Raw genomic sequence first — 576,716 nt, forward strand, 5'->3', positions numbered from 1 at the left:
ATTTTAATATGCAATAAAGTCGGGTGGCAAGTTTTTTTTTTTTCTCTCTCTCCTCCCCCCCCCCCCATCGTAGAACATATATTTTGCACTCAAGTGCAGAGGATTAGAATCCTTCTGTCAGCATTCAGTACAATGGCTGCATGCCAAATCTGCCCCAATCTTGAAGCACCAGCCACTTTTGTCAGTTTTGTGGATTTTGCACAGTGCTCATGTGGGTGTTTGCTGCAAGAGGTTGGACGCCGAGTCTGAAATCACCTTGTGGGCAACCAGAACACAGGGTTTCTTCAAATTGCGGGTTGTGACTACGGGTGGATGTTGGGAAGCGATCGGTTGAGGCATTGTCAAGCATGGGAGAAGTGGCTAACGGCCGTAAACGGCTTTTAAAATTAAATAATACAATCTTCCAGCCAGAAGCACGGCAGGGAGCAGGTTACATGCCCAGCGCATAGCTGTTAGTGCTAAATCGCAGAGTTGGAGTTTCGAAGGATGGGGGTTTCAATTTCTTCTTGAAACTTACAGGATACTGAGGCCTGGATAGAGTGGACGTGGAGAGGATGTTTCCACTTGTAGGAAAAAACTAGAAACAAGGGACAATCGCAGTCTAAAGGGCTGATCCTTTAAAACCGAGATGAGGAGGAATTTCTTCAGCCAGAGGGTGGTGAATCTGTAGAACTCTGTCGCAGAAGATTGTGGAGGCCAATTCACTGAGTATCTTTAAGACTGAGATAGATAGGTTCTTGATTAATAAGGGGGCTGGGGTTATGGGGATGAGAAAAGTATCAGCCATGATTGAATGGCAGAGCAGACTTGATGGGCCAAGTGGCCTAATTCTGCTCGTGTCTTATGGCAGGTCTGGGTGAGGGTAAGGAGCTGAAGGGTGTGCAACAGCGGAAATCCCTCCACACAGTGCGAAAAGGCACGGAGGGCATTTCCATGAGGTGGCTAGGAATAGCTCCTCGACTAGGAATAGCCCCTCGACTAGGCCCCGAGGGAGGGTTTTTCTATCCGAGCAGGGGTTTGCCCAGGTGGAATACCACTGCACACCTGCCTATCCTCCAGACCATGAATGCCATCGGGTCCGAGCATGACCGTTTTGAGGTCTCGGGTAGCATTGCCCACGAGGCGGATATCCACTGCCACAAATTGTGCAAACGCATGGTGTCATCCAGTCCCGCACCTCTGCCACCCACATTAGGGTTTAAACTAATGTGGCAGGGGGATGGGAACCAAATGAGGTTAGTGGACAGTAAGGAGGTAGTCACTAAAGCCTGTAAGGAACTAGATCATGAAGGCAGTGTGACTAAGGGGAAGAGTAGGCAGGGAGCAGGTGATGAACACAAACGGACTGGTGGTCTGAAGTGCATTTGTTTTAATGCAAGAAGTGTAGTAGGTAAGGCAGATGAACTTAGGGTTTGGATTAGTACCTGGGAGTATGTTATTGCTATTACTGAGACTTGGTTGAGGGAAGGGCATGATTGGCAACTAAATATCCCAGGATATCGATGCTTCAGGTGGGATAGAGAGGGAGGTAAAAGGGTTTGGAGGAGTTGCATTACTGGTCAGAGGATATCACAGCTATGCTGAAGGAGGGTACTATGGAAGACTCGAGCAGTGAGGTGATATGGGCAGAGCTCCGAAATAGGAAGGGTGTGGTAATGTTGGGGCTGTACTACAGACCTCCCAACAAGTGTGAGATAGAGGTACAAATATGTAAACAGATTATGGAAAGGTGCAGGAGCAACAGGGTGGTGGTGGTAATAGGAGATTTTAATTTTCCCAACATTGAATGGGACTCAGTGTTAGAGGCCTAGATGGAGCAGAATTTGTAAGGAGCATCCAGGAGGCTTTTCTAGAGCAGTATGTAAATAGTCCAACTCTGGTAGGGGCCATACTGGACCTGGTGTTGGGGAATGAGCCCGGCCAGGTGGTTGAAGTTTCAGTAGGGGATTACTTTGAGAATAGTGATCACAAGTCCGTAAGTTTTAAAATACTCCTGGACAAAGACAAGAGTGGTCCTAAAAGAAGAGTGCTAAATTGGGGGAAGGCCAACTATACCAAAATTTGGCAGGAGCTGGGGAATGTGGATTGGGAGCAGCTGTTTGAAGGTAAATCCACATTTGATATTTGGGAGGCTTTTAGAAAGAGGTTGATTAGAGTGCAGGACAGACATGTCCCTGTAAAAATGAGGGATAGAAATGGCAAGATTAAGGGTTATGGTGTTCGGGCTGGAAAGTGGAGCTGAGTCCACAAAAGATCAGCCATGATCTCATTGAATGGTGGAGCAGGCTCGAGGGGCCAGATGGCCTACTCCTGCTCCTAGTTCTTATGTTCTTATTAGGGAACCATGGATGACAGGTGAAATTGTGAGACTAGCTAAGAGGAAAAAGGAAGCATACATAATGTCTAGGTGACTGAAGACAGACGAAGCTTTGGAAGAATATCGGGAATGTAGGACCAATCTGAAATGAGGAATTAAGAGGGCTAAAAGGGGTCATGAAATATCTTTAGCAAACAGGGTTAAAGAAAATCCCAAAGCCTTTTATTCGTATATCAGGAGCAAGAGGGTAACTAGAGAAAGGGTTGGCCCACTCAAGGACAAAGGAGGAAAGTTATGCGTAGAGTCAGAGAAAATGGGTGAGATTCCTAACAAGTACTTTGCATTGGTATTGAACGAGGAGAGGGACATGACGGATGTTGAGGTTAGAGATAGATGTTTGATTACTCTAGGTCAAGTCGGCATAAGGAGGATGTGTTGGGTATTCTAAAAGGCATTAAGGTGGACAAGTCCGGATGGGATCTATCCCAGGTTACTGAGGGAAGTGAGAGAAGAAATAGCTGGGGCCTTAACAGATATCTTTGCAGCAGCCTTGAACACGGGTGAGGTACCGGAGGACTGGAGATTTGCTAATGTCCCCTTGTTTAAGAAGGGTAGCAGGGATAATCCAGGTAATTCTAGACCGGTGAGCCTGACGTCAGTGGTAGGGAAACTGCTGGAGAAGATACTGAGGGATAGGATCTATTCCCATTTGGAAAAAAATGGGCTTATCAGTGATGGGCAACATGGTTTTGTGCAGGGAAGGTCATGTCTTACCAACTTAATAGAATTCTTTGAGTAAGTGACAAAGTTGATGGATGAGGGAAGGGCTGTAGACGTTATATACATGGACTTCAGTAAGGCGTTTGATAAAGTTCCCCATGGTAGGCTGATGGAGAAAATGGAGTCCAGGGTGTACTAACTAGATTGATAAATAACTGGCTGGGCAACAGGAGACGGAGTAGTAGTGGAAGGGAGTTTCTCAAAATGGAGAATTGTGACCAGTGGTGTTCCACAGGGATCCGTGCTGGGACCATTTGTTTGTGATATACATAAATGATCTGGAGGAAGGTATAGGTGGTCTGATTAGCAAGTTTGCGGACACCAAGATTGGTGGAGTAGCAGATAGTGAAGGGGACTGTCAGAGAATATAGATAAATTGGAGAGTTGGGTGGAGAAATGGCAGATGGAGTTCAATCTGGGCAAATGTGAGGTGATGCATTTTGGAAGATCCAATTCAAGAGTGAACTATACGGTAAATGAAAAAGCCCTGGGGAAAATGCATGTACGGAGAGATCTGGGTGTTCAGGTCCATTGTACCCTGAAGGTGGCTGCGCAGGTCGATAGAGTGGTCAAGAAGGCATACGGCATGCTTTCCTTTATCGGAAGGGGTATGGAGTACAAGAGTTGGCGGGTCATGTTACAGTTGTATAAGACTTTGGTTCGGCCACATTTGGAATACTGTGTACAGTTCTGGTCGCCACATTACCAAAAGGATGTGGATGCTTTGGAGAAGGTGCATAGGAGGTTCACCAGGATGTTGCCTGGTATGGAGGGCACTAGCTTTGAAGAGAGGTTGAGTAGATTAGGATTATTTTCATTAGAAAGACTGAGGTTGTGGGGGGACCTCATTGAGGTCTACAAAATCATGAGAGGTATAGACCGGGTGGATAGCAAGAAGCTTTTTCCCAGAGTCGGGGACTCAATTACTAGGGGTCACGAGTTACAAGATGAGAGGGGAAAAGTTTCAGGAAGATGTACGTGGAAAGTTCTTTACGCAGAAGGTGGTGGGTGCCTGGAACGCATTGCCAGCAAAGGTGGTAGAGGCAGGCATAATAGTGTCATTGAAGATGTATCTAGACAGATACATGAATGGGCAGGGAGCAGAGCACCTTACAAAATAGGTGACAGTTTTTGACAGGATCTGGATTGGCGTAGGCTTGGAGGGCCGAAGGGCCTGTTCTTGTGCTGTAGTTTTTCTTTGTTCACCCAGCACCTCTCGGGGGCTGGTGCCCCACAATCCTAGCTGCCCCCCGGTAATGCCCTCTGCCTTTTCGCACTATGTGGAGGGGTTTCCTGTACGGGCTCATGCTGCATAACCTTCACCTCCTTACCTGGTCATGCTGGCAGCCGCAGCTTGCTCCTCGGCCAGCTACACAAAATTGGTGGAGATGTGGATTCCTGAGGTGATGATAGCCACCACTTCTTAGAGGGAAGAGCAGTGGAGCAAGGTGACCATGCTCCAGACTTTGAGCAGGTCTTGGTAAAGGATGTGCGGCACCTGCAGAGGGTAATAAAGACCCTGCACATCATAATTCAGGCCGTGTACCCGGCGGAAGAAATGCATCACCAAAGCACACCCATTATGGAGGAGGCTCAATGGAAAGGTCTGAAGGCCTGGTTGCCTACCCTAAGCGGGAGACTCAGAACCTCTGCAGCGTAGTTAAAGCTATAAACAAGTTATTAACTTTAACTATGGGTAAATATATATGAGAACAGATTTAAAAAACTGAAATCATGCACAAACCAGTGAGGGGTGTAATTGATAATATGGAAAGATGTGTCATTTGAAACGTGGAAGTCTGGCAATATCTGGTCTGAGAGAAGACGGAAAGATCCCACAAAGAGTTAACAGCAGCTGTCAGGGAAGGATTGTAAAATGCAGATAGCTTTGGTCAAGCAGTCTTGGCAAACAAGACAAACAGGATTTTGAATGAAGCCAAAAACAATGGCTCACACCTTCATTGAAAGTAACTAATTTAGTAAGGATGTGGTTCTAGGTGTGAAAATTTGCTAATACCAGGTTTATCAGTCTACGAGAAACAATTCAAAGTCAAAATTGAACTGAGGACACAATTGGAAAATAAAACTATAGAAATGACAGGAATTAAAAGTAACACCTATTGAAACCAAAGCATTTTGAACATCACAAAGGAAACAATGTAAGATCTATGAGATTAAGTCATGTCAAAATGAGTACTTAGTTGGATTAAAAGGTTTAGGTCAAAGTTCCTTTTTACAATAACATCAAAAAACTTAATTGTTAGAAAGCAAATATAAACCTCGAGACCAGGGCAGGAACCAATCAGATTCAGATCCAGAAGCAGAGCTCAGAGGGAGGGAGAGAGAAGCAGAGAAGGAACAAGCAGCTAGACTCAGATTACAATCAGCTCGGCCATGGGAAATGGACAGGGCAGAGCAGCCGAGCTAAAATAGCTAAATACATCTAAAGACCAGACTTTAAAGAAGATTGATTGTCAAGTTGGGCCTGAAGGTCCCTTCAATCAACCAGAAGGATCCAGAAGCAAGATCTTTTTACCTTCCTGTAAAGACAGTGATTGCATCTTTTAAAAAGAAAAAAATATATAATAAAATAACTTCAAAAGTTTTAACCTGAAATAGTGGTTATTCCAAAGTCTACTTTACTTACTTAGCAATGCGGAACCCAGGATCGATGCTACTACGTGGTAAGTAGATGAAATCTTCGGTGAAGGTATGGGTTATACCGGGGATAACTTGAAAATATAGTTTGACCTGAATCGCACCCACTGAAGCTTGCATCGGAGTCGGGGAGTGAGAATCCCTGATCACCATTTAGAATGTCGGCTCTTTTTGGTATAGGGGCACTTGTAAGAATAGTGGTGAGTTTTCAAAAACGGGTCAGCTGACTTTAACATTCACTTATACACTAGTGAGACCCCTAGTGGTCAGTTGGTGAATTACAACACAACCATGATATCACGAGTCAGGGGGAGGGGTCAAAGTGACCAAACAGTACCACAACATGGAGGCTATCTGCTGGTTTATGATGAGAACTCGATCCCTGCAAGACAGCCCTCGGAGCAGTCCTGTCCAGCATCTAAAGCAAGCAGTGGCCTTGGTCGCCAGCTCCTGGCCAGGCATATTTGGACTCCCAAGTAGTGGAGGCGGGTCCTGCTCCAGGTGAAGGCCTGAGCTCCTCTGCGAACGGACTGTCTGGAATACTTGGCCCAGTTGATCCTGGCAAAGGAAATGGTGGAGTACAGAGCCTGGTACTCACCCATTCTCCGCAAGTAGCAGGGTCGGTGAACATGAGCACATTATCAGCGTAAGCCGAGGCGACCGAAAACCACCTCGGCAGGAAAGGCTCCACGCGAATAGAATAGAGTTGGCCAGACAAGGGGCAATCCTGACACATTCCTCTCCCAAAGCTGCTGTCAGGGACCTGTTAACCTTAACTAGACACTCCCGCAGTGTACAGAAGTCAGTTCTGGGTGACGGAATGTGTCTCAAACCCAAATGCTTGCAGCATCCCGAATAAATATTTGTAATCCACCATGTCGAACACCTCCTGTAAGATAGACCTGCCCTCCGGGGATGATGGACCAGATGGATGTTGCTGTAATTGTACGGCCTGGGACCATGTAGGACTGGTCGAGGTGGATTATGTGGTCCAGAGCGGTGCCAAGGCGCGCACACATTGCCTTGACGAAGATCATACTGAGTAGGGAAACAGGTCACCAGTTTTTAAGGCGACGGACAGCCCCACGCCTTTGGCAGCAGGGCAATGGTGGCCCTGCACCACAAGAGGGGCATCCCCCTGGTCACGATACTTTTCCCCAGGACCCCCGCGTAGTTACTCCCCAGAACGCTCTGAAGTACTACGCGTTCAGCTTGAGGTTTTGCCCCTGGACAGGTTGTCGAGGGTGTCGGTCAGCTCCCCCAGGCTTATAGGGGTATCAAGCCTCCTGGCACCCTGCGGTAGGTCCTTCTACAAATCTCTGCAAGCATCCTTGCTCGACAGATCCAGGGAGAAAAGGCGCTGCAAGAGCTTCGGATTTGAGCCCGGACCTCCGGATCTGAGACAGACCTGTCAGCCAGCAGCGCAAGGAGTTGCTGCCTGACCCCATGCCTTTTTTCCAGTGAGTGGAAGGGGGAGCCAGGTTCCTCCCTATCGCCTGTCGGGGAACTGGGCTGAGGGCCTTGGCTCAGACCCCTCTCCTGTTGCGACGCTGGACAGATCTGGGAATAATTCGGGGAAAAGCTCCGGAACGGAGATGGAAGCGCCCAACGTCAGAGGCCGGGGCTCATCACCGCCACCCCCCCATCTTGTTGACCCAGGCTGAAGCGATGCTGCGCCCAGTACCTGACACTGAGATGTCAATGGGCCCCAGATGAGATGAAGTGTCCACAGAGCAAGGTGTGTCAAGAACCCCCAAACCGGAGTTCCAGGTCACGGGGTTGGGGATATCTGGGGCTGATCCACCCTTCTTACGGGCCTTGCGGATGTCCTCCCAATTGGTTCATAGGCACCAGTGTGGTGCCCCCTCATGGGGGTGGGGTGGTAACATTAGGGGAGGGGGCAACAGCCATGGCCACCTTGGTGCCCATGGAGGCGTGGCAATTCTTTCGCAAATACCCCACCTTCTTGCAGGCACGGCAAAGCACGCCATCCACAGACCAAAAATACACAAATTCTCCCATTGATGGAAGACTTCAAACTATCTCCTCCCGGGCCAGGCACACAAAAACCTGGCGCCAGAAGTAGATGTGACTGAGGGGGCATCTCCTTAGGCCGAGAGAGAGCAGCACCACCTCAGAATGTACCTCCCCCCCCCCCTAGTTGGACGTGGGGGGAGGAGCTCTGTAGGCACATTGGACAATATGACCCTCTTGACGGTGGCCTCAAGAGGGACCACCCCCACGTAGGTCCCGGGATGTCCACCGTGAGCGAGGTAGACTGTCTTCTCAGCCCTCAGGAAAAACCACAAAATTTCTGTACATATTTGTGGCTATTGATGGCCACAATAGCCGAGAGGCCAACTATGCCAGCCATTGCACAAACGCATGCCCCTATGGTGACGGTAAGCATAGCACTTAACCCCCACTTTCCGGGTTAGCAACTGGAAGGGTGGCAGGGTTACGGGCGTAGTGGAGGCTGAAGAGGCCACCATCCCTGCATAGCTGACACCGGCGTAGATGGAGTGGCCATCAGGGCATGTGCCATGCCCACTCTTATGGGCTGTCGTGTTGGACTAGATTTGAAAATAGACGGGGGGGGGGGTTTAAGGGGAAGGGCGAGGTGGAACAATGTACTCTTCCGAAGGTGTGCAAAGGAACGAGAAAAGGAAGGGAAGGCACAGTGGGAGGAGGAGGATAGCGGCACAAGAGGATGGATTGGTGGCTGAGGTGGGAAACTCCTGTGAAACTGGCGAGTGGGAGGATAGCTGAGCACAAGCAGATCTTCAGTCCGTGAGGGGCCCCAGCAAAAACACAGTGCATGCTTCCACCCTAGGTCAACTGCACCAATGTAAGTAGGTGCTGGTTTGCGAGGTCTTATATTCATTGGAGTTTAGGAGGTTGAGGGGAGATCTAATAGAAACTTACAAGATAATGAATGGCTTAGATAGGGTGGATAGATAAGTTGTTTCCATTAGCAGGGGAAACGAGGACCCGGGGGCACAGCCTTAGGCAGATGGCGATGATTGGGAGAACTGGGCTAGGCCAGGCAGGGCCCTCAGCCCAGGGGGAGCCCAACAAACAGGCAGTCCAAAGGACTCTGCTCCCACCTTGGTGTTGAAGCTGCCTGTTTTCTTGTCTTTCTCTCCTCTCTCCAGGCAGCTCAGCAGCAAACAGCACTGGGAACAGGCAGCAAACTGAGCAGCAGCAACAGAGAGAGAGCACGAGAGAGAGAGAGGCAGCAGCCACTCTCCACCACAGCAACCTCACAACTCCAAAGTCTGCATCGGGAGTGCCCACTTGGGATTGGCCATGCTAAATTGCCCCTTAAGTGTCCAACGGTTGGGTGGGGATTGGGCCTAGGTAGTGGGCACAAGTGATTAGCACTGTGGCTTCACAGCGCCAGGGTCCCAGGTTCGATTCCCTGCTGGGTCACTGTCTGCACGTTCTTCCCGTGTCTGTGTGGGTTTCCTCCGGGTGCTCCGGGTTCCTCCCACAGTCCAAAGATGTGCAAGTTAGGTGGATTGGCAATGATAAATTGCCCTTAGTGACCAAAAAAGGTCAGATGGGGTTATTGGGTTATAGAGATAGGGTGGAAGTGGGTCGGTGCCGACTCGATTGGCCGAATGGCCATCTTCTGCACTGTATGTCCTACGACTATGAGGTAGGGTGCTCTTTCGAGGGGTCGGCGCACAGTTGTTGGGCTGAAAGACCTCCTTCTGCACTGCAGGAATTCTATGATTCCTTAAAACCCATCTCTGACCAAGGCTCAATTCCTTAGTGAAACCTTTGGAGATGTATCCTCCCATGTTTAAAGCACTATACAAATAGTTCCCATTCTGAACCCTTTGGTTTACTGGGGTTAAAGAAAAGTGGCAGCTGAGTACCAAAGGTTAGGTCTAAGTCACTACTTGATGTTAAATCCAAGTCAATATATGGTGAATCCAAGGCTATAATATATAGTTTGAGATATCATGGATATGAGTGATTTTACAAAATTCTAGAATGTTCTTGAAGTACAGGATTGTTTGTCCCCAGACATTGTGGCTCATTTGTAACCCAATAAGATATAGTCTCAATCAACACGTTAAGCTCAGTGGCCAATTCTAGGTGCCTGGAACCAACTTAGTAATACAAGAGTGAAAAAAGATATCTTTTTGAATGCATTATTCAAAATTTCAGTTACAAAAAGATGAGAAATGATTAACAAAATAGAAAAGGTTTCAATTCCACCTAACTATACAAAAAAAACAAACAGCACAGTGCAGCTCCACTACTGCCTCCTTGTGATCCCAACTCAATGGTACAAAGCCCTTAAATAGGGCTGTGGAAATATATAGGGGTTATCCTCGTGATCGTAGCCAATCGGTCGTTCTCAGCCCCTTATAAGTCACGTGCACAGCATTCACAGGCATCTCAGTTATCTACATCCTCTTCCTCATTTTCTATCTCTTTTTGATCATCTTCCACCATTTTCACCCCTTCAGGGTCTTCCTCATTCTCATCTTCCTTGCTCTTGTCGTGTTCCTCACTCTCAGGCTTCTTATCCTTCTTCTTCTGTTCTGAAGCTTCTTTCTTTCCTTTCTGCTCTCGCTTGTAAGCTATGGGAGGGAAAGGGAGGGTATTAATGAGTTTCTCATAAAACCTGGGCCTAGGATAAGCAATTCCCAGGATTTAGGTGAGTGCAAGTCCTTAGTAATAGGGAAAATGACCAATTTGGCAACTCATGGTAGAAAACAATCTACTAATGTGTGGAAGAAAAATTAAAACACTCGGGGTAACTGGAAAGTATTCAAAGCAACATCCAGGATAATTGGAAAGACAAAAAAACAGGGTGTTTTTTTAAAAAATGTACTGGAAGATAGAAGGCATATTAAGGGCAGCACGGTAGCACAAGTGGGTAGCACTGTGGCTTCACAGCTCCAGGGTCCCAGGTTTGATTCCCCGCTGGGTCACTGTCTGTGCGGAGTCTGCACATTCTCCCTGTGTCTGCGTGGGTTTCCTCTGGGTGCTCCGGTTTCCTCCCACAGTCCAAATATGTGCGGGCTAGGTGGATTGACCATGCTAAATTGCCCTTAGTGTCCAAAAAGCTTAGGAGGGGTTATTGAGTTACGGGGATAGGGTGGAAGTGAGGGCTTAAGTGTGTCGGTGCAGACTCGATGGGCCGAATGGCCTCCTTCTGCACTGTATGATCTATGTTCTAAATGCTGTGTGTGAAACTGCTGCCAATGTTCCATGAAAGCAAAGAAATGTATTGGATTCCCACTACCAGATACTTAATCCGTTACTCTTTGGATTATTGGGAAATCTTTTTTACCCACAGAGAGACTGGTTCGGAGGAGTCATCAGGTAATTTCAAATCTCAACAATAAAAGTTGCATTTGGGAATATGCTCGGTCTCAGGCTACTTACAAGACTGTGTGAAGCTCATTCATATTGCTACAGCTTTACCACTTCGTTTCAACCCCTTTTCTGGCTCTAAAATGCACATTTAAATGCATTTCTATCACTCATGACTCCACCTCCTGTAATTGTCAGGTGAACTAAAAGTATATTTTTTGCCATGCTGATGTGATGTTGCTTGGGATTTCTCTCAGATTCCTTCTAAAAGCTAGGGCTGTTTTGGGGCAACAGATTATTGTTCCACTGATATATTCACTGGTGGAAGGAGTCCAGAATTAGGGGACATAAATAGTCATCAGTAAACCCAGTAGGGAATTGAGGAGAAACCATTTTATCCAAAAAGTGGGTAGAATATGAACTTATTAATCACCATTTGCTGAAGAGCATCCCAAACTTTGACCACGTTGCATGTAGAAGTGCTTCCTCATTTCACTCCTGACAGGTCTGGCTCTAATCTTTTGACTATGCCCCCTATTTCTAGACTCCCCAGCTAGCAGAAGTAGTTTCACACTATTAACCCCACCTGCTCCTCTTAATATTTTAATGTTTGAACAAATCACCTTTAACCTTCTAAATTCTGGGGAATACAACCCTACGTAGTGCAATCTCTTTATAATGTAACTCGTCATTTAATTATTATTTGGGTAAACCTACACTCCCCCCCTCCCTCCGAGATGAAACATGTGCAGACTATTCCCATCAGCAACAAACAACGGTGATAAGTGACCTGTGATTGGAGGAGCAGCTCCTTGCAGGTCTTTTATTCCACTTTCACATAGTTTGACCAGTACGTCCGCAGGGCGGATACAGAGGCTTCAGGAGCTGGGTTGTGGCTCCTGGTTCAGGTGTTGGGGCAAGTCTGTTGTTGCATAACATCTGCCCTCTTGTATTTTAGCCTTCTAGGTAAAGACTATTTATGTACCTGTTCATGTCATTGTATGATCTTTGTGCATGGACCCCCAAATCTCTGGATGACCACTGTTTCTAACTTTCCACTATTTAGGAGATGTTTTATCCTTTTTAGTTGATACATTGAAATCCAGTTGCCACATTTTTTGCCCACTTCTTAATATCTCTTCATTGTTTTATGCTTCTATCTCACTGCTTACAATAACACTTATCTTTGGCTCTTCAGCAAACTTAGACAAGAGCCACTGATAAATACGGTGAATAATTGAGGCTCCAACACACATCCTTGTGGGACACCACATCCTGACCCTTATCCCTGCTCTCAGTCTCGTGCCAACTCAGAAAATTCCTAACCGGGTCAATTTGTTTTTCAATTCCATAAGCTTCAACTTTAGGCAGCAGTCTCTTGTCAGGAACTTTATTAAATACATTCCTAAAGCCCATTTAAACAACATCATAGGCATTCCCCTACTCTTTAGTACTGCTGCTTCAAGGTGCTGACGACCTGGGTTCGATCCCGGCTCCGAGTCACTGTCCGTTTGGTGTTTGCACATTTTCCCCACGTCTGCGTGGATCTCACCCCCACAACCCAAAGATGTGCAGGGTAGATGAATTGGCCATGCTAAATTGCCCCTTAATTGGGAAAAAGTGAATGGTACTCTAATTTTTTTTAAAAAGGCATTCCTCCTTCTGGTTGGTTTAGCACACTGGGCTAAATCGCTGGCTTTTAAAGCAGACCAAGGCAAGCCAGCAGCACGGTTCGATTCCCGTACCAGCCTCCCCGAACAGGCGCCGGAATGTGGCGACTAGGGGCTTTTCACAGTAACTTCATTTGAAGCCTACTTGTGACAATAAGCGATTTTCATTTTCTCCCCTATTCTTTACAAATCCATGCTAGTTCTCTGATCAGTTGATCATTGTCAAGGTATTCAGTCACTTTATTGTTAATTATAAACTCTAACAACTTGCCAATTATTGTTAGGCTAACTGGTATATAATTCTACAGTATCTCTCCCTCATCTGTCTTGAACGGTTCTCGAAAAGAGAACTTTGCAAGATCTGCAATGTACTCACCTACTTCCTTTAAAGCCCTAGGATGAAAACCACCTGGCCCTGAGAATGTTAAATTTTAGTGCTATTATTTTTCAATTTCTATTATTTTGCTTACATTAATTCTGATGAGGCCCTGGTTGCAAATTAGTTTCATTGTGATGTTCAGCATGTTATCCAGCTCCTTTACTGTAAATGCTAACACAACATGCCCACCATTTCCTTATTTTCAGTGATATTATCACCATTATCAGTGGAGCTAACAATGTTCCCGATCAAACTTTCCCCCTAAAATAATTATCAAGATTGGGTCGATTTTGATATCCCTTACAATTTCCTTGTCATGCTCATTTGACTTGTTTCTGTGGCATAAAATCAGTTGCTGACAGAACTAACTACTACACTTGCCTTGGGAATGGTGCCACAGGGATCGGTGCTGGGACCCCAGCTATTCACAATATATATTAGTAATTTGGATGAGGGAACAAACTGTAACATCTGAAAATGTGCAAATGATACCAAGTTGGGTGGGAGGGTGAACTGCGACGAGGATGCAGTGATCCTACAGCATGATCTGGACAGGTTGGGTGAGTTGGAAAATCAATGGCAGATGCAGTATAATTTGGATAAGTGTGAGGTTATTCACTTTGGAAGCAAAAACAGGAAGGAAGATTACTACCCGAATGGTTATAAATTGGGAGAGGGGAGTGTGGTGTCCTTGTGTATCAGTCACTGAAAGTAAGCATGTAGGTGCAGCAGGCGTAAAGAAGGCTAATGGTATGTTGGCCTTCATTGCAAGAGGTTGAGTATAGAAGCAGGGATGTGTTGCTGCAATTATACAGGACCTTGGTGAAGCAACACCTAGAATATTGTGTGCCGTTTGGTCTCCTTTTCTGAAGAAGGATGTTCTTGCTCTTGAGGGAGTGCAGTGAAGGTTTACCAGACTGATTCCAGGGATGGCGGGACTGTCATACAAGAAGAGATTGACTAGGTTGGGATTGTTCTCGCTGGAGTTCAGAAAGATGAGGGGGGATATCATAGAGACTTATAAAATTCTAACAGGACTAGACCGGGTAGATGCAGGGAAGATGTTACAAATGATGGGTGTGTCCAGAACTGAGGATTCAGGACTTCCGGGTGCGGCGATGACCAGCTGAGTCGCACGTTTCGGCAGCTCCCTGTGAAACGGACTTTTGGGCTCTTGATAGGAGCCCCAACGGCAATTTTAACGGCTAAAAACACCGTGCGGTAAACCAGGAGGGTGTTCCCCCTGGACACGGATGGAAAAAGGAGAGGAAAGTGGCCGGATTGCAGCGGATCCTTTGGAACAACGGCAAGGAAGGCAAGCAAAAACCAAGATGGCGTCGGAAGGTGGCAGTTTCATATGGGGCCCTGAACAACAAGAGTTCTTGAAATGCTGCGTGGAGGAGATAAAAAAGGAAATGAAGAAAGAGTTGTTGGCCCCGATACTACAGGCGATCGAAGGGCTAAAGGAGGAACAAAAGACCCAGGAGCAGGAGCTTCGGGTCGTGAAGGCGAAAGCAGCCGAGAATGAGAACGATATACAGGGCCTGGTGGTGAAGTCGGAGATACAGGAGGCACACCAGAAACGATGTGTGGAGAGGTTGGAGGCACTGGAAAACAACGCAAGGAGGAACAATCTGAGGATTCTTGGCCTTCCTGAAGATGTGGAGGGGGCGGACGTCGGGGCATATGTGAGCACGATGCTGCATTCGTTAATGGGAGCGGAGGCCCCGACGGGTCCGTTGGAGGTGGAGGGAGCGTACCGAGTTATGGCGCGAGGATCGAGAGCAGGAGAAACTCCCAGAGCCATAGTGGTGAGATTCCTCCGTTTTAAGGATAGAGAAATGGTCCTTAGATGGGCGAAGAAAACTCGGTGCAGTAAATGGGAGAACGCGGTGATCCGCGTTTATCAAGACTGGAGTGCGGAGGTGGCGAGAAGGAGGGCGAGCTTTAATCGGGCCAAGGCGGTACTTCACAAAAGGAAGATAAAATTTGGAATGCTGCAACCGGCAAGACTGTGGGTCACATATCAAGGGAGGCACCACTACTTTGAGACGGCGGATGAAGCGTGGACTTTTATTGTAGAAGAAAAACTGGAATGAGTGGATTATGAAAAAGAACGTTTGGACAAAGTGGTGGGGCGAAGAGGGGTTTTATGTTCTAATCCTGCGGTATGGTAACTTTTCTTTCTCCCACAGGTGGTGATGGGGGGAGGTGGGGAGGGAGAGGAGATGGGGCGTTGGCCATGGGAGGCGGGGCCGAGGGAGAGGCGCGGGCTTGGTTCCCGCGCTATGATAATTATGGCGGGAATAGAGAAGCAGGAAGGAGGGGGCGTCGCACGGTGCGAGCCGTGGTCACGGGGGGAAGCCGAGGTCAGCCAGAATTTGCTGACTTCTGGGAGCAACATGGGGGGAGTAATTACGCTAGCGGGGGGTCTAGCGGGGGGGGGGTGGGAGGGGGGAATTACTGGGTTGCTGCTGCTGGGGAAAGGGGGGAGTGGGTACGGGAGAGGATGGGCGGGGGGCAACCGCCTGGGGGAAATACAGCTACGTGGGAACTGGGTGAGAAGCTGGAAAAAGATGATGGCTAACCGGCAAGGGGGGGGGGGGGGGGGGGGAAGCCCCCCAACTCGGCTGATCACGTGGAACGTGAGAGGGCTCAACGGGCCGATAAAGAGGGCACGAGTACTCGCACACCTTAAGAAACTTAAAGCAGATGTGGTTATGTTACAGGAAACGCACCTGAAACTGATAGACCAGGTTAGGCTGCGTAAAGGATGGGTGGGGCAGGTGTTCCATTCGGGGCTGGATGCGAAAAACAGGGGGGTGGCTATATTAGTGGGGAAGCGGGTAATGTTCGAGGCAAAGACTATAGTGGTGGATAACGGGGGCAGATACGTGATGGTGAGTGGCAAATTACAGGGAGAGATGGTGGTTTTGGTAAACGTGTAAGCCCCGAACTGGGATGATGCCAACTTTATGAGGCGAATGCTAGGACGCATCCCGGACCTAGAGACGGGAAAGCTGATAATGGGGGGAGACTTTAACACGGTGTTGGAACCAAGGCTGGATAGGTCGAAGTCCAGGACTGGTAGGAGGCCGGCAGCAGCCAAGGTGCTTAAGGATTTTATGGAGCAGATGGGAGGTGTGGACCCGTGGAGATTCAGTAGACCTAGGAGTAAGGAGTTCTCGTTTTTCTCCTATGTCCATAAAGTCTATTCGCGCATAGACTTTTTTGTGTTGGGTAGGGCATTGATCCCGAAGGTGAGGGGAACGGAATATACGGCTATAGCCATTTCGGATCATGCCCCACACTGGGTAGACTTGGAGATAGGGGAGGAAACAGGAGGGCGCCCACCCTGGAGAATGGACATGGGACTAATGGCGGATGAGGGGGTGTGCATAAGGGTGAGGGGATGTATTGAAAAGTACTTGGAACTCAATGACAATGGGGAGGTTCAGGTGGGAGTGGTCTGGGAGGCGTTGAAGGCGGTGGTTAGGGGGGGAGCTGATATCAATAAGGGCACATAAAGGGAAGCAGGAGAGTAAGGAACGGGAGCGGTTGCTGCAAGAACTATTGAGGGTGGACAGACAATATGCGGAAGCACCGGAGGAGGGACTGTACAGGGAAAGGCAAAGGCTGCATGTGGAATTTGACTTGCTGACTACAGGCACTGCAGAGGCACAATGGAGGAAGGCGCAGGGTGTACAGTATGAATATGGGGAGAAGGCGAGCAGATTGCTGGCACACCAATTGAGGAAAAGGGGAGCAGCGAGGGAAATAGGGGGAGTGAGGGATGAGGAAGGAGAGATGGAGCGGGGGGCGGAGAGAGTGAATGAAGTGTTCAAGACATTTTATAAAAAATTGTATGAAGCTCAACCCCCGGATGGGAGGGAGAGAATGATGGATTTTTTGGATCGGCTGGAAATTCCCAAGGTGGAAGAGCAGGAAAGGGTGGGACTGGGAGCACAGATCACGGTAGAAGAAGTGGTGAAAGGAATTAGGAACATGCAGACGGGAAAGGCCCCGGGACCGGACGGATTCCCAGTTGAATTTTACAGAAAGTATTTGCACTTGCTCGCCCCGGTACTGACGAGGACCTTTAACGAGGCAAAGGAAAGGGGACAACTGCCCCCGACTATGTCTGAAGCAACGATATCGCTTCTCTTAAAGAAGGAAAAGGATCCGCTACAATGCGGGTCCTACAGACCAATTTCCCTCCTAAATGTGGATGCCAAGGTCCTGGTCAAGGTAATGGCAATGAGAATAGAGGAATGTGTCCCGGGGGTGGTTCACGAGGACCAAACTGGGTTTGTGAAGGGGAGACAGCTGAACACGAATATACGGAGGCTGTTAGGGGTAATGATGATGGCCCCACCAGAGGGTGAAACGGAGATAGTAGTGGCGATGGATGCCGAGAAAGCATTTGATAGAGTGGAATGGGATTATCTGTGGGAGGTGTTGAGGAGATTTGGTTTTGGAGAGGGGTATGTTAGATGGGTGCAGCTGTTGTATAGGGCCCCAGTGGCGAGTGTGGTCACGAATGGATGGGGATCGGCATATTTTCGGCTCCATAGAGGGACAAGGCAGGGATGTCCTCTGTCCCCATTACTGTTTGCACTGGCGATTGAGCCCCTGGCGATAGCGCTGAGAGGTTCCAAGAGATGGAGGGGAATACTTAGGGGAGGAGAAGAACACCGGGTATCTTTATATGCGGATGATCTGCTACTATATGTGGCGGATCCGGCAGAGGGGATGCCAGAAATAATGCGGATACTTGGGGAGTTTGGGGATTTTTCAGGGTATAAATTGAACATGGGGAAGAGTGAGCTGTTTGTGGTGCATCCAGGGGAGCAGAGTAGAGAAATAGAAGACCTACCGTTGAGGAAGGTAACAAGAGACTTTCGTTACCTGGGGATCCAGATAGCTAAGAATTGGGGCACATTGCACAGGCTAAATTTAACGCGGTTGGTGGAACAGATGGAGGAAGATTTCAAGAGATGGGATATGGTAGCACTGTCAATGGCAGGGAGGGTGCAGGCGGTTAAGATGGTGGTCCTCCCGAGATTCCTCTTTGTGTTTCAGTGCCTCCCGGTGGTGATCACGAAGGCTTTTTTTAAAAGGATTGAAAAGAGCATCATGGGTTTTGTTTGGGCCGGGAAGACTCCGAGAGTGAGGAAGGGATTCTTACAGCGTAGTAGGGATAGGGGGGGGCTGGCATTACCGAGCCTAAGTGAGTATTATTGGGCCGCTAATATTTCAATGGTGAGTAAGTGGATGGGAGAGGAGGAGGGAGCGGCGTGGAAGAGATTGGAGAGGGCGTCCTGTAGGGGGACCAGCCTGCAGGCTATGGTGACAGCCCCATTGCCGTTCTCACCGAGGAACTACACCACGAGCCCGGTGGTGGTAGCTACACTGAAGATTTGGGGACAGTGGAGACGACATAGGGGAAAGACCGGAGCATTGGGGGGGGTCCCCGATAAGAAACAACCATAGGTTTGCCCCGGGGGGAATGGATGGGGGATATGGAATGTGGCAAAGAGCAGGAATAACGCAACTGAAAGATCTATTTGTGGACGGGAAGTTTGCAAGTCTGGGAGCGCTGACCGAGAAAAATGGGTTGCCCCAAGGGAATGCATTCAGGTACATGCAATTGAGGGCTTTTGCGAGGCAACAGGTGAGGGAATTCCCGCAGCTCCCGACACAAGAGGTGCAGGACAGAGTCATCTCAAAGAAATGGGTGGGGGATGGTAAGGTGTCGGATATATATAGGGAAATGAGGGACGAAGGGGAGACTATGGTGGACGAACTAAAAGGGAAATGGGAAGAAGAGCTAGGGGAGGAGATCGAGGAGGGGCTGTGGGCAGATGCCCTAAACAGGGTAAACTCGTCGTCCTCGTGCGCCAGGCTAAGCCTGATTCAGTTTAAGGTATTACACAGGGCACATATGACTGGAACACGGCTCAGTAAATTTTTTGGGGTGGAGGATAGGTGTGCGAGGTGCTCGAGAAGCCCAGCGAATCATACCCATATGTTTTGGTCATGCCCGGCACTACAGGGGTTTTCGGTGGGGGTGACAAAGGCGCTTTCAAAAGTAGTAGGAGTCCGGGTCGAACCAAGCTGGGGGTTGGCTATATTTGGGGTTTCACAAGAGCCGGGAGTGCAGGAGGCGAGAGAGGCCGATGTTTTGGATTTTGCGTCTCTAGTAGCCCGGCGCAGGATATTGCTAATGTGGAAAGAAGCCAAGCCCCCGGGGGTGGAGACCTGGATAAATGATATGGCGGGGTTCATAAAGCTAGAGCGGATTAAGTTCGTCCTAAGGGGGTCGGCTCAAGGGTTCACCAGGCGGTGGCAACCGTTCGTCGAATATCTTGCGGAAAGATAGATGGGGGAAAAAAGAAGGCAGCAGCAGCAGCCCAGGACTTGGGGGTGGGGGGGGGGGGGGGGAGGGATGGGTGGGGGGGGTATAGCCTGTGACAAGGCAGTTGCCAATTAGGGCTAGTTTTCATTTTTGTTATTTAATATTTATTTATTTGTTGTTTTTTGTTTATATAAAAAAGGTCATTATTATCTGTATTGTTATAATGTTGTGTAAAGGATGCACAATGTACTGTGTTGGTTGACCAAAAATTTTCAATAAAATATTTATTAAAAAAAAAAGAACTGAGGATTCAGGGTAAACCATTTTGGACAGATGAGGAGACATTTCTTCACCCAAAGAGTGGTGAGCCTGTGGAAATCATTACCACAGGAAGTAGTTGATGCTAAAACATTGAATATATTCAAGAGACGGCTAGATATAGCACTTGCGGCGAATGGGACCAAAGGCTATGGGGAGAAAGCAGGATTAGCCTATTGAGTTGGACGATCAGCCATGATCGTGATAAATGGCGGAGCAGGCTCGAAGGGCCAAAAGGCCTCCTACTGCTCCTATCTTAGTTGTATCAATGTATCAACTTGAACACAAAATGTCAATAAAAAAACTAAGCAAACTAGACAGGGGTTCCATTTACCCTGTCTTGGGGGAGGGGGGGGGGGGAACGACGACACACGACACAAATTTTGGTTTCAGAACTCAGTAACAAACCAATAATGTAATTGTATAGACTGTAAAAGGATCTACTCATTTGGAGCAGACACCAGCCTTTCAGTTCATTTTAAAGGACCGTCTCATACATGTAAAAAGCCTTTTTTTTTTGCATTAGAAAACTAGGCCTTTCAAATTCCAGTCCTTACTTAAGGTGCGGCACAGTGGCACACTGGTTAGCACTGTTGCCTCACAGCGCCAGGGACCTGGATTCAATTCCAGCCTCGGGTGACGGTTTCTGTGGGGTTTGTACGTTCTCCCAGTGTCTGCATGGAGTCCAAAGATGTGCAGGATAGGTGGATTGATCATGCTAAATTGCCCATAATGTCCAAAAGGTTTGGTGGGGTTACAGGGATAAGGTGGGGAGTGAGCCTTGGTAGGGTGCTCGTTCAGAGGGTCGATGTAGACTCGATGGGCCGAATGGCCTCCTTCTGCACTATAGGGATTCTATGATAAATGTGTAGCATGGTCATGACAATGGAATTGGTTCAATATTCTAAACAGTGTATCACAGGTTCCTCACCTTCCAATGCATCTTTCAGTGGGGTTATGAAACGATCAAACTCCATCTCTTCCATTGCTGCCAGTACATCAGAGGCACTCAGCGTTTTCCTCTTGCTCTTCATTGCAAAGTTATTTGCGCTGAGAAGATACAGATTTTAACACATCTTTATAAATGGTACAGCCTTAATTTACCATTCCACTGGCTTAGATCAACATCAAAAATCCTTTAGTCTCACTGTATCACTAGACAGACCTCAACACTAACATAAAGCTCTCAGTGCCATTATGTATCGAAGATATTGAACCCGTTTTATTCGGCTTCCAACAAGAACTTGTATTCTTGCATCCACAGGTTCATTCTTACCTATCCAAACATAGCCAACACATCTGCAACAATAGCTTCTCTTCCCTCCCTGCATCAGGTCTAGAATATTTTTTTTTTCATTTACAGGATGTGAGCATCACTGATACGATTAGCATTTATTGCTCATCTCTAATTGCTCCCAAGAAGGGAGTGAGCTGCCTTATTGCACAGAAGGGAATGAAGAGTCAAGAGCATTACTGTGCATCTGGGTTGCAGATTTCCTTCCCTAAAAGGACATCAGTGAACCACATGGGTTTTACAACAATTCGGTAGTTTGTCACTATTACTGACACTAACTTATTATTCCAACTTTCTTTAATTGCATTAAAATTGCCCAGCTTCCAGGGGATTTGGATCAATATTTCCAGATCACTTGTCCAGTAAACATTCAGATCGCACCATGGATCTATCTTTGGAATTCTCCTCTTTTGTACAAGCTATTTCTTGGTTACATCATCCCACATGCACAACTTTCAAACACGCTGAATTTACTTCTCCACCATCTCTCCATGCTGGCATGTTGTTTGGCTGCTTGATCAAGATCAAGTCAATGAGGAGTTATAATTTCCTCTCATTCAACATAATACAATAATAATCTTTATTGTCTCAAGTAGGCTTACATTAACACTGCAATGAAGTTACTGTGAAAAGCCCCTAGTGTCCAAATTCCAGCGCCTGTTCGGGTACACAGAGGGAGAATTCAGAATGTCCAAATTACCTAACAACATGGGACTTGTGGGAGGAAACCAGAGCACCCAGAGGAAACCCACGTAGACACGGGGAGAACGTGCAGACTCCACACAGACAGTGACCCAAGCCAGGAATCGAACCTGGGACCCTGGGGAGCTGTGAAGCATCAGTGCTACACACTGTGGTACCAAGCTACCCAATGGCAGTTTGTGAAGTGCCTCAACACATTTCTTTCCATTAAAGATAGTTTATAAATCAAAATTGTTGATGTTGGGAGACAAGGGTGGTCGGGGAAAGAGGTTAATTATGGAGAAAAGAGCCTTAGTATGTCCATGGTCCCGTTCTGGAGTAATAGGGAATTTTGACTGAGTTCAGCAAGCATAGTCATATCTAAACTGGCCAAGTTAAATTTGCTGATAGGTTCCTAGACCTGATGTGCACCAGATACCTTCCAAGTTAAAGGACCTCTGATGAGGAGTGCAGTTAGGAGTCATGCAAGAGAAAACAGCACGGCCGTGAGACTTTAAATAAGGAACATCCTCCTTCATTTCTCTCCACCAATGGTGACAAAACCTTCAACTCGCTTGGCCTTAATCTCTGGACTCAGCTCCCGTCTTCTGGCTATGTCTTCCCTCACATCTTAAAAGCTTCCTATCTTTTTGATGAACGAAAGGCAAAATACTGCACTTGTGGGAAACTTGCAACAAAGGCACAAACTCATTCAACACACCAAGAGCACATCAGGCAGTATTTGTTCAAAAGACACATCAGTTAATGTTTCAGACGTTGAACCAATCCTGGAAACTAAAAATAGTATTACAGATGAACTGCATTTAAGAAACAGAGCAAGGGAAATGAAAATGATCTGTCCCCATAATGACTATGGAAAAAAGACTGAATGCCTTCTAAAGTGCTTACATGCAGAACAGAAGATGGTTAAATGGCAAAAAGTGGTAAGCACAGGAAACAAAAGGATGAGCATATATTTTGTTTCACTGGTTTCGAAGACACAGAATGTGAGAATAGTTAAAGGGGGTTGAGTATGACATCTGTCACGATCTTTCAGTATTCTGGGTTAAGATCCAGCCCTGAGTAATGGATAAATTCTCTTTGCTGCCAATTATAGGGTCCTACATAAAATCAATTCAAGTGTCCTACAAGACACAAGTTCAAAACCACTTATTAAGTAGCACTAAATTGGGAAGCTCAGTCAGATGCCAAATTTGGGGGCATCCACATCCTGTGGCCTAACGGTATAGGCCACTGAACTGGTAGACCATAAACCTAGAGCAATCTTCTAGGGCTCCAGGTTTGAATCCCGCCACATTAGTTGGTTAAATTTGAATTCTAAAGAAACTAAAACCACAGTCAGCAAGAAGCAACTCTTCAGATGGTGGGAAACAACTCGAAAAATAATCTGATGCCAAATGACAGAATGAAGATAGTACTCCTCAGCTGAGGCTGCTTGACATTGATAGCACTTTGGAATGTCCCACGGTCGTGAAATGCACTGTATCAACAACATTGCTTTTTATACATCTTACACTTGGCTGAGCACTGCATTTGCAAAAAGCAATAAAAGCAAAGCCTTGATAGTATAGTGAACTGAGGATGTATACCAGAATTACAGGCAACTGTACGGCCATGAGGCGTTATTGTTCATACGGAGTTTCTTACCACGAGGTTGCGTAAAGAACAAAGACACTTGCTGCTCGGGATATTGCGCTGCGGGCTTCCTTTGAGACATTCACTCCATCTGGAAGCTAAGAGAAGATATATATTAATCAAACTATATACGGTCAGATATAGAACAGACAAACTAACTAGCTTTTGAGTATAACTATATGTTATAGATAGAATGTCATTCATCAATCATATTGCCAACACATGACAACATAGTTGTTCATGAGGTGGTATACCAGGAACATACAACTTTTTAAACTTGAGATCAGCAAGGAAAAACATTTTCTGAACTCTGCAACATCCCACAACATTATCCAATTTCAATACCTTATGTGATGTCACATAGTAAAGTGCTTCCTTGCATTAATTATCCGAGTATCCCTTTTGGATAACAAAAGCTGCATTTGGGAGGCTATGAAGGCAGTTATTAGAGGGGAGTTAATTTCTATTAGGTCCCATAGAGAGAAGAGGGAGAGGGAGAGGCGGGTGGGAGAGATACTTAGAGTAGACAGGAAGTACACGGAGGACCCCCCCCCCCCCCCCCCCCCCCCCCCCCCCCCGAGGAGGGGCTGCTAAAGGAGCGCCAGAGATTGCAGGCGAAGTTTGATTTGCTGACCACTGGGAAGGCGGAGGCACAGCTGAGGAAGGTGAAAGGGGTAGTCTACGAGTATGGGGAAAAAAAACAAGTAGGATGCTGGCGCACCAACTTCGCAGGAGAGAGGCGGCCAGGGAGATCGGGGGAGTGAGGGATAAGGAAGGTAATACGGTCTTGGGCCCAGAGAAGATCAATGAAGTCTTCAAGGAGTTTTATTGTAAACTGTACGAGTCAGAATCCCTGAGGGGAGGGGAAGGGATGAAGCAATTTATGGATCAATTGAGGTTCCCAAGGGTGGATGAAGATCTGGTGGAGGGACTGGGGGCCCCGATTGAGGAGGTAGTTAAGGGCCTAGAGAGTATGCAGTCGGGCAAGGCCCCGGGTCCAGACGGCTACCCTGTACACTTTTATAAGAAATTCTCGGAGCTACTGAGCCCACTCCTGCTAAGAACCTTTAACGAGGCAAAGGAGAGAGGAACCCTTCCCCCGACAATGTCGCAGGCATTGATCTCGCTTATTTTGAAGAGGGGAGAAGGATCTGCTTCAATGTGGGTCCTGCAGGCTGATATCACTCCTGAATGTGGATGCCAAACTGCTGGCTAAAATTTTGGCTACTAGAATAGAGGACTGCGTCCTGGGAGTGATTGAGGACCAGACGGGTTTTGTCAAGGGCAGGCAACTGAACACAAATGTGAGGAGGCGCCTGAATATTATTATGATGCCCTCAGAAGGAGGGGACGCAGGAGTAGTGGCTGCAATGGATGCAGAGAAAGCCTTTGACAGGGGTGAATGGGAGTACCTGTGGGAAGTGTTAGGTAGGTTTGAATTCGGTGAAGGATTCATAGAGTGGGTCAAGCTACTGTATCAGGCCCCCGTAGCAAGTGTATCTACGAATTGGCTGAGGCCGGAGTATTTTAGACTGTACCGAGGGACGAGGTAGGGGTGCCCACTATCCCCGCTACTATTTGCCCTGGCAATTGAGCCATTGGCCATAGCACTGAGGATTTCAAGGAACTGGAGTGGGTCGGTCAGTTTGGGGGGGGGGGGGGGGAGCACCGGGTTTCCCTCTACGTAGACGACCTATTGTATATTTCGGACCTGCTAAAGGGGTTGGGGGAGGTCATGCGGATTCTAAGAGATTTGGGAGTTTCTCGGGGTACAAGTTGAACATGGGGAAAAGTGAGCTGTTTGTAATCCACGCTAGGGGTCAGGAGGAGAGACTGGGGGAGCTCCCGCTCAGGATGGTGGAGAGAAGCTTTTGTTACCTAGGTATACCTAGGAACTGGGATGCCCTACACAGGCTCAATCTATCTCGGCTTGTAGAGCAGTTGGAGGGAGACTTTAAAAGGTGGGACATGCTCCCGCTTTCCCTGGCGGAAAGGGTGCAGATTGTGAAGATGACGGTCCTCCCCAGATTCCTGTTCGTTTTCCAGTGCCTTCCCATCTTCATCCCCAAATCCTTCTTCAAGCGGGTGAACAGGATTATCACGGGATTTGTGTGGGCAAGCAAGACCCCGCGAGTAAGACTGTTTTTGGAGCGCAGTCGGGGGGGGGGGGGGGGGGGGGTTGGTGCTTCTGAACTTCTGTAGCTACTATTGGGCGGCTAATGTGCCCATGATTAGGAAATGGGTAATGGAGGAGGGGTCGGCGTCATGCAAAGGCATCAGCCAAAGGGCACTAGTAACGGCACCGCTGCCATTCTCGCCGGCACGATACACCACAAGCCCGGTGGTGACGGCGGCACTGAAGGTCTGGGGTCAGTGGAGAAGGCACAAGAAGGAGGAGGGGGCCTCAGTTTGGACCCCAATACGGAACAACCATAGATTTGCTCCAGGCAAGATAGACAGGGGGTTTCAAGGCTGGCATAGGGCAGGCATTAGAAGGATGGGAGACCGGTTTATAGATGGGACTTTCCCTAGCTTGAAGGTGCTGGAGAAGTTCAGCCTGCCCCCAGGAAATGCCTTCAGATACCTCCAAGTCCGCGATTTTCTCAAAAAACAGATGGAGACATTTCTGTTGCTACCCCCTCGAAGGATACAGGACAGGGTGGTGTCTGGCATCTGGGTAGAAGAGGGGAAGGTGTCGGACATCTACCAACAGCTGCAGGAGGCGGAGGAAGCCTCAGTGGAACAACTGAAGGGCAAGTGGGAGGAGGAGCTAGATGAGGGCCTGTGGGCTGATGCCCTGGGCAGGGTGAATTCTTCATGTGCCAGGCTCAGCTTAATTCAGTTTAAGGTGGTACACCAGGCTCACATGGCGATGGCGAGAATGAGCAAGTTCTTTGGGGTGGAGGACAGGTGTGCGATGTGTTCAGGGTGTCCGACGAACCATGTCCATATGTTCTGGGCATGCCCGGCGCTTAAAGAATTCTGGCAGGGCTTTGCGAGGGCTATGTCCAGGATTTTGGACATGCAGGTGAAGCAGAGTCCAACAATAGCGATCTTTGGGGTGACAGAGGATCTGGGAGTGCAGGAAGCGGAAGAGGCCGAGGTGTTGCCTTTGCCTCCTTGGTAGCCCGGAGACGGATCTTGTTAATGTGGAGAGACTCGAAACCCCCCGAGTTTGGAGACCTGGGTTAGTGACATGGCTGGGTTCCTCAGCCTGGAGCGAATGAAGTTTGCCTTGAGAGGGTCCTTGCTGGGGTTCCCCCGGCGGTGGCAGCCTTTCCTTGACTTTCTAGGGGAGCAGTGAAGTGTCAGCAGCGGCCGCAATCGGGGGTGGGGGAACTGTCTATTTAATGTATATTTTCTTTTTGTATAATGATAACAGGCACCTAGTTTTGTTAAATATTTTTCTTTTATTTTCTGTTATTAGTTATGTAAAAATTCTGTTTGAAAAAAGCTTTAATAAAAACAAATTTAATATGCAGTTTCCTCAAGGCACACAAGGCGCTGGAATCTATCCCCTTTCCTCGGAGAGCTCGGGTGAGTGCCATTCAGTACTGGTCTCCACAAACGGGCACCAGACGGAATGGCACTCGTGAGGGTCTCTCAGGGGATCAGAGGCACCCAGATGATTGCCTTCGGGGCAGCGTGGCACCCTAGCTCAGCACAGAAAACAAGGCTATTTTGGGGCACACATTCCCCGCTGAGGCCCCCTAACCGTTAAATAGCTGGGTGTTTGTTGGTGCTGCAAGCACCGGCAAACACGCGGATAAATGCACTCGCTATGGGACTTGAAATGAAAATGAAATGAAATGAAAATCGCTTGTCACAAGTAGGCTTCAGTGAAGTCACTGTGAAAAGCCCCTAGTCGCCACAATCCGGCGCCTGTTCGGGGAGGCTGTTACGGGAATTGCACCGTGCTGCTGGCCTGCCTTGATCTGCTTTCAAAGCCAGCGATTTAGCCCTGTGCTAAACAGCCCCTACTTGGTTCCCATTTAGTTAAATCGCGCCCAATATGTCTCGAATCCGGCTCTACGAAAACCAGAAATGTCTCAGAACAAGACATTTTTTAAACAAGCTGCCAGGCATAAATTTTAATTCTTATTTAAAGAGGAAAATATCTTATGTTCAGCTAGGTGCAGCATTGGCGCAGTGATGTGCTGGACTAAGTATCGGAGTTGTACACCAGTCTTTTTCCACACTCCAAACACACATACGACATATGAAATTATAAATTAGGTGTAGGCCATTTGGCCCTTCGAGCCTCTTCCGCCATTTAATACGATCATGGCTGAGATGATTGTGACCTCAACTCCACATTCTGCCTATCCCTGATGACTTTTGACTCTTTCGTTGTCAAGAGTCTATCTACCTCTGCCTTAAAAATATCCACAGCAAGAAGTCTTACAACACCAGGTTAAAGTCCAACAGGTTTGTTTTGAATCACTAGCTTTTCCTCGGGTGAATCTGAGGAATCTTCACCCGAGGAAGGAGCTGTGCTCCAAAAGCTAGTGATTCGAAACAAACCTGTTGGACTTTAACCTGGTGTTGTAAGACTTCTTACTGTGCTCACCCCAGTCCACCACCGGCATCTCCACATCATTAAAAATATTCAATGACCCTGCCTCTGGTGCTTTCTGGGAAAGGGACTTCCAAAGACTCTCAACTCTCAAGAGAAATAAATATTATTTTCATCTCCATCTTAAACCATATCTCCTAGTTCTAGTCTCGCCAACAAGGGGAAATATTCTTTCACCCTGTTGAGTCCTCTCAGAGTCTTATACGTTTCAATAATCACTTCTCACAAAATATCTGTTCAATTCATCTATTTCCTTACTTTCCACTGTTCCCCCGATACTCTCTTTAGAGTTAAATCCAATTCTGGCACATTAATCTTTGAGCCACATATTTAACTCTGTCAATTTGCTTGTGACTCAGGTAGTAATCCAGAGATTATTCCTTTGAAGTTCTGGTTTTTAATTTAGCCATTAACTCCCTCAGTCGAACCTCTTTAGTTCGATGTCATTGGTACTTACATGGACAGTAGCCACTGGACCCTTCCCCTTCCACTGCAAGTCCTTCTCCACCCCAGAGAAGATGTCCCAAACCCTGGCACCAGGCAAGTAATACAGCTGCCTTGACTCCCCCTATTGGCTGCAGAGAACTGTATCCATCCCCCTGACTCTACTGTCCCACACTACCACTACCTTCCTATTAACATCCCCTGCTTGAATTGCTTCCTGTACATAGTCAGGTTGTTCATTCACCCTGCTCATCCATACAGGTTGAAAGAACCTTGAACCCATTGGAGAATTTCAACGGCTTCTTCACTTCAACCTCCTGGGTCTCCTGACCTGCATCACTTGCAGTCACACCCTGTTGTACCTAATCAGACCAAATCAGAAGATCCTAACCCAAGGGGATTGGATCCTCCAGACACGTCCAGGAAACTCTCCCCTCCCCGAAGCATCGCAGTGCTGAAGCTCGGCCTCAAGCTCAATGACTCTGATCCGAACATCATCAAGATCGTCATTGCAGACATGTCTGCAATGACAAGAAACTACAGAAATTCATGAACACAACCTAGTTCATCATGTGAAACCGCCTCACATTCACTGACTGTCTATACCTTCCGCTGCCTTGGGAAAGCGGGCAGCATAATCAAAAAACCCTCCCACCCGGGTTATTCTCTCTTCCAACTTCTTCCATCGGGCAGGAGATACAGAAGTTTGAGAACATGCACTCACAGGTTCAAAAATAGCTTTTTCCTTGCTGTTACCAGACTCCTGAATGACCTTCTTATGGACTGAATTGATCTCTTCACACATCTTCTCTACTAAGTAGTACTACACTCAGTATGTTTCACCCGATGCTGGTGTCTACGTATTTACATTGTGTATTTCATGTATGGAACGATCTGTCTGGACTGTACACAAAACAATACTTTTCACTGTACCTCGTTACACATGACAATAAATCAGATCCAAATACCTGGATCACATCAGTACCCAGCAGCTCCCACATTCTGCAGTCACAATACAAAAATACCTTTATTTAGCTGGGTAAATCAGTTGTGATTGGGAACCAGTTCTCATTTATAATAACGACCTTGACAAGAGGCTAACACCGCAGCCTTTGCCCTGCCATTGTTACTATGCGTTAACTAATTAATTTGTCTTAATTCATAATTCATAAACACTGCCACTCCAAATAGCCTTTATTCCTGCCTGGGGGACAGTTTAACTCAGTGGTGATGTAGAGCAAAGCAAACAGCGCGGGTTCAATTCCCGTATCGGCTGAGGTCATCTATGAAGGCCCGTCTTCTCAACCTTTCCCCTCGCTTGAGGTGCGATGATCCTGAGCTTAAATCACCACTTGTTAGCTCTCCCCCTTCAAAGGGGAAAGCAGCCTATGGTCATCTGGGACTTTACTTACTTTATTCCTGCCAGTAAACCTTACAACTAATAAAACTATACAATTACTAATAAATTACATATGTTTGGAAGATATAAGTGCAAAATATTCACCAACTTATCAGTTTTCCTGTGATGTCACCCTATTTCTCTCCGAACATGGCTGCTCCACTGTGGAGTCACAGACTGAACATAGAACATACAATGCAGAAGGAGGCCATTCAGCCCATCAAGTCTGCACCGACCCCCTTAAGCCCTCACTTCCACCCTATCCCTGTAACCCAGGAATAACTAAGGGCAATTTATCATGGCCAATCCACCTAACCTGGACTGTGGGAGGAAACCGGAGCACCCGGAGGAAACCCACACAGATACGGGGAAAATGTGCAGACTCCGCAGACAGTGACCCAGCAGGGAATTGAACCCGGGATCCTGGTGCTGTGAAGCCACAGTGCTAATCATTTGTGCTACCGTGCACCCTTGGACTGGACTGGACAACTCCTTTAAATGCTGCTGACTGCCTCTGGCTCCTTTCTTTGCCCACTCTTCCAAAAAGCCCTTTATTCAACCCGACCCTGCACAAAGCAAAAACTGGCAAGATCCCAAATCCAGCTGACTTGTTCCCAAAGTTGCTGGTTTTGGGGCACTGTACCTGTATTTGCATGTGGCAATACTGCTTTCCAGAAACCTAATGCCTTCCCCTTCACTGTACCAAGGAACATAAATACTGAGAGACCAGAGCTCAGGCTCCAAACAACGAAACACATTAAAAGGGTAATTGCACAGTATTGAACGAATATATTTGCAGTAACTACAAATTTCACTAATTTCCATGGAACCAAACGGCAAGTGCTAGCTCTCAACAAACACTTTAAACACATTTGCTTATCTCGGTGGAATCATTAAGAGTTCTGATAAGCCTCAAATGTGCACCAGACTGACTACAAAGACTTTTTTAGTGCCTTTATGTGTAAAAATGTTTGAATGCATATTAAAAAAATACAAGGTAGGAGCAAAGCTGAAATGGATTCAGCACTCGAGCCTTAGGGGAGGCTTGGTTTGGTGGAAAATCGGCAGGAAGTGAAAGAAATCATGAGCTTGTGACACTTGATGTTTGAGGCAAGGGTGATGGAGGCAGGGTAAAATGATTTAAGGAGCAGGTGGTAGTGGAGAAAAAGTTATAGGAAGCAGGGATTATATTTATTCTTCAAGATGATAGTGGAGCAGTGAGCAATTTTGGAAAAATAGTGATTGTGTGTTCCAGCCTGAACTAGTGTTGGATGACTAATCAGCTGTTTGCCATATAGATGCAATCTGTCCCTTTGGACTGGAGGGAATCCAAGTAGGGGCCATACCAGGGTAGTGACTGTGATGAGTAGATTTTGGTGGGAATAAAATCATTTAAAGGTGGAGGCAAGTAGTGGTGGAGCAAATCAATTGTAGCATAGAGTTGTGGTGCAAAGTTTGGATTTAGCTTGGAGTGCCAGTCTGGGCCAGCAGCTAGGGTGCTGAATATCCACAGACAACCACAGCCTTATGAGACACACAAACAACGTACAGGATAACCTAATCAATAAATGGGGAGGCCATTGTCACATTGTCTGATGGTCTCAAAGCAAATCAATTCAACCCTGCAAACCTATTATGCAGAATACACACATTCTCTAGTCTCTGGAAGGACATTACCAAGTCTCTGCATTGCAATTACAAGAACAGTTATCAGCCCACCAGAGGCCATTGTGCTGTGGTGCATTGTCCACTTAATTGTCTGTATCTGATAATGAAAACATATAGAAACTGTGCTCATTTAAATCTCAGTGGAGAAGTGCCTGGATGTCCAGCATTTTCTCCCCACATGCATAATAAAACCACTTGAACATTGGATATGGACTCAGTGTGTTGAAATTTTACCACAGAGCATTTCTTGACCATTCAGAGTGGTGAATGAAAGTTCAAAAGTTGGAAAGTTGCAGGTTTGAATGTGTAAGTGGAGAGACGCCTGGGTGAGATTTCTTTTGTAGGTGTGGAAGTAATCAGAGATGGTATCATCAGCGACTGAAGACTATGGGAATAGGTCACAAGAGCTAACAAGGTCACAAGAGTGGTTGTGAATAGTTCTCTCCAGCTTTGACAAAATCATCCAGACTCAAAACGTTAGCTCCGTTCACTCTCCACGGATGTTGTCAGACCTGCTAAGATTATCCAGCACTTTCTGTTCTTGTTTCAGATTCCATCATCCAAGGTAATTTGCTTTATATTACATGGCCGTAAATATGATTAGGACAGCTTATATGCATGCAAAGAATTAGGGAGTAGCGAATGGACAGTGTGAAATAATATCCGAGGCATAATTCCAAATTCCTCTGAACAAAAAACATTTTAGGCAATTTGACATTTACAAATTTACACAGCACGGAGGCACAGTGGTTAGCACTGCTGCCTCACAGTACCAGGGACCCAGGTTCAATTCCGGCCTCGGGTGATGGCCTGTGTGGAGTTTGCACATTCTCCCCGTGCCTGCGGCGGTTTCCTACGGGTGCTCCAGCTTCCTTCCACAGTCCAAAGATGTGCAGGTTAGGTGGATTGGCCAAGCTAAATTGCCCCTTAGTGTCTAAAGGTTAGATGGGATTATGGGGGTGGTGGTGGGGGGTGGACCTAGCACGGTGCTCTTTTAGAGGGTCGGTGCAGACTCAATGAGCCTAATGGCCTCCTTCTGCACCGTCGGGAATTTATAATTCTATGAATTTCAAAGTAGCATTTTCTTTCAAAGATACTCTTAGACAAATGGAATGACTTGATCTTTTGATCAGTTGCAAATATCTAACCATTACCCCATAACATTCAATGGCATTACATCATTGAATCCCTCTCTATGAACATCCTGGATTACCATTGACCAGAAACTGAACTAGCCATAGCGGCATGGTGGCATAGTGGTTAGCACTGCTGCCTCACAGTGCCAGGGAACTGGGTTTAATTCCAGTCTTGGGTGACTGTGTGTAGTTTGCACTTGGTTCAATGTTTCACTTAGTGCCATGACCTGCATGAAAATAATCCAATAAAAAATATTCCTTCACAAACCATACGGAAATAAATCAGTCCTTTTCCTATTCACCTCCACTATATATTAACTAATAAGACTTATCCCTTCCTATTCTACATGATTTTTCAAGATAACAGTATTCCAAAGTTATCAGTCTTTTTAGTACTTTGTTCACTGACCAGTAACTCCAATGCCAAGTATCAATTAACCAATTTTAGAAGCAAAATCATGGCAAACATATTTCATTTTCTAACCATCAGTAAACACTAAGAATTCCTGCTTTCTCATTAGACAAACAAATTAGGGCGGCACAATGGTTAGCACTGCTGCCTCACAGCGCCGAGGATCCAGGTTTGATCCCGGCAAAGGGTTACTATCCATGTGGAGTTTGCACTTTCTTCCCGTGTCTGCGTGGATCTCACCCCCACAACCCAAAGATGTGCATGGTAGGCAAATTGGCCATGCTAAATTGCTGCTTAATTGGAATACAAAAAGAATTGGGTACTCTTAATTTATTATTAAAAAACAAAAAACAAATTAGGTACTTATCAGTCATTAATTGCACCAAGAATAGCATTAATGTCTCGGAGGTATGAAAATGCAATTATTGGTGTTGTGGAATTAACGGAATTAAATCTGGGAATTTGGATGCCTGTGTAAACCATGAGAAACTCAGTGCTCACCGCCTCTTTAATAATCCTGGTAATGACTGCATTCGGCAGATTCAAGTCTTCTGGTCTCTCAGCCATCTTTCTCACCTAAATTAGAAACATAGGAACAATTCAGTTTGTTAGAAATGTCACAATCTCAGTGTCTCTCAATCTTCATCCCAAAGGCATTTTTCAGGATGATGAATGCAGCGATCATGGGTTTTATATGGGATGGGAAAGCCCCGAAGGTCCTTCTGAAACGGGGGCGTGGGGAAGGGGGCTTGGCCCCTCCGAACTTTATTAATTATTATTGGGCAGCTAATATATCGATGGTTAGGAAGTGGGTAGTGGGGGAGGGATCAGTGTGGGAGCGAGTGGAGGCGGCATCTTGTAAGGGCACGAGTCTGGAGACTCTGTTAACGGCATCTCTGAGAGTGTGGGTGCAATGGAGGTAGCACGAGACTGGAGGCGGCGTCGGTGTGGTCACCGATCAGTGATAACCACCGGTTTGCTCCGGGGGGGCTGGACGGGGGCTTTAGGAGGTGGCAGCGGGCAGTAATTGAGAGATTTGAAGATCTCTTCATTGAGGGCTTCCCGAGCCTGGAGGATATAGAGGAGGAGTTTGATTTGCCGGGTGGGAACGGGTTTCGGTCCCTGCAGGGTATGGGACTTTTTCTGGAGGCAGGTCCGGGCTTTCCTTGCTTCCCCCTAAGGATGTGATGTCAAAAACAGGGGTTGGGGAGGGGATGGTCTCGGAAATATATACGGAACTGATGGAGTGGGAAGGGGTCCCAATCGTGGAGGTGAAGAGGAAGTGGGAGGACAAGTTTTTTTTTGGGGGGGGGGGGGGGGAGAAAGAGGGGAGGAGTTGGAAGTCAGGCTATGGGAAAATGTCTTGAGGAGAGTCAATTCATCCTCGCTGTGTGCCAGGCTTAGCTTGATCCAGTTCAAGGTGGTCCATAGGGCTCATATGACTGTGGCCCGGATGAGTAGGTTTTTCATGGAGGTGGAGGACAGATGTGGGTGGCGTGGGGGAAGCCTGGCGAATCATGTACACATGTTTTCGGGTTGTCGGAAGCAGAGGGGATTTTGGCAGGGATTCTCAGATGTCATGTCAGAGGTCCTGGAAGGGAGGGTTACTCAGAGTCCAGACATGGCAATATTTGGAGTGTCGGAAGATCTGGGAGCCCGGGAGGGGGGAAGAGGCTGACGTTTTGGCCTTTGCCTCCCTGGTGGCCCGGAGATGGATTTTGCTGGGATGGAGTGATTTGCAGCCTCCAAAGTCAGGTGTGTGGGTTAGTGACATGGCAGGATTTCTCAGACTAGAGAAGATTAAGTTCGCCTTAAGGGGTTCAATTTAGGGGTTCGCTCGGAGGTGGCAGCCGTTCATCGACTTCTTTAAGGAAAACTAACTGTCAGGGGAAGGGGGGGGGGGCAGGGAAAGGGAGGCATGGCAGTGAAGAATACGGGTAGGGAATCTAATATATGGGTAGTCAGGAGGTAGCACGGGGAGTTGGGTATGTTACTGTGAGGTTGTTTAGTGTGTCAGACCACTCAGTTGTTTGATGATAAAATTACAAATGCTTCAATAAAATGTATTCTAAAAAAAAAAATGTCACAATCCAGAGACAGCAGAGACATTCCTCTCAACTCCAGAACTACCACCAAACTCTGTGACATTGGCTAAGATGTAATACATAGAACATAGAACGATACAGCGCAGTACAGGCCCTTCGGCCCACGATGTTGCACCGACATGGGAAGTCAAAAAACAAAAGCCATCTAGCCTACACTATGCCATTATCATCCATATGCTTATCCAATAAACTTTTAAATGCCGTCAATGTTGGCGAGTTCACTACTGTTGCAGGTAGGGCATTCCACAGCCTCACCAGTCTTTGCGTAAAGAACCTACCTCTGACCTCTGTCCTATATCTATTACCTCTCAGTTTAAGGCTATGTCCCCTCGTGCTAGCCATTTCCATCCACGGGAGGAGGCTCTCACCGTCCACCCTATCTAACCCCCTGATCATTTTGTATGCCTCTATTAAGTCTCCTCTTAACCTTCTTCTCTCTAACGAAAACAACCTCAAGTCCATCAGCCTTTCCTCAGAAGATTTTCCCTCCATACCAGGCAACATCCTGGTAAATCTCCTCTGCACCCGCTCCAAAGCTTCCACGTCCTTCCTATAATGCGGTGACCAGAACTGTACGCAATACTCCAAATGCGGCTGTACCAGAGTTTTGTACAGCTGCAACATGACCTCATGACTTCGGAACTCAATCCCTCTACCAATAAAGGCCAACACTCCATAGGCCTTCTTCACAACCCTATCAACCTGGGTGGCAACTTTCAGGGATCTATGTACATGGACACCTAGATCCCTCTGCTCATCCACACTTCCAAGAACTTTACCATTAGCCAAATATTCTGCATTCCTGTTATTCCTTCCAAAGTGAATCACCTCACACTTCTCTACATTAAACTCCATTTGCCACCTCTCAGCCCAGCTCTGCAGCTTATCTATGTCCCTCTGTAACCTGCTACATCCTTCCGCACTGTCGACAACACCACCGACTTTAGTGTTGTCTGCAAATTTACTCACCCACCCTTCTGCGCCCTCGTATAGGTCATTGATAAAAATGACAAACAGCAACAGCCCCAGAACAGATCCTTGTGGTACGCCACTTGTAACTGAACTCCATTCTGAACATTTCCCATCAACCACCACCCTCTGTCTTCTTTCAGCTAGCCAATTTCTGATCCACATCTCTAAATCACCCTCAATCCCCAGCCTCCGTATTTTCTGCAATAGCCTACCATGGGGAACCTTATCAAACGCTTTACTGAAATCCATATACACCACATCAACTGCTCTACCCTCGTCTACCTGTTCTGTCACCTTGGACATAAATACTAGGGAGTGAGTACTTTTAGTTCAAACGCCCAAAAAGCAATACATTCTCAGATGTTTGGGCACAGGCTTGCTAGCAAGGCATTTTACTGGCTTCTCATACTTTACTGGTTGATCTGAGGTACAGATTCATTCCACCATGCATCACTGGGGATGCATTCAACATGGCAGATTCTGTATTGCGATAGGTCTGCAGTGGAGAAAAATCCATGCTAGGAGGTTTGCGGGAGAGTGATCATGGGCAGAAATGTATTTGTGATGGCATAATAATCTTTATTATTGTCACATGGCTTACATTAACACTGCAATGAATTAACTGTGAAAATCCCTAGTCGCCGCACTCCGGCACCTGTTCAGGTGCACAGAGGGAGAATTCATAATGTCCAATTCACCTAACAGCACGTCTTTTGGGACTTATGGGAGGAAACCGGAGCACCCGGAGGAAACCCACACAGACACGGGGAGAACGTGCAGAGTCCGTACAGACAGTGACCCACGCCAATCGAACCTGGGACCCTGGCGCTGTGATGCAACAGTGCTAACCACTGTGCTACCATGCCGCATACACTTGATGCGATATTTTCACTAGAAAGGCAATCTGTTGTAGCCATTGATAAAGTTTGCAACACAAGCTACAAACACTCCAATAGCCCAGTGACCCCCCAGTGTTAATGACAGCCCACCACCCATCCCCCTCGGCACCGACAGCCCAGCGACCACCTCACCACTTGACAGTCCAACCAACCCCCCAACCCACCAGCAGCCTGGCGTCCCCCCCCTCCCCCAAACAGCCTAGCACTGCCCCCCCCCACCCCCCCGGCACTGACAGCCCGACACTCTCTTCCTCAACACCAACAGCTAGGCACAGCCCCACAATCCCCACCTCAGCCCTGTGGCACTTAACCACCGAAAGCCCATCGCCACTCCTCGGCACCTACCCATCAACAGCCTAGCGCAGCCCCTCTCTCCCCCCTTTAGCGCCCCACCAACTGCCCAGCACGCCACTCCCTGGCACCGAAACCAATGCACCAGGCCCCCTCGGCACCGGCAGCCTGGTGCCTCCATGCTTGCCACAGACAGCCCACCGCCCACCCTCGACACCAACAACCCAGGGACCCCTCAGCACCGCCCATCTCACAGTGCAGCACTCCCGCAGCACTGACCCTCTGACAGGGCAGCACTCCCTCAGCACTGACCCTTTGATAGGGCAGCACTCCCTCAGTGCTGACCCTCTGGCAGGGCATCTCTCTCTCAGCACTGACTGTCCGACAGTGCAGCTCTCCCAGCACTGACCCTCTGGCAATGCAGCACTCCCTCAGTACTGACCCTCTGGCAGTGCATCACTCCCTCAGTACTGACCCTCTGGCAGAGCAGCACTCCCTCAGTACAGACCCTCTGGCAGAGCAGCACTCTCTCAGCACTGACCCCCTGGCAGAGCAGCACTCCCTCAGTACAGACCCTCTGGCAGAGCAGCACTCCCTCAGTACAGGCCCTCTGGCAGAGCAGCACTCTCTCAGCACTGACCCCCTGGCAGAGCAGCACTCCCTCAGCACTGACCCTCTGGCAGTGCAGCACTCCCTCAGCACTGACCCTCTGGCAGTGCAGCACTCCCTCAGCACGGACCCTCTGGCAGTGCAGCACTCCCTCAGCACTGACCCTCTGGCAGTGCAGCACTCTCTCAGCACTGACCCTCTGGCAGTGCATCACTCCCTCAGCACTGACCCTCTGGCAGAGCAGCGCTCCCACAGTACTGACCCTCTGGCAGAGCAGCACTCCCTCAGCACTGACCCTCTGGCAGAGCAGCACTCCCTCAGCACTGACCCTCTGGCAGTGCAGCACTCCCTCAGCACTGACCCTCTGGCAGTGCAGCACTCCCTCAGCACTGACCCTCTGGCAGTGCATCACTCCCTCAGCACTGACCCTCTGGCAGAGCAGCGCTCCCACAGTACTGACCCTCTGGCAGAGCAGCACTCCCTCAGCACTGACCCTCTGGCAGAGCAGCACTCCCTCAGCACTGACCCTCTGGCAGAGCAGCACTCCCTGAGTGCTGGCCCTCTGACACTCCCTCAGTACTGACCCTCTGGCAGAGCAGCACTCCCTCAGTACTGACCCTCTGGCAGAGCAGCGCTCCCTCAGTACTGACCCTCGGGCAGAGCAGCTCTCCCTCAGTACTGACCCTCGGGCAGAGCAGCTCTCCCTCAGTACTGACCCTCGGGCAGAGCAGCTCTCCCTCAGTACTGACCCTCGGGCAGAGCAGCTCTCCCTCAGTACTGACCCTCGGGCAGTGCTGCACTCCCTCACTGCTGACCCTCGGGCAGAGCAGCGCTCCCTCAATTCTGACCCTTGGGCAGTGCAGCGCTCACTCAGTACTGACCCTCGGGCAGTGCAGCGCTCCCTCAGTACTGACCCTCGGGCAGAGCAGCACTCCCTCAGTACTGACCCTCTGACACTGCAGCGCTCCCTCAGTACTGACCCTCAGGCAGAGCAGCTCTCCCTCAGTGCTGACCCTCTGGCAGTGCTGCACTCCCTCAGCGCTGACCCTGCAAACACTGCAGCGCTCCCTCAGTACTGACCCTCGGGCGGTGCAGCACTCCCTCAGTACTGACCCTCGGGCGGTGCAGCGCTCCCTCAGTACTGACCCTCGGGCGGTGCAGCGCTCCCTACGTGCTGACCCTCGGGCAGTGCAGCGCTCCCTCAGCGCTGACCCTCTGGCAGAGCAGCGCTCCCTCAGCGCTGACCCTGCGGGCAGTGCAGCACTCCCTCAGTCCTGACCCTCGGGCAGTGCAGCACTCCCTCAGCTCTGACCCTCTGGCAGAGCAGCGCTCCCTCAGCTCTGACCCTCTGGCAGTGCAGCACTCCCTCAGCACTGACCCTCTGGCAGAGCAGCACTCCCTCAGCACTGACCCTCTGGCAGAGCAGCACTCCCTCAGCACTGGCCCTCTGACACTCCCTCAGTACTGTCCCTCTGGCAGAGCAGCACTCCCTCAGTACTGACCCTCTGGCAGAGCAGCACTCCCTCAGTACTGACCCTCGGGCAGAGCAGCTCTCCCTCAGTACTGACCCTCGGGCAGAGCAGCTCTCCCTCAGTACTGACCCTCGGGCAGAGCAGCTCTCCCTCAGTACTGACCCTCGGGCAGAGCAGCTCTCCCTCAGTACTGACCCTCGGGCAGAGCAGCTCTCCCTCAGTACTGACCCTCGGGCAGAGCAGCTCTCCCTCAGTACTGACCCTCGGGCAGAGCAGCTCTCCCTCAGTACTGACCCTCGGGCAGAGCAGCTCTCCCTCAGTACTGACCCTCGGGCAGAGCAGCTCTCCCTCAGTACTGACCCTCGGGCAGAGCAGCTCTCCCTCAGTACTGACCCTCGGGCAGAGCAGCTCTCCCTCAGTACTGACCCTCGGGCAGAGCAGCTCTCCCTCAGTACTGACCCTCGGGCAGAGCAGCTCTCCCTCAGTACTGACCCTCGGGCAGAGCAGCTCTCCCTCAGTACTGACCCTCGGGCAGAGCAGCTCTCCCTCAGTACTGACCCTCGGGCAGAGCAGCTCTCCCTCAGTACTGACCCTCGGGCAGAGCAGCTCTCCCTCAGTGCTGACCCTCTGGCAGTGCTGCACTCCCTCACTGCTGACCCTCGGGCAGAGCAGCGCTCCCTCAGTTCTGACCCTCGGGCAGTGCAGCGCTCCCTCAGTACTGACCCTCGGGCAGAGCAGCTCTCCCTCAGTACTGACCCTCGGGCAGTGCAGCGCTCCCTCAGTACTGACCCTCGGGCAGAGCAGCTCTCCCTCAGTACTGACCCTCGGGCAGTGCAGCACTCCCTCAGTACTGACCCTCGGGCAGAGCAGCTCTCCCTCAGTACTGACCCTCGGGCAGTGCAGCGCTCCCTCAGTACTGACCCTCGGGCAGTGCAGCACTCCCTCAGTACTGACCCTCTGACAGAGCAGCACTCCCTCAGTACTGACCCTCAGGCAGAGCAGCTCTCCCTCAGTGCTGACCCTCTGGCAGTGCTGCACTCCCTCAGCGCTGACCCTGCAAACACTGCAGCGCTCCCTCAGTACTGACCCTGCGAGCAGTGCAGCACTCCCTCAGTACTGACCCTGCGGGCAGTGCAGCGCTCCCTCAGCGCTGACCCTCGGGCAGTGCAGCGCTCCCTCAGCGCTGACCCTCGGGCAGAGCGGGTTGGACAAGCTCGTTGCCGAGGCTATCAGTGAATTTGCCCGGATCTTCCATGCCCAAGGCCTCCTCCTCCACCCCGGGCATGATCGAGCCTCGGACAAAACTGAGCACGTGAGACAGGCACCATAATAACCGGCTAAATTATAAAATGAATAATAATCTCCGGCTCGTTATAAAAACGGCTTGAAACGGCGCACGCGCTCACTCACCCGGCCGCCTGCTGGAGCGCGGCTTTGAATCAACCTCTTCCACTTTCACCCCTGACCCTCCCCCCCTCTCTCCGCCTGTCTGAATGGCTGTCGCCCGGGACACGTGACGCCCGTCCATGTGATCCGATCTCGCGCCTGGTTAGCTGACGCTGAGGCCGCTGGGGCGGGCGGGAGATTTAAACCAAGTCACCAGCAACCGCCAAGACACGCAGCTCTGCATTCGGAGGGTAATAACGTCCAGCATCGACTGGCCTCATCCCATTACTACTATTTCCCCACCATCTGCACTAATTTCTGAACACCAAGTGTATTTCGTTCCACAGGTTTGTTCTTCCCTGTACAAGGAGACTTAGAGCAGTGAACACATCCATTGTATAAAAGGTTTATGGAGTTTTCACAGCACCAACTGGGGCCCTTTGGCTCTCCTTGTCCCCGCCGGCCATCAAGCACCTATCTACCCTAATCCCATTTTCCAGCACTTGTATCCTATGGCATTTCAAATGCTCATCCAAATCCTTCTTGAATGTTGTGAGGATTCCTGCCTCTAATCGCCCTTTCAGCCAATGAGTTCCATATTCCCAACACCCACTTTTCACAAATCTATGGCACCCAATGATTAACTTCTCTCCAAAGGAGAAAAGCTTCTTATCTTCCCTATCTATGTCCCTCAGAATTTTGTATACCTCAATTAGATTGAATTAAATTGGATTTGTTTAATAAGAACTAGGAACAGGAGTAGGCCATCTGGCCCCTCGAGCCTGCTCCGCCATTTAATTAGATCATGGCTGATCTTTGTGGACTCAGCTCCACTCTCCAGCCCGTACACCATATCCCCGAATCCCTTTATTCTTTAGAAAGGCATCTATCTTTTTCTTAAAAACGTTTAAAGAAGGAGCCTCAACTGCTTCACTTGGCAAGGAATTCCAGAGATTCACAACCCTTTGGGTTAAGAAGTTCCTCCTACACTCCGTCCTAAATCTACCTCCCTTATTTTGAGGCTATGCCCCCCAGGCTTCAACCTTCTTTCTTCTTCCTAGGTGGGAGCCATCCGACGTGGAGCACCCTCCCTACATGGTGCCCTGGCCTCGGGCCTGCCGCCTCGGCCTCCTCGTAGCTCCGCGCCCGCTACTCTGACCTGCCGCGCCGGGCCCGGCGCCTCAGCCCCCCGCCACCCGCGTGGGGTTCTTTGCCGGTTTTTAAACCGGCCCCGCTGGCTGCCCGTGGCGGCCCCAAAGGCCGACGATAGTCAGGGGGTGCGTGAGGACTCGGGGATTTCCCCGAAATCGCCACGAATTGCGGCCAACGGCGGGAGCTCTTGTTACTGCGGCCGCCCTGCTCGCCCACGCCACCGGAAGTCGTTTTGGGGTAATTTAAGAAGGGGAACTAGTTTTAATGTTTGATAAATAAATTTGGTTGAAGTATTTGTCCTTTGTACCTCTCGTAAAGAAAGCGTTTTGAGTAAGAAACTGGTCAAAGCGTCTGGGGTTTTACAGACAACACCTTGTGCACCAGTCACTGAAAGTAAGCATGTAGGTGCAGCAGGCGGTAAAGAGGGCAATGGTATGTTGGCCTTCGTAGTAGAAAGATTCAGATACAGTGCTTGGTGAGACTACACCTGGAATATTATGTGCAGTTTTGGACTCCTTATCTGAGGAAGTATGTTCTTACTATAAAGGGAGTGCAGAGGTTTACCAGACTGATTGCTGGGATGGACATACGAGGAGAGATTGAGTCGATTAGGATTATATCCGTTAGGAGTTTAGAAGAATGAGGGAGATCTCATACAAACCTATAAAATTCTAATAGGACTGGACAGTGTGAATGCAGGATGTTTCCGATGGCGGGGAAGTCTAGAATCAGGGGTCACAGGCTGAGGATATGCGATAAACCATTTGGGACTGAGATGAGGAAATTTCTTCACCGAGTGATGAGCCTGAGGAATTCACTGCCACAGAAAGCAGTTGAGACCAAATCATTGTATGATTCCATGAAAGAGTTAGATAGAGGTAAAAGCAAATTACTGCGAATGCTGAAATCTGAAACAAAAACAGAAAATACTGGACAATCTCAGCAAATCTGGCAGCATCCGTGGAGAGGAAATGGAGCTAACGTTTCGAGTCTGGAAGACTCTTTATCAAAGCCCATATAGATATAGTTCTTGGGGCTAAAGGGATCAAAGGATATGGGGGGAAAACAGGAACAGGTTACTGAGTTGGACAATCAGCCACAATCATATGAATGGCGGAGCAGGCTCGAATGGACTACTCCTATTTTCTATGTTTTCCTGAGAGCAAAGATGACTTGAGGGGGGAGGGGATCTCTTCCAACTCCTTCCATCGGGCAGGAGATACAGAAGTCTGAGAACACGCAAGAACAGATTCAAAAACAGCTTCTTCCCCGCTGTTACCAGACTCTTAAACGACCCTCTTATGGACTGACCTCATTAATGTTACACCCCTGTATGCATCATCCGATGCCGGTGCTTACATAGTTACGTTGTGTATCTTGTGTTGCCTTATTATGTATTTCTTTTATTTCCTTTTCTTTTCATGTACTTAATGATCTGTTGAGCTGCTCGCAGAAAAATACTTTTCACTGTACCTCGGTACACGTGACAATAAACATAAAGACGGTAGAAAGGTGAAAAACCGACCGTGGATATCTAAGGAGGTGAGGGAGAGTATCAAATTGAAGGAAAAAACATACAAAGTGGCAAATATTAGTGGGAGACTAGAGGACTGGGAAGTCTTTAGGGGACAACAGAAAGCTACTAAAAAAGCCATAAAGAAGAGTAAGGTAGACTATGAAAGTAAACTGGCTCAGAACATAAAAGCAGATAGTAAAAGCTTCTACAAATATATAAGACAAAAAAGAGTGGCTAAGGTAAATATTGGTCCTTTGGAAGATGAGAAGGGAGATTTAATAATAGGAGACGGGGAAATGGCTGAGGAGCTGAACAGGTTTTTTGGGTCAGTCTTCACAGTGGAGGACACAAACAACATGCCAGTGACTGATGGAAATAAGGATATGATAGGTGAGGACCTTGAGATGATTGTAATCACTAAGGAGGTAGTATTGGGCAAGCTAATGGGGCTAAAGGTAGACAAGTCTCCTGGCCCTGATGGGATGCATCCCAGAGTGTTAAAAGAGATGGCTCGGGAAATTGTAAACGCACTAGTGATAATTTATCAAAATTCACTAGACTCTGGGGTGGTCCCAGAGGATTGGAAAGTAGCAAACGTGACACCACTGTTTAAAAAAGGAGGTCGGCAGAAAGCGGGTAATTATAGGCCGGTAAGCTTAACTTCGGTTGTAGGGAAAATGCTGGAATCTATCATTAAGGAGGAAATAGCGGGGCACCTGGAGGGAAATTGTCCCATTGGGCAGACGCAGCATGGGTTCACAAAGGGTAGGTCGTGTCTGACTAATTTGGTAGAATTTTTTGAGGACGTTACCAGTGCAGTAGATAACGGGGAGCCAATGGATGTGGTATATCTGGATTTCCAGAAAGCTTTTGACAAGGTGCCACACAAAAGGTTGCTGCATAAACTAAAGATGCATGGCATTGAGGGTAAAGTGGTAGCATGGGTGGAGGATTGGTTAACTAACAGAAAGCAGAGAGTGGGGATAAATGGGTGTTTCTCTGGTTGGCAACCTGTAACTAGTGGGGTCCCTCAAGGATCAGTGTTGGGCCCGCAGTTGTTCACAATTTACATAGACGATTTGGAGTTGGGGACCAAATGCAATGTGTCAAAGTTTGCAGACGACACTAAGATGAGTGGTAAAGCAAAAAGTGCAGAGGATACCGGAAGTCTGCAGAAGGATTTGGATAGGTTAGGTGAATGGGCTAGGGTCTGGCAGGTGGAATTCAATGTTGCCAAGTGTGAGGCGATCCATTTTGGGAGGAATAACAGCAGAATGGATTATTATTTAAACGGTAAGATGTTAAAAAACATGCTGCTGTGCAGAGGGACCTGGGTGTGCTGGTGCACGAGTCGCAAAAAGTTGGTGTGCAGGTGCAACAGGTGATTAAGAAGGCTAATAAAGTTTTGTCTTTCATTGCTAGAGGGATGGAGTTCAAGACTAGTGAGGTTATGCTGCAATTGTATAGGGTGTTGGTGAGGCCGCATCTGGAGTATTGTGTTCAGTTTTGGTCTCCTTACCTGAGAAAGGACATATTGGCACTGGAGGGAGTGCAGAGGAGATTCACTAGGTTGATCCCAGAGTTGAGGGGATTAGATTTGACGAAGGGTTGAGTAGACTGGGACTGTACTCATTGGAGTTCAGAAGGATGCGGGGGGATCTTATTGATACATATAAAATTATGAAGGGAATAGATAGGATATATGCGGGCAGGTTGTTTCCACTGGTCGGGGAAAGCAGAACTAGGGGGCATAGCCTCAAAATAAGGGGATGTAGATTTAGGACGGAGTGTAGGAGGAACTTCTTCACCCAAAGGGTTGTGAATCTCTGGAATTCCTTGCCCAGTGAAGCAGTTGAGGCTCCTTCTTTAAACGTTTTTAAGAAAAAGATAGATGCCTTTCTAAAGAATAAAGGGATTTGGGGATATGGTGTACGGGCCGGAGAGTGGAGCTGAGTCCACAAAGATCAGCCATGATCTCATTAAATGGCGGAGCAGGCTCGAGGGGCCAGATGGCCTACTCCTGTTCCTAGTTCTTATGTTCTTATGGTCCCAGGTGAATGCAGAGGAGAAAGAAAGAAGATTTAAGGAAGTTTGGTGAAAGTTTTTTTTTTTCTCCCGCCCTTTTTTTAAAAAAAAAGAAGAATGTCAGATTGATGAAGGGCAGGAGGGTGAAGGGGGAGAGAGGAGAAAAGAAAGAAGATAAAAAACAATAAGCCACTAAAGGATGCGAAGAGCAGCGTCGAAGAAAGGAGGAAACGCCGGTTCGCCGCTGAGAGAGAAGACGAGCAAAAGTGTTGACAGGATGGCGGAAGCCGAACTGCAAGGCGGGGCCCCACTACCTACGATGGAGAAGTTGACCGAGGTGATGGCGGTGGAGCTGGAAAAACATTTGGGGAGGCACATGGAGGCCTTGAGGAAAGAGATGGCGGTCGTGTTGAGGTCATGGGTGGAGGATGCAATCGGCCTGATGAGGGTGGAGGTGGCAAAGGCATCGGCCGAGTTGAGAGAGCAGGGCGAGAAGATGAAGGAGGTGGAGGAGGCCGTGATACGACACAGTGACCAGGTCACCTCGATGGGGGACGAGCTGCGGAGGGTGGTGGAGGTTAACAGAGGACTCCGAGCAAAGCTGGAAGACTTGGAAAACCGCTCAAGGCGGCACAATTTGAGAGTTGTGGGCTTGCCCGAAGGGACAGAGGGCCCAAGGCCAACGCAATACTTTGCTAAGAAGTTGGCGGAGCTGATGGGGGAGGGTGAGAGCCCCACCCTGTACGAGCTAGACCGAGCTCATCGGTCATTAAGGCCGAAGCCCAAAGTGAACGAGCCGCCAAGGGCAGTAATTATCTGCTTCCACAAGTTTTGCATGAAGGAGAAAGTATTAAGCTGAGCGAAGCAGGAGCGTAAGGTGCTGTGGGATGGTACTGCGGTTCGGATCTACCAGGACTTGACGGTGGAGTTGTCAAAAAGACGAGCGGCGTTTGGGCGAGTGAAGGTGGCTTTGTACAAGAAGGGGGTGCGATTTGGCGTGGTGTACCCGGCGAAGTTGAGAGTAACATATAACGCCAAAGACTTTTATTTTGAGACAGCGGAGGCGGCTGAGGCGTTCGTGAGGGCAGAAGGCTTGGGACAGACGTGAAGAGCGGAACTGGAAGAGAGACTGTGAACTGTGTTTGAGCGGCTGGAAAATGTACAAATGTTACAACTTTCTTTTTACTGATTTGAATTGAAATTTACTTCTCTTTGCATTGTTACAGAGTTCAAGGTAATGGCGTTATGTGTTGCGACGGTTAAATGTTATGTTAGTGAATTGTAGGGATTGGATTGTTGGGTTTCATAGAATTTACAATGCAGAAGGAGGCCATTCGGCCCATCGAGCCTGCACTGGCTCTTGGAAAGAGCACCCTACCCAAGCCCACACCTCCAGCCTATCCCCATAACCCAGTAACCCCACCCAACACTGAGGGCAATCTTGGACACTAAGGGCAATTTAGCATAGCCAATCCACCTAACCTGCACATCTTTGGACTGTGGGAGGAAACCGGAGCACCCGGAGGAAACCCACGCACACACGAGGAGAACGTGCAGACTCTGCACAGACAGTGACCCAAGCCGGGAATCGAACCTGGGACCCTGGAGCTGTGAAGCGATTGTGCTAACCACCATGCTACCGTGGTTTGTTTTGGTGTTTCTTTCTCTGGGACTGGGTGGAAGGGGGTGAGAGGTCTTGGCGGGGGGAGCCACCCGCGCTAGCTAACTAAAGTCAGTTAGTGAACGGGGGTGAGGTGAGAGGAGGACTGCGGACGTTGGAGCCTGGATAGCAGGCTTCAATGGGCCTACGAGGCGAGCAAGAGGGGGTGGAGGGATGGATGTTGGGGGATGTTTTTGTAGGGGGGGTTCTTGGGAGGGGGGGGAAGGGGTTTGATGTTAACAATGGACAGGGGCGGGTCAGGCTTATGGGGCAGGGCCTGGTGGTATGGTGATGGTGGATAAGAAAGTGGGGGGGGGGGGGTGAGAGACCCCCAGTAAGGATAATCACGTGGAACGTGAAAGGGCTAGGAGGTCCGGTCAAGACGTCAAGGGTGCTTGCACATCTTAAAAGTTTGAAAGCCGATGTAGCAATGCTGCAGGAGACTCACTTGAGGGTGAAGGACCAGGTGAGACTTAAAAAGGGCTGGGTTAGCCAAGTGTTTCCGGATTTGATGGAAGGGCTCGAAGGGTAGCGGTGCTGGTCAGCAAAAGGGTACGCTTCCAGGTGGAGAAGGTGGTGGCAGATCAGGGGGGTAGATATGTGATTGTGACAGGGGCACTGGAGGGGAGATTAGTGGCGCTGTTAAGTGTATACGGTCCCAATTGGGACGATGGGGATTCGCGAGGAAGGTGTTTGGGGCTATTCCCGACTTGGACACGCATGAGCTGATTGTGGGGGGGGGGACTGGAACTTGGTGCAGGAGCCAAGGTTGGACAGATCACGGCCGCGCTCACTGGTCCCATCAGGGGGGGCGAAGGCGCTGGCTGGGCTAATGGTGGAAATGGGAGGGATGGACCCTTGGAGGTTCCTGCACCCAAGGGAACGGGAGTATTCGTTTTTCTCAGTGGTCCATAAGGTATACTCGCGGATCGACTTTTTTGTGGTGGGGAAGGTTTTGCTGGCTGGAGTCAAGGGGTCAGAATACTCTGCAATTGCAGTGTCAGATCACGCTCCACATTGGGTGGATATGGTGCTGGAGAAGGGGGCAGCGCAGAGACCAGGGTGGAAACTGGATGTGGGGCTTTTGGGGAACCAAGTATTCTGTGAGAAAATTGAAAAGGTAATTAAGGAATATGTAGGTTTCAATTGTACGGGTGAGGTGTCGAAGGCAGTCGTCTGGGAGGCTCTAAAGGCGGCGGTGAGAGGTGAGGTAATTTTGTTTAAGGCCAGGGTGGATAAAGAGGAGAGGTTGGAGCGGCAGAGGGTAATAGATGAGATGTTGGAGGTAGATAGGAGGTATGTAGAGGATGGGGACCCGGCGAAGCTGGAAAAGAGGAAGGAACTACAGGCGAGCTTCGACCGACTGTCCAACAGGTAGGCGGTGCGCTAACTGAGACGAGCAAGGGGTGCAGTTTATGAACATGGAGATAAGGCATGTTAGCAGGTCAGCTCCGGAGGGAGGCAGCGGCAAGGGAAATTCTTCAGGTGAAGGATAGGGCAGGGAAGTTGGTGGTGGCCCTAGTGCTGATTAACAAGGTTTTTGAGGCGGTTTACGAGAGGTTGTACAAGTCAGAGACACTCGGGTGAGATCGTGAGATGCAGGAATTTCTAGAAGGGTTGGAGTACCCGAGGCTAGGGGAGGGGGACAGGGCTACATTAGAAGGAGCAATAGTGGAGCAGGAGATAAAGGATGCGATTGGGAGGATGCAGTCAGGGAAGGTGGCAGGGCCGGATGGGTTTCCGGTGGAATATTATAAAAAATTTAAGGATAGGTTGGCACCCCTGATGGTGGGGATGTTTGAGGAGGGGAGGGGGTGTTGCGGCAAACCTTGGGGCAGGCATCGATTTCCCTGTTACTAAAAAAAGATAAGGATCCGACGGAGTGTGGGTCGTATTGGCCCATATCACTTCTGAATGTGGACGTAAAAGTGTTGGCGAAGGTACTGGAGGGGTAGGCTGGAGGAGTACCTTCCGAAGGAGATAGGGGAGGATCAGACAGGGTTCGTGAAAGGGAGGCAGCTGTTTTCGAACATTAGGAGGGTTTTGAACGTTATTATGGCACTGGCGGAAAGAAAGGAAACAGAGGTAGTTGTGGCATTGGACGCCGAGAAGGCGTTTTGAACGGGTAGAATGGGGGTACCTAATGGCAGTGCTGGAGCGGTTTGGGATTGGACCAAGGTTTGTGAACTGGGTAAAGCTATTATATAAGGAACCGAAGGCGAGTGTCCACACAAATAATATCAGTTCGAGATACTTTTCTCTCAACCGTGGGACGAGACAGGGATGTCCTATGTCCCCCCTGCTGTTTGCACTTGCGATTGAGCCGTTGGCCATCGCATTGAGAAGTTCGGGAGCATGGAAAGGAATAGTGCGGGGGGGGATAGAGCATAGGGTGTCCTTATATGCCGACGACTTGCTGCTGTATGTGTCGGAGCCGAGTGCGTCGATAGGAATATTGGAGCTACTGCGGGTATTTAGGTCTTTCTCGGGGTACAAGTTGAACCTGGACAAGAGTGAGTACTTTGTGGTGTCTCGGCCGGGGGTGGGGGCAGGGGTGGGGGGGCTGCCATTCCGTAGAGCAGGGACTCATTTCAGGTATCTGGGCGTGCAGGTTGCCCGGGAGTGGGGGAGGCTTCGCTGGTACAACATCTTTAGTTTGGTGGGGAGAATGAAAGCCGATCTGGCAAGGTGGGATGGCCTTCCTCTGTCACTGGCGGGTCGGGTACAGGCGGTTAAAATGAATGTGTTGCCGCGATTCCTGTTTATTTTTCAATGCCTACCGATTTTCCTGCCAAAGTCTTTTTTCAGGGAGATTGAGGGAAGGATTACCTCATTCATATGAGGAGGGAAGGTGGCCAGAGTGAGAAAGGTGCTGCTACAGAGGGGAAGGCAGGCAGGGGGTTTGGGTCTCCCGAACCTGTTGTACTACTACTGGGCGGCGAACGTGGAGAAAGTGCGGAGCTGGGTCAGAGGGGTTGATTCTCAGTGGGTCAGAATGGAGGAGAGTTTATGCAGGGGGTCGGGGCTGAAGGCACTTGCAATAACGCTGCTCCCGATAGCTCCGGGGAAATATTCAGGGAGTCCGGTAATAATAGCTTCATTGAAAATCTGGAGGCAGTTTTGCCAACACTTCGGGTTGGGTTTAGGGTCAAGGGACATGCTGATTCGGGGGAACCACAGATTTGAGCCAGGGAGGTGGATGGAAGGTTTCGGAAATGGGAAGAGAAGGGGATTAAGACGCTAAAAGATTTGTTTCTTCTGGGTCGGTTTGCAGGGTTGAGGGAGCTGGAAGCGAAGTATGGGCTAGAGCAGGGAGAAGTGTTTAGGTACATGCAGGTTCGGGATTTTGACAGGAAGGAGATACAGAGCTTCCCAGAGGAACCGGCCTCCACATTGCTGGAGGAGGTGTTGACGACAAGGGGACTGGAGAAGGGGGCAGTGTCAGCGGTGTACAGAGCTATTCTAGAAGAGGATAAGGCACCACTGGAAGGGATCAAAGCAAAGTGGGAGGAAGAGCTGGGAGAGGTTATAGAGGAGGGGGTCTGGTGTGAGGTGCTCCGGAGAGTGAAGCCTCCACCTCGTGTGCGAGGTTGGGGCTGATACAGCTGAAGGTGGTATATAGAGCGCACCTCACGAGGGCGAGGATGAGCCGATTTTTTTTTGAAGGAGTAGAGGATGTGTGTGAGCGTTGCAGGGGGGGCCCGCGAATCACGTTCATATGTTTTGGTCCTGTCCAAAGCTAGGGGAGTACTGGAAGGAGGTGTTTAGGGTAATTTCCAAGGTGGTGCGTGTGAAACTGGACCCGGGTCCCCAGGAGGCCATATTCGGGGTGTCGGACCAGCCAGGGTTGGAAACGGGAGCGGAGGCAGATATCATAGCCTTCGCCTCGTTGATCGCCCGAAGGCGGATCCTGCTGGGATGGAGAGCAGCCTTTCCACCCAGTGCCCTGGCGTAGCGGGGCGACCTGTTGGAATACTTGACCCTTGAGAAGGTTAAGTTCGAACTGAGGGGAAGCTCGGAGGGGTTCTACAAGTCATGGGCACTATTTATTATGCACTTTCAAGAACTGGATAACATCGAACATTAGTTGGGAGGGTGGGTGGGTGTAGATTTAGGGTGACTACGGGTAATCCCAGATTCCTTTTTGTCATTTGTTTATGTAAACATGCGGGCTGATGTTTGGGGGTTGGTGGGCGGATGGGATCGTTGTTATTTTGGGGATTGACATATTTTGCTGATTATTGTATATTGTTGATGGGTGTAAATGTGGGAGAAAATGTGAAAAAGAATAAAAATATATATTTTTTAAATTACCCCAAAACAATACTAAATGATCCATGATTCTTTATACTACCTGAGCTGATGGACTTAGTTGAGCTCCGGATCCGATTCTCTGAGTCTCGATTCCTCTGGGCCTTCGTCTACGAAGGTGGGGCTTGCACGCTCCTTGCTTCCATCTCTGGTTGGCCGTCCAACCTTCTCTGCTGCCTTGCGAGTTTTTGCTGGGGAGGGTTCTGGTGGTCGATCTCTATACCCCTCTTGCCTGGCCAGAATGTCCTCTGGCCCTCAGACAATGAGGTTTTGGGACAGAAGTCGCAATACCCACTGGTGTTGCCGATTGCAACTCTGCAGGGCACCAGGAACCCTACCCCAGGGGTCCATTCTTGTGTGCATTGTTTGCAAGTAACCTTATCCCATATAAGGTGACCTCGAAGCCAGAAAGTCTGGCATCATCTGGGCAATCCAAAACAATCATTCCATATGAATAGGACCAATTATCACCTGATGGGTAATTGACAGGGCAGGTCCAGACAAGTCCTGGCAGTTTGTCTGTGTATTCGAACTTGGCCAAATTTGAATTCCCAGCAGGCGAGTCCTGGAACTGACTGGTTTGATTTAAAATTTCCAATTTAATTTAGAGTGTCCAATTTTATATCGGGCCCAAAGTCCGGCCACTGTCCATTTTACCACAAAGGTCACCCAGATCTCGTTGCACATTCCCCTCTCTCAATCTATTCAGAAAATAATTTGCTTTCCTGTTTTGATATCAAAGTGGATAATCTCAAATTGATCCACATCTGCCATGAATTTGCCCATTCATTCAACTTGTCCAAATCACACTGAAGCATCTCTGCATCCTCCTCACAGCTCACCTCCCCACCCAGCTTTTGTCATTACAAATTTGGAGATATTACATTTAGTTCCCTTGTCTAAACCATTAATATATCTTGCGATTAGCTGGCATTGATCCCTATGGTACCCACTAGTCATTGCGTGCCAGTTGGAAAAAGACTCTTGTTTCTTGTCTGCCAACCCGTTGTCCACCATCTCCAAGTACTCCCAATCCCATGGGCTTCAATATTACAGTCTAATCTCTTTTGTGGTTTTTTGTCGAAAGCCTTCTAAAAGTCCAAATAAACCACATCCACCGGCTCCCCCTTGTCAACTCTACTAGTTACATTCTCGAAGAATTCTAGTAGATTTGTCAAGCATGATTTCCGTTATGTAAATCCACGCTGACTCTGTCCAATCCTGCCACCATTTTCCAAGTACTCTTCTATTAAGTCTTTTATAATGGACTCTAGCACTTTCTCTATTACTGACGTTAGGCTGACTGGTCTCTCATTTCTTGATTGCTCTCTACCTCCCTTTTTAAATAGTGGGGTTACATTAGCTACCCACCAAACTGTAGGAACAACCCCAGTTTACCAGCCTCGCTTCATAGCTGAAGCGCTCCAACCCAGGCCACCTTCTGTTCAATCTCCTCTTCACCCTTTCGCGCACAATCACATCCTATAGTGTGGCTTATTGTGATTGAATATTATTCCACTTTCACTGTGAAGATGTCATGCCACATCCTTCAGGCACTCTCGGGAGCGAGGATGACTTGCTTCCAGTCTGGTTTGATGGAATCTAAGATTCGGGTGACTGAGTCTTAGGGGGTAAAAAAAATGAAGAGACACTTTGGTGTGGGGGGACCATAAGAATAGGCGGGGCTTGCTGAACCTGTGGGTGGGGGACGGAGCAGCCATTCTTTCACTGCCTTGTCCCTAACCTTTGGAATTCTCTCTCTAAACTTCTACACCTCTCAACATTTATCTCCTCTTTTAACATGAAGCCTAAAAATGATACCTTTTTGACCAAACTTATGGTCATCTGTCCTGCTGTGATATCTCCTGCTGTGGTTCAGTGTCAGCAGTTTTATTGATGATCTCTCGTTAAGTGCCTTGGGTGTTATATGAAAGGTGGTAATCACCATTATTTATTGCCCTCCATTTTAGAGGGTATTTGTGAGTGAACCACACTGCTGTGAATCTGGAGTCACATGAAGGCCAGACCAGGTAAGGACAACAGATTTCCTTCCCTTTTTAAAAAAAATATTTTTATTCTCTTTTCACATTTTCATCCAAATTTACACCCACCAACAAACAATCAACGGTAACAAATACAATGTCAATCCCTTGGCCAACAATTCCTCCCTCCCACCAACCCCCAAACAATCCTCAACATTGGCACCGCACCTGGACCGATTAAGGGACTAGCACTGGTGCCAGGTGGAACACGGTTGATTCCAATGAGAAACGGTGCCAGATTTGCCGGGTCCGGGATTGGCACTCAGGAGGCTGACAGGCTGCAGCCACACATAAACACTTCACTCCCCACACACACCATCCCAGTCAACAAGATAGCAGCTAGACGGGCAACCCCGAGGTTCACCGACGAGGAATTGGAAACCCTGCTAGATAAAATGAAAATCGCTTATTGTCACAAGTAGGCTTCAAATGAAGTTACTGTGAAAAGCCCCTAGTCGCCACATTCCGGCGCCTGATCGGGGAGGCTGTTACGGGAATTGAACCGTGCTGCTGGCGTGCTTTCAAAGCCAGTGATTTAGCCCTGTGCTAAACAGCCCCTGATGCCCTGGAGGAGAGGCTGGCGACCCTGTATACCCCGAGGTGGGAAGGAAGCTGCTGCCGTTTGTTGGGCCTAGGCACAGGTGGTCAGTACCATGAGCAACGTCGTCCAGACCGGCCTGTAGTGCAGGAAAAAAACTGCACAGCCTCCTCAGGACGGTCATAGGAGTAGGCAGCACTGTGCCCCTGGCACCAACACACCCGTCCCACACACCCGTAACGCTACCACCCCCCCCCCCCACCCAGAGGGCTGTCAAACTCCCACCCTGCACCACATGCTAGTACCCATATCGGCCACCATGGTTGGGTGCCATGGTCACTGAAATCACCAGCTATCCACTCCCTGGGCTGCATACATCAGACTGTCTAACTGTGAGTTTTCTGTTTCTGCAGAAGGCACTGGATGTGGTTGACAGGCCCGAAGAAAGAGCAGTCGCCGGGTTAGAGTTCGTCATTGGGCAAGGAAGTGAGATCCCGCTGAGTTGTGGTTCCCCATGGCACGTGTGTCAACACCCCCCTCCCCCCAAACCACACCGCACCTACACCCCGCTCGCAATACAGCTCCCTCCCCAACACAACCTCCTCCCCAACACCCCCCTCCGGCCCGCGATGCAATCAAGCGTCTTGTCTTGTGTCTTGCAGGAGCTGCTGGTGATGGGGCTGGCCCTTCTGATGTCCCCTGCCCAGTCACAGCCAAAACCCCCAGGTGCCGATCAGTCACGAGGATGACATTGACATGGAGGAGAGCCCTCTACCCAAACCCAGGACACCGGAGCTCAGGTCCGGGGATGACATAGATTTACTGTCACAGCTGTCTCCAACACCCTCCACCATCCCAGAGACACTCACTTCAGTTGGGCATATTAGTGAAGAGGCTCCTGGGGCACTATCTGGTGCACACCACACACATGTTCCGGTACAGCAGGTGGAGATAGGAACTCCCAAGGGGGCGGATGGTTGGATGGCGGGTTGACCCCAAGGATTAGCTGCCGTCCAGATGGATTTCAGGCTTCTGGAATGGATGGTCCCATTGATCGTGGAACGGGCGGCCGTAGGGGTGGGCTTGGCCCAGGGGCTGCGGTTCAGCCCCTGCTCACCACTCCGGTGTCCCACTACTCCCCCCACTGTCTCCACTTCTGCCACCCCAGGGATTCGATGGGACCGTGTGATGGAATGGCCAGCTCACATGCAGGGATCACCCAAGTGAATGATATGAAATGAAATGAAAATCGCTTGTCATAAGTAGGCTTCAAATGAAGTTACTGTGAAAAGCCCCTAGTCGCCACATTCCGGCGCCTGTTCGGGGAGGCTGTTACAGGAATTGAACCGTGCTGCTGGCCTGCTTTGGTCTGCTTTCAAAGCCAGCGATTTAGCCCTGTGCTAAATGGTGGGAAGTGCTACCGGAGTCAGACGTTGTCAAACGATGCGGAGCACCAGAGCTCATCCCAGAGGGTTGTCATCACCTCCATCCCATGGCCCATACCCAGTGTGATTTCCAACTCGGGGCCCGCACCCAGTAGTGAGGCACGTAGGGGGCGCGTGGAGGTGGGATACAGATTCTATGTCTCTGGCCATCACCCCCGGGCCCCCCTCCCCAGATGGTGAACACGGAGGTGATCAGAGCATCCCGTGCGCGTTGGCCCAGGCGCGCACTTTGTGTGACCTTCCCTGTCTGCTGGGCCCCATGTCCTGCCCATCCTCGGCCACCCCCGCATCCTCCATGTCGGACGAGGACTAGCATTCATTCTCCTCCTCCAGCACGTTGCCCCTCTGCTGCGCGATGTTGTGGAGGACGCAGTAGGCTACCACAATTTGGTAACTCTCCCAGTGCGGTCTAGGCACCTGAAAGAGATCTTCAGGATGCTGAAGCATCGCTAGATCACACTCCTGGTCGCTGCCTGGGTGACGTTGTAGCTGGTCGCTGCCTGGGTGTCGTTGTAGCTCGTTTCCATATTGGTCTGCAGCCTCCGGATAGGTTCATCAGCCACTACCACAGCTGATAACCCCTGTCACCCAGTTACCAATCCCCCAACTGGGAGTGTACCTATGAAGAGGCCAGGGACTATCGAGTGTGCCAGGTTGAAGACGTTGTTCACACTGCCCAGGTATCAGGCGCAGACATGCATGATGCGCAGCTGATGGTCACACTGGCTGCATGTTCATCGAGTGGAACCCCTTAAAAATTGTGAAGAACGGCCAGTCATCTGATGATCTTCCTCCTAGTCGCCGCATCCCTGTGGGATGCACTGCAGCTGTACAAGCTGGAACTACTCGAGGAGGAGGAAGCTGCAGCAGCAGAGCATGTCCCAGAGGAATAGGAGGCAGGCGCTGAGGATGGAGAGCCCTCCTGTCAACCATCCCCGGACCCGGGGCATCTCGGTGATGGTGGCGAACCCCACTGCCCGGACATCCCAGGAGCTCGGTCCACATTGAAATGGATGCATTGATCTGCCTGGGCATATAGGGCCTCTGTGAAGGCATGGATGTACCTGTGCATCGAGCTCCGAGAAATCCAGGACGGGTCTCCATTCAGCGACTGGATACCAGAGAATTGCGATTTGCGTGAACCTGGTGACTGCCACGATTTTGGCGTCAAAACCAATTTTCCGCCCAATCGCCTTTCCAGATTTTGGTGTTGGCCGACGGAGAATCCTGCCCAATAGATTAAAGCAGAGACGTGCAGGCAGTGTGAAATCAAAGCAGAAAAGTGGAGAGGCTGAGGAAAAGGAACAAAGAGCAAAACACAAAAACATTAAATAATATAAATTAAATATTTTAGAATAACGTTTCCTGCATGCAGTGAAAATACAGCAAAAGAGGCATAGAAAATGTTTAATTCCAGGCATAAAAAGCATGCAAGCAAGCCAAAAGGAAAATACATTGTACACAGTTCCGATTGTAGTACAGTTAGCACTAGTATTTTCAGTTCTTATTTGGTACAGTAGGGGTGATCTGGAGGTGGAATCAAGGTACGTAACGCAGATTGTGTAAACTGCAGAAAGTTCTTATAGTCCAATGTCAGACTGAACCGCCTCTAAACTTTGCGTACCTGAAGTGGACAATAGATATCAAAAATCTTTCATTTTCCAGCATCAACATCCTTTACCTTGATCAATGCCACAATTTACTAGTGAGTATGTCGTATTTCTGAATCATCATGTCATGTGCAGAAGAAAGTCTGATAAAGGTAAAATTTTAATTGGAAAAGTGAGGGAGGAAACAGTTAGCATTGAATTTTCTTTGTATCTGTGATGCTAATCCTTTGGCCCTCCCAGATCCATCTCGCCAACATCTGAAGGTGATCTTTCATTGGGTGCTACTTCATCTGGGTCCTCAACACTCTTTGCTATTGCAGTGCTACTCTGGTGATCTTCAGAACTTTTACGGTTCCCCTGTTCAATGCTCAGACCACTACTTTCAGTGGTAATGCTGTAATCTTCCTGGTCACTTGCAATTGAAAGGCTGAACTTGGAATGTATCTGTCCCATATTTAGAGACCCCATTTCCTCGCTGGTGCTGAGAAATTCCTGTTCACTTGCTGCAGCAACTGCAAGGCTGACCCCGGAGAGTCCCATATTTAGATGCCCCATTTCCGTGCTGGTGGTGAGAAATTCGGGTTCGCTTCTTTCAGTAACTGAAAGGCTGATCTCGGAACTTTGTACCATACGTGGAGATCTAATTTCTGTTTCAGTGCTGAGAAATTCCTGTTTATTTCTTTCAGTAACTGAGAAACCAATGTCGGAGTGTATCTGTTCTACACTTGAAGACCTCATTGCAACGATAGTGCTGCGATCGTTCTGTTCACTTCTTGCAGTAACTGAGAGACCGATGTCGGAGTGTATCTGTTCTACACTTGAAGACCTTATTGCAGCAGTAGTGCTGCGATCTTCCTGTTCACTTCTTTCAGTAACTGAGAGACCGGTGTCGGAGTGTATCTGTTCTACACTTGAAGACCTCATTGCAGCGATAGTGCTGCGATCTACCTGCTCACCTCTTTCAGTAACTGAGAGACCGGTGTCGGAGTGTATCTGTTCTACACTTGAAGACCTCATTGCCTCGGTAGAGCTGTGATCTTCCTGTTCACTTCTTTCAGTAACTGAGAGACCGATGTCGGAGTGTATCTGTTCTACACTTGAAGACCTCATTGCAACGATAGTGCTGCGATCGTTCTGTTCACTTCTTGCAGTAACTGCGAGACCGATGTCGGAGTGTATCTGTTCTACACTTGAAGACCTCATTGCAACGAAAGTGCTGCGATTTACCTGCTCACCTCTTTCAGTAACTGAGAGACCGATGTCAGAGTGTATCTGTTCTACACTTGAAGACCTCATTGCAGCGATAGTGCTGCGATCGTCCTGCTCACTTGTTTCAGGAACATTGCTCTGGTCGTCAGAGCGTATCTGTTCCATACTTAGGGGGCTGATTTCAGTGATGGTGCTGAGAAATTCCTGTTCATTTCTTTCGGCAACTGGAAGGCTGTTCTGGTCCTCAGAGTCTGTCTTTTCAGGAGCAGTACTGAGATCTTGCTCTTGGGTCCTCTTTGCAATTTGTATCTCGTCTCCTGGGTGACAGTAAAACAGTATCAAATGTTGCAGCTTAGTAAACAAAGGTGAAAGATCACTCTGCAACTTATTACACAACAGATCCTGACACACCTTGCTCTATTAGATACACTATCTTAAACATAAAGCCACTTTTGGGGAGCTCAGATACCTGAGAGACATCTTTAATAGAACAATAGAATGATACAGCAAAGAAAGAGGCTAGGTAGGCAATTAACCATAGTCCACGATGGATCATAGGCAATTCTCACCATTAGAGAGAGATAATTAGGGCTTGATGGCCTACATCCTAGGGTCCCAAAGGAAGTGGCAGCGGAGATAATGGGCGGGATTCTCCGCCCCCCCGCCAGGTCGGAAAATTCCCAGGAGGCGGCGTGAATCCCGCCCCGCCGCTCCACACCGGCTGCCGTATTCTCCAGCGCCGGTTTTCGGGCGGGGGCAGGGTTTACACCACGCCGGTCGGGGGCCGTTGGCAGCGACCACCCCACCCCCCCCCCCCCCCCCCCCACGGGACATTCTCCGGGCCCCAAGGGGCCGAGCAGCCGTCAGTTCCTGGCCAGTCCCGCCGGCGTGAAATAGACATGGTCCCATGGCGGGACCTGGCTGGTAGGCTGTCTAGTGTAGTCCTTGGGAGGGTGCGGGTGGGTCCCCACAGTGGCCTGGCATGTGATCTGGGCCCACCGATCTGCGGGCGGGCCGGTGCTGTGGGGGCAATCCTTCCTTCCTCGCCGGCCTCTGTAGGGCTCCGCCACGGCCGGCGTGGAGAAGAACCTTCCTGCGCATGTGCAGGAAACATGGCGGCCAGTCTGCGCATGCGCGGAACCACACCGGCGGTTCTGCGCATGCGCCAACCGGCCCTTCGGCGCTGGTTGGCACGGTGCCACCCTCTCCACCGCCGGCCTAGCCCCCGGAAGTGCGGAGGATTCCACAACTTCCGATTGGCCCAACGCCGTAGTGGTTCGTGCCGTTCTTGGCACCGGCGTCGGGCCATCCCGCCAATTGTGCAAGAATCCCGTCTAATGGATCCATTGGTTATAATATTCCTAAATTCTCTGGATGTGGGAAAGGTTCCAGCAAATTGGAAAAATGCTAATGTTCAAAAAGGGAGGGAGACCAAAAATATGAAACTAGACCAGTTAGTTTAAGTACTGTCATTGGGAAATTGTTGAAATCCATTATTAAGGAAGTAATAAAAGGACATTTAGAAAGTCAAAATGCAATCCATCAGAGTCAGCATGATTTTACAAAGGTAAATAGTGTTTGACTAATTTTCTAATTCTAGGGCAATTTAAGGGTTAAAAGCCTGGGGTTAGAGTGTGTTTGACTGCTGTGGTCACGCTTTTTAAAAAATAGAATTCTGTTTTGCAGGGCCTCCAGCCAGAAGATGAAACTGAATTTGTTTTTCAGTCTGGGCTAATGGACTGTGGTTTGACTGGGGAAGTCCCTGTGGAGATAATGGCCCGGTCAGAGAATCGCCGGGGGGGGGGAAATCCCGCCACGCTGCTCCCGACGCCTGCCCGCCGATTCTCTGGCGACTGGAGAATCGGCGCCAATCGCGCCCGCGTGGTCGACGTGGCGCCAGTCGGGGGCGCTGAAATTCTCCACGGGCCAAACTCCCGCCGGCGTGGTTCAGACCTGGTTCCACCCGGTGGGAGCCCGGACCCACGCCCAATGCAGACGTCCTGGTTGGAGGGGGGGGGGGGGGGGGGCAGGGCGCGGGAGGATCTGACTCCGGGGGGGGGGGCCTCCACGGGATCCAGGTCCCTGATCGGGGGCTTCCGATTGGTGGGCAGCCGATATCTGGAGGGGCATTATCTCCTTCCGCATGGGCCCGTGTTCAGTCGCCGAAATGTTGCTCCGCACCGAAGCGGAGACAGCAACCATGCACATGCGCCGACGCGGAGACAGCCATCGTGCGCATGCACCGACCCACGCCGGTCGTCGCGCACATGCGCGTACCGGCGCCGGCCGAGTAGGGCTGGCTTTCGGCACCGGAGAAGCGCACATCACTCCGGTGCCGTTCTACGAAGAACAGGCGAATTACTGGGCCTGGAGGCCCCTTGACACTGGCGTCGCTCGCGCCGGTTCTGACGTCAGCGTCAACACTTGTGAATCCCGGCCAATGTGTTTTGCAACCTGCAGAGATCATTTGTTTTTCAGCTTGGGCAGATTAAGTCATTGCTGGGTGGAGCCAAGGAAGGCAGAGAGACATTTTGAGAAGTAGTGGAGAGAAGCAGTTTTTAAAAATAAATTTAGAATACCTAGTTCATTATTTTCTAATTAAGGGGTAATTTAGCGTGTCCAATCCACCTACTCTGCACATCTTTGGGTTGTGGGGGCGAAACCCACGCAAACATGGGGAGAATGTGCAAACTCCACACGGACAGTGACCCAGAGCCGGGATCGAACCTGGGACCTCGGCGCCGTGAGGAAGCTGTGCTAACTACTGCGCCACCATGCTGCCCGAGAAGCAGTTTTTGGAGAAAACTGTGGAGAGAGGCAGTCTTTCGACTTCTGGTGGTAGCCATGGAGTGAGTGGTCGCACATTTGGTGGCTCCCGCTCAAGGTGGATTTGATTGGTCCTTGCTCACATGCTTTTTGAGTACAAAACGTGTGTGAGTACCCAGGGAAGGTAATACTCCTCTGGTGAGATCGGTGTGAGGATCAGAGGACGAGAAGTGCCACGAGAAAGAGAGAGCAGCTGGAGCAAGACGGTTTTCATGGTGTTAAGATGGCGGAGTGCAAGGGAACAGTGCTACCCGCCCAGTGATCGACGCAGCAGCTGGTGGAGTTTTTGAACAACAAATTTCAGCAGCAGAAGAAGGAGGTTTTGGAAGACCTGGCTAAGGTGGTGGAGCCACTCAGACCTGCGATTGATAGAGTGGGACACACGCTGGAGGCTCAGGGCCTGCCGCTTCAGAAGATGGAGATGGCAGTGGGTGAGCATTAGGAGTGATAACCTCATTGGAGTTGGAGATGGGGGTGGTTTTGGACAGCCCGAAGAGGCTGAGAGAGAAACTGGAGAACCTAGAGAATCGCTCCAGAAGCCAGAATTTGAGGATCATTGGGGTGCCTGAGGGTATCGAGGGAGTGGAGGCCGCAAAGTATGTGGCGAGGATGGTGGACCAGTTGATTGGGGAGGGTGTCTTTGACTAGTCCCTCGAGGTACAACTATTTGTTGTATTGGTGGGACCCGCAGCCACCCAACGCAGGGGTGTGGGTGAGCGACAATGTAGAATTCCTGAGTTTGGAGAAGATCAAGTTCGCTCTACGGGGGATGGTAGAAGGCATCCCCGGAGGTGGAAATCAGTTATTGATTTCTTCAAAGAGGATTGAGGGGTCAATAGTGGGGGGGTGGCTTTTGGGGTGTATATAAGGGGGTTAAAATGGGGAAGGCGGGACATGGCAGGGGGTCGGCGTCAGGGGGAGCTAGAGGTTGTGGTTGTTTATTGGGTTGATGTGTTCTGATATTCTATATATTTTTGTTAAAAAGCTTTGAATAAAACTATTTTTAAAAAATGAGAGGCAGTTTTTGGAGAAAGCTGTGGAGAGGCAGTTTTGGGAGAAAAACTTTGCAGAAGCATAGCTTTTGGAGAAATCTGTGGAGAGAGGCAGTTTTTGAAGAAATCTGTGGAGAGAGGCAGTTTTTGAAGAAAGCTGTGGAGAGATGCACTTTTTGGAGAAAGCTGTGGAGAGAGGCAGTTTTTGAAGAAAGCTGTGGAGAGAGGCAGTTTTTGGAGAAAGCTGTGGAGAGAGGCAGTTTTTGGAGAAAAACATTAGAGAAGTAGAGCTTTTGGAGAAACTTTGGAGAGAGGAGTTAAATTCTGATCTGCCTGACGCTGAGTCCCCAATTCTCCCACAGTAAGATAGATTGAGAGCTATATGTTTCTTTTCTTGTTGTTTAACGGAAAATTAAGTAGTAGTGTTTAAGGTGTAATTGTTAAGCTGTTCTTTTTGGGTGTGAAATTGAAAAGTTAATATCATATTCATAATAAAGTTTTGTTTTAAAAATAACCAAACCCTATTTCTTCATGCAATCACTCGTGGAGCGAATCATTCTTTCCGCACAGTCTGACAAATCAATTAAAATATTGGGTTTCAGTCTAGTATCCTAGTCACTGTGGGAATCTGGTAAGATCACATATGATTAGGGATAATTTATTAGCTTGGATAGAAGACTAGCTAACCGACGGAAGACAGATTCGTGATAAATGGGTCTTTTTCTTGAGGGCACAATGTAACTAGTGGGGTGCCACAGGGTTTGGTCAGACCCCAACTATTTACAATATATATTAATGACTTGGATGTAGGGATAGAAGGTACTATTGCCAAATTTGCAGATGACACTAAAATAGGTGGGACAGTAAGTTGTAATGAGGAAATAAATTTACAAATGGATATAGAAAGGTTAGATGAGTGGAAAGACAACTTATTAACTAAATGGAGAGAAACTTCAGAGTTTTTCGGTGCAGAGGAATCCGAGTGTCCTTGTGCATGAATCGCAGAAAACTACAATGCAGGTTCAGCAGGTAATAAGGAAGGCAAATGGAATTTTGGCATTTATATCTAAAAGAATAGACCATAAAAGTAGGGAAGTGTTGTTACAACTGTACAAGGCATTGGTGACTTGCACCTGGACTACTGTGTACAGTTTTGGTTCCCTTATTTGAGGAGGGATGCAGTTGCATTGGAGGCAATTCAGAAGAGGTTCACTCAATTGATTCAGAGATGAGAGGTTTATCTTATGAAGAGAGATTGAACAGTTTCGGCTTATAATCTCTCGAGTTTAGAAGAATAAAAAGGGATCTAATTGATGTATATAAGATGATAAAAGGTATTGACAACGTAGACGTAGAGCGGATGCTTCCTCTTCTGGGGCAATCAGTGGAAATCTCCATCGGCGGGTTTCCCGATGGCGTGGGGTGGACACAATGGGACTCCCATTGGCCTGCTGTGGGAACAGAGAATACCGCTGCCGGCGGGGGCACTCCACGCTGGAAAAGGTAGCTGGTGGACCGGTGAATCCCACCCTACAGCTTTAGAATAAAAGGTAGCACATTTGAAAAAAAAAGAGATGAGAAGAAATTACTTCTTCCAAAGCGTCATGAATCTGTGAAATTCACGACTCCAGAGTGCGGTGAATGCTGAGACATTGAGTAAATTAAAGGCGAAGACAGACAGATTTATAATTAGTAATGGGTTGAAGGGTTTCGGTGAATGGACAAGAAAGTGGAGTTCAGGCCGAGAGGAGATCAGCTATCATCATATTGATTGGCAGAGCGGGCTCAAGGGGTGAATTGCCTACTCATGCTCCTAGTTTTTATATTCTTACGTTCTAATTAGTTCAATAGCTTGAGGGGCACCATTCTGGATCAAGCCTAGGGCAAGCAAAAATGCAGCGCTCCATGAACTACCAGAGCTGGTACAGAGATTCAACCCGTGCTGTTAGCATCATTCTTCACCACACTCTCGCACTCTGAACAAAACGAAAGGGGTCAAACCACTATAATAGAACGGTTTCACCATTACTTGAAAGCAAGGGTATGAATTAACAACACTTTATCTGCTTTTTGATGGGCTGAGAAACACAAGTCAACATCTCAGTTAACCCAATCATGGTAAAAATTGGCTTCATGTAATTTTTTAAATTTTCCTTATAAATTTTGAGTACCCAATTATCTTTTCCAATTAAGGGGCAATTTAGCATGGCAAATCTGCCTATCGTGCACATCTTTGGGTTGTGGGGGTGAAACCCACGCAGACACGGGGAGAACGTGCAAACTCCACATGGACAGTGACCCAGGGCCGGGATTCGAACCCAGGTCCTCAGCGCTGTAGGCAGCAATGCTAACCACTGTACCACCGTGCTGCCCCGGCTTTAGGTAATTGACAGCAGGAACTGGGTATCCCAAACCCAGAAGGTCAAAATTATATTAGTGGCCAAGGTGAATGGGACACTTTCCAGCTTTGGCATCAAATAGCAACATTAATTGTCCCAGATCAAGGAACAGCAAGGGCAAATTCAACATGGGTTCATAGAATCCCTACAGTGCAAAAGGAGGCCATTTGACCCATTGAGTGCACCAACCCACCGAAAGAGCACCCCAGCTCAGCTCATCACACTCCCCCGCCCTATCTCACCTAATCTTTGGACACTAAGGGACAATTTAGCATGGCCAATCCACCTAAGGTGCACATCTTTGGACTGTGGGGGAAAACCAGAACACCTGGAGGAAACCCACGCGGACATGGGGAGAAAGTGCAAACTCCACCCAAGATCGGAATTGAACCTGGGTCTCTGGCACTGAAGCAGCAGTGCTAACCAATGCTCCACCATGCCTCCCTTATTAACCCTTTCTCTATATCATGTCATGATAGGGAGATGGCAAAGATGATGGAGACAATTTAAGGGGTTAAAATAGAATGAAAAAAAGACTGCCTGCAGCGGACTCAAAGGGATACATGGTCCCATTCAGACGTAAACTCTTTAGGGAAAACATAAGATGATTCACGTGAGATCCAATATCTTTCGGGACATTCCTGCATGATCAGCCATTATCCTATTAACAGAGTCTGATGACCCAATGGTCTGTCAATGGAAGGCTAGGTGCAAATGAATGGCATAGCTCTGGTCTTTTGTGAGTGGGCAATCAAGCAGCTCAATTAGGCACTTCCGGTGACGGTGGGCGGGAGGCAGCCGCGCGTTGGAGGGCTCCCGTCCGGGAACGGCATTGTCGGGGGTTAGTGCCCGGTCCTAGGGCCAGCGAAGGCAGTAAAAGTCGGGAGACAGCACAGAGAAGAATGTCGAAGACCAGCAAAAAAACGGCCGTGAAAAAAGTGGCTGAAAGTCCGTTGGGGAGTGGAAAGGTCACCGCGGGGTCAGTAAAGAAAATGGAGGCGCATCAGGGGAGGCCGCAATGCTTACGGCTGAAGGAATAACTAAGGTGATGGCTGCGGAATTCGAAAAGCAGTTTACGCAGTTTGCGAAATGCATGGAGACGGTGAGGAAGGAGATGAGGGAGGTTTTGAGTGCGCTGGTGGAGGAGGCGATTTCCCCGGTGATGGCGAGCGCAGTGGCGGAGGTGCGAGAGCAAGGGGAGGCGCTGAAGGAAGTGGAGGAGACCTTATTGCAGCACGGTGATCAACTTGCCTCGATGGGGAAGGAGATGCGGAAGGTGATGGACATTAACAAGGATCTGCGAGGAAAAATGGAAGACCTGGAAAACAGATCCAGGCGACAGAATTTGAGGATTGTGGGGCTGCCCGAAGGAGTTGAAGGACCGAAGCCGACTGAGTATTTTGCCGCGATACTGGCAAAACTATTGGGGGAGGGGGAGGATCCCTCCCGATATGAACTGGATCGGGCTCATCGGTCGTGGAGGCCTGTACCAAAGGCGAGTGAGCCGCCAAGGGCAGTGACTCTGTGCTTCCGTAGGTACAGTATGAAGGAGAAGGTCCTGAGCTAGGCCAAGCAGAAGCGGGTGGTGCAGTGGGCTGGAGCTGGTATACGTGTATACCAGGACTTTACGGTGGTGCTGGCGAGGAGGCGGGCTGTCTTCAACCGGGTGAAGAGGGCACTGTACATTAGCAAGGTGCGGTGCGGCATTGTATATCCAGCGAAGCTGAGGGTGACTTATAAGCTCAGGGACTTTTATTTTGGAACGGCGGAAGCAGCGGAGGAGTTTGCGAAGGCAGAAGGACTGTGGCAGAACTGACAAATTGAGAAATGGCCATGTGCTGATGTAACCTCATGACTGTATTTTCTTCTTTTTTGTTTCACTGCGTGCGGGTGTAGGGGTAAAGGAGCCAATGTTGTATATATTTGGACAAGGGAAGGGATGGGACTTCCACTCGAAATGAGGGCTCTTTGGGGTGCCGGTTGATATGCGGGGTGTGTGTGGGCTTTCCTAGGGCCGGGCAAGGGGGGAACGGGACCCAGGCGGTGGCCTCCACGCTGGCCGGTTTAAGCCGGCCAGTGAAAGGGAGTGAGGTGGGGGGAGGGGCTGCGGCCATCGGAGCCTGGCAGAACAGGGTCCGAGTGGTCTAGCCGGGGTGGAAAGTTGGGGGGAAGGAACCGAGGTTGGGAGGAGGAGTTTTACAAGAGGCAGTGGACGGGAGGAGCTGGAGACTTGGGGGGGGGTGTACAACTCTTGGGTATCATGTACGATACTCTTTCAGAGGCTGGATGGCGTTGAGTGGAGGGGGGGAGTAGACTCTATAGGTCACTGGTGACCATGGGTGGTCCCAGACTCCTTTTTCTTTTTCTCCTTTGTTTTTTGTTTCCACCGTGGGAGGGTTTGGTTTATTGGATGCATATATTGACAGGTGAGCCGTTGTTTCGGGTGGTGGGACGATGGGATCATTGGTATTGTTAAGGGGATTGATTTTGTATTTGTTACCATTTACTGTTTGTGGGTGGGGTGTAAATTTGTGAAGGAAAATGTAGAATTTTAAAAATATTTTTTAAAAAGCAGCTCAATTACAATCTGTCCAGTCTGGACATTCCAGAGGAGGACCTTTGTTTGACGGGATGTGTGGACCTTGGAGAGAGAGAGAACTGATTTGGAACAGACAGAGAAGGATGTGAGCAGCAATGAAACAGGTCATGAAATCTGCTCCAGGGAGAAGGATGCGAGCAGCCATGAGAGAGTTTTGTCTTTCATTGCTAGAGGGATGGAGTTCAAGACTAGGGAGGTTATGCTGCAATTGTATAAGGTATTGGTGAGGCCACATCTGGAGTATTGTGTTCAGTTTTGGTCTCCTTACCTGAGAAAGGACATATTGGCACTGGAGGGAGTGCAGAGGAGATTCACTAGGTTGATCCCAGAGTTGAGGGGATTAGATTATGACGAGAGGTTGAATAGACTGGGACTGTACTCATTGGAGTTAGAAGGATGCGGGGGGATCTTATTGAAACACATAAAATTATGAAGGGAATAGATAGGATAGATGCGGGCAGGTTGTTTCCACTGGTCGGGGAAAGTAAAACTAGGGGGCATAGCCTCAAACTAAGGGGAAGTAGATTTAGGACCGAGTTTAGGAGGAACTTCTTCACCCAAAGGGATGTGAATCTCTGGAATTCCTTGCCCAGTGAAGCAGTTGAGACTCCTTCTTTAAATGTTTTTAAGAAAAAGATAGATACCTTTCTAAAGAATAAAGGGATTCGGGGATATGGTGTATGGGCCGGAGAGTGGAGCTGAGTCCACAAAGAACAGCCATGATCTTATTAAATGGCGGAGCAGGCTCGAGGGGCCAGATGGCCTACTCCTGTTCCTAGTTCTTATGTTCTAAATTTGTTCTAAAAAGAATGCTGTAGAGGTCAACCAGAGATCATGATGGAAGCTTTTCCAGATTACAGACTTTCGCAAAGGGTTCTAAACGAACTGGACTTACAGCAGAGAATTGCTTCATAAAGGGTGCCCCCTGTCCCCCCTGTTGTTTGCATTAGCAATTGAGCCTTTGGCCATGGCATTTATGGAGTCCAGGAAATGGAGGGGGGTGGTCCGAGGGGGAGAGGAGCATCGGGTGTCGCTGTATGCGGACGACATGTTGCTGTACGTGGCAGATCCAGTGGAGGGGATGGTGGAGGTCATGCGAATCCTAAGGGAGTTTGGGGACTTCTCGGGCTATAAGCTCAATGTAGGGAAAAGTGAGCTCTTTGTGGTGCATCCAGGGGACCAGGGAAGAGGGATAGACGACCTACCGTTGAGGAGGGCGGAAAGGAGCTTTCGGTACTTGGGGATCCAGGTAGCTAGGAGCTGGGGGGCCCTGCACAAACTTAATTTGACGCGGCTGGTGGAGCAGATGGAGGAGGACTTCAAAAGATGGGATGTGTTGCCACTCTCGCTAGCGGACAGGGTACAGTCGATTAAAATGATGGTCCTCCCGAGGTTTCTTTTTGTGTTCCAGTGCCTTCCTATTATGATTACCAAGGCCTTTTTTAAGCGGGTAAGTAGGAGCATCATGGGTTTTGTGTGGGCAAACAAGACCCCGAGGGTAAGGAGGGGGTTTCTGGAGCATAGTAGGGACAGGGAGGGCTGGCGTTGCCGAATCTGGGTGACTATTATTGGGCAGCCAACGTGGCGATGACCCGGAAGTGGGTAATAGAGGGCGAGGGGGCGGCATGGAAGAATTTGGAGGTGGCGTCTTGCAAAGGAACGAGCCTGAGGGCGCTGGTGATGGCACCGCTGCCGCTCTCGCTGACTAGGTACACCACGAGTCCGGTGGTGGCGGCAACGCTAAAGATCTGGGGGCAGTGGAGACGACATAGGGGTGAGATGGGAGCCTCGGTGTGGTCACCGATCCGGGAGAACTATCAGTTCGTCCCAGGAAGGATGGACGGGGGGTTTCGGAGCTGGCATCAGGCAGGGATCAGAAGGATGGGCGACCTGTTTATAGACGGGACGTTTGCGAGCCTAGGGGCACTGGAGGAGAAGTTTGGGTTACCCCCGGGAAATGCGTTCAGAATTATGCAAGTGAAGGGCGTTTGTGAGGCGGCAGGTGAGGGGATTCCCGTTGCTCCCGACACGGGGGATTCAGGACAGGGTGATTTCGGGTGTATGGGTCGGAGAAGGCAAGGTTTCGGCGCTATATCAGGAGATGAAAGAAGAGGGGGAGGCTTCGGTAGAGGAGTTGAAGGGCAAGTTGGGGGAGGAGATTGAAGAGGGTATGTGGGCTGATGCCCTGGGTAGGGTTAATTCCTCTTCCACATGTACCAGGCTCAGCCTGATACAGTTTAAGGTCATTCACAGAGTGCATATGACAGGGGCGAGGCTGAGTAGGTTCTTTGGGATGGAGGACAGATGCGGGAGGTGCTCGGGAAGCCCGGCGAACCATGCCCACATGTTCTGGTTGTGCCCGGCACTAGATGGGTTCTGGAGGGGTTTCACGAAGACTATGTCCAAGGTGGTGAAAGTCCAGGTCAAGCCAAGTTGGGGGCTGGCATTATTTGGGGTTGCGGATGAGCCGGGAGTGCAGGAGGCGAAAGAGGCCGGTATTCTGGCCTTTGCGTCCCTGGTAGCCCGGCGGAGGATCTTGCTCATGTGCAAGGACGTGAAGCCCCCCAGTGTGGAAGCCTGGATAAAGCCTGAGGTCGGTCAACAGCAGCAGCAACCCAGGGGGAGAGGTGGGGTGGGGGGGAGGAGAGGGGGGTATTTGGGCGGGTGGGGGAGGTTTTTGTTCCCATGGGGTACTTGTAAAAAAGCATATGGGAGGGTTATTATGCGGGAGAAACCCATTGTATAAGTTCTGTAGTATGTTTGATTGATATGTTTATGTTCTGTTCTTTTCTCTTTCTCTTACGGGGGGGGGGGGGGGGGGGGGGGGTTTAATTGGTTGAAAATTTTTGTTGCAAAAACTTTGAATAAACATATTTTATTTAAAAAAAGAATTGCTTCATAAATACAGCAATCATCTTTTCCTGTCAATGTGAGAGGAATGGGAACTGTGTTATTTAGATTGATGTGTAATGAGAATGAACTAGTGATAAGGTTAAAAAACTGCATGTAATCTGTTAAGTGTTAGAACCATGAAGTAAAAGTTTAAATAGTTTTATTTTCTGTTGTTCTAATAAAGTTTTGTTTATAAAATAACCACGCCCTATTTCTCATATTATCACTCCTGAAACAAATTGATCTTTCTTCATAGTCTTAAAACTTAAAAAAAGTTACACGTCTGGTTTAGTATCTTCGCCTTTATTGAGCGCTGACTAGGCGTCTTAACAACCGCCCCATGTTAGGTGTAGCAGTACTAGATACAGAGAAAATATCTCTCTATATTTTGTGACAGAGATGTAATTTCAAGATTCACATGTTTTAGAATTATAACGTTTAATTTGTGGATTGAAATTTAAATAAAAACACCTAGTGAGAAGCTGGTAAAAACATTCTAAAGTAATTTCAATTCAATGAGCGGCCTATATTTATTCAATATGGTCAAAGGTACAAGTGGGAAAACATTAAACAATGGTGGCCCCTTTCTGAGTTTCTTGGTAGAGATGAGGGGCGTCATTCTCCGACCCCCCGCCGGGTTGCCGAAGTCTCCGGTACCGGATATTCGGCGGGGGCGGGAATCGGGCCGCGCAGGTTGGCGGGCCCCCCCGCTCGATTCTCCAGGCCGAAGTCCCGCCGATAAATTGCCTGTCCCGCCGGCGTGGACTAAACCACCTTTTGAACGGCGGGACAAGGCGGCGTGGGCGGGCTCCGGGGTCCTTGGGGGGGGGGGGGCGCGGGGCGATCTGGCCCCAGGGGGTGCCCCCACGGTGGCCTGGCCCGCGATCGGGGCCCACCGATCCGCGGGCGGGCCTGTGCCGTGGGGGCACTCTTTCCCTTCTGCCTCCGCCATGGTGGAGACCGTGGCGGAGGCAGAAGGGAAAGAGTGCCCCCACGGCACAGGCCCGCCCGCGGATCGGTGGGCCCCAATACAGGATCCATGGCGGAGGCAGAAGAGACTCTCTCCACTGCACATGCGTGGGAAACTCAGCGGCCGCTGACGCTCCCGCGCATGCGCCGCCCCGAGATGTAATTTCCGCGCCAGCTGGCGGGGCAACAAAGGCCGTTTTCGCCAGCTGGCGGGGCAGAAATTACTCCGCCATCGGCCTAGCCCCTCAATGTTGGGGCTCGGCCCCCAAAGATGCGGAGCATTCCGCACCTTTGGGGCGGCGCGATGCCCGTCTGATTGGACATCGCGCCGTTTCGGGAGAATTTTGCCCGAGATGTCTATAACTGTCTTCAAAAGGGGTTTAAATTACTGTAAGTCCCCACTTAATGTTGACTCACAGCATTGTTTAACATTAATAAAGTAGTGTTAATATATCCATTTAAAATTGCCAGTTGCACTTCAACTTTGTTTGCAACAGACTTTGTTTGCAACAGACTCCCACTTCTGTGATCTGCCTGCTCAAATGACCTTTCTTCTGCAGCGTTTCTTCTCTTGCTGTAAGTCTGTCTTTCTCCCGCTGCGGACTTGCCTCTCTATGCTGTTCCCCGGCTTTGCCTCCACCCTGCATTGCTACTTTCACTTTCCTGCTGCCCTCGCTTGCCCGCCTCTGTCCTTAACTTCATTCCCGGGCTCTGCTCTTGCTGCTCTACTCTTGGCTCGTGGTTCTACTCTGGTTTCTGCTGCAAACTCGTATTGAATTCGAGTGGGTGAAGCAAAATAGTTTTGACTGTTGGATATGGGCATTAAAGGTAGAGAGAACATCTGAAGCCCTTAGAGAGGTGATTCTTTTAAAATAATTTAAAGATTTACTTCCTTTGGTTATTAGGATGCATGTTGAGGAACAAAAAGTTAAAACTGATATGCAGGAGAGCGAGCTGATGATTATGAACTGGTCCATAAAACCTAATCCTTTTTCCGTCATCCTTTTGAATATGTGAAGAATAGAAGTTGGGAAGGAGAAAAGATTACAAATAGTCAAGAAAGAGAAGGAATGGGAATGGTCAGGAAATTTCACTACAGATCAAAAAGGAAAGTGCTGATGGTGGACATTTGGAGGCCCAGGTGTTTCCTTGTAACAAAGAGGGACAGATGTGGGCAGATTGTTGGAAATAAAATGGATGACCAGTTTCAGTAGTAGGAAAGGAAGCACCTGTAAAGGAAATGGCTATTAAAACTGTAGCAGTGGTGCAGGTGAAACATGCTCTTTCAAAATCAAAGTGAATAGGGGATAGGTCTTGAGATAGTTCAGAGAATTATTTGAATATTGGTGAAAGAAGTCAGGCTATTGGAGGTTCTGGATGTGTTTTTTCAAAAAAATAAGTTTCCCCTTCGATACTTAAACCTGAAAATTTTAGGATATACAGGAACAGATCAATCCTTGATGGGAGCTGATGGTGCAAATTGTACTCCAGGAAGTTTCATGAAAGAAAAGATAGTAATAAGAGATGTGAATGGAAAGGATGAACCTGTTTATCTGTGTAAAGTTAATTTAAGAAGTAATTTTGTAAATGGAATTGTTATGGTGGGGATTATTCCTGCATTACTTATTGAAGGAATAGATTTCATCCTAGGTAATGATTTGGCTTGCAGAGACAGTAATGTGGTGATAACTATTTTAACAGGCAGTCAATCATGATGACCTTAACAAATCTTTGAAAACTCTTGTGGAGAAAAATGAAACACTTATTTCAGATAACAAGCAATTGAAGAAAAAACTGATTAACACGGAAAATCAACTTTCACATGTGAAAGAGGAGTCTGTGAATGAAAAAAAGAGAACCAATCAGAACAATTGAGAATTAGTCAGGGAAAGTGGAACATTTAACTGAGGATTTAAAGTGTTTAAAGGATAAACTTGAAAAAGCAAACTTGGCAACGGTTGATCTTCAGTTAAAACTTGGTGAACTTCAAGCATTAGAAGTATTTATGAAGTATCATGGAAAATACCTTGAACAAGAAAAGGAGGTACAGAATAATTGATTGACTGTAGAATTAAAAAGTAAAACTAACAAAGTGTTAGATTTTGTCGTGGAAAGCACAATGAGGATTTTGAACTTCAAAGCAAAATGGAGGAAATGAAGAAGGTGGATGGATCATAGGGAGTGTCGCAATTCAAACGTTATTCCTATGAATAAAAACTCATTGTGAAATACTGATACAGTTGAGCAAATAACTGATCCAAATAATATTACTGATGTCTCAAAGTCAGTGATGGACAATAAGAAAACAAATGAATTACTTGCAAAATTGGAAATTACAAATTGTCAACAGCAGTGCTGACACTGCAATGCGATTTTTCTGAGTCAATGACCAGAGATTCTGATTTAAGAATGCTTGTTGGTGGTCCTACACAAAACGTAATAGTTGGAAGAAAGGCAAGTGACCATTCAAACTCTACTGAGAACTGAACTGAGATAGTTTGACCACTTTCTTCATGGTTATTAAGATTTCTTTCTTTCAACGGGATGGGTAGGTGTTAGGAAAACAAAGGTAGTTTTAAAGGATTTTTAAAACATTAGAAATAACATATATGTTTAAGTGGGCTTAATTTAATGATTCTGTGCCTGGAAGAGTAAAACCTATAGTTAGATTTGTGCTGGACAAAGGTGTTTGCATGGGTTGGGGATTGGTTCAATGCAAACTATATTTCTATTGTACTTAAGAGAGTGCTACGGCATGAAGAATAAGGGCAGGATTCTCCCCTGCCCGGCGGGGCGGGCTGTACCGGCGCAAAGGAGTGGCGTGAAGTGAACCACTCGGGCGTTGGGCCGCCCGGAAAGTGCGGAATCGTCCGCACCTAGGGGCTAGGCCAGCGGGGCTGGCTTGGCGCCCTGCCAACCGGCGCCGAAGGCCATCCGCCAGCCGGTGCGAGTTGGCGCATGCGCGAGAGCGCCAGCGTGTGCTGGCGTCATCCCTGCACATGCGCAGGGAGGGTTCGGCCATGGCGGAGATTGACAGCAGCCAGCGCGGAGGGAAAGAGTGCCCCAACGGCACAGGCCCACCCGTGGATTGGTGGGACCATATCACAGGCCAGGCCACTGGGGGCACCCACCCCTGGGGCCAGATCTCCCCGCGCTCACCCCCCCCCCCCCCCCCCCCCCCCCCCGAGGATTCTGCAGGCCACCCTTAGAGCCAGGTCCTGCGGGTAAGGACGTGGTTTGATTTACACCGGCGGGACCGGCCGCAAACGGGTGGCCGCTCGGCCCATTGTGGCCGGAGAATCGCCGGGGGGGCGCTGCTAGCGACCGGCGCGGCGCGATTCCCGCCCCGGCGCGATTCCCGCCCCGGCGCGATTCCCGCCCCTGCCAAAACCCCGGCACCGGAGAATTCGCCCCCCCCCCCCCCCCCCCAGCGATTCTCCAACCCGGTGGGTCTCGGAGAATCCCGCCCAAGGCATACGCTTGAGGATGTTGCTCAGCAAACAAGGCCTTGTAAGGTAGAGAAGCTTTTAAGTTTTAGTTTAGCTACTTTTTGGGAAGTTGAGGATATGTAGTCAGAGAGAAGGCAGCTCTCATAGCTCCGCTAAAAGCAATTGGTGTAGAACGCGAGAGAGGGAACAGCTCTGCCACAAGAAAAGCCATATCATGAAGTAATGGTTCCAAAAGTGCAAAGATCTGAAGAGCAACTAGTTAAGGAAACTAGAGAAACAAAGAGAAGTTTCCAAGAAGTCTGAGGCTGAGGGTACTAGAACAGATTTTCCAAAGGGCCCTGTTGAACAAAGCTTTTACTCCACTTTTAACAGCAAATCTAGTCCAGGTTTTTACACGAGCCTCTTTTAGAAACACTGTTCACGAGCACTGTTCAGTAAAGACAACCCAAGCTGAGAAGAAGGTTGAGACACCAGAAAGATATCTGACGTGATTGTCAGTTTTGTGGGATTTTATTACAGCCTGTAGAACGTGATTTGAAATAACTAGGGAAATCGGTGTCACTATCTCAGAGTTTGAGTAAAAGCAGTTAAGACAAAGGAATTCTAAAAGGGGCTCGTGTAAAAACCTGGACTAGATTTGCTGTTAAAAGTGGAGTGAAAGCTTTGTTCAACAGTGCCGTTTGGAAAATCTGTTCTGGATTTCAGATTCCAAATCGCTAAGGGAAAGCATTATTATGAGAGAAGATTTTAAAACGTGTTTTTGGAAGTGGAGTTTGGAAACTCTCAGGTGATCATCATCTGGGCAGGATTCTGAGGAGACATCCACAAACATTTGCTTGGGGTTCAGAGATAAGTGCATGTATTTGACCACAGTCACCTTGTTTGCTTAAAATGGAATTTATGTGAATGAGACCATTGTAGTTTAAGATGTACTTTGTAATCCATGTTAATCTTTAAATCGGTGTGTATTTGGTAAGCTAAAGGGGAGTAAGGAGTATCATATAGTCCAATTTTTCCATGTTTAATAAATGTGTTTCTTGTTAAAATTAATTAGCGGTCCTGTGACTCTGTTCCTCCACGTTAAAAAAAATATATAAAAGTTACGATCTTTTGAGCCAGGGTTCTATTCTGGGATCTTCCCGTCTAGTTATATTATCAACTGGGATCGTAACAGTGGAATTAAAAGTAGAACAGCAACGTTCTGTTGAGATTTACAGGCTTAAAAAATAGCGGTAACTTAGTAGTACTTGCTGTATTAACCTCCTGTATAATAAAGGTTTCTTGTTTAAAACGCGGAATCTTATGGACTCTTGTGGTGTAATTCTTTCAGTTAGCAACTGGGGGTTCAATTTCTTTTTAAAAGTTACACGAATAACAATTGTCAGTCCGGGGATAGGGTGGAAGTGAGGGCTTAAGTGGGTCGGTGCAGACTCGATGGGCCGTATGGTCTCCTTCTGCACTGCATGTTCTATGTACTATGAATGTGTCATTGTTCCAAACTCTGAAGAATACAATTTTGGACTCTTGCACATCCCCAATTTCCTTCTCCCCACCATTGGCTGTCACATTTTCAGCTATTCAGGCTCTGGAATTCCCACTCCGTACCTCTTAACTTCCTCTAAGTATTTCCAAAAAACCTACCTCCATGACTAAGTTTTTGGTCTTCTGACCTAATATTTCCTTATGTTGATCAGTGTAAAATTTTGTTTGATAACCCCCCCTATGAAGCACCTTAGGATGGTTTGCTAGGTTAAGGGTGCTATATAAATTCATTTTGATGTTGTTGAATACCTCTCACTACTTATTGCAATGTGACTCTCTCATCTCCCACATCAGCCATACTTGTGGCCTCAATTCAACTGATGATTAGATACTATTTAGTGTTGAATTCAGGCCTGTTTGACACAGGGGTCTCAAGACTATTAGAACTCCACTTTTCTGCCCATTCTCCATTCCCTTTGATTCTCTGAGAGACTAAAATCTGTCTATGCCAGCCTTAAATATACTCAATGATGCAGCATCCCTCTTGGGTAGCGAATTCCAAAGATTCGCAACCCTTTGGGTGAAGTAAATTTCTCCTCATCTGCGTCTTAAATGTTCAACCCTATAACTTGAGACCGTGCCTCTGCGTTTTAGATTCACTGACCAGCAGAAAAAATCTCACAGCATCTACTCTAGATCAATATCCATCAGAATCTTGCATGTTTCCATAAGATCGCCTCTCAATCTTCTAAACTGTGGAGAATACCGACACAAGGGTCAACCTCCTCATCCTAGGGACCAATTTAGTGAACTTTTGCTATATTGGGCTCAATTCAACCAAATGGGAACAAAGTTCCATAGCGAGCACTTTTAGCTGTGTGTTTCCCGCCGCTCGCAGTGCCAAGAAACACATGGCTATTCAACGTGAATCATGTTGTATAAGGGGCCTCAACGGGAAATGCCAGACAGGCCATACAGAGCCCCGTTTTGAACACTGTGGAGCTCTGCTCGCTAGAACCCCCCAGTGTAGTGAGTGATCTCTGAGGCCCCCAAAGCGATCCCTGACCTCCCCCTAGCATGAACACACTATCGGAGGGACCCTGGCGTGGCCACCGCACCCCCCCCCCAAAAAACGCACACAGGGTACCCCCAGTCTGATCTCACACGCAAAAATAAATGCGAGCATGACACTTTGGCAGTGCCAACAGGCACTCTGACAGTGCCCATTCTAGATGGCAATGCCACCCAGGCACATTGGCAGTGCCAGGCTGGCACCCAGGTGGCACTGCCAGGCTGGCACAGCCAGGGTGCCCAAAGGGCATGCAGCTGGAGTCCTCCAATCCCCAGGGAGGCCCGCACAAGTGTCAGTCCGTCTGATCCCCGTTTGTAGGTTTTTTGGTTTTTTATTCAAAAAAATATACTTTATTCATAAAATTTATCATAAGCATTACAGAAACATTTCAAATTGTCTTGACTGTACATTTCCGGCAGAGTTACACATTGCCTTGACTTTCTTCCATTCAATTTTGATATTATTATACACATATCACTCTTTACATTACAATTCCTTCTTAAATATTTACATTGTCATGTTTGTTTTATACATTGGAGTGTTGGTGGCCCAGACCGAGGGGGGTTTACACTGTTACCCGCCCCTCGGTGTACAATTGCTGGAAAGACCTTACACAGTGGTCTTTCCCCATTGAGCCTTGGTGGCAGCTGCCCCAAGCTTGAGTGCGTCCCTCAGCACGTAGTCCTGGACCTTGGAATGTGCCAGTCTGCAACACTCGGTCGAGGACAATTCTTTGCACTGAAAGATGAGCAAGTTTCGGGCAGGCCAAAGAGCGTCTTTCACCGAGTTGATGACCTTCCAGCAGCAGTTGATATTTGTCTCGGTGTGTGTCCCTGGAAACAGTCCGTAGAGCACAGAGTCTTGTGTCACAGATCTGTTCGGGATAAACCTTGACAAATACCACTGCATCTCTCTCCAGACCTTCTTTGCAAAGACACATTCCACAAGGAGGTGTGTGACCGTCTCATTTCCCCCACAGCCACTCCCCGTTTGTAGGTACCAGTGCTGAACAGCGCTTACCTGTGGTCTCTGAGGCAAAGGGGATGAATCCCAAAGCCTCAGGTACCTCAGGAATCTACATATTAGAGTGAGACTAACTGTCTCGCTCCAAGATGCAGATTTGCCAAAAAGATGGATCTCGCGAGGTGTTGCGAGCCAGGTTGATCCCGGGAGCAGAGTCTCCCAGCATTTATCGGCCAAACTGCGCTGCATCACGCTGCCTTTCTGGCACAGTGTGGCCGTTGGATCGCACCCATTGTCTCCAATGAAAGTATATTTGTACTTAAATATGGAGATCAAAACTGAATGCAGTATACCAGATGTGGTCTCACCAAAGCTCTGTACAACCATAGCAAGACTTCTTTATTCCTGTACACCAATCTACTGGCAATAAAGGCAAACATGCCATTTGCCTTCCTAATTGCTTGCTGCACCTGAATGCTAACTTTTTTTTTGTGTTCCTTTTTACAAGGAACCCTAACCCTAACTCTTTGAACATCAGCACTTACAGGTTTCTCACCTTTTAAAATATATTCAGCTTTTCTATCGACCAAAGTGAATAACGTCACACTTCCCTACATTATAATCCATCTGCCATATTATTGGCATTCACTTAAGCTGCCTAAATCTCTTTCCAGCCTCTCTTTGTGTCCTCCCCAAAGCTTACCTTTCCACCTACCTTTGTATGATCAGCAAACTTAGATACATTACTCTCTCTGTCTTCATCTAAGTAATTAATAGCTGATGCCCAACACTGACCTTTGTGGTACTCACTATTCACTACCCGTGAAAATGTTCCATTTATGCCCACTCTCAGCTTCCTGTCTGTTAACTCATCCTCTGTCCATGCCGGTATATTACCTCCAACTCCATACGCTCTTATTTTGCCTATTAACCTTTTGTGTGGCATCTTATCAAATGCCTTTTGGTAATCCAGGTTTATTACATCTACTAGTTCCTTTTATCTACCTTACAAGTTACATCCTGAAAAAAAAGCCAATAAATTTGTTAAACAGGATTTCCCTTTAGTAAAACCATGTTGACTTATCCTTTTTAAAAATATTTTTATTAAAGATTTTTCATTATAAACACAATAATATGCAACAGTTATTACAAGTTACAATGCAAAAGAACATAATAATGAAGAATCCACACCAACTTAACCTCCCCACATTAAACCAAATCCCTTAACAGATGACGGTGACTAACTCTTTAACAAAGGAAATGAACGGCTGCCAATTTAGGTAGAACCCTTCTACCAGCTCCCGAATGGTATACTTGACCTTCTCCAAATGCAAGAATGGCAAAAGGTCACCAAGCGGAGACACTGGGCAGAGCGGAAGATCTCCACCCAATTGGAACTTGTCTCTGGGTTATTAAGGGGGCAAAACCAAGGACATCGGACTTCCGGGTGCGGCGATGACCAGCTAAGTCGCACGTTTCGGCAGCTCCCGGTGGAACGGACTTTTGGGCTCTTGATAGGAGCCCCAACGGCAATTTTAACGGCTAAAAACACCGTGCGGTAAACCAGAAGGGTGTTCCCCCTGGACACGGATGGAAAAAGGAGAGGAAAGTAGCCGGATTGCAGCGGATCCTTTGGAACAACGGCAAGGAAGGCAAGCAAAAACCAAGATGGCGTCGGAAGGTGGTAGTTTCATATGGGGCCCTGAACAACAAGAGTTCTTGAAATGCTGCGTGGAGGAGATAAAAAAGGAAATGAAGAAAGAGTTGTTGGCCCCGATACTACAGGCGATCGAAGGGTTAAAAGAGGAACAAAAGACCCAGGAGCAGGAGCTTCGGGTCGTGAAGGCGAAAGCAGCCGAGAATGAGAACGATATACAGGGCCTGGTGGTGAAGTCGGAGATAAAGGAGGCACATCAGAAACGATGTGTGGAGAGGTTGGAGGCACTGGAAAACAACGCAAGGAGGAACAACCTGAGGATTCTTGGCCTTCCTGAAGGTGTGGAGGGGGCGGACGTCGGGGCATATGTGAGCACGATGCTGCACTCGTTAATGGGAGCGGAGGCCCCGACGGGTCCGTTGGAGGTGGAGGGAGCGTACCGAGTTATGGTGCGAGGATCGAGAGCAGGAGAAACTCCCAGAGCCATAGTGGTGAGATTCCTCCGTTTTAAGGATAGAGAAATGGTCCTTAGATGGGCGAAGAAAACTCGGTGCAGTAAATGGGAGAACGCGGTGATCCGCGTTTATCAAGACTGGAGTGCGGAGGTGGCGAGAAAGAGGGCGAGCTTTAATCGGGCCAAGGCGGTACTTCACAAAAGGAAGATAAAATTTGGAATGCTGCAACCGGCAAGACTGTGGGTCACATATCAAGGGAGGCACCACTACTTTGAGACGGCGGATGAAGCGTGGACTTTTATTGTAGAAGAAAAACTGGAATGAGTGGATTATGAAAAAGAACGTTTGGACAAAGTGGTGGGGCGAATGGGGGGGGCGAAGAGGGGTTTTATGTTCTAATCCTGCGGTATGGTAACTTTTCTTTCTCCCACAGGTGGTGATGGGGGGAGGTGGGGAGGGAGAGGAGATGGGGCGTTGGCCATGGGAGGCGGGGCCGAGGGAGAGGCGCGGGCTTGGTTCCCGCGCTATGATAATTATGGCGGGAATAGAGAAGCAGGAAGGAGGGGGCGTCGCACGGTGCGAGCCGTGGTCACGGGGGGAAGCCGAGGTCAGCCAGAGTTTGCTGACTTCTGGGAGCAACATGGGGGGAGTAATTACGCTAGCGGGGGGTCTAGCGGGGGGGGTGGGAGGGGGGAATTACTGGGTTGCTGCTGCTGGGGAAAGGGGGGAGTGGGTACGGGAGAGGATGGGCGGGGGGGCACCGCCTGGGGGAGATACAGCTGCGTGGGAACTGGGTGAGAAGCTGGAAAAAGATGATGGCTAACCGGCAAGGGGGGGGGTGGGAAGCCCCCCAACTCGGCTGATCACGTGGAACGTGAGAGGGCTCAACGGGCCGATAAAGAGGGCACGAGTACTCGCACACCTTAAGAAACTTAAAGCAGATGTGGTTATGTTACAGGAAACGCACCTGAAACTGATAGACCAGGTTAGGCTGCGCAAAGGATGGGTGGGGCAGGTGTTCCATTCGGGGCTGGATGCGAAAAACAGGGGGGTGGCTATATTAGTGGGGAAGCGGGTAATGTTCGAGGCAAAGACTATAGTGGCGGATAACGGGGGCAGATACGTGATGGTGAGTGGCAAATTACAGGGAGAGATGGTGGTTTTGGTAAACGTGTATGCCCCGAACTGGGATGATGCCAACTTTATGAGGCGAATGCTAGGACGCATCCCGGACCTAGAGACGGGAAAGCTGATAATGGGGGGAGACTTTAACACGGTGTTGGAACCAGGGCTGGATAGGTCGAAGTCCAGGACTGGTAGGAGGCCGGCAGCAGCCAAGGTGCTTAAGGATTTTATGGAGCAGATGGGAGGTGTGGACCCGTGGAGATTCAGTAGACCTAGGAGTAAGGAGTTCTCGTTTTTCTCCTATGTCCATAAAGTCTATTCGCGCATAGACTTTTTTGTGTTGGGTAGGGCATTGATCCCGAAGGTGAGGGGAACGGAATATACGGCTATAGCCATTTTGGATCATGCCCCACACTGGGTAGACTTGGAGATAGGGGAGGAAACAGGAGGGCGCCCACCCTGGAGAATGGACATGGGACTAATGGCGGATGAGGGGGTGTGCCTAAGGGTGAGGGGATGTATTGAAAAGTACTTGGAACTCAATGACAATGGGGAGGTTCAGGTGGGAGTGGTCTGGGAGGCGGTGGTTAGGGGGGAGCTGATATCAATAAGGGCACATAAAGGGAAGCAGGAGAGTAAGGAACGGGAGCGGTTGCTGCAAGAACTTTTGAGGGTGGACAGACAATATGCGGAAGCACCGGAGGAGGGACTGTACAGGGAAAGGCAAAGGCTGCATGTGGAATTTGACTTGCTGACTACAGGCACTGAAGAGGCACAATGGAGGAAGGCGCAGGGTGTACAGTATGAATATGGGGAGAAGGCGAGCAGATTGCTGGCACACCAATTGAGGAAAAGGGGAGCAGCGAGGGAAATAGGGGGAGTGAGGGATGAGGAAGGAGAGATGGAGCGGGGAGCTGAGAGAGTGAATGAAGTGTTCAAGACATTTTATAAAAAATTGTATGAAGCTCAACCCCCGGATGGGAGGGAGAGAATGATGGATTTTTTGGATCGGCTGGAAATTCCCAAGGTGGAAGAGCAGGAAAGGGTGGGACTGGGAGCACAGATCACGGTAGAAGAAGTGGTGAAAGGAATTAGGAACATGCAGACGGGAAAGGCCCCGGGACCGGATGGATTCCCAGTTGAATTTTACAGAAAATATTTGGACTTGCTCGCCCCGGTACTGACGAGGACCTTTAACGAGGCAAAGGAAAGGGGACAACGGCCCCCGACTATGTCTGAAGCAACGATATCGCTTCTCTTAAAGAAGGAAAAGGACCCGCTACAATGCGGGTCCTACAGACCAATTTCCCTCCTAAATGTGGATGCCAAGGTCCTGGCCAAGGTAATGGCAATGAGAATAGAGGAATGTGTCCCGGGGGTGGTTCACGAGGACCAAACTGGGTTTGTGAAGGGGAGACAGCTGAACACGACTATACGGAGGCTGTTAGGGGTAATGATGATGGCCCCACCAGAGGGTGAAACGGAGATAGTAGTGGCGATGGATGGCGAGAAAGCATTTGATAGAGTGGAATGGGATTATCTGTAGGAGGTGTTGAGGAGATTTGGTTTTGGAGAGGGGTATGTTAGATGGGTGCAGCTGTTGTATAGGGCCCCAGTGGCGAGTGTGGTCACGAATGGACGGGGATCGGCATATTTTTGGCTCCATAGAGGGACAAGGCAGGGATGTCCTCTGTCCCCATTACTGTTTGCACTGGCGATTGAGCCCCTGGCGATAGCGCTGAGAGGTTCCAAGAGATGGAGGGGAATACTTAGGGGAGGAGAAGAACACCGGGTATCTTTATATGCGGACGATTTGCTACTATATGTGGCGGATCCGGCGGAGGGGATGCCAGAAATAATGCGGATACTTGGGGAGTTTGGGGATTTTTCAGGGTATAAATTGAACATGGGGAAGAGTGAGCTGTTTGTGGTGCATCCAGGGGAGCAGAGTAGAGAAATAGCAGACCTACCGTTGAGGAAGGTAACAAGAGACTTTCGTTACCTGGGGATCCAGATAGCTAAGAATTGGGGCACATTGCACAGGCTAAATTTAACGCGGTTGGTGGAACAGATGGAGGAAGATTTCAAGAGATGGGATATGGTAGCACTGTCAATGGCAGGGAGGGTGCAGGCGGTTAAGATGGTGGTCCTCCCGAGATTCCTCTTTGTGTTTCAGTGCCTCCCGGTGGTGATCACGAAGGCTTTTTTTAAAAGGATAGAAAAGAGCATCATGGGTTTTGTTTGGGCCGGGAAGACTCCGAGAGTGAGGAAGGGATTCTTACAGCGTAGTAGGGATAGGGGGGGGCTGGCACTACCGAGCCTAAGTGAGTATTATTGGGCCGCTAATATTTCAATGGTGAGTAAGTGGATGGGAGAGGAGGAGGGAGCGGCGTGGAAGAGATTAGAGAGGGCGTCCTGTAGGGGGACCAGCCTGCAGGCTATGGTGACGGCCCCATTGCCGTTCTCACCGAGGAACTACACCACGAGCCCGGTGGTGGTAGCTACACTGAAGATTTGGGGACAGTGGAGACGACATAGGGGAAAGACCGGAGCATTGGGGGGGTCCCCGATAAGAAACAACCATAGGTTTGCCCCGGGGGGAATGGATGGGGGATATGGAATGTGGCAAAGAGCAGGAATAACGCAACTGAAAGATTTATTTGTGGATGGGAAGTTTGCAAGTCTGGGAGCGCTGACCGAGAAATATGGGTTGCCCCAAGGGAATGCATTCAGGTACATGCAATTGAGGGCTTTTCGAGGCAACGGGTGAGGGAATTCCCGCAGCTCCCGACACAAGAGGTGCAGGACAGAGTCATCTCAAAGAAATGGGTGGGTGATGGTAAGGTGTCGGATATATATAGGGAAATGAGGGATGAAGGGGAGACTATGGTGGATGAACTAAAAGGGAAATGGGAAGAAGAGCTAGGGGAGGAGATCGAGGAGGGGCTGTGGGCAGATGCCCTAAACAGGGTAAACTCGTCGTCCTCGTGCGCCAGGCTAAGCCTGATTCAGTTTAAGGTATTACACAGGGCACATATGACTGGAACACGGCTCAGTAAATTTTTTGGGGTGGAGGATAGGTGTGCGAGGTGCTCGGGAAGCCCAGCGAATCATACCCATATGTTTTGGTCATGCCCGGCACTACAGGGGTTTTGGGTGGGGGTGACAAAGGCGCTTTCAAAAGTAGTAGGAGTCCGGGTCGAACCAAGCTGGGGGTTGGCTATATTTGGGGTTGCACAAGAGCCGGGAGTGCAGGAGGCGAGAGAGGCCGATGTTTTGGCCTTTGCGTCCCTAGTAGCCCGGCGCAGGATATTGCTAATGTGGAAAGAAGCCAAGCCCCCGGGGGTGGAGACCTGGATAAATGACATGGCGGGGTTCATAAAGCTAGAGCGGATTAAGTTCGTCCTAAGGGGGTCGGCTCAAGGGTTCACCAGGCGGTGGCAACCGTTCGTCGAATATCTTGCGGAAAGCTAGATGGGGGAAAAAAGAAGGCAGCAGCAGCAGCCCAGGACTTTGGGGGGGGGGGGGGGGGGGAGAGGGATGGGGGGGGGGTGTAGCCTGTGACAAGGCAGTTGCCAATTAGGGCTAGTTTTCATTTTTGTTATTTAATATTTATTTATTTGTTGTTTTTTGTTTATATAAAAAAAAAGGTCATTATTATCTGTATTGTTATGTTGTGTAAAGAATGCACAATGTACTGTGTTGGTTGACCAAAAATTTTCAATAAAATATTTATTAAAAAAAAAACCAAGGACATCTGTCTTCACCCCCCTCTGCAGCACCGACAAGTCTGATACCCCGAAAATGGCCATTAATGGACATGGTCTCAGATCAACATTAAGAATCTCTGACATGGTGCTAAAGAAAGAGACCCATTATCTCACCAACTTTGAGCAAGACCAGAATATTTGTATATGGTTAGACAGCCCCCCGAGCGCAATGCTCACACCTATACTCTACCGCAGAGAAAAAACTGCTCATCGTCGCCTTCGTCCAGTTAACCCTGTGCACCACCTTGAACTGGATCAGACTAAGACGTGCGCAAGAGGATGTGGTATTGACCCTGGAAAGAGACCCGCTCCACACCTCATCATCCAGAATAGGGCCGAATTTACCATCCCATTCCTCATCCAGCGGAGCAGACTCCGCTGACAGGATCTGGCGATAAAAATCCAAGATGTTCCCCCCACCAGACCAGACCAAATACAAGATTCTGTTCAACAGGGAAAAGAGGGAAAAGCCTCATTGGAAAACTACAAATCTGAAAATATCTAAACAGATTGGAGCCGGGGAGTTGACATTTTTCCAATAGCTCCTGAAAGGTGGCAAACCTTCCCTCCACGAACAAGTCCCCAAATCTCTTCAAATCCTTCCCCTCCCATGACCTAAATGTCAAATCTAAACCCGTTGGCAAAAAGAGATGATAACTGCAGATAGGAGCCAACAAAGACACGGAGCTACGTTTAAAATGCTGTCTGACTCTCAGCATAGACACAACCACCACTTTAGAACAAAATCTTGCTGCAGAAAACAGCAACGATGCAGTTACTAAGGCATTGAGGCTGGAGCCCTCACAAAAACTTGCCTCTAATTGCCCCCATATGGAACCTGGATCATTAAACCTCCCAATACTTTTTTAATATTAGCTGCCCAATAATATAATAATAAATTGGGTAAAGCTAAACCTCTGACTGTCTATCTCGCTGGAGAAACGCTCCACGGATTATTGGGGCTTACCCGCCCAATTAAAGAGGACACTAATTTGTTAATTATGACAAACAGGGACTTGGGGAGAAAAATGGGGAAAAAGAAATAGAAACCTTGGGAGCACATTCACCTTAATAGTCTGGACCCTGCCCAGCAAGGATACGGGGAGGTTATCCCACTTCTGTAAGTCAGATTTGACCCCATTAACCAGACTATTATAATTTAATATATTCCTGCAGAGGGCAGCAGAGCGGCGACGCTGATTGTCGCGGGGAGTGAATTGTGGAAAGCTGCTAGAACTAATATATTTCAGGCAGTGGCTAAACCCGAGACATCCTCCTCCTCAAACCAAAAAAAAAAGACCGTGTGGTGAGTTGGTGAGGTAAGCTATTCTTTCCTTTTCCTCTCTCCACCCTTCCACCACCTCTAACCTGCGGGGAGTGTGAAAATCAGGTAAGCTTTTTTTTCTCTGTAATTGTCAAGTGGATAAATGGAAGGGATGGCAGAGATGGCAGTGCAATGTTCCTCCTGCAGGATGTTTGAGGTGAGGGACACCGTCAGTGGCCCTACGGAGTTCACCTGCGGGAAGTGCACCCATCTCCAGCTCCTCAAAGACCGTGTTAGGGAACTGGAGCTGGATGAACTGAGGATCATTCGGGAGTCAGAGTTGGTTATAGATTGAAGCTACAGGGATGTAGTTACTCCGATGAATGAAGGTAGCTGGGTGACGTTTAAAAGGAGGGGGAAGAAGCAGTCAGGGCAGGGATCCCCTGCGGTTGTTCCCCTCAATAACAGGTATACAGTTTTGGAGGAGGGGGGTTGGGGGGGGACCTACCAGAGGTAAGCCACGGTGACCAGATCTCTGGCACTGAGTCTGTCCCTGTGGCTCAGAAGGGAAGTGGGGAGAGCAGGAGAGCATTAGTTATTAGAGACTCTATAGTTAGAGGTACAGATAGGCGGTTCTGTGGCAACGATAGAGGCTCACGGTTGGTGTGTTGCCTCCCGGGTGCCAAGGCCCGTGACGTCTCTGATCGTGTTTTCAGGATCCTTAAGGGGGAGGGGTAGCAGCCACAAGTCGTGGTACACATCGGTTCTAACGACATAGGTAGAAAAAGGGACGGGGATGTAAAACAGGTATTCAGGGAGCTAGGGTGGAAGTTGAGAGCCAGAACAGACCGTGTTGTCATCTCTGGTTTGCTGCAGTGCCACGTGTTAGCGGGGTGAGGAACAGGGAGGGAGTGCAGTTAAACACGTGGCTACAGGTATGGTGTAGGAGGGAAGATTTCAGTTACTTGGATAATTGGAGCACATTCTGGGGAAGGTGGGACCTGTACAAACAGGATGGGTTACACCTGAACCAGAGGGGCACCAATATCCTGGGAGGGAAATTTGCTACAGCTCTTCGGGGGGGTTTAAACTAATTTGACAGGGGGATGAGAAACTGATTTGTAGTCCAGGAGATGGCGTTGCTGGAGTTCAGGAAGTTGAGGGTAGTGCAGTACTGAGGAAGGTACCAAGGTCACAAGAGTGAACCTGCAGGCATGAAGGTGGTTTGAAGTGTGTCTACTTCAATGCGAGGAGCATCAGCAATAAGGTTGGTGAGCTTGAAGCATGGATTGGTACCTGGGACTACGATGTTGTGGCCATTAGGGAGACGTGGATAGAACAGGGACAGGAATGGTTGTTGGAGGTTCCGGGGTTTAGATGTTTCAGTAAGATTAGGGAAGGTGGTAAAAGAGGTGGAGGAGTAGCATTGTTAATCAAGGATAGTATAATGGCTGCAGAAAGGCAGTTTGAGGAGGGTCTGTCTACTGAAGTAGTGTGGGCTGAAGTTAGAAATAGGAAAGGAGCGGCCACTTTGTTAGGAGTTTTCTATAGGCCCCCAAACAGTAACAGAGATGTGGAGGAAAAGATTGCAATACCGATTTTGGATAGGTGCGGTAGTCACAGGGTAGTTGTCATGGGTGACTTTAACTTTCCAAATATTGATTGAAACCACTATAATTCAAATAGTTTGGATAGGGCTGTTTTTATCCAGCGTGTGCAGGAGGGTTTCCTCACACAATATGTGGATAGACCGACAAGAGGCCGGGGCCACATTGGATTTGGTACTGGGTAATGAACCAGGCCAAGTGTAGATTCGTGGGAGAGCACGTTGGAGATAGTGACCACAATTCGGTAACTTTTACTATAGCAATGGAGAGGGATAGGAACATACGGCAGGGCAAGGTTTGTAACTGGGGGAAGGGGACTTCCGATGACGGCGGGCGGGAGGCGGCCGCACAATGGAGAGCCCCCGCTCGGGAACGGCAATTTCGGGGCTTTAAGCCCGGTCCCAGGGTCCACGGAGGCGGCAGAAGCAGGGAGAAGGCACGGAGGAGGCACAGTGAAGACATAGGAGGGAAAAAAACCCCAAAGAAAAATGTCGAGGGTGAGCAAAAAAACGGCCAAAAAAAAACCGGCTGGAGGTCCGTCGGGGAGTGGAAAGGTCACCGCGGGGTCACCAGGAAAAATGGAGGCTGGAGCACCAGGGAAGGCCGCACTGCTTACGGCTGAAGAAATAACTATGGTGATGGCTGCGGAATTTGAAAAGCAGTTGGCGCAGATTGCGAAATGCATGGAGACGGTACGGAAGGAGATGAGGGAGGTTTTGAGTGTGCTGGTGGAGGAGGCGGTTTCCCCGGTGAGGACGGAGGTGGCGAGCGCAGTGGCGGAGGTGCGAGAGCAAGGGGAGGAAGTGAAGGAGACGTTATTGCAGCACGGTGATCAACTTGCCTCGATGGGGAAAGAGATGCGGAAGGTGATGGATACTAACAAGGATCTGTGAGGAAAAATGGAAGACCTGGAAAATAGATCCAGGCGACAGAACTTGAGGATTGTGGGGCTGCCCGAAGGAGTTGAAGGAACGAAGACGACTGAGTATTTTGCCGCGATGCTGGCAAAACTACTGGGGAAGGGGGAGGACCCCTCCCGATATGAACTGGATCGGGCTCATTGGTCGTGGAGGCCTGTTCCAAAGGCGAGTGAGCCGCCAAGGACAGTGACTCTGTGCTTCCGTAGGTACAGGGTGAAGGAGAAGGTCCAGAGCTGGGCCAAGCAGAAGCGGGTGGTGCAGTGGGCTGGAGCTGGTATACGTGTATACCAGGACTTTACGGTGGAGCTGGCAAGGAGGCAGGCTGCCTTCAACCGGGTGAAGAGGGCACTGTACATTAGCAAGGTGCGGTGCGGCATTGTATATCCAGCGAAGCTGAGGGTGACTTACAAGCTCAGGGACTTTTATTTTGGAACGGCGGAAGCAGCGGTGGTGTTTGTGAAAGCAGAAGGACTGTTGCAGAACTGACAAATTGAGGAATGGCCATGTGCCGATGTAACCTCATGACTGTATTTTCTTCTTTTTTGTATCACTGCGCGCGGGTGTAGAGATTAAAGGAGCCAAGGTGGTATATATTTGGACAAGGGAAGGGACGGGACTTTCACTCGAAATGAGGGTTCTTTGGGGTGTAGGTGGATAGGCGGGGTTTGTGTGCTAAAAGGGGATCTTTGGGCTTTCCTGGGGCCGGGCAAGTGGGAAAGGGACCCGGGCGGGGGCCTCCACGCTGGCCGGTGTGTGCCGGCCAGTGAACGGGAGTGAGGTTGGGGGAGGGGCTGCGGCCATCGGAGCCTGGCAGAACAGGGTCCGAGTGGTCTAGCCGGGGTGGAAAGTTGGGGGGGAAGGAACCGAGGGTAGGGGGAGGAGTTTTACAAGAGGCAGTGGACGGGAGGAGCTGGAGACCTGGGGTGGGAGCTGTGAAAGATTAAGGGTGACTACGGGTAATCCCTGATTTCTTTTTTTGTCATTTGTTTATGTAAACATGCGGGTTGAGGTTTGGGGGTTGGTGGGTAGATGGGATCGTTGTTGTTATTATGGGGACTGCCATATCTTGCTGATTATTGTTTATTGTTGATGGATGTAAATGTGGGAGAAAATGTGAAAATGGAGGAGAATAAAAAATTTTACAAAAAAAAAAAATGTAACTGGGGGAAGGGTAATTACGATGCGATTAGGCAAAAATTAGGGAGCATAAGATGGAAACAGGAACTGTCAGGGATAGGCACAATTGAGATGTGGAGCTTGTTCAAGGAGCAAATACTGCGTATCCTTAATATGTATGTCCCTGTCAGGCAGGGAATAAATGGTCGAGTGAGGGAACAATGGTTTACAAAAGAGGTTGAATGTCTTGTCAAGAGGAAGAAGGGGCTTATGTAAGGATGAGAAAACAAGGTTCAGTTAGGGCACTTGAGGGATACAAGACAGCTAGGAAGGCGCTCAAGAAAGAGCTTAGGAGAGCTATGAGGGGGCATGAGAAATCCTTGGCGGGTAGGATCAAGGAAAATCCCAAGGCTTTTTACACTTATGTGAGGAATAAAAGAATGACCAAGGTGAAGTTAGGGCCGGTCAAGGACAGTAGTGGGAACGTGTGCATGGAGTCTGAAGATATTGGAGAGGCCCTAAATGAATACTTTTCTTCAGTGTTCACAAAGGAGAGGGGCCATGTTGTTGAGGAGGATAGTGCGATACAGGCTGGTAGGCTGGAGGAGATAGATATTCGGAAGGGAGATGTGTTAGAAATTTTGAGAAGCCTGAGGATAGATAAGTCCCCTGGGCCTGATGGGATATATCCTAGGATTCTTTGGGAGGCGAGGGATGAGATTGCAGAGCCTTTGGCTTTGATCTTTATGTCCTCACTGTCTACAGGAATAGTGCCAGAAGACTGGAGAGAGGCAAATGTGTCCCCTTGTTCAAGAAAGGGAATAGGTATAACCCTGGGAATTATAGGCCAGTTAGTCTCACTTCGGTCATAGGTAAATTATTGGAAAGGGTCGAGGGATAGGATTTATGATTTTTGGAAAGATACAGCTTAATCCAGGATAATCAGCACGGATTTGTGAGGGGTAAGTCTTGCCTCACAAGTTTGATTGTATTCTTTGAGGAGGTAACAAAGTACATAGATGAAGGTAGAGCAGTTGATGTTGTATACATGGATTTTAGTAAGGCGTTTGATAAGGTGCCCCATGGTTGGCTCATGCAGAAAGTAAGGAAGCATGGCATAGAGGGAAATTTGGCCGATTGGATCAGTAACTGGCTATCACATAGAAGACAGAGGGTGGTGGTAGATGGTAAATTTTCATCCTGGAGCCTAGTCACCAGCGGTGTACCACAGGGATCAGTGCTGGGTCCTCTGCTATTTGTGGTTTTTATCAATTACTGGGATGATGGAGTTGAAGGTTGGGCTAGTAAATTTGCTGATGACACCAAGATTGGTGGAGTAGTGGATAATGTGGAGCGCTGTTGTAGGCTGCAAAGAGACATTGATAGGATACAGAGCGGGCTGAAAAGTGGCAGATGGAGTTTAACCCTGATAAGTGTGAGGTGATTAATTTTGGTAGAACAAATTTGAATACGGATTACAGGGTTAACAGCAGGGTTCTGAAGAATGTGGAGGAGCAGAGAGATCTCGGAGTTCATGTCCATAGGTCTCTGAAAGTAGCCACCCAAGTGGATAGATCTGTGAAGAAAGCCTATAGTGTGTTAGCATTTATTAACAGGGAGATTGAGTTTAAGAGCTGTGAGGTTATGCTGCAACTGTACAAGACCTTGGTTAGACCACATTAGGAGTATTGTGTGCAGTTCTGGTCACCTCATTGTAGGAAGGATGTGGAAGCATTGGAAAGGGTGCACAGGAGATTTACCAGGATGCTGCCTAGATTGGAGGGTAGGTCTTATGAGGAAAGCTTGAGGGAGCTAGGGCTTTTCTCATTGGAGCGAAGGAAGATGAGAGGTGACTTAATTGAGATGTATAAGATGATGAGAGGGATATATAGAGTGGATGTTCAGCGACTTTTTCCTTGGGTGAATGTAGCTGTTACAAGGTGGCATAACTATAAGGTACATGGTGGAAGATATAGGAGGGATGTCAGAGGTAGGTTCTTTACTCAGAGAGTGGTTGGGGCGTGGAACGTACTCCCAGCTATGGTAGTGGAGTCGGACACTTTAGGAACTTTCAAGCGGTTATTGGATAGGCATATGGAGTGCACTGGAATGATTAAGAGTAGGTTGATTTGATCTTAGTTTCAGACTAGTTCGGCACAACATCGTGGGCTGAAGGGCCTGTACTGTGCAGTACAGTCTATGTTCTATTAAGTGAGCCCCAAATACAAGCCACCTGGACACCCAGATAACGAAAGCTGTATCTGGCAAGGCGAAAATGTAACATCCCCAGATAGGCTCCCCTCCCCGTGGGGTTAACAGGAAGACATTTGCTCTTAACCAAATTCAACTTATACCCAGAGAAGGAGCCAGAACTCCTAAGTAGTTTCATTATTTCATCCAAAGTGGTTCAGAGTCCATAATAAAAAGCAAATCATCTGCGTACAGGGCATCCCTTCCCGATTTATTCCCCCTCCACTCAATGGAAGACCCCAGCGTTATGGCTAGCGGTTCTGTTGCTAAAGCAAATAGGAGCGGAGACAACGGAAACCCTGCCTCATGTCCCTATTCAGCGGAAAGTAGCCTGGAATCAGCGAATGTAGCAGTGGGGCTCTCTAAAGTAAACAAACCCAGGATATAAACTTTTGCCCACATCCAAAGCGCCCAAGAATCTCAAAGAGATATCCCGACTCTACCTATCAAATGTTTTCTCTGCATCCAGGGAAACAATCAACTCCAGTTCAGATACTGAAAGGGTGGGGGGGGATGACATTTAACAGCCGATATATATTGGCCGACAATTGCCGACCCTTGACGAACCCTGTCTAGTCCTCAATTCAATGTACTCTCCCCCAATTTCCTGCGATCTCACCTTCTGGATCAGTCTTTTATGCAGCACCTTGTCAAACGCATTCTAGAAGTCTATATATACCACATCCACAGGTTCCCCATTATCCACCTTGCTGGTTACATCCTCAAAGAACTCAAGCAATTTTGTCAAGCATGACTTATCCTTCATAAAACCATGCTGACAATGGTGGATTGAGCTTTGTCTTTTCAAACGTTCAGTCATTTCCTTAATGATTGATTCCATCAACTTCCCCACCACAGAGGTCAAGCTAACGGGTCCATTGTTTCCTAATTTTGCCTCCATTTTTGAATAGGGGCTTCACATTACCATGTTTCCAATCCTGAATCGAGGGAATTTTGAAATATTATAACCAATGCATCCATTATCTCTGCTCCTTTAATACCCTAGGGTGCAGGCCATCCTGTCCCGGAGACTTATCTCTCATTAGTTTATGTTATAACCTGACCGGATTCTATTGGCTGGGGAAAATTAGTTACTCCATGTTTCTTGGGAAATATGAGTTCCCCCATTGAGGGGGAGTGGTAATCACTAGTAGTTGCAGTTGTATAAATAGAGCTGGCCAGTGTGGTACCGGCTAGAGAAGGAAGCAGTAGTGAATAACTGGCCCTGTGTACATATTGTTTTAAATAAAGTTACTTTCTGTTTGACTCTACAAACTTGTGTTGGATTCTTCGTCGCCCTCACAAAAGCTTATTCAATACCTTCTCCCTAGTGATAGGACATTGGGATGGACCAGACTCCAGTGCCAAATCCACATAATGTGGGGCATGATCTGAAATCACAACTGCCGAGCTGAGAGACCTATCTACCACAAAAAAGTAAATGCGCGGGTATACCTGGTGGATATGGGAGAAGAAAGAAAAGTCTTTATCACCCGGGTGTGATAAATGCCACAGATCCGCCCGTCCCCCCACCTGCTCCATTAAAACCAACAATGCCTTTGCCACCCCGATGGAGTCAGAGATTTGGACATGGAATGATCCATACTGGGATCCAGTACAGTTTAAGTCACCACCCCAAGATTAGCTGATGCAAATCCAAATCAGGGATCTAGGTTAGCAGTTTATCCCAGTTCGGAACCAACACATTAACCAGGACCACTATGGTGCCTGCCAAAGACCCACAAACAATAACATGTCTACCATTGGGGCCCGCCAAGATCTTAGTGGCAGAAAATTCAACTCTTTTATTAATTAAGATTGCTGTGCCCCGGGCCCCACCATCAAAGCCCGAATTAAAAACTTGCCCCACCCACCATCTTCCCAAACATTTTCGCAAAATACTCTGTTGGAGTTGGGCCTTCCATCCCCTCTGACATTCCCACAACACGGATATTTTGCCTCCTAGAATGATTCTCCAAATCGTTCACTTTGGCCTTCAGCATTTTATTTGCATCAGCCATTAGCAACATCGCAGCTTCTAGAGGGGCAATCTGGACACTACGCCTTGAAATGGAGGCCTCCAAACCTTGCATCACAGCGCCATGTGTTTTTTCCATCTCATTGGTCTTCTCCAATGCCAATTGAATGGGAGCCGGGGCCTCTTCTGACGACTTAAGGAGGTCCCCCGACATTACCCGCCTTTGCTTCTCAAATTACGCCGCCAAGATGCCGGTAAGCATCTCGGCCATTAATGGAGTGGCCAGAGTCACAAAAACTGCCCCTGCCATTTTCTCCACCAACCAGCCCCGAGAAGCCTCCGATTCAATCAACAGATTATTGCTATCAGGCTTCTTCTCCCTGATCTTCCTGGGCATATCCCTGATGTAGGCACCTGGGGCGAAATTCTCCGTAATCGGCACGATGTCCGCCGACTGGCGCCAAAAACGGCGCAAATCAGTCCGGCATCGCGCCACCCCAAAGGTGCAGAATCTTCCGCATCTTGAGCGGCCGAGCCCTAACCTTGAGGGGCTAGGCCCACGCCGGACTGATTTCCGCCCCGCCAGCTGGCGGGAAAGGCCTTTGGTGCCCCGCCAGCTGGCGCGGAACTGACTTTGCCGGGCGGCGCATGCGCGAGAGCTTCAGCGACCGCTCACGGCATCCCCGCGCATGCGCAGTGGAGGGGGTCTCTTCCGCCTCCGCCATGGTGGAGACCGTGGCGAAGGCGGAAGGAAAAGAGTGCCCCCACGGCACAGGCCCACCCGCGGATCGGTGGGCCCCGATCGCGGGCCAGGCCACCGCGGGGGCACCCCCCGGGGCCAGATCGCCCCGCCTTGTCCCGCCGGTAAGAGAGGTGGTTTAATCCACGCCGGCGGGACAGGCATTCTAGCAGCAGGACTTCGGCCCATCCGGGCCGGAGAATCGCCAGGGGCCCGCCAACCGGCACGGCGCGATTCCCGCCCCCGCCGAATATCCGGTGCCAGAGAATTCGGCAACCGGCGGTGGCGGGATTCACGCCAGCCCCCGGCGATTCTCCGACCCGGCGGGGGGTCGGAGAATCTCGCCCCTTATTCCCATAAACAAGTGGGTTTTTGAACAGAAATACTCCCAGAAACTGGACGAAAAGGGCTAAAAAAAAAACGGTACCCTGGTACATGTCTTCCTCCTACATACCACCACTGGACGTCCCTCATGTTGACTTATTCTAATTATACTATACTTTCCTACATATATTGCCAACACAGAGTGCCCTTGTTTCCAAGTAGAATTTTGCCTACTCCTTTTCACCTGGATGTCATAACATTATTTCAGTGTCAAAATAGTTTACTGTGAGCAAGATTAGCTAAACATATGAAAACCCTGAGATTTTCCATTTCTCATGCCTAGTCCCTGCTGTTGTGATTTTGAGACATTGGCAGTGCTTTGAGATAGTCCCTGTGCTGCAGTTGTAACAACTGCATCTACAGTTTTTAAAAGTTAAAGGTCTTAACTCTGGTTGTTCAGTCATACCACCATAGGTTGCGCTGTAGCAGGAGGTTGCCAGCTGTGACTCCGACAACCAGTATGGACAACTGCGGCCCCTCCCCAATAATTGTGCTGGAGACTCTAGAATTACAGATTAATCTGAACACTATTGCGAGGAACCCAGGGTAAACATCAGAAGGGCATTAAAAAAAGTCTGGTATTCCTTTTCATTTTCTTTGCATTCTTTCACTTATAGTTAGATTGGGGATTAGGGGAAAGGTTGTTTGATTGAATGGGCAGTTGGGAGTTTGGATGCCATGCAAGGGAACCTCTAAGAATACACCCACCTGTAGGTGATGATCCTACTTACAACAAAACCGACTAAAACACAAAAATGAAACAAAATATGTTGGAAAAATGCAGCCAGTCAAACCAGCAGCAGCGGGGAGCTCCGGGGAGGGTTAACCCTTTTGCATTGATGAACTTTCATTGGAATTACTATCTATCTTAAGTTTTAAAAGTCCATGTGAACTGAGTTGGGTCTGGAAACTAGTTGCTGAGAAAAGAAGTACAGCTGTGAAAGGGGTTTTGGGGGAACAAATGAGTGAACACAAAGAACACAAGGGCTTTTCACAGTAACTTCATTTGAAGCCTACTTGTGACAATAAGCGATTTTCATTTTCATTTCATTTCATTTCAGAAGGGAGTTCTAGCAATGCAAGAAAAAGTGATAAAAAAAGACAAATAAGAACCACATGATGGGAAGGAGTAAAACTTCTGTAAGGTGGAAAGTCTTATAATCAAACACAAAGGTGCTGGAGATTTGAAATGGGCCTAAAAGGTTGTACTTTGCATTTTGTTCTCCACAGAACTCTGCGCATTTTCTGTTTTTATTTCACATTTCTAGTAGTTGAGGTATTTTTGTTTTGTCTTTTACTTCAAAGACAAACCAGTTCCTCCCAGGACCATGGGACATTTGTTCAAATCCACACCGATGGTGGAACATATGCACCAAAAGACAAACTTCAGATCCCAAAGTTTGCTCTTTGACAATAAATATAGTGGCTTTGTAGGTATGGGTAAAATGAAGGTGTTACTCACCTGGCTCCACAGATACATCCAGAGAGAGGCCTCTCTCTGCATCAGTCCGGATATCCACAATGTCCTTTGCTTCAATTTTCCCATCCTACAGCAAAAAGAACAAGTCAGTCAGTGAAGAGCTGGGAGCATATTCGGAGTCCAATATACCTGATGTACAGCATTGAACAGCAGATTGATGGCTATGTGGCTATATGCCAACGTCAACCGGCATTTTTTGATTTCAAAACCCAATACACGTATACAGGAACAGATATTCAGGACTAATAAACACTGAGGTAAGTTGATGCAACAAGCAATCAGCTTCACCCGTCTGCTTCTTATTTGACAGCCACTTTCCAACTAACTGCATTGCCATCGGCAGCTCCAATTGTGCTTTCTTTCTCAGGGATAATGCAGCAGGAGAATGTTCTGGAAAGAAATCCAGCTGGTCACCGTTTCACATTGCAAGTTTTTTCTCTTCACCCACTAAGGTGGTGTTGGTAATGCCAGAAAATGAAACACTTTCAATTCTAGGTCTCCAGTGGCAGCATCAAATTCTTCCAAGTTGGCGATAGCAGCGGGTAATTCAAGAGTAAAACTCCTCCACTGCTGACAAAGTTCTCCCATGTTAAATGCAGCACGAGTTAGGTTCAGGCTGACTGTCTACAATTGATCAACAGTGTATATCATGATCAGGAGACTACTGTTCCTGGATGAGATTTCAGTTCCCTACACCAGTGTGGGCTAATAGACATTGCTGATTAGTCACGAGAGTGGCTATGGCGCAATTGTTTAACGACACACACTAACACTTGTGAAATATCTCTTACACACAATACAGGTAAATGTACATCTGTCACCATTCAATAATCAAGGAAAGGTCCATAAGACCATAAGACATAGGAGTGGAAGTAAGGCTATTCGGCCCATCGAGTCCACTCCGCCATTCAATCATGGCTGATTTCAACTCCATTTACCCGCTCTCTCTCCATAGCCCTTAATTCCTCGAGAAATCAAGAATTTATCAACTTCGGTCTTAAAGACACTCAACGTCCCGGCCTCCACCGCCCTCTGTGGCAATGAATTCCACAGACCCACCACTCTCTGGCTGAAGAAATTTCTCCTCATCTCTGTTCTAAAGTGCCTCCCTTTTATTCTAAGGCTGTGCCCCCGGGTCCTAGTCTCCCCTGCTAATGGAAACAACTTCCCTATGTCCACCCTATCTAAGCCATTCATTATCTTGTAAGTTTCTATTAGATCTCCCCTCAACCTCCTAAACTCCAATGAATATAATCCCAGGATCCTCAGACGTTCATCGTATGTTAGGCCTACCATTCCTGGGATCATCCGTGTGAATCTCCGCTGGACCCGCTCCAGCGCCAGTATGTCCTTCCTGAGGTGTGGGGCCCAAAATTGCTCACAGTATTCTAAATGGGGCCTAACTAATGCTTTATAAAGCTTCAGAAGTACATCCCTGCTTTTATATTCCAAGCCTCTTGAGATGAATGACAACATTGCATTTGCTTTCTTAATTACGGACTCAACCTGCAAGTTTACCTTTAGAGAATCCTGGACTAGGACTCCCAAGTCCCTTTGCACTTCAGCATTATGAATTTTGTCACCGTTCAGAAAATAGTCCATGCCTCTATTCTTTTTTCCAAAGTGCAAGACCTCGCACTTGCCCACGTTGAATTTCATCAGCCATTTCTTGGACCACTCTCCTAAACTGTCTAAATCTTTCTGCAGCCTCCCCACCTCCTCCATACTACCTGCCCCTCCACCTATCTTTGTATCATCGGCAAACAGAATGCCCCCAGTCCCGTCATCTAGATCGTTAATATATAAAGGTCACTCAATGCTTCCATGCTCGAGCTGAGACTGGACCTTGTGTGACGAGGAGAACTCACCGATGTAACGTCAGCGTACTGTATGTTGTCACTTAAGTTTGAGTACGGAGTCGAAGTCATCTGGAAATCCCTTCCTAAGAGATCAATGCACTGTTCCGCCCACTCACCTTCGACAAAGGAGCTTGGAGAAGGCCGGCTCTCAAATCCTGCACACATATACACACACACACAGTATAAATTTTTTAAATAGTGTTTTTTTTTATACACATGCCTTGCACGGAGACATGTTTCGATTGGATTGTAATCAATCTGAAATGTTGAGTCCGATTCTCTCTCCCCAAATGCTGCCCGAGTGTTTCCAGCATTTTCAGTTTAGAATTTCCACGCAAAACAAAAGCACCCACTTTCAGATTTCTGCTGATCTTCCTTCTAATTTTCATCCTTAAAAACTGGCAGGTTTGATAACTGAGAATTCTGAATCCCACAACACTGCCACACTCCCTGCAGTTCCCCGAGACATTGACATCACCAGAATGAACCGGCCCCAGTGACTGGTCCAACATACTGACCTAAACTATCACAGGGAGAGGTTTCCAGAGCTTTGCATCAAGTGGTGTGCAATTTATCACCACAGGGTCACACCAATTGTGATTAAATGTATTCCCAGAGGTTTCATTGCATGACTTGCCCCCACATGCCAGCCATTATCTGGCCATCATGTCTATCCTTGTGACACAAGGTCTTCCTAACGCCAATTGGAAAGCAAAAAGACTCATTACCCGATTAGATAATGGTCGACTGTAAGTCTGCCTTTATTTCTCATTTTCAATATTTTTATAGCTGGTAAAGAGAAAAGTTCAAAGTAATGACAGAAAAAACAATCTTTTTAAATATCCCGATGATTTCTTTCTCCAGCCGGGTCGTCAAGATTGACCTTCATTTCCTGGAGTCTAAAGGCCGATCCTGATGGATTGGCAACCCTAAATCTCTGTGATTTCCCCTCCCATCATTTCTGGTATAATTGGGGAGCCAATTGTGAGGACGGGGTACCGGGAATTTTCAGATCAGGCAAACCCCATATCCAACGCCATAGCGAGTGATATATGGATATGGAAAACCAAAATTCCCCCCCAAAATACCATGAGCAAGAGCCTGGCGTTCATCTCCTCTCAGCCAAATCCTATCCTCATACATTGGTGCCAAATAAGAACCTTCCAGCCGGGGTTGGCTGCTTCAGGAATCAGGAATGGGGAATAAGTCCAATGCCCAGGAGTCTTGTGCGCAATGTGCAGTCCCTATGGACCAGTGATCTGTTGTGGAACTCTCCTCAGTACATTGCTGAGCCTCCTCTGCAATAAACAATTCAAACATGCGTAAACATTTAAATTCGCAAAATTGTGACCTTTCTCCTCCACCTTAAGCCCCTTTTTAAATACATTCCATGCAGGTATTGCCTCAATTCAAACTTTCTCCTCCCACACCAGGCCATCTATCTTTTGTTCTTAAAGTTACTACTTTTTGTTGCAATCTCTCGCAGCTCTAAAACATTCTCGCCCCCCCCCCCAGTACTGATGAAGAGCCAAAAGACTCGAATAATTAACTCTGCTTTCTCTCCTTACAGACGCTGCCAGACCTGCTGTGTTTTTCCAGCAAATTGCCCCTTAATTGGTTAAAAAATAAAATTGTGTACTCGAAATTTATTTTAAAAAAACATTTAGTAGAAAACAACGGAAGTCATTGATCTTATCGTGTCTGTGTCGACTCTTTGCAATAGCTATCCAATTGGTCCCGCTCTCCTCCTTTATCCCCATTGCCCTGGACATTTGTCCTTTTCAAGTATATATTAAATACTAGTTTGAATGTTGCTATTGAATCTGTTTCCATAACAGATTCCAGATTATAACAATTTACGGCGTAAAATAAATTATCCACATTTTCCCTCTGGTACCTTTTGCTAATTCCTTTATACCTGTGACCTCTGGTTACTGACTTACCTTACAGTGGAAGGAGTTGTTCTGCATCTACTCTGTCAAAGCCCTCATAATTTTGATTACCTCTATTAAATCTCCTCAACCTTCCCTGCTCTAACAGAACAATCCCAGCTTTGATTTCACAGAATTGTAGAATCCCAAGAGTGCAGGAGGTCATTCAGCCCAACGAGTCTGCACCGACCCTCTGAAAGAGCACCCTATTTAGGCCCACTCCGGAGCCATCTTTCCGTAACGCCACCCAACCTTCTTTGGACTGTGGGAGGAATACGGAGCAGCGGAGGAAACCCACGCAGACATGGGTAGAAGGTGCAAACTCCACACAGAAAGTCACCCAAGGCCAGAATTGAACCCGGGTTCCTGATGCTGTGAGGCAGCACTGCTAACCACTGTGCCATCATGCCACCTGGTATTGTCTCCATATAACTGAAATCCCTCACCCTTGGTACCATTCCAATAATGTTCCTTGCACCCTCTCCAAGGCTTTACCACCTGTCCGAAAGTGAGATGACCACACTTCTCCAATGAGGCGTAGCCAATGATTTATGAAGGTTTAGCCCTCTTTGCATTAGATGTAAAGTAAATCAATGTGGAAAATAATTTGTAGACCTTTAGGAACCATGAATTTTTCTTCTATATTTCTTACCCACCACCCCCTCCTAGACTTTCACCAGGGAGGGGCAGGGAGGTGAAGTCAAAGCCCGGGATGAGCCGTGCTCGTATTGGATGGCGGAGCATGCTTGAAGGGCCATATAGTTTGCTCCTGCTCCTATTTCTTGCATTCTTGTCACAATTCCAAATAAATAAATAACTGGAAACAAAAATCTTGACCTGAGATTATCTTGCGGGACGAAGAAAACTTATCGCTGAAGTACTTATGATGCTCTAAAGTCCCCAGCTGAATGATGTTCATCTTCTTTCCCTTCAAATACTGAAAGAAAGGATGGAGAGAGTTGGCAACATAACAAGGGCGGAGGAGATTACCAAAACAAGGTAGCATTCTCAGACTAACCACGAGACAATCATTCAGTTTCTTCGGCCGAAACTAAAACCCCTTCCGACTTTTCACCCTCACTCTCATGGCACTGACTGTTGTAAGGGGTACCTCAGCATCTTCCATCTCCTTGTCAGCAGGTCATTCAGAGTGAGGGTGGGGGTGAAAAGACAACAGAACCATTCCTATTCACACTGAATACAGTCCCCATCAATTTCAGCACAATTTGTCCACTCCACACAATAGCCAATATAAGATGGTAATCGGATTTCCACTGTCGAGCAATGATGTTCTTTTTGTGCAATGATGTTTTGCCCCAAGACTCCCATCATTACTCTGACCTGAAACGCTAGTTAAACTGCAGTCAGTGCTTCGATTCAGAGCACTTGCGAACTGGTCAGTAAGTATGGCTGTTCCTGCAGTTATACACAGCAGTCATATCCTCAGTTGCATTCCTCAAAATGTCTGCCTGGCTCCTAGGCCATGTCAGAGGACAGTTATGGGTCTCAACCATATTGCTGTGGGTCTGGAGTGGTCCTGGAATTGAGCACGGGTGAAATGATGCCTTAACCTGGTAGCAATGCGAGGAAAAACCTCGGTTTGACACAGTCCCTTTTCATCCAATCGGCCTCCCCTCCCTTTCTCAGTCTGGCTAGAAATCAGGATGGGAAGCTGAAATGGCCCAGCCTTGGACACAAAGTTTCCAGGGTGGCCATGTGTGTGGATTGGCGGCAACATCAAACTCTACCTCACCACTACCTCTCTCTACTCTGCTGCTGTTGCGAAATGACCAAACTGCTCATCCATCATCCAGTACTGGATGAGCAGAAATGTTGTTGAATTAAATATTGGGAGGAATTAATCCATTAATCTGCTACTCCAAACTCTATTCCCTAACTACCAACTCTATCCCTCTCCTTGGCAACAGTCGGAGATAAAGCCAGTCTGTGCATAACCCCGAGCTGAGCTTCTGACCTCTTATTTGTGCCATCACTAAGACTGCCTATTTTTACCTCTGTAACATCGCCTGACTTCACCCCTGCCTCAGCTCACCTGTTGCTGAAACCCTGATTCATGGCTTTGTTATCGCGAGACTTCACTCTTCCAATGGCTAGTCTTCCACATGCTATCCTCCATAAACTTGAGGTCATCCAAAATTCTGCTGTCCCTGTCTTCACTCGCACCAAGTCCCGTTCACCCCAGTGCTCACTGAACGACACTGGCTCCGGGCCAAGCAATGTCTTGACTTGAAAACTCTCATTCTTGTTTCAAAAGAGCTCCACGGTCTCCCCCCCTCCCTATCTCTGTAATCTCCTCCGGTCCCACACTCCTCCAAGATACTTCTCTCATTCTGGCCTCTTGTGTATCGCTGATTTTTATTACTCCTAACCTTAGTTAGGCCACACTTGGAGTATAGTGTTCAATTCTGATTGCCACACTACCAGAAGGATGTGGAGGGTTTAGAGAGAGTGCAGAAGAGATTTACCAGGATGTTGCCTGGTATCGAGGGCATTAGCTATGAGGAGCGGTTGAATAAACTTGGTTTGTTCTCACTGGAACGACGGAGGTTGCGGGGCGACCTGATAGAGGTCGACAAAATTATGAGGGGCATAGACAGAGTGGATAGTCAGAGGCTTTTCCCCAGGGTAAAGGGGTCAATTACTAGGGGGCATAGGTTTAAGGTGCGGGGGGCAATGTTTAGAGTAGATGTACATGGCAAGGTTTTTTACACAGAGAGTAGTGGGTGCCTGGAACTCGCTGCTGGAGGAGGTGGTGAAAGCAGGGACGATAGTGACATTTGAGGGGCATCTTGACAAATACACGAATAGGATGGGAATAGAGGGATACAGACCCAGGAAGTGTAGAAGATTGTAGTTTAGTCGGGCAGCATGGTCGGCACGGGCTTGGAGGGCTGAAGGGCCTGTTCCTGTGCTGTACTTTTCTTTGTTCTTTGGTGACCATGCTTCAGTTGCCTCAGCCCCAGCTCTGGAACTCCCTCCCTATGCCTCTCCACCTCCTTCAAGAAACTACTTAAAATCTATCTCTTTGATTAAGATTTTGGACACCAGACCTAATATCTCCTTGGGTGTCTCAGTGTCTATTTTTTTTTTAACAATGCTCCTGTGTTGATGTTGACTAGGCCTCAAAACCACCTTGGACACCACAGTATGGATAACCTTGCCCTTTGCATTGTGTTTTCTGCCCACTGCGGAGATGAAGGTGTTGATTAAACTCTTTCCTACATCCAAGACAAGTCTAGCAAGCTCATAACTGGGCCCGCGGAACTGCACATCCCCCACCAACCGCTATGCCTCCAGTCAATTTACACCCACACTGCAAGACGGTGACAACTGTACTTCAACCGCGCCAAGTCCAAATTGTTGTGACGTTCCCATCTTACCTTTCCATCCATTTTGAAGTGGGTGTTGGACAGATCTTCCTGCTGCTTCTCGGTGAGGTTGCGCAGGGCAAATTTCTTACTGACAGGGGCAGGCACAAAGTAAGCTGAGATCTTTTTAGAATCCCGACCCTCACTGCCACTGAAGGGGGGAAAAAGAATCAATGTGTGATGTTACTGTAAAATAGTAAGTGATTTGCTTTTCTTCCATCTAGAGCCTTTGTTTAAATTAGAAGCTGGGAAATTAAAACCTTCAATCAGCATTGGGATAGAAGTAAGTGAATTATTAAGAGTATTAACACAGTGCAGGTCTAAAGGCATTAATTAATATTAATAGTTTAAACAAGGTACTAACTAGATTGTAAAAGTGGGAATAGAGATCTTTCAGACCATGGAGAGCAGCAGTCCCTGCGCCTTTGTGGGAACTCAGGACACGTCACGTGTCTTGGGGGCCATATGTATGGGATATGTCTCCAGCTGTTTGAGTTGGAGCTCAGGATTTTCGAGCTTGAGGGACAGCTGGAGTTCTTGTGGAGCATCTGGAGGGATGAAAGTTTCCTAGATCATGCGTTCCAGGAGGTGGCCACCCCATCAGCAGAGAGAGCTCATGATGGAAGGCTATCTGAAAGCGGAGGAAGAGATAGGAGGTGCAGGATTCTTCCTGGTGAGCACCACTCTCAAACAGGTACACGGCATTGGAGATGACCTGGGTGACGACACCTTGAAAGAGTGCCATCCAGGCCAGAGCACCAATAGCCAAGGGGGGAACACAGGCGGGAACAGCAAATGGTAAAAATCAAATTGTTATTGGAGATTCTATAGTCCCGTGGTGTGTTTCCATCTGGCGCTAGGGTAAAGGACATCACAGAGAAAGCAAGGAATATTCTGCAAACTCCACAGTCACCGAAGGCCAGAATTGAACCCAGGTCCCTGGCGCAGTGAGACGGCAGTGCTAACAACTGTGCCACCCAGTATGTTCTCAGCCCAAACTAGGAAGGAGGCATTGCTGGATCTGGTGATGGGGAACGAGGTGGGTGAAGTGGACCTGGTGTTTGTGCTAAAACACTCAAGTAAGAGTGATTGGCATAACATAAGGAATAGGGGTGTTTTACTGCAATTGTGTCGAGCGTTGGTGAGGCCATACCTGGAGTACTATTTTGGTGTCCTTATCTGAGGAAGTATGTTCTTACTATAGAGGGAGCGTGGCAAAGGTTTACTAGGCTGACTCCTGGGATGGCAGGACTGTCATATGAGGAAAGACTAAGTCGGTTAGGATTATATTCATTGGAGTTTAGAAGCATGAGAGAGGATCTCATAGAAACCGGTAAAATTCTAATAGGATTAGACAGGGTAGATGCAGAAAGAATATTCTTGTTGGTGGGGTGTCCAGACTACGGGTCATAGTTTGAGGATAAGGGGTAAATCTTTTAAGACTGAGGTGAGGAGACATTTCTTCACCCAGAGAGTGGTGAATCTGTTGAATTCATTAGCACAGAAAGTAGTTGAGGCCAAAACGTGTGTGATTTCAAGAAGGAATTTGACAAAGCTCGTAGGGCTAAAGGGATCAAGGGATATGGGGGGGGGGGGGATCAGAGTATTGAATTTGATGATCAGCCATGATCATAATAAATGGCGGAGTAGGCTTGAAGGGCCGAATGGCCTTCTCCTACTTCTATTTTCTATGCATGTTTCTACGTATAATGTTCAGATTAGTAATTAGCCAGGGTCAAAGATGTCTAAGAGTGGCTCAAGGACGTTCTGGAGGGGGAGGGTGAACAGCCAGTGGCCGTGGTACACATTGGTATAAACGATATAGGTAAAAGAAGGGATGAAGTCCCAAAAGCAGAATATACGGAGTTAGGAAGTAAGTTAAAAAGTAGGACTTCAGAGGTAGTGATCTCAGGATTGTTACCAGTGCCACGTTCTAGTCAGAGCAAAAATAGCAGGATATATCAGATGAATATGTAGCTGAAGAGAGGGTGCGAGAGAGCAGGTTTCAGATTCATGGACCAACGGGACTGGTTCTGGGGAAAGTGACACCAATACAAACTGGTTGGGTAATGCCTGGGCAGAACTAGGACTGATGTCCTTGGTTGGTGTATTTGCTAGAATGGTTGGGGCGAGTTTAAACTAAAGTGGCAGGAGTGTGGGAGCCCATGCAAGGAGTCAGAGGAGGGGGAAACACGAACAAGAACAAAACACAGAAAAGGGATTAAGAAATATGACAGGCAGAGAAATCAAGGGACAGAATCAAAGAAGGCCACAGTGAAAAATAATGGGAACAGGACAAGAATGCTAAAAAACCCAAGCCTTAAGGCTGTGTTTAATGCGTAGCAATAAAATGGATAATTTGTGAAAGGGGTGGTAAGGGGCATAAGCTTAACACTCCGGAGTTTTTTCATACATTGAAAGGGCAGGAGTGTTAAATGCCTTGGCAGTGTGCTTCTTCCTTTGTTCATCTTGACGTATGTTTTTGACAGCTTCAACGAGCTTCACAGTTCCAATACGTTTATGCACTTTTTGCGCACATTCATGCCTAATTTTAGAAGTCCCATCTTACCTCTCAAAGAACACTGGACTTCTCCCAAAGGCCACCTTACCTCTCCCAAATGGCACTGACGTCCCCCAATGGTGGCCTGGGACCATATCTAAAGAGGCATCTTTTTCTCCAAAAGGGTACCTTGGCTATTCAAATGAATCCATAAAGTTCAAACCTGTTCCTACCAGATCTAATCTACACACTCCGAGTTTCTGACACCTCTCACACCAAAATTACATACGAGTGGAGGCAGCTGCTGATTTCCATGGGCAGCTGCTTCCGCGAAATGCACGTGCGTGAATCCTGACCTGGGCCCATTCCTGCCCCTGTGAAAATGGTTGGTGCCGTGCTTGGGGGCAGGATTTCTGGAATTCGGGCTCCTTCTGCCATTATTGCAAAACCACCCTTCTACTGCTACTCTTTGCCTTCTGTGACCGAGCCAGTTCTGTATCCATCTTGCCACCTCACTTCTGATCCCATGTGACTTCTCCTTTTGTACCAGTCTGCCATGAGGCACCTTGTCTCAATGTAACTAATGATCCAGGTTCACTTTTTCCACATTACCTCTGGTTTAGTTCAGCCAGCTCTTGCGCTTTGCCCTTCATTGTGTCCTTCAACCCCTTGAGGATCTGCTGTTGTCTAGCAAGGAAGGTGTATGGCTGCCCGCCTGTTGGCACACTGTCACTTGCTTTCTTTTTCTGAGGAGAAAAATTATGGTTTTAACCTTCAACACTCACCATGGAAATCATCTAGATAAATTCTGGGGGTCATGTCCCATAAATTGTGGCATTTATACGTCTAGCTGTTAATTCAGGAGTAGCAGAAATAGAATGTGTGGGAGTGGGGGAAAAGGAGCGTTGGGAGAAGAAAGGTTAGCTTAAAAAAGCACTGGGGGGGCAGGGTAAGGAAGAATCCCGAGATATAGAAAGTCCATGAAGGGGATGAGGGTAACCAGGGAAAGAGTACAGCCCATTTGGAACCAAGTGGGCAATCTATGCGTGGAACCGGAGGACATTGGTAGGGTGTCAAATTAGTACTTCACACATGTCTTCACTCGGGAGAAGGAGGATATAGGTACAGAATTCGATGACAGGGACTGTGAGATTCTTGAACTGTTTGAGGTAGGGAGTGAGAGGTATTGGAGGTTTTGGCAGGCTTCATATTGGACAAATACCCGGGTCCGAATGAGTATCCCAGGCAGCTATGGGAGGAAATTACAGGGGCTCTGACCCAAATGTTTAATTCCTCTCTGGCCACAGGGAAGGTGCCAGAGGATTGGGGGACAACTAAACCAGGGAATTACAGGTCAGTGAGTCTCACATCAGTGGTAGGGAAACTATTGGAGAAAATTCTGAAAGATTTCTACTTGGAGAGACAAGGTTTGATCAGGGATAGTCAGCATGGCTTTGTCGGAGGGAAGTCATGCCTCAAGGAGGCGATCGGGTGTGAAGGTGAGGGAAGTACAGTTGATGTAGTTTATAGGATTTCAGCAAAGACTTTGACAAGGTCCCACATGGGAGACTGATAAAGAGGGTAAAAGCACATGGGATACAACGTGGTAAATTGTATCTAAAACTGGCTTAGTGTAGAAGACTGAGGGTGGTGGTAGAAGGCTGTTTGTGTGGCTGGAGAATGGTGTCCAGTGGCATACCACAGGGATTAGTGCTGAGTCCCTTATTTTTCGGGACATATATATAAACGATATTATAGAGGGGGATGATAAGTAAGTTTGGGGATGACACGACGATTGGCCAGGCGGTTGGATTGGATTTGTTTATTGTCACGTGTACCGAGGTACAGGTACAGTATTGTTCTGCCTGCAGCTCAGACAGATCATTCTGTACGTGAAAAGAAAATACATAATAGGGCAAACATAAAATACTCAATGTAAATAATAAGACACAGGCATCGAGTGAAGCATACAGGAGTATAGTACTACTCAGTAGAGAAGATGTGTGAAGAGATCTGATCAGTCCATAAGAGAGTCGTTTAGGAGTCTAGTAACAACAGGGATGAAACTGTTTTTGAATCAGTTAGTACCTGTTCTCAGACTTTTGTATCTCCTGCCTGATGGAAAAAGTTGGAAGAGTTAGTTGACAGTGAAGAAGAAGGTCTTAGGTTACAGGACGATATTGACGGATTGGTCAGATGGGCAGATCAGTGGCAAATGGAATTTAACCCTGAAAAGTGTGAGGTGATGCACTTTGGAAGGAGTAACAAGACAAGGGAATACTGAATGAATGGCAGGACACTAGGAAGCTCAGAGGGTCTTGGGGTGCTTGTAAGCAGATTCCTGAAAGCGGCAGGGCAGGTTAATAGGGTGGTTAAGAAGGTGTTCGGGACACTTGCGTTATCAGTCCTGGCATAGATTATAAGAACAGGGAGGCTATGTTGGAGTACTAAGTGCAATTCTGGTCGCCTCACTATAGGAAGGATGTGATTGCACTGGAGAGGGTGCAGAGGAGATTCACCAGGATGTTGCCTGGAATGGAGTTTGAGCTAGGAACAGAGGCTGGGTAGACTTGAGTTGTTTTCTTTAGAGCAGAGAAGGCTGAGGGGGGACCTGATTGAGGTGTCTAAGGTTAGGAGGGGTATGGACAGGGTGTCTAGGAAGCAGCTGTTCCCACTTAGTTGAAGGGCCAATAACAAGGGGGCACAATTTTACGATGAGGTGCAGGAGGTTTAGAGAGGATTTGAAGATAGACTTTTTTCACCCAGAGGGCGGTGAGAGTCTGGAATGCACTCTCTGGGCAGGTGGTAAAGGCGGGAAACCTAACAACCTTTAGGAAGTGGATGAACACTTGAAATGTCATAACATTCAAGGCTATGGGCCAAATGCCGGAAAATGGAATTAGTGTAGATTTAGTGTAGTTTTGCCCTTGCAGACTCGATGGACCAAAGGGCCTTTTCTGTACTGTATGACTATGACTCTAAATTAAATTTCATTGGGGGCTATCCTCGTGGGACTTGATCGGGGGAAGTCAAATGGGTGTAAACCCAGAGGTAAGCCCTTTTTGGCTTCATGGAAACAAAGGAAGGAATCTCACTGGTAGGACTCTTTAAAAAAAAAAAAATTAGAGTACCCAATTATTTTTTCCAATTAAGGGGCACTTTAACGTGGCCAATCGACCTATCCTGCACATCTTTGGGTTGTGGGGGTGAAACCCACGCAGACACGGGGAGAATGTGCAAACTCCTCACGGACAGTGACCCAGGGCCGGGATTCGAACCTGGGTCCTCAGCGCCGTAGGCAGCAATGCTAACCACTGTGCCACCGTGCTGCCCTAGGACTCTTGACTTGAGAGTCAGGAAATTGTGAGTTCAAGCCCCAAGCCGGGAGCTCGAGCAGTTTATCTATGTTGGTGCAAAACCGAGGCTCCGCCTGTACTTTCTAGTGGATCCCATGGCACTAATTTTGAAGAAGAGTAGGACCAGTTCCTACCGGTGAACTGTCCAATATTTAACCCTCAGCCAACACCGGGAAAATGGATGATCTGGTCATTATCGTGTTGCTGTTTATGTGTAGGTTAGCTGCCGGGTTTCCCGATATTACAACATGTAAAATAAGCACACTCCATTGACAGTAAAACACTTTGGGATGGCTTGAGGGGTGAACGGGGCAATGTCAGCTGTGTTCAGTGACTGATAAACTGCAGAGTGTCATACCGCCTAGGCTAGGTGAGACTCACTATTTTCTGACTTTGTTTCTGCTGGTCGAATGGTTGACCCTGGAAGCTGATTTCCTGGACAGTGACGTGCTGTGCAGATGTAGTGCTGTTTAAAAGAGTGAAAAGGCTTCAGTAAATATCTCCATCCACAACATTATTAAGAGAAAATTGGTCCTGGAGGGTACATTCCTTTACTGTCGCACCACAATTCCTGTGTCGGAGTTCAGCATCACCTGTCCTTGCACATTTCATAATTAATAGATGTTTGCATTTCATAGATAAAAGACAAAGCAGTCTAGATTGAGGGTAATGGTGACGGCAGCGTTGCCAATGGCTCCGAGTAGGTATTCAGGGAGCCCAGTGGTGCAGTACACGGTGAAGATTTGGAATCAGCTGAGGAGGCATTTTAGGATGGAAGGGACGTCGGTGCTAACGCCGCTGTGCGAGAATCATGGGTTTGAGCCGGGGGGGGGGGGGGGGGGGATGGATAGTGTATACAGGAGGTGGAGGGGAGTGGGGCAGGTCAAGGTGCGGGATTTGTATTTGGAGGAAGGGTTCGCCAGTCTGGAGGAGCTAAGGAGAGGGGGGTGAAAAAGGGGAAAAATCTATCCAGACTGTATGGTTGATTGTTGGGACATATGTTTCCTAGGGTGTTTATTTGCTGTAACCTGCTTTGATACATATTTGTGATAAAATACATTTAAAAAAAGTAAGACAAAGCAAACCAGAACCTGAAGCAATTAAATCACTTCAAATTGCTTTCAAAACCCTTTCAGCTGCATCTAGTCGGAACATATCTGAATAAAAGGGATCAATTAAAGTAAAACATGGGAGCAATCGTATCATTCAAAATGATTCTTGAAAGGGTTTTTTTGTCCTCTGTGCCAATGAGTCCTATTCCAGAGACTTCAGCAAATAATCTAGGCTAGGAGAGTGCTGCAGTGTCAGGGGTGCTGTGCTGGATTCTCCGTTACGCAGGCAGCGCACCCACGCCCTAATCTAGGCTAGGAGAGTGCTGCAGTGTCAGGGGTGCTGTGCTGGATTCTCCGTTACGCAGGCAGCGCACCCACGCCCTAATCTAGGCTAGGAGAGTGCTGCAGTGTCAGGGGTGCTGTGCTGGATTCTCCGTTACGCAGGCAGCGCACCCACGCCCTAATCTAGGCTAGGAGAGTGCTGCAGTGTCAGGGGTGCTGTGCTGGATTCTCCGCTGTCGGGATTCTCCGTTACGCAGGCAGCGCACCCACACCCGGGGATTTCCCAACGGCATGGGGCTGCCCACAATGGGATATCCCATTGGCCAGCTGGCGGGACGGAGAATCCCTCGGCCGGCGGGGGCGCGTTTCCCCCCCTCCATCATTCGGGCGAGGTGTTAAGCCTGTTTTCCTTCTCAAGTCGGTTAAAAAGATCCCACTGGGCGCGATCGCAAAGAAGAGCATGGGATTTCTCTCCAGTATCATCGTCAATATTCATCCCCCAACATCACTACATCAGGTGATCTGGTCATTGCTGTTTATGGGACCTGGCTGCGCAGAAATTGGCTGCCACATTTCCAACATTATAACAGTAATTAAAAAATGTCTCCGAAAGGGTACCTAAATTAAATCTTCTCTATTCAATGGAATTCAAGCCTTGTCTGTGCTCTCTGTCCTTCGAATTTCGCCTTTGTTTGGTTTCATATCTGGGTTTCGCTGGTTGGGCCAGCAGTTGTTGCCCATCCTAATCACCTGAGCGGTTTGCTCGGACATTTCAGAGGGCAGTTAAGTGTCAATCACATTGCTGTGGTTCTGGAGTCACATGCCGGCCAGACCAGGTAAGGGTAGCTTTCCTTCCTAGAGGACACCAGTGAACCAGATGGGCTTTTCTGACAATCGTTTCATGGTCACCATTACGGAGGCTAGCTTTCCAATTCCAGATTTTACTAATTGAATTTAAATTCCGCCAGCTGCCGTGGTGGGGTTTGAACCCATGTCCCCCGAGCAATGGGCCTCTGGGTCGTTAGTCCAGTGACACTATCACTACACCATCGTCTGCCCTGGGTACCATTCACCAGCTTGCTGACAGCTGTTGTGGGTAACAGAATGGGGAGGGTCAAAACTTCCTCTCTTGGTGTCATGAGTGTCCTTCTACATACGTCTTAATTACGAGGAAACTGACTTTTTACAGAAGAAACAATTCACTCTCACCATTGTGTCCGCTTTTTCTGCTGCTTCCTATCGTATGAAGGGTTTGGGACCCAGAAAAACATTGAGTTCCCCAGGTACTGGTCACAGGGTGAAGGATGTTGCTTCAAATCCACTACATCAACCTGCAAGCACAGAATGAACATTCTTACTGGGGCCTGGCATCAGGGTTATATAAAGCCAAAAGAAAATTTCACGTGTTCTATGAACAAATACCCGAGTTTATTTTGAAAGAAAATACCAGCAACTGAAAATCTGAAGTTATTACAGATAATATTGGCAATATTCGGCAGGCCTGAGGAGAGAGAAGCACAACTGGAAGGAGGAAGTTTGAGATATAACAGGTTTTGAGCAAGTAGGGGTGGGGAGGGGGTGAGGGGAAGGGGGAATGTGTGAAAGAACAAAAGGAAAGATCTCTGATTGGGGGAAAGCAGGAGAGATTAAATTACAACATGGATAATGCTGTAAGGCAAAAGGAGGTGGTAATGGGACACCTAAAAAAATCAAAGGATAAGGCTAGGTGTGAATGGCAACAGCAGAATCATTGCAACAGCTGCAGTCTGAAAAGCTGAAGCTGCAGAACTCACCACAAAAGAGGGGGTACAGGTAGCGGGATAGAAAGGGGGGAGAGGAGTAGGGACATGGGTAGGAGGGTGGAAAGGGGCAGAACCAGAGGGGGGAACAAATGGACAGGGCGGGGAGGAGGGTCTACGCTGGCTACAACAGGCCACACATGACAACAGGGAACAAGATGGCGCCGCAAGCAGCCATTTTGGCAGGTCCCCAAACAAAGGAAAATCTCAGAGTGCATGGGCTCACCCTCAGGGCGTACACACAGTTGGCGGTCATGTTGGGTGGCCATTGGACAAAGGGAAACCTCGGAGAGCAGGGGCCTGCGGCCTCAAGGTGGGTACAGCCATTTTGGATGGCCCCCGAACAAAGGGAAACCATGCGCAGGGGAGCATCCGCAAGGTAAGTTTGGTTGATCCAGCAGGGGAGGGGGGACAGATATCCCCCATCAGGATAGTCACCTGGAGCGTCAGGGGACTTAACAGCCCAGTGAAAAGATCCAGAGTCTCGTGAACAGTATGAAAGCCGACAGTCTTCCTCAAAGAGACACACCTGAGGGAGAAGGACTGACTGTTGGTAAGAAAGGGCTGGGTGGGACAGACCTATCATTCTCGCTATGGGATGAGAGCTAGGGGGTAGCCATACTGCTCAGTAAGAGGACAGTGTTTACGGTGACGAGGACGGTTATGGACCTGGGGGACAACATGTCATGGTCATTGGTGTTCTGGAATGGGCACTGGTAGTCTTGGTGAACATCCACCTACCCAAGTGGGACGACACAGAGTTCATAAAAAAGACCATGGTGGAAATCCCCGACATAGATACGCATCGACTCATCATGGGAGGGGACTTTAACTGTGTACAGGACCCACGGACAGAGACGTTGAACCCCAAAACAGGGAAGACTTCCGGCATGGCGAAAAACTTGGCATATTTATGGAGCAGGTGGGGGCACTGGGCCATGGAGGCTCATGCACCCAGTGGAGAAGGAGTTCCCCTTCTTCTCTCGAGTACATAAAGTATATACACACATTGACTTCTTTGTACTGGGGAAAGCAGTGCTTCAGAGGATAGTAAGGGTGGAATACACTGCAATCGTAATCTCTGGCCCGCTCCACACGTGGATGTGAGGTTGGAGATGGCCCGTGTCCAACACCACATGGAGGTCGGACACGACCCTCCTGGCCGACAAGTTTTTCTGCGAGAAAGTATGGCAGGCAATAGACGGGTACATTACCAACAACCAGAATGGGGAGGTCTCACCCTCCACATTCTGGTAGGTGCTGAGGTCTGTGATTAGGGGTGAGATTATTGCCTATAAGGCACGAAGAGACAGGGTAGAGAGGGTGGCCAGGCAACAACTGGTTGACTCCATACTGGAGATAGTTAAGACAATACTCCGAGGCCACGACCGTAGAACTTCTAGCGGCGAGGACAAAGCTTTGATCTGTTCTCCACAAGGAAAGCAGTGCACCAATTCCGCTAGGCATGGGGGACCCTATACGAGCATGGAGACAAAGCTGCTTGCTGACTCACCAGCTGACAAAGCAGACTGCCACAAAGGAAATAGATTAGAGACAACAACGGGAGCCTAGTAGTGGAGCCGGAAAAGGTCAATGATGCTTTTGAGGCCTTCTACCAGGGGCTGTACACCTCCGAGTCCCCCAACAGGGACGCAAGGGTGAAGCAGTTCCTCGATATACTGGACATGCCAGTCGTGGGGGAAGATAGGAAGAAGGGGCTGGAAGCACCATTAGAACTGGAAGACTGGGAGTTCCGGTGGCGGCTATCTAAGTCGCACATTTGGTGGCTCCTGCTCTGGTCGGACTTTTGGACCTTTTCTCACGATTTTTAAACGGACTTGAATTATAAAACGGATGTTAGTGGCAATTCTCTACTGAATTCCCACTTTGGTGCATGGAGAAAAGGACTAGAAGTGTTCGTAAGGGCAGAAACAAGAAGACAGAGAAGACTTAGGCTGTAGTTGCAACAGGAGACAGCATGGCAGAGGGTCGGACCTCTGGCTTGTCGACCCAGCAGTCTATGGAGCAGCTGATGCAAGTCATTCAGGAAGGCTTTGCTAAGAAGAAACGCGACTGCTTGGACCTGATAAAAGAGTCGATTGAGCGGTTGGAGCTTAGATTGGATGCCCAGGATCGGGCGATTCGGAAGGTGGAGAAGGCGCTGGCTGAGCAGGAGGAGCATCAGACTGCAGTGCAGCTGGAGGTGGGGATGCTGAGGGACCAGCAGAAGAAGCTTCTGAAGAAGGTGGAGGACCTAGAGAATAGGTCCCGCCGGCAGAACCTAAGAATTGTCAGGCTCCCGGAGGGGTCCGAAGGAACGATGCTGGGGCATACGTCGCAGATATGTTTGAGAAGCTGCTGGGGGATGGGGCATTCGCCCGCCCTTGGAGGTGGATAGGGCTCATAGAGCACTCGCGAGGAAGCCGCGAACGGGAGACCAGCCCCCCCGAGGGCAATGGTGGTGAGATTCCACAGGTTCTCGGATAAGGAGCGTATTCTACAGTGGGCCAAGCAGACACGGAGCTGTAAGTGGGACAATAGCATCCTGCGGGTTTACCAAGATAAAGTGTGGAGGTGGCCAGGAGGAGAGTAGGCTTCAACCAGATCATGGCGATCCTTTTCAAGAAAAAGGTGAAGTTTGGACTGTTTTACCCAGCCCGTCTCTGGGTCACGCATGAGGATCAGCACTTTTACTTTGAGTCGCCTGAGGTCACGTTGGACTTTGCGGAAAAGGGCTGGTGGTGGACTGAGAACTTTTGAACTTGGATGCAATGTTTATATTTTTGTTTTTTCTTTTTGTTTCTCTGTTTTTGGAAAATGTTTCTCGTTTTGCATTTTGTGGAAGATGTTTGTGATGCCATTTGCATTGATTTGGAACCAGCAGTAGAGCTGAGTGAGTTAAGGTTTTCATTTGCGCTGTTGGGGGATGGAGGTGTGCTTGTTTTGATCTTGGTGTTTTTCTGTTGGGCAATTGTGTGGGGATTGTTTGATGTTGGAGTTTGTTTGCATGAGCGGAGGGGGGAACAATAGGTGGGAGACTATCTGGTGCCGGGGATGGGAGCCACCAGGCTAGCTGGGTGAGCTAGCTCTCAGAAGTACAGTGGGGGGTGTGCATATGTTTGTTTAGGAAAGGGGTTGGGTTACAGGGTGTTGTTGCTAGGGGGGGGGGGTTGAATGTTCTGCTGACGAGGGAGAGACTTGGGCTGAGGGACAGAGAGGAGGCCGGGGGCTCGTCACCGTAAACACTGTCCTCTTACTGAGCAGTATGGCTACCCCCTAGCTCTCATCCCATAGCGAGAATGATAGGTCTGTCCCACCCAGCCCTTTCTTACCAACAGTCAGTCCTTCTCCCTCAGGTGTGTCTCTTTGAGGAAGACTGTCGGCTTTCATACTTTTCAGGAGACTCTGGATCTTTTCACTGGGCTGTTAAGTCCCCTGACGCTCCAGGTGACTATCCTGATGGGGGATATCTGTCCCCCCCTCCCCTGCTAGATCAACCAAACAACCCTGGGGATGGGCCGGTGGAGGCGCGGAATACGTGCTGGAGGCAGGCCTAAAAAAGGGAATGGCTGATCGGCAGAGGGGGGGGGGGGGGGGGAATGACCTCCCCAACTAGGCCGTTCACCTGGAATGTTCGAGGGTTAAATGGGCCGGTCAAAAGGGCACATGTGTTCGCGCATCTTAGGGGATTGAAGGCCGACGTGGTAATGTTGCAGGAGACGGACCAGGTTATACTGAAGAAAGGCTGGGTCAGCCAGTTGTTTCACCCGGGACTAGATTCAAAGACGAGAGGGGTCGTGATCCTGATCAATAAGTGGGTGGTGTTTGAGGCGGGTAGAATAGTTTCGGACGTGGAAGTTGGTACATTATGGTCAGTGGGAAGCTAGAGGGGGTGCAGGTGGTATTAGTTAATGTATATGCGCCAAACTGGGACGATGTGGAGTTTATTAGGAGGATGCTGGGAAAGATACCGGACCTGGACTCGCACAGGTTGGTCATGGGAGGGGACTTCAATATAGCTATGGACCCTGCCGTAGACCGGTCAAGCTCGAAAACAGGTAGGGTGCCAGCAATGGCAAAGGAACTAAGAGGGTTCATGGAGCTGATGGGGGAGGTGGATCCATGGAGATTTGGGCAGCCTAGGGTGAAGTTCTCCTTCTACTCACACGTGCATAAAGTGTACTCCTGGATGGATTTCTTTATTTTGAGCAGGGCCTTACTGGCTGGGGTGGTGGACACGAGGTATTCGGCGATTACAATCTCAGACCATGCACCGCAGTGGGTTGACTTGCAGGTTAGCAATGACGTTAACCAACGCCCGCACTGGAGGTTAGATGTGGGACTTTTGGCTGACGAAGGGGTGTGCGAGCGGCTGAGGAAATGTATTCAGAGCTACCTGCAGGTCAATGACACGGGGGAAATTTCAGCAGCGATAGTCTGGGAAGTACTGAAGGCAGTGGTCAGGGGGAACTGATCTCGATCCGGGCTCATAGGGAGAAGGTTGACAGGGCAGAGATGGACCAACTGGTAAAGGAGATATTACAGATCGATAGGAGGTATGCGGAGACCCCAGAGGCAGGGCTTTTAAGGGAACGGCGGAGGCTGCAGGCGGAGTTTAGCTTGCTGACCACAGGGAGGGCAGTGGAGCAGCTGAGAAAGGCGAGGGGGGCGATTTATGAACATGGAGAGAAGGCCAGCAGAATGCTTGCACAGCAGCTTAGGAAGAGGGAGGCAGTTCCGGGTGCGGCGATGACCAGCTGAGTCGCACGTTTCGGCAGCTCCCGGTGGAACGGACTTTTGGGCTCTTAATAAGAGCCCCAACGGCAATTTTAACGGCTAAAAGCACTGTGCGGTGAACCAGAAGGGAATCCCCTCTGGATACGGATGAAAAAGGAGAGGAAGGTGGCCGGATTGCGGTGGATCCTTTAGAGCAGCGGCAAGGAAGGCAAGCAAAAACCAAGATGGCGTCGGAATGTGGCAGTTTAATATGGGGCCCTGAACAACACGAGTTTTTGAAACGCTGCGTGGAAGAACTCAAAAAGGAAATGAAGAAGGAGCTGTTGGCCCCGATATTACAGGCGATCGAAGGGCTAAAGGAGGAGCAAAAGACCCAGGAGCGGGAGCTTCGGGTCGTGAAGGCAAAGGCTGCCGAGAATGAGGACGACATACAGGGCCTGGTGGTGAAGACGGAGATGCACGAGGCACACCATAAACGATGTGTGGAAAGGCTGGAGGCGCTGGAGAACAACGCGAGGAGGAACAACCTAAGGATTCTTGGTCTTCCTGAAGGTGCGGAGGGAACGGACGTCGGGGCATATGTGAGCACGATGCTGCACTCGTTAATGGGAGCGGAGGCCCTGGCGTGTCCGCTGGAGGTGGAGGGAGCATACCGAGTGATGGCGCGAGGACCGAGAGCAGGAGAAATTCCTAGAGCCATAGTGGTGAGATTCCTCCATTTTAAGGATAGAGAGATGGTCCTTAGATGGGCAAAGAAAACTCGGAGCAGTAAGTGGGAGAACGCGGTGATCCGCGTATACCAAGACTGGAGTGCGGAGGTGGCGAGAAGGAGGGCGAGCTTTAATCGGGCCAAGGCGGTGCTTCACAAAAAGATAAAATTCGGAATGCTGCAACCGGCAAGACTGTGGGTCACATATCAAGGGAGGCACCACTACTTTGAGACGGCGGATGAGGCGTGGACTTTTATCGTGGAAGAAAAATTGGAATGAGCGGGTTATTAAAAAAAGAACGTTTGAAACAAAGTGGTGGGGCGAGTATGGGGGGCGAAGAGGGGGGTAAAAAGGGGGGAAAGAGGAGTTTTATGTTATTAATCCTGCGATGTGGTAACTTTTTTCTCTTCCACAGGAGGTGGTGGGGGGAGGAAAGGAGGTGGAGGAGATGGGGCGTTGGCCATTGGGGGCGGGGCCAAGGGGGAAGCGCGGGATAATCATGGCGGGAATAGGGAAGCAGGAAGGAGGGGGCGTCGCACGGTGCGAGCCGAGGTCACGGGGGGAAGCCGAGGTCGGCCAGAGTTTGCTGACTTCTGGGAGCAACATGGGGGGTGTAACTACGCTAGTGGGGGATCTAGCGGGGGGGGGGGGGAATTATTGGGCAGCTGCTGGGGAGAGGGGGGAGCTGGCATGGGGTGGGATGGGCGGGGGGGCACCGCCTGGGGGGGACACAGCTGCGTGGGAACCGGGTGAGGAGCTGGAAAAAGGGGATGGCTAATCGACAAGGGGGGGGTAAAAAGCCCCCCAACCCGGCTGATCACGTGGAACGTGAGAGGGCTGAACGGGCCGATAAAGAGGGCACGGGTACTCGCACACCTTAAGAAACTTAAGGCAGACGTGGTTATGTTACAGGAAACGCACTTGAAACTGATAGACCAGGTGAGACTACGCAAAGGTTGGGTGGGGCAGGTGTTCCATTCGGGGCTAGATGCGAAAAACAGGGGGGTGGCTATATTAGTGGGGAAGCGGGTAATGTTTGAGGCAAAGACTATAGTGGCGGATAGCGGGGGCAGATACGTGATAGTGAGTGGCAAACTACAGGGGGAGACGGTGGTTTTGGTAAACGTATATGCCCCGAACTGGGATGATGCCAATTTTATGAGGCGTATGCTAGGACGCATCCCGGACCTAGAGGTGGGAAAGTTGGTAATGGGGGGAGATTTCAATACGGTGTTGGAACCAGGGCTGGACAGGGCGAGGTCCAGGACTGGAAGGAGGCCGGCAGCAGCCAAGGTGCTTAAAGATTTTATGGAGCAGATGGGAGGAGTAGACCCGTGGAGATTTAGCAGGCCTAGGAGTAAGGAGTTTTTGTTTTTCTCCTATGTCCACAAAGTCTATTCGCGAATAGACTTTTTTGTTTTGGGAAGGGCATTGATCCCGAAGGTGAGGGGAACGGAGTATACGGCTATAGCCATTTCGGATCACGCTCCACATTGGGTGGACTTGGAGATAGGGGAGGAAACAGAAGGGCGCCCACCCTGGAGAATGGACATGGGACTAATGGCAGATGAGGGTGTGTGTCTAAGGGTGAGGGGGTGCATTGAAAAGTACTTGGAACTCAATGATAATGGGGAGGTCCAGGTGGGAGTGGTCTGGGAGGCGCTGAAGGCAGTGGTTAGAGGGGAGCTGATATCAATAAGGGCACATAAAGGAAAGCAGGAGAGTAGGGGACGGGAGCGGTTGCTGCAAGAACTTCTGAGGGTGGACAGGCAATATGCGGAGGCACCGGAGGAGGGACTGTACAGGGAAAGGCAAAGGCTACACGTAGAATTTGACTTGCTGACAACGGGTACTGCAGAGGCACAGTGGAGGAAGGCACAGGGTGTACAGTACGAATATGGGGAGAAGGCGAGCAGGTTGCTGGCCCACCAATTGAGGAAAAGGGGAGCAGCGAGGGAAATAGGGGGAGTGAGGGATGAGGAAGGAGAGATGGAGCGGGGAGCGGAGAGAGTGAATGGAGTGTTCAAGGCATTTTATAAAAAATTATACGAAGCTCAACCCCCGGATGGGAGTGAGAGAATGATGGGCTTTCTGGACCGGCTGGAATTTCCCAAGGTGGAGGAGCAGGAAAGGGTGGGACTGGGAGCACAGATTGAAATAGAGGAAGTAGTGAAAGGAATTAGGAGCATGCAGGCAGGGAAGGCTCCGGGACCGGATGGATTCCCAGTTGAATTTTACAGGAAATATGTGGACTTGCTCGCCCCGCTACTGATGAGGACCTTTAATGAGCCAAAGGAAAGGGGACAGCTGCCCCCGACTATCTCTGAGGCAACGATATCGCTTCTCCTAAAGAAGGAAAAGGACCCGCTGCAATGCGGGTCCTATAGACCTATTTCCCTCCTAAATGTAGACGCTAAGATTCTGGCCAAGGTAATGGCAATGAGGATAGAGGATTGTGTCCCGAGGGTGGTCCATGAGGACCAAACTGGGTTTGTGAAGGGGAGACAGCTGAATACGAATATACGGAGGCTGCTAGGGGTAATGATGATGCCCCCACCAGAGGGGGAAGCGGAGATAGTGGTGGCGATGGATGCCGAGAAAGCATTTGATAGAGTGGAGTGGGATTATCTGTGGGCGGTGCTGAGGAGATTTGGTTTTGGAGATGAGTATGTTGGATGGGTGCAGCTGTTGTATAGGGCCCCAGTGGCGAGTGTGGTCACGAATGGACGGGGATCTGCATACTTTCGGCTCCACAGAGGGACAAGGCAGGGATGCCCTCTGTCCCCATTATTGTTTGCACTGGCGATTGAGCCCCTGGCAATAGCATTGAGGGGTTCCAAGAAGTGAAGGGGAGTACTTAGAGGAGGAGAAGAACACCGGGTATCTCTGTATGCGGATGATTTGTTGTTATATGTAGCGGACCCGGCGGAGGGGATGCCAGAGATAATGCGGACACTTCGGGAGTTTGGAGAATTCTCAGGCTATAAACTGAACATGGGGAAAAGTGAGTTGTTTGTGGTGCATCCAGGGGAGCAGAGCAGAGAAATAGAGGACTTTCCGCTGAGGAAGGTAACAAGGGACTTTCGTTACTTGGGGATCCAGATAGCCAAGAATTGGGGTACATTGCATAGGTTAAATCTAACGCGATTGGTGGAACAAATGGAGGAGGACCTCACGAGATGGGACATGGTATCCCTGTCACTGGCAGGGAGGGTGCAGGCGGTTAAAATGGTAGTCCTCCCGAGATTCCTCTTTGTGTTTCAGTGCCTCCCGGTGGTGATCACGAAGGCTTTTTTCAAAAGGATCGAAAAGAGTATCATGAGTTTTGTGTGGGCCGGGAAGACCCCGAGAGTGAGGAAGGGATTCTTACAGCGTAGCAGGGATAGGGGGGGCTGGCACTACCGAGCCTAAGTGAGTACTACTGGGCCGCCAATATCTCAATGGTGAGTAAGTGGATGGGAGAAGAGGAGGGAGCGGCGTGGAAGAGATTGGAGAGGGCATCCTGTAGGGGGACTAGCCTACAAGCTATGGTGACGGCCCCATTGCCGTTCTCACCGAAGAAATACACCACAAGCCCGGTGGTGGCGGCAACTTTGAAAATTTGGGGACAGTGGAGAAGGCATAGGGGAAAGACTGGAGCCTTGGTGGGGTCCCCGATAAGAAATAACCATAGGTATGCCCCGGGGAGAATGGATGGGGGATTTGGAATATGGCAAAGAGCAGGAGTAACGCAACTGAAAGATCTGTTTGTGGATGGGAAGTTCGCAAGTCTGGGAGCGCTGACCGAGAAATATGGGTTGCCCCAAGGGAATGCATTCCGGTATATGCAACTGAGGGCTTTTGCGAGGCAACAGGTGAGGGAATTCCCGCAGCTCCCGACGCATGAGGTGCAGGACAGAGTGATCTCAAAGACATGGGTGGGGGATGGTAAGGTGTCAGATATATATAGGGAAATGAGGGACGAGGGGGGGATTATGGTAGATGAGCTGAAAGGGAAATGGGAAGAAGAGCTGGGGGAGGAGATTGAGGAGGGGCTGTGGGCTGATGCCCTAAGTAGGGTAAACTCATCGTCCTCGTGTGCCAGGCTAAGCCTGATTCAATTTAAGGTGTTACACAGGGCGCATATGACTGGAGCACGGCTCAGTAAATTTTTTTTGGGGGGTAGAGGATAGGTGTGCGAGATGCTCGAGAAGCCCAGCGAATCACACCCACATGTTCTGGTCATGTCCGGCACTACAGGGGTTCTGGGTGGGGGTGACAAAGGTGCTTTCGAAAGTAGTGGGGGTCCAGGTCGAACCAAGCTGGGGGTTGGCTATATTTGGGGTTACACAAGAGCCGGGAGTGCAGGAGGCGAGAGAGGCCGATGTTTTGGCCTTTGCGTCCCTAGTAGCCCGGCGCAGGATACTGTTGATGTGGAAGGAAGCCAAGCCCCCGGGGGTGGAGACCTGGATAAATGACATGGCAGGGTTTATAAAGCTGGAACGGATTAAGTTTGTCCTAAGGAGATCGGCTCAAGGGTTCACCAGGCGGTGGCAACCGTTCGTCGAATACCTCACAGAGAGATAGAGGGAATGGAAAACAAGAAGGTAGCAGCAGCAGCCCAGGGGGGGGGGGGGGGGGGGGAGGAGGAACCAGAAGGACTCTCAGGGTTGTTAATATATATGTATAATATGTATAGGTCGTTGCTATAAATAATTGTATATTGGACTGTTAAATCATATTTTTGGAGAGTGTTTATCTGAGACAAGGCAGTTGCCATTTAGTTTTAGTTTTCGTTATATATTATTTATTCTTTGTTTATAAAACAGGTCATTGTTATTTATACTGTTATATTATTGTGTAAAGGATACACAATGTACTGTGATGGTTGACCAAAAATTTTCAATAAAATATTTTTTTAAAAAGGAAGAGGGAGGCAGCTAGGGAGATAGGAAAAGTAAAGGACAGTGAGGGCAACCTGGTTGGTGATTCGGTAGGGGTGAATAAGGCGTTTAGGGATTTCTACAGCGGGCTGTACAGGTCGGAACCCCCTACGGGGTCGGAGGGGATGAGGCACTTCTTGGAGGGGCTGAATTTCCCAACAGTGGACGGGGAGCTAGTAGAAGGGCTGGGGGCCCCAATTGGGCTGCATGAGATAGTGGAGGGTCTGAAGGCCATGCAGTCGGGTAAAGCCCCGGGTCCGGACGGGTACCCAGTGGAGTTTTATGAAAAGTTCTTGGGGATATTGGGGCCGGTGTTGATGAGGATGTTCAATGAGGCAAGGGAGGGAGGGGTGCTGCCCCCGACGATGTCACAGGCCACGATCCCGCTGATTCTGAAATGGGACAAGAACCCGGAGCTGTGTGGGTCCTACAGGCCGATATCCCTGTTGACTGTGGATGCCAAGTTGCTGGCCAAAATATTGTCCTCCAGGATTGAGGATTGTGTTCCGGAGGTTATTGGGGAGGACCAGACGGGGTTTGTTAAGGGTAGGCAGTTGGTGGCCAATGTAAGAAGGTTGTTAAATGTGATCATGATGCCCCCGGAAGGTAGGGAGGTGGAGGTAGTGATCGCAATGGATGCAGAAAAGGCTTTTGATCGGGTAGAATGGGATTATCTGTGGGAGGTACTGGGACGGTTCGGATTCGGGCGGGACTTTATTGACTGGGTCAGGTTACTGTATCAGGCTCCTGTGGCAAGTGCACCGACGAATAGGACAACTTCGTACTATTTTAGACTGCACCGGGGAACGAGACAGGGATGCCCCCCTCTCCCCACTGTTGTTCGCGCTAGCTATAGAGCCGTTGGCAATGGCTCTGAGAGCCTCAAGTGGCTGGAGGGGACTGGTCCGGGGCGGGGTGGAGCACAGGGTTTCGCTCTATGCGGATGATCTGCTTCTGTACGTTTCGGACCCAGTAGAGGAGTTGGAAGAAATCATGAAGGTTCTAGGGGAATTCGGCCGGTTTTCAGGGTATAAGCTAAATATGGAAAAGAGTGAGATGTTTGTGGTTCAGGCGAGGGGATAGGAGGGGCGACTGGGAGAGCTGCCGTTTAGGTCAGTAGGGGGAAGTTTTAGGTACCTGGGCATCCAAGTGGTGCGGGAATGGGACCGGCTGCATAAATTGAATCTGGCCCAGCTAGTGGACCAAATGAAGGACGATTTATGGAGATGGGATGGTGAAAATGACGGTCGTCCCGAGATTCCTATTTGTATTTCAGTGTCTCCCCATCTTTATTCCACGGTCCTTTTTTAAGCGGGTGAACAAAGTGATCTCTGGCTTTGTTTGGGCGGGCAAGACCCCGCGGGTAAAGAAGGTAATGCTTGAGCGGAGTCGGGGAGGGAGCGGGCTGGAGCTGCCAAATTTTAGGAACTATTACTGGGCAGCTAATATAGCCATGATCAGGAAGTGGGTGGTGGGCGAGGGGTCGGAATTGGAGCGTATGGAGGCGGCTTCATGTAAGGGCACCAGTCTGGGGACGTTGGTAACTGCACCTCTGCCGCTCCCGCCGGCGGCACGGTACTCCACCAGCCCCGTGGTGGTGGCGGCCCTGAGAGTTTGGGGCCAGTGGAGGCGGCATGTGGGAGCACTAGGAGCATCGGTCTGGGCCCCAATTTGTGATAATCACCGGCTTGCCCCGGGGAGAATGGATGGGGGGGGTTCCGGTTATGGCAGAGAGCGGGGATTGAGAGGATGGGGGATGTGTTTATAGCTTTCCGAGTATGAGGGCTTTGGAGGAAAAGTTTGGGTTGGTGAGGGGAAACAAATTCAGGTATCTGCAGGTGCGAGACTTCCTTTGTAAACAGGTGTCAACCTTCCCGCTCCTACCGCTGAAGGGGATTCAGGACAGGGTGATTTCCAGAGGGTTTGGGGGCGGGGGGGCTGTCTCGGACATCTATAGGGAACTTACAGGGTCGGAGGAGACGCAGACCGAGGAGCTGAAGCGCAAGTGGGAGGAGGAGCTGGGAGGTGAGATAGAGGATGGTCTATGGGCGTACGCGTTGAGTAGAGTCAACGCGTCCGCAACATATGCCAGGCTCAGCCTGATAACATTTAAGATCGTTCACTGGGCTCACATGACAGTGGCCCGGATGAGCAGATTCTTTGGGGTGGAGGGCAGGTGCGCAAAAGCGCGGGAGGACCAGCGACCCATGTCCATGAAATCTTAGGGAATTTTGGCAGGGGTTTGCGGATGTCATGTCCAAGGTTTTAAAAGCAAGGGTGGCACTGAGTCCAGAGGTGGTGATTTTCGGGGTGTCGGTAGATCCGGGAATCCAGGAGGAGAAAGAGGCAGATGTTCTGGACTTTGCTTCCCTGGTAGCCCGGAGACGGATATTATTAGCTTGGAGGAACTCAAAGCCCCCGAAGTCGGAGACCTGGCTATCGGACATGGCTAGCTTTCTCGGTTTGGAGAAAATTAAGTTCGCCTTGAGAGGTTCACTGTTAGGGTTCACATTTTATTTTTAAAAAAAGAACTGGAAGACTGGGCAGCACAGTGGCGCAGTGACTGCTGCCTCATGGCGCCGAGGTCCCAGGTTCGATCCCGGCTCTGAGTCACTGTCCTTGTGGAATTTGCACATTCTCTCTGTGTTTGCGTGGGTTTTGCTCCCACAACCCAAAGATGTGCAGGTTAGGTGGAGTGGCCAAACTAAATTGCCATTTATTGTATAAAATGAATTGGGTAAATTTATTTAAAAAAAAGACATCATGGAGAGCATCATGTCCATGCAGGCGGGGAAGGTCCCGGGACCATACAGCTTCCCAGCGGACATCTATAAAAGGTTTGCGACAGCACTGGCCTCTCATGATGTTCATAGACTCGCTGGAAAGAGGCACCTTGCCACCTACGCTAGCACAAGCCTCAATCTTGCTGATACCCACCCAAAAAGGACAAATGCCCAACAGAATGCAGGTCTTCCAGACCCATTTTACTGCTGAACGCAGTCGCGAAGATTCTGGCCAGACGACTGGAGAATTGCACATCAGAGGTGGTCGCAAAAGACCAGAGGGGCTTTGTCAAGGGTAGGCAGCTTATGCCGAACATCAGACGCTTGCCAAACATAATAATGACCCCATCCGGGGAGAGAATACCAGAAGTGATCATCTTCCTGGACGCAAAAATGGTCTTCAACAGAGTTGAGTGGAAATACCTCATAGAGGTACTGGAGCAGTTTGGGCTTGGAGCGGGGTTTACAGCAAGGGTGAAAGTTCTGTAGAACGTCCCCATGGCAAGCGTACGGACCAACACCACCACCTCTGAATACTTCCAGCTGCACAGAGGCACGAGGCAGGGATGCCCATTGTCCCCGCTGCTATTCGCCCTGGCGATCGAACCATTGGCGATCGCACTCAGAGCGGCGAGAAACTGGAAGGGATCTGGAGGGGAGACAGTGAGCACAGAGTATCACTCTATGGGGATGACCTGCTTCTCTATGTCGCAGACCCACAAAGCAGCATGGAAGGGATCATGGCCTTCTTGAAAGAGTTTGGAACCTTCTCAGTCTACAAACTCAACCTGGCCTAAGCAAAATATTCCCGATTAACCTGTAAGGGAGAAGGGCAGAGCTGGAGGGACTGCCATTTCAACAAGCCCAAAACAAATTCCGCTACCTGGGGATCCAAATCGCTCACAACTGAACACGGATCCACAAATGGAATCTGGCTAATATGGTGGATGAAGTTAAAAAGGACTTGCAGAGTGGGACACATGCCCACTCTCTCTGGTGGGAAGGGTACAGACAATCAAGATGAACGTTCTGCCCAGGTTCCTCTTCCTGTTCAGACTCATAACGATCTACATCCCCAAGGCCTTATTTAACACAGTAGAAAAAATGATTATGGCGTTTGGGTGTGCGTGTGGGGGGTGGGGGAAGAACCTAAGAATCCCCAAAATAAGTCTTACAAAGAACGAGAAGCATGGGGGGGGGCTGGTCCTCCGAAACCAGCAATAGTACCACTGGGCAGCCACAGCAGAAAGAATGAGGGGATGGGTAAAGGAACCACAAGCTGAATGGGTATATATGGAGGAGATTCCTGTACAGTGACATCCCTCCGGGCCCTGGCCACAGCAGTGCTCCCATCTCCACTGGCCAAGCACTCCACAAGCCCAGTGCTACTAGCCATGCTCCAGATGTGGAACCAACTAAGACAACACTTCAGTGTGACCAAAATGTCCACTATGGCCCCCATCTGCAACAATCACAGGTTCGCGCCAGCCAAAATGGAGACACCTTCAAAAGGTGGAGACATGACGGGGTGACTCTGTCAGTTAGTGACTTCTACACGGAGAACAGACTGATGATGCTAGAAGAAGTGACAGAGAAGCTTCAACTGACCGGGGGAGCAAGGTACGACTCAAGCAATTCAAAAATCTCCTCCGTAGGGAAACAAGGACATATCCATGGGTGCCAAGACAAACACTACTGGAGGAACTGCTAGATGCGGGCAACTTAGGAGAGGGAAACTGCGGAGACCTATACGGGCATCTGTTGGGAAAAGCACCTCCAAACTGGGCGAGACTGGAGAAAAATGGGAGGAAGAGCTAAGAATCGAAATGGGTGGGGACTCTGGAATGAACTCCACCTCCTCCTATACAAAGCTCAGCCTCATGCAATTTAAAGTGGTACACAGAACACACTTAACCAGACCCTGAATGAGCAAGTTCTTCTTGGAGGTGGAGGACAAATGTGAATGGTGCCAAGGAGGTCAGGCCAACCACACATATGCGTTCTGGGTATGCCCCACACTTGTCGGGTTCTGGACAGCCTTCTTTGAGGCAGTGTCCAAGGTTGTGGGGGCGACGGTGAAGCCGTGCCCAAAAGTGGCAGTGTTCAGGGTATCGGACGAGCCAGAACTTTTTATGGGATGGGGGCCGATGCCCTAGCCTTTGCCTCCCTAATCGCCCACTGGAGAATCCTGCCCGGCTGGCGATCAGCAGTGCCAGCTAAAGCTGCAGACTGACTGGCAGACTTGTCAGAATTCCTCCAACTGGAGAAAATCAAATTCACCATCCGGGGAGTCGGAAGCGGGCTTCCTCAAGATGTGGAAGCCATTCACCAACCTGTTCCAGGGCCTGTTTGTAGCCAACAGGCAAAAGAGCGAGGGGGGGAAGAGGGTAAGCACAGGGGGCTGAAGAGGGATAAGGTACCAGGATCTAGTATGTGTGTCGCCATACGACCCTACTATGTACGACAATAGAAACCAATAAAGAATACAAAATAGATAAGAAAAAGGGGAGGGGGGGAATTAATGGGAAGGAACGGGGTGGTGCGTTGAAGGCTAACTCCAATGCAGGGCTTTTGTAAATTGTAATGGGTTTGTACAGACTTGTATTTCTATTTTCATGGTGTATGAAAGAAAAGCCCTAATAAAAACATTTTAAAAAAAAGAAACTGCAGAACTCAATGCTGTGTCCACATAAAAGCTCAGGAGACCTGAGAAGGTGATTCAAGCGGGGGTTTTTTTAGAACCAAAAGAAAAGGTTGCAACGTGGTGCCCAGCACATAGGCCCCAACCGGGACTACCGATCATACGATCCCAATTTGGATCGGCTTTTAAGGGTTGTTTCTATGAGTCCCCGCTGATGGGCCTCCATCTATCAGCAGGGGAGCTCATAATCCATGAGCCCCATGAGGAGATCAATCGAGTCATCTCCGTGGGTGTCGTGAGGATTATTACAGTCCGGAAGGCTGTAAAGTACCTAACTCAAAGACTTGTTGTGCTTCTGTCTAAATAATCGGAGCAGTGTAGGGGACCGAGGGCGGAGATCAGAGTGGGATCGGGCAATAGAATTAAATGACAGACAACCAGAAGTTCGGGCTACGCTTGCAGACTGAGCAGAGGCGTTCTGCAGAGCGGCCACCGAATATGGTTTTGGTCTTCCCAATGCAGAGCAGCCCGCTTCATAACCAGAGGTCGGAGGCAGGAGATCACGTGACGCAATCTCAGGAATATGTCCAACCTGAGTTGGGAACCCTAGCTTAACCCAGGGGCTGGTTCTTTAAACCAACCTATGAGAATTGCAGTTAGAGATGGATAACTGACCCATCCCCCCGCAAACCCCACCTCCCAATTTTCCAAACCACGCATCAAAGAACATCCGTAAATAAGAAAGGATGGGCCCTTATTACCGCACATGAACCCACAAGATTTACCCCCCATTCTCCAGCAACGGGACCCTTCGCACCAACCTTTTTGAGAATGACAGAAGTTCCTCTCATTTGGGAAGCATTGGTTTGGTTTCTGGCGAACTGTAAAAAGCCCAAACTGCAACAGCAAGAATCTGACATTAGCTTCACAAAAAAGATATAGGCAGAGCTGAGAATTAATTACATCTGGAGCAATACAGATATGAAGAGTCCATTCAAAACAAGATTTGCTCAAATCAGAAATCCACTACAGATCCCAACCGATGACCATCCGTGGGATGGTAAATAATTTTCCCGTAATTAAGCAGATCCTAAGTTCCTTATCAAAGTCATTGAACAGTCAAAACAATAAATCACTGTCCCAGGTTGACTCATGAACTTTGTGCTGCTGGACACTGTGCCTTGACCCAGTCTCATGTTCCTTTAAGTTACAATGGTGGCATTTGCCACAGCCCTAACTTCAGGAACAATGGACTTGGACTTGATCGGCAGAATCAGATAATTTACAGTGCAGAAGAAGGCCATTCAGCTCATCGAGTCTGCACCGGCCCTTGGAAAGAGCACCCTACTTAAGCCCATGGCTCCACCCTATCTCCGTAACCCAATAACCCCACCTAACCTGCACATCTTTGGACTGTGGGAGCAAACTGGAGCACCCGGAGAAAACCCACGCAGGCATGGAGAGAAAGTGCAAACTCCACACAGAAACTCCACACAGACAGTCACCCTAGGCGGGAATTGAACCCCAGTCCCTGGTGCTGAGAGGCAGCAGTGCTAATCACTGCAGGCCTCCCCAGGGATCCCCGATGGCCGCAAATCTAACCAGATCTCGCAAGATGTCGCAATCGGTTAAGTGGGTTTGAGAACTCACTAAGCCGTGCTGACGCTGGATCTAACCAGACCCCGCCATCTATCGGCCTCCCCAAGAAGACCCCAGCTGAGCGCCGATTGGCACTGATGCACGCAAACGTGGACCAGGTGGAGCGGCACATGGGAGGGGGATCCCAGGCCATTTGAGGCCCCTGGGTGGTCAGGGACAGGGCAGGTTAGCTTCTGCCCCTTGGCACCCAGGCACTGCCAGATTGACACCTTGGCATGGTCACCCTGGCATTGCCAGGCTGGTAGGAGCACTGTGGGGGGTGGGTATGAAAACCCCTCTGGAAGGTTGGGTGGGGGGGAAGGGGGGAGGATAGTGGGCCTGAAAGGGGGCCTCTCAGTGACCCCATAGCGGGATGTCCTCACTCGAGGGGATGTGGGACTGTACATGTATGTGGGGTGGGGGGGGTGGGGGGGGTGACATTACCCATAGGTGGGGGATGTGGGGACCCTCAAGCTGACATAGAGATCGAAGTACTCTCCCTTTCCAAAACGGTGGCCCTAACTGAGGAGCCGGTTTGGCCAACGAGTTCAGCTCCCAGTAATGAAAATAATTCTAGTGTGGGCCAGCCCAGGGAGAAACTCCCCAGAGCCCCTAAACATGACTAAATGTGGTTTAGTCATAGATAGCGGTGGGGAACTCACTGACAGAGCCAGGGAGAAACACCCAGCCAAACCAGCCTGAAATGGCACTTAGAAACGTTTCCGTTAAATCACGCCCTGCGTGTATGTATATGTGACTGCATGTACATGTATGAGACTGTGAGTATGTGCATGAGACTGTATGTACATGTATGAGACTGTGAGTATGTGCGTGAGACTGTATGTACATGTATGAGACAGTGAGTCTGTGTGTCAGACTGCATGTACATGGATGAGATTATGGGCGGGATTCTCCGTTGCCCGTTGCCGATATCGTAATCGGCGATTGGACGGAGAATCAACTCTGTCGCCCAAATCGGGGCCACTGCCGGTTTGGGCCAGTCATGATTCGCCCCTTGGAAATATATTCATTGCGTCATGCGCCACACTGTTGCAATGGCGTTGGTGCGTCATCGGCCGGCCCTCCCCGATCCTCCACCCCCGATGGCAGAGTTCCCGACGGCGCGGGTCACGCGTGGTCTCAGCGGTCGGGAACCCGGCGTGGCAGCTGCGGACTGTGTTCAGCACTGCCACACTCGGCCGGGATCCGTGCCGCTGGCCGGTGGGGGGGGGGGGGGGGGGGGGGGGCTTCCACAAGGGCTGGAGGGACTGGTAGGGGAGGCCAGAGATGGCGGGTCGGGTGGCGCACGGCCGGCGCCATATTGCATGGCACGACCGCTGCAGATCTTCAGGTGCGCGCATGCGCGGCCAGGGACCCTGCCACTCTCCGGCCGTTTTTGGCGTGAGCCGGGAATTTCACCCGGTGCTGCTGCTTGTCCCTCACCAGTCCCGGAATCGGTGATGGTTCGGCGCTGATTTTTTCATCGTAAACCTTCTGTGAATTCTCCGTATGAGCTGGCACTTAGCCGCTGAAACGGAGAATCCAGCCCTATGTGTGTGTGACTGTATATACATGTATGAGACTGTGAAACTTGTACATGTATGAGACTGAGTCTGTGTGTGAGACTATGTACATGTATGAGACTGTGAGTCTGTGTGTGTGAGACTATGTACATGTATGAGACTGTGAGTCTGTGTGTGTGAGACTATGTACATGTGTGAAACTGTGAGTCTGTGTCTGAGACTATGTACATGTGTGAGACTGTGAGTCTGTGTGTGAGACTATGTATGTGTATGAGACTGTGAGTCTGTGTGTGAGACTGTACATGTATGAGACTGTGAGTCTGTGTGAGACTATGTATGTGTATGAGATGTGAGTCTCTGACTGAGACTGAGTGAGATTATGTACATGTATGAGACTGAGTCGTGTGTGAGACTATGTACGTGTATGAGACTGTGAGTCTGTGTGTGAGACTTTATTTACTTTGAGAACTGTTTTTAACTGTAAATTGAAAAACTTTTTTTGTTGGATGTTAATGGGGTTAATCCTGTGTTAAAAATAAAGTTTGTTTTAATACAAAGAATCCCATCCCTATTTGTCAGTGGAATCACTCCTGGGGTGAAGTACCCTTCACTCGCAGTTTTACAAATTGAAAGGTTGTTGGGATTTCTCATCCAGTTTCCGAATATAAATTGGGGGTCTGGTCTAGTACCGTAACAACATGTATGAGACTGAGAGCCTGTATGAGACTATATACATGTATGCGACTGGGAGCCTGTATGAGACTATGTACATGTATGAGACTGTGCATGTGTGTGTGATACTGTATGAACATGTATGAGACTGGGAGCCTGTATGAAACTATGTACATGTACGAGACTGTGCATGCATGTGTAAGACTCTATGAACATGTATGAGACTGGGAGACTGTGAGACTATATGTACATGTATGAGACTGTGTGAGATTCTGTTTACATTTATGAAACTTATGTGTGTGTGTGAGACTGTATGTACATGTATGAGACTGAGATTGTATTTATATTTATGAGACTGTATGTGTGTGTGTGAGGCTGTATGTACATGTATAAGACTGTGTGAGATTGTATTTACATTTATGAGACTACGTGTGTGGGAGACTGTAGGTGCATGTATGAGACTGTGAGATTGTATTTACATTTATGAGACTGTATGTGCTTGAGACTATATGTACATGTATGACTGTGTGAGACTGTATGTACAGTCTGTGTGTGTGTGTGAGATTGTATGTAGATGTATGAGACCATGGGCAGATTGGATTGGATTGGATTTGTTTATTGTCACGTGTACCGAGGTACAGTGAAAAGATTTTTTCTGCGAGCAGCTCAACAGATCCATTAAGTACATGGGAAGAAAAGGGAATAAAAGAAAATACATAATAGGGCAACACAAGGTATACGATGTAACTACATAAGCACCGGCATCAGATGAAGCATACAGGGGTGTAGTGTTAATGAGATCAGTCCGTAAGAGGGTCACTTAGAGTCTGGTAACAGCGGGAAAAAAGCTGTTTTTGAGTCTGTTCGTCCGTGTTCTCAGACTTCTGTATTTCCTGCCCGATGGAAGAAGTTAGAAGAGTGAGTAAGCTGGGTGGAGGGGTCTTTGATTATGCTACCCGCTTTCCCCAGGCAGCGGGACATATAGATGGAGTCAATAGTTTAGATATCCCACTCCCACCAGTGGTGGGAATTGTGGAGGGCACAGGCACCATATTTCACATGATTAGAAAAGAATATTTCCTGCCGGGGGAAAATTTGTTTAGAATTTTGTTCTCCCAACTTTGATGCCGAGTTAAAGCAGTTTGGGTTTCCCACATATCTGTGTCAGGGAACGCATTTGCATCTCATGGATGTTCATTAAAAGGCCAACTTGCGACTTCCGGGTGCGGCGATGACCAGCTGAGTCGCACGTTTCGGCAGCTCCCTGTGAAACGGACTTTTGGGCTCTTGATAGGAGCCCCAACGGCAATTTTAACGGCTGAAAACACCGTGCGGTAAACCAGAAGGGTGTTCCCCCTGGACACGGATGGAAAAAGGAGAGGAAAGTGGCCGGATTGCAGCGGATCCTTTGGAACAACGGCAAGGAAGGCAAGCAGAAACCAAGATGGCGTCGGAAGGTGGCAGTTTCATATGGGGCCTTGAACAACAAGAGTTTTTGAAACGCTGCGTGGAGGAGATAAAAAAGGAAATGAAGAAAGAGTTGTTGGCCCCGATATTACAGGCGATTGAAGGGCTGAAAGAGGAACAAAAGACCCAGGAGCAGGAGCTTCGGGTCGTGAAGGCGAAAGCAGCAGAGAATGAAAACGACATACAGGGCCTGGTGGTGAAGTCGGAGATACAGGAGGCACACCAGAAACGATCTGTGGAGAGGCTGGAGGCACTGGAAAATAACGCAAGGAGGAACAACTTGAGGATTCTTGGCCTTCCTGAAGGTGTGTAGGGGGCGGACGTCGGGGCATATGTGAGCACGATGCTGCACTCGTTAATGGGAGTGGAGGCCCCGACGGGTCCGTTGGAGGTGGAGGGAGCGTACCGAGTTATGGTGCGAGGACCGAGAGCAGGAGAAGCTCCCAGAGCCATAGTGGTGAGATTTCTCCGTTTTAAGGATAGAGAAATGGTCCTTAGATGGGCGAAGAAAACTCGGTGTAGTAAATGGGAGAACGCGGTGATCCGCGTCTATCAAGATTGGAGTGCGGAGGTGGCGAGAAGGAGGGCGAGCTTTAATCGGGCCAAAGCGGTACTTCACAAAAAAAAGATAAAGTTTGGAATGCTGCAACCGGCAAGACTGTGGGTCACATATCAAGGGAGGCACCACTACTTTGAGACGGCGGATGAAGCGTGGACTTTTATTGTAGAAGAAAAATTGGAATGATTGGACTACGAAAATGAACGTTTGGACAAAGTGGTGGGACGAGTGGGGGGGGGGGGGGCGAAGAGGGATTGTATGATTAATCCTGCGGTATGGTAACTTTTCTTTCTCCCACAGGTGGTGATGGGGGGAGGTGGGGAGGGAGAGGAGATGGGGCGTTGGCCATGGGAGGCGGGGCCGAGGGAGAGGCGCGGGCTTGGTTCCCGCGCTATGATAATTATGGCGGGAATAGAGAAGCAGGAAGGAGGGGGCGCCGCATGGGGCGAGCCGTGATCACGGGGGGAAGCCGAGGTCAGCCAGAGTTTGCTGACTTCTGGGAGCAACATGGGGGGAGTAATTACGCTAGCGGGGGGTCTAGCGGGGGGGGGGGGGGGAGGGGGGAATTACTGGGTTGCTGCTGCTGGGGAAAGGGGGGAGTGGGTGCGGGAAAGGATGGGCGGGGGGGCACCGTCTGGGAGAAATACAGCCGCGTGGGAACTGGGCGAGAAGCTGGAAAAAGATGATGGCTAACCGGCAAGGGGGGGGGGGGGGGTGGGAAGCCCCCCAACTCGGCTGATCACGTGGAACGTGAGGGGGCTTAACGGGCCGATAAAGAGGGCACGAGTACTCGCACACCTTAAGAAACTTAAAGCAGATGTGGTCATGTTACAGGAAACGCACCTGAAACTGATAGATCAGGTTAGGTTGCGCAAAGGATGGGTAGGGCAGGTGTTCCATTCGGGGCTGGATGCGAAAAACAGGGGGGGGTGGCTATATTAGTGGGGAAGCGGGTAATGTTCGAGGCAAAGACTATAGTGGCGGATAACGGGGGCAGATACGTGATGGTGAGTGGCAAATTACAGGGAGAGATGGTGGTGTTGGTAAACGTGTATGCCCCGAATTGGGACGATGCCAATTTTATGAGGCGAATGCTAGGACGCATCCCAGACCTAGAGACCGGAAAGCTGATAATGGGGGGAGACTTTAACACGGTGTTGGAACCAAGGCTGGATAGGTCGAAGTCCAGGACTGGTAGGAGGCCGGCAGCAGCCAAGGTGCTTAAGGATTTTATGGAGCAGATGGGAGGGGTGGACCCGTGGAGATTCAGTAGACCTAGGAGTAAGGAGTTCTCGTTTTTCTCCTATGTCCATAAAGTCTATTCACGCATAGACTTTTTTGTGTTGGGTAGGGCATTGATCCCGAGGATGAGGGGAACGGAATATACGGCTATAGCCATTTCGGATCATGCCCCACACTGGGTAGACTTGGAGATAGGGGAGGAAACAAGAGGGCGTCCACCCTGGAGAATGGATATGGGACTAATGGCGGATGAGGGGGTGTGCTTAAGGGTGAGGGGATGCATTGAAAAGTACTTGGAACTCAATGACAATGGGGAGGTTCAGGTGGGAGTGGTCTGGGAGGCGTTGAAGGCGGTGGTTAGGGGGGAGCTGATATCAATAAGGACACATAAAGGGAAGCAGGAGAGTAAGGAACGGGAGCGGTTGTTGCAAGAACTTTTGAGGGTGGACAGACAGTATGCGGAAGCACCGGAGGAGGGACTGTATAGGGAAAGGCAAAGGCTGCATGTGGAATTTGACTTGCTGACCACAGGCACTGCAGAGGCACAATGGAGGAAGGCGCAGGGTGTACAGTATGAATATGGAGAGAAGGCGAGCAGATTGCTGGCACACCAATTGAGGAAAAGGGGAGCAGCGAGGGAAATAGGGGGGATGAGAGACGAAGATGGAGAGACGGAGCGGGGAGCGGAGAGAGTGAATGAAGTGTTTAAGACATTTTATAAAAAATTGTATGAAGCTCAACCCCCGGATGGGAGGGAGAGAATGATGGAGTTTTTGGATCGGCTGGAAATTCCCAAGGTGGAAGAGCAGGAAAGGATGGGATTGGGAGCACAGATCACGGTAGAAGAAGTGGTGAAAGGAATTAGGAACATGCAGACGGGAAAGGCCCCGTGACCGGACGGATTCCCAGTTGAATTTTACAGAAAATATTTGGACTTGCTCGCCCCGCTACTGACGAGGACCTTCAACGAGGCAAAGGAAAGTGGACAACTGCCCCCGACTATGTCAGAAGCAACGATATCGCTTCTTTTAAAGAAGGAAAAGGATCCGCTACAATGCGGGTCCTACAGACCAATCTCCCTCCTCAATGTAGATGCCAAGGTCTTGGCCAAGGTAATGGCAATGAGAATAGAGGAATGTGTCCCGGGGGTGGTTCATGAGGACCAAACTGGGTTTGTGAAGGGGAGACAGCTGAACACGAACATACGGAGGTTGTTAGGGGTAATGATGATGGCCCCACCAGAGGGTGAAACGGAGATAGTAGTGGCGATGGATGCCGAGAAAGCATTTGATAGAGTGGAGTGGGATTATCTGTGGGAGGTGTTGAGGAGATTTGGGTTCGGAGAGGGGTATGTTAGATGGGTGCAGCTGTTGTATAGGGCCCCAGTGGCGAGTGTGGTCACGAATGGACGGGGATCGGCATATTTTCGGCTCCATAGAGGGACAAGGCAGGGATATCCTCTGTCCCCATTACTGTTTGCACTGGCGATTGAGCCCCTGGCGATAGCGCTGAGAGGTTCCAAGGGATGGAGGGGAATACTTAGGGGAGGAGAAGAACACCGGGTATCTTTATATGCGGATGATCTGCTACTATATGTGGCGGATCCAGCGGAGGGGATGCCAGAAATAATGCGGATACTTGGGGAGTTTGGGGATTTTTCAGGGTATAAATTGAACATGGGAAAGAGTGAGCTGTTTGTGGTGCATCCAGGGGAGCAGAGTAGAGAAATAGAAGACCTACCGTTGAGGAAGGTAACAAGAGACTTTCGTTACCTGGGGATCCAGATAGCTAAGAATTGGGGCACATTGCACAGGCTAAATTTGACGCGGTTGGTGGAACAGATGGAGGAAGATTTCAAGAGATGGGATATGGTAGCATTGTCAATGGCAGGGAGGGTGCAGGCAGTTAAGATGGTGGTCCTCCCGAGATTCCTTTTTGTGTTTCAGTGTCTCCCGGTGGTGATCATGAAGGCTTTTTTCAAAAGGATAGAAAAGAGTATCATGGGTTTTGTTTGGGCCGGGAAGACTCCGAGAGTGAGGAAGGGATTCTTACAGCGTAGTAGGGATAGGGGGGGGCTGGCACTACCGAGCCTAAGTGAGTATTATTGGGCCGCTAATATTTCAATGGTGAGTAAGTGGATGGGAGAGGAGGAAGGAGCGGCGTGGAAGAGATTAGAGAGGGCGTCCTGTAGGGGGACCAGCCTGCAGGCTATGGTGACAGCCCCATTGCCGTTCTCACCAAGGAACTATACCACGAGTCCGGTGGTGGTAGCTACACTGAAGATTTGGGGACAGTGGAGACGACATAGGGGAAAGACCGGAGCACTGGGGGGGGTCCCCGATAAGAAACAACCATAGGTTTGCCCCGGGGGGAATGGATGGGGGATATGGAATGTGGCAAAGAGCAGGTATAACGCAATTGAAAGATCTATTTGTGGATGGGAAGTTTGCGAGTCTGGGAGCGCTGACCGAGAAATATGGGTTGCCCCAAGGGAATGCATTCAGGTACATGCAATTGAGGGCTTTTGCGAGGCAGCAGGTGAGGGAATTCCCGCAGCTCCCGACACAAGAGGTGCAATACAGAGTCATCTCAAAGAAATGGGTGGGGGACGGTAAGGTGTCGGATATATATAGGGAAATGAGAGACGAAGGGGAGACTATGATGGACGAACTAAAAGGGAAATGGGAAGAAGAGCTAGGGGAGGAGATTGAGGAGGAGATGTGGGCAGATGCCCTAAACAGGGTAAACTCGTCGTCCTCGTGCGCCAGGCTAAGCCTGATTCAGTTTAAGGTATTACACAGGGCACATATGACTGGAACACGGCTCAGTAAATTTTTTGGGGTGGAGGATAGGTGTGCGAGGTGCTCGAGAAGCCCAGCGAATCATACCCATATGTTTTGGTCATGCCCGGCACTACAGGGGTTTTGGATGGGGGTGACAAAGGTGCTTTCGAAAGTAGTAGGAGTCCGGGTCGAACCAAGCTGGGGGTTGGCTATATTTGGGGTTGCACAAGAGCCGGGAGTGCAGGAGGCGAAAGAGGCCGATGTTTTGGCCTTTGCGTCCCTAGTAGCCCGGCGCAGAATATTGCTAATGTGGAAAGAAGCCAAGCCCCTGGGGTGGAGACCTGGATAAATGATATGGCGGGGTTCATAAAGTTAGAGCGGATTAAGTTCGTCCTAAGGGGGTCGGCTCAAGGGTTTACTAGGCGGTGGCAACCGTTCGTCGAATACCTTGCGGAAAGATAGATAGGGGAAAACAAAGAAGGCAGCAGCAGCGGCCCAGGACTTGGGGGGGGGGGGGGGGAGGGATGGGGGGGGATGGGGGGGGGTGTGTGGCCTGAGACAAGGCAGTTGCCAATTAGGGCTAGTTTTTATTATTTTTTTTGTTATTTAATATTTATTTATTTGTTGTTGTTTTTGTTTAAATTTTAAAAAGGTCATTATTATCTGTATTGTTATAATGTTGTGTAAAGGATGCACAATGTACTGTGTTGGTTGACCAAAAATTTTCAATAAAATATTATTTAAAAAAAAAAGGCCAACTTGCCAGAATTACATTACTTCTCCAAATGAAATGCTTCACCAGTGGATACCTGAAACGCTCTGTTTCACGTCTGTGCACCTGGCAAGCTTCAGCTCATCCGCGACTTGGTGCTCACTGGACACTGCCTCGGCCTTCCTTTAAAATCAAGGCTGTGAAATGGTGCCCTTTGCACAAAATGTGCCAAGGCTGGGCACAGGAGACAAGAGCTGTGGGGAAAGCCGAGATGGAGACAGGGCTGGCGGGGTGGGGAAAACACGAGAGGGAGGGCTTGGGGAGGGGAACACAAGAGGGAAAGGGTGAGTCAGAGGTAGGGTTGGGGGAGGGGAACACGAGAGGGAAAGGGTGAGTAAGAGTCAGAGTTGGGGGAGGGGAACACAAGAGGGAAAGGGTAAGACAGAGGTAGGGTTGGGGGAGGGGAACACGAGAGGGAAAGGGTGAGTAAGAGTCAGAGTTGGGGGAGGGGAACACAAGAGGGAAAGGGTAAGACAGAGGTAGGGTTGGGGGAGGGGAACACGAGAGGGAAAGGGTGAGTAAGAGTCCTCCAGATGGGTTGAGGCCGGGAAGGGTGCATCTGCTGGGAGCATAGCTGCAGTGTGATGTGGGTCCTGGGTGTGAAACACAGGTTGTGAGAACCTGTCCGGGGGCAGGATGGATGGGAGCAGAATTGTGTTGACAGGCAGGGCTTGGAGATAGCTGGTGATCCTGTGGAGTGGGCTGATAGTGTCACTGGTGAGGCATCTGCCCTGAGAGGGGCAGTGTGCCAGGGAGGGTGCCAAAGGCCACTGCGCAGGTGTCCTTTGGTTGGGTTGAGCTCTACTATTCCCCTATTTCCGCTGCAGTGAGGCTAATACATGTGGCTGTCGGCGTGGTCCGTGAACCTCGTTATCGTCACCAGCGAGTGACAGGAACATTCGGGGCCTTGCACGGACCCCGATTTTCCGCCCGATCGCAGTTCACATTTGCGGAGTCGCGAGACGGAGGATTCCGCCTAATGTTTATTGGGTGAGACTGTTTAGGTGTGCGTGGCATTGTGGCAATGCTTTGTAGGAGTGTGAGACTGTGCGCATATGTGTGAGGTGTGTCTGAGATTGTTCATGTGCAGCCCCTTCGCAAGAACTAGTACTGCTTGTGGATATATTCCCCCAGTGTAGTGAATGGCGGTGCAGGATACACGCATTTGGAACTAGTGTTTTTTCAGTGACACTTTCCAATCTCTTTGTTTAATATCAAGCTTCAAAAAATATATCTGAAATGTTATACGGATTCCTAATCTGATTCTTTTTCGAAATTCGCCCCAACAGTGGCTGGTGACTGTTATAACCCACACGGGTATTACGGGGTAGGGATGATCCACTACCCTGGGGAGCTTGCAGAATATGAGCTCTCCCGATAAGGGGCGTGGGTCCCTTAACGAAGGCAATGTGCTTTTGTATAAATAGAGTCGGGCAGTCAGGCACCGACTACAGAAGACCCAGTGGGGAGCTGTACATAACAATTTTTAAAAAAAATATATGTTTTTATTAAGAAATTTTCAACAAAATTTTCAACCATTACAGAAAAAACAAAGAAAGAAAGCTCACATAGCAAGACATGGACATGGCAAGTCAATAAGATACAGAACTTTGTACATTGGATTCCTCCCGTACATGTCAGTTTTCCGACCCCCCTTCCCCCTCCCTCCCCCCCAACGAACGATATGTTCCCCCCTCCCCCGCCCCCCCCCGGGCTGCTGTTGCTGCCGTCCGACCTTCATCTAACGCTCCGCGAGATAGTCTAGGAACGGTTGCCACCGCCTGTAGAACCCCTGCGCAGACCCTCTCAAGGCAAACTTTATCCTCTCCAACTTGATAAACCCAGCCATATCATTTATCCAGGCTTCCACGCTGGGGGGCTTCGCCTCTTTCCACATTAACAAGATCCTTCGCCGGGCTACTAGGGATGCAAAGGCCAGAATGCCGGCCTCTTTCGCCTCCTGCACTCCCGGCTCGTCCACTACTCCAAATAATGCTAGCCCCCAGCTTGGCTTGACCCGGACTTTCACCTTAGATACTTAGATACTGTTCCCGCCACTCCCCTCCAGAACCCCTCCAGTGCCGGGCATGACCAAAACATATGGACATGGTTTGCCGGACTTCCTGAGCATCTCCCACATCTGTCCTCCACCCCAAAGAACCTACTCAGCCTCGCCCCCATCATTTGCGCTCTATGAACCACCTTAAATTGTATCAGGCTAAGCCTGGCACACGAGGAAGAGGAATTAACCCTACTTTGGGCATCAGCCCATAGCCCCTCCTCAATCTCCTCCCCCAACTCCTCTTTCCATTTACCCTTCAGCTCCTCTGCTGTACATAATAATTAACGTGTTAAACAAAATAAGTTTGGTTTTTCTCTACACCTTTGTTGCCCTTTATAAAAGTGACCTTTCTTCCAATTTCTTTCTGGGCCTCACCTGCCTTCTACGTTGCTCCCGGTCATACTGACTGTCTGTGGGCTCCCAGGACGAGCTGCTTCATGGGGCTCGGAGATGGAACTTGGTTTCTTTGATATTATGGGTATATCAAATGGGCCGACCTTGTGGTCTGCACTCCACTGGGGGAGTTCCAGTATATTCAGTGATGGCAGGTCATCTGAAAAATGAAAGGTAACAATCTCTCACACAGGGTCCAGTCAACTCTCCAACTTCCGTTTATCATCCGAATGGACACAAGGTGTCCATTTGGCCCATTGAGCCCCTGCTTGGCTCTTTGGAAGAGTTGTCCAATATCCACTCTCCTGCTCTTTCCTCATAGCCCTGCAGCTTTCTTATTCAAGTTTTCACTTTGGAAAGTGACTATTGGATGTGTTTTTACTGCCCTTTCTGGCCGCTCCAGCTCATAACAACTCTGGGTAAAAGAAATTCCTCTCTGGTCGTTTGGTTCTCCATGGAACCTAAAAGATGCAAAACCCTTTTAATTTAATGAAGCACTTCACAGGAAGGCAATCAGACAAAATTTGACACCGAGACAGATAGAGGTGCTGGATCAAAAGATTGGTCAAAGGGGTCGGTTTTAAGGAGCACCTTAGTGGAAGGAGAGAGGGGAGGAAAGGAAGGGGGGGGGGGGGATTTGGAGAGGGAATCCGAGAGTTAGAGCCCGGACAGTTGAAGGTATGGTCATCGATGGTGGAGTGAAAAATAAGAAACAAAAGGTTCACAGTGATAAAGCGTTTTCCGCAACCACCAGACATCTCAAAGCGCTTTACAAACAATGAAGTACGCTTTTGTTCAATGTTGTAATGTAGAAAATGCAGCAGCCAAACCCCACAGCAAGACTCACAAGCAGCAGTGTAATAATGATCAGATAGCACCAGCCTTGATTTTTGTGCTCAAGCCCTGGACTAGGGCTTGAACCGGCTACTTTGTGACTCAGGGGCGAGCGTGCTACCAATGGAGCCACAGTCAGGGTTCAAATAGAAATGCACAAGAAGCTAGAATTGGAGGGGGCAGAGGTCTCTAGGGGCTGTGTAGGGTTGAGAGGCAGTTTAGACAACAATGGCTGATTACATGGTCTGTACAGTTGTCTGAGGTGATGGCTGGTAGCTGGATTAGGTGTCCCTGCAGAAGAGGAAGTGTTTCTGCTTCTGATTGCCCAATGATTATTGCTGGAAAACCGTCAGATTGGACCAGGTTCAGAAGCTGTGGAACTCATCTCCAGTAATGGGCAGCAGCTCCCACCTCACTCTGTCACCTACCCTACTTACTGACAGTCTTCCAGAAGGAGACGGAAATCCCAGTCCCATGTATTGGCCCCCTTATCGGATTGATTTATTGGATCTGAGCCTAATCCCAAACCAACCGACTCCATACAATCACTTGCTGTAGGTGGATTATTGGGCCTTGCGAACCATTATATTTTGATCATTTGTCCTAACATCTCCATAATTGGCTCACTGTCAATGAGTGCCTGATTACTTCTTTGTGATGTGCCTTGGGTTGTTTTACTATATTAAAGGTACTATGTAAATGCAGCTACTGCTATAGCTGTGGGAGGGGAAATTGCCGACCTCTGCTGGGAACTCCCTCTGAAAAGTGGACAGAGTTTCAAAGCACCAGGCCTCAGGGTGCAGACATTCTCACGGTCACTGGCAAAACAACAGATTTTCCCCCAGCCTGAACTAATTTGGAGTCACTCTCCTGGGCCAGTACCTGGCAGTGCCCTCTGCTGCCAGAAATCTCAGCAGCCTTCTCGGGCTACAAACTCAACCTGGGCAAGAGCAAGGTTTTCCCGGTAGAACCCGAACGGGGGAAGGACACAGCTGGAGGGACCTCCATTCAAACCAGCCCAAAACGAATTCCGCTACCTGGGGATCCAGATAACCCGGGGCTGGACACGGATCCACAAGTGGAATCTGACCAGTCTGGCGGAGGAAGTCAAAAAGGACCGACAGAGGTGGGGCGCACTCCCGCTCTCCCTGGCAGGGAGAGTGCAGACATTCAAAATGAACATACTGCTGAGGTTCCTCTTCCTATTCAGATCCATATCGATCTTCATCCCCATTCCGTTTGTGTGTCGTAGGCGTGTGTAAGTCGTAGGCGGCCTGGCACTACCAAATTTACAAATCTACCATAGAATCATAACATTTGCAGTGCAGAAGATGGCCCATCCATCGAGTCTGCACCGGCCCTTGGAAAGAGCACTCTACCTAAGCCCACCCCTCCACCCTAATCCCGTAACCCCACCCAACCTTTTTGGACACTAAGAGCAGTTTGACATGGCCAATCCACCTAACCTGCACATCTTTGGACAGTGGGAGGAAACCGGAGCACCCGGAGGAAACCCACGCAGACACGGGGAGAATGTGCAGACTCCGCACAGACAGTGACCCAAGCCGGAATCGAACCTGAGACCCTGGCGCTGTGAAGCAATTGTGCTAACCACTGTGCTACCGTGCCGCCCATTACTGGTCAGCAACGGTAGAGAGAATGAGGGGATGGATACGTGACCAAATATGGAATGGGTGAGGATGGAGGAATGTTCCTGCAAGGGAACGACCCTCCAGGCCCTCGCCATGGCAGCACTCCCATCCCCCCCCCCCCGACGAAGTACACATCCTGCCCAGTGGTGGTAGCCACATAAAAGACATGGGACCAGATGAGGCAACATTTCGGTCTAACCGAGTTGTCCTCCATGGCTCCCATCTGCGGAAACCACAAATTCCCACCAGCAATGATCGACACCACCTTTAGAAAATGGAGACAGGATGAGGGTGTGGTATTATAGGTATTACGGTACCTGATAGGCTAAAGCACCATTGGTGGAAACTGTATGCCTTCTATTGGTTAGAGTGTATGATAGCGCTGCCCTGATAGGCGGGGTATAAGAACCTGTGCCGCCCCAGCAGCCCTCATTCTGTACCTGAGCTGCTGGGGGAAACATCTAGCTTATTAAAGCCTTCAGTTGGACTACAACCTCGCTTTAGTGGTCATTGATCGCTAACAGTCAGGGACTTCTACAATACGGGACAGACTAGCGATCTTGAGCGAACTGACGGAAGACCTGGAACTACCGATAGGACAGGAACTCAGGCACCTCCAAATTCAAACACTTTCTCTTCAAGGAGACAGCAAGATACCCCAGGCCCTCGAGAGACACGATTAGAGGAACTGATAAACAGGGAAAGTAAGGTGGGGGGGGGGCAGTTTAAAGTGGTACACAGATGTAACCAGAACCCAAATGAACAGGTTCTTCCCGGTGGAGGATAAATGTGAACCGTGCCAGGGAGGCTGGCCAACCATGCCCACATGATCTGGGCTTGCCTGAGACTTGTAGGTTTCTGGACAGCATTCTTCGAGACAATGTCCAAGGTTGTGGGGGCTGAGGGTGGAGCCTTGCCTGAGAGTGGCAGTCTTTGGGGTATCGGAACAGTCAAAGCTACATATGAGGAAGCGGGCCGACGCCCTTGCTTTTGCTTCCCTAATCGCACGCCGGAGAATCCTGCTCGGCTGATGATCAGCAGCACCACCCACAGCTGCAGACTGGCTGGCAGGCCTGGCGGAATTTCTCCACCCGGAGGATCAGACGAGGGTCAGACAAAGGCTGCCACTAAGCATGGGGCCATTCAGCAGCCTGTTCCCGACTAGGGAAAGAGGGGGAGACAGGGGAGAGCAGACAAGAAGGCTTACTACAAATAGGTACAAAGGAGGAAGGGGGTGGAGACGAGGAGGGTACACAAGGGAGCCACAGAGAGAAGCATGGGGTGAAAAAGGGGGGAGGAGAGGGGGCAGGAAGCCCCCCCGAACCTACAAGTTCTACAACAGAAACTGCAGGAAAAAGGACAGGAGCACAGCAATAGAACACCCAGGGTCGAAGAGGGGGATACCAGCGATGGGATAGGGAGAAGTTATATTAAATATGTATGTAAATAAGAAACTGTACTACATGTAAATATCGGACACATCATCCGTGAAAAGTATCACTCTGTAAAATTGAAAAACGGCAATAAATCATTTTAAAAAAAAGCCAAACTCAGTCACACTGTCCCTCAGTAACTCCTCTCCCCCAGCGCCCTCTGTTACTGACTGTATCTTTACTGATGTTAATCCAGCTACCTCACTGTCCCTCAGTAACCCCTCTCCCCCAGCACCCTGTGTTACTGCCTGTATCTCTACTGATGTTAATCCAGCTTCCTCACACTGTCACTCAGTAACCCCTCTCCCACAGCACCCTGTGTTACTGACTGTATCTCTACTGATGTTAATCCAGCTCCCTCAATGTCCTTCAGTAACCCCTCTCCCCCAGCACCCTGTGTTACTGACTGTATCTCTACTGACGTTAATCCTGCTCCGTCACATTGTCACTCAGGAACCCCTCTCCCCCAGCACCCTGTGTTACTGACTGTATCTCTACTGACGTTAATCCTGCTCCGTCACATTGTCACTCAGGAACCCCTCTCCCCCAGAGCCCTGTGTTACTGACTGTATCTCTACTGATGTTAATCCAGCTTCCTCACACTGTCCCTCAGTAACCCCTCTCCCCCAGCACCCCGTGTTACTGACTGTATCTCTACTGATGTTAATTCAGCTCCCTCACTGTCCCTCAGTAACCCCTCTCCCCCAGCACTGTGTTACTGACTGTATCTCTACTGATGTTAATCCAATTCCCTCACATTGTCCCTCAGTAACCCCTCTCCCCCAGCACCCTGTGTTACTGACTGTATCTCTACTGATGTTAATCCAGCTCCCTCACACTGTCCCTCAGTACCCCCTCTCCCCCAGCGCCCTGTGTTACTGATTGTATCTCTACTAATGATTATGCAGCTCCCTCACACTGTCCCTCAGTAACCCCTCTCCCCCAGTGCCCTGTGTTACTGACTGTATCTCTACTGATGTTAATCCAGCTCCCTCACACTGTCCCTCAGTAACCCCTCTCCCCCAGCACCCCGTGTTACTGACTGTATCTCTACTGCTGTTAATCCTGCTCCCTCACACTGTCCCTCTGTAACCCCTCTCCCCCAGAGCCCTGTGTTACTGACTGTATCTCTACTCATGTTAATCCAGCTCCCTCACACTGTCCCTCAGTAACCCCTCTCCCCCAGCACCCCGTGTTACTGACTGTATCTCTACTGATGTTAATCCAGCTCCCTCACTGTCCCTCAGTAACCCCTCTCCCACAGCACTGTGTTACTGACTGTCTCTACTGATGTAATCCAATTCCCTCCCATTGTCACTCAGTAACCCCTCTCCCCCAGCACCCTGTGTTACTGACTGTATCTCTACTGATGTTAATCCAGCTCCCTCACACTGTCCCTCAGTACCCCCTCTCCCCCAGCACCCTGTGTTACTGACTGTATCTCTACTGATGTTAATCCAGCTCCTTCACACTGTCCCTCAGTAACCCCTCTCCCCCAGGACCCTGTGTTACTGACTGTATCTTTACTGATGTTAATCCAGCTCCCTCACACTGTCACTCAGTAACCCCTCTCCCCCAGCACTGTGTTACTGCCTGTATCTCTACTGATGTTAATCCAGCTCCCTCACACTGTCACTCAGTAACCCTCTCCCGCAGCGCCCTGTGTTACTGACTGTATCTCTACTGATGTTAATCCAGCTCCCTCACATTGTCACTCAGTAACCCCTCTCCCCCAGCACCTTGTGTTACTGACTGTATCTCTACTGAGGTTAATCCAGCTCCCTTACATTGTCACTCAGTAACCCCTCTCCCCCAGCACCCTGCGTTACTGACTGTATCTCTACTGATGTTAATCCTGCTTCCTCACATTGTCACTCAGTTACCCCTCTCCCCCAGAGCCCTGTGTTACTGACTGTATCTCTACTGATGTTAATCCAGCTCCCTCACACTGTCCCTCAGTAACCCCTCTCCCCCAGCACCCTGTGTTACTGACTGTATCTCAACTGATGTTAATCCAGCTCCCTCACACTGTCCCTCAGTACACCCTCTCCCCCAGCCCTGTGTTACTGACTGTATCTCTACTGATGTTAATCCAGCTCCCTCACACTGTCCCTCAGTAACCCCTCTCCCCCAGTGCGCTGTGTTACTGACTGTATCTCTACTGATGTTAATCCAGCTCCCTCACATTGTCACTCAGTAACCCCTCTCCCCCAGCACCCCGTGTTACTGACTGTATCTCTACTGATGATTATGCAGCTCCCTCACACTGTCCCTCAGTAACCTCTCTCCCCCAGTGCCCTGTGTTACTGACTGTATCACTACTGATGTTAATCCAGCTCCCTCACACTGTCCCTCAGTAACCCCTCTCCCCCAGCGCCCTGTGTTACTGACTGTATCTCTACTGATGATTATGCAGCTTCCTCACACTGTCACTCAGTAACCCCTCTCCCCCAGAGCCCTGTGTTACTGACTGTATCTCTACTGATGTTAATCGGCTCCCTCACACTGTCACTCAGTAACCTCTCTCCCCCAGCACCCTGTGTTACTGACTGTATCTCTACTGATGTTAATCCAATTCCCTCACATTGTCCCTCAGTAACCCCTCTCCCCCAGCACCCTGTGTTACTGACTGTATCTCTACTGATGTTAATCCAGCTCCCTCACACTGTCCCTCAGTACCCCTTCTCCCCCAGTGCCCTGTGTTACTGACTGTATATCTACTGATGTTAATCCAGCTCCCTCACACTGTCCCACAGTAACCCCTCTCCCCCAGTGCCCTGTGTTACTGACTGTATCTCTACTGATGTTAATCCCGCTCCCTCACATTGTCACTCAGTAACCCCTCTCCCCCAGCGCCCTGTGTTACTGACTGTATCTCTACTGATGATTATGCAGCTCCCTCACACAGTCCCTCAGTAACCCCTCTCTCCCAGCGCCCTGTGTTACTGACCGTATCTCTACTGATGATTATGCAGCTCCCTCACACTGTCACTCAGTAACCCCTCTCCCCCACAGCCCTGTGTTACTGACTGTATCTCTACTGATGTTAATCCAGCTCCCTCACTGTCCCTCAGTAACCCCTCTCCCCCAGCACCCCGTGTTACTGACTGTATCTCTACTGATGTTAGTCCTGCTCCCTCACACTGTCCCTCAGTAACCCCTCTCCCCCAGAGCCCTGTGTTACTGACTGTATCTCTACTGATGTTAATCCAGCTCCCTCACTGTCCCTCAGTAACCCCTCTCCCCCAGCATTGTGTTACTGACTGTCTCTACTGATGTTAATCCAATTCCCTCACATTGTCACTCAGTAACCCCTCCCCCCCAGCACCCTGTGTTACCGACTGTATGTCTACTGATGTTAATCCAGCTCCCTCACACTGTCCCTCAGTAACCCCTCTCCCCCAGTGCCCTGTGTTACTGACTGTATCTCTACTGATGTTAATCCAGCTCCCTCACATTGTCCCTCAGTAACCCCTCTCCCCCAGCACCCCGTGTTACTGACTGTATCTCTACTGATGTTAATCCTTCTCCCTCACACTGTCCCTCAGTAACCCCTCTCCCCCAGAGCCCTGTGTTACTGACTGTATCTCTACTGATGTTAATCCAGCTCCCTCACACTGTCCCTCAGTAACCCCTCTCCCCCAGCACCCCGTGTTACTGACTGTATCTCTACTGATGTTAATCCAGCTCCCTCACACTGTCCCTCAGTAACCCCTCTCCCCCAGTGCCCTGTGTTACTGACTGTATCTCTACTGATGTTAATCCAGCTCCCTCACACTGTCCCTCAGTAACCCCTCTCCCCCAGTGCCCTGTGTTACTGACTGTATCTCTACTGATGTTAATCCAGCTCCCTCACATTGTCACTCAGTAACCCCTCTCCCCCAGCGCCCTGTGTTACTGACTGTATCTCTACTGATGATTATGCAGCTCCCTCACACTGTCCCTCAGTAACCCCTCTCCCCCAGTGCCCTGTGTTACTGACTGTATCTCTACTGATGTTAATCCAGCTCCCTCACACTGTCCCTCAGTAACCCCTCTCCCCCAGCGCCCTGTGTTACTGACTGTATCTCTACTGATGATTATGCAGCTCCCTCACACTGTCACTCAGTAACCCCTCTCCCCCAGCACCCTGTGTTACTGACTGTATCTCTACTGATGTTAATCCAGCTCCCTCACACTGTCAATCAGTAACCCCTCTCCCCCAGCACCCTGTGTTACTGACTGTATCTCTACTGATGTTAATCCAGCTCCCTCACACTGTCCCTCAGTAACCCCTCTCCCCCAGCACCCTGTGTTACTGACTGTATCTCTACTGATGTTAATCCTGCTCCCACACATTGTCACTCAGTAATCCCTCTCCCCCAGCACCGTGTGTTACTGACTGTATCTCTACTGATGTTAATCCAGCTCCGTCACATTGTTACTCAGTAACCCCTCTCCCCCAGCACCCTGTGTTACTGACTGTATCTCTACTGATGTTAATCCTGCTCTCACACATTGTCACTCAGTAATCCCTCTCCCCCAGCACAGTGTTACTGACTGTATCTCTACTGATGTTAATCCAGCTCCCTCACACTGTCCCTCAGTAACCCCTTTCCCCCAGCGCCCTGTGTTACTGACTATCTCTACTGATGTTAATCCAGCTCCCTCACACTGTCCCTCAGTAACCTCTCTCCCCCAGCGCCCTGTGTTACTCCCTGTATCTCTACTGATGTTAATCCAGCTCCGTCACATTGTCACTCAATAACCCCTCTCCCCCAGCACCCTGTGTTACTGACTGTATCTCTACTGTTGTTAATCCAGCTCCCTCACACTGTCCCTCAGTAACCCCTTTCCCCCAGCGCCCTGTGTTACTGACTATCTCTACTGATGTTAATCCAGCTCCCTCACTGTCCCTCAGTAACCCCTCTCCCCCAGCACTGTGTTACTGACTGTCTCTACTGATGTTAATCCAATTCCCTCACATTGTCACTCAGTAACCCCTCTCCCTCAGCACCCTGTGTTACTGACTGTATGTCTACTGATGTTAATCCAGCTCCCTCACACTGTCCCTCAGTAACCCCTCTCCCCCAGTGTCCTGTGTTAATGACTGTATCTCTACTGATGTTAATCCAGCTCCCTCACATTGTCCCTCAGTAACCCCTCTCCCCCAGCACCCCGTGTTACTGACTGTATCTCTACTGATGTTAATCCTTCTCCCTCACACTGTCCCTCAGTAACCCCTCTCCCCCAGAGCCCTGTGTTACTGACTGTATCTCTACTGATGTTAATCCAGCTCCCTCACACTGTCCCTCAGTAACCCCTCTCCCCCAGCACCCCGTGTTACTGACTGTATCTCTACTGATGTTAATCCAGCTCCCTCACTGTCCCTCAGCATCCCCTCTCCCCCAGCACTGTGTTACTGACTGTCTCTACTGATGTTAATCCAATTCCCTCACATTGTCACTCAGTAACCCCTCTCCCCCAGCACCCTGTGTTACTGACTGTATCTCTACTGATGTTAATCCAGCTCCCTCACACTGTCCCTCAGTAACCCCTCTCCCCCAGTGCCCTGTGTTACTGACTGTATCTCTACTGATGTTAATCCAGCTCCCTCACATTGTCACTCAGTAACCCCTCTCCCCCAGCGCCCTGTGTTACTGACTGTATCTCTACTGATGATTATGCAGCTCCCTCACACTGTCCCTCAGTAATCCCTCTCCCCCAGTGCCCTGTGTTACTGACTGTATCTCTACTGATGTTAATCCAGCTCCCTCACACTGTCCCTCAGTAATCACTCTCCCCCAGCGCCCTGTGTTACTGACTGTATCTCTACTGATGATTATGCAGCTCCCTCACACTGTCACTCAGTAACCCCTCTCCCCCAGCACCCTGTGTTACTGACTCTATCTCAACTGATGTTAATCCAGCTCCCTCACACTGTCACTCAGTAATCCCTCTCCCCAGCACCCTGTGTTACTGACTGTATCTCTACTGATGTTAATCCAGCTCCCTCACACTGTCAATCAGTAACCCCTCTCCCCCAGCGCCCTGTGTTACTGCCTGTTTCTCTACTGAAGTTAATCCAGCTCCCTCACACTGTCACTCAGTAACCCCTCTCCCTCAGCACCCTGTGTTACTGACTGTATCTCTACTGATGTTAATCCTGCTCCCACACATTGTCACTCAGTAATCCCTCTCCCCCAGCACCGTGTGTTACTGACTGTATCTCTACTGATGTTAATCCAGCTCCGTCACATTGTTACTCAGTAACCCCTCTCCCCCAGCACCCTGTGTTACTGACTGTATCTCTACTGATGTTAATCCTGCTCTCACACATTGTCACTCAGTAATCCCTCTCCCCCAGCACAGTGTGTTACTGACTGTATCTCTACTGATGTTAATCCAGCTCCGTCACATTGTCACAAAGTAACCCCTCTCCCCCAGCACCCTATGTTACTGACTGTATCTCTACTGATGTTAATCCAGCTCCCTCACACTGTCCCTCAGTAACCCCTCTCCCCCAGCACCCCGTGTTACTGACTATCTCTACTGATGTTAATCCTTCTCCCTCACACTGTCCCTCAGTAACCCCTCTCCCCCAGAGCCCTGTGTTACTGACTGTATCTCTACTGATGTTAATCCAGCTCCCTCACACTGTCCCTCAGTAACCCTCTCCCCCAGCACCCCGTGTTACTGACTGTATCTCTACTGATGTTAATCCAGCTCCCTCACTGTCCCTCAGCATCCCCTCTCCCCCAGCACTGTGTTACTGACTGTCTCTACTGATGTTAATCCAATTCCCTCACATTGTCACTCAGTAACCCCTCTCCCCCAGCACCCTGTGTTACTGACTGTATCTCTACTGATGTTAATCCAGCTCCCTCACACTGTCCCTCAGTAACCCCTCTCCCCCAGTGCCCTGTGTTACTGACTGTATCTCTACTGATGTTAATCCAGCTCCCTCACATTGTCACTCAGTAACCCCTCTCCCCCAGCGCCCTGTGTTACTGACTGTATCTCTACTGATGATTATGCAGCTCCCTCACACTGTCCCTCAGTAACCCCTCTCCCCCAGTGCCCTGTGTTACTGACTGTATCTCTACTGATGTTAATCCAGCTCCCTCACACTGTCCCTCAGTAACCCCTCTCCCCCAGCGCCCTGTGTTACTGACTGTATCTCTACTGATGATTATGCAGCTCCCTCACACTGTCACTCAGTAACCCCTCTCCCCCAGCACCCTGTGTTACTGACTCTATCTCTACTGATGTTAATCCAGCTCCCTCACACTGTCAATCAGTAACCCCTCTCCCCCAGCACCCTGTGTTACTGACTGTATCTCTACCGATGTTAATCCAGCTCCCTCACACTGTCCCTCAATCACCCCTCTCCCCCAGCGCCGTGTTACTGACTGTATCTCTACTGATGTTAATCCAGCTCCCTCACACTGTCACTCAGTAACCCTTCTCCCCCAGCATCGTGTTACTTACTGTATCTCTGCTCATGTTAATCCAGCTCCCTCACTGTCCCTCAGTAACCGCTCTCCCCCAGCACCCTGTGTTACTGACTGTATCTCTACTGATGTTGACCCAGCTCCCTCACTGCCCCTGTGGGGTGGTGTGTATTAGGGGTCATGTGGGACTGTGAAGCCGTGATGCTATTGGCTGACAGATCCCGGGTCCTGGTTGGCTGCCGACTCCTGGCTCCGCCCTGAAGGCGGAGTATAAGAACCCGAGCTTCTCCCCGCAGATTCATTCCGTTGCTGAGCTGCTGGGGACAAGTCTTGCTTAATAAAGCCTGAATTGACTTCATCACTTCTCGTCTCTCTCGTAAGTCATTGTGCGCTACACTCAGTAACCCCTCTCCCCCAGCACCCTGTGTTACTGACTGTATCTCTACTGATGTTAATCCAGCTCCCTCACTGTCCTTCAGTAACCGCTCTCCCCCAGCACTGTTACTGACTGTATCTCTACTGATGTTAATCCAGCTCCCTCACACTGTCACTCAGTAACCGCTCACCCCCAGCACCCCGTGTTACTGACTGTATCTCTACTGATGTTAATCCAACTCCCTCACTGTCCTTCAGTAACCCCTATCCCCCAGCACCCTGTGTTACTGACTGTATCTCCATTGATGTTAATCCAGCTCCTTCACATTGACACTCAGTAACCCCTCTCCCCCAGCACCCTGTGTTACTGACTGTATCTCTACTGATGTTAATCCAGCTCCCTCACATTGTCACTCAGTAATCCCTCTCCCCCAGCGCCCTGTGTTACTGACTGTATCTCTACTGATGTTAATCCAGCTCCCTCACTGTCCTTCAGTAACCCCTCATTCCCCAGCACCCTGTGTTACTGACTGTATCTCTACTGATGTTAATCCAGCTCCCTCACACTGTCCCTCAGTCACCCCTCTCCCCCAGCGCCGTGTTACTGACTGTATCTCTACTGATGTTAATCCAGCTCCCTCACATTGTCACTCAGTAACCCCTCTCCCCCAGCGCCCTGTGTTACTGACTGTATCTCTACTGATGATTATGCAGCTCCCTCACACTGTCCCTCAGTAACCCCTCTCCCCCAGTGCCCTGTGTTACTGACTGTATCTCTACTGATGTTAATCCAGCTCCCTCACACAGTCCCTCAGTAACCCCTCTCCCCCAGCACCCTGTGTTACTGACTGTATCTCTACTGATGATTATGCAGCTCCCACACATTGTCACTCAGTAATCCCTCTCCCCCAGCACCGTGTGTTACTGACTGTATCTCTACTGATGTTAATCCAACTCCGTCACATTGTTACTCAGTAACCCCTCTCCCCCAGCACCCTGTGTTACTGACTGTATCTCTACTGATGTTAATCCTGCTCTCACACATTGTCACTCAGTAACCCCTCTCCCCCAGCACCCTGCGTTACTGACTGTATCTCTACTGATGTTAATCCTGCTTCCTCACATTGTCACTCAGTTACCCCTCTCCCCCAGCACCCTGTGTTACTGACTGTATCTCTACTGATGTTAATCCTGCTCCATCACTGTCCCTCAGTAACCCCTCTCCCCCAGCGCCCTGTGTTACTGCCTGTATCTCTACTGATGTTAATCCAGCTCCCTCAAACTGTCGTTCAGTAACACCTCTCCCCCAGCACTGTGTTACTGCTTGTATCTCTACTGATGTTAATCCAGCTCCCTCACACTGTCCCTCAGTAACCCCTCTCCCCCAGCACCGTGTTACTGACTGTATCTCTACTGATGTTAATTCTGCTCCCTCACTGTCCCTCAGTAACCCCTCTCCCCCAGCACCCTGTGTTACTGACTGTATCTCTACTGATGTTAATCCAGCTCCCTCACACTGTCCCTCAGTCACCCCTCTCCCCCAGCACCGTGTTACTGACTGTATCTCTACTGATGTTAATTCTGCTCCCTCACTGTCCCTCAGTAACCCCTCTCCCCCAGCACCCCGTGTTACTGACTGTATCTCTACTGATGTTAATCCAGCACCCTCACACTGTCACTCAGTAACCCTTCATTCCCCCAGCACCCTGTGTTACTGACTGTATCTCTACTGATGTTAATCCAGCTCCCTCACACTGTCCCTCAGTAACCCCTCTCCCCCAGCACCGTGTTACTGCCTGTATATCTACTGATGTTAATCCTGCTCCCTCACTGTCCCTCAGTAACCCTTCATTCCCCCAGCACCCTGTGTTACTGACTGTATCTCTACTGATGTTAATCCAGCTCCTTCACATTGTCACTCAGTAACCCCTCTCCCCCAGCACCCTGTGTTGCTGACTGTATCTCTACTGATGTTAATGCAGCTCCCTCAAACTGTGCCTGAGTAACCCCTCTCCCCCAGCACCCTGTGTTGCTGACTGTATCTCTACTGATGTTAATCCAGCTCCCTCACACTGTCCCTCAGTAACCTCTTTCCCCCAGCGCCCTGTGTTACTGACTGTATCTCTACTGATGTTAATCCTGCTCCTTCACTGTCCCTCAGTAACCCCTCTCCCCCAGCGCCCTGTGTTACTGCCTGTATCTCGACTGATGTTAATCCAGCTCCCTCACTCTCACTCAGTAACCTCTCTCCCCCAGCACCGTGTTACTGCCTGTATCTCTACTGATGTTAATCCAGCTCCCTCAAACTGTCCCTCAGTTACCCCTCTCCCCCAGCACCCTCTGTTGCTGACTGTATCTGTACTGATGTTAATCCAGCTCCCTCACACTGTCCCTCAGTAACCGCTCTCCCACAGCGCCCTGTGTTACTGACTGTATCGCTACTGATGTTAATCCTGCTCCCTCACTGTCCCTCAGTAACCGCTCTCCCCCAGCGCCCTGTGTTACTGCCTGTATCTCTATTGATGTTAATCCTGCTCCCTCTCTGCCACTCAGTAACCTCTCTCCCCCAGCGCCCTGTGTTACAGTCTGTATCTCTACTGTTAATCCTGCTCCCTCACTGTCCCTCAGTAACCCCTCTCCTCCAGCGCCCTGTGTTACTGCCTGTATCACTATTGATGTTAATCCTGCTCCCTCATACTGTCACTCAGCAACGCCTCTCCCCAGCACCGTGTTACTGACTGTATCTCTGCTGATGTTAATCCAGCTCCCTCACATTGTCACTCAGTAACCCCTCTCCCCCAGCACCCTGTGTTACTGACTGTTTCTTTACTTATGTTAACCCAGCTCCCTCACACTGTCCCTCAGTAACCCCTCTCCCCCAGCACCATGTTACTGACTGTATCTCTATGGATGTTAATCCAGCTCCCTCACTGTCCCTCAGTAACCGCACTCCCCCAGCGCCCTGTGTTACTGACTGTATCTCTACTGATGTTAATCCAGCTCCCTCATACTGTCACTCAGTAACCCTTTTCCCCCAGCACTGTTGCTGACTGTATCTCTACTGATGTTAATCCAGCTCCCTCACTGTCCCTCAGTAACCGCTCTCCCCCAGCGCCCTCTGTTACTGCTTGTATCTCTACTGATGTTAATCCTGCTCCCTCACTGTCTTCAGTAACCGCTCACCCCCAGCGCCCTCTGTTACTGATTGTATCTCTACTGATGTTAATCCTGCTCCCTCACTGTCCCTCAGTAACCGCTCTCCCCCAGCGCCCTCTGTTACTGATTGTATCTCTACTGATGTTAATCCTGCTCCCTCACTGTCCCTCAGTAACCGCTCTCCCCCAGCGCTCTGTGTTACTGCCTTTATCTCTACTGATATTAATCCAGCTCCCTCACACTGTCACTCAGTAAAACCTCTCCCCCAGAACTGTGTTACTGACTGTATCTCTACTGATGTTAATCCAGCTCCCTCACACAGTCACTCAGTAACCCATCTCCCCCAGCACCCTGTGTTACTGACTGTATCTCTACTGATGTTAATCCACCTCGCTCACTGTCCCTCAGTAACTGCTCTCCCCCAGCGCCCTGTGTTACTGCCTGTATCGCTACTGATGTTAAACCTGCTCCCTCACACTGTCCCTCAGTAACCCCTTGTGGTAGTATGCATTAGGGGTCATGTGGGACTGTGTGCTATTGGCTGACAGATCCCGGGTCCTGGTTGGCTGTTGATCCCTAGCTCCGCCCTGAAGGCGGAGTATAAGAACCTGGGCTTCTCCCCGCAGCTCCAGTCTGTTGCTGGACTGCGGGGAACAAGTCACGCTTAATAAAGCCTCATCGACTTCACCTCTATTCGTCTCTCTCGTAAGTCATTGTGCGCTACAATTTATTAAGCGTGCTTAAAGGACTATGGAGCTCAGGATCGCCCCGGATTGCCTGCGGATCAGCCCCCATGCAGTGAACGCGGCAGCAGTTTTTAAACACTGGCAGACTTGTTTCGAAGGCTACCTCCGAACGGCCCCCGGCCGGATCACAGAAGACCAGAAACTACAGGTCCTGAACTCAAGGGTAAGCCCGGAAATTTACCCTCTCATAGAAGACGCAGAGGATTTCCCGACGGCGCTCGCAGCACTAAAGAGCGTCTACGTTCGCCCAGTGAACCAGGTCTACGCACGCTACCAACTCGCAACGAGACGGCAAAATCCCGGAGAATCGCTAGAGGAGTTCTACGCCGCGCTGCTAATTTTGGGACAGGGCTGCGGCTGCCCGCCTGTAAACGCGACTGAACACACGGACATGTTAATTCGCGATGCATTTGTGGCAGGTATGAACTCTCCCCAAATCCGCCAAAGACTTTTAGAAAAAGAGTCGCTAGGACTCTCAGAGGCACTGGCCATCGCAGCTTCCCTAGATGTGGCCTCGCAAAACGCCCACGCCTACGGCCCCGACCGCGCGGCAGCCCCTTGGGCTCCGTGGACCCCCGCCGCGACAACCCCCTCACAGGCTTGCGCGGTTAAGACGCCAGATCATCCCGGGGGGGCCCGCTGCTATTTCTGCGGGCAGGCGAAACACCCCCGGCAGCGCTGCCTGGCCCGCGCAGCGACTTGCAAGAGCTGCGGGAAAAAGGGCCATTTCGCGGCTGTGTGCCGGTCCCGGGGGGTCGCCGCTGTCCCCGGAGAAGAATGAGTCCAGCGCATCCCAGATGCTCCCCAACCCCCCCAGCGCCCCATGTGCGACCCGCGGGCGCCGCCATTTTGGGTCCCGGACACCACGAGGGGAGGATGGGCGCCGCCATCTTGGGACGCCCCAGCCATGTGCGATGCATGGGGGCGGCCATTTTGTCCACCCCCGACCACGTGCGATCTGTGGGGGCGGCCATTTTGTCCACCCCCGGCCGCGTGCGATTAATGGATGCCGCCATCTTGGATGACAACAAAGGACCCCAGCATCGACGGCTCCACGGGTTCCGAAGAAGACGCTGAGACATTACGACCACATCTGGCCTCGGTGACGCTGGATCAAGCACGGCCCCGGACGCTCCAGACGACGACAACAACGGTGCTGATCAACGGACACGAGACACCATGCCTGATCGACTCCGGGAGCACCGAAAGCTTCACCCACCCCGACACGGTAAGATGCTGTTTTTTGACCATCCGTCCCAGTACGCAAAAGATTTCCCTAGCTGCAGGATCCCACTCCGTAGAGATCAAAGGGTTCTGCATAGTGACCCTAACGGTGCAAGGAAGGGAGTTTAAAAACTACAGGCTCTATGTCCTTCCCCAACTCTGCGCGCCCACATTACTGGGATTAGATTTCCAGTGCAACCTGCAGAGCCTAACGTTTCAATTCGGCGGCCCTATACCCCCACTCACTATCTGCGGCCTCGCAACCCTCAAAGTTGAACCGCCATCCTTGTTTGCAAACCTCACCCCGGATTGCAAACCCGTCGCCACTAGGAGCAGACGGTACAGCGCCCAGGACCGGACATTTATCCGGTCCGAAGTCCAGCGGTTGCTGAAGGAAGGCATAATCCAGGCCAGCAATAGTCCCTGGAGAGCACAGGTGGAAGTAGTAAAGACCGGGGAGAAGCAAAGGATGGTCATAGACTATAGCCAGACCATCAACAGGTACACACAGCTAGATGCATACCCTCTCCCCCGCATATCCGACATGGTAAATCGGATTGCCCAATATAAGGTCTTCTCCACCGTGGACCTCAAGTCCGCCTATCACCAGCTCCCCATCCGCCCAAGTGACCGCAAGTACACAGCCTTCGAGGCAGACGGGCGACTATACCACTTCCTAAGGGTCCCATTTGGCGTCACAAACGGGGTCTCGGTCTTCCAATGGGAGATGGACCGAATGGTTGATCAACACGGGTTACAGGCCACGTTCCCGTATCTCGACAACGTAACCATCTGCGACCACGACCCCAACCTCCCAAAATTCCTCCAGACCGCAAACGCCTTGAACCTCACATACAACGAGGACAAGTGCGTGTTTAGCACAAACCGGCTGGCCACCCTGGGATACGTAGTGCGCAATGGGATAATAGGCCCCGACCCCGAACGCATGCGCCCCCTCATGGAATTTCCCCTTCCCCACTGCTCCAAAGCCCTGAAACGATGCCTGGGGTTTTTTTCATATTACGCCCAGTGGGTCCCCCAGTATGCAGACAAGGCCCGCCCACTAATACAGACTACTACCTTCCCCCTGTCGACAGAGGCTCGCCAGGCCTTCAGCCGCATCAAAGCGGATATCGCAAAGGCCACGATGCGCGCCATCGACGAGTCCCTCCCCTTCCAGGTCGAGAGCGGCGCCTCCGATGTAGCTCTAGCGGCCACCCTTAACCAAGCGGGCAGACCCGTGGCCTTCTTCTCCCGAACCCTCCACGCCTCAGAAATCCGCCACTCCTCAGTGGAAAAGGAAGCCCAAGCCATAGTGGAAGCTGTGCGACATTGGAGGCATTACCTGGCCGGCAGGAGATTCACTCTCCTCACCGACCAATGGTCGGTAGCCTTCATGTTCGATAATGCACAGCGGGGCAAAATTAAAAATGACAAGATCTTAAGGTGGAGGATCGAGCTCTCCACCTTCAACTATGAGATCTTGTACCGTCCCGGAAAGCTGAACGAGCCGTCCGATGCCCTATACCGCAGCACATGTGCCAACGCACAAATAGACCGCCTCCAACCCTCCACGAGGACCTCTGCCACCCGGGGGTCACTCGATTCTACCATTTCGTAAAGTCCCGCAACCTCCCCTACTCTGTGGAGGAGGTCCGTACAGTCACCAGGAACTGCCACATCTGCGCAGAGTGCAAACTGCACTTTTTCAGGCCGGATAGAGCGCACCTGATCAAGGCTTCCCGCCCCTTTGAACGCCTCAGTTTGGATTTCAAAGGGCCCCTCCCCTCCACTGACCGCAACGCATACTTCCTGAACGTGGTGGACGAGTACTCTCGTTTCCCCTTCGCCATCCCCTGCCCTGACATGACAGCGGCCACAGTCATTAAAGCCCTTGGCACCATATTCACTGTTCGGTTGCCCTGCGTATATCCATAGCGACAGGGGGTCCTCCTTCATGAGTGACGAGCTGCGCCAGTTCCTGCTCAGCAAGGGCATAGCCTCGAGCAGGACGACCAGCGACAACCCCCGGGGGAACGGGCAAGGAGAGAGGGAGAACGGCACGGTCTGGAAGACCGTCCTACTGGCCCTACGGTCCAGGGATCTCCCAGTTTCTCGGTGGCAGGAGGTCCTCCCGGACGCTCTCCACTCCATCCGGTCGCTGCTGTGTACCACCACTAATCAAACGCCTCATGAGCGCCTCCTTGTCTTCCCCAGGAAGTCCTCCTCCGGAACGTCGCTGCCGACCTGGCTGGCGGCCCCAGGACCCATCCTGCTCCGAAAGCATGTGCGGACGCACAAATCGGACCCGTTGGTCGAGAGGGTTCACCTTCTCCACGCGAACCCGCAGTACGCCTACGTGGCGTACCCCGACGGCCGACAGGACACGGTCTCCCTGCGGGACCTGGCGCCCGCCGGCAACACACACACCCCCCCGACACCGATCATCCCCTCCCTGCCACCGGCGCACCCCGCGACCGCCCCCTTCCCGGGGGGATCGGTCCTCCTCCCGTGCCCGCCCAGGAGTAAAACAGGAACAAACACCGAAACGCTCCTGGAGACGACAACGCCTGAACAAGCACCTGCACCACCACCGGGGCTGAGGCGATCGACGAGGAAGACCAGACCGCCCGCTCGACTCGTGGAATCCGCGTGACACCGAGAATGTTGTAACAAAAAATTTTTTTTGTTAATATTGTAAATAGTTTTCACAAACTTGTACATAGCCCAGTGTAGGGCTAAAACTGAAGTAACATGTCCAAAATTTTCCTTCCAGGGCCAGCCTTGTAAACCCCTACCACCATGCGAACCACCACCCCGCCGGGTTCCTTTTTAACAAGGGGTGAATGTGGTGGTATGTATTAGGGGTCATGTGGGGCTGTGAAGCCGTGATGCTATTGGCTGACATATCCCGGGTCCTGGTTGGCTGCCGACTCCTGGCTCCGCCCTGAAGGCGGAGTATAAGAACCCGAGCTTCTCCCCGCAGATTCATTCCGTTGCTGAGCTGCTGGGGACAAGTCTCGCTTAATAAAGCCTGAATCGACTTCATCACTTCTCGTCTCTCTCGTAAGTCATTGTGCGCTACACTCAGTAACCCCTCTCCCCCAGCACCCTGTGTTACTGACTGTATCTCTACTGATGTTAATCCAGCTCCCTCACTGTCCTTCAGTAACCGCTCTCCCCCAGCACTGTTACTGACTGTATCTCTACTGATGTTAATCCAGCTCCCTCACACTGTCACTCAGTAACCGCTCTCCCCCAGCACCCTGTGTTACTGACTGTATCTCTACTGATGTTAATCCAGCTCCTTCACATTGACACTCAATAACCCCTCTCCCCCAGCACCCTGTGTTACTGACTGTATCTCTACTGATGTTAATCCAGCTCCCTCACATTGTCACTCAGTAATCCCTCTCCCCCAGCGCCCTGTGTTACTGACTGTATCTCTACTGATGTTAATCCAGCTCCCTCACTGTCCTTCAGTAACCCCTCATTCCCCAGCACCCTGTGTTACTGACTGTATCTCTACTGATGTTAATCCAGCTCCCTCACACTGTCCCTCAATCACCCCTCTCCCCCAGCGCCGTGTTACTGACTGTATCTCTACTGATGTTAATCCAGCTCCCTCACACTGTCACTCAGTAACCCTTCTCCCCCAGCATCGTGTTACTGACTGTATCTCTGCTCATGTTAATCCAGCTCCCTCACTGTCCCTCAGTAACCGCTCTCCCCCAGCACCCTGTGTTACTGACTGTATCTCTACTGATGTTGACCCAGCTCCCTCACTGCCCCTCAGTGTGGTGGTGTGTATTAGGGGTCATGTGGGACTGTGAAGCCGTGATGCTATTGGCTGAAAGATCCCGGGTCCTGGTTGGCTGCCGACTCCTGGCTCCGCCCTGAAGGCGGAGTATAAGAACCCGAGCTTCTCCCCGCAGATTCATTCCGTTGCTGAGCTGCTGGGGACAAGTCTTGCTTAATAAAGCCTGAATCGACTTCATCACTTCTCGTCTCTCGTAAGTCATTGTGCGCTACACTCAGTAACCCCTCTCCCCCAGCACCCTGTGTTACTGACTGTATCTCTACTGATGTTAATCCAGCTCCCTCACTGTCCTTCAGTAACCGCTCTCCCTCAGCACTGTTACTGACTGTATCTCTACTGATGTTAATCCAGCTCCCTCACATTGTCACTCAGTAATCCCTCTCCCCCAGCGCCCTGTGTTACTGACTGTATCTCTACTGATGTTAATCCAGCTCCCTCACTGTCCTTCAGTAACCCCTCATTCCCCAGCACCCTGTGTTACTGACTGTATCTCTACTGATGTTAATCCAGCTCCCTCACACTGTCACTCAGTAACCCCTCTTCCCCCAGCGCCCTGTGTTACTGACTGTATCTCTATGGATGTTAATCCAGCTCCCTCACACTGTCCCTCAGTAACCCCTATCCCCAGCACCCTGTGTTACTGACTGTATCTCTACTGATGTTAATCCAGCTCCTTCACATTGTCACTCAGTAATCCCTCTCCCCCAGCGCCCTGTGTTACTGATTGTATCTCTACTGATGTTAATCCAGCTCCCTCACTGTCCTTCAGTAACCCCTCATTCCCCAGCACCCTGTGTTACTGACTGTATCTCTACTGATGTTAATCCAGCTCCCTCACACTGTCCCTCAATCACCCCTCTCCCCCAGCGCCGTGTTACTGACTGTATCTCTATTGATGTTAATCCAGCTCCCTCACACTGTCACTCAGTAACTCCTCTCCCCCAGCGCCCTGTGTTACTGACTGTATCTCTATGGATGTTAATCCAGCTCCCTCACATTGTCACTCAGTAACCTCTCTCCCCCAGCACCCTGTGTTACTGACTGTATCTTTATTTATGTTAACCCAACTCCCTCACTGTCCCTCAGCAACCCCTCTCCCCAGCACCCTGTGTTGCTGACTGTATCTCTGCTGATGTTAACCCAATTCCCTCACACTGTCACTCAGTAACCCCTCTCCCCCAGCACCGTGTTATTGAATGTATCTCTACTGATGTTGATCCAGCTCCCTCACACTGTCCCTCAGTAACGACTCTCCCCCAGCGCCCTGTGTTTCTGACTGTACCTCTGCTGACATTAAATGCTGACTGTACCATCTGCTCAAATAAATGTTGATACCAAACAACAAAATTGGTTCCAGCAGTGAATCACTGCATTCACACATCGGGAAACGTTTCATTTAACCCCCACGCTCCACCAAAACCTTTACCTTCATTTTCCAGAGGGAATTTGGGGACATAAATCCTTCCAGATAATCTCCTGCGAGGGAGCCCACGCTGAAGCCGCCTCAGGGTATCCCAGCACAGTGGGTGCTGACAGAGCGCAAGATCGCACAGGGTCTCATCCACATCTTTGAGGACTTCACGCACTGCCGCCATATTCCTTGGGGAATAATAATAATACTCTTTATTGTCACAAGTAGGCTTACATTAACACCGCAATCAAGTTACTGTGAAAATACCCTACTCTCCACACTCCGGCGCCTGTTGGGGTACACTGAGGGAGAATTCAGAATGTCCAATTTACCTAACAAGCACATCTTTCGGGACTTGTGGGAGGAAACCGCAGCACCCGGAGGAAACCCACGCAGACACGGGGAGAACGTGCAGACCACTCACAGACAGTGACCCAATCTGGGAATCGAACCTAGGTCCCTGGTGCTGTGAACAGTGCTAACCGTTGTGCTAAAGGAGACGTTAAACAACAAGATTTTCACCCAGTCACTCCTCAGAACTGGGGTGGCTGGAATCTCCCCTCTGGAAATATGAAGTGCCTGGTGGAGAATGCCTGAGCAGACCGGTGTTCATCTGGCCTCAGGTTGCTGTACCTTTGTGTATTATTATCAGGTTCTTCCCCTTGCTGTATCAATCAAGAACATTTTCCACATTTATTGTTCTGTTTGTCTTCTGAAAGTGAGAATGGACAAAGGAATTGAGGCGGCTGATGTCATGCTGGCAGCTGTTGATGTAACGATTGAGACTAAGAATATTTACTGGCGATCCTTGTGGGTATGTCAATAGTTAAAATCCTCAGAAAAGGACTCGGCGTTATCCCCTCACCCCCCCACCTTGATGAATTTCAAACCCAGCAAGGCGCGGAGCTCTTCTTCCATCACCTACACCTCTGCGCCCATTTCTTTGACGAAGAGTCCTGTCCCCGATCAACGGACCCTTTCACTCATCTCCAACACTCTCTTTCTACACAGACTCCTCCCTCTGGCCTCTTAACATCACTCAATTGTTTCATCGAGAACTGCCAGCATGACGTAATGCGCCTCAATTCCTCTGTACCCTGCACTCACTCCAACCTCTATCCCTCTGAACGTGCTGTAGTCCATGCTCTCAGGTCCAACTAAGGAACAATACAGGATGGATGTTGCTGTTGGCTGAGTATGGCCTCTCTCTAGCGGAGGCTGAATGCCATTTCCCCGACATTTTCTCCCCCCCCGCCCCCCCACCAAACATCAAGCCATTGTTTCGATACTGTCACTAACCTCATCTCCTCTGGAGATCTTCTCTCCATGGCTTCCCACCTCATAGTCCCCCAACCATGTACCACCTTGCCCTGCCCTCCCGATTCAGCATTCCGAAGGGACCATTCTCTTCAGATACCCTGGTCCATTCCTCAATCACGGCCAAAATCCTATCCCCTTCCTAAAGCACCTTTCCACTCAAGCGCAGGAGATGCAATATCTGCCCTCTGTACTTCCTGTCTTTTCACTATCCAGGGCCCCAAAATCTCCTTCCAAGTGAAGCAGCGATTTACTTGTACTTCTTTCAATTTAGTCAACTATATTCGCTGCTCACAATGCGGTTTCTTCCACACTGGGAAGGCTAAACGCAGATTGGATGCTTGCTTTGCGGAATACCTCTGTTCAGTTTGCAAGGATGACCCTGACCTTCCGGTGGCCTGTAATTTAAATTCTCCACCTTGCTCTCACATTGAAGACTATGCCTTTGGCATAGTTTTAATGAAGCTGTCAACGCAAGTTCAAGCAACAGAACCTTAGCTTTCAGTTCAGCACTTTCCAGCCTTTTGGATTCAACACTGAGTTCAACAATTTCAAAATACCATCTCTCATCCCGCATTTTGTTTTGTTTTCTTTGTGTGGCCTTGTTTTCCACGCTTTGCTTTTGGAAGGCAGTTTATTATTCATTATTGTTCATTATCCTGGCATTCAGGCTTCCTCTTGGCCCACCTTTTATTTCTTTACTCGTTACCTCTCCCTTATCATTTAATATCCCCTATCTTTTGCGCTATGTTTTTGATGCACTAAGCGTCAAGAACCACAAAGACATGTGAGACTTTAACCAAGGCTTTAATACATTACATAGGAAGCTTACACGACACAGACGACCCCAGACAAAATGGGTCAGGTCTCAGAAGCTGGGTCTTATACCTAACTCCCGGGGGAGTGGCCAAGGCGGAGCTCTCCGTGGCCAGGTCAGGTTACATACAGGTGACCGAACCTCTACAGAGCTACAGTACAATACACAGGATTACAGGGCCACGTTACACACAACTATTATATAACTATGTACAATGCTAGGGAAGTACAGTGGTGTATCACCACATTCACCCCTTGTTTAGAAGGAAGTCCGGGGTGAAAATATGGAGTAGCAAACACAGTGAACAAACAGGGAGTAATGAACAGACTCCATCAGGAGGTTCCGTGTCATCAGAGGTCGAGACGAACGATGGGTTTGGTCGATCTCTTTGAACGTCGGAGCTGTGACGCTGAAGTAGTGTCCGGCGGTATCCGTGCGGTCGGTGGCGCTGGGTCGCGAGGTGGCATGACGTCCCCCACGCTTCGGCTGGCTCGAGGCAAAACTGCGGGATGACAGCGGCTGGCACGAAGTAGTAACAGGCCGAGGGATCGACGGGAGCAGAGGGAGTGGGGTGGAGGTTGCGGGGCGGGGGCGGCAGGGGACCCAGAGGGGGCCAGGTCCTTGATGGAGACGGTCTCCTCACGCCCGTCGGGGTACGCTACGTACGCGTACTGTGGGTTGGCGTGGAGGAGACGGACTCTCTCCACCAGGGGCTCCGCCTTAGCGGTCCGCACGTGCTTGCGGAGCAGGACGTCTCCCGGGGACAGGAGCCAGGACGGAAGCGATGTCACGGATGCCGATCTCCTGGAGAAGAGAAACATCCGCTCATGAGCGGTAGCATTCGTTGCAGTACACAAAAGGGACCGGATGGAGTGGAGTGCGGCAGGGAGGGCCTCCTGCCAACAGGAGACTGGTAGGCCTTTGGACTTGAGGGCTAGCAGCACGGCCTTCCAAACTGTCGCGTTCTCCCTCTCCACCTGTCCGTTGCCCCGGGGGTTGTAACTGGTCATCCTGCTCAAGGCAACGCCCCTGGCGAGCAGGTACCGACGCAGCTCCTCACTCATGAAGGAGGAGCCCCGATCACTGTGAATGTAATTGGGATAACCGAACAGCATGAAGAGGTCGTGCAACGCTTTGATGACGGTGGCGGAGGTCGTGTCGGGGCAGGGAATGGCGAAGGGGAACCGCGAGTACTCGTTGATGACATTGAGGAAGTACGTGTTGCGGTTGTGGGTGGGGAGGGGCCCTTTGAAGTCAATGCTGACCCTTTTTGTCTGGGGTCGTCTGTGTCGGGTATGCTTCCTATGAGATGTATTAAATTGATGCACTAAGCGTCAAGAACCACAAAGACATGTGAGACTTTAACCACGGCTTTAATACACTACATAGGAAGCTTACCCGACACAGACGACCCCAGGCAAAATGGGTCAGGTCTCAGAAGCTGGGTCTTATACCTAACACCCGGGGGAGTGGCCAAGGCGGAGCTCTCCGTGGCCAGGTCAGGTTACATACAGGTGACCGAACCGCTACAGAGCTACAGTACAATACACAGGATTACAGGGCCACGTTACACACAACTATTATATAACTATGTACAATGCTAGGGAAGTACAGTGGTGTATCACCACAGTTTTCCCTTTCATTTTTCTTCCACCCTCCCCATTTCTCCCATGTGAAATCTATTCCATTACTAACCTTTCCTAGGTCTGATGAAACTAGGGGCTGAAACTCTGTTCGCTCTCCACAGATGCTGCCTGACCTGCTGAGTGTTTCCAGCATTTTCTGTGGTGACTGCTGTTCAAAAATCATTAATTGGCTGTCATTCACTTTGTGATTTCCCGGGCGACAGGGGGTCTCGCCTGCTGGCTGGAGAGCCGATGAGAGCCCCTGTCCCCTCTTTTCAGAAAGGCCTACTGCATTAATGGAAAATTGGCCACTTCATAATCAGCCTTCCATGGAATCAACGACCCTGAGGGTGGAGGTCCCACCTGCCGATTGGCCAGGAAAGTTTCACAGCTAGAAGTCCCATGGGGGAGGCGGCAGCCCCTGCCAGTACTACACCCACCCTAAGTTCCGGTCACTAAATTCACCACACGTGAGGGCAGTACATTCCATCCCAAGGGCACGATTTTACAGCCGTGTCGCGCTCTTGCTCAAGTGCGACGCAGCCATTAGATTATGGAAGAGGCCAAAACTGAAAACCATGCCCGACACCCATCAATTTGCGATCTAACCGGCCAGCCCCCGTTGGTGAAATCAGGATTCCTCCGCGGTGTGGCGAGAAACCAATAATCACCAATTAAAGCCAATCTCCATACAAATAACGGGAACGATCCCCTATCTAATGGCCTCCCATGATCTAACCGCCTCCCCAGCAAGTGGTCATGCAGGCGCCAATTAATACACCTTTTTTAAAAATGTGAAGCTGGCGAAATGACTGTGGTGGGGATCATAGAATCATAGAATTTACAGTGCAGAAGGAGGCCATCTGGCCCATCGGGCCTTCACCGGCTCTTGGAAAGAGCACCCCACTCAATCCCAAGCCTCCACCCCATCCCCGTAACCCAGTAACCCTAGCTAACCTTTTAGACGCTAAGGAGCAATTTAGCATGGCCAATCCACCTAACTTGCTCATCTTTGGACTGTGGGAGGAGGCTGGCGACAGCCCAAAGTGTACAGGCATCACTGGTCTTTGGAACAGATGACGGACAGCATGTGCCGCAGGAGGCACCCCCTCAACAAGGAGACGGTGCGGCACCTGTGCCATGTCCTCGCGGACTTGGCACCACGTGGAGGTGGAGGATAACCGCTCCCGGTGACCGTCAAGGTCATCGCAGCCCTGAACCTCTACACCTCAGGATCATTTCAGGGCTCGAGCGGGGACTTGTGCGGCATTTCACAAGCTATAGCCCATAAGACCATAAGACATAGGCGCGGAAGTAAGGCCATTCGGCCCATCGAGTCCACTCCACCATTCAATCATGGCTGATTTCAACTCCATTTACCCACTCTCTCTCCATAGCCCTTAATTCCTTGAGAAATCAAGAATTTATCAACTTCTGTCTTAAAGACACTCAACGTCCCGGCCTCCACCGCCCTCTGTGGCAATGAATTCCACAGACCCACCACTCTCTGGCTGAAGAAATTTCTCCTCATCTCTGTTCTAAAGTGACTCCCTTTTATTCTAAGGCTGTGCCCCCGGGTCCTAGTCTCCCCTGCTAATGGAAACAACCTCCCTACATCCACCCTATCTAAGCCATTCATTATCTTGTAAGTTTCTATTAGATCTCCCCTCAACCTCCTAAACTCCAATGAATATAATCCCAGGATCCTCAGACGTTCATCGTATGTTAGGCCTACCAATCCTGGGATGATCCGTGTGAATCTCCGCTGGACCCGCTCCAGTGCCAGTATGTCCTTCCTCAGGTGTGGGGCCCAAAATTGCTCACAGTATTCTAAATGGGGCCTAACTAATGCTTTATAAAGCTTCAGAAGTACATCCCTGCTTTTATATTCCAAGCCTCTTGAGATGAATGACAACATTGCATTTGCTTTCTTAATTACGGACTCAACCTGCAAGTTTACCTTTAGAGAATCCTGGACTAGGACTCCCAAGTCCCTTTGCACTTCAGCATTATGAATTTTGTCACCATTTAGAAAATAGTCCATGCCTCTATTCTTTTTTCCAAAGTGCAAGACCTCGCACTTGCCCACGTTGAATTTCATCAGCCATTTCTTGGACCACTCTCCTAAACTGTCTAAATCTTTCGGCAGCCTCCCCACCTCCTCCATACTACCTGCCCCTCTTTGTCTTTGTGAGGTCACGGTGCCCTATTTGCCCTATTTGCCTGGGCAGCCAAACAAATAAACGTTGATATGGATTAGGCCCAACAAGATGCCCAGTTAGCAGGATTCTCTGCCATCAGGGGGATGCCCCAGGTCCAGGGAGTAATAGATGACACATATGTCGCCTTGTACCGGTCAGTCAAGGGGTTGCCTGCATCAACAGGAAGGGGTTCCATTCACTGAATGTCCAGCTCATGTGTGACCACCACATGAAGATCACGCACATGTGTGCACGCTTTCCAGGGAGTGTGCACAACAGCTACATCCTGGGGCAGTCGGTCATCCCTGACCTCTTTGAGGACCACCTCAGGATGGCCGGTTGGATCTTGGTGGATAAGAGAACCCGTTGAGGACCTGGCTAATGACGCCAGTACAGAGGCAGGTGACCGATGTGGAGACGCAATTCGTGGCCCTTGCAACCACCCCGGCTGTCATTGAACGGTGCATTGGGCTGCTTAAAATGCAGTTCCGATGCCTCGACCACAGGTGACGCACTGCATTTCACCCCCCCAGAGGGTCGCCCACTTCGTGGTGGTCTGCTGTGCCCTCCACAACCTGGCACAGCAGAGGGGCGACGTATTTGAGGTGGAGGGGGTGAAATATACTGTCACCTCCGAGGAGGTGCCGGATCAGGAGGGGCTGGAGGATAAGCCCGCGGAGGACTAGCAGGACCAGCCGGAAGATGGAGGATGGGCGGCGTTTCACGACAGAAAAACTGGCATGAAAGGGCCAGAACGTCCTCGCCCTGCAGGGGGCTAGCAGGGACCCAGTGTAGATCTAGCAGCTTTTGCTGCAGATACGGGCCCCTGCACAACCGGTTCGGAGGCCACGCATGCGCACGGCGGCGGCCTCCAGCGGCCGCACCGTGCTCCATGACGGACTTGGACCGCGGAGCTGGACCCGAAAAATAAACCCCCCGATCGGCCGCGCACCCGACACTCAAACCCCGCACAAACATTTTCCGGATGCCTAGAATGCCCCCCTGGCACCTGATCAGCCCGCCCCTGACCAGGGCGGCCGCGGACTGAGTCCACAGCTGCCACGTGAATAGCACGACCGGGTGGACCACGTTAGATCCATGCCGTTGGGACTTCGGCTGGTCCTGGCATTTGGCAATGGCCTCAGGTAGGTCCTAGGAGGCCCACAGAATCGGGGAACCGCCGGCGGTCCCGATTCCTTGTGGGAAAATGGATTCTCCGCCCCTGCACCGGCTGCAATTTCGGTGTTGGGGTGCGGAGAATCCAGTCCATGATCTGGAGTGCCCCGAAAATTCCCACCTGCGACTGAGACATGCTCTGGAGTGCCTTGGCAATGCCTACCTAGACAGGGTCATGCTCCACAGAAAGGTCCACCTGGGACTGGGACAAGTCCCCAGCGAGTCGGACATGCTGCCGAGGCCCTCAGCCGTGGCTGTCTCTGACTGAGTCAGGCTTTGGACTTCTCCACTCTTGCTGCTGACATTGTGCACCAGGCTCTGCACTGCCATCGCTACCCTAGCAGTATTCGCCTTGATGCCACGCATTGCCGATGCTATCTCCCCTGCTCGTAGCATCTGGGCCTCCTCCAATTGGCTACAGACTAGCTGGAATGTCACTGACATCCTCCTCCGAATATCAGAGCCGCACCCGATCGACTGCATCAGCTCCAGGTAAAACTGCTCTAGAGGCTCAGCATCTGACTGGGACCCAGCTTGGTCCTGAGATCCAGCAGTCTATTGACTACTGTCTCCCCTGGGCCTACGCCTAATGCGCATCAGCAACGGGGTGGTGCTCACCAGAATATGCTCCAGGAGCCTGACCACCACTGTCTCCCACCGAGGTGCCCTTGTCTGCTTCGTTGGAGGATGGGGATGACAGCTGTGCTGCAAATACGGTGGTGACCTCCAAGCTCCTTTCGAGGTGTTCTGATGGGAGGCGGGGAGTGGGGGTTTGGCACCGTTGGATGACGATCTTGCGGGATAATCACATACGGCCAATGGGAGGGATGGGTCATTCTGTATGGGATTAATAATATGTGTGACAGGTCAGCTGGGTGGCCCCCAGTGGATCCTCACCTCTGCGCCGTACTCTAACCTCTATGTCGGTGACCGATCTGACCCCGGCCAGCCCCGTGACCTCCAAGGCCATTCCTCATAAGGGGAGAGAACTCTGATGTCCGGCACCCCGCTACCCGTCTGGGCCCTCTCCCTTCTGTTGTCGGCCAACTTCTCCTGCGGGGACACAGAGGGGCATTGTGAACCGCACGCTTCATTCTTCGCGGAGGGAGGTGAGAATGGGAGGCATAGGGCGAGCGCCGGGGGCAGCACTGCTGGACATGGGTGGGGCAGGGCATGGTATGGTTCTGGGCGAGGGCGGTACCGCAGTATGGTCGTCAGGGGGATACCAACCCACCCATTCAGCCTGGTGGAGGTCGTTGATCTTCCTGCGGTACTGGGTGCAGGTTTCCTGGTGATGCTCCTTAAGACCATAAGACATAGGAGCAGAATTAGGCCACTTGGCCCATCGAGTCTCTCCGCCATTCAATCATGGCTGATATTTTCCTCATCCCCATTTTCCTGACTTCTCCCATAACCCCTGATCCCCTTATTAATCAAGAACCAATCTATCTCTGTCTTAAAGACGCTCTGTGATTTGGCCTCTACAGCCTTCTGCGGCAAAGAGTTCCACAGATTCACCACCCTCTGGCTGAAGAAATTCCTCTTCATCTCTGTTTTAAAGGATTGTCCCTTTAGTCTGAGATTGTGTCCTCTGTTTCTAGTTTTTCTTACTAGTGGAAACATCCTCTCCAGGTCCACTCTATCCAGGCCTCACAGTATATTGTAAGTTACACAATAAGATCCCACCCTCATCCTTCTAAACGCCAATGAGTACAGACCCAGAGTTCTCAACTGTTCCTCATACGACAAGCTCTTCATTCCAGGGATCATTCTTGTGAACCTCCTCTGAACCCTTTCCAGGGCTAACACATCCTTCCTTAGATACGGGGCCCAAAACTGCTCACAATACTCCAAATGGGGTCTGACCAGAGCCTTATACAGCCTCAAAGTAAATCCCTGCTCTTTAATTCTAGCCCTCTCGATATGAATGCTAACATTGTATTTGCCTTCCTAACTGCCAACTGAACCTTAAGAGAATCTTGAACAAGGACTCCCAAGTCCCTTTGTACTTCTGATTTCCTAAGCATTTCCCCATTTAAAAAATAGTCTTTGCCTCCATTCCTCCTTCCAAAGTGCACATTGTGTTCCATCTGCCACTTCTTTGCCCATTCTCCTCACCTGTCCAAGTCGTTCTGCAGCCCCCTGCTTCCTCAATACTACTTGTCCCTCTACAGATCTTTGTATCATCTGCAAACTTAGCAACAATACCCTCAGCTCCTTCTTCCAGATTGTGAAAAGTTGTGGTCCCAGCACAAACCCCTGAGGCACACCACTCGTCACAGGCTGCCATCCTGAAAAAGACCCTTTTATCCCGCTCTCTCCCTGAGGTGAAGGCCCCTGCCATCTCCTCCCAGGCTGCGGGGAGCTCACGAATCAGCCGGCGGGACCGTGATTTGCGGCACGAAGCCCCTGGGGCCTCGTTAAGTGCACCAATTAACGTTTGACACCGGCGGCGCCCTCACCCGGTCGAGTGTCGAGGGGCTCGCGGCAGTTCCCGCTCTCTACCACACTTAGAAACTGTTCCATTAAATCGAGCCCCAAATGTGTGAAAGACACAGAGCGAGGGCAGGCACCAGGGGTGAGCTGGAGCGTTTCATCCAAACCTGGAACCAAATTTGAATTTGATTGAATTTCCTTCACATTTTTTGGTTTGTTAGTTTGGTGCTCTTTTTAAGAAGGGGGTGGGATAGGGGCATTTGTTACCTGTTTAAATTGACAAAAGCGCAGGTCAATCGTCAAAATCGGAGAGTTGGGAAATGCAAAAAGGGGGGGGGGGGTGGAATCTTTGTCCCGATGTTTAATTGTGACAGAAAACTGGCCACATCCAGAGGCGGGAGGGGGTAAGGCTCGGTGGTCATTGTTTATTTAGGAGGTAAAACGGACGGAGTGAAGTGGATTTACCTGACACACTGCCCAGCTGGGACAGCGCTACCTGCTCCTCGGGAACAGGGCCTCCTGCCCCACTCTCCTCCCCAGCCGCGCCAAACCAAACTGTTACAGGCACCGTTGCTTAGGAACAGGGGACGCGGCCCTCAGCAATCCAGCCGCACCCGGCTCCTCGCCTTCCCCAATTGTGAGAGCGGCTTTTCCTCCGGAGAGCACGGTCAAGAGGCAGCAGACCACTGGGGCACCAGGGCGGCCTCTGCCACAGGACCAGAGCTCCCAACCTCTCCTCCAAACTCTCCCTTCTGTCCCCCAGTTCTGACCAAAGTTCACTTCGACATTCTGTTTCTCCACACTCGCTGCCCCAGCTTGCCCAGTGTTTCCAGCACTTGGCGGCTTTGACAAAGAGTCACCCACACTCCAAACGTTTAGCTCCCTCCTCTCCTCCGATGCCCAAGGCCTGCTGAGAAAATGAGCCTTTACTGTTTTTGTTTCAGATTCCACCATCCGCAGCGATTTTCCTTTTATTTCCAGCATTGGTTTTGTTTCCGTTCTATCGGCGGGAATCTTCGGCCGTGCCCGCCCCCGATGATGGAAATTTCCTGCCCAAGGTCAATGGACCTTGACATCAGTGTTTTTCAAGCTTTTTTGCCAGGGACCCTATTTTACCAACTTCAGGACCCATGCTGGCCGACTTTCAAGACCTATCATTTTCACTTACCTTTAATGTGACAGGTGAGCCTACTTGGTCCTCTCAATCTCACTTGCTTTGTTATCCAATATTACATTTCTGATAATGACTTCAGCTGGTGGTTTATGATCTCACTGCATCTGTTGATCAAAATAAAGGGTCCTCAAACTCGCCATGTCTTTTAAGTTTGAATGTTTTACACTTTCATTTGCAAGTGCTTCCCTGCAAATAACACACATGGGCCGGAATTCTCGATAATGGGGCAATGTCCCCACACCCGCGAGAAAACGGGCACAAATCACTCTGGACTTACCTGGAGAAAGTCCAGAGTGATTCTCTGTTTTGCAGGGAGCTAGCAGGGCCCCGGAGTACCCCACGCAGCTACGGCTGCCGATATGGGGCCCTGCAAGTGCAGCCGGAGGTCCGCGAATGCGTGTGGCGGCGGCCCCGTGCAACAAGGCGGACTCACACAGCAGACCGACCCTGAGAATATAGTCCCTCCCACCCCGCCGCGATTGCGCACGCCCACCGATCGGTGGCCCCCGATCGCGAGCCTGGCCCGGTGACAGTTCCCCCCCACCCCCCACCAGGGCGGCCGTGGACTGAGTCTGCAGCCGCCACTCCGAGTGCCCGACGGGTGGAACCATGAGTGAACCACGGCGGCGGGAACTCGGCCAGTTGCCGGCAGAGAATCACCGCAGGGACCTCTTTCAATGGCCTCCGTCTGGCGCCACATCAACGGAGAATCGTGGGAGCGGTGTGGGACCCGATCGCGGGTCTGACACGCATTCTGCGGCCCTGCGCCAAGCGCGCTTGTGGCGTGGAGAATCCGTCCATGAACTTTACATCCTAATTTCTAGTGGCACAATTAATAAACTCATACCTCAAGTAATCATCTTTATGCTGCTTTGTTCCTGTGTTCAGCTTCTTCTTCATGGGTTGTTCACCAGAGGCCCTGGAGTTAACACCAGCACTGCTGGCAGCTGCAAAAAGGAGGAATCTCTCTCGCTCCCAGAACAGATGACGTCAGCCTGACCTGCTCTCTGCCACACTCCAGGCAGGAAGACTCCAGGGCCTGCGCGCTGCTGAGGGGGCACGCATATGCGGAGCAGCCAGTATTCTGAAAGCTGGTCGTGCCATTGGACATTTCTTCACGCGATCAGGAAAGCCAACGCATGGCCCCGCAATTGGGAACACCGCGACACATGGCCCCACAAACCTCCCAACACCTGCCCACGATCCACCCATGGGTCACAACCCCGGGTTTGAAAATGAGTGCTTTGGGCAGCACGGTGGCGCAGTGGGTTAGCCCTGCTGCCTCATGGCGCTGAGGTCCCAGGTTCGATCCCAGCTCTGGTTCACTGTTCGTGTGGAGTTTGCACATTCTCCCCGTGTTTGCGTAGGTTTCACCCCCACAACCCAAAGATGTGCAGGCTAGGTAGATAGGCTATGCTAAATTGCCCCTTAATTGGAAAAAATGAATTGGGTACTCTAAATTTATATAAAAAAAAGAAAATGAGTGCTTTACATGGTCAGCGTCCCGTCCATGCCGATCTTGTGCCGAAGAATCCAGCCCTATGTTTCACTGCTGGTCTCTCGCACCATGGTTCAGTAGAAAGCAAGCACACGTATCTCTCCCTCGTGCAAGATGTGGGTCTCGTCCCACTCCACTACTTGAGCACAAAATCTAGATTGGCACAGCACTGCAGGGATAAGTGGGTGCCACTTTGTCAGAGATGCAACATTTCAGACTTGAGGGATGTTACACTGAGACACTGTCTGCCCTCTCAAATGGACTCAAGGAATCCCTTGACACTGCGTACTTGAACCAACGGAGTTATCCCAGGGTCCTGGCCAGTATTTAGCCCCCAGTCCTGATTTTTCTGCAATGTGGCATTTTTCTGTATCATTCTATGAGTCCATGACCTGATGATCACGCACTGAAACCATAGAATCCCCACTGCGAAGAAGGAAGCTATTGGCCGATCGAGTCTTCACCGACCGTCTGAAAGAACACCCCACCCAGACCCATTTCCCCCGCCCCATCCCCACACCCACCTAATCTGCATATCTTTGGACACTAAGGGGCAATTTTACCATGGCCAATCCACCTAACCTGCACATCTTTGGATGCTAAGAGGCAGTTTTAGCATGTCCAATGCACCTAACCTGCACATCTTTGGACTGAGGGAGGAAGCCCGAGCACCCGGAAGAAACCCACGCAGAGACATCAGTCACGGTAACAATCCACGGTAACATTCCCCGTCTTTGCTGTCTTACCTATGAGGGCAGCAAACTCAAGCATCGACACAACTGTTTCAGGCATTTGTCCAACGTGACCATATTAAGCACCATCGTGTTGTTGTAAAATATTCAGCTCTTTCCCTTGAATTATTCTGCAGGAATATGACAACCTGCAAAATAACCTCCTCAAACGTCTTCCCGTTTCATCTTCTTCTTCAGAGCCAAGTGTGAAGATCTGATAGATTTATCTGTTTGATCTGTGCAATTGCCTCAGTTACTTTCTCCCAAGCTGCTCCTCCCATCTCCCAGCTGTCCTGCTCCTCCCATCTCCCAGCTGTCCTACCTCCAATCTTCCAGCACTCTGCAGTTTCTCTCCCAACTGTTCCATCCAGTCTCAATCCTTTTGTCATATTGATTTCCTGTTCTCCTGATTACTCAACTAACTTATCCCAGCTGATATAAATAGTTATTTTGAATGGACACTGTCCCATGACATTGCACAACAGTCAAAAAGATCCTACCTTCAACCCATCCATCTCCAGCCTCTCTTAATGATTCTGTCTTGGTCATCCACCTTACTGCCCACCTTTGCCAAAGTCTTGTGTTCTTGTCCCAAGTCAGGCTTCTGCCCTTCTCACACACTACAATACCTCTGGTCAGTCACAAAACACTTCTTCAGCGTTTCCCTCCCTACCTCCTCCTCTAACCAAAAAAAACCCCAATCACTGTAAGGATCCCAGCCGAGTAAAGATCAAGAGGGGGACTCGAGGGCAGGTAGAAGTAGAAAGAAATTGAACCGTGACATCACAGCCTGTAGGTAAGTGATTGGCTGGTGACTGGTAAGTAGTTTTTCTTTTCCCTGAGGCGTTCTCGTGCGGGGCGCAGTGGTTGCTGAGTGAGTGCTTGCTGAGAAGGGGAATAAATTTTTAAAAAACATACTGTTGGGAGTTTCCAGCTGAATCAGGTTGGAGTGAGGACAGAGTGACTGCTGGGTAAGTAGTAAAGATTTAAATTGTTTGCGCGGGCCCATAACAGCTGATTGCTGTTCTCATGCGGGGTGCAGTGGTTGCTGGTTAAGTGTTTTATTTTTACCTGTATTTAAGTTGGGCAGTTCCTAAACCCTAGACACTACACTTGTAACCCTTCCACCTCCTCTAACCTAAGGGGTTGAGTGAATAACAGGTAAGCTCTTTCTTTCTTTTTCTTGTTTTATCTAGAGGGGATGGCAGGGAAGGAAGTGCAATGTTCCTCCTGTAGAATGTTTGAGGTGAGGGATGCCGTCAGTGTCCCTGCTGATTTCACCTGTGGGAAGTGTACCCATCTCCAGCTCCTCAGAAACCGTGTTAGGGAACTGGAGCTGGAGCTGGATGAACTTCGGATCATTCGGGAGGCAGAGGTGGTCAGAGATAGTAGCTTCAGGGATGTAGTTACTCTGAAGAATCAAGATAGATGGGTGACGGTGAGAGGGGCTGGGAGGAAGCAGTCAGTGCAGGGATCCTCTGTGGTCGTTCCCCTCAGTAACAAGTATACCGCTTTGGATACGGTTGAGGGGGATGACCTACCAGGGGTAAGCCACGGTGAACGGATCTCCAGCACTGAGTCCGTCCCTGTGGCTCAGAAGAGAAGGAGGGAGAGCAGGAGAGCAATAGTTTTAAAAATATATAAATTTAGAGTACCCAATTCATTTTTTCTAATTAAGGGGCAATTTAGTGTGTTCAATCCACCTAGACTGCACATCTATGGGTTATGGGGGCGCAACCCACGCAAACACGGGGAGAATGTGCAAACTCCACACAGACAGTGACCCAGAGCTGAGACTGAACCTGGGACCTCAGTGCCGTGAGACTGCAGTGCTACCACTGCGCCACCGTGCTGCCCTATGAGAGCAATAGTTATTGGGGACTCGATAGTTAGAGGGACAGATAGACGGTTCTGTGGCGACGAAAGAGACTCACGGATAGCTTGTTGCCTCCCGGGTGCCAGGGTCCGTGACGTCTCGGACCGTGTTTTCAGAATCATTAAGGGGGAGGATGAACAGTCACAAGTCGTGGTACACATCAGTACCAATGACATACGTAAGAGAAGGGACGGGGATTTAAAACAGGAATTTAGGGAGCTAGGGTGGAAGCTGAGAGCCAGGACAAACCATGTTATCATCTCTGGTTTGTTGCCGGTGCCACGTGCCAGCGAGGTGAGGAACAGGGAGAGAGTGCAGATAAAACGTGGCTGCAGGGATGGTGCAGGAGGGACAATTTCAGTTATGTGGATAATTGGAGCACATTCTGGGGAAGGTGGGACCTGTACAGACAGGACGGTTTGCACCTGAACCAAAGGGGCACCAATATCCTGGGAGGGAAATTTGCTACCGCTCTTCGGGTGGGGGGTGGGGGGGGGGGGGGGGGGGAGGGTTAAACTAATTTGTCAGGGGGGTGGGAAAATGAGCTGTAGTCCAGAAGCCAGTGTTGAGAGTAGTGAGGTACTGAGGAGGGTATCAAGGTCGCACGAGTGTACCGGCAGACAGAAAGGTGGGTTGAAGTGTGTCTACTTCAATGCAAGGAGCATCCGGAATAAGGTAGATGAACTTGGAGCGTGGATTGGTACTTGGGACTACGATGTTGTGGCCATTACGGAGACATGGTTAGAACAGGGACAGGAATGGTTGTTGGAGGTTCCGGGGTATAGATGTTTCAGTAAGAGATGGGAAAGTGGTAAAAGAGGTGGAGGAGTAGCATTGTTAATCAAGGATAGTTTAACGGCTATAGAAAGGCAGTTTGAGGGGGATCTGCCTACTGAGGTAATATGGGCTGAAGTTAGAAATAGGAAAGGAGCGGTCACATTGTTAGGAGTTTTCTATAGGCCCCCAAATAGTAATAGAGATGTGGAGGAAGAAATTGCAAAACAGATTATGGATAGGTGTGGAGGTCTCAGGGTAGTTGTCATGGGTGACTTTAACTTTCCAAATATTGATTGGAACTTCTATAGGTCGAACAGTTTGGATGGGGCAGTTTTTGTACAGTGTGTGCAGGAGGGTTTCCTGACACAATACGTGGATAGGCCGACAAGAGGGGGGGCCACATTGGATTTGGTACTGGGTAATGAACCGGGCCAAGTGTTAGATTTGTTTGGTGGGAGAGCACTTTGGAGATAGTGACCACAATTCGATGTCTTTCACTATTGCAATGGAGAGGGATAGGGCCATACGGCAGGGCAAGGTTTATAATTGGGGAGGGGTAATTATGATGCGATTAGGCAAGAATTAGGGAGCATAAGATGGGAACAGAAACTGTCAGGGAAAGGCACAAATGAAAAGTGGAGCTTGTTCAAGGAACAAATACTGCGTGTCCTTGATAGGTATGTCCCTGTCAGGCAGGGAGGAAATGGCCGTGTGAGGGAACCATGGTTCACAAAGGAAGTTGAATGTCTTGTCAAGTGGAAAAAGGAAGCGTATGTAAGGATGAGAAAACAAGGTTCAGTTGGGTCGCTTGAGGGTTACAAGGTAGCAAGAAATTAGCTTAAAAAAGGGCTTAGGAGAGCTAGGAGGGGGCATGAGAAGTCCTTGGCAGGTCGGATCAAGGAAAACCCCAAGGCTTTTTATTTTTATGTGAGAAATAAAAGAATGATCAGGGTGAGGTTAGGGCCGGTCAAGGACAGTAGTGGGAACTTGTGCATGGAGTCAGGAGAGATAGGAGAGGTGTTGAATGAATACTTTTCTTCAGTGTTCACCAAGGAGAGGGGCCATGTTTTTGAGGATGAGAGTGTGATACAGGCGGGTAGGCTGGAGGAGGTAGATGTTCTGAGGAAGGATGTATTCGCAATTTTGAAAAACCAGATGGGATATATCCAAGGATTCTTTGGGAGGCAAGGGATGAGATTGCAGAACCTTTGGCTTTTATCTTTGGGTCCTCACTGTCCACGGGGATAGTGCCAGAGGACTGGAGAGTGGCGAATGTTGTTCCTCTGTTCAAGAAAGGGAATAGGAATGACCCTGGTAATTATAGGCTGGTTAGTCTTACTTCGGTGGTGGGTAAATTAATGGAAAAGGTCCTGAAGGATAGGATTTATGACCATTTGGAAAGGTGCAGCTTAATCCGGCATAGTCAACACGGATTCGTGAAGGGTAAGTCTTGCCTCACGAATTTGATTGAATTCTTTGAGGAGGTAACTAAGTGTGTAGATGAAGATAGAGCAGTTGATTTTGTATACATGGATTTTAGTATGGCGTTTGATAAGGTTCCCCATGGTCGGCTCATGAAGAAAGTAAGGAGGTGTGGGATAGAAGGAAATTTGGCCAATTGGCTATGTAACTGGCTATCACAGAGAAGACAGAGGGTGGTGGTGGATGGAAAATTTTCAGACTGGGTCTTCCGGTTGCGGCTATGCTGAGCTAAGTCGCACGTTCGGCATCTCCCGCCAGAAACGGACTTTTGGGCTCTTTTTAGGGGAGCCAGCGGCATTTGTTCGACGGTTCCCACTGTGGGAAGGTGACAGTACGATTTCCCCGGCACTGTTTGGATTGGACCAGGAGTGGAGCGGTGAAAAAAGTAATTTTGGTGCAGCGAAAAGTGCGAGGGAGGAAAACCAAGATGGCGGCGGGTGGAGACCAGGCAGCGTGGGCGCTGTGGTCGCAAGAGCAGCAGGAGTTTCTCAATCACCGCTTCACGGAATTGAAAGCAGAGCTGCTGGAGCCGATGAAGGCTTCAATTGACAAGCTGGTCGAGACCCAGAAGGCCCAAGGGGTGGCGATCCGGGAGGTGCAGCAGAAGGCCTCAGAGAATGAGGACGAGATATTGGGCCTGGTGGTGAAGGTGGAGGCACACGAGGCGCTGCATAAGAAATGGCAGGAGAAGTTTGAGGACATGGAGAATCGATCGAGGAGGAAGAACCTGCGGATTCTGGCTCTCCTGGAGGGAGTGGAGGGGTCGGATGCTGGAGCATATGTGGTCACGATGCTGAACACGTTGATGGACGCGGGTGCCATCCCAAGGCCCCTGGAGCTGGATGGGGCCCACCGAGTCCTGGCGAGGAGGCCCAAGTCTAACGAGCCGCCGCGGGCGGTATTGGTGCAGTTCCACCGCTTTGTGGACAGGGAGTGTGTCCTGAGATGGGCAAAAAAGGAGCGGAGCAGCAGGTGGGAGAATGCAGAGGTCCGTATATACCTGGACTGGAGCGCGGAGGTGGCCAAGAAGAGGGCCGGGTACAATCGGGCTAAGGCGGTTCTGCATCGGAAGGGGGCGAAATTTGAGATGCTGCAGCCAGCGCGACTGTGGGTCACGTTTAAGGACCGGCGCCATTACTTTGAGACGCCGGAGGAGGCGTGGACCTTTATTCAGGCCGAAAAGCTGGACACGGACTGAGGGTCGGTTGTGAGGAGAGGTCGCTGGGGGGCTACCGTGCTTTGGGGGATGTTCTGTTCTGTATTGTTTCCTTGGGTGCTGGGTGGGGTCGGGTGAAATGGTTCGAAGTGGGGGTTTTGTGAGAGTGTGGGCATCGGTGGTTGGAAGGATGGGGCCCAGTTGGGGGGGGGGAGGGGAGATGGGAGGCCCGAGGTGGGGGAGCTGGGATTAGGCCGCAAAAAGGAACTGCACCAGAGAGGGCGGAGCCCGTTTGATGGAAAGCGCGGAAGGGGGCGGGGCCGCGAGGGAAGGGCGGTGTTGGAGAAGAGCGCCCGCTGATGGACAGGGGGGGGGGGAAAGACTACCACACTGGGGGGTCGATGGAGTGGCCGGGGTCAGCTGACTTACGGGAGTGCTATGGGGGGGGGGGGGGACAACGCAGCTAGTGGGGGACCTAGCTTGGGGGGGGGGGGGACTGGGTTGCTGCTGCATTGTCCAAAGGGGAGCTGGAGCTTGGAGAGTCGGGGCAGGGGTCTGCCGCTGGGGGGAATGGCGAGTGTGGGAGGCGTGGGCACGTGGCTGGCCTAGAAAAGGGGATGGCTAATCGGCGGGAAGCCCCCTGATCCGGCTGATAACTTGGAATGTGAGAGGCCTGAACTGGCCGGTCCACGGGGCCCGAGTGTTCGCGCACCTGAAGGCAGATGTGGTTATGCTCCAGGAGACGCATTTGAGGGTGGCAGATCAGGTTAGGCTAAGAAAGGGGTGGGTAGGGCAGGTTTTCCACTCGGGGTTGGACGCAAAGGATCGAGGGGTGGCGATTTTGGTGGGGAAGTGGGTGTCGTTTGAGGCGCTGAACATCGTGGCAGACAATGGAGGTAGGTATGTGATGGTGAGTGGTAAGCTGCAGGGGGTGCAGGTGGTATTAGTGAATGTATATGCCCCGAGTTGGGACGATGCCGGATTTATGCGGCGCATGTTGGGCCGGACACATGGAGGTTTGTCAGGCCGGGGTCCAGGGAATTTTCTTTTTTTTCCCACGTCCATAAAGCCTACTCCCGGATAGACTTCTTCGTTTTGAGCAGGGCAGTAATCCCGAGGGTGGAGGACACAAAGTATTCGGCCATAGCCATCTCAGACCATGCCCCGCATTGGGTGGAGCTGGAGCTAGGGGAGGAGAGGGACCAGCGCCCGATGTGGCGCCTGGATGTGGGCTTGCTGGCGGATGAGGAGGTGAGCGGGCGGATCCGGGGGTGCATTGAAAGGTACCTAGAGCTGAATGATAATGGGGAGGTGCAGGTGGGGGTGGTCTGGGAGACGCTGAAGGCGGTGATTAGGGGAGAGCTAATCTCCACTAGGGCCCACAAGGAGAAGGAGAGGAGAGAGGGAGAGATTGGTGGGGGAGATTTTAAGGGTGGATAGGAGGTATCCAGAGGTCCCCGAGGAGGGATTACTCAAGGAGCGACGAAGCCTCCAGGCCGAGTTCGACCTGTTGACCACCAAAAAGGCAGAGGTGCAGTGGAGGAAAGCGCAAGGGGCGGTGTATGGGTACGGGGAGAAGGCTAGCCGGATGTTGGCACACCAGCTTCGGAAGCGGGAGGCAGCGAGGGAGATTGGGGGAGTTAGGGATAAAGGGGGGAACACGGTGTGGAGTGCGGTGGGAATAAATGGGGTATTTAGAGACTTCTATGAGGGGCTGTATAGGGCTGAGCCCCCGACGGAGGAGGGGGGGGGATGCGTTGATTTTTTGATCGGCTGAGGTTCCCGAGGGTGGAGGAGGAGCAGGTGGCTGGGCTTCGGGCACCGGTAGGCTGGAGGAGCTGACTAAGGGGCTGGGGAGTATGCAAGCGGGGAAGGCACCGGGGCCAGATGGGTTCCTGGTGGAATTCTACCGGAAGTACATGGACCTGCTGGGCCCTCTATTAGTGAGGGCTTTCATTGAGGCGAGGGAGGGGTTGCCCTACCCCGACGATGTCCAGGGCGCTGATCTTGAAGCGGGACAAGGACCCATTACAGTGTGGGTCGTATAGGCCAATCTCTCTCCTCAACGTGGACGCGAAGCTGTTAGCGAAGGTGTTGGCTACCAGAATTGAGGACTGTGTCCCGGGGATGATTCATGAGGACCAGACGGGTTTTGTGAAGTGGAGGCAGCTGAATACCAATGTGCGGAGACTCCTTAACGTAATCATGATGCCTGCAGTGGAGGGGGAAGCAGAGATAGTGGCGGCGATGGATGCGGAGGTCTTCGATAGGAGTGGGGTACCTTTGGGAAGTGTTGAGGAGGTTTGGGTTCGGGGAGGGGTTCATTAGTTGGGTTACGCTACTTTACGAAGCCCCGGTGGAGTGTGGCCACGAATCGGAGGTCGTCGGAATACTTTCGGCTGTACCTGGAGACGAGGCAGGGGTGCCCCCTATCCCCCTTGCTATTTGCATTGGCAATTGAGCCTTTGGCTATGGCTCTAAGGGAGTCCAGGAACTGGAGGGGGCTAGTCCGGGGGGTGGGGGGGAGGAACACCGGGTATCGTTGTATGTTACTGTATGTGGTGGACCCAGTGGGGGGGATGCCGGAGGTGTTGCGGATCCTCAGGGAGTTTGGCAACTTTTCCGGGTATAAGCTCAATGTGGGGAAGAGTGAGCTCTTCGTGGTACACCCAGGGGACCAGGGAAGGGGGATAGACGAGCTTCCATTGATGAGGGCGGAAAGGAGTTTTCGGCACCTGGGGATCCAGGTGGCCAGGAGCTGGGGGGCCCTACACAAGCTCAATTTGACGCGACTGGTGGAGCAGATGGAGGAGGAGTTTAAAAGTTGGGAAACGCTGCCCCTCTCCCTGGTGGGTAGTCGATGAAAATAACGGTGCTCCCGAGGTTCCTTTTTGTATTCCAGTGCCTCCCCATCCTGATCCCTAAGGCCTTTTTTAAGCGGGTCAGCAGGAGCATCATGGGATTCGTGTGGGCAAAAAAGACCCCGAGGGTGAGAAGGGTGTTTCTGGAGTGGAGTAGGGACAGAGGAGGGTTAGCGATACCTAATCTCTGTGGGTATTACTGGGCTGCCAATGTGGCGATGATACGCAAGTGGGTAATGGAGGGAGAGGGGGCGGGTTGGAAGAGGCTGGAGATGTTGCCCTGTGTGGGCACGAGTCTGGGAGCGCTGGTGACAGCACCGCTGCCGCTGACTAGGTACACCACGAGTCCGGTGGTGGCGACGACCTTGAAAATTTGGGGGCAGTGGAGACGCCACAGGGGTGAGGTGGAGGCTTCGGTTTGGTCCCCGATCCGGGAGAACCATCGGTTCGTCCCAGGGAGAATGGATGGAGGGTTCCTGAGCTAGCGCAGGGCAGGAATTAGAAGGATGGGGGACCTGTTTTTAGATGGGATGTTTGCGAGCCTTGGGGTGCTAGAGGAAAAATTCGGGCTTCCCCACGGAAATGCCTTCAGGTACATAGAGTTTCATAGAATTTACAGTGCAGAAGGACGCCATTCGGCCCATCGAGTCTGCACCGGCTCTTGGAAAGAGCACCCTACCCAAGGTCCACACCTCCACCCTATCCCTATAACCCAGTAACCCTACCCAACGCTAAGGGCAATTTTGGACACTAAGGGCAATTTATCATGGCCAATCCACCTAACCTGCACATCTTTGGACTGTGGGAGGAAACCGGTGCACCCGGAGGAAACCCACGCGCACACGGGGAGGATGTGCAGACTCCGCACAGACAGTGACCCAAGCCGGAATTGAACCTGGGACCCTGGAGTTGTGAAGCAATTGTGCTATCCACAATGCTACCGTGCTGCCCATGCAGGTAAGGGCGTTTGTAAGATGGCAGGTGAGGGAGTTCCCGCTGCTTCCAGCATGCAGGATCCAGGATAGGGCGCTCTCGGGGGTGTGGGTTGGAGAAGGCAGGGTCTCGGCAATCTACTAGGAGATGCAGGAGGAGGAGACCTCGGTGGAGGAGCTAAAGGGTAAATGGGAGGAGCTTGGGCAGGAGATAGATGAGGGTGCGTGGGCGGACGCCCTGGGTAGGGTTAATTCTTCCTCCTCTTGCGCCAGGCTTAGCCTGATACAATTTAAGGTTCTTCACAGAGCGCATATGACAGGGGCGAGGCTGAGCAGGTTCTTTGGGGTGGAAGACAGGTGTGTGAGGTGCTCGGGGAGCCCAGCAAATCACACCCACATGTTCTGGGCATGCCTGGCGCTGGAGGGGTTCTGGAGGGGCATTGCGAGGACGGTGTCTAAGGTGGTGAACACCCGGGTTAAGCCGAGCTGGGGGTTAGCACTATTTGGGGTATCGGACGAGCCGGGAGTGCAGGGGGCGAAAGAGGCCGGTATTCTGGCCTTTGTGTCCCTGGTAGCCTGGCGGAGGATTCTGCTACAGTGGAAAGATGCGAGGCCCCCAAGCGTGGAAGCCTGGATCAGCGACATGGCAGGATTCATTAAATTGGAGAGGGTAAAATTTGCCTTGAGAGAGTCTGTGCAAGGGTTCTTCAGGCGGTGGCAACCGTTCCTAGACTTTCTAGTGGAACGTTAGGAGGTGGTCAGCAGCAGCAACGCAAGGGGGAGGTGTACTTTGTGTTTTCTACTGTGTTTATTATTGCTTAATGGGGGGTTTGTATATTGGGGGAATTCGTGATGTAGTGGTAAGATGTTTATTTATGTGTTCTTGGTTTTTCTTTTTTCTGTAAGGGGGGGGGTTGTTGAAAATATGTAAAAAAGAAAATTTTCAGACTGGAGACCAGTTACCAGCGGTGTACCACCGGGATCAGTGCTGGGTCCTCTGCTTTTTGTGATTTTTATCAATGACTTGGAGGAGGGGGCTGAAGGGTGGGTCAGTAAATTTGCTGATGACACCAAGATTGGTGTAGTGGATGAGTTGGAGGACTGTTGTAGACTGCAAAGAGACATTGATAGGATGCAGAGCTGGGCCGAAAAATGGCAGATGTTTAACCCTGATAAGTGCGAGGTGATTCATTTTGGTAGAAAAAATTTGAATGTGGATTACAGGGTCAACGGCAGTGTTCTGAGGACTGTGGAGGAACAGAGGGGTTCATGTCCACAGATCTCTGAAGGTTGCCACTCAAGTGGATAGAGCCGTGAAGAAGGCCTATAGCGTGTTAGCATTTATTAACAGGGGGCTTGAGTTTAAGAGCCGCGGGGTTATGCTGCAACTGTACATGACCCTGGTGAGACCACATTTCGAGTATTGTGTGCAGTTCTGGTCACCTCACAATAGGAAGGATGTGGAAGCATTGGAAAGGGTGATTTACCAGGATGCTGCCTAGTTTGCAGGATAGGTCTTATGAGGAAAGGCTGAGGGAGCTAGGGCTTTTCTCTTTGGAGCGGAGGATGAGAGGTGACTTAATAGATGTTTATAAGATGATGAGGGGGATAGATAGAGTGGACGTTCAGAGACTATTTCCTCAGGTGGATGTAGCTGTTACAAGGGGGCATAAGTATAAGGTTCAGGGTGGGAGATATAGGAGGGATGTCCGAGGTAGTTTCTTTACTCAGAGTGGTTAGGGTGTGGAATGGACTGCCTGCTGTGATAGTGGAGTCGGACACTTTAGGAACTTTCAAGCGGTTATTGGATAGGCACATGGAGCACACCAGAATGAGAGGGAGTGGGATAGCTTGATCTTGGTTTCGGACAATGCTCGGCACAACATCGAAGGCCGAAGGGCCTGTTCTATGCTGTACTGTTCGATGAAAAAAATGACATCTTCTCTGACCGATACATTACTTTTCCTTCAGCTCGCCACAGGACTCCTCTGATGGGGAAATCAAGAACAATGGTGAATTATAGGATTAGAGCTAGGCAATTTAGGCGAAGCATGCTGATGTTATCTACAAGGGTATCCCAACTTGGAACATCAGTTCATGTGGCTGTATAGTTTTGTTTTGGTATGAGGAGACAAGTGAAACCCCAGTGAGAATAAACAGTAGTATTAAAGACTATTTATTTAAGAATTGACATATACACACACACAAACATAACTACTCTACTCTCAATTACAGTAACTAAACATGCACACAGTTTATGTTGAATGTACCCCTTATTCCAAAATATATCAAGATATCTGAACTTTGTAAGGCTTCCCGTTTCCCAAACAACATCCAAATTAAATAACCAGCTTAAAATTACCCCACAGTACAGGGATGATATTCAAGTCTGGGAAACATCTTTTCCTGGTCCAAAGATAATTAAGTTGTCTTTCTCAAGGGTTTCTGCACTGCCTTGCCTCTAAGACTTAGAGGCTTATTTGATGTAAACTTGACCTCCAAGTTGTTAGCGGGAAAACTGCTTCTTGATCCTAATAGATGTCAACTGGCCTCCCTGGCTGGATAGTCTGGCCAATCATACCTTTGTTCCTCTTTGATTATGCCTTTTGTGTATTTGGCTGTCTACTCCTATCAACTTCCTCAACTATAAATTAACATATATCTATACCTCATGGATCTTCCGAAACGTCTATAAGCAGCTTTTCCTCATAAACCGTCCAGCCGTTTGATTCACGGCTATGTGCTAGTCGACATGCAACACTCACCACACTTACTATAAAACCACCAACAATTTGCAAAAGCATTTCTTCAACACCTTCATTAAGTTCATTTGGATCAATCCACCTTTCTTTCCCTCCTTCAGCTCCCAGCAGCAGACTCCTCAGCAGGGGAAAACTGCACCAATGCAGAGTGCATCAGAAGAGAAAGAGCTCCCTTTCCTCTTCTTCAGCTCTGGCAGCAGGTCATCTTACCATCCTCCCTTTCCTTACTCCAGGCCATAAAAAGTAGAGGCGGCAACAAACACACAGCCGCCAAGCAGCTGCAAGCAGCAACAAACACCACTCATTTGGATCAATCTGCCTCTCTCTTCCCCCTCAGATCAATCTGCCTCTCTCTCCCCCTCTTGCAGCTCTCAGCAGTAGACTCCTGAACAGTGGAAAGCCATATCGCTACAGAGCATGCCAGAAAGCAGAAAGAGCTCCTCTTTCTCTTCTCCAGCCCAGGCAGCAGGCCACCTTCTATTCTCCCTTCCCTTACTCCAGACTACAGGCTACCATTTGACAATATTTTGTTTATTAAATCATCAACAGCAGCAAAGATTTGAAAATCAATTACAGAGCATTCCACTTGTCACACTAACCATTAAATAACAAGGAAACATCACTGTTCCATATTGGCACCAATACAAAGCTGTATCAGCTCATTTTCACAAAAATACCAAACACACAGTATCACCCCTAGCATGTTCCTCATCAGAAATAAGCCTGAGAATGTATTATCATGTTCAGAAGTTTGCCATTGAAATGATCTGCCGATCAATAACTTTTTCCACATATCAGTGCCGTTCTCCATCCAGGTCCTCCCACAAGGCCCGATCTCACTGGAACCAAATTCTGGCATCCACACCATTGGCACTCATGGTGCAGTTAACATCCCTGACTTCCAGCGTGTTTAACCCACGGTGATGTGCCAGCTACACGCAGCACTCTCTACACCAGGAACAAAAGCATCAGCAATCTGCAAAAGCTTTCTTCAACGGCGTCAGCAGGTGGCCCATTTGGATCAATGTTGTGCACCAGGTCCCACAGTGTCTTGTTGTTTCAAACCGGATTGTCTTCATGCATCCACCTGAGCCCGGTGTTCAAGGATCCAAACATCTTAGAAAAATCCTTCTTTCCGGCTACAGAAAAGGATAGAAACAGCATCAGCAGCCTCCAGGCATTTGCAGCAACCAGTAGGCGCAATCAGCAAACACAGCAAGTATTTTAATTTATTGACAGTGTCAAAATACAAATCAACACAATGAGGACATCAATTATTCGGTACCCAGAACAGCCCCCCCCCCCTCCACAAAGTGGGAAGGCACACTAGCCCAGCCCAACGGAAAAAGCCACTCCAACACGGAGCATGGCAGAGGAAAGAGAGAACCCCCCCCCCCCCCATCTCCAGGTGAGTTACTGGGATAGGGTGGAGGTGTGGGGCTTGAGTGGGGTTCTCTTTCCAAGGGCCGGTGCAGACTCGATGGGCCGAATGGCCTCCTTCTTTACTGTAAATTCTATGTTCTCTCAAGAGGGGTACAGTTCAGTCCAGAACAAGTACGGCACATTATAACCAAAATCAAGTAGAGAACATTTTACACCGAAAGAAATAACAAAACAGACAGGAATATAGCGAGGATACCAGCTACACACTAAAGAGAAAATCGAGACAAAAAACAAAAGAATACATTACTACAAGCTGCCAAGTCAGCGCATATTGTCTGCCCCCCCTCCCCCAAGACCTACATCAGTGGAAAGGTGCTAAGCGATGCTAACCACCGGAAATGGATGCCAACACGGGGCACAGCGGAAGGAGAGAATCCCCCCCCCCACACCCTTTCTCCAACACTGGTAATTTGCCAGGGTCCAGGCCGTAGAAGCGAGAGGGATGCAGCACCAGACAAGCACACAGCAACCGGGTAAAAGAGCAATACACTGCCAATGGTGCAAAAATCCCCCTCTCCCTTCCCGGCCAGCCCAACAGTGGACCTGCATCAGTGGAAAGCCTCTTGGTAAGCCAATCACTGGAAGGTCTCACTGACCTGGACCATAGTGGAGGGAGAGAGCGAAAACCAACTCCTTTCCAGCACTGGCAGTGTCTTCCACTAAAGGGCTGCAACTAAAGATAATCCGCAGTTACATGATATCCATCGTACAATTCACCCCCCCCACCCACTCTTCCATCGGGCAGGAGATACAAGTCTGAGAACATGCACAAACAGATTCAAAAACAGCTTCTTCTCCGCTGTTACGACTCCTAAAAGACCCTCTGATTAATGATCTGATTAATACTACACTCCTATATGCTTCACCTGATGCCGGTGTCTGTGTAGTTACACTGTGTACCTTGTATTGCCCTATTACGTATTATCTTTTCATGTATTAAATGACCCCGAATTTAAATTCTGGAACAGAACTGTTGTAGTTTATTTTCATTCAAGGTGAGCTTAGGTACTACTACTGTCAAAATTCCACCCCTCAGGATCTGCCTGTGAAGTACATGCGGGGTAACTCTATTAGTTCAATCTATTGTGATGAGAAGTGGTGTTACATTCAATATTTTAGGGATCTACTGTTATTTAATTAAGCTGAGGACTGATTAGGGTTTGAGACTTGAAAGGGGTGTAGGTATGAAAGGCATGCATTTGAAGTACGTATGACAAGTGAATTTTCTTTGATTAAGGAAGCAGTGGGTAGAAATTTGAACTAGGAGGCAAGTAATGGTTTGTTGTTAAATTATAAAGGGAAGTATGAAGAACTTTACATTTTACAAGGGTTTCATAAGTAGTTCAGGCAACATTATTAACATTTATTTGACCTGGAAGTGGGGGCAATAGGGAGAACATTAAAGATTTTTATATTCTGGGAAAGTTAAGATTCAATGAGAGGTTAAGGACAGTAGAATCAAAGATGAACAAGGAAAAAAAAATATTGACGAAATGTTGAGTGGTGCTGAGGTGATTATGCGAGACCTCCTGGGGTGCTGCTCTATGCTGGGAAAAGACCAGTGAACAGGCAAAGTCAGACAAATGTCAATATTTCAGAAAACAGAGTTTTTTATTTTAAAGTTTTGCATTTCCACAACAGTGTGGGTGAGAGTGAGAAGCCCATTGATATACCCTTCCTACAGCAGCAGTGGGTTTGCTTTTTGGTAATATTACTGAAATTTTTATAGGTAAACATATGTAAGGGATTGTTACCAGGTAGCTTTGGCACAAGGAGTGGGAGAGAACACACACCCAGAGTGAGACACAGCCCCAGAGTGAGGTGTGGTTATCCGGAATTTGAAACAGAGTGGGAATTTGGTGCAGAGCAGGAAAAGGTGCTTTTTCTCCTTTGGTTTTTAAATCTTCAGCGAGTGATCTTAGCCACTGGAGCAGTTGAGGCTACAAGGGAGAGAGCTGATTGGTAAGTAGTGGGTAAGGTCAGTAAGTCTTTACTACTTTTATTACTTATCACACAGAGATTTAAAAAGAGCGGGAGCTGAGAGTCAGAGAGGAGATTTAAAAAGAGTGGGAGTTGAGAGGGACACCTCTGGCCAGCGGTCATTATAGGAAAACGATAAGTTCATTGGCTGGCAAGAAACTGTTCATTTGCAGTACCTATTATAAATTGCTTCAGATTAAAGGTAAAATGAGAAAAAATTACAGATTAGAAAGACTAAAAACGAGCTGGAAATTAAAAAAAAAATGTTAAAAGCTAATTGAATAAAATAGAAATGCAGGGCCTGGCGATGTGTTGTACTTGCATGATGTGGGAGCTGGTGAACATCTGTGGCAAGTATTGGTTGCTTGAGTAACGTCGGCTCAGAGTTGATGAGCTGAACTCTTGAGCTTCGGACGCTGCGACACATCAGGGAGGGGGAAGAGTTACCTGGACGCTGTGTTTCAAGAGGCAGTCACACCGCTTAGATGAACTACCTTGAATTCGCCAAATGGTCAGGGACAGTGGGGTGTGACTATGAGTGCGGTAGGTAGAGGGATCTAGCAGCTTGGGTTGCAGGAGCCTCGGCCCTTGTCTTTTCCTAACAGTTTCAAGATTCTTGCTCCGTGTGGATCAAGCGGGAACTGTGGGGATGAACAAACTGACCACAGCACCTTGGGAGCCATTCAAGTTGGGGGAGATAGTGGTTATTGGCGATAATATAGTTAGTGGCATAGACACTGTTCTCTGTAACAAGATTAAGAGTCCTGAAGGTTCTGTTGCCTACCTGGTGCTTGGGTTTGGGATATCTCATCTGGGCTGCAGAGGAACGTGGGAGTGGGAGGGTAAAGTTGTCGTGGTCCACGTAGATACCAACAACATAGGTAAAACAAGGATGGGGAGAACAAGGATAGGGGTTCTGCTGAAAGAATATGAGCAGCAAGGGGCTAAATTAAGAAGCAGAACCAAAAAAGTAATCTCCGGATTACTACCTAAGCCATGAGATAATTGGCACAGGGTCAATAAGATTAAAGAGGTAAATATGTGGCTCAAGGTTGGTGTGGGAGGAATGGGTTCAAATTCATGGGACATTGGCCATTCTGATGGTAAGGACTTCACCTCAATCATGCTGGGACCAGGAAAAATTAGAAAATCAAAGTTAAAGCAGGTGGGAATGCAGGTTAATGATGGGGACTTTAAAATAGTTAAAGGGGTTGAGGGCTCAGGAGAGGGTAGTAAAGTTACCAGAACAAATAATAGAACAGAGCACGGAAAGTGAACCTAACTTTAGGCACAACAGATATAAGGACAACTATGGGAGGGGGGGGGGGAAGGGGGTCAATGCAGGACTGAGGATGTTTTACCAGGGCAGCCACAGAGATGAGGCTGCAAGGGGATCAGGGCTGGAATCTAAATATCCAAGGATATATGTCATATCGAAAGAACAAGCAGATGCAATTGGGGAAGGGTTGCCTTGATAGTAAGAAATTAAATTAAAGTGATACCAGGAAGGGGAGCCTAGCAGGGAAGACAGTGGAACAGCCATGGCAGGTGTTTTGGGGTTATTCAGGAGGCACAACATAAATTCATACTAAGGAAGAGGAAACATGCTAAGGGGAGGAGAAGGCAACCATGTCTGATAAGGAGAGTCAGTGACAGCATAAAAGCAAAAGAAAAAGCATACAATGTGGTGAGAATTAGTGGGAAGCCAGAAGATTGGGAAGCCTTTGAAAGAAAGCAAAGGCAACTAAAAAAAAGTGTGTGTGAGGGGTGGGGAGCAGAGAAGACGAAATACAAGTGATAAGTGTAAGCTAGCTAGTAGTATAAAAGATCGCAAGAGTTTTATTTTCAAGGGCAGCACGGTGGCGCAGTAGGTAGCACTGCTGCATCACTGCGCCAAGGTCCCAGGTTTGATCCCGGCTCTGGGTCACTGTGGAGTTTGCACGTTCTCCCCGTGTTTGCATGGGTTTCGCCCGTTGTGTTATCTGGGATAACACAGGCTGCAACTCGATGCAGCTTTGACCAAAAGATACTCCAGACTTTGAAGTAAGTTCAATGTGATTTATTGAACCATTAGCACAGTTCTCTAGTTCGACTCTCCTGCTAATCTTGCTATAGTAACTCAGTCTAACTAAGCAGTCTGCTCTAAGCCACGTAATGGGTGTGATGCTTCTGATCTGCCCCTGTCCTACTCTCTATGTGTCACCTGTGGAAAGAGACAGAGCATGTGTGCCCTGTCCTTATATATGGGTTGTGTAATGCCTCCTTGTGGTAGTGTCACCTCTGGGTGTCTTGACTGCCCATTGGTTGTGTTCTATTCCATGTGTTCATTAGCTGTACGTCTGCATGTCATGACGTCTCTGGTGCTCCCTCTAGTGTTTGCTTAGTCATAGTGTATTTACAGTGATGCATATCACCACAGCCCCCACAACCTAAAAGTGTGCAGAGTAGGTGGCTTGGCCATGCTAAATTGCCCCTTAATTGGAAAAAATGAATTGGGTACTCTAAATTTATTTTTAAAAAAGTTTTATTTTCAATATATGAAAGGTAAGAGGCAAGAATTGGACCACCTGAAAATTAGGCTGGAGAAGTAGTACTGGGAAACAAAAAAATGGCAGGAATTTACAGTGGAAAGACACCAGTGGAATATCAGAACTTCAAGAGAGTCGGGCCAGAAATGAGTGTAGTGACCATCATTAAGGAGAAGGTGCTGGGGAATCTGAAAGGTCTGAAGGTGGATAAATCACTCGGACAGGATGGACCCTAGGGTTCTGAAGGAGATAGCTGAGGAGATTATGTAGGCATTGATGGTGATCTTTCAGGAATCACTGTAGTCAGGGAGGGTCTCAGACATATGGAAAATGGCTAATGTCACACCCCTGTTTAAGAAGGGAGGAAGGCAGAAGCAGGAAATTATAGGCCGGTTAGCCTGAATTCGATCATTGGGAAGATTTTAGAGTCCATTATTAAGGATGAGATTACAGAGTACTTGGAAGTGCATGGTAAATTAGGGCTGAGTCAGCATGGCTTCGTCAAGGAGAGGTCATGTCTGACAAATCTGTTAGAATTATTTGAAGAGGAAATGAGGAAGTTATGACAAAGGAGAGCCAGTGGGCGTGATCTATTTGGATTTCCAGAATGCCTTTGACAGGCTTCCATACAGGAGGCTATTAAATAACATATGTGCCCATGGTGTTGGGATAGAGGATTGGTTGACTGGCAGAAGGCAGAGAGTGGGGATAAAGGGGTGACTAGTGGTGTTCCGCAGGGATAAGTGTTCGGATCACAGTTATTCATGATATATATTAGCGATCTGGAAGAAGGAACTGAGGAAATTGTTGCTAAGTTTGCAGATGGTACAAAGATATCTAGAGGGACAGGTAGTGTTGAGGAAGCAGAAAGATTTGGACAGGCTAGGAGACTGGACAAAGTAGTAACAAATGGAATACAATGTGGAAAAGTGTGAGGTAATGTACTTTGGTAGCAAGAATAGATTCTTTTTTCTAATTGGGGAAAGGCTTCGAAAATCTGAAGCACGAAGGGACTTCGGAGTCTTGGTTCAGGATTCTCTTAAGGTTAACGTGCCGGTTCAGTTGGCAGTTAGGAAGGCAAATGCAATGTTAGCATTCATGTCGAGAGGGCTAGAATACAAGACCAGGAATGTACTTCCGAGGATGTATAAGGCTTTGGTCAGACCCCATTTGGAATGTTGTGAGCAGTTGTGGACCCCGTATCTAAGGAAGGATGTGCTGGTCTTAGAGGGGGTCCAGAGGAGGTTCACAAGAATGATGCCGGGAATGAAGAGCATGTCATATGAGGAGCAGTTGCGGACTCTGGGTCTGTACTCAATGGAGGTTAGTAGAATAAGGGGGTGATCACATTAAAACTCACAGAATGCTGAGAGGCCGAGATAGAGTGGACCTGTAGAAGATGTTTCCACTGGTAGGGGAGACTAGAACCTGAGGGCACAGCCTCAGACTGAAGGAGCAATTGTTTAAAACTGAGATGAGAAGGAATTTCTTCAGCCAGAGGGTGATGAATCTGTGAAACTCTTTGACGCAGAAGGCTGTGGAGACCAAGTCACGGAGTCTCTTTAAGGCCGAGTAGATAGGTTCTTGATTAATAAAGGGATCAGGGGATATGGGGAGAAGGCAGGAAAATGGTGATGAGAAACATCAACTATGATTAAATGGCAGAAGACTCAATGGGCTGAATGGCCTAATTCTGTTCCTAGATTTTATGGTCTCAGAAGTGCAACAGTCCGAGCCACAATATCCTGCACCTGAACACGATGTACCAGATGGAGATGGTTCTCCGCCCCTCATTTCTGTTTCTGCATGCCGGCGGGATGCTCCATTAGCCGGCTGGTCAATGGGGTTTCCCATTGTGGGGCAACTCCACGCGATCGGGAATCCCCAGCGCTGCCGGCAAAACGGAGCATCCCGCTGACGGAGAATCCAGCCCAGATTCCTTGATGGAATGCGTAAATGGTCACGAAAGGAAGAGCAATGAAAGGTATAAAACATGACATGCATACTCCTGATGGGATCTGTTCTCAGTTTATTCACTGCCTTCATCTTTCCAAGATTGCGTAATATGCTATATGGCTGGAATGTCATTGTGGTTGGCTTTTTAAAATGACCCTTTTGAAACATGTGGAAGGTAAACCTTGATAACCAATTTCTTCTCTCTTCAGCAGGCCTGAGCAAATCTGTCAAACAGCGGCATCAAATTAACATCAATATGAAACGGAGTCTGAGCTGGTGGGCCAGCAATGCAGCGGTGTAAAAATTAGTTTGCCACTAACACACGCCTGGGAGAGGCCAGGAAATGCTATGATTGTATTATGGAAATAATATCTTTATTAAAGTTAATTTAAAAGTCAAAACAAGGCAGCTTAACATATCAACAGGCAAAACAATTTACAACAGATTTTGTGGAACTCCACTTATTATAAAACAGGTTGATTAATTCCATCTTAACAGATCTCTCTACAGGCAGGAAGCTATCTCCCAAAGCAGCTTGTACCCTTCTGGAAAACAAAAACAAAAACAATCAAAGCTCTGAATTTGTTGGATATAATAAAACATAATTTCAGCCTTTACCTATCGTGTGACAAACGAACATGCTGGGTGAGTTTCTCCAGTCCCCAGCTGCGTGTTTCCAGGGCGTGCGCTGTTCGCTGGGAGCGGGATTCTATCCTCCCGCTGCTTTTCAATGGGATTTACCATTTAAACCACCCCATACCGCTGCAAAACGGTGGAAAATGCCACAAAACCGAAAAGTGAATCCCGATGATCGGAGAATTCTGGCCGTTGTTAAAAATTCCCAATCCTTATTCAAATCTTGATTCCTTAAAATAAAACCGTATAAAGAACATCCAATACAGCATTTGACAACTGGTAAAGTAAAAAAAGAAATATTTTTATTCTCCTTTTTCACATTTTCTCCCAAATTTGCACCCACCAATAAACGAATATCATGTCAATTCCCATACTCCCACCAACCCCCAAACTGCCCGCTTGTTAACATAAACAAATAACAAAAAGTAATCACCCAGTCACCATTAACACATACAGTCCCTCTCCCCCAACCCTCCCAACCCCCTCAACTAATAGACATAGAACATACAGTGCAGAAGGAGACCATTCGGCCCATCGAGTCTGCACCGACCCACTTAAGCCCTCACTTCCACCCTATCGCCTTAACCCAATAACCCCTCCTAACCTTTTTGGACACTCAGGGCAATTTAGCATGGTCAATCCACCTAGCCTGCACATCTTTGGACTGTGGGAGGAAACCGGAGCACCTGGAGGAAACCCAAGCAGACACAGGGAGAACGTGCAAGCTCCACACAGACAGTGACCCAGCAAGGAATGGAACCTGGGACCCTGGCGTTGTGAAGTCAGAGTGCTATCCACTTGCGCTATCGTGCTGCCCCCAACTAACCAACTAATGTTCGATGTTATCCAGTTCTTGAAAGTGCATAATGAATAACGCCCATGAATTGTAGAACCCCTCCATCCTTCCCCTCAGTTCAAATTTAACCTTCTCAAGAGTCATGAATTCCAACATATCCACCCGCCACGTTAGGGCACGGGGTGGAGAGGTTGCTCTCTATTCCAACAGGATCCGCCTTCGGGTGATCAATGAGGCGAAGGCTACAACATCTGCCTCCGCACCCGTTTCCAATCCCGGCCGGTCCGACACCCCGAATATGGCCTCCCGAGGGCCCGGGTCCAGTTTCACGCGCACCACTTTAGAGATTACCCTAAAAACCTCCTTCCAGTAATCCTCCAGCTTTTGGACTTGACCAAACATATGAACGTGATTTGCGGTACACATCTTTTACCCCCTCAAAGAACCAGCTCATCAACTGGTAAAGTTAGTGCCTGGGACAGGACTCATCTGAGACAGTTAGCTGGGCAGGCACAAATTACATTTGGTATACTGGCTCTGTCTGATGTTGGACATGCCAACACTACAGTGTAGTGTCCATCACTGTTCCCTCTTCATTGGGTGATGCATGCTTCTAATCACTTTTTCTGAGTGACCCACTCAAAGATATTTGCCCATATCAGATGGGAGGGACCGAAACAAATATAAATAACGTGTGAATTTTAAAATAAAGAACTGAATATATTTGTACATTCCTACTGTTGGGAGAACTATACTACATGTAATACCATGAAAAAGAGATTGAAAATATAGGCTCTGAGTCCTGCTAGTACGTTAGACTAGAGCAGAGGCCATCACATTACTGAAAAATACCTGCAACAGTACACTTATGAATTTAAACCTGCATTTGTTCTGATACTGATAAAAGTAAAGAAACCTTCACTGCTTTCCTAATTTTGCTGCACTCACTTTGAAAGAGGTCCAGAATGTAAAGTCCAGGGACCACATACAGAACACCGGGATGGCTGTCCATTTACTGATAACTTTGTTCCACTAAATATTAGCAAAATAAACTTGTTTTTCTGATCTTTCCCCAAAAAAGTATCGAGAATCTAATATGCAAAAATCAACAGTTTTCATCTGAGGTTGAAGTAGAGCAAAGAAATGCAACACATTTCTACATCTGAAGAATGACCCTGGTTACGTTTCAATGACAACACAGATTACTTCAGAATGATGTGTCTAGGTTACAGAACTCTAGTGAGTACAAGGCCAATGCTATGTGCATTTGCAACTGTCCTTTTGCCCTGTGGTGTTTATAATTGATTATAATTCAATCTGCTAAGGCAACAAATAAAACTATCTCAATTCTCCATTGTATATAAAGTGTGTTCCATTCATTTCATTCCATTCAAATTAAATACCAAAATCCCAATTTCACAGCTGAGGGGGTCAAAAAAACTGCTCCCAGACTTTCACCAGTTGTTTTCACAGCGAACAAAACAAGGATATATTCAGATAACTTGTCCTTTCTTGCTCACTATAGCCCACATCTCGTCTGTGCTCAGCAATGCTCAACTGTTCATCATGAACAAAAATCACAGGTGCTATACCTGTAACTTTAAATCCTTATACCCTTACAACAGATTTGTTCTGGAAGCCTATATTTTAACCTTTAGGACAGTTTTTTTGTTGAAAATATTTTAATGGCAACTTTACAAGAATAAATTACTCACCTTCTCCTCCTCCTTATGCTTATTTCTCCTTTTCCAACACAAGAATGGTAGACATAATATTGTTTGCGTCTCCCTAAAATGAAACAAAAGTGAGCAGAAGGGGACAGCTGCAATGTGGTAACACTTCACATTTTCAAAGACTTATGGGGCGGGATTCTCCGAAATGGAGGCAGAGTGTTCGCGCCGTCGAGGTTCACGACGGCGCGAAACGGCCCCTATCCCGACCGATTCAGGGCCTGATAATGGGCTAGGAGCGGCGCTGCGTCATTTACGCGAGCCAGGCCATGGCGCCGTGTAAAGGCGCCGCCGCATACATGACACGGCCGGCGACGCATAACTGGCGTCACCCGTGCATTTGTGGTTGCCGTCCTCTCCGAGTCCGCCCTGCAAGAAGATGTCTGACGGATCTTGCGGGGCTGCGGAAGGAGGTCCTCCTTCAGAGAGGCCGGCCCGACGATCAGAGGGCACCGATCGCGGGCCAGACCCCATTTGAGGCCCCCCCGGTGCAGGATCCCCCCTCGCCCCCCCCCCCCCCCCCCCAAAGCGCTCCCGCGCTGTTCCCGCCGGCAGCGACCAGGTGTGGACGGTGCCGGGGGGAACCCGCCGTTTTGGGCAGGCCACTCGGCCCATTCGGGCCGGAGAATCGTGGGGGTACCGGTGAATCGCCATTTTGGCTGTCTCGGGCGATTCACTGTACCGCGCCGCGCAAAATGCGATTGTGCCGATCTGGCCGCTTCTGTGAATCGCGGGAGGGCGTCGTGGGAAAATTTGGCGACCCAGGCGATTCTCCCAACCGGCGTGGGAGTGGAGAATCGCGCCCATGATCTCCCAAAAACTGGAAGTGCAAACAAATCAGCCAAACACCCCAAAACGTAGGAACAGAAGGACCATGGTGTGCTCTGCAATGATTTTCTTCCTCCTTTTCCTTCCCCAACAATTTAAAAAAATTGTTGACTAGCCCTAGTTCTTTGAAGGAGTTCAGCAAGGGCATTAGACAGTATTGTTCTGTTATGTCTCCGTGGTTGAACATGTTCTTGCATGGTGGGTGATGAGTGATGCTATTGAGTTATGCTTGTTCATTTATACATTGTACATGTAATTCCAGTACTTACAGTTCAGTACTCTCCTCATCGTCATCAATCTCATCAAATAGCTCCTCTGAATATTTAAGGTCCACATCCAATCCCTAAATGGGTGAGAGTTCACAGTGTTATCTGAAACATTTAACATACCATAGTATCATTTATTTTCCTCGTCTCACCTAGTGTTCTATCAGTCAGAAATCTGGGGCGTCATTCTCCGCCGGCGGGAGTCTCCGTTTTGCCGGCGCCCGGGGGTTTCCCGACGGCGTGGGGCTGCCCCACAATGGGAAACCCCATTGACCGGCCGGTGTTACGGAGACTCCCGCTGGCCGGTCGGGGCAGAAATGTGGCGGGGCGGGTAGGAGAATTTCGCCCCTGTACTCTGTAATATGTTCAGAGGCTTAGGAGCAAAGAGCAAGCAAGTAAATGACCATGGGTAGGGTGCTCTTTCCAGACTCGATGGGCCGAATGGCCTCCTTCTGCTCCGTAAATTCCATGATAATCTAGGACAAAGGTTCGGCACAACATCGTGGGCCAAAGGGCCTGTTCTGTGCTGTATTGCTCTATGTTCTAAACATGCCTTATGCTATCCTTGGTTTTGATATATGGCAGAGAGGAATCTGCCTGTGACTAAGAACTGAATGTCTGTGGAATTGCATGCACTTGCTGCACCTTATTGCACAGTGGGACACCTGGGGCGAAATTCTCCGTTATCGGCGGAAAGTCCGCGCTTGCGCAGTGGTTCACGTCGTGCAGCGTCATACGCGCCGCACGGCGTGACGGCTCATAAGGCCCCGCTGTTCCCCCACAACCGACCGGAACACCCGACCGCAACACCCGACTGGGTGGCTGGCCGCCGCTCAGCCCCGAGGTTCGAGTCACGGGATGTGGAGGCGCTCCTGGACGCGGTGGAGCAGAGGAGGGACGCCCTGTATCCCGGGCACGGCCGCAGAGTTGCCCCACACCACAGCCGGCGTCTGTGGAGGGAAGTGGCCGAGGCCGTCACCGCTGCGGCCCTGACACCACGGACAGGCACCCAGTGCCACAAGGTGGTGAACGACCTCGTCAGAGCAGGCAGGGTGAGCCTCCCCATATCCCCCCCTCCCCCATATCCCCCCTCCCCCATATCCCCCCTTCCCCCATATCCCCCCCTCCCCCAAATCCCCAAGTGAATCCAGCCCTAACCTTAACCTCTGCAATGCACGCGCAACCGATGGCGTGCATTCATATACCTGCCTAACAGTGTTGCCTTTTACCCCTGCCACCCCCCCACCCCCACAGGATAAGCGCGCACACAACAATAGGGAGCATGTGAGGACTGGAGGAGGCCCCACTGATGAGAGGCCACTGACCGAACACGAGGAAAGGGCCCTGGAACTGGCTGGCGGACCTGACGACCGGGAGGTTGCTGATGCAGAGGTCGGGGGCGTAGTAGCAAGTGAGCTACCGACAGCCCGTCCCCATATCCCCCCTCCCCTATATCCCCCTCCCCCATATCACCTGATCACTGCCTGATGTCTAACCATGCATGCTTCATTGTGTATCGCAGGACCAAACGTCCAGGCACCCATCCCCGCAGATGCAGACCGCCCGCAGGATGCCCCTCGGAGGCCACGGGAGACGGAGAGACACGAACCCTCCAGCATGCGACGCGCGCAGGATGCCCCTCGGAGGCCACGGGAGACGGAGAGACCCGGACCCTCCAGCATGCGACGCCCGCAGGATGCCCCTCGGAGGCCACGGGAGACCCGCACCCTCCAGCATGCGACGCCCGCAGGATGCCCCTCGGAGGCCACGGGAGACCCGCACCCCCCAGCATGCGACGCCCGCAGGATGCCCCTCGCACACCACGGGAGACAGAGAGACCTGGAGCAACAGGGAGACGACACCCCCGTCACATGCGGGAGTGACCACCCAGCGACGAGGGGGGCAGCCACAGGCCCCCGTCACATCCGAGCCAGGACACCACTACCCGGGACACCACTACCCGGGACACCACTACCCGGGACAGCACTACCCGGGACACCCCTACCCGGGACAGCACTACCCAGGAAGACAAAATACCGGACAGTGACTCAGAGTGGATGGGTGGAGATGAACCCCCACCCCAAAGTGCCATGGACTCAGAGTGGGACGAAGAGCACGACACAACGCCACTGCTGTCACCAACACCCTCCACCATCGCAGAAACACTCACCTCGGTTGGGCACTTTAGTGATGAGGCGTCTGGTACACTCACTGGTGCGCACAACACAGCCGTCCCGGTACAGCAGGTGGAGGTAGGAGCAGCAGAGGGGCCGGGTGGTCGGAGGGCAGCCCAGCCCAAGCGAACATCTGCCGCCCAGATGGAACCCGGGTTCCTGGAGTTACCACACCCACACATAGATCCGATGCAACCACTGACCCGGAGACGAGCGAAGAGGGTGACGGGCGGCTTGCGGCGGCTGCAGTCGCAGGTGGAGGAGTCCACCCGCGTCCAGGAGCTGGGAGTGGTGCCGGTCATGCGTGCCACCCAAGCTGACACCGCACGGGTGGCGTCCGCGGTGGAGGCAATGGGTGCGACGGTGTCAGACATGGGGAACGGTTTGCGAGGCCTGGGGCTTTCCGTGCAGGCGGCGTCTGTGGCCCAGGAAATGGCTGCCCTCTCACAGGAGGCCATGAGCCAGTGCCAGCGCCAGATGGCAGAGGCGCTCAACGCCATAGCCCAGTCTCTGCAGGCCATGGCCCAGTCTCAGCAGGCCATGGCCCAGTCTCTGCATGCCATCGCTGAGGGCATCGGCGCCAGTGGCCATGTGCGAGCCGGTGTCGCACTGTCACAGACAGGGTTTGCCAACCCCCTGGGCTCCATGGCTGCAAACCTGCAGACCCCTGTCGATACCAGCACGGGCCTCCAGGACTGGCAGCGCCAGATGTCGGGGGAGCGTCGGATGGCCAGTCCGTTCGCATCCCCCACCCATGTAGAGGCCTGGGGGCCATCGGGCACCCCGAGGGAGGAGGAGGTGGTGTGGTCTGTCCCGGCTCCCCCTGTAGGGGAGGTCCCGGTACACCGCGACACCTCGGACCCCCCCCCCTTCCGTCCCAGGTGCATCGGGTGGGCAACGGGCAGGACAGGCTGGCAGCTCGCCATCCCAGTCGCCCGGGCCGCAGCCTGGCCCATCTAGGCCAGGACGCCCCAGGAAACGGCCGCCAAAGGGATCCAGTGTCAGAGGGCAGGAATCACAGGAGTCCACCTCCAGTTCTGCTGTACCGTCTGGGGAACCACGTAGACGTAGTCAAAGGGCCCGTAAGGCCAAACAATTAGACACTGAGTAAGTTGGCACGGGTGCAGGGCACAGATGAGTTTTAGGGGCTAGGGCACGTGCATGAACTCCTTTGGTTATTAAAGTCAATGTTACACCTACAGAAGCTGCCTTTGTGCTCTGTCCAAAGCGTGCGGGAGTGTCATGTACGTTGAGCGCAAGTGTGTGTGTGAGGGGTGGTCTGCCCCCTTCCCCCCTGGGCCGCCATCAACATCCCCCGGGCAGAGGACGGGACTGTGCGCTGCAGTGTCACAGCCGCATGCAGGGGTGGTCCGGGTGGATGGTGGTACTGTGGCCATGGGTCAGACATAGTCCAACGATGTGGAGCCAGGAGCTCACCGCAGGGCGGGTTGTCATTATCCTCCATGGCCTGCAATAGACACGCGTCCACCCGCAACTGTGTGAGCCCGGCCCGTTGTGCCGCAGGTGGATCGGCAATGGGTGGTGTGCATGCGGGTGGGGTTGGGGAGGGGGGTGAGGGTGCTGGGTGGGTGGATGGGTGGGGGGTGTGGGTGGTCGGCTGTTGCCATGGTGTGCGGTATGTGGCCATACTACCCGATTCCCACGCCCATCTAGTCAGTGAAGCGGGCGGCTATCAGTCTGTCCCGTGCCCGCTGGGCCAGCCGGTAACGGTGGACAGCCACCCGCCAGTGTCTACCCCGTCTGCCCTGACCATTACCCCCATCCCCCTCATCTGGGGAGGACTGCGCCTCTTCCTGCTGCTCTCCACTCCGCCGTCCTCTGCCTGCGGCACATCGCCCCTCTGCTGGGCTATGTTGTGCAGGACGCAGCACAGCACAATGATGTGGCCGACCCTATCTGACCGATACTGGAGGGCGCCCCCAGAGAGGTCCAGGCACCTGAAACGCATCTTCAGCACTCCAAAGCACCTCTCGATCACTCCCCTTGTCGCTACATGGGCATCATTGTAGCGGTTCTCCGCCTCATTGCGTGGCCTCCGTATAGGCGTCATCAGCCACGATCGCAATGGGTAGCCCGTCGCCCAGCAACCAGCCCCTCAGCCGGGGATGGCGTCCCTCGCACATACCGGGGATGGATGACCGCGACAACACGTATGAGTCGTGTACACTGCCTGGGTAACGGGCGCAGACGTGCAGGATCATCATGCGGTGGTCGCAGACCACCTGTATGTTCATCGAATAGGTCCCCTTCCTATTGGTGAACACGGCCCTGTTATCTGCAGGTGGCCGCACGGCGACGTGCATCCCATCGATCGCGCCCTGGACCATGGGGAACCCGGCCACGGCAGAGAAGCCCACGGCCCGGGCATCTTGGCTGGCCCGGTCCACGGGGAAGCGGATGCAGCGGTGCGCCATGGCATATAGGGCATCTGTCACTGCCCGGATGCACCGATGTCTGCGATATGCCGGACAGGTCCCCACTCGGTGCCTGGAATGTCCCCGTTGCATAAAAGTTCAGGGCCACCGTAACCTTGACGGACACGGAGAGAGGGTGTCCCCTGCCAGTGCCACGCGGTGACAGGTGTGCCAGCAGGTGGCAGATGTGTGCCACGGTTTCCCGCCTCATCCGGAGTCTCCTCCTGCATTCCCGGTCCGTGTGGTCCTGGTATGACTGCCGGGGCCGGTACACACGGGGCGCCCTCGGGTGCCTCCGTTGCCGTGGGGCCGCGACGTCCTCCTCCCCTTCCTCGTCCTGTCGGTCAGGTGTCCCTCCAGCCTGGGCGGCTGCCGCCTGTCCCTCTGCGGCAGCCTGCGCCGCCTCTCTGGCACGCTCCTCCTCCTCATCCAGGGCAACATAGACATGAGCGGCTGCCGCCACGGCGGCCAACATCGCTGGATGATCGGAAAACATGACGGCCTGGTTGGGGAGGGGGGGTGGGGGGGGGGGGGGAGGGGGAGGGGAACAACGACATGTCATCATTGCCCATATCCCCTCCTCCCCCCAGCCAGGTGGCATGGACCACATGGGTCCAACTGTTGGAGGCTGGCATCTGGCCAGGTGGACCAACTCACTTGCCCTCGCATCCCCCTGCCCGGCACGGACCCCCCATCCCCCTCCCCGGCACGGACCCCGACCCCAACCTCCACCACGGCACGGCCCCCCCCCCATCCCCCTCCCCGGAATCCCCCCCCAACCTCCACCCCGGCACGGACCCCCCATCCCCCTTCCCGGCACGGACCCCCCCCCCCCCAACCTCCACCCTGGCACGACCCCCCCCCCCCAACCTCCACCCCGGCACGGACCCCCCCCCCCCCAACCTCCACCCCGGCACGGACCCCCCCCCATCTCCACCCCGGCACGGACCCCCCCCCCCCCATCACACCGGCACGGACCCCCCCAACCCGGCACGGACCCCTCCAACCTCCACCCCGGCACGGACCCCCCATCCCCCTCCCCGGCACGGACCCCCCCCCCAACCTCCACCCCGGCACGGACCCCCCCCAACCTCCACCCCGGCACAGACCCCCCCCCCCCCCCCCCCCAACCTCCACCCCGGCACGGACCCCCCATCGCTCTCCCCGGCACGGACCCCCCCCCAACCTCCACCTCGGCACGGACCCCCCATCCCCCGCCCCGGACCCCCCCCCCCATCTCCACCCCGGCACGGACCCCCCCCCAACCTCCACCCCGGCACGGACCCCCCCCAACCTCCACCCCGGCACGGACCCCCCCCCAACCTCCACCCCGGCACGGACCCCCCATTCTCCTCCACGGCACGGACCCCCCGCCCAACCTCCACCCCGGCATGGACCCCCCCCCCCAACCACCACCCCGGCACGGACCCCCCCCCCCAACCTCCACCCCGGCACGGACCCCCCCAACCTCCACCCCGGCACGGACCCCCCCCAACCTCCACCCCGGCACGGACCCCCCCCCCCAACCTCCACCCCGGCACGGACCCCCCCCACCCAACCTCCACCCCGGCACGGACCCCCCCCAACCTCCACCCCGGCACGGACCCCCATCCCCCTCCCCGGCACGGACCCAACCCGGCACGGACCCCCCCCAACCTCCACCCCGGCACGGACCCCCCCCCCATCTCCACCCCGGCACGGACCCCCTCCAACCTCCACCCCGGCACGGACCCCCCCCCATCCTCCACCCCGGCACGGAACCCCCATCCCCCTCCCCGGCACGGACCCCCCCCAACCTCCACCCCGGCACGGACCCCCCATCCCCCCCCCCAACCTCCACCCCGGCACGGACCCCCCCCAACCTCCACCCCGGCACGGACCCCCCCCAACCTCCACCCCGGCACGGACCCCCCATCCGCCTCCCCAGCACAGACCCCCCCCCCAACCTCCACCCCGGCACGGACCCCCCATCCCCCTCCCCGGCACGGACCCCCCCCCAACCTCCACCCCGGCACGGACCCCCCCCCCCCCCCCCAGGCACGGACCCACCATCCCCCTCCCCGGCACGGACCCCCCCATCCCCCTCCCCGGCACGGACCCCCTCCCGGCACTCCCCCGGAGCCCAGCCTACTCTAACCACCCCGCCGCGCACACACACACACACACAACCCGAGACACACCTCTCCTCACGCATTCAGACTGTGGCCACGCCATCGCCTGCCCAGAGCCAACCCCCCAGGCCGTCACTCACCTCCACGCTGGTCGGCGTGAACCTGGAGCACAGGGTCACGCCGATGAAAAGGAGGTTTAATTTACGTCGACGTGAACGGTCATCACGTCGACGGGACTTCGGCCCATCCGGAAGGGAGAATATCGGCAGGCCGAAAATCGGCTGCCTTGCGCAGACCCGTGACGTTCTCCGACGGCAGCGGCGACATTAACGCCCCGCCGACTTTTCTCCCTTCGGAGACTTCGGCAACCGGCAGGGGCGGGATTCACGGCGGCCAACGGCCATTCTCCGACCCTCTGGGGGGGTCGGAGAATGACGCCCCTGTTGTGTCAACATAGTCCATTGAGCTGATACAGCCTATGAGTTCACATGAAATGAAAACTCAATTTGGCATGTTAAAAACAAGATAGTCTATCTAATTGCATCTATGACACAACCAAACTTCTAGACACTGGCCTGGCTATTTTGGGAACATCATGTTGCCTGCCTCTTTCCTTTAAAATCTTCCTCATTTGCCAACTTCCTAAGGCTTACCCCAAGATAACCATTCTCAGCGTTGAACTAAATGGTGATTTCAATCTCCTTTCTCAGATTCCATACACTTTTCCCTCTAAATTCACTGTGCTCCATAAATCTCTCTTCCACATTCCGTGAAGTTATCCGGCAAATATTCATGACGACACGTGTAATGATTACTTATACAACAAAAATAAAATATAGGATACGATTTTTGTGCCCCGTTAGGATTTATGCCAAAGCAAACTTCCCCAGCTCCAATTATACCAAAGGCTTCAGTGACACATTATAACTTATTTCTCTTGGATATGAGCCAGTTAAGGATTCTTCAATATAAAAAAGGAGAAATACAGAAAAATAGTCCAAAGGAGATATTTTACAAATAACCACAAGGTGCAACACCCCCAAAATCTGGTAGAGTACAGAGTAATCATTATTCCACATAAATATACAGAGAAGACCAGCAGATACTCATACAATTGATTTAGATTGTCAAACATCATCATTGTTGTATTCGGGGTCTCCCTTCAGACACAAAATGAAAGGATAAAAGGATACCAAAAAGAGCGTGGGATCTTAGGGTAACAGAATAAAGCCATGAGCATATGGTCTGATGGTGCACTTCTCCATAAGGCAAAAAAAAGGAAGAAACCTAACTCAGCCTCCCAAGAACTCCAAGAAATGAAAGGATGCCCCAGGATTTGGGGGGGGGGGGATTTTTGGGGGACAGCAGGATGCTGCCATCGATACAGGGTGTTGCTTGGCAGTGTACACTCTCATATACAGCAAACAGTAAACAAAGGATAATTATACCATGCCAAGACTCGCTACATAGCAGACCTCACTGCTCTCCAACCAAAACAAAGGCACAGTTCAGGCCCCACCAACACCGGAAAACTTACACCATTTTCCACTGAGGAAACCCCACCAACGAGAAGAGTCGTCAAGACACCCAACAATGGGATGTCTCAGGAAAGGATATGACCCACATACCCCCCAGCAAGATAAGGGAAACTCTCCAGAATCAAATATAACAAATCAGAGCCTGTATCAGCGCCTCTCCTATCCGGATAAAGAAAGGAAACCCTAGAGAGAGAGTGGAATGCCAATAGATGTCATACTAGGTATCGCAACTCATACTTTTGCAAAAAGGATACCAGGGAGAGAACAGCATAACTTCATAAGAAACAGGATATTGCACCCCCAGGGGAGCCCAAGCCTCAAGGAGGATGACAGACTGGAAATCCCTATATAAGACCATTTGGAGGAAGGGCCCTACTCCTCCATCCAGCCTAACCTCCGACTGAAGAAAAACTCTCCCAACGCTGAACCAAAGCCAACAGGACACTACCTCCCCAGGGGATCAAATATCAAGAAGAGCAGTCTAGGAGCATCCCCCCAGGAGGGAACAACTCGGGGAAGGGTGATCTACTCCACCACCCAACATACCCTCCACCTGAACATAGTTAGCACTGCCCTAAACTTACTCAGCCAAGTGATCACTGTCAGCCAAGTAAATATGTAAGACCAACTCAAGAAAGGCAAGATATCCAAGGATTAACCAACCATGCCCGGGCGTGTACCAGTCCATATTTCCCCCCACTCACCAACACCAGTGGCGCCAACCACAGAAAAATAACAATTTTCTCTAGGATACATGATCTCTCTGTACTGTGGTGATGTGCCTATGAGCTATATCGTAGTTGGAAGGTGTGCGACCCCCAACTAGCAGGTGGCGGTACAGACACACCATGCGGTCTCTAGACTATGGTCATATGACCTGTGACTCCGATATAAAGGGAGACACATCTGGCCATCTTTTTTTTTTTTAAATTTTATTGAAAATCTTTTCTAAACAACATTTTTCCCTCTTACAAAGCAAACGAAACGAAAACAAATCAGAAAATTTTAACAATACACAAGTAACAAAACCCCATTATCTATTGGCCTAAACTAAACTAAACCCTCCCCCCCCCTTCCCCCGGGCTGCTGCTGCTGGTCATCTATCTCCCCTCTAACGTTCCCCTAGGTAGTCGAGAAATGGCTGCCACCGCCTGGTGAACCCTTGAGCCGATCCTCTCAGGGCAAACTTTATCTGCTCCAGTTTAATAAACCCCGCCATATAATTTACCGAGGCCTCCAGTCCGTGGGGTTTCGCCTCCTTCCACATGAGTAGGATCCTGCGCCGGGCTACTAGGGACATCGGCCTCTTTCGCCTCCTGCACGCCCGGCTCTTCCGCAACTCCAAATAGAGCTAACCCCCAGCTTGGTTTGACCCGGGCCTTCACCACCTGCGAGATCACTCCCTTCCAATATCCTTCCAGTGCCGTGCACGCCCAAAACATATATGCGTGGTTTGCCGGGCTCCCGCCACATCTCCCACATTTGTTCTCCACTCCAAAGAACCTGCTCAATCTTGCCCCCGTTATGTGTGCTCTATGTAGCACCTTAAATTGAATCAGGCTAAGCCTGGCGCATGAGGAAGAGGAGTTTACCTTGCTTAGGGCATCAGCCCACATACCCTCTTCTATCTCCTCCCCTAATTCTTCTTCCCACTTTCCCTTGAGTTCTCCCACCGACTCCTCCCCCTCTTCCCTCATCTCTCTGTAAATCTCTGACACCTTGCCCTCTCCGACCCACACCCCTGAAAGCACCCTGTCCTGTATCCCCTGTGTCGGGAGCAACGGAAATTCCCTCACCCGTTGTCTAGTAAACGCCCTCACCTGCATATATCTCAAGAAGTTTCCCCGGGTTAACTTATACTTTTCCTCCAATGCTCCCAAGCTCGCAAAAGTCCCATCTATGAATAAATCTCCCACCTTCCTAATTCCCAACTGGTACCAGCTCTGAAATCCTCCATCCATTCTTCCTGGGGCGAACCTATGGTTGTTCCTGATAGGGGACCCCACCAGGGCTCCCCGCACCCCTCTCTGTCGCCTCCACTGTCCCCATATGTTCAGTGTTGCTGCCACCACCGGGTTCGTGGTATACTTTTTAGGTGAGAGCGGTAGCGGTGCCGTCACCAGCGCCTCTAAACTCGTCCCGTTACAGGACTTTCTCTCCAGTCTTTTCCACACCGCTCCCTCACCCTCCATCATCCATCTACGTATCATTGCCACATTGGCGGCCCAATAGTAATCTCCCAAGTTCGGTAGTGCCAGTCCTCCTCTGTCCCTACTGCGCTGAAGGAACCCCCTCTTTACTCTCGGAACTTTCCCTGCCCACACAAAGCTCGTGATGCTCCTATCTATTTTATTAAAAAAGGTCCTGGTGATTAATATAGGGAGACATTGAAATACAAATAAGAACCTCGGGAGGACCATCATCTTAATTGCTTGCACCCTGCCCGCCAGCGATAAGGGCTGCATGTCCCACCTCTTGAAGTCCTCCTCCATTTGTTCTACCAGCCGTGTCAGATTAAGTCTGTGCAAGGTTCTCCAGCTCCTAGCGATCTGAATCCCCAGGTATCGGAAGTTTCTTTCCACTTTCCTTAGCGGTAAGCTTTCTATCTCTCTACTCTGGTCCCCTGGATGTATCACAAATAATTCACTCTTCCCCATGTTTAGCCTATACCCTGAACCTCCTCAAAATTCGCATAACCTCTATCATCCCCCCCGCTGGGTCCGACACGTATAACAATAGGTCATCCGCGTATAACGAGACTCGGTGTTCTTCTCCCCCTCTAATCACCCCTCTCCATTTCCTGGAGTCTCTCAACGCCATGGCCAGAGGTTCAATTGCCAACACTTAAACAACAATGGAGACAGCGGGCATCCCTGTCTTGTTCCCCTATATAATTGGAAATACTCCGATCTATGTCGACCTGTAACTACGCTTGCCGTTGGTGCCCCATAAAGTCTAACCCAGCTGATAAACCCGTTCCCAAACCCAAACCTCCTTAACACTTCCCATAAATACTCCCACTCCACCCTATCAAATGCCTTCTCTGCGTCCATTGCCGCCACTATCTCTGCCTCCCCCTCCACTGGGGGCATCATTATCACCCCTAATAGTCGTCGCACGTTAACATTCAGTTGTCTCCCTTTTACGAACCCTGTCTGGTCTTCGTGCACCACCCCCGGGACACAGTCCTCTATCCTCGATGCCAGTACCTTTGCCAACAATTTGGCGTCCACGTTCAATAGTGAAATAGGTCTATAGGACCCGCACTGCAACGGATCTTTGTCCCTCTTCAAAATTAGCGATATCGTCGCCTCCGACATCGTCGGGGGTAGAGTCCCCCCTTCCCTGGCCTCATTGAACGTCCTCGCCATCAACGGGGCCAACAAGTCCACATATTTTCTGTAGTATTCCACCGGGAACCCGTCTGGCCCCGGGGCCTTCCCTGCTTGCATTCTTCCCAGTCCCTTAATAACCTCGTTCACCTCAATCAGCGACCCCAGGCCTGCCACCTCCTGCTCCTCCACTTTCGGGAACCTCAATTGGTCCAGGAACTGCCGCATCCCCTCCTCTCCCTCTGGGGGTTGAGACTTATACAGTTCCTCATAGAAGGTCTTAAACACCTCATTTATCTTTCCTGCCCCTCGCACAGTGTCTTCCCCTTTCATCCCTAATTCCTCCTATCTCCCTCGCTGCTGCTCTCTTTCGCAGTTGGTGCGCCAACAGGCGACTAGCCTTTTCCCCGTATTCATACCTCCTCCCCTGTGCCTTCCTCCACAGTACCTCCGCCTTTCTGGTGGTCAGAAGGTCAAACTCGGTCTGGAGTCGTCTCCTCTCCCTGTACAGCTCCTCCTCCGGGGTCTCTGCAAATTCCCTGTCCACCCTTAAAATCTCCCCCAGTAATCTATCCCTTTCCTTGGCCTCTGTTTTCCTTTTGTGGGCCCCAATAGAAATCAGCTCTCCTCTGACCACCGCTTTTAGTGCTTCCCAGACCACTCCCACAGGGACCTCGCCGTCGTCATTGACCTCCAGGTATCTCTCAATACACCCCCGCACTCTTGCACACACTCCCTCATCCGCCATCAGTCCCACATCTAATCGCCAGAGTGTTCTCTGCTCCCTGTCCTCTCCTACGTCCAGGTCCACCCAATGTGGGGCATGATCCAAAACCGCTATGGCTGAGTATTCAGCTTCTTCCACCCTAGAGATCAACGACCTTCCCAAAACAAAAAAACCTATCCGGGAGTATACTTTATGGACATGGGAGAAGAAGGAATACTCCCTAGCCCTGGGTCTAAGAAATCGCCATGGATCCACTCCCCCCATTTGGTCCATAAACCCCTTAAGTACCTTGGCCGCTGCCGGCCTTCTTCCGGTCCTTGAGCTGGATCTATCTAGCCCCGGGTCCAGCACCATATTGAAGTCCCCTCCTAAAATCAAATTTCCTGCCTCCAGGTCCGGTATACGCCCCAGCATCCGTCTCATGAATCCCGCATCGTCCCAATTTGGGGCGTACACATTAACCAACACGACCTCCATTCCCTCCAGCCTACCACTCACCATTACATATCTACCTCCGCTATCTGCTACGATGGTCTTTGCTTCAAATGTTACCTGTTTCCCCACCAAAATGGCCACCCCTCTGTTCTTTGCGTCCAGTCCTGAGTGGAACACCTGTCCCACCCATCCTTTCCTTAACCTAACTTGGTCCGCCACCTTTAGGTGCGTCTCTTGGAGCATAACCACGTCTGCCCTTAGTCCTTTCAAATGCGCGAGCGCTCGGGCCCTTTTTAATCGGTCCATTCAGGCCTCTCACGTTCCACGTGATCAGCCTCACTAGGGGGCTACCCGCCCCCCCTCCCGTGTCGACTAGCCATTACCTTCTCTAGGCCAGTCCCATACCCCGCCTCCGCGCTCCCGCTTGCTCCCCCAGCGTCGCACACCATCCCCGCCCACCCACTCTTTAGCCATTTCCTTTTGGATTTCCGCAGCAGCAACCCAGTTGTCCCCCTCCCCCCCCCCTGCTAGATCCCTATCTAGCTTGATTGCTCCCCCCATATCAATTCCGTAAGTCAGCTGACTTCAACTGACCCCGGCTACTCCTGCTCACTCCTCGACCCCCCCCGGTGTGAGGGAACTCCCATCCGCCTTGCGCCTGTTTTCCCGCCTTATTCTTTCTGGCGCGGGAACATCCCTTTACCTGACCCGCCTCTTATGGCGCAGCTCCCTTTCCCCTTCCCTTCCCCATTCTCCGACTATGTCCCGTCTTTCCCCCCTCACCGGCGCCCACATTTCCCCAGTGTCTCCCCCCTTCCCTGTTTATTTCTCGATTAACTTCCACCATAACATTAACAAAAACAATAACAATTCCCTGCAGCATCAGTCCCTCAGTTCCGGTCCAGTTTCTCTTCTTTAATGAAGGACCATGCTTCCTCCGCCGTCTCGAAATAATAGTGTCTCTCCTGATACGTGACCCATAGTCTTGCCGGCTGCAGCATCCCAAACTTCACCTTCCTTTTATGCAAAACCTCTTTGGCTCGGTTGAAGCTCGCCCTCCTTCTCGCCACCTCCGCACTCCAATCCTGGTATATCCGTACCACAGCATTCTCCCATCTGCTACTCCGCACCTTTTTAGCTTATCTCAGGATCTCTTCTCTGTCCTTAAGGCGATAAAATCGCACGATTATCGCCCTCGGTGGTTCTCCCGCTTTTGGTCTTCTCGCCGGGATCCGATTTGCCCACTCCACCTCCATGGGGCCCACAGGGGCCTCAGGACCCATCAGTGAGCTCAGCATCTTACTTGCGTACGCTCCACAGTCCACTCCTTCCACACCCTCAGGGAGACCTAGTATCCTAAGGTTCTTCCTTCGCGCTCCGTTTTCAAGGGCCTCGATCCTTTCAGCACACTTTTAATGAAGTGCCTCGTGCGTCTGAGTCTTAACCGCCAGGCCCAGGACCTCGTCCTCAATATCTGACACCTTCTGCTCCACCACGCGGAGCTCAGTCTCCTGGGTCTTTAAAGTCTCCTTAAGCCCCTCAATTGCCTGTAGCATCGGGGTCAGTACCTCCTTCTTCAGCAGCTCCACGCACCGTCTCACGATTTTGTCCTGCTCAGGCCCCCATGCCGCCTGCGCTTTCTCCGCCGCCATTTTGTTTTCCTCTCCCTCTGACCTTTTTGTCGAAGATTCTTCAGGCTGCAGCTGCCGCCGCCGGTTTTTTCTTCCGTCGTTCGGGGGGGACGACTCCCTTCCCACACACCCCACACCGGGTTACGCGGTCGAAAAAAATCCCCGTTGGGGCTCTTAAAAGAGCCCGAAGGTCCGTCGGAGCTGGAGCCGCCGAAACGTGCGGCTAGCTCGGCATCACCGCAACCGGAAGTCCCATCTGGCCATCTTAAGAAGATGATTGAGAGTGTAGTGTAGCCACCTGGTTGGCCACTTCCTGACCTGGCCGCAAAGAATGCAGGGAAATTCAGCCAAGCCAGGAAAACTAGCAAGTGCAAAGTCTCCTGTGTATTAGAACTTGCAGAAACCCAGACAACACTGAAACTCACAGCCATCTGCATACTAATGAGCGATCCCTGGGAACAATTGAAACATGTAAGGTGAACAAGGCCAAGCCAGACTCCTCGGCGCCAGCAGGAGCCAAGACAAAGGAAGGCCAACGGACATTCAGGGACCGCTCAGCGATCAGGGAACCGCTCCAATATTGGAGAAATCGATCCAAGTGATCGGAACGTAGTCCAATCACTTGGAACCAGATACTGGGTCCGCCCCGAACGGCGGGAAGCCCCTGGGGACTATAAAGTAGAGTCCCCAAGTTCAAATCGGTCTTCTTGGCAGGGTCACTCAGCAGTGCGAAACAACCCTTGACAATGACCTGCCTAGCTGCCGCAACAACCAAGTAAATCTCCAGTCAACACACACTACGAGATAGGCGCTCCTAGCTACCAGTCCATACCAGCTTTTGAATCCTGCAGACTTAGAATCGAACAAAGGGCCATTTGTTCCCCTGACCTGGTGGGCCAGTTCTGAAGCTAAGTATAGGCCTTTTAGTGATAGAGATAGTCTAGTAAGTAGAGTTTTATGCAGGAGTAGTGATTGACTGTGTATAATAAATGTGTCTTGATTTGAATCTTACTAATTGGTGTGTCGAGTTATTGATCAGTACTTGAACCTCGTGGCGATATCATAAAGATACCTGCCGACTCTAGAGCAAAGATTATAGAAACAGAGCAAATTAAGTAAAGATACAACGGGCAACGAATTAAGAGCCAACCAAAGTTAGCAACAGTAACAAGACATACATGTGAATGGTCAGTGCTAGGTGCAAGTTCCAGAGTAGTTAGCAGACTCCATGATAACGTGCTCTGTATCAGATTTCTATCTTACCGCACGAGACTCAATAAAAGATTCTGGTTTGGATAAGTCAAAATGTTTAGTGAGTTCCTTTGTGAAGTACAAAGGACCAAACACAACATGTACCTTTATAGGAGACAAGCAAGGATTCCATAATCTGAAATAACAAAAGTACAAAGAAACACACAACACAAATAGGTCTACCGGTGGCTTTCTTCACACACCATGAGAACTTATAAGGCCATGTCTATGTGGAGTTTGCACTTTCTCTCTGTGTCTGCGTGGGTTTTCTCCAGATTCTCTGGTTTCCTCCCACAGACCAAAAACGCGCAGGTTAGGTGGATTGGCCATGCTAAATTGCCCCTTAGGTGTCCAAAAGTTTAGGTCGGGTTACTGGGATGGGGTGAGGCCTGGGCTCAAGTAGGGTGCTCTTTGCAAGGGCCGGTGTAGACTCGATGGGCCGAATGGCCTCCTTCTGCACTGTAAATTCTATGATACTAATCACCTCTATATCAAACCATCTACTTGCCACCCTGATGCAATGCTGTTCATCTGATCTATAAATAAAGTGAAGGTTACCTAAAAAAATGTACTCCCTCAATGTAAAAGCAAGGATTACAGCACAAAAAAAACAAGGTAATAAATACTGCACAAACCTCATGTCATATAAACAACTCAGCATGATTTCCACAATATAACAGGCAACAAACGCCTGTGTGCTCACATATCATACACCCGTTAGGACAAAAGGCAATAACACAAAATCAGGGGCATAATAACAAGTGAACTAGTTAAGGATTAGTGATGAAGTGCAGGATAATATAACCATCCGTGGAGCTTGGAAAAGCCATAAGATCGTCAAGCAACATCCATGGGTGGGGTTACTGGGTTATGGGGATAGGGTGGAGGTGTGGATCTTGGGTAGGGTGCTCTTTCCAAGAGCCGGTGCAGACTCGATGGGCTGAATGGCCTCCTTCTGCACTGTAAATTCAATGAAAAAGTTTCACTGAAGCCCTTCCACTTCCACCATGTTGTCGTCCCAAAGCCCTGATAATAAAAAAAACCTAGGCCCCAGCGAGTTGCGAAGACCCATCATGTTCAGCCGCCTCCAACCTTTCTCGACGGACATCGATTCTAGGCCTTGAAGACTGGATACATTGTGCTCCGTCAAACCCAAAATGCACAACCCTCAAATTTAGATTGTGAAAGCATGGTAGCCAATTCTCAAATTCAGGTGGGAATTCATCCCCAGTTCCCTTTGGAGATTGGGCTCACAGATACTCCTCCAGCCCCATCTCCCAGAATCAACCAGATGTTCGACATACCATGCAGCAGGATTTCCAAGGACTGAAGGTGAGCCCCCACCAAGAACACTGCCCTATCGACTGACAGGATTTTCTCCTCCGCTTCATCCATTCTCTTTAGGATATCTCACAGTTCATCAATGTGAGCACCAATAATCTGTGTCAGGGAGCCGAGATCATCATCCACAACCTCACTCACAATGGCAGCCAACATCCCGATGCTAAAAGTATCGCCGAAGTGTGGTCCCGCTCACCAGCGAAACTATCACTGCGAGCTAAGCCTCACTCCGGCCGCCTCAAACAAACAAGGATTTTCAGACTTAACCCGATTCCCCATCGCCAAAATTCAGCCAGGATCTTCCAGGAACATACCACAGATTACATAACTAGGATCAGATAATTATGGGTTGTGCCTCAGGATTTAAAAGAAATGAAAAGATAAATAGTGTCAGAGCTTGCGAAAACTCAGCTGCCTCTGCACTCACAACATGTGACCCCCCCTTCCCCCACCCCCCATTTATTATTTTAACAACTAAGATTGGCAGATTTTTGTGATTTGAAGGAATTATGGAATTTGGGTACATGGAATTAGGTCACAGATCAGTCAGGGTGCAACAGCTTTGAGGAGCTAAGTGGCATAATCCAGTTTCTATGCTCCAACCTGTGCCATGATCTTCATCAAACAACTCAATTGCGGCTTTTTCTTCTCCATTAGTTATATGCTTACAAGCCCACCAAAGTAAGCCAAGTGGTTTGCAGAACAAAGTTAAATCTGATACAAGTAAAGCTACCCTGATATCTGAATAGCTTTTACTACAATAACATTCATAGTGATCCACATTTCCTAACAGCAGCAAGGAGTTAGCTTAACATTTAAGAAATTAGTCCAGTAAGCCAGACATTCACTGGAATTAATAGTTCTTCGAAGGTCAAAAATACACCACGACAATTAACAGTTTAGCATTGTTTTGTTGATTAACTGAATCCTCAAGTTATGACAAATTTGTTGTCAGAACTCACGATGTAGAATTTACCTGATAGTGTTCTAGAGAAAATTTAGATTGCTTATTTTTGTTGTCTATCTGTATAAGAGAAAAGAAAATCACAGTTCAAAAAGCTTTTTAACATTAAACTGCATCAGACTTTACTGAACACTTGAAGAGGGTGTATATGCAGAGTCAAACCCTGCTTCCGAAAAACACACTGAAAATCTGTCTCAAGGGAATGACATGAACGTAGCTGGACCGGATATCTCCGGTCGCTGGGTTTCTTTTTTCCCCTGGCAGCGAAACCCCGCCTGTGTGTTTACTGGCGGCATGGGGTGGCTTCAATGGGAAATCACTTTGACAAATGACGGGAGTAGAGAATCCTGCCGTCAGCGAAGATTGCACTGCCGAGAAATATGCGGCTGGGGGACTGGAGAATCCACCCCTGCTCTTTTGGAAGTTGAAATTAAGTGGAAGATAACCAGCTTTTACAGGAGCAACAACAGTGCTTAAACTGTGAAACAACAGAGTTCAGAGAATAACAGGAAGTTATGATCCTTAAACGCATCAATCACGGTGGTTTGCTCACCTGGACGTCAGGCAACTTAATGGCCCGGTGAAAAGATCCAGGGTGGGATTCTCTTACCCCGGGACTGGGCCAGAGAACTGGTGGGACCGGCCCCGGGGTAAGAGATTCTCCGGAGAGCAGAGAATCGCCGCCAGTGGCGCAGGTGTGGTTGGCGCCGCACTGGTCTGGGGCCGCTGTACGGGCCCCACCCTGGCGATTCTCGGTCTGGGGTGGGCCGAGCGGCCATGCTAAAAAAGCCAAGTCCCGCCGGCACTGTTCACACCTGCTCTTAGCCACCAGGCCTTTGGTTGTGGATGCATCTGGGGGCGGCCTAGTTGGGGGAGGGGTTCCGACCCTGTGGGTGGGGCGGGGGGCCTCCGCTGTGGCCTGGCCTGCGATCGGGGCCTACTGATCGGCAGGCCGGCCTCTCGGGCTGGAGGCCTCTTTTATTCCACGCCGGCCCCTGAAGCCCTAAGCCTTGTTGCGTCGGGGCCGGCGCGGAGAAGGGAGCCACTGTGCATGCGCGGAAATCGCGGCGGTCGCACTGCGCATGCGCAGGCCCCGTGGCACCCGTTTAACGCCGGGGATCGACAGCTGGAGAGGCGTGGGTCGCTCCAGTGTCGCGACGGTGTCAACACTTAGCCTCAGGATCAGAGAATCCCGCCCCCAGAGTTTTCACCCATCTGAAAAGTCTTAAGAGTCAACATTGTCTTCCTCCAGGACACCCATCTGAGGGAGAAGGACTGACTGCAGCTAAGAGCTGGTTGGGACAGACTTACCAATCGGGGGTGGGGGGGGGGGGGTGGGAGAAGAGAAGAGTTGCTGCTCCTGTAAAAGCTGGTTATCTTTCACTTAATTTCAACTTCCAAAAGAGCAGGGCTGGATTCTCCAGTGTCCCAGCCCCATGAGGGGTGGAAAAAAGAGAGAGAGAGAGACTTCAACTGCGTACAGGACCCATGGACAGACAGATCCAACCCGAAGTCAGGGAAAAGATCATACACGGCAAAGGAATTGAACGCCTTCATGGAACTGATGGGGGCAGTGGACTCATGGAGGGTCACACAATCAGGAGAGGAGTTCTCCTTCTCCCAGGTCCACAGGATATCTACCAGGATCGACTTCATCATAGTTGGGAAAGCGGAATACTCTACAATTGTAATCTCTGACCTCGCTCCACACCACGTAGATGTGAGGTTGGAGACAGGTCGGGCACAATGCCTCCCCCATCTCCCCCCCCCACCCCCTCCAGGGTTCCCCTCCTGTACAGCCAAGAGCGTACGGACAAAGACCATCAGCTCTAGATACGTCTGGCTGCACAGTGGCACGAGGCAGGGATGCCGGCTATCCTTACTGCTGCTTGCTCTGGCAATCGAGCCACTGCCAATCTCCAAAGGGGGACAGAGACCATAGATTTTCACTCTATGCGGATGACTTACTCTTCTACATCTCAAAGGAGTTCAGGGGTTGGGGGGAAGCTCGAGGACCCAAAAGAAGGTCCTATAAAGGAGAAGAAACATGGTAGGCCTGGTCCTTCCAAACCTACAGTTCTAGCACTGGATGGCTACCGCAGAATGAGTATGGGGATGGTTTAAAGAACCCGGAGCAGAGTGGGTAAAGGTGGAAGAGAGTTTCAGCTTAGGAATGTCTGTCCAAGCCCTAGTCACAGCTGCTCTTCCTCCATCACTCCCAGCCAAATACCCGAGGAGCCCAGTGGTAATAGCCACGCTCGGGATGTGGTACCAAATGAGACAACACTTCGTCCTAACTGAAATGTCCACAATGGCCCCCATCTGCAACACCACAGGTTCACCCCTACAATAATGGATGCCACCTTCAAAAGGCGGTGACAGGGCGCGGGGACTCTGATGGTTAGGGACATGTACACAGACGACAGAGTAGCGACCTGGGGGGAACTCACGGAGAGGTTCCAGCTACAAGAAGGAACGACCGGAGATACATTCAAGTCAAAAATTTCCTCCGCAAGTAAACAACGATGTACCTCCAGGTACCAGGACACTCGTTAGTAGGAGAACTGTTGGACGGAGGTGACCTAGGGAAGGAAAATTGTGCAGACATGTATGGGCAACTGTTGGAGGAGGTTCCCTCCCCTTGGATGAGACAAGGAAAAAATGGGAGGAACTAGTCATAGAGATAGGGGGAGGACTCTGGATGGAAGCACTGCACAGGATGAACTTCACCTCCACGTGTGCTGAGCCTAACATAGATAAGGTGGCGCACAAGAGCACACCTAACCAGAACTCGAATGATCTTGGCATGGTGTAATTATCCCTGGTTTATTGGCTGCTGTATACGGAGGTGTAGAACAAATACGAACAGTGCCAGGGAGGCCCGGCCAACGACACTCATGTTCTGGGCGGGCCCCAGACTTGTTGGGTGCTGGTCAACCTTCTCTGAGGCCTGTCCAGGGTTGTGAGAGTGAGGGTGGAGTCATGTCCCAAAATGGCGGTCTTCGGGGTATCAGATCAGCCAGAACTCTTTCTGGGGAAGGGGGTCGACGCCCTAACCTTTGCCTCTCCAATCGCCCGTCAGAATATCCTGCTCGGCTGCAGATCGGCAGAACCATCCAAGGCTGCCTGGCGGAATTTCTCAGGCTGGAGAAAATAAAATTTGCCATCCGTGGGCGGAAGAAGGCTTCCACAGGACGTGGAAACCTTTCACCAACTTGTTTCAAGACCTGTTCATAGCTAGCAACCAGTAGAGTAAACACGGAGGTGCGGTTGAATTGTTGAGTATAAAATATGAAAATTCAAGAAAAACATTATTAAAAAAAAAATGTGAGTATCCAATTATTTTTTTCCCAATTAAGGGGCAATTTAGTGTGGCCAACCCACCTAACCTGCATATCTGGGTTGTGGGGGTGAAACCCACGCAGACGCAGGAAGAATGTGCAAACTCCACACAGACAGTGACCCAGGGCCTGGATCGAACCCAGGTCCTCAGCGCCCAGTGCTAACAGCAGTGCTAACCACTGTGCCATCCTCCAAGAATAACAACTTCAAAAAACAAAATCACGGGCGGTTTGTTTATGCTTGGAAAATATAGCATCACACACCACCAGAACGATAAAAGTTGGTCTGACGTCTTGCTCTGTTAAACTCTCGCGGAGCGATTTTCCAATTATACAAATCCTGTTATGTTTGGGCAGCACGGTAGCATTGTGGATAGCACAATTGCTTCACAGCTCCAGTGTCCCAGGTTCGATTCCCAGCTTGGGTCGCTGTCTGTGCGGGGTCTGCACATTCTCCCCGTGTGCGCGTGAGTTTCCTCTGGGTGCCGCATCCGGTTTCCTCCCACAGTCCAAAGATGTGCGGGTTAGGTGGATTGGCCATGCTAAATTGCCATAGCGTCCAAAATTGCCCTTAGTGTTGGGTGGGGTTACTGGGTTATGGGGATAGGGTGGAGGTGTGGACCTTGGGTAGGGTGCTCTTTCCAAGAGCCGGTGCAGACTCGATGGGCCGAATGGCCTCCTTCTGCACTGTAAATTCTATGATTCTATGAACAGTAAGATGACCGAAACAGGATCAGGCGACAGACACTCAACAGTGCGCGATGTTCCTGGCCCGCTGCAGCTGATATGATTTGGTTCACGCCCTCGCTGAGCATGAAACGGATAAACATATTAAAATTGGCATTAACACATTTAAAATAGGCTTCCATACATAGAAAATAGAAGCAAGAGGCCATTCGACCTTTTGAACCTCATTCATTATGATCATGGCTCATCATCAAGTTAAATATGCCAGTCCCCTAATATCCTTTGATCTCTTTAGCCCCAAGAGCTAGATGGGCTCAACTACTTTCTGTGGTATTGAATTCTACTGAGATTCCACTGATTCATCACACTCTGGTGAAGAAATTTCCATTGAGAGGACCCCGATTCCAGCAATCCTTGAGGTGGGGGGGCACTGAATCCCCAGTGCTGGTGCTGTTGAGAGGGGCCCTTACTATCACTGAGATTGAGGTGACCTGTAAAAATGTCACCCCGATCTCTGTGAAGCCTTGTTTGCTGGCGTGTTAAGGCCCCGCCCCTCTCATCCCCGCCCCCCCAAAAATGACTACGGGCAGGAAGGTCTCGATGGGAATCATGCTGGTTTCGCACTGACTTCTGCCCCTGAAACGACATTTAAGTCATTTTTGGGGAAAGTTGCACTCTTTTTCTCAGTGGATCAGCTACGGGATGGTATGAGATAAAATCCATGGTGGGTGAATATCATTGGGTAAGTTCTTCTCTTAGAAACTGATCTGAAGGGGCAGGAGAGGCACTCTTCATGACCCTGGGACTAAAGAATTAAAGGGGAAATAGACTCAAAATAATAAAATCTTTAAAAATATATATATATTTATTAAGAATTTGAACAGTTTTTCACCCTTACAAACAACACCCCCCCACCCCTCCCCGTAACAAAAAGAAAGCGCACATAGCAAGACATGAACATGGTAAATCAATATGATACAGAGCTTTCTTTGTACATTGGATTCCTCCCGTACATGTCAGTTTTCCAGATCCTTCATGTATTTTCTTGCTCAAATACCCCCCAAACAAGCCCCCTTCCCCCCCGGGTTGCTGCTGTTGCTGACCGACCTTCATCTAACGCTCCGTGAGATAGTCTAGGAACGGTTGCCACCGCCTGTAGAACCCCTGCGCAGACCCTCTGAAGGCAAACTTTATCCGCTCCAATTTGATAAACCCTGCCATATCATTTATCCAGGCCTCCACGCTGGGGGGCTTCGCCTCTTTCCACATTAACAAGATCCTTCGCCGGGCTACTAGGGACGCAAAGGCCAGTATGCCGGCCTCTTTCGCCTCCTGCACTCCCGGCTCGTCCACTACTCCAAATAGTGCTAGCCCCCAGCTTGGCTTGACCCGGACTTTCACCACCTTAGATACTGTTCCCGCCACTCCCCTCCAGTGCCGGGCATGACCAAAACATATGGACATGGTTCGCCGGACTTCCTGAGCACCTCCCACATCTGTCCTCTACCCCAAAAAACCTACTCAGCCTCACTCCCATCATGTGCGCTCTATGAACCACCTTAAATTGTATCAGGCTAAGCCTGGCACACGAAGACGAGGAATTAACCCTGCTTAGGGCATCAGCCCATAGCCCCTCCTCAATCTCCTCCCCCAGCTCCTCTTCCCATTTACCTTTCAGCTCCTCTACCAACGCCTCCCCCTCTTCTTTCATCTCCTGGTATATCGCCGACACCTTGCCCTCGCCGACCCATACACCCGAGATCACCCTGTCTTGAATCTCCTGTGTCGGGAGCAACGGGAATTCCCTCACCTGTCGCCTCACAAACGCCCTCACCTGCATGTATCTGAAAGCATTTCCCGGGGGTAGCCCAAACTTCTCCTCCAGTGCCCCATGGCTCGCAAACGTCCCATCAATGACCAGGTCCCCCATTCTTCTAATCCCTGCTCGATGCCAGCTCTGAAACCCCCCGCGTCCATCCTCCCTGGGACAAACCGATGGTTACCCCTGATCGGGGACCACACCGAGGCTCCCATTGCACCCCTATGCCATCTCCACAGGCCCCAGATCTTTAGCGTTGCAGCCACCACCGGACTCGTGGTGTACCTTGTCGGCGAGAGTGGCAGCGGTGCCGTCACCAGCGCCCCCAGGCTCGTTTCCTTGCAGGACGCCATCTCCAACCTCTTCCATGCCGCCCCTTCTCCCTCCATCACCCACTTACGGATCATCGCCACGTTTGCTGCCCAGTAGTAGCCACCCAGATTCGGCAACGCCAACCCTCCTCTGTCCCTACTGCGCTCCAGAAACCCTCTCCTTACCCTCGGGGTCTTATTCACCCACACAAAACCCATAATACTCCTGCCTACCCCTCTTAAAAAAGGCCTTGGTGATTACAATTGGAAGGCACTGGAACACAAAAAGAAACCTCGGGAGGACCACCATTTTGACCGACTGCACTCTACCCGCTAATGAGAGCGGCAACATGTCCCATCGTTTGAAGTCCTCCTCCATCTGCTCCACCGGCCTCGTCAGATTAAGTTTATGTAGGGCCCCCCAACTCCTAGCTATTTGGATCCCCAAGTACCGAAAGCTCCTTTCCGCCCTCCTCAGCGGTAGATCGTCTATCCCCCTTTCCTGGTCTCCTGGCTGTACTACAAAAAGCTCACTCTTCCCTACATTAAGCTTATAGCCTGAAAAATCCCCAAACTCCCTTAGAGTCTGCAAGACCTCCACCATCCCCTCCACTGGATCCGCCACATACAGCAACAGGTCGTCTGCATAAAGCGACACTCGATGCTCCTCTCCCCCTCGGACCACCCCCCTCCATTTCCTAGACTCCCTTAATGACATGGCCAAGGGTTCAATTGCTAATGCAAACAGGGGGGACGGGGGCACCCCTGCCTCGTCCCACGATACAGCCGAAAATACTCCGACCTCCGCCGATTCGTAACCACACTCGCCACCGGGGCTCTGTATAGGAGCTTAACCCAACAAATAAACCCTCCCCCGAACCCAAACCTCCGCAGCACTTCCCAGAGGCACTCCCACTCTACTCGGTCAAAGGCCTTCTCCACGTCCATAGCCGCCACTACCTCCGCCTCTCCCTCCACCGATGGCATCATTATCACGTTTAGGAGCCGCCGCACATTGGTGTTTAGCTGCCTGCCCTTTACAAATCCCGTCTGGTCCTCGTGAATCACCCCCGGGACACAGTCCTCGATCCTCGTAGCCAGCACTTTTGCCAGCAACTTAGGATCCACGTTGAGGAGCGAGATGGGCCTGTACGACCCACATTGCAGTGGGTCCTTGTCCTGCTTCAGGATCAAAGAGATTGTCGCCTCAGACATTGTCGGGGGCAGGGTCCCTCCCTCCCTTGCCTCATTAAACGTCCTCACTAGCAACGGGGCTAACAGGTCTACGTACTTCCTATAGAACTCGACCGGGAACCCGTCCGGTCCCGGGGCCTTCCCTGCCTGCATACTCCCCAGACCTTTGATCAGCTCCTCCAACCCAATTGGTGCCCCCAAACCAGCCACCTCCTGCTCCTCCACCCTCGGGAACCTCAGTTGGTCCAAGAATCGTCGCATCCCCTCTTCCCCCGCTGGGGGCTGGGATCTGTACAGCTCCTCATAGAAGGCCTTGAATGCCTCATTTACTTTCGTCACACTCCGCCCCGTAGCTCCCCTTCCATCCTTGACTCCACCTATCTCCCTCGCTGCCATCCTCTTACGGAGCTGGTGTGCCAGCATCCGGCTCGCCTTCGCCCCATACTCATACGTCTCCCCCTGCGCTTTCCTCCACTGTGCCCTGCCTTCCCTGTGGTCGACAGGTCGAACTCCGTCTGGAGATGTCGCCTTTCCCTAAGTAGTCCCTCTTCAGGGGCCTCTGTGTATCACCTGTCCACTCTTAAAATCTCCCCCACTAACCTCTCCCTTTCCATGCCCTCTATCTTCTCCCTATGAGCCCTGATGGAGATTAACTCTCCCCTGATCACCGCCTTCAGCGCCTCCCATACCACCCCCACCTGCACCTCCCCGTTGTTGTTGGTGTCCAAATACCTTTCAATGCACCCCCGTACCCTCCCGCACACCTCCTCATCCGCCAATAATCCCACATCTAGACGCCACAGTGGGCGCTGGTCCCCCTCCTCTCCCAACTCCAGTTCCACCCAGTGCGGGGCGTGATCTGAAATGGCTATGGCCGAATACTCCGTTCCCTCCACTTTCGGGATCAGCGCCCTGCCCAGAACAAAAAAATCTATCCAGGAGTAGGCTTTGTGCACGTGGGAGAAAAAAGAAAATTCCCTGGCCTGCGGCCTGGCAAACCTCCACGGATCCACTCCCCCATCTGGTCCACAAACCCCCTAAACACCTTGGCCGCAGCCGGCCTCTTTCCGGTCCTGGATCTGGAGCGATCCAGTGCTGGGTCCAACACCGTATTAAAATCCCCACCCATTATCAAGCTTCCTACCTCCAGGTCCGGAATGCGCCCCAACATACGCTTCATGAATCCAGCATCATCCCAGTTCTGGGCGTATACATTTACCAATACCACCCACGTCCCCTGAAACTTACCAATCACCATCACGTATCGACCTCCATTGTCCACTACGATATTCTTGGCCTCAAACGACACCCGCTTCCCCACCAATATTGCCACCCCTCTGTTCTTCGCATCCATCCCCGAATGGAATACCTGTCCTACCCATCCCTTTCTTAACCTGACCTGATCCGCCACCTTCAAATGTGTCTCCTGGAGCATGACCACGTCTGCCTTCAGTACCTTTAAGTGCGCGAACACTCGGGCCCTCTTTACCGGCCCATTCAGGCCCTTCGCATTCCACGTTATCAGCCGGATTGGGGGGCCTCCCCCCCCCGCTAGTCCCATGCCCGCGCCGCCCTCACCCTCCAGTCCCCCAGACGGGGGACCCCCGCCCCGACCACCTCTTGTGTCCAATTCCCCCTCGGCCAGTGCAGCAGCAACCCTATTCCGCCCCCCCCCCCCCCAAGACCCATGTCTAGCTCTTTCGCTCCCCCCATAGCACTCCCGTAAGTCAGCTGACTCCTGCTGACCCCGGCTTCCCCCGCCGTTCCATTGACCCCCCCGTGTGGGAATCTCCCAATCAGTGTGCGTTCCTCCATTCCCCCCCCTCCGTCCTTCCCTAGCGCGGGAAAAAGCCCGCGCTTTACTAAGCCTGCCCCGCCCCCTCTGGCGCAGCTCCTGTCACGGCCTTGTCTCATTTCCCCATCCCCGAGCCTCCCTTCCCTCCAGCACCAGCGCCCACCGTCTCGTACAGCCTTCTCACTCGGTCCCTTTCCCCATCCCCATCCGTCACCCAACCCGTGGAACATTTCCTGCACGTGATTGACACCCTATGTACAACAAACATAACCCCGACCCTCACAAACCCTCAGTTTGAGACCAACTTTTCAGTTTGAATAAAGGTCCAAGCCTCCTCAGGCGTTTCAAAATAGTGATGTTGATCCTTGAATGTGACCCATAATCGCGCTGGCTGCAGCATTCTGAATCTCACTCCTTTCCGATGCAGCACCGCCTTGGCCCGGCTGAAACCCGCTCTCCTCTTTGCTACCTCTGTGCTCCAGTCCGGGTAGATTCGGATCTCCGCATTCTCCCAGCTGCTGCTCCGCTCTTTCTCGGCCCATTTCAAGACCCTCTCTCTGTCCATGAAACGGTGAAACCTCACCACAATCGCCCTTGGCGGCTCATTAGCCTTGGGCCTCCTCGCCAGCACCCGATGTGCCCCATCCAGCTCCAGAGGCCTCGGAGGGGCCTCTGCACCCATCAGCGACTCGAGCATCGTGCTCGCATATGCCCCGGCATCGGCCCCCTCCACTCCTTCAGGGAGACCCAGGATCCGAAGATTCTTTCTCCTCAACCTGTTCTCCAGGTCTTCGAATCTTTCCGCCCACCTTTTGTGCAGCGCCTCGTGCGCCTCCACCTTCACCGCCAGGCCCAAGATCTCGTCCTCGTTCTCATTAACTTTTTTCTGCACCTCCTGGATCTTTACCTCGTGGGCCTTCTGGGTCATCCCTAATCCTTCAATCGCCGACAGCATAGGCGCCAGCATCTCTTTCCGCAGCTCCTCAAAACAGCGCTTAATGAACTCTTGCAGCTCCGGCCCACCTTCCACTTTATCCACCTTCCATCCCCGAACATCACAAAGCCTCTCAACCTCCTACAAATTCAATTTCAGATATGTGATAAAATATTGCTCGAAGGAGTTTGGCTCCAACTGTACTCGAGATACTGGACATCAAGAACAAAGCAATGCATTTGGTCAGCACCCCATCCACCACTTTCACATCATGGTTCCAGTGTCTACTGTCTACATGATGCTCTTGGATGTGCATTGGTACAGCTTCATCAGTATTTGATCAAAATTCTGGAATTGCCTACTTAACTACATTTTGGGAATACCTTCATGATTCATAGGAGTGGTTCAACACAGAGCTCACCACCATCAACATTTCCTCAAGAGCAGCTTTTGATGGGCAATAAATGTCAACATTTGCATTGATCACCATATCCTGAGAATGAGCTAAAAGGTTATGCATTGAAATAATCTTTATTTAGGGAGTGCATATAGATCAAAGAGCACTGGGAAAGACCCTGTTCAGTGCCATTCTTTCTTGCGGTCTTCGCCACTGCACTTGTATCCTTAAATTATGGAACAGTTCTGAATAAATGCATTTGATTCACTGATCCAACCACATCCTGGTTGCTAACATATCTACTATAATCTTGTACATTTTTCTCTTCTCCCTCAAGTCAAGAATTGTTACCTCGGCTTTATCCTTCACCACAAGTTTCATTTCTTCCTCTGTACAGCAAGACTATATCAATAAAAAACAATTTGGTTAAGATTGAATGTATTCTCATTTTATAGATTTTCATGCTGTGCTTTTAGTTAAATTCAAAAGAATAAGGTAGACCTGGCTACATTTAGGTGTGATGGACAAACAGTGTAGAGCAGTAACTGATCCAAGCTGATGCAAGGTAGGTACATAATTATTAAAAGGTATCTGCACTAACAGCGTGCAGGTATCATACTAATAGGAAAGTGTATGCATGGTTGCAAATATATCAAGACCTGTATTCAAAATACTGAACCTCCCTATTCACATTAAAATCAGTCATTCAGATCAATTCACACATAAACTAGTTCCTGATACCTGATGTATTACTACTGGGCGGCGAAAGTAGAGAAGGTGCGGAGCTGGGTCAGAGGGGTTGATTCCCAGTGGGTCAGAATGGAGGAGAGTTTGTGCAGGGGGTCGGGATTGAAGGAGCTAGCAACAGCGCCGCTCCCGATGGCCCCAGGGAAATACTCAGGGAGTTCGGTAATAATAGCTTCATTGAAAATTTGGAGGCAGTTTCGCCAACTCTTCGGTTGGAGGAGGGTCAAGGGAAATGCCAATTCGGGGGAACCACGGATTTGAGCCAGGGAAGTGAGACGGAAATTTTCAGAAATGCGAGGAGAAGGGGATTAAGACACTAAAAGATTTGTTTCTTGGGGTCGGTTTGCAGGATTGAAAGAGCTGGGACCGGAGTGTGGGCTGGAGCAGGGGGAAATGTTTAGATACATGCAGGTTCAAGATTTTGCCAGGAAGGAGATATAGAGCTTCCCGGTGGAGCCGGCCTCCACATTGCTGGAGGAGGTGCTGACGGCAGGGGGACTGGAGAAGGGGATGGTGTCGACGGTTTAGGGGGCTATTTTGGAAGAGGAGAAGGTACCACTGGAAGGGATCAAAGCAAAGTGGGAGGAAGAGTTGGGAGAGGGTATGGAGAAGGGGTTCTAGTGTGGTGCTCCGGAGAGTGAACGCCTCCACCTCATGCGCGAGGTTGGGGCTGATAGAGCTGAAGGTGGTATATAGAGTATTTAGGGCAGCACAGTGGCTTCACAGCTCCAGGGTCCCAGGTTCGATTCCCTGCTTGGGTCCGGGACTGTGTGGAGTCTGCACGTTCTCCCCGTTTGTGCGTGGCTTTCCTCCGGGTGCTCCGGTTTCCTCCCACAATTCAAAAATGTGCGGGTTAGGTGGATTGGCCATGCCAAATTGCCAAGTGTCCAAAGAGGTTAATTGGGATTACTGGTCAATGGGATAGGGTTGAGGTGGGATGGGCTTGAGTGGAGTGCTCTTTCCAAGGGCAGATTCGATGGGCCGAATGGGCTCCTTCTGCACTGTAAATTCTAAAAAAAAAATGAGAGGATGAGGGGGTAGAAAATGTGTGTGAACGGTGCTGGGGGGTGGGGGTGGGGGGGGGGGGGGGGAGAAATCACGTTCATATGTTTTGGTCCTGTTCAAAGCTGGAGTATTACTGGAAGGAGGTTTTTGGGGTGATCTCTAAAGTGGTGCATGTGAAACTGGACCCGGGCCCTCGGGAGGTCATATTCGGGGTGTCGGACCAGGTTGGGCTGGAAACGGGTGCGGAGGCAGATGTTGTAGCCTTTGCTTCGTTGATCGCCCGAAGGCGGATCCTGTTGGGACGGAGAATAACCTCTCCACCCTGTGCCCTGGCGGGGGGGACCTGCTGGAATTCTTGACTCTTGAGAAGGTTAAGTTTGAACTGAGGGAAAGGATGGAAGGGTTCTACAATTTATGAGCGTTATTCATTATGCACTTTCAAGAACTGGATAACATCGAACATTAGTTGGGGGTGGGGGGTTGGGAGGGAGGGGGACCGTATGTGTTAATGGTGACTATGGGTGATTCCGGATTCTTTTTTGTTATTTGTTTATGTTAACATGTGGGCAGTTGTTTGGGAGTTGGTGGGAGGATGGGATTGTTGTTGTTGATATGGGGATTGATATTATATTCTTTAGTGCTTATTGTTTATTGTTGGTGGGTGCAAATTTGGGAGAATATGTGAAAAAGGAGAATAAAAATATTTTTAAAAAAAACTAGTTCCTGATCAGTGAACATTTTATTTTAATTTAAGAAACCTAGGTGAAGGGTCAAAGTTCGTAGAAAGCTGGTTCTAGAAGGAACGAGAAGGATGTAAATGAGCATTATTTAAGTAATACCAAACAAAGATTGTTACCTTCGTTTTAGATTTAGTGAAAGAATAGTCAAATGTCTCCATACTTCCAACCTGCAAGAGAGAAGAAGTTTGCAATTTCCCTTTACAGAATCAGACAAAGTCTAGTATGATTTAAAACGGAACTGGGCTCCAGTTGTTAAATCTTTCAATATTTTTGTTTGTATGCTACAAGTCAAACTTGGAAATCAATCATTTTAGCAAGTGAAATGCTTGTAAAACAATTGGTATATCCCTGGTTTCTCAATTTCTCCAGATTCTTTCATTGAGAACTGCCAGTGTGACATCGGCTATCTCAATATCTCTGCTCCTCACTCACTGTAACTAATCTGACTTTAAACTTATAGTACAGCTCCCGAAGTCACCAGCATCACAGATGTCAGTCTTCTGCCAATTCGATTCACTCCACGTGAAACCGGTGAAGGCACTGGATACTGCAAAGGCTATGGGTCCTGACAATATTGCGGCAATAGTATTGAAAACTTGTCCTCCAGAACTTGCTGCACCCCTAGCCAAGCTGTTCAATATAGCTCCAACACTGGCATCTACCTGGTAATGTGGAAAAGTGTACAGATATGTCCACAAACATCAGGGCAAATCCAACCCTGCCTATCACTGCCCCATCAGTGCACTCTCAATCATCAGTAAATTAATGGAAGGGGCCATCAACACTGCCTTCAAGTAGCACTTGCTGTCATAACCTGCTCACCAATGCTCAGTTTGGGTCTGTCAGCGCCACTCAGCTTTTGACGTTATTACAGCCTTGGTTCAAAGATGGACAAAAGGGCCTGGATTCTCCATTCTGAAGACAAAGGCTGGAATTCTTCGGCCGTTTGCCGGCAGCGGGATTCTCTGCTCGCATTGGCAGCGAACCCCTGCCCTTGGGTTTCGGGTGGTGTAGGGTGTCTTCAGTGGGAAATCTCACTGACAGCAGCAGGAAGAGAATCCTGCTTGCAGCGAACTGAACACTACCTCACGCTGTCGATAAAAATGTGGCTGGGCAATCGCTTCTCGACCTTTTGGCTAAGATCAAGTGTCAGTAGATTGAGCCTTTGGGTTCAGATCTGATATGTCTCTCTTGTGGGGACCATGAATTCGATTCAATTTGAATTAGTTTTTTGGAGCAGGCGAGGAGCTGGATTAGGGGTTCGCTCCTGACCCACACTCTGAGCCCTGGCTTGGTAACTCAGAAAAGGAAAAATTAAAAAAAAAAAAAAAAATGTGGCTGGGGGACCGGAGAATCTAGCCCTAAGTGCCCCCAAAAGTGGAGAATCGGGATTGGTCTCACTCAGGTGCAAATTTCTCTCCTTAACCATACAAATATATGCATGGCAGGGGGGGGGGGGGAGAGAGCTTGCTGGATTCTGTTGGAATCCTTGTATTGGGTCGCCACTCTGAGTGTCCCCCCCCACCCCCCGCTCACAAGGGAAATACTCCCCACCACAGGTCAGCCCCCTCCACAGGACACGTGAGGGTGATCCCATCGCCCTCCGCCCCCCCAACATCAGAGGCCCACATCAGTTAACCCTACCTGAAAGCAAAAGAGCAGTTCAGGCAGTACAGTGAACGATCACTGCATTTTCTCTTACGTTCCCTAACATCTGCTGCCTCAGACAGAAGTGTTTAAAACAGCAGCTGTTACAAGTGTCAGAGGCTTCGTCGAAAATTAGTACACTTGAAAGGGCTTCAAATGTCCTGACAGCCTTTGAAATGCAAAACGCCCATTCAATTTTACATAGCAATACATTGCACTAGTCAGTGATTGACAGTTTAAATCCTCCATAGACATGTGCTTGGTCCATTGTTTATCTATCTTTCCCTTCATGCTTGAATGTACCTCAAGCACCCTGCTTTGACACTAACCACAATGGTTATAAACACTTCTGCTATCATTGATAGCTCCCCACATCAACAGGAGCTAAGTGGTTTCACTTCCTTTATTCATAGCAGAAATCACTTAGCACCTTTTGCTGTGGCGAGGAGCTGTCATTCAAAACATGTTTATAAACATTGTGGTCCGCATCAATGCAGGGTAATGGAGATGCTGGTTGGGGGGAGGGGAGGGTTGGGTCACCCTTTTGCGTGCGTGCTGTTGTGGGGGGGGGGGAGAGAAGGATGCCTCTACTTATCAGTGGGGTGGCGGGGGGGGGGGGGGGAAGAGACAGGATTTACATCCCCAGTGAAGAGCGGACGGACCACATTGTGAGCAGTTAATGCAGTCTACTAAATTGAACAGAATACAAGGTAATCAATGTTTTACCGCGAAAGATGTGAGCTATTGCTGGTTCATTCCTCTGGACAATTCCTTGACCAATCAGTCAAACGGCTTGGTTTAAATTTCAAGCAATGCTTGGCAGTTAACTGTCAGTCACCACCAACAGATGCATTTCCACAGCAATGCCACTACCAGAGTCCACTTGCCAACCAATCAGCATTCTCGTCTCATACAGCATAAATTTGTTGGCTTCCTTGGATTTGTGAAATGTTCTGATGAAAAGTTTTGACCAAAAAAAATAATATTTTTTTCAGCAATATTCAAGTTGTGTCCTAGCAAACGACTATAGTACAGGGCTAAAGAGCTGGCTTTTAAAGTAGACCCAGGCAGGCCAGCAGCACGGTTCAATTCCCGTACCAGCCTCCCTGAACAGGCGCCGGAATGTGGCGACTAGGGGCTTTTCACAGTAACTTCATTTGAAGCCTACTTGTGACAATAAGCGATTTTCATTTTATTTGTCATTCTACATATCAGTTTACACTATTACACAATGTGTCATTGGTAAATTTTGGAATGTGGTTTTCTTTCAATCATCTAAGTATTTAACGTATAGTGAAAAGTTGAGGCCCTCACACTGATACTTGTGAGATCCACTAATCATATCTGTCAATTAAGGCACTGCCATTGTGTTATTTACCCTTCGTCTCCTACCTCTCTAGAAACTTCCTGACCAGGTTGCCTTCAATTCCAATTTAATGAGGAATTTTATCAATGCCTTCTGGAAATCCCCAAAACATTCAAGAGCATTCTCCTGACCTCTAATATCATAGAATCATTGATTTTACAGAGCAGAAGGAGGCCATTCGGCCCATCGAGTCTGCACCAGTCCCTGGAAAGAGCACCCTACTTAAGCCCACGCCTCCACCCTAATCCTGTAACCCAACCTAACATTTGGCCACTTAGGCGCAATTTAGTACGGCCAATCCACCTAGCCTGCACATCTTTGGACCGTGGGAGGAAACTCAGAGCACCCGGAGGAATCACACGGGGAGAAAGTGCAAACTCCACACAGTCACCCGAGGCCGGAATTGAACCTGGGACCCTGGAGCTGTGAGGCAACAAACTTCCGAAAGAGCACTCCACCCAGGTCCAAGCCCCCCCCCGCCCCCCCCCCCCCCCCCATAACCCCACCTAACCGGCACATCCCTTGGCACGAAGGGTAATTTAGCATGGCCAATCCATCTGATCTGCACATCTTTGGACTCTGGGAGGAAGCCACTGTGCCGCCCCATTTATTGAAGAAATTCAGGGCAGCATGGTGGGATAGTAGTTAGCACTGCTGCCTCACAGCGGCAGGGACGCAGGTTTAATTCCAGCCTTGTGTGACTGTCTGTGGGCAGTTTTTACATTCTCCCAGTGTCTGCTTGGGTTTCCTCCGGGTGCTCCGGTTTCCTCCCATAGTCCAAAGATATGCAGATCAGATGGATTGGCCATGCTAAATTGCTCTTAGTGCAGAGGGATGTGTAGGTTAGGTGGGGTTATGGGGATGGCGGGGGGATTGGATTTGGGTGGAGTGCTCTTTTGGAGGTTTGGTGCAGACTTGATGGGCCAAATGGCCTCCTTCTGTACCATAGGAATTCTATGAAATTCAATAAGATTCATCCAGCATGACCTACCCGTTAAACATCCATGCTAGCTCCCTCTCTGATTAGCTCAAAAATGTAAAGATGTTCGGTCACCCTATCATTAATTATGGACTTCAGCAACTTCCCAACATCAAATGTCAGGCTAATTGGCCCATAATTCCTGTTTTTCCTCTGTCAACTTTCTTAAATATTAGGGCACGATTTAATTGCCGTGTGCCAATGAGCGTGATACGTCCATTAGATCATGGGAGAAGCCAAAATCAAGAACCGCGCCAATCAGTTTCCGACATAACCGGCCCGCTCCCATTGGAGAAATCAGAATCCTGCTGTAGCTTGGCGAGAAACCAATAATCACCATTTAAGGCCAATCTCCAAACAATTAACGGGAGCGAACCCTATCTAGATCCGTGATCCAAGTGGTCACATGAGCGCCAATTAGTACTTTAAAAAAAAAAACGTGAAGCTGGTGAAATGGACCCGACGAGGTGGGTAGTCATCTTTGCTTCCAGGCAATGAGCCCGGGGGCACTGGGGATGCTGCCCTGGTGCGCGGGGGTGAGGGAGCACAGCCCGTGGGGGAACTAGCCTCAGTCAGGGTGAGTCGCTTTCGGTGGGTGGGGGTCGGCCAAGGGCTGGGGGGAATGGGTATCTCAGCGTCCGCGGATCCGTCATGCCACCCCATGAGTCATATGGACCCGTTACGGGGGCAACCCCAGCCCTTGCCTGTCTGCCCCACCGACGACCCATAACTACCACTGACCGTAGAGGCCTTTGGCCACTCAGCTGAAGCCTGTTGCTAATATGCTAATAGGGAATTGGCCATCGTAGTTAAGGGAGCATTTCGCAGCTCCAGAATGGATTCCCGGTATAGGCGTGCCATGTAGCATTTGAGAGTTATTACCCGGCATCCCAATCAGACCATGATGCCTAGACACTGTATCTGAGCACTGCAGGAAGCAATACCATGGACGCAGTGGCCAACATCCAAACCCTCAGGGTCTAGGCCCCAGCACCAGTGACATTCACGCGACTGGAGAGTGGGTTTGTGCACCTATGAGGGACCAGGGTCAGGTAGAGGCAACGTTACGTGTGGACTTCCGGTGACGACCATGGAGTGAACGGTTGCACATTTAGCAGCTCCCACTCTTAGTGGTCTTTTAATGGCTTTTAAGCTGGATTTCCGTAAGAATTTTTCAACATAAGTGGATAAAAGCGAGAGGAGACGACGACACCCCTGGTTTATGGAGCTGCACCCAAGAAACAATCATAAAAGAAGAAATCAAAAGTTGGTTGGAAGTGAAGTTCAGAGTTTGATGGATGCAATGGCAGAGAAGCAAAGTTCGACCAAGCCAGCTCAATGGACGATGGATCAGTGGGTTGAATACTCGGATGAGTGTGCAGAGGACCTGACCTGGGCAGTGGCCTTGATTAAGGTGGTCGACCAGGTGGAGGAGAAAGTGACGACCCAGGGACAGGCGATCCAAAAGTTGCAGGAGCTGGCGGCGGAACAAGAGGAGCAGTCCACTGCGATGGCAATGGAAATCAATATCTTACAGGATCGGCAGAAACAACTGTTGGAAAAGGTGGAGGACCTGGAGAATCGTTCTCACGGGCAGAAAATCCGGATCGTCGGTCTGCCAGAGGGAAAGGAGGGATCGTATGTGGGAAAGATGCTGGAGAAGATGCGTTCGACAGGCCGTTAGAGGTGGACCGGGCTCACAGGGTGCTCATGCGTAAACCCCAGGGTCGTGAGCCCCCAAGGGCGATGGTGATGAGGCTGCATCGGTTCCTGGACAAGGAACGCATTATGAGGTGGGCCTGGCAGACGAAACGGTTCATGTGGGAAGAGGCTGAGATCCGGGTGTATCAAGACTTGGGAGCAGAACTCGCAAAGAGGAGGGTGAGATTTAATAAGGTTTAAGGCGGTCATGTATGCAAAGTGAATAAAATTTGGACTGCTCTACCTGGCCCGTCTTTGGGTGACCTACGAGAACCGGGAACTATAATTTGGCTCGCTTGAATAAGTGGCGGTCTTCATGAAGGATAATAATCTGGTAGAGGCATAATGACTAAAATCTAGACGGTAGTGGTCTGAGTTAAAAGTTTTGCGTTGCTCTATATTTAAACAATCTCAGCCTTTCACTGTAATTTAAGTTGCGGTGATCGGGAAAAGAAGGATCTCTCGGATTGATTTGATTTTGATCCGTTGCTGTATGTACCGAGGTACAGTAAAAAAATGTTTTTAAGTAGCGACGTTCTGGGGGGGGGGGGGGGGGGGGGGAGAGAGAAATGCTTGGGTTTTTGCATAAATTTTTTCTCATCCTTGATGCTCGACCAATAACTCCAGAAGCGAGATTGGATGGCAATTGAAGGCTTTATTGGACTAGATATTTCCCCTATCAGCGCAGGTACAGAATGCAGCTGCTAGGGAGACACAGGCTCTTATACTCCGCCTTACTGGGCGGAACCAGCAGGCAGGCTTCACCAATGATATTGCTGTCTCAGGTACCTCCCACACCAATGGTCTTACAGCATCAATCTGGGTACCGTAATACCGACTACCACATTCACCCCATGTTAAAAAAAAAAAGAGTCCGGCGGGGGTGGTGGTCTCGCGTTATACAGTGGTAGAGGTTGAGGTTATGGTGGTACCCGGTATACATTAGTACAGTGTTTTGCCTCGTTACATGTCGCAACTATTTACAGTATTTATTTACATTCAAAATGAAGCAATTAGTCGGTCAGGGGCCCTGGTCGTCCTCTGCGATCGTCGCAGTTTCGGAGGTGATGCAGGCGCCGGCCCAGGCATCCGTGGCGCCGGGAGCGTGACTTCAGCTTCTTCAGCAGCTTCCTCACCCCTAGATGGGACCAGTGGGAGAACCGATCCACCTGGGAAGGGGGCGGCTGAGGGGTGCGCCGGTGGGAGGGTGGGGTTGGTGGTGGGGGTGTGGGTGGGGACCCAGCGGGCGCTAGGTCCCGTAGGGAGACCGTATCCTGTCGGCCGTCGGGGTATGCCACGTAGGCGTATTGAGGGTTAGCGTGAAGAAGGTGGACCCTCTCGAACAAAAGTGTCCGACTTTTGCGCCCGCACGTGTTTGCGGAGCAGGATGGGTCCAGGAGCTACCAGCCAGGTTGGGAGCGAGGTCCCGGAGGAGGACTTCCTAGGGAAGACAAGGAGACATTCGTGAGGTGTCTGGTTGGTTGTGGTACACAGCAGTGATCGGATGGAGTGGTAAGTATCCGGAAGAACTTCCTGCCAGCGGGAGACTGGGATATTCCTGAACCATAGGGCCAGTAGGACGGTCTTCCAGACCGTTCCGTTCTTTCTCTCTACCTGTCTGTTTCCCCGGGGGTTGTAACTGGTCGTCCTGCTCTAAGGCAATGCCCTTGCTGAGCAGGAATTGACGTAGTTCGTCGCTCATAAAGGAGGACCCCCCTATCGCTGTGTATGTAGGTGGGGGAACCGAACAGTGTAAAGATACTGTGGAGGGCTTTTATGTCGGTGACTGCGGTCATGGCGGGGCAGGGGATGGCGAATGGGAACCGGGAGTACTCATCAATCACGTTCAGGAAGTAAGTGTTGTGGTCGGTGGAGGGGAGGGGCCCTTTAAAGTCCATACTGAGGCGTTCAAAGGGACGGGACGCCTTTATCAGGTGCGCTTTCTCTGGCCTGTAGAAGTGCGGCTTGCACTCCGAGCAGATTTGGCAGTTCCTGGTGGCGGTCCTGACCTCCTCGATGGAGTAGGGCAGGGTGCGGGTCTTAATGAACTGGAAAAATCGAGTGACCCCCCAGGTGGCAGAGGTCCTCGTGGAGGGCCCGGAGTCGGTCCACTTGTGCGTGGGCACATGTGCCGCGGGATAGGGCATCAGGAGGCTCGTTTAGCTTCCTGGGATGATACAAGATCTCATAGTTGTAGGTGGAGAGCTCGATCCTCCACCGTAAGATCTTATCGTTCTTTATCTTGCCCCGCTGTGCATTATCGAACATGAAAGCAACCGACTGTTGGTCAGTGAGGATAGTGAATCTCCTGCCGACCAGGTAATGCCTCCAGTGCCGCACAGCTTCTACTATGGCCTGGGCCTCCTTTTCAACTGAGGAATGGCGGATTTCTGAAGTGTGGAGGGTGCGTAAGAAGGCCACGGGTATGCCCGCTTGGATGAGGGTGGCCGCCAGACCTACGTCGGACGCATCGCTCTCGACTCGGAAGGGAAGGGATTCATCGATTGCGTGCATCGTGGCCTTTGCCATGTCCACTTTGATGCGGCTGAAGGCTGGCGGGACTCTGCCGACAGTGGAAAAAACGTGGATTGTCCGCATAGTTGGAGACCCACTGGGCATATGAAAAAAATCCCAGCCAGCGTTTCAGGGCCTTGGAGCAGTGGGGGAGGGTCGCGAGGCTGCAGACAGTGAGGGGGGTATAGGGGGGGGTATAGGGCCACCGAATTTCAAAGTTAAACTCTGGGGTTTACATTGGAAATCTAACCCTCGGAGCGTGGCAGTGCAGAGATGAGGGAGGACGTAGAGGCGGAAATTTTTAAATTCCCTTTCCTGGACTGTGAGGTTCGCTCCGCAGAATCCTTTGATCTCTACAGAGTGAGACCCGGAGGCCAGGGAGATTTTTTGATTAACTGGGTGGATGGGAAGAGAACAGCGCCTTACCGTGTTCGGGTGTATGAAGCTCTCTGTGCTCCCGGAGTTGATCAGGCAGGATGTTTTATGCCCATTGTTGAGCATGGTCGTCGTCGCGGTCGAGAGCGTTCGGGGCTAAGACTGGTCCAGGGTCACTGAGGCAGGTTGTGGCAAATGTTGGAGGTTTTCCTCGGGCGATGTGTGGTCATCCGAATCAGGGTCCGGAGACGCCAGCCAAGATAGTGGCGCCCACTGGTCGCACATGGATGGGGGTGTGCAAGACGGTAGCGCCCATCCGTCGCACATGGTCCCTGGGGAACAAGATGGCGGCGCCTGGGGCCCGCACATGGCTCTGGAACAGGAAGATGGCGGCGCCCGTTGGCCGCACGTGGCTTGTGGAGAGAGTTGGGGTGGTGGTCCCGGTTCGCCTCCGGAGACCGTGGTGACCGCCCGGGCCTGGCATACCGCCACAAAATGGCCCTTTTTGCCGCACCCTTTGGAGGTAGAGGAGCGGGCCGGGCAGCGCTGCCGGGGGTGTTTGGCTTGCCCGCAAAAATAGCAGCGGGGCCCCCCGGTAGTCGCGCAGCACAAGCTTGTGGGGGGGGGGATGCACCGGAGTCGGCCACTGGGGGGCGGGGGGGGTTTCCACGATGCACAAGGGGCTGCCGCGTGGTCGGGTACGTAAGCGCCGGCGCTTCGGGAGGCCACATCCAGGGAGGTGGCAAGGGCCCGTGCCTCCTTGAGGCCTAGTGTCTCTTTTTCTAGCAGCCGCTGGCGGATTTGGGAGGACAGCATATCTGCAACGAATGCGTTCCGGATCAAATGTTGTGTGTGTTCGCTGGCTGAAACTTGCAGCAGTCGCAGTTCCTACCTAACACCAGGAGCGCACGGTAGAATTCCTCCAGCGATTCCCCGGGGAATTGTCGCCTCGTCACTCGCAGATGTCGGGCGCAGACCTGGTTTACTGGGCGAATATAGTGTCCTTTCAGCAGGGTCATTGCGGCCTCAAAATCGTCCGCATCCTCGATGAGGGTGTAGATCTCTGGACTCACCCTCGAGTGGAGAACATGCAGTTTCTGGTCCTCCGTAGGTGCAGTCGTGGCCGTCCTGAACTACCCTTTGAGGCACGACAGCCAGTGTTTGAAGGGGACACGGAGTACTCAGCAACTGTGGTGTCAGACCATGCGCCACATTGGATAGACCTGCAGGAAAGTACCAGCGCCTGCAGTGGAGATTAGATGCAGGACTGTTAGCGGATGACGAGATCTGTGAGCGAGTGAGGGAGGCTATTCGGGGGTATGACACAGACACGGAGAGACTGTGGCTGGGGTGGTGTGGGAGGCATTGAAGGCGGTTATTAGAGGGGAATGTATTTTGATTCGGGCCCATAGGGAGAGGACTGAACGGGCGGAGCTGGACAGGCTGGTAGGAGAAATCTTACAGGTGGACAGGAAATATGCGGAGTCTCCGAATGAGGAGCTCGAGGGGCAGCACGGTAGCACGTGGATAACACTGTGGCATCATAGCACCAGGGTCCCAGGTTCGATTCCCTGCTGGGTCACTGTCTGTGCGGAGCCTGCACGTTCTCCCCGTGTCTGCTTGGGTTTTCTCTGGGTAGTCCGAATTCCCCCCACAGTCCAAAGACGTGCAGGTTAGGTGGATTGTCATGATAAATTGCCCTTAATGACCAAAACGCTTGGGAGAGGTTATTGGGTTATGGGGATAGGGTGGAAGTGAGGGCTTAAGTGTATCGGTGCAGACTCGATGGGCCGAATGGCCTCCTTCAGCACTGTATGTTGTATGTTTTAAAGGAGCGTCAGAGACTCCAAATGGAATTTGGGCACCTTTCCACATGTAAGGCGGAGGGACAGCTGAGGAGGGTAAAAGGGGCAATATATGAATATGGGGAGAAAGCTAGCAGGATGCTGTCACATCAGCTGAGGAAGCAGGAGGCGGCGAGAGAAATAGGGAAAATAAAGGATATGAGGGGGAAGGTAGTGATGGACCCGGGAGCAGTTAACGACGTGTCCCGTGAATTCTATAGTCGACTATATGAGTCAGAATCTTAGGAGGAGGGTATGAATCAATTCCTGGTGGCAAATGTAAGAACCAACAGAGTCTGGTCAGAATACTTTGGTATCTGTACGGGGACAAGGCAGGGATGCTCGCTCTCCCCATTACCGTTTGCCCTGGCCATAGAGCCCTTAGCAATGGCCCTTAGATCATCGAATGCCTGGCGGGGGAGGGGGGCTGGAGCACAGGGTCTCTCTATGCGGACGACTGGCTGCTCTATGTCACAGATCCGGTGGGGGGGGGGGGGAGATGGCCAAAATCATGGAGATCCTCAGAGAATTTGGGCGATTTTCAGGCTACAAGTTAAATATGGGAAAGTGCGAGATGTTCGTGATCCAGGGATGGGGGCAGGAAGGGAGACTGAAGGAATTTTAAAGTGGCTGAGAGGAGTTTTAGATAAAGTGGCTAAGGATTGGGGGCAGCTCCAAAGTTAAATCTGGGCAAAGCTAGGTTTGATCCCGGGTCCAGGTCTGGATCACTGTCCGTGTGGAGTTTGCACATTCTCCCCGTGTTTGGAAGGCTTTCGCCACCACAACCCAAAAAAGATGTGCAGGGTAGGTGGATTGGACATGCTGAATTGTCCCTTAATTGGAAAAAATGAATTAGATACTCTAAATTTAAAAAAAGAAATCTGGGCAAAGCTGTCGATCAAATGAAAAAGGACTTCCTCAGATGAGACATGCTCCCGCTGACGCTGGAGGGAAGGGTCCAGACGGTGAAGATGACGGTCCTTCCGAATCTGCTCTTCATTTTTAAAAGTCTTCCGATATTTGTCCCAAAGGCATTTTTCAGGAAAATGAATGTGGCGATATCGGGTTTTGCGTGGGCGGGTAAAACCCAGAGAGTAAAGAAGGTACTCCTGGAACGGGGTCGCCCTCCCGAGCTTTATTAACTATTATTGGGCAGCCAACATATCGATGGTCAGGATGTAGGTAGTGGGGTAGGGGTCGGTTTGGGAGCGAGTGGAAGTGGCAACCTGCAAGGGTATGAGTTTGGAGGATTTACTAACGGCGCCTCTGCCGTTCTCGCCCACTTGGTACTCTACAAGCCCTGTGGTGGTGGCAGCCCTAAGGGTGTGGGGGCAATGGAGGCAGCACATGAGATTGGAGGGGGAGTCAGTGTAGTCACCGATTTGTGTCAACCACCGGTTTGCCCCGGAGGCTGGATGGGGGCTTTAAGAGATGGCAGGGGGCAGGGATTGAGAGATAGAACATACAGTGCAGAAGGAGGCCATTCGGCCCGTCGAGTCTGCACCGACCCACTTAAGCCCTCACTTCCACCCTATCCCCGCAACCCAATAACCCCATCTAACCTTTCTGGACACTAAGGGCAATTTAGCATGGCCAATCCACCTAACCTGTACGTCTTTGGGCTGTGGGAGGAAACCGGAGCACCCGGAGGAAACCCACGCAGATACGGGGAGAACGTGCAGACTCCGCACGGTGACCCAGTGGGGAATCGAACTGGGACCCTGGCGCTGTGAAGCCACAGTGCTATCCACTTGTGCTACCATGCGGCCCAAGATTTGGGGACCTATTCATCCAGGAGGGCTTTCTGACCTTGGAGGCACTAGAGGAGGAGTTTGAGTTGCCGGGTGGGAACGGGTTTCGGTACCTTCAGGTGCGGGACTTTGTACAGAGGCAGGTTCCAAGCTTTCCTCGCCTCCCCCACGAGGGGACCACAGGATAAGGGGTGAGAGAGGGGAGGGTTACGGAGAGATACAAGGTGTTGATGGAGTGGGAAGAGGCCCCTATCAGAGAGGTGAAGACCGAGTGGGAAGAGGAGCTGGGAGGAGAGCTGGAAATTGAACTGTGGGAAAAAGCCTTGAAGAGTGAACTCATCCTCGTCGTGTGCCAGACTTAGCTTGATCCAGTTCAAGGTGGTCCACAGGGCCCATATGACGGCAGCCCGGATGAGCTGGTTCTTTTAGGAGGACGACTGATGTGGGCGTTGTGGGGGTAGCCCGATGAACCATGTACATATGTTTTGGGCATGTCTGATATTGAGGGTATTCTGGCAGGGATTTGCAGACGTCAGAAGTCCTGGAAGGGAGGGTAACTCCGAGTCCATAACTGGCAATATTTGGGGTATCGGAAGATCCGGGTCGGGAGTGGGGGGTGGGCTGATGTCCTGGCCTTCTTCTCCCTGGTGGCCCAGAGACGGATTTTGCTGGGATGGAGGGACTCAGAGCCCCCGAAGTCAGGAGTGTGGGTCAGCGATATGGCAGGGTTTCTCAGACTTGAAAAAAAATCAAGTTTGCCTTGACAGAATCAACTCAGAGGTTCGCCTGGAGATGGCAACCGTTCATCGAGGGTCCCGGGTTGGAAGATACCGCTGGTTTTCAGTCTCTCACCTTCTCCAATTCCTTACAGATATTACACGAGATGGATGATATCTTGGACCCCACGGATGCTGCCCTCGTGATGCTGCTGGCAGGTCAGGCGCAGGCAGCAGCATTGACAGAGGCTCGACGCGGTGGCTCCAGGGCTCCGCCACACATCCTGAAGACCTAGCTGCCCATCAGGTAGGGATCCAGAGGTTGAGGCTGCCGAAGGCCCAAGGTGTGCAGGCGTCTCGTTTGAACAGGTTATGGACAACGTGTGCCGCAGGAGGTTCCGCCTCAACAAGGGGACGGTGCGGTACCTATGCCATGTCCTCATGGTCTTAGGGGCCGTGAAAGTTACCGCAGCTCTGACATTCTCTGTCTCTGGATCATTCCAGGGCTTGAGGGGGAATTTGTGGCGCATCTCACAAGCTACAACCCACAAGTGCATCCAGGATGCCCTGTTTGCCCGGGCAGTGAACTGCATAAACTTTTAACATGGATTAAGCCCAATACGATGCCCGGACATTAGGATTCTCTGCCATTGCCGGGATGCCCCAGGTCCAGGGCAAAATAGATGGCACGCATGTCACCTTGCACTCACCGGGCCATCAGGGAGTGCCCTATATGAGCAGGAAGGTGTTCCACTCCCTGAACGTGCAGCTCGTGTGCGACCACCACATGAAGATCATGCACACTTCTAAGGGAACATACACAATAGTTACATCCTGGGGCAATCGGACATCCCTGGCCTTTTCGAGGCCAGCCCCACGATGGCTGATTGGCTCTTGGGGTGGGGGTACCCGCTGAGGACCTAGCTAATGATGTCCGTGCATAGGCCGGTGACCGATGTGAAGACCCGATACAAGGCCCATGCGACTACCCGGGCTTGAGCAGTTCATCGGATGCTTCAGAATGTACTTCCGATGTCTCAACTGCTCTGGTGGTGCACTGCAGTATACCTCCCAGAGGGTCCCCCGCTTGTGTTGGTCTGCTGTACCCTCCACAACCTGGCAAAGCAGTGGGGAAGCGTGCAGGAGATGGAGGGGGAGGACCAGGAGGGGCTGAAGGACATGCCCGGGGCAGACCCACAGGAACAGCCGGAGATTGGAGGACAGGTAGCAGTGGCGAAGGTCTGGCAAGCCCAGAGAGCCAGGGAGGCCCTCATCCTCACCCGCTTCATATAGGAAGCGGCCTCATCTGTCATCTCACTCCGTCCCCACTCACCGCCCCCTCGTTCATCCACCCTGTTCCACTCTTGCAGGATCTATGTAACATCACTCCAAGGTTATGTGACTGTGTCAGCACTGTCAGCGGGGTCACTGTCGAGGGCAGGTGAGGGTGGGGTGATAAGCCACTGACGGCTCGTGTTCCTAAATCTATGCCATAGTCTGCGGAGTGGTCGCTCACACCCATCATCTGCATGTGGTGTGCCTGGGGCTGGACAGGAGATTGGTGGTCGGCTCGGCCACATTGTTGAAGAAAGTGCCAGAGGCATCATATTTCCCGAGGGCAAAGTTTTTTAATACCGTACATATGATTTCCACAACTGCCCATGGCCCCCAATGGATTTGCACCACCATTCCCACCCCTTCACTCCCCCTTTCATCGCACTCTCCCCCCCTTTACCCCCTTCCCCGCCAGTGCCCTCTCAGTGATCCTCGATCTGCTTAGCCTTCCATGCTCTACTGCTGCTCCTAAGTGTGTCCCCAGGATGCACACCAGAGGTGGAGGCAGCCTGCTGCCTCCTATTGCCTCCGATGTCCCTGATGGGTGTCCTCTGGGGCCGGAGGACACCGGGCCCCGTTGTGCCACCCTGTTCTGGATTGGCACCCAGTGCCCCCTCCTCCTGGTCGGTGTCCATAGGACCCTAGGGTTCACCTTGGGATAGAGGGTGTAGCCATCTGGGATGGCCACGTCCCGATTACAAAATGGACACTTTGCAAAGAATGCAGGGAAAATGGACAATACCGAGAAAGTAAGCAGGTGCAAGGTCTGTCTGTTGATTAGAGCTGTAGCTCTCAGACAAGACCGAAATTGCAGAATCATCTACATACTAATGACCCATCCCCGGGAACAAAAAGGCAACATTTAAGTAAACAATGCAATGACCCCGGGCACCAGAGGAGACTAAAATAAAGCAAACCAACGTCCACCTAGGACACGCCCAGCAACCAGGGAACCCACCCCTCAATTGGAGGAAAATCGATAAGAACGATTGGTAAACGGCCCCATTAATTGGGGCCAAGTTCAAGGCCCGCCCAAAAGCGCGCGAAGCCCTTTTGGGTATAAAAAGGATTCCCCAAGAGAGAATATCTCTCTTGGCCTTGGCTCTCAGCGAGGAGAGACCTGCCAAAGCTGCTCCAGACCAAGTAAGTTCCAAGTCAACGCACGCTACGAGATAGACGCTCCTAGTTGCTATCCTGTAAACAGCTCAACCCAGCAGCCTCAGAACCGAGCAACGGCCATTGTTCCTCTGACTGAGTGGGCACCCGAAGCGAAGTATAGGCTTTTAGCAGTAGTGACAGTTTAGTCTGTAGAGTTTTATGCATGAGTAGATTTGACTGTGTGTAAATAAATGAGCATTGATTTTGAACTTATTAACTGGTGTATCGAGTCTTTGATCAGTATCCAGTTTTGAACCTTGTGGCGGTATCGAAAGATACCTGGTGACTCTTGAGCAAACGTAATTAAACAGAGCCAAATTAAGAAACAACAGCAACGAGCAACATTTACTGGCGACATCTGACGGGACTCGATTTAGAAGTGGCCTAACCACTCCGAGAGAACCCAAATTTGAATTGAGAATCCAATTGGAAACAGAAAACCCACAAGCGTAAGAACAGTACTGATTAAGCCTCCAAGATTCGGAAGTGTGTTAATGCATGCATACTAACAGGGATATAAGGTAAACCTGAGAGATTTTGTTGCGTATTACTGTCGGGAGTTTTGTAGGCCGGAAATTAGCGTAAGCCGTACCCGTGTTTACATCACCACTTTATCACCCCCTGTTCCAAATTCAGTAGAGAACCTAGATAGAGAAAATGGCAATGAAGGCAATGGAATGCCTTATGAACCCCCAGGAATTCGAGGTCGTAGCGACCAGTAGAGTAGGACAGTGTCCCGTTTGGGAAGACGAGATCAGGAAATATCTCAAAGAGAAAGGATGGCCCCTTTGGAGTGAATTCTGCGCCAATGACGAAACAGGTTCCGGGAGTATAGGACATACTTGGTGGGAGAACCTGTCAGAGATCCACAAGAAGAGCTTAGGGAAAGCTCGCAAGCCGATGGCAATCGTGTCCTGTTTGGCACAATTGCAAGGCACAGAGGCGGCCGTTAGGAAATGAAAATCGCTTATTGTCACAAGTAGGCTTCAAATGAAGTTACTGTGAAAAGCCCCTAGTCGCCACATTCCGGCGCCTTTTCAGGGAGGCTGGTACGGGAATTGAACCGTGCTGCTGGCCTGCCTTAAAAGCCAGCGATTTAGTCCAGTGTGCTAAACCAGCCCCATAGAGAGACGCTCCGTAGAGAGATAGAGGAGAGAGACAGAAGTAGTGAGGTAGACGTGAGCGAAGAAGAGAAGGAGAATAGAGATTTGAGAGAGCAGTTAACAGCAAGGGTCCGAGAGGCGGATGATGCCAAGAGGGCACACCAGTCTCGTCTCGCGCATTTGAGTAGTTTCAAAACGCAATACGATAAGGCCTACCAGGACACACAACGTGCGGTCTTGGTAAGACAAGCGACCGAGCAACAAGTTGAGAAATTGCAGAAACAGTGCAATGATTTGAAAGCAGCCCTACGAGCACTCCGTACTTCCACGACGGAACAAAGGCAGAGCTCCGTAGAATACGCAAAGTGCAGGAAGCAAATTGCAGAATTGCAATCTCTGCTTTCCGTTCAAAATGGGTTTCAAAGCACATTCGGACCCGAGTTAGATCAGGAAAACGGCCCCGATTGGCAGGAATTGAACGAGACTGCCCATAGATACGTACATGGGACATATACGCAGGAAAAGCCCCAGAAAAGGAAAGCGCCCCAACCCCCAACCGAATAGGCAGAACACCCCCCCCATGAACCCTGTAACCACACACCGCAGGGCCACAGCAGAAGGAGAAGCAGATTTCCTTTATACAACCGTGACCCAATTACGGGACGCGTGTTGAAAAATTACACCATTCTTCCCACATCAGACCCCCACCAATTTTTCACGAAAGTCAAACAGCAGGATACCATGTACAGCCTGGACAAGAAGGAGCAAGTGAAGCTCACAGTTTTAAGCCTCAACCCTTCAGTCGTGGCAGCCTTTCCCGTCCCACAATGTAGGAGGAGGCACACTCCAAGAGATGCACACAGCGATCCTTGATGCGATCGGCTATAACAGAGGAGACCCCGTAGAAGGCCTAAACAAGTGCAGGCAAAAGAAAACAGAGCACCCCACAGCGATTGACGCTTGTGGATACACTTCACAGCAGTTTTCGGAGAGTTAGCCCGCTCCCATTTGTCCCCAGATAATATGGCCAAGTGGACTCGAATCCTAGTCTCTCACGTGACAGACGCAGGACAGAGAGCTTGCGCAAATTATGACCCCTCAGACGAGGCCCACAATGAAAAATGGGTTTTGAAAAGGTTGTCCCGCCCCTGGGAGCAATCAGTCCAAAGCAAAACCACATTTATAAAACCCGATGAAGAGCAGGCAGATATGAATCCAGTTAAAGCGCATCAGAACCCCGCATGGGTAAATGAGGGCAGGAACAGCCCACCCCAGCCCAAAGTTCAAGAATGTTACAATTGTGGACAGTTAGGACACTTTGCACGAGAGTGCAACACGCCACAAAAGCAGCAGAGAAACCAACAGACATGCACCCTAAATAGGAATAGGGCAAAGCCGATCCATAGCGTTAGCGTCTGTTCAGAGAATGCAGACATGAACGGCACCGACTGACGGTGTTCGGGCTCCCCAACTTGGGTCTGTGACATCCTTTGGGACAAGTCCGGTAGACCAATAGTAGCAGGCAAAGTTTGGGGACACCCCGTAGAATTTCTTTGGGACACAGGAGGGTCCCGCACCACACTCAATTCCTCCCGATGTTTCAGCGAGACACGTGGCCCACAACAGACACCATCACACTCAGTGGTTTTACAAGTCATTTACAATAGGGACACATCACAGCCCCTGTAGCGATACAAATAGGTAACATTACAACTAAGCACCCCGTAGTTTTGGTTGATATGCCCCAGACAGCAGAACATATCCTAGGGATCGATTTTATGAGCTCCCACAACCTTTCTTTTAACCCAGTTAACAAGTGTGTTTGGAAAATGGCAAAGGCAGCACAAGTCCCCGCCACACTCACAGGAGGAGAGTATGTAAACAGGATTAGCTCAGTAGGAGACTTCTGGTTCGACCCTCAAGCCATTAGTGCAGACAAACAGGTTAGGGCAATCCTGCAGGAACACAAAGCAGCATTTGCACAGCACAAGCACGACTGTGGGAAATTGACTGGTTTTGTGAACATTACAGGTCCCGACCCTAAACCCCAGAAGCAGTACGGATTCCCCAGGAAGCAGAGGGAGAAATCTCCAAACTAATAGAGAGTTCGTTGGATCAAGGCGTACTCAGATCAGTAGCCTCCACAAACAATGCACCAATTTGGCCCGTCAGGAAACCGGATGGATCATGGCGACTGACCATTGATTACCGGGAACTGAACAAAGTAACCCCAGCAGCAGCCCCCACCGTAGCCACGAGTCCAGAGACCATGCTCAAACAGGGACTCCAGTCAAAATTTTTTTGGTTTTGGACATTAGCAACGGCTTTTGGTCTATTCCATTGGCTAAAGCTTGCCAGTACAAATTTGCCTTTACATTCCAGGGACAACAATATATGTGGACGTGCCTTCCACAACTCCCCCTCCATTTTCCACCAACAGCTGGCGAATGGATTAGCAAAATGTTCCCACCCCGATTGTCTGGTCCAGTACGTAGACGACTTGTTACTACAGACAGACACAAAGGGAGAGCACATTTCACTTCTCGCCGAACTCCTAAAAGAAATTGGTTGTAAAGTCAACCCCAAGGCGGCCCAGATTTGAAAGAGATTTTGAAAGATTTACTTAGGAACAGTGATCACACATGGTAAACGCGAGATCGAGCAAAAGAGAATTGCCCTTTCCCCACAATGTCTCAGCCCTCCGGTCATTTTTAGGACTGGTTGGCTACTGCCGAAACCCTATTGACCGTTTCGCCACTAAAGCAGCACCCCTTTTCAAACTTCTCAAGAAGCAGGCACCTTGGGAATGGCTTCCACAGTATACGGATGCCGTGGCTGCTTTAAAAGGTGCACTCAGCACAGCAGGTCCCAGATCCACTTTCCCAGTACGCTATCGAAGTTGCAAGCACCGACCGAACCCTTTCGACCGTACTCCTCCTGGAACGCCATGACCAATTACGCGTGTTAGACCCTGTAGAGCAAGGATTTTCTGTCTGTCAAAGGCACTTACTCGCAGTTTTTTGGGCAGTACAATACTTCGCCTACATTACAGGACTCAACCCCATCACCATTCTCACAGAACACACCCAACACAGCTATTGTTAGATGGCTGACTGAAGGATGGCACAGTCAGCCAAATCTGCGCAGCCCGTTGGACCCTTCTTTTACAGGGACGGGACATTACAGTAAAAAGAACCAAGACCCACACCTTCCTTGCCGATAATTTGCAATATGCAGGAACCCCTCATGAGTGTGAGATCATCACCACAAGACAGAACACAGGCCCATTTATTCCCAAAACAGGTAGTACACCCCAGAGACCCCAGCCCACAGACACGTGTGCACACCTGAAGATTTATGTGTATGGCTCCTCCTGTGTTAAATGGAAAGAGAATCAATGGTTGCAGTATTTATGTAGAGGACGCACAGGGACGTACCCTAGATGAGATTTCACTGAGTTGCCAGGACACTTAGACTCGCAGGCTGCAGAACTGGCAGCGATCGCTTACATTGTAGACCACCGCAGGGACGTGCCCTAGATGAGATTTTAAAGTTGCCAGGACACTTAGGCTCGCAGGCAGCAGAACTGGCAGCGATTGCTTACATTGTAGACCACCCCGACTCGTTCCCGATCCCAGCAGACATCTATTCGGACAGGTTGCATGTCTGCAATAGTTTGACGGAATTCCTACCCCTGTGGGAAACGAGAGGATTTGTTTCCACGGACGGTAAACCACTACCCTCAGCCCCATTACTCCGCCATATCTTAGAGACAGTGAAGGATAGAAAATATGGAATAATTAAGGGTCGCAGTCATCGCCATTCTTCCCCCCCCCATTTAACGTTAAAGCAGACACCCTAGCGAAGGCAGGCTCCAGGCATGGTTATTTTTGGAACCCCCCCCGAAAGCACCCCAGTACACGCAGTTCAGGTCTCACAGACCAATATTCAGGATCTAGCGAAGGCACAGAAAGAGGACGAGAAACTCAGGGAAGTTTTAAAGGGTACCTTCCCAGCCCTGTATGATAAATACAAGAATGCAATAACCACACATGACGGTGTGATTTTAAAGGATGGCATTTATATAGTTCCCTGCCAGGACAGGAACCAGATCATTTGTCAGTTCCATGACAATCATGGACACCAAGGTATTGAACCCACCCTAGCCCACCTCAGACCACTCTGCTGGTGGCCTGATATAAAAGCCGATGTTACTCGATGTTAGAGAATTGCTTGATCTGTGCCCAGAACAATGTGCTAAACCAGCCCCATGTTATGCACAGAAATGGGTGGAAGCATTTCCATCGAGAACTAATACGGCCAAGACAACAGCTAAAATACGAACACAGCACATCTTTACAAGATGGGGCCTCCCCCGCAATATAGAATCCGATCAAGGCTCCCTTTTCACAGGACGTGTAATGAAAAACATCCTCACGATTTCCGGCATTCGACAAAAGTTTCAAAAAGCATACCACCCCAGTCGAGTGGTATTGTAGAGAAGATGAACAGGACATTAACAGCCACCCTCAGGAAAATGGTACAGCAGAATAACAGCATCTGGGATTTGCTTTAATGTTTATAAGGAACACGGTATCCACGTCCACAGGATACACCCCCCACACTCTCATGACCGGATGCCCATGAAAGGGACAGAGTATTTATTAGGACTGGATTTGGCCAGCCCCGCAGTCACAGCCCTCACGCATGAAAATGCTGTACAACAATTGATAGAGAACATAAAGGCAGCCCAACTCACAGCAGCTGTGAGACTTGGGACCAGGAAGAAACAGAGCAAGGCTTGTTTCGACAAAACAGTATACGCCACTGAGTTTGCAGTAGGGCAGCAAGTTATAGAAACATAGAAAGAAAACATAGAAAAATACAGCACAGAACAGGCCCTTCGGCCCACGATGTTGTGCCGAACCTGTGTCCTAGATTAATCATAGATTATCATTAAATTTATAGAGCAGGAGGCCATTCGGCCCATTGAGTCTGCACCGGCTCTTGGAAAGAGCACCCTACGCAAGGTCAACACATCCACCCAACACTAAGGGCAATTTTGGACACCAAGGGCAATTTATCATGGCCAATCCACCTAACCTGCACATCTTTGGACTGTGGGAGGAAACCGGAGCACCCGGAGGAAACCCACGCACACACGGGGAGGATGTGCAGACTCCGCACAGACAGTGACCCAAGCCAGAATCGAACCTGGGACCCTGGAGCTGTGAAGCAATTGTGCTATCCACAATGCTACCGTGCTGCCCTTAAGAACAAATTAATCTACACTGTATCATTCTACCGTAATCCATGTGCCTATCCAATTGCTGCTTGAAGGTCCCTAATGTTTCCGACTCAACTACTTCCACAGGTAGTGCTTTCCATGCCCCCACTACTCTCTGGGTAAAGAACCTACCTCTGACATCCCCCCTATATCTTCCACCATTCACCTTAAATTTATGTCCCCTTGTAATGCTTTGTTCCACCTGGGGAAAAAGTCTCTGACTGTATACTCTATCTATTCCCCTGATCATTTTATAAACCTCTATCAAGTCGCCCCTCATCCTTCTCCATTCTAATGAGAAAAGGCCTAGCACCCTCAACCTTTCCTCGTAAGACCTACTCTCCATTCCAGGCAACATCCTGGTGAATCTCCTTTGCACCTTTTCCAAAGCTTCCACATCCTTCCTAAAATGAGGCGACCAGAACTGTACACAGTACTCCAAATGTGGCCTTACCAAAGTTTTGTACAGCTGCATCATCACCTCACGGTTCTTAAATTCAATCCCTCTGTTAATGAACGCTAGCACACCATAGGCCTTCTTCACAGCTCTATCCACTTGAGTGGCAACTTTCAAAGATGTATGAACAAGATCTCTCTGCTCCTCCACATTGCCAAGAACTCTACCGTCAACCCTGTATTCCGCATTCATATTTGTCCTTCCAAAATGGACAACCTCACACTTTACAGGGTTAAACTCCATCTGCCACTTCTCAGCCCAGCTCTGCATCCTATCTATGTCTCTTTGCAGCCGACAACAGCCCTCCTCACTATCCACAACTCCACCAATCTTCGTATCGTCTGCAAATTTACTGACCCACCCTTCAACTCCCTCATCCAACTCATTAATGAAAATCACAAACAGCAGAGGACCCAGAACTGATCCCTGCGGTACGCCACTGGGAACTGGGATCCAGGCTAAATATTTGCCATCCACCACAACTCTCTGACTTCTATCGGTTAGCCAGTTTGTTATCCAACTGGCCAAATTTCCCACTATCCCATGCCTCCTTACTTTCTGCATAAGCCTATCATGGGGAACCTTATCAACTGCCTTACTAAAATCCATGTACACTACATCCACTGCTTTACCATCATCCACATGCTTGGACACCTCCTCAAAGAATTCAATAAGACTTGTAAGGCAAGACCTACCCCTCACAAATCCGCGCTGAGGACTTCCGGGTGCGGCGATGACCAGCTGAGTCGCACGTTTCGGCAGCTCCCGGTGGAACGGACTTTTGGGCTCTTAATAAGAGCCCCAACGGCAATTTTAACGGCTAAAAGTACTGTGCGGTGAACCAGAAGGGAATCCCCCCTGGATACGGATGAAAAAAGGAGAGGAAGGTGGCCGGATTGTGGTGGATCCTTTAGAGCAGCGGCAAGATGGCGTCGGAAGGTGGCAGTTTAATATGGGGCCCTGAACAACATGAGTTTTTGAAACGCTGCGTGGAAGAACTCAAAAAGGAAATGAAGAAGGAGCTGTTGGCCCCGATATTACAGGCGATCGAAGGGCTAAAGGAGGAGCAAAAGACCCAGGAGCGGGAGCTTCGGGTCGTGAAGGCAAAGGCTGCCGAGAATGAGGACGACATACAGGGCCTGGTGGTGAAGACGGAGATGCACGAGGCACACCATAAACGATGTGTGGAAAGGCTGGAGGCGCTGGAGAACAACGCAAGGAGGAACAACCTAAGGATTCTTGGTCTTCCTGAAGGTGCGGAGGGAGCGGACGTCGGGGCATATGTGAGCACGATGCTGCACTCGTTAATGGGAGCGGAGGTCCCGGTGGGTCCGCTGGAGGTGGAGGGAGCATACCGAGTGATGGCGCGAGGACCGAGAGCAGGAGAAATTCCTAGGGCCATCGTGGTGAGATTCCTCCGTTTTAAGGATAGAGAGATGGTCCTTAGATGGGCAAAGAAAACTCGGAGCAGTAAGTGGGAGAACGCGGTGATCCGCGTATACCAAGACTAGGGAAGAGGCGGTACTGGACCTGGTATTGGGGAATGAGCCCGGCCAGGTGGTAGATGTTTCAGTAGGGGAGCATTTCGGTAACAGTGACCACAATTCAGTAAGTTTTAAAGTACTGGTGGACAAGGATAAGAGTGGTCCGAGGATGAATGTGCTAAATTGGGGGAAGGCTAATTATAACAATATTAGGCGGGAACTGAAGAGCATAGATTGGGGGCGGATGTTTGAGGGCAAATCAACATCTGACATGTGGGAGGCTTTCAAGTGTCAGTTGATAGGAATACAGGACAGGCATGTTCCTGTGAGGAAGAAAGACAAATACGGCAATTTTCGGGAACCTTGGATGACGAATGACATTGTAGGCCTCGTCAAAAAGAAAAAGGAGGCATTTGTCAGGGCTAAAAGGCTGGGAACAGACGAAGCCTGTGTGGCATATAAGGAAAGTAGGAAGGAACTTAAGCAGGGAGTCAGGAGGGCTAGAAGGGGTCATGAAAAGTCATTGGCAAATAGGGTTAAGGAAAATTCCAAGGCTTTTTACACTTACATAAAAAGCAAGAGGGTAGCCAGGGAAAGGGTTGGCCCACTGAAGGATAGGCAAGGGAATCTATGTGTGGAGCCAGAGGAAATGGGCGAGGTACTAAATGAATACTTTGCATCAGTATTCACCAAAGAGAAGGAATTGGTAGATGTTGAGTCTGGAGAAGGGGGTGTAGATAGCCTGGGTCACATTGTGATCCAAAAAGACGAGGTGTTGGGTGTCTTAAAAAATATTAAGGTAGATAAGTCCCCAGGGCCGGATGGGATCTACCCCAGAATACTGAAGGAGGCTGGAGAGGAAATTGCTGAGGCCTTGACAGAAATCTTTGGATCCTCGCTGTCTTCAGGGGATGTCCCGGAGGACTGGAGAATAGCCAATGTTGTTCCTCTGTTTAAGAAGGGTGGCAGGGATAATCCCGGGAACTACAGGCCGGTGAGCCTTACTTCAGTGGTAGGGAAATTACTGGAGAGAATTCTTCGAGACAGGATCTACTCCCATTTGGAAGCAAATGGACGTATTAGTGAGAGGCAGCACGGTTTTGTGAAGGGGAGGTCGTGTCTCACTAACTTGATAGAGTTTTTCGAAGAGGTCACTAAGATGATTGATGCAGGTAGGGCAGTAGATGTTGTCTATATGGACTTCAGTAAGGCCTTTGACAAGGTCCCTCATGGTAGACTAGTACAAAAGGTGAAGTCACACGGGATCAGGGGTGAACTGGCAAGGTGGATACAGAACTGGCTAGGCCATAGAAGGCAGAGGGTAGCAATGGAGGGATGCTTTTCTAATTGGAGGGCTGTGACCAGTGGTGTTCCACAGGGATCAGTGCTGGGACCTTTGCTCTTTGTAGTATATATAAATGATTTGGAGGAAAATGTAACTGGTCTGATTAGTAAGTTTGCAGACGACACAAAGGTTGGTGGAATTGCGGATAGCGATGAGGACTGTCTGAGGATACAGCAGGATTTAGATTGTCTGGAGACTTGGGCGGAGAGATGGCAGATGGAGTTTAACCTGGACAAATGTGAGGTAATGCATTTTGGAAGGGCTAATGCAGGTAGGGAATATACAGTGAATGGTAGAACCCTCAAGAGTATTGAAAGTCAAAGAGATCTAGGAGTACAGGTCCACAGATCACTGAAAGGGGCTACACAGGTGGAGAAGGTAGTCAAGAAGGCATACGGCATGCTTGCCTTCATTGGCCGGGGCATTGAGTATAAGAATTGGCAAGTCATGTTGCAGCTGTATAGAACCTTAGTTAGGCCACACTTGGAGTATAGTGTTCAATTCTGGTCGCCACACTACCAGGAGGATGTGGAGGCTTTAGAGAGGGTGCAGAAGAGATTTACCAGAATGTTGCCTGGTATGGAGGGCATAAGCTATGAGGAGCGATTGAATAAACTCTGTTTGTTCTCACTGGAACGAAGGAGGTTGAGGGGCGACCTGATAGAGGTATACAAAATTATGAGGGGCATAGACAGAGTGGATAGTCAGAGGCTTTTCCCCAGGGTAGAGGGGTCAATTACTAGGGGGCATAGGTTTAAGGTGAGAGGGGCAAAGTTTAGAGTAGATGTACGAGGCAAGTTTTTTACGCAGAGGGTAGTGGGTGCCTGGAACTCACTACCGGAGGAGGTAGTGGAGGCAGGGACGATAGGGACATTTAAGGGGCATCTTGACAAATATATGAATAGGATGGGAATAGAAGGATACGGACCCAGGAAGTGTAGAAGATTGTAGTTTAGTCGGGCAGTATGGTCGGCACGGGCTTGGAGGGCCGAAGGGCCTGTTCCTGTGCTGTACATTTCTTTGTTCTTTGTTTGTTTTGTAAGACTGGAGTGCGGAGGTGGCGAGAAGGAGGGCGAGCTTTAATCGGGCCAAGGCGGTGCTTCACAAAAAGATAAAATTCGGAATGCTGCAACCGGCAAGACTGTGGGTCACATATCATGGGAGGCACCACTACTTTGAGACGGCGGATGAGGCGTGGACTTTTATCGTGGAAGAAAAATTGGAATGAGCGGGTTATTAAAAAAAGAACGTTTGAAACAAAGTGGTGGGGCGAGTATGGGGGGCGAAGAGGGGGGTAAAAAGGGGGGAAAGAGGAGTTTTATGTTATTAATCCTGCGATGTGGTAACTTTTCTCTCTTCCACAGGAGGTGGTGGGGGGAGGAAAGGAGGTGGAGGAGATGGGGCGTTGGCCATTGGGGGCGGGGCCAAGGGGGAAGCGCGGGCTCGGTTCCCGCGCTATGATAATCATGGCGGGAATAGGGAAGCAGGAAGGAGGGGGCGTCGCACGGTGCGAGCCGAGGTCACGGGGGGAAGCCGAGGTCGGCCAGAGTTTGCTGACTTCTGGGAGCAACATGGGGGGTGTAACTACGCTTGTGGGGGATCTAGCGGGGGGGGGGGGGGGAATTATTGGGCAGCTGCTGGGGAGAGGGGGGAGCTGGCATGGGGTGGGATGGGCGGGGGGGGGGCACCGCCTGGGGGGGACACAGCTGCGTGGGAACCGGGTGAGGAGCTGGAAAAAGGGGATGGCTAATCGACAAGGGGGGGGGGGGGTAAAAAGCACCCCAACCCGGCTGATCACGTGGAACGTGAGAGGGCTGAACGGGCCGATAAAGAGGGCACGGGTACTCGCACACCTGAAGAAACTTAAGGCAGACGTGGTTATGTTACAGGAAACGCACTTGAAACTGATAGACCAGGTGAGACTACGCAAAGGTTGGGTGGGGCAGGTGTTCCATTCGGGGCTAGATGCGAAAAACAGGGGGGTGGCTATATTAGTGGGGAAGCGGGTAATGTTTGAGGCAAAGATTATAGTGGCGGATAGCGGGGGCAGATAAGTGATGGTGAGTGGCAAACTACAGGGGGAGACGGTGGTTTTGGTAAACGTATATGCCCCGAACTGGGATGATGCCAATTTTATGAGGCGTATGCTAGGACGCATCCCGGACCTAGAGGTGGGAAAGTTGGTAATGGGGGGAGATTTCAATATGGTGTTGGAACCAGGGCTGGACAGGTCGAGGTCCAGGACTGGAAGGAGGCCGGCAGCAGCCAAGGTGCTGAAACATTTTATGGAGCAGATGGGAGGAGTAGACCCGTGGAGATTTAGCAGACCTAGGAGTAAGGAGTTTTCGTTTTTCTCCTATGTCCACAAAGTCTATTCACGAATAGACTTTTTTGTTGGGCGTTGATCCCGAAGGTGAGGGGAACGGAGTATACGGCTATAGCCATTTCGGATCACGCTCCACATTGGGTGGACTTGGAGATAGGGGAGGAAACAGAAGGGCGCCCACCCTGGAGAATGGACATGGGACTAATGGCAGATGAGGGTGTGTGTCTAAGGGTGAGGGGGTGCATTGAAAAGTACTTGGAACTCAATGATAATGGGGAGGTCCAGGTGGGAGTGGTCTGGGAGGCGCTGAAGGCAGTGGTTAGAGGGGAGCTGATATCAATAAGGGCACATAAAGGAAAGCAGGAGAGTAGGGGACGGGAGCGGTTGCTGCAAGAACTTCTGAGGGTGGACAGGCAATATGCGGAGGCACCGGAGGAGGGACTGTACAGGGAAAGGCAAAGGCTACACGTAGAATTTGACTTGCTGACAACGGGTACTGCAGAGGCACAGTGGAGGAAGGCACAGGGTGTACAGTACGAATATGGGGAGAAGGCGAGCAGGTTGCTGGCCCACCAATTGAGGAAAAGGGGAGCAGCGAGGGAAATAGGGGGAGTGAGGGATGAGGAAGGAGAGATGGAGCGGGGAGCGGAGAGAGTGAATGGAGTGTTCAAGGCATTTTATAAAAAATTATACGAAGCTCAACCCCCGGATGGGAGTGAGAGAATGATGGGCTTTCTGGACCAGCTGGAATTTCCCAAGGTGGAGGAGCAGGAAAGGGTGGGACTGGGAGCACAGATTGAAATAGAGGAAGTAGTGAAAGGAATTAGGAGCATGCAGGCGGGGAAGGCTCCGGGACCGGATGGATTCCCAGTTGAATTTTACAGGAAATATGTGGACTTGCTCGCCCCGCTACTGATGAGGACCTTTAATGAGGCAAAGGAAAGGGGACAGCTGCCCCCGACTATGTCAGAGGCAACGATATCGCTTCTCCTAAAGAAGGAAAAGGACCCGCTGCAATGCGGGTCCTATAGACCTATTTCCCTCCTAAATATAGACGCTAAGATTCTGGCCAAGGTAATGGCAATGAGGATTGTGTCCCGAGGGGGGTCCATGAGGACCAAACTGGGTTTGTGAAGGGGAGACAGCTGAATACGAATATACGGAGGCTGCTAGGGGTAATGATGATGCCCCCACCAGAGGGGGAAGCGGAGATAGTGGTGGCGATGGATGCCGAGAAAGCATTTGATAGAGTGGAGTGGGATTATCTGTGGGAGGTGCTGAGGAGATTTGGTTTTGGAGATGAGTATGTTGGATGGGTGCAGCTGTTGTATAGGGCCCCAGTGGCGAGTGTGGTCACGAATGGACGGGGATCTGCATTCTTTCGGCTTCATAGAGGGACAAGGCAGGGATGCCCTCTGTCCCCATTATTGTTTGCACTGGCGATTGAGCCCCTGGCAATAGCATTGAGGGGTTCCAAGAAGTGGAGGGGAGTACTTAGAGGAGGAGAAGAACACCGGGTATCTCTGTATGCGGATGATTTGTTGTTATATGTAGCGGACCCGGCGGAGGGGATGCCAGAGATAATGCGGACACTTCGGGAGTTTGGAGAATTCTCAGGATATAAACTGAACATGGGGAAAAGTGAGTTGTTTGTGGTGCATCCAGGGGAGCAGAGCAGAGAAATAGAGGACTTTCCGCTGAGGAAGGTAACAAGGGACTTTCGTTACTTGGGGATCCAGATAGCCAAGAATTGGGGTACATTGCATAGGTTAAATTTAACGCGATTGGTGGAACAAATGGAGGAGGACTTCAAGAGATGGGACATGGTATCCCTGTCACTGGCAGGGAGGGTGCAGGCGGTTAAAATGGTAGTCCTCCCGCGATTCCTCTTTGTGTTTCAGTGCCTCCCGGTGGTGATCACGAAGGCTTTTTTCAAAAGGATCGAAAAGAGTATCATGAGTTTTGTGTGGGCTGGGAAGACCCCGAGAGTGAGGAAGGGATTCTTACAGCGTAGTAGGGACAGGGGGGGGCTGGCATTACCGAGCCTAAGTGAGTACTACTGGGCCGCCAATATCTCAATGGTGAGTAAGTGGATGGGAGAAGAGGAGGGAGCGGCGTGGAAGAGATTGGAGAGGGCGTCCTGTAGGGGGACTAGCCTATAAGCTATGGTGACGGCCCCATTGCCGTTCTCACCGAAGAAATACACCACAAGCCCGGTGGTGGTGGCGACTTTGAAAATTTGGGGACAGTGGAGACGGCATAGGGGAAAGACGGGAGCCTTAGTGGGGTCCCCGATAAGAAATAACCATAGGTTTGCCCCGGGGAGAATGGATGGGGGATTTGGAATATGGCAAAGAGCAGGAGTAACGAAACTGAAAGATCTGTTTGTGGATGGGAAGTTCACAAGTCTGGGAGCGCTGACCGAGAAATATGGGTTGCCCCAAGGGAATGCATTCCGGTATATGCAACTGAGGGCTTTTGCGAGGCAACAGGTGAGGGAATTCCCGCAGCTCCCGACGCATGAGGTGCAGGACAGAGTGATCTCAAAGACATGGGTGGGGGACGGTAAGGTGTCAGATATATATAGGGAAATGAGGGACGAGGGGGAGGTTATGGTAGATGAGCTGAAAGGGAAATGGGAAGAAGAGCTGGAGGAGGAGATTGAGGAGGGGCTGTGGGCGGATGCCCTAAGTAGGGTAAACTCATCGTCCTCGTGTGCCAGGCTAAGCCTGATTCAATTTAAGGTGTTACACAGGGCGCATATGACTGGAGTACGGCTCAGTAAATTTTTTTGGGTAGAGGATAGGTGTGCGAGATGCTCGAGAAGCCCAGCGAATCACACCCACATGTTCTGGTCATGTCCGGCACTACAGGGGTTCTGGATGGGGGTGACAAAGGTGCTTTCGAAAGTAGTGGGGGTCCAGGTCGAGCCAAGCTGGGGGTTGGCTATATTTGGGGTTGCACAAGAGCCGGGAGTACAGGAGGCGAGAGAGGCCGATGTTTTGGCCTTTGCGTCCCTAGTAGCCCGGCGCAGGATACTGTTGATGTGGAAGGAAGCCAAGCCCCTGGGGGTGGAGACCTGGATAAATGACATGGCAGGGTTTATAAAGCTGGAACGGATTAAGTTGGTCCTAAGGGGATCGGTTTAAGGGTTCACCAGGCAGTGGCAACCGTTCGTCGAATACCTCACAGAAAGATAGAGGGAATGGAAAAGAAGAAGGTAGCAGCAGCAGCCCGGGGGGGGGGGGGGGGGGCCAGAAGGACTCTCAGGGTTGTTAATATATATGTATAATATGTATAGGTCGTTGCTATAAATAATTGTATATTGGACTGTTAAATCATATTTTTGGAGAGTGTTTATCTGAGACAAGGCAGTTGCCATTTAGTTTTAGTTTTCGTTTTTGTTATATATTATTTATTCTTTGTTTATAAAACAGGTCATTGTTATTTATACTGTTATATTATTGTGTAAAGGATACACAATGTACTGCGATGGTTGACCAAAAATTTTCAATAAAATATTTAAAAAAAAAAGAAAAATCCGTGCTGACTATCCCTAATCAAGCAGTGTCTTTCCAGATGCTCAGAAATCCTATCCTTCAGTACCCTTTCCATTACTTTGCCTACCACCGAAGTAAGACTAACTGGCCTGTAATTCCCAGGGTTATCCCTAGTCCCTTTTTTGAACAGGGACATGACATTCGCCACTCTCCAATCCCCTGGTACCACCCCTGTTGACAGTGAGGACGAAAAGATCATTGCCAACGGCTCTGCAATTTCATCTCTTGCTTCCCATAGAATCGATACATCCCGTCAGGCCCGGGGGACTTGTCTATCCTCAAGTTTTTCAAAATGCCCAACACATCTTCTTTCCTAACAAGTATTACCTCGAGCTTACCAGTCTGTTTCACACTGTCCTCTCTAACAATATGGCCCCTCTCATTTGTAAATACAGAAGAAAAGTACTCGTTCAAGACCTCTCCTATCTCTTCAGACTCAATACACAATCTCCCGCTACTGTCCTTGATCGGACCTACCCTCGCTCTAGTCATTCTCATAATTCTCACATATATGTAAAAGGCCTTAGGGTTTTCCTTGATCCTACCCGCCAAAGATTGTTCATGCCCTCTCTTAGCTCTCCTAATCCCTTTCTTCAGTTCCCTCCTGGCTATCTTGTGTCCCTCCAGCGCCCAGTCTGAACCTTGTTTCCTCAGCCTTACATAAATCTCCTTTTTCCTCTTAACAAGACATTCAACCTCTCTTGTCAACCATGGTTCCCTCACTCGACCATCTCTTCACTGCCTGACAGGGACATACATATCAAGGACACGAAGTACCTGTTCCTTGAACAAGTTCCACATTTCACTTGTGTCCTTCCCTGACAGCCTATGTTCCCAACTTATGCACTTCAATTCTTGTCTGACAACATCGTATTTACCCTTCCCCCAATTGTCAACCTTGCCCTGTTGCACGCACCTATCCCCCTCCATTACTAAAGTGAAAGTTACAGAATTGTGGTCACTATCTCCAAAATGCTCTCCCACTAACAAATCTATCACTTGCCCTGGTTCATTACCAAGTACCAAATCCAATATTGCCTCCCCTCTGGTCGGACAATCTACATACTGTGTTAGAAAAGCTTCCTGGACACACTGCACAAACATCACCCCATCCAAACTATTTGATCTAAAGCGTTTCCACTCAATGTTTCGGAAGTTGAAGTCACCCATGACTACTACCCTGTGACTTTTGCACCTTTCCCAAATCTGTTTTCCAATCTGTTCCTCCACATCTCCGCTACTATTGGGGGGCCTATAGAAAACTCCTAACAAGGTGACTGCTCCTTTCCTATTTCTGACTTCAACCCATACTACCTCAGTCGGCAGATACACCTCGAACTGCCTTTCTGCAGCTGTTATACTATCTCTAATTAACAATGCCACCCCCCCCACCTCTTTTACCACCCTCCCTAATCTTATTGAAACATCTATAACCAAGGACCTCCAACAACCATTTCTGCCCCTCTTCTATCCAAGTTTCCGTGATGGCCACCACATCGTAGTCCCAAGTACCGATCCATACCTTAAGTTCACTCCCCTTATTCCTGATGCTTCTTGCGTTGAAGTATACACACTTCAACCCATCTCTGTGCCTGCAAGTACTCTCCTTTGTCAGTGTTCCCTTCCCCACTGCCTCACTACACGCTTTGGCGTCCTGAATATCGGCTACCTTAGTTGCTGGACTACAAATCCGGTTCCCATTCCCCCCTGCCAAATTAGTTTAAACCCTCCCGAAGAGTACTAGAAAACCTCCCTCCCAGGATATTGGTGCCTCTCTGGTTCAGATGCAACCCGTCCTGCTTGAACAGGCCCCACCTTCCCCAGAATGCACTGCAATTATCCAAATACCTGAAGCCCTCCCTCCTACACCATTCCTGCAGCCACGTGTTCACCTGCACTCTCTCCCTATTCCTAGCCTCGCTATCACGTGGCACCGGCAACAAACCAGAGATGACAACTCTGTCTGTCCTGGCTTTTAACTTCCAGCCTAACTCCCTAAACTCGTTTATTACCTCCACACCCCTTTTCCTACCTACGTCGTTGGTACCAATGTGCACCATGACTTCTGGCTGCTCCCCCTCCCCCATAAGGATCCTGAAGACACGATCCGAGGCATCCCTGGCCCTGGCACCCGGGAGGCAACATACCTTCCGGGAGTCTCGCTCGCGACCACAGAATCTCCTATCTATTCCCCTAACCATTGAATCTCCTACTACTATTGCTTTTCTATACAACCCCAGTTCATTCCTTTCCCCTACATTTTCCAGACCGTACCCCATTTCGGACAAAGTCAGCCCCTCGGTATACAAGATTACATATCCCAATGCCAAGTCTGCGTGGTTTCACATAAACCAACTCAAGGCTCATGGCTCGCAGAATAGCCACACACACACCACATCCTGCTCGCAGCAGCAGACGAGCACGCCCCGCCCACAGATGACATTTTCCTACCCTCCCCCAACCAGTCCAGCCTGTCCTCAGACACGACTTCAACTCCACCCCCAGAGGCACAACTCTGCCTCTCCCTGGCTTCAACCAACAGCGACAGTGATAGCGATCACTATGACGATAGCCACAGCACACCACGTTATGATTATCCCCCTGAACCAGGGCCCAGTCCCAGCAAATCCAAGCATGATTCCACTGACCCCTTCGAGATTACATCTATCAAAGCCCCTGACCAGACCCACCGCCCGACGATTACGGATTGAAACCTAGTAGCTCCAACCTCGACATACGATTCTGGCAGCGAGACAATTCGTTCAGGCTCATCCGGAATGATGAGATGGACCCCAATTCGTTCCAAGCAGCTTCAGCACGATTACTACAGTGAAGGGTTTGGCAGCCGGGAGCAGATGATGACATAGAGTCTGACTCCCACTAATCAAATCCCTTTTTTTTTAAATAATATTTTATTGAAAATTTTTGGTCAACCAACACAGTACATTGTGCATCCTTTACACAACATTATAACAATACAGATAATAATGACCTTTTTTATTTAAACAAGAACAAAAGAAAACAACAACAAATAAATAAATATTAAATAACAAAAAATAAAAACTAGCCCTAATTGGCAACTGCCTTGTCTCAGGCCACCCCCCCCCCCCCCCCCCACCCCCCAAGTCCTGGGCTGCTGCTGCTGCCTTCTTTGTTCTCCCCTATCTATCTTTCCGCAAGATATTCGACGAACGGTTGCCACCGCCTAGTAAACCCTTGAGCCGACCCCCTTAGGACGAACTTAATCCGCTCTAACTTTATGAACCCCGCCATATCATTTATCCAGGTCTCCACCCCCGGGGGCTTGGCTTCTTTCCACATTAGCAATATTCTGCGCCGGGCTACTAGGGACGCAAAGGCCAAAACATCGGCCTCTTTCGCCTCCTGCACTCCCGGCTCTTGTGCAACCCCAAATATAGCCAACCCCCAGCTTGGTTCGACCCGGACTCCTACTACTTTCGAAAGCACCTTTGTCACCCCCATCCAAAACCCCTGTAGTGCCGGGCATGACCAAAACATATGGGTATGATTCGCTGGGCTTCTCGAGCACCTCGCACACCTATCCTCCACCCCAAAAAATTTACTGAGCCGTGTTCCAGTCATATGTGCCCTGTGTAATACCTTAAACTGAATCAGGCTTAGCCTGGCGCACGAGGACGACGAGTTTACCCTGTTTAGGGCATCTGCCCACATCCCCTCCTCTAGCTCTTCTTCCCATTTCCCTTTTAGTTCGTCCATCATAGTCTCCCCTTCGTCTCTCATTTCCCTATATATATCCGACACCTTACCGTCCCCCACCCATTTCTTTGAGATGACTCTGTCCTGCACCTCTTGTGTCGGGAGCTGCGGGAATTCCCTCACCTGCTGCCTCGCAAAAGCCCTCAATTGCATGTACCTGAATGCATTCCCTTGGGGCAACCCATATTTCTCGGTCAGCGCTCCCAGACTCGCAAACTTCCCATCCACAAATAGATCTTTCAATTGCGTTATACCTGCTCTTTGCCACATTCCATATCCCCCATCCATTACCCCCGGGGCAAACCTATGGTTGTTTCTTATCGGGGACCCCCCCAGTGCTCCGGTCTTTCCCCTGTGTCGTCTCCACTGTCCCCAAATCTTCAGTGTAGCTACCACCACCGGACTCGTGGTATAGTTCCTTGGTGAGAACGGCAATGGGGCTGTCACCATAGCCTGCAGGCTGGTCCCCCTACAGGACGCCCTCTCTAATCTCTTCCACGCCGCTCCTTCCTCCTCTCCCATCCACTTACTCACCATTGAAATATTAGCGGCCCAATAATACTCACTTAGGCTCGGTAGTGCCAGCCCCCCCCTATCCCTACTACGCTGTAAGAATCCCTTCCTCACTCTCGGAGTCTTCCCGGCCCAAACAAAACCCATAATACTCTTTTCTATCCGTTTGAAAAAAGCCTTCGTGATCACCACCGGGAGACACTGAAACACAAAAAGGAATCTCGGGAGGACCACCATCTTAACTGCCTGCACCCTCCCTGCCATTGACAATGCTACCATGTCCCATCTCTTGAAATCTTCCTCCATCTGTTCCACCAACCGCGTCAAATTTAGCCTGTGCAATGTGCCCCAATTCTTAGCTATCTGGATCCCCAGGTAACGAAAGTCTCTTGTTACCTTCCTCAACGGTAGGTCTTCTATTTCTCTACTCTGCTCCCCTGGATGCACCACAAACAGCTCACTCTTTCCCATGTTCAATTTATACCCTGAAAAATCCCCAAACTCCCCAAGTATCCGCATTATTTCTGGCATCCCCTCCGCTGGATCCGCCACATATAGTAGCAGATCATCCGCATATAAAGATACCCGGTGTTCTTCTCCTCCCCTAAGTATTCCCCTCCATCCCTTGGAACCTCTCAGCGCTATCGCCAGGGGCTCAATCGCCAGTGCAAACAGTAATGGGGACAGAGGACATCCCTGCCTTGTCCCTCTATGGAGCCGAAAATATGCCGATCCCCGTCCATTCGTGACCACACTCGCCACTGGGGCCCTATACAACAGCTGCACCCATCTAACATACCCCTCTCCGAACCCAAATCTCCTCAACACCTCCCACAGATAATCCCACTCCACTCTATCAAATGCTTTCTCGGCATCCATCGCCACTACTATCTCCGTTTCACCCTCTGGTGGGGCCATCATCATTACCCCTAACAACCTCCGTATGTTCGTGTTCAGCTGTCTCCCCTTCACAAACCCAGTTTGGTCCTCATGAACCACCCCCGGGACACATTCCTCTATTCTCATTGCCATTACCTTGGCCAAGACCTTGGCATCTACATTGAGGAGGGAGATTGGTCTGTAGGACCCGCATTGTAGCGGATCCTTTTCCTTCTTTAAAAGAAGCGATATCGTTGCTTCTGACATAGTCGGGGGCAGTTGTCCCCTTTCCTTTGCCTCGTTGAAGGTCCTCGTCAGTAGCGGGGCGAGCAAGTCCAAATATTTTCTGTAAAATTCAACTGGGAATCCGTCCGGTCCCGGGGCCTTTCCCGTCTGCATGTTCCTAATTCCTTTCACCACTTCTTCTACCGTGATCTGTGCTCCCAATCCCATCCTTTCCTGCTCTTCCACCTTGGGAATTTCCAGCCGATCCAAAAACTCCATCATTCTCTCCCTCCCATCCGGGGGTTGAGCTTCATACAATTTTTTATAAAATGTCTTAAACACTTCATTCACTCTCTCCACTCCCCGCTCCGTCTCTCCATCTTCGTCTCTCACCCCCCCTATTTCCCTCGCTGCTCCCCTTTTCCTCAATTGGTGTGCCAGCAATCTGCTCGCCTTCTCTCCATATTCATACTGTACACCCTGCGCCTTCCTCCATTGTGCCTCTGCAGTGCCTGTGGTCAGCAAGTCAAATTCCACATGCAGCCTTTGCCTTTCCCTACACAGTCCCTCCTCCGGTGCTTCCGCATACTGTCTGTCCACCCTCAAAAGTTCTTGCAACAACCGCTCCCGTTCCTTACTCTCCTGCTTCCCTTTATGTGTCCTTATTGATATCAGCTGCCCCCTAACCACCGCCTTCAACGCCTCCCAGACCACTCCCACCTGAACCTCCCCATTGTCATTGAGTTCCAAGTACTTTTCAATGCATCCCCTCACCCTTAAGCACACCCCCTCATCCGCCATTAGTCCCATATCCATTCTCCAAGGTGGACGCCCTCTTGTTTCCTCCCCTATCTCCAAGTCTACCCAGTGTGGGGCATGATCCGAAATGGCTATAGCCGTATATTCCGTTCCCCTCACCCTCGGGATCAATGCCCTACCCAACACAAAAAAGTCTATGCGTGAATAGACTTTATGGACATAGGAGAAAAACGAGAACTCCTTACTCCTAGGTCTACTGAATCTCCACGGGTCCACCCCTCCCATCTGCTCCATAAAATCCTTAAGCACCTTGGCTGCTGCCGGCCTCCTACCAGTCCTGGACTTCGACCTATCCAGCCTTGGTTCCAACACCGTGTTAAAGTCTCCCCCCATTATCAGCTTTCCGGTCTCTAGGTCTGGGATGCGTCCTAGCATTCGCCTCATAAAATTGGCATCGTCCCAATTCGGGGCATACACGTTTACCAACACCATCTCTCCCTGTAATTTGCCACTCACCATCACGTATCTGCCCCCGTTATCCGCCACTATAGTCTTTGCCTCGAACATTACCCGCTTCCCCACTAATATAGCCACCCCCCTGTTTTTCGCATCCAGCCCCGAATGGAACACCTGCCCTACCCATCCTTTGCGCAACCTAACCTGATCTATCAGTTTCAGGTGCGTTTCCTGTAACATGACCACATCTGCTTTAAGTTTCTTAAGGTGTGCGAGTACTCGTGCCCTCTTTATCGGCCCGTTAAGCCCCCTCACGTTCCACGTGATCAGCCGAGTTGGGGGGCTTCCCACCCCCCCCCCCCTTGCCGGTTAGCCATCATCTTTTTCCAGCTTCTCGCCCAGTTCCCACGCGGCTGTATTTCTCCCAGACGGTGCCCCCCCGCCCATCCTTTCCCGCACCCACTCCCCCCTTTCCCCAGCAGCAGCAACCCAGTAATTCCCCCCTCCCGCTAGACCCCCCGCTAGCGTAATTACTCCCCCCATGTTGCTCCCAGAAGTCAGCAAACTCTGGCTGACCTCGGCTTCCCCCCGTGATCACGGCTCGCCCCGTGCGGCGCCCCCTCCTTCCTGCTTCTCTATTCCCGCCATAATTATCATAGCGCGGGAACCAAGCCCGCGCCTCTCCCTCGGCCCCGCCTCCCATGGCCAACGCCCCATCTCCTCTCCCTCCCCACCTCCCCCCATCACCACCTGTGGGAGAAAGAAAAGTTACCATACCGCAGGATTAATCATACAATCCCTCTTCGCCCCCCCCCCCCCCCCCCCCCCCCCCCACTCGTCCCACCACTTTGTCCAAACGTTCATTTTCGTAGTCCAATCATTCCAATTTTTCTTCTACAATAAAAGTCCACGCTTCAGCCGCCGTCTCAAAGTAGTGGTGCCTCCCTTGATATGTGACCCACAGTCTTGCCGGTTGCAGCATTCCAAACTTTATCTTTTTTTTGTGAAGTACCGCTTTGGCCCGATTAAAGCTCGCCCTCCTTCTCGCCACCTCCGCACTCCAATCTTGATAGACGCGGATCACCGCGTTCTCCCATTTACTACACCGAGTTTTCTTCGCCCATCTAAGGACCATTTCTCTATCCTTAAAACGGAGAAATCTCACCACTATGGCTCTGGGAGCTTCTCCTGCTCTCGGTCCTCGCACCATAACTCGGTATGCTCCCTCCACCTCCAACGGACCCGTCGGGGCCTCCACTCCCATTAACGAGTGCAGCATCGTGCTCACATATGCCCCGACGTCCGCCCCCTCCACACCTTCAGGAAGGCCAAGAATCCTCAAGTTGTTCCTCCTTGCGTTATTTTCCAGTGCCTCCAACCTCTCCACAGATCGTTTCTGGTGTGCCTCCTGTATCTCCGACTTCACCACCAGGCCCTGTATGTCGTTTTCATTCTCTGCTGCTTTCGTCTTCACGACCCGAAGCTCCTGCTCCTGGGTCTTTTGTTCCTCTTTCAGCCCTTCAATCGCCTGTAATATCGGGGCCAACAACTCTTTCTTCATTTCCTTTTTTATCTCCTCCACGCAGCGTTTCAAAAACTCTTGTTGTTCAGGGCCCCATATGAAACTGCCACCTTCCGACGCTATCTTGGTTTCTGCTTGCCTTCCTTGCCGTTGTTCCAAAGGATCCGCTGCAATCCGGCCACTTTCCTCTCCTTTTTCCATCCGTGTCCAGGGGTAACACCCTTCTGGTTTACCGCACGGTGTTTTCAGCCGTTAAAATTGCCGTTGGGGCTCCTATCAAGAGCCCAAAAGTCCGTTTCACAGGGAGCTGCCGAAACGTGCGACTCAGCTGGTCATCGCCGCACCCGGAAGTCAATCAAATCCCTTTGCGACCCTGTTCGCAATTGAGCAGTGAGGTATCCAGATGATGGGAAAAAGGAACCAATGTAGAGATACGGTGTCCTTTCTGATGGAACCTGCACCATGTTTGTTGTATGTTTGTTCTTTAGTGTTAATGTTAAGTGTTGTTTGTAAACTTGAAACTTTTTCACGGCCCCACGCCACCACGCCTTTAACGCCCCCTGGCAGTTAATGGAACAAGTTTGTCCCCAGACAACCGTTCAGAGGAACTAGTTTGTCAACAGAAACCAGTTCAGAGGAACTAGTTTGTCAACAGAAACCAGTTTAGAGGTACAAGTTTGTCAGCAGACATCAAGGCAAACCCCACGACGACCACATTCTTACCCGTTCTTGCCGGTTGCTCAGGCAGTGGAGAAACGGCACTGGTGCCCGCCCTGCCTGAGGACCCCCCTCTGGTCAGCTACGCTCGGGTAGAGCACAAACGGCACTGATCACCATCCTACCCGGGGATTCCACTCATTTCTTACCCACCGCGGCCCATATGCACCCCAATTTGGCACTTGATTTTTGAAATTCTTTTGTTTGGTTTTGGCAACCCTCACGTTGCTTCCGTATGCCATTTACATCCTCAAACACTAGGATGGTAGATCGCACAGGCTGCGAGACAGCTCGCACTATGTCAGTATTTTTCTCGGATGTCTTGTCCCAAATATTTGGTTTAAAAAAAAAATGAGGGCGTCAGAGATGGTGACCAATTATAAAGGGGAATTGGTAACAAAGGACAGACAGACATACGAGATCTTAAGCAATTTAATAACAGATATTATGCTTGTGTTCACAGAACTCCGGAACCTCAGGAACTCCAGAGGAAGAAAAAGACAAATAGATGAAGACGACCTCCGTCTTTTTCACCTGGATCTTAATGGGATCCCTTCAGTTGCGCGCGGACGCTACCCCCCCTGACCCTACCACACAAGCCGTGAATGATTCCCACCCCCGCAATACACAGAACCCCGCGATAGCTAGCCCCGCGACAGCTAACAATACCCCGACCTGGTGTGATAAGTTCATCACCTGGTACTCACTCTCGTATGTAGTAGAAGCCCTCTTAATACTGGCGATACTTTGCAGTGTCGTGCAGACACTTAGAATCAGAAAATAGCGAAGGAGACCCTCCCACTCTAGCGTCCCGGTATACACGTTTAGGTCCCCTATTTTCGGACTTCACCAAACCCCCGAATCCCTCGACATGAATTAAAGTGCATCCGTTTCGCTTTCTGTATTCTGTTAAATAAAGAAATGTAAACCTCTGTGCCTGACTGCCAGGCCAGAGAAATTTGTGTGCTGCTATTTTGTACAGTTTAAGATGTTATAGATCATTTTTGGGATTGTTTGAGTGAGGATAGTTAGAGGTTCCAGTTTTTTAATTTTTCTGTAATGCATGCATTAATGTCATAGCGCCCCGTAGAGTTTTATAATAATGTATGTATTTAAAATGATTTAGGTAAAATTGTGTTTCATAGGATAGGGCAGAGTAGAGCCTGATTATGGGTGCCTCGTTTGGTCAGAGGACGAAGATGCGCAGTAATGTGATTCTTCACGCTTCGCATTGAGGATCACAAGGAGGGTGTGTAGCCATCTGGGATGGCCACGTCCCGATTACAAAATGGACACTTTGCAAAGAATGCAGGGAAAATGGACAATACCGAGAAAGCAAGCAGGTGCAAGGTCGATCTGTTGATTAGAGCTGTAGCTCTCAGACAAGACCGAGACTGCAGAACCATCTACATACTAATGAGCCATCCCCGGGAACGAAAAGGCAACATTTAAGTAAACAATGCTAGGACAGACACCCCGGCACCAGAGGAGACCAGAACAAAGCAGGCCACCGGCCACCTATAACAGCCCAGCAACCAGGGAACCCACCCCTCTATTGGAGGAAAATCGATAAGAACGATTGGGAAACGGCCCAATTAATTGGGGCCAAGTTCAAGGCCCGCCCAAAAGTGCGCGAAGCCCTTTTGGGTATAAAAAGGATTCCCCAAGAGAGAATCTCTCTCTTGGCCTTGGCTCTCAGCGAGGAGAGGCCTGTCAAAGCTGCTCCAGGCCAAGTAAGTTCCAAGTCAACACATGCTACGAGATAGATGCTCCTAGTTGCTATCCTGTAAACAGCTCAACCCAGCAGCCTCAGAACCGAGCAATGGCCATTGTTCCTCTGACCGAGTGGGCACCCGAAGCTAAGTATAGGCTTTTAGCAGTAGTGATAGTTTAGTCTATCGAGTTTTATGCATGAGTAGATTTGTCTGTGTGTGTAAATAAATAAGCATTGATTTTGAACTTACTAACTGGTGTATCAAGTTTTTGATCAGTATTCGGTTTTGAACCTTGTGGCGGTATCGAAAGACAACAGGCGACTCTTGAGCAAACATAATTAAACAGAGCCAAATTAAGAAACAACAGCAACGAGCAACAAGGGGCAGCTGGATCGAGCCCCAGCTGCTCCTGCATCACATGGCTCTTTCAGCCCTGGCGGCTCCCCAATGTCTGCAGCATGCTGCCAATGCCCTCAACTATGCTCCTCGGTGATTGGGACATGCTCTGGTGCGCCTCGGCAATTTCTATCTGTGACTGGGATATGCTCTCAGCACCTCATCGAGGTCCACATGGGATGGAATATGTCCCCTAGCGAGTGGGACATGTTGTCAAGGTGCTTAGCCATGGCCGTCACTGACTGCCTTGGGCACCTCCATTAATGCTGCTGACGTTGCACCAGGCTCTCCACTGCGGTCGCCACCCCACCAGTGTTTGCCTCTGTGCCAAGAATTGCCGGTGCTATCTCCTGCACCCAAAGCCTCTCGGACTCCTCCAATCGGCTATGGTCCACAGACCAAAGATATGCAGGTCAGGTGGAATGGCTATTCTAAATTGCCCTTCGTATCCAAAAGGTTAGGTGGGATTACTGGGTTCTGGGGATGTGGTGGAGGTGTGGGTTTATGTAGGGTGCTCTTTCCAAGGGCCAGTGCAGACCCAATGGGCCGAATGACCTCCTTTTGCACTGTAAATTCTTGTAAACTATTCATAATCTACATTAATAATTTGGATGTGGAATCAAATGTAATATTTCCAGGTTCGCTGATGGCATAAAACTGGATGGGAATGTGAAATGTGAGGAGGATGCTAAGAGGCTTCAAAGGGATTTAAACATGGTAGAAGGAATGTAATGTGGAAAAACATTGGCTGCAATTTTCCAGCTGTTGACGCCAGCGGGATCTTCCAGTCCTGCTGATGGCTCACCCCCACTGCGGGATTCCTGGCAGTGCGGGGTTCATTCATCTGGAAACCCCATTGACAACAGATCAGCCAACGGCAGGTCACCTCTACAAAAGACATGGCAGGTTGCACAGAAAATCCCGCCAATTAAGTTATCCACTTTGAGGGGCCAACAGAAATGCAGAGTATTTCTTAAATAGGGAAAGATTGGGAAGTGTTGATGTCCGAAGGGATCTGTGTGTTCATCAGTCACTGAATGCTAACATATAGGTGCAGCAAGCAATTACAGGCAAATGGTAGGTGGCCTTTATTGCAAAAAATGTGAACTCAGGAGTAAAGGTATCTCCACCTAGATTGTGTATAGTTTTGAACAAAGAGAACAAAGAAAAGTACAGCACAGGAACAGGCCCTCCAAGCCTGCGCTGACCATACTGCCCGTCTAAACTAAAACCTTCTACACTTCCGGGGTCCGTATCCCTCTATTCCCATCCTAGTCATGTATTTGTCAAGATGCCCCTTAATTGTCACTATCGTCCCTGCTTCCACCACCTCCTCCGGCAGCGAGTTCAGGCACCCACTACCCTCTGTGTAAAAGACTTGCCTCGTACATCTCCTCTAAACCTATGCCCCCTAGTAATTGACCCCTCTACCCTGGGAAAAAGTCTCTGACTATCCACTCTGTCTATGCCCCTCATACTTTTGTAGACCTCTATTAGGTTCCCCTCAACCGCCTTTGTTCCAGTGAGAAAAACCAAGTTTATTCAATCTCTCCTCATAGCTAATGCCCTCCATACCAGGCAACATCCTGGTAAATCTCTTCTGAACCCTCTCTAAATCCTCCACATCCTTCTGGTAGTGTGGCGACCAGAATTGAACACTATACTCCAAGTGTGGCCTAACTAAGGTTCTATACAGCTGCAACATGACTTGCCAATTTTTATACTCAATGCCCCGGCCAATGAAGGCAAGCATGCCGTATGCCTTCTTGACTACCTTCTCCATCTGTGTTGCCCCTTTCAGTGACCTGTGGACCTGTACACCTAGATCTCTCTGACCGTCAATACTCTTGAGGGTTCTACCATTCACTGTATATTTCCTATCTGTATTAAAATTTAAATCCTGCTGTATCCTCTGACAATCCTCATCGCTATCCACAATTCCACCAACCTTTGTGTCGTCTGCACTTACTAATCAGACCAGTTACATTTTGGTCCCTTTATATAAGGAAGGATGTACTTGTCATGGAGGAAGTGCAATGAAAGTCCGCCAAACTAATCCTAGAGATGGTAGGATGTTCTATAAAGAGAGATTGAAGAGACCGGGGCCTATGCTCTTTAGAATTTAGAAGAATGAGAGGTGATCTCATCAGTGTACAATATTCTTCCAGGAATTGACAGGGCTGACGCAGGAAGGATGTTTCCCCTGGCTAGGGTGGGCTCCAGAACGAGCCTCAGGATAAGAAGTAGGCCATTCAATTCTAAAATTGAGGAAGCAATTCTTCACACAGCAGGTGGTGAACGTTTGGAATTCTCCACCTTTCAGTCTCCTCCTCACTTCACCCTTGAAATAAAAATGTTAAAATGCCATTTTATTTGTCCCTTTCTTGCACTGTACTTTCCTTCTTCCTCACCATTGGCTCATAGTTCTGGTCCTGACCAGAAGAGAGCTGCAGAAATTTATTCCAGATACTTTTAATCACCAAAATATCTGTGACCTTCTCTCCTGCAGGTAACAGCTGACCTTTCCCTGACGTGCAATTTACTGAATGGCTCCATAGAAAATTAATAACTTACAATTACAACCATTCAAAACCACAAAGAAATAGAATGCAAAATCTATCAACTTCCCATCATTGTGTTGCTTTTACCTGTTCAAGATGTTCAGGTTTTGCAGCTACTTCCATCTGTTGGTATGCTTGATCCTTGTGGAGAAAATAGAAGGCATTTTTCAGAACTGTGACATTTCAGTATGCTATAATTAAAAATGTGTATATTTGTATTCAAGGCATTTAACAAATATACACCGAATATCAGAACAATACATTAACCCAACAAACAACCATAACTTTCCAATTCTCCCCCCCCCCCCCCCCCCCCCCCAACACCAACACTCCTTCCCCATTTTAACCCCGTTACCACCACTTCCCCTTGCTGACCCCTTAATTCTCCTTGAAAAAAATCGATGAACGGTTTCCATCTCCGGGTGAACCCCTCTATCGGCCCCTGCAGAGCGAACTTGACCTTCTCCAACCTCAGGAATTCACCCAGGTCGTTTTTGGCCGCTCCGAGTTCCGCCAACACAACAAAATCCGTCTCGGGCTACTAGGGAGGCAAAGGCCAATACATCAGCCTCTCCCCCCCCCTGGACTCTAGCACCTTCTGACATACCTCCGGACTCGGAACCATCCCCACACCCAGCACCTCAGATATCACGTCCGAGAACCCCTGCCAGAACCCCCTCAGTCTTGGACACGCCCAGAACATGTGGACGTGATTCTTGCCCCCCACTCCCCCCCTCCCCCCCCCATGCACCATCCACACCTATCCTCCACCCCTGCAAATAAGCTGCTCATCCTCGCCACTGTCAAGTGGGCCCTATGCACCACTTTAAACTGGATGAGGCATAACCTCTCACACGATGAGGACTCTGCCGATTTCCCACCTCGCACCTACTTTCCAAACTTCTCCTCCGATTTGCACTTAATAACCTCCACCAGAGCGCCCTTCCTCCCCATCAGATCCTCATAAATACCCAACACCTTCCACTCCCCAATTTCGTCCTCCGATAACAGCTTGCCTTGCCATACCGGAGGCGGCAGCCCCAGGAAGGACAGCACCTCTCTCCTCACGAAATCCAGGACCTACAAGTACCTAAATCCATTCCCCTTGGACAACTCCTATACAGTTCCTCCAACTGTTCCAGCCCTGCAAATGTTCCCCCTATGAACAAGTCCCTGAAGTACTCAATCCCCATCTGCCACCACCCAGAACCTAACATCCAGTCCATGCAGGCACTACCTATGGTTGTCACAGATCGGCGCCCACAATGACGTACCCTCCAATCCAAAGCGCTGCCTACGCTGCCCACACACCTTTAATACCGACACAACCACTGGGCTCACGGAGTACCTGACCAGTGAGAACAGCAAAGGCACCAACAGCAAAGCCCTGAAACTTGTTACCCTACATGATGCCGCCCCCAAACAGGCCTCTGCTCCACAGCCCATTTTCTCACCATCGCAATATTTGCCGCCCAATAATAATTTATCAAATTCGTCCACCCCCCCCACCCCCCATTTCAGGAAAGCTCGCCGCACCCACAGGGCCACCCCCACCACATAAACTCGCCCACTGACTTTCCTAAAAAAAGACTGAGGGAGAAAGATAGGGAGGTTCTGAAACACAAACAGAAATCTAGGCAGCACTGGCATTTTCACTGCCTGCACCCACCCAGCCAGCGACAGCGGCAAAACATCCAACTTCTTAAAATCCACCTTCATCCCCTCCACCAATTGAGCCAATTCAATCTATGCAGTTGGGCACAGCTCTGTGCCATTGAATACCTAAGTACCTGAAGCTTGTCCCCACCACCCGAAACGGCAACTCTGCTAATCTCCTTTCCTGCCCTCTGGCCGGACTCAATCCACAAACCTCCACCCAAACCCAAACCGCCCCAGCACTTCAAACAAATATGCCCACTCCACCCGATCAAAAACCTTCTTCGCGTCCAACGCCACCACTACCTCCTGCCCCTCCGAGGGTATCATAATCATGTTAAGTTACCTCCACACATTCACTGACAGCTGCTTTCCCTTCTCAAAACTCAAAGGTCCTCGCCTATCACCCCTCTAGTACACATATCCTTCTTTAAAATCAGGGAGATGGAAATCTGCGACAATGTAGGGAGGAGTTTCCCCTCTCCCTAGCCTCATTATACATCCTCACCAGCAATGGCCCCAGTGTGGTAGTCACCACTAGTGGCACAGTATATGTATTACCTCACTGCCCGTATATTAAGGGTACAATGGTAAATCCCTGCCTGCTGGCTCCGCCCAGCAGACGGCGTATAAAAGTGCTTTCCGATGCTGCAGCCATTCTGATTCCAGCTACAGGAGGCACAACATCTTGCTCAATAAAGCCTCGATTGTTCCACCATTCTCGTCTTGTGGTAATTGACGGTGCATCAATTTATTGAGCAAGATTTTTTAAACAATGGATCTTCGCATCAAGCCTGATTGCCTGCAGCTGAGCCCTCAAGCAGCCAACGCCACGTTTACCTTTGACCACTGGCCAGCCTGCTTCGAAGGCTACCTCAGAGCAGCTGCTGAAGAACCCTCGGACGCGCAGAAGCTCCAAGTCCTCTATTCCCGGATGAGCCCTGACATTTTTCCCCTCATCCGGGATTCGCTCACCTACTCCAAAGCGATGGTGCTCCTGAAGGGACATTACGTCGACCTGTGAACCAAGTGTACGCCAAGCACCTCCTAGTCACGAGACAGCAACTCCCCGGGGAAGCTCTGGACGATTTCTTGCGTGCCCTGCAGATCTTAGGTAGGAACTGCGACTGCCAGGCAGTTTCGGCAGTCCAGCACACCGAACGTTTTAATTAGAGACGCTTACGTCACGGGAATGAAGTCTGCGTACGTCCGCCAGTGGCTACTGGAAGGGGGTACACTCTATCTTGCGGGAACTAGGCAGCACACTAATTCTTTAAAAACATTTTTAAAAAAAATGCTCCTCCTTTTTCACATTTTCTCCCACATTTACACCCATCAACAATAAACAATAATCAGCAAGATATGTCAATCCCCATAATAACAACGATCCCATCTGCCCACCAACCCCCAAACCTCAGCCCACATGTTTACATAAACAAATGACAAAAAGGAATCAGTGATTACCCATAGTCACCCTTAATCTACACTCCTTCCAGTACTCCCCTACCTTTGGACAGGACCAAAACATATGAACGTGATTCGCGGGGCCCCCCCGCAACGCGCGCACACATCCTCTACTCCTTCAAAAAATCGGCTCATCCTCGCATTCGTGAGGTGCGCCCTATATACCACCCTCAGCTGTATCAGCCCCAACCTCGCACATGAGGTGGAGGCATTCACTCTCCAGAGCACCTCACACCAGACCCCCTCCTCTATAACCTCTCCCAGCTCTTCCTCCCACTTTTCTTTGATCCCTTCCAGTGGTGCCTTATCCTCTTCCAGAATAGCTCCATACACCGCTGACACGGCCCCCTTCTCCAGTCCCCTTGTCGTCAACACCTCCTCCGGTTCCTCTGGGAAGCTCTGTATCTCCTTCCTGGCAAAATCCCGAACCTGCATGTACCTAAACCCTTCTCCCTGCTCTAGCCCATACTTCGCTTCCAGCTCCCTCAATCCTGCAAACAGACCCCGAAGAAACAAATATTTTAGCATCTTAATCCCCTTCTCTTCCCATTTCCGAAAACTTCCATCCCAACTCCCTGGCTCAAATCTGTGGTTCCCCCGAATCGGCATTTCCCGTGACCCTAAACCCAACCCGAAGTGTTGGCGAAACTGCCTCCAGGTTTTCAATGAAGCTATTATTACCGGACTCCCTGAATATTTCCCCGGAGCTATCGGGAGCGGCGCTGTTGCAAGTGCCTTCAGCCCCGACCCCTGCACAAACTCTCCTCCATTCTGACCCACTGAGAATCCACCCCTCTGACCCAGCTCCGCACTTTCTCCACATTCGCCGCCCATTAGTAGTACAAGTTCGGGAGACCCAAACCCCCTGCCTGCCTTCCCCTCTGCAGCAGCACCTTTCTCACTCTGGCCACCTTCCCTCCCCATATGAATGAGGCAATCCTTCCCTCAATCTCCCTGAAAAAAGACTTTGGCAGGAAAATTGGTAGGCATTGAAAAATAAACAGGAATCGCGGCAACACATTCATTTTAACCGCCTGTACCCGACCTGCCAGTGACAGAGGATGGCCGTTCCACCTTGCCAGATCGGCTTTCACTCTCCCCACCAAACTAGTGATGTCATACCTGCGAAGCCTCCCCCACTCCCGGGCAGCCTGCACCCCCAGATACCTAAAATGAGTCCCTGCTCTACGGAATGGCAGCCCCCCCACCCCTGCCCCCACCCCCGGCCGAGACACCACAAAGTACTCGCTCTTGTCCAGGTTCAACTTGTACCCAGAGAAAGACCCAAATACCCGCAGTAGCTCCAATATTTCTCCTATCGACCCACTTGGCTCCGACATATACCGCAGCAAGTCGTCGGCATATAAGGACACCCTATGCTCTATCCCCCCCCCCCCCCGCACTATTCCTTTCCATGCTCCCAAACTTCTCAATGCGATGGCCAACGGCTCAATTGCAAGTGCAAACAGCAGGGGGGACATAGGACATCCCTGTCTCGTCCCACGGTGGAGAGAGAAATATCTCGAACTGATATTATTTGTGCGGACACTCGCCTTCGGTTCCTTATATAATAGCTTTACCCAGTTCACAAACCTTGGGGCAGCTCGCTAATTCGTTAGAAGTGGCCTCCCGTAACGTTCAGTCCTACGCCCCCGTCTGCGCGGCACCCTAGTGGGCATCGTGGGCCCCACCAACTGCCGACTCCAGCTCACCGCAAGTCTGCGCCGTGTGCAGCCAGCCAACTCTGGGGGGGCCCCAAATGTTATTTTAGCGGGCAAAACAAACACCCCAGGCAGCGCTGCCCGGTGCGGAGCGCGACCTGCAATGGGTGTGAGAAGGACACTTCGCTTCTGTTTGCCAGGCCTGGTCGGCCGCCGCTGTTTCCAGGACTGGTGTTCCTACACCCCCCAGGTGCGACCCAGGGGCGCCGCCATTTTCCCACTGGATCCACTCAGGGGTGACGAAGACGAGGACAACACGCTCCCGGAGTCGCAGGTGACCAAGTCGGCGCCCACATCACTATCAGGACTGAGGCAATCACAGAGGAGGGTCAAGGCCCCCGACAGACTTAATTTGTAATGTTTTCTACCAACCCCACCGGACTCATTTTTTTAACAGGGAGTGAATGTGGTAGTCACCACTAGTGGCATATTATATGTATTACGGCACTGCCCGTAAATCCCTGCCTGCTGACTCCGCCCAGCAGGCGGCGGATAAAAGTGTGTGCTCTCCGATACTGCAGCCATTCTGGTTCCAGCTACAGGAGGCACAACATCTTGCTCAATAAAGCCTCGATTGTTCCACCATTCTCGTCTTGTGGTAATTGACGGTGCATCACCCAGCTCCGCCCAAACGTTTTATAAAAATCAACTGGGAATCTGTCCGGCCCCGGGCTTGCACTGCATCTATCACCTCCCTCAATCCAATCGGGGCCCCCCAGACCCTGAACCCGCACCTCCTCCACCGTGGAAATCTCCAACCTATCCAGGAATCACCACATCCCCTCTTCCCTGTCAGGGGCTCCGACTCAGTGCCTTCTACAAAAGGCCTCAAATTATCCCATTCACCCCCTCTGGGTCCATCACCACCTTACCCTTCCCGTCCCTTACCTGTCCAATCACTGTTGCTGCTGCTAACTTCCTCAACTGATGGCCAGCATCCTACTTGCCGTACTCATACACTGTCCCTCTGGCCCTTCGCAACTGCTCCACCTTCTTCTCCATAGACACTAACCCAAACTCCATTTGGAGCCTCTGCCTCTACTTCAGCAACCCCTCCTCTGGCGATACCGAGTGCTTCCACCCACCCTCAAAATCTCATCTACTAGCATTGCCCACCTTTTGCTCCACCTTCTCCCGTGACCCCGAATCAAAATAAACTCCCGTCTCACTGCAGCCTTGAGTGCCTCCCAGTGTGGCGGCTGTGACCTCACCTGTGTTGTTCAACTCCACATAGCCCCGAATAGCAGCCCGCACCCCCATCATCTGCCAACAGCCCCACATCCAGCTGACATCCATTGGGCCTCTCTCTGAACCACCCGCAAATCCACCCAATGTGGAATGTGATCAGAAACCACAATTGCCGAACAGAGTTGCCATTCGTCAGCAGCACCTTGTCCGCCACAAACAAATCAATCCAGGAATACATCCGGTGCACGTGGGAGAAGTATGAAAACTCCCTCACCCTTGACCTCCCAAACTACCATGGATCGCCGCCAACCATGCCAAAGTGCTCCATGAACCCCTTCAGCTCCCTAGCCACTGCTGGCACCCTCAACGACTTAGGACTCCTCCAGAACCGGGTCCAGGTGCGTATTGAAATCACCCCCCCATATTCAACTGATGCTTGTTCAGGTCCAGAATCCTCCCCATAACCTGCCTCATAAAATCCACATTGTCCCAATTTGGGGAATAAACGTTTACCGGCATCCAATCCAGCTTCCAACTGACCATCACATCAACAGCAGCCCCCCCCCCCCAACCCGGATTGGCCACAATGCTCCCCACCTCAAACGGCACCCTCTTGTTCACCAACACCACCATCCCACTCATCTTCATTTCCAAAGTAACACCTGCCCCTCCCATCCCTTCCTCAACCTCGTCTGATCCCCCAACTTCAGTTGTGTCTCCTGTAAAATCACAACATCCGCCTTCAGACTCCTCAGATGGGTGAACACACATGACCGTTTAACCGGCTCATTCGGCCCTCTCACATTCCATGTGACCAGCCTGGCGATCAGCCATACCCCTGTTTTGAGCCAGCCCCCGGCGCGCGTACCGCACCCCTCCAGGCCCGCCACGCCAACCATACCCATGTCAGCAACCCTCCTCCCCTTCCACCCTTAAACAAAAAAGAACCCATGCCTTCCTTCTGACAACCCCCACCCCTCCTCCGTTAACTAGCCCTACCTAGCATGGTAGTCCTTGCCCAAGTCTCTGACACCCCCTCATGCCTCCAGCCCACCACACGCCCCAACAAAGGCTCATTCACCATCGTTGCTCCCCCATCAAAACGTACCCCAAACTACCCAGCTCGACCACTTTATAACAAACACAAAGCTCCTCTCCATAGTTCAGTGTCCTCACACTCCTAGTCCATGGTCCCTCAAAGTCCATCGCCTCCTCTGGTGAGTCAAAATCCACAAGCGGACAGGGTGCAAAACTCCAAACCTCACCCCATTCGTAAAGTGGGCAGCCTTTATCTGGATGAACCTGGCCCTCCTCTTCGCCAACTCCGCACCCAGGTCCTGGTAGACCCACCCAGTTGCATTTCCTGGTCTGCCTCGTCCATTTCAATATCTTTTCCTTGTCGAAGAATCGATGGTGGCAGCCGCACTACCATTGCCCTCGGCGGCTCCCTCATCTGCGAATTCCTCCTCAGACCCTGAGCGCCCGATCCATCTCGAGGGGCCGATCAAAGACCCCCCCCCCCCCAACTTCTTAAGCATCCTCGCCACATACTTGCCGGCCTCCGCTCCCTCAAGCATCCTGATGATCCTGGAGCAGTTCTCCAGGACCTCTAACTTCTCTTGCAGCCGCTTCTGGTTATCCAAAACCATCCCCAACTCAGTCTCCAAGGAACCCATCCGCTCCTCAGGCTCCCCCACTACCTGCTCTAAATTCTGAATCGCCAGGCCCTGAGCCTCCAACCTCTGCTCCACTCTCTCAATTGCAGCTCTGAGCAGCTTCACCACCTTAACCAGGTCTTCCAACGCCTCTTTCCTCTGCTGCTGGAATTTTCCATTCAAAAACTCCCCCTGCTACTCCGTCAACCACTGGGCAGGCAGCGCAGCCCCCCTGGGCACTCACACACCTTTTGCCCTCAAAACAAAACCCCACACGGGTGGGGGAAGGACAAACAAAATCCACCTTGAGCAAGAGCCACCAAATGTCCGACCACTCACTCCATGACTGCCACCGGAGGTCCTTCAGTCTGGTATAATTAATATTCATTCAGAAATATTCATATTTGATCTTTACACTGGATTGTAGGTTTCATTTATCAGTAAATAAAGTAGTGAGAAGTGGTCTTGTTTTATGTTCATAATTTATCTCCTATGAACAAAAAAGATTTCATACTATCTATATCTGTATTAGAATATGTTAACTTCACATTTCTTCATCTAGAAAACCAAATTTTGTGCAATACTGCACCATGAGGTTCTCTGGTATTTCATCCTCCAAATGGCAGTTTACTAAGTATTAGTTTGATTGTGGAAGGCATCACTGCTGAACTCAAGCTTCTCACACATCACAAAGCGTTACACAAGCGGTGCATATTTCAAATATTTCAAATCACACTCAATAAACTCCAACATGGTCAATGATCCTCAACAGTACAGTACTAAGAAAACTTCTGTTTCAGAGCAGAAAAAAATAAAACATGAACTTGATGGGCAGGTGATTGATACAGCTTTGTTGTGTTTCACATCATAACATTTTATACTGTAGAAGGGGTCCATTTAGCTTACTATGCTTCTGTCGCTTTTTGAAAGAGCTACCCAATTTAGTTCCATTCCCCATATCTTCCAGAATGTAAATTTTTCAATTATTCACTCATTTCCTTAGAACATAGAACAGTACAGCACAGAACAGGCCCCTTCTTGAAAGTAATTTTGTATTCTGCTTCTACCTCTTGTTAGGACATCCTACATAAAAAAATTTCCAGCACCAAGAATGACCCCACTATTTCATCAGGATAGATAAGTCCTCTGGGCCAGACGGGATATACCCAAGGTTACTACGGGAAGCAGGGGAAGAGATTGCTACGCCGTTGGTGATGATCTTTGCGTCCTCACTCTCCACTGTAGCAGTACCGGATGATTGGAGGGAGGCGAATGTTCCCCTGTTCAAGAAAGGGAGTAGGGAAATCCCTGGGAATTACAGATCAGTCAGTCTTACGTCTGTGGTGAGCAAAATACTGGAAAGGATTCTGAGAGATAGGATTTATGATTATTTAGAAAAACATAGTTTGATTAGAGATAGTCAGCATGGCTTTGTGAGGGGCAGATCATGCCTCACAAGCCTCATTGAATTCTGAGGATGTGGCGGGACACATTGATGAAGGTCGGGCAGTGGATGTGCTGTATATGGATTTCAGTAAGGAATTTGATAAGGTTCCCCATGATAGGCTCATTCAGAAACTTAGGGAGCAAGTGATACAGGGAACTTTGGCTGCCTGGAAACAGAATTGGCTGGCCGAAAGAAGACACCGAGTGATAGTGGATGGAAAGTATTCCGCCTGGAGGTCGGTGACCAGTGGTGTTCCACAGGGGTCTGTTCTGGGACCTCTGCTCTTTGTGGTTTTTATAGATGACTTGGATGAGGAAGTGGAAGTGTGGGTTAGTAAGTTTGCCGATGACACAAAGGTTGGGGGAGTTGTAGATAGTGACGACGGTTGTTGCAGGTTACAATAGGACATTGACAGGATGCAGAGCTGGGCTGAGAAGTGGCAGATGGAGTTCAACCTAGATAATGTGAAGTAATTCATTTTGGAAGGTGACATTTGAATGCTGAATACAGGATCAAAGGCAGGATTCTTGGAAGTGTGGAGAAACAGAGGGATCTTGGGGTCTACATAGATCCCTCAAAGTTGCCAACCAGGTTGATAGGGTTGTTAAGAAGGCGTATGGTGTCTTGGCTTTCATTAACAGGGGGATTGAGTTTAAGAGACGTGAGGTTTTGCTGCAGCTTTATAAAAGCCTGGTTAGAAAACACTTGGAATATTGGGTCCAGTTCTGGTCGCCTCAATATAGTGGATGCTCTGGAGAGGGTGCAGAGGAGATTTACCAGGATACTGCCTGGATTGGAGGGCATGTCTTATGAAGAAAGGTTGAGGGAGCTAGGGCTTTTCTCACTGGAGCGAAGAAGGAAGAGAGGTGACATGATAGAGGTGTACAAGGTGTTGAGAGGCATGGATAGAGTGGCTAGCCAGAGACTTTTCCCCAGGGCAGAAATGGCTGTCATGAGGGGACACAATTTTAAGGTGATTGGAGGCAGATATAGGGGAGATGTCAGAGGTCGCATCTTTACACAGAGGTGGTGGAGGTACATGAAATGCACTGCCAGCAGAGGTGGTGGAGTCAGAGTCATTAGGGACATCTAAGCGACTCTTGGACAGGCACATGAACAGCAGTAAATTGAAGGGGTGTAGGTTAGGTTGATCTTAGGTTATGATAAATAGTCGGCACAACATTGTGGGCCGAAGGGCCTGTACTGTTCTATGTTCTATTAATGGGACTCTGCTTCATTTCGGGGCCTAGGCAAGGAACGGCCCACTTAGGCTCATTTCCTGCAAAAACAAACTTAGCTCGCCAGTGCAGGAAGAGACCAGATGCCCTGATCTCTGAACCCCTCCCCAACTTACTAATTAGGGGGTCTGCGAGCCCCCCCCATGCCCCAACTCATAAGGGCAAGGCACCTCCGGGCCCAATCCCCGTCACGGGCAAGATGCCACTTGGGCACCTTGGCACTGTGCCCCTGCCAGTGCCACCTGGGCACCCAGGTGGCACTGCGAAGGTACACCCTGCCCAGAGCCTGACCATACCGGAGCCCCCCGATCACCTGTGGGAGCCCCCCTCCACCCCAAAGTGCCGGTACACTTGGTCCATGTTTGTGGAAACCAGTGCTAACGGTGCCTGCTCAGGGTCTCCGAGGCAAGGCTGTTAGATCCTGCGCCTTGGGTAACTCCAGCGCAAACATATTTAAGTGAGTTTACTGCACACTTAAATATGTGAATCTGGATCCCGCCCATTGTAGGCAGGATCCAGATCGCGGCGCTTTGCAAGGTAGCGCTAGGTCACGCGAGGCGCAACAAGCTCCATAAATCTTGCGAGGCAACTCGTGCGATTTACTGGCCTTGTCGCGGCCCTGCGTCAGGAGCAACGAGGCCAATAGATCACACCCAAAGTGTTTTAAACGGTACAAGTAACATAGAACAGTACAGCACAGTACAGGCCCTTCGGCCCACGATGTTGTGCTGAACTAGTCTGAAACTAAGATCAAATCAACCTATTCCCAATCATTCTAGTGCATTCCATATGCCTATCCAATAACCGCTTGAAAGATCCTAAAGTGTCCGACTCCATTACCATAGATGGGAGTGCGTTCCACGCCCCAACCACACTCTGAGTAAAGAACCTACCTCTGACATCCCTCCTATATCTTCCACCATGAACCTTATAGTTGTGCCCCCTTGTAACAGCTACATCCACCAGAGGAAAAAGTCGCTGAACGTCCACTCTATCTATCCCTCTCATCATCTTATACACCTCAATTAAGTCACCTCTCATCCTCCTTCGCTCCAATGAGAAAAGCCCTAGTTCCCTCAACCTTTCCTCATAAGACCTACCCTCCAATCCAGGCAGCATCCTTTGCACCCTTTCCAATGCTTCCACATCCTTCCTAGAATTAGGTGACCAGAACTGCACACAAAACTCCAAATGTGGTGTAACCAAGGTCTTGTACAGTTGCAGCATAACTTTACGGCTCTTAAACTCAATCCCCCTGTTAATAAATGCAAACACACGATAGGCTTTCTTCGCGGCTCTATTCACTTGGGTGGCAACTTTCAGAGATCTATGGGCATGAACGCCAAGATCATGGAATCCGCATTCAAATTTGTCCTACCAAAATGAATTACCTCACACTTATCAGGGTTAAACTCCATCTGCCACTTTTCAGCCCAGCTCTGCATCCTATCAGTCTCTTTGCAGCCTATAACAGCCCTCCACATTAACCCAGCATGCTTTGAGGCCGTTAGATCGCACCCCAAGTGTTTAAAAAAAATATATATATATTTATTCATATTTTTCAACATGTTTTCAACTAAACTCCCCCCCCCAACGAAAAGAAATAAGAACACAACAATCAGAAATTATACATTGGATTTCCCCCATGTACAATAACCCCCCATATAACATTTAAAAACACAAATAGGGAAAACCCCCACCTTCAACCAAACGCCACCCCAAAAGAAACCCCCCTCCCTTGGGCTGCTGCTGCTGACCTCCTCCTAATGCTCCGCGAGATAGTCTAGGGACGGTTGCCACCGCTTGAGGAACCCTTGCACAGGCCCTCGCAAGGCAAACTTTATCCTCTCCAGTTTGATGAACCCTGCCATGTCATTGATCCAAGCTTCCACACTAGGGGGCTTCGCATCTTTCCATAGTAGCAAAATCCTCCGCCGGGCTACCTGGGACGCAAAGACCAGAATACCGGTCTCTTTCACCTTCTGCACTCCCGGCTCGTCCGATACCCCAAATAATGCTAATCCCCAGCTCGGCTTGACCCGGGCGTTCACCACCTTGGACATAGTCCTCGCAAAACCCATCCTGAACATATGGACGTGATTTGCCGGGCTCCCCGAGCACCTCCCACATCTGTCCTTCATTCCAAAGAACCTACTCAAACTCGCCCGTCATATGCACTCTGTGAGTAATCTTGAACTGTATTAGGCTGAGCCTGGCGCAAGAGGAGGAAGAATTAACCCTACTCATGGCATCAGCCCACAGACCCTCATCTATCTCCTCCCCAAGCTCCTCCCCCTTGCCCTTTAATTCCTCCACCGAGGCCTCCTCCTCTTCCTCCAGCTCCTGGTAAATCGCCGAAACCTTGCCTTCTACAACCCATACACCCGAAATCACCATCCTGAATCCCACTTGCCGGAAGCAGTGGAAATTCCCTCACCTGCCGCCTCACAAACGCCCTCACTTGCATGTACCTGAAAGCGTTTCCCGGGGGTAGCCCAAACTTCTCCTCCAGCACCCCATGGCTCGCAAACGTCCCATCGATAAACAGGTCCCCCATTCTTCTAATCCCTGGCCGATGGCAGCTCCGAAACCCCCCATCCATCCTTCCCGGCACGAACCGATGATTCTCCCGAATCGGGGACCAAACCGAGGCTCCCATCTCGCCCGTGTCGCCTCCACTGCCCCAGATCTTCAGCGTCGCTGCCACCACCGGACACGTGTTGTACCTTGTTGGCGAGAGCGGTAGCGGTGCCGTCACCAGCGCCCTCAGGCTCGTGCCCCCACATGACGCCATCTCTAGCCTCTTCCACGCCGCCCCCCTCTCCCTCCATTACCCACTTAGGATCATCGCCACATTGGCTGCCCAATAATAGCCACACAAATTCGGCAACGCCAGCCTCCCCCATATCCCTGATACGCTCCAGAAACACCCTCTTCACCCTTGGGGTCTTATTCGCCCACACAAATCCCATGATGCTCCTGCTTACCCGTTTGAAAAAGGCCTTGGGGATCATAATGGGAAGGCACTGGAACACAAAGAGAAACCTCGGGAGGACTGTCATTTTGACCGACTGCACCCTACCCGCTACTGAGAGTGGCAGCATATCCCATCTTTTAAAATCCTCCTCCATCTGCTCCACCAACCTCGTCAAATTGAGCTTGTGCAGGACCCCTCAACTCCTAGCTACTTAGATCCCTAGGTACCGAAAGCACCTTTCCGCCCTCTTCAGCGGTAGCTCGTCTATCCCCCTTCCCTGGTCCCCTGAATGCACCACAAAGAGCTCACTCTTCCCTACGTTGAGTTTATACCCCGAAAAGTCCCCAAACTCCCTTAGGATCCGCATGACCTCCGCCATCCCCTCCACTGGATCCGCAGCATACAACAGGTCATCGGCATACAGCGATACCCGGTGTTCCTCTCCCCCCTGAACCAATCCCCTCCTTTTCCTGGACTCTCTCAATGCCATGGCCAGCGGCTCAATTGCCAGTGCAAACAACAAGGGTGATCCCTGCCTCGTCCCCCGGTACACCCAAAAGTACTCCGACCTCCGCCGGTTCGTAGACACACTCGCCACCGGGGCTCTATATAGCAGCCTGACCCAACTGATGAACCCCTCCCCGAACCCAAACCTCCGCAACACTTCCCAAAGATACTCCCACTCCACCCGATCAAAGGCCTTCTCCGCGTCCATAGCTGCCACTACCTCCGCTTCCCCCTCCACCGAGGGCATCATAATCACATTGAGGAGCCTACGTACATTTGTATTTAGCTGCCTACCCTTCACAAATCCCGTCTGGTCCTCATGCATCACCCCCGGGACACAGTCCTCAATTCTCGTAAGCCAGCACCTTCGCCAGCAACTTAGCGTCAACATTGAGGAGCGAGATCGGTCTATACAACCCACATTGCAATGGATCCTTGTCCCGCTTCAAGATCAAAGAAATCAGCGCCCTGGACATTGTCGGGGGCAAGGTCCCCTCCTCCCTCGCCTTATTAAAAGTCCTCACTAGCAACGGGCCCAGCAGGTCCACGTATTTCCTGTAGAATTCAACCGGGAACCCATCCGGCCCTGGGGCCTTTCCCGCCTGCATGCTCCCCAATCCTTTAACCAGCTCCTCCAGCCCAATCGGCGCCCCCATACCAGCCACCTCCTCCTCTTCCACCCTCGGGAACCTCAGCTGGTCTAGGAATCGTCGCATCCCCTCCTCCCCCGCTGGGGGCTTAGACCTGTACAGATCCCCATAGAAGTCCCCAAATACCACGTTTATTCTCACCGCACTCTGCACCGTATTCCCCCCCTCTATCTTTAACTCCACCAATCTCTCTCGCTGCCTCCCTCTTATGCAGCTGATGTGTGCCAGCATCCGACTCGCCTTCTCCCCATACTCATACGTCGCCCCCTGCGCTTTCCTCCACTGTGCCTCTGCTTTCCCCGTGGTCAACAGGTCGAATTCAGTCTGTCAGTTCCTTCGCTCCCTAAGTAGCCCCTCCTCAGGGGCCTCTGCATACCTCCTGTCTACCCTTAGAATCTCCCCCACCAACCTCTCCCTCTCCTCTCTCTTCTCCCTGTGGGCCCTAATGGAGATTATCTCTCCCCTGAGCACCGCTTTCAATGACTCCCAGACTACCCCCACCTGCACCTCCCTTGTCGTTGGCCTCCAAATATCTTTCAATACACCCTCGCACACCCCCTCATCCGCTAACAGTCCCACATCGAGGCGCCACAGCAGGTGCTGGTCCCTCTCCTCCCCCAACTCCAGCTCCACCAAATGCTGGGCGTGGTCCGAAATGGCTATGGCCATTCTGCACTGTAAATTCTATGAAAAATTCCGTTCCCTCCACTTTCAGGATTAGCGCCATACTGAAAATGAAAAAATCTGTCCGGGAGTAGGCTCTATGGACGTGGGAAAAGGAAAATTCCCTGGCCAGCGGCCTGGCAAACCACAATGGATCCACTCCTGCCATCTGGTCCATAAACCCCCTGAGCACCTTGGCTGCAGCCGGCCTCTTACCCATCCTGGACCTAAAACGGTCCAGTGCTGGGTCCAGCACCGTGTTGAATTCCCCCCATTATCAAGTTTCCCACCTCCAGATACGGAATCCGGCCCAGCATGCGTTTCATAAATCCGGCATCATCCCAATTCGGGGCATATACGTTCACCAGTACCACCCACACCCCCTGCAACCTACCACTCACCATCACATATCGACCTCCATTAGCCACTACAATATTCAGTGCGTCGAACGACACCCGCTTCCCCACCAGTATTGCAACCCCTCTATTCTTCGCATCCAGCCCTGAATGAAAGACCTGCCCTACCCATCCCTTTCTCAGCCTAATCTGATCTGCCACCTTCAGATGTGTCTCCTGGAGCAGAACCACGTCTGCCTTCAGTCCCTTTAAGTGCGCGAACACCCGGGCCCGCTTGACCGGCCCGTTCAGGCCCCTCACATTCCAAGTTATCAGCGAGATCGCCCCCCCCCCCCCCCCCCCGCTGACTAGCCATCTCCTTTTCTAGGCCAGCCACGTACCCGCGCCTCCCAGTCCCCCAGGCGGCGGACCTCCACCCCGACTACCTCTCCTACTTCCAGCTCCCCTTTGGCCAATGTAGCAGCACCCCCCCCCCCCTAGATCCTCAGCTAGCCATTTTGCTCCCCCCATGACACTCCCGTAAGTCAGCTGACTCCTGCTGACCCCGGCCTCTCCCGCCATTCCATTGACCACCCAGTGTGAGAATCCCCCCCACCCCTCGGCAGTCAGTGTGCGCTCCTCTCCAGCATCGCCCTTCCCCCCCAGCCCCACCCCCATCCTTCCCTAACGCGGGAAAAAGCCCGTGCTTTCCTGAGCCGGCCCGCCCCCTCTGGCGCAGCACCTTTATGCGGCCTTACCCCAACTCCCCATCCCCGGGCCTCCACACCCCCCCCCCCCCCTCTTCCTCCGTGGGCCCTGCCCCTCCAACACCGACGCCCATACTCTCCCACATCAAATGCATTCACCCATCCCCACCAAGCACTCAAGCAAAAAGAACATTCCCTAAACGCAGTAAACATCCCCCCACGACAAATCCTCCGTTTGAGTCCAACTTTTCAGTCTGGATAAAGTTCCATGCCTCATCAGGCGTTTCAAAATAGTGGTGCCGATCTTGGAATGTGACCCACAATCGTGCTGGCTGCAGCATCCCGAACTTCACCCCCTTCCGATGGAGCATCGCCTTAGCCCGGTTAAAACCAGCCCTCTTCTTAGCCACCACCGCACTCCAGTCCTGGTAAATTTGGATCTCCGTGTTCTCCCACCTCCTGATCCGCTCTTTTTTGGCCCATCTCAGGACACACTCTCTGTCCATAAAGCGGTGGAACCTCACCACTACAGCCCTTGGCGGCTCGTTGGCTTTGGGTCTCCTTGCCAGGACCCGATGAGCCCCATCCAGCTCCAGGGGCCTCGGGAAAGCTCCCGCGCCCATCAGCGAATTGAGCATCGTGCTCATATATGCCCCGGCATCGGGCCCCTTCACTCCTTCAGGGAGACCCAGAATCCAAAGATTCTTCCTCCTCGACCTATTCTCCAGGTCCTCGAATATTTCCGCCCACCTCTTGTGCAGCGCCTCGTGCGCCTCCACCTTCACCGCTAGGCCCAAGATCTCGTCCTCATTCTCCGAGACGTTTTGCTGCACCTCCCGGATCGCCGCCCCTTGGGCCTTCTGGGTCTCCACAAGCTTCTCAATCGCCGCCTTCAATGGCACTAGCATTTCTGTCCTCAGCTCCTCAAAGCAGCGTTTAAGAAACTCCTGCTGCTCCTGCGACCACGCTGCTTGGACTCCACCCGCCGCCATCTTGCTTTTCCTCCCTCGCACTTTTCGCTGCACCAGGATCACTTTTTTAACCGCTCCACTCCTGGTCCAATCCATATAATGTCGGGGGGACCTTGCTGTCACCTTCCCACACTGGAAGCCATTGAACAATTACCGTTGGGGCCGCTCTGAAGAGCCCAAAAGTAAGTTCCCGGTGGGAGCTGCCGAACGTGCGACCTACCTAGGCATAGCCGCAACCGGAAGTCCCCACCCCAAGTGTTTTAGACAGTCAAAGTAACCCAGCATATTTTGGCGCAGTATTTTGGGTAAAGACCGAATGGCGAGAAAATCATAGAATCCCTGCTGTGTAGGAGACCATTCGGCCCAGCGGGTCTGCATCGAACCTCTGAAAGAGCACCCCAACCTAGGTCAAATACCCCACCTTATCCCTGTATCCCCACCTCAGAACAAGTTTTAGCATATCCAATCCACCTTACCCAAACATCTTTGGACTGGAAACTTTTTATTCTACGCGACCAAAATAAGTTGAATCATGAAAATTAGGTGGTGATATACGAAGAAAGCTGCTATGATCAATCCCATAAAACATGCCTACCTCGATAAACCTTTCACCCTGTTAATCAAGAATCTATCCAGCTCTGCCTTAAATATGTTCAAAGGCTGGAATTCTCCAGCGATTGGGATTCACTTTTCCCGCAACAGCGCATCCCCACTGCGTGGGGTGGCTTCAATCGGAAACCCCATTGACAAGTGATGGGTGTAAAGAACCCTGTCCACAGCGAATGGCACGCCGCCAAGAAACATGCGCTGCTGGTTGGCCAAAGAATCCAGTCCAAAGACTCAAGACTCAGAGGGGCAGCACGGTTGCATAGTGGTTAGCACAATTGCTTCATAGTTCCAGGGTCCCAGGTTCGATTCCTGGCTGGGTCACTGTCTGTGCAGAGTCTGCACGTTCTCCCTGTGTCTGCGTGGGTTTCCTCCGGGTTCCTCCCACAGTCCAAAGATGTGTAGGTTAGGTGGATTGGCCATGCTAAATTGCCCTTTGTGTCCAAAAAGGTTAAGTGAGGGTAACGGGTAGATACGTGGGCTTGAGTGGGGTGCTCTTTGTGGGGCCGGTGCAGACTCGATGGGCCGAATGGCCTCCTTCTGCACTGTAAATTCTATGACCCTAGGAGAAAGTAATTCTCCTCATCTGTCGTAAATGAGCGATCCCTTGTTTTTAAATAGCGGTCCCTAGTTCTAGATTCTCCTGCAAGAGGAAACATTCACTCCGTCAAGACCCCTCAGCATCTTTTAATGCTCATTAAATGTGCTGCTCACCGAAATCACGTGCCACTTTCCTGTCACGTGTCACTCCAGCAGGAAATCACGGCGGTCTGAATCAAAAGAGTGGCGTGCAGCGGTTGGACCTCAAGATTGCTTATCATTTTGAGGTGAGTGCTACATTCACAGCCTACCTGCTACAACGGTGCGCTGGTTTTGTTGCGATTCCAGTGGAACACCGTACTTCTGGGGTGAAGGGTTGGTGTTGGTCTGCTCCCGGTCGGGGCGTCTCCATAGTCCAGAAGGATACAATTGTGCAACGGTACTAAGGCACAGCTGAACATTCAGGTAGAGCACAGTACGAAGTCTTACAACACCAGGTTAAAGTCCAACAGGTTTGTTTCGATGTCACTAGCTTTCGGAGCGCTGCTCCTTCCTCAGATTCACCTGAGGAAGGAGCAGCGCTCCGAAAGCTAGTGACATCGAAACAAACCTGTTGGACTTTAACCTGGTGTTGTAAGACTTCGTACTGTGCTCACCCCAGTCCAACGCCGGCATCTCCACATCATTCAGGTAGAGATCAGCAGTTCAGCTGGGGCGGAGGGGGGATAATGGACACAAGCAGGTCAAAAGGGGCAGGAAGGTCTTGCAAGGGTGTGGAGAAGGAGGGGAAATAATGGCAGGCAGTTGTGAGATCAAGGTGTGAAAATTTGGAGCCTGACAAGGGAAACTGAAATGCTGATAAACAAGAGGGTGAATGGCATACCACATGCATGTGAGGGAGAAGATGCATTCACACTCTGGTGTTCAAGGGGGGGGGGGGGGTGAGTTAGTGTGGCACAAGGAGGATGGGCCATTCTGAGACTCAAAGGCGAGGGAGCGGGGAACGGTGCATGTTGGGAATGCAGGCGGTGTAGTGTTCAGTCCTGATGGTAACAAGGAACTCACTGAAAGTCAATGTCCTCAGTTATGGGGCTAGCAGGTCGGGGCCAGAAAGTGCAGACAGTCCTGGGCTCTGTGTCAAGAGTAAAGAGTTGAGATAGTTATGGGGTGCAGCAGGCCATGCTACAGGACAAGGGTTGTGTGCTCAATGTGGCAATACAGATTGGTGGGCAGGGTGTTTCCACAGTTGCTGAAAATGAAAATTGCTTATTGTCACGAGTAGGCTTCAATGAAGTTACTGTGAAAAGATCCTATATGCCACATTCTGGCGCCTGTTCGGGGAGGTCGGTACGGGAATTGAACCTGCGCTGCTGGCCTTGTTCTGCATTACAAGCCAGCTGTTTAGCCCACTGTGATGTCCATGGGCTTGTCTATCTCTGTACTGGGCTGGTAATGGGAACTATAGTGCGGGTGGGGGAAGTGGTATGTGAAGTTTTTGTTGAGGTGCAGGTCGTCTTCTTTGTGGGTGACCGTACACACAGCCACTACATGGAGAACTAGAAGTCCACAGGAGGCATGGGCATGTCAACACTGATGGGTCCAGGAGGGAGGTTGGGAATATTGATCACAACAACAATGGGCTCCAGTATTACTGGGGAGGCTGGAGGATTAATAGGAGGGTGTTCTACATCGCATTGCATGGTTCCAGGTAAATTTCTGGGATGCAGACAGTGAAAAAGGAAGTGTCAAAGCTCATCTCAAAGTAATAGCAAGTCCCACCATCTTGCACAATCAAACTAACGGTGTAGGTATAAGTCAAAAGTAGAAGTGAATCTGCAAGGGTGGGATCTGAGGCAGTGCAAGAGGAACGCACTGATGGAACTAAGGGTCCCCTTTCCAGTGGTGCAGCACGATTAGAATGGGGTCAGAGCTGAGAGAAAGACCTCGAGAAGCTACCATTGAAATCCATGCCTTTTGTAACATGGAAATGTACGAGTCACTGGCTTAATATCTGTCGCTGCATTTCAACATTAACACAGAATGAATGTGACATTTTGGAATGCAGCAACCACTGAGGTGGTTCAGGTGCTGCATATATGGCATTCAATCAAGGAAGACTTTCATGTGCCCTCCAGAATTGATATTCATAACAGGCCAAAGGGCACCCAATCATTAATCATGAGCAACTTATTGTTACTTAGTATGCCAGGTATGAGATTGGTGCACTGAGCTAAGCCAGGTCGCACATGACATTCAAACATTTCACAACCACTGTGGGATTGAGATGTTAAGTCTCAGGGATGTCACCTTGGTCATCTCAAATACAAGGCTGCATTAGTGACAAGGCAAGGAGGGCAGAAGCCACTATACACCATAACATTTACTATTGGTTCGAGGCTGTGAGTTTCACTTTGCTCACCTGTTACACTTCAATCTATAATTTCAAAGAGAAGGATAAAACAATTATGGATCTTGGGCTCAATACTGCCTTTTTGAAGGTCCTAGTACAATGGAGGAGGTGAAGAAGGGAGAGGAGTTGCTGAGTGCAGCTTCAGAAGACCCCGCTGAGGTCCAGCATGCAACTACATGAGCATTGGGAGGATAAGACCCTGACCACAGAGGGTATACTAAAGAAAGCTCTCTTATTTATAGATCAGCAAGATAATGCTGCGCACATCTGCACTTCCTGAACTCTGGTAGATCAGACCTGCCAAATTCAATGAAGTTTGCGGTTATGCCCTGCCAGTGGTCTTGAAGGTAACCGCTGCACTCAATTTCTATGCCTGTGGATTTTCGAAGGCACCCACAGGAGACCTGTGTGACATCTCTCAGGCCACCAGACACACCTGCATCAAGGAGGTCAGTTTCCCTCTACAGCAATGCACATCACTGTGTGAGGATTACACTCATGAAGATAGCCAGGCCGAGGGTTTGGAGCCATCTCAGGGTTCCCAAGACAGCAGGGTACAATTGACTGCACCCATGTTGCTTTAAGGGCTCCAATGCAGCAACTCCTAATGTTAATTAAGCATAAAGGCTTTCATTCCATCAATGTTTAACTGGTGTATGATCATCGGAAGCACATAATGCTCACTGGGAGTTGCCAAGATTCATACATCTCGAGACACTCCCAGGTGCCTCAGTTATTTAAAAGTCCCGAGTGTCTAGGGGGATGACTGCTTGGGGAATAAGAGGTACCTGCTGATGTGCAGGTTAGGTGACGGTATAGGATTACAGGGATAGGTCAGCGGAGTGGACCTCAGTAAGATGCTCTTTCAGAGGGTCAGTGCAGACTCAATGGACTTTGGTGGTGGAGGGAGTAGATGTTGATGGAAGGGATGCCAATAAAGCATGTTGCTTTGTCCTGGTTGGTGTCAACCTTCTTGATTGTTGAAGCTGCACTGATCCGGGCAAGTGGAGAGTATTCCATCACACCTAACTTGTGCCTTAAATATGGTGGACAAGCTTTGGGGTGTCAGGGGGTGAGTTACTTGTCCCAGGATTCCTAGCCTCTGACTTGCCCTTGTAGTTGAAGAATTTATATGGCTAGCCCATTTCAGTTTCAGTGTATATTTGTGGAGCTCCTCCTCCAATGAACTGTTTAACTGTCCACCACCATTCACGACTGGTTGTGGCAGGGCTACAGATCTTAAATCTGCTGCTAATGCCTCAAGGCTGCTGAGCGTCCTCACACGATGGTGTGCCATGATTTGAAGGGATACAAGCACAGTAAGCACCACTTCCAATAAAGATTTTAACACATCTTCAGGATATCACACAAAGGTGGAGAAACTATCTTCAGTGAGGGTGCCATCACATGAATATGAATCTCAAAAAGGAAGATTATCACGGTGGATGGCTAAAACTCAAAACAAGAGGATTTGTATGTACATAATCACAACATTTTTGGTTGACTAATCCATTCACATAAACATCAAACGTGTAACAAAAGTGCAAAGTTTTTACAATATTTGCACACCTGTGACTAAAAGTGATTTCAATATTTTTTAATTTCCTAACTCTACCACTACACTTGGGTGCAGTCCTGACATCTGCAGCAGAGGTGTAGGTGGCCTGCTCACTCATTCATCCTGATGTCTGTGATGACTTTGGCGGACGTCCTCTGGAGGGCTTTGGCCTGTTAAGGGTTGGGGACTGCTCAGGGACAGGTGCACCCTCCTCAGCCTGATTGGCTGGAGTGGATAGGGTCACAGTCAGAGAGGATTTGGAAAGTCCTTGGAAAGTCTTGAGTTGAGGCCCCTGGGATGTCCAGATGAAGCTCATTCTCTCTATGGGAACCCTGACTCTATGAGGAGGAGGGGCACCTGGAGGAAGGTAAGGGTGCCTCATCCCTCTCTTGCCTAGATATTGATGATGCCACACTAATGCGTGTAACCATAGAGTCCAAGACCAAGCGTGAATCTGGCAAAACCTGTTGGACCAAGTTCTCCATGGTGGTCGCCAACTTTCCCATACCTTGGGTTCCTTGCATGTCAGAGCCACATCATCAGAGAGAAGGTGGATGGCCTCCTCCATCCTTCACCCCAGTCTGCTGAGTGATTGCCACATCCCTGCTTGATGGTCCACTGCCTGTTCTGGCATCTCCAACATTGTGTTGGCGGCCACTCTGAAGAACATCATTTGATTTGGATTCAACGTTTGCCTGGTCTACCAACAGCCCTGGGCTGTCCCTGTCTCCGACTGCTGTGGGAACTTGTCAGTGAGGTGCCCTCCAGTAGGTGACCCTGAGCCTAACAGCATCTAATAGGATCCGTACAGTGCAGGAGGCCATTCGGCCCATTGTGTCTGCACTGACCCTCTGAAAGAGCATCTTACTGAGGTCCACTCCGCTGACCTATCCCTGTAATCCTATATCGTCACCTAACCTGCACATCTTTGGATGGGAAGGGGAAATTTAGCATTGCCAATTCACCTAACCTGCACTTCTTGGCACTGTGGGAGGAAACTGGAGCATCCGGAGGAAACCCACAGACACAGGGAGAAAGTGCAAACTCCACACAGTCACCCAAGGTCCTGAATTGAACCTGGGTCCCTGGCGCTGTGAGGCAGCAGTGTTACCCATTGTACCACTGTGCTGCCCCAGTCTAGAGCCAAGCTCCAAGGCCCCACCTGGGTTGGTGGAAGTGCTGGTGAGCGCAGTGGTGGTTGTTCCTCATCTGGGGTGGTTTGCGGGCTGAGGCTTACGTTGGCTATCCTTGTCTCTCTAGATCTCCTGGTGCCAATATAACAGAGAGGAGAGTTTTAGTTCATGTGCAAGCAGTATACATTACTTCACGTCACTCACTGTAAATGTCAGGATGCAATAAACTCATGGGAGTTCATACTAGGTTGTTGGGACAAGCCGATCTCCCCTTCCCTACAGGAACGATCCCTGTCCTCCCCAGCCAGTTGGCAGTATCTCCCTCAAACTGGGTGAGGGTAACAACATAGACCGTCCCTTCCTCAGTCTGAGATCTTTCACATTATTGTGGGCCAGCTTGCCCTGGATGAAGACAAAAGAAAGGAATGCGATGGGATGGGATGCAGCACAGGTTGGGAACATGCACATGTGTTGTGTGTAGTGAGCCCAACCCAGAAGGGGCAGAGTATGCAGTGTGAGCAGCAGGATAGATAAGATGTGGGGATGTAAAAGTTTGCATGAGACAATCTGTGGTGATACCTATCAGTATGTGTCAAACTTTATTTTGACCATTTGATCAGAGCTGAATAGCTACAAGGATCTCTTCTGAGGACAAAGTGGAGTACAGCATAAAGAGGATGTTGACCAAGGCGTAGTCAAATTTAGCTGTTGCAGACAAGCTACATTGGATGTGTGAAGATGGCTCAGGACAGGTGTGACATATCAGGACAGCAGATCTCCTGGTGAGAGTAGCTACAAGCAGGAGCAATAGGAATCTCACACAACTGAACATGCAGCAAGGACCAGTGCTATTTAAAACATTGGGGTGAGTGCCTAATCCAAGTCTTTATATTGTTTGCGAATGCATTTGTACTGCCACCAGCAACTGACTATAGTTGGGAGGACTGCCTGGCAGAGCTGGGGTGATCTTGTATGAAATTACCTTTCATTCCACCCAACCAGCTAAGCAGGTTGTCACACTACTGAGAACGGAGCCAATTCAGTTTAGCTATTCTCGATTTTCTGGAGGCGTTTACCCATAACAGTGACTGTGATGCTTTAATAGCTAAACATACAACAGAATTTGAGTAACAGCAACATGATCAAAACAACATTCAAAGTAACAAGTTATACCCTACTTGCGCACCCTGGGAGAACCTTTGGGGTTCAAACAAACAGTCGTCTTATTAAGAAGTCTTGAGGTTCTCTCAAACTATTCCTTGTCCTCTTCATCGGCAGAAATGAAATGAATGAAAATTGCTTATTGTCACAAGTAGGCTTCAAATGAAGTTACTGTGAAAAGCCCCTAGTCGCTCCTTTCTGGCACCTGTTCAGGGAGGCTGGTACGGGAATCCAGGCTGGTACGGAAGATCTCCAGGAACCAGAATGGACACCTGCATTTTCCATTCTTGGCCAGTCGCTTTCGCTGTCACCACCCCAGACCATCAAGCGTGACATTCCCGGTGGAACCAACAGGGAGGCACGACTGACTGCGGTGTAGAATGTGACAAAATGCCAGCAGCTACATTAATTAGCCCACAAGAGTCATAGTTGAAGGAATCATCAACTACCTACAGGTTTCTGGTTGATTTATTCTGGCTGTTACAATTATACAAAAAATTGGTGCTTTGCATTGTTATTTCAAATTGGAAAAGCTGACAGGATTTGATGCAACAGGGTAATGTAGCGTAGTAATTACCGGACTGGTAATCCACAGGGCTACATTAAAACCCTAGAGATTCAGGGAATTTAAATGTGTGAGAGGATGAGTGTATGTATGTGAGGGTGAGTATATGTGCGCATGTGTGAGGACGTATATGCGTGTGTGAGGATGAGTGTGTGGGAGAGAGAGAGGGTGGTGAGTGAGAGAGGGTGTGAGTGCGTGCATGAGAGAGCTGTTGAGTGAGAGTGGGTGGTGAGTGTGTGAGTGAGAGAGGGTGGTGAGTGTTTGTGTGAGAGAGGGTGGTGAGTATGTGTGTGAGCGAGAGAGGGGACTGTGAGAAAGAGGGGACTGTGAGAAAGAGGGGGTAATTGTGCCTGTGAGAGAGAGAGAGAAGGAATGAGTGTGTTTGCAGGGGGGGGGGGGTCAGTTTGTGTTAGAGAGAGCAGGGCGAGTGTGTGTGATAGAGGGGTGAGTGTGTGTCTGTGTGAAAGACGGGTGTGTAGGGCGCGTGTTTGTGTGGGAGAGAGGTGCAGGTACCTGCGTGCGAGAGAGGGGCGAGTGTGTGTGTGTGTGAGAGAGGGATGAGTGTGTGTTTGTGTGAGAGGGGTGAGTGTGTGTGTGTGAGAGAGAGAGGTACGAGTGTATGTGTGTGGGAGAGGGGTGAGTGTGCTTGCGAGAGTGGGGTGAGTGTGTGAGAGAATGGGGCGAGAGTGAGAATGGGGCGAATGCGTGTGAGAGAGGTATGAGTGAGAGACGCGAGTGTGTGCATGTGAATGTGAGAGAGACATGGGAGTGTGTGAGGGAGAGAGAGATAGATTGAGTGTGAACAATATTAGAATTGGCTTTCCAGCATCATTCCCTGGCTTGAGTACATTTTAATGATGACCAGATTAAGATATGCAGAAATGCAGCCAGAAAATACTTGTTTTCATTTGATTTCTGTGTTCGTACCCATTTCAGGGCAAAAAAAAAAGGGGTGTCAACATTATCAGAATGCTTAAGGTTCCCTGATGCCCATGGTAGGTGTAGCACCATCGATCACACACGAGGCGAGACGCAGAGAACTTCAATCGAGGCTTTATTGAGCAGACTTTTTCCCCAGCAGCTCAGTCACAGAATGCAGCTACGGGGAGTAAACCGGGTTCTTATACCCCGCCTATCTGGGTGGAGCCCAGTAGGCGGCAGATCCAATCGGGACCCAGCATCTGTCCTCCAATAGCTCCTCGGCATTCATGGTGTACCGTATTACCCCTAATACATACCATCACATTCTCCCCTTGTTAAAAAGGAATCTGGTGGGGTGGTGGGTGGTATGGTGGTAGGGGTTTACAGGGTCGGTGCCTTAACCATTGAACTATATACAACCATGCCGCTTTACTGGGCCACTGAATTATATACATCTTAAGTCGACTCGATGAGTCAAGATGTTGCTCTGGTCGCCCTCTCCGATCGTCGCAGTCCGGGTGGTGGTGGTGGTGGTGCTGGCTCGGGTCCGGTCGACTCTGGGAGCATCGCGCTGTCCCTCTCTGTTTCCTTACATCTGGGCAGGCCAGGGAGGGGAACCGATCCCCCCGGGAAGGGGGTGGCTGTGGGGTGCACCGGTGGGATTGAGGGGGTGGTGATTGGTGTTAGGGGGGGTGTGGGGAGCTCCAGCGGGCGCCAGGTCCCGCAGAGAGACCGTGTCCTGTCGGCTGTCTGGGAACGCCACGTAGGCGTACTGCGGGTTGGCGTGGAGTAGATGTACCTTTTCCACCAGTGGGTCTGATTTGTGCGCCCGCACATGTTTCCGGAGCAGGATGGGTCCCGGGGCTGCCAGCCAGGTCGGAAGTGACGTTCCAGAAGCGGACTTCCTAGGGAAGACTAGGAGGCGCTCGTGCGGTGTTTGGTTCGTGGTGGTGCACAGCAGGGACCGGATAGAATGAAGGGCATCCGGGAGGACTTCCTGTCAGCAGGAAGTTGGGAGATTCCTAGACCGTAGGACGGTCTTCCAGACCGTTCTGTTCTCCCTCTCTACCTGCCCGTTCCCCCGGGGGTTGTAGCTGGTCGTCCTGCTCGAGGCTATGCCCTTGCTGAGCAGGAATTGACGCAGCTCGTCACTCATGAAGGAGGACCTCCTATCGCTATGGATGTAGGCGGGGAAACCGAACAGGGTAAAGATGGTGCCGAGGGCTTTAATGACCGTGGCCGCGGTCATGTCGGGGCAGGGGATGGCGAAGGGGAAACGGGAGTATTCGTCAACGACGTTAAGAAAGTACGTGTTGCGATCGGTGGAGGGGAGGGGGCCTTTGAAATCCAGACTGAGGCGTTCAAAGGGAGGGGAAGCCTTTATCAGGTGCGCTCTATCTGGCCTGAAAAAATGCAGTTTGCATTCTGCGCAGATTTGGCAGTTCCTGGTGACTGTTCGGACCTCCTCGACGGAGTACGGGAGGTTGCGGGCCTTTATAAAGTGGTAGAAGCGAGTGACCCCCGGGTGGCAGAGGTCCTCGTGGAGGGCTTGGAGGCGGTCCACTTGTGCGTTGGCACATGTGCCACGAAATAGGGCATCGGACGGCTCGTTCAGCTTTCCGGGACGGTACAAGATCTCATAGTTGTAGGTGGAGAGTTCGATCCTCCACCGCAGGATCTTGTCGTTCTTTATCTTGCCCCGCTGTGCATTATCGAACATGAAGGCTACCGACCGTTGGTCAGTGAGGAGAGTGAATCTCCTACCGGCCAGGTAATGCCTCCAATGTCGCACAGCTTCCACTATGGCGTGGGCCTCCTTTTCGACTGAGGAGTGGCAAATTTCTGAAGCGTGGAGGGTCCGGGAGAAAAAGGCCACGGGTCTGCCCGCTTGGTTGAGAGTGGCCGCCAGAGCTATGTCGGATGCGTCGCTCTCGACTTGGAAGGGGAGGGACTCGTCGATGGCGCGCATCGTGGCCTTTGCGATATCCGCTTTGATGCGGCTGAAGGCCTGGCGGGCCTCTGTGGACAGGGGAAAAGTAGTGGACTGGATTAGTGGGCGGGCCTTGTCTGCGTACTGGGGGACCCACTGGGCGTAATAAGAAAAGCCCAGGCAGCGTTTCAGGGCTTTGGGACAGTGGGGAAGAGGGAACTCCATGAGGGCGCGCATGCGTTCAGGGTCGGGGCCTATCACTCCATTACGCACTACGTAGCCCAAGATGGCTAGACGGTCGGTGCTAAACACGCATTTTTCCTCGTTGTAGGTGAGGTTGAGGGCGTTAGCGGTCTGGAGGAATTTGCGGAGGTTGGCGTCGTGGTCCTGCTGGTCGTGGCCGCAGATGGTGACGTTGTCGAGGTACGGGAACGTGGCCCGTAAACCGTGCTGGTCAACCATTCGGTCCATCTCCCGTTGGAAGACCGAGACTCCGTTCGTGACGCCGAATGGAACCCTTAAGAAGTGGTATAGCCGCCCGTCTGCTTCGAAGGCAGTGTACTTGCGGTCACCGGGGCGAATGGGGAGCTGGTGGTAGGCGGACTTAAGGCCCACGGTGGAGAAGACCTTGTACTGTGCAATCCGATTGACCATGCCGGATATGCGGGGAAGCGGGTACGCATCTAGCTGCGTGTACCTGTTGATGGTCTGACTGTAGTCTACGACCATCCTCTGCTTCTCCCCTGTCTTCACTACCACCTGAGCTCTCCAGGGACTATTGCTGGCCTGGATTATGCCTTCCTTCAGCAGCCGCTGGACTTCGGACCTGATAAACATCCGGTCCTGGGTGCTGTACCGTCTGCTCCTAGTGGCGACGGGTTTGCAATCCGGGGTGAGGTTCGCAAACAAGGAGGGCGGTTCGACCTTGAGTGTCGCGAGGCTGCAGATAGTCAGTGGGGGTATAGGGCCGCCAAATTTAAATATTAAGCTCTGGAGGTTGCATTGGAAGTCCAACCCCAGGAGGGTGGGAGCGCAGAGGTGGGGGAGGACATACAGCCGGTAATTTTTGAACTCTCCCCCCTGCACCATTAGGTTAGCGATGCAGAACCCTTTGATTTCAACGGAGTGGGACAACACCGCCAGGAAAACTTTTTGGGTGCTTGGCCGAATTACCAGGGAAAAGCGTCTTACCGTGTCCGGATGAATAAAACTCTCCATGCTCCCCGAGTCGATCGAACACGGCGTCTCGTGCCCGTTCACCAGCACCTTTGTCGTTGTCGTCTGGAGCGTCTGGGGCCGCGACTGGTCGAGGGTCACCGATGTCAAACGTGGTTGGTGCATCAGATCGTTGTCTTCAGGCAGTGTGGAGCCGTCCACGCTGGGGTCCTTGCCTGTCAGCCAAGATGGCAGCGTCCATGGATCGCACGCTGCCGGGGGTGGACCACATGGCCGCTCCCATGGGTTGCACGCGGCCGGGGATGGACAAAATGGCCGCTCCCATGGATCGCACGCGGCCCGTGGGTAGGAAGATGGTGGCGCCCGTCCCCCCCCCTCGTGGTGTCCGGGGTCCAAAATGGCGGCGCCCATTGGCCGTCCGTGGGGGTTGAGCCCGTGGTCCCGTTTGTTCCCCGGAGATAGTGGCGACCCCACGGGACTGGCACACCGCTGCGTAATGCCCCTTTTTGCCGCAGCTTTTACAGGTGGCCGAGCGGGCCGGGCAGCGCTGGCGGGGGTGTTTCGGCTGCCCGCAAAAGTAGCAGCGGGGCCCCCCCGGGTGGTCTGGGATTCTGGCCGCGCACGCTTGCGGAGGGGTGGGGTGTGCCGGGGGGTCGGTCACGGCGGGGGTCCACGGAGCCCAAGGGGCTGTAGTGCGGTTGGGGGCATAGGCGCTGGCGTTTTGGGAGGCCACTTCGAGGGAGGCTGCAAGGGCCCGTGCCTCTGTGAGTCCGAAAGAGTCTTTCTCTAAAAGTCTCTGGCGAATTTGTGACGATGCCAAACCTGTTACGTAAGCGTCTCTGATCAGGAGGTCCGTATATGTTCATTCGCCGTTACCGCTGGGCAGTCGCAGTTTCTCCCCAGGATCGTCAGCGCATTGAAGAATTCGTCCAGCGATTCCCCGGGGATTTGTCATCTCGTCGCGAGCTGGTAGCGTGCGTAGACCTGGTTGACGGGCCTAATGTAGGTCTGTTTCAGCAAGTTGATCGCCGCTGGGAATTCTTCCGTGTCCTCGATGAGTGCGTAGATTTCGGGACTCACTCTGGAATGCAGGACCTGCAGCTTCTGGTCTTCCGTTGGTCTGCCGGGGGCCGTTCGGAGGTACCCCTCAAAGCACGCCAGCCAGTGTTTAAACGCCAATGTTGCGTTAGCTGCTTGGGGGCCGATTCGCAGGCACTCCGGGGCGATCCGGAGCTCCATATTCGTTTTTAAGTCTGCTCAATAAATTGTAGCACCATCGATCACACACGAGGCGACACGTAGAGAACTTCAATCGAGGCTTTATTGAGCAGACTTGTTCCCCAGCAACTCAGTCACAGAATGCAGCTGCGGAGAGTAAACCGGGTTCTTATACCCCGCCTATCTGGGTGGAGTCCAGTAGGCGGCAGATCCAATCGGGACCCAGCATCTGTCCTCCAATAGCTCCTCGGCATTCATGGTGTACCGTATTACCCCTAATACATACCACCACAGTAGGTAACTAGGGGTTCCGAGGCTGGAAATCTTTGAGAAAACCCAAGTTAGAGAATTTCTTTGACCCGTAACTTCCTCAGAGTGGCAAACTCTGGTGGATTACCACTCTCATCATTTACCTCCGCTAGCATTCCGAAGCCAGTTTCGCCCAACCTTCCTCACAGGCTGGGTGAGACAGGAGCAGCAAGTCTTGGCCCCGGCAGTAGCTACCGTAAAGGGAAGGTTTAAAGGGACAATTTACAAGTAGCAGGTAAGTTATAAAACTTAGGGAAGGGTGGAGGGAAGGGAGAGGGGCCACTCTGGTAGGTGGTGTCAGGCTGGTGATGGTGGGTGGTTTGGTGGGTCCTCTGGGGTGCGGGGGGAGGGGTCGTGTTTGTACGAGGTGGCCCATGTTACTCTGGAGTTAGAGGCGGTATGGTTGCACAGTGGTTAGCACTGCTGCCTCACAGCGCCAGGGACCCGGGTTCGATCCTGGCCCTGAGTCACTGTCCATGCATTCTCCCAGTGTCTGCGTGGGTCTCACCCCCACAACCCAAAGATGTGCAGGGTAGGTGGATTGGCCATAAGAAATTGCCCCTTAATTGAAAAAAAAAGAATTGGGCATTCTAAATTTAGTTAAAAAAATAAGTTTTGTTTTCCTTCTACCTCTTTCAGAGTAACAGGGTAAAACTGGCAGAACCATGTGATCTAAATCACTTCTGTCAGATGGTTCCCAACATAATTGTCCAGAGGAAGTTAGCGTTTCTGGGCAATGCCAAGTAAACCCTTACATGGGAACTTCCTAGAGAGATTCCCAGCTCATCATCATATGGGTACACCTAAATGAGATGTTGGGGAACCTGGTGGTATGGACCATTGTTATCCACTGAGTCCTTTATTTTCAGGCTTTTGATAGTTAAATGTTCTGGTGTTACTGCAGCCTTCTAAATTTGCTCACTTGCAAACCATCTTTTAGATAGCTTGAATTCAGTACTACCCCAATCAACTGCCAGGGCTACTAAATTCATACCTTCTCAATAATCTCACAATACTTGGTGCCATTAACATTCAGCAAACTTCAACTTTCAGAATTTACACATTTATGTGACAACCTGCACCACTTTGTTCAACTCATGATTACATTAATTAACTACTTTCCATCATTTTAGTATCTGCTATGACTTCAAACGTTGACAGTGTGGAGGCTACTGACATGAGCAAATTCTCAGCAGGGACAGAAGTTGGGTTTCTTTAGATAGAAAAATGTCAACAATTTATAAAAGAACATAACACAAGAACATAGGTTGTATTTACCTGAATGTCATCATGCTTTGTATCAACCCCTGGCATTAACACCTGCAAAGGACAGAACCATTCAAATGTAAACCAAAATATAATAATTTAAAAACTTATCTTGACATAGACATTTGTAAGTAGGGCACAAGCAAAGGCCACTGATGTATACATAATTCTACTTATGGTCTCTATATATACACTCAAATAAAGAAAGCAAAGTAAAAACTTGCATATATATGATTCTTTTCATGACCTCAGGAAAATCCCAAGTGTCTCAGAATTTATTTTCCTTCATTCATGGAATGTGGACATTGCCAGCATTTAATTGCCCAACCTTAATTGCCCTTGGACAGAGTAGGCCATTTCGGAGGACATTTAAGAGTCAGCCACGTTGCTATGGATCTGGAGTCACATGTAGGGCAAACCAGTAGGATTTCCAGAGCATTTGTGAGTCAGATGGGGTTTTACAACAATTGACAATGACTTCATGGTGATCATTAGAAATTTAATTCCAGATTTCATTGGATTCAAATTTCACCATCTGCCATAGTGGGATCTGAAGCCAGATTCTCAGAGCCTGGTCCCTTGGTCTCTGCATTCCAAGCCCAGCAGCAATAACACTACACCTTCCCCTTGAATGAATGAAATACTGACATATACAAGAACTTGAAATTCTGGAAGGGAGAGTTGGTGGATTGGGTAAAAGGTATGGCAGCAAATGAACAGTGGGAACCATTTGACCAAATATGATATTAAGGAGCCCTTGCAAAACTGTCAAGTGAGAATCGGGGGGGACTCACCACAGGTTGCAGTCATACCTGGCACACAGGTAATTAGAGGTCAATCATCTCAGTCCCAGGACATTGCTGTAAGAATTCCTCAGGATGGTGCCCAAGGCCCAACATTCAGGCTTGGGCTGATAAATAGCAAATAACATTTCTGTCACACAAACCCCTGTCAATGTCCTATTTTCCACATTGTTATTAGATGCCAGTTGTAGCTGTAGTGGAACAGCTTGGATACAGGTGTGTCAGTTCTATAGTACAAGCCTTCAGTACTATTGCCGGGATGTTGTCGGGGCCCAAAGCTGTTGCGGTATCCACTGCCTTCAACCTTTCTTGATATCACGAAGAGTAAATCGAGTTGTCTGAAGACTGGTATTTGTGATGCTGGGGACATCAAGTGGAGGCCGAGATAGATCATTACTTGGCACTTCTGGCTGAAGATGGTTGCAAATGCTTCAACCTGATCTTTTACACTGATGTGCTGGGTTCCATCATTATTGAAGATGGGGGAGATATTTGCGCAACTTTCTCTCATTAGTTGTTTAATTGTCTAACACCATTCACTACTGGAGCCAGTAGATGTAGTATATTTGGATTTCCAAAAGACATTCAATAAGGCATCACACATAAGATTAAGACATAAGATAAGAAACCTTGGATCTAGGGGATATATAATGGCATGGATAGAGATTGATTAGTGGACAGGAAACAAAGAGCAGGGATTAAATGGGGCTTGTTCAAGTTAAAAGACTGTAACTAGTGGGTGCATCAGCTATTTACAATCTACTTTAGACCAGGGCATGCTAGTAGTGTGCGTATGACTGCTGTAGTGTTTAAAAAATTCTGATTTAAAAGGCAACTATTTTTTTGGGAGCCGGAGATGCAGTTCAAACATCGTAAAAGCTTGGGCTAATGGATTTTTGTTCAGATTAAGACAGTTCCATGTGGAGTAGTTAATTAGATACATTGGGCCAGAATCTCCATTTCTGAGGCTAAGTGCTGACGCAAACGTGGACTTTCACATCAGGAAAATCGGCACCACTCTTGCACCGATTCTGCTGCCGGTGAGGGGCTAGCACCGGCGCTGCGTGGAACCCCATCGAAAACGGTGCGAGAATTGCTGGGTCCATGATGGACACTCGCAGGGCTGACAAAATGGGGCAATACAAATACATCGCCCCCAAACACACACATTGATCGGGGCCGAAAATATGGGTCAGGTTGTGCACCCGGTTGGGGGGGGTCACCTACACGACCCAGGGCACCAGGTTTAAAGCGGCTGCGGTAATGGTGTTGCATACCCGTCCACCCCGACCCCACAGCCCACCTCCTGGCCAACCCCCACCACTCCCCCCAGCCCTGGCAGAAGCCCCCCGACCAGCAGAACAGCTGTTGGCGAAGTATGGCGGTGCTGGACACTGTACGCCTTCTTTCTCAGCAGTCACCACGCCAGGTTCACGATTTATGAGAGCACCGTGGGGAATTCGGCCCATCAGAGGCGGGGAATCGCAGGTGGGCCCACTAATAATATGCGAAAGGCGTTTCAACTACCCACGGCGTGCGTCACATTGAATCCATTTTCGGGGAGGTGGAGCATCGCGATTCGGCATCAAACCGCCGCCTGCAGCGATTTTGGTGTTGGGAGCTATTCTCCGCCTGATTGCGCGCCCCGATTTTGGCGTCGGCCAACAGAAAATCCCACCCCTTGTGATTCAGCTTGGTAAAATGATGTAACTAATGGGAGGAGCAAGAGTATCAGGCATTTTGGCAGAGAAGCAGGATTGTGCAGTTTTCCTGAAAGTCAAACCATGAAGACAGTTTCTGAAGACTTTAACTAAAATTCCAGCATTGTTCTGGCAGGATTCAGGTCTAGCTCTGCAAACAATCTCAAAGAAGGGGCAGCACGGTGGTGCAGTGGGTTAGCCCTGCAGTCTCACAGCGCCGAGGTCCCAGGTTCGATCCCGGCTCTGGGTCACTGTCTGTGTGGAGTTTGCACATTCTCCCCGTGTTTGTGTGGGTTTCGCCCCCACAACCCAAAGATGTGCAGGCTGGGTGAATTGGCCACGCTAAATTGCCCCTTAATTGGAAAAAATTAATTGGGTGCACTAAATTTATTTTAAAAAACTATCTCAAAGAACATTTCTTAAGCAAGTATGCCGGGGTCTGCCAACTGTATTTAAAAGTAGATTGAGAGCCGAGATGGTTTTGTTGTTTGAGTGGGAATAAAGATAGTAATTAAGGGTTATTGCGTCACTGTATTGATTAGCATTGTTTAAGGGATAAAAGCTATTTTCTTGTGTGAAAGATGAAACATATTTTAATACTGTGTTAGTGTTAAAGTTTGTTTTAATATATCATTTCCCTATTTTGCATGAAATCACTCCTCGGGCGAGGTATCCTTTTCTCAGTCTTACAAAATTATAATAAAATTTTTGTGATTCTGTCCAGTATGCTAACCACTGTTGGGATCTGGTCCGGGATTGAAATAGATTATAAAGCAACTGCATTTTTTCTACCCCAACAATTTGCATAAACACTGTCATGATATGCAGACATGCAGATAATGATATACAGACAGGCAGCCAATGAACACAGAGAACAGGACATGATCAATGAGCAGGCAGGACACTCAGGGGTGGTATCTCACTATAAAAGGCACGAGGCACTCACACTCCGCGTCTTTCCACTGATGAACATCTACAGAGCGAGTCAGGGTGTATTTACAGTATCACACCGCCAGCACGTGGCTAAGAGCTAGTCTGGTTCAGTCAGACAGAGTAACCACACTTAGGTTAGCAGAGAGTCAAACTCATAGAAACTGTGCTAACTGTGCTACTGGTTCAATAAATCAGACTGACCTAACTTCAAGGTCTGAAGAACCTTTTGGTTAAAGCTGCACCTAGTTGCAGCCAGTGTTATCCCAGAGTACATAACACAACATGCTACCAGGAGACTGCTTAATCTAGGTGGTTTACCTCAGTCCGTTCCGTGACGACCAGCGAATATATCCCGGCACCATGGAGAACAGTCAGGCTCCTCACCAGCTCAGGACCTCCGGCAATCTAAGTGCAAAAGTTTCTGCTGTACATCGAGGCTTCAGACCTCGTAGGTGCGTCCGATGCAAGCAAGATCGCGCTTCTCCTCTCAACAGCGGGTGATCAAGCCATCAAACTCTTCAACTCTTTTCACTTCACCGAAGGCCAGGACAAGAAAAAGGTTCAGACCATCCTGGGCAAGTTTGACAGTCACTGTGAAGTGGACACCAATGAAATCTTCGAGCGCTACATACTCAAACAGCGTCTACAAGGTAAAGATGAATCTTTCAACTCCTTCTTAACTAACCTCCGCCTGCTAGCGCTGTCCTGCAACTTTGGTGATATTGCTGACTCCATGATCAGAGACCAAATCGTTTTTGGAGTTCACTCTGATCCTCTGAGAGAAGCTGCTGAAAATCAAGCATATGAACCTGCCAGTCGCAATTGAAACACGCAGTGCATGAGCACGCCAAAAATCGCTATGCCCAGTACAAATCGGCTGAAAATGAGAAACTTGCCTCACATGAGGCAGAGAGTTTGCAGGCCATCTCCTGGATGCAGTGCCTCAGCATCAATGAAAGCGGCCATTTTGTGCGCTTTTCTCAGGGCCCCATGCATGAGCGATGCGAACGGGATAAAGATGCGGCTGACACCCACACTGCGCAGGTGCAGACGTCTGTCGACCGCACTGCGCATGTGTGACGACGCACGAAGCATCAGGACGCCGACGTCATGATGTGCTCGAACTGCGGCAACGCCAACTTAAAGAAACACTTTAAACTGCAGGAAGCCTGGACACTATGCAGCCTTGTGCAGGTCTGCACCACCAGTCAGGGGCCAGCACTCCCAATTCCGACAACGATTACAGGATTCTGATCCTGACAGCACAACGGATCCAGAGGAACAATGTGCCTGGACTCCGCCTACTGTGTGGGCATCATTACCAAATGTGAATATGCCACATCCAACTCATCACAAATTCAATCCATCCTCGCTGTGGATTCTGTGGACGAATGGCGTGCAATGATGCAGGTCAACCACTGCTCCATCCAGTTTAAGCTGGCCACAGGTGCTTCTGCCAACCTCCTCTCACAGGCAGATTTCAAAAGCATCAAGAAGCCCCCCAAGCTGCTTCCAGCAGCCTGCAGGCTCCTGGACTACAACAGAAATGCCATCACGGCACTGGGATCCTGCCATCTACTCATCTCCAACCGGAGCATCCATGCACGGTTACGTTTTGAAATTGTCAAGCCAGACAGGGCATTCCTACTGGGCGCGCATGCCTGCAAGCAGCTGAACCTCGTGCAGCGGGTTTACACAACGACATCCTCCAATGTGGATCTTCAGGGCGGCATTGAAGACATCCTTGCTCAGTATCCGGATGTGTTCGACGGGATGGGCATGCTGCCATATCGATACAAGATTCTGCTATGACCCGATGCTAAGCCAGTGGTCCACGAACCACGCCGGGTCCCGGCTCCGCCGAGGGAGCGCCTGAAGGCACAGCTCAAGGATCTTAACCAACAGCGCATCATTTCCAAGGTTACCGAACCGACTGACTGGGTCAGCTCGATGCTATGTGTTAGACAGCCTTCGGGAGACCTGCGCATCTGCATTGATCCCAAGGATCTCAATAAGAATATAATGCTTGAACACTACCCCATCCCGAAGCGGGAGGAACCCACCAGTGAGATGGCACACGCACGTTTTTTCACCAATATAGATGCATCACATGGATTTTGGCAAATCCAGCTGGATGAGTCCAGCAGAAGGCTCTGCACCTTCAACACACCGTTTGGCAGATACAGCTATAATCGCATGCCGTTTGGCATTGTCTCGGCATCGGAGATCTTCATCGCATCATGGAGCAGATGATGGAGGACATTGAAGGGGTTCGTGTGTACGTGGACGACATCATCATATGGTCCACGACCCCTGAAGAGCATGTTTCCCGTCTCCAGCAGGTATTCCGCTGAGTCCATGCCAATGGCCTGAGGCTGAACAGGTCCAAATGTTGCTTTGGCATGTCGACACTCAAGTTCCTAGGTGACCAGGTCTCTCAGCAGGGCGTGCGCCCGGACACAGAAAAGGTCAAAGCCATCGAAGCCATGAAGGTCCCTGAAGACAAGAAGGTGGTGTTTCGCTTCCTGGGCATGGTCAATTTTCTGGGCAAGTTCATCCCAAACATGGCCTCACACACCACGGCCCTACGAAATCTGGTCAAAAAGTCCACTGCCTTTGAGTGGAAGGCAGCACATCAGGCAGAGTGGTTGGAGTTGAAAGCCAAGCTCACCACTACACCCATCTTGGCATTTTTTGACCCAGACAGGGAGACAACGATCTCAACAGATGCCAGCCAGGATGGCATCGGTGCAGGGCTGCTTCAACGCGATGACACTTCATCCTGACCGCCTATGCATCAAGGGCCATGACGCCTACCGAAACAAGGTATGCGCAAATAGAGAAGGATTGCCTGGGTCTTCGCACTGGCATTCTCAAGTTTCACGACTATGCCTATGGCCTGCTGACATTCACTGTCGAGACGGATCATAGGCCTCTGGTCCACATTATCCCCAAGGACCTGAACGACATGGCGCCTCGGTTGCAGCGCATCCTCCTCAAACTCAGAAGGTACGACTTTGACTTAGATTACACGCCTGGCAAGGAGCTCATCATCGCTGATGCATTGTCCCGCTCCATCACATTGCCTAGTGAACCACTGTAAATCATCCGGTAGATTGAATCACAGGTGCAGCTGTGTGCTAGCATCCTCCCGGCGTCTAATGGGAAGGTGGTTTGTATCCGCGAGGAGACAGTCAAAGACACCCTCTTGCAACGTGTCATGCAGCACCTCGCCAATGGCTGGCAGAAAGGGCAGTGCCCTCAATTTTACAATGTAAAGAACGACCTGACGGTGATTTGACGGTATCCTCCTAAAGCTGGACCGGATTGTCATTCCACTCAGTCTCCAGAGCTTGGTGCTCCGCCAAATCAATGAGGGATACCTGGGTATCGAGAAGTGCAGACGCAGAGCCAGGCAGGCTGTCGACTGGCCCGGTATTAGCCAGGACATCTCGAACATGGTCCTCAACTGTGCGACCTGTCAATGCTTCCAGCCAGCGCAGAGCAAGGAGACGCTCCAGCAGCATGAAATCGAGACCTCCCCGTGGTCCAAGGTTGGCATCGACATCTTTCGTGCGAATGGTCATGACAAAGTGTTGATTATTGACTATTTCTCCAATTACCCTGAAGTCATGAAAGTCTCAGACATCAGATTGTCATCAAGGCCTGGAAGGAGACGTTCCCCAGGCATGGTATCCCACTCACTGTCATGAGTGACAATGGCCACATGGTGCTGGACCCAGCACTGAACCGTTCTAGGTCCAGGACGGGTAAGAGGCCGGCTGCGGCCAAGGTGCTCAGGGGGTTTAATGGACCAGATGGGAGCAGTGGATCCATGGAGGTTTGCCAGGCCGTAGGCCAGGGAATTTTCCTTCTTCTCCCACGTCCATAGAGCCTACGCCCGGATAGATTTTTTCATTTTGAGTAGGGCACTAATCCCGAAAATGGAGGGAACGGAATACTCGGCCATAGCCATCTCGGATCACGCCCCGCATTGGGTGGAGCTGGAGTTGGCGAGGAGAGGGACCAGTGCCCGCTGTGGCGCCTTGATGTGGGATTGTTGGCGGGTGCGGGGGTGTATTGAAAGATACTTGGAGGCCAATGACAACGGGGAGGTGCAGGTGGGGGTAGTCAGGGAGGCGTTGAAGGCGGTGGTCAGGGGAGAGCTAATCTCCATTAGGGCCCACAGGGAGAAGAGAGAGAGGAGGGAGAGGGAAGTTAGTGGGGGAGATTTTAAGGGTGGACAGGAGTTATGCAGAGGCCCCCCGAAGAGGGGCTACTTAGGGAGCGACGGAACCTCCAGACGGAATTCGACCTGATGACTACGGGGAAAGCACAGGCACAGTGGAGGAAAGCGCAAGGGGCGGTTTATGAGTATGGGGAGAAGGCGAGTCGGATGCTGGCACATCAGCTTCGTAAGAGGGAGGAAACGAGGGAGATTGGTAGAGTTAGGGATAGAGGGGGGAATACGGTGCAGAGTGCGGTGAGAATAAACAAGGTATTTAGGGACTTCTATGGGGATCTGTACAGGTCTGAGCCCCCAGTGGGGGAGGAGGGGATGCGACGATTCCTAGATCAGCTGAGGTTCACGAGGGTGGAGGAGGAGCAGGTGGTTGGTTTCGGGGCGCCGATTGGGCTGGAGGAGCTGGTTAACGGATTGGGGAACTTGCAGGCGGGGAAGGCCCCAGGGCCGGATGGGTTCCCGATTGAATTTTATAGGAAATACGTGGACCTGCTGGGCCCCTTGCTAGTGAGGACTTTTAATAAGGCGAGGGAGATGGGGACCTTGCCCCCGACAATGTCCAGGGCGCTGATTTCTTTGATCTTGAAGCGGGACAAGGATCCATTGCAATGTGGGTCGTATAGACCGATCTCGCTCCTCGATGTTGATGCTAACTTGCTGGCAAAGGTGCTGGCTACGAGAATTGAGGACTGTGTCCTGGGGGTGATACATGAGGACCAGACGGGATTTGTGAAGGATACACAGCTAAGTACAAATGTGCGGAGGTTCCTCAATGTGATTATGATGCCCTCGGTGGAGGGGGAAGCGAAAGTAGTGGCAGCTATGGACGCGGAGAAGGCCTTTGATCGGGTGGAGTGGGAGTATCTTTGGGAAGTGTTGCGGAGGTTTGGGTTCATCAGTTGGGTCAGACTGCTATATAGAGCCCCGGTGGCGAGTGTGGCTACGAACTGGCGGAGGTCGGAGTGCTTTCGGCTGTACCGGGGAACGAGACAGGGGTGCCCCTTGTTGTTTGCACTGGCAATTGAGCTGCTTACTGAGGGAGTCCAGGAAATGGAGGGGATTGGTTCGTGGGGGACGGGGGACGGGGGGAGAGGAACACCGGGTGTCGTTGTATGCCGATGACCTGTTGTATGTTGCTGATCCAGTGGAGGGGATGGCGGAGGTCATGCGGATCCTTAGGGAGTTTGGGGACGTTTCGGGGTATAAACTCAACGTAGGGACGAGTGAGCTCTTTGTGGTGCACTCAGGGGACCAGGGAAGGGGGATAGACGAATTACCGCTGAAGAGGGCGGAAAGGAGCTTTCGGTACCTGGGGATCCAAGTAGCTAGGAGTTGGGGGGCCGTGCACAAGCTTAATTTGACGCGATTGGTGGAGCAGATGGAGGAGGATTTTAAAAGATGGGACATGCTGCCACTCTCACTGGCGGGTAGGGTGCAGTCGGTAAAAATAACTGTCCTTCCGAGGTTTCTCTTTGTGTTCGAGTGCCTTCCCATTTTGATCCCCAAAGCCTTTTTCAAATGGGTAAGCAGGAGAATCATGGGATTTGTGTGGGCGAATAAGACCCAGAGGGTGAAGAGGGTGTTTCTGGAGCGTAGCTGGGACGGGGGGTGGGGGGCGGGGCTGGCTCTGTCGAATTTGTGTGGCTATTACTGGGCAGCCAATGTGACGATGATCCGTAAGTGGGTAATGAAGGGAGAGGGGGCGGCGTGGAAAAGGTTAGAGATGGCGTCCTGTGTGGGCACGAGCTGAGGGCGCTGGTGATGGCACCGCTGCCGCTCTCGCCGACAAGGTACACCACAAGTCCGGTGGTGGCGGCGACGCTGAAGATCTGGGGGCAGTGGAGGCGACACAGGGGCGAGGTGGGGGCCTCGGTTTGGTCCCCGATTCGGGAGAATCATCGGTTCGTCCCGGGAAGGATGGATGGGGGGGTTTCGGAACTGGCATCTAGCAGGGATTAGGAGAATGGGGGACCTGTTCATCGATGGGACGTTTGCGAGCCTAGGGGCGTTGGAGGAGAAGTTTGGGCTACCCCCGGGAAACGCTTTCAGGTACATGCAAGTGAGGGCGTTTGTGAGGCGGCAGGTGAGGGAATTCCCGCTGCTTCCAGCACGTGGGATTCAGGACAGGATGATTTTGGGTGTATGGGTTGGAGAAGGCAATGTTTTGGCGATTTATCAGGAGCTGCAGGAAGAGGAGGAGGCCTCGGTGGAGGAGTTAAAGGGCAAGTGGGAGGAGGTGCTTGGCGAGGAGATAGATGAGGGTCTGTGGGCTGATGCCCTGAGTAGGGTTAATTCTTCCTCCTCTTGTGCTAGGCTCAGCCTAATACAGTTCAAGGTTACTCACAGAGCGCATATGACAGGGGCGAGGTTGAGTAGGTTCTTTGGAGTGGAGGACAGATGTGGGAGGTGCTCAGGGAGCCCGGCAAATCACGTCTATATGTTCTGGTCGTGCCCGGCACTGGATGGGTTTTGCGAAGACTATGTCCAAGGTGGTGAATGCCCGGGTCAAGCCGAGCTGGGGATTGGCATTATTTGGGGTATCGGACGAGCCAGGAGTGCAGGAGGCGAACGAGGCCGGTATTCTGGCCTTTGAGTCCCTGGTAGCCCAGCGGAGGATTTTGCTACTATGGAAGGATGCAAAGCCCCCTAGTGTGGAAGCTTGGGTCAATGACATGGCAGCGTTCATCAAGCTAGAGAGGATAAAGAGGATAAACCCCTTGCCATGCGAGGGTCTGTGCAGGGGTTCCTCAGGCGGTGGCAACCGTTCCTAGACTATCTCGCGGACCATTAGGAGGTCAGTAGCAGCAGCAGCCCAGGGGTGTGTGTGTGTGTGGGGGGGGGGGGGGGGTTTAATCTTGGGGCGGTGTTTGGGTTAAGGTGTTTTTTTCCCCCTATTTGTGCTTTTTACTGTTATATGGGGGGTTACTGTATATGGGTGAAATCCAAAGTATAATTTCTACTTGTGTTCTTTTTGTTTGGGGGGGGGTTTGTTGAAAAACTTAAATATATATATTTTTTTAAAATGAGTGACAATGGCCCGTGTTTCAACAGCCAAGAGTGGTCTATGTTTGCCAAGTCATACCATTTCAAACATGTCACTTCCAGCCCACACTATCCGCAGTCCAATGGAAAAGTTGAAAAAGAGGTGCACATTGTGAAACAGCTCATCTGCAAGGCCGCGGATTCTGCTTCTGACATCTACCTTGCGCTGTTTGCGTACAAGGCGACCCCACTGTCCACTGGCATGTCGCCGGTGATGCACTAACAATTACAACGAGACGAGAGTAATCGAGGTTTTATTACGGAGAGATGTGGAGCCTCCCGCAGCTGCCGCCAAAATGGCTGCAACTCGGAGAGCCCACACATTTGTACTCCGCCTACTGGGCAGAGCCAGCAGGCAGGGATCTACCCCTGTACCTGTAGTACAGTGGCCTTACCGTAAAACCCTCGTATGCAGTATATACAACAGTGGTGACTACAACATTCACCCCCTGTTAAAAAAAGAGTCCAGTGGGGGTGGTGGAAAACTATTTACATACAGGTTGTTTAAAATTTAACAAATAGTTTACAAATTTAGACGATCGGGCGCCTTGATCAGTCGTTGCGAGCGCCGCAGTTCTGGTGGGGATTCAGGCGTCGGTTCGGTCGGCGGTGACTCCGGGAGCGTGTCGACCTCATCTTCATCCCCGGGTGAGACCAAAGGGAGGACGGATCGTCCTGGAGCGGGGGCTGTGGTGGGGTGCGCTGGGGGGAGGGAGGGTGGCGCCGGGGACTCCGCTGGCGCCAGGTCCCTGAGGGAGACTGTGTCTTGGTGGCCGTCGGTATACGTAGAGACGTTCATGGGGAGTTTCGTTAGTCACAGTGCACAGGAGCGACCGAATGGAGTGGAGAGCGTCGGGGAGTACTTTCTGCCAGCGGGAGGGTTCTGGACCGTAGGGCCAGCTGGACGGTCATTCTCCCGCTCCATCTGCCCGTTTCCCTGGGGGTTGTAGCTGGTCGTCCTGCTCGAAGCAATGCCCCTGTTGAGCAGGTACCGGTGAAGCTCATCGCTTATAAATGAGGATCCCCAGTCGCAGTGGACGTAGGCGGGAAACCGAACAGAGCGAAGATGGTGTTGAGGGCTTTGATGACGATGGGATGGCGAAGGGGAATCTGGAATATTCGTCGACCACATTAAGAAAGTACGTGTTGCGGACGGTGGAGGGGAGGGGCCCTTTGAAGTCCACGCTGAGGCGTTCAAAGGGGCGGGAGGCCTTCACCGTCTGGCCGGTAGAAGTGCGGTTTACACTCTGCGCAGACCTGGCAGTCTCTGGTGATAGCCCTGATTGCGGGCCTTGATGAAATGATAAAAGCGGGTGAACCCTGGGTGACAGAGATCGTCGTGCAGGGTCCGGAGTCGGTCCAGTTGTGCGCTGGCACATGTACCTCGGGATAGGGCATCGGGGGGCTCGTTGAGCTTACCGGGGCGATGCCAGGTAATGCCTCCAATGCAGCACAACTTCAACAATAGCTTGGGCCTCCTTTTCGACAGAGGAGTGCCGAATTTCGGAGGCATGGAGGGTGCAGGAAAAGAATGCCACGGGGTCTGCCTGCCTGGTTGAGGGTGGCGGCCAGAGTGACATCTGATGCATCGCTCTCGACTTGCAAGGGGAGCGTCTCGTCGACCGCGTGCATTGCGGTCTTGGCAATGTCGGCCTTAATACGATTGAAGGCCTGGTGAGCCTCGGCTGTCAGTGGGAAAACGGTGGAGTGGATGAGTGGGCGGGCCTTGTCCACATAATTAGGGACCCAGTCGTCGGAGTACGAGAAGAACCCCAGGCATCGTTTGAGGGCCTTGAGGCAGTGGGGAAGGGGGAGTTCCATGAAGGGGCGCATGCGATCGGGGTCGGGCCCTAGAACTCCGTTCTGAACCACATAGCCGAGGATGGCTAATCGGTTCATGCTGAACACGCACTTCTCCATTGTTGTAGGTCAAGTTGAGGAGTTTGGCGGTGTGGAGGAAATTGGAAAGGTTAGTGTCGTGGTCCTGCTGGTCGTGGCCGCAGATGGTGACGTTATCCAGGTACGGGAAAGTAGCCCGCAGTCCGTACCGGTCAACCATTCGGTCCATCTCCCGTTGGAAGACCGAGACCCCGTTAGTGACGCCGAGGGGACCCCTAAGGAAGTGGTAAAGGCGGTCGTCCGCTTCAAACGCGGTGTACTGGCGGTCCGCCTTGCGAATGGGGAGCTGGTGGTAGGCAGATTTAAGTCCACTGTCGAGAAGACCCGATACTGTGCAATCTGATTGACCATATCAGATATGCGTGGGAGGGGGTATGTGTCGAGCTGCGTTTACTGTTGATGGTCTGACTGTAGTCAACGACCATCCTGTTTTTCTGCCCAGTTTTCACCACTACCACTTGGGCTCTCCAGGGGCTGTTGATGGCCTCGATAATACCTTCCCGCAGCAGCCGCTGGACCTCCGACCTGAAGAAGGTCCTGTCCTGGGCACTGTACCGTCGGCTCCTGGTGGCGACGGGTTTGCAATCCGAGGTGAGGTTCGCAAACAGGGAAGGTGGGTCGACCTTAAGGGTCGTGAGACCGCAGACAGTAAGGGGTGGTAGGGCCCCGTCAAATTTCAGGGTTAGGCTCTAGAGGTTGCACTGGAAGTCCAGGCTGAGTAGCAAGGCAGCGCAGAGGTTGGGGAGGACGTAGAGCCGGAAGCCGATGAACTCTACGCCCTGGATGGTGAGGGTGGCGGTGCAATACCCCCGGATCGCCACGGAGTGGGATCCGGAGGCCAGGGAGATTCTCTGGTTGATGGTACCTTGAGGGAGCAGCGCCTTACCGTATCAAAGAACAAAGAAAATTACAGCACAGGAACAGGCCCTTCGGCCCTCCCAGCCTGCGCCGATCCAGATCCTTTATCTAAACCGGTCACCTATTTTCCAAGGATCTACTTCCCTCTGTTCCCCGCCCGTTCATATATCTGTCTAGATGCATCTTAAATGATGCTATTGTGCCGGCCTCTACCACCTCCGCTGGCAAAGCGTTCCAGGCACCCACCCTCTGCGTAAAAAACTTTCCACGCACATCTCGCTTAAACTTTCCCCCTCTCACCTTGAAATCGTGACCCCTTGTAATTGACACCCCCACTCTTGGAAAAAGCTTGTTGCTATCCACCCTGTCCATACCTCTCATAATTTTGTAGACCTCAATCAGGTCCCCCCTCAACCTCCAGCTTTCCAACGAAAACAATCCTAATCTACTCAACCTTTCTTCATACCTAGCACCCTCTGTAGCCACGTAAAATGGCTGCGTTCCGATTAATCTGGCCAAAACCCAGTTTAAAATGGCTAACTGCTGGGAAAAGCAGCTAAGAAGACACAAGCAGGCAGCTGCAGACAGTATTGCATATTCGGCTCTGGGAAGTTAGCCCAGATCGATACTCAGGGCTATCAACAGCCCATCAACCCAGGTATTTCCAGTTGCATTCAGGACTGTTTGCAGCCCATCTATCCAGACATCTGCAGTTAAATCGGCTATCCCTGGGAACAATTGCAACATATTAGCAATTGAATACCGGGCCAGACCTGTCGGCGCCTGCAGTGGCCGAACCAAAGACAGGTGAGCGACCACCCCCTGATCGAGGAATCGCCTCACCATTGGACACATCGACCCCAGAGATTGCGGACAGATCCAATCACTTGGGACTCAGGGTCAAGGGACACCCCTGAGCCCTATAAAAGTGAGGATCCAAGTTCAGATCTTTCTCTCTCTCCTCTTCGCCTGCTCGAGACATTCGCAAGACCAGCAACCGGCAACTGTAAGTTTGAATCCAGTGATCGCTATCCGGTAGAGACACCTAGCCACCGACCTGTAGCAGCCTTTTGAATCCCGCGGGCCAGATCTGATTGGGCAAGCCATTCGTTTCCCTGACCTGGTGGGCTCTTCCTAAGTTAAGTATTGGCCAGTAGTGATAGGTTTATTATATAGAAAGTAGTATTAGGGTATTAATATTGCTTGTTGTATATAATAAATGACCGTTGTTTTAATCTTTACTAAGCAGTGTGCTGTATTATTAATCATAACCTGAACTTGAACCACATGGCGGTATCATAAAGATACCTGGCGACTCGTGAGCAAAGGTGACGTAATCAAGAGCCAATAGACTAAGGTTAAAAAGAGCAACATAATTGGCGACATCCTGACGGGACCCGACTTAGAAGTGGAAAACCACTCCGGGAGAACCCCAACATTTTGAATTAGAATCCAATCGGAAACAAAACAAAAAAAACACAAGTGTTCAAGCGGTTCTGGTTAATAATTCACAATTCGGAAGTGTGTATATGCATGCGTAACTAACAGGGTTATAAGGCAAAACTGATAGATGTTTTGTTGCGTCAAAACTATCGGCAGTTGGTATTTCGGAAATTAGCGCAAGCCGTACCCGCATCTACTACACCACCTTAGCCCCCTGTTCAAAATTCGAACGTAACGAGCAGATAAGAGAGAGCCATGCAGGCAGTGCAAGCGGTGCAGCGCCTCATGAACCCCGAAGATTTTGCTGTCGCACCAGTCAGCAGCGTAGGAGCAGGACAGTGTCCCGTTTGGGAAGTGGAAATCCGCAAAATTCTGCAGGGCAAAGGATGGCCCATGTGGAAGGATTTCTGCAATAACGACGACTCAGGTCCTGGAAGTATAGGGCATACTTGGTGGGAGGACCTGAGTGAGATCCACAAAAAGAGTTTAGCAAAAGCGCGCAAGCCGATGGCAATTGTGTCCTGTCTGGCACAATTGCGAGGCACAGAGGAGGTCGTCAGGACGCTCCGCAAGGAAATAGAAGACATACATCGGATGAGTAAAATCGATGTATGCGAAATTGAGAAAGAGAACCTGGAGTTAAAAGGGAAATTAGCAGCAAAGGACGAAGAGGTGGCTGACGCCAAACGGGGTCACCAATCTTGTCTGGCGCACTTGAGTAGTTTCCAGTCACAATATGAAAAGGCTTATCAGGATCTGCAGCGTGCAGTCCTGGTAAAGAAAGAAACAGCAAACCAGGTAGAGACGCTCCAGAAACAATGCAGTGATCTCAAGGCAGCCTTGAGAGCACTCCACGCCACAACCACAGAACAAAGGCAGAGTACTTTGGACCATGCAAAGTGCCGAAAGCAGATTGCAGACTTGAAAGCACTGCTTTCTGTCCAAAAGGGATTTCAAGAAACCTTTGGGGAAAGTTTAGACCAGGAAGACGGCCCTGATTGGGAAGAATTGCAAGAGACAGCGCAGAGATATGTTCAGGGAGCATGTGCGCAGGGAAAACCCCAAAGGAGGAAAGCACCCCCACCCCCCACACAACAGATAATACAGGCTCCCATGAACCCTGTAACAACCCACCGCACCGCCACAGCAGACGAGGCGGAGGTCTTATATTCCACCCCCTCTCACAGTGACCCAATTACGGGTCGCGTGTGCCAAAAACACACCGTTCCTCCCCGCTTCAGACCCACACCATTTCTTTGCCACCGTCAAACACCAGGCGACCATGTACGGCCTGGATGAGAAAGAGCAGGTAAAGCTCACGGTCCTCAGTTTAGACCCATCGGTCGCAGCAGCCCTTCCCGAGCCACAGAATGTAGGAGGAGGCACCCTTGCAGAAATGCATACTGCGATCCTGGATGCGATCGGGTACAACCGGGGAGACCCCGTAGACGGTCTGAATAAATGCAGACAGAAAAAGTCTGAACACCCCACAGCGTTCGCAGGACGCTTGTGGATTCATTTTGAAGCCGTTTTCGGCAACGTAGATCGTGCCCATTTGTCCCCAGACAATATGGCCAAGTGGACCCGCACCCTTATCTCCCATGCCACGGAAGCAGGACAGAATGCCTGTAGCAATTATGACCCCTCGGAGGAGGCTCATAATGAAAAGTGGGTGGTCAAAAGATTGTCCCGCGTTTGGGAACAAGCGGCTCACGGCAAATCAGCAGCTAGAACCCCCGAGGAAAACCAAGCCGCCGCAGACGTGCAGGCAGTAAGAACCACTCTCCACAACCCCGCCTGGGTAAACGAGGGAAAGAAAAGCCCCCCAGCCAAACCGCAAGAGTGCTACAATTACGGACAGTTGGGACATTTTGCTAAAGAATGCAATGGCCCTAAAAAACCACAGAGAGCCCATCAGACCGGCACTCCCAATAAGAAAAAGGCAGAGCCCATACATAGCTTTGGCGCCCAGTCCGATCAGACAGACGGGACCAGAACGGACTGACGGTGTATAGGCTCCCCCAGCTGGGTCTGCGATACCCTTTGGGATAGGTCAGGACGACCCGTAGTCGCAGCAAAGGTTAGGGGACAGCCGATCGAGCTTCTCTGGGACACAGGAGGGTCCCGCACAACCTTAAATTCCTACACCCTTGGTAAGGACACGTGGCCCACCACATCCACTATCACCCTCAGCGGCTTCACAGGCCACTCACAACAGGGGCATATCACGACCCCTGTACCCATCCAGATCGGAAATATTAATACAAAGCACCCCGTAGTGTTAGTCGACCTGCCCCCAACAGCAGAGCACATTTTAGGGATCGATTTTATGAACTCACACCACCTCTCCTTCGATCCAGTCAACCAGTGTGTCTGGAAGATGGCGAAATCCGCTAGAGCCCCGCAACACTCAATATAGGGGACTACATGAACAAAATCAGCGCCGTAGGCGAGTTTTGGTTTAACCCCAGCACACTCAGCACGGACAGACAGGTTAGGGCAGTCCTGCAGAAAAACAGGGCAGCATTTGCAACCCATAAACACGACTGCGGACGGATGACCGGCTCCGTACAGATAACCGGACCGGACCCAAGACCTCAGAAACAGTACGGATTTCCCCTAGAAGCAGAGGGAGAAATCCTAAAGGTCATAGAAAGCTTGTTAGAACAGGGCATCCTAAGACCGGTAGCCTCGACTAACAATGCCCCGATTTGGCCAGTAAGGAAACCCGACGGATCATGGCGTTTAACCATTGATTATCGGGAACTCAATAAAGTCACCCCCGCAGCAGCCCCCGCCGTTGCAACAAGTCCCGAGACCATGCTCAAACAGGGACTCCATGCCCGATATTTCACGGTTTTGGACGTCAGTAATGGGTTCTGGTCCATTCCATTGGCAAAGGCGTGCCAGTACAAATTTGCCTTCACTTTCCGAGCTCGTGAACATGCCTGCCACAAGTACACGTGGACATGCCTGCCACAAGGCTTCCACCGACAGCTGGCAAAAGGACTAGCAAAACTTTCTCGCCCCAACTGTCTGGTACAGTATGTAGACGACCTACTACTGCAGACAGACACAAAGAAAGAGCACATTGAGCTTCTGTCCGAACTCCTGGAGTTACTACACTCCATTGGCTGTAAGGTAAACCCCAAAAAGGCCCAAATATTGGAAGAAAAGGTGATATATTTGGGTACTATCATCACACACGGCAAACGCGAGATCGGGCACAAAAGAATTGACTCGATCGCTAAATTGCCCCTTCCCCAACACGTGTCAGCCCTCCGGTCGTTTTTAGGATTGGTTGGCTACTGCCGAAACCACATTGACGGTTTCGCCAGCAAGGCAGCGCCCCTCTCAGACCTCCTAAAGAAAGGAACCCCCTGGGAATGGCTTCCGCAGCATACGGAGGCTGTGGAATCAGTAAAACAGGCACTCATAGCCGCCCCCGCACTACAAGTTCCCAACCCGCTTTCCCCTTTCGCCATAGAGGTAGCGACCACAGACCGCACCCTTTCAGCCGTGCTCCTGCAGGAACGGCACGACCAGCTAAGACCCGTAGCTTATGCCTCCCGAATTTTAGATGCTGTGGAGCAGGGATTTTCAGCCTGTGAGAGGCACCTGCTCCCAGTTTTCTGGGCAGTCCAGTACTTTTCCTACATTACCGGACTGAACCCCATCACCATCTTGACCGAACACACCCCCACACAACTTTTACTGGACGGACGACTTAAAGACGGCACCGTCAGCCAAATCCGCGCTGCTAGGTGGACCCTTCTCTTACAAGGACGGGACATCACAGTAAAACGGACAAAGACTCACACATACTTAGCGGACAATCTACAATACCCCGGAACCCCCCCATGAGTGTGAAATCATCTCGCCCCACCATAATACAAGCCCCTTTATAGCCAGAACACCCCCCAGAAAACTAGCCACTCCATCTCAGAACCCCCCTCACCCGGACACGTGTGACCCCATCAGGATTTATGTGGATGGATCTTCCACAATCCTGGATGGGCAACGCATAACAGGTTGTGGGATTTATGTGGCGGACGCGCAGGGACGCACTCTCGAAGATATCGCATTAAAATTGCCCGGGCACTTAGGCGCGCAGGCTGCAGAGCTTGCGGCCATCGCCTACATTGTAGAGCACCCAGATTCCTTCCCCAGCCCAGCAGACATATATTCAGACAGTCTGTACGTCTGCAACAGCCTCACCGAATTTCTGCCCCTCTGGGAAACAAGAGGATTTGTTTCCGCGGATGGAAAACCCGTCCCCTCAGCCCCATTACTCCGCCATATTCTGGAAAAGGCCAAGAACAGGACTTTTGGCATTATAAAAGTCCGCAGCCACCATCATTCTTCCCCCCCTGGAAATGTAAAAGCCGACGCGCTGGCTAAGGCAGGATCCAGGCATGGGTACTTTTGGAAGCCCCCCGGGAGCGCCCCAGTGAGTGCAGTTCAGGTCGCGCAGACTAGGATCGAGGATCTAGTAGCGGCCCAGAAGCAGGATAGCGCTCTCAGTGAGATCATGAAAGGGAAGTTTCCAGCCTCATACGAGAGGTTCCGGAATACCATAACCACACATGATGGTGTGGTGCTAAAAGACAGCCTTTACGTCGTTCCTGCAGGAGATAGGAATCAGATGATCTGTCTATTCCATGACGGCCATGGACACCAGGGAATAAAACCCACCGCAGCCCACCTCAAGCAGCTTTGTTGGTGGCCAAATCTTAAAGAGGATGTATCCCATGACATCGAAAATTGCCTCATCTGCGCGCAAAACAACCCAGATAGGTATGCCAAAAAGGCACATCTCAGCCACACCCGACCCGTTAACGGCCCCTGGACTAACCTCCAGATCGTTTTTATAGGTCCATTGCCCCCTTGCAGGAATGGCTATAAATATGTTCTGGTGGTCATTGACACTTTTACAAAGTGGGTGGAAGCATTTCCAGCCCGCACCAACACCGCGAAAACCACCGCCAAAATCCTAACCCACCACATCTTCACAAGATGGGGATTCCCCCGCAGTATTGAATCGGACCAAGGTTCTCACTTTACGGGACGGGTCATGCAGAACGTCCTCACGATATTTGGTATAACCCAAAAATTTCACATTGCGTACTACCCACAGTCGAGTAGTATAGTGGAGCGCATGAATCGGACCCTAAAAACCACCCTTAGAAAAATGGTCCAGCAGAACAACACCACTTGTGATTCTGTCCTCCCCTTTGCGCTGATGTTTTTGCAAAACACTGTTTCCACCTCCACAGGTTACACCCCACACAACCTCATGACCGGACGCCCCATGAAAGGGACAGAATACTTGTTGGGTTTGGACCTGACCAGCCCTGACGTTACGGCACTCACCCACGAGAAAGCCGTTGAACAATTACTTGTAAATATAAAAACGGCTCAGCTAGCAGCCGCTGTTAAATTGGGCACTAAAAGAAAACAGAGCAAGGCCTGTTTTGCTAAGGCAGTACATGCCACGGAGTACAACATAGGACAGCAAGTAATGTTGTCCGTGTACAACCCCAGCACGTTTCTGTCTCCAAAATACTCGGGTCTCTATTCAATTACGGACAAAATAAGCCCGTCGGTATATAAAATTAAATACCAAAATGGTAAGACTGCATGGTTTCACATAAACCAGCTCAAGGTTTATGGAGCACAGTCAAACCACTCCCACCACGTCATGCTTGACGCAGCCGACCAAACCCCGCCCACATCCAACGTGACCACTTCCACGTCCAGCCCAGACACGGACTCTCCACCGACGAACTTTACGCTCCGCCCCGGAACGCCCACAGACTGCAGCAGCACAGATAGTGACTGTGACTCTGACGATAGCCACAGCACGCCTCCCTACCATCCTGGTCCCACACCCAGCAACTCCGACTTCGACTCCAGTGACCCCTTCCTCATCACCTACTTAAATAAACCCCACCACCGACCACCGAACTACACGGACGACCCCGACTTTGTCCCCACCCAACTCAACACAACTCATTGGCACCGCGACAACTCCTGCAGACTCGTCCGCAACGACGAGGACGATCCCAACTCACACCACGCAGCCCTTTCCGCACTGATCCACTCCAGAGTTTGGCACCCGGGAGACGGTGACGACCTCGGGCCTGACTCCGCCAACCCTTTTGCGACCCTGTTCGCAACCGAGAACTGAGGTGTCCACATGATGATTTAAAGGAGACACTTGGTGAAAAGTGTTGTCCTTCCTGATGGAACCTGCAGAATGTTTTATGTTGTCTGTTTGTTAAATGTTGTTCGTTGTCTGTCTGTTTGTTAAATGTTGTTCGTTGTCTGTCTGTTTGTTAAATGTTGTTCGTCCTACAGGAGAATTTTCTCACCACCCCACACCCATTCACCTGAACTTGTTAATTTTTCCCGCTGACACCCACCGCGGCCACACGCCCATTCTGCCAAAACCTCTGAGGACTAGCCTCAGAGGCCCACCGAGACCAGACGCCCGATCGTAGCTACTCTTCTGATTTGATGGTAGAATCAGAACAGTAACCCTACCATGATGACTACATTTTTGTCCGTTCTTTGGTCGCTCAGGCAGTGGAGAAACGGCGTGAGACCCGCCCTGCCTGGAGACTCCCCCGTTGGTCAAAAACGCTCGGGTAGGGAAGATACGGTATTGGTAGCCGTCCTACCCGGGGACTCCACCCAAATCTTACCTGTCGCGGCCCACACGCACCGCATTCGAACTTTTCTTTCAAAAACAGTTTTATTTTATTTAGGCAACCTTTGGGTTGCTGCCACATGCTATTTACATCCTGGAACATTTGGATGATAAACTTAGCACTGGTCCACCATTGTGAAGTGTGCCGTGTCCAAACATTTGTTTTGAAAAAAAAAAAAATGGGGGGGGGGGGGAAGAGAGTCAAATATTGTGACCAATTATAAGGGTTTAATTGGCCCCCAAGAAGGACAGACACACTAACACACCAGATATTAAACCAAAGTATTTACACACACTACGCTTGTCTTACAGAACTCCAGAAGCTCCAAGTCCGGAGAAAACCAGCGAACACAGGAAAAGGAAGGAAAGAAGACAGCCATGAGGACTCCTTTCATCGTGCTCAACACTCTTTTGATGAACCTTTGGTTGCGCGGGAACGCGGACCCCATCACTCCAAACCCCTTTACTGTTAACACTTCACGGCCCAGTAGTACCGAGGGCCCAGTCACCAACCATGCTGCATTATCCTGGTGTGCCAAGTTCATAACTTGGTACTCCCTATCGTACATCATTGAGGCACTGATGGCATTGGCTATACTCAGTTGTGCAGTACAGACCATGCGCCTCCGCAAGTGGAAAAGGAGAGCGTACTGCGCTCGAACCCCGGTCTATCGGATCCGATCCCCGATATTCGGCTATGACCAGACCCCAGCGACATATGAATAATAAAACATGCACTGACGGTTTTTCCTGTAAATAAAAATAAAATGTATGGAAATGTATGATCCTGAGCTTGACTGCCAAGCCAGGAAAGAATATATTAAATGTTGTGATTGTTATTGTATGTTTAGAGAGATAAGATTGTATAATGCTTGAAAAATTATTTAGGTAAAATTAGAGGTTCCCAGTTTATTTTTTTTTTATAGATACATGCCCCTGCCTGACATAGCGCCCTCAAGAATTGTTTAGGTAAATTTTTGTGCATAGCTAGGGTCAGAGTAGGGGCCATGTAGGAGGTGCCCCCCACCTGGTCAGGGAACGAAGAGGACAAAATTTATGTGATCCTTCACGCTTCGCGTTAGGATCACAAGGCGGGTGTGTAGCCACGTAACATGACTGCGTTCCGATTAATCTGGCCAAAACCCAGTTTAAAATCGCTAACCCAAAAGGCTGCTGGGAAAAGCAGCTAAGAAGACACAAGCAGGCAGCTGCAGACAGTATTGCATATTCAGCTCTGGGAAGTTAGCCCAGATCGATACTCAGGGCTATCAACAGCCCATCAACCCAGGTATTTGCAGTTGCATTCAGGACTGTTTGCAGCCCATCTATCCAGACATCTGCAGTTAAATCGGCTATCCCCGGGAACAATTGCAACATATTAGCAATTGAATACTGGGCCAGACCTGTCGGCGCCTGCAGTGGCCGAAAATAAGACAGGTGAGCGACCACCCCCTGATCGAGGAATCGCCTCACCATTGGACACATCGACCCCAGAGATTGGGGACAGATCCAATCACTTGGGACTCAGGGTCAAGGGCCGCCCCGGGAGGCGGGACGCCCCTGGGCCCTATAAAAGTGAGGGTCCAAGTTCAGATCTCTCTCTCTTTCTCCTCTTCGCCTGCTCGAGACCTTCGCAAGAACAGCAACCGGCAACAGTAAGTTTGAATCCAGCGATCGCTATCCGGTAGCGACACCTAGCCACCGACCTGTAGCAGCCTTTTGAATCCCACGGGCCAGATCTGATTGGACAAGCCATTCGTTTCCCTGACCTGGTGGGCTCTTCCTAAGTTAAGTATTGGCCAGTAGTGATAGGTTTATTATATAGAAAGTAGTATTAGGGTATTAATATTGCTTGTTGTATATAATAAATGACCGTTGTTTTAATCCTTACTAAGCGGTGTGCTGTATTATTAATCATAACCTGAACTTGAACCACGTGGCGGTATCATAAAGATACCTGGCGACTCGTGAGCAAAGGTGACGTAATCAGAGCCAATAGACTAAGGTTAAAAAGAGCAACACCTCCATACCAGGCAACATCCTGGTGAACCTCCTCCGCACCCTCTCTAAAGCATCCACATCCTTCTGGTAATGTGGCGACCAGAACTGCACGCAGTATTCCAAATGTGGCCTAACCAAAGTCCTATACAACTGTAACATGACCTGCCGACTCTTGTACTCAATACCCCGTCCGATGAAGGCAAGCATGCTGTATGCCTTCTTGACCACTCTATCGACCTGCGTTGCCACCTTCAGGGTACAATGGACCTGAACTCCCAGATCTCTCTGTACATCAATTTTCCCAGGACTCTTCCATTGACCGTATAGTCCGCTCTTGAATTAGATCTTCTAAAATGCATCACCTCGCATTTGCCTGGATTGAACTCCATCTGCCATTTCTCTGCCCAACTCTCCAATCTATTTCTATTTTGTTGTATTCTCTGACAGTCCTCCTCGCTATCTGCAACTCCACCAATCTTAGCATCATCTGCAAACTTGCTAATCAGACCACCTATACCTTCGTCCAGATCATTTATGTATATCACAAACAACAGTGGTCCGAGCACGGATCCCTGTGGAACACCACGTGTCACTTTTCTCTATTTTGAGACACTCCCTTCCACCACCACTCTCTGTCTCCTGTTGCCCAGCCAGTTCTTTATCCATCTAGCTAGTACACCCTGAACCCCATACGACTTCACTTTTTCCATCAACCTGCCATGGGAAACTTTATCAAACGCCTTACTGAAGTCCATGATTATGACATCTACAGCCCTTCCCTCATCAATTAACGTTGTCACTTCCTCAAAGAATTCTATTAGGTTTGTAAGACATGACCTTCCCTGCACAAAACCATGCTGCCTATCACTGATCAGTCTGTTTTCTTCCAAATGTGAATAGATCCTATCCTTCAGTATCCTCTCCAACAGTTTGCCTACCACTGATGTCAAAGCTCACAGGTCTATAATTCCCTGGATTATCCCTGCTCCCCTTCTTAGACAAAGGGACAACATTAGCAATTCTCCAGTCCTCCGGGACCTCACCCGTGCTCAAGGATGCTGCAAAGACATCTGTTAAGGCCCCAGCTATTTCTTCCCTCGCTTCCCTCAGTAACCTGGGATAGATCCCATCCGGACCTGGGGACGTGTCCACCTTAATGCCTTTTAGAATACCCAAAACTTCCTCCTTCCTTGTGCCGACTTGACCTAGAGTATTTAAACATCCATCCTTAGCCTCAACATCCGTCATGTCCCTCTCCTTGGTGAATACCGATGCAAAGTACTCAATAAGAATCTCACCCATTTCCTCTAATTCCACGCATAAATTCCCTCTTTTGTCTTTGAGTGGGCCAATCCTTTCTCTAGTTACTCTCTTGCTCCTTATATATGAATAAAAGGCTTTGGGATTTTCCTTAGCCCTGTTACCCAAAGATATTTCATGACCCCTTTTAGCCCTCTTTATTGCGCGTTTGAGATTTGTCCTACTTTCCAGATATTCCTCCAAAGCTTTAAATCAGATTTAAGTCGCCTCGATCTTATGAATGCTTCCTTTTTCATCTTAGCTAGTCTCACAATTCCACCCGTCATCCATGGTTCCCTAATCTTGCCATTTCTATCCCTCATTTTCACAGGGACATGTCTGTCCTGCACTCTAATCAACCTTTCCTTAAAAGACTCCCACATTTCAAATGTGGATTTATCCTTAAAGAGCTGCTCCCAATCCACATTCCCTAGCTCCTGCCAAATTTTGTTATACTTGGCCTTGCCCCAATTTAGCACTCTTTCTTTAGGACCACTCTCGTCTTTGTCCATCAGTATTCTAAAACTTACGGAATTGTGATCGCTATTCCCAAAGTAATCACCAACTGAAACTTTAACCACCTGGCCGGGATCATTCCCCAATACCAGGTCCAGTATGGCCCCTTCCCGAGTTGGACTATTTACATACTGCTCTAAAAAGCTCTCCTGGATGCTCCTTACAAATTCTGCTCCATCTACGCCTCCAACACTATATGAGTCCCATTCAATGTTGGGGAAGTTAAAATCTCCCATCACGACCACCCTATTGCTCCTACATTTTTCTATAATCTGTCTACATATTTGTACCTCTACTTCACGCTCGCTTTTGGGAGGCCTGTAGTAAAGTCCCAACAATGTTACTGCGCCCTTCCTATTTCTTAGCTCTACCCATATTGCCTCAGTGCTCGAATCCTCCATCGTGCCCTCCTTAATCACAGCTGTGATATCATCTCTGACCAGTAATGCAACTCCTCCACCTCTTTTACCTCCCTCTCTATCCCTCCTGAAGCATCTATACCCTGGGATATTTAGTTGCCAGTCTTGCCCTTCCCTCAACCAAGTCTCCGTAATACCAATAACATCATATTCCCAGGGGTGAATGAAGCTCTCAGTGCTCCCGGAGACCAGAAGGCAGGATATCTTGTGCCCGTCGACCTTCACTGTCGTCGATGCGGTCGCGAGGTTGTGCGGTCGGGACTGGTCGGTCGTGATGGAGGCCAGGCGTGGCTGGTCGGCGGCGGTTGCAGGCGATGAGTGGCCCGATGAGGTGCCCGACGAGCAGGGGTCCTGAGGTGGGGAAGATGGTGGCGCCCACTGGCAGCACGTGTCCTGAGGCAGGCACGATGGCAGCGGCCACGGGCCACACGTGTTGTGAAGCGAGCAAGATGGCAGCGCCCACAGGCCGCACGTGTTGTGAGGGGAGCAAGATGGCGGCGCCAATGGGCCGCACGTGGTCTGAAGCGAGGAAGATGGCGCCGCCCACGGGTCGCACGTGGGGGGTGCAGGGACAATACGGCGATCGAGCGGGCCCGGCACACAGCAGCGAAATGTCCTTTCTTCCTGCAGGCTTTGCAGAGCGCGCTCCGTGCCGGGCAGCGCTGCCGGGGGTGTGTTGACTGTCCGCAGAAGGAGCACTTGGGTCCCTCGGGGTTGGTTGGCTGCTGCCCGGCGCAGGCCTGGGGTTGGTTGGGGGAGGCCGCTGATGGGGTCCATGGTAGAGTGTTCGCTAGCGGGGTCCACGATGCGCAGGAGGGGTGGGCCTTGCGGTCGGGGGCATATGCCTGTATATTGCGTGAGGCGACTGTGAGCGAGAGCGCTAGTTTCTTGGTCGTCGCGAGGTCGAGGGTAGCACCTTCCAAGAGGCGCTGGTGGATGTAGGCCGACCCTATGCCCGTAACGAACGGGTCTCTAAGTAGCAGGTCAGAATGTTCAGTGGCCGAAACGGCCTGGCAATCACAGTCTCTCACCAGGACGTGCAGGGCACGCCCAAAATCTTCCACAGACTCACCGGGGAGTCGATGTCGCATGGACAGGAGGTGCCTGGCGTAGATTTTGTTGGTCTGCTGAGTGTAGTTCTCCTTCAGTTGCGCCACGGCCTCAGCGTAGGTTGGCACGTCCCGGATGAGGGGAAAAATATCGGAGCTCAGCCGCGTGTAGAGGATCTGGAGCTTCTGTGCCTCTGGCGGTGGTTCAGTCGCAGATCCAATGTATGCTTCAAAGTAAGCTAGCCAATGTGCGAAGGCCGACTTGGCGTTGTCTGCTTGAGGGTGCAGCTGCAGGCGATCAGGCTTGTTGCGGAGATCCATCGTTGTAAAATCTCTGCGTAATAAATTGATGCACTATCAATTACGACGAGGCGAGAGTAGAGAGTAATCGAGGCTTTATTACGGAGAGATGTGGAGCCTCCCGCAGCTGCTGCCGAAATGGCTGCAGCTCGGAGAGCCCACACATTTATACTCTGCCTACTGGGCGGAGCCAGCAGGCAGGGATCTATCCCAGTACCTGTAGTACAGGGGCCTTACCATAATACCCTTGAATGCAGTATATACAATACATCAGTGGTGACTACCACAGCTGGCTCAACTCCTGATGAACAGGGACCTGCGGACGACACTTCCAGCCATGCACTTGCCCAACCTGGATCACCTCCCAGTGCTGCAGAAGGTGCAGCAGCTCCGAAAACAGCAAAAGCTGATGCTCATGCCACCGATTTGCCCGTGTTATCTCCGGCAGACACTGTCAGGATCAAGATACCGGATGGTGGCTGGTCTGCTCCAGCTGTCGTTGTTCGACAGGCTGCGCCCCGCTTGTATGTTGTACGTATGGCTGATGGTTCTGTTGTGCGATGAAACAGACGGGCACTGCGCAAAGTTGCCTGCCCGCAACCGCTTTCATCTCCGTTTCCGTCCGGTGTTTTGCCACCTCCTGATACCTCGAACTACGAGGCCACCAGTCAGGCTTCCATCCCTCCGGTCAAGGCGCCGTCGTCCCCACTACCACCTCTCCGGCGGTTGACAAGTATCAGACGCAAGCCCCAGAGACTGGACTTGTGAACATTTGTTTTGTTTGCTATGTTCTGTTTTCTCACATTAGACAGCTGCCTTCACATGTAAATACGTTCACATATGCCACCGCTTGTAAATATGTTAATATATGCCACCACATGCAAGTACGTTCCCTTATGCCAACAAAACATTAAAAAGAAAGGGGGAGATGTCATGATATGCAGACATACAGATAATGATATAGACAGGCAGCTAATGAACACAGAGAACAGGACATGACCAATGAGCAGGCAGGACACTCAGGGGTGGTATCTCACTATAAAAGGCACGAGGCACTCACGCTCCGCGTCTTTTCACTACATCTACAGAATGAGTCAGAGTGTATTTAAAGTATCACACCTCCAACACGTGGCTAATAGCTAGTCTGGTTCAGTCAGACAGAGTAACCACACTTAGGTTAGCAGAGAGTCAAACTCATAGAGAACTGTGCTACTGGTTCAATAAATGAGATTGAACTAACTTCAAGATCTGGAGTATCTTTTGGTTAAAGCTGCATCCAGTTGCAGCCTGTGTTATCCCAGAGTACATAACACAACAAACACCATGTAAGTCGACCTCCTTTTTCAGCCATGACATACTATACTAACATTAGTAGTCAGCTTCAAAGTTTTGCCCTGCAAATGTATGTTTTACTTACTATATAACTGACTGTGAGGAATCGATAATGTTTATGAGTTTAAGATACCCACACAAAGCAGACCCCATTTGGCAAACAACAAAGAGAAATGTGTCTTCCAACAAAACTAACGAAGTTGCTTCATGAAATGAAAATGTTTAGTGCTGCAGCACAAGACTAAGAAATCTCAGACTACCAAAAGACTCAATGCCAAAATTGCAGTGTCCAGCTTATCATCATCAGACAGCAGCAAATACACAACGACCTATTATTCCACTCAGCAACATGGAAGCTTATCTTCTGCCTTGTGTTGGGTATGGCTTCTGCAAGCTGAAGTGTTGATCTGATAAATCAAAGCTCCAAAGTACAGGTCAAAACCACAAACCTCTAGTGTAGGTGTACAAGTACTGAGAATAAACCCTTTCACACAAGGAAGAAAGCTGGGAGTACTGAGTAATCATTGGCATATTTTTCCTGTCATGCTTCAGCCCCCTCAGTTGTCACTGTGCTCTTGCCTTGCTTTCACTGGTGAGTTCCTGGAGGCTCGAGAAACATTTGCATCCAAAGGTGAAGTCGAAATTCCATGTCAATCTGGCTTTAACTGAATGGTTAATTTAAGCCAATTCACACCACTCGCGTCTTCCAAGGCGATTGCGTGCACATAGCTTAACACATGGGAGCAAATGTGGAAGTCAACACGGCAGAGCCATGCTTGGGTTTTTTCCTGTTTAATACTGAACTCAACATCCAATCCCACCCACTATTCCACGTGAAAAATCCTCCCACACTTACCTGGATCTAGCAGCTCATTTTTCAGTATTTCTCTCCATAATGCAAACATTCATTCACCATATCTGAGAAGTCAATTCGATGAGAATTTTCAGAAGAAATTGGGTGGGATTCTCCCATTCAGTGGCAGAGTGTCCACGCTGTCAGAAACGACGTCGCTTCACGACGGCGAGAATGGGCCGCTGGGAGTACCGATTCTGGCCCAAGGCGCTGGAGCAGTTCATGCTGCTCCAGCCTCCCATCCCAGTGCGAACTGTGCGCCGCGGGATCCGCACGTGCGCAGTGGCGCCGGCGTCAACGAGGACATGCGCAGTGGCCTCCCTCAACACGCTGGCCCCGACGCAACATTCCGTGGGAGTTATGGGGCCGCGCGTAAGAAAATAGGCCCGGGGGGGCGGCGCAAGAGGCCGACCCGCCGATCAGTGGGCTCCGATGCGGGCCTATGCGAGTTCCCGCCGGCTGCGACCAGGTGTGGATGGCGCCGGCGGTACTCTGCCTTTTTAGAGCGACTGCTCGGCCCATTCGGGCCGGAGAATCGGAGGTCCGGCCGCGTAGAGCGGCCCATGACCGGCGCCGTTCCAAATCTCCGCTCGGCGGAGAAACGTGTGCTGGCGTCGGGGCAGCGTGGCACGGTTGCGGGGATTCTTCGGCCTGGTGCGGGGCTGGGAGAACCCGCCCATTATTTCAACCTTAATTAGAGCACTAAACTCCATTTGGGAAATTCAAATTCTAGGTTAGGTAATGAGAAGTGCATGTTGAAAGTCCAAAGTGGATACTGCATCTCATGAGTCTACAAAAGGTAATTCACTAAGGTTACATAATAGACTGTGCACACATTATAATCTCAGGCCTCTCAATTTACTTTCTTAATACAATAACAGTCTGAAAGAATGAGAATGCAGCAACTAAAACATGTATATGTACTGAAGAGAATAGAACAGCAAAAAGACAAACCCTGAATTCTAAAATGGGAGAACTATTAACCAAGTTAGATAAGCTCAAACTTTCCAGAGCAGAAAGAAGCCTGTTAAGGAAGGACACCTCATCAGAATGATTATAGAGAAGGTAAACTCAGAAGACCACTTCAAATTAGGTAGGGGAATTATTGTACATAAATTTAACTTAGGAAAAAGAAAATTTGAAGCAGATTAAAGGAAGAACATCTTACTTAAATGTTTGAAAGAATCTACCAGATAGCATTGAAGAAACCAATGAAACAAACATCAGGCAAGTTCCACAATGGAGGTGCGGAACGGGGTTGGAAAGAGGTCTGCTCCGCCAAATTACCACCTAGGTGGTGAAGGTAAAAATATCCACTTACTCTCATCAAAAAGTATAAAAGAAATTGCAAAACAAACAACTGCAGACCAGTTACTAGGAAGTAGGTAAAAAGTTATAACCATCTTGTATGATAGTTCACACACTACTGTGGCTTGTAGATGCACACTACTGCATTGCTACATTTACTGACATGGGGCTATGATCTAAGCATTAGTGTCTACACAGGAAAACATGGAATTTAAATCTGATAAGCTATAAAGACAATTCGTATAATTTATATAAGCTAGTCATAATAATCTTTGAAGCACTTCCTTTCTGCTAATTCACCACCAACCTCTTTTTTGGTATCAAAATACACTGAATGGAGAATGCTTTTTCCTGTCTGCAGTAAAAATAATATTTCCATAAAACACATTCCTATTTTAAATGTACTTGTGAATTAGTAATAGAGAAAATTAGAAATTAAGAAAGAATTTAAAATTTACTCAAATGCAGGCTCTTCAGCAATGTTTATAAACATCAACCACTTCAAACAGAGTTAAGTACTGTCAATTTCCAGCTGACCACTTCAAAAACACTTAATCGTGAAGGGAGGTGATTGGAAAGCACTTAATTCTGTATGAAGTGGGTTAGAACCTGTCAATCAAAGATTATAAACATTGTCGAGCACTTCAGGGCAGTGAAGGAAGATGAATGAAGCAAAGCTAACAGCTGTGTATGTGTGGAATCACAGCCAAGTGAGGGAAATTAACGGTTTGCAGCTCAAGTATCTGAGGGGTTGAAACACAGGTGACTGGTTTCTCTTTCCAGGAATTGACACTTAGGGCGGGATTCTACGATTGCCGACGCCGGAATTGCATTCGACGATTGGGTGGAGAATCCCTTTTGAAACCGAAATCGGCGGCGCCTGTCTTCAGATGCTCCCCCCTGCAAAATGGTGTCATCGGTGAGCACGCCGTTGGGACGGCCTCAGGCCGTCACCTGTAGGCCCTCTCTCGATGCTCCGCCTCCGGTGGGCCGACTTCCCGACGGCGTGGATCACATGTTTCGTCAACCTTCCGTGTCAAAGAAGAAAGAAATGTACAGCACAGGAACAGGCCCTCCAAGCCCGTGCCGACCATGCTGCCCAACTAAACTACAATCTTCTACACTTCCTGGGTCCGTATCCCTCTATTCCCATCCTATTCATGTATTTGTCAAGATGACCCTTAAATGTCCCTATCGTCCCTGCTTCCACCACCTCCTCCGGTAGCGAGTTCCAGGCACCCACTACCCTCTGTGTAAAAAACTCGCCTCGTACATCTACTCTAAACCTTGCCCCTCTCACCTTAAACCTATGCCCCCTAGTAATTGACCCCTCTACCCTGGGGAAAAGCAAAGGATGTCTCCTGCACCACCACAATCGGGGGGGGGGGGGGTCCTTTCCGCTGGCCAGGGGGGGGGGGGGGCTTCGGCAGGACTGGGGGGACTGGTGGGGGGTGACAAGATGGTTACGGGGGGGCAGTATCTGGCAGGCTGGGTCCACCATATCCGCAATATGGGGTGCCATATTGTATGGAACGACCGCTGCAGGTCGCCGCCGTGCGCATGTGCGGCCACAGAGCCGGCTATTCTCCGGCTGTGTCTGCAGGGAAAGCCGGGCAGAGCATCGGTGCAGGGGCACCGCCGACTTTTTGGTCGGAATACTAGATACATGCTCCGGAAATAGCCTTAAAATCAGAGAATCCTGCCCTTAGTGCTTTCTGTGTCTGAGCCAGCAAGTACCTTGTCCAGGTAAATCAACAGTACTGTTTTCACTGCCTCTTCGCGACTGTTCTCCAGCTTCCAGACAGGGATCTCTTTTCTGAGAGGGGTCTTTATTTAGGGGGTCTTCAGAGGAGTGGGGGGCGTTGGCCGTCGGATGAACTTTGGCCCACTGGTCCACCACGTCAGGGTCACGCTGTCCATGTCTGCAGCAATTCTCCCAGAGGACGGGAGAATCACCTGGGTCCGGAGAATATGGTGCCTGGCCTGCTATGTGGATCATTAACACCCATTTGTATCCTCCTGTTGGAGGACGGGCAGGAATCTCGATCGCGCATCAGCAGAGGAAAGCACCGTAAATGGATCGACATCCGCTGCTGATCCTGTTTTTTTGCGAAGCTGAATTTTCCGATATAGTCATCTCAGATGGCCACCTGCAAAGAACCATGGGAATTATGGCCAACCCAGGACATCATTCTGGGTTATGTCAGAGCTTGTGTGTGTATTTGCAACCCAGATAGCTAGACGCGATCGTAACCCGCGCTCGTTTGCATTCTAATGGCCCATTTCCCCAGAACCAAAGGACTGTACTCAGGTAACCGTTACAGATGCAGACTAACCGGTGCCACTCCCTTTGCTAAGAAAGCCCAAACAGCCAAGGTCAATGACCGCTCAGGACACACCCAGCCATCAAGGCACCCGCCCCTTTATTGGCCAAAATCGAAGGCAGTGATTGAAGCCTGTCGAATTATTGGGTCCTGATGTACCCTCAATAATGACACGAGAGAGTGTACTCGTAAAAGAAGGCTTTAATAAGCAGAGAACTTCGCCAGTGTGGTGATACACCACTGTACCTCCCTACCATTGTACATAGTATATAATAGTTGTGCGTAACGTGGCCCTGTAATACTGTGTATTGTACTGTAACTCTGCAGAGGTTCGGTCACTGGTAGGTAACCCGACCTGGCCACGGAGAGCTCCGCCTTAGCCACTCCCCCGGGAGTCAGTATAAGAACCTCTTCTGGGACAGCCCCCATTCTTTCTGGGGTCGTCTGTGTCGGGTAAGCCTCCCATGTAGTATATTAAAGCCTGAGTTAAAGTCTCACATGTCTTTGTGGTTCTTGACGCTTAGCGCATCAATTTAATATACTACAGTTATAATGGAGGCTGCTCTGAAACCCGACAAGCTCTCGCTCGAACCCCACGCTCCACGCGCGGATCACCTTTTCAACTGCTGGCTCCGGTGTTTCGAGGCCTACCTGGAAGCATCCTCCGCCTTCGCCAAAACGGACGCCGACCGACTCAATCTCCTGTGCTCACGGCTCGACTACGGGCTTTTCGACCTCATCACGGGAACAATGACCTATGCCGATGCCATCGTGAAGCTCAAAAGCCGGTATGCACGAACTGTTAATTCTATTTACGCCCGCCACCGCCTCGCCTCCCGGCACCAGCAGCCGGGTGAACCCCTATCCGTGTTTGTTCGGGACCTCCGTGCCCTCGCGCTCACCTGCAACGCGCCAGCAGTCTCCGCTGAGCAGAACACTGAGGCCCTGGCGCTTGATGCCTTTGTAGCCGGCATCGCTTCCGTCCCGATTCGCCAACTCCTTCTGACACAAACTACCCTGACTCTGGACACGGCAGTCACTATGGCAGAGGCCCAACAGGCAGCCTACGACAATAATGCGTCCTACACACCTGCACGAACTTCCTATGCTCCTGTCCACGCTCCCTACGTGGCCACTACCACCCTGCCGCCCGCCCAGCAACAACCCCTGCAAGTCAGGGCCCACCCAGCCACACCAGCAGTAAAAATGCCTGGGCCCCAGTGTTATTTTTGTGGCCAGGCAAAACACCCCAGGAAACGCTGCCCTGCTAGAGATGCTACCTGTTCAGCCTGTGGCAAGAAAGGCCACTTTGCAAACGTCTGCTGCTCCACTGCTGCCTCGGGGTCCAACGCCGCGGCCTGCTACTCCGGGGTGCCGCCGTCCTCCGTTCCCGGCTCGCTGTTCAACATGTGCGACGCAAGGGCGCCGCCATCTTTGATCATCCCCGGCCCGGCTCACTTCACTCCCGGTTCGCCGATCGTCACTTCCGGTTCGCCGATCGTCACTTCCGGTTCGCCGATCGTCACTTCCGGTCCGTCGCCGATCGTCGCTTCCGGGTCCGCCCCGCCACCGAATTGCGTCACTTCCGGTCCACCGCCGATCGTCACTTCCGGTCCTGCGCACTGGACCGAAATGCTGCAAACAAAGGAGATGCAGCCACCAACAGCAACCTGGCCTCCAGCAGCAGCCTACGACGCCTGGGCGCTGCCACCTTCTCCCACAGGCCGCTCCCCGGATCCGGCACACTTCTCCAACAGCTCCACCATCGCATCCATCGTCCTCGACCAGGACCGACCGCATCAGCTCGTCAGATCCACCATGGAGGTTCAGGTAAACTGTTTCACTGTCACCTGCCTCTTTGACAGCGGCAGCACGGAGAGCTTCCTCCACCCGGACACCGTGCGCCACTGCTCCCTCAAGGTACTACCCACGCGCAGGCATATTTTCATGGCCTCCAACTCCCAGTCGGCCGAGGTTTCAGGCTACTGCGTCGTCTCCCTCTCAGTGAACGGCGTGGTGTTCCAGGATTTCAAATTCATGGTCCTCCCTCACCTCTGCGCCCCCGCGCTCCTCGGCCTGGACTTCCAATGCCACCTGCGCAGCCTCACCTTGCATTTTAACGGCCCCTCCCCCCCCCTCTCGGTCTCCAACCCCCAGTTCTTCCCTGATTCCCCCCCGGATCCCACCTGTAGTCTCTCCACGCTCAGGATCCCCCCCCCCTTCACTGTTTGCTAATCTCATCCCCGACTGCAAGCCCGTGGCTACTAAAAGTCGGCGTTACAGTTTCGGGGACCGCCAATTCATTCGAGCGGAGATTAAGCGCCTTCTCTCGGAAAATATCATTGCTCCCAGCACCAGCCCCTGGCGAGCCCAAGTGGTGGTAGTCAAGTCTGGTGAGAAACACCGCATGGTCATTGACTACAGTCAGACCATCAACCGGTACACGCTGCTTGATGCGTATCCCCTGCCCCGCATATCTGACATGGTCAACCAGATTGCACAGTACCGGGTGTTCTCCACCATAGACTTGAAATCCGCCTACCACCAGCTCCCTATCCGCCCGGAGGACCGTAACTTCACGGCCTTCGAGGCGGACGGCCGCCTCTACCACTTCCTTAGGGTACCCTTTGGCGTCACCAATGGAGTCTCGGTCTTCCAACGGCAGATGGACCGAATGGTGGACCAGAACAGACTGCGGGCTACCTTCCCGTATCTGGACAACGTCACCATCTGCGGCCACAACCAGCAGGACCATGACGTCAACCTCACGAAATTCCTCCAAACTGCCAAACGCCTCAACCTCACGTACAACGAGGCAAAATGTGTTTTCGGCACCACCCGCCTCGCCATACTCGGCTACGTGGTGGAGAACGGTGTCCTCAGCCCCGATCCCGACCGTCTGCGCCCCCTTCTCAAACTCCCTATTCCCACCTGCCCCAAAGAACTGAGGCGATGCCTCGGACTCTTTGCCTACTATGCCCAGTGGGTGCCCGAGTACGCTGACAAGGCCCGACCCCTCCTCCGTTCCCCCTCATTCCCCCTCCCGCCCGAGGCCTGCCAGGCCTTCCACCTCCTAAAAACTACTATCGCCAGAGCCGCCATGCATGCGGTAGACGAGTCTGCACCATTCCAAGTCGAGAGCGATGCCTCCGACTTTGCCCTGGGTGCCACCCTCAACCAGGCGGGCAGGCCCATCGCCTTCTTTTCCCGCACACTCCAAGGCCCCGAGATCAGCCACTCCTCTGTTGAGAAGGAGGCACAAGCCATAGTGGAAGCCGTCCGGCACTGGAGGCACTACCTGGCCGGAAAACCATTTACCCTCGTTACTGACCAACGATCAGTTGCGTTCATGTTCGACAACAAACAACGAGGTAAAATAAAAAATGATAAGATATTACGGTGGAGGATCGAACTCTCCACCTACAATTATACTATCTTATACCGGCCAGGTAAGCTCAATGATCCTCCTGATGCCCTGTCCCGTAGTACTTGTGCCAACGCACAGGATGACCGGCTGCGGGCACTACATAATGACCTCTGTCACCCGGGCGTCAGGCGGCTCTACCACTACATCAAGGGCCACAACCTACCCTTCTCAGTCGAGGAGGTCAAGGCCATGACTAGGGACTGCCAAGTCTGTGCGGAGTGCAAGCCGCAATTCTACAAGCCAGACAAGGCGCACCTAATCAAGGCCACCCGCCCCTTTGAACGTCTCAGCATTGACTTCAAAGGGCCCCTCCCCACCCACAACCGCAACACGCACTTCCTCAACGTCATCGACGAGTACTCGCGGTTCCCCTTCGCCATTCCCTGCCCCGACACGACCTCCGCCACCGTCATCAAAGCGTTGCACGACCTCTTCATGCTGTTCGGTTATCCCAATTACGTTCACAGTGACCGGGGCTCCTCCTTCATGAGCGAGGAGCTGCGTCGGTACCTGCTCGCCAGGGGCGTTGCCTCGAGCAGGACGACCAGCTACAACCCCCGGGGGAACGGACAGGTGGAGAGGGAGAACGCGACTGTTTGGAAGGCCGTGCTGCTAGCCCTCAAGTCCAAAGGCCTACCAGTCTCCCGTTGGCAGGAGGCCCTCCCGTCCGCACTCCACTCCATCCGGTCTCTTTGTGTACTGCAACGAATGCTACCCCTCATGAGCGGATGTTTCTCTTCTCCAGGAGATCGGCATCCGTGACATCGCTTCCATCCTGGCTCCTGTCCCCGGGAGACGTCCTGCTCCGCAAGCACGTGCGGACCTCGAAGGCGGAGCCCCTGGTGGAGAGAGTCCGTCTCCTCCACGCCAACCCACAGTACGCGTACATAGCGTACCCCGACGGGCGTGAGGAGACCGTCTCCATCAAGGACCTGGCCCCCTCTGGGGCCCCTGCCGCCCTCGCCCCGCAACCTCCACCCCACTCCCTCTCTGCTCCCGTCGATCCCTCGGCCTGTTACTACTCCGTGCCAGCCGCTGTCATCCCGCAGTTTCGCCTCGAGCCAGCCGAAGCGGTGGGGGAAGTCATGCCGCCTCGCGAACCAGCACCACCGACCGCACGGATACCGCCGGACACTACCTCAGCGCCGCAGCTCCGACGTTCAAAGAGATCGACCAAACCCATCGTTCGTCTCGACCTTTGACGACACGGAACCTCCTGATGGACTCTGTTCACTGCTCCAAATTTTCACCCCGGACTTCCTTCTAAACAAGGGGTGAATGTGGTGATACACCACTGTACCTCCCTACCATTGTACATAGTATATAATAGTTGTGCGTAACGTGGCCCTGTAATACTGTGTATTGTACTGTAACTCTGCAGAGGTTCGGTCACTGGTAGGTAACCCGACCTGGCCACGGAGAGCTCCGCCTTAGCCACTCCCCCGGGAGTCAGTATAAGAACCTCTTCTGGGACAGCCCCCATTCTTTCTGGGGTCGTCTGTGACGGGTAAGCCTCCCATGTAGTATATTAAAGCCTGAGTTAAAGTCTCACATGTCTTTGTGGTTCTTGACGCTTAGCGCATCAGCCAGCCAGAGAGATGAGTGCTCACTGTGCGCCGCCCACAGGAGATTACCTTATATCCGGAACACTGGGAGGTGGAGCCAGAGGCGGAGTCTCCCTGGGTTCCAAACCCGGTCTTAAAGGGACATTACAAACCCGGTCTTAAAGGCACATGACCCATTCATCACATTCACCTCAAGATCTTGTTGTTATTGAACATGAAGGCGACTGACCGTTGGTCGGTGACGAGGGTGAACCTCCGACCGTAGTGCCTCCAGTGCCGCACGGCCTCCACAATAGCTTGCACCTCCTTCTCGACTGCGGAGTGCCAGATCTCGGAGGCGTTGAGGGTTCAGGAAAAGAATGCTACTTGCCTGCCTGCCTGATTGAGGTTAGCAGCCAGGGCGACGTCAGACGCATCGCTCTCAACCTGAAAAGGGATGGTTTTGTCCACCGTGTGCATAGCGGTCTTGATGATGTCGGGCTTGATACGGTTGAAGGCCGACCGGGCCTCAGCCGTGAGGGGAAAAATCGTGGTCTTTATGAGTGGGCGGGCTTTGTCCGCGTATTTGGGGACCCACTGGGCATAATAGGAGAAATGCCCCAAGCACCGTTTAAGGGCCTTGAGACTTATGGGGTAGGGGGAGTTCCTTGAGGGGACGCATGAGGTCGGGGTCGGGCCCTAGGACCCCGTTTTCCACGACGTAGCCGAGGGTGGCTAGTCAGGTTGTGTGGAAGACGCATTTTTCTTTGTTGTATGTCAGGTTGAGGGGCCCGTGCAGTCTGGAGGAACTTTGAGGTTTGCGTCTGGTCATGGCCGCAGATGGTGACATTGTCCAAGTACGGATAAGTAGCCTGCAGCCCGGACTGGTCCACCATTTGGTCCACCGTGCTCTGGAAGACGGAGACCCCATTAGTAACGCCGAAGGGGACTCTAAGGAAGTGGAAAAGCCAGCCGGCCACTTCAAAAGCAGTACAGAGGCGGTCTTCCGGGCAAATAGGGAGCTGGTGGTAGGCAGATTTTAGGTCGACCGTGGAGAATACCCGGTATTGCGCGATCCGGTTGACCATCTCCGTTATGCGGGGGAGGGGGTACGCATCGAGCTGCGTGAAGCGGTTTACGGTCTGGCTGTAATCCACGACCATCCGTTTCTTTTCCCCGGACCGGACTACCATCACTTGCGCCCTCCAGGGGCTGTTGCTGGTCTCGATGACCCCCTCTTTCAGTAAACACTAGACCTCTGACTTGATGAAAGTCATATCTTGGGCACTGTACCGCTGGCTGCTGGTGGCGGCGGGCTTACAGTCGGGGGTGAGGTTCGCGAATAGTGAAGGGGGTGCAACTTTCAGTGTTGCGAGGCTGCATACCGTGAGGGGGGGGGGCAAGGGTTCGCCGAACATCAGGGTCAGGCTTCGGTGGCTACATTGGAAATCCAGGGCAAGCAGCAGGGTGGCGCAGAGGTGAGGGAGGATGTACAGCTTGAAACGGGTGTACTCGGCGCCCTGGATCACGAGGTTCGCAATTCTGTACCCCTTGATTTGGACCCAGAATGGGACCCAGAGGCGAGGGCGATGGTTTGGGATGCAGGATAGGTGCGCAGGGAGCAGCGCCTTACCGTTTCTACGTGCACGAAACTCTCTTGTGCTCCCGGAGTCGAAGAGGCAGGAAGTGTCATGCCCGTTGATCTGGACGAGCATCATCGAGTTCCGCAGGTGCTTTGGCCACTGGTCGAGGGTGATTGCCCCCAGCTGTGGATAGTCAGAGACTTATGCGAGTTAGAGTTACAAAATGGCCACCCCCGTCGGTCGCACATGTCGGGTTTAGAAGATGGCCGCCCCCATGACTCGCACGCGTCTGATGTCGCGTCAGAAAAGGGCGCGTCTGGCCGGCGCGCAGCCGCGTTGCGAGGTCTCTGGTGGCTTGATTTTCGTGCCTGTTGAGCTTTTTGTTTCTGGGCCTTGGGCCTGGTCAGGCAGACCCTCGTGAAATGTCCCTTCTTTCCGCAGTCGCTACAGGTCGTGGAACGGGCAGAGCAGCGCTGTCGTGGATGCTAGCCCTGCCCACAAAAGAAGCACCCGGTCTGTGCGGGTCACCGCGCGGCGCAGGCCCATGGCGTGGCCGAGTCCGGGGAAGGCTGAGAGGGGCTCGCAGGGTACGTGCCGAGGTTCTTGTATGCCACCTCCAGGTAGGTGGAGAGCGTTACTGTTTCCTGCAGATCTTTTGCCCCATTTTCCAGGTGTCGCTGCCTAATATAGATCGAACATATTCCAGTCACATCTTGATGGTTGCAGTTTCTAGCGAGCATGGTGAGCTTTTCCAAGTACTCGTCCAGCGATTCCCCTGAGCGCTGCCGGCGAGTAGAGAGCAGCAGATGCCGTGCATGTACCTCATTGATGGGTTTTACGAATCGCTTCCTCAGAATGTCGATCGCGGCGCTGTAGTCGGCCGCCTTCTCGATCAGGCCAGAGATTCTGTGGCTCACCCTGGCGTGGAGTAGTCGCAGCTTGCTAGGCTTGGCGACGGGGACCGACGAGGAGTCCAGGTAGGCCGCAAAACACCGGTGCCAGTGTCCAAAAATTTCTTTGGCTTCCGGCGTACGTGCATCCAGGTCGAGCTTTTCTGGTTTGAGACCGCTATCCATCCTTTCGTAATCTGCTTATTAAATTGATGTACCCTCAATAATGACACGAGAGAGTGTACTCGTAAACGAAGGCTTCAATAAGCAGAGAACTTCGCCAGCCAGAGAGATGAGTGCTCACTGAGCGCCGCCCACATGACGTTACCTTATATCCGGAACCCTGGGAGGTGGAGCCAGAGGCGGAGTCCCCCAGGGTTCCAAACCGGTCTTAAAGGGGCATTACATGCATCGGTCTTAAAGGCACATTACCCATTCATCACAGATCCAAAGCTAAGGACCGCTCCAAAGAGCACAAAATCCCAGAGGGATAAAAAGAGACACAGTCATGTGTTCGGTCTCTCTTGGCCTCGGCTCCTACGCCTAAAACCAAGTGTAGCATTACGATCAGAAGACAAGTTCAAGACCAATGATCGCTACCAGACGGATGAGCCCAGCAGAAATGAAGCCACTTCTTCTACCCAGCCACGCAAGATCTGAACAAAGGCCTTGTTCATCTGCAAAGAGCCAACTGCCCTGAAGTTAAGTATAGGTTATTGTAGCTGTTGGATGTAGTTTAACTTGTAGTGTTTTATGTTGCATGTCGAAGTAATCCTTGTGTGTAAATAAACTATCTTTGAACTTGAACTGACTAACTAGTTGTTCGGTCTTTGATCGATATCCGGTAAAGCCTTGTGGTGGTATCATTTGGTACCTGGCGACTCTGAAAAGCAATATTATCATTAATAACTGGCATATCTAGTTAATTTGGCAACATTATTGGTGCCGTTTGGTGGGATGGTATCCCACTCATTAAAAAGAGCAACATTATTGGTGACTCCGGTGCCGACTGGCAACACCGCCTCAACGGGTACTCTACTACTGACGGCACGAGGTGGAGAATTTAGCCGATTTTTGCATTAGCAGTTCTATTTTGATAGGGGCAAAAATCTGGATTTGCAAGACCCCATCAGGTTTTATAAATTTTGCGAGCATAAGATGTTGGGAAACTAAAGCTGCAACGGCAAACACACATCAACATCCTCTGCACTTAACTGAAGATCACAAAAATATATTCCATTACAAATGAAAAACACACATCTGGGGCGTCATTCTCCGACCCCCGCCGGGTCGGAGAATGGCCGTTGGCCGCCGTGAATCCCGCCCCCGCTGAAGTCTCCGGTACCGGAGATTGGGCGGGGGCGGGAATCGGGCCGCGCCGGTTGGCGGGATCCCCCGCTCAATTCTCCGGCCCGGATGGGCCAAAGTCCCGCCCAGAAATTGCATGTCCCGCCGGCGTAAATCAAAGCTGGTATTTACCGGCGGGACCAGGCGGCGTGGGCGGGCTCCGGGGTCCTGGGGGGGGCGATCTGACCCCGGGGGGTGCCCCCACGGTGGCCTGGCCCGCGATCAGGGCCCACCGATCCGCGGGCGGGCCTGTGCCGTGGGGGCACTCTTTCCCTTCCGCCTCCACCACGGCCTCCACCATGGCGGAGGCGGAAGAGACTCTCCCCACTGCGCATGCGCGGGAAACTGTCGGCGGCCTCTGACGCTCCCGCGCATGCGCCGCATTTCCGTGCCAGCTGGCGGGGCACCAAACGCCATTTCCGCCAGCTGGCGGGGCAACAAACACCATTTCCGCCAGCTGGCGGGGCGGAAATCCCTCCGGCGCCGGCCTAGCCCCTCAATGTTGGGGCTCGGCCCCCAAAGATGCGGAGCATTCCGCACCTTTGGGCCGGCGCAATGCCCGTCTGATTGGCGCCATTTTTGGCGCCAGTCGGCGGACATCGCGCCGTTGGGGGAGAATTTCGCCCATTTCCTTGGTGAATTCTGTCTTGTTTAAAATCCAGTAGCACACTGGCTTTGTGGCTGAAAATTATATTTAACAGATTGCCAAGGCTGCTGAATTTGGTCAGACTCTGATCCAAGAAATACAAAGATTATTATTATAGTTACAGGCCTTGCAAGCACTTACCAAGGTCTCCTCCATATCTTCCGCCCCTTCTTTTGTTCTTTGGTTCACCTGATGAATGCGTAGAAACAGCATCATTTAATAAAATGTAGTATTATAACTATGAAAGAGTTACAACCTGTGGCTGAGGTATTTTGCAGTGTGCAAGAAATTTAGATGATGAAAAGAAACACTGAAATTTATCCCTAAACCCCAATTGTGGTGCAGCAATTATGGGCTACACAATTGTGCTTTATTTTATTTGTAATTTTCCTTCTGACCCAACCAAAAGTCTTGTTTTAAAAAAATCACGACACAATAGTTTAAAAGGAACTAACGCAGTTGCAAACTTATTTGGGTGAATAAACCAAACTAGCTCAACCTGCTCGTATTCCCAATTCTCTTCCCACCTAGAAGTGCACTACACAGACTTTTGTCTTTCCATAGCTAGTTATTTCTGGTACAGGTTGCTAGTCTGATGCCAGAGGCTTATAGCTTGAGGGCATGTTGGAAGGATTTGTAGTTCGACACTCAACGTGTTTGATCACGTTATGAATGCACATCCCTTGGATATCAAGTCCTACGGTGGACTCAAATCCGGAGAGGCAAGATCCCAACCACTGCGCCAAAAGACCTCCATATTCAGTTGGTATGGTAAAAGATTAGATTCAGTTTCAGGATTCATAGAGACCTGCTGCATCTCCTGTTATACTGTTTGCAATCACGTCTGCAATTGGCAGCACAATTGAGAACGAAGCAATTTTTGCTTTTGATTTACTGGGTAATGTGTCTCAGGCTCACCGTGATCTTCATTCCTTTAACTTGAAGTTTATTCCACATGTTGATCATTCCTTGCATGAAGTAGTAGTTTCCAATTTCTGTTTTGAAAGTTTTCTTTTTGTAGTCTGAACCCACATCCACTTTCCCTACTCCCAAAGTAATGTCCTGTGTTAACTATTTCTTTCTGCGGGCTCTCTAATTCTTGGTTGGGCAGAAACCCAAACAATCCCCGTCTACCACTATCTTCTCTGCTAGCTGAGCTTGTTCGCTCACTCAACAATTTTGCCTTTAACTTGTCTCACTTCCTGCAAATAAAAGGCATAACGAGTCGCTCTGAATTTACATCAGCAGAGTGCTGGCTCATTTGCAAGTCCTGACTCTCTTACCGAAAAGCGCCCCCAATGGGAACGGTTACAGCACGCGTCAACACTGAGGGTGCGATTCTCCCAAAAGTACCCTCGTGAGCGTGTTTAGCCGCGTGTTTCCCGGCGCTCGCAGAGCCGAGGAACACATAGGTGGCTATTCAACGCGACTGGCATTGAATAAGGGACCTGAACCAGGAACGTGCAGCCAAGGCCGCACAAGCCCCGTTTTGTACAGTGGGAGCTCTGCTCACCGGGACTCCCCACTGTAGCAAGAGATTGGGTCTCAGAGGCCCCTCAAACGATCCCCGACTCCCGACCCCAACCGCATTATGGGAGGATCCCCGGCACCCCTCCATAAGTCCCCCAACACCCATGCCTGGCAGAAAATGGCACCCTGGCAGCGTCCATGCTGGTATCCAGGTGGCACTGCAAGGGCATCACCCTGCTCAAAGGGCATGCAGGTGGGGGCCTCCGATCCCTTGTGAGACTCAACGAGTGCTGTTCCGTCTGGTACTCTTTTGTGGTGAAGGGGTTGAATCCAACAGCCTCAGGAATCTGCACATTAGAGTGAGGCTTACTGCTTCGCTCTAATATGAGGATTTGCCAAATGGTGATCCTGCCCTTTGTGCAGCTTGGCCATTGGATCGCACCCAAGTCTCCCAAACAGAATCCCTCCTTATTCATTTGTAGAATGTGGGGGTAGCTGGCTGGGTCAGCATTTGTTGCCCATCAGAGTCAACCACATTGTGCTGTAGATCCAGAGTCACATGTAAGCCAGACAACACAAGTCCTTCCCGAGAGGACATGAGTGAACCAGATGGGTTTTTACAACAATTGACAATGGTTTCATCGTTCAGTGACAATACCACGCCACTGCTCCTCATCTTCCGATTAGGCAGGTTACAGCCTTATGAACTCAAACAACTTCAGACTGTGTAGTTTCTCCTTGAGTTTGATCTTTTTTTAAATCCAACGTTTTTTTGTCTCATTGTCTTTAAAAGTTTTTTTTTTTTTAAAGAGTACCCAATTATTTTTTTCTCCAATTAAGGGGCAATTTAGTGGCCAATCCACCTAACCTGCACATCTTTGGATTGTGCGGGTGAAACCCACGCAGACATGGGGAGAATGTGCAAACTCCACATGGACAGTGACCCAGGGCCGGGATTCGAACCCGGGTCCTCAGCGCCGCAGTCCCAGTGCTAACCACTGTGCCACATGCCGCCCTTTTTGTCTCAATGTTGATCATCATCTCAGCAGAAATGATATTGTAATGTCTCGCACGGGACCCATGGGGTAGGAATGCTCGTCTTCCCTGTGCACTTTGCAGAGCTTCCCTGTTAGGGGCGGGATATCTTAATTATCCTCTGTATATGAGGTTGGCTAATAAGGTACCGACTCGAGAGGAACCCGGTGTATATATCGTTCATGTAAATTAAACTGCATTCTTACTTTGCTTGGTGTGAACTCCCCATGTTCTTATTAAACTAGCGACGAGCAGTAAACTGATTTGTTGTCAAAGCTGTGACCTACTCAGCTGAGCCACCGTCCTGATTTTCTGGATCCAGATTTGGATTTCTTTGATTTGCCACACCTCTGTTTGGGTGATGAATTTGACACCGGTGTTGAAGACAGGAACGATACGCTGAATGAGTTATTTTTTCCGGGCCAACAATATCACAGGGAACAGCGGCAGATGTTCATGGTGTGGACTCATGACCTTCGGGGTGATTTGGAGTCTCACATACCGGGTGCACCGGATATGCTAACATTCAGCCAGCTCGTGACACGTGTGGTGCAACACTTCAAACCAACCCCGTCGATAATCGTTCAAAGATATCATTTCAGTACGGCGGAGAGGTCCACCGGTGAGTCTGTCACGGAGTTCCTGGGCAAGATTCTCCGTTTCTGATCACAAGGGCTGGATTCTCCAATCGCCGATGACGAAATCGCTTTCGGTGATTGGCCGGAGAATCCATTTTTACACCGGAATCGGGGGGTGGCGCCATTTTTCCGATGCTCCGTCCCATTAAAACAGTGTACTCGAGGACATCACCTAAGGCCCTCCCCGATGCTCCGCCCCTGATGGGCCAAATCCCCAACGGCATGGGACACATGTGCTCTCACCTTTCGGGGACCTCGCGAGGCGGCTGCGGACTGTGTCCAGTGCCACCACAGTCAGGGGGACAGCCATTCCCCTGGCAGGGGCTGGGGGGGCTGACGAGGGGCGTCACTGTGGGAAGTTTTTGGCAGGCCAGGTCCGCGTGCGGCTGCGCCATGTTGTGCAGCGTGGCCAAGGACACGGCCATTCTGCGTCTATATCGGCAGGTAAATCCAGGGGCTTTACGTTATCACTGCTGCTAGCCCCCCACCGGGCGAAGCATCGGTGTGTGGGCGCTGCCGACTTTTTGGTCGTAAGACCAGACGGATCCTACGGACATAGCCGCAGAATCAGAGTGCCCTAAGTGTTGAGGCCAATGCAGAATCCGTGGACTTTTATGACAGAAAAACTGGCGACACACCTAGACCGATTCCACTACTGTTAAGGGGCTAGCACCGGCCCCTCGTGGAACACAACCAGTTCTAATGAGAAACGGTGCCGGATTCGCTGGTTTCGCGATTGACACCCAAAGGCTGACAAGTTGCAGCCGCATACAAACAATTCTCCCCCCACACACACCACCCCAGCCAACAAGATGGCAGCAAGGAGAGCAGCCCCGTGGTTCGCAAAAGCTGAGCTGGAGTGGTGGAGGAGCGGCAGATGACCCTGTACTCCGGCCTGGGAAGGAGACTGCCAGCCGCTGCCATTCACGGTGCCTGGGCGCAGATGGCAGAGCCCGTGGGCAACACCATCCAGTCGGGCCAGCAGTGCCAGAAAAAACTACACAACCTCTCCTCAGGGCGGCCAGAGTGAGTAGGCAGCAGTGCGCCCCTGGCATCAACCCCTCTCCCACACATCCAAACTCCACCATGCACCACTGCAGGTACAAATGCCGGCTACCATGGCTACTGAGGCCATCACCTACCCACCCGTTGGGCTGCATGCGTCGGTCGGATTGTCTGACACTGTTGTTTTCTTTGATGGTGGCACAGTCGCAGCATGATGTGGCACAATCCCAAACGGCGATGGTCTACTCCCTGTGCTCCACGGCCGCAAGCATGCAGACGCTGGTCGAGATCAGAGTGGTCTTCCAGGACTGGCAGCACCAGGTGTTGGGGGGGGTCTCAGGGAATAGCTCCCAACCTCCGTCCCAGGGAGTAGCCTGGGGGGATCGGACACCTTGAGGGAGGAGGCAGTGATGGGGTCTGTGCCGGCGACTCCCGCAGGAACGCTGTTAGCATCTTGGACCCCCCCCCCCCAGTCTGTCCATCCCTGGCGGGCCGCTAGAACAGGAACGCACCATGCCACCCGGGACGTCCCAGATGACACCCGCCAATGGGGACCCATGTTGCAGGGCAGGAATCACAGCAGGCTGCCTCCACTCCTGCACTGCCAGGGGATCCAGCTAGACATAGCGTTAGGGCCCGTAAGGCCAGAGAAGTAGACACCAGTTAAGTTGGCACTGGTGCAGGGCACAGTTTAGTTATAGGGTCTAGGGCACAAATCTGTAAATATTTGTTCACAATAAACACCTGTTACCACTGTTACATCCTGCCCCGGTGCTCTGTCTGATGGGCCCTAGTCAGTGAACCTTAAGGCGATCAGAGCATCCTGTGAGCGTTGACCTTGGTGCACCTCTGTGTTCTGCCCACCCTCATCCTCCTCGTCGGACGAGGCCTGGCCTTCATCCACCTCCTCCAGCACCTAGCCCCTCTGCTACGCGATGTTATGGAAGAGCAGCAGGCTGCCACGATGCTCACGACCCTTTCAGCATCATGCAGGACGTCCAGGCACCTGATCTGCATCTTCAAGGTCAAAGCACCGCATTATCGCACCCCTGGTCGCTGCCTGGGCGTCATTGTAGTGGGTCTCCGCATCGATCAGTTTAACCGGTAGGAGGATCCAATCCAGCACCAGCTTCAGGCAGAGGGGGTTGTGTGAAAACCGTTTAAAATTCTTAAGTGAAGAACTCTAATCTTCTTATCTCATTGACGCTGATAGTTAATTTGGTGGAAACAAATAAGAAGTTGAACAGACCTGAAGTAAAACTTAGGAATTAGGAGGAGAAGGCAATTCAGCCCTTCGAACTTGCTCCACCACTCAATCAGATCATGGCTGATCTCTTCCTGGTCTCAAAGCCACCTCCTTACCTGTTCCCCATAACCCTTTATGAAACTATTTAATGATTCGGGCTCCACCGCACTATGTGGCAGCGAGTTCCACAAATTCACCATCCTCAGCGAGAAGTAGTGCCCCTCATCTCAGTTTTAAATCTATTGCCTCTCAACCTATATCTGTGAGCTCTTGTTCTAGATTGCCCCACAAGGGGGAACATTTTGTTTATATTTACTTTATCAATCACTTTTAATATTTTATATGTCTCTCATCCTTCTAAACTCTAGCGAGAATAAGCCCAAACTGTTTAATTTCTCCTCATAAATCAACCCCATCATCCCCGGAATCAATCTGGTGAACCTCCTGGTGAAGCCAGATATGATCTAAAGAAATCCATCAAAGATACCAAAAGACAGTACCGGACCAAACTCAAGTCCCAGGCTAGCCACACGGACCCCCGCCATCTATGGCAAGGTCTGCAAGACATAACAGGCTACAAGATGAAGGCATGTAAAATTGTCGGCTTCAACGCACCCCTCCCTGATGAGCTCAACGCATCTATGCCCGCTTTGAGCAAGAGGTCAGCGAGAGCGAGCCCTCCACCCCAGAAGCCGCGGATGAACTTGTATCTGAGATCACCACTGCAGACGTCAGAGCAGCCTTCTTGAAGGTCAACCCACGGAAAGCCACTGGCCCGGATGGGGCACCCGGACGAGCACTCAGGTCTTGTGCGGATCAGCTGGCAGGGGTATTCGCAGACATCTTCAACCTCTCTCTACAACAATCCGAGGTCCCTATCTGCTTCAAGAAGATGGCCATCATCCCTGTACCAAAAAAAAGTCAAGCAGCGTGCGTTAATGACTATTGTCCAGTGGCTCTGACATCCATCATCATGAAGTGCTTCGAAAGGTTAGTGATGGCTCGAATCAACTCAAGCCTCCCAGATTGCCTTGACCCACTACAGTTTGCCTACCGTTGCAACAGGTCCATAGCAGACGCCATCTCCATAGCCCTGCACTCTACCCTGGAACACCTAGATAAGAAAGACACCGATGTCAGACTCCTATTTATCGACTACAGCTCAGCCTTCAACACCATCATTCCTACGAAACTCATCTCCAAACTCCGTGGCCTTGGCCTCGGCTCCTCTCTCTGTGACTGAATTCTGAACTTTCTAACTCACAGATCACAATCAGTAAAGATAGGCAACAACACCTCCTCCACGATCATCCTCAACACCAGTGCCCCACAAGGCTGTGTCCTCAGCCCCCTACAATACACCTTATAAACCTATGACTGTGTGGCCAAATTCCCCTCCAACTCGATCTTCAAATTTGTTGATGACACCGTAGTGGGTCGGATTTCGAACAATGACGAGACAGAGTATAGGAATGAGATAGAGTATCTGGTGAACTGGTGCAACGACAATAATCTCTACCTCGATGTCAACAAAACGAAGGAGGTTATCATCGACTTTAGGAAGCGTAGTGGAAAACATGCCCGTCTACATCAATGGGAACGAAGTAGAAAGGGTCGAGAGCTTCAAGATTTTAGGTGTACAGATCACCAACAGCCTGTCCTGGCCCCCCCAAGCCGACACTATTGTTAAGAAAGCCCACCAACGACTCTACTTTCTCAGAAGACTAAGGAAATTTGGCATGTCAGCTACGACCCTCACCGACTTCTACAGGTGCACCATAGAAAGCACTCTTTCTGGTTGCATCACAACTTGGTATGGAGCCTGCTCTACCCAAGACCGCAGGAAACTACAAAAGGTCGTGAATGTAGCCCAGTCCTTCACGCAAACCAGCCTCCCATCCATTGACTCTATCTATAATTCCCGCTGCCTCAGAAAGGCAGCCAGCATAATTAAGGACCCCACTCACCCCGGACATACTGGGCGGGATTCTCCACTCCCACGCCGAAGTGGCCGCGCCGTCGAGGTTCACGACAGCGCGGAACGGCCCCGGTCCCGACCGATTCAGGCCCTGACAATGGGCCAGTATCGGGGCCGCGTCATCTACCCGCGCCAGGCCTTGTCGCCCGCGTAAAAGCGGCGCCGCATAGATGACGCGGCTGGCGCCGCATAACGGACGTCATCCGCGCATGCGTGGTTGCCGTCCTGTCCAAATCCGCCCTGCAAGAAGATGGGGGACAGATCTTGCGGGGCCGTGGAAGGAAGGATGTCCTCCTTCAGACCCACATTGCAGGTGAAGCCCGGTGCAGGATCCCCCCTCGCCCCCCCACAGGCCGCCCCCCCCCCAGCTTTCACGCACCGCCCACGACTGCAGCGACCAGGTGTGGACGGCGCCGAGGGGAACCCGTCGTTTTGGCCTGGCCGCTCGGCCCATCCGGGCCTCAGAATAGCGGGGGTGCCGGAGAATCGCCATTTTGGGTGTCTCCGGCGATTCTCCGGCCTGCAAAACTCGATGGGCCGTTCCCGCTGCTTGGGAGAATCGCGGGAGGGCGTCGGACCGGCGTCCCCGGAAACTTTGGCGGCCCAGGCGATTCTTCCAACCGGCGTGGGAGTGGAGAATCGCGCCCACTCTCTTCCACCAATCTCTTTCCTTCCGTCAGGAAAAAGATACCAAAGTTTGAGGTCACGTACCAACCGACTCAAGAACAGCTTCTTCCCTACTGCCATCAGACTTTTGAATGGACTTACCGCGTATTAAGTTGATCCTTTCTCTACACCTTGCTATAACTGTAACATTATATTCTGCAGTCTCTCCTTCCTTCCTTATGTACGGTATGCATTGTTTGTATAGCATGCAAGAAACAATACTTTTCACTGTATACCAATACATGTGACAATAATAAATCAAATCAAATCTGCTTCCAATGCCACCCCATCCTTCTTCAAATAAGGAGACCAAAACTGGACACAATACTCCAGATGTGGTCTTGCCAAAATCCTATACAATTGCAACAATACTTCTCTACTTTTATACTCCAGTCCTTTCATTAAAGTTAACATTCAATTTGCTTTTCTGATTAAATGTTGTACCTGCATACAGACCTTTTGTGATTCATGCACAAAGACACCCAGATCCCTCTGCTGAGATGCATTTTGAATCTGCTTTCCATTTAGATAATAATTGCCTCTCTATTTTTTTTGGACAAAATGGATAACCTCACACCTCCTTGTGAAGGTTCTGGTTAACACAGTTAAAGTGACTCTCCAGAGGGGATCCCTCAGCCTGAATGTCAGAAGATCCAAACCAGAAGATCTGGTGGTTGCAGCATTCGGCATCCTGGGAAGATAGCCGGCTACAATGATCTCAATATCAGCAACAAGGGCACTTATCTCTCTTTCTTCAGTTTTAACCACTGTCATTTTACCACTTTCCCTCTTCCCTGTGTGTTTGTCTGTCTTGTGTGTATTTGGGTAGAGGATGGGACGATAAAGGAAAGTAAAGGAAGTAACAGATTAGCTGGCCAATATTCTATAATAATCATTGCATGTCTTATCTCTATTGATGTTAAAAATAAACATTGCGGGAATCTCTGTTGGCGGAATCCTTTGTTTCGCTGGCAGCGTACCCGCGGGTTTCTCGACAGTGTTGGATGACCACAAAGGGAAACCCCATTGGCCGGCTGCCGGAACGCTGGAAAATGGAGCTGGCGGGACGGAGAATCCTACCCACAGTTTTTTGTGTTTCACTTAAAAATCTGGTGCCTGTAAGTCATTGGAGCAGTCAAGGGTCAAAGATCTCACAAAACCTTATATGAATTATTGGTTCACTTACGTTGCGACTCTGGGGCCTGTAATTGACCGCGTACTTGCCCAGGGTGTCTAACACGCATTAAAGATATCCTATGAGCAACATCCCAGACTTGTTTGTGGAGTTTTGCCTGCCAAGACTATACAAAGACTGGGTTAAAGTCCAGCTGCAAAACCTGGTCAGTGTCAACTAAAGCTGGGTGTGCCAGTGTGTGATGCATTGGTGGTCATCTCCCAGGATTCCATAGACTCTGGAACTGTCCCTGCAGATTGGAGGGTAGCTAATGCCACTCCAATATTCAAAAAGGGAGGTAGAGAGAAAACAGGGAATTATAGACCGGTAAGCTGAATATCAGTAGTAGGGAAAATTCTTGAATCCATTATCAAGGACTTTATAGCAGAATATTTAGAAAGGCAGGATCAGTCAGAGTCAGCATCGATTTATGAAGGGGAAATCATGCTTGACAAACCTGTTGGAATTCTTTGAAGATGTAACCATTACTGTCACCAGACTCCTAAATGACCCTCTTATGGACTGACTTCATTAACACTACACCCTGTATGCTTCACCCGATGCCAGTGCTTATGTAGTTACATTGTATATGTTGTGTTGCCCAATTATGTATTTTCTTTTATTCCCTTTTCTTCTCATGTACTTAATGATCTGTTGAGCTGCTCGCAGAAAAATACTTTTCACTGTACCTCGGTACACGTGACAACAAACAAATCCAATCCAGTTGACAAGGGTGAGCCAGTCGATGTGGTATACTTGGACTTTCAGAAAGCGTTTGACAAAGTCCTGCATAAGAGATTATTGTGCAAAATTAAAGCGCATGGGTTTGGGGGAAGTGTATTGAGGTGGATAGAAAACAAGTTGTCAGAAAGGAAACAAAGATGGGTCCTTTTCAAATTGGGGTGCCACAGGGATCGATGTTGGGACCCCAGCTATTCACAATATATATATTAATGGATGAGGGAACAAAATGCAACATCTCAAAGTTTGCAGATGATACCAAGTTGGGTGAACTGTGACGAGGATGCAGAGATCCTACAGCATGATCTGGACAGGTTGGGCGAGTGGGCAAATCAATGACAGATACAGTATAATTTGGATAAGTGTGAGGTTATTCACTTTGGAAGTAAAAACAGGAAGGCAGATTACTACCTGCATGGTTGCAAATTGGAAGAGGGGAGTGTGCAGCGGGACCTGGGTTTCCTTGTGCACCATTTGCTGAAGGTAAGCATGCCGGTGCAGCAGGTGGTAAAGAAGGCTAATGGTATGTTGGCCTTCATTGCGAGAGGTTTTGAGTACTGAAGCAGGGATGTGTTGCTGCAATTATACAGGGTCTTGGTGAGGCCACACCTAGAATATTGTGTGCAGTTTTGGTCTCCTTTTCGGAGGAAGGATGTTCTTGCTCTCGAGGGAGTGCACACACACAAAGGTGCACAATGCCCTCTTTGTGTCCCGCAGGAGAAGCTGGCCCCTAATAGATGGGGGCAGGGTACGGGACATCAGGTTCTCACCCCCTACGAACAACGAGTCCTGTAACCAAGGACAGATTGGTCACCAACGTCGAGATTGGCTTCATTGCAGAGGTGAGCAACCACCGATCCTACCCAATGACCGTCACACGTGAGCTATTCATGCCAGCATGTTGATCCTTCCTGCCACTGACCACGTGTCCATTCTCCCACTGGATCTCCATCCAATGGCACGGGCTCAACCGGGGTGGTTACCCCCACCCCCCACCATGGGAACACCTTGGAGGAGAGCTCCAAGGGTGCCACCATAATAGTCGCGTCACTGCTGTCATCCACATCCTCCAACAGCGCAGAGACACACACCTCAGTCGGCGAAAGCAGTGGACAGGCTTTTGGGGCACATTCTGGTGAGCATCACACAGTTGCAGATGCACATCAGGTGGAGGCAGGAACATCCAGGCCAGACAGCAGTTGGAGGTTTGCTGAATCCCAGGACCCAGTTGGGCCCCAGTCATATGCTGAGCTTCTGGACCAGGTCTACCCAGAACTGATGCAGTCGAAAGGGTACGGCCGAGAGATTCAGAGGGGGTGTCAGTGGCACTCCTGTAGGTTTACAGCTGATTGGCGGAGTCCCAAAAGCTGATTCCACAGGAGATAGCTGTCATGGGAATGGTCCTTTAAGAAATGTTTTTGTCTTATCACATGGCTTCAGTGATGTCATTGTGTGGGTGGAGCTGGACTGTGGGTCGGAGTTTTTACTTTGAGTTTGGATTGGTTTGAACTCCACAGGTTGAAAGAAGTGTCACTCTATCTTCATTTTAAAAGCTGTTTCCAGACTGCTTGATAACTTAAAAGAGATAATTGCTTTCTGGAAGGAATTCGCACATTAAATAACAGTCTAATACCAGTAGGAATGTCTTGCTTTGGGTCACACCTTTGCAAGAACAAGAACAAAAGAACAAAGAAATGTACAGCACAGGAACAGGCCCTTCGGCCCTCCAAGCCCGTGCCGACCATGCCGCCCGACTAAACTACAATCTTCTACACTTCCTGGGTCTGTATCCCTCTATTCCCATCCTATTCATGTATTTGTCAAGATGCCCCTTAAATGTCACTATCGTCCCTGCTTCCACCACCTCCTCCGGTAGCGAGTTCCAGGCACCCACTACCCTCTGCGTAAAAAACTTGCCTCGTACATCTACTCTAAACCTTGCCCCTCTCACCCTAAACCTATGCCCCCTAGTAATTGACCCCTCTACCCCAGGGAAAAGCCTCTGACTATCCACTCTGTCTATGCCCCTCATAATTTTGTAGACCTCTATCAGGTCGCCCCTCAACTTCCTTCGTTCCAGTGAGAACAAACCGAGTTTATTCAACCGCTCCTCATAGCTAATGCCCTCCATACCAGGCAACGTTCTGGTAAATCTCTTCTGCACCCTCTCTAAAGCCTCCACATCCTTCTGGTAGTGTGGCGACCAGAATTGAACACTATACTCCAAGTGTGGCCTAACTAAGGTTCTATACAGCTGCAACATGACTTGCCAATTCTTAGACTCAATGCCCCGGCCAAGAAGGCAAGCATGCCGTATGCCTTCTTGACTACCTTCTCCATCTGTGTTGCCCCTTTCAGTGACCTGTGGACCTGTACTCCTAGATCTCTTTGACTTTCAATACTCTTCAGGGCTCTACCATTCACTGTATATTCCCTACCTGCATTAGACCTTCCAAAATGCATTACCTCACATTTGTCCGGATTAAACTCCATCTGCCATCATTGCAAAGGGGTTTCTGGTTTTACTTGCATTTTGTTATTGAATTGGAACAGTTAAGGGGGAATTCATTAAGGGTTATACATAGATTACTGTAGCTGTGTGGGGTCTTTATGTTTGCAGTTGATAAAAATTCTTACTGTGCGTGTTTATACAAATGTTAACTAAATTTGTAGAATAAAGCTTGGTTTTTTTGATTAAAAGTGCCTAAGACCTCTGTTGAATAACACCTGAAGGGCAGGCTCTTGTGCTCATCATAGCCCAAATCAATAAACAGTTAGAGGTCAGGTGAACTCCATAACATACTTTGGAGTTTTCTAAACCCTAGCCCATAACATAGCGCCGGCAATGCTTGGCACCGAGGCCAACGCGGTGCACCCTTGGGGGAGAGGGGCTGGGGCAGGCGGAGGTAGGCAGGGGGTACTCCGTCCATAGTGACCCCCAGGCCCTACCGGCAACGACCGGGAGGGGGCCACCCTGGAGCCTCCAGCTCGGGTGGCGACGGTGGCACCAACACCTTCCCCGCTCCCCTACCGACATCTGCGCAGCTAGGGGGGGGGGAGCGGAGAACAGGACATAGGCAGTAGCCGAAGCTGCCCCCGTTTTGGGTACAGATGGGCCGGGGGGGTGGGGTGATAATAATAGTAATCTTTATTGTCACAAGTAGGCTAACATTAACACTGCAATGAAGTTACTGTGAAAAGCCCCTAGTCGGCACATACCAGAGCCTGTTCTGCTACATAGAGGGAGAATTCAGAATGTTCGAATTACCTAACAGCACATCTTTCAGGACTTGTGGGAGGACACTGGAGCACCTGGAGGAAACCCACGCAGACACGAGGAGAACGTGCAGACTCCGCACAGACAGTGACCCAAGCCGGGAATCGAACCTGGGACCCTGGCGCTGTGAAGCCATAGTGCTAACCACTATGGTACCATGTTGCGGTTATGGGGGACCCGTGGGCGCCACCTACCAATAGCGGTCAACCCCACCGACTGAGGCCCCCCCTCCCCCACCGAGCATTGGGGCTGCAACCACAGTGTCCCCGGGCTCACCATCCAGGTTCGAAGATGGCTACCTACCTCATCGGATCCCCACAGCAGCTACTCCGCCAGCTTCACATTTTAAAAAAGGTGTACTAATCGGAGCTCGCGTATCCACTTGCTGGGGAGGCGGTTACATCACAGGAGGCCATTAGATAGGGGGTCGTTTCCGTTAATGTTCGGAGATTGGCTTTAAACCGGTGAATATTGGTTTCCTGCCATGCGGGACCTGACCTCTCCAACGGGAACGGGCCAGTTAGATCGCAAAACGATTGGGTCCAGCACGGTTCCCGTTTTTCCGTGATTTAGTGGCGCGGCCGGTAAATCATGCTCCTCATTTCTAATCTGTGCGAATGTATATACATGTGCTTTATCATTTTTCTCACATTTCGATGCTAATAAACTCACTCCAACTCAAAAAAGCCTGGTTAAATTGGCTCCTTTTAAAACATAAATATTGGGCTGAGAAAAGACATCCGCAAGAGAAGGGATCCTTTTTAAATTAATCTTGTTACGACAGAGGTGGTTGAATAAAGAAAGGGAGCCAATTCATCCCTCCTCACCCCAAATTTTGGGAACCTCACCTGGAGACCAGTCCTAACATCTTATGTGCCTTTACAAGGCTATTTCTTAACTTTATTTCTTGGGTGTAAAATCAGAGTTACTCCAATCTTTTTCAATAATTAATACCTCTGGTGTTAATTGCTGCAATGATGTTAGTGCATAAATGCCTTTCTTGTGCCTTACCAGAACTGGATTCAGTGTGGTCTGATATGTGTGAGATAAAATTTGATCATGATCTCCAACCCACTGTTGGGTCCATGTAATTCAATATTCTATTGGTTTTGTTGATTTCTGCTCTGTCTTAGACTCAATACAAAGTACATAGTATCAAGATTCCTAGGTCTTTTTCAGCTTCATCTTAAATTATTTTAACACATTCATGGAGTATGTTTTATCTATTATTCGTTCCCACAGGGTAGCATTTAACATTTCTCTGCATTAAACTTCATCTGTCTTTGTTCTACACAGTTACACATCTTGACCAACCCATTCTGTTATTACTCAGCTACATGTTAAGATTACATTGATCCAGTGAATTTAGATACATGCAGGCAAGGGACTTTATACGAAAGCAGTGGAGGACGTTTTCCAGGTTGCCGAGGTACACCGTACTGCAGCAACTTCCGCTCCCGGATGAGTCAGGAGAGGGTAGAATTGGGGATATATATGGGTAGTTGGGGGAGGGGTGCAAGTGGTGAGGATCAATAACAAATTGGAGGAGTTGGGGCGGGGAGTGGGGGACAGGCTGGGGACTGTGGTGCGAGGTGATGCTTGGGGTCAATAAAACCTCCTCCTGCGTGAGGGTGAGCTTGATTTAGTTCAAGGTGGTGCACAGGGTACATATGACCTGGGCGAGGATGAGTGGGTTCTTTCAGGGGGTGGCCGACGAGTGCGAGAAGTGTGGGCGAAGGCCAGCCAATCATGCGTACATGTTCTGGGGTTGCGAAAAGCTAGAGTGTTACTGGGAAACAGTGTTTGGGACATTATCTAAAATTGTGGGGGTGGAGGTCAGGCCGGACCCAATTGTGGCGATCTTTGGGGTATCGGAAGTGCTGGAGCTGCTGGAAGGGAAGGGGGCCGATGTCGTGGCCTTCGTCTCTCTAATTGCCCGGTGAAGGATCTTGCTAAATTGGAGGTGTGGCTGAGAGACCTGTACGACTTTCTTCTATTGGAAAAGATCGAATTTGAGTTGAGGAGGTCAGCAGAGGGCTTTGAGAATGATGGGGATTTTCATGACAATGTTTGAGGAACTGTTCGCCGTGGGGGATGGGGAGAAGGGTGGGGGGGGGGAAGGTTAGGAGTAAACAGGGAAATTGTACAAACTGTGGACTGAGGGGTTGTGGAGTGTATTGTTATATATGTTACTGTTTTTTTACACGTGTGGAATAAAATACATTTTACTTTAATCCTCTTAGGTTGGCATCATCTGCAAATTTCACCACTTTGCATTGTATTTCTGAATCAGTCATTTATGTGAAATAGAAAAAGGGCCAGTATTGAGCTTGTTGGCATCAGTATTTTCCCCTCACTGTGATGTAACTCCTCTAACAAATACATATGGGCTGCAATCTAATGGCTACATCACGTCCGACTCAGGAAGTGACGCGGCCGGTAAATCTTGCAAGATCCAACGGGGTGCAAAGAATACAGCACAGGAACAGGCTCTTCGAGTCTGCGCTGATCATGATGCCTATCTAAACTAAAACCTTCTGCAGTTTCCGGTGTCCGTATCTCTCTATTCCCATTCTATTCATGTATTTGTCAAGATGTCTCTCAAACGTCGCTATCGTATCTGCTTCCACCATCTCCCCCTCCCCATCCCCGCAGTATGTTCCAGGCACTCACCACTCAGTGTAAAAAAAACTTGCCTCGCACATCTCCCCTCCACCTTAAATCTATATCCCCTAGTAATTGACTTTTGCACCCTGAGAAAAAGTGTCTGACTATCCACTCTCTCCATAATTTTGTAAACCTCTATCAGGCCCCTCAACCTCAGTCATTCCAGTGAAAACAATCCGGGTTTATCTAGCCTCTCCTCATAGCTAATGCCCTCCATACCAGGCAATATCTGAAAAAACCTCTTCTGTACTCTCTCCAAAGCCTCCATATCCTTCTGGTAGTGGCGACCGGAATTGTACACAATATTCCAAGTATGGCCTAAGGTTCTGTACAGCTGCAGCATAACTTGCCAATTTTTAAACTCAATGCTCCGACGGATGAAAGCAACCATGCCGTATGCCTTCTTGATGACCTTATCACCTGTGTTGCCACTTTCAGTGATCTGTGGAACTGTACACCCATTTCTTTCTGCCTGTCAATACTCTTAAGGGTTCTGCCATTTACTGTATAATTCACATCTATATTAGACCTTCCAAAATTCATTATCTCACGTTTGCCCGGATTAAACTCCATCTGCCATTTCTCCGCCCAAGTTTTCAACCGCTCTATATCTTGCCGTTTCCTCTGACAACTCTCATCACCATCCACAGCTCCACCAACCTTTGAGTCGCGAGACGTCACGATCTTAACCCAAGTCTGCAATTTCAAGTGTGCAGTGAAATGAAATGAAATGAAATGAAAATTGCTTATTGTCACAAGTAGGCTTCAAATGAAGTTACTGTGAAAAGCCCCAAGTCGCCACATTCCAGCACCTGTTCGGGGAGGCTGGTACAGGAATTGAACCGAGCTGCTGGCCTGCCTTGGTCTGCTTTAAAAGCCAGCTATTTATCCCAGGGTGCTAAACCAGCCCCTATTGTGTGGAAAGGGAAAAGACAAAACAGTCTCACCAGTTTATGGACAGTCACTGTTGGGCTCAGGTAGTCATTTTCCAAAATCAACCCTTCCTTTTCTTCCATTGCAAATTCTTCGAAGACTTGATGTTTAATGTTTGAATTTTCAGCTCTAGAAACACAAATATTTTCAGCCATTAACAAATTTCCCATGTGGTGCATAAATTATGGATCAAAGTGTGGTAATATACTTGAGCAGTTCCATATAACTCATTCATTCCCCCTTCCAGTTTTTTCTCCCCCAACCCTGCTGAAACCATACTTGGGTATGATTCCATAGGAATTAATCATCTTCATCTTAGCAACTATTCATCCATCTGAGGAGTTGAGTTTAGGTTTGCACATTGCATTTCAGTGGTGGTGGGGGCTTGAAGTGGATGCAACTCAGATTCAACAAGGGATTAAAGCACGAGGACTGGTTGCATAAAATTGGCTCATGTGCTCTTCAGTAGAGAAGACTGAGGGCCTATCTGATCAAGGTGTTCAAAACATGAAGTTTTCAACCGGTAGATATGGAGAAACTATTTCTTCAATTGGGGGAAGTCAAAAACAAGGGGATGTAATCTTAAAATTAGAACGAGACCATTCAGGAGTTAAATCAGAAAACATGTTTTCCAAATAAAAGGTTGTGAAACTCCAAATTTTCTCTCAAAAAGGGTGTGGATTCTGGGACAACAGGATCTTTCAAGAGTAGATAAATTAGACAGGAATATTTTTACTAGATATGGATCTACTGAATGGTGGAGTAGCCTCGTGGGGCTTAATAGCCCACTCCTGTTCCTATGACTGACTACATGGTAACAGTTTCTGTATCCTAGTTGGGTTTACTCCTTTTTTCACCCAAAAGGTAAATATATGGGGCAGGATTCTCCATTGACTGACACCGAAATCGGGAAATGCGACTGGGCAGAGAATAGGCCAAAATCGCGGCCAAATTGAAATTCCCTGTCACCTCGACGGCGGCATCAATGCGATCCGGAATGCTCATACAGTAAACACCGTTTGAATATCATTAGCGGGTCCGACCCGGTATTTTCTGAGGCCACTGCGATTCTCCTCCTCCTCTAAGGTGAATGTGCAGGTTCAGTCGGCAGTTAAGAAGGCAAATGCAATGTTAGCATTCATATCAAGAGGGCTAGAATACAAGGGATGTACTTCTGAGGCTGTATAAGGCTCTGGTCAGACCTCATTTGGAGTATTGTGAGCAGTTTTGGGCCCTGTATCTAAGGAAGGATGTGCTGGCCTTGGAAGGGGTCCAGAGGCTGTTCACAAGAATGATCCCTGGAATGAAGAGCATTTGAGGACTCGGGGTCTGTACTCTTTGAAGTTTAGAAGGATAAGAGGGGATCTTATTGAAACCTACAAGATACTGCAAGGCCTGGATAGAGTGGACGTAGAGAGGATGTTTTCACTTGTAGGGAAAACTAGAACCAGAGGACACCATCTCAGACTAAAGGGACGATCCTTTAAAACAGAGATGAGGAGGAATTTCTTTAGCCAGAGGGTGGTGAATCTGTGGAACTCTTTGCCGCAGAAGGCTGTGGAGGCCAATTCACTGAGTGTCTTTAAGACAGAGATAGATAGGTTCTTGTTTAATAAGGGGATCAGGGGTTATGGGGACTCGATGGGCCGAGTGGTCTAATTCTGCTCCTTTGTCTTATTGTCTTATGATGCACAAAGTTCTCGACAGCACGGTTCACTTGTGCTTTTAAAAATCGTGAAACTGGCGTCATGGCTAATGAGGGAGGGAGAGAGAGAGAGAGAGGAGGTAGGATACAGAGGAGCGACTGTGGGTTGCCAGGCCGGACTGTCTGGAGTGGGAAACCGTGCCAGGGGAGCGGGCCGTGTGGCCGGGGTGACCCCTGGGGTGCCCCCCCCCCCACCTAACCAAAGGGACTGGGGCGGTGTCCAGCCACGGATTACCACGGCCTCCATGGCACCATTTTGTTGTGCACCCCACTGACCATGCACCCTGGCTCTGCAGTGACACCAACTGTATGAGTGCCCCACTCCCCCACCTAATCCACTGCCCCCCCCCCCCCCCCCCCCCCCCCCCGCCGCAACCCGGCCGCCACTCACCGGTTGCCCAGCCAGGACAACGCCCACAGTAGCCCCTGCGGGAGCGCGGGCTGCGGAGCCTACTCCTAGAGAGTAGAAGTGTCAGCCAATGGTACCCCTGGCATCAGGGACAGGCGCCAGGGCCAGAGGCCCCCACAGTGCTGGGCAACGACAGGACCAGGAGTTCAGAGATGGGGGGTGGGACATGCGGGGTCAGAACCTGCAATGCTAAAATGTAGGCCTTTATCCTCCTGCAGACAATGAACATTTGAATGCAACCAGCAATGGTGGCCTTCCTGCTAGTCGTCACAGCCCTGGGGGATGCCCTGCGGCTGTACGAGCTGGCGCTGCTCGAGGAGGAGGAAGCTGCAGCAGCAGAGCGTGCAGGAGCGGAGCGTGCAGCGCTGAAGTGTGTCGCAGAGGGACAGGTGGCAGCCGCCCAGGATGGAGAGCCAGCCTCCCAACAGGCCAGGAGGAGGAGGTGCCAAGGAGGCCTCGTGGGTACCGGCAGCGCCCGGCATTTAAGGCCCTGCCGGACCGTGCATGCCGTCGAAGTCTCCGGCTGAGCAGAGAGAGACAGTGCGATATATCTGCTAGCTGATATCAGACCTTGCACCGCAGGGCTATGGAGTATACCCCCTCCCAGTGGCTGTCAAGGTGATGGTCACCCTGAACTTTTACGCCACAGAGTCCTTCCAGGCACCGAGTGGGGACCAGTCGGGATCTGACAAACCTCGGTGCATCCGTGCCGTCACGGAAGTTCTAAATGCCCAGGCGGCTCAATATAACCATTACAATGTGGACAAGTCAACCAGTGCCCTGGCAGCGGGGTTTGCCGTCATCGACAGGTTGCCCCAGGTCCAGGAGCTGATCAACTGGATGCATGTCCCCCTATGAGCACCTGCAGATGACACGCCGCTCTACAACAACCTAAGGAGGTACCACTCAACGAACGTGCAGCCAATATGTGACCATCAGCTGCACATCATTCACCTCTGTGCCCGATACCCGGGCAGTGTGCACGATGCCTTCATCCTGCCACACTCGATCCTTGACATGTTTGAGACACACCCCCACCGACTGGGGGGGTTGGCTCCTGGGTGACAGGAGCTATCCACTGCTGTCGTGGCTGATGACACCTATCCGGAAGCCACAGACCGATGCGGAGACCCACTACAACGACGGCAACTAGGGCTGTGATCGACGGTGCTTCAGCTTCCTGAAGATGCGGTCCAGGTGCCTGGACTGCTCTGGAGTGGCCCTCCAGTATGACGCAGAGGGCTGCCCGCATCGTGCCGGCTGCTGCCCGTCCTCCATAACATCGCGCAGCTAGGAGCGATGTTCTGGAGGAGGAGGAGGAATGCCAGTCCCCCTCCGACAAGGGGGATGCAGGGGAGGGTGAGGATGGGCAGGACATGGGACTCTGGCAGGCATGGTAGACTGCATGATATGTGCACCAGGACAACGTGCACAGAATGCTCTGATCGGCTCCAGGTTTACCAATGTGGGGATGGGGTTATTGGGGAAAGAGATGGCTAGGGGGACAGGCACCGCATCTCACCCCCTCACTCAAATGCCGGCTACCCCGCACCCCCACCACCGCCTGCAACCCCGTTTGTGATACATACCTGCCGCACTATGGGGTGTGGGCCCTGGGTTGGCAGTAAAAGCGGGTCTGGTGCCTGGGATGGAGGATGATGACAATCCGCTCTGCGATGAGCTCTGGTGCTCCACATCGTATGCCAATGTCTGACTCCTGCCCACAGTAGTACTTTCCACTGTCCACCTGAGTGAGGCCTGCATGCGAGCTGGCCATTCCATCACATGGTCCCATTGAATTTCTGAGTTGACAGTGGTGGGGACGGTCGGGGTTGGGGGTGGAGACAGTCGGGGCTATCCACAACATTCGCCCATTCCCCCCCTTCCTTTGGCCAGCCAGAGCAGTCCAAACCTCATACCCATCTGACAGAGCACCGAGGCAGGTTGTAACAGTGGTAACAGGTGTATAATGTGAACAAATATTTACAGATACATGCCCTAGCCCCTATTTACGAACTGTGCCCTGCAGCCGAACCAACCTAACTGGTGTCTAACTTTCTGGACTTACGGGCCCGAATGCAACATATAGGTGGTTCCCCAGACGGTACAGCAGGAGTGGAGGCGGCCTGCTGTGATTCCCGCCCTGCGACCTGGGTTCCTGTTGGCAGCAGTCTACTGGAGCGACTGGGTCTGAATGGGCCCGGCTGCTGCTTGGGTGCCCCAGGCGGCGTGGTGCTGCCCTGTCACGTCCGCTGTGGGTGGGGAGGTCCGAGGTTGCACTGTTTCAGCAGAGGCTCCATCACCTCCTCCTTCCTCCTCGGGGTGCCCAATGGCCCCCGGGCTACTCAATGGGATGGGGGTGCGAACAGAGCTATCCCCGGAGGCTCCCCTACCACCTGGCACTGTCAGTCCTGGAGGCCCGCTCTGGTTTCAACCAGGGTCCGTACGCTCGCGGCCATGGAGTGGATCATCTCCTTCTGGGACTGTGCCACCACCTTCTGGGTTTGTGTCACATCACCCAGTCACTGCGCCATCTCCGTCTGGGGCTGGACCACCTTCCTCTGTGTCTGCACCTTTATGGCCTGCGCCTGGGCAATGTCGCCGACGTTCCAAGCCGTGGCCTACTGTGACTGGGCCACGCTCATGTTGCCTGTGAGACATCAACCCTGCCCTGGGCCTCGGCTAGCACCTGCACAAAATGCCCCGGGCCTTGGACATGCTGATCCATAGCCAAAATATTTGCTAAGGTGAAGGTGGTGTTGGGGTGCGGGTAGTGTTGACACAAATCATGGGGAGCGGCAACTCAGCAAGGTCTCACTTCCTAGCCACGGCCGAACTCCACCTTGGTGACCTCCCTTTCCTCTGGACCGCCGACCATGTCCCGCGCCCTCTACTCTGCCACACTGAGGGGCTGCAGGTTCGGCAGTCCCCCTCCTGTCTTATCCCACTCCCAGCGTTGTGCACAGCCTTCTCCTGGCCCGGCGGGGCGGGGGGGGGGTTATGGGTGTGTAGGGTGTAGGACGGGCGAGGCATAGTGCTACTTACTCACCCTGATCGCCCCGAGGTCGTGCAATTTTTTGAGGCACTGCTGGCTGGTCTGGATGATGTTGCCCATGCGCTGACCGTGTCTGCTATCTGTGCCGAGGCACGGCGAACTCCAGCGGCTGGCAGCCTCCTTCCCGGGCCAGGGTCATCCTCCTCTCCACCACTGCATCCAGGAGGGTCTCCAGCTCAGCATCCATGAATCTTGGGGCCGCTATCCTCGCTGCCATCTTGTTGGCTGGGATAGAGTGTGTGGGAGTGAAGTGTGTATATGCGGCTGCAGTTGTCAGCCTCCTGAGTGTCAATCGCGAAACCGGCGAATCCGGTACCATATCTCATTAGAATCGATTGTGTTCCACATTGTGCCGGTGCGAGCGCCTTAACGGTAGCAGAATTGGTCCAGGTGTGGTGCCAGTTTTGCCATCATGAAAGTCCACGAATCCCGCCCATGAGCTTTTTCAGGTAGGGGTTCATGTGATAATAATCTGGAGGAGGAACCATGATCAAATTTTCCCTTTTAATTCCAGGGATGCTGAAGTGCTTCAACTGCCGCTCTAGTATGCTCAGAATAACTAGTGAAAATTGGACTTTTCCATTCCAAATGGCTCAAAGGTATACCACAAAATATACTTACTCTCGAAGCCTTTGGGCGGGTCATTAAAAAAGTTTAATTCTTGTACCATAAGGTCTACATGCATTAAGATTTTATTTCCAAGTTGCTAATACCCATATTGAATAAATCATAAAACCCAACACTCAAATTTTGCTTCCACATAGAAGATTTTTACTTGGCAACAATGTTCTTCTGGCCAAAACTATCCAAAGTTCTGATGGAAGTGATAAAATCCACACCCAAAGACATTACCGTTCCAATGCCCAAGAAAAGAATGCATCCTTTTGATTTACTTCCTCTGTCGTTTTACTATCATCTGTCCATCTGGTAAGGCTATCCTGCTCAGCAGCAAACCTGAGACAGAGAACAGACAAATAACTTCTACTGCCAACACCCAACACCATGTTAAATGTGGATCCAGTACGATTATAGAGTTGCACCTGACCAAATAGTCTTGCTTCCTATCACATGATGCAAAATTTCTGATCAAAAATATGAAATCCTGATTAATAGGGTATTTTATGAAAGAGTGCAAGCATCTGCATGATGAGCTTGATTTTTGATAACGTTGGATAATCGTCTGGTCCACATATCACAGAATCAAGGAATTGTTATAGCACAGGAGGCCAGTCAGCCCACTGTGTCCACACTAGCTCTCTAAATGAGCAATCACCCCTAAGTCCATTCCCCCATTTCCTCTCCTCAACCCTGCATATCTTCTTTTTCAGACAATAATCTAATTTCCTTGAATGCCTTGACTGAACCTGCCTCCACCACTATCAGGCAGCACAATGTTAAAAACTTGCCCATTCCTTAACTCTTCAGATTATTGGGAATGATTATGGGAGAAAGGGTGTCATTGGGAATGCAGAAGTTAAGTTTTGTGTCTTCTTTTCAGTCAAGGTGATTCATTTGGTACTATATTTATTTCCAGCTATAAAATAATGAAAGATAAGATGAGATATGGGAATACCTTTCTTCAAAGTATTCCATTGTTTTTTAAAGGATAAATGTAGAACCCGACAGGAGAGACAACAGGAACACAAGATATGGTAGAAATGAAAAACTGGCTTATTACGGTATACACAAATAACAAAACTACAACTCCTCTCCCCGAAGGGCCACCTTTCCTGACCTGCACCCAGGTCAGGGTTTTTTATACTGAATAGTTCCCCCTGTTAAGGGAAACCCCATCCCCAATTACCATGATAGTTCCTACTCAGCTTGTAAGGGGGGAATCGTATAGAGCACAGTCCTTGGTCCCCAAAAGGGTCATAAAAATAGGTATTTAAAAGAAAATGCAGTTAAGTTTTTAAAACATCAAATTTCCCACTCAAAAGGAATATCCGTTTTGAGTGGTTCCATGGCTCCATGATGTTTGCAATTTTACAGATGGCGAGGATTCCCATTTTAGGAAGGATCTCCAGGCCCTGGAGTGGGTGCAGAACCTACTTAGGTGAGGGACTAAGTTATGTGGAAAGTCTATAGAAGCTGGAATTGTTTGCCTTAAAGCAGGGAACGTTAAGGGGAGATTTAATAGGGGGTTTCAAAGCCCGAGGACACTGATCCTAATTCTGTCAAAAACCTAGCATTGTTTCACACTGTTACAAAAATCCAGACTGTCCCATTTGCATCTATAATCCTACCTACTTTTGCTAAATGCCAGTATTGAACTCCAATAGGTACACAGCTACATCTTGAATTCCATTTGCTGCATATTCTCAGCAACTGCTAGGCAATGAAAATCAGATATATATAGATAAGGGGAAAGAAAATTGAAGCTAACCACAATATTTATAAACATCTAGCTATGATTGACAGGTTATCACCACATCAAAAAGGTGTTAAGTGCATTCTGCTGAGAAGAGAAAGTGAAAGCACTTATCTCCTAGATGTTGATAAACATTGTGATTATCAACACAGCAAGGCATTTGAGATGCATTCAAGCATGAAGGGAGGTGAAAATAAACAATCCTGTCAATTGCATCCTACTAAAAGCTATCGCTCTTTGAAAGCCTCGTAGATCAAAGGGGTGTTTAAAGTCTTGCAATGTGTTTTGGCTTTCTATGAAGTAACAGCTGCTTCTTTCTACACATCCTGGCAGCATTGACTGACGGGGGTGGGATCTCTGATGTGCTGGGGTGGGGAGGGGGGTGTGAACTCTGATATGATGATATGGGAGGGGCATCTTCTATATGGGCAGGGGGAGAAAGAGAAGAGAATCTCCGATATGGTGGGGGGTGGAGGGGGGTTTCTGATAAGGTATTGGGAGGGCCTCTAGTATTGGCTGGTGGGGGGGGGGGAGGAGGAGGAGAGAGAGAAGAGGTCTTTGGTGGTGGTGGGGGGTTCTCTGGTAGGGAGGGGTCCCTGCTACGGGGATCTTTTATGGTGGAGTCTGATGGGGAGGTCTCTGATGGGATCGGGGCTCAGTTACCCTCAAGCATGTGTGCTATCTGTGTGTGTGGGGGGGGTGGGGGAGGAAAGAGAGGGGTGACCTAGCAATTCCCATGATGGTTGGGGTGGGGGGGTGCCCCTATTTGTCAGCAGAGGGCAAGACTGATGTTGTGATGGTGGTGTTGGGGGGGGAGGGGAGGGAATGTCACCAGAATGCTGCATCGGACCACACGCTCAGATAGGCAACCCAATAGTGGGATTTAGAATGGAATCCCGGGGTATCATTCCCGTGCATAAATAAGGGAGAGTGAATTACCCTGAGCGCCGCTTCTACTGCTAGCACAGACCAGGAGCGATTCTACTCTGGTGGGAGAACACTAGTCTTCCAAACAAAGAATCTGCCCGTTATGTTTTGGGAGTTACAGCTAAATTAGTTTAAAAGCATTCAGCGAACACTGAAAGGCGAGGACATCATGTTTATAGGTGGAGCCTAACAAAATTCTCAGATTTCAATTTATCAGAGTGTTCTGTAGCTGGGGAAGAGGATACTGAAAAGGTGTTGCTTTTAGTAGGCTCAAAGCAGCTAGGGCTCATAGAAGTCATGGGGAAGTGAGAAGGTGGTGGCCGGTTGCTGGCTCCATGCTGGAGGCAGTTGAAGCTCAGAGAAACCCTGCAAGCCATTTACAGTTTTGTGCACCCAGGGTTCAGGGAAACTCAAGTGCAGTGCCAACCCAGTGAATCTGGTGATCTGTGAAAGGGTTGCGAGTGGTGGTAATTAGAAGCAGGAGTGCAGCTTTGCAAATCCCATGGAATGAAGTCTGAGGGGAAGAGATTGAACTATGAGTGAGCTGTCATTGAGGTAATCCAAGACGGAAAAGTATTTTAGTAAATTCAGAGGTTAGGTCTTCAAAAATGAAGAGTTGAATTCCCTTCTTTGGGAGAAGAAGATTTACTGAGAGTTTGTGACTCACATTGGTTACTGATGCCTGGGTGAAAAAACCGTAGGATCTCTTTTGGTCGCATCTGCCATTTAATGTACATGTGTTGTGTTTGACCTCAGTTTGTCTGTTATTTTGGATTTACTTCATGTTGGTTCTGAAGATTCGGGTATAAGATAGATATTGTAGAGTGTTTTATTTTTCTGACTTTGTATAGCGAAGTTTATTTAAAACCGTGGAATCTTGTGGCTTTATTCTCTTAGTGGGTAACTAGGATTTCAAACATTGTCCACTTTAAACAAAAGATTACTGGTCCCTAATCAGATTGTAACAATTCCTTCTTAAATTAGTGACATGTTATAAAAAATGATATTTCCCATTTCACAATGAATATGGGTGCATTAAATAAAGGAGATGCTAGCATTAAATAAAGTTTCACTTACCGATTCTTTTCCGCACCAGAAACATCTTCGGCTCGAATGGCAATACTAGGAATTCCTATCAAATGTAAACAATAGGTTAAATTGGATCAATGTCTTTCCAATATCTCTTTCTTAAAGAGGCATACAGATTCTCAAGTCTGTATGTACACTTCAATGTAATTAATTCAAATCAATATATATATAATTATTTGCATTGATAAGGTTCTGACTTAAATCAGGTCATTTACTTCAAATTCTTGTTGCATTTTCAAGAGCCAAAAAAGACATTTAACTGGTAACGAAGTGAAACTGACAGTTTCAGGTTCTAGTCTAGAATATGGAATAAACAGCCTGCATAATGAGAGACAGAATCTAACCTGCACTGCGTGACTGGACAACACAATGTACTGTAAAGGCAGCCGCAGCGGATTCTGCCCTGCACAGAAGTGATGGGCAGCTCCTGCTGGTTGTGGAGTTCCTTTTGGGATGCAAAAAAATCTCTTCGCCATGCTGATGAAGCAGAGTTTCCCATTTTGTAAGTGGTACTGTTGGTAAAGATGTAGGGAGTAAGGTCCCAACTGTATCATATTCTGGGATATCCTTCAGTGTCCAATTTGAGGCTTCCAGCAATGTATCCATGCTTTTACTTTTTCTCAGCAACTTTACAAGCTTATTTGGTGATTCATTGTGAAATCGTGCCCACATGGTACTGTGGCTTTTATCAGCAGATGTTGCCATATCGGTATTTTCCTATTTAAAGAAGAAATGGAGCATTATAATAATTCTTACACCACTGACAAAATGATGGATTTACCAAAACGAATAAGCACAACTCGTATTCCATTATTTTGAATCACAGAATTGCTACAGCACAGAAAGAGGCCATTCAGCTTTCCTAGTCCCATCCCCCCACGTTCTCCTGGTATCTCTGCACATTCATCCTTTTCAGAAAAAAATCTACTTCCCTCCTGAATGCTTTGATTGAACCTGTCTCCCCCACGCTACCAGGCGGCGCATTCCAGATTTTAACCACTCGCTACATGAAAGTTTCTCATGTCTTCATCGCTTCTTTTCCCAATTACTTTGAATCTGTGCCCTCACTCTCAATCTTTCCACCCATGGAAGTTTTCCCTATCTACTCCATCCAGACCCCTCATGATTTTGAATACCTTTTATCAAATCGCCTCTCAACTTTATCTCCCAATTTCTTCAATCTATCTAGGTAACTGAACTTGAAGGAGTACCAATATGTCAGGTAGTGTACAAAGGTGAAGCTGTGTCTTTTTATGGCTCTAAAAGGGGTTTAAGTAAACAATGTTAATTCAAATGCTGGTTGTTATACGAGGCATTATATTTATTCTGTAGAAGGTCACTATTACCAACAGAACTTGTTGATCTTTTTGTGCAATTGGCACTGATTCCATGGGTTGCATAGGAAAACAAAATTTATCAAAATACTTTGACATCATCAGAAAATACCACTATTTTCACCAGCGTATTTGATCAAAGTATTTCACAGTAATTTCAAAGATGTAAAATTGAAAACGGAGTATACCAAGGAACTCAATTTCACTGAAATGAAGCTAAGCAACCTACTTGCGTTCCCTGCTGACGGCAGGGGCTATCCTAAAAATTCAGACCCAGTAAAACAATATGCTATTGGTGGCTGGCCACAATATTCTCAATTGGGAAGCCCTTTGAGATAATTAAACAATATAAGGAAATAACCTCAACGGTTACCTCGCATACAGGTTGAGGTTATTCATGAAGGCTCTACCTTCTCAACCTAGCCCCTCGCCTAGGGTGTGGTGATCCTTAGGTTAAAATCATCACCAAGAGTGGCGTATGGTCATCTGGGACTGTGCCGACTTAAGAAATACAAAACAAAATTCAACAATGTAGTTTGGTTCAATATTTTCTAATTAATTGACTATTTAGTTCCAAATGAGCATAGTCTCTGTGGAAAATCGAGTTAATCAACACTATGGAAAACTGATGAAATTTGATTCAAAATAAGGCATTTAGGCACATTTGGGAGTTACTGAATGGACTGATAATATAACATGTTGATTATTCCCTGTGAATGCCGATCTTGGTTCTGGCACCAAGCATTTTAAATATTAATTAAAGCACAGTATGCACATGTGCAAATGTGAATGTAATGCACAAAGGGATAGTTCCCTTTATTGGTGGTTTTGTGTTCCTGTGGAAGCTTCTAGAATTGTCTTTTTTTTTTAATGGACTAGGATAGCTGCCAAAGAGTCAGGTAACCTCTGCAACCTCAACGCAAACAGGTAACCGTTTCAACTTCAACACATATCTCAAGCTTCTGGTAAGTTCCTAATTGAGTCATCCTGGGTGTGGGACTTCCCCTTGAATGGACATACCTAGACAACACCTCTTTGTAGAATTCACACCCATCATTGTTCGAAGTTCACTTCAGAATCAACTGACTTTTATACTCTATGGGTTAGATTTTCAACTTTGAGGTGGATAGCAGGAGTCAGGAAATTTCCCAGCTACGCAGAAAGTGCATGCAAATGCGGAATGTTCATTGCAGGTGAAGCAGGTATGCTGGAGCCAGGCTCACCGCCACCCTCAAAGAGTTTGGAGGCAGCCAGAGGGGCTGCCGGGTGTGGGGCTAGGTTGTTTTTTCACAGTGCTCAGCAGAGGTTTATACCAACAAAAAGGAAGGGCGGTAAAAAGAGGGAAAATCGACCGTGGATATCTAAGGAAATAAGGGAGAGTATCAAATTGAAGGAAAAAACATACAAAGTAGCAAAGATCAGTGGGAGACTAGAGGACTGGGAAATCTTTAGGGGGCAACAGAAAGCTATAAAGCTATAAAGAAGAGTAAGATAGATTATGAGAGTAAACTTGCTCAGATTATAAAAACAGATAGTAAAAGTTTCTACAAACACATAAAACAAAAAAGAGTGGCTAAGGTAAATATTGGTCATTTAGAGGATGAGAAGGGAGATTTAGTAATGGGAGATGAGGAAATGGCTGAGGAACTGAACAGGTTTTTTGGGTCGGTCTTCACAGTGGAAGACACAAATAACATGCCAGTGACTGATGGAAATGAGGCTATGACAGGTGAGGACCTTGAGAGGATTGTTATCACCAAGGAGGTAGTGATGGGCAAGCTAATGGGGCTAAAGGTAGACAAGTCTCCTGGACCTGATGGCATGCATCCCAGAGTGCTAAAAGAGATGGCTAGGGAAATTACAAATGCACTAGTGATAATTAACCAAAATTCACAAGACTCTGGGGTGGTCCCGGCGGATTGGAAATTAGCAAACGTGACACCACTGTTTAAAAAAGGAGGTAGGCAGAAAGCGGGTAATTATAGGCCAGTGAGCTTAACTTCGGTAGTAGGGAAGATGCTGGAATCTATTATCAAGGAAGAAATAGCGAGGCATCTGGATGGAAATTGTCCCATTGGACAGACGCAGCATGGGTTCATAAAGGGCAGGTCGTGCCTAACTAATTTAGTGGAATTTTTTGAGGACATTAACAGTGCGGTAGATAACGGGGAGCCAATGGATGTGGTATATCTGGATTTCCAGAAAGCCTTTGACAAGGTGCCACACAAAAGGTTGTTGCATAAGATAAAGATGCATGGCATTAAGGGGAAAGTAGTCGCATGGATAGAGGATTGGTTAATTAATAGAAAGCAAAGAGTGGGGATTAATGGGTGTTTCTCTGGTTGGCAATCAGTAGCTAGTGGTGTCCCTCAGGGATCAGTGTTGGGCCCACAACTGTTCACAATTTACATAGATGATTTGGAGTTGGGGACCAAGGGCAATGTGTCCAAGTTTGCAGACGACACTAAGATAAGTGGTAAAGCAAAAAGTGCAGAGGATACTGGACGTCTGCAGAGGGATTTGGATAGGCTAAGTGAATGGGCTAGGGTCTGGCAGATGGAATACAATGTTGACAAATGTGAGGTTATCCATTTTGGTAGGAATAACAGCAAAAGGGTTTATTATTTAAATGATAAAATATTAAAACATGCTGCTGTGCAGAGAGACATGGGTGTGCTAGTGCATGAGTCGCAAAAAGTTGGTTTTCAGGTGCAACAGGTGATTAAGAAGGCAAATGGAATTTTGTCCTTCATTGCTAGAGGGATGGAGTTTAAGACTAGGGAGGTTCTGCTGCAATTGTATAAGGTGTTAGTGAGGCCACACCTGGAGTATTGTGTTCAGTTTTGGTCTCCTTACTTGAGAAAGGACGTACTGGCACTGGAGGGTGTGCAGAGGAGATTCACTAGGTTAATCCCAGAGCTGAAGGGGTTGGATTACGAGGAGAGGTTGAGTAGACTGGGACTGTACTCGTTGGAATTTAGAAGGATGAGGGGGGATCTTATAGAAACATATAAGATTATGAAGGGAATAGATAGGATAGATGCGGGCAGGTTGTTTCCACTGGCGGGTGAAAGCAGAACTAGGGGGCATAGCCTCAAAATAAGGAGAAGTAGATTTAGGACTGAGTTTAGGAGGAACTTCTTCACCCAAAGGGTTGTGAATCTATGGAATTCCTTGCCCAGTGAAGCAGTAGAGGCTCATTCATTAAATGTTTTTAAGATAAAGATAGATAGTTTTTTGAAGAATAAAGGGATTAAGGGTTATGGTGTTCGGGCCGGAAAGTGGAGCTGAGTCCACAAAAGATCAGCTATGATCTCATTGAATGGTGGAGCAGGCTCGAGGGGCCAGATGGCCTACTCCTGCTCCTAGTTCTTATGTTTGAAACCTGGGACTTTGCCCCAGTTATAATAATAGTAAGGCTCTCACCCCTTCAATGTCACACACTTTCCATGCCCCACTCATGCTCTCCACTCACCCCCATGGCCCATCGTGCCAAGCTATGCCCCTCCGTCCATCCCCCATGGTTCCTCATACCCACCATACCAAGTATGGCACTTCCATGCCCATTCGCCCTCCATACACTCTGTGTAGAACTAATTAACCCTATAGTAACAATAAGACAGGTTCTGAAAAGCTTCAAAAAGGTAATTGAGTCATAAAAATGCTTTTATTGGAAACGAATAGAAGTGTCAATCATCCAGACCCTTTAAAGTACAATAGCAGTACCAACTGCAAGCACATGAAGTCGCTTTATCTTGTGTATTCAAGTGGTCTCTGGGCTCTTGGCCAAGAATGCATTATGAGGCTTGGCAAGAGTTTTCAAGTGCTTGATATTTTAAATGGTCTGGATGATTGGCATTTTTATTGGTCTATAGTAAAAACAATTTTCATCAATTAATTTTTTACAGTTATTATTAAGATATCCTATTGTCACTACCAGGTTACTTGTTTCTATACAAAAGAGTATAGTGAGTGAACGGGCACAGCTTTCCATGTTGGGGGAGGGGTTGGCAGAGGGCATAGCTAGACATGGGGTGCATGAGGGGCCACGGGGGTTGGTGAAAGGGAATAGTTTGGTATGGGAAACATGGGGTGGTTGGGTGGGCACAGCTTGGCATGGGACATGGTTAATACCGTTTAAACTTACCTTTCAAAACATTCCCTCATCCGGACTATGAACTATGTCACCTTTGAGGTGTTGTGAACCACAATGCTTTGAAAGGCTGGCCAGACTTCACAAAAATTGCCAAGGACTAAGAGATGCTTCTCTCCTCAATGGGACCAGCTAGGTCAGGCATGCTGGGTGTTAGGTTTGCAACCTGAACAAGCCCATGCCCTTAAAACAGCACTGCTGAAATCGGAAACCCTGGGAATGAGGATTGAAATACTGGAATCGGGCCCTAGCATATTTTTTTTCCCTTTCACGTTGTCTCTCCAATTTTATGAAAATCCATCCTTATGTCACCAAATTTGGAATTTAACAAAAGAGAGCTGACATGACCAGTTATCCACAATTTACGTGAAATACCTCCATCTCCTATTGTACCTATTGTATAGTGAAGCGTTTGGATTCCCAAACCATTCTGGTTAGACAATACTTGTACTGGTCATGTGGAACCAGCTGCAGCTAATGAGTTTTGATCTAAAGACCTAGAAAAGAGTGTGCAGCCTGCAGAAGACACTGCAAACCATAGCAGTTAAATAAAAGGCAGTGTTATCTTTGCATTTTAAGAAACTGGAGGTTGTAAACTCTTTAAAAGCCTTCCAGCCTAATTCCTCAATCCAAGTCCACCTGTTAAAGAAAATTGGAATTCCTGATACAAACAACAAGTGCCTCATGCCATGACCTGCATAACCTTTGTGTCTTCAAGGAAATCCTGTAATGAACCTAATATCTGACTCCAGGATCGGAATTCATCTAACCTTCAATGCAAGTATGGAAAAGGCTGCCTTCTTCATCAGACCTGCAAAGACAGTTTTCCTACAATGAGCTATGCACAGAAGTATAGTTTGCTTACAACTTGTAAAAGTGCTCTATTCCTTAACTGTATCATATCTCTAGTGGGTGAACGTGCATGTTAAGTGATTAATGTAGCATTTAGACTTGGGGTGAGTGTGTGAACAAATTATCTTCTTTATCTTTAAGCCCATAAAAGACTGCTGCAGGGTCATTAAATTGAGCTGATTCTACTAGGGGCTTAGAAATACATGCATCCCCCTTTTCAAAAAGAAAACACACAGATTACAGGCAGGAAGGGAAGGGAATTGGGAGTTTCAATTTATCTCTCCTCCCTTGTCCGTAACACGATGTAAAGTCTGAAGCAACACTGAATAATGGACTGGTGAATCCCTAGTTTTCTCAGCTCCTTTTGATAATGTAATGAAGGTGTCACGTTCACAACATACCCATGCCAGGGCAGCAAAACATGTCCAATCGCTCTCTCAATAAGAACCTCACTTCTTTAGAAACTAGATTATGAATTTTGCATATATATGTACAGTATAAACGTGATATGTTAAATAAAGAAACAAACTGTTCAGAATTTAAGATGGCCGAGGCTCTCTCCCACAAAAGTAGATTGGCTGAAGAGATCAACATCATTAATCTTTTTGGGTGTAGCTCTAGGGGACAATACTGGAGTCAGTTCTAGGCATGGCACTTCATTAAGGGTTTATTGATCTTGGAAGAGATGTTAGGAACTAGATATAGTTTTGGGGAAGGTATATTTGTATTTTGTGGGTGTTGGAAACAAGATATAGCTTTAAGTTTAATGTATATTGTTTATTTGTGTTAAGAAAGGTGAAACCTGAATTTGGTTTCATTTTAGAGTTTTTCTTCAAGAGGAAGACAGGAAGCCTTCAGGCCCTGTTTGCATAACATGTATTGTTAATGACGTTTTACAACCTTTGAAGTGAAGAGAAGAGATGGGTTACAAAGAGGATTGTAATTTAGGAAATTTAGAACAAATACAAAAAGTAGAAAAATCTGTGTTGCCTAGAAACCAGAGGCGAAATTCTCCAACGGCGCGATGTCCGCCGACTGGCGCCAAAGACGGCGCCAATCAGACGGGCATCGCGCCGGCCCAAAGGTGCGGAATGCTCCGCATCTTTGGCGGCCTAGCCCCAACATTGAGGGGCTAGGCCGACGCCGGAGGGATTTCCGCCCCGCCAGCTGGCGGAAATGGCGTTTGTTGCCCCGTCAGCTGGCGCGGAAATGCGGCGCATGCGCGGGAGCGTCAGCGGCCGCTGAAAGTTTCCCGCGCATGCGCAGTGGGGAGAGTCTCTTCCGCCTCCGCCATGGTGGAGGCCGTAGCGGAGGCGGAAGGGAAAGAGTGCCCCCACGGCACAGGCCCGCCCGCGGATTGGTGGGCCCCGATCGCGGGCCAGGCCACCGTGGGGGCACCCCCCGGGGTCAGATCGCCCCGCGCCCCCCCCCCCCCCAGGACCCCGGAGCCCGCCCACGCCGCCTGGTCCCGCCGGTAAATACCATGTTTGATTTACTCCGGCGGGACAGGCAATTTCTGGGCGGGACTTCGGCCCATCCGGGCCGGAGAATCCAGCGGGGGGTCCCGCCAACCGGCGCGGCCCGATTCCCGCCCCCGCCCAATCTCCGGTACCGGAGACTTTGGCGGGGGCGGGATTCACGGCAGCCAACGGCCATTCTCCGACCCGGCGGGGGGTCGGAGAATGACGCCCATGAGATCAGAGAAAAGGCCCAGATAGAGACAGGAAAAGCAGTTTAGTTAATATTGCTATACCATAGAGCAATATTTTTCAAACTATTTTTCCAACGACCCATTTTTATAGAATGGCCGACTCTCGCGACCCAAGCCACATTCACAATAGATTCTCCATAGTTACGTTTAAAAACGTCATACTCATTGTCGGCACTTCTGTATTATTAAAAGTAGACTTCCATGGTAGCACGGTGGCACAGTGGTTAGCACTGCTGCCTCACGGCACCGAGGTCCCAGGTTCAATCCCGGCTCTGGGTCACCGGCCATGTGGAGCTTGCACATTCTCCCTGTGTTTGCGTGGGTTTCGCCCCCACAACCCAAAGATGTACAGGGTAGGTGCATTTGCCACGCTAAATTGCCTTTTAATTGGAAAAAATGAATTGGGTACTCTAAATTTAAATTTTTTTTAAAGTAGACTTCCCGTGGCGGCCAGTGTGAGTGGTCACATTTGGCAGCTCCCACATCTGGCGGTGTTTTGGGGCCTTTTCCCCGATTAGCAGGTGGATATTTTGATGGAAAAAGGTGGAGTGGTGGAGGAAAAGTTTGTTCCACCAGTGGATGGATTTTTGGATCAGAAGTGGTTTGAGTCAAAAGGAGCTGTCGGAGCGAGAATCTTTGCCTGTGACACAGGGGAAGATGGTGGAGGGCAAGGGATCAGACCTACCATCTCAGTGGTCTATGGAGCAGCTGGTGGACTTGTTGAACGAGAATTCACCCAGCAGAGAAAGGAGTCTCTGGAGGACCTGGCGAGAATGGTGGATGCGCTTAAGGCGGGGATTGACCGCATGGAGTTGAGGCTGGAGTCTCAACGCCAGACGATCCAGGGGACGGTGGGAGAGCATGAGGAGCAGCTTACTTCGTTGGCGGCCGAGATTGGGGTGTTGCGAGTTACCCTGAAGAGTTACTTCAGGAGAAGATGGAAGATCTGGAGAACCGCTCCCAGAGGATTTTGGGGTTACCCGAGGGCATTGAGCGAGTGGACACTGGCTCGTATGTAGCCAAGATGCTGGAAATGTTGCTGGGAGGGGGGATCTTGGAGGTGGACAGGGTACTGATGAGGAAGCCGCAGGGTGACAAATCGCCACGGGTGATGGTGGTGCTGTTGCACCAGTTCCTTGATAAGGAACGGATCCTGAGGTGGGCCAGGCAGTCAAGACTACCTGGGAGAGCAGCGAACTTTGGTGCAGAGCTGGCCAAGGAGAGCAGGCTTTAACAGTGAAGGCTGCCCTCTTTAAGAAGGGGATGGAAGTTCGGGATGCTGTATCCGCCCGGCCTCTGGGTAACCTACGATGGTCGGTAATGTTATTTTGGGACACCGGAGGAAGCGATGGAGTTTGTGAGAGACAATGGACTGGCAGAAGGAGGACATTGAACTGTGGAGGTGGTGTTTGGGGAGGTTGGTTCTCCGTCCGGGAAGTCTTCCCCCTTCTTTCTTCTCGTTTTGTTTTTTTTCCTGGGGGAGGTTGTTGGGTTCTTTTTTCTTTTGGGGGGGAATCGTGGGTGAGTGCATTGGGCTCTGTTTTTTCTCTAGGGGCCATTATCCTTTGTTCTTTTGTGAGGGTTATTTTTTCTTTCTGTATTTGATTGTTGATATTGCTTTTGCACCAAGATAGTGTTTGAGCCGGGGAGGGGGAGATTGAATGTTAGGCGCCATGGGCGTGGGCTGCCAGGCTAGCTGGGCGGGCTAGTTCACGGAAGCGCAGCGAGGGGTGAGCAGGTGATTAGAATGTTGATGGGGGTTGAGATTATTGTTCTGTGGGGGGAGGGGGGCACTGCTGACAGGGTAGGGAATTTTGAAATATTGTATGAGGGTGATTGACGACGATGGACATCCGAGGGCAGGCCTGATGGGATGGGGGACGCAGATTGGAGGGGCTATGGTTGATCGGGGGGTGGGGGGGGGGGGGGAGACCCCGACCAGGCCGATCACATGGAATGTGAGAGGGTTGAATGGCCGGTCAAGAGGTCCCGCATGCTCGTGCATTTGAGGAGCTTAAGGGCGGATGGGGCATTCTAGCAGGAAACGCACCTGAAGATCGGGGATCAAACTAGTCTCAGCAAAGGGTGGGAATGGCAGGTCTTTCATTCAGGATTAGATTTGAAGACAAGGGGGGTGGCGGTCTTGATAAGTAAGCGGGTCCCGGGCCTGGGCTCCCAACTGGATGGGGGGGGGGGGGGTGGCTGATTTTAACACAGTTCTTGAGCTTAAATTGGATAGGTCGAGTCCGAGGAGGGTATCGGCAGTGGGGAGGGAATTGAAAGGGTTTATGGAGCGTATTGGGGGAGTGGACTCATGGAGATTTGGGAGGCCGAGGGTGAAGGAATTTTAGTTTTTCTCCCATGTACATAGGGTGCACTCCCGGATCTACTATTTTGTGATGGACAGGACGTTGTTGGCGGGGGTGGTCGGTTCGGAGTACTCGGCGATTGTGGTTTCAGACCAACGCCGCATTGGGTGGACTTGCAGGTGAATTGGCGGGGGGCCGCAGTGGAGGCTGGATGTGGGGGTTTGTGAACGGGTGAGGGCTGCTATTCGGGGATATGTGGAGCTGAATGACATGGGGGCGGTTTCGGCCACCACGCTATGGGAGGCAGCGGTTACTTCATTACAGGTGCATAAACAAGCGGAGCAGGCGGAGATGGCGAGGTTAGTGGATTAGATTCTGCAGGTGGTTAGGAGGTATTCGGAGGCCCCGGAGGCGGGGATGTTGAGGGAGCAACAGAAACTCCAGATAGAGTTTGGACTGATATCTATGGGTAAGGCGGTAGGGCAGTTGAGGAGGGCCAGGGGTGCGGTCTTTGAATATGGGGAAAAGGCGGGCAAGGATGTTGGCACATCAATTGAGGAAGCAGGAGGTGGCGAGTGAGATCGGAAAGGTGAAGGATAGGAGGGGGAATACGGTCTTGGACCCAGGGGAGGTGAATGGGGTGTTCGGGGACTTTTATAAGAGACGGTATGAGTTGGAACTTCTGGCCGGGGTGGAAGGAATGAGGCGTTTTTTGGATGGGTTGCAGTTCCCGAAGGTGGAGGAGGACCTGGTGGAGGGATTGGGAGCCCCCATTAGGTTTGTGGAGGTGTTGGGGGGTATGGGGGCGATGCAGTTGGGGAAGGCACCGGGCCCCCGATGGAATTCTGTAAAATGTTCTCGGGGTTTTGGGGCCCCAGCTAGTAAGTGCGTTCAATGAGACGAGGGAGCAGGGGGTGCTCCCCCTCTACATTATCGCAGGCCTCGATCTCAATTTTAAAGAGGGTTAAGGATCCAGAGCAGTTTCATTATTAAATGGGGACGCTTAGTTGCTGGACAAGATCCTGGCCTCAAGGATTAAGGACTGTGTGCCGAAGGGTGATAGGGGAGGACCAGACGGGGTTTGTAAAGCTAACATTAGGCGGTTGTTAAATGTTATAATGATGCCCCTGGAGGGATGAAATGTGGAGGTTGCCATGGATGCAGAGGCCTTCGACCTGGTGGAGTGGGACTATTTGTGAGAGATGTTGGGATGGTTTGGGTTCGGGCAGGGGTTTGTGGGGTGGGTCCAGCTGTTGTATCAGGAGCCGATAGTGAGTGTGCGAACGAACCGGGTGAGTTCGGAGTATTTCAGGTTGCACCGGGGGATGAGGCAGTGGCGCTGAGAGTATCAAGGGATTGGCAGGGGATATTGCAAGGTGGAGTATAGGGTCTCGATGTACCGGACAATTTACTGCTCTATATGTCAAATGCTTTGGAAATTATTATGGGGATTATGGGCATATTGGAAGAATTAGTTCGGTTCTCGGAGTACAAATTGAATATGGGGAAGAGCAAGGTTTTTCCGATCCAAGCGAGGGGCAGGAGAGGAGGCTGGGGGAGTTGCTGTTTAGAGTAGTGGGGGCAAGCTTTGGGAAGTACTAGCAAATGAGAGAAGTTTCAGATTTTGAAAGAGAAGTGGTGGATGAAAAATTACTTTTGAGGTTGAGATCCCAGAGTCAGTCATTAAGTTACACTGACTCCAAATGAAAAGACGTTGCTGCTGTATCTGTCCTGTGACAGCGCATTAGAAAAAGATGGTAAAAGCCATGAGGCTGTCAGAATTGTGGATAAGCATCTCCCAGGAGTATCTAGTATTGAATAAAACAAGAATTTTGTTGCTTTTGCCCTTCATGATGACCTACTGAAGATGGCATAAAGGAACTGGCTGACCTCTGCACCTGATTTGCCACTGCCCTCTCCTCCTGTGAACCTGATTGGAGTGCAATTGCGAGGACCAAGGCGGCTCCACTTTCGCATTAAAGGTAAGCGAACATGATGTGTGTTGATAGATAGGTTCTTGATTAATATGGGGATCAGGAGTTATAGGGAGAAGACAGGAGAATGGGGATGAGAAACATATCAGCCATGATTGAATGGAGGAACAGACTCGATGGGGCGAATGGCCTAATTCTGCTGCTATGTCTTATGGAGTGGGTCGTAAAGGTAGGTCGGTTGGCAAAAGTGGTAAAAAACACTGGGCTAATCTGTAGATGGGTAGCAAGGTGGCACAGTGGTTACCATTGCTGCCTACAGTGTCAGGGCCCCGAGTTCAATTCCGGCCAAGGGTGACTGTGTGGAGTTTGCATGTTCTCCCAGTGTCTGCCTGGGTTTCTTCTGGGTCCTCCAATTTCCTCCCACGGTCCAAAGAATCATAAAGTTTACAGTGCAGAAGGGAAGAAATGCAGGTTAGGTGGATTGGCCATACTAAATTGCCCCTCAGTGCCCCAAGATGTGAAAGTGCGGTGGGTTTACCAGATTAGGGTTTGAGAGGGGTGTTCTTTCGTCTGCAGGTTTGGTGCAGACCAAATGGGCAGAATGGCCTCTTTCTGCATTGTATGCATGTATTCTATGGCAGCTGGGCTTTCAAATTCAGTCTCTCTCCATCCAGCTTTCTCTCAAACTTAGTGGCCCTCCTTAAAATCTACCTTTCACCAAACGTCTTGGGCACCCCATCTATTCCCTTCTTCCTTGGCTTGGAATTCATATTCGTCTAATTACACCTCTGTCAAAGCAGTTTTGTATATTGTTTTATCTTACAGAAGTTTCAAAATGTCTCAGTAAATGGATAGAAACAAAACAGATTTTGCATCTGAACAGCTCATCCAATGTCAACAACTAACTCCTTTAAAACGTCCTATAACCTTTGGTTGAACATCTTGGTGCAGCAACCTCTAGGGCAGTATTCTTCAAAGTCGGGGGCGTGACCCGTGGGTGGGTCTCGGAGCCCCCGATCGCGCAAATCCCTGCGCAGCAGCTGGCTTTTCATAACGTCGGCTGCAAGCGGCCGCGAACATGTTAAAAAAAAATGTGCCCACATTGCACATACGCTGATCGGCGCGCATGCGCTCGGGCACGCATGCGCAGTGCGGCCCCTATTTTAAAAAAATTGGTCGCAGCTTTTTGTTGTACAAGTTGTGTAGTGGTTTTTATTCATTTAATTTTTTTTTCCATTTTATTTTTTTTACAAGTTCGGGGGGGTTTATTTGATAAAATTTTGCAGGAAAAAAAAATCAGAACTTTGGACAGATGGAGACTCCATACTTTCCGACACCAGAAGGCTTCACCTTCATCCAACAGGTTCCATCAGAGGAGCGTGTACGAGGGCCAAAGGGACCCAAAACCATTTCCTCCATTTTTGTCAGCAGCAAACAAGGCAAGATAAAATGGTGGGTCGCACAGGTCGGCCAGCATAGGTCGTGTAGGTTGGCTGGCGTGGGTCGTGAAGGTCGGCCGGCGTGGGTCGTGAAGGTCGGCCGGCGTGGGTCGCGAAGGTCGGCCGGGTTGGGTCCCGAAGGTTGGCCGGTTGGTAAAAATGGGTCCCCGGAAAAAAAGTTTGAAGAACACTGCTCTAGGGAAGAGCCATAAGATACGGGGACATGTTTGACCTGATTTGATGAAAGCTACTTTCTTTTGACGGACTGCAGTAGCTTTAAGAGTAGCAATGTTCACAAATAAATAGCTCAATCTAAGTAGGATTGAAGCGTTTGTTGGGACAAATTGTTCAAAGCTAAACAATTAAGAACCAAAGGGGCTTTGGCAAGTCTACCTACCACATGTTGTAAGACACAAACACAGACCAGTAGATACCTTTAATTTTGTATCAGGAAACCTCCTTCCTGTCAGATCTGTCAAGGTAATTATGTGCAGATTTTAAGAGTTTAAAATAAATAATTCTCAGAACTTCAGAATTTTGCTGCATCAAAATTGGCCTGCCTGCCTCTGCTACACTTGTGCAGGTTTAGTACAGTGGCCAACAGCTGGCTTGTAATGCAGAACAATGCCAGCTGCGCGGGTTCAATTCCTGCACCTGTCTCCCCGAACAGGCACCAGAATGTGGCGACTAGGGGCTTTTCACAGTAACTTCATTGAAACCTACTTGTGACAATAAGCAATTATTATTATTTCTGAATTATGGATTTAATTCAGTTCAGCTCAAAATTACTTATTTTGGGGAGCACGAACAAGTAACCAGAGTTTTGGTTTAATTACTAAGTTAACCATCCAATTCACACTCATCTGTTCTATATTCTCAAATAGTTCACGTAAAACATGAGGAAAGGGGGGTTTTGACACCTTCATGTACTTATTATATGCAAATTAAATTGCCCCATTAGTTTGACCATTTAGGCATACTGTGCATGAAAATGCATTTTGAACAAAAACATGCTAGAAACCATGTCGTGGGTTTTTTCTATGAAGCCTTACACCCAAAACGTTGACGATTTCCAGCACTTGGCAGTCCTCCCCTTTCGTTTTAACCACCCCCGTCCACCCCAAAGAACAAATTGGTCCGTCTCACTTATATCTCGCGGATACTTGATCTTGAGGAAAGTGTCTCTCATGACACAGGAGTCCACCTCGAGGCTTTTCGCTGAGCGGGAACGATCCCGCCCTGTCCCTCGTGGCTTCACATTCGGGGAGTTAGTCCTCATGAACACTTAAACATGACGGAAACACGGGTTCCGGGCTCCATATCTAGGCAGTGGCGGTGTGGTTAAGTCATTTTGAACGATGGGTTTTCAGATTTATTTTGCCGCCTGACATTGGCGGCCCACAGCACTTGCACAAGAACATGGCCGCCGTTCTGCTTCCCTCGATCAAACTCACCTCAAGCACTCGACTCATGCCAGGCCGAACCACCGACATCCATGCAGTGTCGGGAGGGAGGGGGGCTTCTCAAGCGACGTTACCCCTCCCCGCCGCCGCCAACACCCCCACTCGCGCCCGCCCTCAACCAACGATTCGGTCGGCCAAGCTGCCGCAACTGCCACGATTGCGCCTCGCCGGCAAGCCCGTGACGTCAGAGAATCGACGGGAGCGCGCTCGGCGAGTGCCTCCATGCGGTCAGTGACGCCATAGAGTCATCGCGAGCGCGCTCCGATGGGGAGGGCTGAGCTCGACCAGTGACGTCAGAGAGTTGCCAGGAGCGCGCTCCACCCTTCCCAGGCATGCAGGCAGACAAGCACGAGGCTCAGCGGGAGCGAGAACGGGCGCCGCGCTTCGCCTCGCCTGCGGACCAGTGAGGTCGCAGGATTTGAGAGACTCGTGAACCCGCGTGACGTCAGGTGCCGGTGACGTTGGCAGCGGCGACCGTTGCTCGAGGGGGAGGGGCTAGGAAAAGGGAGGCAACTGGAGGGAAGCGTGCTCCTCACGAGCCCGCCTGAGCGCTGAAGGCAGACATCCAGCGCGACGCTGCTGAGTGGAACCATCACCTCCTTCGCACGTTTCACAGTAAACGTTTCATTCGAGAGTTTATGTTGCAAGGTTTATTAATTTTAAATGGCCTTGCTCTTTTTTCTTAAAATACTTTCACAGTGAGATAGCCAGAAATGAGAAAAACGGATGGACGGAAAATAAACTCAAGGTATGGTCTGTGGGGTGATCTCTTACAGTCACAGTAATCGTATTCCCCTGATTGCCAGCCCTGGTTACTGTCCATTTCCTGAACTAATCCACCAATTTGTTGGGTTAACCTTGGAGTGAATTTGCTTCCTGTTATTTCCATTCAGTGTTTTTCATTGGTCATGAAATCAGGCTCATATTAAAATTTAATCCCCAAAATCAAAGATGCCCTTTAGCCCATTGAGTCTGTTTTGGCTGTATGGGCTTTACTTTGTCTGTCATCGCACCCCCACTCGCCATCCCACCCACTGTCAAACCACAATCGTGCCCAACACCACCCCTCCACACCTCTCACGTCGCACTTTTCCACTTTCCCTTTGTCGGCACTGTCAGCGGGTCAACATACAAGGCAGGAGCGTGAGGATAATCCGTTTTGAGCTGAGCTCTGATGCTCCTCAATCATGGGCAGCACGGTAGCATAGTGGTTATCACTATGACTTCACAGCGCCATGGTCCCAGGTTCGATTTCCAGCTTGGGTCACTGTCTGTGCCGTGTCTGTACGTTCTCCCCGTGTCTGCGTGGGTTTACCCCAGGTGCTCCGGTTTCCTCCCACAAGTCCCAAAAGTCATGTTGGGTGATTTGGACATTCTGAATTCTCCCTCTGTGTACCCGAACAGGCGCCGGAAAGTGGTGACTACGGGCTTTTCACACTTCATTGCAGTGTTAATGTAAGCCTACTTCTAACACTAATAAAGATTATTATTATCCATGCCATAGTCTGACTCCAATCGGTCTGCTGAGGGCGTGCTCACACTCATCACCTGCATCTGGTAAACCTTGGATTTGGGGTGGGGGCCGAGGTCCAGTAACAGGGAGCCCGAGGGGAGGGCTTGGGCCGTGGGAGGGCAACTGGAGGAGGGGTGAGCAGGCCGGCCCACAGTGCGGAATAACGTGACCTTCACATGTCTCGGTTGTGTTAATGGTGCACAAGTACAATAGTGACCCCAACTGTCTCTAGGTCCCGATGGTGTTTCCCCCCACTCAGCGATTCTCAATGTGCCTCACCCTCCATGCTCTTCCACTATGTCTAGGTGTGTCCCCATGATACAACTCAGAGGTGGGGGGAGCCTGCTGCTTACCGCATCCTGTGGCCTTTGATGCCCCTTGCGGGTGCCTTTGGAGGGCTGGAGGGCCCTGTCCTTAGCGGTGGCACACGCGGCGCCATCGTGTTCCACATGCTGACCCCGAGATGCGCCGTCATCAGTTGAGGGTGGACTCCGGAGAGCTGATGACCGCTGTTGTCTCCTTGTAGTGAGGCTCTGGGTCGGCCTCCAGTTCTCCCTCCTCCCGATCAGGGCCCTCGGGGTCACCTTGGGACGGAGGGGCAGCTGGATTGAGCTCTGGGATCCTGGAGGCTGCCCAATATCTGCACCATGGTGTTGATGCCCTTGGCGATGCCCCTCTGTGAGTGGGACAATGTCCACCTGCATCTTGGACATTGTCCACAGCGATCAGGACATGCTCTGGAGGCACCTCAGCTATTCCCGAGACTGGGACATGTACCGCAGCGCCCCGGCAAGATCCACCTGCGACTCAGACATATCCCCCAGTATCTGGGACATGCACCAGAGTGCGTTGGCAATGCTCACCTGAGACTGGGACATGCTCCATGGCGCCTCAAAAAGATCCACCTGAGTCAGGGACATGTTCCCCCAGTGACATGTCCCTGGGATATGCTGTCGAGGCACTCAGCCATGGCCGTCACTAACTGAGCAACGTCTTGGACATCACCGCCCATGGTGCTGACGTTGTGCTCCAGGTTCTCAACTTTGGTCTCCACCCGAGCAGTGTTTTTGTTGCCATGCATTGCCGGCGCAATATCCTGCGATCTTAGCCTTTGGGACTCCTACAATCGGCTTTGGAACCGTTGGACATCTGCTGACATCCCCCTCAGAATCTCATGGCGACACCCTATCGACTGCATCAGCTCCAGGATAGCCTGGTCCAGAGGCTCAGCATCTGACTGGGACTCATCTAGGTCCTGAGATCCAGCAGACCTCTTACTGCTGCCTCCTCTATATGTTCCTCCTCCACTTGATGTGCATCTGCAACCGTGTGCTGCTCTCCAGAATGTGCCCCAGAACGATGTCTGCTACTTTCTAAGGTGTGTGACTCTGTATTGGTGGAGGGCGGGATGATAGCTGTAACACATTGATGGCAGTATCCTCGGAGCTCTTCTCCAAGGTGTTCTCTTGGGGAGTGGGGGAGGGGGGGCTGGGGGTACCCCAAATGGACCGGCACCATCTGATGGAGATCCTACGGGAAAATGAACATGTCAGTGAGAGGAAAGGATCATCATCCTGGCATGACCAACTCAAATGTGACATCATCAGGGTGGAGGCCAGTGGTTACTCACCTCTGTGGCATAGGCCAATCTCAACGTTGTTATTGATCTGTCCTCGGCCACACCCTCAACCTTAAGGGCTCGTTCCTCATTGGGAATCGCGAGTCCGAAGTCTGGCAACCCACTGCCTGCCTTGGCTCTTTCACGATGATTGTGTGCCAACTGCTGTGGGGACATAGAGGGGGCATTGTGAACCAAACGGTCTATGCATCGGTGGGGGGGGGGGGGGAAGCATGGGTGGGTTATGCTGGCGAGCACTGGGGCATGCCGCAGTATTGTGCTGGGAGGGGGGTGGGTGCATGGACATGGGGTTGGAGGGGAGGAGTCATCTGGGGCTGCCAGGCTGGATCGGTGCCAGGGGGCTTATGCCAACTCATCCTTGAAGCCTGGTGGAGATTGTTGAGTTTCTTCCAGAACTGGGTCACAGTCCTCCTGGTTACATTCCCAGAGCTGACGGCTCCTGCCACTGCCTCCCAGATGACACTGGCTGCCCTGTGGCTGATCCTCCGAGCCCCTTGGGTGAACAGGGTATCCCGCCTAGATTCCACCGCGTCCATTAAACTTGCGAGGTCGGGATCGCCGAATCGTAGAGCTGGTTGTTAGCAGGGAGCTGCCGGGGATTGTCCCGGCAAATCAGCCAGTGGGACAGCCATTTACGGTGTGAATCCATCCCGTGGGGCCTCCTTAATTGGCCTAATCAACGTTAGATTAGGTAATGGCCTTGCTGGGTCGGCTATCGGGAAACTCCAAGTGTGGTGTTATGGGCAAGGTGTTTTCGGAAAAGCAACAATCCTTCACTGTCTTTAAGTTCACAAAAGCCAATCCAATAGATAGTCTTTTATCCCGGACGAGCCCCCAATTGTTATGGGCGAGGAGTTTTCAGAACCCCAAAATGTATCATGGAGTTCAACCAACCTCTCCCTTTAATGGATTTGTTGCTTTTCCTAGCACACGGCTTTTTCCCGAGGTGTGGGATTACAATTATGGACACGTGGGTTTTTAAACACAAAACAAATTTCCGGTAAAATCCACTCATACCAAGAAATCGCATTATTTTCCGTGGTGTCAAGGGTATCGGAAACTCCCCAATAACTTTTGTTTTTACATCCCGTGGGACCAGTCGGCCCTGTCCGATTGTATGGCCAAGGAAAGTGACTTGGGCTTTTCCAAATTCACTTTTGGCTAGTGTTGCTAACTTTTGGTTGGTTCAATTGGCTCTGTTTTATAACCTTTGCTCTAGGGTCGCCAGGTATCTTTATGATACCGCCACAAGGTTCAAGTTCAAGTAATGATCAATAACACAATACACCAATTAGTAAGATTCAAATCAAAACACATTTATTATACACAGTAAATCGCTACTCATGCATAAACTCAACTTTCTAAGCTATTTCTATCACTAACAGGCCAATACTTAGCTTCGGACTGGCCCACCAGGTCAGGGGAACAAATGGCCTTTCTTTCGGGTTCTGAGTCTGCGGAATTCAAAAGCTGGTATGGACTGGTAGCTAGGAGCGCCTATCTCGTAGTGAGCGTTGACTTGAAACTTACGTTCTTGGAGGCCGCTGGACAGGTCACTGTCAAGGGTTGCTTCGCGTTGCTGAGTGACCCTGTCAAGAAGGACGATTTGAACTTGGGGGCTTTACTTTATAGTCCCCAGGGGCTTCCCGCCTTTCGGGGCGGACCCCGTATCTGGTTTCAAGTGATTGGACTTCGTTCCAATCGCTTGGTTCGCTTTCTCCAATACTGTTCCCTGATCGTTGGACGGTCTTTTAAGTGTCCGGTAACCTCTTTTGTGTTGGCTCCTGCTGGCGCCGAGGAGTCTGGCTTGGCCTTGTTTACCTCAAATGTTTCGATCGTTCCCGGGGATCGCTCATTAGTATGTAGATGGCTGCTACATTACTATGCAGATGGCTGCTTGTATCGATGCTGTCTGGGTTTTTGCAGAGTCTAATACACAGTAAACTTGCACCTGCTAGATTTTGCCTGTGTTGGCTGAATTTCCCTTCAGCCTTTGCTGTTCTCCATTTTAAGTCGGGAAGTGGCCAACTCAGGTGTCTATACTCCCTCCTTGTGATCCTAACGCGAAGCCTGAAGGTTCACATAACTGCGTTGTCTTCATTCCTGACCCGGCGAGCTCTCTTCTATGGCCTCTACACTGACCATAACTATGCAAGAAATCTTTAACTGACAATTCTAAGTGGCGCTATGTCAAAACAGGGACATGCATTACAAAATAAGAAAAATGGTACCTCTAACTGTCCTTACTAATCTACACTCACTCAAACATTCAATCATACTAACTTCCTTAATGATACAAACAAAATCATAGCAGCATTATTCACATTTTCCTGGCTTGGCAGTCAAGCTCAGGATTGTACAATCGCTCCTGAAACACATTTCTTTATTCACAAAAAGAACGCAAACGAATGTTCTTTATTATAGATCGCGGGGGTCGGGGGTCTGGTCATAACCGAAAATAGGGGATCTTATCCTATATACCGGGGTGCGAGCGCGGTAGGCTCTCCTTTGCCATTTGCTCAGACGAATAGTCTGCACGATGCAGCAGAGTATCGCCAATACTAGTAGGGATTCTATTAAGTAGGACAGGGAGTACCAGGTTATAAAACTGTCACACCAAGATGGTGTGGTGTCGCTTGTGACTGGGCTCTGGGTATTATGGGGAAGTGAATCATTAACGGCTGGGGGGGGGGTTGGGGTCAGGGGGTTCGCGATCGCATGCAACCAAATGTTCATTAAGGTGATGAGCAACATGGAGGATGTCCTCATGGTTCTTCTTCTTTCTCTTCTCTTCGTTTCGTCACTTTTCCTGGAGCTTCTGGGGTTCTGTGGGATCAAGCATAGCGCCTGTTACTATTTTGGTTTAATATCTCGTCTGTTAGTATGTCTGTCCTTTTGTGCCAATTCTCCCTTTACAATTTGTCACCATGTGTGACTCCCTCATTTATTATTTTTTTTAAACCAAATATTCCGGACAAGACACACTTAAAAATACTGAAACAGTGCGAGCCGTCTCGCAGGCTGTGCGATTTACCATCCAAATAGCATAGGGTGGCAACCTAAGGGTTACCGGAAAACAAAACAAAACTTTTTGAACAAAAAATGCCAAAATGAGGTGCGTATGGGCCGCGACGGGTAAGATTTGGATGGAATCCCCGGGTAGGACGGCGACCAATGCCGTGTGTGCTCTACCCGAGCGTAGCTGACCAGAGGGGGGGGGGGGGGGGGGGGGGGGTTCCCAGGCAGGGCGGGTCCCAATGCTGTTTCTCCACTGCCTGAGCAACCGACAAGAATGGGCAAGAAATGTAGTCATCGTGGGGGGTTGCTGTATTGGTTCTTCCTTAGAACCAGAAGGGCAGTTACGAACGGGGGTCTGTGTTTCTGTCGACAGACGAGTTCCTCTGAACTGGCGTCTGGGACATTAACAAGTCTCTGTGGACAAACTAGTTCCTCTGAACTAGCGTCCGGGACAAACTGGTTTCTCTGACTGCCAGTGGGCATCAGAAGGGTGGTGGCGTGGGGCCGTGGAATTTTTTTTTTCCGCTCTTACAAACAACATTAAACAATACCATTACAAACAACATAAAACATGCAGGTTCCATCAGAAAGGGCACCGTTTTCTCCCAAGCGGTTCCTTTTTAAAACATCATCTGGACACCTCAGTTATCGGTTGCGAACAGGGTCGCAAAGGGGTTCTCGTTTTGGGAGTCAGATTCAAAGTCGTCATCTTCTCCCGGACGCCAAACTCTCGAGTGTATCAGGGCGGATAGGGCTGCATGGTGTGATTTGGGATCTCTCTCGTCATTCCGGACGAATCTGTATGAGTTATCTCGGTGCCAAAAGGTGGTGTCTAGTTCTGTGGGGACGGAGTCGGGGTCGTAATCGTAGGGCGGTGGTGGGGTTTATTGAGGAAAGTGATCAGGATGGGATCACTCGAATCGTGGTCAGATTTGCTGGGTGTGGGTCCTGTTGCATGGGGATAGTAGGGAGGCATGCTGTTGTCCGAGTCACAGTCGCTGTCGCTGCTGCTGCAGTCTGGGCGTTCGGGGGTGGAGTGTACAGTTCGAGGGTGGAGTCGAGGTTGAGTCCGTGGCTGGGCTGGACGTGTTGGGGGAGGGTAGGGTTACGTTGGCTGTGGGCGGGGCGTGGTCTGCTGCGTCGAGCATGACGTGGTGTGCATGGTTAGACTGTGTTCCATATGCCTTAAGCTGGTTAATATGGAACCACGCAGTCTTTCCATTGGGGAACTTTATTTTGTACACGGAAGGGCTTACTTTGTCCGCAATGGAGTACGGACCCGAATATTTAGGTGACAGGAATGTGCTGGGGTTGTATATAGAGAGCATGACTTGCTGTCCTACACTGAACTCAGTCGCATGTACTGTCTTATCGATACAGGCCTTGCTCTGCTTCTTTCGTGTGCCTAATCGTACCGCGGCTGCTAGCTGAGCCGTTTTAACATTCTGTACCAGTTGTTCTACTACTTTCTCGTGTGTGAGGGCCGTCACTTCAGGGCTGGTCAAATCTAATCCCAATAAAAGTTCTGTGCCTTTCATGGGGCGTCCGGTCATGAGGGTGTGTGGGGTGTAACCTGTAGATGTTGAAAATGTATTTTGCAAAAACATCAGCGCAAAAGGAAGGACTGAATCCCAAGTGGTGTTGTTTTACTGGACCATTTTTCGGAGGGAGCTTTTAGGGTCCGATTCATGCGCTCCACAATACCACTTGACTGGGAGTGGTATGCGATGTGGAATTTTTGGGTAATGCAAAATATCGTGAGGACTTTCTTCATGACACATCCCGTAAAATGGAAACCTTGGTCGGATTCAATGTTGCGGGAATGCCTCTACCCATTTTGTAAACGTGTCTATCACAACGAGTACATACTTATAACCATTCCTGCAAGGGGGCAATGGTCCTAGAAAATCAATCTGGAGGTTAGTCCGGGGGCCATTAACGGTGCTGGTGTGACTAAGTTGAGCTTTCTTGGCGTATCTGTCCGGATTGTTCTGGGCACAGATAAGGCAATTCTCAACGTAGTGTGTTACGTCTTCCTTTAAACTGGGCCACCAACAGAGCTGCCTGAGGTGGGCTGTAGTGGGATCAATTCCCCGATGTCCATGACTGTCATGGAACAAACAAATGAGCTGATTCCTGTCCTGTTCAGGAACCACATAAAGGGTGTCTTAACACCACACCGTCATGTGTGATCAGTGTATTTTTGAATCTATCATAGGGTGCTGGATAGTCTCCTTTTAGAATCTCTCTGAGATTGCTATCCTGCTTCTGGGCCTGCACTAAATCCTCGATATTAGTCTGCGAGACCTGAACTGCATTCACTGGTGCGCTATCGGGGGGGTGTCCAAAAATATCCGTGCCTGGAACCTGCTTTTGCCAGTGCATCGGCTTTTACATTTCCAGGGGGGGAGGAACGATGGTGACTTCGAACTTTAACTATTCCAAAAGTCCTGCCCTGTGCTTTTCCTAAAATGTGACGGAGCAATGGGGCTGAAGGGAGGGGTTTTCCGTCTGCGGAAACAAATCCTCTTGCTTTCCACAGGGGTAGGAACTTTTTAAGGCTGTTGCAGACATAGAGGCTGTCCGAGTATATGTCTGCTGGGCTGGAGAAGGAATCTGGGTGTTCTACAATGTATGCCACGGCTGCAAGTTCTGCCGCCTGTGCGCCTAAGTGTCCTGGAAGTTTTATTGCTATTTCTTCTAGGGCGCGTCCCTGCGCGTCCTCAACATAAATGCCGCATCCTGTTATGCGCTTCCCTTCTAATATTGTGGAAGATCCATCCACATATATTCTTATGGGTTCGCACGTGTTTGTGTGCTTGGGGCTCTGGGTTGGACTACCTATCTTTCTGGGGGGTGTTTTTGCAATAAAGGGGCCTGTGTTGTGGTGTGGTGAGATGATTTCACATTCATGGGGGGTGCCAGGGTACTGTAGGTTATCTGCTAAGAAAGTGTGGGTCTTGGGTCTTTTTAGTAGTGATGTCCCGTCTCTGCAAAAGAAGGGTCCACCTGGCTGCTCTTATTTGACTAACTGTACCGTCCTTAAGTCGTCCGTCCAGTAAAAGTTGGGTTGGGGTGTGTTCCGTAAGGATTGTGATGGGGTTTAGTCCGGTTATGTAAGAAAACTACTGTACTGCCCAAAAAACTGCGAGCAGGTGCCTTTCACAGGCTGAAAATCCCTGCTCCACAGCATCTAAGACTCTGGAGGCGTAAGCCGCGGGCCTTAACTATTCGTGCCGTTCCTGGAGGAGCACGGCCGAGTGCGGTCTGTGCTTGCTACCTCTATCGCATAGGGGGAAAACAGGTCTGGAACTTGTAGTGCGGGGGCTGTTATGAGTGCTCTTTTCAACGAGTCCACAGCATCCGTATGCTGCGGAAGCCATTCCCAGGGGGCTCCTTTCTTTAGGAGGTCTGAGAGGGGTGCTGCCTTGCTGGCGAAACCGTCAATATGGTTTTGGCAGTAGCCAACCAGTCCTAAAAACGACCGGAGGGCTGAAACGTTCTGGGGAAGGGGCAATTTGGCAATCGAGTCAATCCTTTTATGCTCGCGTTTACCATGTGTGATAATTGTACCCAAATATATCACTTTGTTTTCCAAAATCTGCGCCTTTTTGGGGTTTACCTTACATCCAATTTTCTGTAGGAGTTCCAGGAGTTCGGCCAGAAGCTCGATGTGCTCTGCCTTGGTGTCTGTCTGCAGTAATAGGTCGTCCACATACTGGACCAGACATTCGGGGCGAGAAAATTTTGACAAACCATTTGCCAACTGTCGGTGGAAAATGGAAGGGGAGTTGTGGAATCCTTGTGGAAGGCTTTTCCACGTGTACTGCTGATTTTTAAAAGTGAAGGCAAGTTTGTATTGGCATGCCTTTGCCAATGGAATGGACCAGAATCCATTACTGACGTCCAATACCGTAAAATATCGTGAATTGAGTCCCTGTTTGAGCATGGTCTCGGGACTTGTGGCTACCGTGGGGGCTGCTGCGGGGATGACTTTGTTGAGTTCCCGGTAATCGATGGACAGTCGCCATGATCCATCGGGCTTTCTCACTGGCCAAATCAGGGCATTATTAGTAGACGCTACTGATCTGAGTATGCCCTGCTCTAATAAGCTGTCGATAACTTTTGCGATTTCTCCCTCTGCCTCTTTGGGAAATCCATATTGCTTTTGGGGTCTAGGGTCAGGTCCTGTGATTTGTACTGAACCAGTCATCCGGTCACAGTCGTGTTCGTGGGTCGTGAATGCTGTCCTGTTCTTTTGTAAAACTGCCCTAACCTGCTTGTCCGTTCTAATCGTAGTCGGGTCAAACCAAAATTCGCCTACTGCGCTAATCTTGTTTGCATATTCTCCTATGGTGTGCGTTGCGGGGGCTCTTGCGGATTTTGCCATTCTCCAGACACATTGGTTGACTGGATCAAAGGACAGATTGTGGGAATTCATTAAATCTATGCCTAAAATGTGTTCTGCTGTGTGGGGTAGATCGACTAAAACTATGGGGTGCTTGGTGGTGATGTTGCCGATTTGAATGGGTACAGGGGCTGTGATGTGTCCCTGCTGTGAGTGGCCTGTAAAGCTGCTGAGGGTGATGGTGGCTGTAGTGGGCCACGTGTCCTTTTGAAACATGATGGAGGAATTTATTGTGGTGCGGGACCCTCCTGTGTCCCAGAGAAACTCGATGGGCTGTCCCCGTATTTTTGCTGCAACTACTGGTCGGCCGGACCTACCCCAAAGGGTGTCGCAGACCCAACTAGGGGAGCCCAAACACCGTCAGTCCGTTCCGTTCAGGTCCGTCTGATCTGAACGGGTGCTAACGCTATGTATTGGCTTCGTCCTGGTTTTGTTTAGAGTGCCTGTCTGTGTTGCTTTTGTGGGGCATTGCATTCTCTTGCAAAGTGTTCAAACTGTCCACAGTTGTAACACTCCTGTGACTTTTGTGGGGGGCTGTTCCTGCCTTTGTTCACCCATGTGGGGTTCTGGTGTGCCTTAACTGTGTGTATGTCTGCTTCTGCCTGCTGTTCTTCGGGATTTTTATTCGTGGGTGTGTTTTGAACAGATTGCTCCCAGGCACGGGACAATCTTTTTACAACTCATTTCTCATTATGAGCCTCCTCTGAGGGATCATAATTGGCACAAGCTTTTTGTCCTGTGTCTGTGGCATGGGAGATAAGGATGCGGGTCCATTTGACCATGTTGTCTGGGGATAAATGGGCGCGGTCTAAGTCTCCGAAGACTTCTGCGAAATGGATCCACAAGCATCCAGAAAACGCTGTGGGGTGCTCGGTTTTCTTTTGCCTGCACTTATTGAGGCCATCTACGGGGTCACCCCTGTTATACCTGATCGTGTCTAGGATCGCGAGATGCCTTTCTGCAAGGATCTCCTCCTATATTCTGTGGGTCGGGAAGGGCTGCTATGACTGAAGGGTCTAAACTCAAAACTGTGAGCTTCATGTGCTCACGCTCGTCCAGGCCGTACATGGTCGCCTGCTGTTTTACTCTGGCAAAGAAGTGGTGGGGGGTCTGAGGTGGGGAGGAACGGTTTGATTTTATCACACGCGTCCCGTAATTGGGTCACTGTTAAGGGGGTGGTGTACAGAAATTCCGTGTCGTCTGATGTGGCTGTGCGGTGGATGGTGACTGGGTTCATTGGAGTCTGAACTATCTGCTCTGGAGGGTTGGGGCGCTTTTCTCTTCTGGGGCTTTCCCTGCGCACATTTTCCCTGAACATATCTCTGCGCTGTCTCACTCAATTCTTCCCAATCAGGGCCGTCTTCCTCATCTAGCTGTGATCGAAAGGTTTCCTGGAATCCCTTTTGAACTGAAAGCAGAGATTGCAGTTCTGCAATCTGCTTCCGGCACTTTGCGTGGTCTAATGAGCTTTGTCTTTGCTCCGTGGTGGCAGCATGGAGTGCTCTTAACGCTGCCTTCCGGTCACTACACTGCCTCTGCAATGCCTCTACCTGCTTCTCGGTTTCCTCTCGTACCAGGACTGCACATTGCGTGTCCTGATAGGCCTTTTCGTACTGGGATTGGAAGTTGCTTAAGTGCGCCAGACAAGACTGGTGTGCCCACTTGGCATCATCCACCTCTCCGTCTTTTACTGCTAACTTCCTCCTTAACTCGACGTTCTCTTTCTCTACCTCACTGACATCGACCTTGCTCATTCGATGTATGCCTTCTATCTCTTTTCGGAGCGTCCTAACGACCTCCTCTGTGCCTCGCAATTGTACCAAACAGGACACGATTGCCATCGGCTTGCGAGCTTTTCCTAAGCTCTTCTTGTGAATCTCGCTCAGGTTCTCCCACCATGTATGTCCGATACTCCCAGGACCTGTTTCCTCATTTTCACAGAATTCACTCCAAAGGGGCCATCCTTTCCCTTTGAGGTACTTTCTGATTTCCTCTTCCCAAAGGGACACTGTCCTACTCTACTGCTGGTCGCTGCGACCACAAATTCTTCGGGGTTCATGAGGCGTTGCATTGCCATCTTTCTTATCTGAATGCTTCTCTTGAAATTTGGAACAAGGGGTATTAAGGCGGTGCTGTAATTACGGGAACGGCTTTCGCTATTTTCCGGAATACAAACTCCCGATAGTTTTGTCGCAACAAAAAATCTATCAGTTTACCTTATCGTCCTGTTAGTTACGCATGCATTAACAACACACTTCCGAATTATGAGGATTGATCAGAACTGCTTGAACACTTGTGGTTTGACTGTTCCCAATTGGAGTTCTAATTCAAATTTTGGGTTCTCCCGGAGTGGTTAAGCCACTTCTAGATCGGGTCCCGTCAGTATGTCGCCAGTAATATGTTGCTAACTTTTGGTTGGTTCAATTGGCTCTGTTTTATAACCTTTGCTCTAGAGTCGCCAGGTATCTTTATGATACTGCCACGAGGTTCAAGTTCAAGTAATGATCAATAACTCAATACACCAATTAGTAAGATTCAAATCAAAGCACATTTATTATACACAGTAAATCGCTACTCATGCATAAACTCAACTTTCTAAGCTATTTCTATCACTAACAGGCCAATACTTAGCTTCGGAATTGGCCCACCAGGTCAGGGGAACAAATGGCCTTTCGTTCGGGTTCTGAGTCTGCGGGATTCAAAAGCTGGTATGGACTGGTAGCTAGAAGCGCCTATCTCGTAGTGAGCGTTGACTTGGAACTTACGTTCTTGGAGGCCGCCGGACAGGTCACAGTCAAGGGTTGCTTCGCGTTGCTGAGTGACCCTGTCAAGAAGGACGATTTGAACTTGGGGGCTTTACTTTATAGTCCCCAGGGGCTTCCCGCCTTTCGAGGCGGACCCCGTACCTGGTTTCAAGTGATTGGACTTCGTTCCAATCGCTTGGTTCGATTGCTCCAATACTGGAGCTGTTCCCTGATCTTTGGGCGGTCTTTAAGTGTCCGTTAACCTCTTTTGTGTTGGCTCCTGCTGGCGCCGAGGAGTCTGGCTTGGCCTTGTTTACCTTAAATGTTTCGATTGTTCCCGGGGATCGCTCATTAGTATGTAGATGGCTGCTACATTACTATGCAGATGGCTGCTTGTATCGATGCTGTCTGGGTTTTTGCAGAGTCTAATACACAGTAAACTTGCACCTGCTAGTTTTTGCCTGTGTTGGCTGAATTTCCGTTCAGCCTTTGCTGTTCTCCATTTTAAGTCGGGAAGTGGCCAACTCAGGTGGCTACACTAGGTTTATTACCGAACCCGCCTCCTGAAGTCGATTGAATAACTTCCTCAGATGTTTTAAATGTTCTTTCCATGTCTGGCTGAAAACTACCAGAGCGTCGATGTATACCGCACAATTAGGTAATCCTGAAACAACTGTATTAGTTAACCGTTGAAATGTTGCTGGGGCATTTTTCATGCCAAATGGCATAACTTTGAACTGGTATATACCACCTGGAGTCCCAAAAGCTGAAATCTCCTTCGCTGTTTCAGATAAAGGTTCTTGCCAGTAACCTTTCAGTAAATCCAATTTGGAAATAAAAGCGGATTGTCCCACTTTCTCAATGCAATGCTCCCAACATGGGATAGGATAAGAGTCCGTTCTTGTAACTGCATTCACCTTTCGATAGTCCACACACAACCGTTGGGTACCGTCTGGTCTAGGTACCATCACTATGGGTGAGCTCCATTGGCTGCAACCCACTTCAATTATGCCATTCTTCAGCATACTCTCAATCTCTCTGTTAACCGGTGTCAATTTTAAAGGGTTAAATCTATATGGATGTTGTTTGATCGGAACAGCATTTCCCACATCTACACCATGTATAGCCATTTTAGTAGAACATAGAACATTACAGCGCAGTACAGGCCCTTCAACCTTCGATGTTGTGCCGACCTGTGAAACTACTCTAAAGCCCATCTACACTATTCCCTTATCGTCCATATGTCTATTCAATGACCATTTGAATGCCCTTAGTGTTGGCGAGTCCACTACTGTTGCAGGCAGGGCATTCCACACCCTTACTACTCTCTGAGTAAAGAACCTACCTCTGACATCTGTCCTATATCTATCTCCTCTCAATTTAAAGCTATGTCCCTTCGTGCAAGACATCACCATCCGAGGAAAAAGGCTCTCACTGTCCACTCTATCCAATTCTCTAATCATCTTGTGTGCCTCAATTATGTCACCTCTTAACCTTCTTCTCTCTAACGAAAACAGCCTCAAGTCCCTCAGCCTTTCCTCATAAGATCTTCCCTCCATTCCAGCCAACATTCTGGTAAATCTCCTCTGCACCCTTTCCAAGTACTTCCCAATTTATCTCTACAAACTTGCCCATGTGATATCAATAACTCTTTTCAGGTCAGTTGTTTTTCCTCTGGAAGGTAACTTAACAATTTATCACAATTTTAAAGAAAATCCTCATTTTCCAATTTAATTTGAGGTATGTCAAATTCACAGTCATCTGGATTTGGTTCGTCACTTTGAGTTAGAATCATTAAAACCTCCTTTTTCTCTCCTTCCCTTTCAAAGTACCTTTTACGCATATTCACATGACACACTCGGGGAGTCTTCCTTCTATCTGGTGTTTTTACCACATAATTCACCTCACTTAATTTGCTTTCAATCTGATACGGTCCACAAAACCTAGCTTTTAAAGGCTTACCGACCACTGGTAACAACACTAAACCTTTATCCCCACTGGCAAAACTACGAACTTTGGATTTCTTGTCCGCTACCCGTTTCATCACATTTTGTGCAACTTTCAAATGTCTAACCAACTCACCTTATCTATTTAATCGTTCCCTAAAATTTGACACGTAATCCAATAGTGTAATTTCCGATTTCTCACCCACCAATTTTTCCTTAATCAATTTAAGTGGTCCTCCTACCTCATGACCAAAACTTAGTTCAAAAGGACTAAATTTGGTAGACTCATTAGGTGCATCCCTAATTGCAAACAATACGAATGGGATTCCTTTATCCCAATCCTCTGGATAATCTTGACAATATGCCCTCAACATTATCTTTAATGTCTGATGCCACCTTTCTAACGCTCCCTGCGATTCTGGATGGTACACAGTTAATTTAAATTGTTTTATTCCTAAGCTATCCATAACTTCTTTGAATAACTTTGAAGTAAATTTCGTTCCTTGATCCGATTGAATTTCTGTGGGTAGTCCATATCTAGTAAAAAATTTAAGTAACTCCTCCACAATCCTTTTAGCTGTAATATTACGTACTGGAATGGCCTCTGGAAACCTAGTAGACACATCCATTATAGTAAAAAGATATTGATCCCCACATTTTGTTTTAGGAAGCGGTCCTACACAATCGATTAGGACCCTCGTAAAAGGTTTCTCAAATGCTGGAATGGGTATTAAGGGCGCTGGTTTTATCACTGCTTGAGGTTTCCCTATCACTTGACATGTGTGACATGATTGACAAAATTTAACTACTTCTTTATGTAGTCCAGGCCAATAAAAATGTTTCTGGATTTTAGCTTGAGTTTTCCTTATTCCCAAATGACCTCCCACTGGTACCTCATGTGCAACTCGCAACACCTCCTTTCTATCCCCTACCGGTAATACTACTTGATGAACTTCTGCCCACTTTTCATCCGCCTGCATATGTACAGGTCTCCATTTTCTCATCAAGACATCATTTTTACGGTAATAACACTCTGGTACACTCTCAGATTCCTCTTCCGTATATGCTTTCTGATATATCCGTTTTATTTCTACATCTTTCTGTTGTAACTCCGCCAATTTTCCTGAACTAAAAATATCCGCCTCATCCTCCACCTGTTCTTGTTCTTTTTCAACCATCTGATCAAAAATCGTTTCTGATAATTGCACTTCAACTTCATCTTCACCCTTTGATTTCTCCTCTTGTCTTCACCTGTGACTTTGCGACCTTGTTACTACACAATCCGGAAAAATCGCAGGATATTCGGCCTTGAACACTTCAGTTGTCTGATTTTCCACTGGCTTATCAAACACAGTAGGCATCACTCCCACCTGCGATCCAGCTGTATCATTACCCAAGATAAACTGTATTCTGGACAAGATAGTTTATCTATTACTCCTACTACCACTTCACCACTCTTCACTGGACTTTCCAACCTTACCTTATATAACGGAACGCTACTCTACTCACCCTGAATTCCACATATCACCACCTTTTCTGGCAACATTCTTCCCAAACTACGTAATTCCTCATCTCTTACCATTAAAGATTGACTAGCCCCTGTATCTCTTAAAATTGTGACTTCTTTACGTGCTCCTCCTGATACACATGAGTAAACTTTACCCACACAAGTACATTCTTTAAAGACGTCTGGCACCTTCTTAACAATTACTTCTTGAACAGGCTGTACAATCATTTGCACCTCCTTCACTTCACTTGGGCTTTCCTTTACCACTTTAACAAATCCCACTGTCTTATCCTGTTTTACCACATCAGCCTTCCCAGTGCTTTTCTTCAACCACCAACACTGTGACTTTACATGGCCTAGTTTATTACAGTGAAAATATTTGAAACTTTTCATTTCTTTTCCACCCTCCTGGATTTCTTTTTTTTCTGAGGTACACTCTCTTTATTGTCTCCCATCAGATCACCTTTACCTTTACAACTTGATTATTTCTCATGTCCCCAGTTTCTATCCCTCACCGGCTGAAACTGATGTCGGAAACCAATCTTTGATTTATGAACTAATTCATAATCATCTGCCATTTCCGCTGCTAATCTTGCAGTTTTAACCCTCTGTTCTTCCACATGAGTTCTCACTACATCAGGAATTGAATTTTTAAACTCCTCCAAAAGTATAATTTCTCTGAGAGCTTCATACGTTTGGTCTATTTTCAAAGCCCTTATCCACCGATCAAAATTACTCTGTTTGAGCCTTTCAAACTCCATGTATGTTTGACCAAATTCTTTCCTTAAATTTCTAAACCTTTGTCTGTAAGCTTCAGGCACTAGCTCATATGCACTTAAGATGGATTTCTTTACCTCCTCATACGTTCCAGATACCTCCTCTGGTAGTGATGCAAACACTTCACTAGCTCTACCTACCAGCTTTGTTTGAATCAGTAACACCCACATGTCCTGTGGCCATTTCATTTGTTTAGCTACCTTCTCAAATGAAATGAAAAAGGCATCCACTTCCTTCTCGTCAAACCGTGGCAATGCTTGGACATATTTAAATAGATTCCCACCAAGCCTTCGACTATGACGCTCTTTCTCACTATTCGCATCACTATCATCCAACTGTACGTTTCATTTTACGTCTGCCAATTTTAACTGATTGTCATGTTTCATGGCCATTTTCTGAAGTTCAAACTTCCTCTCTTTATCTTTTTCCCTGATCTGTATCTCCCTTTCTTTTTCTTTTTGTTCTGCTAGGGCTATTCTTTCTTTTCTCCTTTCTTCTCTCTCCTTTTCTTTTTCCTCTCTCTCTCTTTCTCTTTCTTTTTCCTCTCTCTCTCTTTCTCTTTCCTCTCTGTCATCCCCGTATGCCAGCTGCTTTAATTCTTTCTCATGTTCCATTTGTTTAATTTGCAACTGAATTTTTGCCATTTCCAATGAGTCAAACTCTATCTCAGGCAACTTTAAATGCTTAACCACCACCATAATTACCTCATCTTTTTGCATTTTGTCAGGTAATGTTAACTGCAATGTTCTTGCCAAATCTAACAGTTTGCTTTTTGTTTCTGTCCGTAAGGTACTACGTGTAACATTCTCCACCCCCAAAAACTTCTGAGCCTCTGAAAGAGCCATTGTTCACAACAATCTCCCCACTTAAACTAAAATACCACACCGGAAAAGCAACAATCCTTCACTGTCTTTAAGTTCACAAAAGCCAATCCAATAGATAGACTTCTATCCTGGATGAGCCCCCAATTGTTATGGGCGAGGTGTTTTCAGAACCCCAAAATGTATCATGGAGTTCAACCAACCTTTCCCTTTAATGGATTTGTTGCTTTTCCTAGCACACAGCTTTTCCCCGAGGTGTGGGATTGCAATTATGGACACGTGGGTTTTTAAACACAAAACACTGTTTATTCCATGAACTCAACTTAACATCTTAAATAAACATTTGATCTCTTAATAACCCTTACTTCAAAGATATCTCAGAAAATATTGCAACAGTAAATAATTCCTTAAAGTGTTCCTTCAAACTTCCAAGAGACTTAATACCTTTAAACAAAATCACATCAGGTTAAAGGCTTCACTATTATAAGTTTAAATCACCCAAATGATCCGGAGATGGTCTTTTATGGCAGACATCCAGTTCACTGCAAAACACAGACACACACCCAGCTCTTTTCAAAACTGAAACTAAAAACCTGCAAAATGCAACTGCAAAAATGGCTGAACTGAGCTGAGCTCCACCCACTCTATGACATCACTTATGACATCATTTTCTTAAAGGTACATTGCTTAAACATGCATGTCTTAAAGGTACCCTCACATGACAGTGGTTACTCACCTCTGTAGCATAGGCCAATCTCAATGTCGTTTATTTATCTGTCCTCGGCCACACCCTCAACCTTAAGGGCCCGTTCCTCATTGGGAGTCGCGACTCTGAGGTCTGGCAACCTGCTGCCTGTCTTGGCCCTTTCACGCTGATTGTGTGCCAACTTCCGTGGGGACATGGAGGGGGCATTGCGAACCAAATGCATCGCCGGGGGGTGGGGGGGGAGAGGAGCATGGTGGGGGACAGGCGGGTGCACCACTGCTGCACGGATGGGTTATGCTGGCGAGTGCCAGGGAATGCTGGGGCATGCCGCGGTATTGCGCTGGGAGGGGTGGTGGTGGGGGGTCACTGGGTGCATGGACATCAGGCTGGGGGGGGGGCCTTGCCAGGCGTGGGGTCATCGGGCTTCACCGATGGAGTGGGGTCATCACCATGCTCCCCCCCCCCCCCCCCGATGCATAGACCGTTTGGTTCCCAATGCCCCCTCCATGTCCCCACAGAGGTTGGCACACAATCAGCGTGAAAGAGCCAAGACAGGCAGCGGTTTGCCAGACCTCGGAGTCGCCACCACACTTACGACACTTTTTGGTTCGATCCTCTCCACAGATGCTACCATACCTGATGAGTTTTTGTTGCATTTTCTGTATGTATTACTGGAAAACTACTCTGACATATATTCTCAATACTTATACTGAGATTCAGAAATAGGATTGTGGGCAATTTCATACAACATCTCAAACTCTTCAGTATTGATTTATGTCAGAGCAAATTTTTCAAACTACACTACAGGACTACGGCAGCACAACAGTTCCTTTGAAAGACGTGCTTTTGGAAAGTTGAAGTTCTAGGATACCTTCGTTTTTTTGTAACCCCATCCAAATTTACTGAACCATTGTCCTTCTTGCAGATATTCAGATTTTCGTACCAAAGGCCATACATCAAGGATGCAGCTTGGACATTCATCTCTTTGACCTAATCTAAAGCCACAAACCTCTGGATCCTTGACCTTGACCTCTGCTGGAAAACGTTTGAATATCATTGAAGCAGGTAGTGATGGGAGTTGGTTTTGTAACAAATAGTCGTCAGAGAACCCTGCTGCAACCACTAGGGGCTGCTGTTGTCTTAACATTGCCAATTTCAAAACCGTACAGCAGAATAGTCCCATGTGGGGTAATAATAATCTTTATTAGTGTCACAAGTAGGCTTACATTAACACTGCAATGAAGTTACTGTGAAAATTCCCTAGTCGCCATACTCTGCCGCCTGTTCGGGTACACTGAGGAAACTCACGCAGACATGGGGAGAACGTGCAGACTCCGTACAGATAGTGACCCAAACGGGAATCGAACCCCGGTCCCTGGCACTGTGAAGCAACCAAGATGAATGCCCAATTACTACTGTTTGGACTATGTTACCACTGATGGTAATTCAATATTTACAGTAATTACTACTCTCCAAGGAATATTGAACGGGAAATTAACAACTGCTAGACCACTTTTAATATACTTTAGCAGCGATTTTCTTTTATCCACAAATATAATGTTTATAACATTTATAACAATTATAAAAAAACTTTAATAAAAAAAATCTGCACCACAATTACTTCGAAAATCTGAGAAATGAGAGCCCCTCCCCCATCTGATAAGTAAATCTGTTCTTTAGTACAGTTAGGATTTTGTTTCACTATCTAATGCCTTATACGCACCAGAGTATTTAGCATCAAAAAGTAAATTATGTGGAATTAAATCATAGATTATCATAGAATTTACAGTGCAGGAGGAGGCCATTCGACCCATCGAGTCTGCACCGGCTCTTGGAAAGAGCACCCTACCCAAGGTCAACACCTCCACCCTATCCCCATAACCCAGTAACCCCACCCAACATTAAGGGCAATCTTGGACACTGAGGACAATTTAGCATGGCCAATCCACCTCACCTGCACATCTTTGGACTGTGGGAGGACCGGAGCACCCGGAGGAAACCCACGTACACACGGGGAGGATGTGCAGACTCCGCACAGACAGTGATCCAAGTCGGAATCAAACCTGGGAGCTGTGAAGCAATTGTGCTATCCACAAAGCTACCGTGCTGCCCCAATTAAAGAACACTTGGACAAATTATTTCATATTTAATGTGAGATCAGTGCAGAGAGCTACTGATCTGATACTAGGGGTGAGAGAGAGGCTTTTGTTATGAGGGATGGGAGAATCTGGAGTGGGGCGTTAAACTCTGTAAGAATTATCTCCCTCAGCTGAAGTAACTTTGACAAAACAGTCGACAGAAAAACAGAGGACGTGATTCTCTGTTTCTGAGAGAAGGGCTAGATTCTCCGATTTTGAGGCTATGACCAGAGCATGTGTCTAGTATTACGATGAAGAAGTCGGCACTGCCTCCGCATCGATGCTCCGCCCGGTGAGAGGCTAGCAGCCGCGCGACCTAAAACCCCCGGTATTCCCCACATAAACGACCGGAGAATTGCCGGGTCCGTGGCTGCGCATGTGCATGGTGACGAACAGCAGAGGTCGTGCCGTACAACATGCCGCCAGCCGCATACAGACCTGGCCTGCCAGATAATGCCCCCCTTAACCACCCTTGGCACCCCCGGACCATCCGCCCCCCCCGCTGAAGCCCCCTCAGCTGGTGGAGCGACCCCCCCCCCCAACCCCGGCCATCTGTGGCAGCGCTGGATACAGTCCGCAGCCGCTACACGATGGAGACTAAAGCTCAGGCCATATGTGATCCACACCGTTGGGAAGTCAACCCATCAGGGCGGAACGTCGGGGGAAGGCCTTCAGGTGACGTCCTGAGGCCGTCCCAACAGCGTGCGGCATACTCCTCGATGAAACCATTTTTGAGGGTGCGGAGCATCCGAAAAAAGGCGCTCTCCCCGATTTCGGCGCCTGTTCGGGTAAGCTGGTATGGGAATTGAACCCGCGCTCCTGGCCTTGTTCTGCATCACAAACCAGCTGTCTAGACCACTGAGTTAAGTGTTGGTGCCGACGCAGAATTTGTGGACTCCCACAAAAGCAAAACTGGCGCCACCCCTAGACCGATTCAGCTACTGTTAAGGGGCTAGTACCGGCGCCATGTGGATACCCAAGCAGCAGCCAGGCCCAGACACCCCAGATGATGTGTCAAAGGCGACCCAGGTCGCAGGGTGGGAATCACAGCAGGCCACCTCCACTCCTGCTGTACAGTCTGGGGAACCACCTAGATGTAGCGTTCAGGTCCATAAGGCCAGAAAGTTAGGCGCCACTTAAGTTGGCAACGGTGCATGGCACAGTTTAGTTATAGGGGCTTGAGCATGTATCTGTAACTATTTGTTCTCATTAAACACCTGTTACCCCTGTTACAACATGCCTCGGTGCTCTGTCAGATGGATGTGAAGGGTGGGCTGATCTGGGTTGGCCAGCGGAACGGGGGACCTTGAATGGGCAGAAGTTGGGGATGGCCCGGGCTCCCCAACCCCCGTTGCCCCAACCATCCCCACCACCGTCACCCCAGGGAATCGATGGGACCGTGCAATGCCAGCTTGCATGCAGGGATCATGCAGATGGAGGTGGAAAGCGCTCCCATGGGCAGGAGTCAGACATTGTTAAAAGATGTGGACCACCAGAGCTCATCGCAGAGTGGGTTGTCATCATCCTATATCCCACAGACTAGACTGTCTGTTACTGCCAACCCGAGGCCCACACCCCATAGTGCGGCAGGTATGTACCACGTAGCGGATTGGAGGCGGGGGAGGGTGGCCATGAGGAAGGTGTGTGGGTAGGATGCGGTGTCCATGCTCCTGGCCAGTCCCTCCCACACTCCCCTAGTTGGTGAACCTGGAGGCGATCATAGCGTCCCGTCCGCGTTCGCCCTGGTGCACATGTCGTGCGGCCGCCCATGCCTGCCTGGGCCCCATGTCTTGCCCATCCTCGCCCACCCCCGCATCCTCCTCGCCGGTCGAGGACCACTGCTGTGTGATGTTGCTGTCTGGGAGTCTGTAGCGGGCCTCCGCATCGGTCTGTGGCCTCCGGATAGGTGTTCTGCGGGCGATGGCCAGCGGCTCCATTGCCAAGGCGAACAGCATCGGGACAGGGGGCATCTCTGCCTTGTGCCTCGATGCAGCTGGATGTATTTAGAGCTGGTGGTGTTAGTCCGTTTGCCATGGGAGCACTGTACAGTAGTTTTACCCAGGTGATGAACCCTCATCTAATTCCAAAACGTTCCAGTACCTCAATGAGATATTTCCACTCGACTCTGTCGAAGGCCTTTTCTGCGTCCAGGGTGATGATCACTTCTGGTGTTCCCTCCCCGGATGGGATCATTATCACGTTCAGCAGGCACCTGATGTTTGATGTTAGCTGCCTGTCCTTGATCAAACCCGTCAGGTCCTCCGTGACCACCTCTGGCACACAGCTCTTGCCAGGACTTTAGGGTCTACATTGAGCAGCGAGGTGGGTCTGTGGGACTCGCACTCGCACTTTGTCTTTGTTCCGTATCGCCGATATTTAGGCTGTGTTTGTGGCAGGGAGTCCTTTGCCAGCGCATCTGCAAATATCTCCTGCAAGTGTAGGCCAATGCTGACGTGAATATTTTGTAGATGTCGGTCAGGAATCCACCTGCCTTCCCCGCCGGCGTGGAGTTGATACTCTCCATGACTTCCCCTGTCCTAATGGTGTTTCCAGGCCCTGTCTTCTGTTTTCCTCCACGACTAGCATGCCCAGTCCATCGAGGAACTGCTTCATCTTTGAGTTCCCCTCAGGGGGCTTGGCGGTGTATAGCCTCCGGGAGTAGAAGGCCTCGAATGCCTTATTGACCTTTCCTGGTTCGGCTACCAACCTACCGTTGCTATCTCTGACCTGCGCAATTGCCCTAGTGGCTGCCTGATTTCTCAGCTGGTGAGCCAGCAGGCGGCTGGCTTTGTCTCGGTGTTTGTAGAAGGTGCCCCGTGTCTGCTGGAGTTCGTGCACTGCTTTCCTTGTGGAGAGCAGGTCAAAGTCCATTTGTTGTTTTTTCCTCTCTGCCAAAAGATTGGCCCACTTCCAGTATGGAGTCGACCTGTTGTCTAGCCGTCCTCTCCTTCCTGTCTCTGCGCGCTCTGTATATGATAATCTCTCCTCTGATCACAGCCTTCAGCGCCTCCTCATGGAGCCTGAGACCTCCCCATTCTTGTTATTGGTGATGTACCCGTCTATGGTATGATATAGTTTCGCAAAAGGCCTTATCGGCCAGAAAGACCGTGCCCGTCCTCCACGGGGGGGGGGCATTTTTTAAATAAACATCTCCAACCTCATCCATGTAGTGTGGAGCGTGGTCGGAGATTACTTTGCGGAGTATTCTGATCCTGTTACCCCTGGAAGCACTGATTACTGCAAAGAAGTTGATCCTGGTGTAGAACCTGTGTACCTGAGAGAAGAAGGAGAACTTCTTCTCCCCTGGGTGTGTGAACCTTTACGGGCCCACTGCCCCTATCTGTTCCCTGAACGTGCCTAGTTCCTTTGCCGTGTTTGATATTTTTTCTCCCAATTTGGGGCTTGATCTGTCCGTCCATGGGGCCTGTACACAGTTAAAGCCCCCCCCCCAATGATGAGTCGGTGTGTGTCTATGTCGGGAATTTCCGTCTTGGTCTTCTTTATGAATTCTGCATTGTCCCAGTTGGGAGCGTACACATTAACAAGGATCACCAGTGCCCCTTCCAGGACACCACTAACCTTGATGTACCGCCCCCCTGGGTTCGGAACCATCCTCATCATTGTGAACATCATCTTATTGTTTTTTTTTTAATGAACATTTTATTGAGGTATTTCTTTGGCATTGTAACAGCAACAAAATCAACAATGTACATAACAAGGAAAATATTAACATAGTGCAAATACTGCCTCCCACTCCCACAGGTCCTAACATTGTTTACCCCCCTAATCTATGCTAACCTAACCCCCTCCTTCTGCTGATGATTAGTTGTCTGCGAGGAAGTCGACGAATGGTTGCCACCTCTGGGTGAACCCGAACAGAGACCCTCTCATGGCGAACTTAATTTTCTCCAGGCAGAGAAAGCCAGCCATGTCCGAAAGCCAGGTCTCTGATTTCAGGGGCTTTGAGTCCCTCCATGCTCGTAATATGCGCTTCCGGGCGACCAGGGAAGCAAAGGCCAGAACATCTGCCTCTTTCTCCTCCTGGATTCCCGGATCCTGCGACACCCCAAAAATCGCCACCTCTGGACTCATTGCCACCCTCGTATTTAATACCGAGGACATGGCGTCGGCAAACTCCTGCCAAAATCCCCTCAGTTTTGGACATGCCCAGAACATATGGACATGGTTCGCTGGCCCCCCCGCACACTTCGCACACCTATCCTCCACCCCAAAGAATCTGCTCATCCGGGCCACTGTCATGTGAGCCCAGTGAACGACCTTAAATTGGATCAGGCTGAGACTGGCACATGTCGCGGTCGCGTTGACCCTTCCCAAGGCATCCGCCCAGAGGGACTCCTCTATCTCTCCCTCCAGCTCCTCCTCCCATTTTTGCTTCAGCTCCTCGGTCTGCGTCTCCCCTGAACCCAGAAGCTCTTTATTTATGTCCGAGAAGCTCCCCTTTCCTATCCATCCTCTCGAAAGCACCCTATCCTGAATCCCCCTTAGCAGCAGGAGTGGGAAGGTTGCCACCTGCCTCCGCAGAAAGTCCCGCACCTGTAAATATTGAAATTCATTACCCTCTGCCAATGCAAACTTCTCCTCCAGTGCCCTCATACTCGGGAAGCTTCCTGCTATAAACAAGTCCCCCATCCTCTCAATCCCCGCTCTCCGCCAAACATGGAACCCCCCGTCCATCCTCCCCGGGGCAAGCCGGTGATTATTGCAGATTGGGGACCATACCGATGCCCTGTCTGCTCCACCACTGGACTGGCGGAGTACTGTGCCGGCGGGAACGGCAGAGGTGCTGTTACCAACGCCCCCAGACTTGTGCCCTTACAAGAAGCCTCCTCCATGCGCACCCACGCCGGCTCCCCCCCCCCACCAGCCACCTCCTCACCATGGCTATGTTATCCGCCCAGTAATAATTGCTGAAATTCGGCAGCGCCAGCCCTCCATCCCCCCAACTCAGCTCGAGTATTGCCCTCTTCACTCGCGGGAACTTGTCGTTCCCCCCCCCCCCCCCCCCCCCAAAGCCCACAATAATCTTATTGATCCGGTTAAAAAAGGACCGCAGGATGAAAATGGGGAGGCATTGGAAAACGAGTAGGAATCTCGGGAGGACCGTCATTTTTACCGATTGAACTCTGCCCGCCAGAGACAACGGGAGCACATCTGATCTCCGGAAATCCTCCTTCATCTGATCCACCAACGGGGCCAAGTTCAGTTTATGTAGCCGGTCCCAATCCCGCGCCACTTGGATACCAGGCACCTGAAACTGTCCCCTACCACTCTGAACGGCAGTTCCCCCTGTCGCCTCACCTGACTGCTCGCCTGGATCACAATCATCTCACTCTTCCCCATATTGAGCTTATACCCAGAAAACTGGCCGAATTCCCCTAAATTTCCCATAATTTCTTCCATTCCCTCCATTGGGTCTGAGATATACAACAGTAGGTCATCCGCATACAGCGAGACTCTGTGCTCCACCCCCCCGCCCCGGACCAGCCCCTTCCAGCTCCTTGAGACACTCAGAGCAATTGCTAGCGGCTCTATCGCCAGCACAAATAGCAGTGGGGAGAGGGGCATCCCTGTCTCGTCCCCGGTGCAGTCTGAAATAGTCCAAAGTCGTCCTGTTTCATAGAATTTACAGTGCAGAAGGAGGCCATTCGGCCCATCGAGTCTGCACCGGCTCTTGGAAAGACCACCCTACCCAAGATCAACACCTACACCCTATCCCCATAACCCAGTAACCCCACCCAACACTAAGGGCAATTTTGGACACTAAGGGCAATTTATCATGGCCAATCCACCTAACCTGCACATCGTTGGACTGTGGGAGGAAACCGGAGCACCCGGAGGAAACCCATGCACACACGGAGAGGATGTGCAGACTCCGCACAGACAGTGACCCAAGCCGAAATCGAACCTGTGACCCTGGAGCTGTGAAGCAATTGTGCTACCGTGCTGCCCGGAAACTTGCAACCGGAGCCCGGTACAGCAACCTAACCCAGTCAATAAAGCCCCTCCCAAACCCGAACCGCTCCAGCACCTGCCACAAATAATTCCACTCAACCCGGTCAAAGGCTTTCTCCGCATCCATCGCAACCACTACCTCAACCTCCCTACCCTCCGGGGTCATCATGATCACGTTTAGCAGCCTTCTTACATTGGCCACCAGCTGCCTGCCCTTAACGAAGCCAGTCTGATCCTCCAGTATAACGTCTGCTACACAGTCCTCAATCCTGGAGGACAAGACTTTGGCCAGAAGTTTGGCATCTACGTTCAGCAAGGAAATCGGCCTGTAAGACCCACATAGCTCCGGGTCCTTGGCCCTTTTCAGGATGAGTGAGATCATGGCCTGTCAAATCGTCTGGGGCAGAGCCTCTCTTTCCTTAGCCTCGTTAAAGACCTTCATCTGCACCTGCCCCAATATTCCAGAGAACTTTTTATCGAACTCGGCTGGGTATCATAGAATTTACAGTGCAGAAGGAGGCCATTCGGCCCATCGAGTCTGCACCGGCTCCTGGAAAGAGCACCCTACCCAAGGTCAACACCTCCACCCTATCCCCATAACTCAGCAACCCCACCCAACACTAAGGGCAATTTTGGACACTTAAGGGCAATTTAGCATGGCCAATCCACCTAACCCGCACATCTTTGGACTGGTACCCGCCAGTCCTGGGGCCTTACCTGACTATATGGCCTTCAGGCCATCTACTATATCCTCCAGCCCAATTGGGGCCCCCAGCCCTTCTACCAGCTCCCCATCCACCTTTGGGTAAGTCAGCCCATCCAAGAAGTGCCTCATCCTCTCTGGCCCCGCAGGGGGTTCCGACCTATAGAACCTGCTATTAAAGTCCCGAAAGGCCTTGCTCACCCCCGCCGAGTCCCCAACTGTTCCCACCCCCCATCAATAATTGTCTAGCTGCCTCCCTCTTTCTGAGCTGCTGTGCAAGCATCCTGCTGGCCTTCTCACCGTGCTCTTAATCACCCCCTTCGCCTTTCTGAGCTGTTCCACTGCTCTCCCGATGGTTAACAAACCAGATTCCGCCTGTAGCCTCCGGTGTTCCCTTAAAAGCCCTGCCTCTGGAGCCTCCGCATACCTCCTATCAACTTGTCGAATGTCTTTTACCAATTGGTCCGTTTCTGCCCTATCCGTCCTGTCCCTGTGAGCCCGGATCGAGATCTGCTCTCCTCTCACCACTGCCTTCAGCGCTTCCCAGCACACTGCTGCTGAGACCTCCCCCGTATCATTTACCTGCAGGTAATTCAGCATGCACTTCCTCAGCCTCTCGCATACCACTTGATCCGCCAATAGCCCTACATCCAACCTCCATTGCGGGCGCTGCTTGCTGTCCATACTAACCTGCAGGTCCTCCCAGTGCGGAGCATGGTCCGAGATCGTAATCGCCGAGTATCCCATGTCCACCACCCCCACCAATAGGGCCCTACCCAAGACAAAGAAATCGATCCAGGAATACACCTTATGTACGTGGGAGTAAAATGAAAATTCCTTCGCCCTCGGCTGCCTAAATCTCCATGGATCCACCCCCTCATCTGCTCCATGACCCTTTCAGCTCCTTTGCCATTGCTGGCACCTTGCCCGTTCTCGAGCATGATCGGTCCAGGCCTGGATCAATAACCGTGTTAAAATCTCCTCCCATAATCAGCTTATGCGAGTCCAGGTCCGGATTCTTTCCTGGCACCCTCTTTATAAAATCCCCATCATCCCAATTTGGCACATATACATTGACCAGCACTACCCTCATCCTCTGCAGCTTGCCGCTAACCATGATATATCTACCTCCCACATCCGAGACTATTCTTCCCACCTCAAATGCCACCCGCTTGTTAATCAGAATCGCAACCCCTCTAGTCTTTGTATCCAGCCCCGGGTGGAAAACCTGACTAATCCAGCCTTTCCTCAACCTGACCTGGTCCACTACTTCAAGATGCGTCTCCTGCAGCATTACCACGTCTGCCTTCAGTCCCCTCAGGTGCGTAAATACACGTGCCCTCTTTACCGGCCCATTTAGCCCCTGGACAGTCCAGGTGATCAGCCTAGTTGGGGGGCAAAGTGCCCCCCCCCTCCCCTGCCGGTCAGCCAATCCCTTTCTTGGGCATGCCTCCAGCCCATGCGCCCCGCCTCCTCCGGCCCACCCACCCCCGGCGGCCCCCACCCCCGATTCCCCTCAGTGTCCCTCCATCGAAGTCCCTCCCTCGTCAGCAGAACCCATTCCCCCCTCCCCCCCAGCAACTCTACTCTAAAACCCAACCCATCTAGTAAACTAAGCGTATACCCCCCCCCCCACTGTGCTTCCTTGAGCTAGCTCCCGCCCCGGCGCCAAGAAGTCTCCCACCTATTGTTCCCTCGCTCCTCTCCCCCCGCTCATACATACAAAATCCCTCATCTAACAATCCCCAAACAAACACCCAACAGCAAAAAAACAAAAACAAAAGCACCACCACCGAAACTCAAACAGGCACGTCTCCATCCCACAAAAGTGCACATCAATAAAAACACAAAAAGGACATTGCCAACATTTACCGAGAAAAAGACCCCAAAAACGAAAAATTGACTTTCCCCCCCTTTTCCCTAAATAGAGCTCCAAAAACAGACACAAAACAATAAGAGAAGGCATAACCAATTTAAAAACAGGAAAACAAAACCCACCAAAAACCAAGGGAGAGAAAAGAAAAAATACAGAAAAAAGGGGCCGAATATGGGCCAACAAGTTGTCTCTAAGTCCGAGAGTTCTCAGGCCCCCACCAGTCCTTTTCTTTTAGCAAAGTCCAGCGCCTCATCGGGAGACTCAAAATAGTGATGCTGGTCCTCATGTGTGACCCAAAGACGCGCTGGATACAGCAGACCGAACTTCACCTGTTTCTTAAAGAAAATAGCCTTGACTTGGTTAAAGCCTGCCCTCTTCCTCGCCACCTCCACGCTCAGGTCCTGGTATACCCTCAGGATGCTGTGCGCTTGGCCCACCGAAGAATGCATTCTTTGTCCAGGAACCTGTGGAATCTCACCACCATTGCCCTCGGAGGATTCCCCGCTCGCGGCTTCCGAGCAAGCGCTCGGTATGTTCTGTCCACCTCCAACGGTCGGGGGAATGCACCCTCCCCCAGCAGCTTTTCGAACATACCCGCCACGTTTGCCCCAGCGTCTGCTCCCTCAGCCTCCTCCGGGAGCCCGACAATTCTCAAGTTCTGCCGGCGGGACTGGCTCTCAAGGTCCTCCACCTTCTCCAGGAGCCTTTTCTGCTATTCCCGAAGCATCCCCACCTTCAGCTCCACCACTGTTTGGTGCTCCTCCTGAATTGCCCGATCTTGGGTGTCCAGTCTGCTCTCTAGCCGATCAATTGATTCTTTAATCGGGTCCAAACATTCTGCTTCTGCCTGGCAAAACCATCCTGAATGGCCTGCATCACTGAGTCCATTGGTCGCTGCTCTGCCACCCCAGGAGTCTGACCTCGGCCATACTGTCTCCCACTGCAGCTTCAACACAGCTCATGACTGACTTCTTGTTTCTGCCCTTCCATGCATTTCTGGTCCTTTTCTCCATACACCGATGCGTGGAAACGGTACCCAATTGCCTCAGCCTTCGAATTTGCCGGCATTTGAAGAAATGCTCCTTGATATCAGTCCTGATGACCTGGCTCAAATTTTCAGGTTATCTTTCCTTTATCTGGGTTTGCCAAACAGAGGAAATGAATTCTCTCTATCCATTGACTCCTTTTAATCATCTGACCGTCTCAATTAGATCATCCCTAAACGGGATTAGAATCTAGAATTTGTAACCACAGGAAGTGGTTGAGGGAAATATCTTGGATGCTTTGAAAGGGAAACTAGATGAGTATATGAGACAAAATAGAATAGAAAGATATGCTGAAAGACAGATGAGACAGATGGAATGAGAGGTGATTCGTGTAGCCTATGAGCACCAGCACAGACTAGTTAGGCTGAGCGGCCTGTTCAATATATTCTATGTAATCCTATGTATCGTTTTCAAGTAAGGGAGACTTCTGGTCAAGGGCAAAGTCCAAGCTTGTTTCATCACCAAAGATTCTTCAGAAAGTAAAAAACATAACACTTATTGAAGTGGCAATTGTATACCTGTTTAATGAAACATGGTGACTCATATTGCACAATGGATTGTTCCTTGAAACTGGGGACTCCAGCTGTATTTTAATTCCTCCCTTGCTTTAATCAAAAGGCAGTAATTTGTCACAAACGTTCTTAACAAGTTGAGTGTGACAGAATATATCTGCTCTCTACATGTCCGTAATCAGTATATTTTGTACGGAAAGAAATGTTTTTTCTTACCCTTGGAGTGTGTATTCCAATAAAATAATTCAGCAGCAAGCTTTCATGAATAAAATAAAGGTTATTTAGTCTCACACATCTGGGGCATGATTTAATGGCCGGTTGTGCTGAAGCGAGAGTGCGACGAGGCGTTAGATCACGGGAGAGGCCAAAAATGAGAACAGTGCCGGGCGCCGATCGGGAACTTGCCGTAGCATGGCGAGAAACCAACAATCAGCATTTAAGGCCAATCTCCACACAATTAATGGGAGTGAGCCCCACCTAATGGCCTCCCGTGATCTAATTGCCTCCCCAGCAAGTGGTCACACGGGCGCCGATTAGTACACCTTTTTAAAAATGTGAAGCTGGCGGAAGTGCTTCTCTGAGCATTCGAGGAGGTGAGTAGCCATCCTTGCTCCCGAGCAGTGATCCCGGGGGCACTGGTGTTGCTGCCCTGGTGCTCAGAGGGGTGGAGGGGGGGGCCCTGAGGGCCGGTCCCGGTTGGGGTGGCCATCGGTGGTGGGAGGGGCGTTACCTGCCATGGCCTGGGGGTGGAATAGGTGTCTCAGCATGCCACCCCCTGAATCATGTGTTCCCGTTCCGCAGGGCAACCCCAGCCCCTGCCTGTCAGCCCCACCGACTGCCCATAACTTCCACTGGCCGTGCTGCTGAAGGTGATTGTTAATTGGGAATTGGTAATCGTAGTTAAGTGAGCACCTACAGCTCCCAAGTGGATTCCCGTGGGTAGGCATGTATACTCATCTCGTCTTTTACCATTTCTTTGTTTCTTGCGTTTCTTTATTTTTATATATATATATATATATATATATATTTAACCCTTCCCCCCATCTTATCCACCTTTACCCTTTCTCCCCTTTGCTTCCCCCTTCCCCTCCCTCCACATCAGTCACAGTTTACCCTCTGATGTTAGTTTCTCTGCTGTTTGGCCTGTCACACGAACAAAGAAAGAACAAAGAAAAATTACAGCACAGGAACAGGCCCTTTGGCCCTCCAAGCCTGCGCCAAACCAGATCCTCTATCTAAAACTGTTGCCTATTTTCTAAGGATCTGTATCCCTCTGCTCCCTGCCCACTCATGTATCTGTCTAGATACATCTTAAATGACACTATCGTGCCCGCCTCTACCACCTCCGCCGGCAATGCGTTCCAGGCACCCACCACCCTCTCCATAAAGAACTTTCCACGCATATCTCCCTTAAACTTTTCCCCTCTCACCTTGAACTCCTGACCCCTAGTAATTGAGTCCCCCACTCTGGGGAAAAGCTTCTTGTTATCCACCCTGTCTGTACCTCTCATGATTTTGTAGACCTCAATGAGGTCCCCCCTCAACCTCCATCTTTCTAATGAAAATAATCATTATCTACTCAACCTCTCTTCATAGCTAGCACCCTCCATACCAGGCAACATCCTGGTGAACCTCCTCTGCACCTTCTCCAAAGCATCCAGATCCTTTTGGTAATGTGGCGACCAGAACTGTACGCAGTATTCCAAATGTGGCCGAACCAAAGTCTTATACAACTGCAACATGACCTGCCAACTCTTGTACTCAATATCCCTTCCGATGAAGGAAAGCATGCCGTATGCCTTCTTGACCACTCTATCGACCTGCCCAGCCACCTTCAGGGTACAATGGACCTGCATACCCAGATCTCCCTGTACATCAATTTTCCCCATGGCTTTTTCATTTACCGTATAGTTCGCCCTTGAATTGGATCTTCCAAAATGCATCACCTCGCATTTGCCCGGATTGAACTCCATCTGCCATTTCTCCGCCCAACTCTCCAATCTATCTATATTCTGCTGTATTCTCTGACAGTCCCCTTCTCTATCTGCTACTCCACCAATCTTAGTGTCATCTGCAAACTTGCAAATCAGACCACCTATGGGGGTGGAGGTGTTGACCTTGGGTAGGGTGCTCTTTCCAAGAGCCGGTGCAGACTCGATGGGCCGAATGGCCTCCTTCTGTACTGTAAATTCTATTCTATGATAATCTTGGGACTATGTCCCCACACCGTTGGGAAAGCTGTGTTTTTTTACGCTAGGGAAACTGCCGTCAAAAGGCCACAGATTCCCGTTTTGCTGGGGGCTAGCATGCATCCGTCGTAGAGCCCGATATGGCCCCCCGCACTTCCGGGCCAGAGGGCGTGCATGCGCACGGCGTCGGCCTCAAGCTGTCGTGCCGTGCTCCATGGCGGACTCAGCCTGCAGACCTGGACCAGCAAAATAGTGCCCTGCATCGGCCACTCACGCGCCCCTGACCGTCCGCACACATTGCCCCCAACCCTGAATGAAGCCCCCCCAGCCCGCTGATCGGCCCTCCCCCGACTGTGGCGGCCCCGGACTGAATCCGCAGCCGCCATGCGAGGATCACGGACGGTGGGACCATGTTAGAACCATGCCGTCGGGAATTCGGCTGGTCGGCAATGGAGCATTGCAGGGCGGGCCTCAGGCAATTGCCTGAGGTGGTATAGACTCGGTGCGGCGGACTCCGCGGGTACACCGATTTTCGGAGGGGGGGTGGAGAATCGAAAAAACCGGCGCCGCTTCCGATTTTGCCGCCAAAACGGATCCTCTGCCCCGTTGCCGAACGTGAGTTCGGCATCGGGGAGTGCAGAATCCAGCCCCGGGTTGGGGGTTGGGTTTCCGTTCTGTTATAACCCTACAGGAGGCCCAGGGATCAGCAACCTCAGAGTCCCTATGGCCTCACCTGAGTATGATTCACTCAGATGAGAGGGGCGAGGATATCCTGTTTTTCCTAGGACTGCTGGCACATAAATACCCCGGCCGTGTGTGGGCCGAGCACAGGAGACCCTTAGGGGAGTAGGAGGTGTAAATAGTATGGAGAATAATTCAAAACTTTCCTACAAGCATCGAATCTGAGTGGTCGCTTGCCTGAGAATTTACATGTTCCATGTCAGAGGAACCCAGCAACTTAATTAAACATGGACATTGTGGAATTCACACATCATTATTTATCGAGCAACACCCAAGAGTTTCCAGCCTGCCAGTAAACTGGACAAAAGGGAAGATCGACACTCAATGGTGACTATCAACCTCCCACTGTATTCCAAAGAGAAAATGCTGGAAAATCTCAACAGGTCTGGCAGCATCTGTAGAGAGAGAAAAGAGGTAACGTTTCGAGTCCAGATGACCCTTTGTCAAAGCTATAAGACAGAAAGTGGGAAATATTTATACTGTGGAGTGAGAATGAAAGATGAGTCATAGCCACAGAAACCCAGGGAAATGGGGTGCTAATAGCCACAGAAACTACGGGGAAAGAGTGCTAATGGCAGTCCCCAGAGAGAACAAAAGGCTCACCAGGGGAAGGCAGCAGTAGCCAGGTTCATGGCACCGTGGCTGGCTCTGCTGTACAGAAGGGCGGGAAAAAGAGTGGAAGGGCTATAGTCATAGGGGATTCAATTGTAAGGGGAGTAGATAGGCAGTTCTGTGGTTGAAAACGAGACTCGCAAATGGTATGTTGCTTCCCAGGTGCACGGGTCAGGGATGTCTCAGATCGGCTGCAGAACATTCTGAAGGGGGAGGGTGAACAGCCAGTTGTCGTGGTGCATATAGGCACCAATGATATTGGTAAAAAACGGGATGAGGTCCTACAAGCAGAATTTAGGGAGTTAGGAGCCAAGTTAAAAAGGCGGACCTCAGAGGTAGTAATCTCAGGATTGCTACCAGGGCCACATTGTAGTCAGAGTAGAAATGAAAGAATAGGCAAGGTGAATGCGTGGCTTGAGAGATGGTGCAGGAGGGAGGGGTTCAGATTTTTGGGACATTGGGACCGGTTCTGGGGGAGGTGGGACTACTACAAATTGGACGGTCTACACCTGGGCCGGACTGGAACCAATGTCCTTGGGGGTGCTTTTGCTAACGCTGTTGGGGAGGGTTTAAACTAATGTGGCAGGGGGATGGGAACCAAATGAGGTTAGTGGACAATAAGGAGGTAGTAACTAAAGCCTGTAAGGAACTAGATCATGAAGTCAGCGTGACTAAGGGGAAGAGTAGGCAGGGAGCAGATGATGAACGCAAAGGGACTGGTGGTCTGAGGTGCATTTGTTTTAATGCAAGAAGTGTAGTAGGTAAGGCAGATGAACTTAGGGCTTGGATTAGTACCTGGGAGTATGATGTATCCCAGAATATCGATGCTTCAGGTGGGATAGAGAGTGAGGTAAAAGGGGTGGAGGAGTTGCATTCCTGGTCAGAGAGGATATCACAGCTGTGCTGAAGGAGGGCACTATGGAGGACTCGAGCAGTGAGGCGATATGGGCAGAGCTCAGAAATAGGAAGGGTGCGGTAACAATGTTGGGGCTGTACTACAGACCTCCTAACAGCAAGCGTGAGATAGAGGTACAAATATGTAAACAGATTATGGAAAGATGTACGAGCAACACGGTGGTGGTGATAGGAGATTTTAATTTTCCCAACATTGACTGGGATACACTTAGTGTCAGAGGTCTAGATGGAGCAGAATTTGTAAGGAGCATCCAGGAGGGTTTTCTAGAGCAGTATGTTAATCGTCCAATTCGGGAAGGGGCCATACTGGACCTGGTGTTGGGGAATGAGCCCGGCCAGGTCGTTGAAGTTTCAGTCGGGGATTACTTTGGTAATAGTGATCATAGTTCCGTAAGTTTTAGAATACTCATGGACAAAGACGAGAGTGGTCCTAAAGGAAGAGTGCTAAATTGGGGGAAGGCCAAGTATACCAAAATTCGGCAGGAGCTGGGAAATGTGGATTGGGAGCAGCTGTTTGAAGGTAAATCCACATTTGATATGTGCGAGGCTTTTAAAGAGAGGTTGATTAGAGTGCAGGACAGACATGTCCCTGTGAAAATGAGGGATAGAAATGGCAAGATTCGGGAACCATGGATGACAGGTGAAATTGTGAGACTAGCTAAGAGGAAAAAGGAAGCATACATAAGGTCTAGACGACTGAAGACAGACAAAGCTTTGGAAGAATATCGGGAATGTAGGACCAATCTGAAACGAGGAATCAAGAAGGCTAAAAGGGGTCATGAAATATCTTTAGCAAACAGGGTTAAGGAAAATCCCAAAGCCTTTTATTCATATATAAGGAGCAAGAGGGTAACTAGAGAAAGGGTTGGCCCACTCAAGGACAAAGGAGGAAAGTTATGCATGGAGTCAGAGAAAATGGGTGAGATTCTTAATGAGTACTTTGCACGGTATTCACCGAGGAGAGGGACATGACGGATGTTTAGGTTAGGGATAGATGTTTGATTACTCTAGGTCAAGTCGGCATAAGGAGGGAGGATGTGTTGGGTATTCCAAAAGGCATTAAGGTGGACAAGTCCCCAGGTCCGGATGGGATCTATCCCAGGTTACTGAGGGAAGTGAGAGAGGAAATAGCTGGGACCTTAACAGATATCTTTGCAACATCCTTGAACACGGGTGAGGTACCGGAGGACTGGAGAATTGCTAATGTTGTCCCCTTGTTTAAGAAGGGTAGCAGGGATAATCCAGGTAATTATAGACCGGTGAGCCTGACGTCAGTCGATGGTAGCCATGATGTGGAGATGCCGGCGTTGGACTGGGGTGAGCACAGTAAGAAGTCTTTTTTGCTTTCGGAGCGCTGCTCCTTCCTCAGGTGAATGAAGAGGTCTGTTCCAGAAACACATATATAGACAAATTCAAAGATGCCAAACAATGCTAGGAATGCGAGCATTAGCAGGTGATTAAATCTTTACAGATCCAGAGATGGGGTAACCCCAGGTTACCCCTGACGTCAGTGGTAGGGAAGCTGCTGGAGAAGATACGGAGGGATAGGATCTATTCCCATTTGGAAGAAAATGGGCGTATCAGTGATAGGCAACATGGTTTTGTGCAGGGAAGGTCATGTCTTACCAACGTAATAGAATTCTTTGAGGAAGTGACAAAGTTGATGGATGAGGCAAGGGCTGTAGATGTCATATACATGGACTTCAGTAATGCATTTGATAAGGTTTCCCATGGTAGGCTGATGGAGAAAGTGAAGTCTCATGGGGTCCAGGGTGTACTAACTAGATGGATAAAGAACTGGCTGGGCAACAGGAGACAGAGAGTAGTAGTGGAAGGGTGTTTCTCAAAATGGAGAACTGTGACCAGTGGTGTTCCACAGGGATCCGTGCTGGGATCACTGTTGTTTGTGATTTACATAAATGATCTGGGGGAAGGTATGGGATTTCATAGAATTTACAGTGCAGAAGGAGGCCATTCGGCCCATCGAGTGCACCGGCTCTTGGAAAGAGCACCCTACCCAAGGTCAACACCTCCACCCTATCCCCATAACCCAGTAACCCCACCCAACAGTGAGGGCAATTTTGGACACTAAGGGCAGTTTACCATGGCCAATCCACGGAGGAAACCCATGCACACACAGGGAGGATGTGCAGACTCCGCACAGACAGAGACCCAAGCCGGAATTGAACCTGGGACCCTGGAGCTGTGAAGCAATTGTGCTATCCACAATGCTACCATGCTGCCCGGAGTACACCGCACCGAGTATATACCGTCTCAGGCCATTGCCTGAGGCCCGCCCTGCGATGCTCCGTTGCTGACCGGCCGAATTCCCGACGGCATGGTTCTAACATGGTCCCACCGTCCGTGAACCTCGCATGGCGGCTGCGGATTCAGTCCGGGGCCGCCACAGTCAGGGGAGGGCCAGGAGAATCCAGCCCCCTGTATATATTTAAAAACTTTATCATTATTACTAGTCCTTTTTCTTGAACTGGAGATTTATGCTGAGCACAGATAATTAAGATGGTTGAAGCTGTGCATGGAAATTATCCCCAGCGATCGTAATAACCCATAAAACAAGATAATTCTTTTACTTTCAGGAATGTCATACCTCGTAATGCCTAAGGAGCTTTAATAGACCGTACAGACGAATTTCAAAAGAAGCTACAGGAATTCCAAGTGCATTTGACAAGCCAACCTTGCTAGCAGAGTTCAAGAGTCTGTAGAGACAATTAGCTTCGCAAACCCCAGGGGTGGGATTCTCTCACCCCGTGGCCGGGCCAGAGAATCGGTGGGACTGGGCGAATCGGGCAGCACCGCCCCAACGGCGTCCGCCGATTCTCCGGAGAGCGGAGAATCGGCGCCATTGGCCTGGCGCGGTCGGCGCAGCGCCGGTTGGGGACCGCTCTATGGGGCTCCGCCGGCGATTCTCGGCCCGGAATGGGCGCTATTCACACCTACTCTTACTCGGCGGGACCTCGGCGTGGATGGATACGGGGAGGCCTGGTGCGGGGGGGTCCAACCCTGGGGGGGACCTCCGCTGTGGCCTGGCTTGCGATTGGGGCCTATATTTGGCGGGCCGGACTCTCGGGCTGGGGACCTCTTTTGTTCCGTGCCGGACCCTGTAATCCTACGCCATGCTGCGTCAGGGCCGGCGTGGAAAAGGGAGCCACTGCGCATGCGCGCGTTGGTGCCGGTCACACTGCGCATGCGCGCATTGGCGCCGGTGCTACTGCGCAAGCACAGACCCGCGGTGCCCATCTGATGCCGGGTATCGGCAGCTGGAGCAGCATGGGTCGCTCCAGTGCAATGCTGCCCCCCTGTAGGGGTCAGAATTTCAGCTCCTGAGGGCAGTTGATGCCGTCGAGAAACACAACGACGTTTACGACGGCGTCAACACATAGCCTCAGGATCACAGAATCCCGCCCCAGACTCTCGACTCATTGTGGCTGAGACATGATCAGTTGTGAAAGCAAAGATGCTGGATCAACATCCTTTGTTGAAGTCATTGTGGAGAAGGAAGGTCACATGACCCAAGACTCTGACCTTTTGAGCAATTTACCATCTCCTTTCTGTGTTGTCCAGCCAGTCTGCTGTTTAATACCCAACTGATTGGCCACGCATGAGCAAGCTGGCCCATCTATAACTTGACTCTATGGGAAGATTTTGTGTCATCGCCTACAGAGCTAATGCAATCTGTGTGCCTACTCATCTTGTGCCTCAACACCAACTGAAGGGCAAGTCTTACACCAGTCTCCAGACAGCTGAACTTAAACCCAGGGGAAATAATTCTTCATTGGACTCTTGACTTTGGGATTCTGGAACTTGCACGGACCAATATTTAGTTATTTTGTGGTCCTTGTACTGTAAGCCTCCTTTCCTCTAACCTGCCATTTGCTGTTGTGCATGCAGAGTGGGAAGTGGTGAACACTCCTTTTTGGCTTTTCTTTTCAATATGTAAAAATAAACTAACCTTCTGAGTTATTTCTAACTGACGTTTGTTGTGGGGTTTAGTAAAAATTGGATCACTCAAAAATGGAGGAATCGGCAAACAAGCCACCGCTTATTCTATTAAAAAAAACAAATTCAAATTCAAATCGCCTGTTTGCGGATGGTTGGTAAGAGGAAAACAGTGCTGTTTGAACTGATCCCCCGCCTGTCCAGAAAGGGGCATTCGCTGCAGACTTGATACTGTCTACAGTCCAAATGCCAGAAGTTGAATGATTTGCAGCAGCCATCTGAAAACTCGTTTATACCTATAATATGACGTGCCTACACTTCTTATCTGAACTGAAAGGTTCTGAGTCTTATCATCATGCCCTTTTTTTTGGTTCCAGCAGACACTTCTATTAAAGGAAATAGGAAGATGCATCCAATTTATGTACTGCACTGCCAAAGATAGCTGTGTCCAAACATTTTGGCTAGACCTTCCTGAACATCCAGTTGAATATGCTTAGGTGATTGCAGATCAAGTTCTGACAGCTGTGGGAAAAGAAAGGACTGGACTTTCAACAGGTGTCAGCTTTTAAAATTGATATTAGCAATACCAATTTTGGGATTTCTTACTGTGCCCACGGAATACTTTCTGGGAAGAAGCCAAAGCTTTTCAAAGCTGGTTGCTTGACTGACAGTGTCAACAATGCACTCAAAGCAGGTCTACACAAATTAAATGTTGACATAGATGCTATGGTCACTACCATAGTATCCCTACAATGTAGAAGGAGGCCATTTGGCACATCGAGTCTGCACTGACCCTCTGAAAGAGCACCCGACTAGGCCCACTCCCTAACCCTATCCCCATAACTCCACTGCTATAACCCACACGAGACCTACGGGGTGGGACCAACTAGTCTCCCCGTGAGTCTCGTTGAGTAAGAGCTTCCCCGCTGATGGATGGGGTTTAACTTATCAAGCACATAGTTACAAGCTGGTTATCTTAGGGAAATGTTGTGGATCATAATTTGAAAGTTGTGGCCTAGTTTTGTTCTCATATTTCAGCAGCATGAATTGTTCAAAGCATTTGCAAAGCTCCTGCAGTCAAAAGGCAGCATATCTTCCTGGGAATGCAATCAGCTGTTGAATGGTATCATACCCTTTGAAGTTATTGTGTGGATGATTATCAAGGAGCACTGAAATGCCCCAGAGTTGGTCGCCCTGGGTGAGAGCTACCAACTAAGCCATGGCTGAACTGTGCAAGAACGCAATGTCACTGGGTACCTGGGGCGAGATTCTCCGACCCCCCGCCGGGTCGGAGAATCGCCGGGGGCTGGCGTGAATCCCGCCCCCGCCGGTTGCCGAATTCTCCGGCACCGGATATTCGTCGGGGGCGGGAATCGCGCCGGTTGGTGCCCCCCCCCCCGCGATTCTCCGGCCCGAATGGGCCGAAGTCCAACTGCTAGAATGCCTGTCCTGCCGGCGTAGATTAAACCACCTACCTTACCGGCGGGACAAGGCAGGGCGGGCGGGCTCCGGGGTCCTGGGGGGGGGGGGGGGGGGGTGCGGGGCGATCTGGCCCCGGGGGGTGCCCCCACAGTGGCCTGGCCCGCGATCGGGGCCCACCGATCCGCAGGCGGGCCTGTGCCGTGGGGGCACTCTTTTCCTTCCGCCTTCGCCACAGTCTCCACCATGGCGGAGGCGGAAGAGACTCCCTCCCCAGCGCATTTGCGGGGTTGCCGTGAGCGGCCGCTAACGCTCCCGCGCATGCGCCGCCCGGCAATGTCATTTCCATGCCAGCTGGCGGGGCACTTCCGCCAGCTGGCGGGGTGGAAATCAGTCCGGCGCGGACCTAGCCCCTCAAGGTTAGGGCTCGGCCCCCCAAGGTGCGGAGGATTCTGCACCTTTGGGGCGGTGCGATGCCTGACTGATTTGCGCCCATTTTGGCACCGATCGGCGGACATCGCGCCGATACCGGAGAATTTCGCCCCTGTTATGAAATTTCTCTGCGTTGTATTGAAAAGCTGAATGTTAATTCTGCATTCTTTATTCTACAATGTGAATTTGCCTCACAAATCAATGGCAAACCAATACCTTCAGTCATAAACTTTTGTTAGGTTACTAATTTAATCTCTTAAAAGCACCTTTTGAAAGGTTTAGCCCCATTTCTGTTACAGGGAATGTCTCGGAACTTCAATTCCCTTCAGTCCCGAAAGACGTGCTGTTAGGTGAATTAGACATTCTGAATTCTCCCTCTGTGTACCTGAACAGGTGCCGGAATGTGGCGTCTAAGGGCTTTTCACAGTAACTTCATTGCAGTGTTAATGTAAGCCTAATAAAGATCATTGTTATTATTATTTTGCAAGGAATATAGTTAGTTTCAGGTATGTAAATAGCTGAAGAATTGGAAAAAACAGCACCTACTGTGGATTACAAGTCTTTGAATCAGAGATCAGGAATGCAGCGCTATTCAAGCTGAGCTGACTCAAGAGCTGTCACTGAATGTGAACTCACTGCTTCTTCCATTGCGCCAAGCCGATCAGTCAGCACAGTTCAGCCAGCTGTCTTCTGATACAGTTAATGAAATATGTGTGTGTCAAAGAGGATCTTACCACAAAAGATGCCTGTCCTGCCAACACATCATTGGACATAGATGCTTGAATCACTGTGCAGGAATCTTGACGTATTCATTTTTCCTCCCATCCATATACATCACTATTTGTTGTCTGATGATATTTGCTAAATGACCACCATTCAATTTAATTTTGGAGCTGACACAATCTGTCAAAATATGCATTCCTTTTTTAACATTCTTTAACCAATGCACCAGAAGAGGTGACATCTGAAATAGACGTTGATGTTAAATATTTGGAATATGTCTCTGTTTACTCTGGTATTGGCAGAACATGTCAGCAAATTAGATCTAATTATATCAGAACGTACCCATTGTTACACAATATATCTGGGATATGTGAACTTTGTCGGATTGCCTCTCGAGAGGCTGACAAGATGCAGCCACATATTCGCACTCCACTCCCACACCCACACACACATCCCAGCCAACAAGATGGCAGCACAGAGAATGGCACCCCGGTTTGTGGACCTGGAGCTGGACCCTGCTGGTCTATCTCATACAAAACGGCAAACTTAATTTGCAGATCCTGCAAGCTTGATGATGGCTGACTAAAGCTTTGAATAGGCGATAACAGAGTGAAGAGTAAAGGAGCTTGGAGCTCCAGGTTGACCTATTTGTTAGCAACATCCTCACAGACCTTGGATAGTTCCCATGTACAGGGGGGGGGGAAGATTTCAGGCGTGGGACGGGAATGACAGATCCAAGAGAGTGTTATCTAGGAATGTGTTAAAGGCTGTCAGAAAGCGAAGAGCATTTACCATACATGACAGCAGAGAGCTTGAAACGTAAATACTCACGGATGAACTTGCAAATTTGTGCTCTGTCACAATCGTACAAAGCAGTAGGCTCACGTTAGATGAGAAGCTAACCTCATCTGATAAGGATCGTGGAAGTGATGAGCGTTAGATGTCAGCTTATTTGGAGTCCACATAAAGCAGTTTTCATCAGAGTGGAACATTGAGCCTCATGTTAGAGTGTGTTCTAGAGGGTAAGCAATCCTATTCCAGCATTACCATTATATATGAGAAGAACCTTTTGCCCAGCACCCATTACCAGATTCTATGAATAGAAGCTCACAGCCAGAATTTAGCTTCATTCTCAATCATAATTGCTTCACCATTGGTGGCTGTGCCTTTAGTTGCCTAGGCCCTCCCTAAACCTCTATACCTTAGTTTCCTCCTTTAAGAGTCTTTTCAAAACCTACTGCTTTGACCAAGTTTTTAATCATTTTGTGTCTTGGTGTCATGCTTTATTTTATAGGAAGCTTTGTGGCGCATGGTAGTGCCCCTACCGCTAGACCAGAAGCTCCAAATTTAAGTCCAACGCCAGGACTTGATGGCCAAGGAAGGAGCATTCAATGGGCTGATAATCCATCAGAAATCCTCCCCCTACTATTCCCCTGACACCGAAGCATGCTGATGTTATCTGCGAGGTATCCAAACTTGGAACACTGGTTTGTGGGGTGCATAGTTTTATTTTGTTTTGGTGTGAGGACACAAGCAAAACCCCAGTGGGAATAAATAGCCCAGTCATCGTGCAACAATTATTAAAGACTATTTATTTAAGTAAAGAAAAGACAAATACACACAAACAGGATTACTCTAATCTCTCGCAATTAAGATGTATGAATTACTAAACACACACAGCTTATATCGAACGTACCCATTGTACACAATATATCTGGGATACGTGAACTTTGTCAGGATTGCCCCTCGAGAGGCTGACAAGCTGCAGCCACATATTAGCACTCCCACACCCACACACACATCCCAGCCAACAAGATGGCAGCACAGAGAATGGCACCTCGGTTTGTGGACCTGGAGCTGGATACCCTGTTGGTCAATGGGTGGAGGAGAGGCAGGCCACCTTGTTCCCTGGGTTGGGAAGGAGACTGCCACCCACTGCCATACATCAGGCCTGGGTGCAGGTGGCAGAGGCCTTGAACATGCCAGGACCGGCCAGCAGTGCTGAAAGAAGCTGTACGACCTCCTTAGGGCAGCCAAGGTGAATAGGCAGTACTGTGCACCTGGCACCAACTCTGTCCCTCCATCTGAAGGGCAACCGAACCCCATCTGCCGTCAGTGTGCGCGCTCTCCATGCTGCACCACATGTCAACACATATACCGGCCACCATGGCCGGGTGCCCTGGCCACGAAGGTCACCAGCTGCCCACCCCTCTGTACTGCCTGCATCCGACTGTCTAAACACTGTGTGCTTTCTGTCTCCCCCACACCCCCACCCCACAGAGAAGGTGGCGCATAACCACAGGGCGAGAGAGAAGAAGGTGGGGGACCTGCGGCCCTGACCGCAGAGGAACGGCAGGCACTGGACCTGAGGCGAAGGTCGTCATCAAGCAACCAAGTGAGACTCCGCTGCATTGCGGTTTCCCATGGCATGTGTGGCACAATCCCATCCCACCCCCACGCCATCCCATTGCCACCCCAACCCGCGATCCAGTCATGCGTCATGTCATGTGTCTTACAGGTTCACCTGGTTACGAGATGGGCCCTTCTTGCCAGCCTCAAGCAGATTCCAGTGACGAGGAGGTGACGGATAACGAAGAGAGGTTCAAACGCTAGCCCGAGATACCCTGGTGCACCAGTCTGGGGACGACACTGACCTCCCGTCACAGCAGTCTCCAATACCCTCCACCATTCCAGAGACACTCACCTCAGTTGGGCACTTTAATGAAGAAGCTCCTGGGGCACTATCTGGTGTGCACCACACATCTGCTTCGGTACATCAGGTGGAGTAGGAACCCCCGAGGGGAAGGATGGTCGGAGGGCGAACCAACCCCAGGGACTAGCTGCCATCCAGACGGGTCTCGGGTTTCTGGAAAGGGCGATCCCATCGATAGCGCAGATGCAGACACGGAGCCAGGGACGACATGAAGGGCTGTCAGCAATCATCCAGCACCTACAGGTATAGTTGCTCCAGAGCCTGGCTCAGCCACAATGGGTTATAGGTGAGGGCGTCGTCGGCATTGCCCGGGCGCTGACTGACCTGAGCCAGTCCCGGAGGGAGGTGGCGCAGTCACTGAGTGATGAGGCACAGTCTCAGAGGGAGGTGGCCTAGTCCCTGTGCTCCATGGCCACGAGCATGGAGACCCTGGTCAAGACGAGAGCGGGTCTCCAGGACTGGCAGTGCCAGATGGTGGGGGAGTCCCAGGAGTTGGCTCAGATTATACCCCCATCTTACGGAGTAGCCTGGGGGGCCATTGTCATCCCGAGGTTGGAGGAGCTGATGGGCACCATGCCGGTGACTCCAACCTTGGACTCCCCCCACTGCTGTCCCTGGCACAACCAGTAGGCAGCATGCCAAACAGAGTGACACTATGCCACTTGGGACACCCGAGCAACAGCCAGATCCATCCAAGCCCGGTAGCTCCAAAGGATGGCAGCCAAAGGAAACCCAGGTCACAGGGAGGGATTCGCAGGAGGCCGTCTCCATTCCTGGAGATCCAGTAGGACATAGCGTTATGGTCCGTAAGAACAGAAAGGTAGACACCAGTTAAGGTGGCACGGGTGCAGCACATAGGGTAGCATTAGGGGCTAGGGCACAAGCAGTTATGGAGATGTTCTCATGTTCTTTGTAAAATAAACAAAAAAGCTCCAACCTGCCTCGGTGCTCTTTCAGAAGGGTGTGAGCGAAGGGCTGAACTGCCTGGGTATGGGCAGGCTGCAGAGGGGCCACAGGGGGAGGGGGAATGTTGGGGGGAGGGGGGGGGAGGGAAACGGGTGGTTGGTGGAGGTGGTCACTAGCTGGGGCCTCCAGGTCAGGCTCCACCCTCTTGCCCAACCGCCCCCCCCCCCGCAGTCGCCCATTCCCACCTCATCCACCCCGAGGGTTCGGTGGGACTTTGTGATTGAATGGCCAGCTCACATGCAGGGATCACCCAGGTGGACGGTGGAAAGTGCTACTGAGGGCAGGAGTTAGACATTGTCAAATGACGTGGAGCACCAGAGCTCATCGTGGAGTGGGCCGTCATCACCCTCCATCCCATGGACCAGCCTGCCAACCCAGAGCCCACTCCACAGGTAGGAATCACTGAGGAGGGGGGGGGGGGTTGTCAAACGGGAGGTCGGCTGGGTGATGTTGTGGAGGATGCAGCAGGCCACCACGATGTGGGAGACTCTCCTAGTGCTACACTGGAGGGCTCCTCCAGAGCGGCCCAGGCACCTGAACCGCATCTTCAGGATGCCGAAGCATCGCTCGATCACATCCCTGCATGGGCATTGTTGTAGCTGGTCTCCGCGTCGGTCTGTGGTCTCCAAATAGGCATCATCAGCCACGACTGCAGCGGATATACCCAGGAGCCAACCCCTCACCCGGGGGTGCGCCTCATAGGTGTCATAAACCATCGCGTGTGCCAGGATGAAGGCATGCACACTGCCTGGGTATCAGGCGCAGATGTGCATGATGTGCAGCACCTATTCACACACCAGTTGCACGTTCATCGAGTGGAACACCTTTCGGTTTGTGAAGACCAACTCTTGTAGGGGGACATGCATCCCGATCGCTCCCTGTAGCTGGGCATCCCAGCAATGGTGGGGTACTCCGCTGCCCAGGTATCCTGGTGGGCTCGGTCCACATTGAATTTGATGTACTGTGCCGTGTGAGCATATATGGCCTCAGTTATGACACAGATGCACCTGTGCACTGGGATCTGTGAGATTCCACACAGGTCCCCACTCAGCGCCTGGAAGGACCCGTGATGTAAAGGTTCAGGGCAACAATCACCTTGACAGCCACCGGGAGCTTCCTTCCATATCCCCACAGTTCCAGGTGTGCCATGATCCGGCATATATTTCGCAATGTGCCCCGGAAATATCAGCCGGAGTCTTCAATGGCATGCCTGGTCTGGCAAGTCCTAGAATGACAGGTGTTGCCGGTACACGAGAGGACTCATGTGGCGCCTCTTTTCCACCACCTCCTCGGCCTGTTAGGCAGCCGGTCTCCATCCTCACCAGCTGGTTCCTGTTCCTCTGGGATAGGCTGTGCTGCTGCAGGATATCCCCGAGCAGCTTCCACTCTTCCAGCCTCAGTGCATCACCCAGAACTGCGGTAGCCAGGATGAAGTCCACCATTCCTGGCTGGATTTCGAAGTCCATTTCTGCAGGGGTTGAAAGGCAGACAGATTAGCACGGTGCGAACCCCCATGCCAACCAGGTGCACCAGGTTACATGGTGGACCCCGCCGGAACTGCAACCCCTGCCCCCTCCATCCCCTCCCCCCCCATCCCCACACCCACCCCCCCGGCCATTCCCCCAGCATTCTGCTCTCCGGATTCCATCCCTTGCCCTGACATCGCGGGGGTCACAGGCCCCACCACCCCTCCCTGCCGGCAAGAGTACTGGTTGCTAGCGCTGCCCATGCCAGCGGTATGCTCTGCGGACCCCATCTGGTGCCCCCATCTAGGGGTTACTGTGGACGTTGTCCTTGTGTGGGCTGTGTGACGCCCCCTGGCAGGTGGCATCTGGTTGTGGTTGGTGGGGGGGAGGTGGGATGGAGGTAGGGTTTGCGGGGCGGGGGGTGGAGGTGGGATGGAGGGAGGGCTGGGTGCACCCATACAGCTGATATCACTGCGCAACCACAGGCCACAGTGGGCAGTCAATGGGGTGCGCAGCAAGGTGGCTGATTTGCAGGCCGCGGCAATGGTGGTCCATGCCTGGACACTGCCCTGGTCCCGGGAATCACCTTGCTGCCACGGCCCATCCCCAGGTCACCCCCTCACTACACCCCTTGGCCCTGGCAGATAAACCCCCCTCCTCCCCAGCCAACCCTGCCAGCGGCAGGACCAGCAGCCCATGGTCGTGCCTCTGGGAACATGTTCTGCCTCCTCTCTCTCCCTCAGCAGGCACCGCGTCTGTTTCCCGATTTCAAAAATTCCAAGTGAAAGTCGCCGCCCGTAATTCCTCCTGGTGGAGGCGGAGCATCACGGGACAATACCTCCTCCTCGGCCTGTTAGGCAGCCGGTCTCCATCCTCACCAGCTGGCTACTGGGTTGGGCCCGTTAATAATAGGCCAACGGCTTTGATTGTACGTGCAGAGTGGAACGCATTGACAACGCTCTCGAGGCACCAGAGAATGGCATTCCATCAGGTGCTCGGCCATGGGGTTGGATTCTTCCTTTTGGGGACTCAATCCCCACGCACGCCGGAAAACGGGCGAAATCACTCTGGACTTTTTCCTCGAAAGTCCGGGATTATTCTCCGTTTTTCAGGGGGCTAGCAGGACCCCGGCATGCGCCCCGCCGCTCTGACTGCTGTCGGGGCCTTGCTGTCCCGACCGCGCGGCTGTGCATGCACACGGCGGCCGCAAGCGGGTCCGCACTTGTGCGCGGCGGCCCACTTCGTTGGGGGCGCCGTCGACATGGCGGAGCCACACAGCAGGCTCGCGCGGAGGAAGTTAGGTCCCCCTCCAGATCACTATGGACTGCCGATCGGTGGCCCCGATCGCAGGCCTGGCCACCGCTGAGGCCCCCCCTGGAGTCAGATTCCCGTGGCCCCCCACCAGGACTGCAGCCGCAGGTCCGAGCTCCCGCCGGTTGGTACCAGATGTAAACCATGTTGGCGGGAGTTTGGCCGGTCGACCATGGCGACCGGCGCCGTGTCGACCATGCGCGCGCGACTGGCGGGTCCACGGAGAATCGCGGAAGTGCCGGCGTGGCGTGGCCCAGTCGCGGGGATTCTCCGCCCGGCCCCGGGCTGAGAGAATCCCGCCCCACATGCCTGGGCTCTGTATACTGTTCCTGTTCAGTGCCCCTTTCTCTTTTTTGTCAAACCCTGGAGAATCCCCGCGACCGGGTCACGCCGCACAGCGGAGAATCGGCGCCATTGGCGCTGGCGTGGCCGGTCGCGGGGATTCTCCGGCCCTGCCCGGGCTGAGAGAATCCCGCCCCATATGCCTGGGCTCTGTATACTGTTCCTGTTCAATGCCCGTTTCTCTTTCCTATCAAACCCCCCCCTGATTTCAGCACACCCATCTTTTTTAGGAATTTACTGTGATAAGGTGGTATAGAAATTCAAGTACTTTCTACTTTAGTACAGTGCAGATAATTGTCATTCATTCATATCAATAAGCTTTATAATGGAAGTTGCCACTAGATGGTGCTCCCCATTACTTTAATATATTAGTTTTAATAATGATTATTCCATAGCCATGGCTCACTTTACTTGGAGTTGTGTTGCAGAATAGAGAATAGAAACTAGTGGTCTATAATAGCTCTTCACAGATGATTGAATGTTATCTTGTGATTTTGTACACATGCTGTGCCTAGGTAAACCAGTCAGATGCTGCAGGCCAGTACAGTTTTTCATGTTTGTCATTCAGCCTGTATCTTGCACTCACTGCTTCAAGAAAATGTTACAAAGTTCTCAATTTCTAACTCTCATAACTTTCACGAGATAGATATGGATGAAGGTGGCCATTCATCCCACTCTAGCCCATCTATCCAGAAAAAAACCTAAGTTTGTCAATTTGAGCATCAAACAGCTTCTTAAATAATTTCAAATTATGTTTGGATTTACCTTTTTGTACAGTTTAATAATTTTGATGTTCGCAATTTCTCACTCCGTCGCCTCCATTCCAGGATGAAGAGTATGTTTCACCAGTCTTTCCTCTTAACTCAACACTCTGACACAAAGGGTCAGACTTGTGGCATTTGTTTGCACATTTTCCAACACTTGAATTTCTCTCCATTGTCTCGGTAAGAAGTGGCCAAAATACAAAGCTATGGTCTGACCACATAATGGGCAAAGGTTAATGCGCTCCCCCATGCCAAGTTGAAGGTAGGGGTTCATTTAATTGGGCAGGAAGCTAATGGGTGGGAGCCTTCCACTTTCCTACTGTTGCCCCGATTAGGTCCGTGGTGGAAACACTTGTTGACAGCGTTCCTGCTCTGTCACCGATTGAAGGCCTTAGGATATGAGTACATCTTGCTACTGCTGACATTCATGCCATGTGAGAAGCCCGAAAAGCAAACCCTATTGGGATTCCAGGAGGGTAGGGGGCAGGGATGTCCTCATTCAATAGCACTCAATGTCTAATTGAGGCTTTGACAAAGAGTCATTGGACTCAAAACGTTAGCTCTTTTCTCTCCCTGCAGATGCTGCCAGACCTGAGATTTTCCAGCATTTTCTCTTTCGTGTCTAATTGAGGGTCCTGGCAGCATTTGGGAGTGGGGGGAGGAGGGTGCTGCTAAATGCCAACCTTCTGTCCTTGCTACCAACTCGCCACCTGGTGATCCCACCATGCTTTTCCACTCCCTCCTTCATGCACCTTGGTCCTGGGCCTGAGTTGGTGCTGTACAGGCAGCAGCCACCACCTCCCTGATGGTGCTGCTGAACAAAAAAGAGCTGCCAACTTCTGATTGACTGGAATCTTTTGGTAGTCGGAACTACCTGATGTTCTTGATTCTGGGAAGGCCCACCACCTGCCACCTACATTTAATGCTGCCCAGTAAAGCTTTGGGGAAAAAATGGTGACGAAAGATCATTGGATCCTTCAGCACATAGCCTACCTATTACGTGATTTATCTCTATTCTCCAACTTCCCCACTCAATACTAATGCTAACACCTAGGAAAGTCGCCCTGAATTTGTACTTGTGATCTGTGCTTCAAATTCTTTGGGACTGGATAATTTTGCATGGTGTTAAAGTGATGTTCTGGCAATTCCAAACTGTCCCCAGTATTGAGGTGACATAAATTTGTAGGATTTCAGCTTCTTCGCTTGTATTGCTCCTTCTAGTTTGCATTCTACTTCTCTAGCAAAACAAAAACTAGGTTTATTTAAAGAGGGTAACCGTTAGTCTTTCATCAATGAGTTTAATCCTGTAAAGCTATTGGAGCCTGTTGGGAAAAGAAGCCATCCCTATATCCACAATGATATTAAACCAGATACCCCACACTGCTAGGATCAGTAACTCTTCCTGGCATTATCTTGTGCTATTTTCTGCACCTCTCCTCATGTTACACACGTTCCCTCACACTGTCAACCTGATCCCTTATGATGGGGATTCCCAGGGCTTTACATCTTGTTGTTTCACATTCAGCGCACTGATTCCTCTTAATGGGGAACCATATCCGCTAAAGTAGAGATATATATAAATAGCTTGTAATAGAAATCTCGCATGGGATGTACACTTACTATGCAAGAGTCTTACTTCCTGTTGTCACGATTTTTAGCCATTTTTGTCATTCATCATGGTTCTTTTGCTTACAGCTGTAGCATTGCCAGCAGTCTTGTCATTTATTCCAAAACGCCCTTTTGAAAACCTTTATTATGACATTTTTTTGGCAATCATGGGTAACTGTAGAAGAATAAATCCTTTAATCAGAAAATCATATCAATTTTTTGAAATCTGTTCCAAAAATCAATGCGCGCAAGACTGAAAAACAGAGTGGAACATTGGCTCTATCGTAGATAATACCCTTTTTAATACCGAATAATCTTCTTGTGTACATTTGTATGTCCTTATTCCACCATTGACAGCTCTGCCTTCAGCTGTATAGGTCCAAAATTCTGGATATGATTCCCTGAACTTTTTTTCTCCTTTAAAAATGCTCCTTAAAACCTACCTCTTTGATGAAGCTTTAGGTCACCTATTCTGAGACCTCCGTGGCTTGGTGTAAGAATCTCGGGCAACCCCTGGTCCCCTTGAACTGCGAAACCGGACTTTAACCTCAGAAACTGTAAAATGGACACCTTTCTTGGCCAAATTTTTCCCAGCAAGCTTGGCTTGCAGGGCTGTCTGTGAGTGTAAAAGGAATGTTTGCAGCAACCCCCCCTGGACTTACAACTCATCAGTAGACAGACAGCACTAATTGGATCAGCAAAGGACACAATGGAAATACTAATAGCCCTGAAACTCCCCCAGCCAAGAAACAATGTGTTGGTAAGAACTCCTTACATATGATAATGACCTTGTCTCCATCGGAGCTGAAACCCCATCAGCATAATCAGGTCATAATGGCAGCAATCTCGAGCGAATGGCAGACTCGAAAATCCCATCTTCTTAACGAGGTGTGGAAGACTGCGATCTCCCAGGACAATGGAGCGGGCAGGAAGCAGTTTACCCTGGAGGGAAACTGCCCGGAGACTGGAGCTGGCTACCTGGACATATCAGGAGAAGGGGCGGGACCTGCGGGAACTTTGAAATGTTAACTGACATGCTCACACAAAAGAAGCTGGACTGGAGCGAAAAACTTAGATTTTGGACTATAAAAAGGGTGGTCAAACGGCCATTCGATCGCTCTTAGGATCTTCTCCTCGTGCTGAACTCTCTGCTCCTACAACATCAGCCTTGGATTGTAAGTATCCCGCAGCAGCTTGCGAAGCTCCCGGGACTAGTGTAGTGGTTGAGGCTTTGGGGAAAGGGGGTGCATGCTCCTATTTTGTCCTTTTAAAAGATTGCTAAAATTATGTATGTAAGTTTTACGTTGTGCTGCGATAGTATTCCTTCCATAGTAATAGTCATTAAAGTATAAGATAATTGTGTGTTTTCTGTATTTGGTGGTGGTTGATCTTGGCAATTAATAAATATATGTGTTTGGATTTTGGAATTGAAGTCTGTCTCAATTCCTTCAATCCCTCACCAACGAGCTCTAGCCAAGTCACTCTATTAAAATACTCCTTACCATAAATCCGGTGTCGAAAACTGAGGGAAATCCCTGGGCGATTCGAACCCGCTTACTCAGGAAAGGCTGCCAGGTACAGGTGGGCAGAGGTTTTCCTTTCCTTTCTCTCTTGGGGGCGCAGGTGAAGCAGGCGCAGGTGGTAGCGAATCCACCGGTGAGAGAGAGGATCACCCGGGCAGTGGTGGGGCTTGGACGACGGGGTGCCAAGCCTGGTAGAAGCCCACGGGGGTGGAGGAAAAAGGGGATCCCGCTACACTTGGTATCAAATTTTATCTGTGAAGTGCCCAATAGGGCCATTTTCCTATATGAAAAGGTGCCATATAAATCATTGTTGTTGTGGAACATGGCATTAAACCCAGAATCTACAGGCTAGCCAACCTTATCATGGTGGTGGGGGAAAGTTTTAGAGACAATAACCTGGACAAAATTAATTGGTGCCTGGAAAAGTACGAGATAATTGAAAACCAGCATAAATTTCTTAAAGGTCAATCATGTTTTACAAACTAACATGAGGTAGCCAAGAAGATTTATTGGAGTAGTACAATTAACGTTGCTCTCAGTTGCTGAACTTTCAAAAGGTGTTTGCAAAAAGCTGCACAGAATAGACTCGTTAACAAAGTTGAAGCCCATGGGATTTGGAGAAACTGGACAAGGGATAGAAAGCAGAGCAGCTAGTGGTGAACGGTTATTTTTCAGACTTGAAGAAAGTATAAAGTGATGTCCACCAAGGTCGGCGCCCTTTTCGGTAATTATTTGCCGGGCTCTGGGGAAAGGGCAGGGCTGAGACTAAATGGGTTACTCTTTCAAACAGCTGGCATCGGCATGTTGAGCTGAATGACCTCCTTCTGTGCTCCATGATTCCGTGATCTTCATATAGCTGAGCACTCTTGATGCTTTTAAAAATTTTATTTTCCCTTTAAATGTAGGAGAGTGATTTTCCGATTCTGAATCATGGCTCAAAAGTGTTAACATATAACTCCTCAGGCTCACGCCCATGGAATAATCCTCTCTCGAAGCATAAATCACAAACACAAAAATGTCAGTGCACTTCCTCACACACAGTTTACAGCATTTCTGTATGAACTTCATTAGGCTACCTGCAGGCACATTAACACCTTGGCCCTACCCTTTGGACATATTACATTTTAAATTTCATGTCAATCAGTGTAGTAATATCCATTCTGCTTGGTACAATCGCAATGCACACCTTTGAAGATATTGTTAAACTAGATTTTTTAAAATTGACTTTGTATGTCATTTATAATCGGCAATGCTGGGATCAACTGCACAGTTTGACTGCATTGTTTTTATTGCAGATTTATTGCTGGTTTTTCACACCGTATTAATTCTGAAATTGGGTTCTGCATCCTGCGTAAAGATGGCTGTCATAATATACACTAGTATATCATGGTGCAGACACACACACTGATGGACACACAGCAAGACTAATCAACACACACAACACCGCAGCCAATCACCAGTTAGAGCACACTCACTATAAAGACAGAGGTCATCAGTTTTCCCGCTCATTTGGGATGCAGCCTCTCAGAAGGACAGAGCTTACAGTTTACAGCACAGATCTTCACCATGTGCTGAGTGCATAGACTGGTTATGACAGGCATAGGTCTTTAGTTTAATCAAACATCGTGTTCACCCACAGTGAAAGTATGTTCAACATTTCTAGCTTAATAAAATAGTGTTGTACTATTACAAGTGTTGGTAGCCTGTCTATGTTACTGCTAAGGTAAACACAGTCTCCACAGATCCAGAGTACCCAACACATCATGGTACCACTAGTTGAGGGATGTTGGAACTTCTTAGACCTACCTGCAAGTGATCTGCCTGCCACCAGCATACAGCCATCCTGCAAAATGGACAGGGTCCGCCCGCCGCCGCCGCTCTGCATCACCCGTAACCTAGGGGCCAACTGGAAGATATTCAAACAACGCTTCCAGCTCTACCTTGAAGCCACAGACCAGGAAGCTGCCTCAGACACCAGGAAGATCGCTCTCTTCCTATCCACGGCTGGGGACCATGCCATCCACGTTTTCACTTCTCACCTTTGCTGATGGTGAAGATAAATCAAAATTCAAGATGGTCCTCCTTAAGTTTAACAGTCACTGCGACATCGAGGTGAATGAAAGTTTCGAGCGCTATGTATTCCAACAGCGTTTGCAGGGTAAGGATGAACCTTTCCAGCCCTTTCTCACCCACCTCCGCATCCTTGCGCCGTCCTGTAATTACGGGTCCACCTCCGACTCCATGATACGCGACCAGATCATTTTCGGTGTTCAGTCGGACCCCCTTCGCCAGCAGCTCCTCAAGGTAAAGCAGCTCACCCTAGCGATTGCCATCGAGACCTGCGTGCTACATGAACACGCCACTAGTCGGTATTCCCACATCCAAGCGGCTGAAGCGGTGCGGCAAGGTCCCCACGAGGCAGATCGGGTCCAAGCAATCGAGCAACTCCAGGGCCTCAGCCTGGATGAGGGCGGCCATTTTGCACGCTTTTCGTGGACTCCCGCGCTTGTGCGCACCGAACGAGGGGACGGTGACGTCGACGAACGTACTACGCAGGCGCGCACCATGTACGGCTGCGCCGCGCATGCGCGGTGGCGCAGCGAGCGTACTGACGCTACAAGGTGCGGCAACTGGCTCCGCCCATTTAAAGCGGCAATGTCCTGCCAAATCCCGACGATGCCTGCAATGTGGCAAACTTGGCCACTATGCTGCTTTATGCAGATCAGTTCAGCCTGCCAACTCTCGTCCCTCCAGACAGCCTCGCAGGAATGTCCGGGCCATTCAACCCACGGTCACCGAGCTCGATTCGGACCTGCTATCCGATATTGACACCGAGGACCGAAGGTGCCTTTTCGAGTCGGTATCATTACAAAAAACAGGGTGTCCCCGAAGCAAAGAATCCAGCCTCTATCGATATCCAGCATCGATCCGGGCGATGAGTGGTGTGCCACCCTTACGGTCAACTGGTCCCAAATACGATTCCACCTGGACACCGGTGCCTCCGCCAATCTCATTGCACGGTCTGACCTCCAAAGCCTTTGTGTCAAACCAGCCATCCTGCCATCAGCCTGCCAGCTATTAGATTATAATGGCAGTGCCATTGCTGCCAGCGGCTCATGCCAACTTGAAGTGACGCACAGGTCACGCAAAGCCATCCTTCCCTTTGAAATCGTGGGCTCCTCGAAAACCTCCCGGCTTGGCGCGCAGGCATGCAAGCTGTTGAACCTAGTTTAGAGAGTTCACTCTCTCTCTCCTGCTGACGGGTCTGCCTTTCAGGACAGTGACTTCAGGGCGCAACTCGACGCCATTATCAACCAGTACCATGACGTCTTCGAGGGCATGGGCATGCTCCCGTACACCTACAGGATTTTATTAAAACTGAATGCCACGCCTATGGTGCATGCACCTCGCAGGGTCCCAGCACCCCTTAAGGACCGCCTCAAACAGCAGCTGCAGGATTTCCAGGACCAAGGAGTGATTTCCAAAGTCACGGAATCGACCGACTGGGTCAGTTCCATGGTATGTGTAAAAAAACTTCCGGTGAATTGAGACTTTGCATTGATCCCAAGGATCTCAATCGCAATATTATGAGAGAGCACTATCCAATTCCCAAGCGTGAAGTGCTCACATGTGAGATGGCTCGCGCCAAGCTCTTTACCAAACTCGACGCCTCAAAAGGACTCTGGAAAATCCAGCTTGATGAATCCAGCAGGAAACTCTGCACGTTTAACACCCCCTTTGGAAGATATTGTTACAACAGGATGCAGTTTGGCATCATCTCTGCATCAGAAGTGTTCCATAGGATCATGGAACAAATGATGGAAGGTATTGAAGGTGTTCGCGTCTATGTCGATGACATAATCATCTGGTCCACCACCCCGCAGAAGCATGTTAGTCACCTCCAGCGCGTATTCAGACGTATACATGAGCATGGCCTCCGCCTCAACAGGGCCAAATGCTCTTTTGGTCAACCAGAATTCGTCGCCCACCTCAGAGACTAAATTTCTGAACTTTTCGAATTTATGGACTCTCTGAATTGTTTCGTTGCTTTGTTTGATCGTTTCCCTGGATTATATATAGTGTTGATCTTGTTACTCTTGTTGCATACTGCTTCTCTGTTACCAGGCACCTTCCCATGTAAATAGCTTATTTCTCATGTACGTAGTCCTGTAAATATGTCTTCGCACCCCACACGTAGTTAGGAACATTATCACCACGCATTATTTATTGCCACAAACATACATTTTTTTAATAAAAGGGGGGATGTCATAATACACACCAGTATATCATGGTGCAGACACACACACTGATGGACACACAGCAAGACCAATCAACACAGACAACACCGCAGTCAATCACCAGTTAGAGCACACTCACTATAAAGACAGATTGCATCATTTTTCCTGCTCATTCGGGATGCAGCCTCTCAGAAGGACAGAGCTTACAGCTTACAACACAGATCTTCACCACGTGCTGAGTGCATAGACTGGTTAGGACAGGCATAGGTCTTTAGTTTAATCTAACATCGTGTTCACCCACAGTGAAAGTATGTTCAACATTTCTAGCTTAATAAAATAGTGTTGTACTATTACAAGTGTTGGTAGCCTGTCTATGTTACTGCTAAAGTAAACGCAGTCTCCACAGATCCAGAGTACCCAACACATCAATGGCTATGTATGTTACGGATGGTGAAGAGACAAGGAAACAGCAACCTTTTTGGTTTTGCTATATAATCTTAACTCTGTAATGTACTCACTTCCTGAGGATGTTAGTGCTTAAAAAGAAAAGAACATTCTCAGTTTGTGCACTGAAGTTCTACAAATGGCAATGTGTCAAATGACTAACTTACCTGTTATGGTGACCTTGATTGAGGGATGAATATTGGTCGGAACAATTTCCCTGTTCTTCTTTGAAAAGAGATCTTTCATGTTCATCTGAGACACCAGATGGGACCTTGGTTTAACGTTTCATTGAATGATGGCAGGCTGGCTTCTCCGTAGCCGATGTCAAAATCGGGAAAGGTGATTGGGCGGAGAATCATTTCCTACACAAAAATCGCGGCAGGTGCCGTTTTGACACCAAATCGTAATGCCCCAGCACCTCGACAGCGGCGTCAATGCATTCCACGTACAGTAGACACCAATTGCATATCATTAGCGGGCCCGACCCAGTATTCTCCTCGCCTCCACGATTCTCCGCCTGCGATGATCCGAGTTCCCGACGGCGCGATTCACTTGTGCTTTTAAAAATCGTGAAATTGGCGTGACGACTGCTGAGGGGCAGAGAGGGGGTACTGAAAGTGTCCAACATCGCCATAATTTGCTGACAGTTGTGCCGCTCGCCAGGGGGCGTCTGCCAGGACCGGCGGAGTAGTTGCCGGGGGAGTAGCAGGGGGTGGCCAGGAGGTGGGTTGTGGAGTCGGCGTGGACATGCATGGAATACCATTGTCGCAGCCGGCAAGGCAGCCATGCAGCTGCGCACACCACTAACAGCCCACTTTGAACTTAGTGCCACGGGTCATATAGGTGTCCCTCTAGGGCACCCTCCTGGGTACAATCTGGCCCCAACCGACCCATCGGCTTTTTAGGCGCGCTCCAGCGCAACCAGTGCCATCTTTTTGGCTGGGATAAATGTGTGAAGAGAGTGTAATATGTATGTGTGGCTGCAGCTTGTCAGCCTCCTGAGTGTCAATCATGGACCCGGTGAATCCCACACCGTTTTTCATTGGAATCGATTGTGTTCCACGCGGCACAGGTGCTAGCCCCTTAATAGTAGCAGAATCGGTCCAGGTGTGGCAGCAGTTTTTATGTCGTGAAAGTCCACGAATTCTCCGTTGGCTTCAACACTTCATCTCAGAAACGGAGAATCCCACCCGGTATTTCTGACAGTGCAGCACTTTCTTACAACTGTTTTGGAATGCCAACCTAGGTTATGCACTGGGGGCTAGTTCTATTGCTGCTGGCAGCCCTCTAGCATACTATCCAAGTGGCTCTTCTCTGCATGCCAGCCAAAGTAGAGTCAGCAAGCTATTTGACCATAAAGAGCCTCACAACCAACCAGGTGGTCACTCAGAATTTCCCCACATGCAATTTCTAACAACGGTTACCTAAATAGTGAGCAGGAATGGCAACAATGGCTGATTTCTCTTTCTTTGTTTCTGAGTCCCAGGGTTATGTATCCTTCTGATTCCCAATGAACTCGTTTCCCCAGCTATCGTGACCTGGTGAAAACAGAATAAAAGGTCCTGTGCAATGGTAAGGAATGATGGACCTGTCGCACATGATGCTTTGGAACAGGCTACACATAATTGCAATTGTAATCTCATGACGTCCACTACTGTGAAGGACGAGGGAAGAAGTTGCATTGAAACACCATTAACTCCAAGCTCCCCTCCAAGACACTAACCTGTCTTGGAAATATGCCACAGTTCATTGCCGTTGGGTCAATATTCTGGAACTCTATCTAACAGTCCAGTGAGAGTACAGTTCCACATGAACTGAAGTGGCTCAAGAAAAATTGACACTTTGTCCCCACCTTTTGGACATATTACACTTTCTCAAGCGCAATTAAGGATATGCGGTAAATGTCAGCTTTGCCTTCAATGCCCACATTCTGAGTTATCCCAGGTTATAGGCCTGTGCAAGGAGAGAGCATTTCCTTATGAACAAGGAAAATAATGGGTGGGGTTTTCCAGCCCATCCCACATCGGGATCCTCTGGTCCCTTGGGTTCCCCGGGGATTGGACCGGCGAGCCATGAAAATTGCCATTGACTTTGGTGGGACCGGAAGATCCAGTCAGCGGCCAATGGTGAACTGCCTCCACCGTGTGAAAACCTGCTCTGGGGAAGTGAAGGGAGAGCTGGAATATTCCCGCCAATGTTGCCAGAATAGATTTTCAAACTAGTTTTGGCAAAATATAAAAACATGTCCACTCCAAAATGAATTACTTTTCTGTTTTTGGCAACAATTTCATTTTATACTGTTGTTCAGCCAAGAGAGTGGACCTCGGGAACTATGGTGAAGAGTAAATAGAATATGGAAACAAAGGTGTTCTTTACTGCAAATTATCTTTTTTTTAAAATTTGTTTTTATTCAAAAATTTTCAATAATTTTTACAAGCCACTACAAAAAGAAAAACAATGAAAAGAAAACATAGCAATAAAACAAAAAACAACTTAACCATTTAACAAATTAACAATTCAACAAAACAAGTGGGGTATCTGCCCTTTACAAATGAAGTCAGTCCACCACCACCCCCCATCCACCCCCCCTCTTCCCCCTCCCCCTCTCTGGTTTGCTGCTGCTGCTGACCTCCACCTAACGTTCCGTGAGAAAGTCAAGGAACGGTTGCCATCGCCTGGTGAACCCCTGCAATGACCCTCGCAAGGCAAACTTTATCCTCTCCAACCTGAGAAATCCCGCCATGTCACTGACCCAAGCCTCTACACTTGGGGGTTTCGCGTCCCTCCACATTAACAAGAGCCTTCTCCGGGCTACCAAGGAGGCAAAGGCCAGAACTCCAGCCTCTTTCGACTCCTGCACTCCCGGATCATCTGGTACCCCAAATATCGCTATCCCCCAGCTCGGTTTTACCCGAGTGTCCAAGACCTTGGACATAGCCTTTGCGAAGCCTTTCCAAAATCCTGTAAGTGCCGGGCACGACCAGAACATATGGACATGATTTGCTGGGCTTCCTGAGCACCTCACACACCTGTCCTCCACCCCAAAGAACTTACTCATTCTCGCCACTGTCCTATGCGCCCGGTGTACCACCTTAAACTGAATCAGGCTAAGCCTGGCGCAAGATGAGGAGGAATTGATCCTGCCCAGGGCATCAGCCCACAGGCCCTCATCTAGCTCCTCGCCCAGCTCCTCCTCCCACTTGCTCTTCAGCTCTTCCTTCAAGGCCTCCTCCGCCTCCTGCAGCTCCTGGTATATGTCCGATACCTTGCCGTCCCCTACCCACATGCCCGAGACCATCCTGTCCTGTATCCTCCGGGCAGGTAGCAATGGAAATTCCCCCACCTGCTTTTTCATGAATGCCCAAACCTGCATGTACCTAAAGGTATTCCCCGGGGGCAACCCAAATTTCTCCTCCAGCGCCCTCAGACTAGCAAAAGTCCCATCGATAAACAAGTCCCCCTCCTTTTGATACCCGCCCTGTGCCAGCTTAGGAACCCACCGTCTATTCTACCTGGAACGAACCTGTGATTGTTCCATATCGGGGTCCAGACTGAGGCCCCTACCTCCCCCCCGTGCTGTCTCCACTGGCCCCAGATCCTCAATGTCGCCGCCACCACCGGGCTTGTGGTATACCGCGTCGGCGGAAGCGGCAGCGGTGCCGCTATCAGTGCCCCCAATCTAGTATCTGATGTGTTAGGCAGGTCGGTTCGGTGTAGACTGCACTTGATGCAGTGACCTCTAACACTGGAGAAGATCCAACACGGTTTCATTGAACGATTGAACTATCTATATATTCAGCTGTGGGTCGACACTATACTGAACTGACTGGGGACCTTGTACTAGCCTGACCAGACTTACTAGCTACTGCATGGTGTTTGCACTGGCTAGCTCGTGGACTCTGATTGTCTCAGTGGCTGTGTCCAGAGAGAGCGGGAAACCTAGTGCCCTCTGGCTTTATAGTGGTAGTGTCCTGTCTGGTGATTGGCTGCTCTGTTCTGTGTGCTTACTGGTCATCCTGTGTGTCAATCACTGCCTGTCTGCATCTCATTATATACATGAGTGGATATTATGACAGTATCTTTACAAGAAGCCGCTTCCAACCGTTTCCACGCCGCCCCCTCTCCCTCCATTACCCATTTCCGAATCATAGATACATTCGCTGCCCAATAATAGCTGCAATTGAGCTCGTGCAGGATCCCCCAGCTCTTAGCCACCTGGATGCCCAAGCAAGGAAATCTCCTCTCCGCCATCTTGAGCGTAGCTCTCCCAATCTCTTTTCCTGGCCCCTCGCATGTATCACAAAAAGCTCGCCTTTTCCAACATTCAGCTTATACCCCGAAACGTCTCCAAGAATCTGCATGACCTCCCCCAGCCCCTCCACCAGATCCGCAATGTACAGGAGCAGGTCATCCGCATACAGTGAGACACGATGCTCCCCCCGAACCAACCCCCTCCAGTTTCTGGATTCCCTCAACGCCATGGCCAGAGGCTCGATCGCCAGGGCAAACAGCAGGGGGGACAGGGGGCACCCCTGCCTCTTTCCTCGATATAATCTAAAGTACTCCGACCGCAGCCAGTTCGTCGATACACTCGCTACCGGGGCCTGGTACAACAATTTGATCCACCCTATAAATTCCACTCCAAACCCAAATCTGCCTAACACTTCCCACAGGTACACCCACTCCACCCGATCAAAGGCTTTCTCCGCGTCCATCGCCGCTACCATTCCTGCGCCCCTCCCCTCCGAGGGCACCATGATCACATTCAGGAGCCTCCGCACATTCGTATTCAACTGCCTGCCCTTCACAAACCCTGTCTGATCCTCATTAATCACTCCCGGGACACAGTCCTCAATCATGGTGGCCAAGATCTTGGCGAACAGCTGGGCATCCATATTCAGGAGCGAAATCGGCCTATAGGAGCCGCATTGCAATGGGTCCTTATCTCGCTTGAGGATAAGCGAGATCAGAGCCTGCGACATTGTCGGGGAAGGATTCCCTTTTCCTTAGCCTCATTAAAAGTTCTCAACAACAGCGGGCCCAACAGCTCCGAGAATTTCCTATAAAACTCTACGGGATACCCATCCGGTTCTGGGGCCTTGCCCGCCGGCACACCCCCTAACGCCTTAACCAGATCCTCCATCTCAATCGGGGGCCCCAATCCCTCTACCCGCCCCTCCTCCACCTTTGGAAACATCAGTTGGTCCAGGAACTGCCTCATCCCCTCCCCCCACTCCGGGGGTTCTGACTCGTACAATTTACCATAGAAGTCCTTGAAGACCTTATTAATCTTTGCCGAGCTCAGCACCGTGTTCCCCCCCACTATCTCTAATTCCCCCAATCTCCCTAGCCGCCTCTCTCTTCTGCAGCTGATGCGCCAGCATCCTACTTGCCTTCTCACCATACTCATACACTGCTCCCTGTGCCTTCCTCAACTGGGCCTCAGTCTTCCCCGTGGTAAGCAAGTCAAACTCCGCCTGGAGGCTCCGGCGTTCCTTCAACAACCCCTCTTCGGGGGATTCCGCATAACTCCTGTCCACCCTCAGTATCTCCCCCACCAATCTCTCCCTCTCCATCCTCTCCTTCTCTCTGTGGGCCCTGATTGAAATTAGCTCCCCCCTGACAACTGCCTTCAGGGCCTCCCAGACGACACTCACTGGAACCTCCCCATTATCATTGGCCTCCACATAACTTTGGATACACCTCCGAACCCGCCCACAAACCTCCTCGTTCGCCAGTAGTCCCACGTCCATTCGCCACAGCGGGCGTTGGCCTCTCTCCTCCCCCAACCCCAGCTCCACCCAGTGTGGGGCATGGTCCGAGATCGCAATGGCCGAATACTCCACCCCCTCCACTCTCGGGATTAGCGCCCTACTTACTACGAAAAAATCAATCCGCGAGTAAGCCTTGTGCACATGGGACAAGAAAGAAAACTCCTTCGCCCTAGGCCTGGCAAATCTCCACGGATCTGGTCCATGGACCCCCTCAGGACCTTGGCCGTTGCCGGCCTCTTACCCGATCTCGACCCCGCTTCATGAACCCTGCATCGTCCCAGTTCGGAGCATACACATTCACCTGCACCACCTGGGCCCCCTGCAGCCTGCCACTCACCATAACATAGATAGACATAGAACATAAAGTGCAGAAGGAGGCCATTAGGCCCATCGAGTCTGCACCGACCCACTTAAGCCCTCACTTCCACCCTATCCCCGTAACCCAATAACCCCTCCTAACATTTTTTTTTGGTCACTAAGGGCAATTTATCATGGCCAATCCACCTACGCTGCACGTCTTTGGGCTGTGGGAGGAAACCGGAGCACCCGGAGGAAACCCACGCAGACACGGGGAGAACGTGCAGACTCTGCACAGACAGTGACCCAGCGGGGAATCGAACCTGGGACCCCGGTGCTGTGAAGCCACAGTGCTATCCACTTGTGCTACCATGCTGCACACGGTACATATCGACCCCCCCGTATCCGCCACTATATCCGCCACCTCAAATGCCACCCGCTTGCTCACCAAAATTGCGAACCCCTGTTCTTCGCATCCAGCCCTGAGTGGAAAACCTGCCCCACCCATCCCTTCCTCATCCTGGTTTGATCCGTGATCCTCAGGTGCGTTTCCTGTAGCATGGCTACGTCGGCGTTTAGCCCCTTTAAGTGCGAAAACACACGGGCCCTCTTGACCGGCCCATTCAGGCCTCTCATGTTCCACATGATCAGCCGGATCGGGGGGCTACACCCCCCTCCCCCACCCCCCCCACCCACCCCCACCCCTGCCGACTAGCCATCTCTTTTTTTAGGCCAGCCACGTGCCCGCGCCTCCCGCACCCTCCAGCCCCCCAGGTGGAGGCTCCCCGCCCCGACTCTCCCCTTTAACATCAATTCCCCCTCAGTCAGCACAGCAGCATCCCGCTCCCCCCACTCCCCGGCCAAGCATCTGCTTAACACCCCTATCCCCCCCCATTGCACTTCCGTAAGTCAGCTGACTCATGCTGACCCCAGCCGCTCCCGCCTCTACCTCCAATCCACCTGTGGATTCCCCTTACAAATCTCCAAACCCCCCCCCCACTTAAGTGGGGTAGAGTCCCCCCGCTACACTCCGTGTGAACCGAGAAGGAAAACAAATCAAAGTACTGCACCCACCAACCCCCAGCTTCAGGTACCACCCCCACCATTTCGCGGGAAAACCGCGCTCCTTGCCTGGGCCGACCCCACCCCCTGCGATGCAGCTCCTCCCAACTGCGACCTCGCCCAAAGCCCCGAGAGCCCCGGGCAAAGGGGCCACAAAAACACAAGAAAATGCGGGGAAAACCCCAACAAAACGCCGCCCCATCCCCCCCCACCAACACTCCCCACAACATGCTGCAGTCCATTAACTCGTGTCCATCTTCTCATTCTTGATGAAAGTCCACGCCTCGTCCGGCGTGTCGAAATAGTGGTGTCGGTCCTGATACGTAACCCACAGCCTCGCCGACTGCAACAGCCCGAACGTCACCCCCTTTCCGTGGAGGACCGCCTTGGCCCGGTTAAATCCCGCACGCTTCTTGGCCAGCTCTGCACTCCAGTCCTGATAGATCCGGATCTCGGTGTTCTCCCACCTGCTGCTCCGCTCCTTCTTCGCCCATCGCAGGACACACTCCTTGTCGGTGAAGCGGTGGAACCTTACTACCATAGCCATCGACGGCTCGTTCGCCCTCGGCCTCCTTGCCAGGACTCTGTGTGCCCCATCCATCTCCAGGGGCCGCGGAAAAGCCCCCGCACCCATCAGCGTACTCAGCATCGTGGCCACATATGCCCCAGCATCCGACCCTCCACGCCTTCAGGGAGACCCAGAATCCACAGGTTCTGCCTCCTTGACCTATTCTCCAGGTCCTCCAGCTTTTCCTGCCATTTTTTGTGCACCGCCTTGTGCGCCTCCACTCTAACCGCCAGGCCCAGAATCCTCATTATCCAAGGCCTTATGCTGCACCTCCTTGATCGCCGTCCCCTGCATCTTCTGGGTCTCCACCAACCTTTCAATCGACGTCTTCATAGGGGCCAGCATCTCCGCCTTTAAATCAGCAAAGCAGCTTCTTAAAAACTCCTGCTGCTCCCGTGACCACTGGGCCCACGCTGCCTGATCCCTGTCAGCCGCCATCTTGCTTTTTCGTGCCCGTTCTCCTCTCTTCTCCAAAGCCACATTTTTAACCGCCCCACTCCTGGTCCACTCCATACAGCGCTGGGGGACCCTCACTGTTTCCTTCCCACACCGGGAATCGTCGTCAAAGTGCTGCTCGAGCTCCTTAAAAGGGCCCAAAAGTCCGCTTTCAGCGGGAGCTGCCGACCGTGCGACCTACCTAGGCATAGCCGCAACCGGAAGTCGTTTTTACTGCGAATTATCAATCGGTATCCAGGGATGCTCAAAGAAATTTAAAGCATTTGGGGAGTTCAGATACTGGTAGGATGAGGTTTGCTGCATGAATTTTCTGATTATTTGCTTTGCTTATGCTTTCCAATTTTATAATAAAAATACACAAGGGGCGGGATTCTCTCACCCCGGGGCCGGAGAATCCCCGCGACCGGCGCGAATTGTGCCTAACCGCCCCAACGCTGGCACGCGATTCTCCGCAGAGCGGTGAATCGGCGGCATTGGCGCTGGTGTTGTTGGCACGGCGCTGGTCGCGAGCCGCACTACGCCGCCGGTTCTCGGCCCGGGATGGGCCGAGCGGCCGTCGTGAAAACGCCGAGTCCCGCCGGCGCCGTCCACATCTGCAGTTGGTTATGCTCCAAATGGGCCTCCTCCCTCCCCTCTTCATCTAACTCTGTCAGCATAACATTGTATTCCTTTCTGTTTTATGTTTACCTAACTTGCCCCTTAAATGCATCATATTTTATGCACTGAAATGGTTTTACAGAGAGACAACAGGCGCAGTTTAACCATAAAGTTTCTAAGTGTGGTAGTGAGCGGTAACTGCCGCGTGTTTCCTGACGCTTGGACTGGCACCAATATAAAACATTAATTGATCCACTTAAAGAGGTCCCACGGGATTCACACTGCAAATGATGGTCCCGCCGGCTTTTCGCCGGAACTGCGCTCGCCAGCTCCCTGCTAATAAGGGAGAGCAGCACTAGGTCATTATCCAAAATTCTTTGGGCTCTTCCCCCATATTCCCTGCAATCCGACACGCCCTGCCCACACACCCAGCTGCAGTGGGAGCCCCAGTTCACCGGACCCCATAAGTACCACAGACACCTGTATGTAGCGCTACCTGGACTGGGAGCTGGTGCATTCCGCGGTGCATATGCCCATCCTCTGGTCACCAAAATGGCCCCGGTGCTGGTGCCCAGCCCCTGGGTTCTCGGATGTTGGCTGCAGCGTTCGTGGTGTTGCTTCGTGCTGTGTTCAGGCACAGTGTCTAGGCATCATGGTCTGATTGGGATGTTAGGCATTAACTCCCATGGCACGCTATATGCGGATCCACTTGGGAGATATGAAGCGCTCATTTAACTATGATTGTCAATTCCCAATTAGCATTTGCATTCAGCTGTGCGATCAGAGGCCTCGCAGTCAGTAGAGGTATGGGTGGTCGGTCGGGCAGGCGGGCTGGGGTGCCCCTGGAACGGGAACACACGATTCAGGGAGTGGCATGGCAGACCTACGGGCGCTGAGACACACATCTCCCCCTGCACCGCCCAGCAGAGGCTATGGGCGACCAATCCCCCTGTCCGCAACCCCCCCCCCCCCAGGTGTACAATCGATGCCCGTGTGACCATTTGCTGGGGAGGTCATTCGGAGGCCGTTAGATAGGGGTCGCTCTGATTAATTGTATGGAGATTGGCCGTAAGTGGTGATTATTGGTTTCTCGCCATCCTATGGTGGGATCCTGATTTTACCAAGGGGGGCAGGCTGGTTAGTTCGCAAACAAATCGGGGCCTGGATTGCTTCTCAATTTTGGCCTCACCCGCGATCTAATGGCCTCGTTGCGCTCTCACTTAAGCGCAACACAGCCATTAAATCAACATCCTTGCTTCTGTGACGATTCGCATGTTTTATAGAAATATGGATGGGAGACTGACTTGATTTTAATATAGAGGGCAGACAGATTTATTTTTAAAATACAGATTTATTCAGAGAATTGGGTGAGCTGACTTGTCCATTGAAATGATTGGCAGAACAGAAGTCCCAGTCCAGGGCTTGACCACAAATATCAAGGCTGACACTCGATGCAGTAATGAGGGAGTGGTGGAGTGTCGAGGTGCTATCTTTTGGATGAGGGGTGAGATTCTAAATCCCGCCGCACCAGTTTTTTCTCGTGTCCTGGCCAATATTTATCCCCAATATCACAAAAACAGATTATGTTATCATTATAACATTGCAGTGTACAAATTGGTTGTCGTGTTTCCCACATTTCGAAAGTATTTCATTGGCTGTACAGAGATGTTCAGTAATCATGAAAAGTGCCATACAAATGCAAGTTTTGTTTGAAGAAAAGCAAAAAGTGCAGAGTCGGAGAGATTGAGCAGTGAGAATAATAGCGAAGAGATAAAAACATAAGTTGTAAATATTTAAGTGTAACCTTGGATTGAAGGCTCTGTTGTATAAACAGGAGTGAAAACAAACCATGAAATAGCATGGAAACTTTCATTATTTCCACATTTTTTTCTTCAGTGTTGGTGCAAGTTTGTATGCAGGAAATATTCAGGAAAATTAGTCAGCGGAAGGAACAAACAGAAAGGAAAAGAATGTTGTTCAGGAAAAGTCTTGTGTTGATGTTGGAGCACTTGCTGAAATGCTGATTTAAACACCGGTGGAGATTGTCGCATCCTCTGGTTGAAAACTACAGGACTTGCCCAAACAGGGACATGCATCTGTCATGTTAATACAACCAGTGGGAATTATACCACTTCATTGGAGAGAACAACTCATGTCTTCCATACTGTATCATTCGCAGTGACAATCTACAATCTGCTTGTATGAAGCATATTATGTACCTGAGAGATGAGTGACCAGAGCAGCATTTAAGACAAACTATGAATTGGCCAGCAGTCTTGAAATGTTAAGAACAAACCTACCGATTTCTCATCCCATATTTTCACATCAAAATGCATTAGACAAATATAAACCTGCTGATGTAAAAGCAATTGGAAATTCTCCAAAGGTGGGTTAATGGTGTGTCGGTTATCCCATTGCCTAAAGACGTAGAATTCACTTATATCTTATGAATGATCATTAAAACAGCTGATCGTCAAAATCTCATCAGGCCTTCTCATCTTGCACTACTCCAGCGGGAAATCACATTGGCCTCAAACACATTTGAAAAAGAATGGCGTGCACAAGGCTCAAGTTCACTTGAGACTTCGAGTTGAATGCAACATACATAGCCTACCTGCCATAGTGCTGCATCGCTCCTGTTGCACTGAATGCCACCCTGATAGGGCAGACCAGTTCAAAGAGGGCGTTAGGGTCCTTGACGGGTTCAAACACGGCAATGGCTTTCACAATGTCCATGGGTTGTGTCATAGTGTAGGGTGTCATGTAAGTCACATTGGGGTCTGCCCATCCTGCCGGCGGGTGGTGACCAGATTCACCAGGACGGGAACTGGATCAGGTGGGGGTCCCCAGTCGGTAGTGGGGCAGGCTGTCGCATAAGCACAGGGATCCTCCTATAATTCCTTCCATTCTACCCCAGGGTCACTGTCCCTGGGCTCTGTGGTGAAGGTGCACATTACACCCATCTTTATAGTTAATTGCAACTTTAATTTTTCAATCTCGCGCAGGCATTTGATGTGGTCTGTTGCGTGGGCTCTCTTTTGTTTACCTATATGCATAATTTTCACTGCAGCCTGCAGGTCGCTGCATTTGTTTGAGTTCCTCTAGCTGCTGCAGTGTGGCATCTTTCTCACTGACAGAGCGCTGTGTTTTCTGATAGGCTTCATCACACTGAACCTGGAATTGGCTCATGTGTACCATGTTAGCGCGATTTCTCTCTTCCCTTTTCCTCCAACTGTTTCCAATTGCTGAATGCGCACAGTAGTGCCTACCAGGTCCTGTTTTAATTGAGTTAAATGGTTATCCTTTTCTTGCTTTCGCTGATTAAGTTGTGCTTCCCTATCTAATTTGAATTGGATTATCTGAGCCTCTTTCTCTTGCTTTAACTGTATCATTTGCACCTCTTTATCTTGTTTCGATTGCATCATCTGCGCTTCTCTATCTCCCTTCAATTGGCTATCTGGGCTTCTTTGTCCCGTTTAACTCTGGTTATCTCCTTCTCTCTTCCACAGAGCTGCTCTAAACAACTAGCGATCGTAATCATCTTACTGAGTTTAGGAGCCTATTTACCCACTTCTTTATGGCCATGGTTCCAGCAATTCTCTCCCTCGGATCCCAGATCTGATCTCGGGGCATCACCCCACCATACCCATTAGGGCCATCTACTATTCAAATATGTATGGAGGACTTGCTGCCATTCAGTATGACTGGCCATGACTATTCTCTCCTTTTTAAGGTTTGCCATGGGTTTATTGGGAATCAATCGGGATATGGTCCCGCTTTACACTAAATTCCCTCCAACAGAGTTTTCCCAGCTCCCTTGATTATACTAATTCAGAATCAGTTATTTGTAAACCTTGCATTCCAGACACCTACTTTATGGCTCAATTTACTGGTCTAAGTCTGTTTTAGTCCTTCACTCATTTAAGATTGTTCGTCACATAGGTCACTTGTCTTCCTAATTCAGGCTCAGACGGAGTGTTGGAGAATATAGAGTTGATAGTTTGAATTCAGAACAATGTGGTCACTTCTTATCGAAGTCCCATTTGGAGTGCCAATGTTGTATCTGTAAAATCTCAGATACTTCAAACAGTATTTTAATCAAAATTTACCCAGATGTCTTTAATAGCGAGGAGAACAAAGGACAACACAAGTATAAAATCAAACCAACTTTATTTAACAGCAACAATATTTACTCTTAAATTAACCCAATAACATTTACGAAAGATACCCATAAAGATGACTTCGGTTGAGCCGTAGGCACGATTCTCTGAATCTCTCAGATCCGTTATTGTGAAGGATACTGCTTCCTTCCGCCTTTGGCCAGATGTCTCGGTTGCCTCTGCATGGAGTCTTCGCTGCTGAAATGCCTCGGTGCCTATTTTTATCCCCCTCCCTTCGTGCCATTTTGCCATTTCCTCCGGCTTTCTGCCAATGAGTCCTCAGGGGTGGTCTCAGCACCCATTGACAGGCACAAGAGCCCGCCCCAGGTGTCCATCTTTAGTGGCGCTGCTTACACATAACTTGTTGCCATGTAATTCTGGGAATCATAGGTGCCCGAGAGACTGGCTCAATCTGGTACTGACATAGATCGGTGCATATCAATAGGGTACAACCAGTCCTGCCCAGGTAGCCTGTCTGAGTTTGTGTATTCGAACTTGGCCAAGTCCGAATTCCCTTCAGGCCATTTGCTGGCGCTGACTGCAGTTTAATTTAAAGTGTCCAATTCTTTAATTTATCTAATTTTACAAAGGGTTGTCTTGACTTGAAACATTAGCTCTTTTCTCTCTCAAAACGTTAGCTCTTTTCTCTCCCTACAGATGCTGCCTGACCTGCTGAGATTTTCCAGCATTTTCTCTTTGGTATCCAATTTTAATCAGGCTCAAAACTAGGCCCTGTCAGGTTATAACAATGATGAACAATGGAAGGCAGAGGCAAGACCGAGGAGAGGGAAGCTGGACAAGTCTTTATGAAATGCTCAAAACAAGGGGGTAAAAGGGTTATTTTGGAAGAGGATGCATGAAAACTCCAGATGGGGTAGGCAGAGGTCTATGTGGGACATGGTCACCTCACAGGTGATGGGCTCGGAGAGAAGGTGAGAAAGTCCACCACAACAACAACTGGATCCAGAATGTGTACAGGGCTGGTTACTGGAGGATAAGGGCCACCGAAACAGTGGCTGATGACTCTGGCGCGTTGCCCTCAGGCTCCTTGGAGAGGTACAACGGTGCTCACAGCTCTGCACGTTGTCTCATAGAGCAGACCATCGGACTTCTGAAGATGTGATACAGATGCCTGGACTGCTCAGGTGGCTCTCTACCATATGAACTGGAGAGGGTTTCCCTCATGATCACAGTTTGATGTGCCCTTCACAGTTTGGCTAAGCAATGACTTGACCCCTGAAGGACCAGAGTATGGAGTGCGAGCAACATATTCGATGGGATGGTGGTGGTGTGAAAGTGCCACTGAATATTTAGTAAGAAAACAATAAATAGAGGAGGGCCAAGCTTCCCCGTCTGTCTATCCCTTTGAAGCAGATTGCTTCGGATTCAGGGATTTTTACCCGCCCAAATAAAAGAAGAAATCAATTTATTAACGTTGATAAAAAAATATTTGGGCAGAGAAATGGGAAGACATTGAAAGAAAAATAAAAGCCTCGGGAGCATGTTCATTTTAATAGTTTGAATCCTACCCGCCAAAGATAAAGGAAGGTTGTTCCACCTCTGCAAATCCGTTTTAACACTATTCATCAAGCTCGTGTAGTTCAACTTATGTAGTGAGGCCCAGTCATGGGCCACCCGGATCCCCAGATAGTGAAAGCTTGATTTAAAAAGGCAAAAAGGTAACGTCCCCAGTTGGGCTCGCCTCCCAGAGCAGTTAACCGTGGAACATTTACTCTAGTCTAAATTCAATTTATTCTCAGAGAGGTGTTTAGCAAATTCATTGTGCAATCCATGGAGGGAGCTGGGTCTGTAATATAAAGAAGTAGATAATCCACATAGAGAGACACCCGATATCCACCCCATTTTGATTATACCCCTCAATTGATTAGAGGACCTCAACTCTATTGAGAGCGGCTCTATTGCCAGGGTGAACAAGAGTGTAGAAAGTGGAAAGCAATGCCTAGTGTCCCTATTCAAGGAAAAATAATCAGAATATAAAGCTTCGTAAGAACACTGGCAGTAAGGGCATTATACAGCAGGCAAATCCAGGAAACAAATTTGAGATGCAGTAGGGGCATCTCAATAAAGAGAGAACTCTACCCCGATAACTTTCATGAGTTTCTAAGGAATAAACGACCCGTGGCGCCACAAAAAAGGGCAAAAAGATCAGTTCTCCAGCAAGAGCCACCTCGTGGGCATCTTCCCCTTAAATCACGCCACTGGAAGTCAGATGAGATCATCTATTTACTTCCTACACTGCATGGTCCTTCTGCTGTGGGTGCCAGCGCGTTGACCTCCTGGGCAACAGCCTCCCAGGCTGGAGAGGTAAAGTTGGTGTGCTTTCCGGAACCCTGGGTAGAGTACATGCCCCTTGCCCATGATGCGTTATGTACTCTGGATAACACAGGCTGCAACTGGATGCAGCTTTGACCAAAAGATACTCCAGATCTTGAAGTTAGTTCAATCTGATTTATTGAACCAGTAGCACAGTTAGCACAGTTCTCTATGAGTTCGACTCTCTGCTAACCTAAGTGTGGTTACTCTGTCTGACTGAACCAGACTAGCTCTTAGCCACGTGCTGGAGGTGTGTTACTGTACATACACCCTGATTCACTCTGTAGATATTCATAAGTGGAAAGAGGTGGAGTGCGAATGCCTCATGCCTTTTATAGTGAGATACCACCCCTGAGTGTCCTGCCTGGCCATTGGTCATGTCTTGTTCTCTGTGTTCATTAGTTGCCTGTCTGTATATCATTATGTGCATGTTTGCATATCATGCCATCTCCCCTTTTTTTTGTATGTTCTGTTGGCATGTGGAAATGTATATACTAGTGGTGTCATAGACTAACATATTTCCAAACAGTGGCATATGTGAACATATTTACATGTGCAGATTGCTGTCTAATGCGAGAAAACAGAACATAACAAACAACACCAGTGTTCATAAGTCCAGTCTCTGGGGCTTGCGTCTGATCCTTGTCGACCGCCGGACAGGTGGTGGTGGAGACGATGGCGGCTTGACAGGCGGGATGGAAACCTGACTGAGTGGCCTCGTAGTTTGAGGTATCGGGAGGTGGCAAAAAAATGGACGGAAAGGGAGAAGAAAGCGGTTGCGGGCAGGCAACCTTGCACAGTGCCTGCCTGTTCCATCGCATAACAGAACCATCAGCCATACGCACAACATACAAGCGGGGCACAGCCTGTCGAACAACGACAGCTGGAGCAGACCAGCCACCATCGGGTATCTTGATCCTGACAGTGTCCGCCGGGGATAACACGGGCAAATCGGTGGCATGAGCATCATAGCCCTGCTTTTGCTGGTTCTGGAGCTGCTGCACCTTCTGCAGCACTGGGAGGTGATCCGGGTTGGACAAGTATATGGCTAGGAGTGTCGTCCGCAGGTCCCTATTCATCAGGAGCTGAGCCGGCAACCTGCCAGTGGACAGTGGGGTCGCCCTGTACGCAAGCAGCACGAGGTAGATAACAGAAGCAGAATCCGCGGCCTTGCAGATGAGCTGTTTCACAATGTGCACCCCTTTTTTCACCTTCCCATTGGACTGCGGATAGTGTGGGCTGGAAGTGATATGTTTGAATTGGTAGGACTTGGCAAACATAGACCACTCGTGGCTGCTGAAGCACGGGCCATTGTCACTCATGACAGTGAGTGGGATACCATGCCTGGAGAATGTCTCCTTACAGGCCTTGATGATGGTCCGAGATGTGAGGTCTGAGAGCTTCACGACTTCAGGGTAATTGGAGAAATATTCAATAATCAACACGTAGTCATGACCATTCGCACGAAAGAGGTCGATGCCAACCTTGAACCATGGGGAGGTCTCGATCTTATGCTGCTGGAGCGTCTCCTTGCTCTGCGTTGGCTGGAAGCATTGACAGGTCGCACAGTTGAGGACCATGTTCGAGATATCCTGGCTAATACCGGGCCAGTAGTCAGCCTGCCTTGCTCTGCGTCTGCACTTCTCAACGCCCAGGTGTCCCTCATGAATTTGGCTGAGTACCAAGCCCTGGAGACTGAGTGGAATGACAATCCGGTCCTGCTTGAGGAGGATACCATCAATCACTGTCAGGTCGTCCTTTACATTATAAAATTGAGGGCATTGCCCTTTCTGCCAGCCATTAGCGAGGTGGTCCATGACACGCTGCAAGAGGGGGTCTTTGTCTCCTTGCGGATACGAACCACCTTCTCATCAGACGCCGGGAGGGTGCTAGCACACAGCTGCACCTGTGATTCAATCTGCTGGATGATTTCCAGCAGTTCGCTAGGCAATGTGATGGAGCGAGACAATGCATCAGCGATGATGAGCTCCTTGCCTGGCATGTACACTAAGTCAAAATCATACCTTCTGAGTTTGAGGAGGACGCGCTGCAACCGAGGCGCCATGTCGTTCAGGTCCTTGTGGATAATGTGGACCAGAGGCCTATGATCCGTCTCAACAGTGAACGTTGGCAGGCCGTAGACATAGTCGTGAAACTTGAGAATTCCAGTGAGAAGACCTAGTCATTCCTTCTCTATCTGCGCATACAGCGTTTCGATGGGCGTCATGGCCCTCGATGCGTAGGCTACCGGTGCCCAGGATGAAGTGTCATCACGTTGAAGCAGCACCGCACAAATGCCATCCTGGCTCGCATCTGTTGAGATCTTTGTCTCCCTGTCGGGGTCGAAACATGCCAAGACGGGAGCAGTGGTAAGCTTGGCTTTCAGCTCCAGCCACTCTGCCTGATGTGCTGCCTGCCACTCAAAGGCAGTGGACTTTTTTACCAGATTTCGTAGGGCCGTGGTGTGGGAGGCCAGGTTTAGGATGAACTTGCCCAGAAAATTGACCATGCCCAGAAAGCGCAACACCGCCTTCTTGTCCTCAGGGACCTTCATGGCTTCGATGGCCTTGACCTTGTCTGTGTCCGGGCGCACGCCCTGCTGAGAGATCTGGTCACCTAGGAACTTGAGTGTCGACATACCAAAGCAACATTTGGACCTGTTCAGCTTCAGGCCATTGGCAGGGACACGGCGGAATACCTGCTGGAGACGGGAAACATGCTCTTCAGGGGTCGTGGACCATATGTGATGTCGTCCACATACACACGGACCCCTTCAATGCCCTCCATCATCTGCTCCATGGTGCGATGAAAGATCTCCGATGCCGGGACAATGCCAAACGGCATGCGATTATAGCAGTATCTGCCAAACGGTGTTTTGAAGGTGCAGAGCCGTCTGTTGGACTCATCCAGCTGGATTTGTCAAAATCCATGTGACGTATCTAACTTGGTAAAAAAATGTGCGTGTGCCATCTCACTGGTGAGTTCCTCCCGCTTCGAGATGGGGTAGTGTTCACACATTATATTCTTATTGAGATCCTTGGGATCAATGCAGATGCGCAGGTCTCCCGAAGGCTTTCTGACACATACCATCGAGCTGACCCAGTCAGTCGGTTCGGTTACCTTGGAAATGATGCCCTGTTGCTGAAGATCCTTGAGCTGTGCATTCAGGCACTCCCTCAGCGGAGCCGGGACCCGGCGTGGTCCGTGGACCACTGGCTTGGCATCAGGTCGTAGCAGAATCTTGTATAGATATGGCAGCGTGTCCATCCCGTCGAACACATCCGGATACTGAGCAAGGATGTTGTCAATGCCGGCCTGAAAATCCTCATTGGAGGATGTGGTTGTGTAAACCCGCTGCACGAGGTTCAGCTGCTTGCAGGCATGCGCGCCCAGTAGGAATGCCCTGTCTGGCTTGACAATTTCAAAACGTAACCGTGCATGAGTGGTCCGGTTAGAGACGAGTAAATGGCAGGATCCCAGTGCCGTGATGGCATTTCCATTGTAGTCCAGGAGCCTGCAGGGTGCTGGAAGGACCTAGGGGGCTTCTTGATGCGTTTGAAATCTGCCTGTGAGAGGAGGTTGGCAGAAGCACTTGTGTCCAGCTTAAACTGGATGGAGCAGTGGTTGACCTGCATCACTGCATGCCATTCGTCTGCAGAATCCACAGCGAGTATGGATTGAATTTGTGATGAGTTGGATGTGGCATATTCACATTTGGTGATGATGCCCACACAGTAGGCGGAGTCCAGGCATTCTTCCTCTGGATCCGTTGTGCTGCCAGGATCAGAATCCTGTAATCGTTGTTGCACACACTGAACGCGCCGTCGTCGGAATTGGGAGTGCTGGCCCCTGACTGGTGGTGCAGACCTGCACAAGGCTGCATAATGTCCAGGCTTCCCGCAGTTTAAACATCGCCTGCCTCTTGTAGGGCAGTGATTCTTTAAGTGGGCGTTGCCGCAGTTCGAGCACATCATGACGTCGGCGTCCTAACGCTCCGCGCGTCATCGCACATGCGCAGTGCGGGTGTCGGCCGTTTTGTTATACCGCTCGCATCGCACATGCGTGGGTCCCCAGGTAAAGCGTGCAAAATGGCCGCTTTCATCAATGCTGAGGTGCTGCATCCGGGAGATGGCCTGCACACTCTGCATTCTCATTATCAGGCGACTTGTACTGGGCATAGCGATTTTTGGCAAGCTCATGCTCTGTGCATGTTTCAATCGCGACTGGCAGCATCATATGCTTGACTTTCAGTAGCAGCTCTCTCAGAGGATGAGAGTGAACTCCAAAAATGATTTGGTCTCTGATCATAGAGTCAGCAATATCACCAAAGTTGCAGGACAGCGCTAGCAGGTGTTGGTTAGTTAAGAAGGAGTTGAAAGATTCATCTTTACCTTGTAGGTGCTGTTTAAAAATGTAGCGCTCGAAGATTTCATTGGTGTCCACTTCACAGTGACTGTCAAACTTGTCCAGGATGGCCTGAAACTTTGTCTTGTCCTGGCCTTCTGTGAAGTGAAAGGAGTTGAAGAGTTCGATGGCTTGATCACCCGCTGTTGAGAGGAGAAGTGCGATCTTCCTTGCATCAGACGCACCCACGAGGTCTGATGCTTCGAGGTACAGCAGAAACCTTTGCTTGAATGTCCGCCAGTTGGCACTGAGATTGCCGAAGGTCCTGAGCTGGTGAGGAGTCTGAATCTTCTCCATGGTACCGGGATACATTCGCTGGTCGTCACGGAACGGACTGAGGTAAACCACCTAGATTAAGCAGTCTCCTGGTATCATGATGTATTATTTTCCAAAAGATACTTAATCTGATTTATTGAACCAGTAGCACAGTTAGCACAGTTCTCTATGAGTTCGACTCTCTGCTAACCTAAGTGTGGTTACTCTGACTGAACCAGACTAGCTCTTAGCCACGTGCTGGAGGTGTGTTACTGTACATACACCCTGACTCACTCTGTAGATGTTCATCAATGGAAAGAGGCGGAGTGTGAATGCGTCATGCCTTTTATAGTGAGATACCACCCCTGAGTGTCCTGCCTGCTCATTGGTCATGTCCTGATCTCTGTGTTCATTAGTTGCCTGTCTATATCATTATGTGCATGTTTGCATATCATGACATCCCAGACTCCTTAAATCAAGGCCTCGAGGGCATGGTGGTTAAATCGGGTACAAACTTCAGGCTGCTAGCCTTTTGCTTTTGGGACCTGCACAGTCTCGTGACGACAGGTGGGCTGAAGAGAGTTCAGTGTGCTTGACTGGCGTTTATATATGATGCCTGGCCGTTTGAAACCACTAGCTGAACGTAGCCAGACGAATCATCTCCCAACCAACCAGATGATACGAGAACTTCTCGCTTGTACATAATTAATCAGGCTACAAGCACTGAATTGGATGCAACTTCACGCCATTCTGGCCAATGGGACAGCCTCCACCAGAACTACCCACTACCGCACTTAGGCAATGGGCAGAATTCTATCTGGAATTATGAAAGCCTTTGGTATCTCATGCTAGGTTACATCATAAGATGAAATCTTGTGCTGTCAGTAGAATTTTTAAAAATTGGATTTGGGATTAGTTCCAATCCTGCAGTCAAAGTTGCAGTTCAAAACATTGAGAAGGCCCAGGGGCTATAATTTAATTTGTCTAGGAGTAGGGTTAATAGGTAATTCTTTTCCCAGAGAATTGTGAATCTCTAGAAATATTGCCAGGCTGTGTGTACGCATTTAAGAGGGAGATTGACTGCTTCCTGACAGGAGCAGAATTGAATCATATAGAAGTTTTTATAAGTAACGCTTGGCCCAAGTGGTCTCCTGAACTGGTTTTGACCTCTTGAGGGGGTCAGAGAGAAATTTTACATAGTAATATTTCCTTATTGGCCCCAGTTTTTGTTTTCTGTTTGTTTTGCCCTTTCCAGGAAATTATATGGCTGCAGTGTTGGTGGGGAGGGGAAATGGAGTCAGCGGCGATAGGAAGTGTTTAGCCATGATGATGCAGCCATCATGCTATGGGATAGGCTTGGTGAATAGCTGGTCTTTTCTGTCATTTTTGTATCTGTGTGTTTATACCAAAAAATAAAGGCAGATGGGGAGTTCATCTCAGGCAATATCGCAAAATGGATCACAGCAAATCGGCAGTTTGTGTTATAGTCAGTGAGAAAGAAATTGCATTTGTCTAGCAGCTTTCACGATCTCCGGGCATCTCCAAATGCTTAACTGCCAAAGTAGTAATTTGAAGTATAGTTACTCTTGGAAAGGCTATGTGGGCTTTAAATATGTGTTGCCCGTTCTGCACTACTGCCCAGAACAGTTTTCCCCAGTTTCAGGATAGGTGAACGAGGCTGGAAACCAATTTAAAATTAAAGAAGAGTCCAATGAGATAATGAGAGGCATAAGAACAAAATAAGGAAAGCTCAGAGGAAGTATGAAGAAAACAAATTTAAGAAGCATCAAATACTTATTTTGCAAGTCTACCAGTAAAATTATAATTGTTAAAAGTGAGGTTAGATCTCTGAGAAGTGTAAATTGTTGAAGGTGATCAAAAATGGCAGAGGCATTTAAACTAGTTAATAAATATTTTCCATCGTTCTTTACTAAAAGAGCATGAGGTGAATCCTGAAGTGTTTGAAAGTGAAATGAACAATATTATGATGGATAAAGTAAATAATTTAAATCAGTAGTTAGACCAAGGGAAAATAAAGCAACAACACCCAGAGGAAACATTGTGGGGTCCTAAGAGAGACAAGGGAAAACCAGAGACCATATAAATTATATTTTGGGGGTCTGTGGAACGTGGATGTTTGTCGGAGGACTGCAGAAGGAAAAAACAATTGAAATTTTTCAAATCCCAGCAAAAATCAGCAATACAGGCACCAGTAATATTGAAGTTCCCATCTGGAGGTATATATGTCAATTTGGACAGGTTTTACTAGTAACCTTCATTTCCAAGTTTTCTTTGTTTTTTCCTTTTGGTAGCAAATACGCCACTCATTTTCAAAATGGAGTAAGTGCTAAACTAGGTAATTATAGACTGACAGGTTAATTTATCTGTGGTAAAGTACATTTTACAGCCTTTAATACGGATAAAATTATCATCTAGCTAGATAAATAGAATATAGAAACAACCAAAGAACATTTCAAAAGTTATGCTTTGACAAACTTCATGGAATTCTTTAAGGAAAAGAATTTGCATTTATCTCCTTTTCATAACCACTGGAGGTCGCAAAGTCCTTTACAACCAGTGAAGAAGTTTTGAAGTGTGGTCACTGTTGTAGGAAACGGGACAGCAATTTTCACACTGCAAACTTCTAAAACAGCAGTGTGAAAATGGCCAGATGATCTGTTTTTGTGATGTCGAGTGAAGGATAAATAAAGGTCAGGAGAGAAATCCTGCTCTTTTTAAAATAGTGCCAGAGGATCTTTTACATTCAGCTAAGCAGGCAGATGGGGCTCAGTTTAGAGCTGGATTCATTGTTTGCGAGACCGCAATCCCGCAGGAACTGAATTGCTTCTGGTTTTCGCTGGCGCCCAGAAGAAATTCCTTCTCCCTTGCAATGCAAATCTATGCTTGGCAGGGAGTACAAGGGATTCCCTTCCGAATTTTGTGTGGGTGGCCCGATACCAAGATCTGATGGCTGCCCCCCGCCCCCCCCCCCCTGCTTCCAGCATGCACACATGAGGATGACCTGATCCTTGTGAATAGAAGCCTTGCAGATCAAAGGATCTAAGGAGGCTTAAAACCCTGTGTCGTTGTTTAGGCTTTTATGAAGTACCAGGTGCTTCTTTCTATTGTCTGAGGCAGCAGGTGTAAGGGACAGTTGAGTAAAAAAGCAGTGATTTTTCACTGTTTCTGCTTGGACTGCACTTTAGCCTCCAAACAGGGGTGACTGATGGGTATGGAGGGGGGGGGGTCTCTGACATATGGTGGTGGGCAGGATATGCACTGTGGGGTGTAGGGGGCCCTCCAATGGACTTTGGGGATACCCACCATTGGCCTATTGTGTGATCCACCGCTTCAGGGCTTATACTTGCACCAATCCATGCCCATGTGACTCCTGGCCAAGGAAGGGGGGGGGGCAGGAGCATCACGGAGGTGTGGAGAATCCGATGTCCTACAAAGAACTATGAACAATACAGCACAGGAACATGCACTTCGGCCCTCCAAGCCTGCGCCGATTACGCGTCCTATCGAGACCAACCGCTCGTTTCCATCTATACCCAGTCTGTTCCTGTGCCTATCCAGTTAAATGTTAAAGGTCACTAACATACCTGTTTCAACCACCTCACTTGGCAGTGCATTCCAGGCCACCTCCACCCTTTGTGTAAAAAACGTCCCCTGCACATCTCCACTGAACCTTTCCCCCCTTACCTTGAACTTGTGCCCCTTGTAATTGTCATTTCCGCCCTGGGAAAAAGTCTCTACACCCCAATAATTTTATAAACTTCTATCAGGTCGCCCCTCAGCCTTCGTCTCTCTAAGGAAAACAATCCCAGTTTATTCAATCTCTCCTCATAGCTAATGCTTGTTAATAGGATACAAATGGATTCAAATGAACCATTTGCACCCTCCTGTTGTGGCAGAACATGAACATCGATGCCGGCACCAGCGGTGGACCGCAATAGGATCGATGCAGGGCACCAATCCCGATTTTTCCCACACACAAGATTCTCTGCCGCATCAGGAACTCCACTACTGGCAGTGGGCGGTGGAGAATCCCCCTGCCCTTAACATCTCATCAAAAAGACAGCACTTCCAAAAGTGCACTAACCCCTCACATTTGCACTGCAATATCAAATTTGATTTGTGCTCAGCGAGGCAGCAGGCATGGCAGATGGAGCAAATGCAGTGGATTCAATGTAAAAAGACTTGAGGGAATCCTTGATCACACATGGACCTCAATTTTTAGGATGGTGAGTGCTTGGTGTCGTGATCCAGAGATCAGTAGGAACGCTTCCCCACTTATTCCGAAAGGTTTGCTGTCATTTTGCATTCAATTGAGCATTGATTGCAGTCGGTGCGTATTCCGTCCATGCTTGGATGCTAGTCCCGCCTCGGAGAGCTGTCCGTCAATCAGAGTGTCCGACAGCTCTCCAGCCCATCCAGGCATAGCACCACAGTAGCCGGAAGAGGTACTGCAGTGCTGTGCCTGAGACCTTTTGGGACCTCAGTCCTGGTAAATGTAATAACCTGCACGGACCACATGGGGCTGGCTTGATTGTTTGCCTGTGCCACTCAAAGAGTATGAGTTTACCCGCTAGCTACGGGGTTATTACCATGTGTATATAAGGCCAACAAGATAGGAACTGACCAATAGAGAGGACCCGGTAAAGTCCGTGCTATTTTGATTGATTGATTGATATTAATTGTCACATGTACCGAAGTACAATGAAAAGTATTTTTTTGCGGCCAAGGGAATGTACACAGTACGTACATAGTAGACAAAAGAATAATCGGCACAGTACATTGACAGTGGTGCATCAACAAATAGTGATTGGTTACAGTGCGTAACAAGGCCAAACAAGAGCAGCATAGGGCGTCGTGAATAGTGTTCTTACAGTGAACAGATCAGTCCAAGGGAGAGTCATTGAGGAGTCTAGTAACTGTGGGGAAGAAGCTGTTCCTATGTCTGGATGTGCGGATCTTCAGACTTCTGTGTCTTCTGCCTGATGGAAGGGTCTGGAAATGGGCAAAGCCTGGCATTAAAGGGTCTCTGACAATGCTGCCTTTCTGAGGCAGCGGGAGGTGCACACAGAATCAGTGGGAGGATGGCAAGCTTGTGTGATGCATTGGGGCAGCACGGTAGCATAGGGGGCAGCACAGTAGCATAGCGGTTAGCGCAGTTGCTTCACAGCTCCAAGGTCCCAGGTTCGATTCCCGGCTGGGTCACTGTGCAGAGTCTGCACGTTCTCCCTGTGTCTGCGTGGGTTTCCTCCGGGTGCTCCGGTTTCCTCCCACAGTCCAAAGATGTGCGGGTTAGGTGGATTGGCCATGCTAAATTGCCCTTAGTGTCCAAAAAGGTTAAATGGGGGTTACTGGGTTACGGGGATAGGATAGATACGTGGGCTTGAGTAGGGTGCTCTTTGTAACGGCCGGTGCAGACTCGATGGGCCGAATGGCCTTCTGCACTGTAAATTCTACGATCTACGATTCTATGATTGGGCTGAGTTCACCACACTCTGCAGTTTCTTGCGATCTTGGGCTGAGCAGTTGCCATACCAAGCTGCAATGCAGCCGGATCGGATGCTCTCTATGGCACATCTGTAGAAGTTTGTGAGAGTCGATGCAGACATGCCGAATTTCTTTAGCTTTTAGAAGTTGTTGAGCTTTCTTGACTGTTGCATCAACTTGAGTGGACCAGGACAGACTGTTGGTGATGGTGACCCCCAGGAACTTAAAGCTATCGACCATCTCTACTTCGGAGCCATTGATGTAGGCGGGGGGGTGGGGGGGGTGGGGGGGGGGGCGCTTCCTGAAGTCGATGATCAGTTCCTTGGCCTTTCCGACATTTAGAGAGAGGTTTTTTTCGGTACAACATGCAACCAAGTGATCTATCTCCCTTCTGTAGTCTGATTTGTCATTGTTTGAGATCCGACCCACCACAGTCCTATCATCTGCAAACTTATAGATTGAATTGGAGTTTAATCTCGCCACATATTCGTGTGTGTACAGGGAGTACAGTAGAGGACTGAGCTCACATCCTTGCGGGGCCCAGGTGTTGAGGACTATTGTGGAAGAGGTGTTGTTACCTATCCTGACAGAATGAGGTCTGGTTGGTGAGGAAGTCAAGGATCTAGCTGGTTGCAGAGTTTGGTTATTAGTCTTGTCGGGATAATGGTGTTGAAAAAGGCCTTGGGGATCATAATGAGAAGGCACTGGAACACAAAGAGAAACCTCGGGAGGACTGTCATTTTGACCGACTGCACCCTACCCGCTAGTGAGAGTGGCAGCATATCCCATCTTTTAAAATCCTCCTCCATCTGCTCCACCAACCGCGTCAAATTGAGCTTGTGCAGGGCCCCCCAACTCCTAGCTACTTGGATCCCTAGGTACCGAAAGCTCCTTTCCGCCCTCTTCAGCGGTAGCTCGTCTATCCCCCTTTCCTCGTCCCCTGAATGCACCACAAAGAGCTCACTCTTCCCTACATTGAGTTTATACCCCGAAAAGTCCCCAAGCTCCCTAAGGATCCGCATGACCTCCGCCATCCCCTCCACTGGATCCACCACATACAACAACAGGTCGTCAGCATACAACAACACCCGGTGTTCCTCTCCCCCCCGGACCAGTCCCCTCCATTTCCTGGACTCCCTCAGTGCCATGGCCAACGGCTCAATTGCCAGTGCAAACAACAAGGGGGATAAGGGGCACCCCTGCCTTGTCCACCGGTACAGCCGAAAGTACTCCGACCTCTGCCTGTTCGTAGCCACACTCGCCACTGGGGCTCTATATAGCAGCCTGACCCAACTGATGAACCCCTCCCCGAACCCAAACCTCCACAACACTTCCCAAAGATACTCCCACTCCACCCGATCAAAGGCCTTCTCCGTGTCCATAGTATCCACTACCTCCGCTTCCTCCTCCACCGAGGGCATCATAATCACATTGAGGAGCCTCCGCACATTTGTGTTTAGCTGCCTACCCTTCACAAATCCCGTCTGGTCCTCGTGAATCATCCCCGGGACACAGTTCTTAATTCTCGTAGCCAGCACCTTCGCCAGCAACTTAGCGTCAACATTGAGGAGCGAGATCGGTCTATACGACCCACATTGCAATGGATCCTTGTCCCGCTTCAAGATCAAAGAAATCAGCGCCATGGACATTGTCGGGGGCAGGGTCCCTCGCCTTATTAAAAATCCTCACTAGCAACGGGCCCAGCAGGTCCACGTATTTCCGATAGAATTCAACCGGGAACCCATCCGGCCCCGGGGCCTTCCCCACCTGCATGCTCCCCAATCCTTTAACCAGCTCCTCCTGCCCAATCGGCGCCCCCAAACCAGACGCCTCCTCCTCCTCCACCCTTGGGAACCTCAGCTGATCTAGGAATCGTCGCATTCCCTCCTCCCCCGCTGGGGGCTCAGACCTGTGCAGATCCCCATAGATGTCCCTAAATACCTCGTTTATTCTCACCGCACTCCGCACTGTATTCCCCCCTCTATTCTTAACTCCACCAATCTCCCTCGCTGCCTCCTTCTTACGAAGCTGATGTGCCAGCATCCGACTCGCATTCTCCCCATACTCATACGTCGCCCCCTTCGCTTTCCTCCACTGTGCCTCTGCTTTCCCCGTGGTCAACAGGTCGAATTCCATCTGGAGGTTCCATCGCTCCCTAAGTAGCCCCTCCTCGACTCTGCATACCTCCTGTCCACCCTTAGAATCTCCCCCACCAACCTCTCCCTCCCCTCTCTCTTCTCCCTGTTGGCCCTAATGGAGATTAGCTCTCCCCTGACCACCGCCTTCAATGCCTCCCAGACTACCCCCACCTGCAACTCCCCGCTGTCGTTGGCCTCCAAATATCTTTCAATACACCCCCGCACCCGCCCGCACAACCCCTCATCCGCCAACAGTCACACATCGAGGCGCCACAGCGGGCGCTGGTCCCTCTCCTCCCCCAACTCCAGCTCCACCCAATACGGGGCGTGGTCCGAAATGGCTCTGGCCGAATATTCCGTTCCCTCCATTTTCGGGATTAGCGCCCTACTCAAATGAAAAAATCTATCTGGGAGTAGGCTCTATGGACGTGGGAAAAGAAGGAAAATTCCCTGGCCAGCGGACTGGCAAACATCCATGGATCCACTCCCCTCATCTGGTCCCTGAGCACCTTGGCCGCAGCCGGCCTCTTACCCATCCTGGACCTAGACCGCAAAAAGAAGCTGCGCCAGAGGGGTGGGGGGGGGGGGCGGCTCAGGAAAGCGCAGACTTTTCCCCCCATGACACTCCCGTAAGTCAGCTGACTCCTGCTGACCCCGGCCTCTCCCGCCATTCCATCGACCCCCCAGTGTGAGAATCCCCCCACCTCTTGGCAGTCAGTGTGCACTCCTCTCCAGCACCGCCCTTTGCCCCCGGCCCCGCCCCATCCTTCCCTAATGGTCCAGCCCCGTGTTGAAGTCCCCCCCCCATTATCAAGTTTCCTATCTCCAGATCCGGAATCCGACCCAGCATGAGTTTCATAAATCCGGCATCATCCCAATTCGGGGCATATACGTTCACCAGTACCACCCGCACCCCCTGCAACCTACCACTCACCATCACATGTCGACCTCCATTATCCACTACAATATTCAGTGCCTCGAATGACACCCGTTTCCCCACCAGTATTGCAACCCCTCTGTTCTTCGCATCTAGCCCTGAATGAAAGACCTGCCCTTCCCATCCCTTTCTCAGCCTAACCTGATCTGCCACCCTCAGATGTGTCTCCTGGAACATAACCACGTCTGCCTTCAGTCCCTTTAACTGCGCGACCACCTGGACTCTCTTGACCGGCCCGTTCAGGCCCCTCACATTCCAAGTTATCAGCCGGATTGGGGGGCTACTAGCCATCTCCTTTTCTTGGCCAGCCACGTGCCCGCACCTCCCGCACCCTCCAGTCCCCCAGGTGGCGGACCTCCTACTTCCAGCTCCCTTTTGGCCAATGCAGCAGCAACCCTGTTCCCCCCCTCCCCCCGCTAGATCCTCATCTAGCCATTTTGCTCCCCCCATGACACTCCCGTAAGTCAGCTGACTCCTGCTGACCCCGGCCTCTCCCGCCATTCCATCGACCCCCCAGTGTGAGAATCCCCCCCACCTCTTGGCAGTCAGTGTGCACTCCTCTCCAGCACCGCCCTTTGCCCCCGGCCCTGCCCCATCCTTCCCTAACGCGGGAAAAAGTCTGCGCTTTCCTGAGCCGCCCCCCCCCCCCACCCCCCCCACCCCTCTGGCGCAGCTTCTTTTTGCGGCCCTACCCCAACTCCCCATCCCCGGGCCTCCATCCCCCCTCTTCCTCCTTGGGGCCCTGCCCCTCCAACACCGACGCCCACACTCTTCCCACAGCCCCCACATCAAATCCATTGACCCATCCCCACCCAGCACTCAAACCCAGAGAACATTCCCCAAACGCGATAAACACAGTAAACATCCCCCCACGACAAATCCTCAATTTGAGTCCAACTTTTCAGTCTGTATAAAGTTCCATGCCTCATCAGGTGTTTCAAAATAGTGGTGCCGATCTTGGAACGTGACCCACAATCGCGCTGGCTGCAGCATCCCAAACTTGACCCCCTTCCGATGGAGCACCGCCTTGGCCCGGTTAAAACCAGCCCTCTTCTTAGCCACCTCCGCACTCCAGTCCTGATAAATTCGGATCTCCGTGTTCTCCCACCTGCTGCTCCGCTCTTTTTTGGCCTATCTCAGGACACTCTCTGTCCATAAAGCGGTGGAACCTCACCACTACAGCCCTTGGTGGCTCGTTGGCTTTGGGTCTCCTTGCCAGGACCCGATGAGCCCCATCCAGCTCCAGGGGCCTCAGAAAAGCTCCCGCGTCCATCAGCGAGTTGAGCATCGTGCTCATATATGCCCCGGCATCGGGCCCCTCCACTCCTTCAGGGAGACCCAGAATCCGAAGATTCTTCCTCCTCGACCTATTCTCCAGGTCCTCGAATTTTTCCGCCCACCTCTTGTGCAGCGCCTTGTGCGCCTCCACCTTCACCGCCGGGCCCAAATCTCGTCCTCGTTCTCCAAAGCTTTTTGCCGCACCTCCCGGATCGCCGCCCCTTGGGCCTTCTGGGTCTCCACAAGCTTCTCAATCGCCGCCTTCATTGGCGCCAGCATTTCTGTCCTCAGCTCCTCAAAGCAGCGTTTAAGAAACTCCTGCTGCTCCTGCGACTACTGCGCCCACGCTGCTTGCTCTCCAACCGCCGCCATCTTGCTTTTCCTCCCTCGCACTTTTCGCTGCCCCAGGATCACTTTTTTAGCCGCTCCACTCCTGGTCCAATCCATATAATGTCGGGGGGACGTTGCTGTCACCTTCCCACACTGGAAGCCGTTGAGCAATTGCCGTTGGGGCCCCTCTGAAGAGCCCAAAAGTCCGTTTTCCGGCGGGAGCTGCCGAACGTGCGACCTACCGAGGCATAGCCGCAACCGGAAGTCGCGAACCCCTGAGTTGATCCTCTCAAGGCGAACTTGATTTTTTTCCAGGCTGAGAAACCCTGCCATATTGCTGACCCACACATCTGATTTTGGGGGCTCCGAGTCCCTCCATCCCAGCAAAATCCGTCTCCGGGCCACCAGGGAGGAGAAGGCCAGGACATCGGCCCCGGATCATCCGATACCCCAAATATTGCCAGTTCTGGACTCGCAGTTACCCTCCCTTCCAGGACTTCTGACATAACGTCCGCAAATCTATGCCAGAATCCCCTCAACTTCAGATATGCACAGAACATATGTACATGGTTCGCCCGGCTACCCCCACACCGCCCACATCTGTCCTCCACCTCATCAAAGAACCTGCTCATCCGGGCTATCATCATGTGGGCCCTGTGGACCACTTTGAACTGGATCAGGCTAAGTCTGGATCAGGACAGGGATGAATTGATTTTCTTCAAAGCATTTTCCCACTTTTTCATTTCCAGCTCTCTTCCCAGCTCCTCGTCCCACTTCCACTTCACCTCCCTGATCGGGGCCCCCGCCCACTCCATCAACACCTTGTATATCTCCGAAATCCTCCCCTCTCCAACCCCAGTTTTTGACATCACCTTATCCTGTAGTCTCCTCAGCGGGAGGAGATGAAACCTAGGAACCTGCCTTCGTACAAAGTCCCGGACAAAGAAATACAAAGAACAAAGAATTGTACAGCACAGGAACAGGCCCTTCGGCCCTCCAAGCCCGTGCCGACCATGCTGCCCGACTAAACTACAATCTTCTACACTTCCTGGGTCCGTATCCCTCTATTCCCATCCTATTCATGTATTTGTTAAGATGCCCCTTAAATGTCACTATCGTCCCTGCTTCCACCACCTCCTCCGGTAGCGAGTTCCAGGCACCCACTACCCTCTGCGTAAAAAACTTGCCTCGTACAACTACTCTAATCCTTGCCCCTCTCTCCCTAAACCTATGCCCCCTAGTAATTGACCCCTCTACCCCGGGGAAAAGCCTCTGACTATCCACTCTGTCTATACCCCTCATAATTTTGTAGACCTCTATCAGGTCGCCCCTCAACCTCCTTTGTTCCAGTGAGAACAAACCGAGTTTATTCAACCGCTCCTCATAGCTAATGCCCTCCATACCAGGCAACATTCTGGTAAATCTCTTCTGCACCCTCTCGAAAGCCTCCACATCCTTCTGGTAATGTGGCGACCAGAATTGAACACGATACTCCAAGTGTGGCCTAACTAAGGTTCTATACAGCTGCAACATGACTTGCCAATTCTTACACGCAATGCCCCGGCCAATGAAGACAAGCATGCCGTAAGCCTTCTTGACTACCTTCTCCACCTGTGTTGCCCCTTTCAGTGACCTGTGGACCTGTACTCCTAGATCTCTCTGACTTTCAATACTCTTGAGGGTTCTACCATTCACTGTATATTCCCTACCTGCATTAGACCTTCCAAAATGCATTACCTCACATTTGTCCGGATTAAACTCCATCTGCCATCTCTCCGCCCAAGTCTCCAAACAATCTAAATCCTGCTGTATCCTCTGACAGTCCTCATCGCTATCCGCAATTCCACTAACCTTTGTGTCGTCTGCAAACTTACTAATCAGACCAGTTACATTTTCCTCCAAATCATTTATACATACTACAAACAGCAAAGGTCCCAGCACTGATCCCTGCGGAGCACCACTGGTCACAGCCCTCCAATTAGAAAAGCATCCTTCCATTGCTACTCTCTGCCTTCTATGACCTGGCCAGTTCTGTATCCACCTTGCCAGCTCACCCCTGATCCCGTGTGACTTCACCTTTTGTACTAGTCTACCATGAGGGACCTTGTCAAAGGCCTTACTGAAGTCCATATAGACAACATCCACTGCCCTACCTGCATCAATCATCTTTGTGACCTCGAAAAACTCTATCAAGTTAGTGAGACATGACCTCCCCTTCACAAAACCATGCTGCCTCTCACTAATACGTCCATTTGCTTCCAAATGGGAGTAGATCCTGTCTCGAAGAATTCTCTCCAGTAATTTCCCTACCACTGAAGTCAGGCTCACCGGCCTGTAGTTCCCTGGATTATCCTTGCTACCCTTCTTAAACAGAGGAACAACATTGGCTATTCTCCAGTCCTCCGGGACATCACCTGAAGACAGTGAGGATCCAAAGATTTCTGTCAAGGCCTCAGCAATTTCCTCTCCAGCCTCCTTCAGTATTCTGGGGTAGATCCCATCAGGCCCTGGGGACTTATCGACCTTAATATTTTTAAGACGCCCAACACCTCGTCTTTTTGGATCTCAATGTGACCCAGGCTATCTACACACCTGAAGGTATCGAAACCCATTCCCGCCCATTACCTCAAACTCCTCCTCTACTGCCTTCAAGGTCGGAAAGCCCTCCTGGATAAATAAATCCCCAAATCTCTCGATCCCGTCCAGCCTCTCCGGGACAAACCAGTGATTGTTACAAATCGGAGACCGCACTGACAATCCTCCAATCCCATGTGCTGCCTCCATTGCCCCCACATCCTTAGGGCTGCCACCACCCCAGGGCTTGTAGAGTACTGAGCCGGCGAGAACGGCAGGGGCACCGTTAGTAAAGCCTCCAAACTCATACCCTTGCAGGATGCCGCTTCCACTCGCTCCCAGGCCGACCCTCTCCCACCACCCACTTCCTGACCATCGATGTGTTGGCTGCCCAGTAATAATTAATAAAGCTCGGGAGGACCAGGCCCCCTTCTCCGTGACCCCGCTCCAGGAGTGCCCTCTTTACTCTCGGGGTTTTCTCCGCCCACACAAAACCTTTAATCGCTATGTTTATTTTTTGAAATAAAGCCTTTGGGACAAAAATCGGAAGGCATTGAAAAAAGAAAAGCAGCCTTGGGAGGACTGTCATCTTCACCGTCTGAACCCTTCCCGCTAGTGTCAGCGGGAGCATGCCCCATCTGTGGAAATCCCTTTTCATTTGATCGACCGCTTTGCCCAAATTTAACTTGTGGAGCTGCCCCCACTCTTTAGCCACTTGAATCCCTAAATATCTAAAACTCCCTGCCACCACTTTAAAAGGTAACTCCCTCAGTCTCCTTTCCTGCCTCCATGCCTGGATCACAAACATCTCGCTCTTTCCCATGTTCAAAGATGTTCGAGAGTTGATTGTAGGACCAGAGAGATAGCATCTGCTGTGGATTGGTTGCCGCGGTACATGAACTGCAATGGATCGAGACCATCTGGGAGGCTGACATTGATCCGCCTCATGACTAGCTGCTCGAAGCATTTCATGGTAACAGACGTCAGGGCCAACGGTCGGTAGTCTTTGAGGCACGCTACCTTGTTCTTCTTTGGTACTGGTATTATGGTGGTCTTCTTGAAGCAGGTAGGGACCACAGAATGGAGAAGTGAGGTGTTGAAGATATCTGCGAATACACTCACCAGCTGATCAGCGCAGGATCTGAGTGCTCGCCCAGGGACTCCGTCGGGCCCCGTCGCTTTCCGCGGGTTTACTTTCAAGAAGACAGCTCTTACCTCCGAGGCTGTAATAGTGGGTATGGGTGTGTCCAAGGCTGTTGTGGCGGGTGGCACTAATGTATTGGCTGACTGTTCAAAGCGGGCATAGAACTTGTGCAGTTCATCGGGGAGGGATGCTCCAGCCCCAGAGATTCCGCCTGGCCTTGCTTTGTAGCCTGTGATCTTATGTAAGCCCTGCCATAGACGTCTTAGGTTTGTGTTGTTAGATGTTTAGCAGCTGTTGTATAAAGAGTCAAATGTTCTGCTCCTTTTCACCAACACCTTTATTTCACTTTATCAGACTCTGCACAAAACTCTAACATCACCTCACCTGCCACAAAGGCCACCTGAAGCTCCTTTACATATCAGTGTCAATTATTGGATACTTAACATAAATGAGACAACTAATTGGAATGTCTCTTAACTCATTATTTAACAGTCTCCCCTTCCTTTGAGAAAAATAATAATAATTAGGTGAAAACAAAATGACAAGAAACTCAAAAACACACATGCAATTTCCCCCCTTCTTTTTGTTTTCATTTTTGGAAGAAAGAAAAACAGTCACAGAAACAGGCGCCCTTCATTAATAATATCCAAAAGTTTCTGTGAGCTAGCCCCTCTTTTTGTAAAACAGTCTGACAATTGATAGCTACTGTCGACCCATTTAATTTTTGCTATTTCCCCTCTGTCCAACATCGGCTTCACATTTGTGATGTCTATCCTTAACCTTTTTTCATTGACACTTTTTGTAGAGTGCACATTTTCCCACAGGGATTTATTGTCAATGTGACATTCAATACGTATATTACCCAAATCCCCTAATCCCCAAATTTCTGTCAATATCTGAGATATATAAAAGGCCATATCCACCGCCTCGACAAGGCTTAACGTCTCAGCAGCCAAAGTGCTTTTGACCACTCTCCTTATTTTCTTTGTTTCCCACACAAGCGGGCAACATTTACCATTGTTCCCCAAAAGGAAAATTATAAAACCTCCCGCGCTTGAAACCCCATCACATAAATTTGCATAGGACGCATCACTAAAAAACTATGAGTTTCAAGAGCCTACGGTCACCGAAAACCAGGAACCTCAAAACACACTCCTGTATTTTTAGCTTGACCAATGCTTTATTTGCTGTTATTATGTCTTCCACTTTGGGATCATTCATTTTTGTACTTAACTCTAAGACATCAAAACTCACATCCGGTCTCGTCTGTCTACCTAACCAATTCAGTTGCCCAATTAAACTTCGCAGTTGCTCTTTTTCCATCATTGAAACCATTGCGTCTTTTTGTGAAACCCGGCCACGGCTAATTGCTATTGGGCTGATGCTTTCCAAATAAGATTGCTGATGTAAAGTTGCCCCGAACTTAGTCTGTCTGATTTCCAGTCCAATATATTTAAATGCACCGGAAGCCTGACTTCCAACCCTGAATTCTTTCCTCAAACCAGAGATTACAATAGCTTCAAAATCACTAATCCTACCCCACACAAAATCATCGACATGCATCATAAAGATGCCAGAAAGATTTCCTTTATAGTGCCAGTAAAACATTGCTCGATCTGCTTTCAACTGGCAATAGCCTAACTTTAACAAAACTGACCTTACCGAAAAATACCAGACTCTAGACGCATCACTTAATCCATATACACATTTGTTCAACATCCAGACTACCCCTTCTGTGTTAGCTGCCTCTTTAGGAGGACGGAGAAAAATGTCTCTCTGGAGCTGATGCCCCTGCAAAAAGGCAGCTTTTATATCTATAGATTTGAATTCCCATGCCTTTGTGGCTAATAGAGCCAAGAAGATCTTTAAAATAACCTTTCCTGCCGTAGGTGAATCTACCCTTAAATCCTGATCTTCTAAGTTTTCTTCAAATCCCCTTGCCACAAGCCTGGGCTTTGCCTTATAAGTTCCAGAAGAACCTTTTCCGTGCAAATCCATCTGTGGGATAGAGCTCTTTGTCCCCTATCCGGTACTTCCATGTATACCCCAAATTCACTCCAACTAAGCAATTCTTGCTGTTTGGCATCTTTGAAAACTTTGTCATCTAATTTATTGGAAGCCACCGAAATCTCACATGAATGTGGGCTGCTACTCCTATTAGTATTCGTGGTCTTACTCATGTTCCGAGACCTTGATAAACTACGTTCCCTCTCCCGCCTGGTATCTCGTTCCGTGCTGCTACTGCTTGATCTTTCCCTTCTGCTGTGGGATGTCCTTTCAATAGTTCTCGACCTTTTCCTGCAGACCTGTTCACTGTCCGATGTACTATCTGAACTGGCACTGCGTTTCTGTGCCCTCCATTTTTGAACTTCATGTTCCCAATCCATTGTCTTGACTCCTTCCCCTGAATGCTGTACATTCAACCAATGTTTATACTTTCCAGTGGCTTTCCCTGCTCTACTAATAACAGTTGCATCCTTCCATTGACTAGACCCTTCAGGCAACTATGTCACTTTTGTATCAACTTTTGGCAGTTGTGCTTTTGGAAAAATGGCCTGTTCTAATTCATCAGAAGTGTTGTGTTCCTCTACAGAAACCCTGTCTATGTCAGTTAACTGGTCCTCATAGTTCTGTAACACTTGCAAGTACCAGATGACCCTTGTTCCTCATCATGTCTGTCTGCTCTGTCTAAATCTGGAAATTTGTAGTCTGTACCCATTATCCTTGATGAATGTACCCTAACAGTTTGATTGCCATGTTGCAAAATAATTGTTTTGCCATCTATGCCTATGATCTTCCCTTGGCCTTTCCATTCATTAAGATTGTCTCTCTTATAGTATATTATGTCTCCTTGCTGAAAAACGGTATTTGATGGCCGTACATTATGCCTTAAAGCTCTGTGAATTCTTTCAGAGACTTCTGCTTCCAAAAAGGCTTTTCTACTGCCATGTAATGCATTTAAATGCTCAGCAAAGGCAGAGCTAATTGTAGTCCCTTCCCAAGCTGGAGGCTGGTCATCCAAAATGGACAGAATTTTAGGATTTCTACCAAACACTAATTGATAGGGACTATAGCCCCCAACCATCTGAAATGAATTCTTTGCATGTACCGCCCATGCTAAAGCTGAATTTAGCCTGCAATTCGGTCTATCTGTTAAAATTTTCCGGAGCATGTCATCGATTACAGCATGAGTACTTTCACAGACACCATTACTAAATGGGTTTTCTGCAGCCGTATTCATAACTGTGATATTCACGTTTCAACACATATCCCTAAACTCATAATTAGCAAATTCTCCCCCGTTGTCTGTAAGGAATTTTGCCGGTGGGCCCATTCCTGGCCTGATCCATTTTTCCACGATTTGATCCAGAATGACTCTCTTTTCTTTCCTTCATACAACCGTTGATTGACTAAATCTGGTTGCTAAATCTACTAAATCTACAAAATGCAAAATAAATATATTATTGGCTTTATCCCAGATCTTAAGGTCCATGGCCACAATGTCGTTAAAATCCCTGGCCAAAGGTAGGGTTACTATCGTGCTGGTGTCCTTCTGTACTTCCCACAAACTTCACAGCGATCACTAACCTGTTCTATCAGTTTAGTATAGTCTTCATCCCTTACCCCTGCATCCTTTATACATTTTTCAGCCTATGAGGAGACGGATGCGTAAATTGCCGATGCAGTTTTAATACAACAAGCTTTTCAGCAGCTAAAGTCCCATTTTCAACTGCCATTAACACATCCTTAACAAGTCTACTTGAAATATTATTTGTCAGTAATGGAATACAAGTGTCCCAACTGTGTAAATCGTAAGTCCACCGTCTTTCCAAAAACTGTTGCCTTATCCTGTTCGATATCCAGTTTAATGTGTGCTTTCTTCATTGACGGTCTGCTCAGAAGCAAAGGTATCTCACTTGATACAACATCCGTGCTAATGAAATGATTCACTCTGGCAATATTGCAAGGGATCAGCACTCTTTTCAGCGACTTCAGAGTATTATCATCCCCAAACCTGAAACTTGTGGAACTTTCAAATTCCTTAACCTGGTTACGATTTTCAGCTTTCAAGGAGTCCAGGTAACATTTTAACCAGTCAATTCCACACAGTAGATGAGCAGTCACTGTCCAATACAGCACAATTGAAGGATTCTGCAACCAACACCCTCATTACCGGCGTAAAAGTACATGTTAATAGGACAATGCCTTCTTTCTGGTCACTATCTTTTTCCTCTTCTGACTCTTCCGTGTCATGGGTCGCATCAAACACTCTATTATATAACGTGTTGGACAGTTGAAAGCATAATGGTATTGAGAGTCACATTGAAAACATCGATTTATCATATCCCGTGCATTTCTGGGGTTCATCTTCCTATTGTAGGTTCTAACTGGGTTTCTGTCTCATAATCTCCGCGTCTCGATCTCCTATAGGCTTGGAACCTGTTCGTAGCCATACGATTTCGCCATCCTGTTAGAGTATCTTCCATATTCTGCTTTATTGCAGGCTGACCTATTTGGGTCATCAGAGCCATCGGAAGTGAATGTTTCCCCAGAAACTTTTTAAAAGCTTCTGTCATCTGATCGAATAAGGTATCCTTATCCGCAAACTGAACTCTGTCAAAACCAGGAGCCTATCCATGTTGCTCACTCTAGCTCAGTCAAGTAATTCAAAGGCCAACAAAGACTGTGGAAATTCCAGGTTGTGTTTCTGCAGCCTTTTATATAGTCTGCCAACTTCCATTATATAGTCTTCAATGGAGAAATCCTCTATTTTCCGGAACCTATCAAAATCCGACCATGCTTCATACGCACTTAACAAGTCATACTTCTTATAAATCTTATCCATATAACGTAATGGAGTCTGCAGACCTTCTTCTGAGTCTAACTCTTCCAATTCCAGCTCAGAAAACACTTTGCTCTGGATTTTACTGCCATATGGTAGAGAAAGAGCCAATGCCAAACCTTGTTTTCTCTTTCCCAAGGCAGTTACCTTAGTCCACATAACTACTGCATTTCTCCATTGGTCATACCATCCCCTTTCAGAAAATAAGGGAGGATAGTCATATCCAGCCATCTTTATGCTTTTTTTTCCTTCTCACTCACTTCTTGGTTTGGTCTGGAAAAGTTGTAACTTTGAACCCTTCACATTTGCACAGCAACCGTCCTCTGCTACCATTGGTTATACGTTTAGCTACTGTTGTATAAAGAGTCAAATGTTCTGCTCCTTTTCACCAATACCTTTATTTCACTTTATCAGACTCAGCACAAAACTCTAACATCACATCACCTGACACAAAGGCCACCTGAAGCCCCTTTACATATCAATGTCAATTATTGGATACTTAACATAAATGAGACAACTAATTGGAATGTCTCTTAACCCATTACTTAACATGTGTCGTTGGCCTGGGACTCTAGTTTGATCCGGTATTTTCGTTTGGCCTCCCTGATGGCTTTCTGTATGTCGTACCTGGATTTCTTACATAGGTCAGGGTTGTCAGACTTGAATGCCTTCATCAGGGACTTTAGCAGGGAGTTGCCCTTTTGGTTGAGCCAGGGTTTCTGATTGGGGAACACCCGTATCGTCTTTTTTAGTACACAGTCCATGACACACATACTGATGAAGTCTGTGACAGTGGTTGCGTACTCGTCCAGGTTAGCTGCCATGGCCTTGAATATGGAATATGTGTCATAAATAAATGTCTTCTTAATGTTACTCGCCTTTATTAAACTGAGAACCAGGGGCCCCAGAGAGGCTAAAGGATGCCCTGTGGGGTCGCAAGGGGAGGGGGCGATCTCACTGTTGCAGGGTAGGCTGGGCGTTGCAGGTGGTGCTAGGGAGCACCGGAGCTCTCCGGTTCTGAGGGGAGGCTGCCCCCAGTCTGAAGAGGCCTTTTGATTTGTGCCCCCTCTTCCCCCCAAGATAGAAGGTGAAAATTATTTCTATTTCCCATCCTCAGTCATTGGATGCCCACTCGTCTAAAAATTGAGGCTGGGTGGTAAAAGGCCCATAAGTGGCCATATTGGGACATGGTTGGGTTTCCTGCCCGAGGCCCCCAAAAAACCCTCCATGGGCGGTGGGGGAGGGGGATGGGGGCAGGTGTAAATCTCTGGGCCACGTGGTTATAAAAGAAGATTAGGGGGTATGGGATAAAGGGAAAATTAGAATAAAAGTTGATTTTGATGGAAGTAAACATGGAATAAGATTTCGGGGCATATTTGGAATAGTAGTTGGAATTGTTAATGATTCCTTGCCGGGTTCAAATCTCTGGTCACCTCTGTTCTCTTTGTATTTCACTGATTTTGATGTAGGCCTAGAGACCGATATTTGAAATTGATTCCAAAATGAGAGGTATTTGTAATACATTGGAAAATCAAAGAAGCCGCAAGGCGATAATGATAAAATAGGAAATGGGTTCCAAAGTGGTAGATTGGAATTCAGTATCAGTAAATGTGAGGTAAAATACTATGGTAAATAGAATTGTTTTCCCAGGAGGCTAAACAATAAGAAATTAATTAGTTTGCATGTGTAATCAGAAAACACATCACACCCATTGTGTCGGAAAGGGTTTGAGAGAAAAAACTTAGGAGGGCTAAACTGCAGCCAGGTGAATTTGCGACAGGAAGGCTGTGAAGGTGGCACGGTAGCACAGTGGGTAGCACTGTTGCTTCTCAGTGCCAGGGCCCCGGGTTCGATTCCCGCTTGGGTCACTCTCTGTTCGGAGTCTGCACGTTCTCCCCTTGTTGCGTGGGTTTCCTCCGGGTGCACCAGTTTCCTCCAACAAGTCCCGAAATACGTGCTGTTAGGTGAATTAGACATTCTGAATTCTCCCTCTGTGTACCCGAGCAGGCGCCGGAATGTGGCGACTAGGGGATTTTCACAGAAACTTCATTGCAGTGTTAATGTAAGCCTACTTGTGACATTAGTAAAGATTATTATGATTATTATTATTATGTCGTTAGAGAAAGCTACCAGGGCTTCAACTGTGATGAACAGGTTAGAAACTCTGGAGGACAGGCATGGGGGGGCCTGGCCCTCCCAAACCTTCAATATCATCAGTTGGTAGGATTTCGCAAGCCCAGGCCAGATGGGGGGGTGAATGTAATGTGACATGAATCCAAGGTCTCAGTTGAGGCCGTACTCATAAGCGTTCTCCAAGTGGCCTTCAGGACGCACGACTTTGCAGAGCAGAAACTTATAGCCAAGTTCCTCACACATGAGTACGGCTTCAACCGGGACCTTGGATTCATGTTGCATTACATTCACCCCCCACCATCTGGCCTGGGCTTGCAAAACCTTACCAACTGTCCTGGCCTGAGACAATTCACACCTCTTTAACCTGGGGTTACCCCTCTCTGGCTTTGTAAAGACTTAATTACCTACAAATGCTTGCATTCGAAGTCTTGCATCTTTGTCTTTGTCTGTATAAATGTTTCTGGAACCTACTTCTTCATTCACCTGAGGAAGGAGCAGTGCTCCGAAAGCTAGTGATTTGAAACAAACCTGTTGGACTTTACCCTGATGTTGTAAGACTTCTTACTGTGCTCTCCCCAGTCCAACGCCGACATCGCCACATCTTTGATATCGTTGACAGTTTTGAACTAGTAACAGTTTTGCATCAGGACCTTAGCTGCTTCCATTTTGTATCATCCATTTGCTTCGCAATTTTCATTAATTTCATTTTGGTCTTCTCTATCAATATTTATTTTCTTGCAATCCTTGATTAATTTATCCCAGATCAGGCCTTCGGTTTTAAATTCAAGTATAGTTATCTGAAAATTATTATTTTAAAATGTATTGTTTATAAATTAACATCTTAGTTTCATTAGATGCCCATTTCTAAATTTTCCTCATACACTTAATGAACAATTCATGTTTTAGTACTATTTAGTTATTGTCATGTGAGAGTACCCTTCATAAATGGGTGTTTATATATGGGTGTGTATATAAATATCTGTAGGAGGGTACCTTTAAGAAATGGGGGTTTACTACTGCAGTGATGTCAGAGAGGGTGGAGCTGGCCTGCCTGTCAGCTTTTTACTTTCATTTTTGAGCAGGCTGCAGGGTGTGTTTTAGTTTTGTTTTCAGTGTTGGAGCTGAAGCCAGACCAAGCAGGTGTACTGCTGTTCTCTCTGCCATCAAAAGACTATCTCTTGAATATTTGGTGAATTCAGAATTATAAATGTTTTCAGTAGTGACTTCAACCTGATGTGCTTCTGATAAAGGTTTTGTTTTCAAGTCGTATGGATGTTAAAAAGGCAAGCTTAAAGGTTTACTTAGTGTTGTAGTCTTTGGGGATTGTATTTGAATTAATGGTTGCTAAGATGTTCACTGTATGTTTTAAAAAGGTTAACTTGAGTTCATAGAATAAACATTGTTTTGCTTTAAAAAATACTTTTCCATTTCTGCTGTACCACACCTGCAGAGTGGGCCGTGTGCTCCCCATACCACAATCTAGTAAAAGTTGTGGGTCAGGTGATCTCCATGATACACTTTGGGGTTCTCTAAACCCTGGCCCATAACAAATTGGGGGCCCGTCCGGGATAAAAGTCCATCTAATGGATTGGCTTAGTGAACTTAAAGACAGTGAGGGGTGAGCATATTGTGGTTGCTTTTGAGGTGTGGTATTTCAGTATAACTAGTGAGTGTGTTGTGGACAATGGCTCTTTCAGAGGCTCTGAAAATTTTGGGGGTGGAGACGGTCACACGGAGTACCTTACGGACAGAGACTAAAAGCAGACTGGTTAGATTTGGCAAAAACATTGCAGTTAACATTTCCTGACAAAATGCGGAAAGGTGAGGTAATTATGGCGGTGGCTCAGCATTTAAAGTTGCCTGAGATACAGTTTGACTCATTGGAAATACCAAAAATTCAGTTGCAAATTAAACAAATGGAACATGAGAAAGAATTAAAGCAGCTTTAATACGAAAGAGAGAGGAAAAAGAAAGAGAAAGAGAGAGAGAGAGGAAAAAGAAAGAGAGAGAGAAGAAAAAGAGAGAGAAGAAAGGAAAACAGAAAGAATAGCCGTAGCAGAACAAAAAGAAAGAGAAAGGGAGATACAGTTCAGGGAAAAAGATAAAGAGAGAGAGTTTGAACTTCAGAAACAGGCCATGAAACGTGAGTCAGTTAAAATTGGCAGGCATAAAGGGAAACGTACAGTTAGATGATAGTGAGAAAGAGCGTCAAAGTCGAAGGCTTGGTGGGAATCTATTTAAATATGTCCAAGCATTGCCAAGGTTTGACGAGAAGACGGTAGCAGCCTTTTTCATTTCATTTGAGAAGGTAGCTAAACAAATGAAATGGCCACAGGATATGTGGGTATTACTGCTTCAAACAAAGCTGATAGGTAGGGCTAGTAAAGTGTTTGCATCACTACCGGAGGAGGGATCTGAGATGTATGAGGAGGTGAAAAAATCCATCTTAGGTGCATATGAACTAGTGCCTGAAGCCTACAGACAAAGGTTTAGAAATTTAAGGAAAGAACCAGGCCAAACATACATGGGGTTTGAAAGGATCAAACAGAGTAATTTTGATAGGTGGATAAGGGCTTTGAAAATAGACCAAGAGTATGAAGCTCTCAGAGAAATTATACTTTTGGATGAGTTTAAAAGTTCAATTCCTGATGCAGTGAGAACTCATGTGGAAGAGCAGAGGGTTAAAATGTGAGATTGGCAGCAGAAATGGCAGATGATTATGAATTAGTTCATAAATCAAAGCTTGGTTTCCAACATCAGTTTCAGCCTGTGAGGGATAGAAACTGGGGACATGAGAAATACTCAAGTGGTAAAGGTAAAGGTGATCTGATGGGAGACAATAAAGAGAGTGTACCTCAGATTAAAAAAGAAATCCAGGAGGGTGGAAAAGAAATGAAAAGTTTCAAATGTTTTCACTGTAGTAAACTAGGCCATGTAAAGTCACAGTGTTGGTGGTTGAAGAAAAGCACTGGGAAGGCTGATGTGGTAAAACAGGATAAGACAGTGGGATTTGTTAAAGTGGTAAAGGAAAGCCCAAGTGAAGTGAAGGAGGTGCAAAAGATTGTACAGCCTGATCAAGAGGTGATTGACAAGAAGGTGCCAGATGTCTTTAAAGAATTTACTTGTGTGGGTAAAGTTTACTCATGTGTATCAGGAGGAGCAGGTAAAGACATCACAATTTTAAGAGATATGGGAGCTAGTCAATCTTTAATGGTAAAAGATGAGGAGTTATGTAGTTTGGGAAGAATGTTGCCAGAAAAGGTGGTAACATGTGGAATTCAGGGTGAGAGGAGTAGTATTCCATTATATAAGGTGAGGTTGGAAAGTCCAGTGAAGAGTGGTGAACTGGTAGTAGGAATAATAGATAAACTATCTTGTCCAGAATACAGTTTATCTTGGGTAATGATATAGCTGGATCGCAGGTGGGAGTGATGCCTACTGTGGTTGATAAGCCAGTGGAAAATCAGACAACTGAATTGTTGAAGGACGAATATCCTGGGATTCTTCCGGATTGTGTAGTAACAAGGTCGCAGAGTCACAGGTTAAGACAAGAGGAGAAATCAAAGAGTGAAGATGACGTTGAAGTGCAATTATCAGAAACGATTTTTGATCAGATGGTTGGAAAAGAACAAGAACAGGTAGAGGATGGGGCGGATATTTTTAGTTCAGGAAAATTGCCGGAGTTACAACAAAAAGATATAGAAATATAACGGATGTATCAGAAAGTATACACAGAAGAGGAATCTGCGTGTATACCAAAGTGTTATTACCATAAAAGTGATGTCTTGATGAGAAAATGGAGACCTTTACATATACAGGCGGATAAAAAGTGGGCAGAAGTTCATCAAGTAGTATTGCTGGTAGGGTATAGAAAGGAGGTGTTGTGAGTTGCACATGAGGTACCAGTGGGAGGTCATTTGGGGATAAGGAAAACTCAAGCTAAAATCCAAAAACATTTTTATTGGCCTGGCTACAAAAAGATGTAGTTAAATTTTGTCAATCATGTCACACATGTCAAATGATAGGGAAACCTTAAGCAGTGATAAAACCAGCAGCCTTAATACCCATTCCAGCATTTGAGGAACCTTTTACAAGGGTCCTAATTGATTGCGTAGGACTGCTTCCTAAAACGAAACGTGGGAATCAATATCTTTTGACGATAATGGATGTGTCTATTAGGTTTCCAGAGGCCATTCCAGTACGTAATATTACAACTAAAAAGATTGTGGAAGAGTTACTTAAATTCTTTACTAGATATGGACTACCCATAGAAATACAATCGGATCAAGGATCGAATTTTACCTCACGGTTATTCAAAGAAGTTATGGATAGCTTAGGAATAAAACAGTTTAAATCAACTGCGTACCATCCAGAATCGCAGGGAGCGTTAGAAAGTGGCATCAGACAAATGAGGGCTTATTGTCATGATTATCCAGAGGATTGGGATAAAGGAATTCCATTCGTGCTGTTTGCAATTAGGGATGCACCTAATGAATCAACCAAATTCAGTCCTTTTGAACTAATTTTTGGTCATGAGGTAAGAGGACCACTTAAATTGATTAAGGAAAAATTGGTGAGTGAGAAATTGGAAATTACATTCTTGGATTCCATGTCAAATTTTAGGGAACGATTAAATAGAACAGGTGAATTGGCGAGACAACATTTAAAAGTTGCACAAAATGTGATGAAACAGGTAGCGGACAAGAAATCCAATGTTCGTAGTTTGGCCATTGGAAATGAAGTTTTAGTGTTGTTACGAGTGGTAGGTGAGCCTTTAAAAGCAAGGTTTTGTGGACCTTATCAGATTGAAAGGAAATTAAGTGAGGTGAATTATGTGGTAAAAACACCAGATAGAAGGAAGACTCACCGAGTGTGTCATGTGAATATGCTTAAAAGGTACTTTGAAATGGAAGGAGAGGAAAAGGAGGCGGTTTTAATGATTCTAATTCAAAGTGACGAACCAAATCCAGGTGACTGTGAATTTGACATACCTCAAATTAAATTGGAAAACGAGGATTTTCTTTAAAATTGTGATAAATGGTTGAGTTACCTTCCAGAGGAAAAACGAACTGACCGGAAAGAGTTATTGATATCACATGGGCAAGTTTGTAGAGATAAATTGGGAAGTACTAAAATAGCTATACATGATGTAGATGTGGGAAATGCTGTTCCAATCAAACAACATCCATACAAACTTAACCCTTTAAAATTGGCACAGGTTAACAAAGAGATTGAGAGTATGCTTAAAAATGGCATAATTGAAGTGGGTTGCAGCCAATGGAGCTCACCCAGAGTGATGGTACTAAAACCAGACGGTACCCAGCGGTTGTGTATGGACTATAGAAAGGTTAATATAGTTACAAGAACGGGCTCTTATCCTATCCCACGTGTGGAGGATTGCATTGAGAAAGTGGGACAATCAGCCTTTATTTCCAAACTGGATTCACTTAAAGGTCACTGGCAGGTACCTTTATCCGAAAGGGCAAAGGAGATTTAAGCTTTTGTGACTCCTAATGGTATATACCAATTCAAAGTTATGCCATTGGGCATGAAATATGCATCAGCCACATTTCAACGGTTAACGAACAAAGTTGTTTCAGGATTACCCAATTCTGCGGTGTACATCGACGATCTCGTAATTTTCAGCCAGACATAGAAAGAACATTTAAAACATCTGATGGAGTTATTCGATCGACTTCAGGAGGCGGGTTTGGTGATAAACCTAGCCAAAAGTGAATTTGGAAAAGCCCAAGTCACTTTCCTTGGCCATACAATCGGACAGAGTCGAATGGTCACACGGGATGTAAAACCAACAGTTATTGAGGAGTTTCCGATACCCTCAAGACAAAGGGAAATAATGCCATTTCTTGGCATGAGTAGATTTGATCGCACATTTGTGCAAAGGTTTTGTAGCATGGTTGCTCCACTGATGGACTTGCTGAAGAAACTTCGAAAATGTCAGTGAACAGCAGACTTTCAACTGGCATTTGACGGTCTGAAAGCTGTGATAGCCAATGCTCCTGTGTTGGAGAATTACAAGGGACTCTGCGATCAGATTGAACTAAAGTATCTGACTTTAAAGAGAAATGCCGAGGCGTAGAGAAATGGACGGATCGTGCAGAGACCTTCTTGTTCAAAGAGACTGCCAATCAGGAAGGATTTCAGTTGGAGGAAGAAGAACAAAAATGGACTATATTATTTTACCTGTTTGCGTGTGTTGTTTCTTTTGAAACAAAAAAGTATATTTACTGTGTGCATTTCTTAGTGAAAAGGTGAAAAATGAAACCATCTTGAAGTTGATGATTTTTTTTTTCTTGGGGGAGGTGTCATGTGAGAGTACCTTTAAGAAATGGGTGTTTATAAATGGGTGTGTATATAAATATCTGTAGTGAGAGTACCTTTAAGAAGTAGGTGTTTACTATTGTAGTGATGTCAGAGAGTGGGTGGAGCTGGCCTGTCTGTCAGCTTTTTACTTTTGTTTTTGAGCAGGCTGCAGGGTGTGTTTTAGTTTCGTTTTCAGTGATGGAGCTGAAGCCAGACCAAGCAGGTGTACTGCTGTTCTCTCTGCCATCAAAAGACTGTCTCTTGATCATTTGGTGAATTCAGAATTATAAATGCTCTCAGTAGTGACTTTAACCTGATGTGCTTCTGATAAAGGTTTTGTTTTTAAATCGTATGGATGTTAAAGAGAAAGCTTAAAGATGTACTTATTGTTGTAGTCTTTGGGGGTTGTATTTGAATTAATGGTTGCTAAGATGTTCACTGTATGTTTTAAAAAGGTTAACTTGAGTTCATAGAATAAACATTGTTTTGCTTTAAAAAATACTTTTCCATTTCTGCTGTACCATACCTGTAGAGTGGGCCGTGTGCTCCCCATACCACAATCTAGTAAAAGTTGTGGGTCAGGTGAACTCCATGATACACTTTGGGGTTCTCTAAACCCTGGCCCCTAACAGTTATCATTTTATAATTTACTTTAGTGTTAGTAATGTCGGACTGTGGTGGGACCCGCAATGGGTGGAATGCAAAATATGCCAAATCTCCACCGGGGACGAAAAAAAAACCCAGAGTGCCGTTAGATTCCCACCCAGAATGGATTCTATTATTTTTTAAATTAGATCACACCCATTGACTGCAAATATTGTTTCGTGGATTTTCTGGCTGGTTATGTAAAGGGTGAAATCTTTGCCATTTACAAGGAGAAAAGATGGCAAGAGGATGGGGATCCCTCACACTCGGAGTTCCATTTCTTTAGCTTAGTTGGCAACTGCTGTTGAACTGGATGCCAGTACATTGATTAAGATAGGGGACACTTGCACCCGGCTGGCTCAGGTTGGCAACTGGGGTTGGGGTGTGAGCAGGTCAGGGAAGTACGGTGATTGGCAAGTCATCTTGTTTTGAATATTTTAAGGAATCTGATATAAGACTGCATGTGATCTTGGTGGGGGTGGGCTGCAGGGTACCTGGTCAACCTGCTGCTGGTTTGTTTTGGTGGTTGGAGGAAAATGAATGCCAGATATGTGCCTAATGCCACATGTGTCATGATATTCAGGTAAACATCATAGCACAAACATACATACATACTGATGGGCAGATCAATGGACCAATCAACACACACACAACACCACAGCCAATCACAGGCAAGAGCATACACAGTACAAAACAGGGTACACGACACTTCCTGGGCATTCCAGCAGGAGACAGCTCAGGGCACAGAGCTCATAGCAAGCCACTCAGACATCTACCATGTGCTGAGTGCCACTACAAGATAGTATTAGGAATAGGTCCACAGATTCTAGGGTTATGATCGAACCTCAGTAACCAGTTTACCACTGTAAATAAATGTTAGTAATAAAACTGAGTTGTACCATTTGCAACCGTGTTGGTTCGCCTGTGTAGCAGAGTACCCAACACATCATAGTACCAGGAGTAACTGTGGGACCTACCTACAAATCCTCTGGAATCTGCCAACCTGCGCCATGGACACCGTCAGCACACCGCAGCCGCTACAAGTCGCTGGAAACCTCGGCGTTAATTGGAAGCTGTTCAAACAGCGCTTCCAGCTCTTCGTGGAAGCCAACGAAAAGGAGAGCGCTTCGGACACCAGAAAGATCGCCATCCTCCTCTCCACGGCAGGTCAACACGCCATCCATGTCTACAACTCCCTGGTGTTCTCGGAAGGTGAGGACAAGACCAATTACAAGACGGTCCTTCTCAAACTCGACCAACGCTTCAACGTCGAGGTCAACGAGAGTTTCGAGAGGTATCTCTTCCAGCAGCGCCTGCAGGGTAAGGATGAGCCCTTTCAATCCTTCCTTACGCATCGCCGTATCCTCGCGCAGTCCTGCGGTTACGACACCACCTCCGATTCCATGATTCGGGACCAGATCGTTTTTGGGGTCACCTCGGGCACCCTCCGCCAGCAGCTCTTAAAAATAAAAGGCCTCACCCTAGCCTCCGCAATCGAAGCCTGTGTCCTGCATGAAAACGCAACTAGCCGCTACTCCCAATTTCAGATGGCCGAATCGGTGCGGCAGGGGTCCTACGCGGCCGGATCGTCGAGGCAGGCGTCCTACGAGGCCGAACGGGTCCAGGCGATCGAGTTCCTCCCGGCCCGCGGCCCGGACTAGGGCGGCCATTTCGCGCGCTTTTCGAGGCCTCTCGCGTTTGTGCGCGCCATACTGAGGGACGTGATGCACAGGTGCGCTCGACGCAAGACCGAACTGCGCATGCGTGGTGGCGCAACGAACGCCATGACATCACGACTTGCGGCAACTGCGGAGCCGCACATTTAAAGCGCCAATGTCCCGCAAGAAACCGACAATGTCTCTGCTGTGGCAAGATGGGCCACTACGCTGCCTGCTGTCGAGCAGCTCAACCTGCCAATGTTCCCCAATTCCGACACCCTCACAGGGACGTGCGGACCATTCAGCCTCCTTACTACGAGTCGTGCCCAGACGATATCCAGACCAGTGACACAGACGACCGAGACGCCTTCCGTGTTGCGGTCATTGATGGGAACCGGATGTCTCCAGCCAGGACCCACCAGCCGTTGCAAGTTAACACTGTCAATCCGGGTGATGAATGGTGTGCCACCCTAATGGTCAACCGATCACCGATAACATTCCGTCTGAACACTGGCGCCTCTGCCAACCTCATAGCATGGTCAGCCTTCTACGCCATGAAGGTCAGACCACCAATTCGGCCATCCCGTTGCAAGATGGTCGACTACAATGGGAACGTTATCCCGGCTATGGGATCCTGCCAGCTCCAGGTGACACACAACACACACACGGCCACACTCTCATTTGAAATAGTCTGATCATCAAAGGACTCCCTGCTAGGCGCACAGGCATGCAAGGTTCTCCACCTCGTGCAACGAGTCCACGCTCTGTCTCCAGAAGGCACATCGGACTTCCCGGATGCAGAATTCAGGGCACAGCTCCAAACGCTTCTCACCCACAACCAGGAGGCATTCGAGGGCATGGGTTATACTGCCCTATACCTACAGAATTTTGGCTCAAACCGGATGCCACCCCGGTCATTCACGCACCTCGCAGGGTCCCAGCGCCACTCAAAGACCGCCTCAAGTAGCAGCTGCAGGATCTCCAGGACCAAGGGGTGCTATCCCGGGTCACGGAGCACACGACATGGGTCAGCTCCATGGTGTGTGTTAAGAAGCCCTCCGGCGAGCTCCGGATCTGCATTGATCCAAAAGACCTCAACAACAACATAATGAGGGAACACTACCCCATACCCAAACGGGAAGATATCACGAGCGAAATGGCCCTGGCTAAAATCTTCGCAAAACTGGATGCCTCGAAGGGTTTTTGGCAGATCCAACTGGATCAGTCCAGCCGAAAGCTGTGCACCTTCAACACCTCTTTCGGCAGGTTCTTCTCCAACAGAATGCCATTTCTCATCATCTCGGCATCCGAGGTCTTTCACAGGATCATGGAGCAGATGATGGAGGGCATTGAAGGGGTGCGCGTCTACGTGGACGACTTCATCATCTGGTCCACCACACCACAGGAGCACATCAATCGTCTCCAGTGCGTCTTTGCGCGCATACGGGAAAACGGCCTGCGCCTCAACCGAGCCAAGTGTTTTTTCGGCCAAACCGAGCTGAAGTTCCTGGGGGACCACATTTCCCGGTCAGGGGTCCGTCCGGATGCAGACAAGGTGAGCGCTATTACAGCAATGCCGCAGCCGGCAGACAAGAAAGCAGTGCTACACTTCCTAGGCATGGTCAACTTCCTGGGGAAGTTCATTCCCAACCTTGCCTCCCACACGACTGCTCTGCGCCACCTCTTCAAGAAGTCCACGGAGTTCCAGTGGCTGCCCACACACCAGCAGGAATGGGAGGAGCTCAAAATTAAGCTCACCACAGCCCCGGTATTGGCGTTTTTCGACACATCTCGTGACACTAAAATGTTGACTGATGCCAACCAGTCCGGCATTGGGGCGGTACTCGTACAGCAGGATGACACTGCGTCATGGGCCCCGGTCGCCCATACCTCGCGGGCCATGACCCCCACAGAACAGCGCTACGCACAGATCGAAAAGGAGTGCCTGGGTTTGCTAACCGGAATAAACAAGTTCCATGACTACGTGTATGGTCTCCCCCAGTTTACTGTTGAGACTGACCATCGCTCCCTGGTCAGCATCATAAATAAGGACCTGAACGAGATGACCCCTCGCTTCCAGCGCATCCTACTTAAACTCAGGAGGTATGACTTCCAACTGGTCTACACCCTGGGAAAGGACCTTATCATTGCGGATGCCCTATCTAGAGCAGTGAGCACACCGCCCGATTCGGAGGGGTTCAGGTCAAAGCGTAGGTGTCCTTCACATCGGCAAATGTGCCAGCTGACGACTCCAGTCTGGCCCGTATTCGCCGGGAGACTGCGGCTGACCCCCCTCTACAACGGGTGATGCGCCACATGATGGGAGGGTGGCTCAAAGGACAGTGCCCGCAGTTCTACAATGTCCGAGACGACTTGGCCATCATTGATGGTGTCCTTCTAAAGCTGGACCGGATTGTGATTCCGCACAGCATGCACAAGCTGGTGTCGACCAACTACACGAAGGCCATCTGGGGGTCGAGAAGTGCAGACGGAGGGCCCGATAGGCGGTATACTGGCTGGGCATCAGTGATGACATTGCCAATATGGTGCTCAACTGCCCCATCTGCCAAAGGTTTCAACCGGCGCAACCTGCTGAGACGCTTCAGCCCCATGAGCTGGTGATGTCCCTCTGGGCGAAGGTGGGTGTGGACCTTTTTCACGCGCTTGGCAGGGACTATGTAATCGTCATTGATTACTTTTCCAACTATCCAGAGGTCATACGCCTGCACGATTTGACATCGTCCGCTGTCATAAGGGCCTGCAAAGACACCTTCGCTCGCCACGGCATTCCGATTACTGTCATGTCGGACAATGGGCCCTGTTTTGCCAGCCAGGAATGGTCGTCCTTTGCTGCTTCGTATGGCTTCACACACGTGACGTCCAGCCCTCTGCATCCCCAGTCCAATGGAAAGGCGGAGAAGGGCATTCACATCATCAAGCGGCTCCTCTGCAAGGCTGCTGCTGCTGGATCGGATTTCTACCTAGCCCTGCTGGCCTATCGCTCAGCCCCACTAGCCACTGGCCTCTCACCAGCCCAGCTGTTGATGGGTCACGCCCTCAGGACCACTGTGCCATCCATTCTGGTACCCACAACCAACCATGCTCCGGTACTACACAGAATGCAACAGCAGCGCGTTCGCTAGAAGAGGGCATATGACACACGGGCAACTGATCTTCCTGCCCTGGCGCCTGGAGACGATGTCCGCATCCACCTACCAGAAGGTGGCTGGTCAGCACCTGACGAAGTTCTCCGACGCGTGGCTCCCTGCTCGTTCCTGGTTTGCATGCTTGATGGATCCATTCATAGGTGCAATCGCCGGTCTCTTCGCCTGCTTCCACGCTCGCTACGGGAACTTACACCGACACCGCGCCTCCTGTTGTTCCTGATATCGACTTCGTGGGGCTTCCTGCCACCATGCCCCTTCCGTCGTCGCCCGTGGCCAGGCCCATTCCTCAGCCGGTGGATCCAGACCCACCCTTGAGGCGGTCAACCCGAATTCGTCACCCACCTACTAGACTGGACTTATGAGCCTGTTTGTACATTGAACTCACAATACCACTGTGTTAATATGTTTCTGTTCTTCCTTGTCGTACAGGGGTTTGTTTTGTCATTCAACATTTCCCCGTTCTTTGTTTATGGTACAACCTCGTTGTTATGGTATGTTGCCTGCCCGGTGCTAGGGTGCGGGACATCTCTGACCGGCTTGAAAGGATACTGGAGAGGGAGGGGGAGGATCCAGTTGTTGTGGTCCATGTCGGTACCAACAACATAGGCAAGTCTAGAAAAGAGGACCTGTTTAGAGATTATAAAGAGCTAGGATTCAAATTAAAAAACAGGTCCTCAAGGGTCATAATCTCCAGATTACTGCCCGAGCCACGTGCAAATTGGCATAGGGAGGCAAGAATAAGGGAAGTTAACACGTGGCTGAAAGAGTGGTGTGGGAAAGAGGGGTTCCATTTGATGGGACACTGGCATCAGTTTTGGGACAGGGGGGGCAATACCGTTGGGATGGTCTCCACCTGAACCGAACTGGGACCAGTGTTCTGGCGAAAAGAGTAAATAGGGTGGTCAATAGGACTTTAAACTAGAGATTGAGGGGGAAGGGAAAGTCAGGGAACCAAGAGGTGAAGTAATCAGTGGGAAGCGTAGCTGCTTAGGAATACAAAAAAGCACGAAAAGACAGAACTCAGGAGAGGTTACGATCGTTCTCATCCCACAAAATATGACACAGTGTATGGAAAGGCTCAGTAAACCAAGGTCCACCACACTAAGAAAACAAAAAGGGACGGTCAATAGAGAATTAAAGGTGCTATATTTAAATGCGCGCAGTGTACGGAACAAGTTGATGAGCTTGTGGCCCAGATTGTGACTGGCAGGTATGATGTGGTAGGCATCACAGAGACGTGGTTGCAGGGGGTTCAGGACTGGCATTTACACATCCAGGGATTCACAACCTATCAAAAAGACAGAGAGGTGGGCAGAGGGGGCGGGGTTGCCTTGTTAATTAGGAATGAAATTAAATCAATAGCACTAAACGACATAGGGTCAGATGATGTGGCGTCTGTGTGGGTAGAGTTGAGGAACCACAAAGGCAAAAAAACTATAATGGGCGTTATGTATAGGCCCCCTAACAGTGGTCAGGACCAGGAGCACAAAATGCACGACAAAATAGAAAGTGCATGTCAGAAAGGCAAGGTCACAGTGATCATGGGGGACTTCAATATGCAGGTGGACTGGGTAAATAATGCTGCCAGTGGACCCAAGGAAAGGGAATTCATTGAATGTTTACATGAGGGCTTTTTGGAACAGCTTGTGGTGGAGCCCACGGGGGAACAGGCCATTCTGGACTTAGTGTTATGTAATGAGCCAGACTTGATTAAAGATCTTAAAGTAAGGGAACACTTAGGAGGCAGTGATCATAATATGGTAGAATTCAATCTCCAATTTGAAAGAAAGAAGGTAGAATCAGATGTAAAGGTGTTACAGTTAAATAAAGGTAACTACAGGGGCATGAGGGAGGAACTGACGAAAATCGACTGGGAGCAGAGCCTAGTGGGAAGACAGTAGAACAGCAATGGCAGGAGTTTCTGGGAGTAATTGAGGGCACAGTACAGAGGTTCATCCCAAAGAAAAGAAAGGTTATCAGAGGGGGGATTAGGCAGCCATGACTGACAAAGGAAGTTAGGGAATGCATCAAAGCAAAAGTGAAAGCCTATAATGTGGCAAAGAGTAGTGGGAAGTCAGAAGATTGGGAAGGCTACAAAAACAAACAGAGGATAACAAAGCGAGAAATAAGGAAAGAGAGGATCAATTATGAAGGTAGGCTAGCCAGTAACATTAGGAAAGATAGTAAAAGTTTCTTTAAATACATTAAAAACAAACGGGAGGCAAAAGTAGACATTGGGCCGCTCCAAAATGACGCTGATAATCTAGTGGTGGGAGACAAGGAAATAGCTGAGGAACTAAATAAGTACTTTGTGTCAGTCTTCACAGTAGGAGACATGAGTAATATTCCAAAAATTCAGGAGAGTCAGGGGGCAGAGTTGAATATGGTAGCCATCACAAAGGAGAAAGTGCTAGAGAAACTAAGAGGTCTAAAAATTTATAAATCTCCGGGCCCAGATGGGCTACATCCTAGAGTTCTAAAGGAGATAGCTGAAGAAATAGTGGAGGCGTTAGTTATGATCTTTCAAAAGTCACTGGAGTTAGGGAAAGTCCTAGAGGATTGGAAAATCGCTGTTGTAACCCCCCTGTTCAAGAAGGGAACAAGGGAAAAGATGGAAAATTATAGGCCAATTAGCCTAACCTCGGTTGTTGGCAAGATTCTAGAATCCATTGTTAAGGATGAGATTTCTAAATTCTTGGAAGTGCAGGGTCGGATTAGGACATGTCAGCATGGATTTAGTAAGGGGAGGTCGTGCCTGACAAACCTGTTAGAGTTCTTTGAAGAGATAACAAATAGGTTTGACCAAGGAGAGCCAATGGATGTTATCCATCTTGACTTCCAAAAGGCCTTTGATAAGGTGCCTCACGGGAGACTGCTGAGTAAAATAAGGGCCCATGGTATTCGAGGCAAGGTACTAACATGGATTGACGATTGGCTGTCAGGCAGAAGGCAGAGAGTTGGGATTAAAGGTTCTTTTTCGGAATGACAACCGGTGACGAGTGGTGTCCCGCAGGGTTCAGTGTTGGGGCCACAGCTGTTCTCTTTATATATTAACGATCTAGATGACGGGACTGGGGGCATTCTGGCTAAGTTTGCCGATGATACAAAGATAGGTGGAGGGGCAGGTAGTATGGAGGAGGTGGGGAGGCTGCAGAAAGATTTAGACAGTTTAGGAGAGTGGTCCAAGAAATGGCTGATGAAATTCAACGTGGGCAAGTGCGAGGTCTTGCACTTTGGAAAAAAGAATAGAGGCATGGACTATTTTCTAAACGGTGACAAAATTCATAATGCTGAAGTGCAAAGGGACTTGGGAGTCCTAGTCCAGGATTCTCTAAAGGTAAACTTGCAGGTTGAGTCCGTAATTAAGAAAGCAAATGCAATGTTGTCATTTATCTCAAGAGGCTTGGAATATAAAAGCAGGGATGTACTTCTGAAGCTTTATAAAGCAGTAGTTAGGCCCCATTTAGAATACTGTGAGCAATTTTGGGCCCCACACCTCAGGAAGGACATACTGGCACTGGAGCGGGTCCAGCGGATATTCACACGGATGATCCCAGGAATGGTAGGCCTAACATACGATGAACGTCTGAGGATCCTGGGATTATATTCATTGGAGTTTAGGAGGTTGAGGGGAGATCTAATAGAAACTTACAAGATAATGAATGGCTTAGATAGGGTGGACGTAGGGAAGTTGTTTCCATTAGCAGGGGAGACTAGGACCGGGGGGCACAGCCTTAGAATAAAAGGGAGTCACTTTAGAACAGAGATGAGGAGAAATTTCTTCAGCCAGAGAGTGGTGGGTCTGTGGAATTCATTGCCACAGAGGGCGGTGGAGGCCGGGACGTTGAGTGTCTTTAAGACTGAAGTTGATAAATTCTTGATTTCTCGAGGAATTAAGACTATGGAGAGAGAGCGGGTAAATGGAGTTGAAATCAGCCATGATTGAATGGTGGAGTGGACTCGATGGGCTGAATGGCCTTACTTCCGCTCCTATGTCTTATGGTCTTATGTCGCACCCGACATCGCCCCTTGTATATAGTTTGGCCCCGTGTACATGCTGTAGATATTGCACACACACCCATTGAGCTTCACTCAGTACACATCTCTATTTATAACCACATAGGCACATGTTCTTGTAAAAAAGGGTGATGTCATGATATTCAGGTAAACATCATAGCACAAACATACATACATACTGATGGACAGATCAACGGACCAAACAACACACACACAACACCACAGCTAATCACAGGCAAGAGCATACACAGTACAAAACAGGGAACACGACACTACCTGGGCATTCCAGCAGGAGACAGTTCAGGGCACAGAGCTCATAGCAAGCCACTCAGACATCCACCATGTGCTGAGTGCCACGACAAGATAGTATTAAGAATAGGTCCACAGATTCTAGGGTTATGATCGAACCTCAGTAACCAGTTTACCACTGTAAATAAATGTTAGTAACAAAACTGAGTTGTACCATTCGCAACCGTGTTGGTTTGTCTGTGTAGCAGAGCACCCAACATATCAACATGATGCTGCCTGCTCATGCAAACTAAGAAAGAAACTTGCATATATATATATATCCCGGGCTAGATTCTCCGCCGATGGGATGCTCCATTTTGCCGGTGCCCGGGGGTTTCCTGACGGTGTGGGGCTATCCCAGAATGGGAAACCCCATTGACCAGACAGCGTAACGGAGCATCCCGCCGGCATGCTGAAACAGAAATGTGGCGCTGAGGGACAGAGAATCCAGACCCTGGCCTTTCATATCTTCAGGGCATCCTAATGAAGTACTTTCGAAGTGCAGTCACTGTAGTACTGCGGCTAATTTGTGCACAGCAAGCTCACATAAACAGCAATGTGATATCAACAAGATATTCGTTTTTTTAACTGTTTAGTTGAAGGATAAATATTGGTCAGAGCATCAGGAGAACTCCTCTGTTCTTCTTTAAATAGTACAATATGATCTTTTATTTTTTTCCTGGGAGTGCAGATGTTACCGCCAAGCAGCATGCCCTCAGTTTTTGTGCTCGAGCTTGAGTCTAGACTGTGTCCTCTGGAGTAGGACTTGACACCACAACCTCCTGACTCACGGTGGTGGAAATCGATTTGATAGCAGCTTTCAAAAAGAAATCGGATAGGTATTTGGAGAAACAATCACAGGGAAATCTACTGGGGAGTGGAACTAGGTGGATTGGTCTTCAAAAGAACCAATGCAGACTCGGTGGGTCAAGTGACACTCTTCTGTGCTCTACAACTTTGAGGCCAGCGCAAAGCTCGCATTTTGTGTGGCATGGTGGCACATTGGTTATCACTGCTGCCTCACAGCGCCAGGACCCGGCTTCAGTTCTGGCCTTGGGTGACTGTGGAGTTTGCACTTTCTTCCAGTGTTTGCATGGGTTTTCGGGTGTTCCAGCTCCCTCCCACAGTCCAGAGAAATGTAGGTTAGGTGGATGGGCCATGCTAAATTGTCCCTTAGCATCCAGGGCTGTGCAGGTTAGGTGGGGTTATGGGGTTGCGGGGATAGGGCAGGTAGGGTGCTCTTTCAGAGGATCGGTGCAGAATTGATGAGGCAAATGGCCTCCTTCTGTACTGTAGGGATTCTATGATTCTTCTATGAACTGTATGATTCTAGAAAGGACTGACTTAGCTCTAGTAACTACCGCTTGTTGTTTGCTGCCACCTCTGATTTTGCCTGCAAACATGCGAGCAGTAAGCATTAAGAAAGGGTGATTTAGTCTCTGGAAATTTCTTCCCGCAATACTTTGCTTGCTAAATCCGAGGTAACATTTATTCTGGCAAGTGACCCCCAATTCTGTACAATGCACGGTGATGTTATTAAAGAAGTCGAAGGAGTCGCAAGTGTATTTCCAGCAGGAATGTTTAACTTCAACATCTTTTGGTTTTCTTTGCCAGCATATATGTCAGGTGTTAATTGTGATTAAAAATAGGAATTTTTACATGTATTTAAATAGTTGGGATAACTCTGTTGTATAAGTTGCCAGCTAGCTCTGTCGCAGACAATAGTCCAGAGTTTATCAGGGGATATCTGTGAGGAAGGGAGATAAAGAAGGAATTGCAATGTGAAGGGGCAAACGATCCCTAGGCAAGGGAGCTTTTAAGTGAATCAAGAACAGTGAATGCATCTCAGAAATATTGAACCTTGAGATTGCATTTGGTTTACCAAGGAACAGGCAAAGACTTGTCTGATTATCCTTTGAAACTATTCTGTTGCAAGAAAAGGAAAAACAGCTTTCACTGTACTATTCAAAATTCACAATCAGGAAACCTAATATTTGTGAAGGAGAGATCCATTCATCCTTTGTACGCTCTTTTGCAGCTGCTTGTACAGGGTAACTCAACTGGTGTCCTGGCCAACATTTGTCCTGCAATTAATACCTAAAATTGATAACCTGGCCATTTACTTCACTGTTGTTAGAGCCTGCTGGAACAGATTGGCGACCACACTTCATTGAATGTAAAGCACTTTAATCATGAAAGGTGCTGCAGAAATACAATTCTTATTCTTTAAAGTATTGTGCTATTGATTTTGCCTGCATTAATTTTGTTTTGTGGATCATCAGCTTCTATTTGTAAGTGTGTTTGGTCAGTAGCACAAAGTGGTCTCACACTATCATCTGTTCTGCAATTCCACAAGATCTTTGATGCAACGCAGTGAGCAGTTTAATATGATTGCGGTTCATCTTTAGAACTAGGAATGACAGTGAGTTGAAAAAAAAATCACAGGTTTCAGTTCATAGGGGAAACAATCGCCTGTGGAAACTGTTAGGCTGTTAACAAAGGAAAAAGCTGCTGGAAAAAGCGAGAATTGTAACAGCCTATCTTTAACTACGATTCGTGTGCAGGTGTCCTGTACTGCTGTGTTTAGTGGAAACTTTGTGCCATATGTTTGCGCTTGTTTGTATTGTGCCATTTCTTCCTTCCTATCAGGTTCTGAGTGCTTCGACTTCTTCTAGAACATCACAGTGAATTTGGATAACTTTGGGGGGTCATTTAGGACGATGATTAAAAGAAATAGCATTTCATTTGTTTTTTGAGAAAGTGGTTCCTTATCTGCTAGATGCCCTGTCTGTTGGGGGTTAGTGGTAATTGTTTTAATTTTTCATTGTTATGCATTTACTACGTTCTCCTGACATAGAATGTGGCAGTTATGTTGATATTTGTTCTGAATGTCTGTTGAATTCTTCGTGTAAACAAACCAATCAAAAATGTTGCCATAGCAGAAATGAGCCAGTTGACCTTTAAATGTCCATGGCTAAATGACAAGTGATAGCTAACCAGCAGTGAGACATCTTAGCTTATTTTAAGCTGTCAGTTGTATTCCTAGAATGTCTGCACTTCCACATACCCTTAAGTGCATTTATTTATTGCTGTTTAGAAGAGTGAGATCAATTTGTAGCATGTAAAAAGCAAAGAAGGAAATAAAAAATATTCTTCCTAGATCAAAGTGTGACTTTTCTTGCATTTGAGCTTTTGTTGGAAAAATTAGAATGATCTAACTGTACAAAGTTGAAACTATTTTGCTCCTCAGCTCATTCGGCTGAATGGCTATTTCTTTAAAAACTCCAAGATGGGCCTGTATCTCTTGGTTGTTGCTTTCTCCCAGTCAACCTCATTGACCCTTTCTTTGTTCATTCTTTTATCTCTGTTACGGTCTTCCCTCACTTGTCTTCCCCTCCTCTTGGCCTGTCATGACCTTGGGATATCTCAAAAGTGTCTTACAGCCAATGAAGTTCTTTGTGAAGTATAGTCATTCCTATTATGTAGGGAAATTCAATAGCCAATTAGTGCACAGCAGCAGTCAGATGGATGGAGATAACCGAGAAAGGTGACCAGAAATGTTAGCAGTTGAGCAAGAAATATTTTGATGTAATGAAAGCAAATACTGTGGATGCGGAAAATCTTAAAATGAGAACAAAGTTCTGGAAAATCTCAGCAGGTCTGGCAGCATCTGTGGCGAGAGAAACGGAGTAATGTTTCGAGTCCAATAATACTTCTTCGGAATGGGAATTTTTTCGGAAATGTATTGATTACCCCCCAAAGGCTTTTCCAAAAGATGTGTATGTGCTTCACTTAATTTTACAAGGTGCACACATTACATTTATAATAATAATATTTATTGTCACAAGTAGGCTTACATTAACACTGCAATGAACTTCCTGTGAAACGCCCCTAGTCACCACATTTTGGCGCCTGTTCGGGTATACAGAGAGGGAATTCAGAATGTCTAATTCATCTAACTCCATTTCTTTCGGGACTTGTGGATGACGATGATGAACAGTACCAAAAAATGCGCCCATCCAAATCTCACTCCAGGTAAACTGCCACACCACTCGCATGGAACTCGATATGGGGACTGCCGTGTCTGTCATTGGTCGACACAGCTTCAACCGCACATGATCTGGGATTGGTCTGCTGATTCTCCAGGATACTAACGCAAGGCTAGCGACCTACACGGGGAGTCTCTCATGATTGCGGGCACGACGACCATCCCCATTGAATATTTCCACCAGTCAGCGAATTTACCATTGGTCATTGTACATGGGAGCGGCCCAGGCCTACTGGGGTGCAACTGGCTCTGACACCTCCGCTTAGACTGACAGAAGGTTTGCTAAATGCACGTTCATGGCCCCAAAGGCATACTGGCCAGATTTCTGACCATATTCCTGGAAGGTTCGGGAACCATGAAGAGGGGCGAAGCCTGAATAAGTGTGGACGCCATGGCCCAGTCATGCTATTTCCACTCCCGACCCATTCCATATGCCTTGCGTCCAAAGGTAGATGCAGAGTTGGACCGCATGGAGAACCTGGGGATAATAGGGTCAACTGGGCATGGCCGGTCATACCAGTAATGAAGCCTGAAGGGTCAGTGCATCTCTGCATGGATTATAAAATGACAGGAATAGGGTATAACGCTTAGACCGTTATCCAGTCCCCAGGATTGAGGACCTGTATGTCAAAATCAGCGGTGGACATTCACAAAGCTAGATATGAGCCGTGCGTATCTCCAACTGCTCCTGGCCCCGAGTCAAGAAGATTCATCACCATCAACATGCACCATATATGTGTATACCCGGCGACCATACAGGGTCTCCTCGATGTGCGCAATATTTCAGAGGATCATGGAAAACATATTGTGGGCGTTACCGCGCATGGCGGACTACTCAGATGATGTGCTGATAACTGGTTCGTCCGACAAAGAGCACTCTGTAACTTAGCAGAAATGCCACAATGCTTTGAGGTGGCTGGCATCTGCTTCTACAAAGAGAAATGCATATTCAATGCAGCTGAGGTGGTGTACCTCGAGTACCACGTGGACCGCCACCGTCTGCACCCTATGGGGGAGAAGGTCAAGGCCATCCGTCAAGCCCGAGTGCCAAGGGGGCCAACAGAAATTTGGGCTTCCCTGGGGCTGGTCAACTATTATGGGAAGTTCCTCTCGTGGAGGCCACGACATTGGCTCCCCTCCATAGACTACTAAAGAAAGGACAACTCTGAGCGTGGGGTGCTGAGCAACAAGCAGCATTTGCCAAAGTAAAACAGCAGCTTTCCTCTTCAAGACCGCCTACTCATTTTGACCCTTCTAGGTCACTCTTAATTCAAAGAAAATCCAAAGATCGTGTCTTACTTGATGTGTTGGGTAGGCTGGGTAGAGATGAACTGCACTTGATGCAGTGTAGCGAGAGACAGACCTCCAACACTTGATAAAATGCAACACAATTTTATTCAACATCCAAACTAATATACATGTTCAACTGTGGGTTGACACTATGCTGAATTGACTGGAGACCTGACACTAACCTGACCAGACTAACTTAGCTACCACATGGTATAGGCACTGGCTAGCTCACGAGCTCTGACTGTCTCAGAGGCTGGGTCCCGAGAGAGCGGGAAAACTGGTGCCCTCTGGCTTTATAGTGGTGGTGTCCTGTCTGGTGATTGGCTGCTCTGTTCTGTGTGCTTACTGGTCATCCTGTGTGTCAATCACTGCCTGTCTGACCGCTTCAAGGGTGGATCAGGGGCCGCCTGCACTTGGATAGGCGGGACCGCCGCCAATGTGGTGGTCGCAGAGGTCGGCAGGATTGTTGGTAGATCGGTGGCCTCGTGGTAGGGCACGTCCGGAGGAAGCATTGTGTGAGGCGGGATATCATGGTTAGGTGGCGGGTGTGGAACTCTGCGCAGCGCCCGTCTGTTGCGTCGCAGGAAGGAGCCATCAGCCATGCGGACGAGGAACGATCTCGGAGCCACTTGCTTGACCACCACAGCTGTGGCGGACCAGCCGCCGTCAGGCAACTGCACACGAACACGATCAGTTGGGACCAGCTCGGGGAGATCCGTGGCATGAGCGTCGTATACTGATTTCTGTTGGGCCCGAGACTGCTGCATCTTTTGAGGTGGTCAAGGTCTGGAACATGGATGGCTGGAACCGTGGTTCGCAGAGTGCGATTCATGAGCATCTGGGCGGAAGACAACCCAGTGGACATCGGGGATGTTCTGTATGCCAGCAGCGCCAGGTTGACTTTGCAGCCTTGCATAGTAATCTCTTGACGATATGGACCCCTTTTTCAGCCTTCCCGTTTGACTGCGGGTAGTGGGGGCTCGAGGTTACGTGACGAAAGTTGTATAGGCGGGCAAAAGCAGACCATTCCTGGCTGTAAAAACAGGGACCATTGTCACTCATCACCGTGAGCGGTAACCCATGCCTGGCAAACGGTTCTTTGCATGCTTTAATCACCACCTTCGACGTGAGGTCGGACAGTTTCATTACTTCAGAGTAATTAGAGAAGTAGTCGACCAGGAGGACATAGTCACGCCCCTTGGCGTGGAAAAGGTCGACACTGACTTTGGACCACGGGGAGGTCACTATCTCATGTTGCTGCAGAGTTTCTTTGGGTTGAGCTGGCTGAAATTTCTGACATGTGGGGCAGTTGAGGACCGTGTTGGCAACGTCCTGGCTGATGCCCGGGCCAATAGACTGCCTCTCGAGCTCTGCGTCGATATTTCTCGACCACCAGATGACCCTCATGGAGTTGGCCGAGCACCATAGCTCGCATGCTCTGCGGAATCACAATCCTATCGAGCTTCATGAGGATGCCGTCCACCACCGTCAGGTCGTCCTTGACATTGTAAAACTGCGGACACTGTCCCTTCTGCCAGCCATTCGTGAGGTGCTGCATCACACGCTGTAGCAGAGGATCCTTGGCCGTTTCCTCACGAATTTGGATGACCCTCTCATCAGTGGTCGGAAGGTTGGAGGCACGCAATCGATTTGGCAGACAAAGTCAGTTCATTCACACGTTGTGGTGATAGACCTGGAAAGGGCATCTGCAACAATGGGTTCTTTGCTGGAGTGTAGACAAGTTCAAAGTCATATCAGCGTAGCTTGAGAAGGATTTGTTGTAACCGAGGCGTCATGTCATTCAAATCCTTCTGGATTATGTGGACTAGTGGCCTGTGGTCTGTCTAAACCGTGAATTTTGGGAGGCCATACACATAGTCGTGAAATTTGTCGATTCCTATTAGGAGGCCCAGGCATTCCTTCTCGATCTGAGCGTACTGTTGCTCAGTGGGCATCATGGCTCTGGAGGCATACGCAACTGGGGCCCATGAGGAGGAGTCATCCCGTTGGAGGAGCACCGCTCCAATACCGTCCTGGCTCACGTCAGTGGATATTTTGGTCTCTTTGGTGGGGTCGAAGAACGCCAGAACCGGGGCTGTGGTGAGTTTTGCCCTGAGCTCACGCCATTCGTTCTCATGAGCGGGCAGCCACTAGAATTCCATCAACTTTTTGACGAGATGGCGGAGGGCTGTGATGTGTACCGCCATGTTGAGAATGAACTTCCCGAGGAAGTTGACCATCCCTAGAAAGCGGAGGACCGCCTTCTTGTCCTCTGGGGTCTTCATGGCGTTGATCGCCGAGACCTTGTCAGCATCTGGCCACACGCCTTGCTGCGAGATGTGGTCACCAAGGAATTTGATTTCTGATTGACCTAACGAGCACTTGGCTCTGTTGAGTCGGAGGCCATGCTCATGGATTCTGTGGAATACCTGCTTGAGGTGATCGATGTGTTCTTGAGGAGTTGTGGACCAGATTATGACATCGTCAACATACACGCGCACCCCCTTGATACCCTCCATCATCTGTTCCATGATGCGGTGAAATACCTCTGAGGCAGAGATGATGCCAAAAGGCATCCAGTTGTAGCAGTAGCGACCGAACAGGGTATTGAATGTGCACAGCTTGCGACTGGATGCATCCAGCTGTATTTGCCAGAACCCCTTGGAAGCGTCCAGCTTCGTAAAGAGTTTGGCATGAGCCATCTCGCTGGTCAACTCCTCTCGTTTTGGTATCGGGTAATGTTCCCTCATGATGTTGCGGTTTAAATCCTTGGGGTCGATGCAGATTCGAAGCTCCCCTGACAGCTTCTTGACGCAGACCATGGAGCTGACCCAGTCCGTGGGTTCTGTGACCTTTGATATGATGCCCTGTTCCTGGAGGTCCTGTAGCTGCTGCTTGAGGCGGTCCTTGAGGGGTGCCGGCACCCGACGTGGTGCGTGGATCACAGAGGTGGCGTTCGGTTTGAGCAGGATTTTGTATCGGTATGGGAGTGTGCCCATTCCGTCAAACACGCTGTGGTACTGCATGATGAATTCATTAATTTCAGCCTGGAAGTTCTCATCAGGTGAGGCCGTCGCCTGTGAGGATGACATGGTGTGGACTCGCTGAACCAAATTCAGGAGTTTGCAGGCCCGAGCACCGAGCAGGGATGCTCTTTCAGGTCCCACGATCTCAAATCGCAGTGTCGCTTTAATTGACTTATTGGAAACTCCGAGTTGGCATGAGCCACTGGTAGTCAAGGAGCTGGCAGGCCAGTGGAAGAATGCTTGGTCTGACGCGGATGATGTCGAGATCGGATTTGGAGATGACGTTCGCCGATGGCGGTGTCCAGTTTGAACCGGATGCGAGCCTTGTTGACTGTGAAGACAGCACACCACTCATCGTCGGGATCCACGCTGAGGATCGGGTGGTGCGTTGCTGTCTTGGAGAAAGGCAACGCATGCTTCGTAATGATGCCCACCCGGTATGGAGATTTGAGGCACGCAGCATCAAGATCTATTGGGCTGTCGGGGTCGGAGTCTGGCATGGCCTGCTGTATTGAACGGATGCTTCTGCGCCGCGGCTGGGATCGCTGTATGCTGGGCTGTGGAGCAGATCTGCAAAGGGCTGCGTAGTGGCCAAGCTTGCCACACTGTAGACACCGTCGTAGGTTTGCCGGACATTACCGCTTTAAATGGGCGGAGCCACAATTCGGACGCGTCATGACTCCAACGTCAGCGCGTTCCGTGCGCCATCGCGCATGCGCAGTGCGGTAGAACGACGTACGCACCTGCACAGTCTGGTCGTCGGTCTCGCCATCCCCTCGGTCGTGGCGCGTATGCGCAGGGGCCCGGGAAAAGCGCGTGGAATGGCCACTCTCGTCGATACTTCGACCCTGCATTTGTGCGATGGCCTGCACCCTCATGGGAGGTTAGCTTTGCCGTTTCTGCCGCCCTGATGTGGGAGTACCGATTGTTAGCATGTTCGTGGAGAACGCACATTTCGATGGCGATGGTGAGGGTGAGCTGCTTGACTTTCAGGAACTGCTGGCAAAGGGAATCGGAGTGGACCCCGAAAATGATCTGAACCCGGATCATGGAATCAGTGATCGAGTCATAGTTACATGACTGCGCGAAGATGCGGAGATGGGTCAGAAAGGATTGAAAAGGTTCATCCTTACCTTGATGCCTCTGCTGGAAAACGTACCGTTCAAAGCTCTCTTTCACCTCAATGGCTGTCGAACGTCAGTAGGACTGTTTTAAATTTTGTCTTGTCTTCGCCTTCAGCGAATGTAAGGGAGTTGTAGATGTGAATGGCGTGGTCCCCGGATGTGGAGTTACTTAGGTTAAGTAAAAAGTGGATCTGTTTAGGAGAGCTCGCAGAGAGTCACCTCGCTCCGGCGGCATCTTGGAAGATCTTGGAAAACGTCTGCCCTCCTCTGCAGCTCCGCATCGCCGGCAACCTCGGTGCAAATTGGAGGATCTTCAAACAAAAGTTCCAACTCTATCTCAAAGCCACTGATCTTGAGGCCGCATCGGACGCCAGGAAAATCGCACTTTTCCTGGCGTCTGATGCGGCCTCAAGATCAGTGGCTTTGAGATAGAGTTGGAACTTTTGTTTGAAGATCCTCCAATTTGCACCGAGGTTGCCGGCGATGCGGAGCTGCGGAGGAGGGCAGACGTTTTCCAAGATCTTCCAAGATGGCGCCGGAGTGAGGTGACTCTCTGCGAGCTCTCCTAAACAGATCCACTTTTTACTTAACCTATACTCGTTCTAATCTTTTAAAAATTAACTCTAAAACTAACATTATTACTAACCTCTCTCTCTTATCTTCTCTTGCAGGCTTGAACATCCTCCGAGGCCCGTGGAGACCTTTTGACATGACCCGACCTGACCTCTGCGACCTGGAAGAAGATCGGGCCCAAACCGGAAGTGAAGCCCCGACCTCGATTTGGAGCCAACCCGGACTCGGAGCTCCCAACCTGGCCTAACTACCGACGCCAGCCCCCGGATCGCCTTGCCCAGTCCCCGGAGCTCCCGACCCGACCCCCGACAGCAAGACCCCCAGAGACCCGCCCAGCGACCCGACCCGGAGAGGCCTGCCCAACAACCCAACCTACCTGGTGATGGAAGAAAGAAAAATCCACATGGAGGCTCGACCGGGCCTCCTTCAAGATCCGATCCCAGGAGCGCCCAGGGAACGAACAGACCACGGGACCCAGCCCAACCTGCCTCAGGATGCCCCTGCCCACGACACAGGACCCCTGAAATGGCGGAGACCCTGCGCGAGGATCCGAACGCACGGCAAGGTATTCCCACGCCCACAGAACGCCGGGACCCATCCGGACCGCAACCATGCCCCTCTAGCAATCCCTCTACCTCAACCAGTGCCCGGGACCCTGCCAGATGCGACCCCAGATACGTAAACAGCGCCCTGGACCCCGCCAGACGCGACCACCTACCTTCCACAAGAGCTGACATCTGCTATCGGATCCCAGGATCATCCAGCAGCAGCCGCCGACCGAGGAAGCGAGGGAAACGCGGCGGTCTGCAGGTTAGACTGAAGCAACGCGGTTTCAAGACCCCTCTCCCCAGCATACTCCTGGCAAACGTACAAGCGATCGAAAACAAGCTGGATGAACTTAACGCCAGACTTACCTCTCAGAGGGAAGTAAGAGACTGCTGTGTGCTCTGTTTCACAGAGACATGGCTCACCCCTGCCTCACCGGACTGTGCCATACAACCTGAAAGCTTCTCAATTCACCGGGCGGACCGCACGGCATCATCAGGCAAAGCGAAGGGTGGAGGGGTTTGCCTCCTCATCAACTCCTCCTGGTGCTTGGATGTGGCGACTCTGGCGACCTACTGCTCCCCAGACCTGGAATACCTGACCGTGAAGTGCCGCCCATATTATCTTCCACGTGAGTTCACTTCAGCCATTATTAGAGCGGTCTACAACCCACCCCAGGCAGTAGTGAGGAAGGCGCTGGACGAACTATACACAGTAATAAACAACTACGAAACAGAACACCCGGAGGCCTTGTTCATCGTGGCCGGAGACTTCAACAAGGCCAACCTCAAGAGTGTACTGCCAAAATTCCGCCAGCACATCTCCTGTCCCACCAGGGGTGACAACACTTGACCACTGCTGCTCAAAAATCAAGGGCGCCTACGGTTCCATCCCCCGACCGCACTTTGGGAAATCAGACCATAAGACAATGCTCCTTCTCCCGGCATACAAGCAGAAACTCAAGCGGGAGAATCCAGCTAAGGAGGTTGTGCAGTGCTGGTCCGAGGAGACAGAAGAGCTCTTACGTGACTGCTTAGAGACAGTGGACTGGTCCATATTTAAGAACTCAGCGACCAACTTAAATGAGTATGCCACCACCGTCACAGACTTCATCAGCAAATGTGTGGACGACTGCGTGCCAAAGAAAGCAGTACGTGCGTTCCCCAACCGGAAACCATGGCTCAATCGCGAGATTGACTCCCTACTGAAGGACAGATCTGAGGCGTTCAAAGCAGACGACCCTGACCTATACAAGAAATCCAGGTACGACCTCCGCAAAGCCATCCGGAATGCCAAGAGAGAATATCAAACCAAGCTAGAGTCACAGACAGACTCTCGGCGGTTGTGGCAAGGACTAAACAACATAAAGGGCTACAAAGCGAAGCCGAACAGTATCTGGCAGCAGCGCATCCCTCCCCGATGAACTCAATGCATTCTATGCTCGGTTCGAGCAGGTAAGCAACAATCCGCTGGCGAGTGCCCCAGCAGCCCATAATTCACCCATACCCACCATCACACCTTCCGAAGTCAGATTGGCCTTCCTGAAAGTGAACCCTCGGAAGGCGACAGGCCCAGACTGGATCCCTGGTCGTGCACTCAGAGCCTGCGCGGACCAGCTGGCAGAGGTATTCACGGACATCTTTAACCTGTTCCTACTCCACTCCGAGGTCCCCACATGCTTCAAGAAGACCATCATCATACAGGTACCAAAGAAGAACCAGGCAACGTGCCTCAATGACTACCGACCAGTGGCCCTGACTTCAATCGTAATGAAGTGCTTCGAGAGGTTGATCATGAAGCGCATCACCTCCATACTCCCAGAACGCCTTGATCCACTGCAATTCGCAGACCGCTGCAACCGGTCCACATCAGACACCATTTCCCTGGCCCTACACTCATCCCTAGAGCATCTCGAAAACAAGGACTCCTACATTAGACTCTTATTTATTGACTACAGCTCCGCCTTCAACACCATAATCCCAGCCAAGCTCATATCAAAGCTCCAAAACTAGGACTTGGCTCCCCACTCTGCAACTGGATCCTCGATTTTCTGACCAACAGACCACAATCAGTAAGAATGAACAACAACACCTCCTCCACAATAGTCCTCAACATCGGCGCCCCGCAAGGCTGCGTACTTAGCCCCCTACTCTACTCCCTGTACACACACGACTGCGTGGCAAAACTTGGTTCCAATTCCACCTACAAGTTTGCTGATGATACGACCATAGTGGGCCGGATCACGAATAACGATGAGTCCGAATACAGGAGGGAGATAGAGAACCTAGTGGAGTGGTGTAGCGACAACAATCTCTCCCTCAATGCCAGCAAAACTAAAGAACTGGTAATTGACTTCAGGAAGCAAAGTACTGTACACACCCCTGTCAGCATCAACGGGGCCGAGGTGGAGATGGTTAGCAGTTTCAAATTCCTAGGGGTGCACATCTCCAAAAATCTGTCCTGGTTCACCCACGTCGATGCTACCACCAAGAAAGCACAACAGCGCCTATACTTCCTCAGGAAACTAAGGAAATTCGGCATATCCACATTGACTCTTACCAACTTTTACAGATGCACCATAGAAAGCAGCCTATCAGGCTGCATCACAGCCTGGTATGGCAACTGCTCGGCCCAGGACCGCAAGAAGCTTCAGAGAGTCGTGAACACCGCCCAGTGTAGACACGCAAAATGGCTGCTTCCCGATTAATTTGGCCAAAACCCGATTTAAAATGGCTAACCGGAAAGGCTGATGGGAAAAGCAGGTAACAAGACACAAACGGACAGCTGCAGGCAGAATATCATATTCGGCTCTGGGGAAGTCGGCCCAGATCGATACTCAAGGCTATTAACAGCCCATCAACCCAGACATTTGCAGTTATACTCAGGACTTTTAACAGCCCATCAACCCAGACATCAGCAGTTTAATCGGCTATCCCTGGGAACAATTGCAACATATTAGCAATTGAATACCAGGCCAGACCTGTCGGCGCCTGCAGTGGCCGAAACAAAGGCAGGTGAACGACCACCCCCCGATCGGGGAATCGCCTCGCAATTGGACGTATCGAACCCAGTGATTGGGAACAAGTCCAATCACTTGGGACTCAGGGTCAAGGGCCGCCCTGAGAGGCGGGAAGCCCCTGGGCCCTATAAAGTGAGGGGCCAAGTTCAGATCTCTCTCTCTCTCCCTTCTTCGCCTGCTCGAGACCTTCGCAAGAACAGCAACCGGCAACTGTAAGTTTGAATCCAGCGATCGCTATCCGATAAAGACTCCTAGCCATCGACCTGTATCAGCCTTTTGAATCCCGCGGGCCAGATCCGATTGGATCAGCCATTTGTTTCCCTGACCTGGTGGGCTCTTCCTAAAGTTAAGTATTGGCCAGTAGTGATAGGTTTATTATATAGATAGTAGGATTATTGTGTAAACATTACTTGTTGTATATAATAAATGACCGTTGATTTCAATCTTACTAAGCGGTGTGCTGACTTATTAATCATAACTTGAACTTGAACCACGTGGTGGTATCAGAAAGATACCTGGCAACTCGTGAGCAAAGGTGACGTAATCAGAGCTAATAAACTAAGGCTAAAAAGAGCAACACCAGTCCATCACACAAACCTGCCTCCCATCCATTGACTCCATCTACACCTCCCGCTGCCTGGGGAAAGGGGGCAATATAATCAAAGATCCCTCCCACCCGGCTTACTCACTCTTCCAACTTCTTCCATCGGGCAGGAGATACAGAAGTCTGAGAACACGCACGAACAGACTCAAAAACAGCTTCTTCCCCACTGTCACCAGACTCCTAAATGACCCTCTTATGGACTGACTTCATTAACACTTCACCCTGCATGCTTCATCCGATGCCAGTGCTTATGTAGTTACACTGTATACCTTGTGTTGCTCTATTATGTATTTTCTTTTATTCCCTTTTCTTCTCATGTACTTAATGATCTGTTGAGCTGCTCGCAAAATAATACTTTTCACTGTACCTCGGTACACGTGACAATAAACAAAGCCAATCCAATCCAATCACCGGATTGCTGGTCAGCGCTGATTCACTCAAGGTAGGTCCGTCAAATTTTCAGCATCACTCAGCTGATGTGTTGGGTAGGCTGGGTCGAGGTGAACTGCACTTGATGCAGTGTAGCGAGAGACAAACCTCTAACTCTTGGCAAAATGCAACACAATTTTATTCAACATCCAAACTATTATACATGTTTAACTGTGGGTCGACACTATGCTGACTTGACTGGAGGACACTATGCTGACTTGACTGGAGACCTGACACTAGCCTGACCAGACTAACTTAGCTACCACATGGTGTAGGCACTGGCTAGCTCACGAGCTCTGACTGTCTCAGAGGCTGGGTCCCGAGAGAGCGGGAAAACTGGTGCCCTCTGGCTTTATAGTGGTGGTGTCCTGTCTGGTGATTGGCTGCTCTGTTCTGTGTGCTTACTGGTCATCCTGTGTGTCAATCACTGCCTGTCTGCACTCCACTGTATACATAGATGTGTATTATGACATTACTAACCAAATTGAACTTTTTGAGGAAGTAACAAGGAGGATTGCTGATGGTAGTAGCACAGTGGAAGGGTGTCTACATAGATGTCAGCAAGGCATTTGACAATGTCCCACATGGCAGACTGGTTACAAAAGTGAGATTTCATGTGATACAGGAGAAAGAGACAGGTTGGATGCAATATTGGCTCAGTGACAGGAAACAAAGGGTAATGGTCGATGGATGATTTTGCAAATGGAAAACAGTTTCCACTGGTGTTCCACAGGGCTCATAATAATAATCTTTACAGTCACAAATAAGCTTACGTTAACACAGCAATGAAGTTACTGTGAAAATCCCCTAATAGCCACACTCCGCCGCCGGTTCAGGTACACTGAAGGAGAATTCAGAATGTCCAATTCACCTAGCAAACATGTCTTTTGGGGACTTGTGGGAGGAAAGTGGAGCACCCGAAAGAAACCCATTCGGAAATGGCACAGACAGTGACCCAAGCCAGGAATTGAACCTGGGACCCTGGCGCTGTGAAGCAAAAGTGTTAGCCACTCTGCTACCACTGTGTTGGGGCCCTTCAGTTTTTTGCATATATTAATGATTTAGGCTTAAATGTGGCAGGCATGATTGGAAAATTTGCAGATGACCCAAAAATGGGCCGTGTAGTTGATAATGAAGAGGATCGCTGTCGTCTCCAGAATAAATCAATGGTTTGGATGAGTGGGGAGAGAAGTGGAAGATTGAATTCAACCCAGATAAATGTGAGATAATGGTGGGGTTCTCCGACGCTGATTTTCGGGTGCCCGCGGGATTGCCACTGTGCCAGTTGGGGGCCGTTGAAAGCGCCCTCCCCCCCCCCCCCCCCCCGGCGATTCTCCGTGCCTCGTCGGGCTGAGTGCCCGCCGCGGCCGGCCGATCCCGCCGGCGTGGGTTACGTATGGTCCCACACAGCGGCACCTCGGAGCTCTGTCTGCGGGGGCCGTCCTGGTGGGGGTGAGGAGGGAACCTCCACGATGGCCTGGCCCGGGATCGGGGCCTGCCGATCGGCGGGCAGGCTAGTTCCATGGGGTCCTACCTCTAGGGGTCCGCCATATTGCCCGGGGACCGGCGCGGAGACGGGAACCCATGCGCATGCGCGAAATCGCGCTGGCCGTGGCGCGCATGCACGAACTCGCACCAGCCGTGGCGCACCTGCACGAACTCGAGCTGCCCGTGGCGTGCCTGCTTTCGGGCGCCGGAGCTGCGGAGACTACTCCGGCGCCATACTAGCCCCCTGGGAAGGGGTGGATAGCTGCCAGGTGAGGCCCGTTGACGCCGGAGTGGCTAGCGCCACTTTTCACGCCGGTGTTGAACTTGGTCGCAGGATTGGAGAATCCTGGCCAATGCATTTAGGGAGAGCAGACATTAAACTAGAAAGAGTGCAGAAATGATTTACTAGGATGCTACCGGGACTTGATGGTTTGAGTTATAAGGAGAGGCTGGATAGACTGGGACTTTTTTCCCTGGAGTGTAGGAGGCTTAGGGGTGAACTTATGGAGGTCTATAAAATAATGAGGGGCATAGATAAGGGAGATAGTCAACATCTTTTTCTAAAGGTAGGGCAGTCTAAAACTAGAGGGCATAGGTTTAAGGTGAGAGGGGAGAGATACAAATGGGTCCAGATTGGCAATTTTTTCACACAGTGGGTGGTGATTGTCTGGAATGAGCTGCCAGGGGCAGTAATAGAGGCAGGTACAACTTTGTCTTTTAAAAAGCATCTAGACAATTATATGGGTAAGACGATTGTTATGGGTCCGGGTTTACAGAACCCTAAAGTGTTTAATGGAATTCAACTGACCCACAACTTGGAATAGATTGTGGTGTGGGAAGCCCACGGCGTTCTCTCCAGGTGTGATAAAGCAGAAATGGACAAGTGGTTTTTAAAACAAAACAATGTTTATTCTATGAACTCAAGTTAACCTTTTAAAAACAAACATTGAATATCTTAACACCCATTACTTCAAAGATAACCTCAAAAGACTACAACACTAAACAATCCTTCAAACTGTTCCTTTAAACATCCAAAAGACTTCAAACCTTAAAAAATAGGAGCACATTAGGTTACATTCAATATATTTATCGTCTTTGGATTGCAGAAATCAACAGACCAGCTGTGTTTCTTCCTGCCGCTCACAGCAAAACACACAGACACTCCCAGCTGCGTTCTCAAACTGAAACTCAAAAAGCAGAAGTGAGCTCAGCTTCCCCCACCCTCTGACATCACTTCAGTAATATGATCAGCTCCATTTCTTAAAGGTACATTGCTTAAACATCCATTTCTTAAAGGTACTCTCAAAAGACGCCTCCCCCCAAGAAAATAAAATAAACCATCAACATCAAGCTGGTTTCATTTTTCACCTTTGCACCATCAATTAAGAAATGCACACAGTAAAAACACTTTACCGGTTTAAAAAAAAACAACACACGCAAACAGGTATAATAATATAGTCCATTTTTCTTTCCGTTCTTCTTCCTCCAACCGAAATCCTTCTCGATTGACAGTCTCTTCGAAAAGAAAGTCTCTGCACGATCCATCCATTCCTCTAAGCCTCGGCATTTCTCTTTTAAATTAGATACTTCAGTTCAATCTGATCACAGAGTCCCTTGCAATTCTCCAATACAGGAGCATCAGTTACCACAGCTTTCAGGCAGTCAAATGCATGTTGAAATTCCGCTGTCCATTGAATTTTTTAAACGTTTCTTCAGCAAGTCCATCAGTGGAGCAATCACGCTACAAAACTCTTGCACAAATGTTCGATCCAATCCACTCATGCCAAGAAATCGAATTATTTCCCGTTGTGTCGAGGCTATCGGAAACTCTCTAATAACTTTCGTTTCACATCCCGTGTTACCAATCGACCCTGTCCGATTGTATGGCCAAGGAAAATGACTTGGGCTTTTCCAAATTCACTTTTGGCTAGGTTTATCACCACACCCGCCTCCTGAAGTCGATCGAATAACTCTATAAGATGTTTTAAATGTTCTTTCCATGTCTGGCTGAAATATATGGCTGGTCGATATATCCCGCACAATTGGGTAATCCTGAAATGACTGTATTAGGTAACCGTTGAAATGTGGCTGGGGCGTTTTTCATGCCAAATGGCATAACTTTGAATTGGAATATACCATCTGGAGTCACAAAAGCTGATATCTCCTTCGCTCTTTCGGATAAAGGTACCTGCCAGTAACCTTTAAGTAAATCCAATTTGGAAATAAAAGCGGAGTCTCCCACTTTCTCAATACAATCTTCCAAACGTGGGATAGGATAAGAATCCGTTCTTGTAACTGCATTCACCTTTCTATAGTCCACACACAACCGTTGGGTACCGTCTGGTTTAGGTACCATCACTATGGGTGAGCTCCATTGGCCGCAACCCAATTCAATTATGCCATTTTTAAGCATACTCTCAATCTCTTTGTTAACCTGTGCCAATTTTAAAGGATTAAGTCTATATGGATGTTGTTTGATCGGAACAGTATTTCCCACATCTACATCATGTATAGCCATTTTAGTACTTCCCAATTTATCTCTACAAACTTGCCCATGTGATATCAATAACTCTTTCAGGTCAGTTTGTTTTTCCTCTGGAAGGTAACTTAACAATTCATCCCAATTTTTAAGAACATCCTCATTTTCCAATTTAATTTGAGGTATGTCAAATTCACAGTCATCTGGATTTGGTTCGTCACTTTGAGTTAGAATCATTAAAACCGCCTTTTTCTCTCCTTCCCTTTCAAAGTACCTTTTAAGCATATTCGCATGACACACTCGGTGAGTCTTCCTTCTATCTGGTGTTTTTACCACATAATTCACCTCACTTAATTTCCTTTCAATCTGGTACGGTCCACAAAACCTAGCTTTTAAAGGCTCCCCTACCACTGGTAACAACACTAAAACTTTATCCCCCCTGGCAAAACTACGAACTTTGGAGTTCTTGTCCGCTACCCGTTTCATCACATTTTGTGCAACTTTCAAATGTTGTCCAGCCAATTCACCTGCTCTATTTAATCGTTCCCTAAAATTTGACACGTAATCCAATAGTGTAATTTCCGATTTCTCACCCACCAATTTTTCTTTAATCAATTTAAGTGGTCCTCTTACCTCATGACCAAATATTAGTTCAAAAAGACTAAATTTGGTTGACTCATTAGGTGCATCCCTAATTGCAAACAGTACGAATGGAATTCCTTTATCCCAATCCTCTGGATAATCTTGACAATAAGCCCTCAACATTGTCTTTAATGTCTGATCCCACTTTCTAACGCTCCTTGCGATTCTGGATGGTACGCAGTTGATTTAAATTGTTTTATTCCTAAGCTATCCATAACTTCTTTGAATAACTTTGAAGTAAATTTCGTTCCTTGATCCGATTGAATTTCTGTGGGTAGTCCATATTTAGTAAAGAATTTAAGTAACTCCACCACAATCTTTTTAGCTGTAATATTACGTACTGGAATGGCCTCTGGAAACCTAGTAGACACATCCATTATAGTCAAAAGATATTGATTCCCACTTTTTGTTTTAGGAAGCGATCCTACACATTCATTAGGACCCTTGTAAAAGGTTCCTCAAATGCTGGAATGGGTATTAAGGGCGCTGGTTTTATCACTGCTTGAGGTTTCCCTATTACTTGACATGTGTGACATGATTGACAAAATTTAACTGCATCTTTATGTAGTCCAGGCCAAGAAAAATGTTTCTGGATTTTAGCTTGAGTTTTTCTTATCCCCAAATGAACTCCCACAGGTACCTCATGTGCCACTCACAACACCTCCTTTCTATACCCTACCGGCAATACTACTTGATGAACTTCTGCCCACTTTTCATCTGCCTGCATATGTACAGGTCTCCATTTTCTCATCAAGACACCACCTTTACGGTAACAACACTCTGGTATACTCTCAGATTCCTTTTCCGTATATGCTTTCTGATATATCCGTTTTATTTCTACATCTTTCTGTTGTAACTCTGCCACTTTTCCTGAACTAAAAATATCCGCCTCATCCTCCACCTGTTCTTGTTCTTTTTCAACTATTTGATCAAAAATCATTTCTGACAATTGCACTTCAACTTCATCTTCACTCTTTGATTTTTCCTCTTGTCTTAACCTGTGACTTTGCGACCTTGTTGCTACACAATCCGGAAAAATTCCAGGATATTCGTCCTTCAACACTTCAGTTGTCTGATTTTCTACTGGCTTATCAATCACAGTAGGCATCACTCCCACTTGCGACCCAGCTATATCATTACCCAAGATAAACTGTATTCCTGGGCAAGAAAGTTTCTCTCTTACTCCTACTACCACTTCACCACTCTTCACTGGACTTTCCAACCTTACCTTATATAATGGAACGCTACTCCTCTCACCCTGAATTCCACATATTACCACCTTTTCTGGCAACATTCTTCCCAAATTACATAATTCCTTATCTCTTACCATTAAAGATTGACTAGCTCCTGTACCTCTTAAAATTGTGACTTCTTTACCTGCTCCTCCTGATACACATGAGTCAACTTTACCCACACAAGTAAATTCTTTAAAGACATCTGGCACCTTCTTATCAATTACTTCTTGAACAGGCTGTGCAATCGTTTGCACCTTCTTCGCTTCCCTTGGGCTTTCCTTTACCACTCTAACAAACCCCACTGTCTTATCCTGTTTTACCACATCAGCCTTCCCAGTGCTTTTCTTCAACCACCAACACTGTGACTTTACATGGTCTAGCTTATTACAGTGAAAACATTTGAAACTTTTCATTTCTCTTCCACCCTCCTGGATTAAAAAAAAAAATCTGAGGTACACATGTCCCCAGTTTCTATCCCTCACCGGCTGAAACTGATGTCGGAAACCAAGCCTTGATTTATGAACTAATTCATAATCATCTGCCGTTTCTGCTGCTAATCTCGCAGTTTTAACCCTCTGCTCTTCTACATGAGTTCTCACTCCATCAGGAATTGAATTTTTAAACTCCTCCAAAAGTGTAATTTCTCTGAGAGCTTCATAAGTTTGGTCTATTTTCAAAGCCCTTATCCACCTATCAAAATTACTCTGTTTGAGCCTTTCAAACTCCATGTATGTTTGACCAAATTCTTTCCTTAAATTTCTAAACCTTTGTCTGTAAGCTTCAGGCACTAGCTCATATGCACCTCTGATTGATTTTTTCACCGCCTCATACGTTCCAGATACCTCCTCCGGTAGTGATTTAAACACTTCACTAGCTCTACCTACCAGCTTTATTTGAATCAGTAATACCCACATGTCCTGTGGCCATTTCGTTTGTTTAGCTACCTTCTCAAATGAAATGAAAAAGGCTTCTACCTCATTCTCGTCAAACCTTGACAATGCTTGGACATATTTAAATAGATCCCCACCACGTCTTCGACTATGACGGTCTGTCTCACTATCCTCATCAATCTCATCCAACTGTATGTTTCCCTTTGCGTCTGCCAATTTTAACTGATTTTCATGTTTCATAGCCATTTTATGAAGTTCAAACTCTCTCTCTTTTTCCCTTTCCTCTCTATCTCTTTCTTTGTTTCATTCTTTTCTCTCCTTTTCTTTTTCCTCTCTATCTCTATCTCTTTCTTAGTTTCTTTCTTCCCTTTACTTTTCTTTTTCTCTCATTGCATATTCAAGCTGCTTTAATTCTTTTTCATGTTCAAATTGCTTAATCTGCAACTGGAGCTTTGCCATTTCTAATGAGTCAGAATATATCTCAGGCAAATTTAAATGCTCAGCTACCGCGGTAAGTACCTCGGGTCGGAGAATCGCCGGGGGTCGGCGTGAATCCCACCCCCGCCGGCCTCCGAATTCTCCCACCACCCAAAAACCAGCGTGGCGTGTGTCGCGCCACCCACCTTGGAGAATTGCGGGGTCCGGCGTGACTCAATGGGCCCCGGGGAAGCCCGAATTCTCCGGTCCGCGATGGGCCGACGTCCCGCCCACCTGTAGCCGGTCTCGCCGGTGTAAATTGGAGTTGGTCCCTTACCGGCGGAACCTTGCGGCGCGGGCGGCCTCCGGGGTTATTGGGGGGGCGTAGGGGGATCTGGCCCATGGATGTGCCCCCACGGTGGCCTGTCCCGCAGTCGGGGCCCACCGATCCGCGGCCGGGCCTGTGCTGTGGGGGCACTCTATTCTTTCCGCACTGGAGGCTGTGGTCATCCGCCATTCCCGGTGCGGAAGTGACTCCATGTGCTCATGCGTGGAGATGACATCAGCAGCTGCTGACGCTCCCGCGCATGTGCGGACTCGCGCCGGCCGGCGGAGTCCCTTCGGCCCCTGCGCCAAAGGCCTTCCACACCGGGTGGCGGGGCGCAAACCGCTCCGGCGCCGGCCTTGCCCCTGAAGGTGCGGAAGTTTCTGCACCTTTGGGGCGGCCCGCCGCTGGAGTGGTTCCCGCCACTCCACTGCGCTGTTTCTGCCCGCCCCGCCGATTCCCGGAGAATACCGCCTATCATCTTTTTGCATTTTGACAGCAACGTTAACTGCAATGCTTTTGCCAAATTTATAAGTCTGCTTTTAGTCTCTGTCCGTAAGGTATCGCGTGTTACCGTGTCCACCCCCAAAAACTCCTGAGCCTCTGAAAGAGCCATTGTCCACAACACACTCCCCACTTAAACTAAAATACCACACCTGAAAAGCATCCACAATATGCTCGCCCCTCACTATCTTTAAGTTCGGTAAGCCAATCCAATCGAGAGACTTTTATCCCCCTCGAGCCCCCAATTGTTATGGGTCCAGGTTTACAGAACGCCAAAGTGTTTCATGGAGTTCAACCGACCGACAACTTGTCATAGATTGTGGTGTGGGAAGCACACGGTGTACTCTCCAGGTGTGATACAGCAGATATGGACAAGTGGTTTTTAAAACAAAACAATGTTTATTCTATGAACTCAAGTTAACCTTTTAAAAACAAACATTGAATATCTTAACACCCATTACTTCAAAGATAACCTCAAAAGACTACAACACTAAATAATCCCGCAAACTGCTCCTTTAAACATCCAAAAGACTTCAAACTTTCAAAAATAGGAGCACATTAGGTTACATTCAATATATTTATAGTCTTTGGATTGCAGAAATCAACAGACCAGCTCTGTGTTTCTTCCTGCAGCTCACAGCAAAACACACAGACACTCCCAGCTGCATTCTCAAACTGAAACTCAAAAAGCAAAAGTGAGCTCAGCTCCCCCCACCCCTGACATCACTTCAGTAATATGATCAGCTCCATTTCTTAAAGGTACATTGCTTAAACATCCATTTCTTAAAGGTACTGTCACATGACACAGGTATAGAGGGATATGGCTAAATACGAGCAATTGGGACTAGCTCAGTGGTAAAAACTGGGCGGCATGGGCAGGTTGGGCCGAAGGGCCTGTTTCCATGTCATAAATCTCTATGATTCTACTGACCTGTGACACATCTCCTTACGGCGTCAGGACCATGCTAACCCATGGAAGATGGTTCCGAGCGTCCTATCATGTTTGGGCTGGGACATTGGCCAACGCGGAGAAACGGTACGCACAAGTGGAGAAAGAAGGACTGGTCATAATATTCGGTGTAAAATAATTCTTCCAGTATAAGACACTGCACCGTCTTGACGGACCACAAGCCTCTTCTGGAGCTCTTCAAGGGCAACCGTGCGATTCCCTATGCCCTTGTCCAGCGCTGGGCATTATTGCTGGCAGCGTGCAACTAAATATTAGAACATCGCTCCAGAGCCCACATACCACACATGGATGCTTTGATGCAATGAACTGAGCATCGTGCTTGGACGTGTGGCGCTGTTACTGGACCTCCATACTGGACACCCGGGAGTGTCTAAAATAAAGATGCTCACCTGGAGCTATGCCTGGTGGCCCGACATTGATGCGAACATTGAACGAGTAGCCCAGCGATTCCCTCTAAGTCAGGCGCACCAACGATTACCCCTGGCAGTCCCGCGCCACCCTGGGAAATGGCTTTGAAGACCTTGGGCCTGGGTTAATGTCAACTTTGCGGGCCCTTTCGAGGGACCAGTGTTCCTCCACCTGATAGATGCACAGTCTAAGTGGCTGGAAGTGGTGCAGGTGCAGGTGATAACCGGCCGGGCCACCGTGGAAAAACTATGGCAGATTTTCAGTGCACATGAGGTACTGTTGTCCCATAATGGCACGGCGTTTACTAGGTAGGAGTTCAGGATGAAAAGTGTCCAAACATTTAAGCTGGGCATGAAGAAGTTCACGGCTGGATCCTGGGACACTCACCTAGCACATTTTCTTTTTTTTAATTGCACATCGCATGCCACGCCGGGCATCACACCAGCCGAGCTCTTGATGGGCCGCTGACTCTCGGCTGATGACTCAGTCGCCTGAGCTTGGTCATCCCTGATCTAGGCAGGAGGGTCTGCCAGAACCAGGACCAGTCCGAGAAAGATGCCGGTTGCCATGGATGCCGTGCACATCCAAAACTTCGGCGATGGGGCCGTTTGGGTCCCTGGTGTCATCTTGGCGGCCACTGGGCCGGCATCTTACAATGTCAGGGAAGAACGGTGGGAATCCAATCGCCACCTTCGAAGCTTAGGATGGGAATAGAGGGATACGGACCCAGGAAGTGTAGAAGATTGTAGTTTAGTCGGGCAGCATGGTCGGCACGGGCTTGGAGGGCCGAAGGGCCTGTTCCTGTGCTGTACATTTCTTTGTTCTTTGTTCTCTTTGAAGCTGCGTGCTGGTCGTCCCCGCTGAACAAGCCGCCCCCTTGGTCCCAGCTCCGCCAGGCTCGCCGCTGGCCCTACCACCCCTATTGCCGTCACTAGGTGGTGGTCACAGCCGAAAGCCCCCCAGTTGAGGATGCCGAGATGTTGGATGAGAATCCATTTAGCTGAGTCAGAGACAGAGGTGGACACGCTGCCCCCACCCGAGGCAGCTGCACCAACCGCCGGGCCGGCAACGCTGCCTCCGCCTCAGCGGCCGTCATGCAATCACCGTTCTCTAGTCCGATACAGCCCACGTCAGAGCATCAACCCCGATCCAAATGGTCCAGAGGTCCAGGACAGGTTGTGACAGGCAAGGACACTTCTCAGACTTGGGGGGTGGAGGGCGGCCGGGGAGGGGGGTTATTATAACCCCAATGGATACAAAACCATCAGGTTCCCCACGCCTTCGGGGGAATATTACCTCTCTGGTAATGGGGTATCTAGTATAAAAACCCCGACCTGCCGTTAAGCAGGCCATGGGACACTAATGAAACCGTAAGCAGGTCATGGGACACTTATGAGATTGGGATATTGATATTCCCAAAGGAAATACGCACTTCCCCACTGAGGGACAGGGCGTCCCCTTCTACATCCTGTATAAAGCCGGAGGGCCATAAACTGAACTGACCCCCTGTAGTAGAGTAACTGTTCTGTACTCTGGTACTGTTGCATTAAACCTATTTCCTTTGATTCAACCTTGTTTGGCTCGTGTAGACTCCTTTTCGATCCTTATAATATTGGTAAACTCTGGTCTCTGGACTGTGGTGTTCTTTGTGTTGCTAATTCAAGGATGGTTGGCATAGTGTTCACAAAGAGTTTTTATATTGAACAAAGCTATAGATTTATTTACACTACTTAATTGGATTCGACACTTACTCCTATATAACAAACCGTTGATAATAAACATACAATTTACATTCATTTAGTACTAATCTCTACACTAATACAATCTCCTTGATGCTGTTGTTTGGTCGTTTGAACCCGTTTGATGCGGCATCAGAGAGTTGCGTCCATTTCGCTGAGCGCCTTTGTTTCTTCTTTCCGGCCAATGCCATTACAGAGAATGAGTGGAAAGTGATGGTGTTCCTCACTGTGGTGGGGGTGGAGACTTAAGGGGTGATCCAAGACTTGGTTTTTCCCCATGCCCCCGACTCCCGCACTTTTGAATAGCTGTTCGAGGTGGTCAGTGGCAATTTTAGCCCGCTGTCTTCAGTAATAATGCAGCGGTATAGACTTAATAGTGCCGTCCACAAACCAGGGGAGTCGGTGGCTGTGTTTGTGGCCCGTCTGCGCCGAATGGCCGAATTCAGTTTGTTTGGAGGGTGCTTATCAGAGGTCCTGAGGGATCAGCTGGTCTGGGGTATCAGCGATGCAGAGATGCTGTGGTGGAACCTTCTCTAGTAGGTTCCTTCCAAGCGAAGGAAGTCTCGGACCGGGGAGTCCGAAAACGACAAGCTGTGGAGGTGAACACCTTAGGATGTGGACCGGGGCATGCGGTCCCCATTTTTGGGTCAGGTAGGCGCCAAGATCCTGAAGTGTGGCTGCATATGTCCCCATATCTCCCAGGGCCACCACCTGCTCTCGTCACGAGTGTTGGATCACGGTGCCCTACTTGTGGTCGCTTCTGCCGAGGGGCTCGTCGACAGACTGGGGAGGATCACTCCCAATGACCAGGCCATTGCCGACATTTGCCCAGGGTTGGGGCCCGTCTAGGAGATCCAGAGGAGGAGGAAGAGCTCCTTTTACACTGTGTCTTGGCACCTTGAGTAGCCCCATCATTGTTCCCATCTGGATAAATGACCATCTGTTGTAAATGGAACTTGACACCGGAGTGGTGTTCTCGGTGGTAGACTTTAAAACTTTTGAAGATATTTGAAGGGGGACCTGGGTGTTGGGCCTATCTAAGACTACGGTACATCTCGCCACCTGTACTGGAGAACAACTACGCATGGCCAGAACGAGGAAGGCCCCTGTTGTGTAAGGTCACCAGGAGGCCCAATTGCCTTTAATAGTGGTTAATGGGGACGCGAGTAGTTTGTTGGACCGCAATTGGCTCCGCCATTTACACTTAGATTGGAGCCCAACTCTACAGGTCGGCTTGGTCCGTTTATGTGCTGTTTTAGGGAAGTTTTCCCAAGTATTCCGCCCTGGGCTCAGCACCATCAGAGGGACCGGAGCAAGGACTCATGCCGACCCTCTGGCCCAGCCTCGATTTTTACGCACCCACCTTATTCTGTACGCTTTAGTTGACAAAGTTAATTCGGAGTTGGATCGTCTGGAAGCATTGGAATCCGGCCTGTTTGTTTTGCAGATTGGGCCACTCAGGTTGTTCCCGTCCTCAAGCCTGACGGCTCCATGGATACAACTTCCCGCCTGGACAAATATCCACTTCCATGAATGGAAGACTTTTTGCCAAACTGGCCTGCAGCGTTGCATTCACAAAATTAGACATGAGCAACATGTAACTGCAGCTGCTGTTGGGTGAGGCCTTGCGGCGTTATGTCAGTATCAACACCCAACTATTTGCGTTTGCCTTTTGGGATGTCTTCCTTATAAACCATTTTTCAGTGCACCATGGAAAGCGTGTTACATGGATTGCTGCAATGGCTGTTTACCTGGATGATCTTTTTGTCACCAGCGTAACCTGGGGTTCAGCAGGTCATGGAACACTAATGAAACCTTAAGCAAGTCCCGAAACTGGGGGATTGATATTCCCAAAGATGGGGAATACATAGTCCCCCACTGAGGGGCGGGGTGGGGCAGGCACAGGAAGATTCGGACCACAGAGTCTGGAAACTACAAGCTGTGGAGGCGAACACCTTAGGATGCGGACCGGGACATGCGGTCCCCACTTTTGGGTCGGGAAGCGCCAGGCCCCTGGAGTTCGGCTGCGTATGTCCCCACATTTCCTCCTTCTACATCCTGTACAAAACTGGAGGGCCATGAACTGTAAGCTGTCCCCCTGTAGTAGATGTCATGATATCCAGGTGAACATCATAGCACACACATACATACATACTGATGGACGATCAACGGACCAATCAACACACACATAACACGACAGCCAATCACAGGCAAGAGCATACACAGTACAAAACAGGGAACACAACACTTCCTGGGCACTCGAGGAAGAGATAGCTCAGGGCACAGAGCTCATAGCAAGCCACTCAGACATCCACCATGTGCTGAGTGCCACTACAAGATAGAATTAGGAGTAGGTCCACAGATTCAAGGGTTATGATCGAACCTCAGTAAACAGTATACAACTGTAAATAGATGTTTGAAATAAAACTGAGTTGTACCATTCGCAACCGTGTTGGTTCGTTTGTGTAGCAGAGTACCCAACACTTCATAGTACCAGGAGTAACTGTGGTACCTACCTACAAATCCTCCGGAATCTGCCATCCTGCGCCATGGACACCGTCAACACACCGCAGCCGCTGCAAGTCGCTGGAAACCTCGGCGTTAAGTGGAAGCTCTTCAAACAGCACTTCCAGCTCTTTCTGGAAGCCAACGAAAAGATGAGCGCCTCGGACACCAGAAAGATCGCAATCCTCCTCACCACGGCAGGTCAACACGCCATCCATGTCTACAAGTCCCTGGTGTTCGCGGAAGGTGAAGACAAGACCAATTACAAGACGGTCCTTCTCAAGCTCGACCAACACTTCAACATTGAGGTCAACGAGAGCTTTGAGAGGTCTCTCTTCCAGCAGCGCCTGCAAGGTAAGGATGAGCCCTTTCAGTCATTCCTTACGCAACTCGGTATCCTCGCGCAGTCCTGCGGTTATGACACCACCTCCGATTCCATGATTCGGGACCAGATCGTTTTTGGGGTCACCTCGGGCACCCTACGCCAGCAGCTCTTAAAAATAAAAGGCCTCACCTTAGCCCCTGCAATCGAAGCCTGTGTCCTGCACGAAAACGCGACTAGCCGCTATACCAAGTTTCAGGCGGCCGAATCGGCGCGGCAGGGGTCCTACGTGGCCGGATCGGCGAGGCAGGCATCATACGAGGCCGAACTGGCCCAGGTGATCGAGTTCCTCCCGGCACGCGGGCATTGACGAGGGCGGCCATTTCGCGCGCTTTTCGAGGCCTCCCGCGCTTGTGCGCGCCAAAAACGAGGCAACACTGAGGAGCGTGATGTGCAGGCGCGCTCAACGCATGACCGAACTGCGCATGCGCGGTGAACGCCATGACGTCATGACGTGCGGCAACTGTGGAGCCACACATTTAAAGCAGCAATGTCCCGCAAGAACCCGACACTGCCTCCGCTGTGGCAAGGTTTGCCACCACGCTACCTGCTGTAGAGCAGCTCAACCTGCCAATGTTCCACAATTCTGACAACCTCGCAGGGACGTGCGGACCATTCAGCCTCCTTACTACGAGTCATGCCCAGACGATATCCAGACCAGTGACACAGACGACCGGGACGCCTTCCGTGTTGCGGTCATTGATGGGAACCGAATGTCACCAGCCAGGACCCACCAGCCGATGCAAGTCAACACTGTCAATCCGGGTGATGAATGGTGTGCCACCCTAACGGTCAACCGATCTCCGATAATATTCCGTCTGGACACTGGCGCCTCCGCCAACCTCATAGCATGGTCAGCCTTCTACGCCATGAAGGTCAGACCACCAATTCGGCCATGCCGTTGCAAGATGGTCGACTACAACGGGAACGTTATCCCGGCTATGGGATCCTGCCAGCTCCAGGTGACACACAACACACATACTGCCACACTCTCATTCGAGATCGTCGGATTATCGAAGGACTCCCGGTTAGGCGCACAGGCATGCAAGGCTCTCCACCTCGTGCAACGAGTCCACACTCTGTCTCCAGAAGGCACATCCGACTTCCCGGATGCAGAGTTCAGGGCACAGCTCCAATCGCTCCTCGCCCACAACCAGGAGGCATTCGAGGGCATGGGAACACTCCCCAACACCTACAGAATTCGGCTCAAACTGGACGCCATCCCGGTCATTCTCGCAGGGTCCCAGCGCCACTCAAAGACCGCCTCAAGCAGCAGCTGCAGGATCTCCAGGACCAAGGGGTCCTATCCCAGGTCACGGAGCCCACGCCATGGGTCAGCTCCATGGTGTGTGTTAAGAAGCCCTCCGGCGAGCTCCGGATCTGCATTGATCCAAAAGACCTCAACAACAACATAATGAGGGAACACTACCCCATACCCAAACGGGAAGAGATCACGAGCGAAATGGCCCGGGCTAAAATCTTCACAAAACTGGATGCCTCGAAGGGTTTTTAGCAGATCCAACTGGATCCGTCCAGCCGAAAGCTGTGCACCTTCAACACCCCTTTCGGCAGGTTCTGTTACAACAGAATGCCATTTGGCATCATCTCGGCATCCGAGGTCTTACACAGGATCATGGAGCAGATGATGGAAGGCATCGAAGGGGTGCGCGTCTACGTGGATGCGTCATCATCTGGTCCACCACACCACAGGAGCACATCTAGTGTCTCCAGCGTGTCTTTGCGCGCATACGCGAAAACGGCCTGCATCTCAACCGAGCCAAGTGTTCTTTCGGCCAAACCGAGCTGAAGTTCCTGGGGGACCACATTTCCCGGTCAGGGGTCCGCCCAGATGCAGACAAGGTGAGCGCCATTACAGCCATGCCGCAGCCGGCAGACAAGAAAGCAGTGCTACGCTTCCTAGGCATGGCCAACTTCCTGGGGAAGTTCATTCCCAACCTTGCCTCCCACACGACGGCTCTGCGCTACCTCGTCAAAAAGTCCACGGGGTTCCAGTGGCTGCCCACACACCAGCAGGAATGGGAGGAGCTCAAACTTAAGCTCACCACAGCACCGGTATTGGCGTTTTTCGACACATCGCGTGACACCAAAATTTCGACTGATGCCAGCCAGTCCGGCATTGGGGCAGTGCTCCTACAGCAGGATGACGCTGCGTCATGGGCCCCGGTCGCCTATGCCTCATGGGCCATGACCCCCACAGAACAGCGCCACGCGCAGATCGAAAAGGAGTGCCTGGTCTTGCTAACCGTTCCATGATTACGTGTATGGTCTCCCCCGGTTTACCATTGAGACTGACCACCGTCCCCTGGTCAGCATCATAAATAAGGACCTGAACGAGATGACCCCTCGCCTCCAGCGCATCCTATTTAAACTCAGGAGGTATGACTTCCAACTGGTCTACACCCCAGGTAAGGACCTTATCATTGCGGATGCCCTATCTAGAGCAGTGAGCACACTGCCAGTTTTGGAGGGGTTCGTCTGTCAGGTCGAGGCGCAGGTGGCTTGCACATCGGCAAATCTGCCAGCTGACGACTCCAGTCTGGCCCGTATTCGCCGAGAGACTGCGGTTGACCCCCTTCTACAACGGGTGATGCGCCACATGACGGGAGGGTGGCTCAAAGGGCAGTGCCCGCAGTTCTACAATGTCCGAGACGACTTGGCCGTCATTGATGGTGTCCTTCTAAAGCTGGACCGGATTGTGATTCCGCACAGCATGGACAAGCAGGCCCTCGACCAACTACACGAAGGCCACCTGGGGGTCGAGAAGTGCAGACGGAGGGCCCGAGATGTGGTGTACTGGCCGGGCATCAGTGATGACATTGCCAATATGGTGCTCAACTGCCCCACCTGCCAAAGGTTTCAACCGGTGCAACATCCTGATACGCTTCTGCCCCATGAGCTGGTGACGTCCTCCTGGGCGAAGGTGGGTGTGGACCTCTTTCACGCGTTCGGCAAGGACTATGTAGTCGTCATTGATTACTTTCCCAACTATCCAGAGGTCATACGCCTGCACAATTTGACATCGTCCGCTGTCATAAGGGCCTGCAAAGACACCTTTGCTCACCGCGGCATTCCAATAACTGTCATGTCGGACAATGTGCCCTGTTTTGCCAGCCAGGAATAGTCATCCTTTGCTGCCTCATATGGCTTCACACACGTGACGTCCAGCCCTCTGCATCCCCAGTCCAATGGGAAGGCGGAGAAGGGCGTTCACACGTCAAGCAGCTCCTCTGCAAGGCTGCTGCTGCCGGATCGGATTTCTGCCTAGCCCTGCTGGCCTATCGCTCGGCCCCACTAGCCACTGGCCTCTCACCAGCCCAGCTGTTAATGGGTCGCGCCCTCAGGACCACTGTGCCTTCCATTCTGGTACCCACAACCAACCATGCTCCGGTACAACACAGAATGCAACAGCAGCACGTTCGCCAGAAGAGGGCATATGACACACGGGCAACTGATCTTACCGCCCTGGCCCCTGGAGACGAAGTCCGTATCCACCTACCAGAAGGTGGCTGGTCAGCACCTGCCAAAGTTCTCCGACGCGTGGCTCCCTGCTCGTTCCTGGTTCGCATGCCTGATGGATCCATTCGTAGGCGCAATCGCCGGGTTCTTCACCTACTTCCACGCTCGCTATGGGAACTTACACCGACACCGCGCCCTCCTGTTGCTCCTGACATCGACTTCGTGGGGCTTCCTGCCACCATGCCCCTTCCGTCGTCACCCGTCATTAGGCCCATTCCTCAGCCGGTGGTTCCAGACCCACCCTTGAGGCGGTCAACCCAAATTCGTCGCGCATCTACTAGACTGGACTTATGAGACTGTATGTACATTGAACTCATACGACCACTGTTTTAATATGTTTCTGTTCTTATCGTTACAGGACTTCGTTCTGTCGTTCTACATTTCCCCGTTCTTTGTTTATGGTACAACCTCGTTGTTATGTCGCACCCGACATCGCCCCTTGTATATAGTTTAGCCCCATGTACATGCTGTAGATATTGCACACTCACACATTTAGCTACACTCAGTACACATCTCTATTTATGACCACATAGGCACATGTTCTTGTAAAAAAGGGGGGATGTCATGATATCCAGGTGGCCATCAGAGCACATACATACATACATACTGATGGACAGATCAATGGACCAATCAACACACACACACCACGCCAGCCAATCACAGGCAAGAGCATACACAGTACAAAACAGGAAACACAACACTTCCTGGGCACTCGAGGACGAGTCGGCTCAGGGCACAGAGCTCATAGCAAGCAACTCAGACATCCACCATGTGCTGAGTGCCACTACAAGATAGAATTAGGAGTAGGTCCACAGATTCAAGGGTTATGATCGAACCTCAGTAAACAGTATACAACTGTAAATAGATGTTTGAAATAAAACTGAGTTGTACCATTCGCAACCGTGTTGGTTCGCCTGTGTAGCAGAGTACCCAACACTTCAGTAGAGTAACTGTTCCGTACTCCGTTGTTGTTGCATGGTTGAGGTGCGTGAAGATTGGGCTGGGGGGGGGGGGGGAAATGTTTATTTTACCATGTTGATGTCATTGTTTATGTAACTGTTATAAAACATTTCCAAATACCTCAATAAAATATTATTTAAAAAAAACTTCTGTATTCTTGTTCTGTTGCATTAAACCTTTTTCTTTTGACTCAACCGGTTCCGCTCAGTGTGGACTATTCTCCAGACCTTGTAATAGAGACCCTCCGCCCGGAGAGAGTGGTGGAATTTCATTGTAAACTAGTAATAAACCTCTTTGTGCTCTAAACTACTGCTTATGCGTGGCTGCTTACTTCGGATCTAACAGGTTTTTTTTATGTCTACCTGAGGGGCAGAGAGGACTTTGGTTTAATGTTTCATCTGAAAGCCTGAAATATCAGCCTAGACAATGGTCCCGATTTTTATTTTGCTCAAGGGGATAGGCTTTGAATGAGTTAAAATCTTGCCCATTTGTGTTCAGGAATTTGAAGTTCTGGCTGATAGGTGAAGATGCTGTACTCCGAGGTAATGTTTATTAAGATTTCCGCCTCTTTAACCATCCCTGTCCACATGGGTTAATATGTAACATTAATTTGTGCCTTGCAGGACATTTTAGATTACGTGTTAATTGTATAGTAATTGAGTATTGAATTGTATAGTAATTGAGTATTGAATTGTATTCATGTAGTGGGCATTAACTTGAGGGTTCACTTAGATGATCATAGAATTTACAGTGCAGAAGGAGGACATTCGGCCCATCGAGTCTGCACCAGCTCTTGGAAAGAGCACCCTACCCAAGATCAACACCTCCACCCTAGCCCCATATCCCAGTAACCCCACCCAACACTAAGGGCAATTTTGGACACTAAGGGCAATTTATCATGGCCAATCCACCTAACCTGCACATCTTTGGACTGTGGGAGGAAACCCACGTACACAAGGGGAGGATGTGCAAATTCCGCACAGACAGTGACCCAAGCCAGAATCGAACCTGGGACCACTGGAGCTGTGAAGCAATTGTGCTATCCACAATGCTACCGTGCTGCGTGCTTCCATATATTGGAACAGACTCAAACTGTGGTTATTGTGCTTGGAGATTTTTATGTGCATCTCCATAAACAAAGGGTGCGATTCTCCGGTCCCCTAGTTGAGTGTTTCTCAGCGGCGCGCCGTTTGCTGGATTTTCTCTTCCCACCGCTGGTCAGTGGGATTACCCATTGAAACCACTCCATGCCATCTGGAAACCTGCGGGCGGGGGTGTGTTGCCAGCGGGAAAAGTGAATTGCAACAGCCGGAGAATTCCAAAGTGTGAACGATTAGGCTCCAGGTCTACACTTCACTGCTTGGTTTTCTGGAGTCGCACGGGATAGACATTTATGCTTTCAACAGATAACATAGTTAATTTAAAGCAGTTACAAACTGGAGCAAACCTGGAACAAATAGAATCATAGTACCCCTCCTCTCGGAAAGGCACAGCACTGCGGTTTGAAACTGATTCTGGATTCCTACTGAACCAAATTTCAAAAGGAACCAACATTTTACGATTAACTGCTGCGGGACACCGAGATGCATACCTTGAATGACAGCCCTGAATAAGAGTTTATTCTGCTTTCATCCAGATTGAAATTACTGTATAAGTCCAAGGGATAATGTAGAGCAGCTTGACTAACAGTAACAATCCAATCCTCAATATTTGTTTCATTAATCTTGCACTTTTGCCCAACTAATCTCTTCTGCTGTTGCATGCAACCAGTTATGATATGGTTGTCAGCTGTGGCTTAGTGGTAGCGCACTTACCTCGGAGGCATAATTGCCGATTCCAGTCCCATTCCATTAATTTGAGCGTATAATCCAGGCTAACAGACCCTTGCAGTACCAAATGAATGGTGTTTGGGATGAGATGTTAAACCAAAGCTTTGGCTGCTCTCTGGGGAGGACATAAAAGTTCAATGACGCTATATTTCGAAGAAGAGAGATGAGTTTTCCTGGTGCTCTGGCCAATATTTATCCCTCAACCAGCAGCCCTAAAAAGGGATTATTTGGTCATTTATTTTGTTGCTGTTTGTGGGAGTTTAATATACACAAATTGATTGCTAAGTTTTCTATTTTGCAACAACTTCAGAAATACTTTAACTGTGAAGGTCATGAAAGAAATTGCATAAGTGAAAGTCTTTCTTTTTTTCCATGAATACATGCGGCAAATGGAAATGATTTTGAGTCAGCCTTAGTTCAGACCTTATGAATATTTTATATAAAAATCCTACAGGTGCATCTCCATCATGGTCACGTGGAATGGAAATGGGAACTGTACTATAGGAGGATCCATAGAATCCTTGCAGTGCAGAAGGAGACCATTTGGCCCATCAAGTCTGCATCAACCTCCGAATGAGCACTCTACCTCGGCCCATACCCCTGCCCTATCCCCACAAACCTGTAGCGCTACCTAACCTACACATCTTTGGACACTAAGAGTTTATTTAGCATGGCAAATCAACAGGGAGAAAGTGCAAACTCCACACAGACAGTCACGCGAGGCTGAAATTGAACCCATGTCTCTGGAGCTGTGAGGCAGCAGTGCTAACCCTTTCCTCAATGCCCGACCTCTTCCCACCCTCACTGGCAGCTGAGCCATTCACAGAGTGCATTTCACCATTAATTGGCCATCTAGCATAATATCGTGTTAGTAACGCAATCTTGGGCTGAAGCGAGTTTCACATCTGCTCCTTCCTGTGCTGAATTCTCGTGTCCCTCGAATGTCAAATTCAAACACCCCCAACATCCAGGGGTATCACCATTGACCAAAACTTAACTGGACCAGCCCTATCAATGCTGCGGCTACAAGAGCAGAGCAGAGGCTGGACATTCTGTGAAGAGTAACTCATTACCGTTTTGAGTTACTAAAATCTCCACCACCCACATGATGTAGGAGTGTGAGTGGATACTCCACAGCACCCTGAACACTAAAGAAGCTTGACACCATCCAAGACAAAATCTGCTTGATCGGCATTCCAACCTCCACATTAAACACTCACACCATCCACCATCAGCTCACTGAGGCTGTAGTGTGTACTGTATGCATGGTACAACATGAAGGACCTCCCAAAACTGCGGTCTCAGAACAAGAGGAACCATCTCAGACTGAAAAGACAAACAGAGATGAGGAGGAATTTCTTCAGCCAGAGGGTGGTGAATCTATGGAACCTTTTGCCGCAGAAGGCTGTGGAGGCCAAATCACTGAGTGTCTTTAAGACAGAGATAGATAGGTTCTTGATTAATAAGGGGATCAGGGGTTATGGGGAGAAAGTAGGAGAATGGGGATGAGAAAATATCAGTCATGATTGAATGGCGGAGCAGTCTCGATGGGCCAAGTGGCCTAATTCTGCTCCTATGTCTTATGGTCTTATGGTCTCAACTACTTAAAAGAAGAAGGGAATACCACCTCCAAGTTCCATTCAATGTTACTCACCATCCTCACTTGGTAATATATTGCCATTCTTTGTTAATGCTAGACCAAACTCCTGAAACTCTCTACCTCATATTGCTGTGCTACTTTTAAGTAATTTAAAAAACATTAGAAGTATTTGAACCTTTAACAACAAAGCAGAATGTCCAACAACAGAAAAACTGCAAATAATATAATTGAGCATTTGTTGAGGCCTCAAAATAGACTTAGTAACATAGGAACAGGAGTACGCCATTCAGCCCATTGAGGGGTGTATGCCTGGAGCTCTGTAGGTAACGGGGAGTGACTTGGTGTCAAGAGCGTGGACCCAGGGTGCTCCCACTGCCCTCCCTACTCCCTGGGTTCGGGGTGTGCTGGCTGAACCTCCCAATGCTGGGTCTGAAAGCATTTCAACCCACAGGATGGATGTAATTTACAAGCTACTTGCTGCTGACACTGTCCTGGAAAAGCTAAGTTCTTCTGGTCGCGAGGAGATCCCTCCAGCCCACCCATCTGGACACCCTCATGTCTCAGCAGTATAATCAAGGGGCTAAGACTGGTCATGATCATTTGCCGTATCACCAGGCATTGGCACTGCTCAATGCACTCCTTAGATGCACAGTTCCACACCCGAGGAAGCAGTGGATGAGCAGCGCTAACCTAAACCAAGGACACATGCACCGGTGCCACTGGTACCCTACCTTCCCTCATTGCCACACAGTCACTGCAGCTAACCCATTCCTGAAGATAACTCGGTCTCCAGGCCCTGCCGGTTTGCTGCGCCCCATTGTTGTCAAATCATCCACCTCAGACCCAACCAGAAAACCTGAGCAGCTCCCTGTCATATCCTCTGTGTTAATCCCAAGCTCCACATCACACTGCAGCTAAGCTCCCAGCGAATGCACACATCCCTCGGTTACCCCCATCTGTAGGACCTGTCCGCATACCAGTCACTTAGTATACATTCGCATTCTATCATGAACATCTCCACCACACAACCAGCTGCCACCATTCTGGTGCAAGAAACTGCATAACCTCCTCAGGGCGGTCAGGGTGAGTATGCAACATTGTGCCCCTGGCACCAACCCCCATCCCACAGGCCCATAACCCACCCCCAAGGCCTGGGCACTCTGTGTCAGTGGTGGCCAAGGATCTGAACAGGTCTGCCCTCTCACAGCCAGCTATGTGCCAGGGCCACCTGGAAATTGCTGTTGCGCTCTTGAGCATGGCCCAGGCACAGCGGGCCATGGCTGACGGTTTTGGCAGTATTGCCCAGGCACTGGCCAACGTGGCACTGACCCAGAGGGGGGATGCGCAGACACTAGCTGATGTGGCAGCCCCATGGCCTGCCATTTTCCGGTGAGGGTATAATATGCATGTGGAATGTTAATGTGTCTGAGCCACTTGGCCACTGCAGAACTCCCACCTGCGGGACAAAAGTTAGAGACAGATTGGACTGGTGGAGAAAAGTGTTTCATGATGAGTCATCACAGTGTGTGTTCCCTTCCCCATGACTATCTAAGATCGACTACACCTGTGCCAACTTAAATATCCTCTATCTTTCTAATCTTTCATGGCCTACTGCTCCTCCTAGGTGCTGGCACAGACAACATTCAGGAGTGGAGGCGGCCTGCTGCTTGTTCTGCTGCTCAGCAGATGCGCTAGTGTCAGGTGGGGGGGATTGAGAAGGGGTGAAGGGTTCCTGCGGGAGGTGCTGGCATGGGCCCCATTCCTTCATCCTCACTTGGGCTGCTCCCAGGCTACTCTATGGGACAGAGGGTTCTCGGGGTGAGCTCCGGAGTTCCCAACATCACCTGGCCCTGCTAGTCATGGAAGACCGCCCTCGTCTGAATCATGGTGTCGATGCCCTCAGCCATGACGCGCTGATGAGGATATGGCCCACATAGCCTCAATCAAGTCCCTCTGTGAGTTGTTAAAGTCAGTCAGCACCCGGCCAATGCTCTTGATGCCCTCAAACATGTCCCTCTGTAAATGGGCCAAGCTCTGGAGCGCTGCAGCAATTATCATCTGCGCCTGGAACAGGTCCGCCTGTGGAAGGACCCTCCTGACCTGCACGTCAGCCATGCACAGCACAGTGTGCTCCAATCCTTGGTTATCCCGATACCTGAATCATCTTTTCCAGAGGCTCGACATCTGTACCCTGGGATCGGGCAGCCCTCTGACTAACCACTCCCTCGGGAATTCCTGCTTTCACCTGATGTGCTGTAGCATTTCTGTGGCTCTCACCAGAGGGTGTCCCATGAGCCTGGTCACTAACATTACCCACCGGGGTGATACTCTCTGCAATGGTGAATAATGCTGGTGAAAACTGCCGCGATTGGGGTGTTCTGATGGTTTTGAGAGGGGCTGCGACCCCAGCAGGTCCAGCCTCACCTGATGGGGATCCTGGAAGACAAAAGACATGGGGCTGGATTCTCTATTTTTGGGACTATGTTCCCATGGCTTCGTAAAAACTGTGGACATGCACGCCAGAAAAAGTGGCATGATAGGGCCACATTTTCCTAGCCCTGCAGGGGGCTAGCAGTGAACCAGTGTAAATCTAGCAGCTTTTGCTGCAGATATGGGTCCCCGCACTTCCGGGTCGGAGGCCGCGCATGCGCATGGCGGCCTCCAGCAGCCACGCCGGGCTCCATGGTGGACACAGAACGCGGAGCTGGACCCTAAACGTAGCGCCCCCGATCGGCTGTGCGTCCGACCCTGACCGCCCGCCAAAAATTGCCCGGCCGCGAATAAGGACCCCTGCTCTCCGATCGGCCCGCCCCATACCATGTTAGATCCACGCCGCCGGGACTTCGGCAGGTTGGGAGCGGAGAATGGCAGAGCGGGCCTCCAGCAATAGCTGCAGGTAGGTGATATGCGGCGATAATCGTACTCTCTGAGTACGCCGTTTTTCGGGGCCCGGAGAATCGGGAAACTGGAACCAGTCCCGATTCCGTGCGGGAAATGGATTCTCCGCCCTGGCGCCAGCTGTGATTTCGGCGTCAGCTGCGAAGAATCCAGCCCCTGGATTCAGATCTTGGGAAGGACACGTGTATGGGAGATGATAGACTCACTTGAAATAGGGAGATCTGAGTAACATTGGACACTCACCTCCTCGCCACATGCTGAACTCCATGTCAGCCACTGCCCTCTCCTCAGTCCCCCGTGAGTTCCATTGCCCTTTCCTCAAAGGTGGTGTGCACCCGAATATCAGGAGCCTGTCTTCTCCCGCTTCCCATCTATTATAGCCAGCTTTATCTTGGGGACACATAGGACATAATGAGACATCATTTTGAGAGGGGCAGTTTTCAGCTGTTGACATGTATGGGCAAGGCACCTGGTCAAAGAGGGCAGGATATGTATTGGGGGTTCCTGGAGGGTGTGTTCTGAGGGACATGCTGGCAGGTGGGGTGTTACTGGCACCAAGGGGATTGGGAGCAGACGTGAGTGGTCAAGAAGGGAAGTAATGCCTGAGGCGCACAGGAGGTTACTCACCCAAACTGCTCGAAGGAGGTCATTCATCTTCTTGCGGCATTGGATGCACTCACTCCGCTTAAAAGCTGTTCCAACTTGTCAGTCTCTTGATGGGATTTGGGACTCAGGTGGGATGCACATGGACAACGTGCCGGCCTATTTCCATGGAGTGAATCGCTCCTCTGTGCCGGTCCCAGCGGCAGTGCAAGCCTTTGGCGATTCTCTGATAGCGGGAGCGCTCAGACTCTCGAACGGAGAATCCAGCCACGCGTTGCAGAAGTTGAAGAAGGTGGCTCACCACCACTTTCTCAAGGGCACCCAGATGGGCAATAAAGACAGGCGGTGTCAGCGATGCAAGCATCCTGTGAATTAGCAGAGAAAAAAAATATTATTACGGGAATGAAATTGTGCTCAACTGTAGATCACAAATTACCTTTTGGATCAGAGCTTGTCAAGTGAAAAGACTTACATGTTCCTTATTCTGGCCAGGATAGCTCTGCATGCAAACATTTTTTCAGTGGTTCTGAAGGATTCTTGGTGCCCTGGCCAGTAACAATCACTTTATTTTTTTTGTCACAGATCTGTTTCTTTAATTTTAAAACGTGGCTAAGCCTTTTTTTATTAATAACTGGTTCCTTTCAAAATTGTTTCTGACACAAATAGGTGATACAAAAAAGACTCACTCCCTCCTGTATTTTAGATTAAGAAGATTTCTCTGCACTGCAGATACTTATTTCCCAACAAATTTAATGAAACCGTAGCAAAGAGAGACTGTTTGGCCCACTGGGCCTCTACCTTCCCTTTGAATGCTTTCCAAGTAGTTCCACTTTCCTGCTCTTTCCCTATAGCCCTGCAGATATTTTCTTTTCAAATATTATACAATTCTCTTCTGAAAAGGACTATTGCATCTGCTTCCACCATGCTTTCAGGCACCACATTCCATATTTAACAAAATAATTACCCTACCAAAAACAATCCTTGGAGAACTTCTGGATTAGGAATTCATGGGACCCTGAGAATTTGAGATTCCTCCTCACAGTTCCTTTCATTGAAGCACAGATATATTATTAAAATATTTGAAGGCCACCTGTGTGGTAATGGAGTTTCTTGTCTAAGGGGCGCACATTTTTTATTAATGCTTCTCTTTAGCTGCTGAGGTTCGTCATATCTGAATAGATAAATGCTTTGTAATTTGTGAATTGCAACAGTATGTATCAGGATTTGTATTGTAGCTAATCTGCTGACTCTGCCTCACACCCTACTTACACTATTTTTAAAGGCTCCAGTTGGTTGGGGCGTTTTGCCATATTTTTTCGTCTCATAATGGGACATCAACTGCGGCGCATGGATCTTATTGGAATCCATGGGCCCCGTAAACCCATCCATTAATCTGCTCCTGAGTTTTAATTATATCAAGTTACAATGAGCGGGATTTACCATGCAATCCGCCGCTTGTTTCTTGGCAGCAGGAGACAGCACACCATTGGCCGACGGAGGGAACTTCCAGCCCCGCTGTTTTCAATAGGTTGTCCCGTTGAATGTACCCCTAACCGTGACGGGTGCACTGGCGGCAAGACTGGAAGATCCATCTGGCGTGAATGGCTGGAAAGTTTTGATCCCAAATGACTATTCATGGAGTGCCGAGTAAGAAAATGGCAAGAGCAAGGCGCGTACCATGGGTTTTGGAGTGAATGTTGTTAGTGCACTAAGAGGGGAAAGAATGATGGGGCGGCATGGTGGCACAGTGGTTAGCACTGCTGCCACACATTTCCCGGGTCCCGGCTTCGATTCTGACCTTGGGTGAATGGCTGTGTTGAGTTTGCACTTTCTCCCCGTGTCTGTGTGAGTTTCCTCTGGGTGCTCCGGTTTTCTCCCATAGTCCAAAGATGTACAGGTCAGGTAGATTGGCCATGCTAAATGTCCTTTAGTGTCTAAAGGTTAGGTGGGGTTACGGGGATAAGGCGGGGGTGTGAGCCTAGGTAGGGTGCTCATTTGGAGGATCGGTGCAGAATTGATTCGCTGATTGGCCTCCATCTGCACTACAGGGATTCTATGAAAACGTCTTTACAATGTTTGGCTACCAGTATCGACTTTGAGATCTTCCAGGTCAGGGATAACATGGTTTCATGCCGAGTAAATCTCATTCTGCTTTGCCCTGTGATGTTGCCTGAGCTTTGTCCTGAAGCAATTTGATGTTTCCATTATGCATACCAGCTATCCTTATGTCTATATGAGTTCAGTTGCCAACCTGAGCTGAATTATGGGCTGTTTTGAACTTTTAATCCATATTATATTCCATCTGTCATGTTCTTGCCCACTCACTTAGCCTGTCTACATTCCCTTGAAAGCTCGTTGCATTTTTCTCACAACTCACATTTCCACCTAATTTTGTGCCATCAGCAAACTTGGAAAAATGATATTTGGTCCCACATTCAAAATATAGATTGTAAACAATTGGAGCCCAATCCTTGCAGTGACCCACTAATCACAGCCTGCCCACATGAGAATGACCCGTTTTTCCTACGCTTTGTTTTTAATCCTTAACCAGTTCTCGATCCATGCCAGTATATTACCCCAATTCCAAATGCTCTACTTTTGCTTAACCTCTTGTGTGGGCCTTGGGGGACTGTGTGGATTTTGTATATCCTCCCTGTGTCTGCTTGGATTTCCTCCGGGTACTCCTGTTTTCTCCCACAGTCCAAAGATGTGCAGGTTAGGTGGACTGACAATGCTAAATTGCCCTAGTGTCCAGAGATGCACATGTTAGATTATGGGGATGGGGCAGAGTGGGCATGGGTAGAGTGCACTTTCAGAGCTTTGGTGCAGACACGATGGGCTGAAAGGCCTCCTTCTGCACTATAGGGATTCTATGATTATTGAAAGCCTTCTTAAAATCCAAATACACCACATTCATTGAATTCCCACTCATCTATTCTGCTGAAGAAACTCTCAACAGCTTTGTCAAAAATGATTGCCCTTTCATAAATACATGTTCCAGAATCTTACCATTATTTTCTAAGTGTTCAGTTATCACATCCTTTATAATAGATTTTAGCATTTCACCTGTTACTGATATCACGCTCACACTCAGCACCATTTCATCAAGTAACCTACTTGCAGTTATTATCCGTTCTAAACAACCATTTACTTCGGATTGAATTCAAGAATTATCTTAAAAACTGTTGGTTGTACCATACCGGTTTGATTAACATTTATTTCAGTTTTGAATTGCATCAGAAGTAGGCAACTGGCAAATAAGGTTGCCAATTCTAGTTGGACGTATTCCTGGTGTTTTAATCACATGACCCGATGCCTCTAACCTCCCTGCCCAGTCAAGCATTTTTTTTTTGTCCATATTTCTATAACAGATGACGGTTGTGTAAAAAACACAATACCTCGAGACTCTAGGGAAATTCTAGAGACTAACAACTAGTCACTTACAGGTTCAGTGCTTAAAGCAACACAGAGCTTTTGTATTTTTGAAAGTTGGAATATTTGAAGATCCCATATATGGGCAGCACGATAGCACAGTGGTTAAACAGGACTCTGTTCTTTTTTTTGGCTTTGGCGAGGAACACCCCACCGAGGCTGGACCTACCTCACTTCCTGCACTGACCAGTTCAGCTCGTTAGTGCAGGAAGAGGTCAGAGTGAGATTTGTTTTTTTAAATAATATTTTATTAATGTATTTGAAATTTTTTATAGCAGTAACATAAACAATGACATCAACATGGTAAAATAAATATTTCCCCCCCCAGCCCAATCCCACGCACCTCAACCATGTGGTGTTGGGTGCTCTGAGGTACAGATGAACCAACACGGTTGCAATTGGTACAACGCTGTTTTATTTCAACTTGTTATTAACAGATCTGTCCTGGTACTCAGCACGTGGTGACTCTCTGAGTGTGTTGTTAATCAGGTCCTTGTCTGTGATTGGCTGTTGTGTTATGTGTGCTAATTGGTCTGTTGGTCTGTCTATCATGATGTGTGTGTTTGAATATCATGACATCCCCCCTTTTTTACAAGATTATGTGCCTACGTGGTTATAAATATGAATGTGTCCTGAGTGCAGCTAAAGGTGTGTGTGCGTGATATTTACAGCATGTACATGTGGCGTAACTATATACAAGGGGCGATGTCAGGTGTGGCATGCTAACGAGGTTGTACCATAACAAAAGAGGAAAAACTTTGAAGTGTGGTCCAATCAAACGAGATCTGGAACGATAAAACAGTAACATGTTACAATACAATAGTTTCTAAACTTTGACGTGTGAACAGTCTCATAAGTCCAGTCTAGTAGGTGGGCGACGAATACGGGTTGACCGCCTCAAGGGTGGGTCGAGAACCACCGGCTGAGGTGCGAGCCTGGCCACGGGTGGCGACAGAAGTGGCATGGTATATGGCAGCTCCACGAAGTCACTATCAGGAACCATTGGAGAACACGGCGTCTGTGTGTGGTTCCGTTGCGAGGGTGGAAGTAGGCGAAAGGCTCGCGCCTACGCACCGATCCATCCGTCATGCGTACCAGGAATGAGGTGGAGTCTTTTTCTTTTTATGTTTGTGGTGGTGCTGTCGGATGGCATCTTGTAGCTGATGGGTCGTTGACATTGAAGAGGTACCATCAACAATATCATTCAAGGTCGTAAATGTGCGAGATTTTGAAGTCGGATGAGGCTGTGCATGCTGGTTCTGGCCACATGCTGTGCTGGAAGGGTGATTCTGCTGAGAAGCGTTGAAGCATGTCGATTTGGAGCCAGAATTGCTGCTCGCATCAATGTCTGGTGATGGTGTGAAACTAGAACCTTGCATCTGATAGGAAAATGCTATCTGGCCAGGCTGTGGTGCAGCAAATCCTGGGCAGTAACTAAGGCATCCAGTCTGTAGTGCAGATTGCGCTGGCGGTAGTCCTCCTTCGGTCTTGATTCCATTAGTGGGCAATCCGCAGTGCTGGCCTGTTTGAGAATATGCTGCATAGACTGCTGGCTGCTGCAGGCTTGAATACTGGGTTTGTCCAGCATGAGCTGTCATTGGCCACACTATCGGTGTGGAACAAATGTGTGGACATAGCTGTGGTGAAAATTGGTGTATTCCTCTTGGACTGTCGCTGCTGCTTGTTATTGCTGACCCAGTGTGATTGTCACGTGATCCATCTCCTGTCGTTGTGGCATCTGCTGTCACCCTGAGCGTGCCATCACTGAGGTTGCGACACTGCCTGTCTGGAGTAAAGTCTGGCTTACGTGAATCAGAGTCGGCGTTTGGTTGCTCCCCATCTGGAGTCTGGTCTGTTTTTTGTTGATGCTCCCCGTCCGTAGTCTTAGCAGGTTCACTGGAGTCAGCTGAGATTTCTTGAAGCTGCACTTCTGGAGTCGGAACATGCAGGAATGCATTGACTAGTGGAGAGGTTCGAGCAATTGAGGGTGGAAGTAGTGTGGTGTCACCGTAGTTACCAGTGGTCTCACCGTGATCGTCGAGTGCCTCTGTACGCACTAGCTGAGGTCTGTCACTTTGCACCTTTTGCATGGGAAGTGGGGTGCTGTCATCACTCGTTTCACATACCGTGGGTAGATCCTCAGTAGCTGCTTGCTGTTCACTAGGGTTGGGTAAATTGTCAGAGTTTTCATCTGGTGGTGCAAGCCATGTCGGTGGACTGTCATTGTCTTGCCGTTGTCCTTCATTTGGGCTTTTCTTCTTTGGAATTTTAAATCTTCCCCCAGACATTACAGAACCTTGTTCATTTCCCTCAATTTCTCCCATATGTAGGGCATCAAATGTTGGATCCAATGTTTCTTTCGTCATTGTACTAGTTTCCAAAGAACAGTCCGTTTCAATTTTGTTCTGTTCTTGCACCGGCGATGGTGAGGAGAAACTCTATTTTTTCATCATCTGCCAGGTCTTTAGGTTCGGCTGCCACCAGGAAGAATTCAAACGCTTGCCGGAATCGCTGCCTGTTTAAAGGCAACCTTTATTTTCTCGAAACTGAGAAACCCAGCCATGTCACTAACCCAGGTCTCTACACTCGGGGGCTTCGAGTCCCTCCGCATTAACAAGATCCGTCTCCGGGCTACCAGGGAGGCAAAGGCCAAGACGTTGGCCTCTTTTGCCCCCTGAACTCCCGGATCTTCCGACACTCCAAAAATCGCTACCTCCGGACTCGGCACCACCACGTGGACATCGCCTTAGCAAAATCCTGCCAAAACCCTCTAAGCTTCGGACATGCCCAAAGCATGTGGACATAATTTGCTGGGCTTCCCGCACACCTATCCTCAACCCCGAAGAACTTACTTATCCTAGCCGCTGTCATGTGTGCCCGGTGGACTACCTTAAATTGTATCAGACTAAGCCTGGCGCATGATGAGGAGGTATTAACCCTGATTAGGGCATCCGCCCAGAGACCCGTCTCTATCTCTCCTCCTAGCTCGTCCTCCCACTTGCCTTTAAGCTCCTCCACCGGGGTTTCCTCCGCCTCCGAAAGCTCCTGGTAAATATCCGATACCTTCCCCTCTCCCACCCAGGTTCTGGAAACTACTCTATCCTGTATCCCCCGTGGCGGCAGCAGCGGAAAGGCCGGCACCTGTTTTCTCAGGAAGTCTCGCACCTGCAAATACCTAAAACCATTCCCTGCTGGCAATTAAAATTTATCCACCAAAGCTTTCAAGCTGGGAAAGCTCCCGTCTATAAATAGATCCCCCATCCTTCCAATTTCTGCCCTCTGCCAACTCCGGAACTCGCCATCTAGCCTACCCGGTACAAACCTGTGGTTATTATAAATCGGGGTCCAAATAGATGCTCCCTCCACTCTCTTATACCTCCTCCATTACCCCCAGATCCTCAGAGCCGCCACTATCACCGGACTTGTGGAGTATAGGGCCGGCAAGAAGGGCAGGGGTGCCGTTGCCTATGCTCCCAAACTGGTGTCTTTACATGACGCTGCCTCCATCCGGTCCCATGCCGACCCCTCCCCCACTACACACTTCCTAATCATAGCTATATTAGCCGCCCAATAATAATTGCAGAAGTTCGGCAGTGCCAACCCACCCTCCCCCCCGACTGCGCTCCAGCAACACTTTCTTCACTCGCGGGGTTTTACTCGCCCAGACAAAGCCCAAAATAATCTTATTCACCCTCTTGAAAAAGGCCTTAAGGATGAAGATGGGGAGGCACTGAAAGACAAACAGAAATCTGGGGAGGACCGTCATTTTCACGGTCTGTACCCTCCCTGCCAGTGATAGCGGGAGCATGTCCCATCTCTTAAAGTCCCCTTCCATTTGTTCTACCAACCGGGATAGGTTTAACTTGTGCAGTACCTCCCATTCCCGGGCCACCTGGATTCCCAGATATCGAAAGCTCATCCCTACCATTCTAAGCCGCAGCTCTCCCAGTCTCTTCTGTCTTCTTGCCTGGATCGCAAACATCTCGCTTTTCCCCATGTTCAATTTATACCCCGAAAAATTGCCAAATTCCCCCAAGATTCGCATTACTTCCCCCATCCCCTCCAACGGGTCTGAAATGTACAAGAGCAGGTCTTCAGCGTAGAGCGAGACCCGGTGCTCTCCCCCCCCCCCCCCCTCCCCCTCCGAACCAGTCCTTTCCAGTTCCTAGAGGCTCTTAACACCATGGCCAATGGCTCTATGGCCAGAGCAAACAGTAACGGGAAGAGGAGGCACCCTTGCCTCGTCCCTCGGTGTAGTTCAAAATACCCCGACCTCAGCCGGTTCGTACGCACACTCGCTACTGGTGCCTGATAGAGCAACCGCACCCAATCAATAAAGCCTTCACCAAACCCAAACCTTCCCAGCGCCTCCCACAGGTAATTCCACTCCACCCGATCAAAAGCCTTCTCCGCCTCCTTTCCTTCTGAGGGCATCATAATAACATTTAGAAGCCTTCGAACATTGGCCCTGAGTTGCCTGCCCTTAACAAATCCCGTCTGGTCTTCCCCTATCACCCCCGGGACACAGTTCTCTATCCTTGTGGGCAGTATCTTAGCCAGCAGTTTGGTGTCCACATTCAGTAGAGAAATCGGCCTGTATGACCCGTATTGCTCCAGATCCTTCTCCCGTTTCAGGATCAATGAAATCGAGCTCTGCGACATTGTTGGAGGGAGGACTCCCTTCTCGCTTGCTTCGTCAAATGTCCTCACCAGAGGTGGGTTCAATATCTCTGAAAACTTCTTATAGAATTCCACCGGGTAGCCGTCAGGCCCCGGGGCCTTACCCAACTGCATGCTCTCCAGCCCCTTGATTATTTCCTCAATCTCAACTGGGGCTCCCAGCCCCTCCACCAGGTCCTCCTCCACCCTCAGGAACCTCAACTAATCCAGAAATTGCCTCAGCCCCTCCAGCCCAGCTAGGGGTTCTGACTCATATAATTTCCTATAAAAGTCCTTAAACACCTCGTTCACCCCCGCTGGGTCCAGGACAGTATTACCGTCTCTACTCTTTCTTTTACCTATCTCCCTGGCCACCTCTCTTTTCCTGAGCTGGTGCGCCAACATTTTGCTTGCCTTTTCCCCGTACTCATAGATCGCCCCCCCTTGCCTTCCTCAACTGTTCCACCGCTTTCCCTGTGGTCAACAGCCCAAACTCCACCTGCAACCTCTGCTGCTCCCTCAGTAGCCCCGCGTCCGGGGCCTCCGAGTATCTCCTGTCCACCTGGAGTATCTCCTCCACTAATCTATCCCTCTCAGCCCATTCCACCTTTTCTCTGTGGGCCCGTATCGAGATTAATTCTCCTCTGACTACTGCCTTCAAAGCTTCCCAGACCGTCGCTGCAGAGACCGCCCCTGTATCATTTGTTTCCAGGTAGTTCTGGATGCGACATCCTGTCTCCACAGCGGGCGTTGCCCTCTCTCCACACTAACCCGTCGATCCACCCAGTGCAGGGCGTGGTCCGACACTGCAATTGCCGAGTACTCAGTATCCACCACCTTCGGTATTAGCGCCCTGCTCAGAACAAAAAAGTTGATGCGAGAGTATACCTTGTGGACATGTGAAAAAAAGGAAAACTCCTTCGTCCTCGGCCGTGCAAACCTCCATAGGTCTACTCCCCCCATCTGTTCCATAAAACCCTTCAATTCCTTTGCCGCAGTTGGCTTCCTCCCTGTCCTGCATTTTGACCGGTCCAATTCCAGATCAGTGACTGTATTGAAGTCCCCTCCCATGATCAGGTTATGTGACTCTTAAGTCTGGGATCTTACCTAACACCCGCCTCATAAATTCCACGTTGTACCAATTCAGAGCATATATGTTCACAAGAACCACTCGCACTCCCTCCAGCTTGCCACTCACCATTATGTACCTACCTCCCTTGTCTGACACGATTCTCCCTGCCTCGAATGCCACTCGTTTGCTGATCAAGATCGCTACCCCCCTGGTCTTTGAGTCCAGTCCTCAGTGGAACACTTGGCTAACCCACCCTATCCTCAACCTTGTCTGGTCTGTAACCTTTAGGTGTGTCTCTTGTAGCATTGCCACATGCGCCTTCAGTTCCCTCAAATGCGTGAACACGCGAGCCCTCTTGACCGGCCCATTCAGTCCTCTCAGGTTCCATGTGATCAGCCTGGACAGGAGACATCCACCCCCCCCCCCCCACCCCTTGCTGACTTGCCATCACTCTTTTTAGGCCAGCATCGAGCTCGCGCCCTCCGCTTCCTCGAGTCCCCATTCGGGCTGTCGCCATTCCCAACCTCTCATTTGTCCCCTAGTAACAGTTCCTCCCCTGTCAGCAAAGCAGCTCCCCCCCCTAGCAACATCACTAGGTACTCAATTCCCCAAGTCAAGCTCCAGCTTAACACCTGCTGACCCCCCACTGTGCTTCCGAGAGTCAGCTGACACATGCTGACTCGGTAGCTCCTGCCCCTGGCACCAAGCAGTCTCCCTCCCTATTGTTCTCTCCTCTCTCCCCCCCATGAATAAACATTTTAGAAGCATCACATTCCCCAGTAAACAAATATCAGAAAAAACAGTGAAGAAACAGTCACTTTAGAAAAGTAGTCATCCAAAAAGCAGAACCAAATTCAAAGCCCATCCCCCCTCTAACAAGGTCCCTGCAAGACAGAGCAACCGTTAACCATCCACACAGCCCATTATTTCACATAGAGCTACTTAAATTTATACAATCCAGCATCACAAATCACTGCCACAGTGCTTCTCCAAGGCTTTTTAAAAAAAATGTTTTTATTCTCCATTTTCACATTTTCCTTCAAAATGTACATCCCACCCTCAAACAGTAAACGGTAACAAATACAAAATCAATCCCCTTAACAATACCAACGATCCCATCCTCCCACCATCCCAAACAACGGCCCACCTGTCAATATATGCATCCCATAAAACAAACCCTCCCACGGTGGAAACAAAAAACAAAAGAGAAAAAGAAAAAGGAGTCCGGGACCGCCCATGGTCACCATTGACCTATAGAGTCCACTCCCCCTCCCCCCTCTCCCCCTACACCCAACGGCACCCAACCTCTGAAAGAGTACCGTACATGATACCCAAGAATTGTACACCCAACCCCCCCCCAGTCTCCAACTCCTCCCATCCACTGCCTCTTGTAAAACTCCTCCCCCCACCCTCGGTTCCTTCCCCCCCAACTTTCCACCCTGGCTAGACCACTCGGACCCTGTTCTGCCAGGCTCCGATGGCCGCAGCCCCTCCCCCACCTCACTCCCTTTCACTGGCCGGCTTAAACCGGCCAGCGTGAAGGCCCCCGCCCAGGTCCCTTTCCTCCTTGTCCGGCCCTAGGAAAGCCGAGAAATCCCCTTTTAGCACACAAACCCCGCATATCCACCTACACCCCAAAGAGCCCTCATTATGAGTGAAAGTCCCATCACTTCCCTTGTCCAAATATATACAAAATTGGCTCCTTTAGCCCCTACACCCGCACGCAGTGAAACAAAAAAAAAAGAAGAAAATACAGTCATGAGGTTACATCGGCACATGGCCATTTCTCAATTTCTCAGTTCTGCCACAGTCCTTCTGCCTTTGCAAACTCCTCCGCTGCTTCCGCCGTTTCAAAATAAAAGTCCCTGAGCTTGTAAGTCACTCTCAGCTTCACTGGATATACAATGCCGCACTGCATCTTGCTAATGTACAGTGCCCTCTTCACCCGGTTGAAGGCAGCCCGCCTCCTCGCCAGCTCCACCGTGAAGTCCTGGTATACACGTGTACCAGCTCCAGCCCACTGCACCACCCGCTTCTGCTTGACCCAGCTCAGGACCTTCTCCTTCACACTGTACCTACGGAAGCACAGAGTCACTAACCTTGGCGGCTCACTCGCCATTGGTACAGGACTCCACAACCGATGAGCCCGATCCAGTTCATATCGGGAGGGATCCTCCCCCTCCCCCAATAGTTCCGCCAGCATCACGGCAAAATACTCAATCGGCCTCGGTCCTTCAACTCCTTCGGGCAGCCCCACAATCCTCAAATTCTGTCGCCTGGATCTGTTTTCCAGGTCTTCCATTTTTCCTCGCAGATCCTTGTTAATGTCCATCACCTTCCGCATCTCCTTCCCCATCGAGGCAAGTTGATCACTGTGCTGCAATAACGTCTCCCCCACTTCCATCAGCGACTCCCCTTGCTCTCGCACCTCAGTCACTGCGCTCGCCACCGCCGTCATCACCGGGGAAATCGCCTCCTCCACCAGCACACTCAAAACCTCTCTCATCTCCTTCCTCATTGTCTCCATGTATCTTGTAAACTGCCTTTCGAATTCCGCAGCCATCACCTTCGTTATTTCTTCAGCCGTAAGCAATGCGGCCTCCCCTGGTGCTCCAGCCTCCATTTTCCTTGGTGACCCCGCGGTGACCTTTCCACTCCCCGACGGACCTTCAGCTGTTTTCTTTACGGATGATTTTTTTGCTCACCCTCGACATTTTTCTTCACTGTGCCGTCACTGTTTCTTCCTGCTTTTGCCATCTCCGTGGACCCTGGGACCGGGCTTAAAGCCCCGAAAACGCCGTTCCTGAACGGGAGCCCTACATTGTGTGGCCCGATTGAACCCTGCTCGCCTGTTGGTCAAATCCGCTCCCAGGTCCTGATAGATGCGCAACTCACAGTTCTCCCACTTGCTGCTCCGGTCTTTCTTGGTCCACCGCAAAACGTGTTCCTTGTCAATGAAACGGTGAAAACGTACCACCATGGCCCTCGGCGGTTTGTTCGCTCTGGGCTTCCTCGCGAGGGCTCTGTGCGCTCTGTCCAATTCCAGGGGCCGAAAGAACGCCCCAGCCCCCATCAACTTCTCCAACATGCCCGTCACATAGGCCCTCGCATCCAATCCCTCACTATAGGGCGTCCAACCATTCTTAGATTCTGCCTCCTAGACCTATTCTCCAGGTCCTCCAGCTTCTCATGCATTCTTTTCTGGCGGTCGTTCATCTTCCCCACCTTGGTTTCCAGCATGGTTATATACTCCTCGTGCTCGGACAACTTTTGTTCCACCTCCTGGATTGCTCTCCCGTGGGTTTCTTGATTGGAACCACTTGATCAATCGAAGCCTTAATCGGGTCCAGCGTGTCCTTCTTCAGCTTGGCGAAGTAATCCTCGAAAAACTTCACCAGCTGCTCTGTCGATCACTGTGCCGTCTCCCCGCGGCCCTTGCTCTCCGCCATGCTGTCTCGTGTTACCAGCTCTGCGTGCGTCTCCCTTATAGAACTTTGCCGTCTCACACGGCCAATTCTGGTCCAATTCTCCATACACTGGAGGGGGATTTCTCCTTACTGTCTCACTCTTCATTGATTTATCCCATAAAATCGGAAAAAAAACGGGGGAAAAAGGTCCAAAAGTCCGTTACAGGCGGGAGCTATCAAATGTGCGACCTACTCCTCCATGGCCGCCACCGGAGTGATATTTTTAAATGCCGCCCCGATCTCGCGGCTCCCCTTGGTCACTACACCGCTGCCTCTGGACACCCCCCCCCCCCCCCCACACACTCCAATTTTCTCTTTGGGGGTCCCTTAGCCCCCATCCCCCCCTCACCCCACGTCTTAAAGACAGCACCCCTGGGCCTAATCCCTGATATGGGCAACCTGGACACCTTGGCATTGCCAGCTTGGAACCCTGGCAGTGCTCCTGCCAGTCTGGCAGTGCCACCCAGGCACCTTGGCAGTTCCAAGGTGGTGGTGGCTGCTAAAGTGCCAGTCTGGCAGTGTCAAGGTGCCTGGTGGCAGCAGGAATGCCAGGATACCACCCTGCCCTGAGCCTTCAATGGATTGAGAGGCCCCCCCCAGATGTCGTTATGCCTGGTCCACATTTGTGTGGACCAGTGGATAAACGGCACCAGGGTGAGATCTCCCAGGCGTGGGTGTTCGTTCCTGGGCCATGGAAGAATCAGGCGCAAGAATATTTAAATTAACCTAATGGCTCACTCAAATATGTTAATCTGGATCTTGCCCAGCGAAGGCGAGATCCAGATCGTGAATTCTCGCCAGATCTCGTGAGGCATTCCGAGGTCACAAATCCCACGCGAGACCTCCAAGGTCACCAAGTCAGGTGCGACAAGGCCGTTCGATCGCACCCATTATCCCTGCAGTGAAATAGTTGTAATGCATCAATGACACCCTGAGAACTGTTTACAACACCAAATCTACCTAATCTACAACACTTCAGAGGAGTCAACTTACTTACTTGGCTGTGACTCAATGACTGGTGTCGAACATTGCAAGCCCTTATGCAGAAGTGCGGATACAAGAAAATAAATTCTGTCAAGTGGGACTGCGGAGAGGCATCTCAAATTATGAAACATCTCTTAGAATACTTTCTACAACCAGAATAATGAGCCCTTGAAGATCTGAAAGTCTTCAACTCAAGCCAGAGCCTGCCTGAAACAGTGGCAAGGGAAGATGTAGCAACATAACGACTTTGCCTAGAAACCTAGGGGTTCATTCTCCATTTTTTCGCCTATATTTATGGAACGATAACAGCCTCAAAGTGTGGTAGGTAATCTTACTACCCTGAAAATAGTTATAAAGTGCCTGCTTCCATTTGGTAGGTGCCCATTGTTGTATCTTTAGACTAATAGTACAAAAGAAGCACGTGGGTTTGATGCAAGATTAACAGAGGTTTATTTATTTATTTTTTAAAAATAATTTTTATTAAAGGTTTTCATAAAATATCAATAACAAAATGAGAAAGAAAAAAGAACCCAACAGGGGTAAGTACAAAACACAATCTAAAAAAGCAACCCCCCAAACCCCTCCCCCCCCGTACCTAAATAATAAATTAACATTAACACCCCGACTTAAGACAACAGGTGTATACACCCCCTCAGACCCTTCCAGTGTAAATAACATAAACAATAATAAAGTAAACCCCCCCCCACCCCCCGAGCTGCTGCTGCCATTGACCAATGTCTAGCGTTCTGCCAGAAAGTCTAAGACGGTTGCCACCGCCTAAAGAACCCTTGTACCGACCCTCTCAAGGCAAATTTCACCCTCTCCAATTTAATGAACCCTGCCATATCGCTGATCCAGGATTCCACACTTGGGGGCCTCGTATCTTTCCACTGAAAGCCGGGCTACCAGGGACGCAAAGGCCAGAATTCCAGCCTCTTTCGCCTCCTGCACTCCCGGCTCCTCTGCCACCCCAAATATTGCGAGCCCCCTGCCCGGTTTGACCCTGGATCCTACCACCCTCGACACCGTCCTCGCTACGTCCTTCCAAAATTCCTCCAACGCTGCGCATGCCCAGAACATATGGGTGTGATTTGCTGGGCTCCCTGAGCACCTAACACACCTGTCCTCACCCCTAAAGAACCTGCTCATCCTTGTCCCGGTCATGTGTGCCCTGTGCAGCACCTTAAACTGTATGAGGCTGAGCCTCGCGCATGACGAGGAAGAGTTCACCCTCCCTAGGGCATCTGCCCACGTCCCCTCTTCGATCTCCTCTCCCAACTCCTCCTCCCACTTACCTTTCAACTCCACCACCGAGGCCTCCTCCTCCTCCTGCATCACCTGGTAAGTTTCCGAGATCTTCCCCAATCCCACCCACCCCCCGAGAGCACCCTGTCCTGTACTGTGTGTGGCAGTAGCCGTGGGAATTCCACCACCTGCCGTCTGGCAAACGCCCTTACCTGTAAGTACCTGAAGGTGTTCCCCGGGGGGAGCCCGTAATTCTCCTCCAGCTCACCCAAGCTCGCGAACATCCCGTCCACAAACAGGTCCCCTAACTTTCGTATGCCTGCCCTGTGCCACCCCGAAAACCCTCCACCTGTTCTTCCTGGGGCGAACCGGTGGTTCCCCCGTAATGGGGTCCACGCCGAGGCCCTAACATCCCCCCTATGCCGCCTCCACTGCCCCCAAATTTTGAGGGCCGCCACCACCACCGGGCTCGTGGTATACCTCCTTGGAGGGAGCGGCAGCGGCGCCGTTGCCAGCGCCCCCAGACTCGTACCCACACAGGACGCCGTCTCCAGCCTCTTCCATGCAGCCCCCTCCCCCTCCATCACCCACTTGCGCACCATTGTCGCATTGGCGGCCCAGTAGTACCCACAGAGGTTGGGCAGCGCCAGCCCCCCTCTATCTCTACTCTGCTCCAGGAACACCCTTCTCACCCTTGGAGTCCCTCGCGCCCACACAAACCCCATTATACTCCTGTTAACCCGCCTGAAAAAAGCCTTCGGGATAAACACGGGGAGGCACTGGAGCAGGAACAAAAACCTTGGGAGCACCGCCATTTTGATTGACTGCACCCTACCCGCCAGGGACAGCGGCAACGCGTCCCACCTCTTGAACTCCTCCTCCATTTGCTCCACCAGCCTTGTAAAGTTAAGCCTATGCAGGGCCCCCCAGCTCCTGGCCACCTGGCCCCCCAAATATCTGAAACTCCTCTCCGCCCTTTTTAGTGGGAGCTCACCAATCCCCCTCTCCTGGTCCCCTAGCTGAACTACGAACAGCTCGCTCTTCCCCATATTGAGCTTGTACCCCGAAAAGTCCCCGAATTCCCTCAGCATCCTCATTACCTCTGGCATTCCTCCCACCGGGTCCGCCCCATACAGCAGCAGGTCGTCCGCATAAAGCGACACCCTGTGCTCCTCCCCACCCCGCATCAACCCCCTCCAGTTCCTCGACTCTCTCAGTGCCATAGCCATGGGTTCAATCGGCAGTGCGAAGAGCAGGGGGGACAGGGGACACCCCTGTCTCGTCCATCGGTGCAACCTAAAGTACTCGGACCTGCTCCTATTTGTGGCCACACTCGCCATCGGGACCTCGTACAACAGCCTAACCCACCTGACAAACCCCTCCCCAAGCCCGAACCTCTTCAGCACCTCCCACAGGTACCCCCACTCTACCCGATTGAAGGCTTTCTCAGCGTCCATCGCCACCACTATCTCCGCCTCCCCCTCCCTCGCCGGCATCATGATAACGTTCAAAAGCCTCCGCACATTCGCGTTCAACTGTCTCCCCTTCACAAACCCCGTCTGGTCTTCATGGATGATCTGCGGCACACAATCCTCAATCCTCGTGGCTAAGACCTTCGCCAGCACCTTGGCATCTACATTTAGCAAGGAAATCGGTCTGTAAGACCCACATTGCAGGGGATCCTTGTCCCGCTTCAGGATCAAGGAGATCAGTGCCCGAGACATCGTCGGGGGTAAAGCCCCCCCCTCCCTTGCCTCATTAAAGGTCCTAACTAACAGCAGGCCCAACAGGTCCATATATTTTTTATAGAACTCGACCGGGAAACCGTCCGGCCCCGGTGCCTTCCCCGCCTGCATGCTTCCTATCCCTTTGACCAGCCCAATCGGGGCCCCCAGTCCCGCCACCAGTCCCTCTTCCACCTTTGGAAACCTCAATTGGTCCAGGAAACGGCCCATCCCTCCCTCCTCCCGTGGGGGCTCGGATCGGTACAATTCCTCGTAAAAGTCCCTGAAGACCCCATTGATGCCAACCCCACTCCGCACCACGCTCCTTCCCCTGTCCTTAACTCCCCCGATCTCCCTAGCTGCGTCCCGCTTCCGAAGCTGATGCGCCAGCATCCGGCTTGCCTTTTCCCCATACTCGTAGACCGCCCCCTGGGCCTTCCTCCACTGCACCTCCGCCTTCCTGGTGGTCACCAGGTCGAATTCGGCCTGGAGGCTGCACCTCTTCCTCAACAATCCTTCCTCAGGTTCTTCCGCATACCTCCTGTCTACCCTCACCACCTCACCCACCAGCCTCTCCCTCTCCCCCCGCTCCCTCCGCTCCTTGTGGGCCCTGATGGAGATCAGCTCTCCCCTCACCACCGCCTTCAGTGCCTCCCATACCATCCCCACTCGGACCTCCCCGTTGTCGTTGGTCTCCAAGTACCTCTATATACTTCCTCGGACCCGCTTGCTCACCTCCTCGTCCGCCAACAGCCCCACCTCCAAGCGCCACAGCGGGCGCTGGTCCCTCTCCTCCCCCATCTCCAAGTCCACCCAATGCGGGGCGTGGTCCGAAATGGCTATTGTTGAATATTCGGTATCCTCTACTCTCGCTATCAGCGCCCTACTCAAAATGAAAAAGTCGATTCGAGAATAAGCTTTATGGACATGTGAGAAGAATGAAAATTCCCTAGCCCCCGGCCTTGCAAATCTCCAAGGGTCCACCCCTCCCATTTGGTCCATAAATCCCCTCAACACTCTAGCCGCCGCCGGCTTCCTACCCGTCCGAGACCTGGAGCGATCCAGTGCAGGATCCAACACGGTGTTAAAGTCTCCCCCCATTATCAGGCCCCCCACTTCCAAGTCTGGGATCCGACCCAACATACGCCGCATAAAACCCGCATCGTCCCAGTTCGGAGCATACACATTGACCAGTACCACCCTCTCTCCCTGCAACTTACCACTTACCATTATGTACCTACCGCCATTATCTGCCACAATGCTCGACGCCTCGAATAACACCTTCTTTCCCACCAAGATCGCCACCCCTTGATTTTTGGCATCTAGCCCCGAGTGAAACACCTGACCTACCCACCCTTTCCTCAGTCTTACTTGGTCTGCCACCTTCAGGTGTGTCTCCTGGAGCATAACCACATCCGCCTTGAGCCCCTTCAGGTGCGCGAACACGCGGGGCCGCTTAACCGCCCCATTCAGTCCCTTTACATTCCAGGTTATCAGCCGGATTAGGGGGCTACCCACCCCCCTCCCCCGCCGACTAACAATGACCCCTCCTCGGCCAGCCACGCGCCCGCACCCCACACCCGGCTAGTTCCCCACAGCGGCATACCCCCGTCTTGACCCACCCCACTTGCTCCAGCTCCTCCTTGATCTTAGCAGCAGCAACTCGATTCCCCCCCACCCACCCCCTCACCCCCCACCCACCCCCGGCTAGGACCCATCCTAGCTGGTTTACTCCCCCCATTTCACTTCCGCAAGTCAGCTGACTCCTGCTGACCCCGGCCACTCCCGCCTCCCCTTCGACTCCTCCCATTGTGTGGCACACCCTCCTCTCCCACTCACCATTCACAGGCTCTCCCCCTTCGTTCTAAGCGCGGGAAACAATCCTCGCTTCCCCGCCCCGGTCCCGTCCCCCCCAGTCTTCGGCGCGGGAAAATAATCCCGCGCTCTCCACCTTCCAGGCCCCGCCACCAACCAAAACAGTGCCCAACCCGCCCCATCCACCCTCCCCAACCCGAAAGAGAAAAATATAGAGAAAAAGAAACCCAAAACAATGCAAAGGCCCCCTCCCCGAACCAAAAATAGGCATAACATATCCACCGCAGTCCCCAATCGCCCATTCCGACCCTCAGTCTGTGTCCAGCTTCTCGGCCTGAACAAAGGCCCACGCCTCCTCCGGAGACTCAAAATAATGGTGCTGGTCCTTGTAGGTAACCCACAATCGCGCCGGCTGCAACATGCCAAACTTCACCCCCTTTCTGTGCAGCACCGCCTTCGCTCGATTGTACCCGGCCCTCCTCTTCGCCACCTCCGCACTCCAGTCCTGATATATCCGTACCTCCGCGTTCTCCCACCTGCTGCTCCTCTCCTTCTTGGCCCACCTGAGCACACACTCCCGATCGACGAACCGATGGAACCGCACCAGCACCACCCGCGGAGGCTCGTTAGCCTTGGGCCTCCTCGCCAACACTCTATGGGCCCCTTCCAGCTCCAGGGGCCCCTGGAAGGACCCCGCTCCCATCAGCGAGTTTAACATGGTGACCACATAGGCCCCCACGTCCGGCCCCTCCAGCCCCTCCGGGAGGCCCAGAATCCGCAGATTCTTCCGCCTCGACCGATTCTCCATCTCCTCGAACCGCTCCTGCCATTTCTTGTGGAGCGCCTCATGCGCCTCCACCTTTACCGCCAGGACTAAGATCTCGTCCTCATTGACAGAGATCTTTTGTTGAGCCTCTCGGATTGCCACCCCCTGGGCCGTCTGTTTCTCCAGCAGCTTATCAATAGAAGCGTTCATCGGCTCTAGCAGGTCCTTTTTAATCTCTGTGAGGCAGCACTGGATACCCTCCTGTTGCTCCTCCGCCCACTGCCTCCACGCTGCCTGGTCTCCGCCCGCCGCCATTTTGTCCTTCTTCCCTCCCTTCTTCTGGTCCACCACCACCTTTTTTGTCACCCCGCTCCTAGTTAAAGCCATATACTGACGGGGAACTATTATTAACTCCTTCCCACACCGGGAAACGTCGAAAAAGTGCCCTTGGGGGCCCTGAAAAGAGCCCAAAAGCCTTGAGATGGAATCCTTTTGGCAGTGTTCGCTTCACCAATCTGCCCCAAAATGTCCGTGGAAACTCCTGAAAAAGGTCTAAGTGTCCGTTCCAGACGGGAGCTGCCGAATGCGTGATCTACTCCTCCATGGCCGCCACCGGGAGCCTCGTCCCCGCTTCTTCAGTGGCCCTGGTGAGATCTTTTCACAGTTGTTCCCTCTGCTGTTAGAATTCACTTTTGATAAAGGTCCTCAGGACTGTTTGCAGCTTTAAGCTTGCCCTTCCCCCGCTTGCATGCTGCAAACTGCTGCAAATGCTGTTTATCCTGTTGCAGCCAAATCCTCCACTGCTTCTGCCGGGCCTGGCAGCCAAAAGACACAACACTCCTGGGGGACACCGTCAGGGGAGTGTTGCAGTCCTCTTGCCACACCGGGAAATGTCAAACAAATGCCGTGGGGGCCCTGTAAAAGAGCCCAAAAGTCCGTTCCAAGCGGGAGCTACCGAATATGCGACCTAGCTCTGCATAGCCGCACCCGGAAGTCGATTAACAGAGGTTTATTAATGGGTCTTCAATGTGCAAGGTTTTTCCCCAGACTCCCCAAAAGCCCGCCAAGTACCCGATGATGTCATGTAAGTCATGTGACTCTGATTCTAAAGAGACATTGAACATAACTACAATAACTTATTATATAACACCCAAAGCGCCAGACTGTTTCGGTGATAATCCTCCTTTAACATGGAAATCGGAATCCTTTGCGCAAGTCAGTCACCGATTGCCATTTTAGACCAAAGATCAGTGTTAAAACAGATCTGAGAGCCCTGGATGAGTTAGATGGCGATTCTCTGGCCACGTTGAGCCCGGCGCCAATCCCACTCTGTTCGGTGAATAGCGGTGTTGCCCCAAAAAGGGATTTGTACTGGGCGCCAAACCATTCTCCCAATCCGTTCCAACTGGTGTGATCAGGATCTTGCCCAGAATGATCACACGTAATTTGCATTCATCTATGCGTGGAACTGAGGAAATGGGCAAGATACTGAATGAGTACTTTACATCAGTATTCACCAAAAGAGGAGGACTTGGTGGATGTTAGTTGGATAGGTTCTTGATTAATAAGAGGATCAGGGGTTATGGGAAGAAGGCAGGAGAATGAGGATGAGAAAAATATCAGCCATGATTGAATGGCGGAGCAGACTCGATGGGCCGAGTGGCCTAATTCTGCTCTTATGTCTTATGGTCATATGATGAGTCTGGGAAGGGTGTGCAGATAGGAGGATGTGTTGGGCATCTTGAAAAACATTAAGGTAGATGAGTCCCCAGGGCCTGATGGGATCTACCCCAGAATACTGAGGGAGGCAAGTGAGGAAATTGCTGGGGCCTTGACAGAAATCTTTGTACCCTCACTGGCTACTGGTGAGGTCCCAGAGGATTGGAGAATAGCTAATGTTGTTCCTTTGTTTAAGAAGGGTAGCAAGGATAATCCTGGAAATGACAGGCCGGTGAGCCTTATGTCAGTGGTAGGGAAATTATTAGAGAGAATACTTTGAGACAGAATTTATTCAAATATGGAAGCAAATGGGTAGCACAGTGGGTAGCAATGTTGCTTCACAGCTCCAGGGTCCCAGGTTCGATTCCTGGCTTAGGTCACTGTCTGTGCGGAGCCTGCACGCTCTCCCTGTGTCTGCGTGGGTTTTCTCCGGATGCTCCGGTTTCCTCCCATAAGTCCCGAAAGACGTGCTGTTCGGTGAATTAGGTATTCTGAATTCTCCCTCTGTGTACCCAAACAGGCGCCAGAATGTGGCGACTAGGGGCTTTTCACAGTAACTTCATTGCAATGTTAATGTAAGCCTACTTGTGACAATAAAGATTATTATAAATGGACGTATCAGCGAGAGTCAGATGGTTCTGTGAAGGGGAGGTCGTGTCTCACTAACTATTTTTGAGGAAGTGACGAAGATGATTGATGAAAGTGGGGCAGAGGATGTTGTCTACATGGACTTCAGTAAGGCCTTTGACAAGGTCCCTCATGGCAGACTGGTACAGAAGGTGAAGTCACACGTGATCAGAGGTGAGCTAGCAATATGGATACAGAACTGCCTCGGTCATAGAAGACAGAGGGTAGCAGTGGAAGGGTGCTTTTCTGAATGGAAGACTGTGGCTAGTGGTGTTCTGCAGGAATCAGAGCAGGGACCATTGCTGTTTGCAGTATATATAAATGCTTTGAAGGAAAATGTAACTTGTCGGATTAGTAAATTTGCGGACGGCACAAAGGTTGTTGGAATTGCAGATGGTGATGAGGACTGTCGGAGGATACAGCAGGATATTAATCGGTTGCAGACTTGGGCGGAAAGATGGCAGATGGAGTTTAATCCAGACAAATGTGAGGTAATGCATTTTGGAAGGTCTAATATGTTAGCCTCAGGTTGTAGTTGAGTAAAGAGTCAAGAGTTCTGCTCCTGTTCTCAAACACAGTTATTTTTCTTTGAACACACTCAGCACCAAACTCTATCATCACATCACATGCTCCCAAGGCCACCTGTAGCCTCTTTACATATCAGTACCAATTATTGGATCAATGAGACATCTAATTGGAATGTTTCTTAACCCATTCCTCAACATAATACAGGTGTGAAATATACAGTAAATGGCAGAACCTCAAAAAGTATTGACAGGCAGAGGGATCTGGGTATACAGGTCCACAGCTCACTGCAGGTGGAGAAGGTAGTCAAGAAGGCTTATGGCGTGCTTGCCTTCATCGGCTGGGGAATTGAGTATAAAAATTTGCAAGTCATGCTGCAGCTGTATAGAATCTTAGTTAGGCCATACTTGGAATATAGTGTTCAATTCTGGTCGCCACACTACCAGAATGATATGGAGAGGGTACAGAACAAGTTTACCAGGATGTTGCCTGGTATGGAGGACATTAGCCATGAGGAGAGGTTGGGTAAACTCGGTTTGTTCTCACTGGAACGACGGAGGTTGTGGGGCGACCTGATAGAAGTCTACAAAATTATGAGGTGCATGGACAGAGTGTATAGTCAGAAGCTTTTTCCCATGGTGGAAGAGTAAATTACTAGAGGACATAGGTTTCAGGTGCGAGGGACAATGTTTAGAGGAGATGTGTGAGGGAAGTTTTTTACACAGAGGATAGTGGGTGCCTAGAACTCGCGGTGGGAGGAGGTGGTGGAAGCAGGAACAATAGTGACGTTTAAGGGGCGTCTTGACAAATACATGAATAGGATGGTAATAGAGGGATATGGACCCCGCAAGTGGGTTTTAGGTTAGACGTACAGCATAGTCGGCGCAGGCTTGGAGGGCCGAAGGGCCTGTTCCTGTGCTGTCCTTTTCTTTGTTCTTAATCTCATCAGCGAGATTAAAGTAGAATGCAGCGGCAGCCTGGGACTCATTTGTGCCCCCCCCAATGTGAATTTGCGTGGACGTCATTCAATACTGCTCCACAAAAGCGAGGCCAGGCACCATAGACTCTGAGGGGGAGTGAGGACACCCCAATCTGCGAAGTTGGCTCATGGGAGGCAATGGATACCCGTTGAGGCCATGGCTGATGACGCCAGTATGGAGACCCCAGACTGAGGCAGAGTCCCGATACAATGAGGCCCACACATTACCAGTCAGACTGTAATCAAGGGGTGCATCAGGCTGCTCAAAATGCTGTTCCACTGGGACTTCCGGTGGCAGCTATGGAGGAGTAAGTCGCACATTTGGTGCCTCCCGCCCTGGTCGGACTTTTGGACCTTTCCCCCGGACTTTTTTCCTGTTTTAAATGGCAAATTTGAAGGCTGAGGCAATTGGGCACTGTTTCCACATCGGTGTATGGAGAAAAGGACCAGAAGTGCACGAAATGCAAAACAAGATGTCAGTAACGAGCTGTGTTGAAGCTGCAATGGGAGACAGTATGGCCGAGGTCAGACTCCTGGGGTGGCAGCGCAGTGACCAACGGACCCAGTGATGCTTCAGGATGGCTTTGCCAGGCAGAAGCGGGAATGCTTGGACCCAATCAAAGAATCAATTGATCGGCTAGAGAGCAAACTGGACGCCCAGGACCGGGCGACCCAGAAGGTGGAGAAGGCGCTGCTTGAACAAGAGGAGCATCGAACAGCAGTGGAGCTGGAGGTAGGGATGCTTCGGGAACAGCAGAAAAGGCTCCTGAAGAAGGTGGAGGACCTTGAGAACCGGTCCCGCCGGCAGAACCTAAGATTTGTTGGGCTCCCGGAGGGAGCTGAGGGAACAGATGCTGGGGCATACGTGGCGGGTATGTTCGAAAAGCTGCTGGGGAAGGGGGCATTCCACCAACCATTGGAGGTGGACAGGGCGTACCGAGCGCTTGCTAGGAAGCTGCGGGCGGGGGATCCTCCGAGGCCAATGGTGGTGAGATTCCACAGGTTCCTGGACATGGAAGGCATTCTTCGGTGGGCCAAGCGCACGCGGAGTTGCAAGTGGGATAACAGCATCCTGCGGGTGTACCAGGACCTGAGCGAGGAAGTGGCGAGGAAGAGGGCAGGCTTCAACCAAGTCACGGCTATTTTCTTAAGAAGCAGGTGAAGTTCGGTCTGCTGTATCCAGCGCGTCTTTGGGTCACACATGAGGACCAACATCACTAGTTTGAGTCGCCCGATGAGACACTGGACTTTGCTAAACAAAAAGGACTGGTGGGAGTCTGAGAACTCTTGGACTTAGAGACAACCCGTTGGCCCATATTGGGACTTTTTTTTCTGTTTTTCTGTGTTTTTTCTTTCTTTTCTCCCCCTTGGTTTTTGGTGGGTTTTGTTTTCCTGTTTTTAAATTGGTTATACCTTCTCGTATTGTTTTGTGTCTGTTTTTTGGAGCTCTGCTTAGGGAAAAGTGGGAGGAGGGAAAAGTCAATTTTTCTTTTTTTTCTGGTTCTTTTTCCCGGTAGATGTTGGCAATGTCCCTTTTGTATTTTATCTTGGTTTTTTTTATTGATGTGCACTTTTGTGGGATGGAGAGGTGCCTGTCTGAGTTTCGGTGGGCAATGCTTTTGTTTTTGTGTTCTCTTGCTGCTGGGTGTTTGTTTGGGGATTGTTAGATATGGGAATTTGTTTACATGGGCGGGGGGGAGGGGAGCGAGGAAACAATAGGTGGGAGACTTCTTGGCGCCGGGGGCCACCAAGCTAGCTGGGTGAGTTAGCTCATGGAAGCACATTGGGGGGTGGGTATATGCTTAGTTCATTAGATGTGTTGAGTTTTAGAGTAGTGCTGCTTGGGGGCAGGGGGGCGGGGTGCAGGGGATGGGTTCTGCTGACGTGGGAGGGACTTCGATGGAAGGTCACTGAGGGGGTCGGGGGTGGGGGCCGCCGTGGGGCGGGCCGGTGGAGACATGGCGCATAGGCTGGAGGCAGGTCCAAGAAAGGGGGTGGCTGACTGGCAGGTGGGGGGGGCACTTTGCCCTCCAACTAGGCTGGTCATCTGGAATGTCCAGGAGCTAAATGGGCCGGTAAAGAGGGCACGTGTGTTTGCGCACCTGAGGGGACTGGAGGTGGATGTAGTAATGCTGCAGGAGACACACCTTAAAGTAGTGGACCAGGTCAGGTTGAGGAAAGGCTGGATTAGTCAGGTTTTCCACTCGGGGCTGGATACAAAGACAAGAGGGGTTGCGATTCTGTTGCGGGTGGCATTTGAGGTGGGGAGAATAGTCTCGGATGTGGGAGGTAGATATATCATGGTTAGTGGCAAGCTGCAGGGGTGAAGGTAGTGCTGGTCAATGTATATGCGCCAAATTGGGATGATGGGGATTTTATAAAGAGGGTGCTAGGGAAGATTCCGGACCTGGATTTGCACAGGCTGATTATGGGAGGGGATTTCAACACGGTTATTGATCCAGGCATGGACCGGTCATGCTCGAGAACGGGTAAGGTGCCAGCAATGGCAAATGAGCTGAAAGGGTTCATGGAGCAGGTGGTGGGGGTGGTGGGGGTGGGGGGGGGGGGGGGGTGGATCCATGGAGATTTAGGCAGCCGAGGGCGAAGGAATTTTCTTTTTACTCCCACGTACACAAGGTGTATTCCCGGATATATTTCTTTGTTATGGGTAGGGCCCTATTGGCGGGGGTGGTGGACACGGGGTATTCGGCGATTACAATCTTGGACCATGCTCCGCACTGGGTGGACCTGCAGGTTCGTATGGATAGCAAGCAGTACCCACAATGGAGGCTGGATGTAGGGCAATTGGCGGACGAAGCAGTGTGCGAGAGGCTGAGGAAGTGCATGCTGAACTACCTGCAGGTAAACGATATGGGGGAGGTCTCAGCAGCGGTGGTCTGGGAAGCGCTGAAGGCAGTGGTGAGAGGAGAGCTGATCTCGATCCGGGCTCACAGGGACAGGACGGATCGGGCAGAAACGGACCGACTGGTAAAAGAGATTCTACGAGTGGATAGGAGATATGCGGAGACTCCAGAGGCAGGGCTTCTCAGGGTACGCCAGAGGCTACAGGCAGAATTTGGTTTGTTAACCACTGGGATGGCAGTGGAACAGCTCAGAAAGGTAAAGGGGGCGATTTACGAGCACGGGGAGAAGGCCAGCAGGATGCTTGCACTGCAGCTCAGAAAGAGGGAGGCAGGTAGAGAAATAGGGAAAGTTATTGACGGGGATGGAAACTTAGTTGGGGACTCGGCGGAGGTGAGCAAGACCTTTCGGCATTTTTATGGCAGGTTGTACAGGTCAGAACCCCCTGGGGTGCCGGAGAGGCTGAGGAACTTTTTGGACGGGCTGACTTTCCCGAAGGTGGATGGGGAGCTGGTAGAAGGGCTGGGGGCCCCGATCGGGCTGGAGGAGATAGTGGAGGGTCTGAAGGCCATGCTGTCGGGCAAGGCCACGGGACCGGACGGGTACCCAGCCGAGTTCTATAAAAAGTTCTCTGGAATATTGGGGCCGGTGCTGATGAAGGTCTTTAACGAGGGCAAGGACGGGGGGCTCTGCCCCAGACGATTTGACAGGCCATGATCTCGCTCATTCTGAAAAGGGCCAAGGACCCGGAGCTATGTGGGTCTTGCAGGCCGATTTCCTTGCTGAACGTCGATGCCAAACTTCTGGCCAAAGTTTTGTCCTCCAGGATCGAGGACTGTGTACCGGACGTTATAGTGGAGGATCAGACTGGGTTCGTTAAGGGCAGGCAGCTGGTGGCCAATGTAAGAAGGTAGGGAAGTTGAGGTGGTTATCGCAATGGACGCGGAAAAAGCCTTTGACCGGGTCGAGAGTGATTACTTATAGGAGGTGCTGGAGCGGTTCGGTTTTGGAAGGGGCCTTCTTGACTGGGTTAGGTTGCTGTACCGGGCTCCAGTTGCAACTGTACGGACAAACAGGATGATTTTGGACTATTTTAGACTGCACCGGGGGACGAGACAGGGATGCCCCCTCTCCCCACTGCTGTTTGCGCTGGCGATAGGGCCACTGGAAATTGCTCTGAGGGCCTCAAGGGGCTGGAAGGGATTGGTCCGGGGGAGGGGGGTGTTTGCGGATGACCTACTGCTGTATGTCTCAGACCCAATGGAGGGGATGGAAGAAATTATGGGAATTTTAGGGGAATTCAGCCAATTTTCGGGGTATAAGCTCAATATGGGGAAGAGCGAAATGTTTGTGGTCCGGGCGAGAGGTCAGGAGAGGCGACTGGGGGAACTGCTGTTCAGAGTGGTAGGGGACAGTTTCAGGTACCTGGGTATCCAAGTGGCGAGGGATTGGGACAGGCTACATAAATCGAACTTGGCGGGCAGAGGGCAGTTGGTAAAAATGACGGTCCTCCCGAGATTCCTATTCGTCTTCCAATGCCTCCCCATCTTCACCCCGCGGTCCTTTTTTAAGCGGATCAATAAGATTATCGTGGGCTTTGTGTGGGGGGGGCAAGTCCCCCCCTGTGTGAAGTGGGCAATGCTCGAGCGGAGTCGGGGGGATGGAGGGCTGGCGCTGCCGAATTTCAGCAATTTTTACTGGGCGGCTAACATAACCATGGTGAGAAGGTGGCTGGTGGGGGATGAGCCAGTGTGGGTGCGCATGGAAACGGCTTCTTGTAAGGGCACAAGTCTGGGGGCATTGGTAATGGCGCCTCTGCCGTTCCCGCCGGCACGGTACTCCACCAGCCCAGTAGTGGTGGTGACCCTGAGAGTTTGGGGGCAGTGGAGGAGGCATGTGGGAGCAGAGGGGGCGTCGATATGGTCCCCAATCTGTGAAAACCACCGGTTTGCCCCGGGGAGGATGGACGGGGGGTTCCGAATTTGGCGGAGAGCGGGGTTTGAGAGGATGGGGGACTTGTTCATAGAAGGAAGTTTCCCGAGTATGAGGGCGCTGGAGGAGAAGTTTGCATTGGCGGGGGGAAATTAATTCCGATATTCACAGGTACGTGGACTTTTTGCGGAAGCAGGTACCAACCCTCCCACTCCTTCCGCTGAGGGGGATTCAGGATATGGTGGTTTCTAGAGGATGGATAGGAGAGGGGAGCATCTCGGACATTTATAAAGATCTTATGGGTTCAGAGGAGTCACAGCCCGAGGAACTGAAGCAAACGTGGGAGGAGGAGCTGGGGGGAGAGATAGAGGAGGGCCTGTGGGCGGACGCGTTGGGGAGGGTCAACGCAACTGCAACGTGTGCCAGGCTCAGCCTGATCCAATTTAAGATTGTTCACCGGGCTCACATGACAGTGGCCCGGATGAGCAGATACCTTGGGGTGGAGGATCGGTGTGCGAAGTGAGCGGGGGGGGGGCAAGCGAATCATGTCCACATGTTCTGAGCATGTCCAAAACTGAGGGGATTTTGGCAGGGGTTTGCCGACACCATGTCCACGGTATTAAATTCGAGGGTGGCAATGAGTCCAGAGGTGGCGATTTTTGGGGTATCGCAGGATCCAGGAATGCAGGAGGAGAAAGAAGCGGACGTTGTGGCCTTTGCTTCCCTGGTAGCCCGGAGGCGTATATTACTAGCATGGAGGGACTCAAAGCTCCCGAAATCGGAGACCTGGCTTTCGGACATGGCTGGCTTCCTCTGCCTGGAGAAAATTAAGTTCGCCATGTGAGCGTCTCTGTTAGGGTTCGCCTGGAGGTGGCAACCATTCGTCAACTTCCTCGCAGAGAATTAATCGTCAGCAGAAGGGGGGGGTGGGGAGTGGGTTAGGTTTGCGTTGTTTAGGGGGGTAAGCAATGGTAGGACCTGTGGGAAAGGGAGGCGGTATTTGCATTATGTTTATATTTTTCTTGTTATGTACATTGTTGATTTTGTTGCTGTTACAATGCCAAAAAAATACCTCAATAAAATGTTTATTAAAACAAAAATGTGCTGTTCCACTGCCTGGACCGCTCTGGAGGTGCTTTGCAACACAGTCCCAGACGGTCTTCCGCTTTGTTGTGGTCTGCTGTGCATCCACAACCTGGTACAGCAGCAGAGTGACATGTTGGATGAGGAGGAGGAGAGACATGCGGCCTCATCTGAGGAGGAGGGCCAGGACAGGGTGAAGGGTGAGCCCGAGGAGGGAGGACAGGCGGCGGCAAGGGTCCAACAGGCTAGGAGGACCAGGGAGGCCCTCCAGAATCGCATGACAGGAGGTTCTATGTACGACAGCTTAACCCCACCCCCACCCCCATCTCCACATCACACTGTCCCTTCCCCGAACTCAGTACCTCCCACCCAAAGGTCTATGAGACACCACACCAGGGTGGTGGGCCTTCTTTGTCATTGTCAGCGGTCACCATTCAAGGCAGGAGGGTGATGACCACTTGCTGTGGAGAAACCTGTGGTACTCCTCAGGTTTGCTTATGTCCTGCCTTTCGTCTGACTGCCATTCTCATGCCTGAGTGTGCATCGGGGGCACTTTCTTTTGGACCACAGTTGGTAACTGGACATCTAAAAATGCCAAATCTGCAGAACAAGATACAAGGAACTTTCTCTCCTGCTTGTAAACCTGATTCCATCAATAAAGCTCTGCAACCTCTGGCAATTCGATAGTGAAAACCACTGCAGCTGCAGAGACAATGCTGCTGATGTGTTAAGTAAGTTGGTTCAACGTTGACTGCAACTGGATGCAATGAAACTAGAAACAGGCTTCTGACACAGGAGATGGTCCAACACTGTTTTATTGAACTTCCTGATTGCTGTACATAGTCTGCTGTGAGTTGACACTATCAATCTAACTGATAACCTCCTACTGGCTTGACCAGACAAACTCTCTACCTCATGGTGATAGTGCTCACTGGCTTGTACACTCTTACTATCTCAGCAGC

The 576,716-nt window shown here is 50.0% G+C and overlaps 3 protein-coding genes across 5 annotated transcripts; all 3 read right to left on the bottom strand.

Moving 5' to 3' along the window:
• Nucleotides 1–9,686: 9,686 nt before the first annotated feature.
• Nucleotides 9,687–40,947, bottom strand: pole3 (polymerase (DNA directed), epsilon 3 (p17 subunit)). The gene is made up of 5 exons (XM_072488186.1): nucleotides 40,842–40,947; nucleotides 33,585–33,659; nucleotides 23,461–23,546; nucleotides 20,749–20,867; nucleotides 9,687–10,353 (listed from the first exon to the last, which is right to left on the bottom strand). Exons 2-5 carry the CDS (start codon nucleotides 33,648–33,650, stop codon nucleotides 10,169–10,171), a joined length of 456 nt encoding a protein of 151 aa, XP_072344287.1. The 5' UTR covers nucleotides 33,651–33,659; nucleotides 40,842–40,947; the 3' UTR covers nucleotides 9,687–10,168.
• Nucleotides 40,948–56,897: 15,950 nt separating this feature from the next.
• On the bottom strand, nucleotides 56,898–174,555 carry LOC140399074 (uncharacterized). The gene is made up of 12 exons (XM_072488187.1): nucleotides 173,907–174,555; nucleotides 163,885–164,057; nucleotides 141,768–141,945; nucleotides 129,496–129,571; nucleotides 112,292–112,413; nucleotides 110,130–110,214; nucleotides 107,005–107,138; nucleotides 103,905–104,043; nucleotides 101,341–101,440; nucleotides 98,582–98,727; nucleotides 96,696–96,780; nucleotides 56,898–58,642 (listed from the first exon to the last, which is right to left on the bottom strand). Exons 2-12 carry the CDS (start codon nucleotides 164,051–164,053, stop codon nucleotides 57,336–57,338), a joined length of 2,541 nt encoding a protein of 846 aa, XP_072344288.1. The 5' UTR covers nucleotides 164,054–164,057; nucleotides 173,907–174,555; the 3' UTR covers nucleotides 56,898–57,335.
• Nucleotides 174,556–197,007: 22,452 nt separating this feature from the next.
• Nucleotides 197,008–392,354, bottom strand: LOC140398808 (uncharacterized). Of its 3 annotated transcripts, XM_072487774.1 has the most exons (14): nucleotides 392,207–392,354; nucleotides 377,365–377,737; nucleotides 377,009–377,063; nucleotides 373,486–373,587; nucleotides 367,479–367,593; nucleotides 350,776–350,823; nucleotides 308,176–308,217; nucleotides 276,279–276,332; nucleotides 231,879–231,929; nucleotides 229,622–229,672; nucleotides 218,805–218,852; nucleotides 200,857–200,930; nucleotides 199,745–199,817; nucleotides 197,008–197,142 (listed from the first exon to the last, which is right to left on the bottom strand). In XM_072487774.1, the coding sequence occupies exons 1-14, from the start codon at nucleotides 392,243–392,245 to the stop codon at nucleotides 197,116–197,118; spliced, it is 1,152 nt and encodes a 383-aa protein (XP_072343875.1). In that variant the 5' UTR covers nucleotides 392,246–392,354; the 3' UTR covers nucleotides 197,008–197,115. The 3 variants fall into 3 exon arrangements, with proteins under 3 accessions (XP_072343875.1, XP_072343877.1, XP_072343876.1); XM_072487776.1 differs by lacking the exon at nucleotides 373,486–373,587; XM_072487775.1 differs by lacking the exon at nucleotides 350,776–350,823.
• Nucleotides 392,355–576,716: the final 184,362 nt, after the last annotated feature.

The sequence above is a fragment of the Scyliorhinus torazame genome, chromosome 22 (assembly GCF_047496885.1).
Source record: "Scyliorhinus torazame isolate Kashiwa2021f chromosome 22, sScyTor2.1, whole genome shotgun sequence".
Taxonomy (NCBI): domain Eukaryota; kingdom Metazoa; phylum Chordata; class Chondrichthyes; order Carcharhiniformes; family Scyliorhinidae; genus Scyliorhinus; species Scyliorhinus torazame.

Bases quoted from the DNA above. Each gene is read 5' to 3' on its own strand.
- pole3 (XM_072488186.1), bottom strand. From the start codon at position 33,650: ATGGCTGAGAGACCAGAAGACTTGAATCTGCCGAATGCAGTCATTACC. The intron at 20,868-23,460 runs GTAAGAAACTCC...GTATCTTCTCAG, and splicing joins GTTCTTTACGCAACCTCGTG to CGCAAATAACTTTGCAATGA. The intron at 10,354-20,748 runs GTGAGGAACCTG...TCCCTCCCATAG, and splicing joins ACTGAAAGATGCATTGGAAG to CTTACAAGCGAGAGCAGAAA.
- LOC140399074 (XM_072488187.1), bottom strand. From the start codon at position 164,053: ATGGCGGCAGTGCGTGAAGTCCTCAAAGATGTGGATGAGACCCTGTGC. The intron at 107,139-110,129 runs GTGAGTCTCACC...TTTTCTCCTCAG, and splicing joins AGAAACAAAGTCAGAAAATA to AAAAAGAAAGCAAGTGACAG. The intron at 104,044-107,004 runs GTAATGTGGAAA...TCCCCCCTTCAG, and splicing joins CTGGCTGAACTAAACCAGAG to TGGCAGTGAGGGTCGGGATT.
- LOC140398808 (XM_072487774.1), bottom strand. From the start codon at position 392,245: ATGTCGGTGGTTCGGCCTGGCATGAGTCGAGTGCTTGAG. The intron at 377,064-377,364 runs GTTAGATTCTGT...TACATTTGATAG, and splicing joins TGTCCAGTCACGCAGTGCAG to GAATTCCTAGTATTGCCATT. The intron at 276,333-308,175 runs GTAAATACAACC...TTTCTCCACAAG, and splicing joins CAAAGCATGATGACATTCAG to GATCAAGCATACCAACAGAT.